The sequence below is a fragment of the Anser cygnoides genome, chromosome 1 (assembly GCF_040182565.1).
Source record: "Anser cygnoides isolate HZ-2024a breed goose chromosome 1, Taihu_goose_T2T_genome, whole genome shotgun sequence".
Taxonomy (NCBI): domain Eukaryota; kingdom Metazoa; phylum Chordata; class Aves; order Anseriformes; family Anatidae; genus Anser; species Anser cygnoides.
Genome location: NC_089873.1, coordinates 121,249,061 through 121,778,903, shown reverse-complemented (window position 1 = coordinate 121,778,903; position 529,843 = coordinate 121,249,061). Strand labels below are relative to the sequence as shown.

Genomic DNA, 529,843 nt, shown 5'->3' with positions numbered 1-529,843 from the left:
CTTATTGTTGAATTTGAACAAGATTTATGTGTTATATGTGATATATATGTTTATGTAATCTCTCAAATGAGATTTTTATATATACATATATTAAGGGCTTACATAGGATAAAGGTCAGATGTTTTCCTTTGGTCTGTTGTTCTCATGCTTTTCAAGAACATTCTAACCACTACCATACCCCTGTGTGTGCCTAGATACAAAAAGAAATTTTCCTACCTTATAACAACTGAAAGAACATGCAGTATATCCAGAAGTCCTTATGTATTATGCCAGTAACTTGAGCACTGAAAGGCAGACACACAATATCTGGCAGAGTTTTGCAACATGATAGTTAACGTGTGGAAAGTGCTAAATTAGACGCTCTTCATCAGAAACAGCCCAAACACTAAAATACGTCCTGAAAGATATGTTTTACTTTAGCTTATCAATCAGAAGGTATCCTTATAACCATGTATAAGCACTTTCAAAGATAAACGATAGTAAACTTTAAAGGTTTCCCAGTGGGAACAAGCAAAACAGTAAACTGTGCCTGGCTATTAAGGCCAAAAATATTCAAAGTACACATTGGGCACATTTTTATTTTGCAACATTTTTAACAGTGAGGCTGTTAAACAAGAACAGTTGCCAAAAATGTTGGAGTTTTCCATTGTCGATGTTATAAAATCAGTACTGGATATCTCTTGGATGCCATGATACAGATTTCCTTTAGGAGTTACTGGCCTCTGTAAAAGTATTTGTGTAAAGTTTAATAGCCTGTGTTATAATTGAAGTCAGACTAGAAGATCTAATACTGTCTCCAAAGGAAATAATCTATGAATAAACTATTGTGAAAGTATTAAATGAGAAATTGAATTGGAAAGCACCATTCAATTGCCTAATAAATCAAACCAATGGTTGTGATCCTTCCTTGAAATTCTGGACAGAATCTTTTTTTTTTTTTAATTTCCCACTGAGGCTCAAGCATTCAATCTTAAATTGACATGAAACATACATATCCCACACATCTCTCTCTCATATATAGTGTCATATATCATGGCGATATGCAGAAAACTGAACTGAGTGGGAAGGTGTGCTGCAGGATGTGATTGTTAGAGATGGAAGAAACCCTACTAAGATCAAAGTTGAGTAGATCAAGGTTGAGTACAACAGAGAAAGGGGACATCCATTCTTTATTAAACGATATTTGCAATAAAGAGAAGTAATGGAGGGTTAAGCTTGTTTTTTCGATACTTTAGATTAAGGCAGTTTTTGCAACTTTCATGTAGGAGTTACTCTTGCAATATTGATGTGATACTTTGAAATTAAACCATATTGCTACAAGTATGAAAGATGTTTCCAAAACTGAAAGTAAAAAGGATTGCTTTGCAAATTGTAATGATGTTGACTTACTAATTAATTTAAAGTGGTGATTTCATGATCACTGTCTGCCATTAAATTGTTTCTTGCAGGATCTTGCAATGTGTTTGTTTTGAACAGCTACATCAATTTGCCATATAATTGCAAGATCTAAGGGGAATAAAGTTGAAACAAATTGCAGGAGACAAATGCAGGAACTATATCTTACAGACATAAACAAAATACGTTTTGTAGTTTCTAATCGTTGACAAGTCAGTGGAATGAAATGTGCTTTCAGAAGCTGCATGGCTGACATCGTCCTATTCAGCACAGAGACATTTATGTGCATTCACTCCCTTTGAAAATTCCAGTAGTTGATGCTGAACAAGCAAAAAAAACAAACCTACAAATACAATAAAAACACAACCTATGGGAAACAGAGACTGAGTCATGGAGAGAAAAGAGAAGGAAAGATTAAAAATAAACCAGAGATGAATGAATTAAAAAGACACTGCTTTGGGCAGGATGGGATATGAAATAAATTACAGAATGAAAAAGAAAACTGACAAAATAATGACAATCAGAAAGAATCATGATGAGTGAATTCAGAATAGTGAATCAGACAAACATTAAAACTTATAAATATAAAAAAATCAAAAGGAAGAGACAACAGAGAGAGTAACTCAGGCAGAAAAAATCAGCTTGAGAAAGGTAAATAAAAAAGAAGTGATGCACAGAGGGACAGATCCAAGAGCACTGAGTTTGTCAAAGATAGATAAGAAGATCATAGCTAACAAAGAGGGTCCTAACTATCAGAGAATTTTTAAATGGTCATAGTGAGGATGGAATAATCAGTTTTATTAGGTAACAAAGATAAAGAGTAAGGACAAGCAGAGGGAAGAATCATTGTACTCTGAGCTTTCAAAACTGTGTTACAGCAACCTCACTCTATGCTGCAGCTTCTAATTGCTAAACAGATAACAAAATGGCCTGAAAAAATGAAGACAAACTTTTTTTTTTTTTTTTAATTTTCTGTAAGTCCACGTCTTTCTGCAATGGTCTATTTTCCTCCTTTTGAAGAATAGCAGTCTGAGATATCTCACAGTTCTTTGTTTGCAACATTCTCTCTCTAGGGAGTTACAAAAAAGCCTTTTGAAATATGTGCTGCATTTAATCATCCATTTGCCAAACGCGAACTTTTTTTTTTTAAATGATTACAGATTTTCAGACTCTAGATTTCTAAGAAATAATGTCAATTCTAGGACTCCCTTTCAGAATCCAGGAGTGAAAGATGTCCCCTTTTCTTGTTAGCTTTCTGAAACATTTTTACTTTCACTAAATTACCTTTTGGAGTTTGTTTAATCTACTGATCTAAACGGGACATAGTTGACATGACAGAACTGCTGCCTTCACAGGCTTGTCTTTAACAATGTTTGTGATCTCCCCTCCTAAAAATGACTCATTGCGAGCAAGGCACAGACCATCTACAAAGAATTACCCTTTTTCAGAATCTCTAAATAAATTACGTAATCTTTTTTGTTTGAATGCAGACTACCCAATCATGTTAGAAAATGCTGTGTTTCCTGCCCCTACATGTATTTGACTGAAAGGAAAAAGTATAACTGTAGATTCTACTCCTCCGTCACCTTCAGCTGAATGTAGTAGGATTTCTACAGTTTTATCCTTTTTGCTCTTCTATATATTATTTGCCTGAGTCAGTGTCTTGCTGCCTACACATGGCTGCTTCCCTGGTTTCTTTGAGTTACCTCCCCAGCTAGGCAGCTGTTCACTTGTTTCTGGACCTCAGGCTCTTCTGGGTCCTTGCCAATATCACAGCACCTCATTTACTGTGTGCAATCCCTCTGGATCACCTTTAAAACCTCCAGATAAGGACTTTCTTTGAATTTCATAAAAGACAGATCTCAGCAGTGAAATCAGCTGTTTAGCTCCACCGGCAGCTTCTCAGCCTTGCTGTGGCCAAGAACTTGTTGTGTTACCAGGGCTAAGTCTCTTCAGGATCTGCAAGAACAGGTCCAGCATACTGCAAGATCATTTGCAGTGGGGAATGGTAGGGAGCCATTCCCCAGGTATGATTTAAGTACCATGGTCTGTACCTGGCTGTTTCATCCATGTTTTTTTCAGCTTCTTCCATATCTCATTCTACCTCTCAGGTGAGGCTGGAGCAGTCAGCACCCTACATCAGGATGTTCCACTGCTTCCAGTGACGACAACCTTTGCTGTCAGGGGCTTGTTCCCAAACAGGTGTGAATTGTTACTTTTTGTCCAAACTACAACATCATCCTTAACTTCTTACACTGTTAGGAAGATACAAACCTAGAAAAACTGAGGCAACCACAGTGATTATAAAACTCCATCCCGATGTATTCTTCAATCAATTACAAACCTGCCAGTTAAATAGTCCAGCTCTTCACTATACTTCACTATTTGAGTTGATCTTCGTGACTAATAAGTATTAACATATTCTTTTACCATTTTATGTATTGAATAGACATCTTTGTTCACCTATTCCATCTTCTCAGTCTGCTACATTCAATGTATAAATTCTTATTCCACATCTTTCTAGATTGTAGTTGCTAACCTACAGCTTTTGTCTCATTTTGGAAATGTTTTCATGTTATCCCTTTGTAATATTTTATTACTCTTCTTTAATTATTTTGTTCTAACAATGTGTGAAATGCTTTCTTATTGCTTCGTATGTTTAAAAGTTGCTTCAGATACTCCAAAGACTTTGTGCCAAAACTAGCATTCTACCCTGAATCTTCCACAGTAAGTTTGGTTTAAATCACCCCAAGCTATGCTTTAATTTTTGTCTTAGTAGCATGGAAGAGAGAAAACTTATTAAAAAAAGCCTATTAAAGATCTTTTTTCATTCACATTTATATTTTTTAAACCTTTGATCCACAGTTCAAATGCTTCAAAATCAAAGGCTTTAGATTTCTAACAGCTTAATGTCCTGGTCCTGTACATTTGTAATTTTAACTACACGTTAATGACCTGTTTTTATACTTACTTGCCTTTGGACTTTCTAGTTTTTAAGTGGAGACCGAATATAGCTAACATGAGGCTAACCAGGGATTTCTGGAAAGACAGTCATGTGTTTAAAATACTAAAACAACTGTCTACTAGTCAAAGTGTCAATAAAAATGTGGTGTTCTTGGTAATGTCTGCCTAGTGAGAGCATCTTTCTTTGCAACCACAGATCCTGGATTTGGAGGTATAGCAAGTTTGTCCATGGATGATGGACCCTGAACTAGGATGGTACAGGGAATGAACCAGGGGGTAGATAAAGATAGTTAGCTATTGGAACTAACCAAAGAACATGACTATGTCAGAACCAGAGATCTGTATACCAAGACTGATTATTTCTCTAAAGGATAAGTTTTGGTAAATCACATGGATTCTGTATTGTTGAAAATTTACAGGGCTTTTTTTTCTTTCCCCCCTCATAAATATTATGAAATATCACTGACGACTCTGGAAGACCAACTTTGCTGGCTACCAGGAAATGCTTCACGATCTGTGGCAAGATATAACATGATGGTTTAAGTAGTGTGCATTAAAGGGCCTCTCAAGCTAGTATAGGATGATGGAGGAGTTCTGGCCTAGGGATGCTACCATAGAGAAATGTCTATCATGCTCTTGGCTAGAAACTTGAAGAACTTAGTAAGCTGGCTTCTGGCCTTGTGTGGAAGAGCTTGGAGGGAAATGTTCCAGTGGTTGCTGAAAGCTTTTGAGTTAAATTATGCCATTGTGAATTATAAGCAGCTAATTCAAATATAGTGAATTTAGAACAAGTATTAAAATGTTGTTATACTTCCTCAACAGATAATGTATTTGGGCAGATTAATTTATTTTCAGAATGTGGCCAAAAATATCAGAATATCGGGATAATAGAATTCAGCAGTATAAATTGCTATGCTACATCTGACCTCTCTTTTGGCAACAGAGAAAAGAAGAGCACTGTCATAAATATAGTAGCTTTCTTGATCTCTGCAGCTCAGTGCACAGCTGTTCTCAGTGCTGGGAGGCCTGCAAGGGAAGACAAATGAGAAATAAGTCATGCATACAAAACTCTAATGCATTACCATTTTGGTGGCTGATAGGCCCAGCTAAGTGGCTCCTCTTCCAAGTGATGGAGAGTTATGGTCTGCACACCATTGATTTCTGCAAAGTAAAAGACAAATACTGAAAAAAGGTCCATTAACAATTGATCGTGGGGAAGAGTGTAAAAACGCTATCCTCAAATATTCTGTTTATTTTGAGAATTTGAGAGCCTGAGATGTTTATCAAGAAAACTCTGAAGAAAGTGTGTATGGGTATCCTTAGTACTGGGGATACTTTTGTAATGGTAACTGCTTTGCCTCTTGCAAGGATCATCTCATCTGAAAACACATGGAGACATAAGAAACAAACATCACTGAACATGATATTTTTGTTTAAAAATACACAAACATTAGAAGATCAATGATCACATTGAAGGGGCTTTATTATTGAAAACCAATTTCTGTTTAAATGCGTTGTTCTTTCCAGAGACAAAGTGGAAACCAAAAGAGATCCAGCTACACCATAGATCTGGGACAGGCCGATCCCTTTTGGGTCCTTGAAATATCCTCTCCTGAGATAGTCTGGCCCTTTATTGCTTGATGGCATTACAGTACACTGTGCAGCAGTGTCTACTAAAGCCTTATACTTCTGTGCATCTGACATGCCAGGCCATCAAATCCACACAGTCCAATAAACTCAATTGTCCTTTTCCTCCCCCTGGCTGGAGGCAGGGCCCCTCTAATCCTGGTCAGAATCTTCATTTCTGTGTCTGGAGGACCACCCGCTGGAAGTTGGAGCAGCAATTTTCTCAGAGAACCCCTTTTTCCCCCCGATTGTTTTTCCTTGCAACTCACATACCTGTTCCTCTAGTTTTGAGGTAGGTTTTCCATCCCGTTTTCTAATGTCCTCTCCATGGTCATATTGGTAAAAGCACAGGGTGTGTACCCACTATTGTCTTCCTTGCACAGGACACTTACCCCTAATAGCTGAGACACTGGTTTGGACAGGTGGGGAGGAAGATAAATTCTCTTTAAGATGGTGGACCTCTTCAGAGAGCTTATCCACAGCTGAGACACAGCCTGTAGGGAAGAAGAGAGACTTCCTTTGTACTGCCAGAGTTGTTTAGCCAATTCATCCACTGTGGGTTCCTCATGCTCTTTCCAGGCCATTACTGCCAATGAGCTGGCATATGATGGCACACTCCATACAAACTTCTGCCACATGGATTGCGTACATTTCATCTGGATCTGTGGATATTTGTTTGTTGTTTAGGTCCCTATAAATCACCTCTCATATGGCTAATTCCCTCAGGTACTGGATTCCCTTCTCCATAGTGGTCCGCTTGCCTGGTAGACATACAAGTTATTCCTTGAAGAGATACTTTTCCTTCACAGCTGTCAGGAGATGCCTCCAGAGGCTGTAACCTAGTGCTCCATCTCCAATTGCTTTGTCAATGTCTGCTGCTCCATCAAGGGATCCCAGCCACCTGGCTTCCCTGCCCTCTAATTCCAGAAAACTGGCTCCAGTACCCCAGCACTGGAGCAGCCAGCTGACAAGACGCTCACCTGGACAACGACCAAAATCTTTTTGCACATCTCATAGCTCGAGCTGGTATAGGTTTCGGGTAGTTACTATTATTTTTGCGACATCTTCATCTTCACCCTCCGGTTCCTCTGATGGCCTGTCTTCTACAAACCTAGTCTTAACAGGAGTTTCTCTGCATTCTCAACGATCTGACACTCTAAACCATTTGTTCATCTTGGTTATGGGCGCAACTGACACTGGTACAGTGTTTCACTGGCTCAACGTTGTGGCCCATTTTAGGGCTTGGAGTGGCCGCTGGACCTGTCTCAGGGGTTGAAGTGGCCACGGAGTCTGCCTCTGGGCTTGTATTGGCATTGAATGCAGCTTGGTAAACAGACAAATCACTGCAACATGCTGGGGCCTGGCCTATGTCGGCTACAGCTGGAGCAATGACACATCTTCAAGCACGCTACCAGTTTCTTAGGATTTCGCAGTTGTTCAGGGGTGAGTTTCCAAAGCTCTGGGGACAAGACCTGGGGAATTTGAAGTAGTAAGACAGACTTGCATCATTGCAGAGCCTCAGTCACAGGTTAAATTGGCACTGCCTCTAACTTCACAGGAATGAAAGAGAAAAAGCATACTTTTCTAACTGGTCAGCTACTGGCAAACTTAGAAGGAAAAAAAATATTAAAATTAAAACATAATTATTGTTTTTTTAAGGACATTTCACCAACTATGTAATATTTAGTAGTAACCATACTACAAATGAAAGGGAAGATGAAACAGTAGAAGGTACTTGCATGGCCTTAATTTACATGGCAATTGTCAGCCACCACAATCTGCAATGATTTGTAAATGCCTTACACCACTCACCCATAAGACAAAGAAATGGGATTCCCACTTACTTAAGGGGAGTGCAATCCCTCTCAAAAAATGAGTCTGGGGTCCGCTACTGAGTACAGAAAACCTTAAGACTAGGCAGCACCAAACTCAACTGAGAAGGAAGAATGAGTCTCCTCGAATATTCACGTAACAGAAAAGAAACTCAGATTTTATCTCAAAGCAACAACTTTATGGGGACAGGCTGGGAACTGGTTCTTTTTAAACCAGGATCCATTTCAGCATCTTCAAAGCTGAAGAAACAGTTGACTACTCTGTTGACTTGCATTCCAAGCGGAAAAAGACCGGGGGGACCAGACCATCTGCCCTCTGGAATTTGGAGCAACAATTTTCTCATGGAAACCCATTTTCCCCATTATTTTCCCTTGCAACTCATGTATCTGTCCCTCTAGTGTCCAGGATGATTTTCCATCCATTTTTCTCACGTCCTCTCCATGGTCACGTAGGTAAAAGCACAGGGTGTCATAGGGTGTGTACCCACTGTGTCATCTTCCTTGCACTGAAGGGCGCTTACCCCTGATAGTTTAGTCTCTAGTTTCGACAAGTAGGGAGGAAGATAAATTCTCTTTAAGTTGGTGGACCTCTTCAGAAAACTTCTCCACAGCCAAAACGCAGTATGTAGTGAGGAGGAGAGACTTTGTTCTTACTGCCAGAGTTGTCTAGCCAATTCATCCACTGTGGGATCCTCATGGTCTTTCCAGTGGATGTGCCCCCTGCTCTAAATGCCTGCCCATATCCTCCCTCTTTCCCTGCCACTCATAACTATCCTGACTCAGGACAGATCTCTGGATGACACTCTTAAATGTTTGTTTAACCTTAGACAAAACCTGAAGTGCATTCAGGAGACATAACGATAAGAACACGTCTGTCTGAACAGCCCAAGGATAGTCTAAGTTTTGGAAAGCTACCGTAACTCTCCTGGAGGAGAGGACAGGGAGGGTGAACAAGTGGGAAAAGCCCTATTCCTCTGGCCCTACCTCAAAAACTATTAACAATTACACCTTTCATGCTTTTTCTTCAGGGAACCAATCTATGGAGGGGTCAGGGGGGAGATGTCCAACAATAATTTCTTTCTTTGAAGTTATCTCCTTGAAGCTATAACTTCTGGTAATTTAAAGGCTTTTGACTTGCCTATTGTCAAAGCAGCATTTCTTTTATGAACAGCACATTCTCACAATTTCCACTTAGTAAAAGTAATGATAACACCACCAGTATCTATCCAAATCCTTTTCTACTTACCACAAGGCAAAATTTGACTTCACATTAAGGCCCCTTTTTCACACAGCCTGTTGTTCAATTTTAAATACTTAAGAATATTCTTCAATATTCTTCAAAGTCAGGCTTACCTATACACTCTTGAGCTTCTGAGTTTTTTTTGGGGGGGGGGGGGGGGGGGGGGGGGGGCTGGGAAGGGAGCTTAGAATCCACATAAGTAATTTCACTGAAAACAGTCAAGGTGAAGGGAGTAGTTAAACTCCTCAACATTAAATAAATGTAGAGCCCAGGAACACTAACCTGCCAGCTTCTGAGCTTGAGTCACTTCCAGACTACTTCACAGGGAAGTAGTACCACCAGGGTTTTACCATACTGAGAAGGTACCACCAATGTAACTAGCTCCTAGAGTCTCTAAAACTATTCCACAGAGACAGTAGAAAACACAAAGAAGAAAAAACAGCCTACAGGAGAACGCTGAGTCCACTTCGGCACAATAGTAGAGGAGCACCCTGGATAACCTGAGCCTCAAACTCCACTGAGGAGACAATTCACCCCAACTGCTCATGCTTCCTATATAGCAAAGGTCAAATCATCCACACCTGGCAGATTTCACTTAACAAGGGTGCAGCCAAGAGACCTTGTGGAATAGGCTCATCTATCTGACTTCAGTCTTTTAAGGTCAACCACTCCTTATCACTAATAGAAATAACCTGACAAGGGGCTTAGTGGTTCCAGTTGACCTAATGAATTAACTACAAAGGGAGCACAATGGTCATGTTTCTGTTAGTCATTCTGTGAAAGAAATTAGGACAGAGCCTGTTAAAAAAAAATAAAGATAGAAAAGAAAATGACCTTAAAGGTAAAATTATTAGCATAGATTTTCATCTGTCTAGTCACTACAGATAAAGAATATAGCAATCAGCATTACTTTTCTTGACATTAATGTTATTTAAAATTGCTTTTCTGAGATCTCTTCTTTATGTACGACTTTTCAAAATCTAGCCCCGTCACCTCTGCCTAGAGTATTTACTTCAGCTGCATATAAACTATCATGTATAAATGCCAGGATCCGGATCCTCACTCACTATTCAGGTCAAGGACTGGGCTGAAAGCTTGGGCTTTAATTTGATTACATGCCTACATTGCTGTTTCCTGGCAGGTCATGGGAAGAAGATTGGCTGGCTTGGGGGAGGTTATGTACACGTGGTTTTTAGGCTGCAGCCAAAGTGTTCCTCTAGATCTGGAAGTTTGAAGATGGTTGCAGTCTCCAAGCTCAGATACAACCACATATTTGTCTGGCGCAACTGATTTTTGTGTTCCTTGCACTAGCTGTTCCTTCACCTCCTCTTCAGATACAAGGACATGCGTCTCTTTCATGCTCCTTCATTAGTAAACAAACCAGGATAGATTAAAGCCTCTTTTTTCAAGTCAGTGATACTGGGCTACAAAGATGGTGAAGGGCCTAGAGGGGAAGACGTATGAGGAGCGGCTGAGGTCACTTGGCCTGTTCAGCCTGGAAAAGAGGAGGCTGAGGCGAGACCTCATCGTGGTCTACAGCTTCCTCAGGAGGGGGAGTGGAGGGGAAGGCGCCGATCTGTTCTCTTTAGTGACCAGTGATAGGACCCGCAGGAATTGTGTCAAGCTGAGGCAGAGGAGGTTCAGGCTGGACATCAGGAAGAGGTTATTCTCACTGAGTTCTCACTGAGAGGGTTGTCGCACACTGCAACAGGCTCCCCAGGGAACTAGTCGCTGCACCAAGCCTGTCTGAATTTAAGAAGCATTTGGACTGCGTGCTTAGTCACATGGTCTGAATTTCTGGGTAGACCTGTGTGGTGCCAGGAGTTGGACTCGATGATCCTTACGGGACCCTTCCAACTCGGGATATGCTGTGATTCTATACCCGCCTTTGGTTTCAGTGAGAATTCAGGCCCTAACAACTCGAGTTTCCTCTGTATGGTGTTTCTTCTGTATGGGACAATTTCATTTCCCTTTTGAAGACTTACAAGGATGTAGTAACAAAAGCAAAGGCATAAAACAGTACCTGAGGCATAGGCTACTCTTGAGCTTGCAGCAGACTACAGGTATGATATTACCATTTCAGACAAATATGATCTACGTAACGTGAAGTGTTCCAGCATGCTTACAATCTGCCAAAGGTCAGAAAATGTGACTTTCATTTTAAGACTGTATGGAAAAGAAAACAAAAACAACGACTACAAAAATTAAGAGAAGGAACTTTTTCTTCACCTAAATTTTATTATTTTGCAACTCCTTCAGGTGTCCACAAGGAATTAGTGCTCCCATAGAGTGTGAATTTCAGTTCACACCAGAAAACATTCTTCTCACTGAAGTACAGTTAAGCCCCACAAAGTGCCAAAAAAAGCCCCAAAAATAATGTATTTACAAGTTAGTTTTACACATTGGCATTATTTGTCTGGTCTTGCATTCAGGGCTTGATCTAATGGGGGGGTAGGAACACATAATGCTGTGCAAGGTTGTTTGCTTGTATGACTGACAAAATGACTTTAAAATTTTGAACTGTTTGTATAGAAGCAAAATACAGAAGAGTGCACTATCCCCAAGAGAAACGTAGAAACTACTTGTTGCTTCTCAGGTTCAAAGTTTTCCCTTAAAAGGTGTAAGCATCTGTTAAGGTATAAGAAAAGGTGTAATCAGCTCTATGAGTACAATTCTTACGTACACATGAACATTTTCCTCTCCAATTTCCAACGTGGAGTGCAATATTTTTCATCATACTCTTAGATCAGAATTCTGATTCTAACAATGGCTCCTAGTGCAAATTTCCAGAAGAGAGAAGTAAACCAGTCCTGTCTGCTTTGAATGAGATGGGATAGCAAACATATAGATGAAGAAAATAAAACCGTGGGAATGTTTTCAAATAATTGTCATTGTCCAAAAGCTTTAAATTGGCTGAATCCTTGGAATTTAATTAATGTAAACTCAGGTTGCATCACTGAATTTGAAGTGGTAAGATACTCTTGCATCATTGCAGAGCCTCTGAATGTCACTTAAAGGAATTTTTCCTTTTGGCTGGTACTCCTGGATGGCACAATGCCAGCACAAGGCAAAAGCCTTGGAAATAGTTTGGTATGCTTTTGTTGATGTGGGTGAGTTATGCTAACACAAACTATATGCAGGGCAGCTGTAGGTAGATGTTTCCCTGCTGTGTTCACAGTTGGGAGTCAAAAGAGAGCTTTTGTGGCAAGGAAATCTATTTTAGGAGGTTCCTTAAAATTAAATATTCGTTTTTTTTTCTTTGAAATAATCAAATCTTTCTTGGCTGCAAGACATTTGCAGATATACAGAAGAAACATCCACCTTGAATCCAGCCAGCTACAGATCAGTTCTATCCATCTCTAAAAGAGTTTTCAGAAAACTTGACAGATGCAGGAATCAAAGGGATTTTGTATTAATGTGAAAATTACATCTAGCTTTACTTGGTTATTTTTTTTGTTTGTTGAAAGTAATGTCTTTTTTTAAAGACTAATTTCAATAGCACCTTCTGCATATGCTTCTCTCTGTGGGTAACACAGGGTTTGGGAAGACACCAGTCATAATGTTTTGACTCTTCTACTCCAGTTACAGTAAAATATACATCAGGATAGGGGCTTTCACAGTCCAGTCCTACTGAGGACAGTAACTCCTTCAGTAGCTCTAATTTGATGTGTTCGGTTGCAAACTATACAACAGCTATAACTATTGAGAATGCACCCAGATGTACCTTCACCTCAGCAGATTCCAGTATTGTAGCAAAAGAAGTGGGCTAGTTCCTGGTTTTTCCTGCACCAAAATACAGGGTTGTTAGTACACTCTAGTCCATACACCTATCTTGTTCTTTAAGAATATCTGTATCCCTGGTCATTTTTCCTTCTGTCTAGGCATGCAAGAGTTTCCTTGCCACTAACAAAAACAGCCCTGAAGTCACAGAGGAGCAAAGCCATAGCTTACGCTCTTCCTGTAAATTCCCACTTCAGCTCTTCTTCTTCCTTGCCTGTTTTCTTCTTCTTCATCAGTGAAGAATATGCTCCCTAAAGATGAAATTGGCCTAGATAATCTGAAGGCGATGTGACAATTTAGTTCCATGTTTGTGCCATTTGATGAAAGAATTATATCTTGTCCTTCTGGAAACTGTATAGAAAAAGGGCAAATCCTGTCACCATCTTCAAGTTCAAGCTCTGGAAGTTCAGCTTGAATTGGAGATCAGGCGCAGTTTTTAGTTTTTTATTCTGGGACTAGTTTTTATAAGATGAAACATTTTAATACTGTTGTTCTTGCAGCTGAACAAGTGACTAATTTTACAACTTTCCAGCAGCGAAATGTCCACCGGTGTCCAGAACCTGAATCACTTGGTATTGTGGTATGCTTGTTCATAGCACAATAGCTCACAGTGTATAGGAACAAGTGTGCAGTCGCAAACTCCGCCCGGCTGCATGTCCAGCAGGAACAAAGTCATTTGTCTTTGCCTTTCCTCATCCCCATTCCAACTTCCCTCCCTCCTCTTCCCTCCCAGAGCAGAACCATCCCCTGCCGCACTGCCATGAAGCAGGAGCCATGAGAGCAGAAATGGGCCCACTTTCAGCAGGCTGCTGAAAGATGCTCTATTTTCTCTCTGTAACAGGTTCAATAAGGGACGATTAAAGCATATCACAGTTTGCCAAATTACATTAAATCCCTTAAATGGGATTTTTTTTCTCTAATTGGAAACATCTCTCTTCTGTACGTCAGATTGTACTCATCTACCCTAAGCTATTTAAGAAGTCCGGTAGGATTTTATTTTTTTTAATATTTCCTGGGAATTCCTACCACTCATGCAAATGATTTCATTATACGTTTTATTTTATTTTTTCACTTAATGTCTGTGCAGTAAAAGCTCAGATATATAGGCATATGCAGTTACCATAAAGCAACCACGAAGTTTTGGGAACCTCTTGGATACCCAAAATGCAATCTGTTGCTACTCACACTGAACTTTCTGACCTGCAGGAGGATGCTATGCAAGGTCCAAATGATGCTAACACAATCATACATTCTCCCTGAAAGTGAGAAATTTGCTTGCACATAGATATGCTTTTGGAGGAGAATGGTTCTCCATTTGGGTGGAAGAAATAATTCTGTATGAGACTATCAATTCAATATATTTTAATTTTCACTGTAAATGCAAATAGAATTTTAGGAATATACATTTTACAAGATACTAAGTAGAAATACAAATTCATCATGGCCTGCTCAATATTTTGAACGTGATCCACCGTCAAGAATCACAGAATCATGGAATGGTTGGGGTTAAAAGAAACCTTAAACATCACCTGGTTCCAACTCCCCTGTCATCGGCAGGGACACCTCCCACCAGACCAGGTTGCCCAAAGCCCCATCCAGCCTGGCCTTGAGCACCTCCAGGGATGGGGCATCCACAGCTCCTCTGGGCAACCTGTCCCAGTGCCTCACCACCCTCTCAGTATAGAATTTCTTCCACACATCTAACCTAAATCTACCCTCTTTTAGTTTAAAGAATAACCTCTGTTGGGGCAGTACAGGGATGCAGAGAAGTTAGACACTGAGGGCTACTGCTGGAAAAGAGTGCTCCTCAATGTGTGCTCTGGGAAACAGGGGCTGCTGGAGCACCACCTGCTGCACTGCCATAAAATTGCTGCACTCTTTGCTGCTGGGGACTGTCATTTCAACTACAGAATGCATGTGCAGTCGCATGATCAGGCAATGCCTTTCTGATGTTTTCTATTATTCTGACATTTACAGTATTTAGCCTGTGCTGCTTAGCTTTCATTTGCACCCACTTTTCAGAGAACCTTTGGCAAGCTGGTAAGGTAATAGTTGTTACAGAGAGGGTGATGGATGTTTTTGCAGCAGTGGAAGCTCACACATGAACTTGTTCCAGCTATGAATTAATTTATGATATTTTGCAACAAGAAGGGTTGCAAACACTGTAATTTTAGGAACATGGAACCCTCTTCAGTTAACAAAAAATAATAGGTGCCTAAGAAATGAGATTTGGCTCTCAGTATTTCCCCCAATTATTAGTTCTGTGTGAATAGCCTTCAAGACTTGTAATACTGCTGACCTCTGTTTCTGGTGGATAATTGCTTTGATTTCAGAAACATTGGTTTCAGAAACATTTCTTGTTTCTGTTGTTGTCTTACAGCACTGACAGATGCAATTTTGTTGCTTACTGTATAGATGCCTAATGGAATATGATTTCAGCTCTTGAGTCTCAATGAGGGTCTTAACTGCAAGACTATCATTTTTTTCCCTGTTATATTAAATGTTTGTCACTATTGCTAGGAAACACTAGAAAGTGCAAAATATCTATCATATGTAGCCTGAAATACAAGCATAACTAATCCTACCATAACGGATAAATATGCTATATCTATGGCTGATAAATTAGGCCACATTACAGTGAAATGAAGTGTAGATAAGGTGAAAGAATTGCACATTGAAAGGGGGAGCTGAAGATACGTGGAAACTCTATGTTGGTATGACCAGTCGAGAAGAGAAATGGATGTCAGTGAGGAGACGTCAATGTAATGATTGCTTTATGCAACATATCAAAACAGGATATTAAACTGTATTAAGACAAATATCTATAGGTAGATTTACAGGTAGACAGCAGCATTTAAAAACAGTGGGTGACTATGAAAGGGAAAACAAATAGTATGGAGAGACCCTCAACTGGAAAGAAAAAAAAAGGATAAACAAGAAACTAAGCTTACAAAGAATTATTAGGATAAATATATATATAAATAATGAGTGAAAGATTAAAGGTCAACTGAATGTCCATGTTTCACCATTTTTTCTTAGTATGGGAAGAAAACCTAAAATAAGAAGTAAAAAAAAAACACCAAATAGTGTAAAATTCATAGAAGAAAGCATTGTTGACACAATGCATCATTAACTGAGTAACATGAATTCCCCAGAGTACGTATCTTCTATACTTTGCAAGATATGTTCTATCCTAATTCCAATTTAATACAGTTCTGAAGCCTCACTATTGATCTTTAAGGCATTAGTGGATGAGGACCCAGCTAAATTGGGTAGCATCCTTTCACCCGTAACTTATGAAGACAAATGAGCTCTCCTAGTATAATGCAACAACAAACTGTGATGACATTCATGACGACTAAGGCTAGTTTCTTTCAGGCAAAGTGGATTGATAATGCGATGAGTAACTGTAGAAGCTTATATTGAACCACAACCTGATTGCTTTTAAAGTATATAGACATATCTGTCTGGTAATGGTTTCCAACTGTAAGTGAAGCCAAGGAAATAAAAGCATCAAGCAGCTCAGAAAGCTGAGTACCTAACAAAAAGGAAAAGAGGGAGTGAACAACACTCCAGACAATCGCAGTGCAGATCTAATTTATCTTACTAAGCACTTGGATTCTAGGGACATAAGTTGGATAAATTGCATGTAAGATGTAAAAGATACATGTATAATAAAGATACCTGGAATTGTACCACAAAATGGTTAGGCATTAATTTTCAGCCTTCAGGCAAAAGAGAATAAATTCACTAAGATCTTGACATGCTCTTCAATAATTTTATCATTACTGCCAAAGAAAGAGTTTCTCAAAAGTGTTGAAGTAACTAGAGAGCAGAAGACCTGCATAAAATCAATGTGATATATGGAATTCTATTTCAAACAGCTATGTAAGGGTGGTGGTAGTAGTGGTGGTGATCATCCTCGGGAGGTACTTATCTCTCTTCCCTAACCATAGCGAAAGCTTAGAATAGACATCAATTTTATGTCAGTGAAGCATGGCAGTATGAATTTGATGATTAGTAAATTTGGGAAATTGTGTCTTAGTCACGTGGAAATTTCGCATTGATTCATTGATGCCAATAGCTGTTGACATCTTGATATCACCCTGAAAAGGCTTCTTGTCTAGTTTGACATGGTAAATCTCATTTTTTTTATAGGAGTTTTTTAAAGCCACAGACAGCTGCTAAGGAGCCTCTGATTTATACAAGAGACTTTCAGAACTATCCCTTATCTTCATTGTCCTATTATCCAACGGTTTCTCCATAGCTATATTCTGTTTTGATTTGAGATGACCGGCCCAGCTCAGAAACATCTTTTTTGATCTTGCTGCTCAGTCTTGTTCAGTGATTTTAGTTTAGCAGTTTTTATATTTGCCTAACACTTGAAATCCGTGAATGGATATAGATGCTTTTAGAGTTACTAAATTTTTCACGAACAAGGATGTTTTCACACATTGTGACTAAAAGATAGCAAATGCAGAAAGCATTTCCATTGGATCAGAATGCAGGAAACAGAGGGCACGTTTATGCTTTGTTATAGAGTACAGTGATGAAATTTTTAAAAGAACTGCTGCCATATCATGAGATCAAAAAGTTGATCTCAGCACTGTACAGGTACTAGCCTTGATCCCCAAATCACTACTGTCATGTTACCATAGTGCTATGACTTCTCTCTTAATGAAGCTATTTAACTGAATTGAAGGATTACACTGATACACTGTTTCTGCTCTACAGATACTTTTAATAGCTCATTGTGTGGCTCTCTGAGCCTTAAACCATATTGCCAAATCATGCAGACTATACGTATTTATGATACAGGCTTTTCATTTGGCAATTTCTACTAACTCTTAAAAAAAAAATAGTGCAGACATTTATGATTGCCTTGTCTAACTGACAGTCCTTCTGTTGCTTCCTTTTTTCTATAATTTTGGTTGTGTTCCTTTTGATCCAATCTGAGAAGGACAGAGGTCTCAGAGATCGGCAATTCTTACACGTTTTGCAAGGACTGATGGTATCATTGAGCAGAAAAACCCAATAAAATTTTCATTAGTTCTGCTTCTCAAAGAATTTTCTGTTTAGTGAAGAGACCTTTAGAGAGAATTAGAGCCCAAATCTGTCATTTTGAACATTCTCATTTTCCATTAAGCACAGCAATTTGCAAGATTAAATGCAAAGGAATATATCTCATTATTCATCATTATTTGGACTTCATCTGTTTCTGACTCCTAAAAGCTGATATGAAAATACACACACTTAATTTGTTTTACCAGTAAGTGGCTCTATTTTACTTCAGGATAACCCAAATATATTTATTCCTCCTGAAGTACAATAAATAGGTCAGCATTCACAGTTGAAATCACAGTTCCCCTGGATTCAGATTCCAGCAATGAAGTATGAGTGTATGAGTGATAGTTTGTTCCAATTAGTTTAATTATCTCAGGTATCACTGTGACTTCTTGTTGCTCAATTACTGTCAAACAGACCACCCTTATAATCACGTTAACTGCCCCTTTTTCTAACCTCTACACTGAACACTTTCTGAAGGGATTTGTCTGTGTTTTTAGACATGCCTAGCTGAGTGAGAGCTACTTCTGATCTAATAGATGATTTGGTTGGTGCACAAGTGCATCTTTGACCTGCATTTAGAACATAGGCATATATGACCAGAGTCTCAGTTCTAGCTATTTTCTAATGTGCACAGAAGAGGAGAACAGACTCACAATGTTTTTCTGATTGTGCATCTGTTTTTACACTGGCCGTGGCCCTAGGACAGATCTGACCAAGCTGGGAGCGATTTCAAACAAATTAGCCTTGTCTATTAGCTGCAAAGAACTAATGATGTTCTGGTTTTCTACCTAGAACACAGGAGGAGAATCAGATCAGAAAAGAGTCGAACAGGTTTCAGGTCTGGAAGGTCTGGCTTATAAAATTGGAAATGGCTCAGAAGTTCAGGTGTGGTGATTTATAAGATTATACTTTTTATTCTGAAAACTATGACCCAATTCAATGTTTGATGTGAAGCTTTAAAATTCATCATCTGATACTTCTAATGTTAATAAAATAGTAAAATAGTGTAAATTTCTGCAGAAAGATAGTTACTCAGTGTTGCCCTGTCTAGTGATATATGATCTAGTGATAAAGGAGAAAGAATATACATACCTTGCACTACGTATAAAAGATTCTGTCATCAAACAAAGTATGTCTATTCCTTTATATAAGTTTTCTCTTTGGTGCTGACTATTTGGTGACTAATACAATTATATGAAGACAGTGTGAGGTGAGGAAGGGAAGGAACAGAGTCCATTATCTAATGTTGTTCCATAACAGGATATCATAATGATGGAATAGCAAGCATTTGAATATAATGGCTTGCAGCAGAGGAAGAGAGCCTGCCAAACTATTTCAATGAGATCAGGACTCTTTTAATGCCAAACTTGGCCTCTATAAACAAGATAAATCACAATTAAAATCTGTTAAAAATCAGTTAAATGGATTAAAAAAAAGTTTGTATGTACATATATACACCAAATCCAATGAAGTAATGGCAGTGTTCTTTGCTACAAATCCTTTTATTATAGACATGGTTTTAAAGATTTCTGACTGCTGCTTGTTCCAGCCCCCACTCACTGTTAGCACCCTGTCAACAGTGCTGTTTCAACTGTCTAAACTGAAGCTGTGAAGTTATCTTGCCTAAAGACAGCCCTCCTCCAGTGAAAATAAAAACAACAAAAAAGGTTCATGTATAAGTGCTTTTACACTGGATTGTTTCACAGGTCAGGTTTAGCGTGCAGCACCATGTGGAGATAAGTTAGCAGAATGAAGGCTAGCCACCTGTCTAGAGGGCAGATGGGCAAGTAGGTCCCAGTAAGGTCAGAAAGAGCAGAGAAGGCAAGAATCTTCCAAGGGTCCTCTTGTACTCCAGCAAGGAAGGGCTCAAGTGATATGAAAAACCATAACCAATTTATTTTTTCTAATATTTTTGCTATAATACTAATTGTTGCTACCATTCTCAGTAGAATGGAAAAAAAAAGTTTGTGAATGACAACTCGTCTGTGAAGTACTGTATAACAAGTGATATGTTTGCCAATTTCCCTGAATTAGCCAGTCTTTCCCTCATGAATTTAATTATTTTGAAGTATCAGGAAGTGTGATCAGAAAGACAGAACATTTCCATCTTACTTTAATGTAAAAATTGAGAAATAACCTGAAGTAAGATAAACAAATGAGCTTGTGACTTTTTAGTACCTTAATAATATCTGTATAAAATCTCAAAGGCTTCTCTTCATTTAGATCAGATATTTCTTAGATATGACCCTGTGTCCCTTGACTTTGCCCCAGAATTGATTCAAGGATCAGATAAACTATGTAGGAGTGTTCTCAGTTCTCCAGTGAAAAGGCAGAGGGACTTTAACTCTTTGATAAGGTAATCTTCTCTTTTAATTATTTTTTTTTGTCACTTAAATAGAATCATGTTACCCTAAAATAGACTCAGGTAGTGTGGTGGTTTTACTCAAGTGGGCAGCCGCGTTCCACCTCAGCCACTCTCTCATTCCTCCTCCTCAAAGGGGAAAGGGGAGAAAATACGATGCAAAGGGCTCAAGGACTGACATAAGGACGGGGAGATCGCTCAACAATTATTGTGATAGGCAGAACAGACTCAGACTAGGGAGACAGTATGATTTATTGACTATTACTAACAAGTTAGAGAAGTGAGAAACAAAGGAAAAACAAACAAACAAACAAAAACAAACAAACAAAAAAACCGCCTTCCCCCCATCCACCCTTTTCAACCTCCTCCCCCCAAGAGCAGTGCAGGGGAATGGGGGAATGGGGGAATGGGAGTCGAGGTCTGTCCCCAACACTTCGTCTCCGCCGCTCCCTCACGGTCCCTCTCTGCCCCTGCTCCACGCGGGGTCCCTCCCACGGGATGCCGTCCTTCCCGAACTGAGCCTGCGGGGGCTGCCCACAGGCAGCAGCTCTTCCAGCACTGCTCCCACACGGCTCCGTACCACGGGCTCCATCCATCCCCCAGGAGCAAACTGCTCCAGCACGGGTCCCCCACGGGCGGGCGGCAGCTCCCCCCAGACCCCCTGCTCCTGCGTGGGCTCCTCTCCACGGGCTGCAGCTCCGGCCCGGGGCCTGCTCCTGCGGGGGCTCTCCATGGGCCGCAGCCTCCTCCAGGCCACATCCACCTGCTCCACGTGGGCTCCTCCACGGGCTGCAGCGTGGAGATCTGCTCCGTGTGGGACCCATGGGCTGCAGGGGGACAGCCTGCTCCACCGGGGGCCTCTCCCTGCACAGGCCGCAGGGGAACTGCTGCTGCCTGCCTGGAGCACCTCCTGCCCTCCTGCTGCACTCACCTGGGGGGCTGCAGGGCTGGGTCTCACTCCTCTCCCTCCCCCAGCTGCTGTTCCCCAGCAGTTTTTTCCCTGTCTTAAATATGCTCTCCCAGAGGCGCAAACAATATCGCTTATTGGCCTGGCTAACATGGCTAACATGGGGCACCTTCTGGATTCTTCTCGCAGAAGCCACCCCTATGTGTGACCTCGCACCCCCCCCCCAAACCTTGTCATGTAAACCCACTACAAGTAGCCGTCCCATAGAACTCCCTTCAGATTCCTTTATTTTACTTGAAGTCCTTGTAATGTCGTACTGCCGTTCTTTCTTCACTGATCCACAGCTGGGTAGCTGTCACTTGAATTTTTAAGGATCTCACACTTAACATCTACAATAGAAATAGCTCGAGTCCCCCTGCGCTTTCAGGGGTTGATGCAACCCGAGGCAAAACCTTTGGCGTTAATCACGACTGAGGTTTGGGGTTTTGCGTGCCTGCTGCTCCCCCTCCTCTCCTCAGCCGCGTCGAAGCCAAGAGCCGCACGGGCCGCTGCCTGCCCAAGCGCTGGCTTCGCGCCGGCCTCACCGCGCGCCCTGCACCGACCAGCGCTCCGCGTCCGCCGCTTAACGACCGTCTCCAGGCAGCGGCGGCGGCCGCCATGCCGGGCGGGCGGCGGGACGTGCTGGGGGTGCGCATCGCCCCGGCCCTGCTGCGCTTCGGGGCCGCGCTGCCGGGGCGCCGCTACCGCGCCGCGCTCAGCGTCCGCAACCTGCGCGCCGGGAGCTGCCGCCTCCGGCTGCTGCCGCCGCGCCGGCCCCAGGTGAGGGGCGGGAGGGGAGCGGAGCGGCCGCGGGGGGCCGCCCGCCTCGCAGCCCCGGGCTGTCGCCGGCCAGCCGTCGGCGCGGTGCCTCTGCGGCTCCGCCGGCGCGGCTGGGTGGGGGGAGAGCCTCGGGGGGACCCGCCCGGGGCCCCTTGCGCTCCTCGGGTTCAACCCCCCCATGAAAGCGTGTCACTGTGTTTAAAGTAGCTGGGTAACTGGACGAACGGGAAGGGAGAGGAGACAGCTCCTGGAGCCCAAGTTGTCTGAGTTACGCCCCGTGACGGATCCGGAGGAGGCAGCCGGTGTCCTGGTTCACCTGTTGCTCCTCGTGAGGAAGGCTGGGTGTCGTTCTGGTAACGCCTGGGAAGCGACCTCGGGCAGGGCTTCCCGTGGGGCTGCTCAGCTGAAGCCCGAAAGTCGGAGTGAAACGGACTCGAGCCTCCCCCGTTCAGTGTTTTCCGGGGACCGTGAGCAATTCGCGGGCTAACTTGTTTGTTAAAGCCATCCCTCCAACAGAAGTGATTTAGCTTTCTCATGTGTCATAGTGTATCAAGTTCTGCATGGTAACAGCTCCCACTTGACTTTGCTGCCTGGCTTTGCACTTTCCGGAAACGTAACCCTGCAAGCAGCAGGTGTTTTCCTTGTTGTTTTGAGGAGGGCGCTGCAGAAATGGGCCGTCTTGCTGTGGTGTGAACACCAAATCTGTGAGGTGTTCCAGATCAGCTGCAGGTCACAGCTTTTGCAATTGTTTCTGCCAGGACTTCCATAGTACTGATGGTAGCTTGATATTTCTGTATTGTACTCTTCTAAGTTTCCTGAGAGCAGTCCGTTCGCAGTGCTTGCTCGTGGAAGGCTTTCTCTGAAAAGGGATTTTTATTTTATTTTTTTCTCGTGATGGCATGATTCTGTATTCGCCTGATTAGTTCTGGAAATTGCAATGCCAGCCTTTTTCAATCTTTCCACTTCTAACCAGGTTAGCTCTTGGGAGGCAACCTGTGTGGGCTCTGTAAAACCCAGCTGTGGTTAGTAGCTTTATATTGGTCCTTCATCCAACTACCTTTTTTATCTGCTAATTACCTCAGAATTAGGACCAAAGTGTTGGGCTGGCATTGGGGGTTGAACAGAAGCAGATGTTGCTTTGCGATCATAGCAACTAGAGCCATGAGGCAGCACTTTCCAAGTTAGTCATCAATGTAACTGTGAGACGATTCAGATACCTTGGATACTTTCACTCTCCCTATAATCAGCCTTTGTTTATAAGGGGAAGAGTTGTGAAGACGACATGCATTTTATCCCTTCCTAAATTTTGGAAAGTACGTGATGTGACAGCCTAATTTTTATGACACTGTCAGTGAAGCATTTTGGGATGAGTTGGGAGCTGTTGAGAGTGCTTCATTTGGTAGGGCTGTGCTTATTCTCGGTTTTGTTAGTTTTCATCAGCCTTGTCAATTCCTCACGTGCTTCAGAAGTGGAAGGGCGCAGTCAGTTTTAGAAGAGAAAAGGTTACTTGATCATAATTTATGAGGATGGTGACTGTGAGCAAAAAAAAAAAAAAATATCTCCTGACTTAGTCTGAATATTTTCATGCCAGTGTGCATGAGATGCCCAATGTGAGAGCTAGGGGACAAGACTCCACTTTAGGTGTGTAGTTCCAGGAGCTTCTGTTGTGCTGCTCTTTCATTCCCAGACCTGGTGCTGCTCTCTGTGAGTAGGTGGCTCTGAAATGGGTGACTCGGTGGTAAGTTTTCTGAAGCGTTCCATTTGTAGAGTGTGAGAACTGAAAATTAGCTGAGCTGCCACAGTGCACAGCTGAAAAATGCATTTCAAGGAATTCAGCTCACAGAGCAGTTTTCTGTAGGTTTCATTAAAAAATTGTTATTCCAAAATATTAATTTTCCCTTATACAGAATGAATATGCACGGCTGTTAATTCATTTTAGAGAAGTCTTTGCACACTTCAAAATCAAAGCATGATTACTGGCTGCCATTTCAAAATCAGCCCCATAATCTTGATGCATATTACATAACACATTTCCTTTAGTTGAGTATTTATACTGCTAGGGAAATTTTAAAGGAATCAACAAGTTGTAAATTGCCTTTACATATTCCAAGTAAAGATAGTACAGAAGACTTCAAGAATACTGGGATGACTGTTTCAGAAATAAACATTTATTAAACTGGACATACACAGCAGAAGCCTGTTATGCATAGAGTGACGTGAGTTGTAAGGATACCGAGGCATCGGAGAATCTCTTGATCTTGCTACGAAGCTTTCTTAGGAACGTGGTAGCTGTGGGATTCTTTCTACATGCTCGTAGGTTGCTCGTGTGTCCTCTGCTCAAGGAAAGATGTGGTGGTGCTGCATATTATCAGATGCATACAGAGAGCAACAAATCCAGACTACTTTTTTTTTTTTTTTTTTTTTTTTGAGGGAGGAGAAAAGTACTTTGCATCAGCTGCTTCTGTTCTTTTCCTTTCATGCTTCAGCCTCCCTCCCCCTCCACCCAAAGAATTAGAGGTGCATGGGCCATGGGCCCTTCAGGAAGATTTTTTCAATGTATAGTGATACTTTCATTTGAATTCAGCTGAGTGTAGGTCAGGTCTACAGACTATTCTTAGGCTGTTTTGGACTGAGATTTAATCCTTCTTGCTTTCTCAGATACTGAAAGGATTCTGTATGAAGTAGTATCTGACCTTATCTTATGGTGCTTCAGAGGGTTTATGGCAACAACAGCAAAAGCTAGAGCTCTCTTGAAAGGATTACAAACAGTATTTTGTCAACTCATCAAATTACATTAAAGCGTTGATTTAGTATTCTTTCTGCCTTTCTGTTTTACTGTAAAAAGGAAAAAGGAAAAAGGTCAATATAAATAAATAGGAAGAGGAATTTCTTCATTCTTTAAATCAATCTGTGTTACTCTGAAAAATGAGCCATATATATATGTTTTTCAATCTTAAAAATGAAAAATTGATTAAATATTTGGGGTTTTTTTGCACTGCAGTTTAAACTGATTGTGGAAAATCCAGAAAAGCCTGTGGCACCTGGACTTCAAGTCAAAGCTGTTGTAGAATATTATCCTGAGAGTGAGGAAGATCTCAAAGACAGACTACTTCTTTTAATAGAAGAAGATGTAGTTGATATCCCCCTGCTTGGGTATGGAGGTCAAAAGTTCAAGTTCAATAGGAGCTGGAAGCCATCATGCAGCAGGAAGGCTATGACTTGGTTGCCATCACGGAAACGTGGTGGGACCACTCTCATGACTGGAGTGCTGCAATGTCTGGCTATAGGCTCTTCAGAAGGGACAGGCAGCACAGAAGGAGTGTTGGTGTGGCTCTCTCTGTTAGAGAGTGTTTTGATGTTGAGGAACTTGAGGCTGGGACTGATAAGGTTGAGTCTCTGTGGGTTAGGATCAGAGGGAAGGCCAACAAGGCAAGCACCCTGGTGGGGGTCTGTTATAGACCACCGAACCAGGATGAGGAGACGGATGAGGAGTTCTACAGGCAGCTGGCAGAAGCTGCGAAATCGTCAGCGCTTGTTCTCGTGGGGGACTTCAACTTCCCAGACATATCCTGGAAGCACAACACAGCCCAGAGAAAGCAGTCTAAGAGGTTTCTGGAGAGCGTGGAAGATAGCTTCCTGACGCAGCTGGTTAGAGAGCCTACCAGGGGAGGTGCCCCGCTAGACCTTCTGTTCACAAACAGTGACGGACTGGTGGGAGATGTGGTGGTCGGGAGCTGTCTCGGGCAGAGTGACCACAAAATGGTTCAGTTCTCTATTCTTGGCAAATCAGGAAGGGGACCAGTAAAACCGCTGTCTTGGACTTCCGGAGGGCCGACTTTGAGCTGTTCAGGACACTGGTTGGCAGAGTCCCTTGGGAGGAGGTTCTGAAGGGCAAAGGAGTCCAGGAAGGCTGGGCACTCCTCAAGAAGGAAATCTTAATGGCTCAGGAGCGGTCTGTCCCCACGTGCCCAAAGACGAGCCGACGCGGAACTAGACCGGCCTGGCTGAGCAGAGAGTTGTGGCTCGAGATTAGGAGAAAAAGGAGGGTTTATAATCTTTGGAAAAGAGGGCGGGCTACTCAAGAGGACTATAAGGATGTTGCGAGGCTGTGCAGGGACAAAATTAGAAAGGCCAAAGCTCATCTGGAGCTCAATCTGGCTACTGCCGTTAAAGATAACAAAAAACGTTTTACAAATACATCAACACAAAAACGAGGACTAAGGAGAATCTCCATCCTTTACTGGATGTGGGGGGAAACTTAGTTACAAAAGATGAGGAAAAGGCTGAGGTGCTCAATGCCTTCTTTGCCTCAGTCTTTAGCGGCAAGACCAGTTGTTCTCTGGATACTCAGTACCCTGAGCTGGTGGAAGGGGATGGGGAGCAGGATGTGGCCCTCGCTATCCATGAGGAAATGGTTGGCGACCTGCTACGACACTTGGATGTACGCAAGTCGATGGGGCCGGATGGGATCCACCCGAGGGTACTGAGCGAACTGGCAGAGGAGCTGGCCAAGCCGCTTTCCATCATTTATCGGCAGTCCTGGCTATCAGGGGAGGTCCCAGTCGAATGGCGGCTAGCAAATGTGACGCCCATCTACAAGAAGGACCGGAGGGTAGACCCGGGGAACTATAGGCCTGTCAGTTTGACCTCAGTGACAGGGAAGCTCATGGAGCAGATTATCTTGAGTGTCATCACGCGGCACTTGCAGGGCAGGCAGGCGATCAGGCCCAGTCAGCATGGGTTTATGAAAGGCAGGTCCTGCTTGACGAACCTGATCTCCTTCTATGACCAAGTGACACGCTTGGTGGATGAGGGGAAGGCTGTGGATGTGATCTACCTTGACTTCAGTAAGGCTTTTGACACTGTTTCCCACAACATTCTCCTCAAGAAACTGGCTGCTTGTGGCTTGGACTGGCGTACGCTTTGTTGGATTAAAAACTGGCTGGATGGCCGGGCCCAAAGAGTTGTGGTGAATGGAGCCAAATCCAGTTGGAGGCCGGTTACTAGTGGAGTCCCCCAGGGCTCAGTGCTGGGGCCAGTCCTCTTTAATATCTTTATCGATGACCTGGATGAGGGGATCGAGTGCACCCTCAGTAAGTTTGCAGATGACACCAAGTTAGGTGCGTGTGTCGATCCGCTCGAGGGCAGGAAGGCTCTGCAGGAGGATCTGGATAGGCTGGACCGATGGGCTGAGGTCAACTGCATGAAGTTCAACAAGGCCAAGTGCCGGGTCCTGCACCTGGGGCGTAACAACCCCAAGCAGCGCTACAGGCTGGGAGATGAGTGGCTGGAAAGCTGCCTGGCCGAGAAGGACCTGGGAGTGCTGGTTGACAGTCGGCTGAATATGAGCCAGCAGTGTGCTCAGGTGGCCAAGAAGGCCAACAGCATCCTGGCTTGTATAAGAAGCAGTGTGGCCAGCAGGTCTAGGGAGGTGATTGTCCCCCTGTACTCGGCTCTGGTGAGGCTGCACCTCGAGTACTGTGTTCAGTTTTGGGCCCCTCGCTACAAGAAGGGCATGGAGGTGCTCGAGAGAGTCCAGAGAAGGGCAACGAAGCTGGTGAGGGGTCTGGAGAACAAGTCTTACGAGGAGCGGCTGAGGGAGCTGGGGTTGTTCAGCCTGGAGAAGAGGAGGCTCAGGGGCGACCTCATTGCTCTCTATAGGTACCTTAAAGGAGGCTGTAGAGAGGTGGGGGTTGGTCTGTTCTCCCATGTGCGTGGTGACAGGACGAGGGGGAATGGGCTAAAGTTGCGCCAGGGGAGGTTTAGGTTGTATATTAGGAAGAACTTCTTTACTGAAAGGGTTGTTAGGCATTGGAATGGACTGCCCAGGGAAGTGGTTGAGTCACCATCCCTGGAGGTCTTTAAAAGACGTTTAGATGTAGAGCTTAGTGATAGGTTTAGTGGAGGACTTGTTAGTGTTAGGACAGAGGTTGGACTAGATGATCTTGGAGGTCTCTTCCAACCTAGCTGATTCTGTGATTCTGTGATATTTTGCTGTTACTGTTTTTGGTTTAATCTTGTGGAAAATTTGCTAACACCTGTGACATATGGCTACATAACTAAGCTATCAACTGTAGTGAAAATGAATAGCAAGTTTCTTTACAATTTTTTTCCCCATAACAGTGTACAGGTAAGAAGACAATTGGGATGGTGGTGTTCTAAGATCCTAGAGAGGCTTTGAGTTCTTGTTCTTGCTTTACTCTATATTGGTTGTGATAATGCTGATGATTCCTAATTCTACACAAGCATTAGACAAGTTGACATTTACTTTTAATCTTTTTTTGTCCCTTACTGCACCCCTTATAGATAAAATAAAATAAATTAAAAAAAAGGTATTGTTCGTATTCAATTGGGATTATAGTGAAGAACCATTTGTTTAATTCTAAAGATATGGTTTCACTTTGGACAATAAAGCTACTGGCAATTCCTTTCTGGAAAGGACTTCCAGTAGAGAGCTAAGTATTTAAAATCCTTGTGTTTAATATTCTTTTGCAGGGGAAAAAAATAATAGGGTATAACTGATTACTAGCTTTCTGTGTAAAAAACAAAACTAAATATACTTAATACTTTTCAGTCAGTCCTCTCCCAAATCAATTTTGTCATGCATGTCTGTTGTTTATAGGTAGATGATAGTTATTGCACTGAAGGGTCACTAAATACCAAACATTTTTCTTTACAAACAGAGTTTTTAATATGCCATTTATCATTTAGAGAAAATAATATAAGTAGTATAAGCACTCGTTGGTTGACAAGTATTAGTCAAAAGCTTTTTTTTTTTTCAAAATAAAGATATCACTATGAAATGTACACATAAGTTGTTAAATTGATGGATGACAGTAAAAATAAGGAAATGAAGGAAATATTTGCATGTTCTGTTTTGGAGGGTCTCAGTGTTGTGTCCTGTCCTCTTTTTCCCTCCAAATGGAATTAGTATAATTTATTAGTATATTATTTTTATTAGTAGTATAATTCCAGTGTGTTTTTTCTTCCTAATTAAAGATTTTTACCTTTTTTTTATATTTTAAATAACATTTTATTTTTTCTGCTGATGCACCATCAAAAATTTAATATGCATTCATCCTGTTTTTCCTGAAGTGTCAAGTTGGCATACATAATTTGATTTTTTTAAATTTATACTTAGATTTATGTCTGTGTTGTATGCATTTTTTTGACATGTGCAGAATTATCAGCCACAGATTTTGGCCGGTTCAAATATAGTGTTTATTTCTATTTTCTAGGGTACATGACTCTAAGACTGTGTACTGGCGGTACTTTTTAGAAGTACTTGCACCTCTAAAAAACAGAATTACATGTTAAAGTATGTGAAAGCTAGTTCAGAAATTTCATAAACCCAAGATATGTTATGGTATAGAAAATATTTGGAAGTTGTTGATATTATTTAGACTGGCCTCTTTAAATGTCTGCCACTTCTCTTACCTGTTCACTTATTTTCAGTTTTCCACCTTTGGAATTGTTGTTTTTCACCTTTTATTTCAGTATGGATTATTGCATATGTACAAATGTGTAATTCTCTATGAGCTTGTAGAAAACCTGGGTCTGCATGTTTTGCCCATGGAATCTTATTGAAAGAAAAGTTCACGGCCAGTTTAGGAGAAAAGCATGAAGAGATTTATCCTTTTTGCCAATAATTTGTGCAATTCCTTCGATCACATCTGCTGTTCATTTTAAGATAATCATTAGTCTGGGAAGCGATTCACTGAGAATGTAGGAAAAGCTTGTTTCCCATACAACATCAGACGGCAGTAACTTTTAACTTATTTTTGTAACCACTTATTTGGTTAAAAATATCACCAAAAGAACTTTATTTCCATTGTGCTTTAGTGAAATTAATATCATAGTTGTTTGATTTGCAAATGAAATACCTTTTACGTGTCTGCCTGGCACACGTGACTAGCTCAGTGGTTAACCGTATTGATTTGTCACTCATGTATTTCCTATCAGTTTTGGAGACCACACAGTGCACTTAGTGTATCTTGATAGTGCCATGGACTCTTGATGTGCTCAGTAATACAGATGTAATGAATTAATTTAGCAAATATTTGATAGCAATAGAAAATATTTATACTCGAGATTTGGGATTGTGTTTCAATCAAACCAGAGAGTTATGGGTTGATTTTTAGTGTGTCTGTGTGTGTAAATGATTCGCTGACACTCTACATCCTTGCTTTTTCTTTGAAATATATTAATTAGGATTTGTTTGTTTGTTTTAACAAAATGTTTAGAAAATGTTTGAAATTAGACATTTCCAGAGTAACTTCTCATCTTGAAGAGGGAGGGGGAGAGGGAGAAGCCACAATATAACCCTCCCCTATGCTTAAAAAAATACTAGTGAAAAAAAAAAAAAACCTCTAATTCCTCTCTCTCTTTTGTGTAAGAATCACTATCTATTAGGAATTGATGTTAGTTACAATTTTTATTCTTATTCCTGTCTACTTGGGAAGTTATATATTTGGGACTTGAGTGGAAAGATACTTAGTTTCATATATCTCATGAAACTTCTTGGAAGAATGTCTAAATTATTAGTAGTTTTAATTGTGCTCTGATCTTGACAGCAGTTTCCTGGTGCCTTTTTTTTCCTGGTGCCCCCTCAGTTTAAACCATGCCTTTGAAGAATTCAATATTTTGTTCAATATTTTGTTTTGCATTACAATAAATTATTAAATAGCATTAAAACCAAGTTATTGCCCAAGAGGAAGTTCATTTGTTTCATTTTGATCCCCCCCAATGTCCTTTCCTTCCCACCACCTCCCACTTGCTTGCTCCTGTACTTGGTGAAAGAGCTTTTATGGGTAGGGTCCACCCAGCTTGGCCAAGGAGGCTGTCCTCCTTCTGTTCGTCTTCAGTACAGCACTTAGGACGGACCACGAGATGCGATTGCTCCTGCATGTTCCTATTTGTGGTTAAGAGGAGGTGGACGTCTATGCTCATGTAAAAGCCTAATTCATTTTGAACACAATTTTACACGATGTCAAACGTGGGCTTGTATTAGAAATAGGGGCCTTCACGAGTTTGCTGAAGCAAGTAGTAGCTTTTCATTAAGTCTAAGCAGTACCCAATCCAGTGGTCATGCTTGCTGAGGCTCTCAAATAAGTAACAGAAAGAACTTGTGTCATTATACGCTTCCCATGTTTTAACGAGTTCTGCTGAAGCCACGTGAAGTATCATGTTCCTAATTTGTTTGATGAACAACCACTCAACAGTAGATTTGACTAACCCTGTCGCTGGATTTTAAAACCAGTCATGGAAAACTTGTCTTTTTGTGGCATCAAATGTGCCGTAGCATCTGCAGGTAGTACTAGTGCAACACCACTGTACTGTATAGTGGTGCATCTGGTTTCTGTGTGTAGATAAATTAGAGGAGGGTAGCTGAATACTCCTTAACATACTGCTGCCCACTTGAAGATGTCTTGATTAATGGAAAAACAGAAAGACAATATCCATTTTATTCAATGAACGTATTGAGGGGAAGTAAAAACAGGCAGTCATTGGATGAAACGTGGAGTCACCTACAAAACTGCTGTTCTTTCTACAAGAATCAGAGTGGTTGATAAGCTACTGGACGTTTTTGGTACTTTCAGGTAGGTATTTCATATCCAGGGCAATCAAGAATTGATGAGAAACTACAGTTTTAATAAATCCCAGAACTTCTGATCATTATTTGTATGAAATCCAGAATCTGTGTTTCTCCTGTATCAAAAGTACAATTAAAATATATTTCTGTGGATCAACGTCTTAATGTTTTGGTTCATATTTTGAGCCCATATGAAATATGTGCTTATAATATATTTCCAAAGAGCTCTTGATTGTATATGTGTGTATAGAATCATAGAGTGGCTTGGGCTGGAAGGGACCTTACAGATCATCTAATTTCAGCCAACTGATTTCAGAACTGCTGCTCCGTGCCTGGAGCACCTCCTGCCCTCCTGCTGCACTGACCTTGGGGGCTGCAGGGCTGGTTCTCACTCCTCACTCTCCCAGTCACTGTAGCACAGCACCGTTTTTTCCCCTTTCTTAAATCTGTTCTCACCGAGGCACAGGCAACATCGCTTATTGGCTTGGCTCTGGCCAGCAGCAGGTCCCTTTGGAGCCAGCTGAAACTGGCCCTTATCTAACATGGAGCAGCTGCTGGGCTCTGCTCACAGAGGCCACCCCAGCAGCTCTGTACTACCACAACCTTGCCATGTAAACCCAATACACAAAGATGTCAGTTGCAGGAAAATATTTTCTTCAACCTTTGAGTCATTTCTGTTTTTTTTTTTCTCTTCCCCCTTCTGTTCTTTCAACTGTCTTATGAAGTATTAACATCACAACTGCATACACTGAGTTTTATGTAGAGAGGTAAAATTACCTCCCTATTCCTCACTTACATTTCTGGAATTTAAACACATTAAAACCTTTGTTATAGCAAAACCCATAGTGAGACACTGCTGACTCTCTGCTAAAATGTCTCATTGTTTTCCAGGACCCATTCTCTGTCCTGTTAAGTATAGCCTACAGTCATTTCTCGTCATTTGCTTTGTATCAGTCTGTTTTTCAATGAGCTCAATGTTCTCCCTTGCAATCCAGAATACTCTGTTTGGTTGATCTGGTTTTTGTATTCTTTACCACTTCGAACCATTCACAAATGTTAACAGCACCAATTTCATTTTTACTTATTCCTACTAATAGACTTAAAGTGGTGAAGAACAGAGACAACGAAAATAAAACTAATTAAGAACTAGGATTACTCTCTAGAGACCTTTCCTAAAAATGTCATCATCAGTAATAACTCCCTGCTGATAAGTACTTTTTGAGACTTGTGAGACAGTTCTTAATCCATTTAAAATGTACGTTATTGATACTGCATAGTCCTAATACTTTTATCAGCATGTTATTTATGGTAAATCAAATGATTTACAAAAATCCATGACGTACTTTTATCAATTATAATTGTAAGAAATAAATCGAAGCCTATTTTTCATAAAATGCTTACCAAGATTAATTATAAATTATAGCAATATTAAATAATATTAATTATAAATCTTCCACTTTATTTTTTTCAACTGAATCTTTTTCATATTTCCACTATTTTACCAAGAACTGATGTTACCTATCATGTCTCCTGTTACCTCCTCTTCCCTCTTGACTTCTTGACCATTTATAAAATACAAATATGTTTTAAATCTTCAGAATTATCCAGAACCAGAGTTATTCATACCTGACATTTGCAGGAGACAATCCTAAAAGTCACTGCTTTTAGGACTCCTGGGTGTGAGCTGTCTAGGCTTGCTAGTGGAAAAATTTCTTCTGCTAATATATGCCATTTAACATCCTTGTTGACCACTAAGGCATTATTCATCCCACCTAAATTCACCTAAAATTAGTTGTCTAAGTTACCTACAATTCCCACAGTAGAGAAAGAAAAGTAAGAACTGCCAGAGAGTCAATCGATTCCATCTATCCTGATGTAACCTAGAGAGAATCAAATATATTTAAATATGTACCAGTAACATTGCTGTAAATGCACAGATTTTAATAACACCAGGTGAACACACATAAAATAAACATATAGCTATATTCTTGTACAATTCTGTGTCAAGGGAATTTTCAGGAACCCTGAAACAAGTATGCAGATGAGACCAAGCAAACACCAATTATGCTTTTAAGAACTATAGTCTTGATTTCTGCTAAAGAAAAACAGGTATGTACGGTGGGAGCTGGACAAGGGGTCACATAATTTACAACATGTACAGAATCTATTGAAGCTGTCCCTAACTAACCGCACAGATGAAGCCCTCTTCAGACCCTACCATGTGCACCTGCAGCAAACACCACCAGCTGTGCACACTCCTTTTCCTCAAAACTGGGTGTGCAGAACTGAGCACAGTGGTGGCCTGCACTGCTACAAATGCAGTGGTTTATTACCATTAAAGGAAAACATAATAGGCACATCTGGCCTGGTTCCCTGCCTGAGGCCACGTTGTAATTTGGATACTACACATGGTGAAAAATATGCGCAGTATATCCAGTTAAGTTTTTCCTGAAAACCTGAGGGAACAGAAGAAGTTGTTCTTTGTCTCATACTGACTGCAACCCAGGTTCATATACCCAAACAAGCTATGCAGTGGGAGATTACTAAAAATGTAACGGGACAGTAGCCACTAAGTAACCAGTAATGGAAAGAGAGGAATAGAAGCAATGAATTGGAAGGTACACAGCCTTTGTTTTGCCATCTTTAAGCAAGGAATAATCATGGTTCAGTGGGGTACTAATCTACAGACAGAGGATGCTTTCCATGGGCAGTTAGGAAATACAAAGCAGGTTTTTGAATGTGTGGATATTAACATGAAGTAGAGAATGTAGTTAAGGGTACCAAAAAAGTATGAGCATTTTGGGCATTGGAGTGTTTGGGAAGCAAGCTGAAAACAGTATCAAAGCCCAAGAGTAACTGGAAAATTTATAACAAGAAGCAGAAGGATACAAATTGTGGGAATATGATGCAATCACAGAAGGATTAAGGATGGCAGCTATGTTATGAGATTTCCAGGAAAATGACAATTGGTATGGAAAAGAGTGGACAGTTCCCAGAAGAGGGAGTGATCTAAATCAAAAACTAAGTGACGCACAGGCTGTTGTTTGGATTATACTACAAAGTAAAAGGAGACATCAAAAAGATTTCAACCAAAAATCAACTCAAAAATAAATTAGCCGTAAAAGCAGACATGGCACAAATCATGGTTAAAGTGGAATTAGATGCCACTCATCAGAGCAATAACAAAGGAATTAGAGACCTCAGTAGGAAAATCAGTGGGGAGTTGGGATTACTGACCATATGTCTTGCTTTTTACGTTTGAGCTGAATTAAACCTTTGTTAATTTTAGTAGTCCAGTCAACCCACTGATTTTAACCTTTAAATGCTTCAGGGTGTTTCCACAGCTGTCTTGGTTGGAAATCACCTGAAAAAAAGAAGAGATCATTGTGATATAATTCCAGTGTTGTTGATGTGAATCTTCATTCCTCAAATTCTAAACCAAGCACCATAAAGTTTGTTAGTCAGGTTGAAATATTTGAAAAATTTCAGCAAAGATAAGCAAACATTTACTTTCATTTTGGGTTGATCTGAACTAAATTTAGTGCTGGATTGGCTCCACTGACAACGGTGCTAGATCCATCCCATTTATACAAAGAAATGTGTTTTCTTGTGTAAATTTCTGAAAAAAAAATATCTCCTGTTCTCCACTGGTGTTCCTGTTTGTGACTATTCTCTGCTTATTTATCCATTCACAATCATTCTCTAGGTGTTCACCTATACCTTGGCTACTCTGCATATAGCTAGCACTGTTGTGTGTTTTTTTGTTTGTTTTTTTGTTTTCAGTTCTCTTCAGGTCACAGTCTCAAAGAACATATACCAATGAGTATGCTAGAAAGCTCCTCATCCCAGTTTTTATTGCCAGCTTTTACCAATTTTCAAAAAGCTCCCTTGGTCGTTCTGCCGGTGCACTCTGTCTGTCCAGAACTTTTGGGATGTCCTGCTATTTGGGATTTCTGCTTGATTCATAAGATTGTGCAAAACTCTTGCATGACTTGCTCTCAGCACAGCTTCATTTGGAGTTTTCCATTGATAAAATGTCACATTATATAATTGCATTATAGTTAACTGTGTGGTGGCTCTTTTTATGGGAACAGTTTCCATCCCATTGTAAATGGGTCATAATAACAGTGCTGGTATCCCCAAGTGGTCACCCAAAGGGGTGCTGTGTAATCAGCCAGTAGCCTGGCCCAAAAAAACTCCTGCACTGCAGCTGGATTTGTCTTGGATGTATTACAGCATTTACAATTTCTCACTCTAGCCAGCAGTGCACCTGCTACTCTATCTCAGCAACCATCACACAGTAGTGACTCGTAGAATCACAGAATCACAGAATGTCTCAGGTTGGAAGGGACCTTAAACATCATCTAGTTCCAGCCCCTGCCATGGGCAGGGATGCCACCCACTAGATCAGGTTGCCCATGGCCTCATCCAACCTGGCCTTGGACACCTCCAGGGATGGGGCATCCACAGCTTCTCTGGGCAACCTGTCCCAGTGCCTCACCACCCTCTCAGTGAAGAATTTCCTCCTAACCTCTAATGTAAATCTCCCCCCTGTTAGTTTAAAACCATTCCTCCTTGTCCTGTCATTATCTGATTGAGAAAAGAGTCGCTCTCCATCTTTTTTATAAGCCCCCTTTAAGTACTGAAAAACCTCAATGAGGTCACCCCAGAGCCTTCTCTTCTCCAGGCTGAACAGCCCCAGCTCTCTCAGCCTTTCTTTGCAGGAGAGGTGCTCCAGCCCTCTCACTGATCATCTTTGTGACCCTCCTCTGGACCCACTCTAACAGCCCCAAGTCCTTCTTGCACTGGGAGCCCCAGACCTGGATGCAGCACTCCAAGGGGGGCCTCACAAGGGCAGAGCAGATTGGAGCAATCACCTCCCTCCACCTGCTGACCGCTCTTCTGTTGATACAGCCCAGGACGCAGTTGGCCTTCTGGGCTACAAGCACACACTGCTGGCTCATGTTGAGCTTTTCATCCACCAGAACCCCCAAGTCCTTCTCTGCAAGTCTGCTTTCAATGAGTTCTTCTCCCAGTCTGTGCTTGTGTCTGGGATTGCCCTGACCCTGACCCACCTTGCACTTGGAATTGTTGAACCTCATTAGGTTCATGTGGGCCCAAATCTCAAGCTTGTCCAGGTCCCTTTAGATGACATCCCTTCCTTCTGTTGTATCAACTGCACCACTCAGCTAGGTGCCATCTGCAATCTAATGTTTTGCTTTGCCAGGATAGGCTTATTCATGAACAGATCAAATCAAATTGTACCAGTGCTGGACTTACGCATGCTCACAGACCATCTTCATCTGCTCATATTATTTCCTTCTATTGTGCAAATACCAACTATTTTTTTAGAAGGGAACCTAAGTCCCTAAAAGCCTAACTTTCCAAAAGTTGGAAAACTGTGGAAAGTCAGACAGTCTTTCAAATTTGGAGTAGGGAGTTACATATGGTTCACATTAACTCAAGTAATGTTTCCATTAAATTTCCTAATTATTCAACTGGAATATATGCTGAGCAAAGCCTGTTTAAGCAATGGACTGAAAAATAATGGAAAGTGAAAGGGAGAGGTAACATTTTAAGTACTATATTAGGAAATTTAGGTGTAGTGAATGGAACACTGAATAATATAGACCTTGAATTCTTTTGGGATAAATTATCACTGATGGGCAAAGACAAGATTAAAGCCTTCCTACAGAGAAATGAAAGACTAAAGATTTCAGGACATAGCCAAGGAGAATTATCACTCCACGAAGAAGCTGTGTTCTCATTAGTTTCAAATGCTATACAAATAGCAGACATATCTGATTGCAATACTATTAGGTCCATGTGGCTTGCTGACATTAAAATACATTACTGCAAGGATTAATAAAAGCAAAGATGAAATAATTAAGTATGGAAAGGTCCACCACCCTAAACTGTATATTAGAAGATAGTAAGAAATTTAGTGTAGCTTCATGACATTGTCGTCTGCGTGGAGCCGTGTCACAGATACATGAGGACCACACTTAAAATGATGACCCTTGGACTGGCAAAATCCATACTTGGTGGAAACCTGGAAACCAGGTGTTCCTCAAGAAGGAGCTGAATGGGTGATTTCAGAAAGGTACCACAGTGGCATTCTTGCTGTAGAGAAATGGAAGCAAACACTCACCACTACAAATTACTGAGATCCAGAAGCCAGCTGGTATGGCCTGAGAAAAAGCATGTATTGTTGTATCTTCAGAGTAAGACCACATTTTAAAGTCGAAACCCACAATTTACAAGGAGTTTTATGATTTGTACTTACCAAATTTCAGGTGTGCAACCAAACACCGTTCTCCAATCACAATGACTGAAAATAACATGTAAACCTTCCCAGTGGATGACAACTACTACTGTAATAGGAACAGTGGGAGCTGAATAGCAGAAATCATGGAAGAAAGCTTTTTATTATGAATCTGTAGTAAACCAATGTGACAGTTTCAGCAAAACAAGATGAAATTTGAATATAATCAGCAAGAGATTACAATATAAGCATTAGAAATTAAAATCACAGTCCGTAATTCTTGGTGGGACAGGGTATTCTGCAGCCCTACAGTATCTAATCTGTTATGTGTACAGTTTCATCCATTACTGAGTTAGCAGCAATGCAGGTTATGATTTTGTATACTGTCTATAATTTGTTACATTTATTATCTCAAGGTTATTTTCAACAAGGCACTGAAAAATCAATACTTCATGAGGCAAATCCAGAATGTTTCCTCAAGAGGACAGTGATTATAGGCAGGCTGAGGAGTGAACAGTTTGATCAACGGCACTCTTAAGGTGATTGTGATTTGAATAGGTCACCATCAAGGAGAGAATTATTGTAGCCTGAAGAAAAGCAAATAAATCTGAGCACATACCGCTAACATTGCTATAAGTCCACAGATATTAATAATACATGGATGATGAAGTATTACGTACATCTAAGCCTATATTCTTGAAAACAGAGCTGTGCAAAGGGAATTTTCAGGAATCCTAAAACAAGAATGCATACATGACTGAGTCACTGCCCCTAGAATAAGAAGGTGACTGCAAAGTGCTGAGGTTGTCAGGAACTCACATCTGGAAGACAGTCAGAATATGTCATCCTGAGGAATGATAGGTTCTGCCTGGATAAACAGTGGTTATACTGTCAGAGACTATTATCTTGACGGCTGCTAAAAGAATCCAACAGGCACCTTACGTGCAAGACCCGATCAATCATTGTATGGGGTAGGAGGAGATGGGAGAGGATTGTCACAAAATTTCGGCACAGACAGAACCTACTGAAGCTGCCCCTAACTGCCACAAGTGCAGGTATTGTTTTACTGCCATCAAAGAGCAACACAATGTGCACAACTGGCCTGGTTCCTCACCCTCGATGCCCAGGGGGAATGTGGATGCTACGGTCCTAGATACAGGTTGTGGATTAATTTCCCCTCTGGAGGTACGTGCTATTGACTGGTGAGAAGGCGCAGCTGGCTAGCACGACAGGTTGGACACCCGTCTTTCAGGGAGCTACAGTTCGTGGGATTCCCTTCATTCTAACAGACTGGAAAGTACTTTTTCAATCTTCATGTGTTATGACTAGATTCCTCAGATTCTTTCCAAATGGAAGAAAAAGAAAAAAAAAAGAAAAAAAAAAGAAAAAAAAAAGAAAAAAAATTAAAAAAGGAAAAAAAATACATTTATTGAATAAACAGTATTTCTTTTGCTCTTCAACAATGTCCACCTCCCTGTGGTAACAGACGTCAATTACATTTTATATTCTCAATACCTTTTTGTCTTCAGGCCTGCCAACCACATTTGTTCTGATGTGTTTCTCTCTCCTTATTTTTCCTTATTTGTAATTCCTTTTTTCTTAATTTGTAGTTCATACTTAGCAATACTAGCATTTAAGCATTTTCTTCCTTTAATTTATTTCTCTTTTTTTTTTTTTCCTGCAATTTCTTTCTTCACTTACCACTGAACAAAAATTAAAGTGTCAAACAACACTTACTCATCTATTTTGACTGTGGAATCAATCTGTGAACGGGTTTATTTCACAAATGTATGGTTTTGTGTTTTTTTGTTTGTTTGTTTGTGTGTTCTTTTTTTTCTTAACACAGCATATCGCATACACCTTCTCAACTTTGGAAATACATTTACTATTTGAAGAATATATTTTTTAAAATGAATATATCATGCTGAATGTATCTGTCCAAAGTTTGCTCATGGTAGATGTTGTGACAGCACTGGTCCCATCGACTCCAGTTCCAGAGATAATTCACTCACTTTTAACTGCCCCATTGGAGTTCAAAATAGACCTGTGATTAAGGAATTAAGCAGCTCATCCAGACTTTATTGGATCAGACACTGGATTTGACTTACATCACAGTTCAAACAACAGGTCAGGGACCAGCTTGCTCTCTCATCTCGGCCAAGTGAAGCTTTCTCAGAGAAGTTGTCTGAAATGTATCGTGATGTATCTATGATTCTACGATCACTGTGAGAGATTGCTGAACTGCTGCAAATCCCACTCAGAGAAACGATGGCCTTTCCTGGAGGAGGAAGAGCTGCCCTGAATAATACTGGGGTAAGTGAAACAACGCTTCACAGTTCTGAGTGGCCTTGCACCTTTGGGTCTGAAGTTAATAGGAAAAAGAAAGAAAAGCTTTTTGAGGCATATCATTCAGTTTGAAGTTGTTCCTTTGAGTAAGTAGCTCAAAGAGATCAAAGGCCTACTAATATAAATCCTAAAAGGCAGGACAGAAGTGCAGCAAGTCAGATATACTCAAGTGAGACAGAAATGACTAGCTAAATTATTTAACAGTATGAGTAATGTTTTGTCTTTGTGCTGCCACTTTTTATGGCATCTAAATCAATTTATTTCCCTAAATAGATCCTGGTGCTGTGCTGCAGTAACTGGAAATCACTTTCAACTCTTCAACTCCATCACTAAAAGATGAAATTAGATTTATCACTTCATTGTAAGTTTTTCCAAATTATGTAATTAAGGAAGAATAATTCATTTGAAACTATGAAAGGGCCAAAGCTATTTTCTTGTCTCAGAGGCATTACAGAATTACCTAGGACTCTGTAACTTTAAAATGGCTGAGGTTATTCCTTTTTTCCTATAGTCTTAAATATGGCTTTCATTATATTCACAGAATAATAAAATAAATAATGACATAATGAGCCAGATGTAACTTTCCTCACTGAGATTCAGTGTCCATATTGACTATGCTTTCCCAGTACACCTGGGAACGTGGTTGTTTGCTTCACAAAGATGTAAAACCCCTTGTTGATGCCCATAGGATGGGACTTCATTCCTCTTCCTGCAGAGGTCTCTGGGACTTATCCACATCAGTACCACTGAGGGGTTTGGCAGAAGTGCTGTAGTGAAACCTGTCAAAGAAGTTTACTATAATCTCTGTCTCAGAACCATCCCTTCTCTTCTGCCAGAGGCTGTTTTCCTCAGAGAAGAGCTGGCAGGGTGAGAATGTGCACATACTTCAACTCCTCCAGAGCAAATGCTTAAACCGTCAAGATGGGCTTGAGCTATAACACCAAACTGCAAGGCGGAGGAGCTAAAGAGCACTTATTTCTGCCAGATTTGCAGCAGGGTGGCAAACTTTTGCAGGCTGAGCAAGCCAGGCAATATATACTATCATCAATACCTCCCTCAGCCAGATGCTGCCCACATTTCTCTCAAGGCTGTACATCATAGCATTGCAGTTAAAGAAGAACTACTTGTGTGAGTACACAAGTCCCTTAAGTGCGTGGAAAAGCATGCTGAACTACTGGGTCCAGAGGCAATTTGACTTTGGTCAGAAAAGGCACAGCTAAGAGATCCTGCTGGAGGCTTTCAGAGGGCACGGGAAGGCCCTGAGCCGTGCTGACTCAGGGCCACTCTGGTTCTAGCACAAGGCTCCCTGTGCCTGTGCACACAACTTTGCAGAGCAGCTGTGCAGCACGTTTGCAACACCCAATAGCCATGTATCAATTGTCAAGGCTGCCAGACATCTGGAAGAGCAGCTGACATGAAAATAAGGGAAAAGCCATTTTCTAGCTCTTTTTAGGGGGCATAGTCCAGTCACCGAAAGGATTCTCAAGCCCCTTCAGGTGCTTGGGCCGAGGGACTCACCAAGGAAGCAATGAAAGTCATCCTCCTAGTATCTCAAGAGTGAGTAGACAAATAATCTGATCCACAGGCACAGATTCATATGTAGCTAGGACAGAAAAGATAGAGAAACCTCTTTTTATGACAGCTCTCCTGTTACTGGTATCTTAGTACAACTGATGAAGCATCATATCTAGAAGTGTGATGGCAATTGATCAAGTGTTGAAAAGTCCAGAATTACTTGTATGTGAAAGAGAAACACCAATGCTGCCTTACGGTAAATGCTGTGGTGATATGAAAAATACAGCTTTGTCATGAACAGTACATTTGGCATGTATTGCAGGTGTCCGCAAATATGAGATGACATTTACTCCACAATCATACCTGAAATACACATCCCTCACGTCATCCCAAAAGTAAGACAGGGTTAGAGTGGTCATATTATTGCACATGTAGATTCACTTGCTTTAATCAGTATGTGTCCTCATCAACAGAGAAAAACCAACATGACACCAGCATCACGACTGTTTTTTTCTTAGATCAACTAATACTCTTTTACTTTATGTTTTTTTAAGCAACTTAATATTCTTGCATATACAGAGCAGTATTTTCCAATAGGCAAGAACATTTTAGACACACTACATGTAAATACGCCTTTTCATTTGAAGAATAACGAAACACTGTAAAACATGGTATAAAATACCATAAGTTCTAAAAGAATGTACATGTCAGCAGTGTAATTCAAAAAAATGTGACTCATCACATTCTAACATAGTTTCCCAGAACTGGAAAAAAAAAAAAAAAAAAAGGAAAAAAAAAAAGGAAGCAGGGAACAGCTTGAAACACAGCTGAATTCATTTTAGAATAGGACCCTCATGCAAGACTGCACTCAGATTGTCTTAATGCTACTGGCATTTGACAGAAGATTACAGCAATGGCTTGTTCACATGGAAAATTATGGCAATAAAAGGTAAGCTGCGATTCTGAAGTGCTACAATGGCGTTCATTCAAATTCATATGTGGACACTTTTATCTCATTATAAGAGGGCTTTTTTCCAGTTTTGGCATTAATTCCTTCAGAACTAATTTCAACTAGACCAGAAAAAGCCTTTCTCATACTGGAATATGTATCTCTGTAGACAGCTATATTAGTACAGCCATGTTAGCTTCATTATGCCTCCACAAATACCTGAGAAAACTTTTAGAGTGGAAAGCAGTTGTGGTTTTTAACTTTAATTTTTGTGGTTTAACTGTGACTTCAGAATGAGCACATTAGGTGACATCCATCTACCTTTGCAACCAACTGATCTGTGAGTTTATACACATTGCATTTTCTTGTTTTTATTAGTTCTCTCAGCTGAAATCCAAATAACAGTTTTTCCTTTTCAAAAGACACAGCTTTTAACATCTCTAAGAAGAGATTAATATGATGTGTAAGTTTTTGAATAATTCTGTCTCAAATGAACCATTGTACAGATATGAAATTTATTCTTTTTCTTAGTGATCCTTGGCAATAGGTATGTACAAATTTCAAGGTTATTATTCAAATGACAGATGACAGAGAGGCAGATAAATGACCTTTGATGGTCTGTGATGAAAGAACAGTGTTCAAAACCAGGACTTCTTCCGTATTCAGTCCTACTCATCCTTCACAACACAGAGATGCAAAATATGTTACTCATCTGGTTATCTGAGTGCGATTTTCTGTATGGTACTGTTATAAATCTAACAGAACTGTAAGAAAAAATAGCACTGTTCCATTCCAATTTCATATAAATACATCCCAAGTCACAAAATACTGTCATCATTATTCCTAACTCATGTCTAGTTATCCAGGGTTTTAAAATCCTACCTATCACTGTCATAGATAAACAACTTCCACTTGTGACCCAGATTTCCAGCAATGAAGACCTTAGTGGTGTTCATTAAGTATCTGGTCTCCATCAGGTTTCAGGATGTATATCTACCCCTAGGATAGTGTATTTTTGTTACTGTCATTATTTTGACTACAAAATTGAGGCCTGGTTTAACCAGGAGGTAGGAGTAAGTGTGTGAACAGGCTTCTTCAGGAAGAAGAATTGTGTGTGATCCCGAGGTTGTCCAACCTCCCAGCTCTGTGTGTTTTATCTTCTGATTTGTAAGCTCTATCACCCCAGGGGAGATCAGCTGTCTTAGTAGTTCATAGACTGAAATTCAGCCTTTAACATAGCTTGGTCTTGTTTTTTCAATCACTTTAAGGTTTAGCTCTGAGGCCTTGAACGAACAAGACGAATACCCTGGGACTGTCTGAAGGAATTAAACACTATCTTGACATATGCACGGAAGACTAATACCACCAAGGAAGTAAGCCATTATATGTTGTACCAGGAGGAAGACAAGCACAACTTACACATCTCAGGAAATCAATGAATTTTAATGAAGACAGGTCTGCAGTGTATAGCAATATGCTGCAGCCAGGACCCACTGGCTAGTTATTTGCAAAGCATATTCCACCCCTCTGTTCTTCTCAGGCTGTTATCTTTGTTTTCACTGCTCAGAGTAATGTTCTTTTTTGCATGATTATTTTACTCACCTGGCTTCATCTGACCCACAGTCTATTCCCTCAGTCCGTTCAGCCTCAGAGATTTCTCAGAATTTAAAAAAAAAATAAATCTCAAAGGATAAGAAAGATGATTAATCCCTACAAGCTCACAGATCTCCATGGATATTTTTCTTGTGCTAACGATTTCCATTATCTTGAGAAAACAATGCATTAATAAAGCAACAATAAGGAAAGAGAGCATATTGGCATTCCAATAAACAGAAATGCAGAATAAACATTATCGTTCAATATTTTAAAGAATTAAACATTAGGAGTTTTTCTGAAAAGAAAAAAAAAATATTACGTGAGGTGATAAACAAGTTAGTTCTACAGGGACTGCCTAAGCCAAACAATAAATCCCATCCTGAATCCTGCGTTTAGTTCTGTGCCCACAAGAACAAGGTCTTTGCTAGCAAATTCAAGAGATCCAGGACTTCACAGGCTGTTTAACCCTCTCTGTGATGCGCAGTAAGTGAAATTTACTTTCTCTTCCTTTAGCATGTGGGCTCCATTATGGCTGCTTTTTAAAGACTTCTCATCTCTGAGAGCTCATCTTGCCTGCAGAGCCTCTGTTGACTTCATAGTTTGAGCACAGCTATTCTGGCACAGCAGCCTCGTGAAGATGCAGCGTGCCTTCGCTGAAGAGGGGTTTTCTGTCAACTAGGTTATGTTTTTTTTCCCCTGCAATATTAATCAAGCCAACACAACCTCTCTTCTGCAGCACAGCTCTATCAGCAAGGGAGTACGATTATTTTCACACTTGCAGCTGAAATAACTCTGCTGGCAAAACTCTGCAGTGCAGGTCAAATCTGAAAAACAGCTGAGGGAGGCCATATGACTGATAATAAATAATACACGCTCTGAAAGCCACTGCAAGTTATTTAGTTTGTTGGATTTAACGGGACATAACCGTCCCATGACAGGTTTTCGCTCTTCCCGCTAATGTAGTTTCTGTGCAGTGTGCATGACTGTGCCAGGTACTAACGAGATCGAAACCATTATAATGAGCTGACAGAGTACCGTTTGCCCAGTGTACATTTACGATTGCAGCCAGTTCCCTCTAAGCTGCCAAAGAGACATCTCCCAGTTGTAAGCAAGTTTACGACTCCCATTATAAGCACCGTCTCAGCACTTCCCATGTGTACGAGATAGGCAGTGCTTCTTAAACTCCTTTCCCATGGGCGCCCTTACACAGATTCTGCAGGCAGACATGGTCCAGAGAGACTGGATACAAGTCAGCTCCAAACTAGAAGCTGTGTAGAGCTGCTGTCACAGGGCAAAGCTAATAATCCTTGTGAGAGTATATCAGCTTGGGCTCCAACACGTGCTAAAACATTGTCATGGCTTCCAGTCGACTTAAAATGTGATGAGAGCAAGCTCATACCTGCCTGTAAAAGACTGATGTTTAAATCTCTGGAGAATGGGATGCTCACTGAAACTTTCTCAATGTATTTGAATGCTCAGGGCATAATAAAAATTGGGGCACCTGCCAAACAGCTGTGTAGTCCTTTGCATATTTTAGGATTATTGCAATACAAGCAACTGGAATAAAATCTATCACTGTTGGAGCCATATACGTTCTTAGAAGACCTAGTTTTTGAGGTCTTATGAGTATGCAAACTTAAGTTGCTTACAATGAAATATTCCCATATCTGATGTTTGCACAGTGCTATTTTCTTCGGAAAAAATCAGCCCTAATAATTTAGTTTTTGAGAATAAAGCTAGGGAATCACATCATTTTACCCACATTAAAAAACTGTCCTGTCAGCCTTTCCACTGAATGTTCTGTTTGACCTAGTCCGTGGTGCGGAAGCTTGACCTTTATCTGGGGGGTAATTTTTATGTCAGGGAAGAGTTTTGGCAATCTAGTGAAAATCTAACTGACCAATAAGAAAAAATAATCTTAGATTGCACATACTAGTAAAGTCTCACCAGAAAACTAACTGCAATCCATAAAGAGTCTAACGCTATTGAATAGCCAAACCTTTGCAGCTCCTCAGACTGACCAAACTGCATGTGTGCCATCTAAAGGAGAATGCATTTCAGAAGGGCTTCAGCTGCATCTACTGCTCACCTTGCTTTGGTGTGCAGCCAGTGATTGAACACGGAGAAGGAAACTCTCCTCTGTGCTCAGGAGAGAATTTTTTTCATCTTAAGTCACTGATTTAAATCATAGATTTCTAGTCCACAAAATTATCAAAGCCTACTTTAGAAGACATTACTGAGAACTTTTCCTTTCTGAAAATCCTAGATATCTGTCTTCAGATGGAACACATATTGCTCTCTGGAGATAACCATTTGTCTCCAGTGACTAGAAAAGAGACCCTACACATCTAGCTTGGTCTGTTTGTAGGCACTACAGAAAAACAAGATGAATCTCACTTTAGGTAAGCCTTGCTTATTCTGCAGATTCAACGGGATGCTGCTGTTACAACTAAAGACTATCTCATAACACAAGCACAAGAAGCCATCAACTGAGATTACACAGACCAACTCATTTCTGCCATTCCTGACTTCTGGGATCTTGACACTGATCTCAGCAGTGTTCCTCCACCTGTCCCTTTGTAGCTAATGCAGCTCCCACGGCTGAGCACAGTTATCTTCTGAGAACTGCAATATGTGACCAGTCACAAAAAACGTTTAAGCTTATAATGCCATTAAAGAGGTTTTCTTATTCAGATCGGTGTCCTTTTTCACCTCTGCTCAGTTACGACTATGTTAGAACTGGATGCCACATCATCCCAGCTACTGGAATGCTGCTGCATTAATAAAATCCCTTTCCCCGCATCTGTAACTGCTGATCAATTACATTCTTGAAAAAAAAACAAATGCTGGATACATCGCTGATTGTTATTTTGTCTCCATTGTACAGTACAAGAACATATAAAATGTTCGTGTTATGGCAGGAACTTTCAGTCACGGCAGTTCTTTGACTGAAGAGTTTTTATTCACCCTCCAGAACGTATTTTGTGCTTAACATTATACGGAAAAAATGAGCTCCTACTTTATCTGTGGAACAGGTACAGTACAAGCTGTACAAGTTTCCCCAGTGCCAGTAAACTTATTTCCTCCCACTCCATCTCAAAACAGGTGGGGAAAAAGCAGTCTTCTCCCATGCCAACATGGATGTTGAACTCTGTTCAAGTCACCTAACAGTACTGTGAACACAGCCGTCTACAGGCTCTCAGAGGAAAGCCCACGCATATCTGGAAAGGCTTGAGTGTGTTGATAGGACTGACTGTCCCTGGGGGTCTCCCCAGGCCCTGCCCGTGGGCCCAGGACCCCGTTTCCCCCAGCGATGCTGCAGCAGTACCGCTCTCCAGCTGCCCACTGCCCTGCCCAGCCTCATCCTGCACTGCCTCGTGCAATGCACTAAATTTCGACAATTATTAACAATTTTTGTTTACCCTTAGACTCTCAAGGATTGAGTTTATTTGCTGGAAATTATGGCTTCCAGTTAAGAAGAACAGAAACCAGATTCTGATTCTTATAGAAGCCTAGAAACCTAAATGTCTAAATGCCTGCTAACCATAAGGCAAATAAGCCTCTTATGACATTTTAAAACACAGTACATTAACTTCTAAATTGCATTAACTTAAACTAGTTGAGGCTGTGGTTGATTATTAGGTATTCTGGCATGGTTAGGCTCCTTTAGGTAATGGAAAGGGGTGGCTTTTTCATTAACGTGGAGAATATAATTTCTAGAAAACTCATTGTGGGATTTCATTCAGTTGAGTGAGGTCGCTGCTCAGGGCACCAGTTTAAAACAAAAAAATAAATTGATCCAGTTCTTAAATGATAGAAGAACAAAAATACGTAAAAAATCCTCTTAGATGGAAAACTGCTGGTGTTGAGCCAATTGTTCCTGTTGGATTCTTATTTTGTTTTCTTTGTGAAAACAACAACTTCTTTTGCCGCCAATAATACCACTAAGAAGGAACTTAATCCTTCCTAAGGGTTGCTAATGTTTCTATGAGTGTAAATATAATAACAACACAAATCACAATCTCTCAGCCTAATTAGGGAGACACGCTGGGGATAGCATCTTGGCAAACTCGTTAGGAGTTTCTTGTTGCAGTCAAATTTGTCCTGTCCATAGTTGCCAGGCACATTATAAAGGGAAGAACAAAACTTTGTAACTGCTCTTCCCCATATATTAGATTTTGTCCTGAATACACTGTCTTTGTTCTACAGGAAGCCAGCCACAAAGGCTGATGGAGTACAGAAATGGTGTGCTGAAAAGAATACCATTAGTCAGTGCCAGACGTAGATTAGCATACTTCCTTCCTTTGAAATTGCCCTACTGTAACTGAGAGTGACAAAACAGTCAGACTGTTCCCTTTTTCTCTATATTACGGAGCGCAGAAAACCACAACTCTGTGTTTGAAGAACTCAGAAACATTCAGAGACTACCTGTCAGTAGGTTACCGAACCTCTAGGTTCAGGTAATTTTTGCGGGTGACTATTGATTGCACGATACTCCCAAAACCTTTGTCATCTGTCTGTCTCTCACAAGTCTATCGATGCTGATGCATCTCAGAGTTCATTTCCACTGTGTGGGTCAGTAAAATCTCATTGCTGCCACTACAGGTGAGGTCACGAGGAGCATCAGAGCTGGAATAAGGAAGGGAAGTGGTGAGGATGGACGAGATGGGTCAGAAGTGGGCATGAGCTGGAGGAGGGAAGATGGAAAAAGGAGGCTAAGGTAAAGAAAAAGGGAGAGAGGAGAACTAGAGAGAGGGGAAGACAAAAAGGCGAAGGAAGCTCTCCTCCTTTCAGTCACAGCACGTAGGCAGATCAGCTCAGCTGTCCATGGAACTGCACCCCAAACTGAAGTCTCAAAGATAGAAAGCATTGGCCTTTTGGCATATTAGACAGGTGTTGTCCAAAGTGCCTCTGATCTAGAGATTTTAAAGAACACTGTGAGATCAATTTTGAGCCCAAATTTAAGTTCAAAACGTTTTTAGAGCAAGCATTTGCACACTGAAGACCAACAGAAAAGAGCAGCACTTTTGTAATGCGTATATAAATTCAATTAAAAATAACAACTATGTTGGTTTCTTTTTGCATCAAGCCTTAAGACCATCTGAGAAGAAACAGATCAGTTTGTTCATATCCATTGTGTAGCACAAAGTGAACATAAGGATGAACAGAAAAATATTTTTAACATCTTCCATTGCAAGTAACTTCAGAAGCCATCTGTAACAAAAACAGTTTTCTCTTGGATAATATGAATTTTAACCTGATATCACCCTTTTAATTAGTTCTCAGAGCTAACGATTTGAATGACTCAAACTGAAATCATTAGCCAGTTGCAGCTATGATATAAATTTCCAAAGAGAGCTCCCAGAAGAAATCAAAGATGCTTTATATTATCTTAAACAGTTAATATAAATGCTCTCATAAATTTCTTACATTTGGAAAGAATCAAACCTAGGAACAAATTCATTGACTTTGGATCACTATTGAACTGCAAAATAAATTACTTCCTATTTGTATATTTTCAATCTTGTATTTAATAATAAGTATGTGTATGATTATTTAAAGGAAAGCAATAATACACAACAGTAATAGGATCTATTTTTAACATGAAAGTTGAATATGGAATCAGGAAATGGAATTTATTTTTACAATATTTGGTTGTTTAATGGAGATTCAATACATACAACTTCAGACAGCAATAGAAAAAAAACATTTATTTTCTAGCCAAACCAGGATTTGTGCCTATATGTTGCATTATTCATAACAAATAGGGCATAATGTAATAAAACTACAACTACAGAAGCATTCAAATGACTGTTTACTTGGCCTGAGTCAGACTTTTTAAAAAAATCTAAAAATGAAAACTGGTAGAGATTACATTGATCATTCACCATTTTAAATCTGATTTCACGGACTTATTCAGAGTGTTGAGTTAGCAAAAATTACACCATAGGATAAAAATATGATCTTCATTTTGATATAGTGATTTTGGTAAAATCACAAGTATCAGGAAGAAAAATACAATTTTGATCTCCTCTACTTTGCCTGATACACTAGTTTAAATTGTTTTTCTCCTAAAGGCCTTCTTCCTGTCTCCTTAGCTTCTAAGTCTAGATATAGTATCTGATTGTACAACAATAAAAATTTCGCGACATTTTTCCTTGGGGTAGGATAAATGCTGTGGTTTTTCAAATACGTTGGATTAAATGCTTTTTCTAACACATTTTAAGAGCATGACACTACTTCCCTCTTTGTTGGAAAAGGCTGACATTTTGCTAGCCCTGAGTCTGAAAAGGCTGCTTCGTAGCTGAAATGTAACAGTGACAGCGTATATACTACCAGAGGACTGGAAGGCAAAATAAAATGGGTTTGCACAAAGCTGTCACTGGATGTTTATAAAAATCTGTTTCACTTGGCACTGCAACAGATAAGAAAAGTGCTATAGTAAAACACCAAATTTGCACCCAGGGAATGATATGGTACAGCAAAGGGCTAGGAAAATGTAGCTGTTCCTTTTGAAGGCTGCAGATGGAAATGATCTATGTTCACAAAGTCCATATTTTGTCAGGAGGCTCTTTAGGGAAGCTCCCAGCCAACAAGCAGAAAGCCTCACCTACGGAACACAGAGCACTGCTTATAGGAGCTGCTCATAAAGGTAACCGGCTATCTAATTCAGCAGGACTGTACGTGACAATAGGCAATAAAAGACGTGTAATATTACATGGTTTTATCATGTATCTCTGTAAAAAATATTTTCCCCATACTTCTCTTAACACCTCACTACAAGATGCAATGACTTTAAAGAGCGATGAGGTTGTCTTCAGCTGTACTTCTAACAGGTAAGCAGACATATCACAGGCACCTGACACCTCCTTTCTAAGGTATCTAAGGTATTTTTCTAGTGCAAAAGCTCTTTGTAAGACACAGGCAAGACACCAGGAATTCAGTTTCACAGATCGGATCTAGTTCAGAATTCCATTTAATAAAACAGAGAGTAAATAAGATTTAAACGGAGAGGTTCTTGCAGCCAAGAGGTTTCTAGAAACCAAATAAAGACAAAGGGGAAGACAAAACACTAAGGATTCTTCAGGCTGTCCCAAGCAATAGAAATATATCTGTTGGCATAAATAGGTGAAATCCTACTCTTTGCTGGATCATAAATAATAAAAAAAATATATATCATACTGCAAGGAGACATTTGAATAACTATTATTTTCAGTGTGAACTATCAGCTTTGCTTTTTTTTGGCAGAACAGTGAAAGCACCTGGAAACATTTAGAGGAAGACCACACTCAGGTATTGTGTTGTCCTATCCTTGTTTTATCATTATATATAAATCCTGCTTTTGATAAAAGGAGATGTTGTTTTCTGTTTTGTTTTTGTTTAGTTTTGTTTGTTTCGTTTGTTTATTGTAAGAAAGTGATGTTTCTTTGTGGTTTTTGTTGCCCAGAGATCATGGCATGTGTGTAAGAAACATTTTTCTTTTTGTTTGCAGAGTAGGCACTGGTGATGTCTGGTTGCTAAATTCAAAACTCAAAGGATCATCACTGTGTCGGTTCCTTGGTGTTGCCTTTTACTGCAGACTCCCTTATGCAAAGCCTCAGCTCTGGCCAGACCTGCAGGTAGGGACAGGTGGAACTACTTCATTACAGATGGGATGAATACTTGGGGAACCAAATTTCCTCATCAGGAAATATAAGATCCTTTCCTATGTGATGCTATGTGAGAAACTTATACCATTACTTGACAGCCAAACACCCAGCTTAAAATAACACTAAAGATAAAGAACAATGATAAGTTTTTTATTGCATGGCTGCCGTGATGACAGGTTGTTGGTAGACCTGTTGTAGTCAGTTGGGTTGCTGGCGATTTGCCAGAATACAGGAACCCAGTAGGTTTTAAGCTTCTAAATATTCTTAATATTCCTGTGGGCTGGGGATTCTTTAATCCTACACATATTATGTAAACATAATGTCTCTTGCAAAAAGTACTTTGAGGTTTATTGGTAGAAACTTCTATCTAGGAACCTGACGAGGCTTGAAGAGATCACCTAGTAATCATAATCCTACTGTCCCAATTTAGGATCAACGGCAGTGTCACTCCTGACAGGTGTATGTCTGTATTATTGATGAAGACTCTGCAAGATATTCAGGCAATGAATTCCACTGTTTTGTTAAGCTTGAGAAAGACTTTCCCAATATTTAATATAAATGTCTTTTTTTCCTCTTCCTGTACACCAAGGACCTGTGGAACTGACTATTCCCTTCTTTGGAAGAGCCTGTACATATTTCATGACTGCTGTCACATCAACCTTTAGTTTTCTCCTCTGCAGGCTAAGCAATCCCAGCTCCACCAGTCTTTCCTAGAAAGTCATGCTTCTTAGATCTCTGGTCGTTTTTCTTGTCTCATTTAAAATCTCTCCAACTGTCCAACATTTATTTTTTTTCTTGAGAAACTGGATACAGTACTCCAGCACAGGCCTTAAGAGTGATGATCAGAATAGAAAAGTGACTTTTTATGTTCTTCAGCCTACTATTGTTTATAAGTCCCAGTATGAATTTCAGGACAGCCTCACATTCAGCTTATGATCTACCACATCATCACCCCTCCCCAGATCTTCCTCTGAAGAACTGATATAGCACCATATCACATTTGTGTAGGTGATTATTCCTCCATAACTGTAGCACTTTTCATTTGTTTCAATTGAATCTCATCCTATATTTTATCAAAATTATTGTTCATTTTAATCCTGTCCTCAAATATACCTGCAATTTCTCCACATATTATCTGACAATGTAAGAAGAATATTTTCCATTTTATTACTCAGTGAATGAACCTGGACTCTGAGCGAATCCACCAAAAGCTCTTTTGACAGTGAGATATTGATAACTACTCTGCAAGCATCTCTTGCTCTTCCTTTTAATTAAGTTGTTGAAAGACCATTCCTGGTTCATCCTCTAATCATTAACATGTTTACAGAATGACTTGTTACCTTTTCTGTTGTTTGGTCTATGCCTGCATATTGCTGTCCTATAACCTTTCTGATTAAATCCCTACACACTCACACCATTTTTTCATGCTCGTTTTCACTCATCTGACACTTTCCTATTTCTGTATACCTTTTTCTTCTCTTTATGATCTCATCATCTAGTTGAGATGATTTCTTACTGCTCTCCTATCAGCCACAGGGATGCAGAGTGTGGAATGTTTTTCAGAATGGCTCGTAGCTCCCTCCATTAGCTACAGATCCAACAGGGTAATGAGCTATAAAAAAAGAATGCGACCTTTTTCAGGGTTGCTGGGTATTACCAAGTTAACACAAAGCGACAAAGGATGTGTATTTACCAAGAAAATTACCTTTAATTTTAGATCTACTTTTGCTTCTGCTCTTACCACAAATCAGTTATTTGCCTATATGACTCTTAGCTATGTAGAAACAAATTAGCATTACCCAAACAGGAATTGTCCACCTTTGTCATTCTGCAATTTCCTCAGATATACAGAAACATTAGCTAGGGCATTTAAAAATAATCTGTGAATGAATACATGCAACTCACTAGCTCTTTTTAATACTAAGAAGGATAAGCCTCAGAGCCAAAGGCAAATAATTACTTTGCTGTTGCTGATACAGAAACTCATACGTGATTTCATGCAGGCTTGGGTGCAGTGAACTGAAAGCCTCTTATTCACTCGCACGCTTACTCATGAACACCAGGAGTTAGCACCTCACCGGGGGGCCTCTGTTTGCTTGCTTTCCCAACAGCAACAATCACATGTTTTCTGACATTAAAATTACTTTCATTGGTCCTTTCCAACCGCTCAGTTAGGTTAGTCATAGGTGGCTGTGAAAGAATTGCTAATTTAACCTGAAGTCCAGCGTGGGCACAACTTAGATGTCTGGGCCTGGAGTGTCCCAGGGCCCTGCAGCCCCTGCTGAGGGAGCAGGCACCAGCTCTGAGCTGACGGTGCCACAGGCCAGGGCTCGCTGGTAGGCAAAGCCTTGGTGAAGTGAGGAACAGCACCTGGAAGCCTAGGTGGTGGCGAGGAGTAGGGCTGAGGGAGGCCCCAGGTCTTGGCCCAGGGCCCTGCCACCTCCTGAGCCTGCCAGGGGCCCCAGCTCAGCCACGGAGCTGCCCCAGCCCTGCAGCCAGGCCTGGGGGTCCCAGGTCCATGGTGGGCTGGCCACCAGCCCTGGCCCAGCTCTGCTCACCACCTCTGGGAGCAATGGGACAGGGCTGCCGGGGGAGGCCCCTGCCCTGCTGCTGCCCACAGCTCTGGCTCCCTGCTCCTCATCCTGTGGCAGGTGCCTGCTGCACACTGGTACCGCAAATCATGCCTACATCCCTGTTTCGCAGCTAGGCCTGTTCTACATGTACTTAGTTCCTCATACGTGCCTCTTCTCTTTTACTCAAAACATGTACAGCTTTGGTTCAAAACACAAGACCTATGTTTCAGACCCACGGGCATAGTCCTAACACCTGAAAAACTCTCATTTACAAGGAACTGATCTGCAGGCAGACTCACAGACAAGCTTATTTTGTTGCCCCAGTAAGGGCACATAATTTTCAGTTCCAAGGTTTACCACAGCCTTAAACAACTTGCAGACTCATGTCGTGCAATGCTGTGGGCTTTGTGATTTCTTTTCTGTAGGATGGAATTGTATAATTAATGCACCCATTTTGTTTTTATTCACTTCCCTTTCTTAGTTTCTTTTTCTTTGTGTCTGTCTTTGTTTTAACACCATAGAAGAAATGCTCAAAATCATAAAAATAAGTATGGCACTTTCATAGATGACCTGAATCAAACTAAAATGTATGCGATAAAACAATAGTATGTCTTCTACACAATCTCCTCTCCTTATTGCAGAATATAGAATAGGAATAACACTTGCAATTACTTTGTAATGTTTGGCTTTGTTCAACAGCACACGTGTGTGATCTACTATGACTCAGGCCTTCACAGATGCAAAATGGTGCTTTATGCACAACACACAATACAACCAGAAGACACAAAAAGTCCTGTCAGTGTTTGGGAAGGGAGTGTATCATAAATTACTTTCTGAAAGCACAAAGCCATTTAGATGTGTGGTCAGTCATTCAGAACACCAAACATTCCGATGTCATTGTGCTGCAATAATAAAGGATTATTAAAAAAAAAAAAAAAAAAAGTTAATGTATTACATAGCAATTTTTAAATACACTTGGAAATATCCCAAGAGCGTATATTTCATGCATGTGATGTATATAAACAAAACACAGCTAGCAGCTTCACTGCTTAGTGAAGCTTGGCAGCTGATCTGAAGATTTCGCAATGCGGTGTTTCAGTGGAGAAGCAGCACTGAGCAGAGGCATCCAGCAGGGTTAGGGGTCATTACAAGGCAACATGCTTGGCTCTTTGGGATCATTACTCATCGGTGCTGCCATTCCAGGCCAACTCCTCTGGATGATTAAGAGGCAACTTTAATGGACTCTAAAAGGCTAATCTAGCCCTACATGGCTGAGAGGAATGTTGCTCCAGTCCAAGATCTCATGGCAGAAGGACTGGAGGGTACAAATGGCTGAATACACTGGAAAATTCCCACAGCAGCTATTGATTCTTTGTGCCATCTGAAGCTTCAAAATTAGATGGTAAAACAAGACCAGGGGATAAGAGGAGGAGAGACAGTCTGCGTTGTTTTTTTGCTATCAAAACAGCCCTTTCAGCACAGAACAACAACATGTGTGATATTCGTCATTTGTCAGGAGATGAAGAAAAGTCATAGAGCAGGAAATGTTGATTAATGAGGACATTGAATATGTGTCTGACACAGCAACTTTAGAAACCTCCTGCGTTTACCATTGTTTGCTTTGTTTGAGGACAAAGAGATAATAAACCAGTTACATTTATGTGGAAGAGTAGCATCTAGGAAAATGCTCTAGTGCAAGACAATTTATCTGTGCAAATATAATGTGCAGCATAAAAAGGAGAACTTCGTGAGTTTGAAACACAGCACCCATAATAAACATGCACCATTCTGGGCAGAAATAACACTTTATATCTTTTCCCTTTGCTTGTTCCAAGTTCTATATTTAAAAGTATTTTTAATTGTATCGTATTACACACATAAAAAAAGATTTCATAAGACATTTTATTTATATGTGTATGCTGTGTCTATAATTACGGTATATACTATAATATTGATGAATGTTTCTTTCAAGAAAACAGTATAGCACCACAGTTATCGTGCAAGCCACAACTCTGCTTCCTCCTATATTTTTAGGTCGTGTCAACTTTTTTTACTGAGAATTTGGACTTCCATCTCCCTTCAGCTGGAATCCTTGTTTGTCCCACTCTTTACCCTGCTCTCGGGCTACAGGGTATATGATAATTGTTTCAATCCAGAAAGGTCTGGCTGGATTCTCACTTTTATACCTCTTTTCTTCAGGATATAGGAGCTGACTTCCTGAGGGTAACCTGGAGTTACAAGCAATTGTGTATATATGTTATGCCTATAACAATCTTTTTAAAAACAAATGAGTGTTTACTCACTGAGATGAAAGCAGATATGACATAAAACTTCAAAATTATTTCTATTCCATGACAGAGATTAGGGATAAACTGAGGTTTAAGACCTTTTCATGAAAACAGAGAGTCATTCAGCTTAACAAGGAGTTGAGACCTTTGGGTGGCAGATGGGTTACTACTGCTGTAGTGAGTACCTGAGTGTTTATATAAAGTGGAACACCTCCTATAAGTGAGACACAGCTGTTTACCCACCTCATATATGAGAAGTAGAAGAGCAGGGATCTTAATTTGTTTTCAATTCCAATGAAAATACTTAAACAGCAAATCTATTGCCACCACTAATGCTTCTCTTTCTGTCAGAAATTCCACCTTGGAAGCGAGATACCTCTCCCAATTTATTATTACACTGTATCCTTAAAAATGACAAATTTCTGGAGAGAAAGTCTACATAACTGTAAGCTTCCCTCGTAAGTTCTGCTTTTATGCCTCCTCTACTTCCAGTAAGTATCAACAAGAATTTGTTCTCTTCCAATATAACTGTGGCATTTCTTGTCCTCCAATCACAGAGTCCTTTTTAACTTTTTTATTGCCCTTTTGAGATTTTGGCTCTAGGCCTTCACAAACAAACTACGCAATGTGTCTGGAATCAAGAAAGTACTGCATAATTTTTAAGTTAAATATTGTCTCTTAGCCCTCATAAAGAATTTTTTGTCTATAGCCTTCTCCAGCTATTTCCCAGTCATCTGCTATTAAATTAAATAGGTATGGTCAGATACTACATAGTTAAACAACCTGTGGTAAGCATTCATAAATTATTACACAAGAACTACCTGCCTTCCAAAGAAAAGCAAATGCAAATTTATGACCCTTTGAGACCTAACCTACATTGGTTTGTACCCGCCTCCATTGTCCAGCCAAACTGCAGGGAAATTGTTTAATTCCAGGCATCCACATGGTTTGGGAGTTTCCTTCACTCCTTAGAGATGAAATTAACAATTATCAAAGCTTGCCCATTCCTCAATTTGTAGATCAGATTTCATGTGTCTGTTTGCCTGTGAGAGAGCCACCACCTGGGGAGTCCCCCATTTTGTCTGCTATGTGCACCACGCTATTTGGAAGAAACCAGATTGATGTCTTGGCTGATGAAAATAACAGAGAATAGGGAAAATAACAGAGAATAGGGAATATGAAAATAACAGAGAATGGGAACTTCTTTTTCATTAGGCATCAAAGCATTAGAATCAGGTGCCAAGGCACTGAAAAATATGTTAAGCTCTAGATTCAGGATGGGACAGCCTTAGCAACATTAGGATTAGGAGTCAAATCCAAGTTCTATGACTCATCCATATGCACCTCCTGAGCTCCAAATGCTGCAGCAGCCTATACCTACACCTATACAAGAGCAGTTGCCTTCCTCCTCATTCTCTCTAACAGCAACACCAATTTGCCAAATCCTTTCCAGGTTCCAGCCAACTACATGGAAAGGAAAGGGAACAAGAAGTATTGCTGCTCCACAGAACAGTAGGAAAGAGGCAGAGATGAGAAGAGTGAACTGCTCCTGCTGCCATGCATTGAGAGGGCTAGAATGAGCTACCACATATTCTCAGTCTCCCTGACCAGCAGGGACAATTGCATCACAAGCAGCTGTGTTAGGTTGTGGCAGGCAGAAAGAGAAATTCAGCGTTTTACGTGAAAATTGTTCCTCGTCACCTACAGGAAAATGTAAAAGGCCAGATGCAAGCGTCGTGAAGAAGGCATCTTACTCTCAGGTCATGTAAGGGAGCCTGCTACTATTTTTTGTTCACACCACAGAAATTTCAGTTGGTATTATTTTAGCACAAACTTGAGGCCATTTGTCATTCTGAAGAATATTCCACTCCAAGATGGAAAGTGTATCTAAAATTTGTACCTTTCCCATCATTTATTTAGTAAAATATTTTTAAAGTTGCAGCTGAGTCATAACATGTCCTTTTATTTTTATTGCATTTGAACCTAATTGGTATATGTATATTGAATTACACCACACAGCTTCATTTCTGAAAATAAATAAAACATTAGGTTAATGAATTATGTGTCTGTAATTCAAAATAGAGGATCTGGTGATTTGGGCCAAAAGGCAAACTCTAAATGGAAAATGAGTTATCTGTATGGAAAAGCAGTAAAAATCCCATAATTTAAAGTGTATCCTTTGTTCTAAAAATAGATGTTTTCTCTGAATTCCTTCTCCATAGCACTGGAAATGCCTTTTTAAAACTAAAAAGTATTATCAACACGAGCAAAAATAGCATTTGTCTCACTGTTGCAATTGTTATCAGTTTGGAGGTGGGTGGGTTGTTACGGGATTGGATTGTTATTGGTGGAGGGTACCAAAGACTTAGGCCTGATAGACCTGGCAGACTCAGCTAGATATTAAATGTATATGGGACCTCCTGAGGGCCTTTTGTTGTCAGGGTCTTAGCCAACTTTCAAAGAGCCTAGATATTTTGTCTCCCATTGATTCAGAGGAGTTGAATTTCTAGATAATTCTGTAAAATTACTTTTATATGAATTCTGATGGTCTCGATGCCTGGTATCAATGACATATATGAAAACATTGGCTTTAAATTAGAAGTCAAGATCCACTAAAGAAGCTCAGACATGCCTGAACTATTGCAAACAGTGTCTCATCTTTCCATTACCTAAATGTCTACGTGGCCAAGCTGTTACCTCATTCCTTTCTCTACTGATTGTCGGTAAAGTTAAATGTAAAAAGTAGTGGTATACAGTATCATAACCTGCTATCAGCTGAAACCATTAAGTACAAAGACGGCAGTAACGTGAAGTAGGAGAAACACTGCATATTCATAGCGTGCTTCGCTTCCATGTCATGGGATAAAGGGCATGCTATGCTCTGTGCCAGCTGGAGTTGGCACGGAGGGGGCAGCCAGGCTGCCATTTCTGCCAGCGGGTCCTAAACCCTTCACAACCACGCTGCTGCTGCGGGTGGTGGCTATAAACGGGCCGCGAGCCGTGCGAGCGCCGCCACCCCCTTTCCCTCCGCACCCCCCACACCCCCCGAGGGCAACATGGCGGCACCCCCGCCCCTAACCCGCTGGGCACGAAGCGCCCGCCGGCCACGCTCTTGGGGGCGGGGCTCCCCTTGGCCACGCCCCCATCTGCCCGGGCCGGGCGGCGGGGCCCTCCCCTCCGCCGCGCATGCGTCGTGCGGCCGCCGCCGTGAGGCGGGGAGCCGGGGGGCAGCGGCTGCGGTGGGGCGGCGGCGGCTCCGCGCCTGCCTCGGGCGGTGAGTGCGGGGGGAGCGGGGCGGGAGCGGCCGGCGGGGCTCGGCGGGGCTCGGCGGGGCTCGGCTCCTCGTCACGGGCCGCACGGCGGTGGGGTACGGCCGGGCGGTCTGAGCAGACCTGGCCGGGAAGGGCGGGTTGGGCAGCGCGGTTCCTGCTGCTCGCGCGGTGGGAGCGCGGCTGGGAGCCGGGGAGGAGGGGAGGGGATGGGGGAGAGCTGCCCGGGAGGGCAGGAGCGAGGCTTCTTGCTCCTCTGTTCGGCCACCTCGCTTCAGCCTCTCCTAGGTAAAGGAGTGTGTCTTCCAGGGCAGCCTAGGAGAGAGCCTGGGATTCCCGAGTATCTCCATGTCCTCGCAATTAGCAAGTATCAGGAAATCCCCGCGCAAAACAGGAATCTTCTTTTTCCACATGCGAGTTCACCTAGAGATCTGCGGCCAACTACTGCTACAAGTTGATGCGCTAGCTCAAACGGCGAAGCATTGCATCTGGTTATAACATGCCTAGGTGCTGAGATTATAACAGACTTCAGTTTCCTTTTGTTAAAGGTAGGGAGTAACACACAACTGCGCTACGATTGTCATTTCCAGAAGCTCTCACAAATTAAAAGTTCTTTAGTTAACCTCAGTTCAGCCTCCTTGCACATCTAGATTGAACTACAGTTTTGTATTAGGTAATAACATGCAGTTTGTTGCATAAAAATTCCTGTTTGGCTCAGGGTGCGAATGAGATGAAGTGTTTTGGCCTGTGGTCGGTACTTAGGCAGTGTGACCTCAAGATCTGTTTTCTGAATGCTGTTCAAATCAGCGTTCGCATTCTGCTTCGAATATTGAATTATGAATCCTTCTGTGTCTTTGTCTATTGTCACGTTAACATCTCAGCACTTGACAAATGCCTGCTTACTTCCTTGTCTAGGGAGAGTTTTGTTAGTTATCATCCCTGTACTTCCATATGAAGGATGGAGGGTAAAGCTGTGCGGATTGGTTCAGGAACACCCAGGATCTGTGTTTTTTCATGGTTTCGACTTCCATATCCTGGTTTACATTAAGTGCACAGGTTCAAATAAATTGAATTGCTGGTCAAAGCCTCCACTGCTTTTACAAATCAAACACTCGGATTTTGAGAAAAGCGTCTCTCAAATAAAATGCTGTTTAAGCGTGGGCACTGACTGTGTGCATTTTAAAGCGACTTCTGTCAAGTCACGAAGGAACTCTAAGGCAAAAGCAGGGACAGAATATGTGTCAGTACAGTGTTAGCTTATTTTAGGCCATATTGTTGTGAAAAGTTTGTGTTTGCTATGTTGTTTTACAGCAGCTCCTTGCCTTTTCCCTGTTCTTCTTTTCCCATATGCTGCCCTGCGTACCTCTGTGGTCTCCTTCCCTTCTAATAGCATAACTGTTCCATGTTCATCTGGTGAGGTGGATCAGAGGATTAATCCTGCTGGGGAAAAAAAGTCTGACTTGCTTTTGACCCTGGATCATATCCCTTACCCAGCAGCTCCTATCAACAACTGGGCGGGCGAGGGAGCAACACGACATGCAGTTGGTACCGTTCACTCCCAGTATGAGTAATGGGGGAAAAAAAAAAAACAAAACCGTTTTGCCCATCCACTCTGTGTGTCCATTAATCTCGTCAATCTCATTTGTTCTGTATCTTCACATTTTCTACAGCTCCCTATAGGCAAAAAAAAATATTTTTTGTGCAATCCTGTTAAGGTCTTTTGCTTTCAGGTTCTCAGTTCGATTCTGAACTTCTCTGCTGCTTTCCATACAGTCTTACCCTTTCATGAACTCCTATCAACTGTGTTTCCAGTGTGCCGTCTTTGTCTGGCTCATGTCACTACTGCCTATTTTGCTTCAGCCTCCAGAGACAGCCTGCTTTTCCCCCCTGTCTCTCCCCACATCCCTTGCTTCCTCTCCCCTTCGACATTATAAACAAAAGTACTTGCAGTGCACAGTAGAAAGTAATACAGAACTGGTAAGGGAGTGGATTAAATGACCTCATGTCTAATGTCTGTTCTGCTGCCAGCTATTTTTGTTTGAGTTCAGATGTCAGTAACTATTTGACCTCTTGAAATCTAATCTGACAATACCCAGGCTTTTCCTTGTTTACCTTTGTTCTATTTACTGAGTCCTGCTCAGTAAAATGGGATACACATTTGTGAAGTCTGAAATAAGCTTATACCATTCTCTTTTTGCCATTAGTTTTGATGGTACTAATTATCAACTGACTTGTGCTTTAACCAAGGTTGCTGAGTATCATTATTAAAATAGCTACATTTCAAAAGCAAAGCCTATCTGCAAACAGGGTTAAAGAAACTGCATGCTAACCATCTAAAATCACACCCTGTGTTTTGGCTTACTAGTCATGTATTTGTTGAAACTGATATATACATATTTTCAGGCTGGGGCTCACTCTTAAAGATATTTTATGTAATCATTATTAACTTCGGGTAAAAGTTACGCATCTTTTCAGAAATACATTTGTAACAACTGACAAGAAACATTTGTACAACCCAGATCCATTATGTTGGAATTTAGGGCAAAGACTCCTAAAACAATACAGTGGCAAATGATATGTTGCCTGTTCTCAAACTAAGAGTCCCTCCTTGTGTGATTTTTTTCTGAGCAGATGTCTTAGAGGCTTGAGATCACTCAAATCTTGTCCATTGCACTGTGCTGTGTACCTGCTCAGTGGAGGGTTTCTTTTAAAGCATTTGAATCAGCCTTCTCACCTTGCTTCTGAAACAACTGTTGAAAGTTGGCATCTCGTGTTTTATGATTCTCCGCTCAACATACTTCTGGTTTTTCAGCATAGCGGTCAGTCTGCTCCAATAAGATTACTCCAACAGCGTTCAGATTAAGTAATACTAAAAACCGGAGGGAAGACACGTGGAAGGTAATATTGGAATAGTTTATCATAGTTCGTTTTCTTACCTGAAACTGCGGAACTTCTGTTTTTTCACAGAACCGTGGATTACGTGAGATGTTTTTTTTGTTTACAGCAAGACATTATCTGCTATTGTTGTAATTCTGGATATTCCTGTTCCTCTGAGCTCCTTGTTTCCCTGTAGTGTGATAATGAATTCCATGAACCAATTTCAAGGATCAGTTTACACCAATTCCTCCTTAAATCCCTGCCTCTAAATTAACTACCTAGTGTGTAATATCTGTTATATTAGCCATATTTCTAAGTGTTCACTACTCAACATTGAAGAATTATTCCTTTTGGGCTCAAAAAGCATGAATTTGTTAGCTCGCTGGGTTTTTTTGTTGGGCGGTTTATAGGAATGCTGCCAGACAGTGGCATTCATCAGTCGTGAACTTTTGCACCTGCCTGTGCCTCCAGGTTTATCGGTGTGCTATTCACTGACCTTGTGTGTATTTTTCAGCTCTTATTTGTAGAGTCTTCCTCTCCAAGCTGTTTGCTAAAGCTGGGAGAGGAGAAACACCTTCCTGGTCGTTCTTTTTTCCCTAGTCTCCATTCTCGCTGCTGAGGGAAAGAGGTCTCAACAGCAGTATCATTAGCAAACTCTTGCCCGTCTTCCTATAGATTTGTCCTGCAGCAGCTGAAATTAGCACAGTCCTTGACATTTTCTTGCAGTAGGGCTGAGCAGTCTGAGTATCAGCAGTGAAACGGACTCACTGTGCTATTTTCTGTTTGCTGCTGCTGCTTATCAGGGCTGTGGGCAGCAGCAACATAAAGGCATGGCTTAGGCTGGAGAACCGAGTGCGTGGCTTTATAAGCAGCTTAACTGATCGAAGTGTGTCCTGCTGCCTGAAAGCAAGAGTTCTTGCTTTTTCCCTCCATCCTTGCGAGGTTTTGCATTTTGACCGCCTCCCCAGTAGTACTCCCAGCAGTGTGCAGCCAGCTGGACCAGGGAGCTGATTTGCTTTAAAATGAGAAGTCAAACCGACTCATGCGCTCATACGCGCACACAGAAGGATTTCCACTGGGCTAACTCTGGCCGGCTGGCCACAGGGCCGCCAGCCAAACCCCGTGGTGTTGGCTTGAGGGAGGGAGCAGGCTGGGGGGGGGGACTACCTGCCCAGACAGCAGCTTTAGCTGGGATTGATGTACAGGAACTCTTAGCAAAGCATCAGTATTTCAGTAACTTTCTCTGCTGACATCCTGGAAGAGCAGCAGCAGGCTGCTCAGAGGGGAAGGCACAAGGAGGATCTTCAAGAGGGGCGAGGAGCTGGTGAATAGATCTGGGGGAGCAAAGTCAAAGTGAGGAGCGAGGTGAACGCACTTATCCTTAATGGAAAGGCCCCTTATGCCAAGCTGTAAAGACATGACCAGCTGCAAGCCTGCCACATCTGTGTTTTCCTGGAAAAATGGAGTGTCAAAGCAATTTCACTATGGCTGTTCTTCAGGAACTCTTGGCAAAGGTTTGATGAAATTTCTGGGCAGGTGAAATGATTTACACAGAAATACAAAAAGTGGAGATGCAGCTGCTGGTGGGCAGAAAGCCTAGGAATGTTCTCCAATGACTTCTGCAGTGTATTTCTTATGTAAATGTACACAACAGAACTAACCAAATTTAAAAAAACATCAGTGATCTGTTTGCACGCATTAGAGGACTCCTCTCCCCTTGACATTCCCTAGGTGCTGGGGTAGGTATACAGCTTGTAGGGGTGGGCAGAGCACCTCCCACTGCCACCTTTTAAATCTTTCAGGAGCGAATGTTAGACGTGCAGATGCTGGTCGAGGACCTTTCTGTTGCGAATAAAGTTTTCAACAATTAACCATTTTAACTCTGCGTGTTCTCAACATAACTAAGATAAATCGTATCTTCAAATACACTTAATTTTGCACGTTAATTTGGCATGTCAGTGTTTAAGTGAGTTCAACATTTTTCTTGCCCTAAATCTTTTAAAACTGATTTTTGAAAGCCAAAATCTTTCAGAATTGTTTTTGTTGAATACTTCTGCATGCTTCCTACTCAAAAGCAGAATGTGTAATGTACTGAATCACTTTATAAGGCGTAGGAGAGTATCAATAGATTTATTGTTCTAGTTCTGGGAGGTGCTCTAGTGTTTCCACAGTGCTGAGAAGTATCAGAAATTCTTTGTATGTATGCTGTGATACTGGTGGTTTTGTGACTACTGGAACTCATGTAGCTTTGTTTTCTATGGATTTATGCCATGTGGTTGATTGATGATAGGCTGTGACTTCAAGCTTTACTGTGGTGTTTATTTCGATGGTAACTTCAAGTCTTTTCTTGAGTTACGATGTTCAAAACGGTTCCATCCTCTATACTAGTTTGCTTTATTTGGGAAAACTTCTGTGAATACAACTGTATTTTTCTACTGTTCTGTACTAGGCGGTTGAAAAGGACCAATGGGTTGGACTAGAGGACATGAGGAAACCCCACATAGACACAAAGCCCTCTTGCTAAAGGAAAGCAATCTAAAAATAGGAAAACTGTGTTCGCACCCTTTAAAAAGAAATACTGTTGAAGTATTCCACTTTTGCGTTTCTAGCAATTCTTACAGAATTGCAAGTGTGTAAAATGAAAAATGGTACTTGATTTCGGTCTTTCTAAACCAAATTTAATTTATTATTGCGACTTGAAGGTAACTTAAGGAGGAATACAAAACTAGTTAACTGGTAGGTTGGCTTCAGTGGCAAATGCAGTTTAGGAAGTTATATTTCTTTTCTGCAGCAGCCTTTGAGTGCAAAGGGATGGAGGAGAGGCGAGGAAGATGGGTGGAAGAGTTGTGAAGCTGCAGTACAGGGCACAGAGCTGCATTAGCGCCCCCCAGTTCCACTGGGGGGAAGAGAGGGGTGGGCGTTACGGGAGAGAAAGTAGTGGTATTAAAATATATGTATATATGTGTGTGTTGTGTGCCTTTCTGTAACTCCCTGATGTGACAAAACTTCATAAAAATCAGTGAAGTACTTGTGCCTCATTATCTTCTTTCTAGTTACCATGTAATTGATAAGATGAAATACCTATTTATAGCTTTCATATAACTCTTCTGGCACTTCTGTGCAATTTGATTTTTGGTTGACTGGAAAATCCCATTAAAACATGCTCTGAAATGCCGTCATATGTGCCTTGCTGCAGGGGAAAACAGGCAGGGTGGAAACTTGTATTCAAACATGCTGATGGTGCATAAATATTTGGAAGAGTAGGCTTTGTTTGCACATTTCTCTGTGAAGTGCTGCACTAAGCTAGAAAAATTACTTTGTATTGCTTCTGGATAATTTTTCTAAATTAAATGAGGTGTAAGACACTGGCCTACCAAGCAAGTGCTAATGCAATTTACTTACAGAGCAGAATATTCACCTCACCTTTTCCTCACTGCAGAAAAGCGAAATAAACTTTATAAAGTAGCAGGCATAGATTTATTACGAAATTATTGCCTGCACAGCAAAGATGCGTGAATTTATCCAGGCGTTTTTTGGCTACAAAAATGCACGTTCTGATCTCCCTCTCCCTCCCTCCCTCCCTTCCTATCTTACCCCCTTTTACTTCAAAATATCAGGAATTTAGAGGGAAATAAAGTACCTATTGCTTCTTTCCGTTCACCCAATTGTAACAATTTCAAGAAAAGGTTCGGGGAGTCGAGGATAATCTTTTTCAAATGTACAGAATCTCAGGTCTTTTTTTCTCTTCATCTGCAAAAAGAAGGCTTGAATATTGGATACAGACTGATACAGTTGGAGGCTGAATTTTGTATGGCCAGCCTGTGTTATTGGAAAATCCGTGAAGATATTATAAGTGACATTTGCGTCATGGTTTTGCTTTTTAAGATGTGTTGGAGAAGAAATACAAGATTTTCCAAGTAGGAAAAAAAAAAAGTGCATATTTATTTAGCCATGGTCTTTTGACCTTTTCTGAATGGGCAAGCACCATATGTGCAATGAAATTATAGCCTTGTGAAGAGACTCTGACCAGGTACTGTCGCTTGACCCTTCTCTGATTTTTGTATCCCAAATAAAATGTGGCTTTCCTTCACATCCCAAGGATGGGCAGTGCCAGGCAAATATCAAGTGACGCCTCGCCAGATCTTTGCTCTTTACAACAGCTCTGACGTATCCTGCAGCGCTAGCAGCTTTGTTATTGGCCATGAAAATTATGTTTAAATGTCACTTGCAGGGGGGAAGGAGAAGAAAGTATTTTGCCTTTCCTGGAGAGACATAATCTGAAGTAAATGTAGCAATTTTTTCCTCTCTCCTCCCTGACCTATAAATGCTTTGAAAAGGCTTTATAAAACCAGCAGGGTTATAATCTACTTTTTGCTTATCCTGAATGTGTCGATTTGGCAGGGGGAGGTGGGACCCAGAGTCTGGGGAGATTGTAGATAGCGGAGGGCAGGAACGATTGAAGAGACCACTTGCCGCTTATCAGCTCGATTTTTATGTGCAGGTATTTACTTCCCTGGCCCTAACCCACCCATAAACTGTTTTGGAGAGGAACTGAGCAGAGTTACTCATTCCTTGCTGGGCACCAGATCACTTCCCTTCTGTTATAGCCAGATCGTTACCAGTAGAAGTATATGTGGTACCTCTGAAGATGCAATAATACATGCTTTCTTTGAAAAAAACTTTTAAGATCTGAAGGCTAGATGGCTCCTGAACTTTTTTAGTTGAAACACTTGGAAACTGTCTGACCATAAACTACATAAGAAACTAAACTGGGTATTAATAACTTGGAGCTCGCTGGAAGCTAAATGGTTAGCTGTTTTAGCATACACTTCTAAGAACTGGATCAACCCAAATGTCAGCCTGGCATTGTGCGTTGTGCCAGGGGCTGGGGTGAGATGCCATGGGAGGTGTCTTATGGCAGAGCATGGGCAGAGTGATCCATCCCTTGGTGTTTTGCTGGACTATCAGTTGATGAGGATCTTCCTGGGGAAGAGGATACAGCTGGAGGTTGTGTGTTGCAGGAGTGTGTTGCATTTGTTCATTTTTACTTTACTTTTTTTTAAAACCATTTCAATGTTTGTCCTCAACACTGTCTTGCAGCAGCAAGTTCCCTAACTTTAGCGCTATGTGAAAATTAAGGTCGTTGTACTTATTTACATCCACATCAGCTCAGGTCGGTGGGTGCCCTCTTGCTTCTCCTGTTGTGAGAAATAATGGAGAGCTGTAATGTAATTACCTGCTAGGTCACAAGTGTATAGCCAAAAGACCGATTTACCCTGACAGACTGTCTATGGCCTGATTAGATCACCCGAAATGTCTGCCTGCTTTAAAGTGGGTGGTTTGTCATACAGTGATTATTCAAACACAAAGGTTTTTTTTTTTTTCCTTTTTTTCCCCTTTTTTTAAAGCAGCATGTCATTTTTAATCTGCATACATCCCAGTTTATAACTAGAGTTGGGAGCTTTTGACTCATATCCCTCAGTTTGTCATCTGTAAAGCAGCAGTAGATGGTTTGAACTGCAAAATGGAAGTCGGCTTGTTTGTAATTTACAAAACATGCAAACGTTTCATTTGCATGAAATCAGGAGCACAGAACAGGGGAGGAAAGTAAAACAAGTGCACGTTCAAAGCTGCTTCTAGATTAGGAAGGTTATGGGTGAAAACACTCTATAAACGAAGCAGCCTGCAGCAATTCTGATATAGGTCGTATGGCTCTTTTCATGAGAAGAGCTAGCAGCTGCCACTTTAATAGTGTGGAATACGAATTTATCAATGCATTATTTAGAACTTCAGCTGCCTGTAAATGAAAGGCAGAAGGATCATAATGGAGTTTCCCTGGCTTATTATAAATTGACTTCGTGTGCTTCTTTATTATTGTAGAAGCTGGTTAGAGAGATTGGAGAGAAAGTTACCGAAAGTGCTTATAATAATGGTGGTCATAAACCAGATTTTAACTTTGTAGTCTCTATTAGTAGGTTTCCACTACACGTGGGGGATGCTTTTTGTCTGCCCAGTTTTTCTGAGGTTGTGGGAGGTGGCTAGGTTATCTCCCTGCTTACCAGGTTAGCTGATCAGCTGTGTCTTTTTTTCTTTCCCTCTGGTCTTTCTGAGCAAACACTGGCATTTCCGATTTTTAATTCTTAGATTGGGCCCTGTGGTGTCCTGTGTATTAGCAATGCTGTTGGTTTTTTTTTTTCTTGTAATTAGTTTTAAGTGTGTTCAACACACCACTTCAGCTGAATTTGAATGGAGTTTAGTGGGTTAACAAGGTTGAATTCTTAGAGCCAGAGCATTGCTTAATTTCCACAGGGAGCACACAGCTTTTGAAGATAAGATAAGCACATAGATGGCTTAAGAAATCTGGTGTACTGTGGTGAGGGTTTTTTGTTCTTATTTTTTTTGTTTCCTTGTTTTTTTGTTTTCTTGAGTTTTTATTGTTTTGCCTTTTTTTGTTGTCATTTTGCTTGTTGGTGTTTTTGTTTTTTTTTTTTTCCCCCCTCCATCTGTAGATAAGCCTGACATTTTTGGGTGATGTCCTAAAAATGTGGGGTTCTGTCTGGGAGGCGTTACTCCTAACTAGCACCCCAGCGATTACTTTCTTGCTTGAGGGAGAGTCTTGTGTTACCTCTGTTTTTGGCTACTTGTCTGTCAAAGTGATTCTGTAGCAGCACCACAGGAAGTTTTGCCAGACATTCACTGCTGTCCCCTATCGACCTTTAATTCTTTGCTGATGAATGGTTTATCCAGAGCTTCCTTCCTCAAAGCTTCTTAACTTCTTTGAGTGTAGTCATACGCTACATACACACTGGACATATCTGCAGCAGCGTTTTGGTTCAGATTAGGAGTGTGCTATGGAAGCAAAACTCCCAATTGTCACCACTTTCCGTGCTTTGGTTTCTCATTGCAGAATCATTTCAAAGCAATCAAACTGAATTACTTTTGGATGAAGAAAAACTGAAAGATGTGCTCTGAGAGCATACCTAATGCAGTCCGACAACCGCACAATATTCAGCCCAAGGAATCAAGTAGGAGCTACTGCAAAGGAAAATCTTTACCATGCATGTTGTGTTAATGTTGGGTCCTCATCACCAACTGTTTTGTTTTTCAGACTTACCCCTATTGCGCTGCATTCCTCGCTGATACGAGTATAGGCATTGATAGAGACAAATACAGGGCACGTATAGGTTATTATCCATGTTGTAGATAAGAGTCCATCTATTCAAGTCTTAAATTAGAATAGATAGTATCAAAGTAGCTGACAGCTTGAGTTTGATTTGGAAGCCATTACTTAAACAGCAATTAGGTCATGCAGCACCAGAACTATGACGAAGCTGTTTTCCTGTCTGTCACCTTTTGCACTTTTCTACTTCAACAATCCGAGTTCTCTTCAATTTTCTAACGTGTATTTTTGTGACCCAGGTGTTAACCAAAACACAGTATTCTCAGACACCTCCCATGTGCCGGTGTGCTATTTCCCTATTTTCATCTCTCCAACTTTTTGGCCTTGGCAGCTTGCAAAGGTCTGTTCAGGCTGGGACTGTATGCTTACTGCCTACCTTCCTCGTGCTGGTGAAAATGGGTAATGATTTACAGTCATCAAAGGCACCATGCCTCTTGAAAGGCTTCCACAAGTGGGAAACCCCAACTTATACTTCACTGAGAACATTAACAGCTTGTCTCTGTTCTTCTCGGTCATCAGTATTCAAGGAAAACTTGCGGGAGCACAGAGGTAGAAATCTGTGTCAGATTTGGTTAAAAGGTACTGGGGAAGCAGAAGTTAGGATGGTTAGGTAACACAGTATCACTAGTTTTGATTCCATACAAAATCAGGGTAAAAATACATCATACTGTGAAGGCTATATTTAATCATGCACCATTCCCAATTTAAAAAAAAAATAAATAGAGAAATCAATGATTGCAGTATCAACATTTAAGTGGGTTATCAAATTAAATACTCCAAATTTGTGTTCCCAAAGCAGGGTGATAATGTCTTAACCTAAAGCAACATTTTTCAATGGCAGCTTCCAGAAAATTAAAGTGTCTGGGATGCTGCTATGTAGGCTGATGAGACAGGCATGGACTCTTGAGCATTTGTACAGTTTTGGTTTTGGTACTGCTGGTTTCGTAAGTATTCAGTTATTTTTCCCAAGAACTGCCCAGATGGTCCCCATGCACTTCAAAACAATGAAGCTAACCAAAGTTTTCCCTCGCCAAAGGGAGAGTGGTGTTACTTCTCTGCACAGATGTCCTGCTTGCCAAAATGTGTGCACTGGGAGATTGTTCTTGTCTGGTTTTGAAGGGCAGGGGAAGGAATAGATGTCTTAACTTACAGTAATTCCCTCTTTGAACTGGGGGAGCCTGGGAGTAACCAGAGAACAGGCAGCCAGAACGCTATCACAGCTTTAAAGTGACAAAAAAACACTGAGTAAAGAATGGGTAATGAAGCTGAGGCAGAAACTTGGACTTCAGCCTCAGCCATCTGAAGCGTTGCCCAGCTGCAGTCAGGAGCAACCCGCTCTCTGTCAAATGCTGCTCTGTGTGAAGAGTTGTACTTATCACACTAGTTCCGTGAGCGATGATTTATTCTATTGATTTTAAGACATAATGGCAGTCTGCTAACTACAAGCGTCTCTTAGTGATTTAGTCTGTGGTTTCGATCCCTGTGTAATGAAAATTAATGTGTTATAACGCTGTGATTGGATAGCATCTATAAAGCTGAAGGGTTTTTTTTCCAGTTCCGTTTCACTCTTACCCTTGTTCTTTGTAGTCTCAGGTGGGGTGAATCTTGTACATTTGACAGTAGTTTCCGATGGGTTTCATCCCTCTTTATTCCCAGCCTGATTCCATGGCAAACCTTGCTGTTCCAAACAAATAAATTTACTAAGTAGAGGCTTCTCCCATATCCTTAAACTGTGGACTTCCTGCTTGGAGGAAAAGCAATATATTTCTACAGTGTTTGAATCCATATAAATCCTTGTGTGCACTTTTCCTGGAAAAAAAGGTCTTCTAAAAAGACCGTAATGAGTAAAATTGTAGTCTTCTGTAATGCTTTTTTTCCAGGGACGTAGAACCCAAATATGGTGGAACTGGGATTTTTAGGTAAGCACATCCCACATTTTGAATGCATGGCAGTTTGAAAGTTATTGTCTGTCTTCTTGTGTGATTATTTACTGTTTTCATTTTTTCTTCTAAACAGACCTCCCACAGGAGTATTTTACTTGTTTCACTGCACAAAATTTAGGGCTGGGGACTAGAACAGAGTTGTTTATTTTTGGACTGAACATCTGATGTTTTACTTAGCAGTGTCCCTTGAATGTATTTGGTTTCATAAAATGCTCCGGAAGAACCTAAATATTTATAGTATGAAAAATTTTATAGCTCTGTGTGGCATCTGGTTGTAAACTGCGTCCCAGTAGTCTCATTAATTGTACAGGTTACAAAACTAAGCTTAACAACTGTATCCCCTGTTAGGGTTGTATTGCAGAATGGAGAGGAAAAAAAAAAAAAAAAAAACACTTCCCCATCCCTACCTGGGTACTGGAGTGCACGTTTGTCCCCTGTTGGGAGAAGAGCCTGCTGGTCTTAAGTGTTCAAAGTCCCTGTTAATGCAGCAAGTAAGAAATGGAGTGAGGCAAGATATTGCTGCTGCTTCACGTTATCCCTTAAGGATCATTTCCTTCAGGACGTGCTTTGTTCTTGATGTTGTTTTTCTCTAGAATACGTAACAGACAGTGAGCAAGAATAGCAAAGGCAAATTGGACTTCTGCCCTCTGTCAGATCCTCTGCCCGTTGATGGTATGTGGTGCACGTAGGTTTCAGTCTAACTTGTGGGCAGAAAATGTAGCCAGGAGAAGAGTACCTGCTAGCAGAATATGGTTATTTTAATAAATGCAAAAAAATCTTGCAGAAATATTATCTTGGGCCAACAACGTTTGTTGTTGAAATTAGTTATCCCAATTTATGGGATATGCTGCATTGCTAGAATATGACTACCAGATTGGGAAATGTTTGTAAAAAAATATTTTGTGATTCGTGCTTATACATAGTGTGTTCAAAGTGTGAATACTTCAGGATTGAGGAAAAAATACTTAGGTTAGATATGGAAAAAAATGTACAGCTTGGTTTTTTGCTTCAATGTTAGCTTCATAAACTGTCATGCAAAACGCTTCTCGGTGAGATGCTACAGCCTGTTGGTGATGAGCACAGTAGTGCTGGTAAATAGCACAGGCTTCGATACATCTCCTTTGCTGTCCCCTATGGGCTGTATAACTCGTTTTATTTCCTATTGAGTCTTTATATTTTCTATTAGAGGTGGGTGGTTCATCGTTTTAGGGTTGTTTTTCTTTTTTTTTTTGTATTTTTTATCATCACACCAATGGTCAAGTGTGTGCTCAGAAAAGATCCCCTGTTGAACAGTCGCTGGTCAGATACGTCAGCTTACTGCTGAACTCAGAATTTGATGCTCAGCTGTAGCACTATCCATGCTGTCTACTGTATGACTGACTCTTGGATGAAGAGTGTTTCCTGAAATAGCAAGCATTAGTGTCACTAGTATGTTATTATCTGTGGCTACTTTGTTCTTGCATTGGTGTGTATGCGTGTATATATAGAAATATATGAGAAAAACATTGCTCTGACACCATAGGACCATCCTAGCCTTCAGTGAGGTTCTTGGAAGACTAAAAAGCAGGAAACTAAATTTAAAAAGTTGTGTGGAGGAAGAAATGAGTCAATAGCAGGTCAAGATGTTCCTGTATTGTTGCCAACCCTCTTCAGTTTTATTAGCTGGTTTATGAAGGGGAAAAAAAAATTAATGTACTTGTCTGCATTCAAACCCTTTTTCCAAACAATCTTTGAACTATTTAGTCAATTTGAACCAAAACTGTCAGGGGGTAGAGGACTGAAATATTATTTATCTCTTTCCCTCTGGGGGAAGGGATGATTAAGTAGAGGGCAAAGACCCAAGAAGTTCTTCTGTAGTGGGAGAGTCTCTTGGGTGAGCTGAAGTTTTCTGTCCTGCCCGTATAGCAGCAGGGCAGTCAGTGCCTGGGTCCCGAATCAGCCTCTCGCCCAGCAGGCAGTGGGATGCAGGAAACTGCCCGTGAGCTGTGGGAGCTTAGGGAGAGCAGGAGGCTGGGAAATGAAGAAGTTTGGGCAGATACAGAGAGGGGTGAGGGAAGGCAGGGGAGCATAAAAAAGAATGATGCACATTTGGAGGAAAATTGGTATAATTGGTTTGAGGGATCTCTGAATACTCGTCATTGCCGTAAAAATCTAATGTGGACTGCTGAAGGGAAGTTTCTGCACCACAGTGACTGGAAAGATGGATTTGATGTCTCCTGGAGAAGGGTGCGCTGATTCCTTCTGTAATGAAGGAAGGGTGAGAAGATCTGTAACTTCTGTGTTTTGCTGCCAACTGAGCAAATCTTTATTTTATCACTAGTTCATAATATACTTGCATCAATTTACAATGAAGAAGACAGTTTAATTTTTCCTCTACTTGTTTCCCACAGTTTTACAATCTGTGTGTCAATGTTCTGATTTTCATTCCCAATTATTATGACCTACTAAGCTCCTTGTGCCGGTCGCAAAGGCAGCACTGCACACCTAGACAGCATCAGACTCAGCTCCTGGTGGAAAACTTCCCTTAGCAGGGAAGAGGGATGTCGGGGCCCACGTTTCCACCAAACCTCCCTGCAGGCAGAGCCATCTAGTTGTGACTCAGTGAGTGTGGACGGGGATGTATGTTTTGCATTTTCTTAATTGCTAGTGTTGAAATCCATATCCAAGTTATTCGTTATAAGGCTGAAATATTAAAGGCTAACCAAAATTTGATAAAATAAAAAGAAGTTCCTGTTAGAGGGAAGAAGCTTGGCAAGATTCGTTTCATGTACTGCGTTACAGCAGATGAGCTGAGGGTGGGAGGGGGTCTTGCTCCTCTACTGCTCTTAATGCTATTTGAGGAGCTGTTGCAAGGAAGCTGCCTGAAACTGGAGGATAATAAATGGGGAAAGAAACTCACGTTGTATCAGACGAAACGAGCAGTTACCAATAAACAGATTTTTTGTGACCTGTTTATTACTAAAAGTTTGGCAATATTTTCAACACAAATATTTGGGTTGTAAAGATGGGACTAACCAGAAAGCTGTGCTAATTTCAGTTTTATTGAACAAGCGTCAAAGATGTTTTTGTCTTTGCATAGAGTAGTCTGCTGAGAAAAAATAAGGCTACTGGAGGAGACTGCATATGTCCTGAAAAAAATTGTAAGCCCTCTGCTTCTGTTACCCTCCCATACTTAGGAATGATATACTAAACACGGTGGTGAGATTTCAGTGCTTTAATCTTCACTATTTATTTGCATTTATTTACCTTCGCAGAGACTTGATGAACTTGCTTTAAAATCACTTTACTCCCGTGTCCCACATTTCCTTTAGTCCCAGTCCTACAATTCTGTTAGTAGACCGGGACGTTTCTATAGAGCTCCATTCACTTCAGCAGCATTTCTCACAAGTATTGCAGCCTGCTCTTGATAGACAAATTAGCGTTGGAAGGGCTGTGCTGGAAGCCTTAACTTTCCCTCTTTATTACAGCAGCTACAGCCAACGCTTGTACACTATTAACACTTTTTTTAATGGAGATGTTTGCCTGTGAGGTTTTGGTTTTAAGGAGGTTGTGGGCAGGAGTACGGAATGATACGTTGATGTGTAACTTGGCCTCTGAAGTAGAACTGATGCTAATCTTTAGGAGTTGGTAATTTATTAGTAAAAAATCTTCAACCTCATGTGGTGTTCTACCGACTTGGTTAGACAGCTGCACCTCTCTAGCCCTTTGCTGAAAGCTTTTATTTTCTTAACTGTTCTCATACTAATGAAGACTCCAAGAAACTGAAAACAGTCTCTCAGCTAGCTGTTGTGGCCTTCAGGTGTGGCTCTTGTTGGCTCTCTGCCTGGTGGGTACAATGAGCTTCAGGCTTTTTCTTGCCTGAGTGCATCTTTTGTCTGTTCTCCTTCCAAGATGAGGTATAATGTACATGTAAGTTCTTGTAGGCTGGGCTGGGATCCTTACATGTATGGCAAGTTCCTTTGCCAAATTACAGGTCTTGTTCTACCCTCAAACTTAATGCAGGCATCCCGTTTTAATCACTAGCCTCTGAATTTGCATGTGTTCATTCGGATTTCAAAAATCTGATCCACAGAGTAGAGGTAATGAGTTGATATGATGTTCTCTGCAGAGTGAATTTGAATCTTAGATAAGATACAAGTAGTTTAACCTTATAAGTTGATTTGGGTAAAACAGAGGTTGCAGATTAGTATAAAATGACACACACCTTGTGTTTCATACCAGTATCTTTGCATATTCTAAATATGAAATGCTTTGAAAAAGGTTGAAGCATTCACCCTTTCTCAAGAGTCATCATTTGTTGGATAGTACTCTTATACTACCAAGGCTAATATGTATGCAGGAGTGATACAACTCAAAAGGGGATAAATCTTTACCACAGGGATTCCAACACTATTATACATTTCTCTCGATTCCCGTATATTATTATAAACTTTTCTCTGTTCATCATGATTCACAAACTCAACAGGATGTTTCCTCTTTCGTTTTCAGATTTGATATTTGCAAGTTCTGTGCCTTGACAGTAATCATCATGGATAGTGGTAAGTTTAACTTTGATATGAATGTGTATTCTTTACTTTTCCCCGTGAAGCTTTGAAGCTTTCCCCATGAAGCACTCCCCCCAAATTGTCCTCCACTCAAAATCCAAATCAATTTGCACAAAAATTGTTCTCTGCTATCGAACTGATTTTGGTATTGCATATGATAGAGCTCTTTGTCCATACTAAACTGAACTGGAATTGTACTACTGTTTTGACACATATATTGTATGTGGACCATAATAATGAGCATCACAAACTCATTCATGGACCTTTGAAACCTGGCTGCAGAGCAGAGACTGCAGAGCTGATTATCCAGCCTTGCATCCTAAGCTTGTTTCAATAACTCTAGGTTCTCACAGCAGAAGTCACTCTTTAAGCTTTATAAGTAGAAGATCAAAATGTTTTTCTTTGCTCTCCCCGGTGCAAACCAAATAGTTTTATTAAGATCACCTACAGAACGATTCACATTTATCAGTAGCTGCAGCTTTTTATTTAAAGTGAAATGCTTACTTCTAGTATTTGCTAGAGGTTTTAATCTGCTTGGGTGTTGGTAAAGAGTCAGAAAAGGGGAGTGTCAACAGCAGCCTCAATAGAGCTGGCTTTGGTGTCCACAATGCCCTTGGCTTTGCTTCTGCAGCATTTCTGTGTATCAGGATACTTTTCCCACACTGCGGCTCCCTGTTTCTCTGTTACTACAGACCTGAAGCCAATTTTCTTTGTGATAGCTTCAGCTGGCAGGCCGAGACGTGTTTATCCTCACTCATGCCCTTGCCTGACTCTTCTTGATTCTGGTTGACCTTCACCTTGCTAGAGTATCTATTCACTGTGTGAATAGAAAACCACAGGTTTTCCTGAGAATGTATAATAAAATGATCAGACTATATTACTCTTTCCAAAAATAATGTCAGATGAAGACTTTGAAAAGGTTTTTTTTGTAGCTTTCTGATACATAAGAGCTTGCTAAAAAACGAGTATTAGTTACACACAGCACTGAGTGCAAGCACGTTTGAGAAATAAATGTATTCCAATGCATTATGTTTGGTAGTTGTATACCTTCATCTATATTCTATAAAAATATGGGGAGGAAGAAGGGATTTTAGGTTATTTGTTTCTGTGTCTATCTTAATTAACACCAAACTCATCATTTTGATTTTTTTATCTGCATTTGTTAGTTAATCTCCTTAACAAAGTGAAAAAATAAGGTAAATTGTACTTCTTCTATTCTTGCCATGCCATTCTTCCCTAATCATTTTCAGCTTTGTAGTAACAGCTGCAGTGAATTCAGCCACATTATAGCTTGGTTAGGTGGACAATCCAACCCAAAGAGTGTTTTTTTTTTCACGCCCTCCTGTATAATTATGACAGAATGTCTCCATGATGACGGTCATAGAATACTAAGAAGTCAACGTGGTTTCTGCAATATGATGCCACTATCTCTCTTTATAGGATTCATCAGGCAATGAGTGATTCTCATTAAATCACTGTATTTCAGTCAGTATCTCCATCAAGATTGCTTTGATCAGTGCATGTTTTTGTTTCCTTGCAGCCTTGGTGTTGACTTCTCAATAAGGTTTTAAAGTCATTAGGGGTGTGCAGAGCTTTAAAAATGTCAGATCAAAACAAATGAACGATTTTATACTTCATTCTTTCCAGTCTTGCAGGGTCAAAAGCCGTTCCTGATCTGAACAGAGCATTATTTAGCAGATACATTCAGGGTTAACATGGTGTGGGGTTTATTATCCTCAGTGGGCTTTTTTGTCTTTTTGAGATATGCATTTTCTATACTGTACTGTGGGAGAAGAGAGACTTTCTGAATGTGAATTGCTAAACAAAAAAGGTGAATTTTCTTCCATATTGGCCATTCTTGAATATTGAATTGCTTTAGTGCTCTGCTGTTCTTTGTCAATGCATTTTGCAGCAGAAATGTATGCTTTGCTGGTTTTTTTGTTTTTTTCTTTGAAAACTAAACTATTACCTAGAAACTCATGACAATATGTAGTGAATGCAATATTTCACGGTATACCAGATTTTAAACCTTTACTATGTTTGCTTCTTTGAGAAATTGCAAAGTGCATGTAGAAACAAAGATTTGTACTTTCTTTCTGAGAGCCAGAAGTTTCAAAACAGAATGTTGTCAGCTACCTCTGTTTTTCTGTTTCTTTTCCCTCTGCATCCAGTGCAAAGCTGTCATAGTTTTCTGTTTTCTATTTTCAAAGATGGATTCCATGTGTGAAATGAAATTCCCTAGGTTTTATCCTTTGAAGGAAGGGAAACTGTTGATTTACAGTGTTATCTACTCTTCAGTGATTCTACTTTTAAGAGTGTTTTGGCTGTAGCTTGTTCTACTTCAAGAATGCCCGCAAGAGGAGTTGGTGAGAAGTACTTAGAGCATGGGCAGTTCATCCCCATGCACGGCTGCACGCTGGCTTCCTGGTGTTGCCAAATCCTCCTTCTCATCACTCTCCGTGATTGCTGAGGCATGTGGAAAGCAAGCTGGTTCTTCAGGCCTAGAGGGGAGTCAGAAGGATTGTGTGGGAAATAAAGAAGCTATCTTTTTTTTTTAAGAGACTTTTAAAAATTAATTTTGTGTTGTTTATACTACGTACTTACACAGTAAGAGGTGCCGTTGCGTTCGTCTGTGGTGCTATTAGAAACCAAAATTGCAGTAGGAGCAGTCGTAGAGTTGTATGCACTGAATCTCTGGCAGCATTATGAATAATGTAATTTGTGTGGCGCATGCACATACCACATGTATTCAACTGAAAGCGTAGGAATGACTGGTATATTGGAGTTTAATCTTCAAATATTTAATCTTTTTGGAAAGGAAGATGACTGTCTAATGACTTATAACAAAGTACACACATCACAGAGACTTACCAGAATTAAATTAATGTGAAGTAGGTGAGCCTAATTGTGGTAGTATCTTCATTGCTGAAAAATGCTACCACGTCTAAGTTACGAGAAAGGAAAAGTATAGTGACCTGTCTTTGTAGACTTGCTGCAAATGCTATTTTAGTGTTCAAATAAGATGATTAAAGAAAAAAAGTAGCAAACTGATTCTTAGAAAGTCATAGATAAATCATTGTTTAAACCACTTGGTTTCTGTCTTTCTGCAGACAGTGAGAGTTTGTCTTCTTACCATACTGGAGGTCCCAGGCTAGCTGTAAATGAAGCAGTGCAGAAATGGTAGGATAGGTCAGGAAGGCAGCATGAGTGGGTTAGTATGGCCGTGCACTGAATAAAGATCCCCTATTGCTAGCAGTGAGAGGCCAAGAACGGTGTTGAGCTGGCATGACCTTTATGCTTCCTTGACCTGAAATACCTGGAAAATTTCTGCACCGTTCACTGCAGATACACCTTTTGAGTAAATCAGTCTACTGGATTTTGCTATGTGCAAAATCAGTGCAATATTCAGTTGCTATGTGTTACTGTAGAAATCATTTGGTCAGGGAATTTGACAGAGAAATTGATTTTTTTCCCTCCAGGAAAGGATCAGAAGATTACTTACAGCTCTCTTCTTTGAACAGAAAACTAAGGAAAGCAAAGAATACCTTTGTCATAACTGGTTGCCTTTTGGGGTTATTTGATTTGATTCATCAAATAGTGGGTTTTGTGTATGATTTAAGAAAATAGAGAGACTACTACTACTACATCCCCAAAAGAGTTGCTATTTCATGGCTAACATTTCTGGAGTGAAGGCAGCAAGTCTGCTTCAAAGTTACTTAAGAAAACAGATGGAATTAAACTTTGATAAAGGCAGCTGTTCTGGTGTGTATGACTAGGTAATATTCAGAAATATTTATGTCATCAAAAACTTCTGGCTGTTCTGGCTGTGATGCCCTCAGGCAGTTGCAGATACCTTTTTTGATGTTCGCAAGCAGGTTTTGTTTGTTCTTTGTCATCTTAGTTTAAGAAATTACTTGAGCTGAGCATATGTCTGTCTGTTCTGAGCACTCTTCTCAGGCACAGGCTTCAGTCTTGTTTAAGCCTACGTGAACATGATGTGGAACTGGGGTCCATCATGTTTATGAAGTAGCAATAACTACTGAAATTGTAGTCCCAAATGCTCATAATAGCGAACAAAACTAGCAAAGGCCTTTTATCATATTAAATAAAGGGGAACACTTTGAAAAAAGATTTTTGTTTCTTAAAACTGTTCAAAGAAAATGCATGTTTACCATGAGGTTTTGGGTATCTATTTCAGTAGTGACCTTTCTTGTCTTTCCTTTTATTCAGTGTTCTTAGCAGAGAACAAAGCCAATTCTGTGTTAAAAAGATATCCAAGAGCCAACAAATTTTTGGAAGAATTAAAGCAAGGTGATATAGAACATGAATGCAGAGAAGAAATCTGTACCTATGAAGAAGCAAGAGAAGCTTTTGAAAATGAAGAAAAGACGGTATGTATTGATGTGCATTTGTAGATGGGTGAGGTGTTTTGATATTAATTTTGGGGTGTGCTGAGTGTTTGTATGTTTTCTAACATTACACTAGATCTGTTTTTTTTCATTTTGACACAGTTCTTTAAGCAAATAAGGTCTACAGTGGAGATGGCTAGATTCCACAGCAATAAATTTTGAATCTTTCATCCAAATTAAACTGAATTTGAAAGGGACAGAATTCTGAAAGATAATTATGCTCTTAAAAAAATGTGAACATTGGCAGCTGAGAAGAAAAGGAACATGAATAAATACCCCCACTTGAGGAAATGTGGACAAATCTGTCATTATGTAGTTTGGCAGCACTACTCACCCAAATAGCATGTGTACTGGTTTTTGTATCATCACACACTTAAGTCTGACCTACATATCACAAATGCTGTTGTCTTGCTCGGATGAAATGATGGCATTGGGACTATTACAGGGAATATATAGAAGCAGAGGTCGCAAGTGTTCACTTACCTTGCCCCTTAATTTATTTATGGAGTATGTTCATATGAAATGAGCATGTGAATCAAAAAGCGTTCCATTTAAAATAGGCTTTTATATCCCATGTGCCAGTGTAGCTGGCCAAAGTGTTCAGTGGCCAGATTATTCACAGTCTTAAAAATAAGCAAAGATAAATGTCTTTCTTGAAGGTAACTTCTGCAGGCCCCCAGAGTGTATTGTTAAGCAGCAGTGGTCTAAAATATGGAAAGAATAACAATTTCAGTGCTGCTGTGCGTTATGCAAGGGCAGTGATATATTAACTTGACTGGAATGAAGCAGATACTGCCCACACAGAATTGTTGTGTAAGTCTGTTGGCTTCTCTAATTAAAAGAAGATTGTGGGCCAATGGCTCTGGATGCAATAGCTGCACGTTATACCCAACATATCTTAAATTGCCTCCCAACTAATAAGAACAGTATGTAAGCTTTTGATGGTGTCATCTGACATATTTAATGCAAAAGTCAAGGATTTTTTTCTAATTCAGGACAGACCAGATTAAAGTTTATCCTCAAATTCAGCCCCAATTTCAAAGTGAAAAACAGGTGCTAGAAAATGTGACTCAGAAAACTTCTCTTCGAAAAAAAAGTTTCCATCTCTCATGTTTTTGCACAGGGAAATTGTGCAGGCAAGGCTAGTGAGCAGAGTGGCACAGGGAGCATTATGAACTTCTTTCAGAATTTACCCAAGTGATGTGTCCTAATCTTCACTGGCTATGATCTACATTTAAAAAAAAAAAAAAAGAAAAAAAAGGTTATTGTAAAGACCTAATGGACACTTCACGTTCTTGGCATTTTTTTGTTGGTGGTCATACGTGGAAAGGTGGAAAAGGCTGGAATTAAAACTTTATTAAAATGATGCAGTAAGGATGTATGGTGTCTTTGAAAATGCTCTTCTTTCCAAAGCTTTAAAGTGCATGCACAGACGTGTTTTTTGCCTCTCAAACTTGACTTGGTGTGGCTATTCCTAATGATAGCTCATTGTGTAATTAACAATAGTGTGTACAATGACGCAACTTGTATAAAATCTAACACAGTATCACTAATAGCCTAAACATGTTCATCAGTGTTAGGTCAAACTGGTGGCCAGCACTGGGACAGGCTCCCCAGGACAGTGGTCACAGCACTGACCCTGCTGGAGTTCAAGGAGCATTTGGGCAACGCTCTTAGACATACGGTTTAATTTTAGGTAATCTTGTGTGAAGCCAGGAGTTGGACTTGATGATCCTTGTGGGTCCCTTCCAACTCAAGATATCCTATAATTGTGTTGCCTCTCACTTCAGCTTGTTTTCCACTACTAAATGTTGAGGAACATGCTGTGTTTCGGTAGATACCCTTTCCCTTGCAGAAGTATTTGAGAAATACTAGAGTAGAAATAGTTACACTTCCTGTTGTGCTACAACCTTTGTCACAGTGCAGAGGGAATTTCCAATGAGGTCCTGATCCATTATCCATTTCTACTACTGTATCCTTTTTGTTTAGTTGCTTAATTCTGTTGTTGGTACCTCCTTAGGGTTCCAAACTCCACTAAAGTGCAGTCATGCCTGACGAGCATCGTTTACTTAGGCTTTATTTGGTCCTTTATCTCACAGTTGAATCCATCCTTACAGCCATTTGATAAGACTTGATTTCTGGGGAAGTTGGTACAGTAGAATGAGGTCGTAACATAGTATGTTCGTAATAACAGACATGCAATGATTTCATAGTATAGATAGATCGGAATTCAAAAAGAATACGTAGCTGATTTATCTCATGGTACTTTGTTTCATATAATCACCCTTTTGTATTTTTTTTAATCTTGTCCACTTGGTTCTTTGTTTTTCTGCAGTCTTCTGAGGAGGTGGGCTACGTCTGATTTTGTAATATTAAAATACCAAGCAGTCCCCTCAAGTTATTTTTGATGCATTGGTTTTCTTGGAAGTTAGCATTGTGTACGTTAAGTATACAGGCAGCTGTCATGAACATATTGAATGCCTTTAATATTGTGCAGCGTTGGGGACAATATCTTCAGAAGTATTATGTAAAATGATAAAATTAGTGATAAAGATTATACTACCAGGATAGTAAAGGCTAGAGCTGACAGGAAAGAATTTGCAGAAATGTGTGGTACTGATGGGGGGGTGGAATAGAAAATGAAATTCAATGTTGACAAATGTAATGCATACTGGGGAAAAGGGAACATTCCGTATACATATATATGTTTGCCTTGTGAACAAGATCCAAATTTATAAATCATCAGTGAAAAGTTGACTTAATAATGCCCAGCAGTCAAACAAAAACCTGAAAGTTAAGAATCCTAGTAAAGGCATAGAGAACAAAATGGAGAATGTAATTACACAACTGTGCACCTGCATCTTGAACATATCATGTGCAGCTCTGACCTCCCTATCTCTTATAAAGCAAATAAGTAGCTGGGGAAGTTCCAGGGGACCTGAGAGATGACTAAAGAGATGAAAATACTTGTATAACAAGAATATATTGGAAATAGTTGAACCAGGGAACATGTGGTAGATGTCTGTAAGGAGTATGAAGATTGAACAGAGTTGAGTCGTTTGACGTTTTTCTGACAGGAGAGATAAAAAGGGCCTCAAAGGAGACGAGAAGATGCAGATTCAGAGCAAATAGAACCATCTCTTCTCACCATGGGTAGTGGATCCATGGACTGCTTTGCCACAAAATGTCATGGATGCTAAAAGCTTACATAGCTTCAGAAAAGGAGGATATATAAGAGTAAAATAATATTGGTAAATCAATCTGGGACCGTTGAATGAAAGGGATCAGCTTTGGCTGAGGGAAGTTTCTGAAGTACAAAGACGTGAAAGCTGGGAGAGTATCACCGCCTGGCTATGTTTACGCTCTTTGTGGCAATCTGTGTTGATTGTTGTCAGAAGATAATGGGTTATGTGAACCCTGCACCTGATCTAAAGCTATTTATATGTAGAAGCTGTATCATACAGATAGCACTGTATGTGGTCACTAGTCCGTAGTCAAAGGTTGTTGGGAAGCTTAAAGATTTGCAGAAAGGTTACTGTGCAAAATACCTGGGAGTGACTGAAGCATTGATATTCATTTCAATTCCATTAACTTGTTTTTTTTAAACGATACTGCATGAAGATTTAAAAAAAAAAAAAAGTCACATCTTTGTAAGGGTTCTGTGTTTCCCACAAACTTTATTTTAAATATTGCAGAAGTTGCAAGATCCTCTGTATAACTCTTATCTAGGAAAACAACTCAAACAAAATAAAAATCACTAGAAAGCTTCGAAAGCAACTCAAAACTTGGCACCATCTAAATGATCTAAAATGATGTGATCAAGTAAGGCTTCTAGCATCACTCTGTATCTAATTGTGAATGCTGGATAAATACCCAGAAGAGAAGATGTGAATTCTTTCCTGTCATCTGAAATTGAGGGCAGACCAGAAGAACACAGGGTAGTAGGTACTCTCACTTCCCGTTATTGCTTTGTTCATATCCTTTACCTACTGAATGCTAAACGCTCTTCTGATTGGCATATTATTAGTCCAACTTTAAAAACAAGTCAGACAACGGACCAAGAGTCATTTGACGTTGACAGTGCTGCCAAATGTAGTAAAGGCCTCTGCTGAAATACACAGCAGTGTGTAAGACTCTTAACTTTCATGTGGACCCCTTGTTTAATTCAGTGTTCAGATCCAGTTGACTGAAGTTGACTCTGTTCTGAATAGATAAAAATAGTGAAGTATTAGACATACAAGGGAAAACAAACCTGACAGCTTGTCTGTAAATGTCTATTTATGATGCCTTTGAGGATTCTTTTTATTTCGGACTAGGTATGCTAAAGCAGTAAGAAATATGCAGAAAAGTAGTTCTTGGTGGTAACTTATACTAGATGATGTTAAGTCTTTTCCATTGCAGTTATCTGATTCTGTGGCCTACTTAACTTAGTTTTTCAGCCCAGCTATGCAGTGCTTGAGGGTAAATGATTGCTGGAGTGTCCTTTTCATAAATCACGAGTTCATAGTTTTCTCAAGTAGAAAGACAATCCTCTTTTGTTTTCTTGGTTTGAGAGACCAACTGCTATGGAAGGGATGTTTGTGCTGTAAGAGTTCCAACTTTCAAATTACCCTTTAACTTCTGTATTAGTTCTACAGCTACCTCCTGGGATTTCATTATTTCCTTCTCTTCTTTTTTCATAGCAGATTGTACCAACTCCCACACTGTGCAAGTTCATCCGAGTTCCCCCTAGTTTTGTTTGGTGATGAGCATTATTTGACTCTGACCAGGTAGCTTGTCGTGCTTGTGTGCCGTCACTTTACCATGCAGCACAGCTGTGGGATGACAGAGCAGAGGGGGAGCTGCTTGGTGTCTGAGTAGCTCGAAGCTGAAGTATTAGTTTCCTGCACTTCCCATAAATTCTGGAACTAGCAGTCTTTATGGTTCACTCTGATACTTGGCTTGCAAAACTGCAAGCTGGAAACCTCGGGTTTAATACACTAGCAAGTTCTTTTTTAAAGGGGAAAATTAAAAGAAAACATTTTTCATAGTGACTAAACAAGCGTTTCATAGCAGTTTTTCACCTATGAGGAACTTTATTTCTTTGTCTCTGTAATACAGCCGCAGACCTGAAACACTGCAGTTTTTGGCACACGAGCGCGTGTCCAAAGTGCCTTGGAATTTCCTTTGCCTCACTTGTAAATGAAAGTGGACACTAAACTACTTTCATCCTTAAGGCAATTTAAATTCTTACATTAAGCTCTTTATGCACCTCTCTGGTCACACCATTAAGTTGACCACCCCCCATCACGCCACCCTCCTGCCATGTAACCTGTTCTGAACTGCCTGCCTGCCACTCTGGTGACAAGAGTGACAAGGAGCAATGCTGGTATTTCAGCTTCATGAACGAGGTACAGAGACATTTCTCCAGCAGATAACGCTGAGCTAGAAGTAATGTGGAAACATTACTAAAATACCCATCAGAGCTTACTACCCTTACACTGGAAAGGGTGCATTTCCTCTACAGTGTCCAACATAACAAAGGCAAAAACTGATATATTTTTTTTCAATTTTCATCAAAACTACTTTTCTCTTTAAAAAGGTGCACCCTTGCACAGTGTATTTGCTGACTTCCAGTAAATCTTTGCAGTTTTTGCCTCAGAAATAAACATTGTATATCATTCCTTTGCTGCCACTGAGGTAGTAGAGCGGTGAAGTGGGAACCTTGGTTTCCAGTACAGACAATAGTGGTTAATAACACTAATCAATCTTTTTTCTGCTTTTTTAGTTGAGAACATATTTATTATTTATTCAATTTAAGATCTAGTTTGCTTTATTCAAACCAGCTGGAAAGGTAATAGGTAACAGATCTTCCTAATTGCCTATTGATTTGGTGGGGAAAGATGGAGTGTTTGGTTTTGTGTATTTTGCTTCCTATCATGCAGAGAACCCTAGGCCTCAGTTGTGCAGCTAATTTCATTTTTTTTAACATTAGTTTTTTTTCCATAAGCTTTTCCAAAGTCAGCACAGTTGCTCTGGGATTCACTGTGGAGCAGTGCATCCAGGCCCTTGTAGAGAGGTATTTAGAGGGGTTAGTCCTTCTTCCAAGACTTGCTTACTGTGTTTGAAGTGAATGCTGCCTGACTTAGCTGAGATGATTTAAACCAGGGTTCGTATCAGAAGGGCGCTGCGATGACTTGCTTGTGATGTCAAGCCCTGAAAATTAGGAAAAACACGTGATTCTGGATTGCTCTGGAATAAGACTTTTTTTGGACCTTGCACTGACTGTAAGGGTAAGAACAATGTAATGTATTGCGTTTAAAAAACAAACAAATGTGATAGCCGGTTTTTTGTTTGTTTGTTTTTTTCAGGCACACGACATTGTTCTTAACCTGAGTATATTCTTTGTATATTTTTAGAGTCATTGTGAGCATGTGTTTTACCCATGTTGTCCAGGTCCCAGCTTCGCACAGGGCAAGCTTAGCCTCCACGCTAAAGAGGCCAGACTGCTTCTGGACTCAGGCTGAGATCAATTTGGTGGCAATATTTATGTAATGCTGCTCATGTGGCAGCAGTCCTGAACGAAGGGGGGGATAGATCTGATTTGTCTGTGCACAAAGTCAGTCTGCAACCTGAATTTACTAATAACTGAGAAATGGCTATGTCATTTTTCCTGGTGAGTATTTTTTAAATACTTACGTGCAGTATGTGTGTTATTTAAAGTAGATGCTAGCGTGAATATGAAGAGGTCAGGTCTCTGCATTTTTAAAGGAAGCTGAAAAGCTCAGGATTTCTGTCAGGGTTTGGTTTTTTTTTTTTTTTTGTTAAATTATACATTGCTATAAAACACAGTGGAAGTATGTGGAAGTATTTCTTAATAGAGATCACACATTACAGACAAGGATGACTACTTTTTTGAGGCAGGATATGTTTTCTTTGTACTAGCTTTGCACAGCATTCACTCTAGAGAATTATTGGATGGTGATGTGATCGTTGTACTCCTGCTTTTGCATATTAATAATACAGCAAAAAGTATTTAAAGTAGAAGTATCCCCCTTCATCTTTGTTTTCCCTTGTTTGTATCTTCATTTTTCACTGTTCCATGTATCTGTAGTTGTGTTGTCAAAGTTTCTAGAGTATAATAAGTAAGCCGTGTAATATTCTCACATTGATGAAGCTATATTTAACTATAAAGAGAGGATTTGAAGCAACTCAGAATATGCTGACAATTGCTTTATGAGCCAGAGGATGGGAGAAGGTCTGATTTATGAAATGACAGTTCAAAATAGTTGTGCTTTGCTAAATTGGTCTGACATTCTGGAACAATATTTCCCTGTCAAATTGTATCAGTGCATTATAATTAAAAAATAAATAATAACTTTGAGCTTGAGTGATGCTGAAAAATTCTGATCCACCACATAGCTGATGTGCATGCAGATTAGATTTCTTGCTTATTCCTGCCTGTGCTACAGGTTTTTAAATATTAAGTGCCAATACAGGATTGTTACAAGTAGCAAGGAATTGGTGAAATAAAAAAAAAATAAAAAATAAAGCCTTTTGTATCACTAAACACATCAAAAGAAAATTTGAAAATTTATTTTGTGTGCTTATTCATACCAGTTCTCATTTTGACCATCAGTATTTGAAATGCCATTTTTCCTCATTCATTCGCAACTGATTGATTAAAGTGTTTGTTTTGTTCTTTTGTTTTTAACTGTCTTATCGTTACTGACATATCCCGTCTTGCTCTTCTAGAAGGAGTTCTGGAAAGTCTACAAAAATGGACTTCAGGGAGAAAGTAACACAGGACATAGCTGGTATTCATTTTACCTTGCATTTCCATTAATCATTGGCCTTTTTGTTATCCTCATTGTCATTTTTGTCATATGGAGATGCCTGTTTAAAAAGAAAACACGTAGACAGTCGGTGTACGTGCGTAGGGGAGCCCACGAAGCGATGGGTGATGGTGCTGTGTCTGACGGCAGAGGTTCGCTTCCGCAGCCTCTCAGCATTGTTCATTCCCCACAGGAGGAAATGTATGAAGTCAGTGGGCTCTCTCCTGGAGGTCTGAGTTATACGGATGCACAGTCAGACTCAATATCCACAAGGCTGTCAAACTGTGATCCTCCTCCTTCCTATGAGGAAGCCACTGGTGAAATCAGTATGAGAAGAAGTGAAACTGAACAACATTTAGATCCACCCCCACAATACGAAGACATTGTGAATTCCAGTTCAGCCACTGCAATTGCACTATCTCCTGTTATCACCAGTACTAAGTAAAAGAGGAAAAATGCTATGGACTTTAAAAAAAAAAAAATACTAATCATCTTGTAGCACTTTATCTTGGCTTATTATGCATTTCTGTAATTTAATGGACCTGTATAATGAACTTCCTTTTTTGTTTAAGAATCACTTGTTTTTTGGGTCTTGGATTTCTTTTTCCCCTATAGCGGGTCTTAAACGATAAGGAACCTGTATTGAGAGTGTAAGTGCATGTACAAATGTGGTGCTCTGTCGTACTTCTCAAAAGTATCTTTCCTTTGAGGGATGTCACTTGTTTTATTCCAAATGCTGTCCACATTCCCCACAAGGTTTGTGGAATCCCCTTCCCTTCTTGATGCAGAATCTCAGAATTGCCTGCGATGGGGAATTGTTAAGCAATGTTTTAGAAACTTATTTACACCAAAGGGGACTAATTTTTCAGTATTGCCTCTTGTCTGGTCATTTCCTTTTTCTCACTTGGATTTTTATGTGCTGCATCCTATCTTGGGCCTTTGGATGGCCAAGAGCAGTATGCCTTTGTGTTCAAACCAGTATATTAGAGTATGCTGGCTTAAAAGCAATAATTTCAGAGCCCTAGCAGAGGGAGGTGCATTCTAAAGCTTTTGCTTTTACAATTCATGTTTAGAAGCTAATAATTGAAGACAGTAATCAGTGAATTTAAGAGTACTTTTTTGTGTGTTCTGCTTTTCCTTTCAGTTTTCCTATCTGGTTTTTATTCCTGTGCTCTAGGGATGAGAAGTGTGCATATTACAACTTTACAACTTGAAAATTCATGCAACACTAAAGAATGAAATGCTGAAGATTGGATAAAATCCTGCTTATTTGGAAGTATATACCAAAACTAGCATAATCTTCTCTGGGACCAGGATTTTATCCATTATCCATAAACGTATGAACCCAAAGGTATTACTCTTCCTTTTTAAATGGAAAAAGGAAAAGCATTTGGTGTGTGGCTTTTTTTCCCCAACAATAAGATCCCCTTCCTAAAATCCTGATAATATTTTGCCTCTTGCATACTTAGATGTACCATGTGTGCATCTTGTATTAGGGGCTATAGAAATCTGTTGCAGGCATTTTTGATACCTCTTCAACAGCTTTGAAGTATTTATTGCTGATTTCACATTTGCTCATTCAAGTAAGGTGCTGGGAAGCACGGTAATCTAGGCTGGCTCCAGAAACTGTGTCGCCAGCATGGCTCAGCTATCTCCATATGTGAGCTGTAGAGCCTACCTGATGTCGGGCCAAACCATGAGGACCCACTGTGTTGCATTTCTAAGAACACAACGCAGACATACACCCAAGTGTTAGTTTGGAGTGACTTTTTGAGGCTGAAGAGATGTGTATTTGTCAGGCTTGATGCAAGTTAAAGTAGAGGCTTCTATAGAATTTCAACCAAGTGGTTTAGATACTGTTGATAATTCAGCTGATGCAAGCTGTAGTGTGGTGGTTCTTTTTTCCTGCTTAATTTAAGAGTTGATAATTCAGTTTAGCTTATCAACATTCATTTCAATTTTTTCTTCTCACACCAATGTAACATGGCATTAACTTCAGTATTGTTGTTTTCCACTAATCGGTTAGCACCAACTAAAATGTATTTAGCCCTGAAAGATTACTGGGTTATGTTGGTTTTCTTGAAACAAAAAACTGAAGCAGTATTTTCTTCCAAATGAAACACCAGTGCCACCCATTTCAAACCACCGCTAATGTCCTCAGTTAATTTCTGAGATGCATGCTGTCATCTACTATCTCATGGCACCTTGGCCCATCTTTTATCCAAGGAAGTTTACAGAAAATTGCCAGAAAGAAGTGTATGATCATACATGGATGTGCTTATACACACTTCTGTAAGAATTTGATACAGTGGATTGACAAATGAAGTTAGGATCCTGTGATTAATTTTATATTCTCATTTTTGGCAAAGAGTAGGCTACCTAAATTGTCTGCTGGGGTTCTTCAGTTGCAAAGACAAATTTACCGGAGTTAATGGATGGAACTCCAGGCCAAAGTGTAGTAAAAAATATGAGACTTATTTATATTTATTATTTATGACAGATATTGGGCAGATGATTACAACATATTTTGGGCATTTGTGGTAAGAATTGCCTGGATCTTGTTTTTAGACTGTCTGAGCTTTTCTTTTGAAGTGGTTTTATCTCTGGTGTAAAGACCTAAATTGCCACTTGTAGAAGTTAAAGCTCCTTTTATACTGAGCAACAGTTATACTGCCTTTAGCCAGACATTACCAAAACAAAGTGCCTCATCTCAGCAGGAGCCACCTCAAAGAGCTGGTATCAATGTCCATGCCATATTGGCATCTTCTGTGCCTGCCAGCACAGCTGGCAGTTTTAGCAGTAACTTTTCTGTTTGGATATATGACTTTCATGTAGGAAATGCATGGAGATCACCAATTTCACATTAGGTCATTCAGCAGCTGTCTACCCCTGAACATGGGCAGTCTGGTTTAGAGATGAGCCACCTTTTTTCTTTTGTTGTCGTTGTTGTTCTGTATTCCACTACCAGTTTTAATGGCTTTCACACTTCAGTTTCTTAAGTAGAATATGTTGCTGCATCCTGGAGATACTTTTACGTGCAATGCAAACATGTTTGTCTTCCCAAAAAAAAAAACGACCACAACCAAATATCGAAAATGATCTGTGACTAGAATTTATTGGGCCATGCATTTTCTGCATCCATGCGCGTGAGTATGAATGCTATTTTGGGCTATAAATTTAAGTCTTGGTGAATAAACTTTCGTAAATAAACAAATAAAATCTGCATGTGCCAGTTATCCAAATGTATTTCCTCTGAGACATGAACAGCTTTCTTCTTGTTGGAACAATGTCAAATTACCAAATATTTTGTTTTTCTTTGTGAAATGTGGGAAAGTAATTCAGATTTGTGGCTGGCTTTTTTGATCTGATTGAAGAATAAAATTTCTTTTGTAGTGGGTTTTTATACAGCTTTGTTTTCCAGGGCACTTGCTGAATATTGTTATCTTGTAATTGCATTATTATGCAATAAACATTATAAATTTCTCATACTTCTCTGAAGGTTTTCCAAGTCTGAATGCAGTACTGCTTTGACTGATGACTTGAACAGTCAGGATACTGCTTTTCCCACTTTTGAATGTAACACTAAATTTCATCTTGTATTAGGACTCAGATGATTTACCCACTAAAACTATCTTATATTTAAGTGTCACTCTTTAAGAAATTATGGAAATTAATTGTGCTTAGATGATGATTAGCATTAGTGGAGGTTGTTCTGTCTTCACTGGGTGTAAATAACCTCTGATTACAGTATTGAGTATTTTAAAGGGATTTGGTTTACATTAAATTATCGTATTTAAACATTCTTGCCTATGTTTATAGAAAATTTTTTGTAACATTTGTTTTTGGATATGCTAAATAAAAATTTTTAAATGCCTCTAGTGCTTCAAAATATCAATTCTACACAACTGTAGTATTAACTGTATTTAAGTGGTGCTCTTTCAATTTCCATTGATTGTTAAATGTGCTTTATCAGTTGCAGTGAATCAATTATTTTCTTTTGATAATTTAAAATATAAATTTTGGTTCTGGGTAGATTGATAAAAAAATAGACTTTTGAAAGAATATCAAGATGTGTGAATTTGGTTATTTTCCATTAAAGAAAAGTATTTGTTGTAGCTATAATTAAATAAAAGTCACAAGCAGAGAGGGAAGGCAGAAATTATTCTTTGTTACAACTAAAGGAAACAGTACACTAGAAAAAACTGTAGTCAAGATGACAATTTCAACATTGGCTTCAGCCGTTTGAAAGAATGAGTGCAGAATTTTGCATCAGCTCTGTGATTCATTCTGCAATGACTGAATGAAGCTTTAATAGCAATAAGAAGACCTTTTATAGTGATATGTGCTAGAAACTAAAGATATCCATTCCAGCTGAGAAACTTTGTGTCATCCTTTCTCACTCAGCTGCTGGTAAATAGGATATGTCCCTGTTATTTTTCTCTAGTTTACTATATGACTGCAGTCTGCTGAAGAGGTAAGTGAAGCATTACAGAAGGCATGTCATGAACACAAGTGCAGTTTTACACCAGTCATTTAAAAAAAAGTGCAAACAGTCACAAAAGTGCAAAAAGAGGAACTGTGTGCAACTTCCCAAGCTGTCATATGCATAGTGTAGCACTTCACTTTCTTTGTTGGTATGTTTTTATTCGCAGAGCTCAGAACAATGTCGCTGGAACAGAGCACTGTTTGCAGTTAAGTGACACTTGCTGTGCATGTACACGTCCAGAGTCCTGACCACACATCCATCAGCACTGGCTAACATGTTTGCACATGGCTCAATGCGTGATTGCCTCTGCCTGCCTGGCTTCTAGCTATTGAAATGTGGAGGATATAATGCTGAACTGGTATCATAAATCTTGGTGTCTATAAAAACCAAGTCATCACTCTAGGTTACTGGTGATGAATGTTCATTGTTTGTTTCGTATGCCTTGAACACTGTTCCCTGTTGTTCTAAATCACACTGATAGATTCCTTTTTATCTTTGTATAATGTGAACCGTGTAAATATTTCCTAGTGCTGCTTCCTGATTTTTAAGAAAAGCCACGTTAGCTGAAAGCAGGGAGGTGACACCTGCACTACTTCATTGCTTGCTGCACATGCATTTGATTGATTTGCTACAGGGTAATTGAACTTTGAGCTTTGCCAAAAAGTTGAACTACACTTTTCTTCTTGCAGTAAGAGCTCAGTAATTGTATTTTTGACTTGGTGATGGGTTATTGAATGCTAAATAACAAGTCACTGCAAGAAAGTCCTGATCTGTATTCTCTTGATTATATTATGTAGCATTTGCTTTCCGTTTAACTCTCTCAATGTTAGTAGGTGTCCTTTCCCTATCCTGTTTCAGTATGTTATGCCATATAAACACACCAACTACTGTGCTGTTTCCCCCGTCTTAGTTCTTGTTGTTTCTAAGAAAAAAACTTTTAGTATGACCTGCTGTTTCCTTCTCCAGCTGGAAGCTTTGTACATACCTGCACAGCTCCTTGAGCTGGTTGAGAAGGTTAAAACAAGAAGGAAACATACTCAGAAAATTTATTCAGATACTCCCAGTAATGAAATCTCTGCATAAGGAGTAGTCTGTACCAGGCTCTCTCCCTGACCTTTCAGTGGCATAGGATGTTTTCCCACAGAACAGACCCTGAACCAATTTCATATGTCAGAGACTCTGGATTTTATTTTTTTCTTTATTTTCTTATTCAGTTGCCATCGCTGACACAATGACAGCTCTTTGCTGTGCACAAGGATTGCCTTGTTTAGTCAACGACTGCTTGTTGCAAGGTCTGTATACATGAGAGCTTGGGACCCAGTCTTTGCAAGGTCTGTATACATGAGAGCTTGGGACCCAGTCTTGCCTCCTTTCATGCCTTGCTCATATACCTTGCTGGCTTGGTCACACCTCATGCAGCATTTCAGTGCTGGACAAACGTAAATGAGGGGTTAAATGCATGGATTTGTGGCCGGATACAGGCATCAGTCTGCTGTTGCACAGTGTGAGGCACAGGCTGTTATCTGTGACCTTCTAACTGCAGTTGAAGCAGTCACCACAGATGGGTCATTTCCAAGATCAAAACCACTGCAGACAGCATTTCTTGCCAGGATTTTCTGTGAAAAGTGATAGTTGGAGAAAACGAAGGATGATGTGACCTGCTCTAAAATAGTCCCTGGCTGATACTGCTAAGCCATCTTCTCAGAAGTCATTTATTTCCATTTACTAATAAATTACTGATATTTTTATTGTGTGTGTGGTTGTCTGTTTTTCTGCTTGTGGTTTTATCATAGCCATAGGTTGCTCTTTCAGAGGGCAGGTATATTCATCTGCATCTACCTGGAAGGTGAGTTGGTCAGACAGGATTTTTCTAATGTAACCCACCTCACTAGAGATTTAAATAAAACCAGAGAACTCCACTCTGATTTCTGCTGTGCAACCCTGTGGTGGGATTTATCTCTTATCTCCTCTTTGCATGCAGTCACATGGACTTACCATCTGAATGTTTGATTGGTGTCTAATTGCACCTCTCCTATCGAACAGCCACGTGGAATCGTTGCATGGGTTGTTTCCAACTCACAAGTTCAGCTGTACTAGAGTAATAAAGTCTGGGCACATGCGTATTCATTTACTAGTAGTGGGAGGCAACGGTAGGCAAATTCCTGTGAAAGCACCTGCCAAGTGCAGAAGATGGAAGGTAAATATCAACTTTAAAATGAAAAGAGCTGCTTTTCATGCAATAAATAAATGCTGACTTCAAAACTGAGGCTGAATCTGCTACTCTGAGAGGGCCTGCTGCATCTGGGAGGGCTTGACATGCAACCAGGGATGGGTGGCACAGTTTTGTGTTGCGTGGGCAGCAGCCTGGCTAGCGAGACGTGTGGGCTGGGAGGAGGGCAGCCACCCCGGCAATTACTACAAGCCCGGCAATTGTATGGTGGTGCTCCTGCGGGTTTTGCCCACAATAAGCACATTGTAATGGCTTAGCTCCTCTTCTCTGCGTGTGGGTGCTGAGGCGCAGGGCCAGCGGAGAACAAAACATTGCTCTAACTAACATACGCGCTCGTGATGCTCTCCCGGGAGCGGAGCATGATCTGGCTCATCCATGCCGTGCCTGCACAGCCCGGCTCTGCCACAGGCACCAGCGTGCGCCCGCCCGGCACCGCACCCTGCAGAGCAGCGGTCACTGCTTGAGAGACTCTGAGCTGGGCAAAGCAACCAAAGCAGTGCTAGGAGTAGAGCTGTCGGCTATAAGAACTGGGATTAACATTTATATAACTTTCACTGTCAGTCTGAGCTCCAGATATTTTTTTTAACAATTTAATAACTTTTGCAAAATGAAAAAATGTCTAACGTTTAATCAGATATGACTAGTAATGGTAAAAAGGTGGACGCTTAGCTTTTCTCTTTTTCCCTCCTAACTTGCTGATTTTCGCAGTTTATTTAATAGCACTGCTGAAAAACGATACCTCTTTGTTCTGTTCCCCCATTAAATTCTTTCAGATGCTGTTAAAGTACATAAAAGTTGCTGTATTTATTGCACATATTCTTTAGGAAAAAAAAGTAGGTTTAGAAATAATTTCTAATGATAAGTCCTCTTGATTTTTTTCCAGCATTACAAAATGTTATTTATAGCTTAGTTTCCCTTCTCTTCCCCCTTTGTGCTACCACTTTCGTTACCCTTCAACCCTCCTGCACTGGCAGCTTGGCTCTTTTAAATGCTGCCATCTCCCCCGTATGCAAGAGAACTGTTTAAAAGAGGGTTTTCTGTCCTGCGCAGTGCTTTCAGATTTCAACGTTTGCTATTCTGCATCAGCACAAGATTGACCACCCAAAGCTTGTTCACAAACTCACGATACCGACACCACCACAGGCAGTAGCCTGGTGCTTTCAACAGACCCCAGCCCACGAGGAAGGCTGTCTCGTGCCCTCACCTCGCCATTCTCCCACGTCCCTGCAGCAAGGATTTGTACTTGGGTTTTCTCCACTGCAGGGCATTAGGCTGCTTTGCACGTTAGACTGGGCTAGTAGTCATCTTTTCCAAACTTCAAAATGCCCTGAGATTTTGCTATTTTGTATGCAGTTCTTTATGTACAATGAATTCAAACTACTTACAAAAAAAAAAAAAATTACTTAATTAGCTTCTTCTGAGTTTCTGGAAGCAGACTATTCGTTTTCTACGCAAGTATATCACTGGGGTTGAGGTTGAGCCGATCCTCTTGGTTTTTGTACGCTGGTGACACCAACCTTCACACTACACTTTCTTGGTCACAAATTTCATTTGGAACCTGCAAAGTCTTTGCCAGTGCAGGTTCTGTTGCTTGTTTTCATCAAAGCTGGTGTGGTCACCTGAGTACTTTTAAGTCCACTGAATTACTTTTCACTATAGAACAGTTTATTAAAAATACGTATATTCCAGAGCAGCAATGTTGGTCTGCGGCTGTGGTTCAGCACAGGTGCTCTGGAGACATTTCTGGGTGGCACAGAGATGGCAGAGATGCTGTCCTTCCCCCCTCCTGAAGATGGGCATCCAGCATTGATGGAGAGCTCATCAACAGGATGTGGTCTTGGAGTGCCTGTGGTGCATGCCCTATGACACCTGGCTGCTAACCGTGTGTGACCAGAAAGTTAGACCCTTTAGAGCAGACATTGTCACGGTGTAAAGCCATTTTTTTGCATGCAGCGTGCTGTGTGTGACCAAAGCTCATATAGAAAGAACTGCTCAGTCCACGAGTGAGACACATAAATTACTGCAGTGCTGTGAGATCTGTGCAGCCTGAGTAGTAGGTCTGCTTTGCAAACCCCTAAGCTGCCTTGGACCTATCTGCCTGAGAGATGACTGCTCTCCTTGTGCCATACCCCTGCAACCACAGGTAGCAACATCTCAGCGGGATTCTTTCCTGCAAAGGAGGCTGGGTGTGCATCGGGAGCTCTCCGGGTTGTGTAGTTGCCTCTCTCCCTGACTTGTGTCAAATTTTAACTTCTTGGGGATATGTAAAAGCTACATTTCTTATAAGGGTTTGAAAGGAGGATACAGAAATTAGGTGGGTGCTTTCATAATGTTCCTGCCGTCACTGTCCATTGTCTGATGTACATTGTTTTCTTCACTTGGTTGTTTGAGCTGCTGGCAGGTGAGTGAATTCATTTTAATGGAATGCTACAGGGTGGTTTCTGCAAGTCTAATTATTAGAAGGGCACTTGGAAACATTAAAAGGTCTCTTTTAATGCCATATATAAAGTGATACAACTAAATAATGGTCAAGGATTTTTCTTTTTTAATTAAAAAAAAAAAAAAAAAGAAAAAGGAAAGGAAGAGGCCTGAAGGTCAATTGAAACAATTACACTAGTAACAGAACATGAGTGCTGTAAGTCCTTCAGGTCACAGTTTTTTTCATGTACATGTATCTCTGATATCTTTACAACATTATTGTCTGTATTTGGATCAAGTTAATGCACACTTTTCTGCTTTGACGTGGCTTGCCTCTGTGCAAAGGTTGATATCAAGTTACCCAGCAAATCTCCAGTGGGGAGACCATGAAAATGGAGACATCGGACCAGTCACCATCACGGATAACCAGAGATACTGGTCCACTAAACCGGACTGGCCAGTTCAGGCACTCGTGGTATCTGTGTGAAAGAGTCAACCTCGAGGGAGGGCGAATGGGAGGCTCGCTGGCACGCAGAAATTGCCTTTATGCTCCTTTGGCGGTGTGTGTAAGGCTAATTGTACAGGGCAAGTGTCCCCTAGAGCTGAGAGATTTGCGATGTTTTTCTTGTAGAAGAGAATTTCTGTCATCAGCATCTCTCCTTGGCCTTTCTCTTTTAAGGCTCTGTTTGAAATGCTGATAGAGTATGGTCTGCTCTATTTCACCTTAAATTAAAGGAGTGGTTGAAGCTGGATTTCTGTACGTGTTTATATATTCAGGTATCAACTCCACTCCACCTTGGGTAATGAGAATACCTCTGAGGTTAGAGTAGCAAGCTTCTGTGCCTGCCTCTGGCCTTAAATGATTAAATGTGCTGCACAGATGACTTGCTGTGTTTGAAAAGCACTAATAAAGAACAGGGGAGAGTTGTATCTTGCTTTATTTCAGGTATTTTCCCTCTAAGTCATGTTCCTCTTGAACTAATCGCTCCTTAGAACATCTCTTCACAGATTAGGCTTTCTGTTTTATTCTAGTCTGTGTCAAGGCAAATTTATATTGGCAGCTTTCTTTCACTTGCGTATAACCTTGAGAAAGATTCTTTCTGCTTGTAGTTTCAGCAACCTCACAAAGAACAGAACTGAGCAACTTTGTCAACCGTAATCATGTTGGGGAAATGTATTAAACTTCTATTAAGAAATGAAAAGAAAGATTAAAAACGTAATGGTTTTGCAGAAGTCTATTCTCATTACTTCTTTCCCAGTAACCATTTCAAGCTTTTATCAGTTGTTGAGCTGCATTTCTATCACTAATAAAACCAATATGAGACAAATAATGGAATATTGATTTAGCGACTTGCAACTTTTTAAACTGCCATTTTATTCAATGCATCCACAGACAGCACAGCAGAATGAAAGTTTTATTGTAGAGTGAATGAACCTATTGGTTTGAGCATGACACAATGAAATTATAACACAGCAATAAAACTGCAGAGCACATTTATGCCATCTGTTTCATAGTGGGAAAACAAAGAACATTTTGGTGATGGCCCCAAACAATAAATCTGGATTTAGAAAGGAAAATCAGTTGGCACTTTTAATGTTGGGAGCAGCCTATGATGTTGCACATCCTCCTTCCCCCGCTGTTGCTCAGCGGCAAAGTTCTCCCAAATGTTTCTTGGTTTAGGCGTCCTGAGCTGTTACAGTCCGCTGGGTTAAGGGCTCTGAAAAATCTCGTTAAGTCACAGAACACTGATTCAACAGATGTGTGCCTCTTCCCATCTTTCCTGTTGTTTTTATCACCCTTTGGTTTTTGGAGGAGGCAGAAAGGAAGATGGTCAAGTTGTGGTGCTCCACTGTCTGTCTGTGATAGGAAAAAAGAGTTAAAGGATCACGATCTATTAGCAGGAGGGTGGCATAAAACCAAGGTTTTGTTCAATCTTCCATCAAACCATGTAAAATCTAGTAGACGAGCCCTGTGTTTTCAGAAAACAAAGCAACCAGATTACTGTAAATCTTGTAGTATGTGCAGGAGAGGTGTTTTTCTTAGGAAAACAGAGATGTAAAAGCAGAGGGTTCTCTAACACCAAGTGCTCTTTAAACACTCTGAATTGTAGCCCGTGTATTTTTAAATATCCAGTGACCTTAAAAAAAGGTCCATAAGATACTGTCCTGGCAGTTATTGACATCTGTAGATACACAATGTGATTAAGATGGGTACTAAATCATTTTATGAATTATTTTTATTACAACTTTATAAATGTTATAGCATGTCCACCTCACAAGTAATAATAAAAAAAATCTTTCCTTTTTGGGGGGTGGGATCTTTTGCAGGCTGTTTTTGCACAGCTGCTTACTGTTTTCCCTTTCCCACAACAGTCCTCTGGATGACCTATAATGCCATCCGTTCATATTCCATATGTTGGAATATAACAGAATATATATGGAATATATCCCTCCCACCTTCTGGGAGAAGACAGGAGAAGCAGGCAGACGATATCATGGCTACTGAAGTCTCTACTTTCTGGTCCAGCTACAGGGCTACAATTACCTTGGTGCATCTGTGCACGCTCCCAGTGGCAAAACCCCTCTCTGGCATTTTCTCCTCCGTTCAGCTACCTGTCCCCAGTTCCTAGCCCTGATCCCTCTGTCTGACAAGACCTGGTTGAGCACACCTTTTCCTAAAGTCTCTCCCAAAGTCTGCTGCTTTGCAGAGTCACACCTTCACTGATAATTGCTCTAAGTCTACCCTTAACTTCTGCGAAGGATGTTTCATCCTTATCAAGCTGTCTCCATTAGGCACCTCGTTACCTGCCTGGTACAAATTGGTGCCTGTCAGATGGTAAATGAGAAGAATGGAAGCAACTTGTTTTGTTTATGTTTAAGCCACAGAAGGCACAGTTTTCATTTTTTTATAATGTTCGCCAGTTTTAAGATAAGAGTTTGAAAAATGCCATTAAAATGAAGAATGGTTGCAAGGTAATAAAGAAACAATCTTCTCACTTTAAGGACTTGAACTAAAAGCTAAATGACTGTAGTGGTTCAGGTTGTAAAAGCAGTGGGAAATTTAATGAACAGTGACCCCACAGGAAAGTCAATCTGTCTGTTAATGTTCAATTTTGTCATTTCTTCTGAAAAGTAATAAACTTCTATTATCTAATCTATTGCTTATGGAACCTGGGGTCAGGATCCCATTGGGTTTAAATCTGCCAATCTGTCTCAGTTGGAATGACTGCCTTTTTGGTATAACAGGTAAATATCCCAAGCATAAATGTCTCAGGAAAACAATGCGCGGGTACTCAGGGAAATGGCTGCGGTTGTGGGGAAATTGGCATGCACTTGACGGTGAAAGCTCTAAATGCCCTGCAAATTCCCCTAATATTAAGCCAATTCAGGCAACTGTATTAATGAATGGAGCTAAATATAAAGAATGGGACTAGGATTAATCGGTAGTGTTTGATGCCCTGGTCCTGTAACACATTATTCATCTAGATGCTGTACAATATTTATTGCAAATCTCATAGCAGAAGTGGTAATCAAATAAGACATAAACACAAGAACCTCTTTGCTTATGTTTAGCTGTTAAGAACGTGTATTTACTTAACCAGGTAGTGGGAAGAATAAATGTAAATAGACACCTTGACAGCTAGCTGATTTAAAGAAGTGTAACCATAGCTAAAATAATTCAGCTAAAAGTAATATATCTTTCTATTCGAAGTAATATATCTGTGACCTTTTTGGGGGCTGTGGTGCAACAAACCTTCACAAAGCAGAAAAGCTGCCTACTTCAGAGAGCACCATCCACACAAGCTGCTTCTGGGATCAGGGGTCTGGAAGAGGCTGGAGAAGTCATCTGCTCCTTCTCCCTGCCACAAGGCAGAGCCAGCTCCTGGCAAATGACTGTCGTACCTCACGTAAGGACTTCCAGCTCCAGGCAGCAGAGTCCTGCCAGGGTTTTTCCTGATGCATTAGCTGAGCCTTTTCTGCAGCAGAGTAAACCCTCTCTTGTCCAGTCTTTAGTGGACGTTAAGAACCATTTGCAGCTGACTCTTACATTTTGGAAGATCACTATCATGTAATCAGTCTTCTCTAAATTGTAATAGTCCAATTTCTACAACTTTGGCCACTCTCATTGCTCTCTGATGGATTTTCCCCAGTTTGTCCATTTCTTTCGGAAGATATAGTTCCCAAACCTGGAAGAGCAGTTCTGCTGAGGGTTGGCCCATGCTGAGCAGAGTGGAAAGTGTTATGTCCAGTGATGCTCCTGTCCTACAAGTGATCCTCCTGCTTATTCACAGAACAGCTCTCAGATTCTTTCCTGTAGAACTGATGACTACTCAGTTCTCCCCTTTCTCGGATTTGAAGCGTTTCTTATATCCCTGTACATGAACTATTCCACCTGTACTTCCTACAATTTCTAGGACTAATTACTGTCCTGTAAGAAAAAAAAAAAAAAATTCTCCTTGCTGAAAGCAAAGTTGCATGAAAGACAGGGCATGAACTGAGTGCAATCAGCAGAATGCTTGCCCTTGTGTTGAAATTTACACCTCCTACCTACCTGCCTCACAAAAATTTACATGCATTTGCAGCTTACAGCTATACAGCACAGGTAGATATTTGAATGGGAGCTACAAATATGTTCTTTTGTTTTGGGATCATTTTTTCTGAATTGGGGATTGATCATTCATTGTTATCCAGGGTAGGGTTGAGACATAATAGTTTTTGGTACACGATCCTCAGGTGTGGAGAACCCTACCAAACAGCACCTGTGGAGCCCAACTCTGTCTGTATGCTGCTCTCATTGCAAGGTCCACCTCTACACCAAAAGGAAAACAGAAGTCTCTTCATATATAATTCCTCATTTCCTGTGCAGTGACACACTTCTGATTTCTTTTAGGGCACCTAAACACAGAATCACAGAATCACAGAATCAGCTAGGTTGGAAGAGACCTCCAAGAACACCGAGTCCAACCTCTGACCTAACACTAACAAGTCCTCCACTAAACCATATCGCTAAGCTCTACATCTAAACGTCTTTTAAAGACCTCCAGGGATGGTGACTCAACCACCTCCCTGGGCAGCCCATTCCAATTCCTAACAACCCTTTCAGTAAAGAAGTTCTTCCTAACATCCAACCTAAACCTCCCCTGGCTCAACTTTAGCCCATTCCCCCTCGTCCTGTCACCAGGCACATGGGAGAACAGACCAACCCCCACCTCGCTACAGCCTCCTTTAAGGTAACTGTAGAGAGCGATGAGGTCGCCCCTGAGCCTCCTCTTCTCCAGGCTGAACAAGCCCAGCTCCCTCAGCCGCTCCTCGTAAGACTTGTTCTCCAGACCCCTCACCAGCTTCATTGCCCTTCTCTGGACTCTCTCAAGCACCTCCATGTCCTTCCTGTAGCGAGGGGCCCAAAACTGAACACAGTGCTCGAGGTGCGGCCTCACCAGAGCCGAGTACAGGGGCACTATCACTTCCCTAGACCTGCTGGCCACACTGCTTCTTATACAGGCCAGGATGCTGTTGGCCTTCTTGGCCACCTGAGCACACTGCTGGCTCATACTCAGCCGACTATCAACCAATACTCCCAGGTCCTTCTCTGCCAGGCAGCTTTCTAACACCTCAGTGTCTCTCATCTTCTAAGTTCCCAAATAAAATATGCTCACTGGAAACAAGGTCTTCTAGTACAAGTGAGTGATTTTTCTACCAAGTGGCACTCATTGGAAGAAAGGGGATGAAGCTCATCCTCCATCTCTGCTGGCTTCAGAGCCTTGTTCTCAGGTGGCAGCACCGGAGTGCCTAATATCTTCAGCCGCTCGTCCTTTGGCAAAGATATCCTGAGACTGAAAACATGTATTCCTAAACAGACATAAAAAATGGAAATCTTATAGTCCAAACACAGGAAGAAGAAACCTGCATTAAAAGATTTTTTTTTTTTGTTGCTATGTCTTTCAGTTTTGGCTAAGGAGTAATTACTGCTCCCAAGCTTTAACTCCAGCAAGCACATGTGATGACACACAAGAAGAATCTCTGCAGACCAACAGGTGAAGCATCGAGTTTGAGTGTTGAGCCAAATGTGCACCAAGCATCCTGACAAATCTTTACCCTGTGTGTATAGTCTCTAGTCTTTAAATGAGTTTTTTTCTGCAGCCTAGTTGGAAAAATTCTAATCAGATTGTGGCCAAATTAAGTAACAGTCAGAATAGACGTATGACAGGGTTGAATAGACAAATGACGGGGTTATTAATATCCAGGACCTACCCTTTGAAGTTCTTAATTTGGGCTAAAGTTTTGGGCTAGAGTGGTTTTAATCTTATCTACTTCTTGTTAACGTGTTTGGTTAACACTTTGTTGTAGACATGCTTGGTTAGCTTAGCACACAGCTTGTCCTGTGAGAATGGGACCGTGGGTGGGATGCGACTTTGGAGGTTAGCTGAGCGTCCTCCCACCACCTCCCCGCTCACCAGGTTTCACCACTCTGGTTTTACTCCAGTTAAATAGTGGGGATTATCCAGAGTCCAACCTCTATGCATGCACATTCCTCACAGTGTACAAATTTTAACTGGAGATTTATGAATTAGTTACATACTGAAAGTCACACTAAATCTGTATTTTCTTCTTTATGATGCTTTAATAAAAGTTGTGTAGCTCTATTTATGTATATGCCTCACAGATAAAATTTCTTTAAAGTCTACTCAAGTTTATTTTTGCTTAAAAGCCTGTTGCAATTTATGGTCAAATATATAACACAATTAAAACATCACATTTAAAACATTATAGAGCTTTTTACGGTTTCCATCCTTTTTTCCTCCTTTTCTCTTTCATTGTGGCTGGCTGGCAATTGTTTCTGTGGGCTGGAAAAACAGCTTTCCCTGACAGCAACGCCCTCTTCCATTAAGCAAATCTTGTTGATGCACAGGAAATTTTCTGTCCGGTAATTCAGTATTAGTAAAGTTCAGCAAAAACTACTTTTTTTTTGGAAAAAAGTAGTCCGGAGAAGGCCATTATATTCATTAAAAGAAACAAGGCTATGAAGGATGTCCTGGTGCAGCAAGGGCTGGCAGCAGGGCAGGAGCCTCCCCCAGTGGCCCCATCCCACCATGCCCAGGCGGTGAGCAGAGCTGGGATGAGGACGGTAGCCAGCGACCCTACAGACCCAAGGACCACCGGGCATGGCCAGAAGGAAGAGGCAGCTGATGTTTTAACCTGCGCTTTAGTCTGCTGTGAATCCTCTTGTCAGGAATATCTTCTCTCCCTCTGCTCTGGCAGCATCAGGATTGTTTGTCTTTGCGCTGGCAGCCGCTCAGTGCCCCTGCATTTGGGTGAATGGCTCCAGCACCAGCACTGCCAGGGGCATCCCCAAACCTTCCATCTGAGCAGAGCCTCCTGGCATCTTTGCTGAAGTAAATTCGGAAGCCAAAGACTTGCAAAAGATCTCTTTTCCAAATACATCTCACGAGGACAGACACCAAATCAGATTTTTCTGTGAATGTCAGGAAAGCAGCAGCAGTGTAGCAGTAACATTGCTCACTGCTTGATGGCGGTGTCCAAAGGAAAGATAAAATGAGAGTAAATTAACTTTTAATTTTTCATGATGGCAGCAGAGCCACTTCTCACAGAAGGGTACAGGATTATTATAGACAACCCTGTCCTCATCTGTACAAAACGATTTACTTCATCCAAGCAATTCTCAAAGCACAGTTTCTTTCTGACCCTCCGCACCACGTCCTCCTCTCTGTGCCATGAATGCCTCTTTGCCTTTCATCATCTCCACCTCTGAGCTCCGACGTCAGGGGCGCACCCTTGAGACTGATGGCCACGCAGCACACGTGTCCAACGCAGCGCGTGCAGAGCCCCACGTGTCTGAGCAATGACTGCACGAGCAATCACTAACTCAATTAGTTACTTCCTCCATTCCGCAGGGCTGCCCGATGCTTTACAGCAATTAGGTATCATGATATGTGGGAGAAGCGAGAACAGTAATTTCTACGCCACGCTAAACACATTGACCTTTCTGTGGCTGTAAGTAAGGCACAAGCTGTGCCTCGGTCCCTGGGCTGCTGGCTGGAGGAGGCAGCCCTGCCTGGTCCCAGGGTGGCTGCAGCATCCTCCCCGCATTCCTGCCCTCATCGCACGCTGTCACGGCCTGTGTGCTCCGTATCACCTCAGTTATTTATTCATTTTAAGCTGTTGCGTGTAAGAATGCGCATCCTTCCTTCCAACAGCATTACTCAAAGTATTTCTGATGCGGTTTGTCTATCATTTACCTGTCAAGATCTGGTTAACGATGTAGTGTTCTCCTTCCTGATAGCAGGTGACACTGCAAATCACTAGCAGAGCCGGGAGCTGGTGAGTAACTTCTGTGTAAGACAAAGCTAAGACAAATCATTCGTACAGAACTGAATCAAAAGAAAAAAATATTTCAGCTGCATTCGAGAAGACAGCTGCAAAATATGCATGGCCTTTTGGAGGATAAAACAGAATATGAAATATGCAGAGAAAACATTTCTGGATGACATTATCAAAAATGCTTAGCATATGGTTAGCAGTTTCCACTCAAGTGGAAGATAAACCTTTTATAGTCTATAGTAGGAGCCGTGATTTGCTTTCAACACACATTCGAAAAGCATGTTCAGATCAACCAGGTTAGGAGGTGATGCAGAAATTTGTCAGCTAAACAAGGCAGGTTACAGACCTGAGGGCGAGACACAAAATAAGATATTTAATTGCATAAGGGTCAGTGAAAGTAAGGACATGAGGCTAGAGAATTTTATTCATATTATTAATCCTCTTAAAATTACTGATAAATGGGTGGCTCCCTGAGGATGAGCTGTGGCACTGAGCCTCCAGTTTCATTGTCTTACGGAATATCTGAGATACATAAAGAATTAAGGTTCCTTCCCATGTTTAGTTGTACTAGACTGGATACCAGCAGAGGGTCACATTATCGTCCGTGAGAGGAAAGAAATTTAATGCATACTGATTATATGTTACTGCTAGAAGCAAAATAGCAACACTTTAAAGGAGTAAATGCTCTTTCTATAAATACTATGCATACACTGTAGAATGAAATTCCGGGTTCAAGAGCCTGATCCTTTTTTAAACGGTTTATTAAGGAGTGGAAGCGCAATGGATGTTGCCATATTGCCCTCTCGTGGGGCGAGCTTGTAAATAGCAGCTAAAGATGCCCGAGCTGCACTCTCCTTCCTCGGTGTCGCTGAGGTTTTGCCTGGCCTGAGCCTAGCACCCAGGGGTGCCTGGCCTGAGGAGAGTGTTCAGAGACCTGCCCATCCTAAACACGTAGTCGGAAAGTCCACAGACCTCAGGAATTGCAAAGATCATCCTGGAGTGCCGAAACATTAAGCAGCCCAAATATGCTAACGCTCCTCTTCTGAGTTTTTCCATGGGAGTTCACGTGGCAAGCAGCAATTAAAAAGCGGGTGGATAAACATCATTATTTTGTGGCATGGTGCGTGCCTTGAAATGCACATCAGAAGTGAGGCCAACGCTGTGAATGGGAGTCTATAGACAGATCCATCTTGCTTTCCTGTGAATGATGCCATCTATCACACAGATTGCTACAATTGCCTCCCACATTGTTATATCTCATCTCTATTCTGCGCTGTTCTCCTGGGAATTTTAAAGCAGCATTCTCCTGTCTAGCCGAGGTGCTTTTGTCACCCGTACTGAGAGAGTTGTCTGAGTGCTTCACGGTCTCTGGAATATTTATCCTCTCACTTTTCTTGTCGGGTAGGGAAATTCTCCATTTTGCAGATGACAAAGTGAGGCACGAGAATAATCGTCAGATCCAAAAAGAGATTTATGCATATAAAGTGGTGCTTAGGCAGACTTCGAGAGTCTCTATGCAAAACGTACATTGTCAAAAGCCCCGCTCTATGGCTAGAGATGTCTGCTAGCACGCAGAAAGCTGCAGTGAGTTCCCTTCTCTGCCTGAGGGAGACAGAAAGTGACAGTGGTTCAGCTACCTGGTACAAGCCATTCATCTCTGTATACGAAACAGAAGCTCCTGAACAAGACTGCCTTCAGAGAGGACTCCACATGCGGCCTGTGCTGCTAGCAGTCACACTGAGGAGGAGGAGGAGGCACAGCCTGGGAAGCTCCCAGAGGAGAAGGAATCAAGATATGATCTTGTCCTACCCTGCTGTGACTAGCTGAGGGAAATGCTGCCTTGTTTGTTTGATGCACATGACATCTACCACCCGAGAGGAAAAATGTCCCTGAGAGCCTGCTGCAGCGTTAAGAGGCACGCTGTACATGGCCTTGTCTGCGCTGAGCTGACCAGGTAGGTGTATGTTTAACCCGGGAGGCTGTCTGGGGATTGACCTGCTGCATGCATCCAGAATTCATTGCCCTAGCCTGAACTATCCTGCAGCTCAATTAAGATGACTCTATCAAGTAACACAATGGCCTTCTTCTGTACAACAACCCAGAAAACACAAAACCTGAATCCTAGGCACTTTTAATCCCATGGAAGCTTGAGTCCCCAGCTCCCTGAGCTTAGAAGAATGTCCTAAACATCAGGCAGTGCATATTTGGGGTGGGAATGCTCCCCATGACTCCTGAAGCTGAGCCGTTGTGCATCTGAGAATGGAAGGACCTCGGCACCAGCAGAAAGCAGCTGTGACCCGGAGCCCAGAGCGCAGTGCATATGCTAAGATGAGGAGTCTGGCTCCTATTTTAGAACATTTTATCTGCTTTAAGAGCACTGAGTTTCAAATTTCTTAGCAGCCTGAGGAACCACAGAATACCCCTCCCCAGACTAAATCCCAAGCGTACTCAGCCATGGGGCCCCTTGCCTGCTGCTCCCACAAAGTCAGCACTTCTGACTCTGGAGAGGACTGGTTCACTAAGAGGCAAGGATCACCTCCGTACAAAATGCCCCATAAGCTGGCTGCTAACGTATTTTCCTGTAATGCAAATCCATCGGTACAAAGTTCTGCAGGGGTGATGCTGCTTGGGGATTTAGCTCTCACCTCCTGGGTGCATTTCCGAATCCCTGGCTGTGGAAGAGAGCAGGCAAGGCACCACAGGCAGTGGTTTCAGGGCTGTGAATCCCTGCTTCCCTGGGGAAACATCAAAGACAAGGTTTTAGACACACAGCTCTCCGGGTGTTTCTGGTTGACTTGTTTAAAACTCCCCTGCGCTCAGTGATTTGGCTTTTGCATGTTCCCACTTGGACGCCTGATTTTTCTGTCTCTGCTGGAGAGTGCACGTCCCCTTTGGGGAGGGCAGCGGCAGGCAGGTGCTGGCAGCAGTGATGCCTCCCGCTATACATTGCAGCTCCTACAGCCCCACGCTGCAGGCCTGCTAAAAAGCTCTTGCATGCCTAAAGTAACGGGCTGCTCCATTTTCTTTCTTGCATTTATGACAATTAGTGACCCTAGAGCCCATCTCCCCACAAATTGTTGGAAAAGATCATTCATGTTGCTTATTAACAGCTCTTAAATCTAGGCAACTAATGTTTAGACATCAAAATTAGGAGAGTAGCCTGCTTCATTTCCTTTGTATGCTGTGTGGAAAGAAAAGCTCACCAAGAAACTTTTCAAAGCTGGAACTAAAGATCAGGGGCAATTTTAGAGTTATCAGTGGTGGGTTACATTAAAATGCAATGCGACATCTGGATTTTCTGATTTGTCATCTGAAGAAGTCTTTCCCCACCAACTGTAAGAGTAGGCACATAAAACTAGGCACCTTCTTCCATTAAGTGGTGTGAATATTTCCTAAATGTGACTGTGTGAAGATGAATAGCATTAGCTCTTTTCATCTTCAAAATCCAGCACAGCAGTAAAGAAAAAAAAATGTGATATTAGGGAACAGATCCTGACTTTCTGCAGAATACAAATTTATCCTTTTGAATCCTTGTCCAGGAGGTCACTTAGGAATTGATTAAAAACTCACCCATAGAAGATCATGTCTTAGTATGTACACATCTTGAAGCAGATGTTTAAGGATATAGCTATTCAGCAAAGCCCAGAAATGCATGCTTACATCCCACTGAAGGCCAATTTCCCCCATAAGTGCACTATTGAACTGGGATTTTGAAATACATCATCACCTCTGTTTAAAATCTTCCCTCACTTTGGAGCTCTACTGTTTCAGAAAGAAAAGCCATATGGAAGTAATCACGCACATTTTGTCTAGCAGATAGGCATTATAGCAGATTGTGTTTTCCCTTCAAGTGATTGTCCATATGAGCATGCAAACTGTGGTGTGCGTATATCCAAACATGCAAGATAAGATTTTTAGTTCTAACAACATCCATGCTGACGTTTCTCCTGCTTAGTTGTGTAATAATCATAAGAGATCAACACACTCATCACTGCCTATCTACCAGCCAAATGAGGCTTTTGTTTTTATTTTTTTACATTTTGGCATGCTGCCCTCAGACAGACCTTACTATTTTTGAGCTTGTTTTCATTCTTAATTTTATTTAACAATTGGATTTACTTTCTTGGCTGTTGGCTCCTCAGAAGCATAGCAGAGTTCAGATTACAGATCCCATGTGTGTCCCTGGGGCACCACTCAGGTGGCAAACTTGGGCCCTTCTCTCATGCCAGGCTCTTTCCAGCACCTGTCCAGACCCTGGAAGACAATACAGACTGCACGTACTAGGATGAGTCTTAAGTTCCTCCAAGATGCGTTATGGAGTAGCGGCTATATGATATATACCTTTCTCTTCCCCACACCGGTCCTTCTAACAGTAGGTTCTTTTGCAACCTGTTTGGCAGTGAGCATGGGCAGACTGCAGAGCTCACATTTTCTCAGCACCCACAAAATAGACAGAACAGGCCCTGCAACTGCACATTCCCTCTTAGGGCCGTAAACAACAACAACAAGCAGGGGTCATGCTACCACTCTTGCAGACTGACTCAGTAAAGACAGTTCAAAACAATATCTTCACAAAATTTGCTGTGATCAGGGGCATCCCATGGTCAATTTTCTTATGACTTGGGAAGGTAGAAAGCCACAGATCTCTGTTCCTGAGCCAGTCTGTTTCTCCGAGGTGGCAATACCTGCCAGATGCCTTCCTTCTTGTTCTTCCCAAAGCTCTGAGGAAGGCAAGGTGTCTCATCTCAATTGCAGTAATGTGGCACAGATTATTTCAGTTTCTTGTGCAGTTCTTTCTGATTTCCCAATCAGTGGTCCCAGACTTCCAATAAAGGGATTTGGGGAAGGATGGCTTCATCTAACCTCAGATCCCTGCGTCTCACAGCATTGTGTCTGGAAGACTTTGGGATGAGAGTATGACTGATCTTGCTTAGGATGAAACCTCTGCAAGAAGAGCACAAAGGAGTCTACTAGGTCTGAATGAAAGCCAGCGGACTGGGTTTTCGAGACTGTATGTAAATGTGCCTGTGAAATATAGGGGGATACTTTAGCAAGATCCTAGATATTTACTGAAACTTAAGAACATGAAGCTTTCCCTTAGTTTGTTGAAAGTGCATCTGATAGCTTTAGTCACCTTTCCCACAGAAAAGTACTTTATTTTTTTCTCCCAACAGTTGCACAGTTCTGAATTTCATTGCATTGATCCTCCTAGAAATTAAATGTCCAATACGGAATATTGAATGCTAGGAGAAGTTAATATTGATGAACTTAAATTTCCCACTTGGTAGATGGATGTGAAGAAAGAAAGTAGGAATTTATAGCAGAATGAAAATTTGAAAATTTTTGTAGAAGTTTTTGGAGAAGTTATTTCTTTCATTAGACTTAGAGTTTAGCATATAGCCGTACCTCTGAGTGGGTATGTGACTAATTCCTTAATATATATGTAAGAGAATGAAAAGGGTATATTATCAATATCATAAACAAAAATTCATATTTTATACTCTTAGCTGTAACTGAATGAATACATCATGGATTGAAAAGGCAGTTTGGGTTCACTTGGCACTATTCACATGGCACATAATTTGGATCTGACCTCAATTTGTGCTCTAGGGTTTATGGTGAGTGAGAAAGGAACCGAAGGAGGTAGATGTGTGTGCTTCCTTGTATGCTGCAATACTTGGCCTTGAAAACTCACTGAAGTGGCCAATTTCATATAAAGTACTATATATATATAATATACATATAAAAAATATAAAATACTTAATGGACAAAATGACTCAAAGTCATTCGTTCTGTCAGCAGGTCGGTGCACCAACAACCATGCTATGAGTATGCTTAGTCCCTTTTCCTGGCCAGTGATAAAGATGAATTGTTTTACTTCACAAGGTAACTTCATAAGGTGCCCTAACGATGATGCTTGCACTTGCTTCAGAAGTCATACAATAAAACGTGGAGAGCAAAGAGTCCTGTGAGAGAGAACAACTATTGATCTAGGCCTGGCTCAGTTTTATTAACCAAGTTACGAAAAGTGTCTGAAAACAAATCAGATGTCATTCACCAGTGAGATAAAATACTGGGGAGATTGGTTTGATTTGCAATATTTTCATTGTTTGGCCACTTCATTGATAAATCAATCATTGGAAAAACAAGTGTGGCTGGAAACTCTCAACTTGCATTTGATCAAAAGAGAATGGGAATATAGCAAAGATTTTCGCTTCAATTTTTCAGAGGAATTCTGTTATGTATTTTATACTGCTGTTTGATTTGATTGTTCTTGACAACTTTCCTCATATGAGGCAGAATTCCCCATCTGGAAGAAATATTAACTCATCTCCCTTATACAGAATAAAAAGAACAATGACAGTTGGTTTTATCCCTGTGAGCAGATAAACAATGCTGTGCTCTCTGAAGATGTGAAGAGAACAATGTCTAAAGGAATTATTTTGGAGTAGTTAAGTAATCATAGAGGATGGGACAATTTTTGTTTTGTCTTGTTCTTATGTTTAACTTTTTCTAGATTTCCAAACTGTTTGTTGCTTGTGGTTATTCAGACCACCAGTAATTCTAAAAGGTTAGTGTGCATATGTGTACCTGTGTTTGAAAAACACAATAAGTAAAATTTTCTTTTTGTAGTGATTCTAAATCTTTGCATCTGTTGCAATAAGCATGTTAAAAATGATTTGCATATAGGTATGGCATATCATTCTTTGGTTGTTTCACTCATTACTCAGTGAAGTCATGAAGGTTAAAGAGAAAAAATATGCCAATTAAAATGGTAGATTTATTTATCTAATTTTAAAAAGCTCAGTACCAAAGCCCACAGGGTTTCATACTGGTCCTAATTTGAGTTGTAAAAATTCCATTTCCCTTTTATGTCTTAGTAATGTTTCACTTCTCATTTACAGATATCATTGTTCTTTATCACGGGGAATTAAAACATAATAAAATCACAGTAACATTTCAAAAATATTTTTAACCTAAGAAGCTCTTCTCTTTATAATGGAAAACACGTACTACTCTCCCTACTTTATATCTGAGAAATTGCCACAGATACTGAAGGCACAGAGTAGGTCATTAGCTAAGGCAAGAGCTGAGATGAGTTTCTCTGATTTGTGAATCTGTGTCCTCACCACCTGATTAGGTAGCTTTTATTGCAGAAGCAAATATTCAATCTTTATTATGTGCACTGCAGTACAATCTAGCAAGCTACAAGCAGGGAGCTGAAACCTACTGTTTAGGGCAGCCTACAAACTCAAACTGAAAATATAGCTTAGCAGGGAAAATGATTGATGAAAGAGCAGTGCATCTCAGTGTATTTTTTACTGAGGGCCTATTTCTTTGTTTTTCTAAATATTCTGGCCAGTACGACGGCTTTAAGATGAATTTGACAACCTTATAGTCTTCCTTCCTCTCTTCAGAAAACTGGCAATGAAATAAGATTTCTGAAGTAGCTGCCATGCATATGTATCATTCAGTACCTAACATATAACAGAACCACAAGTGCTGACTTCACACTCTTCTAAACAAAATCAGCAATGATTGGAAAGGTAAACATCATCAATTATAGGATGAAGTCTAAAATCTTTTTCTGATGTTACATTTAAAGAGAATGGTCTCAACTATCCTTCGTAAGACTCGAGAAATGTTACCTAGCAGCCCTCTGCAGGCTGTGTTCAGTAGGGTCTATGAGACACTCATAATGAAAAGACTGTATACAGTTCTGCTAATTTTTGCAAGTTTTTGCTGTGTCTGTGGTAGATAACAGAGTATAAATACTATGTCCAGCCTTATCTGCCAGGACCAGCAACTTTCATTGTGAAAACTGAAGTTATGCTTAGTGATACGCATTGTGGTGACTGTTAGTAGCATGTGTCATTACACCTTATGATGTTCACAGCTCTGAAGATAGGAGCTAGGAGAAGAAGCAGTGCAAACAGTGCTGCTCCAAGGAAGGGAAAGGGAAGGCTGGGCAGCATCCCAGGAGCACTGAAATCTTGTAGGCAGAAGGGCAATGTGTTACCGCAACCAGAGCCTGAGAGTCAGCACTACAAACAGACAGCAGAATGGGTCATTTAAAATTACCTCCCCTACACCTCAACTTGAAGTTTATACACAAGAAGAAATCTGGAAAGCCACTGGATTTGTCAAGAGAGCCTCAAGTGAAGATTCACCTGCAGTCTAACTATTACTTTAGACTGCTGCGAAGTGGACAGCTGATCTCAGAACAGACCTGTCGATAGCACAGAGTAAGTAGGTCTAATGGATTTCTATTGAGTTGCTCAATTTCTAATTGTGGGTTCAAAAAAATGCAGTGCCTGCAGTATTTCTCACATGTGGTTACCAGAAATGTTTCCAGCAAGTAAAAAATAGCAAATGCAAATACAAATGCAAATGTAAATGCAAAACAAACAAACAAACTAAAAAAACACAACAGTTATCTAGGTCTCTGACACAAATATAACAGCAAACTTAGGAATGGCTTTAATTTTTCAGACCACCTTTGCTTTGTGCTTGCACTGAGGCATACAGACAAATACGTGCACTCAAAAACGTGTTAAAACACAGTTTTGCATAGTACAAGTGCCACTTCCATATAAATGCTTATAGGAATAAAATAATAAAATGCCATGGTAATAAATTACTATTAGCTTTTCATACCTTTCTTTTATAGTCTCATTTATCAAGCTACCTGAGCATGGTTTAGACATCTTCATGGATGTCAGCTCTGAAGAACAGGCACATCAGTTACCCGGGCCTTGTTGACCAGGCAAGCTGCTCTCCTGCCCACGATCAGTTCACCTCTCTGCTCACTCTGCAGATGAGAAGAAGGGCTGGGAGTGGGACCAAGACTCACTAAAGTCCCATCCAATGATTTCACCATCATAGCCACCCTTTCCCAAAGCAGGGTAAGTTGAAGGGCAGGCCTTAGAAGCAGACTATGTTCCTGGCCCTTCTCATTCATGGAAGTAGCCTAGCCTAGACACCCTTGCATGAACAGAAATGTAAAGTTTCCTGCAGGCATGAAAAATATTCTGTGAAAGGTCCAGAAAGGGTATCAGATAGAAAAATATGATACAAAATGCATTCTTTCCGTGGGACAGCTGACATTTCCATGTGGTGCCCAGTGCCAGGCAGCTTGTGGGAAGGTGTCAGGTTATCACACAGCCAGCACCCTCCGAACAGCAGCACACAGCCAACCACACAGCCACCACAGCAGGACATGGATGCTTTACATCATTCTTTCAGCAATATCTGAGGGTAAAAATGCATTAGTGTGGAATAAATGAAATGCATTTTCATTTCAGTGTCCATTAAACATGGCAATTTCAAGACAAGCAGAGTCTGTATGTAGAATCTAGAGCACTTAACATGTCAGCCATTAAACAAAATACAACATGCATCTTTAATTATCCTAGATTCATAGGCTGGTTTGGGTTGAAAGGGAGCTTAAAAATCACCCAGTTCCAACCCCCTGCCATAGGCAGGGACACCTCCCACCAGACCAGGCTGCCCAAAGCCCCATCCAGCCTGGCATTGAACACCTCCAGGGATGGGGCATCCACAGCTTCTCTGGGCAACCTGTGCCAGGGCCTCACCACCCTCAGAGTAAAGAATTTCCTCCTAATCTCTAATCTAAATCTCCCCTCTTTTACTTTAAAACCATTCCCCCTTGTCCTATCACCATACTCCCTGACAAAGAGTCCCTCTCCTGCCTTCCTGTAGGCCCCCATCAGGTACTGGAAGGCCGCAGTAATTCTAAAAGGTGTTTACTACCCTATAACATCACTGCCATTTTGATTAAAATGCCTCAAATGAAAGAATAACAGGGAACTTGTAAAAAATTATAAGAAATTGCTTGTGAATGCAGAAGTCACAGAGAAGTATAAAATACGGCATATGCAGAAATTATTTCTCCTCTCCTTGTGCCACCTCGCCTCACCTCACCTCGCCTCTCCTTTCTGGATCCCTATTCACTTACCAAGGGTAACAGCACACCCGCAGTGTCACTTAACGCTCTGTAATAGTCATAACAGCAGCTCTGTAAGTCCATGAGGCCCATGTTACAAATACTTCAATTGACAATTTATGACAAAAAAGTCAGATTTTTCCAAGACACAAGAATTTTCGGGGTATCTCATATACATGTGTTTGAAGGGTACAGAGGAAATCTCTACTGAAGCAAGCTAAGCCCTGCTCTGCGGGTGTGACTCCATGCGGAGGCATGGCATTACGGGGATGTCTCACCAGATGTCTCCCTTGTATCAAGTTCTTAGGTGCAAAGTTTTAAACTGTGAAGTCCAATTAGAAAACCTTCATGATTTCCATTTAAAAGATCCTATTTATGACTGTATAAATATTGCTGCACAGTCATTCGTTGGATGGGGAAGACAGTTTTAAAGTAGTTTCTTCATTCTAAATTATAATATGTTCCTTAAAAGTGCATCGTTTGCTGATTAGATATATCAGTTTGTTTAGCTGCAGTGCCTGAAGCTTCAAATTTGATTGCATTCATTTTAATCACATAACTGGTCTTATTTTCAATAACATGGGGTTGTTTGTTCCAGATGCATTCATGAATTCTTAACTAATCTCAGTTATGCCACATGCTGGAAGCGATATTATTCTTACTAATTCCTAACATCATTAAAAACCAGCCTACATGGAGGAGAAAGAGGTGGGAGAAAGAAGCATCTTGTGAAATGATTTTAAAGTAAACCAGCTTAATTTCAAAACTTTAATCATGCTTATGCTGCTTTAAGGAACAGGCTCCAAAACCACAAATGACCTTTGTGCCTCTGATATGAAGACCTTTATGCCTCTGATATGAAGACCTGACATCCCACACAGTGAGACTGACACTAATACGCTTGGCTCACCTCACACTTCCCCTGGCTACATCTACATCTGACTTGTTTGCAATGATTTACCACACTCTCCTTCTTCATAGATGAAACCCACCTCCCAGAAGCAGCCAGCTGCTCCAGCTGCCAGCCCTGATTCCTCTGGCCTGCGGGACAAGGGAAGAGAAAAAGACAACAAAGGGAGGGAGCTCTATGTCATAGCACACTTTCCTGGCTGCTGTACCACCTCTTCTGCCTGGTGATCGGAGTGCCTCCTCCCCCTGTACGGGGAATCTTACTGCTTGGGAGAAGAAAAACAAGAGTTTTCTGGGACTGAAAGGCAAGCGCCAAAGATGGTAAACATTTAACAAAGTAAGGCCGTGCATGTTTTTGGTGGAAAAAAACACATCCAGCTATGTACCTTCCACAGAACTTGTCTTCTCTCTGCTACTTGCTGGAAGAAGGCATTTCAGAAATCTTTGTTTTCAGCCAGGGGATGAAGTGAAAACAGGAGTGAATTAACTAATAATCTCACTGCCAACGCATGTAAACCTCTGTTCCTCACCTCATATATTCAACAGTTCCACCTGTGGGCAATAAGGTGAGGAACAGGGATACAAGGTCATATGTTGGCAGCAAAACATATCCTGAGTGCCACAGAGCTCCTTTCACACACCACTCACTGCCTGACAGTGAGCTGGGGGTGCCCACACTCCCCAGGACATACACGCAGGGGTATGTGGGTGGGAGAGTAGGAGCTCATTATCTTGTTCCAGAAGCTAATGATCTTCAGGTGCTATTTTAGGAAGAGGTCATCACTGGGCCATAAAATGCTTGGAACAAGTCCCCTCTCACTCAGAAACTCCCTCTATGGCAGTGGTGGGAGGAAGCCAGTGGACAATTCCTGTGCTTAACAAGGTTGGATATACTGTTTTTCCATCTTTTTAACAGACCAAGCAACTGGAGTGACAGCCAAGACTGATACAGACTCAGCTCCAGGAAACATTCTGCAAGAATAGGACTTTGATGCAAATGGAAGTCCAGGACCTTACTGCAGACAGGAGTCAAGCCCATTGAAAATATCGGTCTGATCTACCAATGCAGGGTTGTTCTAATCAGAAGAGATATTTTAGACTTAAACCTATCTCCTGTACAAAATGACAGCTAAATCTAAAGGTGCATATGGGAAAATGTGACTAAGTACCCCAGTGTGTGCCTCTGAGCCTTCCTACACTGGAAGGTGAAGTGATGTTAAAGAGAGGGAACAGTTTGTACATTGGCTAACGTGCAGAGGTTTAATTTCTCCACAGTAGGTAGCCAGCACTGACATCTGTGAAAGCCACTGTGTGTTGAAGAACAAGAATCCAAATGTGGGTCATCCAGAAAGCCAGCCAGTCCAGCCCTGCCAGCAACAGCAGCTGCACTTACAAGAACAAAGGCAGAAGTCTTTATTGCAGTGACTTCTGATGATCGAGCCCAGCATCCCTTTCAGCAGAGAGGCTGCTCACCAAGCTGTATTTCAATGCCTGATTTCCGAAAGCTGATGGATTTTTTTTCCAGGTTTTGAATCTGAAAAAGGGGAACAGAGAAGGACAGGCAGCAAGAGAAAATGGCAAATGCAGGCAAATTCATATAAACCAATTGTGACTCTAAAAAGTAGTGTCAAGGTTCATCTTTTTTGCAAAAGTGCTGAAAGCAATGAAGTGGAACAAAACAGACTGACTTCACCAACAGCACTGTGCAAACCAGCAAATAAACACAGGGTATATGGGTAGGTATAACTGTTTGGTTGTGTTTGTTTCTAATAAGGTATAAAAATAAAGGTAATAATCAGAGAAAGCAGTGCTTTTGTTTTAAAAAGACTTGCAGATTTGCCAGAGCAAATTTTATTTTCAAATTTAAAATGAGCTTACACATACATATATATACTTTTTTTGTGTATACCTATCATATACATATGTTCTTTTTTTCTACATTGCCTTTTTAATTAACAAACTTCAAACATCTGGCTTATAGGCAAATTATAGTAACCACGTGGGGTCGTTCCCACGGGTTGCCATCCTTCCCGAACTGATCCTCCGGGGGCTTCCACAGACACAGATCCTTTATTTTAAGGATGTTAGCTGTACTTCTGACCCAAATGATTTTCTGAATCAGAGCCAAATTTTGTAATCCAAAATTTATATCTCAGTACCTGAACATTTTGCTTATCTACAGGGAACAAGAATGTCTCCCTGCATAATTCATGATGCTGTGAATTATTTTTATGCATCTTCCAGCTTTTTTTTTTAAAAGGCATTTGCAAACTGAAGACTAGAAAAACAAAAACGCTTAATGGCGTTCTGGAACAATCTTAGACCATGATCTTGCAAACAATAATTACTGAGAACAGTGAGGTACCATTCATATATATAAGCTAAATCCCAGGTGTAAACATTTGCTGGATCACAGTTTACACATTTGAGGGTGGAAAAAAAAATAAAGCAAAAATATTTTTGTTCAAAGTCCAATACTTCCTACTATTGCAATTTATGACTTTGTAGCTTGCTTTTACTAAAAAAAAGCAACACAGATTACAATGTATTTCACATTTCTATTACCTCCCCCTGGGATGCTGAACAAGCAAAATAGCATAAACTCCGATAAATGAATCTTCATCAAGCAGTCTAGCACAGCTTCTATGCATCCCATCAGACTAACGTAGCAATGAAATGAAGACAGACGGCATACTAATCACAAGAGCTGTAAATAAATGTGAACAGAAATTGATTTTGAGATGTTCTTGGCACTTTCCCAAGAAAACATTATCACTCTATTAAGAAAAAAGTACTCCATACGTTGCTTCAGGCTTCCTAAGAATTAAAAACTCTGACCTCTGGTATTTTCTCTTTTGACAGACCTGGAGCTACTGTAGAGAGTCCAGTGAAGGGCCACAAAGGTGATGAAGGGACTGGAGCACCTCTCCTGTGAAGAAAGGCTGAGAGAGCTGGGGCTGTTCAGCCTGGAGAGGAGAAGGCTCAGGGGGATCTCATCAGTGTCCATAAATACCTGAAGGGAGGGTGCAAAGAGGGTGGTTTCAGTGGTGCCCAGCACCAGGACCAGAGGCAGTGGGCACAAAGCGGAGCCCAGGAGGCTCCCTCTGAGCCCCAGGCAGCCCTTCTGTGCTGTGCGGTGAGGAGCCCTGGCACAGGCTGCCCAGAGAGCTGTGGGGGCTCCTCCTTGGGGATCTCCAAAAGCCGCCTGGGCCTGGGCAGCCTGCACTGGGTGGCCCTGCTTGGGCAGGGCTTGGAGCGGGTGGCCTCCAGAGCTCCCTTATGAACCCAGCCATGCTGTGAATACATTGAGAGTTGTGTTTTGAAATGTATCAATCTGGAAAATTTCCAAGGTAACTGGAGTTCTCTTGAATATCAACCTAATTTATTTTCAATGTCCTAAATTAAGTCACCTGTTTTATTGTTTGAGGGGGAAATAACTATACATGCTAAGCCAGGTTAATTTGTTTTTCTAGGTCTGCCATCATAAAGTATAACTCATTGGGATCCCATGGAGAGAAGTCAGTATTCTGCTAACTCATGAAAGCACCTAGACCAGGCTGCTCCTCCTTGCACAAAGTTAGACCTATGCAATTTTGCGTGACTTCATGTGCCCTAACCTAGGCTTCTTTACTCCTTGGGGTCTGCTGAAAATAGCTGGGATAGAAAGTTCTTAGAAGTCTCATATGAAAGTTTTCATTTTTGCAAACCCAGCTTTGCAGAAAAGTTGCTAGTTTGACCCAAAAAAAAAAAAAAAAAAGGAAAACCAAACCAAACCAAAAACCAGCAACACCTAAAAGAAGTTTTGTTTCTGGGTAATAGAGTATTTCTATGTGTAAGTACATATCTTGTAACACACGTTGTATTACCCGGCACTTGAGCCTCTCAAATTCATCAAGCTAAGAGATGTTAGATCTGGTCAGTATGTGTGGCAAAGATGGAAATTTTTAAAATGTTCAAATTCTGTACTGTTTTTGATGACTTGGGACTCGGAAACCTTCTATCCACATTAGAATCAGCATGTATCCAACTTCCTGGCATACCGTTAAGGGGTGCTTGTTTCTTTACCTTTCTTCAAGGACATAAAACCAACTTCACCATTACTTGCATTCAAGACCCCAGGACATTTTCTTGTCAGATTTGGTCACATAGCCTGAAATTCCAACATTTTTCTATTTGTGCTTGCAGCTGTGCCTGATCTTGGGGCTGCAATGAGCTCGGTTACCATCCTCAGTTTTCTTCATCACCTGCAGGTGCTGTACGTTGAGGCCTGCTGGGTGAGGTCCCTGCCCTGGCAAGCAGAAGCACGATTTGTTAATAAAAGTCTCACATTTCCATCACAACAATTACTGAGATTGGGCAGCACAAAGGGAACAGCAAATGTACAGAGAAGAAAATTCAAGTAAAATGTGACAGATAAAAATGTTAGCTGCTTTCAGGTAAAAACATTACTTGATTTCAGATATTGATTTTTGCTCTTGTACTTTGAAATGGTTCCAAATTCCGGATCTGACCAAAACATTACAATTAAAATCTTGGGTCTCACATTAACATCAATGGTAGAATAGATGCACATAAGGACATTTAAAATTGACAATGTGTGTTGTACTGACAGACTAATTAGTCAGACAAAAATAACTAGTTTGTTTTAATATCAATAATGGAGTGCACAGTGGGATTTCTTGCTTCCTTATCGTGTTGGCTAATGCTGGAGCCATGCAGAGAACTGCAAATTAACTACTGTTCTCTAAGCATACAAAAGTACTCTTGGTTCATTAGAAATCACCTTGAACATACAAAATCGGACACAATTTGCATGACAAAGAAACTGAAGATTGTGAGAGATGCATCTGAGAAAAAGAACTCCACCGTCCTGCCAGTTTGAGTAGGTTCAAGCCAAGGGAAGGAAGGCTAGGAATAACCATGCCTGTGGGTGGCTCAGGATGGGGTCTGCATATGCTGTTTTGAAGACAGATTTTTGCCAGATAAGCCCAAACTTAGAATGTCAAACTTCCTGCTCTACAGAGAGCCTCGGCATTTGACAACAACTGTATGGTGATTCACCTGTCTATAAATGGGCAAATCAGCATACAGAGAGGTACTGAAAAAATGTAATACTTTTCCCCAATGAAAAATCTTCAGAGACTTCATAACAGTAGCTATGTTTTTATCTGTACTGATACCATTTCTAAAGTAGGGCTGCCTTTTCTAGGGGATAATGTGATATTCGTAACCAGAAGTAATTCTGTAAGTAATGAGTGCCTCTGCCCACACTTTCAGTATCTTGTTACAAAAACAAAAACACAAAAACCAAAACTAAAACTGAACCAAACAAAACCTCTCTAGCCTCATTTCCAAAGAAAGCAAGGCATACACGGTCATGCATAACCGTCCATCTACCTTTTCATCATTTCACACTATTCCCGTAATTTTGCACCTGTTGGCCAATTTCAACCAAATTTGGTAATAAAGACAGAGCCTCAAAGAAATTCAATTCCTATTCAATTCCTAAGCTTCATGAAACTGAGCTGTGTACAGAAATTTAGTGCCCCCTTGGAGCAAGAAGCAATTCAATACAGCCCCTTGCTTGCACGGGCCAGCTATAACTCAACTCCACTCACCAACCAAATGGGAACAGCCTGGCTGGGATGCAGAGACCACGGTGAGAAATGCCGACAGAAGACAGGCCTGGGAGTAAGATGGCCACTATGAAAAGTAGAAAACAAACCAGTAAGATGCCAGATCTTATTAGTTTCACTGTTCATAGCCCGGCTTGTTTAACAACAAATACATGCAAGTCCCAGAATGTCGGTCTGCTGCATAGAAGCACAAGAGCAGTCATTGTAATCCCACTGGAATTCAAATGATGTGGGACAATATAAATATTTGACACAGTATTTAACATAATCTCTGTGAAATGGTGTGCTTTATCTTCTGATAGACAACTTTCCTTGTGATGAAATGGCAATATACGTGCACTAAAACATCGCTTCTGTCATGCAGCAATCGTGTTTGTATTATCGACCACGCACAAGTAACAGAGTAAAAGGCTGGCTTAGGAAAAGAGCTTCCACTGTGCGATGCCAAGAAGTACTTCATTTTCAAAATAGGTTCACACATCACTGTCAATTATTGTCAAGGAATGAAAATTCAAAAGCTTTTGCACGGCTGGTGAGCAGAGTCCATATAGTACAGGGCAGCCCAACCTGAGAAATGAAAAAATACTTACGGTAAGAAACCATAAGTGTAAGTCTCTGAGCAGCCAGAGACTGCCAGGACAAGGATGTGGCGGGTGAATGACAATGGTGTGAAGCCCCTGGGACCGCCCCTGCTGTGGGACTGTCACTCCTGCTCAGACTTCTCTGTGTGTTGGCTGCTAGCATGGTCTCTGCAGTGCGCAGTGGCATTTCGCTCTTCAGGAACCCATGGCAGGGAAGGTAGACAAAGGGCATATGGGGAAAATGGGTACTCCTTTTCTAATGGGGACATGAAACAGCTCTGCCTAATTCACCCACTTCTGTCAAATGCTCAAAACCAGCTGCCTATCAACCATGCGCTGATTGCAGGGCAGGGTCAGAGGTGGTCCTGTAAACCCCAGAGCCACTCAATAGGAGTGTGGATACTCAGGACAAACCCTGAGCAGGCAGGGAGAGGAGCTAGCTGCAAATGTGACCTGCAGTGGCAACGCTCTCCTGAGAGGGAACAGCAGCACTGGGCAGTATGGCGTACTGATGGCTGATTTCCATACGTAGTTTGGGAATTCAGCTAGCGTTGAATTTAAGAGCCGGTGTGCTCAAACCAGCCTGAACAGCCCCTAGCACAACCCTGTTCATGTGAGCCACGTGGCAGTTCACACCACTAATCACACATCTGTTGCTGGAGCTCAGCCTGGGTATGAGCCCGATGTTTCACCTCTAGCTCAGGAGAGAGGTGGAATGCAGTGTACGAACAAAACTGGCAACCGTGTGGGTATGCAAAAACCCTGAAGACTCACTAAATTGATACATCAGTAAAAAAGCACTTAAGACAAATGACAGACTACCCTTTAAGACACTTGTTAGGAAGTGCCTCCAGTCCCAACACTACAACTGAGGACACACTACTGTGCCCTGTCAGAGATATCAGATGGCACTGATTCCCTAAAGGAATATGTAAATAAGCACGTGGAAGCGAACAAGCATGCAGGAACAACTACACCAACAAGTAGTCAGCCCTACCTGGAGCAGGGTTTGGGCTAGATGACCCCCTGAGGTCCCTCCCAACCATGGAATAACCGCAGTTATTCCATCATTCTACATTTTATCAACGTGCGACAAACACATACCCAGAATATGCGTTCTGTAAGGACAGACTTATTCAGATGGAAGAACAGCTTTGAGGCTTCCAGTCCCTCCTCACCCATCACCTCCACCCACCACACCTGTGTCACACCCTTTCCTAGTATAACCTGCAGCTTGTCTCCAGCTCTGTGGCTTCCAGAAGCATAGCATGCCTAGGGGGCACAAACTAGTGCAGAGGGATGAAAGAGAGGAAATTCACTTTCTTCCTCAAGCTGAAGCCACACACCATAGGCCAACAATTCCTCTGGGACCACAGAGGAGGGCACACTGCAGGCTATGATCTGATGAGAGACACATGAGGAGGCTCAGGGGAGACCTTATTGCTCTCTCCAGCTACCTGAAAGGAAGTGGTTGGGAGCTGTGGGTTGTTGGCCTCTTCTCACAGTTAACTAGAGATAGAACTAGAGGGAATGGCCTCAAGTTGTGCCACGGGAGGTTCAGATTGGAAATTAGGAGACATTTCTTCTCAGAAAGAGCAGTCAGGCATTGGGATGGGTTGCCCGGGGCGGTAGTGGAGTAACCATCCCTGCGGTGTTCAAGGAAAGGTTGGACGTGGTGCTTAGGGACATGGTTTAGTGGGTGACATTGGTGGTAGGGGAATGGTTGGACCTGATGATCTTGGAGGGCTTTTCCAACCTTAGTGATTCTGTGATTCTATGATCCCTCCTTCTCTTCCAGTCATATCAGGAGTGCATCTATGCATGGTTTGAGTGAAAAGGATACAGAACACATCTTATCTGTAAGCATGAAACTTTCATACATGAAAACACATGCAGTTTAAGACTTAGTCAATTTTAAAAAAAATTGTATACAGCTAGAAGAAGCATTTCTGTAATTTTTCTTCAGCTCTTCTGTTGCCTTTGGTGGTTTAATACTCCTGTACAAAAAAAGTACAGCAGAAACTGTCGTTCTCATTTCTTGTTGATTGCTCCATGACTTCCGCTAGCCCTACAGTGTCTAAGCACTCTTCACTTTGTCAAAAGACTCTTGAGAGCACTGAAGACATTCCTCTTCTGCATGCGATTACGGAATCCTTTCTAAAAAATATTGTAGCAGTCTTACTTGACCCTCCTTAAGAATAGCATTGCTAATGCACTGATTTTCCTGTGAAGTCTGTATTTTTCTTAAAGTCTTTGCTGCTGAGAGCAGCAAAGATCCATTTCCACTTGATGAGATTCTCAAAAAGATGTACCTAAGCCAAGGAGACTCGCTTGGTTTCTTTCAGTGCAGGGAGACAAGCACCTCCAGCAAAGGGATTCCTTCACCATCAATGGGAGGACCTCATCCGACACGCTTCCCTCCCAAAAAGCTTGCAGGAACATATCAGCCCTTTAAATGTGAATGATAAGACTGAAAATATGAAACAAGCATCCTCAAAATGTGGGGAAAAAAAAAATGTGTCAGAATGAAAAAACAAAACTTCCAAAATTTCACTTACAAGATCATTTTTTAGCCTGGACACTCAAGGCTGGACATATCATTGCAAATATGTATACTTGTGGAATGGGCAAAAGTCTGTCCATATCAGTACTTGTGGAATGGGCCAATACAAACCTAGAAGCACCATGAACATTTTCAGAGAAGTATAAGGAGTTTTGCTTTCAGAGACTGACAACCAAGTATCTTGGTTAATTTACTGTTTATTAACTTACATTTCTATGCCAATGGTGTCATCTATTGTTACAACTCAGCACATCACAGTTTCCAAACATGCATGCAAAGGAGATGACTTTATAAGAAATGTTTTGATTTGTATCAACTGTAATTTGATTTCTTAAGCTTAAATGTGTAGCATTTGCTGATAACCCACTGTAACATCTATCCGTTTGAGAAATGTAGGGAACTGTTAGGGAAATGTAGGAAAAAACTAATCTGAGGAAAAAACGTTGACCATAACGTGTTGAATTCAAAGGAATCCAACAGCAACAGCATGGTGCTTGAAGCGTTTGCTGCTAAGTGCCTTAATCCAAAACCTACCGGAGGCAATGGGTTTCTTTGAGCTCAACCACATTATTTGTCCTGCTGTTGTGTACTGGGAACTGGAAGAAGAAAGGCGTTATGTGCAAAGGAGCTATGGAGCCACAGCTCTAGGAAAATATTTTGGCGTCCAGAGGACAGCGGTTTTGGTCTTGCTAAAAGCCGTGCCAGCACTGGCTGGTGCCTCTGGCAAAATGCTTTTTCCAGCATCCATGGGGAGGCCCTGAATCACTGAGGGTGCATCTACTAGAGGAAGTGCCAGGGGCTGCCAGCTGACCAGAAGTCAAGGATTTTTGATGATAAATTCACTTCTGCTGCACCAGTTCACGTACCCAGGGGAAGATGTGACAACTGTGTATTTGCCTCACACAGGGGTCGTTCTTAGCGCTCGCCTCAAGCTTTTCCTTTGTTGGTGGTGGTTTTGTTTGTTTGTGTTAACCAGGAATCCATCCAGTGCCCTGGACCCGTTCCTCACAAGCTCTGCTTGGCTCACGCATGACAGCAAGGAGCCGAAGCCTCCCTTGTGCCAGCCTGTCAGGGACTCCCCCACCCTTCCCCTCTTCCCGGGGGTGCCCCCCACCCCTCAGCGGCCACCCCCTCAGCCCGGGGACCGCTCCAGGGCTCCCCGAGGGGGCTGCGGGCAGGCTCTGCGGTCGGTGCCTCCTCACCGCCCCTCACGGCGGCCGCGTCCCGCCCGCCCCGGCGGCCCCTCGCCGCCTCCCTCGCTCCTCCCTGCCGCGCCGCCGCCTCCCCGCCCGCCGCCCTCCCGCCGCGCAGAGCCGGGGCATGGCGAGCCAGCGCTGCTTCGCCAACCGCTTCGATGACTACCAGGGGGCGGCGGCGGCGGGGCCGGACGCGGAGGCGGCCGTGCCCCTGGTGACGGCCACCATCGAGCGGATCCTGCGGGAGCTGCCGCCCCTGGGGAGCTGCCAGGGCGGGCTGTACGGCGGGGTGGCCGGCGTGGCCTACATGCTGTACCACGTCGCGCAGTGCCCGCTCTTCGCCCCGTCGCGGGACGCCTACCTGCGGGCGGCCCGGCGCGTCGTGGACGCCTGCCTGCGCCACCAGGAGCGGGGCGGCGGCGAGGCCGACACCCGGGCCGCCTTCCTGCTGGGCGGCGCCGGCGTGTACGCGGTGGCCGCGCTGGTTTACCGAGCCCTGGGGCTGCCCGACTTCGCCCGGCCGCTGGGCAAGTTCCGGGAGCTGAGCGAGGTGTGCGCCCCGCTCTCCTTCCTCGAGTGCGGCTCCGACGAGCTCTTCGTCGGCCGCGCCGGGTACCTGTGCGCCGCCCTGGTGCTGAAGCAGCGGCTGGGCATGGAGGTAAGGGCCCGGGGAACGAGCATTGACATCAACGGCACCGGGTCTGGAGTAATCATCAACGGCACCGGGTCTGGTGTCTGCTGGGGTGGTGGCTAGCGCGGTGTCCGAGCGGCGTTCGTTAGGTTTGGGGTCCTGTCCCCGTGTCGGGTCCGATCTGTGCTCCCTCTGTTAGTCCCCGGTTTGCAAGTTGGTGTGCTGCTGGCTCTTCTTCCTCCCGGGAGAGCGAGCCGCTGTTAGGAGTAAGTAGATGCTGCAAGGAGAAGCAGTGCCTGCCCCGTCCAGTGCCGGTCATGGCAGTCGGAGTCCGAGGAAATCCATTTAATGGAGCACCGAGGAGGCTCCGGCATATCCAGAGGAGGCATGGAGCATGCTAAGCCAGGTGAATTTTTTGATTACCTTGAGCAGAAATCATTTCAGCACTGAGCAATTAACATAGCATGCCAACAGGATTTTGTCTGAAGTACCATAAACATAGAAATTGTTACGCTATTCGTAAACATACCATGTCCAAACTTTTCATTCCGACAGCATTTCCGATGAGAGGAAAGTTTTGTAGATGCGGCAGGACCGGTCTGAGGGGATGATGGTTCCTCACAGAGGTCTAGGCCACCTTTGTAGTTCAGCTTGCACTGGGGGAGTGTGTCCCGGTACCTATGTCTGTGTTTCTGGGGGGACTGCGATATACCAGCTCTATGAGATCACACCCTGGACCCCACTGCCTCGTTTATTTCCCCCTTCTGTTTGTTTTGCACCCCTGAGAGCAATCCCTGAACAGTCCTTGCACTTGGGAGAGCAGGTGCAACCTCCTGATGTGTTCTGACAGGCAATGCAAAGAAGGGGAAAGCTCTCCCTCTTTGCTTGCTTGCTGAAAAATTAGACTTTGCAGCTGGAAAGAGTTAAATTTCCCCACAGGTGAGCACAGGTGTGCACATATTGTGGAATCTCTCTGGCAGGTGAGTTAAGGACAATCGTAGAGGCTCTATTTTGCCATGGTTGCATTAAGATGTAGTCTGTGTCCCCTTGCAGATGTTTTAATCAGGAAGTTAGATGTCCTTCCGTAGTATTATTTATTCTGTCACCACAGTGTAATTTCAAATGTGCAGTGAAAGAAATAAATGAAAATATTTAAACTGTGTTAATAAAACAACTTCATTTTTTACTTTAATAAAAATTGAAACTTTAAAATATTGTGCTCCTTAAGTGAGCAAGATGATAATGATCTGTAGCCTGTGTGCTCATGCTTTAGCAAAATTTCTGACCACTGATAAAAGTTCCCTTCCTAATACAGGATTATTTTAATTAGTGCATTGCCAAACTAGATCCTGCATCTTTTAACGAACGAGGAGAGGGATGCCCAGAGAGAGTGCATGCGTTTTTTTTTTTACCCAAGGTCAAACAGAAGGCCAGGTACATCCCAGAATAGAAGCGATGCCTTGTGATTCTAACTGCTGGAAAATGCTACCTCCTGTAATTTGATTGTGCACAGTCTCACATGGCTCATTGCAGCATGTTTTCTTGTGGCCCACGTTCTTCTTCTGATGCTGCTGCGCAAACATTTCCAGCACAAAGTGAAATCCATTCACATTGAAATTTGGCCACTGCTGCCCATATGGGTATTTATTCCTCTGAATAAGTCAAATTGTAACCTACATATGAGAAATCGATTGCCCTTGAAGAAAGGCTTTTTGAGGAAATTTTACAATTACTTTTGTGGGTTTGGTGTTGGTCTTTTCCAGGCAGGGCAGGAAGGGGACTGCTTTATTTCAGTAAATACTAATTTAGCTCAGCTGCTGTGCCCTGATGTTTTGGTCCTTTGCTAAACAGTCTCAGTGTTTTAAGGCTTCACATATTCTTAAGAAAGTTAAGACTGTCCTGAAAGATGCTGTCAGTTGAATAACATTGCCCTCCTGTGAAGAAGGCATTTGGATTCTGCTGGTTTTCAGACTTCTAGGCTAATACAGCATTTTTCCCCTATGAATTAATTGTGAGTTTTTGCATGAGTAAGGATTACTCAGGCAAGAATTAAGAGGATCTGACCTTCTTGATGCAGAAGACACTGTGCGTTAGGAAGGATGGTTGTTTTCATCCTTTCTTTAATCTCTATTATGTTGTAATCAGTACTTCACAGAGAGAGAGGTGAAATGTTGTTCTTGCAGAAACAACATATCATTTGTACAAGCTAGGTATAGATAAGGCGCTTGTACTTGAGCAGTCCTTAGCCCCTGTGTTTTCACTGTTAAGGGGAAATTTTGTTTCTGCTCTGTCTTCTTCAGGTACCTCTTTTTCTGACGTTTCTAGTGTTGCTTCATTATGTATGCTTGGGGAAATCCATTAGTTCTGCTTTTAATTCTGCTCACTCAGTCTCTGCTTGCTCGTGCAAACAGCAGTAAGAGACCATTAAAATGGTGGTCTTGGCCCCCTGTTCAGACGGTATTTTATCCTCTCCTTGTGGTTTCTCAGCGACGTTTCTGTCCCATTTCATGGCCGATGGAGCATGGTGTGCTTTTGGCAGTTGCAGTGCCTCCGGCAATGTCACTGTCGGATGACAGAGGAAAAGGTACAGAAGTTCAAGCGGCTTCTTGCATCACCATCTGCTAGGATGTTACGGCCTTTTAGCCCAGCTCGGGTTTTCTTTCAGTAACTGGCTGAACCGATGGGCCTGACTGACTTCCACTAGCTGTGTTGCAGTTATGTACCACCGAAGAGGCAAAACTGCGTCACAGCCTGATGGTGTGGTTTCAGTCGAGGAGCAGGACATTGTGGGCATCGTAAGAGGTTACCCACCACCTGTGGGTGACCTTCCTATCTGTAGCAGAGAGGTGCCTCAGGTTCTTTTTCAGACAAACGAGATGCCATGACGTGCAGTGCCTGGGCACTGACAGGTCCAGCAAGTGTATTTCTTGGGGAGAATGAAAATTATTTTCTTTCAACCCCTCAGATGTCCCTGGATGACATTACTTGTTCCTCAGCCTCTTCCTTTTACCTCGCATTTCAACGCTACTGTAGGTTACTTCTCTCTGCATTTTTGGTCTATTTTTTTTTCCATCTCTTAGAAAAAGATACAGAAATTATCAGAGGAAGGAGCTTCCTGAATCCCGCCTAGAACATGTTCCTTTAAGACTTTTTAAAGTGTAATGTGAGATTATTCATGCTGAACATAGTGTTTATGAAAGACACTTGATGGATTGGTCTTACAAAGGGAGATCTGCAAAATACCCACTGAAGAGGTGCACCCCCAGGTTCAAGGTTCCCATGTCGGGCTTTTTATCTGACCTGTGCCTGAAATGGAAGGGTTGTCCTTTGAGGTGAGATTTCATTCCCTTTCTATACCCTTTAAAGTCATCTGTGGAAGAATTTGCCCGTTTATCTGAAATGGGGTGTTTGTAATGTTAAACACTGTGGTGCTCGCTGGAGCTCTACTGATTTCATTATTTCATTTTACACAGGCCACTACACAGCCAGGATGTCAGTTTTTGCCACAGAGCATTTAAATGAGATACCAGTAAAGATTTTTTTTTTTTAAAAAAAAAGCTTTTGATCCTAGCCAGCTTCTTGAAAATGTACATTTTTCTGTCCATGCTTTCCCAAGCCATACCGGACAGATTTTGCATTAATTTGCTTAAATTGGTGAATTTCAACTGGGAGTTGAAAATGGGAGTTTTCTAAAGTAAAAAGTGAAACAAAGGGAATTATTTAAACCTGGATTTGTTTAGAAAGCATTCTGAAATGGTTTGGGTCTGCGTTTCAGAACCATTCCATTTCTCTTCAGCAAGGCAACATGAATCTTTATTTTAAGCAGCCTTCAAATTCAGAGATTGTGATGCCTTGATAATGGCCACCAGAATTCAGCTCAACGTGGTGGAAGATGAATATCCAATTGTAGAGATAAAGGAGAAAATTTAGGTTTTAAAACGTTGAATTTCAAGCATGTTGTTTAACTGACAGTTAATAGTGCTGTAGTAAAGAGGTTTTGGTGGGGATCCTGCCAGGACTGGAGATTTGATTGATGCAGGTTTGACAGTGCACATACATTTTATGTTCTGTTGCAGAAATACGGATTTCAAAAGCTTATGGCTAAAGAGTGGTAGTAATCTGCCATTGTCTGCTAAAAATAATTTTATACAAAGGCAGTGTCAGATATCTCTGTACTTTTTTGTGCTGTTGGAAAATTGTTTTCCAGTGTAGCATCATCTTTTTTTTTTTCTGAAAAAGCAACCTAAGCTTTAATACTGACATTACAATATTTGTGTTTAATAAAAAAAAGAAACATATCCAGAGGAGTTTCTTATATCCAGAAATAGATCCTTACTTTCCCACCTTTCTTCAATCTCCTTTAAATTTCAAAGTTTACGAAGCTTAAATTTCAAAGTTAACTTCTAAGCCTTGACAGTTCGGTCGTCGTGCTCATCATCGCCATGGAGTACTTTCAGGTCACCCCTTGGAGTCTGTCAGCACCTCTCCTTGGCCTGTGGGAAGCGGAGGTATTGAGTGCACGGTGTCTTTGCCCTCTGCAGAGCTGCCTCTGATGTGCTCCTAGCGTGAGTAATGGGGTCTGAGGAGTGAAATAAAGCAATCAGAAAGAGGGCGTTTTTATAGAAAAGGTGCTGCGTCCATTCTGCTGAGCACACGCAGTGGCCGAATCTCCCGAAGCACCCAGAGCCGCCTGAGGATTTCAATCAGCAAACCAGGGCCAGCAGAGGCACAGGGCTTGGGGTGGAAGCTGGTGGTCTTCGAAGTGTGTGGTATGGTCAGTTTGGTGGCAGTCTTCAAGAAGTTTCTCATGCTCGCTGTGTGATATTGTTCAAAATTTTTATGTTGTATTCTATATCGATGTCATATATACTATTATAATTGTGTTTCCACAGATAGCTATATTTGACATTTACGTTTTTCTCCATGCATGACAGAGGCTAATAGTGATTTTTTGGCTTTCTTCTGACAAAGGACCAAGAGCCACAGTTAACTGTAAGAGTGAGGTATCAGGCAGCACTGAATGACACAGCAGAAGGAGTGTGTGTGTGGAAAATGCGTGGGGGGGAGTATGGAAAGGCAGAGAAACATTGGAGGCATGGGGAAAAAGAATGACATTTCACAGAAACTGAATGGAGAGGAGAAAAAAGAGTCAATTAAAAATATTAAAAAGCAAAGGAAATAAAATACTAGCAAAATGTAAAAACAGAAGTCTGAAGAGGAGTAGAATTCAAAGATGAATTGGGAAAAAAAGAAGCAAGAAATAGCTTAGGCCCTGGAGCAGGGGAGATTCAAATCTGAAAGTAAAAAAAAAAAAACAAAAAACAGTTTATCTGGTAGTTTATCTTGTGGGTTTGATGGATAATGTACTCAATTTAGAAGAGAAACATACAACAGAAGAGTATGGACAGGGAGAAAACGGGCTATAGAGGGGGTTGAGGACTAAACACTACAGTTGGTTGAGGAAACATACTTTTTTTGTCTGCGTGGTTTTTGCTTGTCACTCTTCTGTTACTGCATTCTCTTTGCATAAGCACACACACTTACAGAAATAGCTGTCATCTAATTCAGCACTTGCAAATTCAGAACACAACATTATGTCTTATTCCCTAATTTCTTTCTGCAACAAATAACTGAGATAACTACCTGATGCCTGGAAGCAAATACGACCATGTTCATGGATATTCCTGTGTTTGCTTCTAACACTGAAATTCTCCTACTACATGCACACAGTACCATAAATTACTGTGTAACCTGAACGGTAATTCTGTTAGGAAACCTTATTTACCAGACTAAAGAAGTAGAAAAGTGAAAGACTGAGCTTCTAGTGAGAGAAGAAAGAAGCTCGAGGCTAACAGCACTTACCGATGAAAAAGTATCATCCTCTGCACTTTACAGCACTGACATTAAGGGATAAAATTAAGCCTTGCGTTTCTTGATAGTCATTTAATACACGTTGTTAAAACATTAGGCTTGTGTATAAATCACAGCACAGCTGCGCGCCACAACTAGCAGGGCTCAGGTATAGAAACCATCCCTTTCTCTCCTTCCTCCACTAAGTCGATAGACCCTCTTCTCTCTGTTAGTTAATTTCTCTCTGTTAATTCAGCTGGACAGTCTTAAAATGGACCCAGCACCCTATTGACAGCCTATGTAAAGATTGCAGAGCAAGTGTCGTGTGGTTGTGGATGCTCAGCCAGTAAGCCACTACCCTCAGCCTTGCCTCCAAGCAGCAGAGGAGCTCTGTAGAAAGGAGCTGGAGGCAATTAAAACATATGAGTCCCATGGGCCTTCTCTGCTTCTGCAGGAGCATCCTAGCGCAGCATCATGTAAGGCATTTGTTAAAAACTGGGGTCTTGTCAGCTAAGTTCAGTATCCCCTCCCCCCCCCTTTTTTTTAATCAAAATTCAATATATGCAGTCGGGTCACCATTTTTGCTCAGGCATTATGTCAAGATGCCTCTGTCTTGTGTCTGTCATGCAGTTCTTTGACTATTGACAAGAATGAGATTAAGCACTGTGTGATATTGCGTAACCTTGTGTCCACTCCGTTATGGCAGAGCTCAGTTAAATACAGTCAAAACCAATTATTACTTATCTACATTGTAGGATTATTTTCAAGTGATAGCGAGCTGCTTAATTTTTTTCAAGGAGTAGGAAGGCAAAATAATTGAAATAGCTATTTCATTCCAGGCAAACATGATCAGAAGTATCTTAATAGCAGTCCAAGCTGTTGCTGAGTCATTTCGTGTTTCTCAGATCGGTGTATTTTGATGTGTGAGAGCAGAAACATAAACCTATTTTTGCCACAGTTTGGCATTCCTGAATTCCTCGTTTTAAAGGCTTAATATCTCTCGTTGAAGACCAGTGTGTCACGAGTGAGACGGAATGGATGTCAGCATTGAAGGACCCAGGAAAAAAGAATTGTGCCAGATAAAGACACATTCTGGCTGTCCAAGGCATTTGGCTATTTTGTGTGGCTAATTCTTTTCTTCACTGAATACTTCTGTCCTCTCACTGGTGCAATGTTTTTTTATTTCATGGGGAATAATAAATTGTTAGTAATGTAATTGAGGACGGTAAGTTGGGAGCGTACTGGTCCAATTCAGATTTCGGTATCAGGGAAGTGGAAGCTGCGCTTCCTGACGTGTGTGGGCCTGGGGCTAGCAGCAGCATAGGACAATCGTTCAAGCAGCTCTCCACCGATGATGAGTCAGTGCATAACTTCGTGGAATGTGGTGGGTATTGCAGATTCTGTACCGGCAATTTTGCATAATTTGTCTGCTCAATCCTGACAGTGACAACACAGAACCAAAGAACTGGTGGGCACCTTGAGGGGTGGCTTAGGCTGTCGCCTGTCCCCCAGGCAGGTTTACCTGTGCCTGTGTCATTTCTGACAGCCTCTCTCCAACCTGTTCCAAATACCCGATGGTGGAGGTTCTGCAGTCTGCCCTGGCTGTCAAAGGCACTATTTTGTTACCTTGCTTATTGGAAAGTCTAGCCTAATGCTTAATCTAAGTCTTGCTGAAAATCAAGCCTGATATTCCTTGTCCTCTCCATTGAGAAATACTAAGAAAGGTTTATTCTGCTCCTCTTTACAGCAGCCCTTCATGTATTTCAAGAGTGCTTCAATTTCTGCCCTTAATCTTTTCTTCTCTAAACAAACCATCCTGTTCCTTCTAATCTTCCCATGTGCATCATGTTTTCTACACCTCTAGTCATTCCCGTGTGCTCCGCCAGACTCCCTCCAGCCTTTCCTGAAGAGTGCCAGAAGCTGGACACGTAGTTCTGGCACAGCTCTTTCTAACCGAGCAGAGATTTAACTTTGTGTTTCTTCCAGGTCGTGTTTCTATTTATACAGCTCAGTAAGGTGTTTGCATCTCACACCAGCATGACACTGACTCACATCCGTCTCATGACCTGCTATAATCCAGCAGACTTTTAATAGGTCGCTGCTACGTGGATGGGTATTCATTAGGACCTCTGAATAAGTGATGCAGGAAGGGGTCGTGTAAAGTCAGGGAATCACCGAAACACTGAAGTTGTGCTGTAATAAGCAAAATGAGAAGCTTCTTCAACTGGAGGGGGTTCGTTTCGTTAATATCAAATAGATAATCTCCTTTCCTTCATTCTCTGAACAAAAATGGGAATGTGTTGCTCGATGTTGTAACACTAGGAGTACCAATATAATTCAGGGGACATCCAGGCAGTGATGGGGTTTCCTTCTGGAAGTATAGCTTTGACAATATATTTGGGAGGCCCATATTAAGTCATTATTTAGTCCACATTAGAAATCAAGGAATAAATGAAATATGAAGAAGTGTCTGGAGTTTAAACTTACTCTGCTCTTGTGATTTCCTTTTGTTGCTAGTGTAGATATAAAGCTCCATATCATCTTGCATCTTCTGTCTTCAATGAGGGCTGTTTTGTATATTCTTGGATTGACCAGCAGCATGAGTCAATGGAAATCTATCCTTTTATTTGGATAAAAGTTTCTTGTAGCTTCATTCAGCATCACCAAAGGTGTTTTGGCTCACCAGAAATGTGTTCTAACAAAAGCAGAGATTGTCTTGTAGTAAAATAATACTATAGTCGGGTTGGAAGCATCACCCTTGCTGCAGATGTTCATAGTATTGAAGCTTGCCACTTTCTCTAGGTTCTTCATTCCTTTGGAAGGCTGACTTTGGATCTCTAGGTATTCCTATTTGCCAGCTGTGAAAAGGCTAACACTTTGTTATTTTAGTTTTCTCAGGCTAAACCAGATAGATTAGCCAAAATTACATTTATAATAGCAGTGGTCCCCAAGATACACATTTCACGTGTACCTGTTTAAATCTGATCAGAAATAAGATAGTCAAATATGAACCCGGTGAAAATTCTTTGCACTAGAACAGGAAAACAAACTTCTTCAGACCCTTTAAGTAAATATTGATTTGTTTGTTCTTGGTCTTGCAGAGCTGAATCAATCATGAGCGTGCTTATGCCAGGCTGCTGTTCTCATACATAGATGTTTTTGATAATGCCAGCAAAAATGTCTGGGAATAATGCTTATGTACTTGTACAAATCCAGAAGACAAAACGTAGAGTCATAGTGCATATGAATGCATATGAATGCATTCATATTTTGATTTTGTTCTCTAAGAACTACAGAACCGTTAGCTTATTTTGGTAAACAAATATTGTGAGGTAAATGTTAACAAAAAACAACACAGGTAAGATGATTCAACTCAGAGTTGAATCTGAAGATCTCTGGAGGAGTAAAATCCCCACAACTGGCTGAACAGTGTAATGACATGCATTTACTTACATTTGGATTTGGCTCAAAGGCATGGCCAAGGCTGGAAGGTGCCTCTGAAGATGTTCTGGTCCAACCCCCTGCTCAGAGCAGATTGCTTAGGGCCGGATTTTGCTTAGGGCTGGATTTTGGAGATCTCCAGAGATGGGAGACCCCACAGCCTCTCTGGGCAACCTGTTCCTGTGTTTGACCACCCTCACAGCAGAAAAGCTTTCTCTCATATTTTGGCAGAACTTTCTGCCACTGGGTACCACTGAGAAGAGCCTGGCTCTGCCTTCCCTACTGCCTCCTCTCAGGTGTTTACACCCATTGATAAGATCTCCCTTGAGCCTCCCTAGGCTAAACAGTCCCTGAGGTAGTATGTGGACAGCACCCGTGGAAGGCCAGAAAAATTCAATGTCAAATATAAATTGCAGTCACTCCTGCTCCCTTGGCCTCTTTCCCTACTACCCGGTTCTCAGCGCTATTGCACCTCCTCAGACTTCCTCTATGGACTTCGATGGGCAAAGCCTTGCAGTTTCTTCAGTCATGTCCAATCCCCTGCAGCTGTCTGCAGGGAAGATCCTGCGTGAAGTCCACAAAGGTCAAAAAGAGCCATTCATCACCACACAGTGCCGCACAGCCTTCAATACCAGTTGCATCCCTCCTTATCAATCTCAGCTGTATCAAGGAAAGGCAAACTCTTCTGCCAGCAGCTAAGTATTAAGGTTGACAAAATTATTATCGGTTCTCCCAGGTAATTGAGCAGAAATAGCTGGCCAGGCCGTCCTCTCTCATGTCATACAGTTACTCTATAAAGCTGCAGAGAATAATCATGTAAAACGGCAAATCTAGTGGCAGAGAAGCGTGGCACTGAGTGCTCCCAGGGCAGCAGTCACACAATGTAGCCTGTGGCATGAGGTAACAGTGACTCCCGTTAGTTAATTATACAGTGCTTTGAGACCTTCAAATGCAAAGTAACAGCTAAGCGCAGCGAATGCTTGTTAATTATTGTTGGCGGTGGGATGGTTTGCCTTATGGCTGCTGTTCCTCGTCGTCTTTTCCTGGTGAAGTTTGAACCACGTCCACGTCTTCTGGCACAGCAGTCGTACTCCTGGAGTGTGCAGTACATACAGTCACAACGGAGAAGAAGTTGCACAAAGGGAAAATTGGTAGCATTTCCTAATTTTGTTACAGTATCAAATGGCAATCTTTTAACAAGGAGAAAAGTGCGGATGGTGATCTCGTTACTTCCCAACTTAGTTATGTTTTTGAAGAGCATGGTATTCCACACTTCCTCAGAGTAATCCCATGACCCTCACTCTGCCCTTCAAGCGTAGCGGTGTTGAGTTAGAAGTGGTTGACTGTATCTGATGTATGGCCTGAATTGCGTTTGGATTTGTGGGTATATTGCAAGGCAGTGCCACTGGAAGCTCTTAGGCCACTGTCTTTTGTTTCAGAACTGTCTTGTCGATGTGCCCAGGAAAATCTGGGAGCCAGCACGGAGATCACCAGGACTTTTCCTACCTCAGTCAGCTCCTGCAGTCTGAGAGCAGGGCAATATTCAGATGAGTCAGAGGACTTTATCACCTTCGTCCGGTTTTCCTCCATTACATTGTCAGCATTCTTCTTGTAGTTTCAGCTAATACTTCTACTCAGCGGCTTACTGGCATGGCACAAATTGCAGATCATCACAGAAAGTAAAAGTGGCGTGAGGCCAGCGTGGAGCTCTCTAGAATTACCTTTGCTTGAAAGCAATGCTGATGCTACTTTGAAGCGATCCATTTATGCTTCAATTAGCCTGTGAATTATCCTATTGTGTGGTTTAACTCATTTAGCTAATTTTGCAGGTAGCAGTGTTGTTCCTCAACAGCAAATATTTAGACATACTTCTAGATGTCGCATGCCTCATAAATATCTACATAACAGGACTATGCATGTAAAGCAGCATGACTCAGAAGAATAAAGAGGTCTTGTGAGACAAACAAGATCTCTTGTTGTAAATAACAGAATTATAAAATTAGTGGCTGATGAAAGAGCAGTAGCCAGTACCCTGTTTGCATTTGAATAAAGGTTTTGATACAGTGTCAAATATAATCTTCCTTGAAAACTTAATGTAGGCTGAATTGGATGGGGACATTGAAAATGTGGAGTTGGCTGAAAGACCACAAGCAAAGCTAATCATAAATGCTAATAAAAGGCGGATGTGGGAACCAGCCTTATGTATTATCTTCATTAATGATCCAGAAGAGGCAGCTTACCGGATAAGAATTGCTTTGGCTTCTGAACTGAGAGAAGTGCCAAATACTGTATGCAGGAAGAGGGAAGGTATGAAAACAGTTCAAGAGATTTAAAAAATGAGCTAAAAGAAGGTTTATTTTTAGCAGTACAAGTGCATGTATCTGGGGAGAATTATCTGTAATACTTATCCTCTCGGCTAGGAAGAAACTGAGATTCAAGTAAGCTGAACATGACAGGGCTTGAGTTACTCGTGTACTCAGTTGAAGTGGTTGTGTTGGCATACTGTCTGCACGTCTGTCGCATCACCGCTTGTATGTCTGGATGCAACTGGGTAGCACTTACTTTAATGTAAATCAGCATCACATTTCTTTGTATTTATTCTGTGTGGGAATGAACAACTAATATAAGTGAAAAGTCATAACCAGTCCTAACAGAGGTGAACACAGTATGGCATCAGGGCAGCCAGTGAAATTTTGGGCTGCCCATGCAGGTGTACCACCCAACAGAGACATTATGGATTCGCTCCTTGTGATTCTTCGGGCCTTCCCATTGCCTAAAACCCACTCTGGATGCTGAGATCCAAAAGTTTTGTAGTCAGAACTTTCCCCTGCTGCTGACTAAGGTTGGATGTGCTTAAATGTGCAAAGCACCCAGTTTACGTGCTTAAACTCTCCTGGGCAGCTTTTGATAGGCATGCAAATCCCAAGTGCTGCACTGAGGGGCACTTCAGCCCTGACAGAGTTTATCAGCCGCTGCATCGCTGACAGTCCGTGCAGCTCTAGTACGGATTTATACTGCTCTCTTTTCTCCGTGGTGTTAATGCAACAGCTTTCAGTTGCCCTCGCACAGCAGTGGCTTTGTGCACTCAGTCTGACCTGCTGTAACTACATCCTCTCCTCTACGTCCTCCAAAGGAGGCTGTTGGGCTGCAGCCCTGAACAGCAGCTGGGGCACACATCCCACCTAGCTTCTGTCTCCTCGTTGCAGTGTCTCCCAGTGTGCAGGAGATGCTCTTCTCACAGAAACCCGGGTAGGGTCCGGCCTGGTGTGGGGTAAAAGCAAACTAAGTATCTTACCTTCTCCCACTAGCAAGGGCAGGATGCAATCACCTCTGGTCACCCTTACAGGTTTTAAGACCAAATTGGACTCAGCAAATCACAGTCTGAGTGGAGGCTAGAGTCTCTTCCTTCCTATACAGAATAGCCTTGAGATTTCATCACTAACTTCAAATTCACATCCCTTCTTTTTCTGACATGGTGCACGAATTGAAGCTGACACCTCTAAGCTGAGTGTGCTGATTGCTAGAGCAACTATCCCTTATTGCAGCTCTGATTGAAATTACTTATCTAAAGTAGTCAGATGTTCTTTAAGGCAGCACCTGGAGGGAAATGCCCAGAACTCCAGCTTCCAAATTCTGTGTCCCACTCACCCAAAGTGTAAGCGCAGAGAGAAAGAGAAACTGTTCCTGCATGGCAGAGGCTCGCTAATTGCAGAAGAGCTTTGAGCAACAGTTTGCAAACTGTGTTACATACAGCACAACGTGGACATTGTCCAAACAGTCAAATGCTTCCTCTTGCTTGCAGTGAGGAGCTGGCAACATTTTCATGGGAGTACACAAACGTTTTTTTCCTCTTCAGGATTTTTTTCTAGGGATCCATCTGGTTTGATGTCTTGTACCAGTACTAGGTGGCTCAGAGTAGATGAACAAATCACTGTGGAAGGCAATTTTGAAATATGTTGCCTGTAACATTACTAAACTGCATTTTTCCAGAAATGGCTTTATGCTCCGAAGCACAAGGGTTTACCTTTCTTTTAACATTGTTGTGTTGAGTTCTGAGAGTTGATTCTGTGAACTAGCGCTGTAACAGTTATCAGGCCTAAATGTTCTTACAATGTAAGATTGCATTATCTGAAAAGTGATAAAATAATTATTTAAACAATATTCCAAAGAACTGTCATTTAATTCAGTCAGAGTGGTGGGGCACTCCTTGCAGATAAGCTACAAATCTGGTAAAAAAAATGATCCCCTTAGTCACAGAGCAATTCATCGAGTTTGTTAAAACTCCACAGTGCACATGGACTCAGCTAAATTTGGCAGGAATAAATTCCCTAGCTTATTTGAATCTTAGGGGAACAGAGAAATATTTTGTCTTTTAATTTGCTGGTTTTCGTAAGCTATATTTTTTTTCTTACGCTGCAAGATAAAATAACTTCTTGTGTTCTTTATCACATTAATTACGTCCTGTCCCGAAAATGAACTGCAGCCTTTTGAGCTTCACTTCTTAGGAGGATCTCTTATTTGTCTCTAAAATATGTTTCTGCTTGATATATATACGTATATTTTTGATAGTGAGAGAACAGACATGGAAAAATACCAGGAGAAAGAACAGAGCTGTGGCTGATAAAGTAGCTTTTTAATAACTATTTCGGTATTACTCTCATGCATCCTAACAGTTCTTGTTTGCTTTTTACAGTGATGCAGTACATTTAGGAGAGATTTTCACCAAGCAGTTCACAGCACTATGGAAACTGTCACATATAGCTTCAGACCTACTCTTCCGTGACTGTAAGAATTTTTAGGTCAAGGACTCCGCTAAGGTATTAAACTGTTACCACTGTGCAGGTATTATGCAGCCACTATCATGGCATTTCGTGCATCCATATGTAGCATCTTAATATGTAAAACCAAGCTTTCATTTGTTATAAATGAAAAATAAAATAAAATTGGAAGCATTGCAGTTGGGAGCCTTTAACTGTGGCTGCAACCGTGTTCTCTTTCTTGAACCTTAATTTGAAACAGATGAAAAAAATAATATTATTGTGCTCTCTTGGGCTTCTGTAGATCACCTCTGTAAATTTAGCACAGTAACAAGCCATAAAGTCTTCTTCTATGGGTAGTTTGCCAAATGCTACCGTCTGTAGCAGAATTCATTAGCAAAGAGCGCTATTGGTTGTGAGTCGGGAGCAAAATAATTAGTGTTTTGGTTCGGGCAGAAGAGTATGAAATGCAGTGCTCTGCTTTAGTAGTTCTGTTGTCTAAGCTACTAGCCTCTCCCTTGATTTTTTTTTTGGGGGGGAGAAGAAGTTGAAATTACCATGGGTTACCATGAAATTACATGAAATTACCATGAAGTTGAAATTACCATGAGAAGTTGAGGAGGCCTATCTGTTTCTTTTTCCGTTCACTAAGCCTGTGCATGAAGTATGTTCACTTGTATAGAAGGAGGGGATCCAAACATTTGGAAAGCAAGCCTAAAGGCATTGGAGGTAGATGAGGAATTGTTCCCTGGGGAAGGTAAGAAGACTATATGAAGATGAAAGGTGAGGAATTCAGTGCCTTGAACATAAAGAGAAAAAAACATTAGGCTGCATAATAATTTATAGTATGAAGTCTCCATCTTCCCATGTTTCAAATGTACCCAGCATTTTTTGTGAGTTGCAACCATGTAAACAAAGCTAAACAAGACACTGAGGAAGACAAAAAAGAAAAAAGGAGGAACAAGTAATTTGTAATATCCAGCAGCATGCTTCATAAATAACTGGATGTGCAGATGCTTACTTGTAATATTTGATTAGTTGAAAAGTGATAAAATGTTTTTGACATGTATACTCCAGACCCAATCTTATAGTCCTACAGAAAAAAATTCCCCCTGGAAAACAGTGGAAATTTGACCTGTGCACTACAATCATAGCTGCATCTGCAAACCAAGACCTAACGTAACAGTTCAAATGGCAAATAAATTCCTGTTGCTGAACTGAATATTGAATGAGATCAGATAGGTGTAATGTCCAGTATACGTATTTATTTTGATACTGGGTATAGAAGCTGCAATCTTTCATTTTACTGCTAGGTTTTTAGTTCCTTAAACAAAGTATTTGCAGTAGCTTTACAGCAAGCGTGTAAGTCTCTGTCTCAACAGAAATGCAAACCATTTCTTGGAATTCTAGCTCCAGTGGGGTGGTGACTCATGCCTAAGCAGAAGTTCTTCACCTTCTTTCATTTAGGTAAGGGAGAAGATACAGTGTCCTGCCTGTCACAGGAAACAATCTCCTTGAGTATATTTGACACAAAGTAAAGCTTTTCCAGGAGTTCCAGCAAGAGCTGCTGTTCGTACATGCGGCTTTAGTCAATAGAGGCATAGATGGTACACAGCCTTGAATTGAAAAAGTGTTGAAAAGATAACTATTTTTTATTGCATATAAGTCACGCACTCTACATTGGTGTAGAACAGTGAACAAGAAAGCATCTGCCTAGTAACTTCCCTCCAAACTGCCAAAAAGGAGAGCAGGATCAAATCCTTGAAGCGCTAGGTGTTTGCTCAGCTCTGTCTGTTGGGTTTCTCTATTCACCTTCTGCCAGCAAGGTCAGCATTTTACTCTGTCAAGTAAGCTGTATTCCTGTAGTCTCAGTCTTTAAAGGCTGCCTCAGGCAAAATTATTATCGTTCTCAATAAACTGTGAGCCTGCCCGGTGGTTTTATTAGTAAGACATGGAACAACAATAGTTTAGAAGATTAATTATATGGCATAGAAAGTCTAGTGTATTGACCTGGTTGCTAATTGAATTATTGGACTCCATTCCCAGGGTCATGAAATTACTCCATTTTTCAGACTATATTAGATAATAGGTGAACTGGAAAAACCTCCAGCATTTCTTGCCAAGAGTAATGCCCTCCAAGTGAAGACCTATTCAGGTCCATGGGGACTTTAATATTAAAAGCAACGTGAATGATCTAATAGGTGAAATGACTTTGACGAAATGAAAAAAAAAAGAAAAAAAAGAGACTGAAAAGCCTCTTTTCCTTTTCCATTACCCTGGGTGATTAAGATGACCGTATTGCCTGTGATGAATTGAACTATGAACAGCTTTAGAAAGATTGTCAAGGAACTATCAATCTGTCTCTGTCCCCATCCTGTAGTTTTTATTTATTTCATCACAGTTTTTTCTCCAGTGTAATTTTTTTTTCATTCCTCTTTCCAGCAATCTCACATGAGCAATGAAATCACTGCTGTTTAAACTGGTGAAGCTTTAATGACGTATACAATTGCAGCATGAAAATAATGGTTATGATAACCTGGAAATAGGTATGTGGTTGTGCGACCATACAGGTTTTATACAGTAACTTGGCCACGGAGATACTTTGGTGAAGGGTGCAGTAGAAAAACATTAAACCCTTTAAATATGCTATATGCAAGCTTCTGACCGTGGGCCAATACCGCACTGAATTTGTGTGTAGAGCACCCTCTTCAGGAACAGCTAGTTAACACAGGCTATGGGCTGCAGAGCTTTTTCACTCTTTTCTCTCTCTGCCTCTCTCTTTACCCCTTTTCTCTCTCTCCCAGGACGAGTTATGCCAACCAGTCTCAGTTTTAGGGCAGCTTTTGCAGTGTAGCACCCAGCTGGCCCTTCCCATCAGAGATGAAGAGTACTGGAGCACGCCAGCCACAGAGCGCATAGCCTCCATGGGGACAGGACACTACAGTAGTAAAGCTGAGTTGAATCAGGTGTAGGAAGTGATACACAATGCTGTGGTCTCTTTGTTTTTCTTAACCAAATATCAGTTTGAAGGAACTTTACACATAACTTACTATTTTCCCATAGAAAACTAGATTTCCCCATTAAATTTATAGCAGTTTAAATTTTGGTGGTGAGCTGGAAATGTCGTTTCCTCTTTCCCCTTGCAAAATGTTTTCCAGTGCCTGATTTAACTTCTAGATTTAGTGGCATCTTCAAAATTAACTATGTCTTCATGTACTTGTCAGCGGTCCAATGCATAATTGCAGGAGGTCCTAGCATGAACATTTCTCTTTGCACATTTATATTCCTCAGAAATAAACACTTTACATTTTATCAGATCAGTTACCTGTAAGATGCCAAGTGCTCTCCTTTCCAGAGAAAGGAAGGAAGGAATGGAAGCCTTCTGCTCTTTCTGGAGACCTTCAGGAAAACTTAAAATATGGCCTGTCAACTTTCTTTGGTTTCTGTTGTGTAGAGGTCTAAGCTTAGGTCACCTTCCTGGTGAAAACTAGTAGCCTTTTCTGAGTGTGTTGAGATGACATTCTGTCCATCTCATATTGACATGCAGACGTGCCAACACTAACAAATTATTTTCCAATGAGAGGTCTGCCTAAGTTGCTGCAGCAAATGGGAGCACCGGATTAAACTGGACTTACATCGTTTCTGAGTGCAGACAAGAGGCACTGCCAAGGTTACTGCGGTGTCTGGGGAGGCTCTCTCATCCGTGTTACAAAGCTCTAATCTTTTGGAAAGGCTGTTTCATGAATCCTGTCTCCTGCTGCTCTGGAGCTGGAAGCGCAGGCAGCGTTCTTGTGTCTCGGCACAGGTTACATGCAGCAGCCAACTCAAGCACCAGGACAGCTCTTCTACTACACAAAGTACCTGTGGAACAGATGAAGGCACGGGTTGACTTCCAATGAACCGGCAGACCCACTGCTAAGGGGAAGTAAGCTGATCCAAAATACATGGGTAGAGCAGATGTTCCTTGCTTAGCCGTGTTAAAAATGGGAACGGATCCTGGGGCAGCACAGCTACAACACACTGGGCAGCTTGTTCCTCAAACCTGAGTGCAAGGCGCCCAGCTTGGAAGATGTTTATACTCATAATGCATAATTGTCAGGAACGCTTACCTTGAGCGCAGCTTAGATCCCCTGTCAGGATATGACAGCTTGGTGCTGTAGTTCTGGCATATGTTAACTACAGGACTCATGTACGGATGTGCTTTCTGACTGAGGCTAAACACAGCACAATTTTACCTGTATGTTGCAAAAAGTTTGGGCAGAATTCTATAATGTAGAAGCAAGCGTCTAAGCTAAGATTGTTTCTCAGTTAATTTGCATGTCTTACGTTTGTACCGGTTTAGACATTCTCTTTAATTCATGCTCTGAAATTCATGTGCAATTCCAGGGACAGGTGCTTAAAATGAAGTTGCTGTCTGTGTGCTCTCTGGTAACTCTAACCCTCCACTAGGTAGGTCAGGACATGCATTGGATGTGGTGCCTAACCTCTCAGTAGACAGGCTGATTGATACCTGCTCAGTTGTGTTGGTTATCTGAACTACTCTTAGCAAGCTGCTTCGTGGCATCCTTCCTGCTTCACTTCTCCAGCAACAGAGAGCTGGGTGCTGTGCTTCCCTGGTGCCTTCAAGTAAAGAGGGAGACGGGAACCTTCCGTTTCCTTCCCAGGATCTAGGAGAGTTGCTGTGTTAGGAGTAGCGAGCTGTATCCAGCCAGCCGCCAGTGCATTTGAGTGAGAGATGTTGGGGTCTGTCATGACTTGAGGGGGAGATAGGAAGGAGGAACAGAGCATAACCAGAGAAATCGACACTTTCCCTCTCTTTTCATTCACCCAGGATAGGGAGAACTTGAGGAAAGGCTGGCTGCTGTTTTAACTTGAGTCTTTCTGGTGTTCACCTTGAGACACAATGAATAACGATGCTCATTGCCTTTGGCCAGCTCTGTAGCAGCACCAGCTGCTCCCAGGCAGCCTGCTAGCCACAATAACAGCAGTGCTTCACCGTGTTTTGCAACACTTCATTTGCAGCCATGTCTGAATTTTTCCTTTTCTAAAGTAGAGGTTGAATTGCAAAATTTAATAGTTTTATTGCTATACAGTCCTGACAAGTGAGACCTGTGGAAATTTGTCTACATTGTTAGCAATAATAAAAGTGCTGTGTTGTCTTCTTTGCCAATAATATAATTCATCAGGAGTAAACGCACTCTTCTGTTTCTGTTGAAGTCATGATTTAGTGACCCACAAAACAGGATAGGACTGACATTGCTGTTTCCGTGCTGCTGAGGAAAAGAACAGGACTCAAAGAACTGAAAATTGACATGTTAAAAATAAGCAGCAATGGGATCTGTAGGGAAGTCTGTTTAACTCAAGATTGCACTGGCATCGTATTAGTAGTTGTGCTGAGTCTACACGTACTGTCCTGTAGTTGTGTTAACATGAGAAATTTGGGAAAGTATGCCCTCTAGAAAGTACTTTCGATGATATTACAGGATGAAACTTGCTGCATTAGCAACAGTATCATTAGCACATCAGGAACTAATCTCATTCATCAAAAAAAATGTTTTCAGGAGACTTTTTAAAAAAATGTTTTGTTTTTTAGTGTACTTGACACTGTTTGTAGGGAATGCAGACAGCTGTAGAGCTGGAGCTGGGTTCCCCACATCAGTCAAACTGGAATAACACTACGGAGAGGCAGCCCCCTGTGTCTTTGTGCCCACTAATCTTTCATGGCTTCAGGTGTTAACATCATCTGAAAGAAAAAATTGCCTGTGACACTGCGTGGAAAGGTCCCTGAACAATCCCAAGCCCTGTCTTTGGGAGAAAAAGATCAAGCTCAGGAAGTGAACTTAGACATCACGCAGTGCAGTAAGGTGTCATTGAACTACCAGGATGGCTCCAGCACCTTTCTGCTTGAGTCAGCTGAAAAGAAATGTATCTTTGGACAGCATTTTTCAGTGTCATAAGTAATTCACAAGCTCCCTCTGCTGGGCTTCCAAAATATGAGACTAGTGGCAAAGCTCCTGTTAGGTTTTTAGGCTGACCCAATTCTTTCAGCTTATTTTTTGACACTTTTTATGGCATCAGAAGAAGCATGTGATCAAATTCAGGTACATGTTTTTTTAGAAGTGTGACAGAGGTCTGATGGGCTATGTACAAGCTCAAAAAATTTTACATACATAGAAGAATCTAGTGGAAGGTTTCTCTGCCCATTTGGGAGGGGCAGGGGGGAATTAGGTGATCTTTAAGGCGCCTTCCAACCCAAACCATTCTGTGATTCTTTGAATAAGGCTTTTTCCACAACAGCGTAAGGGTACAAGTTACCTCCTCAAAGTACCGATGCATCTATAAGCACATAATGATGCTTAGCGTTCAGTAATGCCTTCTATGACATACATACAAGAAAGAGCTCAAAGAAAACAAACAGAGATCCAAGAATTTAAAGTTTACAGCCATCAGATATATTCAATACCATATGCAGTTGTATGCAATAGTTTTTTCAAAGGGCAACTCATGAGCCAAGGGGTTTGTACCAAGCATTCAGAAGAATGATGAGGCACTGAAAATGTTGTTATAATCAGCAGCAATGAAAAGCTAGTTCTGCTGCTTCTTTCTGCCTAATCCCCAAGGTGAAGATTTCTGTCTGCAGTTTTTGAAGCACATTTGTAGGGCTTAGCACTGTCATAATCAATCTATTAGTAAATCTCTCTTAGTACTTTAAATGGAGTTGTGAAATTATTTACTTCCAACTAAACAATCTCGAGTTGAGAAAGACCTCTAAAAACAAAAAAGCTTGATGTTCTGTGATTGATCTAGACGTAGCCCTTCCTTGCTGACTTGTAACAAGGATTTACTGAATAAAGCACCTAGCTTAAGTAATTCACATATTTGTGGAATGCCTTAATAGAAGAAGGCATATTGTCTGGAGTGACACAAGAGAAAAGCAGAGAGACTAGAAGCAATCACAGCAGCATTACTGGCTGTAAGTAGGGCTCCAAGGCATTGACAATATAGTGTGAATACTAAGTGTCATAGTACTGCTTAACTGTTGTGCTTAAAGTAAGAAGTATGTGGGAATGCAACTGTCACCAGTGCGAATGGAGCAGGTTTTTTAACAGCACATAGCATTGCCGTGCAATGATGTAAAACAGAAAATAAAGAACTCCCCCAACCCATTGATATGGAAATTGCAGAAGAAATGTAGAATACGTATGGAAATATATTTCAAATTACAATCCAGTGAGGAAACTGAAATGAGCACTTCTGATGTGACAGGACAGGTTGTGATGTCTTTAAAAATACAAAAAGCGCTGAAATATTAAACAACCAGCAATATATCTCTTAATATCAGTAGTCTTTTGGCTGAGTACTGACATAAAGAATAATTTTACCTACTCTGTAGCAAGTGCATATTAAATGACATCAAAGTTTATGAAAATATAGCTTGAGATAGCTTGATATGTGTATGGGGTTTTGTTTGTTTGTTTGTTTGTTTTCTGGGCAGCAGATCCTCATACTGGCTTTATTCTTCATTAAAGCACTGTACAGGTTTCACCAGAGGACGTGATACCAATATGCAACTTATCCTTTAAAGACCTTGGGACGATCAGTCTATTTCTTTGCTGTCTCTAATTAAACATACTGCTTCAGTAATTCCCAGGGGCAAGTTGGCATTGTGACTACGCTGAAGTGAAAATGAACTTCATGGCATCACAGTTAAACCGGCTGTGGTTATGATTAGCGTATTCTATGGTTGCTGTTTTGGTGATACGTTTTTTGCTACTTTTTAAAGATGCTGAGATGGAGCATACAGAGACTGCCCATATTTTTTATTTCTTGGCAACATGAAAGATCTCTTGAGGAGCTTTTAATACAGATTTGGTTGAAATAAAATGTAGCATGCCAATCGGGATCTTAAGTGTGGTATCAGATCATTAAACCTTTGGAAGGCCACTAATAATTATGATGAGAGTCTCTCATCTCAGTGAACCATTTTCTAGAATAAGGAGAAAATACAAATGTCTCACATTTAAGTGTTTTGAAAACCAGCAGCCTTATTCGGACATGTGGATTGAGGTTCTTGGCTAGAAGTGTTTGGAGTCAGCACAAAATTCTTCTTATTTAGCTGTTAGTACACATCTCCCACCTGCCTCATGCTTACAGGCCACTCTGAGTGGCCAAAGAGAGAAGGTTGCTTTCAAGATATACAGGTCATTTTCTTCTCCATTTTCTCTTCAGTACCATGGGTGTGCCTCAGGATGGGTTGATTTCTAACATCCATTCTAATCATGATTTTAAGTATTAAGTTTTCATCTGGCTTTTCATGGGGGCTTTTTTTCCATTCTGGAGAAAAAAAAAAGTGGTATTCGTTAGCTGACATAATTGCATTAAGCCAGTCAAAAGGGTATACTGTTCATACACTTAGTGCTTAAGCATTCTGCTTCTTACACTTAATTTACATTAAAAAATGATGAACAATACGCATATTACTAGCCTATACTTCTTTACACAGTGTCGTGTAAGGCTGGATTTGGGTAGAAATTGAAATCCATTTAAAAAACACAATCAGCATTTTGAAATTGTCATTAATTCGATTTAAAAATTAAATGTGCTGAACATGAAAATAAGTTGATCAAAACATGGTTTACATTGAAATCCAGTTCATTTATTAAGTAAAGGAACCATTGCTTATAGAAAATGAACTGATCTTCAGTTTTCTAATCAGCATCCGTTTGCCTTCCAGCATTACAAAGAGGAGATCTTAACCTTTACTTTTCTTTTTCAAGGGTTATGTTACTGATCCTGTACAAAGTATAGGATTTGGAGAATTAGGTTCCAAGCTACAAGACCAGAAATCAGAACTCTGGAGAGAGTGCAGCGTGTCTCTCTATGTCTGTGATCTTCTCATTTGCTTAGGATTTAAGCCGTTATTAAATTCAGTGAAGCTGAAACAATTAATCTTAAACTGACTGGAAATGAGTGAAGTCTCCAGATGTTAAGAGCTTATTTACTTCTGCTGCAGTTACATTAAAGAACACTAATCAAGAGCAGAACTGGGTTGTTCTCCAGGTTGTACAAATTCATTGGAGTAGCAGTAATAAAAGGCCTTGTTGTCAGGGAGTAAAGTAAGATGGACAAACAAGATTTTTCAGTCAAGTTCTAAGTGACATTAACTATCTGTAGCATATTTTACTTGCCAAAGTGTATAGTTTATAACACCTCCAAAATTACTGCAAATGTTATTTTTTTTAATTTATGTAATTGTAAGACCTTTGATAATACAAATTACAAGAGCAAATATGTACAGAAACATTTTAATGACATTATCTTGTTATTCCAGTTAGTTTTAGGATTTTTATCTATCTTGTCAAGGCTATCCTACAGCCTTTTTCTTTTATCTGTCTCACTTTGCTTTTTCTCCCTTTCTTTACCAGTTCACTTTTCATACGTTGAAGTGTATTTTTGCAAAACACAGGTGCCATACAGGCACCCTAAAGCCAAAACACTGCTGAGCTGAGCTGAATTATTTCAATGACCTAGGTACTGGTCAATAATGTGCACAAGTGGCCGACATAGAGGAACTTGCAAATGATTGTAGTGAAATACCTATCATTAGAGCTGCAGTTAAAAGATGTAAAACAGATTCCTTGCTGAATACTTCAGGTCAGCAACTTGAAAAAGTTCACGTCTGGTGGAACATAAGATTTGTCAATCCTGTTTAGTTTCAACACACCTAAGAGTGAGGCGTTAGTCAGTTCCTAGCACTCCATTAAAACAAAGGCAGCATTGACTTGTTCTTGATGACAAAGTCCTGTAAGCATAGCTAGCCTCCCTTTATAGGAATCTCTTGCACTTCATTTTTGTTAGCATTTTTGTGAAGTTAGAAGGTGTAATTCTTTAGTAAGATGTTTCTGAACCCACATAGGTAGTGTTGCTTTTTTAATAATGTCTAATACCCTCTTCCTTGCTTACTCTTTTTTTTATTTTTATCTTGTTTGAAGGAAAATCTGCCTTGCTCAGTATGTCCCAATAAAGCCTGTAACATTTACTTCTTCTCTAGGTACGTTTTCTTTTGTCTTCTCATCTTGTCTCTTCCTCCAGTCTCACAGCTGTTGTTCTGCAGCTTGCCTGGCGCTTGCTGTCTGCTTTCATCAGGTTCAAGTATCTCTGGGAAAGGAAGGCTCTTCGTGGGCCTCTTTTCACCTCTGTGCACCCAAGATTTGACATTCACTTTCCTGAGATGGGATCAAACTCTGTTTTTGAGAAACATTATGTACATTTACTGTATTAAGTAAGGAGCTCTTAAAAGAAATTTATATTATAGCATGTTCATAAGATTAAAGGCAGTACTTTGTCTTGTGCACCAGGAAAACAGCAGAGTCCTGAAAAATGTCTAAAATACAAAATTATTATAATAGATTTGTTTGTTTGTTTGTTTTTGATGTGTCTGGTTAGGTGCTGACCCCAGCGCAAATAAAATCGATTTGCCTGGCCATATTGGAATCAGGAAAGCAGTATGCAGTGAAGAAGAGGAAACCATTCCCACTCATGTATTCCTACTATGGAACAGAGTATCTTGGTGAGTAAAACACACCAAATACTTCAAAAGTAATGCAGTGTGTAGATGCTGAGCCAGTAGATGATTCGGAAATAAAATATATAAAATATACAGTGTGGGATTTCTCCTGACTGAGCTGGGACCTTTTCCTTTCCTAAAAGCAGTGTTTCTAGCTGTGAAACGCTTATTCCTGGGTGTGTGAAAAAAAGTGTTTAATTTTCATTATTCTAAAATAGGATAATTGAACCTTTATCCTTTTCAGTCTGGTTCCAGTTTGGGTCTAGCTGTGATTGAGATTATTTCTCTGCGGGTACATTAACTGTTTTAACAGGGCACAATCAGCTCTAGTTGGAAAAAACATGTAGCAGCAGATATTCGAACAGATAGCACAGTAAGTGTGTGCCTGCAGCTGTCCTCAAGCTCAGGAAGGGCTCCAACACACCCAACCCCCAGCTCCTGTACCCCAGCAGCAAATGCAGCTTCAGCCTAGTGTCACAGCTTGTATCAAGCTTCCTAAATCTGCTGTATGGGATTGAGGAGCTGGAGGGAAGGACTGATTCTAGCGCTAGAGGGTACAAAAGGTGCCTATGCAGCAGCAGAGAGCAGCTTCATTCCCTCCTTTCTGCCCTGGTGCATTTGCCCTTGGCAGGTGGAGGCAGGGAGAGGTGCTGGTCCCCTTGCCTGTGTGGAGAAGAATTCTGGAGAGAAGTGTCAGGGGAGGTACTTTGTAAGCTGATGCTGCCAAGCAGGGACTTGTAGAGCATTTCTAGTAATTGCAATGCAACTCAAGCGTATAGTCACCTCCCACCCACCATGAGCAGCTCAGTTGGAGCACCTCTGAAGCAGTGATGAAAACTTACTGAGCAGGTCACCAGTGGGGTCCTCAAGGCGCTGTGCCATAGTGCAGAAAACATGAGATTTGTTTGCAGATATTAGTGAGTTCTTTGGCAGGGGAGCAGAGAGAGATGTCACAGAGCAATACTGCTCCACCGACCCTGGCAGGTACAGACAGTTCTTGCACTGAACTTTAGGTTTTAGCCGGATAATACTCTCAATCAGTAACTGGAAATGCCTTTTGTGGCCCAGTTTCAGTTTGGGTTCAACAGAGACTTCAGAGCAATGGTTCAGATTCAGCATTGTGTCGAGAAAAATGACATCTTGAAACAGTTTTCAGTTAATGTTCAGTTTAACTTCATGCACAGAATTTCAGTCATACCAGAGAGAGAGCAGACAAAATCCATGCGTATTTTTCCTTAGCTTGGAGAACTGGAAAAGACAGAAGCAGTAACAAATCATAGTGTCATGCACCTGAAATGCTTTCATTTAAAGCACTGTTGTAACATGCATAAAGAAGACCAAAGAGCCATGGCGCTGGACAAGGAAATCATTTGTGAAGGAAAGATCCAGGGAGATGGAGGTAGCACCTAAACCTACCCTCTGCTTTTGACTGTTGCTGTTCCTTGCAGGTGCAGCACATGGGCTTTCATCAATCCTTCAGATGTTACTCTCCTACTACGAGTACTTGCAGCCAGCAGATCAGGAGCTTGTGTGGCAGAGTGTCGATTTCCTCATGGACCAAGAGCAGAACAGCAACTGGCCTCCTGAGCTGGGGGAGACGATCGAGAGGGAGAATGAGCTTGTCCACTGGTGTCATGGAGCTCCAGGTTCTTTTCCCATTAATACTATGCATAGCCAGATGCTGATCACATTGTTTTTCCACATTAGGTGATTCCATGAAGAAGATAATCTCAGGTTAAATTTCACTGATTTTGACATTTTATGAGATGTAGGTGAACTATTTATTTTTTTTCTTGCAGTTAATAGTGTTTTATTTATTGCTCAAGCAGCTGGAAGGGTAAGCATACATCCTATTTTAGTTTATAAATGTATGTGATCGTAGCTGAAAAAGTTCTGAGGATCTGGTTGTAATGCTAAGCATTGCCATGCAGGAAAAGGCCTGACCCATGTGTTTTACACTCTTGCTCCCTTTCATGACAAAGCCTCAAAGAATGGTACAGCTCAGACCAAAGACAACATGTGCCTGGACAGAGAATTGTATCCAAAAGAACACAGATACAGACACATATGAGAGTTCAGGGAAGGCATTCAGAACTTTCCCCCCCTTATCAGAATCAAAGGTTAAGCCTGTGCATATTACATGGATAATGCATAAATTTGGTCAAAATATTTTCATGTGACGGAGAGTTTGTACTAGAAAGAGGCATTTTTTTCTGAAATTCACACATATACAACTGCTTTTAAGAGAGAAGGTAAATACTTTGTTTGGGTTCATGAGTTAAGGCTGTTGTCTGTCAGTTCAGAATCAAGTCTTATACCCTAACAATTTTGGCAATTAATGCTGTATGTTGAAATTGCTTTTTTAACCCCAGGCAGAATTTTGTTGCTGACCAGTCCTATTGGTTTTGTAACATGAACCTAGGTTACAGAGAAGCTGACTTCTGTTCAAGAATGGCCATGAGCATTGAGGCGTTGCTTTTAAAGGTTTCTATTAAATTACAAAAAGTACATCATAATTAATATCCGTCATATGTGCTTTCTGCTGATGCATTATATTTTTATTGGTATGATTAAAGGAACAAGCTTCTTGCTCTTGCACTCTAGTGAAGTGACATGAAAACAGTGTTTTTTAAGAGGAAAAAAGTGACTTCTATGGTGTGGCTGGCCTAGTGATGAAATCTGTGGGGAAGATGCCCTCTTTGTTTCAGTATCTTGAGACTTTGATGTGGGTTTAACTATTAGTGGAAATGTAGTGAGACTCAGCCAAGGTGACACAAAGGGCATAAAGAAGTTAATTTAGAAAACATTTAGAGACATCTAAATTCATTAATTGCTATTGTTCTTTCCCGGAAAATCCTGTATCCCGTCACTTTTCATGGATAGTAAAGCACATGTAGCTTACAAGAACACTTTTTAGCTACTTCACTTTCATATTCATATTATATTTATTTATTCATATTTATATTTACTTCATATTCAGACCACAAGTGAGCTATTCAAAATATTCCCTTAGGTGCTTGATTTGGTTAAATGTCATATGCATTCCTTTAAGGTTACCATGAACTAAGCAGTGCAATGCTCTGTTGAAGATTATGATCCATTTATTCCAGTCCCTCAAAAAATAAGCTGAATAGCATTTTTTTACAGAAGTTTGTATTCATAACTGTTCATAGATAGACTAAAGCAGCATGTGCCCTGCTGAAGAGAAGACAAGATTCTTCTCTCATTCAGTGAAAAACTGTATCTGTTGCCAATACAAGAAACTGTATTCCCTGTCCTGCCCGTCCTTGTGTTTCTGTCAGTGTAAACAGGTGAGGTGAAAGGGGATTTGAAATGGTAGAAGGCAGTGGTAAGAGTTTATTGTTTTCAAGACAGAAATGTGGCTACTGTTTTAAATTGCTGAAGGACTGGGAATATTAGAGGGAAACCTTAAGTACAGCATTGAAAAGATTGAAAGCGGTGTTTTGACAGAGTGCAAAAGTGTGTCTTGCCTTGTGCTTTTTAGTGTAGCAGATACTCTCCCCTCTACATGTAGACATCTAACATTGACGTGTGTAGAGCATGAGACTGCAGGTGTATTGCATGTCAATCTACTATGTATTTATGTATTATCTTTCTTTTTATTATGTATACTACTTATGACAAGACTATTTTCATTGCTGTTTTCCTAGGCATTGCGTATCTGTTTGCCAAAGCTTATCTGGTTTCCAAGAAGCCTCAGTATCTGGACACTTGTATCCGCTGCGGAGAGCTAACCTGGCAGAAAGGCCTGCTGAAGAAGGGACCTGGCATATGCCATGGAGTGGCTGGTAGTGCTTACGTGTTCCTGCTGCTCTATAGGCTCACTGGAAACTCAAAATACATCTACAGGGCACAAAGGTTAGCATTCCTACCTGTCTGGTTTGAGGGTAGCACCAGACAGCCTCAATTACTGAACATAAAGCTGCTTAGGGGCTGCGATTCCAGCCCTCTGGGAGCGTTGGGGCCTCAGGTGCAGGCCAGGCCGCCTGCAGCGGCGTTCACTCGGCTTCCTCCCTGTCCACAGCCTGGGATCCCTGCAGAGGGAAAAGAAGGAACTGCCCACGGCCAGGCCTCAACCGGACCTGAGGTCAGAAACCAGCCTACCGGTCAACCGCAGGGTAGAATGAGATGCTGTTCATCGTATCGATTTGTTCTGGTTTTCAGAGCATTTCATGCTACCCCAGCCACTATAAATGGAAAAGAAGTACAGGACCTGCTGCGCTGTGCATTTTGCAATTTTTTAATTTATAATGCCCAGCTTCAGCCAGTTTGACATTGTCCTACCCAGCTTACCTGGTGGAGTCAAGTCCAATTTGGTTGATGCGGGAAAGCACGGCCCACTGAGAATTGTCATAGTGGTGCAGTTATCTTTGATTTATATTTCTGTCATTTACTATACGTTTAATATGATAGTATTCTGATTCTGTTATTGTTTTCCTTAATGAGAGGAAGTAGTTTGGTAATTATCGTGACTTATTTTCAGCCATGTTCTTGGAAGTTTGTTTAGTTATTTCAGCTTTACATAATTTGTTCTGTCGATTCGAAACATTGCTTGAGTCTTGCTGAAATAACAATCGATATAAAAGTTATGAAAAAGTATTTGCTTAATGATATGCATTATAGAAATCAGAACAATGTGTAGCTCTCGAAGCACAACACATGTAGAGATCACAAAGGCTTGGGTCTTCTAAATCTAATGGACCTGACTTTAGAGTGGAAATCAAATAGTGTAGAAATTGCAGATAAGGTTAAATAATAAACCTTTTACTCTTTAATTGTTGAACGTTATTAAAAAGATGCTTTCAAACAAAAAGGAAGTAGATATACAGGGACACCAAATAATAATACATTCTTTTTTTTTCTGTTTCTTAGGTTTGCAGAGTTCTTATTTACAGAAGAATTTAAGGCTGGTTCCCGGGCGTTAGAAAGTGTCTACAGTCTGTATGAAGGCTTCTCGGGAACCGTGTGTTTCCTGACTGACTTGCTGCAACCCAACCAAGCTGAGTTTCCTCTCTTCAGTGTCTTTGTCTAGAGAATAACATTCTCCTGGGCCGCATCCCGGTGGCAACGGGAGAGGGCATCTGCAGTTTCACTTATGTGTTGGGAGAGGCTATTTACAAAAAACAAGCCAGTGGTACCACTAATGCTAGCCTTAACGTAGCTGGGAGTCAGGTGAAGGAGTAAATACTCTGGGGCTTTGGGAGGGAAGCATGTGACCAAAAAAATGGGTCAGTAAAAAAGGGGGGAAGTGATTAAATCTGACGGGGGTAGATATTTATCTGTAATAAGAAGTAAAATCTAATTATTCAAGTGAGAGAGAAAGGGGCATTATCAAACTTAATTTGGTGGTTACACAGGAGAACAGAAAAGGCAAGGTAGAATTACAGAGACGTGCAAAGAAGGAAGAAAGTGATACATCCAGTATGTTTTAAAAACAGACCTGTAAAAGCAAGTCTTCTGCAGCAATGCACTTAACGGGGAGGGTGTTGTAGATATGTCACTGCACTGCACAAAGGCAAAATCTGGGATTTTCTACCTAAACCACGTTTACTAGTACTAGTACCATGTATTAGAAATACCTGTATCTTGGAGCTCTTTCATCATCATATGCACATAATGATAGTTATGTAGATAGCTACATATTCAGCTGGCAGTTTCACAGGTTCATTTCAGTGAGTGGGGTCTCACGTATGTAAATCAGGACTGAATTTGACCATTCTTTTCAGAGCACAGTCTGTAGTATGGAGCTGGTTTCCTTTACTGATTTACCGTAACAGTGTCACTCATCAATACCTTCCCTTTCACAGGGAAGATGAATGGAGCCTTGGAGGAGACTTGGATGAAAAAGGTAAATGGCAAAGACACAGCAGACAGGTGCTTTCTTCACGGTACAGCATTGCAAGATAGGTATTTTTCAGTGATGCAAAAGCTTCCTTTAAGAATTAATTACCTATAGCAGCATTTCTGAACAAAGACATACATAGTTCAGAGAATGGAAGAACTATTTTCCCTATGAACTGTTCATTAAAGACCCTGCAAACTGAATGCAAACCCTTGATGGCATACTCAGCTTAAGAAAAAAATGATAACAAAACTGCTTCTTCTCCTGGTTAACAAAATAATGTATATGCCCCAATTATTTCTATCTATAGAAATAAATGATTTCCTCAACACTAGTTGCACTAGCACTTAAGGTTGCAATTATATCCAGTTTTATATGTATTATATATATATTATGATAATTAAAAACTAAAGAAAATACGTAATTTGTACTAAAAAATATAAAACCAATACCTATATTTAAATATTTTTATTTATATGGGAATAATGTAATGCAGTTACCTTTACAGACAGATCGGGAAGGCCAGTACATCAAAAATTGCAGTTAGAGTGAAAAAAATGACCTCTGTGCACTGCCAAGCATTGCAGTCTCTCTTCCTGCATTCCCAGCTGAAGGAGATTACAATTTCTTTATTTTTTATGCCTAATGGATTAAAGTTCCCATTTGATTTCAGTGGGCCTTGGTCAGGCTATAACGTGGAGCCAAGTCTTGCAATCCTTCCATGTTTTAATATTGTAATCCTATTTTTCCTCGTGCGACTCTTATTTTAACTTGATGACTTGCATTATTATGAGCTGCGGATTAGGATTTCTGCTATTTGTCATGCACTGTGCAGCTCTAATTAATTATTTAAACATAGGAGTAACCATATTTCGCTGGTGACTAAAGCAATGTAGTTCTGTATCTGCTTAGCAAGTATTTGGGAATCTTTCGATGAATGTTAAAATTCAATATACATTTGTTACAGGTTTATTTGTGGGATAAAAGGTCTTTTAAGGATGCCATTACTGTCACTTCATCACTGTGAGCAGTGAGATGTGTACATTTTTGTGTACAGGTATTTCATAGGGAGGTATACAGGTGAGGCTAAATCCAGAAGTGAATGGAAAGTCCATGTGCTCTGCCCAGCCATGTTTAAAAGCACCGGTTAAATCAGAGCAGAGTCCATTTTCAGCAGTGCAGATCCTGAGCCCATTGGGATTCTCCTCTAGTTGCTTACTGTCATGCATAGGGCTAATCTATTTCATAAGTGGAAACTTTTTACACAAAAGATTAAGGAAGGTAACACTTGGCCTATCCACTTTTTCCCCATGATCAACAACTTGTTGGTCTCAATTTGTATTGCAGGGTCATGGCACTCAGCTAAAATATGTAAGTAACATTTGTGTCAGAGTGTTTAGACAGCTATTGCAATTGTATTCTATCTTATCGTAAGACAGAGAAATGGGTTCTGCCACAATCTGGCACAGGCTGTTGCAATCCTACATTTATTGCCAATTATTTTATTTACAGATGCAAACGTAAAAAAATAGATAAAATAAAAAGCCTAGTGTTCAGATAACTACACAGTCAAAAAACAAACAAACAAAAATTAAGCCTTAACAGAATCTACGCCGATCAGCAGAGTAATCGTGACCTTTTGATTTTGTCCCCAGCACTTACTTCTTAATTTTCATTATGCCAAAGCATTTAATTGCATCCATTTATTCATTTATTTGTCAGGAGATGCTTGAAGGAGAAAACCTTTGCCAAAACCTCAGTAACTCTAGAGCACAATAAAAAAATACAGTAATTTAGACCCTGACCAGGTCATGAATGCTGATATTGTAACATACACCACATATATGTTAAAATTTACCATAACAGTAGTAGATAAAATCAATCTATTTTATTATGCCTAACTTCCAACCGTCATTTATCTTTTAATATAATTCTTCTAAATGGCAGAAAATCTATCTGAAGAATTCAGTGCCAGTTTTCTGGTGCTCCCCCCACCCCCACCCCATGTCTCTTTGTAGATTTAATTTCTTCTGATTTAGGTTCAGAGAAGGTTCAGATCTGCTCTGTGGTGTTTTCTGCAGCACCAGCAAAACAATCTTCTGTGTCTGCAACCCTTCTCCACATATGAAGCCATGTGTTTGGCTTCATTTGATACTAATCCTATGAGAAAGAAAATACTCACTTGATAAGGTCAGCAATGAGAAAACCCATGCAACCACCCAGTTTTCAAAATCTAGGTCCCACATATCTCTCTGCAAATTACGCAAGTTCAGCACTGAGGTCACCAAGAGCAACACACAAAGTGTGTTTACTGAAACTTAAGATATAAATAATAGTAACATAAACATCCAGTCTCATAGGATACATCGTGTAAAATCTTGGAATACAGTGACTCATCTGTCACATTGGATGTGTCAGTTTGAACTCATTCTTACAGCTTTGTTGCTTTTCTTATCTGATCCAATTGGACTAAGGTATGTGCTGTAGTCACAGCTTCTGAACAGTGTCAGTATACCCTAGGGCTCGTCTGAAAATACCACTCATTAAATGGGCACAGTTTTCCATTTTTTTCCTACTTTTAATCTTCTAATTGCTGTTTTTCCCTTTTACTATTTTACATATACGCTGTTGCAACCTTTATTTGTTGCATTAAATGCATGGACAGGACAGCAACCTGAGTAGAGCCATCAGCACTTTTTAGTGTGATAAAAAATAAGGTCCTTTGTGTTCCTCTCGTACTGCTTGGGGAAATCAATTACGTGTCCTTCGCTAGATATTCTCAGCTGGATGCTGCTTCCTCCTGCTCCAAAACCAAGCCTAATAGACTGAAAAATTGTATTTCTGAACAGATTGTGCCATGGTGCTGTGACAAAAGACTGTGATACCAGAAACTTGAGAAGCCTCTTTTAAAAGTGTAAAACACAAGTTATGAGTCACGTTTGCACATTAGTCTCTCTACTGTGTTAAGTTTCTAAAGTGTAGGCAATAGGAATTTAAGTGATATAATAGTATTTCTGATTATGCAGTTAAAGCAAAAGGGATGCATCGTGCTGGTATTGGTGCTTATTTGTGATGTACCTGTGTTTGTGTGGTGCTGTCTGTGAGTAAAGCTGTAGATTACAGAGCAGTTTAAAGAGCTATATGCTATTCATGACTTTTGGTAGGTCATCCATAAATTACTGTCATAGAATAATTTTGAGGGAAACTAGATCTGTGATGTGAAGGTTTAGTGATTTTAGGATTCATAGAGCCACATGCCATCCGTTTCAGCAACAGTACAGTTCTAATATGAATATATCTTATTTTTTCCCTGCCATTTACAACTTCCCAGCATGATAATGTTTTTGTTTTGTGCCACTGCTTTCAATATCTGCTATGTTTGCACTGTTGTTTCCTTCAGTTTCCCTGCCTTTCTTTCCCAGTCTATGGAAAGACTTTTAACTTTGGAAGGCTAAACAAGCAGCCTGGGTCTTTTATTCTTGAAAATAAGATCAATTGATTTTTCCAAAGAGGAGTGTTCCACTTATTTGCATTACATTATTTTTACACTCCCAGGTGGTCTCTTCTCACTGGCTTGGCCGTTTCCCAACTGCTAAGGAAAAATCGTTATATTGTAAAATAACTGTAACCGATGACATGCATCATTAAATAAAACAAAAGGAGGAGACTTTCTAGGGAACACATTCACTTCTCTAGTATCTTAATCAGAAATAAGTGAAATAACCAAACCTCCCCAAATACACATTCAAATAGTTCTAGGAAATACGCACAAATGAATGCAAGTGAAGTGGTCACCCTCATCGCCACTCGGTGAAATTAAGTAATGCCACTTTGGTGTTCTAATAATAATTACATGGACATACAGTGAATATGATAATATTGACTTAAAAAAAAATCCCATGGAAAAAAATAAATGTAGGTATCTGATATATTCAGAAACATACAGGTGCAATGTGTGAAAATGGAAACTTTCATGAGCAATCAGTTTTTTGTATGTCAAGCATTACCTGCATATACAGTTATAGCATCTGCCAAGATATTGCATGTTTTATGCAAACAGCAAACTATATTAACATATGCATGCATTTTAAGAATATAACCTTGTTATTTGTCTTGAAATTTTGTCCTATAAGATCCATGGACAGAGTGTATCTCAAAGGTCTGCCAAATAAATCTCAGGTGCAGTAATTTCCTACATACATTGAATATTCACCGACACGAGTGCATATTCTAATCTGTAGGAAAACTGGTATATCAGGAGTAAGAATTGCTCTGTGGATTTTAAAGAGTAATCTTCCTGTGAAGAATTACACGGATGAGCAATTGTTGTCTAACAGCACACTTCAGATTGCTCTGAGTTTATATAGAGATGTCCTGGATTAAGTAGGAAGCGGCATAAAGCTAAATTAAAAATAAATAAGAAAATGACCAAAAATCACATTACTGAACAACATACTTCAAAGCCATAACCCAAAAATGCTCAGGGTCCACAAAACAATACAGCAGTTTAGGGATGTGAATAGGCATTTTCCAAGAGAATAGCACAGTTTGCTGTGGTACAGTATGCGCTGTACTTAACAGGTTATAGCTGCCTTGAACTCTTCATTGTCATTACAGCAAAGTCATCATATGCTGAAAAAAAAAATCTGCCTAAGAAGGAATTGCCTGTAGCTGAACCTACTGCCTACTCCTATCATTTAATGGAATAAAAGTGATGTACATTATCAATGCTTATACGGTTAAAAAAAAAAAAAAAAAAAAAAAAAGAGGGAGAAAGCCAACATGCACAAACTTTTTGACCTGTCTTTCACCTAATAAATTTTCTGATATATTTATACTGTCATTGATGTCACTGTTGGTCCTGTACTCTGTATATTTAAAACTTTACATCACGCTCGCTCTGGAAAAAAAAGTTAATCTATAAACAGCAATCTGTTTGAAAATACTTACAGCTGCATTTATGTTTAACATGTACAAGGAGGGTCCCTTGGCTTTGTTCATTGCATGACCCAAAGAGAAGGTGGAGGCATTTAGGTCAAGCACAGCAATACCAACTAAAATGGCAGAAAAAATCATTAAAAACTTATTTTGACTAGTGGTAAAATGATATTTGAATAAAAGATATTTTATAATGCAGTGATATTCATCGACAATACTGCATGACTATACATACCCACGTTAGATGGGGCTTTGAGCAACCTGGTGTGGTGGGAGGTGTCCCTGCCTGTGGCAGGGGGGTTGGAATTAGATGATCCTTAACGTCCCTTCCAACCTAAACCATTCTGTGATTCTACGATTCACACATGCTATCAGAAGTCCTGAAGTTAATGACAACCTGTAGTGAACAGAAAACAAATCTTATTCAAATATTTATTCCTACTTCATACAGAAGAGAAAGGCTGTCTGACCTGAAACTGGGCTCTGTTTTTGTCTTCATTACCGTGACCACACAAGAGAAGAAATATTTCTAACAGTCTAATTCTGCTACTGTTTCGGCTTTGTGCTCTCATTTTTGGGACCAGATATGCGACCCACTGATCTCAATGGTGAACCTCCACTTGATTTCAGGCATGCGAGGTTAGGGCCTTCCACATGTGTGAAGCTGGGGCAGAATTGCATCATTCTGGGCCCCAAACCTGCAGGCTTTTCTCAATGTGAGTCCCACGGGATTAGTGAGACTTGTTCATATGGTACGAGGAAAGCACAGGTGCTTGTATATGCAGGGCCCTATTTGATAGCAGTTTTACACCCATTTTTACTCAGTATGTCTGCAATATGCATGAAAGCCAATACCAATTAGAAGTACAGGAAACTAAATGGCATTACCAATAAAGGGTGTAATTTCACGTCTAGTTCGTGTTGGCAACACCTGAATATTCAATATATTCCAACATAGAGTGTTGATTTGAGTACATGCTGCACCCTAGATTCATGTCTCAGTGTAACAGCCATTCGCAGCCATACTGTGGTACAGTCCCTTTAGAATCAAGGTGATTTGATTCTTTAGAAATGCACCTTATTGTTTAAAAGCAGGACCCCTGCTCTTCTAATGTTTTAAACACTGTGATCTTTCAGAATGTGTTTATTGTATTAGTTTTGTATTGTAGATTATGATAGAAAATAGATTTTATAGCTTTTTAAAAGCAGAGATAATACTAAGCTTCATAGTGGCAGAACAAACTGTGTATATCCATAATATTAATATTAAAGCTGTGACTATATTTTGCCTTAAATAAAAGTCCAACTTTGAACAGTATGATTTTGTGTTGGATTTGTTAATTCCTCATTTTCCAGTCAATTCCTTCTCTTCCCGGCAACTTTTCTTTCTGGAGCAGTGACTTAGGGCTCCAGGGCTTTCAGCAGTACTGTGTTATCAAAGGTAAAATCATTTATGTGAGAATTAGGTAAAACATCCAGGCTGCATTGAGTGATTCAGCAGAACTGTCCCATGGCTGCGTCACAGGAGATAACAGAAGACAGGCTGCTTTCGGCCTGTGGGTTGAAGCTTGCCGCTCTGCTGTCTATTTTCACCCTGCTTATATCCCAGTAAAAGCCCTCCGTTCCCAGTACCAGAGCACCACAATGACCTAGGCACACCCAGAACAAAGTTTCCCCTTTGCCACCATCAGCTGAGCTCAGCTAGAGGTGAGTGATGGCACTCGTGACTTGCCAGTGCAGAGGCGGTTCAAGAAACGTCCCAAACAAAGTGTTATTGGCACCTTTTCTATAAATCTGGTGACAACCTAGGTAGCATTACAGAATATTAGCTGGCATGCAGAAGTAGCTATTGGTGCTATGCCATTAATCGGCTAAAAGGATCCCAGACTCCACATCTTTGCCTTTCCTGCGTGCTCCTGTTAGCTCTCCGGTTCCTAGCTGATGTGTACAAGCAGATCCGCAGCTACCTGGGCACCAGCCAGGAGAAAGAGGAGCTCAGAAGGGAGAGCCTGGTGGGCATGGACCGAGGGTCTGCGCCGAGAGGCAGCGACTGAAGACCCCTCCTTGGCGCAGCGTGCAGGCCCGACCTGATGCCTCAGGAGCTTTGTGTCTTGCCAGGTGTTTATACTCAGGGTGTTATATCTCTCCAGGTGTTTAGATTCGGGATGTTATGGAGAGGCCTGCCTCGCCCCTTAGGCTTACGTTTTGCCACCCGCAGGGTGCCCCGAGGCACATCCCGAGCCACCACAGAGCTCTGGAGGGGAGAGGGACGGGCAGGAGGCGTCTCCTGGCCCCTGCCGGTGAAGTGGAAAGCTGTGGGACGAGCACACCACCGCCCAGCGGGTGTCGCGGGCCATCCTTCGGGTTTTGTGGCCACAGGGGCGTGTGAGGCGAAGCCGAGGCGAAGCTGAGGGGGGTGCGGCGGGGCCGGGCGGCGGCCGCGGGCCCTGCGGCCCCCTCTGGCGGGCGGCGGCCGCGCTGCGCGGCGGTCGGTCGGTCGGTCGGTCGGTGCGCGGGTCTGTGTGCCGGGCCGGGGCTGCGCCTGCGGCGATGAAATTCCCCGGCTCCGTCCTCGTCTCCGTCGTCCTGTTCGTGGCCGAGACGGCGGCCGCGCTGTGCCTGAGCGGCGCGTACCGGGCGGCGGGGGACCGCATGTGGCAGTGGCTGACGCTGCTCTTCGCCCTGCTGCCCTGCGCGCTGGTGCAGCTCAGCCTGGTCTTCATCCACCGCGACGTGAGCCGCGACCGGCCGCTGGTGCTGCTGCTGCACCTCCTGCAGCTCGGGCCCCTCGTCAGGTCGGTGAGGGACCCCCCGGTCCTGCTGGGGGGCTGCGGGGAGCCCCGGGGGGCGGAGGGTGGCGGTGCCTGCGAGCCCGGGGGCGGCACCGAAAGGCGTGTTGCCGGGGGGGAGAGGCGCAGACCCTGCCCAGGGGCTGGGGGCAGGAGTTTTGTGGCCCTGCAGAGCCCTACAGTGCGTGTTTTGTTGCTTTCCTTCCTTCTGGCTTTTTTTTTTTTTTTCTCGGTGTTTTCTGCGCGTAGCTTCTGCCCGGGTGGCTCTTCGCAGATGAGATAAGCCGCGCGCTGGCTGTGTTTGTTCGCTGCTGCTTCATCCGTAGCTGCATACCCCAAGGTTACTTCCACGAGAGAAGGGAAGGCTCGCTCGGTCTCCCCTTTAACAGGACAGCAAGGGTCCCAGCGTGTCGGAAATGCTGGTAGTGCCCCAGCCGGTCTCTTCTTTCGGGCACCGAGCTGCCCCAAATCGCCTCGCAGAATTTTACAGCCTGAGTCCAACTGATGGAAAACGCCCTTAGGAAAAGAAAAAAAGGCAGATTAAAAGTTAGAGAGTTGGTGAAAACCTACGACAAAACATTGGCTGGGGGCTTTCGTTTGCAGTTTATTTGGGAATTTATTTTCATTTCCAATTTGTGGTCAGATCTTTAAAAGACAAGAGGAATAAATGCGGTATCTGTGGAGCGGAGGTCAGGGGAAGTGTCCCCAGCTTTTTGAAACTCCCGGATGGCGAGGAGATGGGAGGTTTGTTAAGCTCAAACTAATGAGGGCGAACAGCTTGAGTGTTTCAGAACGTCTTACACTTCACAAAAAAAAAACCATTGAATTCCTCTGTAACCCTGGCTGATTTGTTTTTGTTAATACTTTAAAGAGATTACCATGTTATGGCGTAACAATTACTGTGTTATGGCATAACAGGTTCTTGAAGAGCTCTGGCTTTCTAAAAGCGAAGAACAAAATACTTGCACATTTTTATTTTTATTTTTGGAAAACAGGAGTGGACCCAAAGAGAACTCTCAAAATAAAGAGGCTGTTAAGGATTTTTGCCCTTCTAAAACAGTTGCTGGAACGACTGTCATGGGAAGCTGCAAGATGTCAAGAAGTAACAAAGGACATAAACAGCAACAACAAATTAGAATTTTTTCTTTCTAATTTTCTGGAAGAGACATAGACTTCTGCTTCAACCTTATCCAAGCGCGATTTCACTTTTCCTTTCCATCTCAACAGTAAGCTTATCTGTTTACAACACGAGCCACGTGTCACATAGGAAATGTTTTCTGCTGTCAGTGAACTCCCAGACACAGTCGTTGCTGTGAAACCAGTGGGCATCTGGGAGCCCTCTCGTGTCCATGAAGGCTGCAGTGAGTGTGTGTGCACCTCCTCCAATATCTGCTACCTCAGCACTTCCAGAGAGTTTGGAGGTGTTGTGGTGTGCCCGTGCCACAGGTCCCATGGCATCGTGTAGGCAGTATGAATCAGCCTCTCTCTAGACCCAGGATAACCAAAATTATAATTATTAATTAAAAGAAGGTGGTACACATGCCACCTGAAAAACTTGCTTCCAGCTAAAGGCTGCAAGGACTCTACAAATTAAGAGGAAGTTTCGGAGAAAACAACCTCTTTGGATTCAGAGAAATGTATCTACTCACAGGATACATTACAGGAGGGTGGGAAGGTGAAGTGGTTGGTCTGAGATGGAGAGTAAGGGACTTCGTTTTCCTCTGCCTTGCCTTCCTTTCTGCTGCCACTAAACACTGTTATGTGGCAGAAGAGGAAACGTGTCAATTCGCATCAAGTGTAGATCAAAGGTGGGAATGCTCAAGTGTTTTCAGCACATGAAATATGTCACCATTCCCCGATTTGCACAGTAGGCTTACTGTCTTGTGTGGACTGGAGTGTACACAAGTGGAGGGGGATAGCTAGAAGGCAAAACATGTTGCTGTATTATCACTTCACTGTGGCTTTTACCACTGAGAGCTGAAGAGAAACAGTGTCCCTGAGGCCATTTGGTCCCATCCGTTTAGGCAAACCTTAGTGCATTGAATGAGAGAGCCCTGATGCTGTTAGTCATCTGCTTCCTTGTTTTAAAAAGGGCTGCTGGCTTGTTTCTCTCTGTCTCTGTCCTATGTTGTTGGTTGTTGTTTGTTTGTTTGTTTTAATTCAAAGCTACTTATACCCAGTAGTCCCTAAGGACTGAAGAAAAGGGGGAAAAAATTGGATGTTCTGTTCTGAATGATAGCCTTTTATCGCCTCTATCCAAAATACACACCAGGACACAAGACAGAGCCAGCTGAGGTGCACTGTGAGCTCTGTTGGATCCCAAGAATTTGTGGCCACAGCACAAAGCCTCATGCTATCTCCTGTGTTCGGTCCCTCGTCAGTGGGGGTCTTACACCTCTCTTCCACAGCCCAGCATGTTTTTTGGGTCAAATTAGTTCAGACAGGACACAGACGGTAGAGCTGTCGCAGGCTTTGTGCACTTGCGACATCAGAAGGAAACGCTAAATAGCCTGGAGGCTGCACAGGGTGGTATAATTCAATAGAGGCCGGTCTGCTTTGGCTGACCTTAAGAAAGCCAACATTAGCTTTTTAACCATCTCTCTTGGGTTTGTGGCACGATACAGGGTATTTAGTGTTTCTCTGTTCAGACTCAAATATTCAAACATCAGCGCACTGGTTGACAGACAGCACGTGTACATGTGGGAGACGTCTGCCTTTTAAGATCATGAAGAAATTTTTCTCCCCTTTCTCTTTCTCCTAAAAATTAAGATTGAATTTTGGAGAACAGCATGGAAATGTCTTGGTAGGGGAGGGAGTGTATTTAGCTTAGCAAGCCAAATGGTCCGGCCTATTTTGAATCCTCTGTGTTACAGGAGAAAAAAAGCATATTCTCTTATGAAACCTTCTTGCATGCCGCCGCTTTCCCCAGACACCCACGCTCCACCTGTTCTCGAGGCACTCGCTGGCCTGCCGCTGGAAGCACTAAAATTAGGATGCTCCCCTCGTCCTGCAGAGGTCACGTGCTGTACCTGAAGAGTACTGTTCGCCTGCCCTTCTTAATTCCTTCTCCCCCTAAGAACAGTGTCTCTATGAAGTCAGAGCAGTTTGTGGAGTAAAATTCCTAATCCCCTCTGGTGCCCTGACGCAGATCTCCAGGGCGTAGGCTGCCAGAGACAACTCGCAGTAGTTGGCTGAACGAATTGACTGCAGATTTCTGGGCACTGGGGGGGGAGTCCTGCAGCATTTCGGGTTGGTGCCACTTCTCATGAATGCAGTGATGCGTCTGGATACTTAGAAAATGTTTGTATACTTTCTCTTCTTTCTTTTCTTTCTTTTTTTTTTCTCAGATGAGATTACTTTACCATACAAAATAAATTACAACACAAAAGATGACTTAAAATGATAGCCAAGTTCAATGAGAGATTGAAGACCTTTTTATTTTATTTGGAAAAGACTGCAATGATCTTTTTGGCTTATTACTGGCTTCTCCTGGACCAAGGGTTGTTTCTTTGTTCTCTGTTCATTTGTACAGCACCTATAACACCAATATTGTCTCAAGATTTCAGGTACTGCAACAATTCCAAAAAAACACTGGATGTATTTTTGCTAGTGTATTGCTCCGCACCTAAGGATTTGTTCAAAATGCAAATAACTCTTCATGAAGGGTGCCACAGAAACCCCTGTTAACTTGTTTGCCCTTTTCTATTCTGCAAGCTGTTGATAGGTGAAGGGAGTGAGGTAAGGAACGTAGATTTCCACCAGACTTGGACAGACAGGACTTGTGGTCATGGAGTTGGCTCCGTCTGCCAGGTGAACTTCTCTTGTGAAAAAAAAATTGAAAGCAAATAAAATAGACCCATATATTGAATAGTAATGACTGTTTTCCCCAGATTTTAATGGGACAAGGATATACAGTATAGATTTTTAATGGGACCAGGCTTTGTTTCATAAGGAGAAACAAAATGATGTGCACATATGTACCATGCGGACAGCAGCAAAGGAGAGGTAGTAGGAAGTTTGAGTCAAACTGCCAGAGGAGCAGTTGTTATGGCTAAAGTTAGATATCTGTGAGCTGTAGGAAATAATAGGTAGGTTAATAATAACTGGTAGGCTGAAATGATCAGTTATTAATGTTTTGGGGACATAATTCTACAGTTGGAAATCTAATACGCATTATCTTCACCATTTTAGCTTAATAAGTCTTGCTGTGCAGAAGCATTGTCTCCTGTGGGTGGTCTCTCTTTCCTAGTGACCTGCTTTATAGTTCAGAATAGCACAGGTCTAAAAAACTCTTTTCCTTGTAGGACTACCATTGGCAGACGTGACTTTAGGAGATTCAGCTAGCTCTAAGCTTTACAACTGTTGGTGCGTCTCCCTCTTTTCCAGATGGGATGAATATGCCTTAGACCCTCTTCAGGTTTGTTTTTGTTTTTATTTTTCCTTTATTCTTGAGCAGGTGTGTTAGGTGTCCAAGATGTGATGAACAGAAAGTCAGTGCAGTTGGAAGGTAGAAAAATGAGAACAAATCTTTGTCTGACACAGATAAGTAATTCTGTAGGCGTGATCAGTCTTTTTGCACGCTTCGCCAAAGAAAAAGGATTTGCTAAAATGGATTCGTCAGAGAAATCCATTTGTACATTTGCAATGAACATATCTGGGTAGGCCTCTCAAATGGATGTTTGCTCTTGGAGCACTTGTTGGATGTGGGAAGTTCCATGTCTTCATTGCCTGCTCCTTCTCCATAGCACCATTATTTTGCCTGTATTTAAATCCCACGCATCCATGATTAAAAGAGGGAATGAGGTGCTTGCTCTTAACAGGCATAGGATTATTCCTCCTACAGACAGTGTGGAAGACGAAAGTGTTGCTGCTGAATCACTCTTTGCAAGCACCATCAGGACCCTTGAAAAAGTACAGCTCTTCCCTCTGCCAAGATTCGGCAACAGAGGAGAAAGCAGCACATCTTTTTCCCACTTAACTTCCAGTGTGGAGAGTAGGTTTGATAATTTTTTTCTTTGAATTAATTTTAGTTCCTTCTTAGCCTGTACTACAGCTGTCATTGCTTTGCATCCTGTGTAACTCCCAAGCTGAAGGCCTTCTGCTTGACTCCGTATGAGGATCTGCTGAAGGGCCCTAAACATCCCTGAATTGCAGGAAATGGTTTGTGCAGAACTTGGGACGTCCCACTCCTGTTCCTCCAGAGCAAGAATGAACAGTGATCAATGGGGTCTTCTCCGGAATTCCCCATTCTGTAGAAGAGCTTGAAGCTTCTGCATGGGCTGTGGCACCAGGTGCAGTCTTGAATGTATTTGTTGTGGGCCCCAGAAGGCATCACCTCCAGAGACACTCTTGTATGGGATGGTTAGGACTTGAGAGAAGATGGGCATCACTACTGGTGAAGTCTGAGTGCTTGCTCATATCATTTGTATTGCTCTGTTGTACTGGTTAAAGTCCCCTCTGGCTGTAAGGTGTGCTGATCAGACCGTTCATTTCACGCTGTATTGGAAACGTTTGCTTTCCTCCATGGAAATAAAAATTTCCCATCATAAACGCGGAGCCAATATACTGTTCCTTAATACCTAGCTAATAAATACAAATCAAATGCTTGCTCCAAAACCTATCTTTTTGTTGGTAATAGGACTACTGACTGTAGCAAATACTGTGAATCTTATCACCTCTTTTATGGGATTACCTCAAATTTGTTGGATGGGTCCCTCAGCTATATCTGCTTTTAATCATACACTGCAAGAGTTCAGAGGCTGATGCTGAGATCTCATTTTCCGTAATAGCTTCAGATTTGCCCTCAGCTCAGGATGAATAGATGGTGGTGAATACTAAGCAGGACATAAATGTTCTGGGACCTCTCTTTTGGAATAAAATCAATTTGTTGTTTTCAGAATCTCTGTTGGCTTCATAAGCTATTGTGCTTTATTAATTTTTCACACTTTATTTTTGGCTGTATGGATTCTCTCACATGGAACAAAGCTGGCAGGGACTGAAAAGTTTAACAAAGAAAAAATAGAAAGTCACCACTGTGAATGGAGCCTCCAGCGCACCAGGCCTTTCAGATATTTTTAGTGAGCATGGTAGCCGAAGCCTACTGAATCAAGGATAGTACTACAGTGTACTGAAACTGCTCTCCATCTAGAGCAGTTGAAACTTGCGAGTGGTCCAGTTAGGGGGGAAAATGAATTTTTATCAGTGCTGCTTTTGAGATCAGCCTGCGGACTTCACTCTAAAAGGCCTCTAAAGGCTTTCCTCCAAAAGACTGAATTGGCGGTTGCTGGGGGGTGGTGAGGAGGAGTGGGGAAAGCTGAAAACTTAATGAAAGCTAATAGTCTGAGGCGAGCGTAGGTCTATGCTTTGTAATTGTGAGATACTTTGAAATAGAAGACGAGCCTTATTTGTACATTACAAAAATACATTGGCCAAATTTGACCTAGAAAACACTCCAGCAGCTATTATCTATGGAGGCAACCAGGGAGAGATGAACCTCAGTAGGGCACCATGGAAAGAAAGAAGACAGCTGAGCCCTCATCAGAGGATGATGCCTACACCAGAAGACGAGATACCTGTCCAGCCATGAGAAGAGCTGTGACTAGAAGTGGTGTCACAGAGTGCCCATGCAGTTGAGGTCTCCACTCCCCTTGAAGTCCTCTCTCAGCTGGGAGAGAGCTTCAGTGGAAGCCATCCATCATTAATTGTGCAGCTCACACATCAGTTGGTTTTGGTTTTGAAGTGGCAGTGTTATGCATAAAAGACAAAATAGGTTTTGTCCACATTGGGTTTGGGTTTCGGAGGATAATTTTTTTTTCAGTAGCCAATACTGTTTGTCCTTTATGTTTCTGCTGTATAGAGACTTCTCCACAGCAGGCTCTGTATCTTCAGGACCCTATGCAATGTGACAGAAATAGAGCATTTCTTTCCTCTCTTCCCCCTCATCGTGCGACCTTGCCTATACCTCAGCAGATACTTGCTCATTATTATTTCTCAGACAATGCTGACTGTTCCTTTAAGTGTTTCGGCTCCTGCTTGACACCAAAGCCCAACCTTGACACTTTCATATCCCAGGACTCTCTTAGAATAGTGTCTGTAGAGTTTCTGCTAGTCTAAAATTGATTGTTGGAAGGAAGCTTCAGAAACTTTCCTTTCAGAAGTCTGCCTGAGGCTGCATTTTCTTCTTTAGTACCCAGGGAGCTGTATTATCCTCACTGCTGTAGCACTTGCTGATGCCAACCCCTTCATCCCTTTTGCATTCCCCCCCTAACGTATGGGTTATTCTCCATGCATGGGTAGAGGCAACATTTAATAAAATATGTTAAAACAATATGTAATTTGTGAATAGAAATGTATGTACTGGCACAACTTTTTTTCCTTGGAAGTTAATGTGTGGCAAGTTAGAGCTACATAAACAGGGTTTGGATCATCAGTGTTTAAAAAATGAAGAACTGCAGGAACTGAAAACATTGCATCTTCTTATTTAGAATATTTTTGCGAGACTGTGTTTCATATTTCTTAAATGTTGCAATAAATCTAAGCAAACGTAAGGAGTAAAGGTGCTGTTTCTAAATCTTTTTAAAACAGGCTAATATCATGAGTTGCAGGGTGCTAAGCTGCTTGTTCTCATTATTGCTGCTATTGCTTGTTACTTGTATTTTTGGACCAAGGGCTTGAGCAAGCAAGGGTTTGAGTCCAGCTGTGCTTGAGGTGCATGCACCCACTTGTACTCTGAGCTTCTCTCTGATGTCTCGAGATGTTTTGCTTAAGACAAAGGTATGAGAAGTGGATTTATTGTTGTGTCCAATTGGTGTGTCACAGGTGTATGGATAACACCAGAAGGCGAAAGAATCTAAAGAAACACTTTCAACTTGGGTCCTGGGTTGGGAAACTATGAACATTATAGTGGATGAGTAGTTAAAGAACTTTAACAGGACAGCAGAGGACAAGGGCAGCTCACAGAAAACAACTAAACCTCTTCCCATGTCCAAGTATTCCTACAAGCAGCCCCAAAGGCACTCCCAGATTACTGCCCTATCATCACATGCAGTTCGTGTTTTTGCATAGCAAAATCTGTCCTATTACAAATGTACCAAGAGGAGAAAATGTGTAAGGTTTGCTTTATAAACAAAAGACTTAGTGACTTGGTACAAAACGGCTTAAAATACTAAGCAGTGGGAAGACCTGTGCTTTTGTTTCATTTTTTCCTGTTACTCTATTTACTGATTTGCTTGTAGGTGTGTGGAAGTCTTTTACATTTACTTCCATGCTGGCAGAGTCGAAGAGCCGTATGTCAGCATCACGAAGAAGAGGCAGATGCCCAAGGATGGGTACTCGGAAGAAGTTGAGAAGGAAGTGGGCCAGGCCGAAGGCAAGCTGTGTACGCACAGGTCTGCATTCAGCAGGGCCTCTGTGATCCAGGCATTCCTCGGCTCAGCCCCCCAGCTCACGCTTCAGCTCTACATCTGTGTCCTGCAGCAGGAGATAACGGCTGCCAGAAGTAGGTAGAGCTGTTGTCATTGCCTTCGTAATTTGGTGGGAGGGAGAGGAGGAGGGTCAGCAGTCAGGAGTAGCTGCCTCTGCCAAGAACTGAACACACTGCAAATGGTTTCATCTGGTAGCTTTTGACAGTGGTGTTGCTGACAAAGTTTATGTCATCGTGTTTGAGACTAACATTTCCTTTAGCATACTTCGGTTGCCGTAGAAGCATTAATTTGATAAGTGGCCCTTACGGCATGAGAGGGAGGCAGCTGGAGGGACTGAGCTGTCTTCATGAAGAGAAAAAAACAACTCTGTTTTCTTTTGGCTTCTGAGAAACTTTCTAGAAAATTCCTTGGGTTACAATGCAGAGTATATTTTGTCATGACACATTATGAAAGGTGCACTTTCAGGAATGCAGTGTGAGTGAGGCCACAAACTGTTTTTACTTGTGCCAGACTCTGAATTTGGAATCAAAAGGCATAACTTAGTATGCAAATGTTACCATCTCATCTCTGGACCCAAGCTGTTAAGTCTTCACAAAGCAATGCTACACCACACGGACTTACCAGGATGCATCTCTCTTTCCGTGGGACTCTTTACGTCTTGCTCCATGATGTGATCCAGCTCTGTGGAAATACAATCTTGATTCGGTGGCTGGCTGCTAGTAGAAGAACCTGCACCATGTGGTGGTAGGACAACTTTTTGATGTGAGAAAGGCCTTTGGCACCCGTGAGAACATGCAGGATTTCCCCTGAAATACAAAATGGCTCTTGTAGCTACGACACTTTGAGAGGCCACAGGTCTTTTGAAGGCCTTGTTTGTTTGTTTTGAAGAAGCCTTTATAGTAATGTCAGGGTTTTCCTCACAGCTTAGGGGATGGAAGACAAAAGTATGCTGAAGGGTTAGTCAGCATAAAGAGATATTACAACAGGTGAAGGTCTTCATACAAAAGTATTTGTTTAACGTTATAGCAGTTGATACTTGAAAGACGTTGCTCCTGAGTTTCTGAGTACTTCACAACTAAGGTAGACTCTTCAAATAACCATGGAATCTGCAATTTGGGATAAGGACAAAGCAGTTGAATCCTTTGCTGAGCAGTGTAATTAGCACGGTTTCCAAGCACTTCGCTGGAGACGGCATTTGCTTAAGAAAGGTCACCTTTTTATAGTGTTTCTTCTATAACTAGTGTTGACCTTATTGGTCATGATTGCCAAGGAGAAGCCCTGAGTTCCAGATCATTAGAAAAACGCATATTTAATGATTTGTAACTCCCTATTACTTTTGACTTTTATTTGTCACTGCCAAGGTAAATTCTTTCTCACAGACTGATGAGTGATCTTCTGTGGGTGAAGTGAAGTTAAACAACCAGAGCTAAGGTGGCTCACCAGGGAGTTCAGGAAATATGTATGAATAGAAAGAGAGGGCAAGACACCACCAGGAAATGCAGTATTTACTTCATGTCTCCCAGAAGCTACTTGTATAGCAGGTCCAGTGTAATTGTAAAATACAGAAATCAAAAGAATTTTGATTATTTCCTTAATAAGTTTAAGTTTCTTAATAAGTTTAAGTTTATTTTCTTAATCAGTGATCTAGAACAATGGCAGTGTCCATAAGAACTCATTCACCAGAAAAATGAGTTCTGATGAATTCTTGGGAGGGACTTGGGAGTTCTGGTGGACAAAAAGCTCAAAATGAGCCAGCAGTGCGTTCTTGCAGCCCAGAAGGCCAACTACGTCCTGGGCTATATCAACAGAGGAGTGGCCAGCAGGACGAGGAAGTTGATTGTCCCCCTCTGCTCTGCCCTTGTGAGGCTCCACTTGGAGTGCTGCATCCAGGCCTGGGGCCCATAGCACCAGAAGGATGTGGGACTGTTAGAGTGGGTCCAGAGGAGGGCCATGAAGATGATCAGAGGACTGGAGCACCTCTCCTATGAAGAAAGGCTGAGAGAGTCAGGGACAAGCAGCCTGAAAAAGAAAAGGACCTCACTGCATCCTTTCGATGCTTAAAGGGGGCTTATAAAAAAGATGGAGAGCAATTTTTTACTTGGGTAGATAATGACAGGACAATGGGGAATGGTTTTAAACTAAAAGAGGAGATACTTAGATTAGAGGTTAGGAGGAAATTCTTCACTAAGAGGGTGGTGAGGCACTGGAACAGGTTGCCCACAGAAGCCATGGATGCCCCATCCCTGGAGGTGTTCAAGGCCATGGGACCCTGGGCAACCTGATCTAGTGGGTGGCATCCCTGCTTATGGCAGGGGTATTGGAATAAGATGATCTTTAAGGTCCTTTTCAACCCAAACCATCCTATGAGTCAATGAAAAATTAAGCCGTAACCATATTCCTTTTGTTGTATCTTACCTTCTGAAGTCTTGAGACTTTCTGCACTCTTCAGCTAGCTTATTTTGGCAGTAATATCTTTTTCCATCACTATTATTCGGCCTCCACAGCAAGCAGGAATAATGCATACCACAGTCTCAGCTTATTTGTTATGTGTACATAGGGATTCTTATGTGCAGAGACATGACTTCAGCCTTTTGGATCTTGCAGCATTATCAAAGTAATTAGCAGCAAGTCCAGCTCTTCTTCCACACTTCAGATCTCTTCAACTTCCCTGTTCTTTGACACACTCCTTTACATTTGTCCATGTTATAACTATTATGCTTTTCTTCTTGTCTTCTGATTTCGATATTTTTTGTCTTGTCTTCTCATCAGTCTATATTTTTCTGGATTTCTGCACTACCTCATCTGTTATTCTGTGTAGATTCTGCTTGATCAGTGGTAATGAGGACACTATCATCCATGAATCTAAAACTGTTTACCATCATGCCACCTCCCACTCCTGACAAGAGACTTGGCAGTGCTAGGTTAATGGTTGAACTTGATGATCTTGGAGGTTTTTTCTAACCTAAGTAATCCTATGATTCTGTAATATGGTTTGTCCCTTTTAGATCTGATTGAAACTCATTATTGCTTCCACTATTGAATCAAACAGTTCTGAAAGGAATGTGCAACCTTGACTAATCCCTTGTTAACCATAGTCGTGCCGTGTCGTGTCTTTCTTGTGTAGTTCACGGCATTAATGAATTTCCCTGGATGTTTTATTCTGGACGATCAGATTCTTGCCAGTGTCTGTCATTGTCCAAAATTGTCATTTCACTGTCTGCCAAGAATGTAAGATGAGGAGGAGTAAAGAGTTGCAAAAGCAGAATAAAGCCCTCCTGCGTGGGCTCCTCTCCACGGGCTGCAGCTCCGGCCCGGGGCCTGCTCCTGCAGGGGCTCTCCATGGGCCGCAGCCTCCTCCAGGCCACATCCACCTGCTCCACGTGGGCTCCTCCACGGGCTGCAGCGTGGAGATCTGCTCCGTGTGGGACCCATGGGCTGCAGGGGGACAGCCTGCTCCACCGGGGGCCTCTCCCTGCACAGGCCGCAGGGGAACTGCTGCTGCCTGCCTGGAGCACCTCCTGCCCTCCTGCTGCACTCACGTGGAGGTCTGCGGGGCTGCTCCTCACTCCTGTCTCCCAGCCACTGTGGCACAGCAGGTTTTTTTTTTCCCTTTCTTAAATGTGCTCTCACAGAGGCTCAAACAACATCACCTGTTGGCTTGGCTCTGGCCAGCAGTGAGTCCCTTTGGAGACAGCTGGAGCTGGCTCTGGTCTGACATGGGGCAGCTGTTGGGCTTTGCTCACAGAGGCCACCCCTACAGCTGCCTGCTACCAAAACCTTGCCATGTAAACCCAATACAGTCTCTCTTTTGCATTTGGGCTTCACTTTGTACTAAATGCTACAGCATCTGTCACTATCATGCATTGTCTTAGAGCCAACTGAAACCTTGCATTTAAGGTATGGCTGACATCAGGCTCGTGACTGCTTACACAGTGTTGGACAGCCAGCAGGACTGCTTTGCTTAGGTAATACCACCTGGTGAAGCTCAAGGCCAGGAGGTGCCGAAAAGACCTGAGTTATTTTAAATGACAAAAATAGCTGGCTGGAGGTGGAAGGATTGCATGACTTGGCCTACTACCCTTGAAAAAAGGCCAGTTCACAGCGTGCAGTATCAAATGTGAAAGATCTGTTTCCTTTGTAAGTTTAAAGTGTGTTTGGTTTTATTTTAAATTGCTATTAGCAGCAGTAAAGTTGTTTACAGACACGAAATAATCTCAAAAGGGGGATTTCCTGCCATTTAAAAATAAAATCATTCTGCTGGAAAAGATTCATTTTTTCAATTAAAAGTTGTAGCAGTGACAAAACCAAAAAGTAAAACAGTGCCTACCTGAATGATTCTGGGACTGTGCATCTCTGATCTGTGAGAAAAGTATAGCTTTCTGCTATATATATAGTAGGAAGGAAGAACAGAAATGCCACCTTTATAAGAACTGTTAAAGCATTTTGAACTCTCAAAGGAAGATACTTTCCTTTATCGTGAGCAGGCACAGAAGTGACAGATCATAAGGGAAAGCAACAATAACATCACCTTTCCACATTTCTGTATGTGGTTGACTAAAACCATATTTATCACAGACTTAGAAGTGATGTTTGAACTGGTAGATTGGTGGCAGTACTGAGCTTTTGGAAAAGCAGCTGAACTGGATTACAGTACTAAACCAGAGTCAGCATGAATGTAGTTTCTATCAGTGGAGCAGTGCCTCTTTAGAAGGTTTGAGTTATTAGGGCAAGTTTGAGATTCACTGAGAATCCCTAAAACGGAATCAGAAGCAGAAGATCAGCTTGAGTTCCAGGACAGAAGCACTCTTTCTACAGTGGCTTTTTTTGTGTATGTGGTTTACTTGTTCTGTGTGCTTTTGTTTTTTAAACTCTCAGAGCATTATTTTGCTTAATTAGCTCATCGAAGTTATTTGTTCTCTCACAGTTCTAGACTCAACACAAAAGTACAGGAAAGATTTTGAAAGGAGCCACAGGAGTGACTTTGGAAAGAACCACAGTGGTATTACTGACTCCATTCACTTGCTCTTCCTTATTTAGGCAATGCTTTCTAATGTTTAACAATACTCAGATCAAGAGTAGGACTGTAAGAAAGACGTTTAAAAATGCACATTACAAATTTAAGTGTGAAACAAGAAAATAAATAACCATTTTCAGAGAATATACGCAACATGAAACTGGCACGTACAAAATTACAATCTAAAATGACATTTTTTTCAGTTTACTGAGTACTATTCAAAATTTAGATAAAAAGAATTAATTCTTTTCCAAAGTAATTCAGAGGCATTTGAGGGAGAGAGTTTAGCTAAAAGGAAGGGAAAAATCTGTGAGAAACTTATTAGAGATCCTAAAATACACTTGTTTCTTTCAAAGTCGTGCTCAGAAATTAGTAACTTAAATTAGAAAAAAATGATAGTCATGGTTAAATAGCTATAGCAAAGTAGGCAATCTTGTTCATGTACTGGATAATGACATGAACTAATCAAAGGCTGCAGCAAGAACTAGCTGCTAAGCATTACAAAAGTAATTGACATAATCAAGAATTGCCAACTCTGTTTATCTTGTTCTATCTGGTGCAATATAGTGCTCTGTAGCATGACCAGTTAGCTTGGCTAGTTTCATTCACACAATACAAAAAAAAAACAAAACAACAACAACAACAATAATTTTTACTGTGCTTAACTGATTAAAATTTAAAGTGTTCCTCGCATGAAAACAATGCAGATTGGAACTAAAAGTATTGCATGGGGTTGCCTGAAATTGGTCCCTTGTATCAGCATGTTGGTAAAAATTGCATAGAAGGTATGCAGATGTTGACGAAACAATGCACAGCTAGCACTCCTGAACACTGGGATGCTTCTGTGTTTATTATGTATGTCCAGGGCTCTTGTACATCTATACCTGCTTAGGTCGTAAACTTTCTCCTAGTTGGTTCCCATCCTCAGTGTGCTTGTTAATTCAGCACTTTAATTTGCACCTCTCCTACCTGGCAATCAGTTAACAGAGTGCTGTAGCCCAGAGGTTGTGCATTGCTGCATCTTGGTTGTTACAGGGCAATTCAGAAGTCTGTACTCTGCTTCTCTTCGTTCTCGTTGTCGAGACTCAGCTGTTAATGTGCCTGAGGACTCTCAAAACAGCAGGCTGAGCCTTCATGTGACAAGTCAGGAGTCCCTCCTGCAGTGCCAGAAAGCTCTGCCCTGCTGCTTCTGGAGTAGAAGCCAGGTAACAGCCAGTCCCTGCCTTTACTTTCTACAGAACATTAATACAGGGAAACCTTCACATGAGGGATACTGGGTAGATGGGAGATACTGAGAGTTGGTCTAAATTTTAAGACATTTTTAAAAGAAATGTTGTTTTTAAATGCATGATATAGATAGCTGCATAAGGAAAATACATGTATAGGAAATCACAATATAGATACGTGAGCAAATAGTTGTCTACAAAGGCCAAAAAAAAAGGTACAGATGGCTTTGGGTTTAAACTGCTTTGACTTTCAGTTTTGAGCTCTATGCCATAAGATTTCTGTGAGCTTAGACAATTTGCTTCAACAAAGTACATCAAAAGCATTGTGGTGTCTGCGTGCCCAACTAATAAGTTTTAGGTTCTGTGGCTCAGTCCTTCATCTGTACAGAGGGTGAGTAGCACCCCAGGGCCTTAGGGAGTACTGTGAAAGTACTGCTTGAGAGCAACTTTCATCCTCTTAAAATTGAGCTGTGTAATCACCAAGGACAGTACATGTACAAACAGTCCTGGGCAGGTGGTGGGGAGACACCTGTGATTTTTATTCACTGCCTTTTCTCTTTCTGTCTACTAGGAAATGTAACAAATGGGGACCAAAACGGGACACAGGGTTAGAGTAAGAACCCAGAAGTGGATACAAGGAATGGATTTTTTGTTTTTTTAACCTGCTAGGAATCCCTAGAAGTGCTGTGAAGACAACTAGTTGCATCTCTGTATTACTCTGATGCAATGTCTTCTGTGAAGATGATGGTTCTGATTTGTCTTTTCTCTTTGTAGGTGTATTTATGGTCCTTTCTCTCCTGTCAATTGTATATGGCGCCTTACGCTGCAACATCCTGGCTATTAAGATTAAGTATGATGATTACGATATCAGTGTGAAACCAGCTGCCTACCTCTGCATATTCATGTGGAGAAGCTTTGAGATTGCTACACGGGTTATAGTGCTGGTCCTTTTCAGCTCAGTCCTTCAGATCTGGACTCTCCCCGTTGTGCTAGTGAATTTCTTTGTTTTTTTCTTTTACCCGTGGATTCTCTTCTGGCAAAGCAAGTCCCCGTTTCCCGAGAACATAGAGAAGGCATTGAGCAGGGTCGGCACCACCATTGTCTTGTGCCTTCTCACCTTCTTGTACGCAGGCATTAACATGTTCTGCTGGTCAGCAGTGCAGGTGAAGCTCAATGATCCTGACTTAATTAACAAGTCCCAAAACTGGTACTGTCTGACTGTGTATTACATGCTGCGATTCATTGAGAATGCATTCCTCCTGCTGATGTGGTACATCTATAAAACCGATATCTACTTGTACGTCTGCGCCCCGTTGTTGGTCTTGCAGCTCCTGATAGGTTACTGCATGGCTGTCCTCTTCATGTTGGTGTTCTACCAGTTCTGTCACCCGTGCAAAAAACTCTTTTCATCCAGCATTACCGAAGGTTTGCTCTCCTGTTTCAAGTTCCTCTGCTTTGTTTGCAAGCCTCTCAAATCCACCAGAGTAACAGACAAGGCAGAGTTGAAATCATCTGAAAATGCTGATGAATCACAGAGCAGTAACAAGACAACAGATTCTCAAAATGGGAATCATCATCAAAGTGTTTCTTCCAATGCCTAGTATAACTGGAAACAAGTATGTGCCTTGGGAAGGTTGCAGGTCACCTGCTGGGAATGTTGGGCATCTTGGATATTGTGTCTTGTGGGTGGGTTTTCTTTCTTGCAGGTGTACGCTGCATGAAGACTGACAAGCCTACCTTTATGGAAAACGTTGTTTATGGGTATGTGTACCTGTACGTGTTTATGTATGAATGTAGAAAGCAGTCATTGTTTGTGGACTTCTGTTTCAGATTCTTTTTGACATGGTTTTATTATCACGTGCTCAATTTGAAATCATTGTAGAAGACATCCTTCAAAAACTAGCCTGATTCTCATCTTACTCAGGAAATCTGAGGATGGAAGGAAATGCATTTTATTTCAGATAGGATGTCATTAAGGCATGCCACCCTAGCATGGAAACAGAGCATAGTCTTTGACTATATATTGACTATAGCTGTGGTCTGCTTTCCTCAGATGGCAGACTTTTTTACACTCTAATCAATGTCATAAAATAACTCTTCTCTCTGTGGCATAAGAATTTGACTTCTACAATGCACAGTTGCCTAGGTTGCCAAGAAACGGCTAATTAGCCAGCACTAATACTGAAATGTGACTGTTACTGAGAATGGACAGAGGGGTTATTGGCTTATGCACTGTTTTACTCTTCATATTTGCTGCTTGTTAGTAAGGGAATTAAATTTAACACATTAATTGTAATGTTCTGGAATAGCTCACTGTTCTGATATAATCATTTAAATAATACTTTATTATTTGTGTTATTCTTGTATTAGGGTGGGGTTCACTTTACATGACTTGAAATACCTAGAAGCTGGGTGGATTGTATGAACTAGTCAGGTATGTGCTCTCCAGGGAACATCTCCAGTGAGTGATTCAGCGCATCTTAAAATGTTGTCTTAAGTGACATGGATCATTCTCTGGAGGCCTATTTCTCAGTGTCAACCAGATGTCTTGACCACTAGTCTTGACCATGTCTCCATTTTAGATGCCTAAAATTAGTAGGGACAAGTGCTACTGTGTTTGTCAGCAGTTTGGTAGTACACCAAGCAGGCAACTCAGTGACTTGTTAAGTGGAGATAGAAAAGACTGAGTCCTTTTTGAGGCCGTGATGTATTATGGCTAGGTTGATATCAGTACTGCAAAAACCTCAGGCTTCTTTTACCTCAGAATTACCACAGGCTTGAAATCTGAAATAAAATGGAAGTTGCTGACTTTTTCTTCAATGCACTATCTCACCACCACAAATAAAGTGTTTCTGTATTTTGCAAATCACTGAGAAAACTTTAGCAGGTGGACAGGCAAGAAGTACAATTTAGTAAAATACACAAAAACAACTGCATTTTAAAAAATTAAGTGAAAGCTTTTTGCACTTTGATGGCTTAGCACCTTGGGTTTCTTCTGTGCACGACACATTGTGGCTGCTCGTGGAAAAAAAGCAATTCATCATTCAAAGTACCTTCTAGTGTCCTCAGCTTAACTTCCATCCTACTTTATGGAAGATGAGACGTTCTTCAGTAGGGACGATATCAACACCATTTTATTAGAAACGTCTCAAGTTGGGGTCTGAGGTCGTTTGTAATGAGATGTCACATGCAGCGCTGCACAGAGCTAAGCTGTTTTTATTTTTTATTTTTTCCTTTACTGCACTGTAAATGAATGTCTTCCTACTTCAGTTTTATCATGGAGTTATGTTTTTCATTTTGCTCAATGTGTGTATGTGTGTGGTATGTATATGTAGATCTCATTAAATTATTGGTGGGTGGTAATAGGAGTTTTTGGCATGAGCTTACTATGGGAATGTACTTGATATATTTGGGGAAGTCACCCAAACCCAACATCTCTTCTCTAACTTCTCTCCCTGAGTAGCATTAGAATAGTGAAGTGATTCCTTGAAGACACTACAGTGTTTCTCTGCACTTCTGTACATAAAGGTACAGTATAGTATTTCCTTGCACTTTTCTAGATGTAGAAGAGTATTTCCATTTGTTTTTTTTTAATGGTGAGTTAAAGGAGCAAGTGAGAATGTGACCCCTTAAATCCAAACCTTCATAGTTCAGCACATGGGGCCAATTTTTCAGGTATTCTTAGAACCGAATATCTAACTTCATAGTTGGGTGGTCGTTGATGATCAGGGAATTAAAGTCATTGCCTAACTACATATGCACCCAGGTGAGAAATTTTAGTCTTTGAGAACAAAGTGACTTCATGTGTAGAAGTACTTCACAGCTAAGAAGAGAGCTCTCGAGTCTTTAAATCAGACTTTGGACACTGGAAGTGGTGGTCCAATTGTGATTTTGCCACTTGAAACAGTGAAAACTTCACAAACCTCAGCTAGTGAAATGCTTATGCTACAGGGAAGTCAACAGGAGGGAGCTGTAAACGACACAGCCAGGAGTCCAGTATATATATGCAGTGAGTACCGTTCAACTTTACATGCTAATGATGAAGACTAATGTATATGCATATTTTTAGAGAATGTACCATATTACTTCCTATTTTTATACTAGTCTTCTCAAGTGCATGCATAGAAGGCTGAATATTTAAATCACTGTTTTGAAAATAAGATTGTATGGCTTATATCACTGTCATATGGTTTTGCCTTAGGTACAGACTAGCCAAATACTAGCCAAATACAGTTTAAACACAGCATCAACATGAGTGCCATTGCTTTTTCTGTCCTTCTTTTTGCTGTGCCTCATCAACAGTGAGTGCCATTGCTTTTTCTGTGCCTCATGTCACCGCAGCATCACGTGCAGATTGACTAGCCATATTGCTGATTTGTGTATGTTTTGATCCTGCGGTGCTGCCATTGCTGGTAGAAAGAAGGAATGAGAGGGAGTCAGAGACAAAGATGTTCTGTTGCATCAAGACCAGTGTTTTAGAGGACAAGCTTATGTTTCTGAAGTGTGCTATAATGCCAGGAGTTGCAGTTTTTCCCAGGATAGTGACAGTCTAGATAGTATTATTATCAATACACCTAGTGGCAGCACTGAGAGAAGGGTAGTATTAGCTAGGAAGGATGTATGTGTATGAAAGAGTGATGTCTTGCTGCGAATTTACTGTGATTTTTCAATGTTAGAGGTGTATATGTTCAATGGAAGGATATAGGGCTAATGTTAAAAACTGAACTCACTTGAGTAGTCCTGAGTCACACAAAGGATTGCTCAGTAAGGATTGTTCATGGATATGAGTATGCAAGATCTGGTACATCTTTTATACTTGTAAAACAACATGAATTAAAATGTTGAAACACTAACTTGCGTTGTTTTGGTGTCAGTTCTTAGTATACTGCATTCAGAAATCCAAGCTAAAGGTTATATAACACTCTGTCACCTGGTACCACACAGTAGAAGAAATGTTTTCAAGTAAATCTGACAGAATAATCTGTGATTGATTTGAGAGTTTTCACCTAAATCCAGCGGTGCTTCTAATGCTACTTAGCTGGTGGGGATCTCAGCTGAAACTGTTAGTGGTTTAAAAGAAGTGACATAAAAAACAAGATCAATTTAGGTTATTTATTGTCAAGATTTAGTTATGTATTTAATTGTTTTACGTTGGGAAGCAGAAAGGAATCGTCATTACCTTATAAAGGAACTTGTTACATTTTCCTGCACACTCCTTTCATGCTCTTCTGGGTTTACCACATGCTTGTCTCTGATCTAGGAATAGCCATTAAAATCCTCACTGTGGACTACTGTGGAGTCATATGATATCTATTTTATACATATATGTATCAGCTTGAAATGTCAGCATGCCACCTAAATGGCAAACAGGATTTTAAAGGTACTGGTGGTGATGGACACCACTATCTTCCCTCCCTAAAGCGCGGAAAGTAATCAATCCTTTCCTACAGATACTGGATTTAGCTTCAGGGGATGATTTTTAAATGAATGACAACTACACTTTTTAAAAAAAAATCAAATGCAGATTTAAAACTAAATGAAATATTTCAGATTCAGGCACAGTTTTGATAATTTCTGTGGTTGTTTTATTAAAAAATCTTGATAATATCTGCCTACAGATTCAAGAGAATCCCTGCTTTTGGTCTTCAATGTGGTTTCTTAAAGAGAAGAGTCTGGGTGACCATCCCGCCTCTCTGTCATCCCTGTTCTCCCCAGTACATACCAAATGCATTTGGCAACTTTAAATTTTTCTGAAGGTAGAAATCTGAGGGGAAAAATAAAAGACATACACATTTGTGAAGACTATCAGCTACCAGGAGAAGATACAGATTGATAGAATGAACCTACTGATAAGCAAGGTTTCAACGTTAAGTTACCTGCTTGACCTTCTGGCTGACCACTAGCAAGCCCACACCAGCCAAGCAATCAGCGCTCTTCTTAGGTGTGATAAGGCTGTGTATCGCACTCAGTGATCCATGTACCTGCTACCTCTCGCTCTTGGAGTGAAAGAGGATTAGAAGTTGTGGGGATGAAGGGATACACAGGGAAAAGAAGATGAGGACGTTATAAAAGTCGTGGGACATAACAGGAGTCACTTCAGTTTATAGGGTGCAATATGAACTCTACAGGAAACTATGCTTTTGGTATTGTTCCACTGATGGCAGAAAACCACGTTTAAGGTAAGTTTCTAACCATTCAACTAAAAGACAGGGGGTTGTTAGACTTGAAAAATGTATGACAACTAAAATGAACCCTTTTTTAGAAGAAAAAAAGAATTGATTATTTGCAGGCCAGTCTGGTGACATTTGCAGCTTGGCTCAGGACTGGTGAATATTTGGGGCTGGTAAACTGTACTATAATTTAATATATATATTATTCCCCTGTTTTGCCTACATTTTTCCATAGCAGCCAATAGTATCTAGTCTAAAACAGTAAACCATCTTTTATTACTTCCCACCTACTTGAAAGCCTTATGAACCAAAGAAAACAGTATTTGGAACTGAGATTTCTGCAAGCCAAGCATCGTAGCAGATATTTATAATTCAGTCTTTTAAAATGCAGTTGAAGTGACTCCAATCACTCAGGAGTCATCACTGAAACATGATATATAGTAATTTGGCAGAGATGGTAAATTTGAATCTCTAGAGACAGAAGACTTAAAGTAAGAGTTGTTAAGGATTATGTAATTTCTTACTGACCTGTAAAAAGGAGTTTAATAAAACTGTTTGGTTTCTCAGGTTCACCGCAATATTAAAGTCAAAATACAAGGTAGGTGCTCCAAAATCACAACTCCAAAATCCAAAACAACAACTTTATATCCTGGAGAAAAAGAAAGAACAGCTTCATCCTTTTCCAGGTTTCTCACAGTCATAAGGAAAATCTCGTGCTGCTGAAATGAAATTTTACAGAAGTCATAAGTGTCTGTATTCAGGTATGACAATTTCACCTTTCAGATGTGAAATTCAGAGGTGAATGCTTATTTGTGTAAAGGGTTCTAACTACAGACTCATGTTAATGGGTAAATGAAGGTAAGTGAGGACAGATGCTAATTAGCTGGAAGTTGCTTACTGAGATTCTTCTGGAATAACATCACTGATGAAACTTTTTGGTCCTGAAGGTGAGATCTGCTTTAATGAACTAGAAACAGCCTGTCTGAAGTGCGTGTTCTGTGCCTTCACATTCATAATTGTAAAGGTTCCCATTTTGACAGAGGAAATAAAGTGACAGGGAATAAATATTACATATATTAACTTCTGGAAATTCTTTCATCAGCTATTCTTTTCATCTGATTAATGTGCCCTGTCAGTACAGAACTTGAATCGGCTACAGATACTTTCAGCAACATGATCAGGGATGGGTCTGATGGAGAGCACTGCCAGAGAGAGTCAGGGTGAATATTAATTCAAGCCTGGCTTCTAATGCAGAGGCTAAAATCAAAACAGCAACTTACAGTCAATGTACCAGTGTAACATTTTGTTTTCTTTATGTGTGGATTTGATGCTCTTATAAATCTGTGTTGTAGTAAGAGCTGCTGTGTTTCGCACACATAACAGAAAGTGAGATGCTTGCAATTGCAGTAGTTTTGCAGCTGATGGCCCTCCTAACATCAGTTATGTTCTGTAGAATACATTTCCTGCTGTTTCTTGCTGTCTGTTGCTTCATGGTGATCATTTTAAATAGAAATGGAGAAACAGTGCAGTGAAACACATGACTGCATTTTTCAGTACAGTTGATCTTTACGGCTAAAGTTACTTGGCTATGAAATTGGCTGAGCTCATGGAATGCATCAATTCTTCATTGCTACATTGAAAATGTTAATAATAGTGGACAGTACGGTATTCAGGAGTATACAGATGTGATTAAAAAAAATAGATGCATTTTAAAGAGAATGGGAAGGAGATTTTCTAAAACAGGTGTAGAATCATCTTTGGAACTGTAGCATCAACTTTGATACTACAGGGAAAGTAAGGTAGCTTACAACCACAGAGTAATTAGATGTTTCCTAAATATATATTTTCACTGTCCATGTATTGGTTTGGATGTTCTTATTCTTTCATTTTCTTCTTATTTTTAAGCAACAAGGAGAAGAAAGCCCAATCACGAGTGAAATATATATATATTTAAAGGAAAAGGAAAGAAAAATATGAAGGGAAGGGGAGAGAAGGGATGGCAAGGCAAGGCAAGGGTCATTGCAATCCTACAGAAGTGTATGGGGCAATTCAGAAACACTCAAGTGAAGAAGAACCTAGATTTATCCACTGGTGTTCTCATAAGGTGCACAGTGCAAGCCCAAGTAAGGAGTCTGGGTACAGTAATATTGTGTACCTTGCCTCAAAAACTGAGGCCTTTCAAATCTAGGCATAGCCTCATTTGGTTTTAATTTATCTTTTTACTGTTTGTCAATTTTTATACCAGCACAGTTTGTAATTACATAGCATTGCAGTACACACATCAGTTTTGGTTCTGTATCTCATCAAGAAATAGGCAATTACCATGCAAATGGTCAGAGCACAAATATTACCACTGACATAATGCATGCAGTTTGCTCAGCTGTTTACACCTAACTTATACACATAAAGAAAAGCAATGACTTGTGCAGTATATCAGAGAGCTTTTAATGCCACACAGTTGCTGAATGGTTCCTGCTTGGATCTGGTTTTCTTTATCAACTAACAGGATGTGATGCCCTGTGAAGTCAGTGTCTGTTCTCTACAGAGAGATAAAATATAATTGATTAGAGAAACCTAAGACATTGCAAAAGATAAGTCTTACAGTGATTCGGCTGTTTGGATCAGAAATGAACCAAGCTACTTTAGAGCAAGAGGAAAATAAAAATATTGAAGGGGAGACAGATTATCAAGTGGGAACAGGCAAGGGATGCGATAAGTAAATAATTACTTCTGTCTTGCTATGAAACATGGACCTCAGTAACGATGTTGATGTTGTGCCATAAAGATTGATTGTAAGGCAAATTCAGAGAAGGTTGAAGAGTGCTGTACCAGTAACTCATCAAGTGACTCAACTGCCAGTTATACCTGACTCTTCAGCATGATTAGCCATTGGTACAAAGTGAGTTGGAAACCCCAAGGGTCCCAAGCAGGAATCAATTAGTAGGCAGCTATAAATCAGTTGTCCGATAGCAGTCAAGGGCTTATGTGTTTGAGCTGCTATCTTAATAAACATCACTGTTCCTTCTAGGGTATACCAGCAAATGAACAGTTGTCTCTTCAGGCAAGAAAAGAAAAGAAAAACAAAACAAAACAAAAGATTTACTAATAGGAGATCTAAAATTAAAAAATACAAACTACTTATGGTCTTAAATGTATCACTGATTCACAAAAACTTTTAGAGTACAAGAAAACTAAATGTAGTTTTAGTGTGTGTAAGAATGTACTTGTAAGGGAAAAATTATTGGCAAAGGATTGAAGCATGATTTGGTAGATTCTCCATGACAGGCAAGGAAAGTCTCATTGAGGCGGGGTTGCACCCCAGAATACAAAAGAAAGTGCAATTATAATTAGCAGTAAAAGATCTGATTTTGAACAAGGTGGACACAGCTCCTTTAGCTTTGGCAGAAAAATATTTAGGAGAAATGATCTCTAAACCCAGCTGAGAAAGAGTTGAGGTGTCTCTCATCTATCTCTACTCCTATGAAAGCCTGAGCAATGGAAAAGGGAGAATATCATTAAGCCGTCAAACCTTGTATTAAGAGCTAATAAAAACAAAACCAAGAGTAATAATGTAGAAAATTTATTCCCCAATCCAATCTACTCCTTTTAATGTAATTTTTAATAATGGTTTCTCTGAAAGTGTTAAGTACGTATTAGAGAGGGAGGTGTGAAGTCCTGTAAACAATCTTGCAACAGGAGGCATCTGTAGGTAGTGATCCAATGGTAATTCAACCTGGAAGAAAGTCTTCACAGTTAAAAGTCCAAGTGATGTATCATTTATAACCTCATTAAGTCTTTCAAAGAGATGGATGGTTGCCTCAGAGCTTTTGAGTGTATCAGAGCAGGCTGTCATGCTCCCAGTGCAGGGCCTCAGGTCAACCCAAGACCACTTAAGCCAAGTAGGGTTTTGCAAGCTACTCTCAGACAACTCTCCAACTCATCAAGGCAAATCCATAAATAAATAAAAATAAAAATTATTTTTTTAAAGTTGTATAATGACAAATAATCAAAGAGAAACATGTAGGTCCAGGAATTTTGTTGCTGGAACAGTGTCATCTTTATTAAGAGGCAGCTTAAGTATGACTTAGCAGCACGTAGGCTTCATGCTCAGTCTTGGCACAGGGATGAGCCACGTCTTAGTACTCTAGCTAAAGGATAATTTTAAAGCAAAAGCTTTATGCAAAGCCTGCTCCTTGGTGCCACAGTTCGTTGTGTCTTATTATCTGAATATGAGCCAGCAGTGTGCTCAGGTGGCCAAGAAGGCCAGCAGCATCCTGGCTTGTATCAGAAATAGTGTGGCCAGCAGGACCAGGGAAGTGATTGTCCCTCTGTACTTGGCTCTGGTGAAGCCGTGCCTTGAGTACTCTGCTCAGATTTGGGCCCCTCGAGAAGGACATTGAGGTGCTGGAGCATGTCCAAAGATGGGCAATGAAGCTGGTGAAGGGTCTAGAGAATAAGTCTTATGAGGAGCAGCTGAGGGAACTGGGGTTATTTAGCCTAGAGAAAAGGAGGCTCAGGGGAGACCTTATTGCTCTCTACAACTACCTCAAAGGAGGTTGTAGTGGGGTAGGGGTTGGTCTCTTTTCCCAAGCAACAAGTAAGAGGACAAGAGGAAATGGCCTCAGGTTGTGCCAGGGGAGGTTTAGGTTGGATATTAGGGAGAATGTCTTCACTGAAAGGGTTGTGTGACTTTGGAACACACTGCCCAGGGAAGTGGTTGACTCACCATCCCTGGAGATATTCAAAAGACATGTAAATGTGTTACTTAGGGACATGGTCTAGTGGTAGACTCGGAAGTGCTAGGTTAACAGTTGGACTTGGTCTTGGAGGTCTTTTCCAACCTAAATGATTCGATGATTCTATGAATCTTCCTTAGATTTGTCCATTAAACATGAGATCATTCCTCAGTGTTTCCCCTATTGCTATTACAGTCCTCCGTACAAAAAGAGCTGGGCCAAAGGCTGTAGCTGTCAGATGTCCGGCTGTGGACAGGCATCTGCTAACTGAACTGGGTCGGACTGTCACCCCCATGCTAAAAAATGGGAGAGAAAAATCAGCAAAAAGCTATCACAGCACTCACTTGTATTTATAAGATGAACTGCAACAATGTAAAGCACCTGTATAGTTAGGCTGTAGGCACTGAGGTGTTCCCACCTGGCATATTTGGGACATATGCTGTTCATGTGCATACAGGAGGATACCAGAATACTTCTATGGCTTTGTAGTTATATTGGTGCTATTTCTTCCTCTGCAGCAACACAGCCACTAGGACAACCAGTTAGCCAACAGATAAAGCTGTATCATGTTGCAGGTACACCTTAGACCTGCTGTTGTAGTTTATCCTGACAGGCAGCAAAGCACAACACAGCTGTTCACTACCTTCCTCCCTCCCAGCGGGACAGAGGAGACGATTGGAAAAAAAACAGTAAAACTCATGGTTGGGATAAAGACAGTTTAAGAGAACAGAAAATGAAAGGCAAATAATAATAATAAAAGAATACACAAAACAAGTGACATACAATGCAACTGCTCACTACACACTGACTGATGCCCAGCCAGTCCCCAAGCAGTGGCAGCCCCCCCTGCCAACTCCCCCAGTTTTATTGCTGACCTTGATGCCACGTGGTATGGGACATCCCTCTGGCCAGTTTGGGCCAGCCGTCCCTGCTGTGTCCCCTCCCCGCTCCTTGGGCACCCCCAGCCTCCTCACAGGCAGGGCAGTGTGAGAAGCCAAAAAGGCCTTGGCTCTGTGCAAATGCTGCTCTGCAACAACTGAAATATTGGTGTGTTATCAGAATTATTCAATCCTAAATTCAAAATATGTCACCACACTAGCTACGATGAAGAAAATTAACTCTATTCCAGCCAAAACCAGGACACCTGGGATTATAGACCCTTCTGGGAAGAGAGGCCTCTTGTATGCACATGCATGCTCCCAAGCTGGCTCTGTGCTCAAGGTGCATGTGGGTGTTGCACGGTCGGTGGGCCACCACAGTGCTAGAGCTCCTGGTCCCAACTCACCTCCAGTGGGGATGCTGCACTGCTCAGACCATTCCCAGGAAGCTCCTGAGTAACTCCTCTGTGTCTTGGCACTAATTCACCTTCCCGCCCACTCCTTTCTCTCAGCACAGCACTGCAGACATCTGAACTCCTCAGAGCAGATGTTTTGTTGCCTTGTCTTTTCCCCTCAGGAGAGGGGAAGCGTCTCCAGCAGAGGCTGTGTAGCAGAGGCGGGTGATCCCTACGTTAGAAGTGACAGTAGATATGAACGCGTTTATAGCTGCAGCACCCCAAATTTTCAGTATGTTTTACTCATGCAGTAAGAAGACAGTCTTAATTTCAAAAATTGGCTTTCAAAGTCAAATATGAGAGAAAAGTGATAGATGTTTACAATGGGGAAATCATGTCACAAGGCAGCTTGCCTCTCTTTTAACACCAAAAGACTTGTGATGAGTCAAGTCTGCTAGGTTTTCAGACGCCTCTAGGATCAGATCTACAGCTGCAAAGGTCAGCCCACGTGAGCCAGAGATGGAATCCTAAGGGAAACACTGAGAAAGTGGTATTTTTGGTTACAGGAGGAAAAAAAAAAAAAAAAAAAAAAAAGCTGCTGCTGCCTGGAGATTGCAGACCATAGTGGGCAGTGAACTGCCACGGTGCTGATATTTTACCTAAATTTCACACCCATGACTTTCACTCTTGTTTCTGATTTCTCATCTCCTGGAATATTTCCCAGTGGAAGTGCAGATCCCTTACAGTTGACATTTAACACAAAATGTAAACTTACATTTACTGTCAGCGGACTCATTTTCTTATATAACTTTTACAGGAAAAGGGATTTAAAAAGTAAAATTTCACGGACTCCCCAGTGTCTTGAAGACTGCATATTAGCTTTATGAATGAAAATGTGCCCCAGCAGAGATTAGGTCTCTCCTCAGAGCTAACCCTAGCCCTAACCCTGACATCCCTAACCCTATGGGAGATTCATTGCAGGGACCGGTCCAGGGACCACTGCAAAAGGCTCTATGCACAGGTCCAGCCAACTCTCACTGGGGTGCCTGGCCTGCTCCGCTGACACAATCAGAGCAGTCCTCTCCCCTCAGACATTTTTAACTCCTCTGCCCAGCGCAGGCTCAGCCGTGCACCTCACTTATTTCTGCATCTAGATGTGGCAAGGCAGGCACGCCGGGAGCAGCACGGCTCTGCCTGGAAGCACAGAGCTGGGCCAGTTGATCTCTGGACGTCCCTTCCCAACCTGTGAGCTGCTAATTAGAAATGGGAGATGACATCCCAGGGCTGACATATAGGAGTAGGAGAGGAATTTTGTGAAGCAAGCATGGCTTGAAGCGGGCGTGACACCAAAGGGCAGGTGCCTGTGGTGGCGAGGCCTGGGCGGGAAGGGGCCCGGCGCCCGGCCGAGGGCCTCCGGTGCCCGCCGGGTGGCGGTGCCGAGCCGCTCCCCGCCGCCTGCAGGCCCTCGGTCGGCCGGCCCTGGGTGGTTGAACCCCTCCTAGGCAGTAGGTGGTGAGAGCACGGGAGAAAACGTGAAGAGAAGTAGCTGCACAGGGAGCAGTAAATAGGTTTTGGCCGTGTGCCAGTCGCAGAGCCGGACTGGCAGATCATAAAGCCTGGGAGCCTGCCTGAAGGCTGCAAGTTGGGGTTCCTTCTCCTCAGTCCCACACAAAGCTGGGTTATTTTGGCCTCTGGCTTTATGCGTGGGAGGTCATGCTATCCTAATGCTATGCTTACTACAGCTTCTACCTGGAAACTACTGCCAGCTTAACATGATAACATTTTTTTTTTCTGTACTTAGGGTGCGTCACTGGTGGTTGATCTTCCTTCCAACAACACAGCAGTGTACAGACATTTTGACTTATTTTGTGCTGTTTGACTACAAGCTAGGGCTGATGTGGCCAGTATTGTATTGATCATACTTGGATGTTTTGAATACTAGCACCTGGGCCTGACATGGTCATTGCAAAATGCAGCATGGCGAAGTACAGGAGCAGAGAGCAACACTGACAGTGGTAATGTTAGGCAAATATATAGAAGGATCTGCCAGTCCTCACTGAAGTCTCACTGGCTTTTTTTTTTTTTTTTCCTGGCTCACATCTATGCACTTTTCTGTCATGGTCTCAGCATGGAATAATTTACCTTGTAAACAAAACAGAAAGGAAGGAGTTTCAGACTATGTCATTCCCTTGAGTGAAGGGAAGTCAATACAGTGATAACTTAAGACTGTGTGTGAAAGCAGGTCTTAAGTGTGGTGCAGCAGAGAAAGCTCCAGAAATTATGCTATTTGGGAACAGATACAAGGTTAAGGATGGGGCTTTAGCCTTCACGTAAGGCGTCTTGACAAGATTTTTTTCCACTTCTACCTCTTTTGGTGTAGAATCAAGGGAAGGTTGAGTGACAAGGGCTGCACAGCATTCAAAGTAAAGATTTCAGCCTACAAACAGAACACTATTGCACAGATCAGCAGAGAAACTGAAGTAACCTCCTAAGCAAGGGGGTAAAATCACTGCAAAGAAATGAAGAAGACTGAGACTTACTTTCTCAAACTGTCACACTGAGAAAGGACCACTGTTCACTGAACTTTTCACTTAAAAGAAGGATGAAAAATGACGTGAATAATCAACGACCTTGAGAGAAATTTTAGAAACAGAGTAAGAAAAACGTGTTTAAGTTTTTCATACTTCAGTTTAACACACTCCTACGTAATGGTTAATACACAGTTGCCAGTGGTGCTTTTTCTTGTCCATGATGCTTTTTATTTTAATGAGACCAAAGTACAAAACCAGCAAGTCTTGGTAATATTACACCAATGATATTTAACGTGCTCAGAAGGTCCAAGCATCAGAATTAAATCAAGGGTGACATGTGGGTGGTTTTGATACCAGCTCTTCTCACACCTGTTACGTACAGAAACCAGGCAAAGCCAGCTGCGTGTTGTGCTGTCGCTTTTCACATTAATGGCAAAGCTTCCAAGCATCAGTTAGGCACAAAACACAACATCGAGAGATCCAATACCTCTACCCCTTCTTCTCAATTCAGGCAGTGAGATAAACTATGAGTATTTGATATCTGCTAGGCTTGGAGCAGCTAAAACACATTCTGTTTCATGGCTGCTACTCAGGCTGCCAAGAGGATATTGAGGTTTGTGACCACTGTGACAGATCTCAGATCAGCCCCCGCTGGGTTTATGGCCCTTGAGAAACCTCCTGAGGCAGTGAGCCCATGTTTCAGTGGCTGCAGTGTCTGAGGAGCTGCCAGGCAAGCCAGGGCTGCCAAAGCTCAGAGCATCCTGGCTGCCCACGCTTGTTTGTAGAGGCCACGAGTAACTTGGCCTGAACTGGGGAAGAAAATGGAGTGATAGCACTGCTGTTTCTGGGCGGGGAGATCAGGCTAGTCTTGACAGCAAGAATAGACATCCCCGAGTCTTTCTGACTCCTTTCCTTCCCCGACCACTCCAGCTGTTCAGCTCCCAAAGGCTTCTTCTGTAAACATGAGCCAGGTATGGGGGAGCAGAGCCTCTGCTGGCATCCATTTTGCAGGGCTATCAGAGCGACTGATGATACCATGGGAGAGCCTGGCTCGTCACAGAGATTGCTCGTCACATGAAGTTGTTGCAAACCCCACCGAACAGGTGTTGAAGATTGGATTTTGTTTTCAGTTACTGAAACTTGGGAGGCTTCTGTGGAGGAAGATGATTAAAATACTGACAGCCCTGCCGATGTGCAGAGATGAAGGAGGGCTGGTCTCAACAAGGCTACATTTTAGCCACTATAGATCAAGAAATAGTAATTCAAAAGTCATCTCTATCACTCAGATAGCTTTGTTTAGATATGTTTGAGGTTGTTTCTGCAGTGGATTTTTGTTCAAATCCCAGTTATGTCACCTTACGGAGGCCATACTCCGGGAGAAATTTAAGAAGGGCAGTATGCTGGAAGTAGAGACAGGAAGAAAACAGCAAGAGCACAGGGAATTGTGCTGGGTGCCCTCATCTTCAGTTTTACATCCTGACCAAATGTCCCATCACTGCCAGAATCAGGCCCCAAGAAATTTAGTTATACAAGTGTGATAAGAAGCTCGCTATTTACTCCAGTAGGAGCAGGATCAAGCCTCTGAAAATGGCCCTGTGCTCTACAACTGTTAGTATTGTGCAAGGCCCCACCTGGCCCTCCCAGAAAGAAATTCTGGGGAGCCGTGAAATTCTGCAGGATTGGAGAAAGCAGAACCACATGGCATGGCTCTGGCAGAGAGAGATCACAAACCAAACCGTTCTGTATAATGCCGGGAAGGGAAGGGAAGGGAAGGGAAGGGAAGGGAAGGGAAGGGAAGGGAAGGGAAGGGAAGGGAAGGGAAGGGAAGGGAAGGGAAGGGAAGGGAAGGGAAGGGAAGGGAAGGGAAGGGAAGGGAAGGGAAGGGAAGGGAAGGGAAGGGAAGGGAAGGGAAGGGAAGGGAAGGGAAGGGAAGGGAAGGGAAGGGAAGGGAAGGGAAGGGAAGGGAAGGGAAGGGAAGGGAAGGGAAGGGAAGGGAAGGGAAGGGAAGGGAAGGGAAGGGAAGGGAAGGGAAGGGAAGGGAAGGGAAGGACATAGCTTTTAAAGTTTAAAAAGATCTTTGTAGAATGCATTAGCATCATCCATACATACATCTCACCTCCTTGGAAATCAGACAGACTTGTGTCAGTCGCTTTGGGAGGAGATCTGTATTTCTGTGGTGCAATAGGTGGAATTGGAGAAAAAAGTGAGCATGAGGCATGTGTAAAAGGATTTCTCCTCTCTAGGGCCTGTACCTTGACAAAAGATGTATTTTCTTAATCCCAAAGTCTCCTCCAGTCTATCTTTTTGCACTCTTTATTGCAGGTTTGGGAACTGTGATACCACAGAGGCAAAACATTCAGAATCACTAATTTCCCACAAATATATGTATACATTTTTAAATGAATACACTTGGGATAAATGTCCGTGGGCTTACAAGCTCTAAAATACATGTGGATGATTTTCTATTTCTTCTCTCTAATCACAGAAGCAAAATGTTTACCTTACTTTTTTTTTTTTTCTTACATAGTGACAGGATTCCCAGGACTATAACTGTGTGAGAGTACCAAATATGAAAAACAGACTGTCAAGTGACACGTCCTCACTTTTGGCCTGAGCAAAGAGGAAGTGGCAAGGTTTGCATGTATGTCCCAAACAAGAGGCATGTTAGATTACATTTGAAGGCTTCTGTGAACATTAAATTACTGAAAGATAATTAATTCTGTTGATAATTTATCAAAAGAGATCTGCAGGAATGGCAACTCAGACCTGAGGTGATAAAAAAGACAAGGCTGGGGAGGAGATGACTGTTCTGTGCCTTGTGTATTACACTTCAGCATTAAAAGTTACATAAAGTGGCAATATATTTTTCAGCAGAAAACCTCGCCAGTTGTGTTATTTATTTTATCCAAATTCTGTATCATGAGGAAAAGATTATTTCAATGGTTTATATATGTATGAGTTATGAAAAGTTATATGTAAAGGTGGTAGAAACATGTTTGAAATTGAACTGTGGATATGATTCAATGGTTAACTTATTTCCTAAATGAATGAGAAAGGAAACAGGTTGCTGCAAGCTTCTGCTCTCACTTCCTTATGAGAGAAGACAGAGACACTATCCCAGAAAGAACGGGGCTGTTGTGCACTCTCGTCTCAGGCAATCATGGGTAACTGGGTGGAGAATGAAGGACTGTCCATCTTTGTTGTTGTAAGTACAATTTTTATTGTGATTTGTATCCATTAGAAAGTTCTACAGAAAGTTTTAATAAGCAGATCTCATTGTGTCAGTGAATGATTTATCTGATTATTCTGAAACTAGGGCAGCAAGTGCAGTGACACACTTCAAGAACATGATGTTTTAGGAGCCCTGTCTGGTATCTTGATTGCGATCGGCTTTATTGTCAATTTAGAAATGATCAGATGTTAACTTTCTTTTTCTTTGTTAGAAATAAATGTAAGTATCTATTTTATTTGGATGCAACAGTGACTTAAGGAAAAAGAGTAACATTACATATCACTGTTAACCATGTGCACTTCAAAAATAGAAAGCAATCACAACAACAAGCCTTTCTTGCACTTTTGTAAACAAAAGCAGATGTAACTGAAAGCACTGTGGACACGTCTTGAGGATACAAAATTAGTATTAGAGTCAGATTCCAGAATTTAGAGTAGAGATTCATGAATCCTTCGTTAGGACAACTAGCATTTGAACTCAGTTTGTATATAGCTTACATGGAGTAGCTGTGGAAGTAGGTTAAATTCATTCCAAGCAAGATTTAAAAGTACCAGAAATCTCACTCCCATTTAAGAGAGCCAAACACTAAGGCAAGGCAGTCCTCCTTGGAGAAAACTTAGGGACAAGAAAGTATTTCAGCATTCGCTTTTTTTTCACATCAACATGATACAAGAGCTACGCATATACAATATTTAATATGTGTATATATGATATGATATGATATGATATGATATATGATGTGATATGATATGATATGGTATGATATGATATGATATGATAATATTATTGTATATAATATATACAATAAAAATGTAACGCCATTTATGGGATTTCTGCCAAGGGGGGTTAGTATATGTAAATACTGAAAGTAATGCAAAAAAGACATAAACAATCTGTATTTGTGGTGACTGAAATGTGAATGTCTTTGTTCAAAAAATGTATTTCTGCTGCTGTGAACAATTGATACTTACATATGACATTGTAGGTGCTTAGCTCTAGTTTAGGAACAAAGCATTAGCACTTCAGTGCTTTGAAAAGGAGTAACTACGTTTGCTGTCACCCGCAGTGACTTGAGGAAGTTGAAACTACCAAGAGGTGAATTCGGGCATATTTTTTTCACCAGAACTGAAATATTAACAGAATTAAGAGGCCATTAGGTTGTTCAAGTAGGATTTTTTTTTTTATTTCCTTTTTTAGTCTCAGGGGTATACAAGGTTAGCTAATAGGGAAACAAACTAAAGGAGTCACCAGTAAAGAAAGCAGCTAAGTAGACAGACAGTTCAATTTCCTTACCAAAGTATTCTGCATTGTTCACTACGGCTTTATTATATGCTGACTAGCTACAGGGATGTCCAGTGCTTGACAGGAACAGGACTGCCACAGTTTGTATTGATTTACCTCAAAAAAACAGACACATAGCATCCTTAACCCCACCATACTCAGTCTCCATTGGCCCTAGCTGAAGAGTATGGATGGCCCCTAACTTTCCATGTTCTGTATGGGTCAGCACCAAGGACTGTGAGAATCCATCAAGGATCACACCAAACATCTTGGCCTGCTGGGCACGCTGTCAGGCTACTGTACATGGGACTGGCACACTGTCACTTTAAACACGTATTCAAGAGCATTTAATCCTGCGATTAGATTAATTCTGTAATGAGGATTTGGGGATTTCCCATATCCTGCCTTACGCTGATGGAAATCCCTTCATTTTCCTGGACTTGTGCTGCATGGGAAGGATATTTTCAGGCAAACTTCCATTTGGAACTTTTAATGATGTGTGGAGATTTATCTAGACTCACAGACTTAGCGAGACACCTGTAATGTGGCAGTCCTTACTTAACTGTAAGTCCTTCAAACTATGCAAAAGTTTCAGCTACCATTATCTGTGTTTTGGTTTATTGCCACTCCTGTGCTCCTTAAAGCCCATTTCCACCTGCAGCACACCTAACTCTGCAAATAGAAGCACAATGAACTAACTGACCATTTTTTGAACTGTGTAGATTCAGCTATATGCTCTTTAACAACAAACTGTAAAGTTTCCTCTTTGTTTCTCTTTCAGCTTGTGTGGCTGGGGTTAAATGTCTTCCTCTTTTGGTGGTTCTATCTTGCGTATGATATCCCATCAAAATTCTTCTACACCAGAGAACTCCTTGGTGTAAGTACAAAACATATGTTATCTCGGCATAGACTGAGCATAGACATAGCATTTTTCCCTATTTTTTTGTGACTGAAACAGGATCGAGTTGCTGGAGCAGCAGGTTCATGTAGAAATTAAATTCACACGTAAACAGATAATGCAGACAGACATCCAGTGCTTCTGAATAGAAAGCTGGTATGCAAAATAGAGAGATCTCATCCTAAAGGTGTTTCCAGGTAACTGTTATTCTCCTGATAATTAAAGTAAACGTGTGGCTGCCACTTTATTTAGCAGAAGATGAATAAAATATTGCCATTGGAACTATTGTGCAACCATTTTCCCTTTTTCATAGCCTGAATATTTTACATAGTTATCAGCTCTGAAAAGCAATCGTAATTCATCAAGTGTGTGAAAAGCAGTCACATGATCCTGGACCCTGGGCTGTTCAATATAACCTAACTGGTTGATGCGACATTATGTGTGCAACTATGAAGGTGTTTCCAAAACTACCAAGGGTCATGGCCAATAGAGAAGATTCATTTATTCATATAATTTAAAAGCCTGATCACAGACACAAAAATCACTCTCAGCTTCAAATTACAGTACACAGCATTTTGTAAAAGCTCTGCAAATCTATGGTTTAATTCAACCAAGCAGGAAATCCTGCTCTTGCATATAGCTTCAGATCTATGGATCGAATTCTGCCTTTTGTTGTCAGGGCACAGATCTGTGCATGGATAACTAGAGCTCAGTGTAATCCCAAGTCACTTACTCTTACTGTGATCTGAAACTTGAAAGGGTCCCAATCAATGCAAGGAGAGCACACACTATCTTTCTCTTCCCTTCAGTGTGTTTGGATTAATATGGTCACTAACGCCTCCTTCCAAACTGTCTTTGTCAAAATTTGAAATTATTCAGGATGTGAAGATCAACATCAAGGGAACACATGTCTAAAAGATGGGGCAATGAATTTCCCTAGACTCTCTTTACTGACAACAAAGGTGCACACACAAGGGACAGGTGAGAGCAGGAGCCTTAGGCACTAACCTTCTGAAGCTAAAATGAGCTTTATGAGCAAGACAAAGCTTCGTTGATATCAATGTTAATTACAAGAAAGACTAGTCCTGATCCACTCCTATTGTCTTTTGGAACACTCAACCACTTCCCTTTTAAGCTGTCCTTCTGTCTGTCCTAACCCTCAGCCAACTGAAACCACAGCAGGGTATCTTTCTTTATAGCGTTGGGACAGAAAACTCTCATGATGACTTAAACTTGCATTTGTGCTCGGCCACCAACTGTCAGATCTGAGAGGGAGCTTCTCATATAAACATATGATTTCAAAACTGGGCATAGAAGGTGTCTGTCTGGAGGAAAGTTTTCTTTCTGCATATGTGCCCCTAACCAGGCCAGAGCATGGCTACTCTGAAATGCAAGCATTGTTAATTAACTCTAGATCTCACACTCATTAATAGTTGTGATATAATACATAAATGAAATCTCTGCTTATCTGTCTCCTGGATAACTTCTTAGGTAGTTCATTTAATAATAGCATCTCTCCAATTACAGCATGCCTTGGCTCTGGCAAGGGCTCCTGCAGCTTGTCTGAATTTCAACTGCATGCTGATTCTGCTGCCAGTATGTCGAAACTTGCTCTCCTTCCTCAGAGGATCAAGTGCGGTAAGATGAAGAAAGAATTTCAAAATTTATGAAAGATAATAACCCAAGTAGCCTTGCAAATATGCCCAAGTGACAGTCCAAGTTCCCCAAATACACTGTTATTTGGGGATGTCCTCTCTGAAGAAGTAGAGAAGGCCAGAGTTTTGCTATGAGCAAGACTGAGGTCTCTATACCAATGGTATGCCTAAAGCTCTGTTGAGATACTTAGCCTTGACTTAGACTTCTTCCTTTTTTCTTGCCTTCTGGGCATCATGCTGCCTTGGATGCGAAGACCCTGTTCTGTCTGCCAGACACCACTGGTGATGCTCACACGTATTTGCCTCATTTGTCAATGATACAATACCCATTTATAGTAGGAGAAATTAACCCATGTCTTCTGTCTGTGCATGTTCAGTTCTTACAGCAAATGTATGCTTTCACAGACTTACAATGGGACTTTTCAAGTGGTTCATAAATTACGTTCTTTCTTTTCTGCATTGCATTTCTATCTCAGAATGAAATAGTTCACCAGCCTTTTGACCATTTTTAGCTCCCAAATAGGTATGTTATGCACAGCACAAAGGAACCGCCACTAAGAAAAAGGACAACCAATTCTAGGTGATATCTGGGGTGGTTTCTATGATAGCCCTGACTGTATCACATTACTGAAATCTAGATCTCTATTACAGCAGAAATAATGCAGACAGAAAGATAAAATAATTTTATTCAGGCATACTAAAAAAAGGCTTCTGTTCCATAGCTATGATTATTAGGCCTCCAAAAGTATCTACAAGTTGCAAACCTTATTAATACAAAATGGATGACCCTTGTCAGCTGAGGGAACACGTAACAACATAATCAGAGACAACCCACACTGTACACTCATTTAGTACATACTCTGACAATCAGTGTGGATGAAAAAGTGAGCTGTTTCTGCCACATTAAGCTCCTAAATTATATTTCCAATGCTGTCCAAAGTTGGGCTGAAAGCAGGTTGGGAAGAAGTCTTCTGAGCTCAAAGCAATGAAAGAGCTGAAGACATTTTCAGAAACATAACTGGAATGCTAAAAACTGATTCCAAGGGTTGAGAATTGTATTGCAACTGGGTCCTAATGCTTCTTGTCCTGAATTGCTCATCTCTTGCAGTTTGCAAGTTGGAACCATGTAGAGATCTACAGCTTCATTTCTGCTGCCTGCCTGCAGCTGACAGCACCAGGCTGTGTGAGGAAGCTCAGGGCTCTGAGGATGTGCAAGGACACGAGGGAGGGACATAAAATAGGATTTTAAGACTGTTTGGAGTTTGTTTAACTTCAGTCGCCTGTTGCAATAAATCTCAATAGCTTTTTATATATTTGTATATTTATATAATATATACACAATATATTTATAGATATAAATCAATTTTATACAATATATCTATAGCAATGTGTTGTATTACCTCAGGAAGCAGGTAATTGTATACCTTAAGCAAAACATGCACAGCTTAGTGTGCCATTGGTAGGGACAGGACTGTGGTGGCCATGGTGCAGTGGTACAGCTGTTTATGCTTGTTCTACCATTTTGTCTAATTAGCTATGCTCTGGAAGTAAAACCTGTGAGGATCTCATAAGAAAATCAGGATTTTTAAATATCGTGTAACTTACTGAAGGGGTAGTGGCCTTTCCAGTAGCAATGCCATCGGGGTTAGGCAGAGGGGTGAATTGTTCAATAGGAATGTGATGGAAACTCCGGCCATTTACATTCTGCCACCCAGAAATGATACACCACAAAGTTGTTTATTATTAATTGAAAGAACAGCAGCTGTGTTGTTTTTGCATGCCCTTTATTGCTGTATTCATCGCTGTTGTTAATGAGCCTCACTATTGAACTTAACTACAGCATTTTGCCATTGCTTGGTCTTAAACTTCTTAAACAGCAAGATCTGGTGCTCCTACCTGGTTTTTGCAAGGCAGAAGAGCAGGATGGGCACCTCCATGCTGAACTACTCTTTATTCTACAAGCCTTTTAATTATATCTCAAGGCACATGATGCAGAGAAGGCCAAATTTATTCTGGCTGTTGTTATAGTCCGCTGAAGTCATTGCAGTAGTGTTAAAGTTTGTCTTCTAATCAAAGTCACAGCTGGAAAAAAACAAACAAACAAACAAACAAACAACAATGATCTGGAATGATCAGATCCACCTTGTTAGCTGGGAAGATACTTTACCCAACTGTCTACAAAGTTAATGTCCAGCAAGCACTTTGAAGAAAATTTTGATCTCTCTTAATTTGTTGTGTGAAACATATATATGGTTCCAAGGCGTATAATGTTTTAGCTTGCTTAGTGTTTTGTTACCTTTGGCAGTCAGCAAAAGCAATATAAGGACACAACACAGGATATTTATGCTTTCTACTGCGTGGAGACAACAAATGCTAGCTTTACAAGAACTTTAATTTATAGAACTCTCACTGACTACAGTGCAATGTAGATGGTGTCTCTTAGGCACCTGTCATAATCGTTATTGAAAATACCATTCTGTTCTTCTTAAGAGCCAAGTTCTTCAGCTTTTTTTAGCAGAGAGTTTTTGTTTTTTTTTATTTATTCCTGTTTCCCTTTGGATAACTCCAGTGACAATTTGCAAATGAATGTCTAGCAAGTACACCCAGCATTTTGGGGAAGGAATCACTTAGGAACATAAGTGACTGCTGTGTTTGGAGTGGAAGTTCTCTGAGATGACAGTTATAGCCAGGCTTTACAGTCCATTTCTACAGTGTGAACCACAACAGGATCCTGACGCTAGCTGGCAACCTAAGTCCCTACGAAAACCTTGTCTTGGCATGACAGAGTGTGATGATTCCCTCCATTTATAACATGTAATTTAAATTTAACACAGATAAGACATATATTCTTGCCATACTGCATGTTATTTTTTTCTCATTATCATATACTTTTTTTGAATGGGACATATTAAAATATAATATTATTATTATATTCTTAAGTATGGAGTGATATATTTTTGTTTATATTTAGGAATTCTGAATTCCTAAATATTCTTTACCACCAATGTGACTAATTGGTGTGGCTAGGGCCTCCATTTTTTGTTTATGTTTTTGTTTTCCCTGCATTTAAATAAGTATGCAAAGGCATCACAAGTAGTCTGCAAATACTTTTTTTCTTCATCCCCAAAGTGCTGCTCTACCCGTGTCAGACGACAGCTGGACAGGAACCTCACCTTTCACAAAATGGTGGCATGGATGATCGCCCTTCATACTGGTTGGTACTCAAATGTTTCTTTGTTTACTGCTTTCTTTTTCATTTTAGGCAAAATTCAGGTGGGATTCAAGTTCTTATGGATATGGGCAGAGAGCTGATTTCATTAACCTAAAGGAGTCAGCATGTATCAAGGCTTAAAAGTTTTCAGTCATTAATCTGCAACTGGCAGAGAACAAAAGATAAGTAAGAAATGATACCTTTCTCTTGCACTGTTAGCAAAACTCATGGCACTGATTAATAAAGGGTATTTAGCAATGCCTTGAGAACCAGGTACTCTAGCTATATTTTTTGTTTAGGCTTATAAGTTAGCTGGTACATCTGAAAAAAAATAATAGAAATTATTAAAGAAAGGGTTGTATAAACTTGGGCAGGATGTTGAATTATTTTCGTGTTTTATGTGTTATTAGGTAAACTAAAGATTTTCTATCTTTTTTTTTTCCAAAAAATTTGTCACTTCTCAATTCAAGTATCTTTCAAATCATATATCTTAGAACAGTATTCAAGTAATTAGGAGATTACTTGAGGTCACCACTTCACAGGAAAGGAACAGGGCAATTCAGTTTATGTAAGGCCACAGAAGTGGTCTGCAGCAGAGAGGAATTGTTCAGGGATGTGAGATCTGCACCTGTCAGGCCCTGATTTATCCAGTGATATAAAAGTGGAACATATTTGAGAAGTGTTGTATAGCTAACCCCTGCAATAACATGTAGTGAAAATAATGTGAAACACTTCAAGTGTACTAGTTTATGGACAAGTCCAGCCCAGCAAAAACTTTACTAATGACTGTTAGCCAAACAGAAGAGCAAAGAAACCCTAACAAATCTGACACCAAAGAGATCCAGATTCACTGCTTCACTCTTCTACGTAATTCCTGTATGATCCTGAGAAATAATTTAAGCCATCCCAAGTATAAAATTAGGGCACTGCTCTTCAACTTGAATTGCTGAAAGCCTTTGTTGAACAAAGATGTTCTAGAAATGTTTTCCCTTTACCTCTTTCCTTCCTCTACCCAGTAAAAGATGTAAACTTCAGATGGTGAAGCTTTAGCAATAACACACATAAGTGATCTGAAATGGTGATGAAGAGGGTGAGAGTGGCAAAGGTTCTAAGCTGATGTTGAGAAACGTTACAGTGTTCACCCAAATGTTACCCCAGAACACTGAGTACTTACCCTGTGCTTAACCCTAATTATTTGTTTCCTGTCACTCCTAGCAATTCACACCATTGCGCACTTATTCAATGTAGAGTGGAGCGTGCAAGCACGTGTTGAAGAGAAAGACACTCTGACAACTGCGCTCTCGAAACTTGGTGATAAGCCAGGAGAAAGCTATGTCAATTTTTATAGGCAAACTATTCCGGTAAGTGACAGCAGGCTGTGAAGAATCATTATTCCATTCATCTAGGTAATCGTGTAAGAATATCTCAGCAGATTTCCTATTTATGGAGTGCACAATCTGCAATTTGAACCATCTTGCAGGACAGTCTTTTGTAATTCATTCCCCTACGTTGGTTGATAATAGTGTGGCTGATTTTTGATAATACTTTATATCTTTTCACGTGAGGATTTCAAAGTAGTTTTAAAACATTTCATAAAAACAAATGCCCTGTAAAGAAGTCTTCTGATTAGGCAGACAGAAATCAAAGCAAAAGTTTTGACCTTGAGCTCTCTAAATTCTCGTTGGAAAAAAAAAAAAAAAAAAAGGAATCTCCCCATTCCTCAGAAGCACCAAGAGTCTGACATACTTATAAGTTTTGAGAACCACAGCTGCACAACACTTAATTTAACTTTAATTTAGCTTCCTAAATATGGATGTAGGACCTCAGCTCTAGAAACAGAGTTACGCAAAAATCTTTCTTTTCCCCAAGTCCCTAGTGCTGAGCAGTGGCAGAGTAAGAAACAGTCCTTGGTGTGCAAATAGGTAGAAAATCCTTTATCTCCACTTCCACTTACTGTAGTAAGAGTACATTTGCAGTAAAACAAAAATGGAGTGGGTTTTCAAAACATTGTTTGCAAATTCATACAAGATGGCTTAAAGATTTGCAACAAGATAAAGAATTTGGCAAGGGAGACAGACTGATGGTTCAGCTGGCTCAGCTTTGATGCAGTCTCTTCCTTAGACCAATGTGTTCAATTATTTTACAGAATCCCGTGGGGGGCTTATATGTGGCTTTCACATACTTGGCTGGTCTCACTGGTGTTATCATCACTCTGGCCCTCATACTAATCATCACGTCGTCCACCAAAACCATCAGAAGGTCATATTTTGAAGTATTTTGGTACACACATCATCTGTTTGTCATCTTCTTTATTGGCCTTGTCATCCATGGTGCTGGGTGAGTATTTGCATTTATCACACAATACATGATAACTACTATACTTTAGTTTAAAGCTCTCTACCCACAGATGTATATAGAGACTTTAGTCACTAAACAGCAGTTATTTTTTATGGTAATGATGTGCCAATACGGGTTCTGAGGCCAATAGGCCCTCAGATGCATGCAACAAGTTATTCATGTGCATGAGGCTTATGAGAGTCGGGCATATTAGTTCACTGATAACAAGCTTTTTCTGATATTTAAACTGGAAAGCTCTTTTCCAAGGCTCCAGTTTCTAATTCTTACTTTATCTTTGTGTCCTAAAAGGAATAGTAATAACATAAGGCCTAGGATCTTGTGGGATAAATGATAACTATAAGAATACATATTTATCTTTCAGACTTGGATGAGTTTTGGGGGTTTTAGTATCAACAGCATTTCATAATAGATTTTTAGTTGTTGCAGCTCAAATACAGGCAGCTGTGAGTTTCTGTAACTTTTAAATGCCAAACATCTTCTTTTCCAACAGTTAGTTAATTCCATACATTCTGAATTATCTGAATAGCCTATTGAAACAATTTTAGGACTATGCACATGCAATTTTACTGCTTAGAAAAATGAACTTTAGTTGAATTTAGTTGAATTTTTTTTCAGAGAAAAAAAAAAGCTAAATTATCCAAGCCACATTTCATAGTTCATAATTATACTATTTTATCCATTTAAAATGAAATTCTAGGTGTTATTACCTTAAAAATAGCTAAGGATTCAGGGCACTGGAAAGTGTCCTTTAAAAATGCCCAACAAAAATGACTATTCAACAACACTTCCTCTTAGTCCATTAGTGCTAGAAAAAAAAAAAAAGACAGAAATGAGACTACAACAGGAAGAGCAAAAATAGAAGACAGAGGAGGATCATCAGCAGCATGATAGTCCATTTCAACTTCCAAAACAAGAAGAATGTTTGAGTAAAACACTGAAGGAAAAGAACAAATGGTTCGTGTTTCCTTCAGCAAACACCATATAATTACCGACAAAATGTCCAGACTTGTCAGCAGCTACTACACAATGCTATCAGAAAGCAAGCATTGCTTTTTCTAGCAGTCAGTGAGTAGCATGTATTTCATAAAAGTTGACTTTTTGGTTACTTGGATGTGGACTATACCTTCTTCATTTTAATAACACAGCACCGAAAATACGAAGAGTTTGGGCAGCAGTAGAGGTCAATGTGGTTGTCAGAGAGATTCAGCTAGACTTTGGGAGGAGATAAACACAGGAATATTATTATCTGTAGTGGGAAGGATGATTTCTGGCAGTGAACTCAGGGTTGGCCGTTAGTCATATGCAGGATAGGTGTTAGATCACTTTCAGGCAAAGATAGCTCCATCGTATTTTGCCTTAAAAGCAAAAGACATTTTGAGTTTAGAGAAAGTGATACTATACTGAAAAAATATTGGATGGTCTTTGTATGCTCAAGAAAGGAATCTTAGTTGTGTAAAGATGGATGTTATGAAATAAGTATGATCTGACACTCTCAAAGTTGTATGTTTGAAAGAGACATAGGTGTCATTGTATCTCAAAAGAGAAGGCTGTGTCATACACAGGTATATGTACATACATACATATATACAGAAAACTGAGGCAAATATAGTTAATGGAAAGAAGGGGGCAGATTCTTGTCTGTTACAGGCTGTTAAAGCATTTTTCCATTACCAATATTCTTTGCACATGAGTTACGTCACAGACAAAAGTCCAAACCTTCCCCTTGTAGTAAAGAGGAAAGAGTACAGAGATTCAGGTCATGCTGCTTTGGAAGTTAAAGCAAAACTTGTAGCAGAAAAAGAAGTAATTATAAGGCTATATTACTGAAAGCTTAATTTCAGTACTGGAAGAGCATCTACATTGCATGATAAGTGAAAATAATGGTTTTCCTTTTCTTGTACAGGCTCCCAGCATTGTCAAACTTTGAGTGGATTGTAGGGCAGGGCAAAAACCACCAGGCCCACTCTGTCCCTTAAGTGATGGGGGTGAGGGTTGTCAGAAAACAGGCGGCAAATGGGCTCCTCCTGTTCCCGTAAATCACCCCAGAGGGCGGCTCCGCTGAAGCCATTGTCACTAGTGGGGAAGTGAATTGCAACTGGTGATCCTGCAAACTGCAACTCGTGATGCTCCTAGGACAGTGTCATTCTTTCCCTTTATTTTTCAGGCAGGATGTTAATGAAACCCTTAATGAGGAAGCGATTCATTAGCATCTATCAGCAGTGAAATCTTTTAACTTTCAAGATTGTGCACAGGCATTGTAATAATCCTCTGATACGTTTGTCACTTAAAGCCAGATACACTTTTAACTTAGATACCAAATTTTGTTGAAAGATAAGAAACACAGTTTAGTTCAAGGAAATTGATCTTGAAACACGGAAAGAGAAGTCATGGAAAGAAAATATCAACAGGATCATATTGGCCTAAAGCCAACCTGCATCAGACCATTTCTAGGGAAAGTCATCAGATCTTAATCTGCATTTCTTTGCTATCACCCTCATCCTACTAATTACCATCATTCTGGGGACTCTCTCATGCCCTAACGTTGGTAAAACTCCACACAGAGGCAGGAAATAATGACCAAGATCTGAATATATTTTTTGTCCTCAAAACTGAAATTTTCTTCCAGCACCAGCTCTGCTACTGGAAAGCTAGAACTGGAGCAATCAGGCTTCTCTATAATAAAACAAACAACCAAAACAAAACAAAACAAAGCACAAGCCAGAATATGGAGTCAAGATCATCAACTGACATAAACTGGTTTGGCTGGCGTAGCTCCTTTGAGCCAGAGGGACCTGTGCCCATTCACACCAACTGAACATCTACTGTGCAGCTTTAAAGAGAGAGAAAGTATCAAAGGAGGTACTTTGGAAAGGGTTCTCTATGATTTCTAAGCTAAATAACAGTAATAATTTCTGCACTGATCACTAGGAAACTGATTATTGAGCCCACTCTGCTTTGTTTTTCTTATTGAAGGAAAAAGTAGGATTGATTTGAAAAGAATGAAGTTTTCCTATTGTGACCACATACTGGAAATTATAATGAACATGCCCCTTAGTTCCTCATCTGATCTTGTTGTTGGTATTTTCCCCTACAAACTTTCCTCCTCATTATTATCATTTTAATAGAAACTTTGTGGGTTGGTCAGAGCAGTAGAGCTGAATCAAAAGGTACACTAGCACTGCAGAAGTCCATAACTTCACGGAAATAGAATAGTACATAAACAGAATAATAATAAGTGACAGTTCATGACAGTAGGTTCGTTTACATTTCATTCCCTTAATGTTTTGCAATTTTTTTTTCAGGCGTATTGTACGTGGACAGACTGCTGAGAGTCTGGCTGAACATAATCCACAGATTTGCTATAAGAACTTCAGTGACTGGGGGAAAAAAGGAGTTTGCCCAATCCCCCAGTTTTCAGGGAATCCTCCTATGGTAAGAACAATTGTTTTGAGTGTAAAGCCAATCAAAAGTGTTTAGAGTTTACTTTTTGTTAAATAATGTATACAGTCACTGTAAAAAGCAGCTTACTTTACGTAAAGCAATATGTGTTTACAAAAATGTATTTTGCGGCTTCTGGAGGTTCCTAAAAAGTGCTATAATCCACATAATAGTTTCATATTATTAACGGATCGATAATCATTAACAGAAAATGATTGTCTCCAGACATCAAGAGCTGAAACTTCAGCTCTTACTGACTAACCAGGCTGGCTTTCATTCATGTTTCAGACAGAGCTGTTAACAGAAAACTTCCCTGCAGTAATACAGACCTGAGTCAGTAACACATTGAGAGTTTTATTCCACATTTCACCTAGCTACCTTAGTTTTAAGGTAGAGACAAAATCACCCATAGGAAAGTGCATTGCTATAGCTATTGTATCCATTGAAAATCCAACTGCAATTCTCAACAAAGAAAAATTCTCTCTCTGAGCAGAAGCTATTTTGAAGGTGTCATATATTTTAAGGCTTCCATACTCTGGTTGATAAGTAACTTAAATTAACTCCTGTTAATAGCATTTCCAGAATTCAGTGTAATGTAAGTTGCCATCTTCATGATCTGACTTCTCATTTTATTCTGTTAACAGACATGGAAGTGGGTAGTAGGTCCCATGTTTTTGTACCTCTGTGAGAGGTTGGTGCGGTTTTGGAGGTCACAGCAGAAGGTTGTTATCACAAAGGTATGTGTTGATGCTATGCTTAACACCGGGCAAAACATTACCAATTTTTCCAGACGGTGCAGCAAAGCCAGCAGTGCCTACACATCAGACAATGTGGTCAATTAAAGACCTGGCAGGTGTGTCCTGGCTGCTAACATGCAAAAATAATACTAACCATTAACATCTAAGCATAGTTGTCTCCAAGCCGGTCTTTAAAAGAGTGCAGGAAGAAGTTAGCTAAGGAACAGGACTGAATCTTAGAGAGTTATTTTTCTTCAGATCTAGGGAAATGCTCACCAATGTAAATATTCCACAGCCTTCTGAGTAATTTAGGATAACGAATTTTTGTTTTCAAAACTACCTGGATATTTAGGAATTCGGATTTTTCAGCAGAACAAATGTCTTCTGAGTAAGAGAGTTAGGGGGTACCTATTTTGCACAGCCAAAGCTAATGTTGAACTTAGGTGGTAGGTCCCCATGGTGTGTTGCAGAGATATTAATGCTGGTTCTGAAAGTATGATAGGCAAATTATCACGGCATCAAACTCAAAAATATAAAAACTCCCCTGGCCTTTCCCAACATAATTTCTTCACATGGCAGTGTGTTGCATCTCATGGACCTACCCTGTTCAAGTCATAGCAGGATTTGGGGGATCATAGTAGATTGATGCCTTTACTGTTCCCTGGCCATGCTGACATATTGGAAGGCTCTTATACTCTTGCATACTTTATAGTAATTTTACCAAAATCTCTCTATTTCTGCATAATATGTCTGTTGTGCCTGCTTGGTTCCCTGTTGGCAGGAAGTTTCTTCCACAGTGCTGAGCACTATTATTGATACCTACATTAATAAACAGAGAGACTTGATTCTCTTCTAAAAACTGAAAATAACATTGGCGGACGACTTTAGAATTAAAAAATTGCAGTGACTGAAATACTAGCCTTGCTTCTAGAATATTCCTACTGTTAATTCTTGGCTAAATATAGGTACAATAGGCACAACTATAGTTCCCATCCAGGTACAAAATGAAAACTTCAGTTTCCAGTGGTACTTTCTGTCTAATTCCCTATCTGTATGATAGCTCTTTGTTGATACATACATCCAGCTTCATTAACACTGTGCCACTGTGTAAGGTGCACCTAGAATTAACAACGTGCATACACAGATCTGGTGATGTGTTACAAGATGTGCCAGTCTGACCTGTCCCTTTTGGAATGACTGCAAGTAGACTGTGAAAAAGGTACCTCAGCCAAAAATTCAGCATCTTCTGCAATCTTTCACCTGGCTGTCAGGCATTGCTTCTCACTCCCAGTTCTACTGGGAACAAAGTTTCACCTCCTTTCCTTGCCTTCATAGGAAAGGGTGATGTTGGTGATGAAGGACAGATAAAACCAGTGATCAGGGAAGACAACCTTTTCCTTTTGTCTTTTTTTTCTCCTTGTCCCTCTTACTGTAGGTGGTGATTCATCCTTTCAAGACGATTGAGCTCCAGATGATGAAGAAGGGTTTCAAGATGGAGGTCGGACAATACATTTTTGTCAAATGTCCAGCAGTGTCTAAACTGGAATGGCATCCATTCACTCTAACCTCTGCCCCAGAAGAGGATTACTTCAGTATTCATGTCCGTATTGTGGGGGACTGGACAGAGGGCTTGTTCAATGCCTGCGGATGTGACAAGCAAGAATTCCAGGAGGCCTGGAAGTTGCCCAAGTGTGTACAAAGAGTCTCCGTCATAAAGCCAACCAAAATCTTAAACACTTTAAATTTTACTCAGCCAGTTTGGTGGCACCTGTGATACAGTCTTTAACTACTTCCATCACAGATGCTGACCTTGGACTGCTCCTTCCAGTTCCCTCCTATGATCAAATCCACCTTTTCTTTTACTTTCTAGCATTCAGCCCAAACATGCATTTTAACAGACAAATATTTTACCTTTCTACTGTTACTTTAAATGGTGCTAACAAATATTCACTATTGATTTATTAAGAGTACTTTTGATTTCAGGATAGCTGTGGACGGCCCCTTTGGAACTGCCAGTGAGGACGTATTCAGTTATGAAACTGTTATGCTTGTTGGAGCTGGGATAGGGGTCACGCCATTTGCATCTGTGCTCAAGTCTGTCTGGTACAAATACTGCCACGATGCGACCAACCTAAAACTTAAGAAGGTACGTATCCTCTTCGTCACAGAAATTTCCCAGAACCCATGTAGTTGTTGAAGGGCTGACAGCCCAAATCGAAACAGGCCCAGAAAAGGGATCTGGCTCCAAGCATGTATGAATCCTGAAAGAAAAGCCCAGTTATCTCACAAGAGAAGCAGACAGGGAAGCAAAAGTTTAAAAAAAATAAAAAAGAATGAAAAGAGAAATACCCTATGAGCAAAATCCTATATGCAAATCCTGGCTGTGGTCCTGGGGATTTCCACCTGTGGTGGAGGTGCCATTCAAGCCATGCTAGATACAAAACGACATGCCATACTTCCCAAGCACTAACTACAGCCCATGCAAATATTGTGTGTCTTCCCTAACAACAAAGAGAGCGACTCTGTCAGTGGAAGCACACTGCTGCCATCCTCTTCTTGCCTTCTGTGCCTGGAAAGTCCCTGTGCAGAGGCGTGGGGTCACACTCCACCGTTATGGGCATATCCAGAGGACAGATCTGATTTCATTACCTGCTTTAATTTAACTTCCCCATCAGCAGAGAGGGAGATATAATCTACCTCCAGGTCATTATTTTACGTCCTAACAAGCTGTTTTACAAGATACAACTGGGGAAACATCCTGAACTACAAATGTAACCCACCAGTGAAAGACAAATACGAAGATGTTTCCTTGTTCTTGCAGTCGCTCATTCTGCTTCACAACCCTCCCGGTGTCAAAACCCCTGAATAGCTTCAGTACTGCCTACCCATTAACTGAACTGGTCAGGGCAATTTCTACAAGAACTCTGAAATCCTCATTTAGTCAGCAGACAGAAACCCGGAAACCTAAAGGACTATGTCCCCTGACAGTTTACTCTTGTTTCTTCCAGATCTATTTTTACTGGCTTTGCAGGGACACTCATGCCTTTGAATGGTTTGCTGACCTCTTGCAGTCTCTGGAGACTCAAATGCAGGAGAGAAATAACGCGGAGTTTCTCAGCTATAACATCTACCTTACAGGCTGGGATGAATCTCAGGTAAAAACACTGCAGAAAATATCACTGCCTTATGTACTGAGGCAGGTGTGTTATGTTTTGCTAAATTTTTGAACAGCCATTATCCTGGGCTTCCACCTGGCTCTCAGACGTTTTAGGTGCAGATAGGTATTACCCATCAGAAATTACACGAGATCAGCTGCTAATGTACACTCTGACTTTCTCTGTGCACTCCAGAAAGTAGTCTTTCATCACAACATCAACCTCAGCTGACCATCCAACTGTCTCTAAAGCAGTTACTACTGCCTAACGCAGAATTAATGGCATTTGGGAGAAGGTAATGCACAAGATTTGAGCAATGGCAGCATATTCTTTTCAGGGCCTTCATGAGTTCTCCCATCTGATCCCTTGTACGTAGGGCGCTGTAGGTATACAAAGGAGCTGCTTCTCCACGACCCACCTGAGAATGTGTGATTCAGTCAGGAAAGGTGCTCACTCTGTTACTTTTTATGATGTTTTACTTCACTTTTGTCTCACCTTTGCAAAATTCGCCATGTGCCTGAAGTGCCATAGCTCTGCTACAGGGATAGGGTAGCAGCACGGTAGGAAGTTTCCTTACACAGACAATGGAAAAACAGGAAAGAAAGAAGAAAAATCACACAATTTTTGCTTTGGGAGAAAGTTCCCGCTCTAACTTTTCTGGCATATAATAGTGCTGCAGAACTCTGCAAGGGTTGAACTTATGCCCTAACCACTTCTCTTCTTCCTGTCCCTACTTAGCTTAGCTGGTCTAGGTGATAGTTACACAGGGAAGGTAGACAAGACCTCCTCATGTGGATCAAACCTGGCAGAGATCAAACTGGCAGGACTTCATTACGGTCATGGGAATTGTATTATTGTAACTGTAGGGGAAGTTTTGTTTTAATTTACAGCTTTATTTTACAGTTCTTGGACTAAAACAGTTCATTCCAAAAGAAATGTAATTTCTGTGTGTTCACAGTGTTCAACACTTCATGGCTTTAAGTCTTGAGATAACCCAATCAGGGGGAAAAGGGGAGATGGACACTACTAGTCAGGACTATACTCATGTTAACTTTCCTTTCTAAACAACATAAATTCTTCAGGAATGTTCTTGGTTTGCAATTAATTCAGTGCATGTTGACATGATGCTGTCCTTTGTCTTTCATTTCCCACAGGCCACTCATTTTGTAGTGCATCATGAAGAAGAGAAGGATGTGATTACAGGCCTTAAACAGAAAACCTTGTATGGAAGACCTAACTGGGAAAACGAGTTCAAAACCATTGCAAGGCAGCATCCAGGGTAAACCTGTACTGATATTCCTCTGTCTGAACGCCATAATAGCACAACCTTGTTCCTTTTATAATGTTTGAGGAAAGTATTTTAGAGTATTTTATTAACAATCTCCAAGTATCTTCTAATCATGGACATGACCTCGAGTCTTGACCAAATTTTTTTAACCTACAGCTTAAAAAAAAAAAATCATCCATGTTTGGTAAGGTACTTCATGCAGTATGCAATTACTAGCAGACGTTTTAGAAAAAACATATCACAACTTCCTAGCTGAAGTAGATAGGAACATCATTTGACCTCTAAATACCTCTAATAGTAATACCTTCTACCTCAAAAAAAAAATTATATATGTATAGAGAGAGAGATAGATGGCCTTTGGCTGAACACCCAAAATTTGTGGGAAAAATGGAACAGTTCCTTTCAAGAATTTGTGTCATAAACTCTGAGGCTTTACTTCATTGATTCCACTGAGGTCCATAGAATTGTCTTCACTGACTTCTGCTGAGCTGAGATTTAGCCCACCATCTGCTTTAGAAGCAGTAGAAAATGCCTTGCAAGTTTGAAGCGGTTATAGGTTTTAAAGGGAAGATATACCATTCTCCTTTACGTTCCATGACTGAGGAAAAAAAAAACCTTGCAGCTACAGAACATAAGATTGATATGCACAAACAACATCCAGCTGCTCTATATTTAGTTCCTGACCGTGTTTTCATTTTCTTAACAGTTCCAGAATAGGTGTTTTTCTATGTGGACCTGAGGGCCTAGCTGACACGCTCAACAAGCAGAGCATCAGTAACTCGGAAGCTGACCCACGAGGAGTACACTTCATCTTTAACAAGGAAAATTTCTAACTCCCAAATATGTGGCAGTCGTTCATTCAATACAAAGTCTAAAGACTGGATCTCTTTTTCTGGGAAGAACAGCCCAGCTTCTAATCCCAGTTACACAAATGCATATCCCTTTGCTTCTTTGGAATTATTCTGGCGCTGCAGTAGAGTAGGAGTCAAGTTTTACTTTAAGAAAGTGTGCACTGCCTGCCCACCCACCCCCCAACATGCTGGCGATTTAGCAAAAATTTATTCTTCATCTGTGTGAGGGGAATTCCCCTCAACTGTCTTTATCCTCCTGTTATTCATAATGACTGCTGAAGGTTCAAGGCAGCCATCTACATTTGGGAACCAATTCACACAGAGAAAGCTTAATGCTATTAAACAATAAAGCATTCTGGCATAATGCTTGCTATTAAGAGACAGCTTATCCTGGATACAGGGAGTCTCTGGAATGAGGGAGGACTTAGGAAAGGGTGAGTAGGAAAAACTGGACCTTACAACAGGAAATCTGCTTTGCACACCAGCATCTCTCAGGCTCCCAGATACACAAGGCTAAAATGCCTCGTCCGAGAGATAGCATGGGCAGCTGGAAAGCAGCCGTTTCTCTTTAGGGAAGAAGAGAAGTGAAAATGAACCACCTGGATGTCAGAGCACCGCTGCCACCATCGCCCAGGTGCAGCGGGGACCATGAGGCTGGTGCCAAACCAAGTCCTCCGCTCTGTAAGCCATCACTCAGCTGCTTCGAACTGTCTCAGTTTCACATCTCTAAATTTCTGACTTCAAGGCTGAAAGAACTCGTCACTGAATGGTTTAATGGCTCTTTCGTGAAGCATTTTAAAATGCACACAGGGCTGTTGGCCCTTGTTCAGCTGCTCCTCTTTGACAGTAGTGAAATAGGTTTGAGAAAGCAAATACCATGGGGACAGTAGCTGGAACAGGTATGAATAAAGCTTGCATGTATGCAAGAAACCCATACAAAGCACAGTTCTTCTGTATGTACAGTACAGGTAACAGGTTATTAAAAAAAAAAAAAAAGGAACCAAGACACTTTCAATACCAGCAGCAGGAAAAGAAAAAAAAAAAAGAAAAAGAAAAAAGAAAACTTTAAAGCCAGCAGCATAGAAAAAAAAAAAAGGTGAAAAAAAACCTTGAAACAGACGTATTTTATTTCAGCCCGGTTCAGCCCAGTCACCTGCTTACTGCCTTTAAAACTCCTCTGCCAAGCCCTACAATAGCGCCCACACAACACTAGACCTTGCTGACAGGTTCCTGCAGTCACAGATAAAAGTGGTGACCTCCTTTTGTAACTTCACACAAGTTTGTGTAACCTCCTGGTTGTATGTAGCATATTTTACACCCCAGCTTGCCAGACGGGATGTGTTCTCCCTTTACACCATTTTTAAATGTTATCCAAGCACTTCATGCTACTTTAGAAGGACAGCTTACCATTTTTATTTATTAATACGAAACTTACCTATATGATACTGAATTGTATCACCATCTGAAGGGCAGAAGTCACAGCTGGTAAACGCTAGTAAAGATCAGCTCTTGGTGAGGAATTTTTCAATTCTTTTCTTCAATTCTCAAAAGGGCCATATTTAAATCCACATAATAATGTTTGAAACATGCCTATTCAATCATAACAGAGCTTAAACAGAATTTAAAAAACTTCTTCCTTGGAATAAAAAGAATTGCTACTGAAATAGAGTAAGGCTGTCATCCTCTGCAGAGAGCTCTGAAATATCTGGCTTTGATTTCAATGGACATATGATCAGATTTTCACACTGTCAGAAAGCAGGCAAACTGGAAGTTTGGGGTCTAATCGATACAGAAGAAGGAAGAAGGGGTCTAATACAGCATATTTACCATTCGAAGATTCTTGGAGGGGGTACATTTTAATTCACCATTTTCTAAACATTGTCATGTTTGTTCTTACAACTCCAGGGATCTTTCCTTTCACAGCCAGTTCTAATGACACTCCCTGACCTGCTGCACGTTTATACCAGGGACTGTTGGTCACCTCAAACTCAGAAAAAAGGAATCGTGTGCATATCAATAAACCACTGTCTTTCTAAAACATGTAAAAGAGCAAGCAAGAACTTCTCAGTTTCTTTCAAAGGTTTGTTTTATTAAATACTGCTGAAATATGAGACATGCATTATCAATCATGGTCTGAAATATGAAATATGAAGGGTGCTTTTTAATCTAGGATACGTGAGTGAAACAGATAGCACTACAGATAGCACTGAAACACAAACATAAGAAAGAAACTAGATCAAGTCCTCCCTACTCTTCAGCAAAGCATGGGTGAATGTCAGTGGTATTGTTTTCAACGCTGCTGTCTTTTTCCTAATGGAGTAAAGCCCTCCTTCCAAATGCTTGCCTGGTCTATAGACGTTCCCCACATAGGTGGTACTTCTGTGAGCCACTTGAGACGTGCCAGTCCTAGATGATCATGGTTACAACACTACTGCCTCCAATGCACAACATGCAGTGCTCTTCATTCATCCTCAGGAGAAGGCCAGGGCAGCAGGCTACAGGTGAGCCTACAGGACAGTCCTGTTTTGTGGCCTGATGACACTGCTTGGAAATAGATCACTGCTATAGGCCGGGCCCCTTGCTGAAAATTTCCTCCTTCCATGTGTTTGGGGATTTTCTGTCATGGGGGCGGTGGCAGGGGTAGCTCTCACAATAAACAGATTCTTTTGCTGTCACGCTGCTGGCTCTCAAGGGCCTGTCCTGGAAAAAAAAGGTTGGCTTCTCAGCTTTGCTCGGGAAGCTGCACATGGTATTCTGCACTTTGGGCAAAGCTGCCTGCCACCCTGACCTTAATAGGAAGCACCAGCAAGATTCTCTGAAAGGCAGGGACACGTCAGGGTTGTGCCTGTGGACAGCTGGGGCAAGCAGTGTCAGGGAGGGTGGGCATGGCAGTCAGTGGTAGAAGGCAGGACTTGACAGAGCTCCATGTTTCATAGAATCATAGAATCATAGATTATCCTGAGTTGGAAGGAACCCACAAGGATCACTGAGTCCAACTCCTGGTTCCACAAAAATCACCACACAAAAATCAGACCATATGTCTGAAACCATTGTCCAGACACTTCCTGAACTTCAGCAGACTTGGTGCCATGACTGCTTCCCTGGGGAGCCTGTCCCAGTGCTCAACCACCCTCTGGGTGCAGACCCTTTCCCTAACACCCACCCTGACCCTCCCCTGTCCCAGCTCCATGCCATTCCCTCGGGTCCTGTCGCTGTCCCCAGAGAGCAGAGCTCAGCGCCTGCCCCTCCGCTCCCCTCGTGAGGGAGCTGCAGGCCGCCATGAGGCCTCCCCTCGGCCTGCTCTGCTCTGGGCTGAACAAACCAAGGGACCCCAGCTGCTCCTCATACGGCTCGCCCTTCAGACCCTTCACCATATTTGTTGTCCTCCTTTGGACACTCTCTAATAGATTTATGTTCTTCTTATATTGTGGCACCCCAAACTGCACACAGTACTCGAGGTGAGGGCACACCAGCGCAGAGCAGAGCGGACTTTCATTGACAAGGATCAATTTCCACCCCAAAACTCTTCCCCCACTTTTACCAGGTTCCTGACTTGCTGGCTGCCGAAGTAAACAAGCAATTAGGGTTGCTGAGGCAACCCTCATGGAGGTCTTCGGGCCCCCTCCAGAATCATCCTCCCTTCCAGTCTCCCTCTAAGGCTGTCCTTTTACAGGAGCCTTCAGTCCTAGCGCTGCCTCTTCTGTAGGGCTGACTCTAGAAGAGGTAAGGACCTCTCGGCACTCCCGGGGATAGGAACAGGGGTAGGAACACAGCCTGTGTGACATGCAGTACTAACCTCATGCTGTACTGGAGGTCATAAAGCGGATTGAGGCCTGATCTGTCCTTCCACCCAGTTCCGCAAATTCCCTATTCAAAAGAAAAATGCTCTGCTGATGGCAACAGGAGCTTGTTGTTGGGTTAGCAACATAAATGCTTAACTAATGGAAGCAATTAGGAGTTCACTTCAAAGGGACTGAAGAGAGAAAATGTGGCCTCTGCTCATCATGTTTTCCTTCCCTTCTTACGCAATATTTTGTCTTCCACATGTAGTCATCTGAATTAAGATGTTAATTAATTCATCAGTGTCCTTGATTTGCAGTCCACTGTAGTTTGCCTCACACTTCAAGACCTTGATCCTCCGGGGTGCTGGGCAGCTCCAGTTTCCATTGGAGTTTCTTAATTTTGGAAACTGGACGGTAGTTCTGGAGGGTGCAAAGCACCTGTTCATATCCATATAATACATTTGAGACCTCAGTATGCTCTGGGACTTACCTTGTCCTCCTTCCTTCCCTGGTAAACAGTTGCAAAATTGCAAACATGGAAAGGAAATCCAAGTTTTCATAAGTTTTAACCTACCATAAGAATGCTACTCTGCCTGTTCACCATCATGCATGTCCCGGAGCAAAACCACCCTGGTTGCAAAATAGGTCTTCCTCTTTTCAGTCTTGTAAGACTTTCTCTGCTGGGTGGGGACTTTCTGCACTTCAGTCCTCAAATGGTGGGTTAAACCAAATTAGAAACAGAAAAACAACTAAAAAGCTGCCTGTTAAACAGACGACACTTTTGAACAAGCAAGTAACAACTTTAGGGTCTCACTATGACACTTTGTCACAGAATCCTGCTCTAATTTGGGTATTCTTAAGAAATTCATGTTCCCTGTTCTTATTTTTTCCATCTTGCAGTGGGTTTTGTTTGTTTGTTTTTGCTGTTGTTTGTAGAACTCATAGCCAGGTGTAAGCTCTCACACCTCAAACACACATGTATAAATGCTCAAAGGAAGTTAGTAGCATATATTAAGATGTTAATGATTATAAGTGCTCGCAGGATCAAGATCCTCATGTCTGACTGTGTACAACAGCGACAGCTCCACAGGTGCAAACCAGAGCAGTCATTTCTCGTGAACCGCACGTTAATTTTTGCATTTCACAGAGACCCCAGCAACCCACTGCCCTCATTTACATTCACAACACGCAAGTGAGCCCAGACAAGCAGAAATTAATAGCAGGAGAGTGGAGAAGTGTTGAAAGAATTGCTGAAAGCTTACAAATGCTTTCCAGTTCTGTTCTGCACGTCTGCTAACTCCATCCCTCCTTTTCCATTGGTACTCCTCTGTCTGACTAATGTGCGTGTCTCTGCCCGCTCAGCTACCACCGATTTATCCCCATTCATCCTCTTGTACCAGTTGCTGCTGTTGCACCTTCACTCGCCCACCCCTTCCTGCTCCCCAGCTCTGCAAGTTTCTTGAGAACCTCCAGTTCCCTCAGGCTTTCTGATGCTTTTGCAAGTGCTCGGGCCCACCTACAAGTGCAGGGAGAAGCACGGGGTGCGGTGCATGCTATGCATCACGCATAATGTGATCTAGCTGCCACCTTCCCTGTCACTACAAAGAGACCAAGGCTGCAGCTAGCTCTGCACTGCCCAGACAGACAGCTTCTGTAGGATTTTCTCCCCACATTTAACTTTTTAAATTCTACAGTGAAGGAGATTTAAGAGCTGCTCTGTTCTAGTATATCAGCATGTGTGAGTCAAATTCTGTACTTTTGCCTTGTAAAACATATCTGCATTTAGCCCTGCATTTCATTTGCATTGTTCAGAAATGAGGGTAATGGGGAAAAAAAAAAAAAAAACTTGCTCCCATCCCCAGTACCCACACACCTCACTGAGCATTATTGTAGAGAGAGCGCAGGAAGGTCAGCCAAGGCGGGGAGTCAGACCATCTCTCTCCTGTAGAACAGACACTTCATAGTAATAAAAGTATCTCACAAAGCAAAGTGCCCTGCAAATAACTCATTGGTTGATTTTGTTTTGGACTTTTTAAAAGACATATGTAGGTCAACTGGTAGTGTTGTGGTTTAACCCAGCAGGCAGCGAAGCACCACACAGCCGTTTGCTCACTCCCCCTCAGTGGGATGGGGGAGAGAATCAGAAAAAAAAAAAAAAAACAGGCAAAACTTGTGCGTTGAGATAAAAACAGTTTAAGAGGTCAGAAAAAGAAGAGAAATAATGATAATAATAAAAGAATACACAAAACAAGTGATGCACAATGCAACTGCTCACTACTCACTGACTGATGCCCAGCCAGTCCCCAAGCAGTTGGGCAAGCAGCCCCCTGCCAACTCCCCGTTTTACTGCTGACCATGATGCCAGGTGGTATGGGACATCCCTCTGGCCAGTGTGGGCCAGCCGTCCCTGCTGTGTCCCCTCCCAGCTCCTTGGGCACCCCCAGCCTCCTCACAGGCAGGGCAGTGTGAGAAGCCAAAAGGTCCTTGGCTCTGTGTAAGCACTGCTCTGCAACAATTAAAACATCAGCGTGATATCAACATTATTCTAATCCTAAGTCCAAAACAAGGCACCATACCAGCCTCTATGAAGAAAATTAACTCTATCCCAGCTGAAAGCAGGACAGGTATTAAGACCAGAAAATACAAAAATACCACTGACCATGACTTTCATGGCCTCCAGAACAAGTGGACTGCAGAGACATCTTTGGTCAAGTAACTCTGAAGCAAAGTGTAGGTGATTCTTACACTGATTTTGCCTTTTTACATGCCTGTGAGTTAGACTAGACCATGAAGAAGTCCAGAGTCTCTACACTGTTTTCTCTTTATATGACTGAGAGCACTGAAAAAATTCAGGTGGAATTTTCCTCAGTACCAGCTGGGTGCAGAAATGGCACAGGGAAGAACTGGGACAGGGCAATTGCCATCACCTCTTTGCAGCTGAGAGGCCCAAACATCACTAATACCAGTGTTAACACCAAAGCAGGAGTCTGGTTTCATATCGCAGCTTTCCCACCTTTCTAAACTGAAGAGATTTCTACCCTACCATCCCAAGGAGCCAAAGTGTAAGTGAATGCCTCTGCAGGATGACCCAGGGCTGGCAAGATCCCACAAGCAGCTAGTGAAGACAGTTTCTGCTGTGGTTTTACCGCCCTCTTGGCCTTTTTCTCATACTTCCCTTTCATCTGCAATGCTAGGTCAAGCCTGTTTTCAGGTGGCAGATTCACTCAAGCCCTCAGAGACGTGAACCTTCCTCAGACAGCAGCAAGGATATAATCAGAAAAGATTGTCAAATCAATTGTGGGAAAGTTTTTTTAGAGCAAATCCCCCTGAAAATACAGATAAAGAGCCCTGCAGGTCAGCAGCAACTACTTTCTGCTCCAAAATTATGTAAGTTTCTTGTCTGTTAACAATTCATGAAATACTCTCACTGTACTAGAGGTGCAAATGGTTAAATAAATATTTGGATCGCTTTCCATCACTGTTGTCTGTCTCACATGTGCAGTCAACAGCAAAACCTAATGCTACAAGTCAAAATAAACAATAAGAAGTGTGTAAATAAGAAGTGTGTAAATAAGAAGTGTGTAAATAACAGCAACATGGGTTGCAATAAAATGCTATTTGCAGAGTACTAACTGATGCTCAGTTACCCAATATTACTGTGCTTTCAATTTACAGGAAACCCTTTAAAGATTTTAGCCTCTGCCACAATTACTGCTGCAGCTGAAAGTGAGTCCTTTCACTGCTATTTCACACCCTCTGAGACCGGCAGCAAAACCCGTGTTGTGAACAGCTGGGGAATCTTGCCTAAAGTTACTCATTGTTGTTGTTGGGTTAATAAATGCCCCGATGCCTTTATTTGCATTAATCTGTCAGACGTTCAGCTGGTACCAAAGTGGAAGCCATCACAATGAATGAAGTTACCGTCGGGGGACTGCCAACCACATCACTGCCTGGGGCCTTCCAGCAGCTCTGCAATGTGTGATGAGCATTTCCCTAAACAACTACTCTGAATATCCCCTCTCCTCCAGGATAACCATAGTGATATGAGTGCTGGTCTCAGTTTTTCATAACAAGGCCAATACATTAGTATATTTACAGGATTTAGCCAGCGTTCTTGTTGATTTCTTGCAAGAAGGCAATATCCTTCCTATTTAAGCCCCTTAGGTACCGATTCCCTCTGCAGGAACCTGTATGCCCTAAATCCCTCTAGAATGATGGTGGTGGTGGTGAACTATAAGCTATTGAAATTCATGTATTAGTGATAGACTAGAGATAAGATTTCTCTACCAACATCTGGGGAGAGGATCTTGAGGCTGGAGGAAAGGGACCAGCAGTATTCAGGAAGGGAGATGATGAGAGTCTGTACATGAGTCTTGTCTTGTTAAGCTGGATGGGAAAAACATCAGCCCAAAGCTGTTAAACTCACTCACTCGATCAATCAATAAATGAAATATCTGCATTTCTCAGAGCTACACAGAGGGTAATACAGCTTACTATGAGGAAGATCTAATAGGTACACTTGCATTTATGTAAGCAACAGAAACTAGCCCCGAACCCAAGAAAATGATGAAAGTCCTCCTGTTATTTTCAAGTCATTTGCAAAGGCTAAGCTGTACCACATTAAGGTTGCCACTTCCCCTTTAGAAGTAACAGATGTTATGTCGCTAATGTCCACAGCCACTTAGTTTGTTTCAAGGTGCTGGGACTTCCCTTCTCCCTCTAATAATGGACGAAAACACTGACCATCACCAGCTAATGGGGGCAGCATCAACAGAGAAAACGCTGTGGGGCCAAGCTAGCAGGTATTGCAGCTTTACGTGCAGATTTACTCGTCAGAGAAAGTGTCAGTGGGAAAGGCTGCACAGGACCAGCATTTGTTTATACTGAAAATGCCACACAAGATGCAGAGGAAATCTCTCACCTAATTTCTCTCTTTGTCCACCCAACTCATCCTCATCTTTTAAAAAAATAACCAAAACTATCTTTTGCTAATATACCTACCAGCCCTTCTTCTCTTCCATCTTTTACCAAGAAATTATTTTAAACAATTGCTGGTGCTTCCAATTTTCCAATTTTTTTTTGAAAATTCCAAATTTTTTCCAATGACCTTCTTCCAAGATCTTCATTTCCCTTTACTTGGTACCAACCACATCCATATTGTCAGGTGTAGTGGGTTTACATGGCAAGGTTTTAGTAGTGGGGGGCTGCAGGGGTGGCCTCTGTGAGAAGAGTCTAGCCACTGCCCCATGTTAGACAACATTTAGCTCCAGCTGGCTCCAAAGGGACCCACTGCTGGCCAGAGCCAAGCCAGTAAGTGATGTTGTTTGAGCCTCTGTGAGAGCAGATATAAGAAAGGGAAAAAAATGCTGCATCACAGTGACTGGGAGAGTAAGGAGTGAGGCCCAGCCCTCAGGTGAGTGCAGCAGGAGGGCAGGAGGTGCTCCAGGCAGGCCTGTGCAGGGAGAGGCCCCCGGTGGAGCAGGCTGTCCCCCTGCAGCCCATGGGTACCACATGGAGCAGATCTCCACGCTGCAGCCCGTGGAGGAGCCCACGTGGAGCAGGTGGATGTGGCCTGGAGGAGGCTGCGGCCCATGGAGAGCCCCCGCAGGAGCAGGCCCCGGGCCGGAGCTGCAGCCCGTGGAGAGGAGCCCACGCAGGAGCAGGGGGTCTGGGGGGAGCTGCCGCCCGCCCGTGGGGGACCCGTGCTGGAGCAGTTTGCTCCTGGGGGATGGATGGACCCCGTGGTACGGAGCCGTGTGGGAGCAGTGCTGGAAGAGCTGCTGCCTGTGGGCAGCCCCTGCAGGCTCAGTTCGGGAAGGACGGCATCCCGTGGGAGGGACCCCGCGTGGAGCAGGGGCAGAGAGGGACCGTGAGGGAGCGGCGGGGACAAAGTGTTGGGGACAGACCTCGACTCCCATTCCCCCATTCCCCTGCAGTGCTCTGGGGGAAGGAGGTAGAAAAGGGTGGATGGGGGGAAGGCGTTTTTAGTTTGCTTTTAGTTTCTCATTGCTCTAGCTTGTTAGTAATAGGTAATAAATAATATTTATCTCCCTATTCTGAGTCTGCTTTGCCGGTGACAATAATTGTTTAGTGATCTCCCTGTCCTTATCTCAACCCTTGAGCCATTTTCATCATATTCTCTCCGCCTTTTCCTTTGAGGAGGGGCAATGAGATAGCGGTTGTGGTGGAGCTCAGCCGCCCAGCAGGGTAAAACCACCACATCAGCTTAGCTCAGGGGCTGTGCTTGCCCCCCAGCCCAAACTCCCTGATATCCATGTTACCTGCCCACTAACATGCAAGTTGAGCTGCAAAGCAGCTCATTTACCAGGCAGGGTAACTTGGCCAGGGCGATGACAACATCAGCAGAGCTCAGTCTGTCTCATCAGGGCCACTGTGATGGCAGATGGCTTGAACTGTGGTATGGATGAACTCAAGCACAGGCAGGGTTTCTCCTGATTTGTCACCACCACTTCAACCTCAAAGTTACTAAAAGAAGAGCTCTTGATTCAACCCCAACCACCAGCACCACCACCTTCCCTCTCACTGACTGCAGACAAAACCTGTAACTCGGTGGTATCTTTGAGTCAGACCATCTAGTATTTCATCTCGCAAGCCTGAGACATGCAGATTTTTTTTTCAGTGTAAGTTTGGGGATGGTGTTTTTCCTATCCAGCCTCAAAAGCCAAGACTCATATATGGGCTCTCATCATCCCCCTCCTTCATTCCCTTTCCTCCATCTTGCTGAATCATTTCCCCATCATATCCCTATCATATCCCTCCCACACACTGCTGCAGAGGCCTTACTTCTAGTCCATCACTGACAGTTGTACATCTTCCTTTAGGTCTCCTTTCTCCAGTGTGGCAAATACACTCAATTCACATTAGCTTCACAGCTGTTCATAGCCTACCTCCTATCTGTCTTCAAAAGCAAGAGTCAGAAACTCTCAGATAATGACAACATCCTCCCAGTCCCATGTTTTAAACTATGAGCAGGTACCCTCTGATGCTCTGATCACTCTCAAGAGAAGTTCCCTATAAACCTCTACAAAGCTCATTACCTGCTTCAAATACTCCCTTACGGCTCTGGCCACAGCAAGGCTACCGGCTGTTTTCAGCAGTTTTCTGGAGACACTCCAGCTGCAATTAGGAGAACCAGACGAAACCACCAGCCAGCTTCTGAGCCAGCTGGGCCTACCCAGTTGTTGCTGGCGGGTTGGCCAGGAGGCTCTGTCCTCTCCTCTCCTCCCTGCTGCTATGATGTGCAGCCATCTCTTTCCATTTCTGTCTCCATCCACATACTCTCTGCCCTGATCCTGAGACAGCTGTTGGACTCAAATTCCTCTCTAGGAACCCCAATTTTGGGGGGTAATATTGCTTCTCTGTGCTCCTAGGGTTGTCTGCATCCATCAATTGCCTCTTGTCTTTGCAGTCAATATGAAGAGCTTTCAGACTATGGCTGTGCTTTTGTTTTACATGTGAATAACATACAGTGGGACACCATTCCTGAATCAGTGCTTCTAGGTGGTGCACTGATAATGACACAGTAACAGCAGTGCTACCACTACTGTTACCATTATTATGGAGAACCAGGATCACACATTCCAACTGCTACTGTTCAAGCAATTCTTAAGCTGGGTTTCCAAAACGGTTTGTTTAATCTGTTTTTCCTAGAGAAATGAGATAGGAGCTACAGGAAGGAACAGATATTGAAAAAGGGTTTTGTAAATTCAGCTGCATTTCAGGTTTGGCCCACTGACTTGGAGTTTGCCTCTCATTTAAATTTGCCCATGAGAAAAATCAAAAATAAAACAGCTGGAGTCCTGTCTTCTTTCTTAAGTTTCTGTTTCAGCTGTTGGCATTTCCCTTGCCCTCTCACATCGCTTTTCTTCTTTGCTTTTCTCTGTTTCAGGTTTGACTTCTCATTGAGAAAACATCATGCAAATTTTTACAACATTGTACAGCCCCTTGACCAGTTCCAGCAGCTGAATGAAGGAGGCTGGCAATATGTGCACCTAACGGCAAGGCTATTTTTACTTGCCCAACATCTGTTCGCTATCAATAGATATTGCTACTGTTGTGGTATAATACAAATATGTCAGTCCTATTTCTCTGGTCACGGAAGGTGAAGTATTTTTAATGGTAGCAACACTGGGGTTAAAAGTCAAATAGAGTTGAACGTGTACAAAAAGCACACACCTATGAGGCCAAGAGGGCAGTACAGACAGTATAAAAATAGCTGAAACCAGAGCATGCAGAGGCGATTGCAGCTCGCAGAGCCCGCAGTAACTGCTGCAGCAACTCCTGCCTTCCCAACGGGGAAGTGCCCGGGGGGCTGCTATCTGCAGGCTCGCAGCGGCGGGCGGTTTGCAGCCTCATGCTTCCTGGAGGCCATGACAACTTCACAGAAAACATACGTTTCGAGAGGGATGACATAACCGTAACTGCCCGATACCGTTTTGTAAGAAAACTACTGTTATGTGCTAGTGCTTTTAAGACTGCACGGGGAGGGGGGGTGGTGGTGGTCATATTTTCATGCGTGCGCAGACAAGCGGCCGGCCGTGACAGGGACCGGTCTCCCCCACCTCAGCTCCCCGCGGGGAGCCTTGTGCGGGGGGATCGGGGCCGAGCCCCGAGGGGGGCCCCCTGGCTGCCGGCAGCCGGCCTCGGGAGGGCCGCTGAGGAGAAATGCCGGCCCCACCGCCCGGCCGCCGCCTCCCGCCCGCCCGAGGCGCGCCTCCTGCCGGCGGCTGGGCGGGCAACGGCGGGCCCGGGCCGGGCCCCGGCTCCCGGGGGCCGTGAGGGGGTGCAGAGCTAACCCTCAAGTTAAACTCCTTCCCTTCCAAAGCCAGCTCTTGCCGTGTCCTTCCCTACGCGCAGGCGTTTAAATTGTCATTTAGGGGATCCATACTGATCCATATGCAGCTATAATTCGTTCACAAAGCTGGCAGGCCACCTAGCTACAGCAGTGGTCGCAGTTTGGTTTAGAATTACTCTCCTAAAATGTTCGACTCAAGCACAAACACTACTTAGCTCCAAGGATCAGTGAGGTCTTTACATGTCTCTGAAGACATTTAGTTATAAACTAACAAACAGCATCGCTTGAAACCCTTCAGTAGGTTTCATGTGCTATTTGCTCAGACCAGTTTTAAAACCACTGTAGAAACCCATACAGAAAACCAGCCCCCAGAGTTATTGCATGAAATTGGATGAAGTGGTGACCACCTCAAAGAATAGTACTGTGAGTTACAAAAAGGCAACGGTACCGCTGCTGTTACCTCACCATCCCACTTCTGCTGGCTTGCCGCTGCTAGGATCCAGATGCAAAATTGGGTTCTCTATGGCAAGGACACTTACGTGTACAAATGCTGTTGGAACCCTTGTTTTGATACCTCAACATTGCTGAAATAGAAATAAATAACAAAAGATGAAATCCTAAATGAAGATTACTAATGTATGACCCCTAATTGTGAGGGAAGTGGATAAACAGAAAGGATGAACATATCTTTAAAAGTATGTAACGCGTGTTGTGTGTGTGTGCACAAGCCAGAGTATATATAGAAAGATCACCCTTCTTTTTTGTCAAAACTGAATAATTCGAAGAAATTATTACTGAACTGAATAAAGGTGGCCTGCCCCAAAAACTTCAGCAAACTACAAGTCAGCAGAGAATGTTTAGTTTCTTCCTAAGGGGGTTGCAAAAATGTTGATGCTTGTTTCTGATTTAAGAGGAGCTGTTCAGAAATCATTCTGATCATAGCCAGTAAGGGAACCTGCTGAGTAGAAAGAAGTTTGAGTTTCTTGCAGCTAAACAGTTAGTCCAACTTGCCTCCTTCCCCACAGATAGGAGATTTTAATGGTTTTTGATTCTGAGCTGTGTGGTGTCCACATTGTGAAGCTACCTAGCATAGATTACAAACTTTGTGATTTTCAGACACAGTAAAAAAAAAAAATCTATTTAAAATCATGTCACTACAAAACTTGGCTGTCTTTCCTTCATGCACTGGTGCTATCTGGCCCAGTAAGCATATCTGTCTGCTTGACTCTAACTGTATCTACCAGTGAGGTGTGCTACTGTAACCCTGATTCTTGTTTTCAAGTAATTTTAGGTCAGACCATGGAATAGAGTTACATGGAACCCTGTAGTTGTCACTCTAGCACCATTTTGTTCCCCTTTTAAAAACCTTTTATGTAACAAACAAACCTGCTGTCACAGTATGCTTCCTGTGTTTAAAAACAAATGCTCGAGGAACAGATCAGCTAAAACCTCCCCTTACTCAATAGTAACTTAGACTCATCAGACTAGAAAAATCTCCCTCAGCAGTGTTAAACTGCTGCCTTCCTTCCTTCATGGGGGAAAGAGAGAAACTGTCCCCTCTACAAGCCAATGCCCACAGCCCCCTCACCTGGCATAGGCCCCACGGGCTACAGCAACTCGGGTGCAACGCAACGTAAACCTGACTACATAGCTCTGGAGCCTCTCTGCAGCTGGGTTTGTCGCTGCACTCACGGAATACTGCACCTGAGCTGACAGTCTCACCCAGAGACAAACTGGGGCTGGTGTTGGTCTGGGAATGTCCTGCAGAGACACAGGCAGAATTTACTGGCTCGGGATATTCTGATGCTGGATTTGGTCTGCTCTGTACTTACATGACACCACAATTGAAAAATCCCCCTCGGAATTACATGTGGACAGAACAACCTTGTCAGATTATGCAAGAGCCAGCAAGGTGCATCCCCATAATCAGTTAGGAATTGCTCGTTACAGGATTTGCTGCGCTCCTGTCCGAAGAATCCGCTGCCTGTATTAAAACAAAGCCCTGTTTTCTCTATATGATAACTACTATACTAATGCATACAGGCTAGCAATAGTTAATGTTCTCTCTTTTATGATGTTTAAAATATCAGTGCTCTGACATTCATGTAGGCTAAATAGGCTACCTACAAACCAGGAATTCAGTGGCTTTGGGAAAGTGCTTTAGATTGCAGGAAACTAAATTGAACATACAAGGAATTGTACTTGTTTCCTTAAGCAAGTATGAAGGGAAGACAGTCATCAGTAAGGTGACACTTGCTGAAGGACAGCTGGCAAGTAATAGAAAGGAAAATAATGAGTCTGTTCCCCTACCTTCCCTTTCACACTTTTCTGTATAGATAACAAAATTCTTATACCTTTCTGCGTGAGAGGAACAGGTGTCTTTTGCCATGAAATAGTGTACAGAAACATATAGCTCAATATATATGGGCTATGCCTTGATACAAATTCTTATGTCCTGTTAGTAAAACCCCTTGTTTGTTAACAATAACTAATCCCCATGACTGTGAGAACTAAGGAAAACATTGTACTGATAGAAAGCACTATTGAAATATTATTGCACATTCTCATATTCTACAATCCAGAATTTTATCTTTGAAAACAAGCTACTTGGAAAATCTTCTGGGAAAGCAGTGGTGGTCAGAATTCATTTTAAGAGTTATATTAAATACAAGTAGTTGTTTGTACCCACATATGATGGGGAAGGGAAAAACATAAAAGAAGTTAAATTTGCTAAAGTATGATGCAGAATGCAAGTACGTTTCCCCGTGTTTCATAATAATCTTTCTGGACCAACAAAAACTGCAACTTGCATCACCATGTCAAGCAGCACAAGGAATTGGTATGCTCAGACAAGAGATGTGGGAATCCAGTTCAAGTTTGGGAATTAGCCTTTGATGAGTCTTCTCTCTAAAATGCTCACGAAACTTTAATAAATTTCCAAAGTTCTCATTATTGTATACAAGTGAAGGAAAAAAAGAGAAATACTGTTCTCAGTTGCTATTTGTATTGATCAAGCACACACGAGGCAAAAATACAACTAAGGCAGATCTTTATTTGTTTTGGTAGAAAGAAAAATGAAGCAGTCTTACAGTTAAGCAAGTTTTTTTTTCCAAGTTTTTTCTCAGTGGAACCTTCACCAAGTCTCATTAAACTGATAGCCCTGCTCAGTGCATTGTATTTTCAAGAAAAGCAAAGACACCAAAAGAGTTACGAATGGCTATTTGGAATATTCCTTCTAACCATGGCACCCACTGAACAGGGATAACAACTACAACTATTTTTACTAGCTCACATCTTATGCTGTATCAAACCTACCAAAGCTTGCTCCAGTTGCTACTCCACTTATTTTTTCCACTTTGTGCAGTCCCAAACATCAGTGAAACTTTGTCCCCATCCCTAGAAGTGTTCAAGGCCAGGTTGGATGGGGCTTTGGGCAACCTGGTCTAATGGAAGGCTTTATGGGAAGCCCCCATGGCAGGGGGCTGGAATTAGATGATCTTTACAGTCCCTTCCAACCCACACAATTCTATGATTTTTGTTAGTTTCACTACTCAGCTCTTAAAAGTCAGGATCTAGTTCAGAAATTGTTATCCTCACCTAAATAATGTTGAACTACTACATATCTGAAGGTCGGTACAACATACATACACATCTTCACACTACACCTGCCCATAAGGCAAAGGCAATGTTACAGTGCTTAGCTTCACTTGCACTTCGGTAAAAGCAGAATTCTATTTGTCTGCAAAGCAAGAGATTTTGAACAGCATTGTAAATTACACCTACATGTTCCTTCTACTTGTACTAGCTACTTGTGTACACAGTTTAAGCAACGACATGGTTTTCAGTTTGTTCTTTGTACAGGACACTTGCTACATGTCCTCATAGTCAGTTATCAGAAAAACAAACAAAACTGTGTAATAGTGCTTTAATACTCATTTGTTAAAATTGCAGCCTTACAGTAGCTGTTAGGTAGTCACCAGTCTCTTCCAAAGACATGCAGTAATAAAGAAAACATTCTATCCTTAAGCAGCATCTGATAAAACAATGTAGCTGCCACTTAGTGGCAGCAATCATTTAGGCATTTTCGGTATTGATACATCTTTATCATATAACTTGTGCATTAATCAACAAAAATGTAGGCCCCAATCCAGCAAATACTTGTGTGTGCAAATGCTTTCCTTCCATGTGGAATAGTTCAAGTTAAAACTCATCCGATGAGCAAAGAACTTGCATAAATCTTTATAGGATGGGAAATCTTAGTGCTTAAAACTTAACTGTATTTTTTCATAGGATTAAGGTCCAATTCTAGACTCACAGAATATAGGAAATACTCCTATAAAGAGCAGATATGTTGCTTCAAGATAAATGGTTTCAAAGGCAACAGGAGCCTCTACAAATGCGCGTGCCTTCTCTTTGAACAACTTACTCCTACTCGGAGAAATGCGGGCCCAGTCTTACTGCCCCAGCTCCTGGCTACTCTTGCATTGCAGGAGGAATCAATAAAGTGCTTGTCACAAATTTGTAGTCATGGAATAAAATCAGATACAAGTACTTTCAGAATGCTTTAGGAAGTAATTATGAGTTCAGCACTAATGTCTGACCCATGACATTCCCTGAACTGACAATAAATATGATCTTCGTTCTGAAGGAAAATTGGAAATCTCGTTAGGCCCAGGTATATTGCACCTTTGCCCTAGTGAAGTCATCCTCTGCCTCAAGGGGAAAAGCTTGAATGGATCTAATTTCAATGTAGAAGTTCACACTTGACTGAAGTGCGATGCTTGTGCAATTTCAGAAGCACCAGCATCCAATATGACAGTTAGCTTTGTTTAACCAGACACGAAGCACTGATACTGCATACAGCATATGCACTCAGAGTTGTGTTCATAATTTGTTCCCAAATGCACCACAATCCTGAGAGGTCCTGCTTACCCTTTGACCTTTTCTTTGATTAGATATTTTATGTTCCTCTTGAATAAAGTATCTTTGATATTAACTTTGATATAAATTCTATTGATCTTTGTGGCATCTTCTTATTAATATACTTCTGAATATTTAAATTATTAAACTTGCTTTCTCTATATATAAATATTTTTTTGCTTGATTTCAAATAATTAATCTATGAGAACTGGCTAAGACTATGCTCTCTGTAGAGAAGTTCCATTTGCTACAACTCCTCATAAAGAAAAAATAAAAATATAACTGTCTGAAATATTTAGCCATGTGTTTGGAACTTTTTTCTTTTTTTTAAAGGCTTCGGTGTTGCTTGTATTTATCTTCCAGTCAGCTACAGGATAATAGCAACAGCAAACACATTCACAATGCAGTTCATTGTTCGGTTTTCCCATCTCACTGTGCAAGTTCCTAAAAGAGATTATTACAAAACAAACAAAAAAAAGAATTCCAGTGTCTTTATTATATTCATTTTACCACTACGTAAACTAAGTCAAATTACTACAAATCATTCACATATGATATAAGGTGACTACAACTATGTCATCATGGCTATAAGTAGACTAAATTCCTCAGAACATTTTCATTAACTTGGACATTGCTTACTACCTAATGTGAGCCTCAAAACAATTTGCAAGAACAAAACAATCTCAGTATCTCTTTTAAAAAGCTGGATTTGCAAAAATCCTTGAAAATCTGATATTGAAATTGTCAAGATAATCTCATAAGAAATCGAGAGAAAAAGCCTGGATCCAATACATTCTAGTTTATTTACTTTCTGTATTTTTCCTGTTTTATCAGTATATATCAACTATCAACGTATCTTGGCTTTACAAACCAAGAAAACATGAAGATCAAGTTGTGCTTGTTTACATAACTTCACTTAATGATTTTTGTTTTAACCTCAGTTGACTTTCTAATTCACTCTCTATTTTTACGTTATATCTTGGTATCCTCTTCTAAACAGACCATTCTGCGTCTGTGACAGAGAAGATTATTTTAATCTAATTTCCTCATGATATCCTGAACCCGGGAAAAATGCATTTAGAACTATTTTAGATGCAATGAAGAGCATCGAAAGCCTGTAAACTATCTGATGGTTAGGCAGTTGAAACACACACTGTAGTCAAACTTTTTTTTTAAACCAAGTTCTGTCCTCCTTCAGAGTAGCACTGTCTGTTTACAGCAGTCAGATATGTTTAAGATTACATGCTTACATTTACTGTGAACGTTTTATTGCCTTTTCAACTGATCTACAATTACTGAAGAGATTTTTTTTTTATTTTTGTTTCACAAGGAAGGCATTTCTACATTTGCTTTGTACCACCTGCAAAGCAGTCACTCTTAATGCAAGCACTGATTGTTAACAAAACATTTCCCCTGGGATTGTAAACAAGGCTCTAGTTCTGGAAGCTACTGCTTCTGTAAACACTCTTCCAAAATGTTCAGCTGAACTATTACAATTGAGCAACAGGTAACATTTCTTTTGCCACAACTTTTTAATCTGAGTGAGGAAGCTTACCATCAGTTGTGGTATCCCAGAAACATGAGCTTGCTGTGTGTAGACCAGCTCCACTCCTCTGCATCACTGCACAAGTTACTGAAAAATACAGTCAAAAATTAGGACTTTCATTATTGAAGCAGAAGAGGTGAATTATTTACAATTTCAAGCACACACTGTGATTTCAAATGGCTGCCAGGCAGCATTCAGCTAAGTCAACGCCTATTTTGACAATTCTGGCACCCCCGGTATTCTCCTCAAGAACTTGGTATTGATTTCATGATTATCTTTACTCACATAAAGACAATGGCTTTAACAAAATGCTTGCTAATAGGATTATGCTTTTTATCTTTTAAACTGCTTAGATATGGCTCGTGTCAGGTGTGCATCAGAACTGGATTGCATGTGCTGTCCTCACAGGTACAACAGAAGTCACACCTGACAAGAGTTGTTTCCCAAAATTACTTTTGTCAGCTCTCTGAAACCACACTCCAGTAATAAAGCATTTCTAGACTGACCTGTAGTTGTTGTAAAACCAATGACAGTCTGAATTCAAGACTTTCAAAACCAGAACACAGTGCAAACTCTTGCTGTTATATCAACACTCCACAAAAGAACCGAAGCACTTGAAACTTGTAATTATCTCAATTTCTCTTCCATAGATATGCATATAAAAATAATGGGACATGAGGTATCTTACAGAACCGAAAATCTTTTAAATGTCTGTATTTATAAGAAGCTTAATCCTATTAAAACTAACTTAAGATAAAGCATCTATTTCCTGAACTGATAACAAAATATTGATATAATTATTTTGGGGTTGCTTAAGAGTCAGGGAAGACTGTGTAACATCTTAGCATCTTCTGTGCTAAGTGCTGACAGCATGCTTAGCACAAATAAAACTGCTGTAGTTTTACCACAGTAATTAGTAAAAATCTGTATAACAGAAGAGTTCAAGTATCTGCTCTTTGTTTACAGTTTATGTTATTTATTGAATATAGCACTACATTGGAATGAACCTTTCCACAATTACTCACTGTGACTGTATAGGGATAAAAGTATGGTTACTTCTACTTACCGATGTACTTGTATGTTTTCCCAAGCTTTACCAAATGTGTCAGCGACTGCTCTACTATAGCTGCAGTCCACTGGTTGACTTTGTTGTGATTATAATCTGCCTTGCCCAAGACACTTTCTATGCACTGTAATAGAGGGAAAAAAAAAGTTACAATAAATATACCATACTTTAAAATGTAAAGGTTTAAAATGTCTCACATACTCTGAGAATTTTATCTGGCAACTGGATTACTTTAAATCACCTCAGCTCACCACGTATCAGTTACTGAATGGGAAGTAAAATGAGCCTTCTTGGAAAATTATTTTTAGTATATATTTACCACATTATTATGTGGAGAAAAATGAGGCTCTGACTGAAAATTCTGTGTAGGAAAGACCTTAGCCATATGCTTTAAGTGCCAGGTTAAGCCACTGGATCCATTTACCAATGAAAATACTAACACATCCCACCATTCTCAATGACTGCCTACTCCAGCTCAGCTTTCAGATGCTGCTGTAATGGAAATTGTACCACTCTAATCAATAATGTCGCTAGAGCCGGCCAACCTTTCTGAGTCTGTAAGCAATATACCAAAATCTCCAAAAAGCCAGAGCCCCCAAAGCAAAACACGTGTCTTGGGTTAAAAAACGAGGAAAAGTTAAGAGCAAACGACACTGAAGTGTTTTATCTTGCAGCATGAGGGATATCTGAACTGCTTGAAAATTTCATATTCTCCCACAGCCACAGAATGGCCAACCAACTATCTTGCTTAAACTTAAAATGACTGACAACCTGCTCTATAACTGTAACTCTTCAATTTCATTCTTTACTCCTAAAGAAATTCAGAATTAAATGCTGGTGGAAACTGAATTTCTCAACATGAAAGTGTGCAGAAATTTACATCTGTAATAGGTAAGTTAAATACAACTATGTTCTCCTTTGATTCAGTAGCATAAATCGTGTACACTCACCACCCACTTACAGGCTGTGTAAGAGATTTGTGCCCCAGATCCCACAAAGCTCAATTAGTTCTGATCACATTGTATAAAGCTAGACAATGACTCAATGGAAACAAACACAACACAGAACAGAAGGTAAGAGAGGGACAAGGATGCTTAGCGATCCTTCAGGTATTTTGGTCTTTTCCAAAAATGCGTCCTATGCCAGAACTCTTCAGCTCCGGTTAAGCCTTAAATCATAGGTACAAACACTTGGCTTTACTCCCAGCATCAGATGTAAAAATAAAGAGAACCTGTCTGGCCTTTCAAGGCAGGGACAGTTATATAAAGGGTTGAACTGTCATTTACCTGACATCTAAGAGCTTGCTGTTGTGACCTCGAGCAGCTCTAGAAATACAGTCCTTTCCCCTCCTGATAGGGCAGGTAGGAAAGGACCTGCAGGATCCCTCTAGAAATTTCTTTATAAAAATGGTATTTCCCTGTAAAACCTGACAATCATCTGTATACCACAGACTCTTCATTACTCACTTTCTAGTTACCTGGCATTTATTTTGGACCACCAGGCTACTCATTCTCAGCCTGCTCTTTTAGTGTAAAAATATTTTTTTAAAAAACATTGATAGTGTAACAACCTCATGTAGTCCAACCTGTTGCTCAAGCCAAGGCTAAACTTCCAAGTTTCATCAGGTTGAAGTGAAGTTTTTACAGTGTCTAAGGTCGGAGACTCCACAAGCTTTCTCTGCACCCTGCTCTAGTGATTATCTACTCTCTAGCTGGATAAAGGAAAACATATATATAATAAATTTTCCCATGCAACCTGTGACTGTCATCCCCTGTCTTTCCAATGTAAAGCAAATTGTCTCTCTCTTCTCTCAGCCACCTTTTCCCCATTAGGTAGTTGAAGACAGTAATTAGATGAAGCTTAAAGCAGTTCCAAATGAAGCTCCGTATAATTTGATATAAATAACGGTTTATGCTTCGTATAAGTTTGAATTTATCTGGGACGGTTGACTGATAGTCTTTCTTTTCACTACATTGCAAAGTAAGGTAAAGAGTTTCTTTGAAATCACAACGTACTGGTTAAACGGCTAACACCTACCTCCTTAACTATGTTGTGGGCCTCATCAGCGTTGAAGATCATCTGTAACAAAAATTAATTATTTTTTATTTCCGATAGAGAAGTAAACACACAATGGAGGTTTGAAGTCCCACTTTTGTCCCAGCACTACACGTGTGTTATTTGGTGTTGTTTTGCCAGCGACCTTTGAGTGGGTCCCAAAAGCTCGGTCCCCAGCGTGCCCGCAAACCAGCTGATTTTGCACTTCCCACGGAGATTAAATACCACCACTGCCTATGCTACGTGTCAGGATATTCCCCAAAACAAAAAGTTAGATGGCAAATCGGGCGAGGGCAGAAACCTCAGGGCCAGACCGGCAGCTGTAATGGAGGCGGGCGGCTGCAGAGGCGAGAGGGGACCCCGGCAGGGCGGCCCCGGCCTCCAGGCGGCACGGGCAGGGAGGAGCCGAAACCCCAGCGGGGCCAGGCCGGCGCCCCAGCCCCGAGCCCCGGCAGGGGGACCCCTACCTCGTCGTTGTGGGGGTGAAAGTCCTCCATGGCCCCGGCGCGGGTGGCGGCTGTTCCGGCGGCGGCGGCTCCTCCGCGTCCTGCGCGGCTCCGCCTCGGCGGGGCGGTGCCGGCGGCGCCATGAGGCGGGAGGCGGGAGGCGGGGGGCGCTGTGGTGCCGGCGGCATGGCGGGGCGGGGACGGGGCCTGCGGCGGCTGGGGAGCTGCAGGGGCACTGGGCGTACGAGTTGGAGCTGCTCTGCCCTGTCCTGTCCTGCCCTCCCCTGCCATGTCATGCCCTGCCTTGCCCTGCCCTGCTGTGCCCTGCCCGGCTCTGTCCCCCAGCGGCCGTATGTGCCGGCAGCACGCCTCAGCCTGCTGCTCTCGCCATAAAGGCGGTGAGATACTTGTTTGTAGCTCTATTATTATATACATCCCCCTTGTGGTGAATGTAAAGAGCTCGAGGTACAGGGCGTGCAACAGAAGTTCCTGATGAGAAGCAATCGGATTTTTATGCGCCCCCCCCGTTTGTGGATGAGTGTAAAGTGTCTGACACAAAGCTGTCAGCATGGTGACTTGCAATAAGCGGTTCTTTTACATCCACTTTATAATAAAGGAATAACGCTGGGTTTTATTTTACTCACTATAAAGACAGGTGTAAAGAAATAGGGTCTTCTCTCTCCCCATGAAGTTGCCTGGGGAACACGAAAGATGCCTACTATCAAACAGTGCAGATTTTTCAAATTACGGGGGGTTTGTTCTTTCATTTGGGGGAAAGCTCTTTGTTTTCTTATTGCCCCCTCTGATACTGCTCTCGTCTTTCTAAACCAGACTGAAGGTGAGACAGAAGGCCAAGGTTGCCTCAGTTCTACTTTCAGTTTTGGTGGCATATATTTGGATAGATACGTGCTTAAAAAAGTGCCTCTTGCTCAGTGTTAATTGTACGCGAATTGGAAAAACTCTAAAACATGGCAGTATAGGGGGAAACAAATCTAAACATTTCTATATTGCCTTGCTTTGAAACTGGCATTCACGTTTAATTTTTGCTGATGGGTATAGTAGGATGAGAAGGCTGAACGTGAAGAGTAAATCTCTTTAAAAGCAGATCTTTATGAGCAAGCACAAATGGATGTAATCACTGGGGAGGGGGGACATAAAAAATCTCCTTCAGTATAAAGTTTTTTCTGTGCTGACTTGCACAATATTTTCCTGGGCTTTCACAAGATGAAGCTATTACAAGTAAAACAAAATATCCTTTTATGTGTTACCGGTTCAAAATTAGGGATAAAATTTCATGTTTATTTTTTAAAAAATAAAAGCTAGTGGAAGCACATGTTGTATTTGCACTGGCAACCAGGAGAAAAAGCTAACAGCGCTAAAAAGGACTTAGCCTTGGATCTTGTTCTTTTTTTTTTTTATCCTCTGTATTTTCAGAGATCTTTGTATCTTTGAGATGCAGTACACTATCAAACGAAACCAGCTGCTAACCATTTTTCAGCTCTGTTTAAAATATTCAAAGAAATACCTTCTTTGTAACAATCATCTTGGCAGATTCCATGGAAAATCAGGATCCTGAATGACCGATGCGTGTGTACGTGTTTGTGTTGATGTCCTAATGCAAAAAAATGAACTGTTCCCCCCCCCCCCCCATTTACAGACAGGAGGACAGCAGGATGTCTGTCAGGCTCAGCTCAACGCCCGGAGAACTATTAGGTTATAAAATGGCAGAACACATATTAATCCAGGAAGCGTTTACAAATAAACACCCAACATCACCCGCGAACAGCCAACACAGATTTATCAAGAGTATATGTCAAACAATCTGATTTTGATCTTTGGTAGGACAAATGGTTTAATGGATGAGGGGGAAGTAAATAGTAGGCATGTTATTTTGTAGTGAATGTGTCTTGTTATGCTCTCACATGTAAATTTCACTTGAAGTAAGAATACATCATCTAGGGAAAAGGTAACCAATTGTTCCTAATGAAGGGTTATCAAAGTAAGAGAAATAAACACAAGACGACCTTTTTTTTTTTTTTTTTTCTTCCCCCTCCTCAAGAGCTAATCAGCATTAGCAGCAATAACTGGAATCATGTAATAAAAGTGATACTTAGGAAAGCTTTTTAATGACAGCATGTTGAAAGAAGTTACAAGCATGTTGACTGACAGGATCAAAATTACAAATACTGAATAGGCTGGAGAAATCAACAAGAAGGAATCTCATAAAAGATACAAAGTACTATCTAAAACCAACATCAAGTGCACAAATACAAAATGGGGACTAATTGGCTAGGCAGTAGGGTTGCAGGAATTTCAGTAAATGGGAAGCGAAGTATGATGTTAGAAATAACTAAATACGTTGAAGAATATCATGAAAGGCACAGAAGGCAATTATGTTGCTCTCGGTGTTTGCCAGGCATCAAATGTAATTCTCTGCCCAGTGTGGTGTCAGGACAGAGACACAAAAGCAATTCCTATTGAAGGCAGCAAGACTGAAAGGAAGCTTAGAAAATGTGGTTAGTGGAGGAACTGTGTTTGTTTTATATCTCTTCCCCAGTCTTTCTCGTAGGTGTCCCAGTGTGTACCAATTTACTAAAAAAATGATTAACGGGCCAATATATGACAAAAGATAGGACAAGAAATAATGGGTTTAATTTGAACTAAGAGAGGTTTTTGTTAAATATTAGCGGAGGAGAAATCCAAGTATGAGTTCAAGCACTGAAGCAGACCTGGTTTTGGAATCACCTTCTCTGGATCAATAACATATTAGATAACATCTGCCAGGCATCCAGCTAGCCTGCATTCTTCTTTAGAGAGCATTAAATCAGCTTTTGAGATAGTTATAGGCTTACATTTTTTTAGCTTTCATAACAATTGAGTGGTTATTTTCCTCTTTTTTTTTTTTCTGAACCAATTCATTTTTCACCTAATATCAATTACCAAAAGCAACAATATTTTTCCTTCCTTTTTTTTTTTTTTCCTTGGGAATGACTAATGCTATTACTGATTTTACAAGAGTAATGCTAAATTGTAATAAGGAGCCGTACACTTCTTTTCAAGGGGAGTTACCTGACTATGTTGCCTAATTCTCTATTACACTGCTGCAAAATGAAAGCTCGAAAATGCAAATGGCTTGCAGTATAATTAGTTCTGTGAACTGTGATAGGAAATGTGAAAAGTGCTGAAAGAGGTGGCTCAGAAATGCAACCCTAAATTTGAAAGCGCTGAAGGCTTTCATCCAAATGCAGAACAGGAGCTCTTAAAAGACTGGGAATAAACAGGTCAGCTCAAGACATTTTTTGATTAAAAAGCAAATATTTGAAGAAGATTTAGCCTGCTGGAAAGAGGGCAGGCTGTGCAGGCTGTGAAGATTCACCACTGTTTGAACAAAGGCAGTAAAAAATGGGTATACCCGTACAGCTAAAATAGTATGGCTTCTCTCTCACTTCCAGCAAATTTTTCCTTCAGCTTTTGTAAACATTTTAAACCTTCATGATCTACCTTAAAACACTGAAATAAAAATCCGTTGAATACTGGTATGCAATTTTTCTGACTGAGTTCCTAAGCTACACGTGGCTGGATGCTGGAGGGAGAATCAGCATGTACTGCTCTTGTTCTTGCTCTCTTCCTACGCGTTCGCTACTTGTTACTGCAGGGAGTGGAGCAGTGGATCAGACGGACGTTTGGCCTGATCTATACAGCAGCTTTTATGTTGGCCAGATCATGGGTGTTTGGCCCTAGCTGAAGTTTTAATGATTCACTTTCCTGATTTTTTTTTTTTCCTGAGAGATGTTTTAATGATAGCTGCAAGTGACTTACTCGAACTCCTCCGGAGAGCTAAATGCCCACTCAACAATTGTTTAAAAAGTTCTCCATGAATTGTCAGAGACATCACTATTTCCATAGCTACAAATGGTCTGTCAAGGCGGAATCTGTATTTTTGGAATCTTCGGGGTACTGGGAAATCATGTTGTGATCATGACTGAGAACATGAGTGCAGTGCAGAACTCGGCGATCTGCTTCTTGCAGCACAGTAGGAGCAAGTGTGAATGTGGAATTGCTGCTGCTGCATCAGCCTGCTGCTGGCTGCTGGTCAGCTCAGCTGCAGAGAGCATGGCATTTACTGGCACAGCTGAGTTGCAAAGGCTCAAGTAGAGTGGCTGTGTTGCAATCGCTTTCTGGCTCCTTTAGTAACTGATTTGAGTTCAGACGAGCTTTGTGATATGACAATGCACACAGTTAATTTTAGGGTTAACCTTGACCAGCTGACACTATGTTATATGCATTAAGTATTTATTGTCTGTAGTGTGTGTTTAAAATGCACATCAAGGTAGAATAATTTTCCAGTGCTAGTAAGTTTGCATAGCACCCACTGTAGAGACTTACCCATTTAAATGATCCAGACCAGTAGCATTAGTGTTATGACATCACATAAATAAATGCATATGAGGTTTTCATTCTGTTTCATGGTTAATATTATCTGGATTTTTGGAAGCTTTTTTTCTGTAAGCAAAGTTAACATGATGTGTTTGGCATGAGAATGAAGCAACAACTATGTACTCAAGTTAGATTTCTAAGTACGTAGAATTTTCTGAAGCTACACATTTTTTATATGTGCAATAACAACATACTCGGTAAAAGCAAATGGTCAGCCAGCTAATGACATATCTTCAGAAGAACAAACTAAAAGCACAAATTAAAGTAAATGCTTACCTGCATTGTGCAGTGAGTGGTGCTTTATGTGCTGCTTGTCTTTGAAGTATGGTACTATGAGCTTTTGAAGGAATAAGAGTTAATTTCTTTCTTAATGTGTTGATATGGAAAATGTTCTATTATTTTACGAATCATTTGGTATCAAACAACTGCAAGTTGTTTAGAAGTTTCAGTTGCAAGACTGTTTCATTATTTAGAAATAATAATTCAGTTATTTGGTCAAAAACTGTCTGTGTAACTTTCTACTTCATGTTCAATATTTTTGGAAGATTAGAGCAAAACTGTCTAGGATATTTCCTAAAATGAACTTCATGAAAATATTTGATTTTCCCTGGAGTGGAAATATTGACAGTTTTTACAGCATTTTATTTTTAGAAAGTCTAGCACCCTTATATTCTAGAATAAAAATAATGATTTGGCAAGGAGATCATCCTAATGTTAAGAGCAAATCTTACGAGAATTTTATGAAAACCCACCCAAATGAGTCTAATTATAAATCTCAGAACAATCTTTTGCACATTTTTAGAGTAAGTTTGTTAGAGGTCACCACCGTTATTTAATTAAAAATTATATTTGCACTGAATATGCTTCCTGTCTGTGCTACATCCTCTAGCTACATAAACACAGCAGGGCTTTGCATTCAGCTGCTGCATCTGACGGCCACTAGGGCTATGTCTGTCGTGGGAATGCTTTTTGCTTTCCAGATACTGATGTGTAGTTGGCAGCAATCCTTATTTCATCTCAGGAGTAAGTGAGGGCCTTCCCTCATCTCTCCCCTGCTGAGATGCCCTGACTGCCAGCACCATGGGCATGCTGCCCAGGCAAAACTGTGGAAATCATAAATGGGGCAGTGGTCTGTGTATTTGGTGGACTGGTTCTCCTGTAAGGTGCTGCAACACGTTAACAGGTCGCTGATGCATCTGTGGCACTTCATCCTAAAAGAGAACACTCAGAGCTCTGATTTTCTCAAGCTCTCCTGGAAACTCTGATGTGTTCAGGCAACCAGAGGGCAGCCAGGAGGGAGTAACCTGACTGGCTTTAAAAGAAAATACCATCAATCAGAGAAACAAATTTGAGGGAGTGTTTTACCTCTAAAGATAGTATGGACAGGGTAGGTCTGAGGCAGACAGACAAAACAGGAGCCATGAGAAGAGAGCGGAAGCATGGTGGGGACGAGACAAGCATTTGACAGCCTGTATGGAGCATTTTGGAGCAGGAAGCCCACCATAACCTGAATTTCAAAATGTCTCTTCTGGCCAGCAAATACTTACAAAACCCACTGGCAAAATGAAAGATATTCTAGCATAGAAAAAAAGTCGCATCCCTTCTTGCAACCTGTTCTCAGCTGAACAGAAGTATCTGGCTTGCTGTTTTGTTGCACGCTGTACTGCCACAGAGGTCCCCCAAAATGGCACAAACCTACTGCACTGGTTTTACGTGGCAAGATGTTGGCAGCAAGGGACCTGCAGGGGTGGCCTCGGTAAGAAGAGGCCTGGACCTGCCCCCATCTCTGACACAGCCGGTTCCAGACGGCTCCAAAATGAAACCCACTATGGCCAAAGCCATGCCCACCAGCAAAGCCGGTGGTGCCTCTGTGAAAGCACATGTAAGAACAGGTAAAAAAATGCCATGCAGCATCTGTGAGAGAGACGAGCGAGAGAATGTGACCCCCAGGTGAGTGCAGCAGGAGGGCAGGAGGTGCTCCAGGCAGGCAGCAGCAGTTCCCCTGCGGCCTGTGCAGGGAGAGGCCCCCGGTGGAGCAGGCTGTCCCCCTGCAGCCCATGGGTCCCACACGGAGCAGATCTCCACGCTGCAGCCCGTGGAGGAGCCCACGTGGAGCAGGTGGATGTGGCCTGGAGGAGGCTGCGGCCCATGGAGAGCCCCCGCAGGAGCAGGCCCCGGGCCGGAGCTGCAGCCCGTGGAGAGGAGCCCACGCAGGAGCAGGGGGTCTGGGGGGAGCTGCCGCCCGCCCGTGGGGGACCCGTGCTGGAGCAGGGAAAATTCTGAGCAGGAAGAAGCAGCACAGAGGAGCTGTTACGGATGGACGCCAACCCCCATTCCCAATCCTGCTGTGCTGCTAGTGGGAGAGGAGGACGTAGAAGCCTCGCGAACTAGATAGTGAAGTGGAGCCCTGGAAGAAGAGGAGGTTGAGGTAAGGCGTTTTGAGATTTGTCATTGTTTTCCCACCATCCTACTCTATTTTAAGTGGCAATAAATTATATTACTTTTCACCAAGTTGTGTCGGTTTTGCCCATGACAGTAGTTGTTATGGGATCTCCCTGTCTTTATCTTGACCCACGGGCTTTCTCATGGTATTTTCATTCCCCATACCATTGAGGAGGGGGAGTGGGAGCGTGGCTGGGTTGGAGTCTGTCAGCCCGCCAAGGTCAGCTGGCTACAGCCATGAAGACCCAAATGCTGCTGTCAAGGCTTCCCCTGTAAATCTGAAAGCAACACATTTCAAGCTGCTAGCTATCTTCAGAAAGTGTTACACAATAACTGTCAGCATGGTTTTATTCAATAATACTCAGCAATTAGAGACAGAAAACACAGGAGGGTTGACAGTGTTATTTGGAAGCCTTTGAATTTTGACTTTCTTCAAGCAGGAGAGGAAGATACATGCTCTGTTTATCATCTCTTCCACTTCAGTCATGTTTCTTATGATTTGATAAATACACAGCAGTAACAGCGGGAACAACTGAAGAGCAGAAAGCAGAAGCAAAAAACTATTATAGATGATATGACTAGGCATTCTCCATCCTATGTCTTTTTTTTTTTTTTTTTTTCTCCTGGTTCTGAAACTGCTGCCTTTGTTCCAGTAAGATAACAAAATGAGAATATATCTACCTGGTCAAAGGCAATGTACCCTTGGATATTAGGCTCTTCAGGATGTATTACTAGTTTTTTACATTGATTACAAAGCATTTTTATTAACATCTTTTGAACCAAATACAGCCGTAATTTAGTGGGAATTGCTAATGATCAAAATTTTAAAATAAATGCCCAGAAGCAAATAAATTGAACATGTTTATTTACTTTTTTTTTTTTTAATCAGAAATTGGCTGAGTTCATTTTAGAATGGTTCCAGATCTATTTGTTCAAAATGTATTGAATGACTTTCTCCTACAAAGCAAAATTCACTACAGATGGTTCATGAACAGTGTGTGATCCCTTTCCTGAAATTCTCAATTCCTATTTGGTTTACATAGGTACATGGGTAACCTTTTAAGTCAGATAAAATGCTGTTGTATTCCATGACCAGAACACCTATCTTCTAAGCTGTTATTTGGTTTACCGAGGTGAAAATATTCACTGCAGTACTGCAGGGATGCATTCCTGATACTGTACTTAATAGCAGCAGCTTACAGCAGCTGTGAAATGCTATACCACTAGATGATGAATTAAAAGCTATCAATAATCATAGAATCATTAAGGTTGGAAAAGACCTTCAAGATCATCTGGTCCAACCATCATCCTACTACCCATGTCACACATTAAACCATGTCCCTCCCTAAAGACCAGGTCCAAACACAGATAAATTTACATTTTGGTGATTTTATTATTTTCTTCTGTTTGGAAAACAAACAAACAAACACAAAAACACCAAACCTCATTATTTTTAAGGTGAAGCAAACACCAAAAGACCACAAGACAGCTGATCTGATGGCTCAGTGCCAGCCTAAGGAGCACTCAAGCCCTTCTTCCCTCAGTGTTCTTCCTCAGCAGCACAATCCTGTCTTCTCTGGCAGAGGCTCTGGTGCTGCTCCGACTCCTTGCTCTGGGGACGTGTGCTGGGTCTGCCTGGGATGGAGTTACCTTTCCCTGCAGCAGCCCACACAGTGCTGTGCTCTGCACTCGTAGCTAGAGCAGCACTGGTATCACTCCAGTGTTGTGTCTGTTGCTGCACAATACTGGCACTGCATCAGGACTCCCTCCAAGCCCCCAGGAGCCAGCAGGCTGGGGGTGGGCAAGTGATGCGGAGGGGACAGCACCAGGGCAGCTGACCTAAACCGACCAAAGGGATATTCCATACCATGTGGTGTCACACCCAGCAATAAAAAGGGGGGCTCTCGTGGTGGAAGGGCCTGTCCGAACAACCATTACGCGTACTGAGGCCCTGCTTCCCAGGACGTGGCTGAACATCGCTTGTTGATGGGAAGTAGAGTAACCTTTTTTTTTTTTTTTTCTTTCTCTGTGCTTCCACGCGGCCTTTTTGTTTGTTTGTTTGTTTTGTGTTTGTTTTTTTCCCTCTCCCTTTTCTCTTTAATTAAATCATCCTTCTCTCAGACCTTGAGCTCTTTGTGTCATATTTTCTCCGCCTTCCTCTTCGAGGAGGGGGAGTGAGAGAGCGGCCATGGTGGAACTCGGCTGCCCACCCGAGCAAAACCACCACAGGATGTACCTCACTAAACAACTACAACAGTTGAGTAACTTTCTGCTGGTTTGCTGGACTGAACTGACTTACTGAGAGGTCAAACAGGCAACAGAGCAAGAGAGATGGCAGAGCACCGTGAAGAAAAAGGGGAAAAAGTAGTGAACAGTAGGTTTCATTTTTCAGTGGCTGCAAGTTGTTGTACTAACATTGCCTTTTAACCAAACATAAACTCAAACATAAAGTCTTTTTCCCTATATATTAGGAGATTGCTTTTTTTTTTTTTGATAAACTTTGTATATTGTAATTGTGTATCAATATTTGTACTAGAAGCTACTTCAGGCAGCAAGAAATCTTGATGATTTGTGTCTGTCAGAGTCCTGGTTTAAGGTAATGAACATTTACTCCAGCTAAAAAGAAGGAGATATTGAAAATACCTTTTTGTCATTCTGGCCGAGACAATAAAAACATCGTCCACAGTGCTGTCCAACATACTGCAGAAAAGCATGGAAAGAAACTCTTTTTTTTGGACTAGAGGGCTTCTCTGAACTGGAAATACAGGGACCAGCAGTGCTCTTCATGTGCTGAGGGAGGGATAGCCAGAAGACAGATGGGATTGTGCCCTAAGGACTCTAAGCAGCAGATTTTTCTTTGGAATAAGCGCTTTCTACAAAGAGAAAAGTGGATCTCTGCATAGAAAAGTACCTACAGGAAATATTATCTTTCTATAGTGTTCAAGGAAACACAGTTGGGCTGTGTTTGTAAGCCACTTAAACCATGTTGGAAAAACACTTCATTCGAGATGACAGCTTTTCTCTTATCAAGAGTAACCACGTAAGACTACAACTGTGAACAAGTGCTTTGAGCAAAACATAATGCAAATGAAAGAAAGACAAGTTAGTGACTCTCACTATGACACTGAACTTTCCAAAGGGTGAAGAATTCTTTTATTAAATAAATGGAAGGGTTTTTGTTTGATTGTTTTCTGTGAAGATAGAAGTTAGCCTTCCAAGGTGTTTTTCCAAATCCTGTTTCAAATGCAGAATGCAGCTTTTCACTTCCCAAGCTATTTTCTTGTCAAGGACAAGCTGAACCAATGTATTTGATCTAAAATGTCCTTTCAGTTTCTGACCAGACTGCTTCTGCTTATTCTGTATTATGTGGAACTTTAAGGGTGGTTTTGTTTTTTCCTCTGCATCTCTTAAAAATTCCTAAAGCTTGTCTATTGGCAAACGATCAAAACCTATTAGGTGATTTAAGCTATCTTCTTGCTGAACTTCACAAAGGTATTTTGTATAGGAAATGGACTGATTTCATGAAATCAATGAAATGTTTCTGTATTTTTTAGGGGCCATTAAAATTATTTGCGATAAAACGTTCATCAAAATATAGATATTTACTGATGGATTTGCTAAGTGATAGAACTGTAGCTAGCTATTTTGAAGTAAAATGGTAAGTAATTCTAAGAAGCACCTTGGTACACTTAGGATGAAATTATATGTTGTGCTACCACTTTAGGCTTTGCAGGCAATTCATACATTTTCAGATTCCTTTAACAGTTTCTTCACTGTTCCCTCAAGAAATACTTCTGAATGTCCTACAGAGGAGCACAGCATGCCTGGATATTAACTTAACATTTCTTTATGCAAGACATCATTCTACGCCTTTTAGTCATTTTGCATAGTTCTTGCTCATGCGAAGAATGCCTTAGCTAATATCAAATATTTGTCTAGAGTAAATAGTACACACAGTAATGGAGGCTCTAAGACCATTACGTTAGCTTGTGTGAATTCATTCTAGGCAGTAAGTAATTCAAGTACTGGCTTAACATAGCACAGTGAGACACCCATATTGTATTCTCTTATTCTTTTTGTTTTAAATGTATTGAAGCAGAAGCGGACAGATTCCTCGTTTTATGATGTGTGAGAGAGAAAGCACAAATGTGTTGCTGCATTCAATATGTCTCTAAGTCTGCTTCCTTTAAAAAGAACTGGAGGCACTGTAATTACCCTGAAAAGCTTTTTGTAAATACCTGCTTTTCTAAATCTTTTCACTGGATGAAACAGAAATGGCCTTGTCTCAGAACAGCTAATGACAGCAGTTCCCCCTTTTTCACTTCTAAGCCTGTGACATGTAATTTTTCTGTTCCTGTAATAACTAACATTAAGAAAAACCCTAAGTAATTGCCTTTTCAAAATATTGCTCTTTTGTAGAAGAGAAGGCTTTGTTCTTCTTGTAGAACACCTTTTGTATGTCCATCCTGCTTTTGATATCACTTGCTCAGCAAGGAGAAGAAGAGAAGGCTAGGAAAATTGTGGATAAGTAGAATGAAGCTTGAGAAATATTATTTTTCTCTCATAGGAAAGTTTCTTGGCTCTGTAGTAAGAAAACCTCTTCATGTCATGTAAGTAAAAAAGGTAGGGCAAGAAAGGTCATGAATAAGACTCTGACTTGCAGCCCAATACTATTGAAAAAAACAAAATCCAATTCCTAAGAAAGGCTGGTGGTTCCAGATCAGGTGATTACTTGTCCACACTGATCTCACAAACGTTTCTGATGCACACTGAAGACACCATAGCTTACAGGGTGATGTGGAATTCCATCCAGCCTTGTATGTCATACACTTACCAATCAGGAATTGAGAAGTAACAGGCTCAGTGTAAATAATATATGTGCATGTTTTAATAAAATTCATAAGACATGGCTTATTAATGTTGTTTAAATAAATCTATCTTCTTTCCAGGAGGAATGCCAAAAAAGCCGATGACTGATCTAAACAAACATAGCGATGCTATTGCTTCTGCAGAAGTTTCTGTATTTCCTGAAATGTTATTTTGCCTCATTATTCGTTAGTGCATCATAACAGACATTTTTTCTTTTTTGAAATTAAAATCTTTTCCCCCATCTTGTACTGGCTGCAGAGTGAAGCACATCAGTGTCACAAACACCATTAAAAATTGACAAGGGACCCTTTTTTACAGAAATGCCAAAAAGTTCGTCATTTAAAATGTAGACCATACAAGAACTCAAACCACTGAAAAAAAAATAGGCAGAAATAAGAAACTGCAAAACCTATAACTTTCTGAGCATTGAAAGGCATTGCTGATTTATTTTTTTTTATTATTTTATTTTTTAATGAAGACCTCCGACAGCTCAAAACCTTGAGCAAAGAGACTTGGTAAAAAGCAGTTGTCCCTCTTTGTTAGAGATGCAATTTCACTTCTGGAAAATAGTCCAGGGAATGATCAACTGGATGATGGGAACTTGCAAATTTCAACTTCCTTGACCAAACTTTCTTTTTCAAATTTGTCTTCAGATTCTGCTCCTTACATGTATGTTATTTAGGAGTGAAATACATGTAGTTTATGAGGACCTTAAAGGAAGCTATAGTGAGGTAGGGATTGGGCTCTTCTTCCAAGCACCAAGTGATAAGAAGACAAATGGCCTCAAGTTGCACCAGGGGAAGTTCGGGTTGAATATTAGGAGAAATTTCTTCACTGAAAGGGTTGTGCAGCATTGGAATAGGATGTCCAGGGAAGTGATTGAGTCACCATCCCTGGAGGTCTTCAAGAAATGTGTAGATGCAGAACCTCGTAGCATGGTTTAGTGCTGGACTTGTCAGTACTAGGTTAAAGGTTGAGCTGGATGATCTTAAGAGGTCTTTTCCAACCTGAATGATTCTATGATTCTAGTTATCCCACTACAGCTCTTACTATTAACAGCTATGAGTGATTCTCAAAAATTCCCTTTTCTATTCCATGCCACGTGATCTCTTACTCCAAACTTTTTGGTCTAGCAAACTGCAGCAGCAGCCTACTTTTCTGATATTTACTGATAGATTAGATTCAGGTGAGGAGAAATAAAAGCTTGCAGAGCACTCTATACTGCTAACTGAAATGTACGAGAACTAGGTTTTCTTTATTAATGTTATTAAACTGTTTAATTTGTGCGAGTTCTGTGAGTTTAGAAGATGTTGTGGCTGTGTGAACCAGGATATCAATAAATGTTAAAGTTCGTTGATTTCTGGTGTGTGGAGTTAGCAGTTGCTTATCCAGAGAAGAAAACCTACCAGAAAACCACTGTCCAGAGGGCAGGAGCGTTGCCATAGCACTCTGGAAAAGGGCCATGAATACTAAGAGTCATTCCTAACAAAGCTGCAGCTAGGGACCATAGTGGGGTAATTCCTTACAATGATGTAAGTGTGAGCAACTGAGATTGAAGTCACCAATGAAATCATAGAATGAATATTTTATGTTTCTTCTAAATAGGCCTCGTGGTGTATTTAGAAATCTATTTTCTGTAATTATGTTTTATAAAGCCCATTGTTCATGTGGTCTGTTACAGATCACAAAGGGCACTTAATAATACTACTACTATAATACTACCAGAATACTATGGTTCTCCAGTCTTTGTGGACAGCTGCTTTCTATCGCAATGGAAAACCAAAAAAGTCTGTGACGTTTCTCAGAAATTCTCCTCGTACTTGGTTAGTCTGGTGGGCATGGCTGTATCTTAGCCATCAGGCTGTTGTGCAAGTGGTTATTAGCCCTTCTTTCCATTCACCAGCCCCCAAAACAGTCTTTACAAGCTGAAACTAAATATATATATATATAAAAAAAAAACAAACATGTAAATCTGAAGTTTGTGTTTTAATACTCAAAATTAAGAATTACAGATTATATTTATTTGTATATTTATTGATACTGATTCACACTGTTATAGAGACCAATGTATTATTTTGGTAATCACAGCCAAATGATGTACGTGAGCATTTAATTTAGAGCTGATCTATTCAGAGCTTTTCTTGATCAAGGGAAAGAATGCTGTGGTGAGTGTAACAGGCAGCAAACTCCAGTTACTTTTCAAAGGAGTTGTATTTGTATACCAAGCCAGCAAACATTGTAACTCCTTAATGTAAACTTCCCAACATATGGTTGTTTGGGATAACACAAGCACCATAGTTTCTTAAAAATAGGAGGCTAGGAATTTGAAGGTAACAAGTAACATTCAGTCACTATTGTGCACAAGCTGCAATTTTTACGCTAAAATTTTACATGTGAGAACAGAGCTGGAGATTTTTGTTGCACATGGTAATTTTCTGAAAGTGATGAACATTGGAATCATTTTAAAATCAGTTGAAGCTGTGAAAAAGACCTGCTCTTCAGTATTCGCATGTAGCCTACCTCTGTGTATGGTACGGGTTTCAAACCCGGTTGTAACACACTAGGCAATACACAGAGGTCCAAGTTTCCTTGTCTTTCTCAAGCACCTGCTATTTGTGCTCTTCGTGTGCCTGGGGATGCCAGCAAGGGTGGATGAATCATTTGATTCACGAGGATGAAACCAGATACCATTTTGTGTGGTCCCTTTTGAATTGGGGGATATTTTGTAAGACCTGTAGCTGCTTGATAAATCTCCCTCACTCGAACCCTTACAAGCAGCAGCGATAAAACTGAAGAACTGCTGCCTACAGCCGTAGGGAGGACGGCTGGACTTCCATTATGCATTACATTATGCCCTTCAGTGCTGTTTCACCCCTCGGACACTTCCCTCACCCACCGCCCACAACAGCACCTATTTCTCCCTCCCGAGCCCATTTTGGGCTCAAAACCCAACTGCAGACGAGACGAGCAGACGAAAACTGGGGGCTGCCCCCAGTGACAGCGGGGGGACGGGGCTGCCCCTGCCCCATCCCGGCGGCCGCCCGAGGCGCCCCGACATGGCGGCCCTTCCCGCCGCCGAGGGGCGCTGAGGGGCGGCCGGGCCGGGCCGGCGGCGAAGGGGTGAGGGAGGCGGGCCGCGGGGCTGCACCTGCTGCCGTGCCCGCCCGTCTCCCGTAATCGCAGTCGCTGCTTTTTTTTTTTTTTTTTTTTTTTTTTTTAATTTCCTAGGTCCCTGGGTTTCCTTCTCTTTCGCCATCCCCGCCTCGGAGCGCGGGTGCCCTGACGGGAGGCGCTGCCGTGTGCCCGTCTCTTGCAAGGCGGACAGCGGGAGGCAGCGGGGAGCCGGTCGGCAAGAGGGGCGGCGGGGAGCGGCGGCCCCCATCTCCCCTCCTCTCCGTCTCTGAGCCGGGTGAGTGGCGCCCGGGTGCCGAGTGGCCCCGCCGGGGGGCTGCGGGGCTTCGTTCCACGTTTTGCTTCGCCTTGTGGCCCTAAGGGACGTGGGGTGGCGATGGGGGTCGGGAGGGCGGGCTGGACGTGGCGGTCGGGAGGGTCTTTCCCCGCCTAGGTGACCCCATGAAGAACAGATTATTGGCTATTAAGTGTAATAATATTTATATACAGCAGTTTGGGTTACTTGGTAGTTGCCGAGCGTGCCCAGCCAAATACACGTCTCGGCACAGCGAGCAGGGACTCACACCACGCAGTGGGTCAGGGGACTCTGTGCCCCAAGTGACTCGGGAAAGGTGCGAGGAGTTTGGTGGGCAGCAGCTGGGGACGAGCCCTTCCCTGGGTGTGGGGAGAGGGGAAGCTGCCTGTGGGGTCCACAGGTATTGCTACGTGCCCTTCAGGTGGAGGTGTTGGTGCCAGATGCAGCCCACCCCGGTTTAAGAAACATTTACAGACCCCTTGCCGTTCAGCCTCTCGGAGCGTATGGTCTTGGGGGGATCCAAAAGGGTGAAGGAAGTGATCGGATCACTGTCTGGAAATGTAAAGGTGAGGAATAATGGGCTTTTAAGTCAAGCTGGCAAAGGTTTAACAACATCCCGTGTTGGAAATTTGAAGTTTGACATCAGGAGACTAGAAAGGGAGTGCAGTTTCTTCAAATAACAACACTCGTTAGACCAGTAAGTTCTTTTTTTATTATTCACTTAAAAAAAAAAAAAACTTTTCAGAAAAACATCCTTGGTTTAAAGGCAGGTCTGTTTTTAACAGTACTTAGTATGGGGAGATCTTACGCAGGGGGGAGGCTGGAACAGGTGATCGTGACAACCCCTTATTGCCTGTTAGGCATGTAGTCAGGAGAGCTGTGCTGTCTCAGAGAGCACACTATAATTCCCTTTCGTTCCCTTTACTCCCCTAACTTTCTTTGGTTTTGCTCAAGTAACACTGATGGCTAGCTTTTGGCTGTATGTTTGTCTGTGTGTTTCTGAATCAAATTATCCCCCGTGTGCAATTACAGCCAGGAGACTCTGTGCTTGATAGTCATCTACGTGATTCCAGTGAATTTCTGACGATGAGAGTTGCTGCCTGTAGATCTGAGTAAGGTTTGAGGAACGCATTTTGTCAGGCTTGGAGGTATGGTTATGCTTTTCAGACAGTATCAGTGTGCTTAAACATTTTAGGGAACTTAATATGTTAATGTTTCTAAGCTGCCTTTAGCACTATGTGTACTCTGAAGAGATGCTTATCAGCATCCTTTGACTTTTATAGATTTCATGGTAGTTGAATTCCTAAGTTCTTTTGGGATGGAGGAATAGTTCAATCAAAATTCCTTGTAAAAAGCCTTTTTTGGGCTGGTGCTGCATTTCTAGAGTAGAAAGACAGTAGGTATGAAGGATCTTAATAAGCAGTTCACGATGTGATGTTGCAGTCATCTCCTTGTTTGCATTATCTACAAAACATGTTCTTGTTACATAATGCTATTTCTTCTAAATCTCCTTATCAGGGGAGAGGTGAATTTCCTATCTGATGATTAACTCTGTTAGTAAGATTTGGCTTTGGGGAGGTGGGGAGAAAGGGAATCTGCTGACAGAGCGAAGGCTGAAGTCAGCTGCAGTGCAGGATTGCTGAGTGACTGAGCACGTTGTTTTCCCAGTTCTTTATTGCTGCTGCCTTGCCTACACGTACTCTGCCTTCTTACCAAACTTTCTTGATACCAGGGATTAACGTATTGATGTGTTGTCCTGGAGCCTGGAAACATAAGAAAGCAGAATAGGTAAGAATGGCTGGAAGAGTGAACCTTGAAGAACAGCATGGCCCTGAGTCCAAGGGGAGTAGTAAAAGGTGTATGCATAGTAGATGTAGGAAGCTGATGGAGGTATATTTCTCTTCGGATCTTTAGAGCACTTTTTCCATCTATTTATGCAGGACAACCACAAACATATACATGCAATGCATGGCAATGAAGCCTTCTGTTCAGAGCAGCCTTGCTCTGCAACAGGAAAGATCTGTTTAAGCTTTTATCTTAGGCTGTCCTGGGTTGTGACCAAGCGGCCCAGTTCAGTGGGGTTTTAATTTATTTAATTATTTTTTACCGTTGTGTGTTGGGATCTTTTGTGTCCCTCCCAATATGCTGAGGCATAGCTGTAGAGCCAATTGTGCAGGAGCTGAATTTGTGTGTTCTTGGTTGTTTTTTTTTCTTTAATGTTTACCTTGGCCTGAACTGGAATTTCTTCATAATGCAATTACTGTAATCTGCACCTTTTTATTTTCACTGTAACTCTTCCCTCGGTATGCTTTTTGTATTGCTTAGAAATTTAGAGATGAAACAAAATTCCACAGTGGTTCATGCTACGTTCTGCAAATGAGTGTTAACAGGAATGTCCTTAAATGATCTGCTTCTGTTGTTGTTTGTTTGTTTGTTTTCTTTATTTAAGAGACTGGCTCTGCACCTTCACTTCAATGCATCTCTGGAACATTTATATTCTCAGGGGCATCTCTTGCTGTTGACACGTAAGTTCTTGTTTCAGTTGGTCTGTGTCTTGGTTCCAGATGAATTTGCCATTTTTTTGTGTGTGTGTGTGAGAAATAACCTTTCACTGCAGACTTCTATTGCAAGGAAGACTGCTTTTAGGATTGATTGTATTATGCATTGGGATGACTTGTGATCTGAATGCAACAGAACTTATTAGTATCTCTTCTCTGAGACTTTGCTGGGTTTAGGGTTAGACTAATATCCTTCACCTGTACACCTTATGAATAGTGGAAGCAGTGGTGCATCAGCAGATGAAAGCGAAACATGTTCACAGCATGAACGTACCATTTTTTTTAATGTATAATGGAGATGGAGACAGTGTAGGAATTGTACATAGCACCAATGCGTTTCTATGGCTAGAACAGCAGAGTCGAGCTTGAGGGAATTGTTTTTTGTACATATGGTATTGAACTTCTAGGTTGTTATCTGAATACCATGGAAGCAAATGTCCATGACCATGGGAACGTTGTTTCCAAGGATTCTATTATTTGACAGACTTCTGGGAGAAAACACTATTTGAAAGCAAGCCATTTGTCAACGATATTTTTCATTTGCAGTTACTACATGACAGGATTGATTGCTTTTTGAGCAATTGTATACAAGTTGAAGCTGAGCTTGGTTCCTCATTTCATGAGCGTTTCAGAACTATGGAAGAGGTAGGTCGGATTTAAGAAGAGACACTAAATATCTAAAACCTCATTTCCTTTTCTTGAGTCTCTACACAAAATTGCTAGGGCCTGATAGGCTGGGGGGAGAAAAATGGAGGAAAAGGAAATGAATTGTAGTTCTCAGAATATTAAGCCTGTTTAAAATAATAAACAGGCTTATAAACTCAAAGATGACAGGTGCTTACACATGGACATAACTTCAGAAGGATAAGAGAAGTATAACTCATACATACTGTCAATTAAATAAAGGTCTGCTGTAGAAATTACCTTCCATTCACTTTAGTGCAGAAATAGTACTAACTGCATTATGGAGTCTGTTAAGAGGGACAGAAGAGAATGAGTTTTATATGGAGGGGTAATATCAGAAATCTCATCTTGTGTAAAGTGATCTAAAAGACATGAATATAGTGAAAGTGAGTATTCTTCAAACGAGTAGGTTCAGACCATTTTTGGAGATAAATAATAAAAAATGGCAATATGGCTGCCTTAAGTGTTATGTAACATTGCAGAACACGCTTTTTCTAGCAGCTTTTTGTACGCTGACTGTTGTACCTGCAAACTTTCTCACGGCTGCTAACTATGAAGCAGGTTCCTTGACTTTTGTCATGCTCTGAAGTTAAGGTATAAATATATGCTTCTCTCCAGGAGTATTGCTGTCCCTTCGATCTATAGATGTACTTTAAGTAGGCTTAGGTGATATACTAGTGAGCATGTCTGTTTACTGGTGGCATCTTTATATAGAGTACAGCCTTCTCCATTGTTATTACCTGTGTGAAATATTAGAGGAGGAAAAAAGAAAGAAGCCATAGCTAAGGTTATAGTGGGAGTGTTGTGTAAACACTGCCTAGTTTTGAAGCCCTCAGTCTCAGAAAAATAGGAACAAGGTGGATGCGGTATGGAGGAAAAAGGATTAATGCACTGGAGAATAATGATTCACTAGGCACAACTGAAAACTAACAAGTGAGGTGGGTATGCCTTCGTGGTATTTTCTTTCTGCTCAGAGGTGTACATCCTTCAGTGAAAGTATAGCAGCAAAGAAGGGTGGAGAAGTATGAGTAACCAGTGCAAACACGGGTGTCATCTGGCTTGCGCTGCAGTGAGTAAGGAATGCACTGACAGATGAGGGCGTGACAAGTTCAACATGTGGTGGAGCTGGTATATTCCTGGATCCTGTACTTTCGTTGGTAAACATTTGTCTGGTTTCGGCTTTTCAAAGTGAAGGACCTGAATGGAGACCATTTAGGTCAATTTAACTGCACGTTCTACTAATACCTGGGGTGTTGGCATTGCACACAAGAAATAACACTCGTCTGGATTTCCTGCTAATCTCAATGTCTTTAGGCAGGGGGTTGTTCTGGTTATGATTGCGATAATCTTTTAGAGCATTGTTCAAATACTAGCATCTGTAGTAAGCTGCAAGTCAAACCTGATCAGCCCTTTTCTTCATGTTTGAGAAGCTCTCTGGTTTGCCAGGAATTTGTAGTTTACCCTGAAGTCACTTTGAATCATGACCTCGCTGATGATATTTCATTTCTGTTATGGAAGGCAGCAAAAACATTTCAGAATGATTTGTGGGAAATGAGTTCTGAAAACTCACATTCTCAAGTAAGAATTTAAATACATAATGTAGTAGTTATATATAAAAAAAAAATACTTTGAATTGAAATCATGAGCTCATTTCTGATTAATTTTGGGTAAGTGTTTTTAATGTTTGTTTTCCACACCATGTTTCCAACTATAAAAAGACTACATGTGGAAGTAAAAGCAGTTAAGCATTCAGCTTTAGGCTTGGTGGAGTACTGGTGCATGTAAAAGCCTTCTCACTAACTTAGCAAAGATAATGCTGATGATTAGATTGCTACAGTAAAACTCGTTTTTGAGAAAATGAGGAGAAATAAATGTTCTAAAGCATTTGTGCTCATTGTCCAAATCCTTCAGCTTCCAGTGAGACTGTAGATGGTTTTAACTGAGGCACAAGCTTGGGCGCAATCCTGCTTCTGATTTCATCGGTGTTTGTATAGCTCTGTGCCTTTTGTGTGAGGAGAGCAAATTCTGTTATGATCTACATTAACAGTAACAAAACATCAGTAGTAGAACTTGTAAATCAGCAACAAAGTACTGTGTTGATGACTTCTCAGAACAGGCCTGTCCCTGTCCCCAGAGAGCAGAGCTCAGCACCTGCCCCTCCGCTCCCCTGTGAGGGAGCTGCAGGCCGCCATGAGGCCTGCCCTCGGCCTGCTCTGCTCTGGGCTGAACAAACCCAGGGACCTCAGCCGCTCCTCATACGTCTTGCCCTCCAGACCCTTCACCATCTTTGTAGCCCTCCTTTGGACTCTCTCTAATGGTTTAATGTCCTTTGTATACTGTGGTGCCCCAAACTGCACACAGTACTCAAGGTGAGGCCGCACCAGCGCAGAGCACACTTGGTCTCTCTGCTGGCCTGTTCTGTGCCTGCTGTCGCCGTAAAGGTTCTGGCTTTCAGCCACTGAACCTCCACAGCCAGTCATATGTTGGCTTCTGAGGAGGTTGCTCTGAGAGGGCTTTGTTAATGGATTAGTCTCATTATTAAGCTTCACCTCAAACATAACACATTGGTTCAGAGACATGCTAAATGTTTGTAGAACATCACTTTAAAATGTGTAGTAATATCACAAATAATACTTCATTAGCCTGACCTTTCTCCCTTCAGTTGAAAAAGCATGTTAGAAAAGCAGTAACTGTTCCTTAACCTTAACTCTGAACAAGATTCAGGTGATACTGGAAAGAAAGCTACCAGACAATATAGCATGGATGTTTTTGGTTTTTTTTCTTTATTTGCATCACTAGGGCACAAAAAGCAGATCTTAAATTTGAAAACTCCATGAATGAAGAAAAATTAAAGATCTTTAACTGTACAAACGATTGTGGAATAGTTTATTGTAAATACTGTGCATGGTATATAGGACAATCAAAAAAACCTATGCCCTAACACTAGAAATGATCAGAGCCTAGTTTGGTACTCCTGTCCTTTGACTCAATACAGTTCTTCTGGTTCTGTTTGTGAGTAGACTGCAGCTGGTGTACAAACTTGCACTTACTTGGAACTGCCTTTATTATTGACATTTTCAAAAATTATCCCTTTTGGCCCTCCTGTTCTTGGTAATGCTGAGAGAATGAGACTAGGCTGTGACGTTTTTTTCATTGTAGTACTTGAGAGGCAGAACAATGGTAAGAAGAACAGAATACAATGTTACCACGTGCAAGTCTCAAGTAGTTGTAGATGTGGCTCTTTTTTTTTTTTTTTTTAAATTGGGAATCCAAATGACAAAATAACTGGTAATAAGACAGGGGTCACTAAATGGAGCAGAGCTTCTTGTCTTGTTGCCATCATTGGTTTTCCAGGGGAGATGCTTTTCACTTACATAAGTGCAATCTGAAGCCAGAGGATAAATAAGTAGTTTTTCCTTCTTGGCTTTGGAGGGTTTCTGTCCATCCTGTCTTCTCATTACATCAGGTGAAGATGCCAAGATAGTTAGCAGGAGGATATGCTGGGGACTGTTGCATGCTCCGAGTTGTCTGGCACCTGTGGCTTGCTCCTGGGAGAGAGGAGTGTGAAATGAAATACCCTCAAAAGTTCAACATTAGAGTTTAACTGTAGTCTGTGTAGAGTAAAAGCTGGAGATGTGTTCGGGAAGAATAAATGTGTATATATTCATATACATAGGAAACTCTAAATCACAAACAGAGTTTGTTAGATAACTATGCAAATACATCTTCAGATAGCTTATGCCGGAGGACAACAATGAAGTCATACTCAGTTGTTAGTGCATAAATTAAGAGAGGAGACTGAAAGCTTTCTTTTCATCACTGGATATTTTCTTGAGCCTTGCTGTGAATGTAAGATCCCCCATTGTTATCTTTCCACTTACTTTTTTGTTGTTGTTTTGGGAGGAAAATAAAAATCAAAAGGCCAGTAACTCATAAACGATTAAATATGTAACAATGTATTCTTCTTTCAGTAATAAGATGATACTTGAATAGCATTTTGGGAAGACAAGCGGTAAAAATACATATACAAGGTCTTAAAAGTATGTTTATGTTGGGGTTCCTGGAGATAAGTAATTCGGGCACTCTTTAATGCCGTTGTAAAGGGTTTTCCTTTGCTGTTACACTAATATGCATTCCCAAATAGCAACTTTTAGGAAAGTTGCTTGGGTTATGCAGCAGGATTATGCAACATCATGTCTCGAGGGGCAGGGGAGGGAATAAGCAGGAAGCCACTGACAATTAGCAGTCTGTGCTTTGTGGTTTAGAAGGAGTTGTGTTCTACCTCCCGGTGTGTTTGTCTCTTTGGTTTTGAAGGACCTAGTATACCTGAGCAGCTTGTGGTTTGTTTTCAAAGCTACACAGCACAAAGACAGAACCTAGTTCTGTTGAGAGGGAATCTGAAAATAGCAGTGGAAAACATGGCTGGGGTTAATGCATTATCCCTGTCGTGTGATATTCTCTGTTTACTAGGGAATACAGATAATGCAAAGAGAAAACAGGCCTCATGCATGACTCCCTAAAGCTAAGGAGAAATCTTTCTACTGGTCAGAGGTGATATTCAAGCATTTGTTTCTGAACTTGCCAGTTGCCAATTTTTGTACTATGGAATTTCTCTATCATTAAACAAAGGGAGCACGATCAAATTATTTGCAATGACAGTTAATACACTACGTTTTCTGTTATTTGAGGAATCCCACAGTTTTGATCCACCTTATTTATTACTGCTGCACCTCCTGTAACACCTGTTGGTGTTTTGAGGATATCAGTTCTAAAATAAACAGCGTAGTACAGCCTGATTTTGGCTTCCTGCCTGTGGGCTTTGTTGCTCTACTCCAGTAACAGAGGCTCACTTCTCCAGCTGGTTTGGTTTGAAACCCTATCACATAAGTGTAAACGCAAGATCAGCATGAGACAATGTATAGGAACAGTTGAGCCGTCATGATGTTGTAGTGAAATGTGCGTTACTTGACGTCCAGGATTATTTCTCTAGAAATAAACTGTAATTTTGCCAATTACTCTTTTTATAAATGGTTCATTCCCTCATGCATATGGACACACATGTACATGCCTCTGCACATCTGGAAAACTTCTGGAGGGTGGTGGCAGAACTGTCAGCTCTCACATTCTTCTACCAAAACCTAAGTTATATGAAATTGAGATGTGTGTGTTTATGGGGGCAGATTTTAATGACAAGCTTGAAAATTAAAGTAGGCTTTCCAGGGTTTGTGGTATTTCTGGATTAGAATAAAATCTATACTGAACCCCATAAAAATGGGTTTGAGTAAGTTTTATTCTAGGCTGAATTTGATCAGAATGACTGTTGTAGTGGTGACCAAAACCTGAAGAAAATAATTGCCTCAAGCTCAAACAAAATCAAAAATCTTCCCATCTCTAAAGTAACGAGTTACTTTTCCAACCCATGGCAGAATAGTTCTTCACTCTTGTATTCCAGTGGAATACTTGGGACAGAATGACTTCTGTACCTAAACACTGTTATACCTTCACTTCTCTAAAAGACTGCACAGAAAAATGGTGATTTAAAAAAAAAAGGGGGGGGGGGGCAGGGGAGTGGTTCAGGGGGGCGAGAGGATGGTAGTTACCCACTTCTTGAAGGAGGGCAGTCAGCCAAGCTGAAAACAGCAGGATGGTATTTAAGGCTTACAACCATTAACCATGATATTTTGCGCTGAGATTTCATGACCCGTGCTAGTGCAGTTCTTTTATGATCTCTTAAAGCAAAACATAAAAACACTTGCAGTGGGTCAAGATAAAAAGGTCCAAAGAGGCTGGCATTTCTATCTCTCCATTTGAAAGAATGGAAGAAATGGGGAAAATATGGAATAATGCCTTATTTCCACACACTCCCAACAATTTTCTGTAGCTCCCAAAATTAAATGGAACCACTACCCCTGTGTTTCCTTATTCAAGTTTAAATTGCAGTGGTTCAGATACACAGACCTGATAACAGTGAAAATTAAGACAAGCTTTCTAAGTTCAGTGAAACTTACTGAGTGGAGTTGTTTCTATATTTAAACAGCCCAGGGTAGATAGTCCACAGTCTAAGGTTTATGTGCCTCTCTGTCAATCTACCCATTTAACTAACCTTTAAACCATTTATAGTTCTGAGACTTAGACAAGATTTTCTTTTTCAAATGAATTACTTGGTTTGATACATACTATCCCTTCTTTTCTGATAAGAAAATAGTTTCAGCTATTCAAAAAACTTCATTTTCATTGTGTAAGTGCAGACAGAAATGATTATGGAATGTGCTCAAAAGATCCTCACTTCTGGTTTGGGTGAGAAGAGAGGTAATTAGTTGGTCTGGATGTATTCTAGGTGGCATAAATAACAATGCTTATAGATGAGGTTGCCCAGAATGTCTCACACTTAGGGTGTTTTCTCGTTCTGTATTTTTCTGTTCCCCCCAAATCAGTCTAAATTTGACCCTTGAAAATTGTCTGTCTTCATGTTATTGGTCACTCTAGCAAGTCTTTATCAAATTTGTATGAGCTATGTCTTCCTTCACAAGTTTAAAATTTTATTTTAATTAGATTTATTTTAACATCTTCCACAATAATATATTTCATGAAAGAAAATATTTCCTCTCCTGTTTAAGCTTTAAGTCCCAGCCTACAACTTTTATATGAATTAGTGGGAATGAAGATTGCTTCTACTTTTTCACAGATGTAATAATGTGATTTTCTTTTTCTAGCTCTTCTCAGAAACTTTGGCTGTAGATTGTCCCCAAACCTCAACTTGAGTGCCATGGAAAATTTCAGCTCTGATAGGTAACTTGGCAAAGTTGATAGAAAAGCAACCTTTTACAGTGGAAAAAACAGTTTGCAGTGGGGAGGTTTCCTGGCCCCCTAAAATTCATAGGCAAATCAAGAAAGAAGGGAGCTTATTTAGCACAAAAAATAAATGAAAAAAGAAAATAAAATAAAACTTCACTAAAATATGCACATTCTTTCAATCTGAAAAGTCTGGTATATTCATGATATCGGGGAGCCTGGCATCCCTGCATGAATTTTGCCTCCAAACAGCATCCTGAGATGAGAGGAGGAGTTGTTCCTATATAGCTAGGAGCTGGAGTAAGGAGAACCAGGAGATCTGCTGTGCATTGCTGATGGTGAAGACAGTTTCACCTCAGCATCTGTCTGCTGTTCCTCTCTGGGATTATCACTGTTCGTTTCCTTACAGGGTGATAGAGATTCTCATAAGCAGGGTAAACCAATCACTTACATGACAACGTACAAAAGTGTTTAAGAAATGTCCCAAGATTTACGGTATTTGAGGGTAATTTACATGAAAATTAGTTGTAAGGCTGGCACTTATTTCAGAAGTTTCTATAATAAATTACTAAGCAGACAAAAATTGATTTACGTGTTAGAGAGCCAAATAACATTAAAACTGTCTTATCCTTAAATGCCTTTAAATGAATTGTAGGGCAGCTTTGCCTGCTACTGCAGGAGAAAAGAATATTTGAAACACTGATGAAAACTTCAGAGAGCTCTATATGAGCAGACAAATTGATGGCTGAATTTTGAGAACAGTCTCGTGTGATATTATAGATGTAAATGCACATAAGATGAGCATTATGTATTCCCCAGCATTCTCTTGAATTTGATGGCCCCAGTCCTACTTATCCAATTCTGCAGCAGAACAAAAGATGAGTGGTGCTGAGTAATCTGTGCCTAGCAATCAGGCAGTCGATTAATCCTGATTTCTCATCTGCCTCTCCACACTGGAGGGTGTCTTCCAGGGTCTGAAAACATCCATCTACTTCTGCTCTCTTTGCCCCCACAGTAGGTCATGAGTAATCTTCTTGGTTTGTCACAGCAGTAAGGCCTGCTGCTAAGTACGCCTGGGGACAGTGGATTCATTATTAAACTAATTCTAGTCCACACCTAGAGACCTTGAAATGTAACTGTCCCTCTCCTGATTTGTCTTCATGGGTAGAACTTCCCTGTTTGCAAACATTTGGACTGTGTATAAGCAGTTAAGCTTGGTTTCTGTTTAAATAAATTATTTTACGGTAGTCTGGCTTACTCCCTTCACTAACAAGGAGGAGAACATCCCATGGGTGGGCCGTGTGATGGATGCTTCCAGTGCACGTCAGGTTGTTTGAAAGGGTTGGATCTGCTCACGTCAACGCCACCTGTGGATGGTGCATCCTCGTGGTGGAACACCAGCAGAGATGCCGAGTTATGGGGCAGCACTGTAGTTTTTATCCTCTCATCTCATCTGCCAGGTGTGTGATGAACTGTTCAGCTACGTCGGTTCAGGAGCTCACGGATCAGGGGAAAGCATTTGTGCTACTGTGATGGAGACACGACAAGAAGGGAAGCCTATGATGGGGGCTGAATGAATCTTAACAGATGAGATTTGACAGGTCTACATTGCTGGTAATAAGAATTCCCTTCCAGAGGAAAAAAAATAAAAGTTAAGAAATGAGGTAATGAGGTCGTTTGTATAAAGAAGAAACTTAATTCCTTTTTTTGTGGTAGTTTGTCACATCTGTATTCAAGCTGTACTGCATGGAGGAATTTTCACAGAGCAAACCTGGCATAGGAAGCTCCCTAACAGTGTTCTGGATTTCCATGAACATAATAGACTGTGTTTTGGGGTAATTTTTTGTCCTGATGCATATGAAACTAAACAAATAAGCAATTCCTGAAGGTTTTCTGTAGTGCCTGTAGCCCATTTTAGCAGTAGGACATTCAAATCTTACTGTAGCATGAAAAAAAAAATAGAATTCCATCACTACCACTCTTTTTTTTTTCTTTGAATGATTTTGATGAGCTACCAGGCAGTTGATTGAAATGCATTATATTGATGCACTCAATCTTTTTATGTACTGCTGGCAAAGTTGAATGATGCAGTAGAGAGACCATCCAGCCATTTTGCTCTGACTAGTGATCATTACCATCATCTAATAAATGTACCTGTGTATGAGTTTACCAAGTGTACTGGGTAAAATGGATAAAATATCTAAGCTCCTCATGTCATTGTCATGAAATTCAATGATGTAAAAATAGATTTCTTTCCTAGGAAATTACATTTGAATCTGCACTGCTTTTCTCTTCCCTCTGCTGTACACCAAAGAAACTGTCTGAACTCGAATTTAAAAAAGTTTAAGCTTTCCTTGAATTAGTGTTGTTTAATGCAGTGGTGTTCCCTGCTTGAACACCACAGGTTTCCCTACGGCAGGAAACCTTGCTGAGGATGTTCCATGCAAACAGCTCTGCGTGCTGCGGGCTCTCTGCAAATGTTTGAATTCATACTGTGTTTGACCTATGGGCTGGCATCACTGCGCTGCAGAGGTGCCTGATCAAACAGGCTGCTGAACAATACTGGGCTCAATTAGGAAGCTTTTCCGTCTGCCATTCCACGAGATTTCGAAATGTGCAGTGCTTCCATTTTTTGAAGGGAATGTTACTAGTGCAATTAGTTCCCCTGTAAGTCCAGAAAGGAAGGTGTGGGGAGCTGGGGGTTGGCCTCTTCTCACAGGTAACTAGTGATAGGACAAGTAGGACAAGGGGGAATGGCCTCAAGTTGCACCAGGGGAGGTTCAGGCTGGAAATGAGGAGACATTTCTTCTCAGAAGGAGCAGTCAGGCATTGGGACGGGTTGCCCGGGGAGGTGGTCGAGTCGCTGTCCCTGGGGGTGTTCAAGGAAAGGTTGGATGTGGTGCTTAGGGACATGGTTTGGTGGGTGACATTGGTGGTAGGGTGATGGTTGGACCAGATGATCTTGGAGGGCTTTTCCAGCTTTAATGATTCCATGATTCTGTGATTCTACTAACAATGTTGTCTTTGGATAATGTTTTAAGCCAGTATTTAATCCTCAGTTACCACTGCAGAGAACATGAAGATTTACAGAAGGGATCAAACTAGCCTCTGTTGTTGTTGCGTTTGGTCTGGAGTTTTTTGGGTTATGCTTGAAGCCACTGAGAAGAAAAAGGTTCACAAATCTTTTACCAAGTAGAATTCCCTCAAAAGCTGGTTAATTGGAAGGGAGGGTGTTTTATGCTCCTGATACTTTCAGTAGTCTGAGGTGTTTCTTTACCGGACTGTCCCTTTTGCTGAGTAGATCATTTGGTGAAGACAAAGCTCCATTGTTAGCTTCCGGTTGTATTTCCTGCTTTCAAACACTGGTTTGAAATCGTAATGACCATTATTAGTTGGGTTTTACTATGGCCCTGATAAATATTTGCTTTAACTTTATTTTCATTTGATTTGGCTTTTTTATCCTTTTTAAAGGCTTGTGAAGGGGTGGAAGCTTTTTCTGTTAAGTGCAAAAAGTATTTTATACTTCATGGCCTGACATTCAAAGGTGCTGGGAGTCCCTACATTTATTTAAAATAATGTGGAACTGTGGATGCCCAGTATACCTGAAAAATCAGGTGCTCTGTGACTGGAATGCCCAGCCATTGGGATGCATTGAGTTACGGAATTGTTTCTTTTCCTTTCCTTCCCTTCCCTTTTTCCCCTCTCATGTTGCAGATGTTGTCATTAAGTTAAAGGATTTTGCTTTTCTGTGGAAAAGTACCTTTTGTGGTTGTGTGTTTTAAAAAATTAATGTTCCAAGTGAGCAGAATAAAAAATTTACGTATGCTTTTAAGGTGTTGAACAGCTGAAAGTCTGGTGTTGGGCCAAAGGTAGTGTCTGACATTTCATGGCTTAGGGTTTTTTGTTTAAGAATTCCAGGAATAGCATTCATAGTTGGGCAATTGTTTTAAATTTTGTGCATACACAAGCTTAGTTGCTTAGAGTTGGACTGCTGCTGATATTCCCAAGTGGTAAAGGCAGGAGTTGTTATAGCTTATTAATTTCGGATGATGAGTAAGTGTTTGTGAAGACATCTTTTTTGTTTGCCTTCACTCTGCTTTCTGGAAAGGTTACTTTAAGGGGCTTTGCTTAAAGAGGAAAAGGTGTGTTTGAACATGCTGATTTGCAATAACGATTTTGAAAAAAAAATGTAGTAAATACTGAAAATCATGTACTTCCTATTTATCTGTGGAAGCTTGCTCTTCTGTTATAAAATAAGACTTTCAGTCCTGACAGGTTCTTTCTCTACAGCTTCTGAGAGAACCCAGATGGTTGTCAGTAGCCAAATGTCGGCACATGGAAATGTGGGGCAGTATCTGCTGGTGAGTCTTGTTTTACTGCCGATGGGATGGGATCACTTGATCCAATGGGAATAACTTGATTCACAGAATCGTCTAGGTTGGAAGAGACCTCCAAGATCACAGAGTCCAACCTCTGACCTAACTCTAACAAGTCCTCCACTAAACCGTATCACTAAGCTCTACATCTAAATGTCTTTTAAAGACCTCCAGGGATGGTGACTCAAACACTTCCCTGGGCAAAATGGGGTGGAAAAAAAAGTATTTCTCTTGCTCTGCCATCTAGGTTTATCATGCAGGGAGGCATTTTTTCCAGACTTTGTTGAAGATAAGCTTGTCTGTGCTAATCCTTCAGAGGGTGTCTGCTAGGCTGAAGAGCTTGAGCTGTGTGTAACAAGCTGATATATTAATAAGTGTTTGAAAAGTAATGAAACCAACCCCAAATCTCTGCGTGAGGCAGTGATTGAATATATAAATCTTATTAACCTTTCAGTATTCCCAAGCAAAAACTGTCCTTATCACTCCTATATACTCCCTGAGGACATCTATCAAACTGTAGATGCTGTACACGATACGTAAAGAGAGCTGTCACCGTCTGCAAGGAGAAATGCTCAGCTGTGGAACATGGGTATACGGCATTTGATTGCTGGAAAAAAATGTGACAGTTCTGACACTGATAAATTATTAACCAGGCTTCCATAAGTGTATGCTTAACTTCTCAAAGCTGCATCGGCGAATGAGGAAATTGGCTTCAAAGACCAGGTGGTGATGGGCTGATGGCAGTAATTTAGAAATGGGCAGGAGCAGTGGCAAGAGCTGTTACTGCTGGCATCCCCTGACTGTGCCCATCATCTTGGAGAATGTGTGCCCTCCAGGTGAGGCCGTGGATCCCTTCCATGTTGGCATACTTCAGCTGCCTGCTCTGCGTCCACCAGACCATCTTGGAGATGATCCGTCCCTCTCTGAAACATCTTTCATAGATTTTTCCTTCTGGAAGTGTTCATCAACTATGCTTTCCATTTCAAACCCAGACCGATGAGGTACTTTGACCTTCACATAATGATATATTTTAGCATCGTATCAAGCGGCATAAGGTGCATGTATTGCAAGGCAGAAGGCAAAACATTTACTATGCAAAGAGCCGAAGTAAAGCTTGGCCAAAAGGCGGCAGAAGGCTGCTATGGAAAGGTCAAGTAATGATTAATATCCTGCGAGCACAGCTCTGCACCATCGTTCTGAATAATTTCTCTGTTGCCATTTCTCCTAAAATCTAGCATCCCAGGAATATGGTGCCTGTGACCACCATGTGTTTGTTCGTTTTCCCCAAATGTTATGAGTAGTTCTAGGACCGGAAAAAACTCTGGAAGCCCACCTCCACGGTCCTGAGCTTTTCATTTGTAGTGCTGCTGGAATTACACAGCTTGCTGGAAAGGAGAGAAGTGTAAGCTATGGTAATATATGGAATGTGAAGATAACTGAATAAGGGTGGGTTTTATGCTGTGTTAGAGCAGAAGCAGCTTCCTGAGGTGTTCTGTGCCTTCCTACTGTTTGTACAGCACCCGCTGGTATTAGATTGTGGAATTGGCTTGATGGGTCATGGCCAGGAGGATATATGAAACAGCTCATGATTTATTTATTTGTGTTCTCCCCTGCAGTCAGCATGAAGTATCAGAGTGCAGTGTACTTTAGGTAGCTTTTACATTTGAAAAATTTGGATGCTAACAACGAGGGGTTGAGGCCTCAGGTCTCAAAAATATTTCTGCAGTGGAAATCTGTGTCTTCGGTCATGTCCTATAAAGTCATCTTCGGCAGTTACGTCTGCTTCCTTCTACTTCGGAGCACTCCGCACACAACGATCCACTGACCTGCTTTGAACTTTACTGTTCCAGCCCTGTGTCTGACTGCTGCTTGCTGGCCAGTGTCGAAAACTGTGCTGCTGAATCTCCGCTGTTGCTTTTTGTGCAAGCTAGACCGAAGGCAGGCAGTCTGTTCAGCTCTGGCAGCTTCAGCTGCATGGAGAGGTACAACTGAGGCACTGGCTGTGCTGAGAGGGCAAAGAGCTTGAAAACGTCCAACAAATAATGATCTCAGATGCTCCGTTCATTTGATGAGCGGTATTTTTGGAGGACTCTGTCACTTTTATTGGCTTCTTACACAGTGTATAAAAAAGACGCTGATCCTGTAAGCTTCTGTCAGGCAGACTAGGTAGCCTTTTACTGAAGTTGTTTATTGGATTAACTGATAGGTTTTCAAGTCCAGACTCCCCACCCATGCTCACTTCGAGGTGGATGCAGTGGGACAATGCACTGATGCATTTCATGTCCGGCTTTATTTGCTCTCTGTTTAGGAGAGCATTGTATATAGAGAAAAACAAAACATTGTGGCATTGTGTATAGAGGAAAATAAAACAAGGCAACTGTCTAAGCTCTTTCCACTTTATGATTAAGCTGTTGTATCCTCTGGTAGGTTTCTGGACAAGTGTCATTTTGAACAGCTCTGTCATGTTTTACACTGCCAATGAGTACATTTGCTCACGTGTTTTGTATGCCTGCATTTGAGGTAGTCATGCTGCATCTCCTTCGCAGTCAGTGGAGAGAGAGGGATGCTACTAGACAGGGGCTCCTCTGACCTTTTTAAAATCTTCTCATGATGAGGTGAGTCATGCCCCAGAAATGCCTGTTTGTTTGTCTCATTTGCCTGGGGAGTGAGATGGGGATGACTAGGTCAGAGTCGATAGGAGAGATGAATCTCTTCAAGATCTTTTCATGCCTCTACAGAGAACTTGTGTAATCTATGGTTATGTTCACTATTTTTGCTATGTGTGAAAACAAATTTATTTCATTTCATTAAAACCTGAATCCAGTTGCTTTACTGAATCAAATATCACCCACTACACGTGATAATGGCTGAGTGTTACTACACGTTATGGATGTTGCAGAAAGGTGAGTGCCTAGCATCTAACAGGCTGAAATAGTGGAGGGCTGGATTTTTCATCTCCTGCACACCCACCCACACATTTCCTCCTTCAGAGCACTCCTATGCAAGGTCCATGGTTCCCTTCTCCATCACCCCAAAACCAAGAGGGGGATTCCCCAGCTTCTCTGGTGGATTCTCTTCCAAATGCTGGTTCCCGCTTCTCTGGCTCTGTAGCTTGGCTGCAGCCCCTCAGCAGCCTTAGTGCTGCCCTGCCCTACTGCAAAGCTCAGAGATCACCTCATTTTCTGTTATGGAGAAGGAGAAGTCATTGACAGAATTTTATCATGTGGACCAGACCTCAGATTGATAATCCTGAGTTTATCTGCAAAATAAAACGTTTTATTTGATAAAGTCAAAGCACCAGCTTTGGAGTATACTTAATTCAGCAAATTAGCAAAAACATTTGAGCTTTATAATATGAACAAGCTTCTGTCGAAATCTCTGAAGAATCCTCGTAAGATTCTGCAGAATCTGTGATTTTCTGTTGAGGAGCTTTTCTGTTGGAGGAAAAAAAATCAGGCAAATCTATTGATATTTCAATCAGTCTCTTGCTGCATCAAAACGAAGCAAGCCTTCTTTTCATACCTAATAGGCTTGTTTGTCAGAGTATCTTGTTGTTTTACCATGCAGCTTCTACTTCATTACTACAGAAGCTTCAACTGACATGCTGTGGCACAGACCAGCACCCCAGAGATCTCACACATTTACACGTGGTGGTTGCTGCCAGAGCAGCCTCAAGTCCCAGAGCTACCCTCAAGGCAGAGAGGGCACTGAAGGAGGAGAGAGGATGGAGATGTGTCAAGACTAGACCATGAAGCAGCAGCTGCTGGCGTGTAAGAGGTGTCGGTGCCTTTCAGGTGTCCTGGTGTCAAATGCAATCGTGTCATATCATACGTATTAATTTAACTTTTAAACTCATTGTGTTTGATGGCTGGAGGGGCATGTTGTAAGAGATGCTGGTGGTTAGAAAGAAGGGTTGGGAGATCTGCTGGTGTTGTTTTTGCCATGTAAGAGAACCTCACATCAAGAAGAGATTTCTTGCTCCCAAAGGTCATGCCTTGGAAAAGGATGTTATAAAATTTTTAAAGTAAGCAGTTTGTGGACTTTCTTTAACTTGTCTTAGTTAACCAAAACTCACATTTATGGAATTTAAATTTATAACTTACCTAATTGCCGAAGAAGGCACACGTAAGGTACATATTAAAACTTGCTTTACAGCTGTGTATAAAGTTGTTCTGTTCTAGACCTCAGTTCATTGCTTTATTTTCCATTTCATCACAGAAAGTGTAGGCACAAGGAATAACATAAATGTGAAATTACGTACTGTATGAATACTGCTTTCATACAAACTGTGAGTAAGCGATAAGATTGAGATGACTCAAGCCTTAAGTCATATCTTCGTGGGTGATTTAATATCGCACAGATGTTTTTGCTTAACAATAGAAATATATTTCTACTTCCTTCATTCCTTGGTTTGTATCTGTTTTTTTGTTTGCTTAATTTTGCAAGCTGACATACAGGATTTTATTTCTATACTTACCCTGGGAGGTATTGTCTTTTCTGTTTAAACACTCAGCCAGGATAGTGAAATGTATTTACTGAAGGATGAGCAAAGCAAAAGGAAAAGATTGCCACCCTGTTCCCCCTCCTTGTGTTTGACTTGTAAGTATATTAGCTAAAGCAGTGTAGTATGTGGAAGATTACTAGAGACTTGTGTATCCCAAAGCTTCATCTAAAGGGTTAAACTCAATTTTATTGTTTTGTAGGATCTCTAGGAAGTGTGGGCTCGTATTCAGAAATGACTGCTGGCCAGTGAACTTTCAACCTGTGGGCCAGATCCGCACTTGCTCCTCTGCGCATGTCTTTCTCCTGGCATAGCGTACTCCAAAAAAATAGCACGAAGTTGTTGGGAGGCCAAGCTGTGTGTCCTTCAGGGAGTTTTCACTGGGCAGTCAGGCTACTTGTTGCATGCACTATGTAGCCTGACCGTTTGGGGAGCACAGCGAGCCTCAAGTGCTATGTCAAGGAAACATGATGTGACACATTTACTTATATATAAATGCTTTCCCATGTTACCTGAAGACTTTTTTTTTTTTTAAGGGCTGAAAAATAAACACACGGACACCTCTTGTTAGGAGCACGGTTTGAATGAATCACCGGCAGTGCTGAGCCTTCCTCATCACTCTCTCCTTGTACAAGTTAGGCATTTTAACTTACTGATTTCTTTCATGATAAGGTAGAATGCTTCATGGGCTTAATAAGCATTAACATTATGGCTTTAGACTTTAAAAACTTAGGGTTTTGAATTTGAGATTTTATTACAACAATGCTGGAAACTAGATGAAACTTGAACGCATTGACTATGGCTGGAGAAAAAAACTGCAGTCTTGTAGCTAAATAAGAACTTTGCCAAGACATTATGAGAAAGCTGGCATGGTGCCTGACCTAAAAAAAAAAAAAAAAAAGCCTGCTTCTGAATCCATTGTTTTTGTTTGAATCTTTATTACTATGAAATCAAACACACTTAGACTAAATGAGTTAAGGAGGCTGAGACTTAGAAAGTCAGATGTTTTGGCCTTTCTCTCAGCTTACATTCATTCTCGTGCACAGATACCAGATTGTATGGTGGTATTGTCTTGTCAGACAATGCTGCAGCCACACATACATGATCCTTTCTTTAATGCAATATCTGACCTGCCAGTTCATAAATCTGACAGCTTTCATATCTAAAGATCTTTGAAGTTTGGTCACTGTCAAAAAAAAAAAAAGTAAAAAAAAAAAATCCATTTGCCTACTACTTGCATTATGATACTGAGTAAAGCTCTCAGGCTAATCTGTGTACCGTTAACTGAGATCAAATTTGGTTTTCTTTTCTTGCCACTTGACTTTAGCATCTGCCAAAGAAGGAAGAGTTGGTCTTCCTTACCTTGCATATTTATTCATTTGGTGCAACAAAGATTTCCTGGTGTTTCAATACCTGGTGGTTAGTTAGCATACTTGGGCGTGTGTGCTGTGCAAACAGACTGTTGAGAAGGGTAGCTGGTTTTTCTTGCTCCTGTATATGGCATGCTAGAAGCAGTCTGCTTTTGTTAAAGCAGGAAGAGAGGTGAGTTGGGTATTACCCTCTGAAGGTGGTAAGTTTTACATTTGCTGGAGGTTCTTGATATGAAATGCCTTTTATGTCTTTCTGACGTTTTATTAGACTTGTTGGTAAGAGTCCTTCCCATCCTTCTCCCATCAGAGATTTGTATACAGCTGTGGGCCTCAGAAAAGATAAATGGACACCGAGCATGTTTTGATGGCTACCTAGTAATGCCATCTTAGTTTTGTATTTCATTTCAGAACCCCATGTGAATGACCTCAGGATATGTAGGACTGGAGTGTTTTAAGCAGCACATATGAAATGTTTCTCTTTTCATTTGATTGCCAAAGCTGGGTACATCAGATCAGAGTCCATCACGTTGTGTTACACTGTGCCAGCACTGGGTTTGGAGTTGTGGCCTCTTGGAGCATGTGCAAGAGGCAGCAGTGCCATCATGCCTGCTCCAGCTCTGCCATCGTGCTTTGGGCAGCTGTGATTCAATTCGTGGTCAGCGCCTTTTTGAGAGACAACACATCTCAACTTCTCATCTGGTCAGTTACGGCCCACCACACCGTGCTGTGTTTGGCTGCTGTTGGTAAGAGTTTCTGTGCCAGTACAGAAATCCTGCTTGTGCTTGTCCCGGATATTCCTGTGCTAGTAAATATATGCAGCACAGACCACGTTTCTCTGCTGGCAAAGGAATCCCCACCAGCCAGCAGTAGGTGATGCTGCCTCAGTGGAGCATCGTGAGGCGATGCCATGATCCCCCTGCTGCTGCAGCACGCATGGAAAACGCAGCCCCTGTTGCTGAGTCACGAAATGGTTCCTCGTACCAGCTTCTGACTAAGTAAACATAATGGCTTGGTGGCGGGAGTAATTTCCTGCAGCAAGCCTCTTGATAATTGAAGAAAAGAAGATGATTCCTCACCCTTCGTCTCGCTGCCTCCCAGCTCTGCTTCGCTCCCCGGGGCAGGATGCTTCCCCTCCTTCCTGCGGAGATGGGAGAGATGGGGAAGGTGTCTGGGAGCTGCCGACCTGCTGCATTCAGGGCACGTGCAGCAGGGACAGTAGCGGTTACCGCACCTGTGGTGACAAGCGGTGCAGCAGGCTGCAGTGGGTTCACTGTATTTCCTCTGGTTTTAATCAGCATCCCTCACAGAGACTCAATTTCAGGGGTGCTGGGCTTCTAGTTGTCACAAGCAGCTGCGCTAACAATTAGCAAGAGGAAATGGCATGTTCTTCCATGCAGCAACGCTGGGGTTTCTCCTCTTTTGAAAGAAGCCTTAACCAGTTCTTTCCCTTTGGGAGAGTGAGCGAATGCTCTCTGGATAGGCTGGGTACCCGTATACAGTGGATACATAGGATACAGGAGAATAAAGTGCACCTTATTGTTCAGCTGTGTCTAACTTCGCAATCGTTGTGCTAACAAGTATTATTTATAATGCATTTTCCCTCAACAATAGCTTCAGAAAGGGAGGATCTATTCTGGAAATACCATTCCCACAGGGATCGCAGAAGTGGGAAAAGTACATAAATAGTCCCCATGAGGGGTTCTTTACCTCCTTTCCATGAGGCAAGGGAAAACGAACCCATACTCAAAAGGCTCACTTATATATATGGTCTTGCCATTGTGTCACTTCATTCCTTCCTAATCCTTCACTAGTTCTACCGCAAGTCCAGCGGTGGATCGTTGCCTTACCCTGAATGAAGAAATTAATGCTCTGGCCCAAATTGAACGTAGATTAATATTAACCCCATCCTATTAGGGGGCTTTGCATTTTTCCATGTGCCCTAATTTGTGATTTAGCATTCACCAAATGCTCTGCTGTGTGAGATCTTCATTCGGTTTAGGATGAAAACAGTGACAATTCCCAACTATCCACAGGGCTGCTTAATAAAACATCAAAGGTCTGTTAAAAAGAGGATTTACTTAGACATTGTCAGTTTCTAAAAGTTAGCTGGTCTGTTCTGTTTTCAAGCTTTCAAGCCCTAAGTTGGTTGGTTCATATATTCAGCTTTTGTCAGCTGATTTATTCTGGAGAGAGAACAAAAGGCAGTGCAGGAGAGGAGCCATTTTTTTTGGTTAAATCTTAACGTGAACCACAGGCCTGGTCTCCAATCATGTGTTGTGTGAAGCAGGGAAGTCTTAAGCGCTAGTTTGTTAGAAACAGTATCTCATTTACTTACTAGCTTCCTGTTTTTATGAAGAAAGTGTCCCTGTTGTTTTCATAATTGCTATTCTTTTCTGTTATACGTATATTTGTTAAACAAAATGCTTACCGCGGAAGGCATGGGAGCTAAAACACAGTCTGCTGCTATAAAGTAGGTGATGTTTTGTGTGTACCTGTGCATGGCACCTCGTGTAACAGTCCATGGAGCAAGGAAGACAATGTTTGAAATTCAACACAATTTTTTAAATGATGTCCTTGCCATAGTAGCATTAACTAAGAAGTGGGAAAACTTAGCTTACGCAGTTTAACTGCTCCTAGCACTTCGGCAGGCTTAGGTTAGAGAATATTGCTTAAGCAGAGTTAATGGTGTAATGACTTTAGAAGCAATCTGGTCTGAACAAGTATGAGTTTCTCTTAAGATATTTGCTGAAACTTTGGTAGGTAGGTAGAGACTGGTTAGGATAATCCAATTATTTTTTCACCCCAAGCAAAGTGGCAATTTCACAGCGGAGAAGAAAATCTGGAAAAGAAAAATTTGAAGATGCTGGTTTCTAAGACACTCATTGGTAAGTGTTGGCTTGCTAGTGCTGAGTGCAAAATCATTAAACAGTTGGCTGCCATTCTGGCTCTTTATAAGAGAATATCTTTGCTAATTCACAAGATATTGTAACCTACGTAAACTTGGTTGAACATACAAGCAGGTAAAAACATATTTTCTAACAGTTGCAAAATCCCATAATTATATGATGAAAACATCCATGAGATTTTTGTCATAAATGGGACTGAAGGATCTATTTCCAGAGACCAGGATTTTGTTGACTAGGCTACTGTCGATTGAGTCTGCTCTAGAGTTTCTAAGCCAATCTCATTTGGCATGGCAGGCAGTGGTACTCTTGAGAACAGCTGCAATGTTATGTTGTGGCTGGGAGCCATCATTCTTCCTGTCTCTCCTTCACTGCCCTCTTGTTGTGTGTTTCTGTGCTCCATGACTTCAAACCACTGGCACTTCCAGCCACTTCCCCTCCTGTTCCTTACCATGGCTGGGGTTTGCAGTGACTGCCTGTTGATCTGTGGCTCTAAAGTGTCTCCATTCACATGGACGTCAGATCCTACCAGCTTTTTCTACTAGCAACTGCTTTCTCTGCTGCTGGTGGTACATGTTCTGCAGTTCAATATTTCCTCATTGGCAAAAGTTGTAAGACCATTAATGAAATGACCTGTCAGCTGATGTACATCTGGCTCAGGATAGAGTAGTTATCTCTTAAATTTTAAGTCCATTAAATCTGTTTGTTTTCATCACCCTTACTGATACTTAGTTCTGCTCCAAAGTCTACATCCTTGACCCTATGCTCCAAGTGACAAATGAACTAACTTTGGATTCTAAGTTTGTGGCGTTGCAGGGCAATGGGGGCTGCGGTCAGCCCCTGACGCTTCGTCTCTGCCGCTCCCTCACGGTCAGTCCCTGCCCCTGCTCCACATGGATGCCATCCTTCCCGAACTGAGCCTGCGGGGGCTGCCCACAGGCAGCAGCTCTTCCAGCACTGCTCCCACACGGCTCCGTACCACGGGGTCCATCCATCCCCCAGGAGCAAACTGCTCCAGCACGGGTCCCCCACGGGCGGGCGGCAGCTCCCCCCAGACCCCCTGCTCCTGCGTGGGCTCCTCTCCACGGGCTGCAGCTCCGGCCCGGGGCCTGCTCCTGCGGGGGCTCTCCATGGGCCGCAGCCTCCTCCAGGCCACATCCACCTGCTCCACATGGGCTGCTCCACGTGGGCTCCTCCACGGGCTGCGGCGTGGAGATCTGCTCCGTGTGGGACCCATGGGCTGCAGGGGGACAGCCTGCTCCACCGGGGGCCTCTCCCTGCACAGGCCGCAGGGGAACTGCTGCTGCCTGCCTGGAGCACCTCCTGCCCTCCTGCTGCACTCACCTGGGGGGCTGCAGGGCTGCTTCTCACTCCTCACTCCCCCAGCTGCTGTTGCATGTTTTTTCCCTTCCCTAAATCTGCTCTCCCAGAGGCCCACCCAGCATCATTCCCTGGCTGGGCTCTGGCCAGCAGCGGGTCCCTTTGGAGCCGGCTGGAGCTGGCTCTGGTCTGGCGTGGGGCAGCTGCTGGGCTCTGCTCATGGAGGCCACTCCTGCAGCCCCCCTGCTACAAAATTCTTGCCATGTAAGCACTGTACAATCCACCCCTCACTTCTGTGAAAACCATATTTAAGAATTATCATTTAAATATACATTCATTGACATTCCTCACACTCTTCACAAATTTCGCTTATATCAACAACAACACAACCCCCACACCAAAATGAACGTAGCGTCATCAAAACACTGATAAAGGTGGAAGATTTACACACATTCCACCCATGATCCCTTCACCACGTTACAACACAAATTGCTCACTATTATGATATTCTCTAACAATGTCCATTCCATGTTTTCCCTGTTACCTCTCCCAATTATTGTCCTTATCTCTTCTCACAGAGGCTGCCACTGCAGCCCATCCGCTACCAAAGCCTTGCTGCGTAAGCTCAATACACGGTTGTGGCATGTCACCTTAGTAATTTTGGACCTCATATTTTAGAAATACCTGCCTCCCCCTGTTGAGGGCAAAATTACCCAGGATATCCAAGGATAGGCATTATGCTTAGCCAAAGGGAATTTTTGAGGCTTCCAGATATTCTGCTAAGAGTTCCAGCTTCTTTAGAGTTAAACAAAAAAGCTCAGAGAATATGTCCAGATGTCAAGGTAAGATGCAGCCAGAAGGGTCTTCTGGAGTGTTTTTTCTCAGCCCTGAATTCCCAATACCAGAATACGTCTTACAAGATACGCTGTTCTTATCAGCCTGCTTGTCATACCACTGCATTGTTTTCCTGAAAAAAACAAAAACAAAAACAGTTACCTGCAGGGTATCATCATGATAGAAATGGTGCTATCAGGAGCAATTTTTAACACTTTTGTTGCACTCAGTTTCTAATTGCATTGCTCATTCCTTACCCTTAACCTTTTGGTTTTCCATTTTCCAATAGAACTTGTTTTTCTCCATCAAAAAAAATTTCTTGGAATTATGTTATATGCCACCTACTCTACTGCTGCAAGGCAAACTTGCAAACAAAAATTCAGAGCACCCTGACCCATCAAACAACTTAGCTTGTTCTCTCACTGCTGGGTTTGGGTCGCTGTTCTGTGCCAGAGCCCCATGCTCCCTAGACCACTGTGATGTTGAGACCTGATTGGGTTGAAAGTACAGCTTTCACCAGGCCTTTTTCCTAGGCAGTTCAAGAAAGAATTTACCCTTATAGATAAGTGTAAGTTACATACTGGATTTCTTCCTTTGCTTACAAATAACTTGGCCTTAGGGATGGTATTGAAAGAAACGCTATTTTCGAGAATCTAAGAGTTAGCATAGTGGTCCTGTGCTTTTTTTCTTCTTCTTCTTTTTTCTCTCTTAAATGCAGAGAAACAAAGTAAAAATTTTCCACGTGTTGTTCATTCCTTGACATTTATATGTTTAATATTACAATCTAGCCAGAGTTAGCACTCTGTGGTTTATGTTTGTTTCCCACTTTTCAATGACAGTTAGTACATAATTGGCAGTCCTGAGTTGTATTTCTGACTTGCATTGACTGTGTGCTGTTTGTTGTGTGACTTTTCTGTCCCATTTTTTTCCCTGATAGAAGTGACAGCGATATGGATCTGTTTTGCTGAAGTAATCCCGAGATTTATATTAATGTTGTACTGGGGAAAAAATAAAAGAAAAACTAGATGAAGATACATATATTGCCACTTGTGTATAATTTATCATCATCTTCATTCATTTGAAAAATTTTAAGATTAATTGAAATAGAGGTTAGGAAATATCAGAAGAAATTCCCATGCAAGAATACTCTAAGGAAGAATCTCATTTAAATTTAAATTGTGACTTCTGTATCCTTTGCTAATAAGTAGTCGGCTAACTTGAAGAATAAAGTTAATCAAAACCAAGATTCTGAGGTATATTAACGAAAAACAACACAAGAATTTCATTTGATGCCATTGACAACAGCATTTGCTTCTTTAGCAGTTGTTATGAATGAAAACTGAAGGATATTTTGTCAAATACCCGTAGTCCTTCCTAGTGAGCACTGTTGCTCCAATTCTCTGTGCTATTTATCTTTGTCAAAAGCTTTCCAAACTGTTGAAAGCTAAAGAAGCAAGGGCTGCTATTAAAATAAGTATGTACTGGAAAATGAGGAAGAAAGCTAACAGGTTTTGTAACAGCATTGAGCATTGTGGTTGGGCACTCTCCTGTAAATGTCAAAATTCTTAAAAGCTCTTTTAGTTCTTTCAGCATTCGTAATAGAAAATAAATCTGCATTATCCTTGGCACACATGCACCTATATATGCACACAGATGTATTTGCACTTATGATAATGTAGGTGCACTTCTTTGAGTGTAAATGTGGTTTATGTTCATATATTACATGTAAAGTGTGTGTACTTTTCAAAGTGCAGTGAGTATCTATTCGCGTAACTTCTTTTTATTAAAGTGTCTTGGAGGTCATGCATTGTTTCAGTATGAAACTTGATGTTTACTTACAAGACTGTGAGGGCTGGATGTTCCAACCAGTTGACCAGAAGTTTTAGATACTTTTTCAAGCAGCTTCCTGGTGACTTTTTCCAAAGAGGGTCAAGTTCAATGCTCCACTGCAGGCTAGGGTGCCTCTTCTGTTTTTGCTTGGAAGTTAATTTCTGCTTAGAAATGACAAAACATACAGAGTGAAGTTTGTCTTACTTCAGGGTGGCTACACATTAACAAGTCGTTCTTGGGTTTTGTTGTATTTAGTGGGCTCTTCTAGGACTTGTAATCTGAAACTAAATGTCTACAGTAGGTGGATAAATCACTCCTTAAGAGTGTAAATAAATCACTCCTTCCTGTTTCTCTGAATTGACTGTGAATTGCGCGTGATGGGTGGCTTGCTGAGACACAGATAAATACATGTTATTGGGTGAGTCTTACCTTCAGTGCTACCTTTTGAAGTCTCTCCACTTCTTAATTGTTACTTTTCTCTTAAAGTGATTTCAGAAAAATGAATAGATTCCCCCCCCATCCCCACCCCTGATGCTTATTACTATTAGGATGGAAGTATTACAAGGTGAATACAGTCATTTAAGTGTATTGCAGTAGGGAAGTAATTGCAAATTGTATTGCACTAGACAGAGCCCTCATGGGAGTATGATAATCATCCATTACAGTAAGTAAACAACAACATAGAAAATATGAGATATATGTATTCCCTGAGATAACCTGACAGTGCAAGTAGGCATTCATTCTTTGGTGGTTTTTAAACTGGTATTTGATTAAGCCTTAAATCAGACCACAATGGTAACGTCAAGATGATTTCCATTTGTTTCTTTTGACTTTCAGATAGTTTGAAATAATTATGCCCAGCTATTTTGTGGCTCTGAACTACAGTTATGCCAGGAAGTTGATTCTGCAGCTGTTTCTGAACACAGACTGAAGGCCTGCGGCGTGCCAGAGGGCACCGGCCAGGACACGGGGGCATTCAGCAACCAGGAAAATTACTGGCTTTTTTGAGGAAGAAGCAAAGAGGAAACCTTTATTTCTCGTGTAGTTGAAAGGCAGAGCAATACAGCTTTGACACCTGGTTAACTTCAAGAAGCATTTTTCAACATACCTCGACTGTGAATCTTGTTACTCGGACACAAAAGTGCCTTGGGACTTGAGCAAATAATTCATAGGAAGAATTGCTTGGACAAAGGACTCACTGAAAAATCATGGCGAAGCACTTGGAGATCATCAATCTGTCATTTTTGTTGGAACATGAAAGGGAAATGATATTGGGAGTATTGAAGAGAGATGAATATCTGAAAAAAGTTGAAGATAAAAGGATAAGGTAACCCTTTTTATTATTCTTCTTTAAAAAATAATTCTCTGGTGTAGATATTTATATGGCTCCCAGTGAAGATTTTCTAAATGCTTTGGGAGAATGATAAGTTTTGTGAGGTGGCACAGTTAATTACAAGTCAAAATGTGTTGAAAGAAAGAAAATTGCTTGCTAGTGTGGCCTTCTATAAATGGAAGATCGTGATGTGTCCATTGCTTCAAAGCAAAAGAGTAAGAAAGCTAATGGACCTCAAACTTCAATCCCAGGCCATGTATTGATGTAGGGAACTGCAAGAAGGCTAGTGATTTTGTTCTGGTAATCATTTCATATAAGTCTAATTTGCAATGTATTGCCTATTCATAGTTCAAGTTTAATAACATTTAGAACTACAGTATTTCTTGGAAAGCTGCCATTCGATTTTCATAAGCTTGTAGAAAGCTTAAAATGTAATGGAAATATGGCGTAATGAAATCTGAGTGCTTACTCTAAAAGTACATCCAAATTCTCTTGGTTGATTTCAGTACTACATTTAAAATCCCAGAATTCTTTTTCATTCTCTCAAATGTTCAATTAGCCTCAAGGAAATGAATATATAAGCTGGGTTTCTGCATGGATGCCCTGAATTCAAGAACATCTTTCAAATACTGAAAATGTGTTTCACTAAAATAAAAGATGGTTTAATTTTCTTAGAAATGAAATACTTTATTTTCTAGTAGACATGTTCAGAGTGTCCTTGAGAGCTTAACACTCATGCTGGCAACAAGTGCGAGAATATACAGCGATGGTTTTTGAATTTCAGATTCTGTAGATTTTGCCCGGTTTGGCTAAATTTATCCCACATGAATGGAAGGTTTTAGTCAGGCTCTTGAAGCTTTGTCCTCTGAGAACAGCTGTATGCGTTGTGTCTTTGTGTGGGAGGGGGATGCTGGGAGGTGTCACAGGGAGAGAATATGTGTGTGGGGGGGGGGCTGTATACAGGAGTCCATGCAACACAGGGGAAATGTGTGATAACAACCTTTTTCTTTCTCTTGCAGTATTTACAGAGCAGGGAGGAGGAGGGACACTTCATTTTTCACATGGCTTAGATTTACTAATAAATCAAAGAATAAAACTGAAGGTCTCAGGTGTGGCTCAGAACAAACTGATGGGTGGCATAGAGACTTCAGGGGGTGTTAATAGAGCTCACGTGTTCTTTTCTGAGAAAAAAGGTAAAATCAGAGTTGAGAGAACAACGTGTGGAGGCAGTCTGAGATCCAGTTATTTCAGATGATGACTCAAATTCAGTTGGTTCAGCGAAGTACCAGTTCTGCAAAAGTTCAAATGCTTTTCCAGTATGTTGTTGCTGCTTCCCATCACTTCTTGCTGCTGTCCTTTTATCTAGTGTCGGTTCTGAGAAACAGGCTCAGTGTGGATAATGTGCAGCACTCAGTGTCGCACTCGAGGCTGCCAAGCATAATGGATTACAAAGGGAAGATTTCCAGCATTTGCTGGTTTCTGTCCATGAACTCCAAGGCCAGGCTGCATTGTTCTTCCCTTTGATTTCCTAAAAAGCCTTTTAGACATGTGCTGCTGAGGCTTCTTTTGTACAAAACTATTATTTGGGAAACCATGCAGAGTTAGCCACTGGCTTTGGAAGGCTTCTTCTCTTGAGATAACCAGGTCTAAGTGCAGTGCCCTTGCAGGTGTGCAGCCCTTTTAACTGGGCAAGCACAGTGGTTCATCTAAATGGAGTGGGCTAAAACTGGCATGCCTGTCTTGGTACAGGAGTGGCAAGAAAGGGAATTTCTTTATGATGGAGTGGGCAAATTAGTTGTTTAACTTCCTTCATCGTTTGTCAGATGAAGAAGAAAACAGAACACAAGAAAACAGATGGAGCACTGTTTGTTCCAGGCATTGTGCTCTGTTTTGTAATAGGATAAGCATTTCAAAGTAAGTATTTTGTTTTAGAAGGCTCTGGCCTCAGAAATGTATGCCGTGTATCAGTCATCTATCAAAGCCTTCAGTATTAAGAGCAAGAGTGTAACAAGTCACCAGCTTTCCCAAACCTCCCAAACCTTTCTTTCCTGTTATTGCTGTGTACCAGTCTCAAGTGGGACATGGCAGTAATAGGTGAGTTAAAAGTTTTGTATGTGTGTTTTGTTTGTTGTTGTTGTTGTTTCTTGTTCTTTATGATGTCTTTAAAAATGCTACTTACCTGTTCTTTCTGTGGTACTGAAAATCACTGCCAAACCTACTGAGAACCGAAGGCACCTCTGGAGGACATGGTTCAGCTAAGGAACCGGTGGCATTAGGGTTATCTGTATTTTGGTGCAAATGCAAAGGGCACCTCAAGAAAAGGTTGGAAATGAAGTTAATCTGAAATGTGATGCTAATTAGGATAACCTAGGTTGTGATATTAGGCTCGTACATACTTCTGGCACCTATACTAACCAGTTGGTTTTAGATTAAGGGTATTTTTGGAGTATTGTCACTGGAACATATTGTGTCTGATAAGGGTGGAATGTAGTCTGTAAATGACTTCCAAGATATGCAAACTATAAAAAGCTGGGAGGGTAACTGCTTCCTGGGAGGCTTCATAATTTTTCTTTCTGAATACAACTTGGCAAGGATATCTTTAATTATGTCTCATAAGTATACTTCAGAGGAACATGTGTTGTCTTTGAAATTCCATTTGGTGCAATCTGTTACATGTTTTATTGAAGTACTTCGCAGAAGAACAAGTCCTTTTGTATTTTTTTTAATGCATTTTTTCATTCTGGCAAGATACTTGCTTCTAGTCTACACAGAAGAATTTTTATTTGTCTCTTGTACTCTGAATCTGTGTTGATAACAGATTTTTTCTTTTTTTTCTCTATGTCTTCAAAAGTCATCAGAAAAATAACAAAACACAGTAATGCCTTGATTACTCTTAAAACAAACAAAAAAGTGGTATCAACTTCTTACAGTGTCTTTCTTTACGAGTCTCTATTCAGTGTGAAAGCAATAGTAAGTGTAGGAGGACGTCCTAGCACTGAAATTGTTAAGAGTTATATTCACTCTGCTCATACTGGTGTTCTGGAATGCAGGTGGCTGTTCTGATATTTTGATAAGATGTATAAATATTTCACCTACATGTGAGAAAAACACAGAAGGCAACACGTATGCTTACTGTGGTCTAGTTTTGATACTATAAAAAATGTAATAAAAAAGTAACCAATTTTAATAAATACTAGGATTTAGTTATGTTCTTAAAGTGTGTGTTGTATGTCACTGGAAATTTTGTTTGAATATGGATTTAAAGTTGCAGATTACTTGTGAAAATAGCCTACAGTGTCTTAAATATTGCTCTACTGTACATTTGATATCAGCTGAGTAGTCATCATGATGGTTTTTAAAGGACAAGATTGTTAGGGTCAAATCATTCAATCACACAGAGCTAAAATAGCTACAAATAGTGAAGTTGAGCGGGGGGGGGGGGGTGGGGTGGGGAATGTAGGGTTGAACATCTGACTTGCTGGGAGAAATTCGCATCCAGTGTGAAATTTGCATCCAGAGTATGTCAGTGAATACACTCTGAACTGAATGTTCTTGACTGAAATGTTTATTTTTTCCTATCGTTTTACTGGTTTTGAAGTTTTATTCTTTTAAGACCCTTTTCATCCAAACCCAAATAACACCATGAAATGAAAACCAAACCATTAGAGGGATCTATGTGCTGAAAGGGAGGTGTGCCCTGTAGCAGGTGCGTTTCACCTCATTCTTGGTTCGCTTATGTGCCCTGCTGCATCCTCCCCAGCTGTGGCGTTATGGAAGCAACTGGGTCTGATGGCTGTGACATTTGGAGCTAGCACTTCACCTCAATATGAATATGCTACCACAGAGCAAACACGCATGACACGCTTGCTGCTAATGTACACTGCTTTCTCACCTTGACTGTATTCCTAGACAGCTTTTAAAATACAAAGGTTCATGTCACTGTTTACAAAGCCAAGCTGTGAGTTGCCAGGCTTTTAGAAGAGGAGACACCAGTCTAATAGTTGCTGAACTGAGAAAACAAAGAAGGAACATGCCAATTTCTTCCAAGAGTAAGGCCTTATTGAGTAATTACCTAAGTCATTCCCCCAGTGTTTAGGTTTCCAGAAGGTGTACAAGGATCGCATCAATCTCAGTTCTGTATTGCCAAAGAAAGTTGGCATTCCTGTCTCTTCACATAACTAAAATGGCATCTCCTTATCAGTCAGAAGCAATTTAACGTATTAACTCCATTACAGTATAGGAGAAACTTAGCATGGATACCACCCTGTGGTAACTACAGGCAAATACTCCAGCAATTTTATTTTATTTTATTTTATTTTTAAGTCTGAGTAACAAGAGTTGTAAGTGACTTACCTGCTGATTATATATTTGGACTTGTTTGTAAGCACAAAATGATTATAAATCAGTATATGGTATGGTATATGGTCTTTGTTTTTTGCAACACTGACTATAAATAATATCTTAAGGGAAGAGTTCATATGTTAAAGCATATTGTTCATCCATATGGGAAGGATGAGAAGAAGGGAAGTTGTGTGTCTGGCATCTGTGACTTTTGAAAAGTGAATTATTTCTTTTAACGCACTGTTACTCTTTGAACCAGAAACTTTTCAAAATAAAGTAGTTCCTATTGCTGGTACTCTAAGGGCAGAGGTGCCTGTTTTGCTCTCCATTGTTCTTTCTTCTGTTGGTGAAAGAATTTCTGATGGTGGTTAACTCTGATATTCTTATACTTTGATTACAGTTGACTTCATCGAAGGTAAGTAAGAAACCAACAGGCAATTTGTGCATTTTGGGTGGTGTGGTGTGTTGTTTTATGTTTTTTTTTTTTTTTTTTTTTTTTAATCTTGGTAATAGTTTTTAGTGGAGAGGTTGAAGGAGTAGGTCATGAAAAGGTTCATCTGTTGAAGGTGTTGTTATTCCTCTACAATATAACTTCAGTTCCCGTGCCTCCTTTCCATTCTGCTATTCATCACTCCAGTTCTTTTTCTTTGCAAATCCACTCTTTGTCATCCCCTTTTCATTGTCACCGGTATACCTCCATACTCAGATATTCTTAAGACAGTTTTTATTATTAAAAAAATCCCTGTTCTATAAGCAAAATGTGAAAATCTTTGCTTGTAAAACAAGTGCCTAACACATTTTCGATACTCAAATGGCTCTATTTTTACAATGCAAGGAGATGCCAATGTAAATTGGTAATAGCTCATCATTTTGTGAGTTGTCAATATTTACTGTTACTTTCCAGATATCATGTCAGACAGTGGAGGGAATCTGGCTGCATTTACAGAAGGCATTTAGAATCAGTCTGGTGAAGAAATTTCCTTTCTCCCACAGCTCCAGGAACTGTTTTTACCACTTTCTGCTCAGAAAAAAAAATTGTCTTGTATCAGTTGCCCAGCTCTAGATGGAGAATGTGGGAACTCACTTTCTGACAAACAGGTGCAAGATTCACAGATTCATAGAATCTCAGAGTGGGTTGGGTTGGAAGGGACCTTCAAGACCACCCAGTTCTAACCCCCTGCCATGGACAGGGACACCTCCCACTAGGACAAGATTGCTCAGAGCCCCATCCAGCCTGGCCTTGAACACCTCCAGGGATGGGGCATCCACAGCTTCTCTGGGCAGCCTGTGGCTCGCCATTCTCAGAGTAAAGAATTTCTTCCTTGTATCTAATCTAAACCCTCTTCTAGTTTAAAGCCATTACAAAGACTGAAGCAATTTCATATGTTTAAACTTTTTTTTTCTCTGGTTAGGTCTTCAATTGTAGTTGGGTGAGAACAGTTTTTTTTTTTAAATGAAATTTTTTACAACTGTTTGAACTCTGGAAAATTTAGAATAGCAAAATAAAATTAGGAATACTTGAGTTCTGTTGTTCTACATCTTTTAAGATGAAAAAGTCTTTAAAAACAAGGGGGAGAAGGAAGATGCAGAAGCAATTTGAAAAATCAAACTGAGGAATCACATATACCATGCTTTCTATAGTGCTTATCAAAAAAGAGAGTGGAAATGAGGTAGATTTATTTTTTCCAAAATAAGTGTTTGCCAAAATCCAATCGAAATTAAAAAAAAAAGGGGGGGTCTTGAAAGAAATGAGTTACCTGAGTCAGAGCAAGTAGATCATGGTTACAGTGATGACATTTGTTTAAGTGAATGGCTTGAGCAGCGCCTGTCTGCCTCTTGGAGCAGTATAACTATTCAGCTTTTCTAAACTTGGGGAATAAATGTTCTCTTAGGTAAAGCGCATTAAGAAAAATGTCTCTCTTAAGGCTACTCTTCGCTTCTTGGTCTGTGCAAGATGGTAAGGGTTTGTGATGTTCCATCTCTGGAGGCTGCAATTGCAAGGGAACGAGCACCTTTGATGCGTGGAGCCAGGAGGCAGTCAGTAGGGAAGGGCCAGGCTCCTTCAGGGGCTGTTTTGTGCTTCTTGCAGGTGATGGGCGACAGAGCCTGGAGCTGTGACTGCTGGTCATTCCTTGGCTATGCTGCCTGCATGTTTTTTCCTTATGTTTTCAAGGCCTCACCTTTTCATGTTTACTTTTTCGGTGGACCTAATCTAGGATATGAGCCATTTCTTAAATTTACTGTAGGTTGTCTTCTTTGTCTTCTGCTTTGATACTCTATAAGGTATTTTAGGCCCCATATGGAAGGGTTCAGATTAAGTCATTCAGTGCTACCTGGAATACGTTACAACAAAACTCTCCAATGCACTTCTGTATTTCATCAAACAGGAGAGAGATCTTGATATAAATTTACAATTAGAGGAATGGCAAAATATTCTGCTATCATTGCCAGTAACAATTTTCTTCTTATTATCGATCATCCATCAAACGGCTATTATTATAGATGGTTTAGAAACTTCAGTGTATTATAGGATTCTTTCTCCAATAGCTTATTAAATTGGCTTCTGCAGAGTTTATTTTCTGTTTACTATGGGCATCGACCTATTAGAACCACTCCAGAGGAGGGCCACAAGGACACTCAGAGGGCTGGAGCACCTCTCCTGTGAAGAAAGGCTGGGGAAAGCTGTGGTTGTTCAGCCTGGAGAAGAGAAGGCTCCGGGGAGACCTTACAGCTACTTTACAAAACCTAAAGGAGGCCTACAGGAAAGCTGGGGGGGGACTCTTTGTCAGGGAGTGCAGTGATAGGACAAGGGGGAATGGCTTTATACTAAAAAAGGATAGATGTAGATTACTTTACTAGGTTAAAGGTTGGACTAGATGACTTTAGAGATCTTTTCCAACCTGAATGATTCTATGATTAGATATTTGGAAGAAATTCTTCACTCAGAGGATGGTGAGGCCCTGGCACAGGTTGCCCAGAGAAGCTGTGGGTGCCCCATCCCTGGAAGTGCTCAAGGCCAGGTTAGATGGGGCTTTGGGGAACCTGGTCTGGTGGGAGGTGTCCCTGCCCATGGCAGGGGGGTGGAACCAGGTGATCCTTAAGGTCCCTTCTGACCCAAACCATTCCGGGATTCTATGATTTTATGATATTACTTGGAGAGGATCAATAAAGATAAATTGTTGTTTAATGTTTGAGATTAAAAATGTCTAACTGCATGATTAATGAGATTCCTTTAAAAATAAGGAGTGCTCAAATGTTGGAATGGCAAAAGGAAATTGAATGTTTACGATACAGCTGGTTCCCATACTGGGGAGATAAAGGCTATTGATAAGTCAGGCCAGCTACGTGCCGCACACGTTATCCCTGTTCAGTATTACGAAGCTGTGCAACTATGCTGTGGCTGTTATGATGATGGATTTTTTTTTTTTCAGATGACTCACCTACCTCCTTCTAATCTTTCTGGCCCTCAAGACATTTTCGTTCTTTATCTTCGTAAGATACGAACTTATTTGTTACAGTCAATCAGTAGTTCAATTCAGCAAGTGGTTTAGGGAATCCCAAAGTTCGGATTTGGTATATCTGTCCACACCTTGTTTGCTTGCTTTTTAATGTTTGTATTTTATATGTTTCAGTGAGCAGGGAAGCTGTGGATTGGTTTATTTTATTTTGGTTTCCTGATAGTCCTTGAATGTAGACCTGTATTCAAAAACCAACAAATCACGCTTTTCAAAATTCATGGTGTTGGTAGATCAACCAGCATCTGATAAGGAGTCAAGATTTTGTATCATATGAAGAGAGGAAAATACTGTTGTGACCACCATTAATAATAACAGGATAATAGGAACAATGCCTTTGTAATGTCAAAGAAACGCTGAAACATTTATAAGTTTTTCTCAACATGTTGCTCTCAGAGAAAGCTCTTGTTTAAAACTCAGTGCTTATTGGTTTGGGGAGAGAGAGATTTCCATATTTAAAATTGTAACTACTTAAAACACATATGTTGTGCTCAGCGATGCTTCTTGTTAAGGAGGGACCTGAAAGCTGGGGTGGAGGGTAGGCAGGGAGGCCAGAATGGAAGGAGTTCAGTGAAGGTCTTTTTTTAACATTATATGCTAGGATCCAGCCTGCAGGACACACTGATAGGTACTAAAAAGATAACATCAGTGTCCACAGAGTTCCTGAAATGCAGTGAGCCACTGGTGGTTTGTTTGTTTGTTTTTTAGCTGAAATGGTCCCTTGCTTCCAACACCTTGCCACGTAAACTCAGCATTGATGCAGAGGGAGTTTTTTTTTTTTTGGGTGTGTGGGGGGGGGAGAGATGAGTGAAACTGAATATGCCGTAGTGGCTGTTGGTTGTACTTAGAAGAAATTGGACATGGACCTGTAGCAATCTGTATCTCTGCAAGAGGTAGATAGATGTGAGATGCAATCAATGAACTGCAAGAACAGCTAGAAAGGTACCAAGAAAGCTCAGACTGGACAGACTCTTGAAGTCTGTGGCCTGGGAGAAGGTCTGTCTGGATTGAATGTGGAAAAGGAGAATCCAAAGCAGAACCTTACATGAAGAAGAAATCACTTCTGAGTATAGACCAGCAGAGGAAAGTGCCTGCCAGGGTTTGTAGTTGCTACCCGGAGTGATGGGACATGCCCTTTTCAAAAGCTGTCTGAGGCTGAGCATCTCCAGACCAGGTGGCTGCAGAGCTGCTCTCGTTCCTGGGTACCCCAGTGGGAAGCAAAATCCCGGCCATCCCTGTAACAAGGCCACGTAGCCACAAATAACCTACTGCTGTCAAAGCTTAGCCCCTGGTGACCTGCACAATGTTCTCTGCCTTCTTAACTGGGGCTCCAACCCATAATCTTTTATTGGTTTTGTGCTCACAGAGTCTTTTCCTTCCTGATCTTTTCACTGATCCTTAAGTGAAACTGGTAACCAGGTGTTTTGAATCTCTCTTGAGGTATGTGTGGAGATGGTGAGTCCAGTTAGCCGCAGTGCTTCATGGCAGAGGGGCCCCGGAGGCTGGTGGCAGTGCGTGAAAGTGTAGGGGAGGAATGGGATGGGGAGACAGCAATACCCAGCTGCCTAAAGCCGAGGGAACTGAACTGGGGCCCTGGAAAAGGGGATGTTCTGGGGTAGGTTGGAGCGTGGAAAGGATTTGAAAAGGTGCAGGAGCTTAGAACGGGAGAAGTTTTGGCAAGGGGAAAGTAAGGACAGAGCTTGGAGTGGGCAGGGGCACTGTAGGTTGTTTATTGAGAAAGTTGAGAGGATAATAGGAGCCTGGGGGTTGAGTGGACAGAGCTTCTGCTGAGGCACGTTGAGAGGGCATAGCAAATTTGACTGCATACAGGGCTTACGTTAGCAGTTGAGGCTAGTGATTATCTCCTCTGCTGAGCACTTGTGAGACCGTATCTGGAATAGAGTTTCCAGCTGGGCACTCCTTGGTACAAGAGAAACACAGACATCCTGGAGTGTGTTCAGTGGAGAGCCATAAGGATGGTTGGAGCCCCTTCTACATCTTGTAGGCTGAGGGAAATGGGTTTGCTCAGCATTAAGAGAAGGCAAAGGGGAGACATGGTGGCTGCCTTCAACTGCTGCTGCTCTCAAGCCTGTAGTGGAACAAAATTGTTCTAGTCTCCACGACAGTAAAAGAACAAGAAGCATTGTGAACAATCTGGAATATGGGAGATTCTGATTAGATATTATGGAAACTTTTTTATTCCACTCTTTTTGTTTGTTTCATTAAAAAAAGAATAAGGTTGGTCAGTTTGTGGGACCGGTGCCCAGAGACATTGTGTGCTTTCTTTACTTGGAGTTATTCAAGGTTCAATTGAACAAGGCCTTAAGCAACCTGTTCTGGTTGGCCCTGCTCTGGGCACCAGTTTAAGCTATGTGACCTCCAACATTGCCTCCAACCTGGATGGTTCTGTGGGTTGGGGTGTGAGGGATGAGAGCTTGAGGCTCTGGTGTGGGAGGGAAAGCTCTGGAGTAGAGGTCAGGAACAAAGGTACAAGGAGCTCTTAGTGAGAGGTTTGGGTTATGACGGAGTCCTGCTTGAGTCCCTAGATTTTTTATTATTATTGTTTTTTTTCTTTGGGAATGTAGTAGTAGTAGTAGTTACTTCTCACATAAGGTTATTTTTCCCTTAAGGACTTGACTCATGCAACCTTGAAATTGCAGTCTTTAAAGTAGGTCTTAAATGCAGATACCTTTATCCTTCAGGGTCAGCGGTGGAACTGGTAACACTCAGGTTATGTTATTTAAACTGATATTCTCCATTTTTAAATTAGTGGTGTTATGCTGTGATGCCACATCTATTTAGGTGTTTGCTTTTGTTTTGTTTCAAGATTTGAGAGGCCAGTGCAGAATTGCATTTGTTTTCCTAGCTAACTCTACTCTGGCATAGTATTAAATGCACACTAGTTACAGGAGAGATTTTCTTTTTCTAATGTGGAAGCACAGAATAGTCCCAGTTTTGAGCTGCAGTCAACCTGGGCTCAGCATGACTTGAATTATTGATGAGGGACAGGCAAAGATGGTTTGCCAGTGGTCCAGAACTGCTCAGCTGTCTGCACACCAACCACAAGGCTGCAGATTTTCCTCTTGGCTTTATGTCTGAGAGGTTGGGGATAGATGTATTCTTCTTTGCCATGTATGTGTCAGAAATGCAGTTAATATATAAAACACACTTATATTGTCCTTATTTGTGTCTTGTAGTTTATAGTGCTAGATCTTAATCTGTTAGAAAGTTTATACAAATCACAGGAAGATGGAAATGTTGCTTGATCTCCAAAAGGTTTCATCATAATAACATACAAAAATCAGTTGTATCTCCAAATTCAAGCCCTTTATTTTCTTCCTTCTAGGAAATTGAAAAATGAGCTTCTGGAAGTGAGAAGGAAAGGTGGAAACCGACACTGTCAACAGGATAACAGCAGAGTCTGCGTTCGCTGTCAGAAAAGCCTGGGCTTAATCTTTGACAGAGGAGACCTGTGCCAAACCTGCAAGCTTAGAGTTTGCACTAAGTGTCGTGTCGTGGGAGCTGATGGGCAGTGGAAATGCTCGGTGTGTGCTAAGATTGCGTAAGTTGTGCAGCTTTTATGGATACATTTACAGATTAATTCCCCATAAGTAATTTTATGCTGTTGTTAGTTTTATCTCCTCTTAGCACAAAAGTATATGCATAGCAGATAAACAAGGTAAGAGGCTTTCTGCTGTTTTGATTTGCTGCAGTATTTCGCAGTATCTTTTTTTCCAGTTCCAAGCTAGTTTCAACTAGCTTGCTTTCTAAAGAAAGCTGCAAGCATCACAGATACTAGGTCGTTGGTGTGCAATGCTCTGAAAATCAGTTACAAAACAGTGACAGTCTATTCACAGTAAGACATAAATGTAAGAATCAAGTAATTGAAAATTAACAAAATTAAGAACAAGCGAGGACTGTACATTCTGACTGATGTGGTAGGTGGATTTGTGAAGAAAGAGATGTAAAAATCGTGAGTCCAAGCATTTCAAGGCATGGTTTTATCCTTGCTTTTTCCTGTGTTTACAATAACTGAGCATTTCTGCATAAAGGGAGAAGGGTGTATTTACAATATTTTTTCCCCTGGATGTTTAGAATAAGAGAGAGTTCTAAAGTAAGCTGTGCAATGGTGGGAGGTAAAACAAAAGGAGGTAGATTAATCTTCACATTTCTCACTGTTAGAATGTTAAGTATGGAGAATGGAGGAGGATAGAAGAACACAGTGCTGAAAAGCAGAGAATTGGTATTTTAACACAGGATATCAAGTGAATAAACAAGGAGATGTTATACGTTCAAAAATACATGTATTTAATTCATATATACTTGAAGGAATATTGCCCTTGATTGGGATAGTAATACGGAATTTCGTAGCTTGACTTAGCAAGATAACCACGAAGGAAAGGAGAGGTGTATTGTGCAATAGAACTCGGTTAAGTATCGTGATGTAAGAACTGGATGTTGTTACATCCATAAGGGAATTACATGCACACATAAAGAAAAGATGTGATAAAATAATTACGTTAAGGGGGGGAAGAATCAGTAATTTCACAGAGTGGGAGTGGGGATTTTGTTGTTTGTTCATTTTTTGAAGACTATCAAACTAATATCAGGAAGATAAAGCTTTTTGTAAGCTGTATCAAAAAGTGAATCCAAAATGGTAGTTATGTCAGACTTTGGCTACCTAGACAGTTAATGAAGAATTAATGCAGCAGGACATGGAGTTTAGTGTTTTTGTCTTCTAACTTCAGCTTTAGAAGGCTAACCACTAAGGGTTGTTAGTTAGATGCCTTAACCTTCTCTTGCATTCAGTGGGGGATGCAACCAGAGAACAATGTTTCACCTCTTTTAAGATGAACCATGTTCAAGTACTTGATTTTGTGAAATGTTGACAAACTACTCCTTGTGGTTTGCTTCAGCCGGTTCCTGAGGTGACCTGAGTACTGTGCCTTTCGGAAATGATGGGGTTCAGGTAAGATGACAGAGTGGAGAATGGCAAATATAATGCTGCTCTTTAAAAAACAAAGAAAGGAAGAACAAGGGATTTGTTGGCCCTGCCAGATTACCTTTAACTTCTCTAAAAATACTGAAACAAATGATCATGGTACTGTCTGAAAGCTGAGAGAAGCTGACAGGACGATGAGTAAGAGCTGGCTCAAAAACAAATAATGTCAAAAGCAATTTAATTTCCTTCGTTGATAGGATGACAGACCTCATGGATAGAGGAGGATCTGTAGATGTCTTATAACTTGACTTTAGTGAACCTATTCATAGGTTCTTATACTGTTCTCAAAAGCTTATAAACAAGGGGGACTGTGCCCCAAAATAAATGATGTCTGTGTGATTGCAGACCTGCCAGGAGAACTACAAAGCTCTGTTCTCAGAGTGTTTCACTATCAAAATAACAGTGGTATAGAGCGGAATTTTCACTGGGTTTTTACTGGTCGGTGTTTTAGTTTAGGACTTAGATAATGCAGCACATGAGTTTACCAATTAAATTTGCTGGTGATGTGAAACTGCGAGGTGTTGCAGACATGTTGAAGGATGGGCTTGGGGTTCAAAGTGGTACAGCTTAGAGAAGATGTTTGAAGTAAAAGTAAATGGTGGCTCCCTGTGGGCATGTGCAAGTACCACTTGGGCAAAGACAGCTGCAGCAACACAGAATGAGAAAAATAAAAATAGCTTATGCAGCTGTTCCTTGAGAATGAATCTGGATGTCGTACTGAATGAAAAGCTGCACATGAATCAACAGTTTTCTGCCACTGTGGAGAAGTCCTGCATCATACAGGATGTAAAACAGAATTACGGTCTACAAAATACATGATAATACCTGTTTTGTATAGAGTACCCTGCCCCATTTTGTGTAGCTGTGGTGGTTTTACTCGGGTGGGCAGCACACACAGGATGCCTTCCATCTGGAATGTTCTCAGGCCAGGGTGCCGAACCAGGGGGTCGTCCAGTTCCGTGCCTAGGTCCCATGCCACTGTCCAGTTCATTTCCATTTGTGGGTTCGATGCTGCCGTCTGTTTCACAGCCATGGCTGGGTCCCACACTGTGTTCTGGACGACAGGCACACCTCTGCTCCCCGTGGCTGTCCGGCTGGTGCTCCTGCCTTCGCCCCATGCCACCGTTGTGCCAGTGGGAAGGCCCAGGCCCCCTGTGGCTGTACAGCTGAGGGGGCGGCCTGTTCCCTGCGTTGTTATGGTCCCACTGGTACCGCCTGTAAGTGTCTGTGGGCTGCGCGCCAGAGGCCCCTCGGGCACTGGTGTCTGTTGTGCCGCAGGCGCTACCCCTCTGCCCATGACACTTCTTGCTAGGTGCACTCCTTCTCGGTGCTTCCTTGGACTGCTTTGCTGTCCTCTCACACCGAGGAGGCCTGCCGCTCGCCTTACTGCTTCGGCTCTTCTTCCTGCCACACACGTTGGCTGTCAGAGTGCCTAGAAGCTCAGCGAATGGTGGGCCACCCGCAGGGGGCCTGTTTTATAGGGCCCGCAGCAAAGGCGGGGCAGTGGTGGCCACTGTGACCTCAGCAAGCCTCTGTGATGGAGTGGCCCACGCATGGCCACAGGCGGCGGTGTTGGGAGCGGCCTGGAAGATGGCCTCATGTGGAAGGAGGAGGAGGGTTGTGGGGGCTGAGGGCCCCTTTTCTGGGGCTGGCTCCCCTGGGCTATTTGGCTTGCCAGAGAGAAAGGCTGCCCCTCAGCCACAGGGACTGCCCTCCACCTCCCATCCTGTAGCCTGGGTTTATTTTTAACACTGATTTTTAAGTAATTAAAATTAATTTATGGAAAATAACAGAAGCAAGGTGCATCCTTAGTCCTAATTCCCATGTGCGCCTTGTGCTCTGAGTGAAGAATTTCTTCCTCACATCACATCTAATCTAAATCTCCCCTTCATTTGTTCAAAGGCATTATTCCTTGTTCTATGGCTACACTCCCTGATAGAGTCCCTCTCCAGCTTTCTTTTGGGCCACTTTTATGGGTTAGGATAGGTGGCAAAACTTCAGGACCTTGCAAATTGCAGCCTTATCTACCTTGTTCCACATGTTCCGTGTGACATTTTCCAGTTCAGGCTCTGGCCTCTGATCAGTGTTACACAGAATCACAGAAACATTAAGGTTGGAAAAGCCCTCCAAGATCATCTGGTCCAACCATCCCCCTACCACCAATGTCACCCACTAAACCATGTCCCTAAGCACCACGTCCAATCTTTCTTTGAACACCCCCAGGGACGGTGACTCGATCGCTTCCCTGGGCAACCAGTTCCAATGCCTGACCGCTCTTTCTGAGAAGAAATGTCTCCTAATTGTTTTAATTTTTGAAGAGTAGGGGCATGATGTTTCCATTTTTCCACTCACCAGGGACATTGCCCTGTGATGGTTTTACTCAGGTGGTCAGCTGAGTTCCACCACGGCCGCTCTCTCACTCCCCTGCCTTGAAGAGGAAAGGGGAGAAAATGAGATACAAAGAGCTCAAGGTTTGAGATAAGGATGATTTAATTAAAGGGAAAAGGGAGAGGGGAAAGGAAAAAACAAACAAAAAAACAAAAGGCCACGCGGAAGCACAGAGAGAGAGGAAATGACCACGTCCTGGGAAGCAGGGCCTCAATACATGTAACGGCTGTTTGGGAGGACAGGCCCTTCCACCACGAGAGCCCCCCTTTTTATTGCTGAGTGTGACACCACATGGTATGGAATATCCCTTTGGTCGGTTTAGGTCAGCTGCCCTGGTGCTGTCCCCTCCCCATCACTTGCCCACCCCCAGCCTGCTGGCTCCTGGGGGCTTGGAGGGAGTCCTGATGCGGTGCCAGTATTGTGCAGCAACAGACACAACACTGGAGTGCTACCAGCGCTGCTCTAGCTACGAGTGCAGAGCACAGCACTGTGTGGGCTGCTGCAGGGAAAGTTAACTCCGTCCCAGGCAGACCCAGCACAGTAGCGCACATCATACTGGTCATCTGGAGAAGTTTCAGTAGAAAATAAAGATCACAAGCCTAGGGCATGGTTTGTACAGAGTAATGAAGGGAGTCAGAAATGTTTGGCCTTGGCAAGCAAAAAAATGAAAATAACTGTGTTTGGAATGTACAAATGCAGCTGCATTGTGGATGCATATAGGCTGTTCTATATACTGACTTTGGTTACGAAAAGCAGTGAGATACTTAAATTGCAGTGAAAAGGATTAGATTAGGTGATATGAAAAAAAAATTATTGATATAATTTGGAGAGGTTGCAGAGTCTTGTTTTAAAAACATGTTGGTTAAATGTTTCTCAGGAATGATGACATCAGTAAAGTACGTCCTGTTTTGTGGCTGAAAAATGGGTGGGGAAACTTCTCAAAATGTATGCCACACCTGTTTCTCGTGATTGTGTTGCATTCTGTACGCCAAGCAATGGTCCTAGCAATCATGTTGGAAACGAATTCCGTTAGAAGCCTGCATCTAAGTTATTACAAACTGTGGTGTAATTTGTTTAAAGTGCTAAGGTATCATTAGTGTTTGATATCAATACCAAATTGAAATCTATTCCTGTCCTTTCTTTTCTTTCATATCTAGTGCTTTTGCAGGGCTGTAATGGAAGTTAATGATCTCCAAAATGCTTTTTATGCTGCTAGGAGAACACAAAGAGATTATCTTCTGTGTGGACAGTGTAGAGGTGAATGCTGGAGACAGGTATTTCAGTTAAATCCAATCACTGTGCATAATTCTAGTTTAAATTCTTTCATTTCTGCTTTCCTCTGTCTCACTTAAGTGAGAAATGCAAGGAAAAATGGGATTTTTAGGCTTTTTGAATTACATTTGAAAGAGGAGTTGATTAAGGTAATAGAAAGAGGGCCTGTAGCAAGATTGAAAGGCAGAAAGCAAGGAAAAGAAAATGGGAATCGTGTTAAGAGATGCTTAGTTATGCTGCGTGAGTAGGAAACGGAAGACAGGAAGGAAAAAAAGTTAGCTATTTAGCATTTATTTGCATACAGTGAGTCTGTTAAACTGAGTTGTTTTACTATACTAGTGGCTTTGCAAAACGTGAATATGTGCTAAGAATCTTTCCTTTTTTTTTTTTTTTTTTAACTCCGGCTTTTCTTTTAGCAACCTTGATGAATGAGGTTTACATTGATACCAGCATAGACACTAGCACCTGATATAACGTATGTATGTTGTTGTCCATGCTGAGACCCTTAAAAGACACTGGGAAGGATTCATGGCCTTGATGAACTTTTTCTGGTTTTGGTGCTGTGCTAGTTCTTGGTTGTTCTGCCAAAATTGTTCCCAAGAATGTCTTATTAACTTCCACTGAAGGTGATGGTGGTAGCAGTAACCGGTACAATACAGTATGCAGTCATCTCTTCTACCTGCAGGAATACATTCAGAACATTTCTGAGCTCTTGGGAAGCCTGCTGTGTTTCATCTGGTGTCAGTGAAGAAATTTGGATACTGGGTATTGAGTGTATTTAACAAAAGAGATGTTGACAAGTACTGCAGAGTTTACTGGAGAAATCCCTTGAATTACACAAATAATAATCCAAAATTGTTGCTGAAACAAAGAATATCGTGGTAATAAAGGAAAGTGTGGGTAATATCAGCCAGCTTCTGTCAGTTGCTTCATTTAGTGCATTTTGACCTTTTCTTCTCTCTGAGCATCTTGAGTCCCGCCTACCCACTCACAGGACAGGAGTTGGGGATACCTGTAGTCCAGCATGTTCTGTTACATGGCCTGTGATGAAGTGTTATCATTGCTTTAACATTTATGGTAGGTTTATGTCCAGCTACCAAAAAAATTTAAAACCTTTTTTCTGCTGTTCCACTAAAGTCATAGTTGCTTGAAGAACAGCTTATGGTGATGGAGAAGTTCATTGCAACACAGTATGAGGAGTGGCTGAGGTCACTTGGCCTGTTCAGCCTGGAAAAGAGGAGGCTGAGGCGAGACCTTGTCACGGTCTACAGCTTCCTCACAAGGGGGACTGGAGGGGAAGGCGCCGATCTATTCTCTTTAGTGACCGGTGATAGGACCCGTGGGAATGGTGTCAAGCTGAGGCAGGGGAGGTTTAGGCTAGACGTCAGGAAGAGGTTCTTCACCGAGAGGGTTGTCGCACACTGGAACAGGCTCCCCAGGGAAGCAGTCACTGCACCAAGCCTGTCTGAATTTAAGAAGCGTTTGGACTGTGCGCTTAGTCACATGGTCTGAATTTTTGGGTAGACCTGTGTGGTGCCAGGAGTTGGACTTGATGATCCTTATGGGACCCTTCCAACTCAGGATATTCTACGATTCTATGATTAATTACATTCTAAAACACTTTCAAAAAGAGATTTAGTGAATTTGAGGAAAGAAATTGGAACATGAAAAGTGGGAGATGTCTCTCAGGATTTTTAAGGATAATGGACTGAGGTTTGTATATAAATTGCCTTACAATTTCCAGTTACTGTAGAAGGATATTCCCCTTGAATGTACATAAAGAGAAAATTACTGTTTCATTTTTATTTTTTCCCATGAGAGATATTAACAGAATATAAAGTTGCAAGATGAATCATTTAAAGGTCATGAAGGGTTAGAGCTAAGTCTTCTCCCAAATTCTAAGGTCTGCTGTCAAGGAGAGAACAAGATAGTCTTTACTAATAAGATGAGATGAGATGTTGTAGTGTTTTTAATGTATTTTCGTGTATTTAATGAGGCAAATCGAGCCTGTATGCAGTGATGCAGTTGATGAAAAAGAAAGTTTTCTATTCCATTCCCTGCATACGAGAAACAAAGGTGGTCGTCAGTAGCTTTCAAACATAGGTGCTAAAAAAGAAACTTGCCATCAAGGTCACTTTTTTTTTTTCCCTGCATCTTCTTAAAATGTGATTGGTTGGTGTTTTAAATTTAGCATGAAAAATGGTCAGTGATAGATTGAGGGAAATCATGTTCTTCAAGCAGTCTGCTGACAAACGGATTTTGCATCTTGATGCTCTTTGTGTTTTTCATTATGAATGTGTCTAGATATCTACAAACAATGCCTTTATTTTTGAGTTACTCAGCAAGATAAAAATGCCTAGGTGGCCTGAGTTATTACAGCAGAACTAAGCGGTAATGGGAAATTTGTCTTCATCTTTGAAATCATTATGTTGTTTCAAAGCGTCATGAAAATTCATCAGTATCTTAGTAACATTTATGCACATTAGGAGTCTGAAAATAGATACTTCATTATTTTAGAATACAAGTGTTCTTCAGATTCTCCCCTTTCCCCCCAACAAAACAAAACAAAAACTTACAGGCAAGTTTACCTTCTTCTAATAGGGTCACAGATTTCTATTTATTAAATAAGCCTCCCTGTTTATTGAAAATACTCTGAAATTAATTAATGTTATAGAAAATATTCCATTCAATTGAATGCATGCAAAGATGGGTGTGTATGTTTTGGGGTATTTATTTATAGGCTACACATTATCCAGCCTCTGGTCCTGCCATTTTTTCCAAATTTTTCTTCCCAAAGAAGTGAAATACTTGGACAATGGGAGAGGACAAGGAATCTGGAATGAATCTCTTTCCTCTACTGCAAGTGTTAGGTCGGATGTTCAGTCAGACTGTTCTACCACTGTTGTTTTTTTTCTCCAGAAAAAAAGATTAAAGGTAAAAATTGGGACTTCCCATCTTAAGTGGAATTTTTGTAATTGAATGTTTAACGATAAAGTGTCTTGCAAAATTGAGAGTGCAAAATCACAAGCTGAGTTGTTGGCAAGAACACAGAATCATAGAATCATAGAATCATAGAATCATTAAGGCTGGAAGAGACCTTCAAGATCATCTGGTCCAACCATCATTTTCCACTTTGTTTTAAAACAGCAGAAAGCATACAAAGATGCATCCACATTACTATGTTCATGATATGCTGCACTGAGAGCTTTCCTACTACAGCTCAACTATCAAGACCATTTACTGCTGAAAACGAATACCCATGTAATCATCCATGCTGTAACCCTGTCTGATAGCCAGAGTAAGAGCTACCGGCTGAATGGATATAGACTAATGGATATAAATGCCAAATAGTACTTTCAGCTTAAATAGACATATTCAGTTTATAAAAGCTCTACCATTGGCTTGCATTAGGCATATCTCTACCTAGTGGATGGTCAGTCAGCACATGCTGCAAGCAACTTTCCTGTAGTACAAGGTACTTGTACAAGCCAACATTTTTCTTAAATTGTGCTTCCAGAAAACAGTTAAAGAATTTGCATTAATTAGCTCTTCTCCAGAGTCTAAGGTCTACCCATACTTAATCTAAATTCCCGACATCATCCAGCTCTTTGGAGTATCATTAGGAACATACTAGCTTACAAGTTAAATAGCCTCTGTGGAGAACTTACCTAAATATAGAAGTGTTTGAGTTCCTGCATAAATTTAGCAAAAAAAACGTTGTTTTCTAGTAAGTGTCCTAAGAATGCCCCAAACTCATAAGTATTGTATAGTATTTCATGCCACAGATTATGTTCTGTTTTGAAACTGAGCAGTGTGTTGATGAAGTTAATCTGTTTATTGAGAGATCATAGAGGAAGAAGAAGCATGGAACCATAAAGTAGTCCCTCTCGCATATCTATATGAGTAGCTTGATCAGTAATTTATGTATATAATAATTTCATCTAATATGTAAGGTATTTTGTGTTAAATGTAGCTACTTGTCCATGATTTTCTTTAAAATTTTCCTGGCTGTTTTGAATATATGGAAGAGCAATCATGAAAAAAATTACTGCTATTACAATTTATAACATCGTTTTCTTTCTTACTAAAGCTACTGACTTTAGAATCTGTTGTATACCCAGGAAGGTCGGTCTAAACACCTTTTGTTAGAACGCTTTTTTTTTTTCACTTTTTTTTTTTTTAATTTGTATGCTACATGCTAACTGAAAAAGGAAAGAAAACGCATATATATACCATGATTACAGTCAGCATGAAACTTGAACCCACTTTAAAAACAACAGAAAACAAACCAGCAAACATTGGTTTTATGTAATGTTGTGTATATGCCCTTGATTCTCTTCCCACTGAAACAATTATCTAGATGGAAATGGTTCATTTAAGTTCTGCATCAGAAACAGGAGAAAGATTTGCTCAGCAGGAAAGACAGTAATAATTATAAATGCATAAAAATAACATTAATGTAAGATGGTTGTCTCATTCTTCTTTTTTTTTTTTTTTTCAGAACGTCAATGCAGTTATGAAGTTCAAACCTCAAGTCAGAAACTAGGACAGTCATTTAATCTGAATTCATTTCCATTTGTGTAGAACACAAATTATTTTTATAGGTATTCCCGAAATATATGAGTGATTAAGATGATATAAACCCTAGGCTTTCTATGAATTGTTGAACATACATGAAGAATACATATACACGTATCCCAACCAATATGAGCGAGCTAGAAAGTCAAAAGTACAACACTTCACCGCCTTATTCCTTTAAAAGTGGTATTTTTGTAGAAGTGATCTCTTGGGTATGGAGATTTTCACAAAAAAATGGACTGCTAGCAGAAGCTGGGGACCCAAGACTGAAAGTGACGTTGGTCATGATAAGGACAAAAGGTCTGATGTGAAGGTGGAGGCCTCTAGGCTTGCTCTGGGCGACACAGTGGATGGCTATTGATGTGTTTTTTTCCCCTTCACTGTGGGTAACAAAGTTGGGTAAAGCTCTTATCAAAGGCAATTCTCCCTTTATTTGCTGTTTCATGCCACAGCTGTGTTGTGCCTCAGACCTGGTTGTGCTGGTGGGGTTGAAGCAGAAGGAGTGCAGACCTCCTCAGGGAAGCCCTGCTGAGGAGCTGGCAATCTGGAGGAGAACATCTCTATTCAGAGTGCAGTATTGACTGCTTAATAAGATCAGCCTGATGAAGGAGGTCAGTAATTCAATTTACCATCATTAGCTGAACCGGCACATAGTCCAGCTCCATCATGGTACTGGCTGTCACAGCCTCTAATGCCCACTTGGACCTGCAAAGGGGATGGCTCACACCTTCATCTTCTTGAGGGACCTGTTTGTGTTTGCCACAACAGGCAGCAATGGCCTTGAGCTTCCTTGGCTAAGGAAGAAGAGGGCAGCAGCTGCGTAATTAGAGGCTATTTGATGGCAGTGGGCTACAGCCTGCAGAGGAAGATTACTGAGAGTAGATGGCTGATTTATCCTTTGCCAGAAAACACAGGAATCAACTGTTGTTGCCCAAATAAGCTAACCTCTCTCTGGTGTGCCTTTTGGAGGCTGCCAGGAAGGCAGTTGTGGGGTCGGTCATTACTCTTACAGGGGGGTGGCAAGAGAAAGCGAAAGTCCTCCACAGTCATTCCTCCTGGGTTGGTGGGACCATTCAGGGCTGGGTGTGGAAATAATTGCAAGTTTCTGTTTGTAAAAGCCTGTGGCTTTATGTGCGGCAGACTCCCATGCTGCAAAAACCCTGATCATAGGTTGTTCTGAGTATGGAGAAGGGTGAAGACGCTTGCCTGGATAAGGGGGTGGGGAATACTCTTTGTCAAGTTGAGCACTGCTAGTGAGATATGAGACATAAATAAGATCCGTATCCAAGGGGAGAACGGCACTTGGGGAGCTTTGTGGTCAAACCTGGCAGTAACTGAGGAAAAATGAATGAACCATTTAGACCATGTAAACTGTCACTTATATTGTAGTAGAATGATGTCACAGTCACGGGTATGACAGATTTATGTTGGGATATAAAGCAATAAACTTGCTGTAAACCTTGGCATAAAAATAACTGCACAGGGAAGTGCATGGTGTAAATGAATTGTGAAAATACACATTCAACAAAAAACTGTTTCTCATACTGCATAGGTTCTAATGCAATGAATCCTTTCCAGTGTTTGTATCTCAAAAAAAAAAAAAAGTCTCAAAAAATTTCTGAGTGGAAATGTAGAGATTTTATTTAATGCCTAACATAATGACTGTCTGATTGTGATGATGACAAATTATATGGCTTTTTGTCATTACAAGTCTGCAACAATGAGATAAGACAATCTTCTATTATCTCATTTGTGTGCACATTTTGTATTTTGATTTTTTTTTTAGAGGAATGTGAAGGTGCATAATTCATTAATAGGTGAGGAAGAACTGAGGATATAATGGTAGTTTTTTAGCAGTGGCAGAATCCTATTCTGTAATTTTTAGTATTTTCCCAAGTCAAACTCTTCATTCGAGCAAGTAATTTAATAGAGGAGATATTGATCAGTGCTCTAAATCCATCAGCAGTAATTTTAATGCCCAGAAGACTAGATGATTTCTTTTCTGGTATAGGTTTGTAACTAATTTTTCTTACTGAGCATAAAGTAATCAGGAACATGCCTGGAGCTAAAGATGTTTTTTTTGTGTGTGTGTGTGTTTTTTTTGTTTTGTTTTTTAGTATTCATGAGTAGTAGCTTTTTGCTATCAATTGTACACAGTGGGACAATAGAAGTAGTGATGCTTTAGCATAATGAAACTCATTCAGGGAAAGGCTAGCAATTAGCTTCAAAAACATACCTATGGAAATCAGCAATGACAATACCAGATTTTTTCTGTGAATATAGGCAGAAGAATTTCAGAAATTTCCGGTTACCTCCAGTAGAATCAGCATTATCCAAAACAGTAGCAAAGACAAAATTTCATTGCTCTGAAGCTCAGACATGTAGCTAATTCATAACAATGCTGTCATCTGAAGAAACTGCATATACTGTGGCAGCATGTGAAACTTGGAGTAGGACACGAAAAATACGGAGGAGCTTGCAGCAAACTCTATATAACCAGAGTGGGTCAATGAACTGTTGACTTGGGTGGCAGGTTGTGGTTTTTATTTTTTTTGCTCTATACATTGTGGTTGTTTCTACAGCTCTTACATTTTTGGAGATGCTGAAAACCGCGAAGTTAAGTAGCTCCCTATCCAAAGGACAAGGGAGATAGCATGTATTATCTTTTCTATCTTTTCATCTTTTCTATGGAAATCTGGTAAATGTGGTTGAAATACTTTTTACTAAGTAAATTTCCATGTGATGAAAATTACTTTTAATTCACAAAGCAAAAGGATTTTATTTTTTCTGCTACCTGTCCTCCTATCTCGAGCTTCTCAGTCTTTTTACTTCTTATTTTGAACTGTGCAAATGATGTCCAGAATTTGTGAGCATAATGGGTGAATGATGAAACATGTGGGTTTAAGCAACAGTTTTGGTTGGCCAAGTTTGTTAATGTGCACGTCTCCCTGGCTTATTTATTTTTTCTCCCCATATAGACAGCTAAGGATTGTGACAGGAGAATGGTTTTTTGAAGAGAGAGCCAAGCGCTTCAGACAGTCAAATCTTGGAACCGATGTTGTCAGACAGTCTATCCTACGCAAATCCCCAGGTAGGGACCTCGAGAGAGAGATTTGTCGTGTATGTTTAATACATTCAAACGTTGTTTTCAGAGTGTCGTACTTGTGTTATATTTCATTCTTCACTGTAGAAGGTATAAGTATAATAAATATTTTAATCTTAATTTCACGTTTGGGTATTACTATGCACTGGTTTGTGAATGATTAGTATATAGGAGAGGTAAGCTATAGATGAATGAAGAAGTATCTCAGTGGGGCTAGAGGGCTGCTCAAAATGTAACACTCCTAACAGGTGGACATCATTGTCCAGCTGCAAAGCCAGAAGCAGGGACTCTAAACGTTCATTCTTAGTTCTTGCCAGGAAGCTTGGCTGTATGCAAAGATCTAAAACCAACCGTTTTTTGTCTTTGCCTCTCTTATTTTTAATGGTGATATGTAAAAAGTATGATTCCGTTTTTCTTTTTTTAACTCTGAATAGGAAAGATAAATGTTAACTCCTGTGCTGTATGTTGCAGCATGGGCTACATCCAGACTACTTGGAAAGCCAAGTGAGAATGAAGAGAGACCTTTTACCAAGATATCTCCAATAAATTGCACCTGCAAATTAAGGAACAGAAAAAAGTCCATGGTTCTTAGTGAAGCAAGCATACCATGGCTATGAGCTGCTGTGGTACCTTGCCTAGTATCACAGGACCACTGGTTTAATAAATGGGAGTTTTTTCTGAATCCTGATGCTTTTCTCTTCATGTAACTACTTCACTCTGAACACAGAAGCTGGTATTTAGGTAGTCTATTTTCAGAGGTATCATTCATCAGTTTCAGTAGGAATGTGGTAGTTACTGGAAGTTTTTAGCGGAAGGACAGGTTTACTGCTCTTGGAAAAAATTCTGGTGCAAATATACTGATTGGCAAAATGCTCATCTTTCCATTATCAGTGTTCTTCAGAAACTGTCAAACTGGCATGTGTCTAATGTTCTTGGTTTTTTGATACTGTGCAACCTGTCAAATTGGGTATTTTGTGACTTTTTACTATATGTTTACATTTGATGTACATATTTGGAAAAAATAAGCCATTTTTTCCCACATTTTGTTTCCAGATGAACATACATTTTAATTAAGAAAACATTCTTTCATTTAACACAGAAAATGCTTTACACTGCAAAATTGTATTTTGGGTCCTTTGGTTTTTAACTACGTTGTCAGTGGTAAATTCAGAAGCATAGTTCAACAGTAAAGCTGATAGTGGAAAAACATTTCAAACTACTTAAAATTTAATTTTCCTTTATTAAAAAGGGAAACCAAAGCCCTCCCCAGCTGTTTTTGTATGATGGTTTATAATATGGTTTTATTTAGTATTGAAAAATGGAAAGCCTATTTTTGCAGGTTGTTTGACATGTGCTGCCTTTATTTGTGCAAACATTGATTTTATTTTTTCTTTCCCCCTCCACTGAAGATACAGTTTCCAGTAAGGATGAAGAAAGAACATTCACAGATCAACCCCAAGAGAATGAAGAAAAAGGGCCAGATATATCAACCTCCTCCGTAACTGGGCATAAATCAGTCTTTGGCGGACCTAGAAAGATAGGGTAAAGCCTTTTTTTTTTTTTTTTATAACTGATAAATCAGATAACAGCTGCATATGTTGGATGGATTTTCTTTTGAGTCTCTCCAGTATTCCACATAAGTCCCAAATTTTGCAGTTAGAAACAATCTTCATTTAAAATCTGCTTACTATAAGTAAAGTGCTGTCTCCTAGGAAATGCAGCCGTAATTACCCTTCAGCTATAGAGGTAGCAGAAAGAAGGCAATTTTACTCTGGGATTTTTCCTGTTCATACTTTGAAGTAACAGTGGGTCTCTAAAAGCAGTTTTGCTGAGGAAGCAAATGCAAGAAACAATATTTGGAAGGCCTGTTTTGACTGATTGATTTGGTTTACAAGTCACGTTTTCCTTTGGCTTCCATATGTGCAAATTTAGTCTAAAAATCAAGCAGTGCTCCTTTATTTTGAATAAGCAGATATGTTGCTGGTCATTTTACAGACTGCGATGTGTGTAACCCCAGTTAGGGTATGCCCTTAGAGGACATAACAGATGCAGTGAATATATGCACAGGGACGGATGCAGTGAATATATGGTTGTGTGGGTGGTGTCTGGACATAACTTGAGGCTTTTGGGTGAGTGGAAAGAAAGATCGGATGAATGTTTCTGTCATGGCTGGAGCTCTGGATCCTACCAGACATAGAGTAGGTAGATAGCTTTCTACACCTTTTTGATTTTTTGAGGAGTTCTGGGTATGGAGTTCCTTGCTCTAGTCATTTAGGAAATCTGCACAAGTAATTTTTCTCTCTTTAATAGTGGGAAAAAGAGCACCAGAAAACCTCTGCCTTCTCAAGTGAAGGTGAAGAAGGAACTGGTTTAGGGAATCTATTGTAGTGGAACCTTGATGTTGCTCTAAATCATGCTAATTGGTAGCTATAGTGAGAGTGCATTAAAATTTACTTTTCTAATCCTCTTTTAATTTAAATCCATTGTACAGATCTTTTAGTCATATTTACCTATGAGAAACAAAGTATTTTTTATTGTCTGCTATTTATTTTAGTGGTTTTCAGCATTTTTTTTTTAGTTTGCAGCCTGAAATGTTTTGCAGTGGTGACATTCCCCATAGAAGTAATCCTACAAGATATGGGCCGCTTCTCTTAGAAGTAACTAATTACTTCTCTTCCTTCCTTGCTCCTTCTTCCTCACTCAAGTTCCATGCTCATATATCACATGAGTGGATTTGCTTTAGCGAAGCCAGTTTGGGGCCAACTCCTTCTGAAATTTAGTGTCATGAGAAACCCTACCACACTGTTGTTGTTTCTAAGTCTGTGAAACATAGTGTTACTTTGCAACACCTCATTTCATTTCTGGCTTTTTAGACCACGTAGTGCAGTGTAGGGGGGTGATGTTATGTTTCTGGAAAGTAGTGTGTTTGGGGCATTGCTGTGTATAATTGTAGGAACCACAAAGAGATCTTTAAGGGAAAATACACAGTGTAATTTCCTACAAGAAAATACGCACATTTGATCAAAAATCCTTTGATGTGTATATACTGTAAAAATATGAGAATTTTCACAAAAGATACTTTTGGTTCGAGGCTGGAAGTCACCATGTTTTGATGTCCTGTGTCTTAAAGTAGTTTATTGTAAATATGATATTGCTTTTTTTTGTAGGAATCGGCTTGATATCTAGATTGGGTACTTTATTGACCATTATATCCAGAGTTGTTCATAGTTCAGACGTGAAATGAATACAAAGTGCACTTTGTGATACTTCAGCCAGTTTGCAGTTTCTGGGAAAGATCTTGTGACATGTAAAACATTATATTTTTATTCCCTGTTTTCATCAGGAAGCTAATTAGGGCAGTTACCAAAGGAGAAATTACATGTACAAAAGATGAAAGTGGAAGGAACATAGGCCCAGAAGCTGAAAGCCAAAGTCTGTGCAGTGGCAAGTCAACACCTTGTTCTGAGAGGTAAGCAGCAGAAATCTGTTAGTTTATGCTGGGGTTGACCTAAGGGGATATGCCAGTCCCCAGGCTTGCTCTGCCTTTGAATGCCCAGCATGAGCACTACCTGAGAAGCAGAGCTTATGCTAATATAAAAAACAACAACAACAACAAACTTCTGTCCATCCCCCTTTTCTTTGCATTTTTTTCATGCTTTGCATTTGCATGTTGATTGCTGTCAGTGTGTTGGGTTTTGTTTTCTGTTGTTTAATTCAGCAAGCTGTGCTCATGGTACAGAACTGAGGCCCTTTGTTCCAAAGTTTTGCTTTTGTAATGACATATTAATTGATTATAATTTATATTTTCTTTTTCAAGGGCTCTGTTTGCCCTTCTCTTTCTAAAATTTTTGTCACAGTTATTTCAAATAGAATTCCATTTATCATTCTTCTGGGCCTAATCTCTGTTATTGCCTCTGTCAACTGCATTATAAAATGCTACATGCAGTATTTCTCTCATGTCCCACTTCCAAAATGAAGGCAAAAAATGTCTCACTTTCTTCTTGTTCAGTTGGATAATCTATACAGAATGTAGACCTATATATATTGCTGAGGTGCACACACCTAGAAATTTTACAATCTGGATTTTTGCAGAGGGATGAAAATTCCCACCTTGTATAAGTGTGGTTAAATACTTAATTAGATACACAAAGATGCTTGCTTTAGTTCTTCCATTGTTAATTTATAGAGCCGGGTAGTAATTATTAAAAATAACAACAAACCTTCCCAGGCTAACCTCTTTAACTGTTTTGAGTTGCAAATTAAAGGAATATAACAGTATGTTGTGGCGCTGCAGCTGTCTTAGATTTTCTTGCACATTTTTGATTTTTGTAATTGCCCTCATCTTTTAGCATTGCCAAAACTGAAGTATTTCACCTACCATCAGCGAGACCAAGAGAGAATTTTTATTCTTTCCTAACATTTTGATTTAAGCGAAGCTGTACTGAGCTGGGAACAGGGAGGCTTGGGCCATGAGTTCATCTCCTGGACTGGTTTATTTCTGATCCAGCAATGATGTTTATGGTTTTGGAACTGAATGAACTAGGTGGTTTTATCAGGATACTTCTTGGAGGAATAGTATAGGAATTTTAGACTCGTCTACACAAGCACACTGCCCCATCCATCATACTGAGGTCTTGTCTACCACATGGAAATGCATGGTATAGTCACCTTATAACAGGTTCTTTCTTTTGTTGTCTACTTAATATGTGCATAAAATAAGTTGAGCCTCCCTCTAATAGCAGACTGGAACAAGAGCAAAAGACTAGAGAGGTCTGCACAGTAGATTTGATGCTCAAGTGCTCAGTCCAACTGATAACTACAGAATCCCTTGTAACACATTTTGAAAGCTTTTTTATCCCAGTCCAGTATGACTTCTGAACACTTCTGTTGATTTACATTAGTTTACAGAGTGAGGAAAAAATCTGTAACAGCAGCTTTCATAACAGAAAGTCACAACAATCCATCAAAAGTGGCGTGACATGCAATAAAACTCATGTTCTCAACATTTTGGCTACTTGTCATGCACTGGCAGGTTTAGAAATTAATTTAGTGTGCAGCTAAATACAGGAGCTTTGACAAAATACAGATGACAGTCAGTAGCCTTGATTTTCTGACTTCACGGCACTGAAAACACATCTTTATGTGAGCAGATAGGATTAAAATTCAACCAAAACACATTCTTTAGGGTTTGTTGATCACTGATTCATCAGATTAAAAAGTAGCAGTGCATGTATGTGAAGTGTACATGCGTAGGAGTGTGTTTATAACGCATAATCTACTATTGTTAATGCAATAAATTGAATAGCAATTGCTTAAAAGGTTACTGTATATGTTCACTAAGGGACAAAATATGGTTGTGCAACATCAATAGACAGTCCTGCTGTTTGGGGTTTTCCTCTGTATTCCTTTTTTTTCAGTAACTCTACTGACGTGAATTCAGCACATTCAGCATCTGTGTTCACTGCTTAGTGTAGTGGTGAGAGTTGAACATATTTTCTCAGTTCAGCAATAGTTCTGATAAAAATTTCCATTGTGGTAGAGAAGATTTTCACTGCAATTACCCTAAACATGATATGACAGGGTAAGCCAAGTGAACATGAAATTCAGATGTCATCTAGCACAATGAAGATGCCTGCAGATCTGAAATATTTATTAAGCAAGCTTATTTTTGCTGAAAATGTGCTTTAAGTTTCAATAGCATTTTTTTTCCAGCAAAACTGCAGTACCCCCGTCCTCTGATGCTGTATTTTCCATGTGGTAAAGACTGCAGTTCCTGTCTCAGTTGCTATTGACCAGTAATTGTTTGAAGTAGTAAGTAGGAGTTTATGCAGAATTGTTACTGTCTTGCAAGACTCTTTGAGAGTTCTCTAAATTAGAAAGAAAAATGAAAATGGCTGAACTGATGTTTGCAGAGAAAGAGAGAAAAGTGGATTAGCCAGGAAGTTCTACTTTTGCTGTAAATCAAATTTGAAATGAAAATAGAACTTCCACTGGAAACATTAAAATACATTTTAAAGTAATGTTCATTTTTTCAAGAGGCAAAACTTACAAACAAAAAAAACAGCAGCCTATCCTTTCTAGCACTGATTGTTCACACAGAGTAATCGATATTTTCTAATAGAAAATGTCCCATGGAAAAAAAAATCTGCCTGTTATGGTGTTAGACAGCAAATGGATTCTGGTATGCTGATCATAGATTCTTTTTTGTCACTTCTATTGACTAACAAGAAACCTGGCAAAGAGAGTCATACAGCTTTCCAAGCTAGTTGAAATAATCAGCCAGTTTAGGTCAAGAGTCGTTATCACAATACAAACAGGACAGTGCTCTTCTAAGCAGGACAGTTGTTTTTCTGTAGAGGAAGGAGGGTGTACAGCTGAGGAATTTAGACTCTGTAGGGTTAGTGCAGGCAATACCATCAGCTGCAGACATGGCCAGAACTGTCATGGTCTGGTAGTTTTCCTTCAGAATGAGGAGCAGCTTGGTGGGAAGTGTCACACAGGAGGCCTTGTACCTACTGTTGGGATGTGAATGTAGTATGAAACGAACACGCAGGAATGCAGCTTCTGCAGCCCAGAGGGCAGCCTGGACAAGAGATGCCTGCACAGGCTATTTACATGTCTGGCAGAAGTGCTGAAAATAGGTGTAGGTATAAAGTAATTAATTCACCCTTGCTTGTGTTTGTCTTTCCAGGTGACCATTTCCTTGCAGTGGATCACAGTTCATCCAGGGCAATGTAATTCTAGTAAACTGTTTTAATCGCTGTTTCATTGCATGGTCTGCTAAAAGCAATAATGCTTTATTACTCTTATCTCCTTCCCAGAGGGAGCACTCTTTCGCTGAACAGCAGCGATACAGAAGCTGCTGCAGGCCATCTGAAAGGGGCTGTGGGCCCTGCAAACAGAAGCGGTGTTTCCATACCTTCCCTCCCGAGGTCTCCAGCACTGAGCACACGCAGCATGACTGCAGATTATAGCAGGGTAAGTTCACTGATGTAGGACTGACACCAAATACAGCCATACGGCTGGCGCCAAGCAAGATGGTCTGGCTGGTATCTGCCCTGTTAGATCAATTTGTAGCTCAGGAGGGACAAGCTCAACAGAGAAGATTTTGTTTCTTCCTTAATTCAGTTGGGTCCAGTGAAGTTATCTATTAGAAAAGAATTTGTCTTGCTCTATCAGTGATGCGGTTTGTGGTTTGGCAGACATTTTTCTTATGTCTAAAAATTGCTGCTAATGTCTAGCATTATATAATAAGTTACAGATTTTCAAGTGGGAAGCACAAGGGATGGGAGTAAGCATTTTTGGCACTGCAGGGTCTTGAGTAAGTGCTGTGACTAAGGATGTGACTTTCCAGCACATAGGGTCGAGCATGCTCCCACTGACTTCCAAAGGAAGAAGATCAGCACTTGTAGAAAATCAGGCCATACCAATTTTAGCTATTTCTCTGGATTTGGACACTGGACTCTGTGTAAATTTTGGCATAACATCTAATGTGCACTAGATATTTTATCAAACTGAAAGATGGGATTCCTCTTACTGGCTGTTAGGTCTCTAAGGATGTTGATAGCCATGTCTGAGTCAGCAACCTTGGCTGATTCATAGTAAGCAGAAGGATGTGGCTCACCTCAGCCAGAAGCAGAAGCCGTCTTCATTCCCAGACAGCCTGCCAGTTTGCCAGGCAGCTGTTCCTGGCTGTGCACTGGGTGGGGCACCCTGAATTTCTTTCAGTCACCGCTCCTAATAAATCAGGATCATTCTAGAGGGTTGTTCAAGTTGCCATGACCTAAGTGTACAAGGAAAGTCAAATTTATAGTCAGAGGTAATGCCTTTTATCATTAATGCTTGGACAGGAGTAGATGAGCCTTCTTGCTCACACCCTCATTGAAAGAGCACATCCATTTTTTCCAGCTTCCAAATACTTCTTCTAATATATTATCCTTCCTAAAAACAAATTGGTATATATGAAGGACAGCTTTGGGAGCTGTAAATATGTTAATACTTGTTTTATTTATGTTTTTCTTGGCACACGGGTTGACTTGATTTCAGATGCATTAGATCTGGTTGAAAAAGACAAATCCATTTAATTTAGATGCAATTATGTTGTTAGCTATTCCTTTACAGGAAGGCAAAAAGCCATAATGATATCAAGCATATTAGCTTTATTTAAGGAGTTATGCTGGCATAATTTAATTAGTTCAAGTCCACTTAGTTTTACCATGACTGAAATTACTATGCTAGTATAACGCCAATAGTTTTTATTTTTATTCTTCTTTTTGTTTTCTTTAGTTTCTAGGCTAAGTTAACGTTGAAAAGATTTGTTTTACTTTCCTTCTGTCACTTCTGATGTATTGCTCTGATTCTTCTGTTGCAAGCGTAGAAAGTATGCATGAACTGCATCTTTCTACAAATTTTATTCATGATCTGTGCTAAGCAACACAGATTAGATCATAATCTAGATATATTCTGTAATAGACTGGGTTCTAAAGGAGCTTTGGAGTTCTGGGAATTAATAGAAATGATGCTTTTGTAGACTGATGGTGAATAAATTCACTTTTTGTATTGATGGGATGTGCATTTTTTTATTGGGTAGAACACAGGCTTAGAAAATGGCATGGTTATTCCAGCAAGTGAAAGTGTACCCGAAGATTTAGTAAAGAAGCAGCATAGGAGGAAAGCATCTGGAACACCTTCCATTGCAGTTTCTAGAGTATCTTTGTCATCAGGCAAGTATTAAGTGTTCCTTTTTTCCACCACCTTTTATCATCTGAGGATATTTCTTATTCTTGTGGCTCTGCAATTTCTGTTTTTAATTCATATTGTACAATAAAATGTTTCATATACTTGTTGATATTTCTTCTGCAAATTCTTCATTTTTACTGACGAAGATTATGCCACTCTGTTAGGTTTTGTGTTTGAAAAAATTGAAGATAATGTTAGCATAGAGTTAGTATTTGAGTAAATCACATACTCTTAGTCTTGTTACAAGATTTAATTCATGGTTGCACTTTGTTAAATCATTCCCTTTGTGGTCAACTGTGTAAAATACTACCTGTGTGCAATCTGTATGAAATATTGCCATGCTTCTGCAATTACGTTTCACACCCACTTTGCCCAGAAACAGATCACCTTGAGAAACAATGAGCTGTCAGAGAACAAGTCCCTTACAGCCTTCATGTCATTTCATTTTTACACGATGCACTGAACCGGTTGATTCGGCTGTGATTTACCTCATTTCACTGGAGGCTGTTAGGGAAATGAGGCTTGCACAGGGAGGTGCTGTCAGAGCCACTTTGCAACAGTGGATGGAGATCCTCCTTTTGCTACCTGAAATAGGAAGCAGGAGTGCCCTGCACTCTTCTGCTTTTTACTCAGTCATCTACTTACAGGCCTAAAAGGTGGGTTCACATTTACAGCTTTCTCTGTGAAGGACAGTAGGGCTTACTTGGTTTCAGCTGAATTTATCCCAAAGCAGAAACCTAGGGGCGTATCCCACAGAGCTAATCAAAGGAGTTACATTCTTCACCTTAGATTTTTTCTACTTGAAAGCATCAGGGTTTCTTTGAGAATGTTGCATTATGCAACTCCTGACAGAGGCTTTCCCGACTACTACTTTCTTTCTGAAAAGATTGATTCTCTTGTTTCTGCTGCCTTATAAATTAAAGGGCTTCTTAGTAATTAAGAACTGGCCTCACGTTACCAAAGCAGATAGATGCTGAGCAAAATTGCAGGCATCCTGGGAACATGCCTCAGACTCTTCATTGTCTTCTTGCTGGAGGATCTTAAAGGACATAAAGCTCAGGACAGTGACCTTTCCTGTCATGTCAGCTATAGCCCAGGTAGAGAGCGAACAGTTGAAATTTCACCAATTCCTACCTACAGGATCTAAAAGTATTCTTTTCCCTCACTTTCTTTCTCAATTTCTTGAGTAGTGCCACAAAAGATTTTAATGGGGAAGACTAAGGAAATATTTCTACAAGACATGTAAAATCTCTCTGCGATTGGACTGCGCACTTAGTCACATCGTCTAAACTTTTGGGCAGACCTGTGCAGTGCCAGGAGTTGGGCTTGATGATCCTTATGGGTCCCTTCCAACTCGGGATATTCTATGATTCTTATGCCATTAACTATGGGATGAGAGACTTGTAGGGCTGAAAAAACTTGTGTGGGTTTTGAGACTTATTTACTTTGTCCTTTTCTGCACAGGGAACAAACACCAGTGATGGCAGAAGCACTTTCTATGTCCAGCTGTATCTCTAGGTGCTTAATTCTGAAGGAGATGGTGGAGGGAGTTTGGTGGTGGTATGAAATGTGATCATCACTACAAATGCTTGGACTGCAGGTTTCGCAATATTCCAAGCTCATAGGTCTAACGGACAAAGTCAAAAGCTTGATTTGTAGTGTTGTCCATAAGAGACAATTACATCAGACAACAGTGCAGGGTAAAAAGTGTTGGCCAGAAGGCCGAGTAGCATCATAAAATATGTTTTTCCATTTTTCATCTTGATGTTCAGTTGCCATAGAGTTTGTGACAGATACTTGCAGAAATACAGTTTTGATTTTTTTTACTTAAAAAGAAAATTTAAGACAACACTTATAAAAGAGTGTCAAGGTGAAACAGAAAGAATTTTTAATACAAGTTATAATGAACATTTTCATTATTTTTATTTTTCTAGACCGTAGCCGATCTGAGATAGATTTGAGTGAATCTTTTTCTGAAGGAAAAGAGGATACCCTGAGCATAAGAAGCAAATCTGTACCTAGTGCCTTAGATGAGGACCTGGTGAGTTTATAAATATGTGAATGTTTATCTAGCAGAAATCCTGTTTGTTCAGACTTAGAAAACCAGCACTATATCACTATAAGTAATAGAAAGAAAAAAAAAAAAAAAACTAATTTGGGGGGTATTTAATGAATTTTTAAACGGCTTCATTTTTTTAGTATGTTGGCTGTAGAATGATTTCAGTGAATAACAGTCTGCTATTAATTTCCTGTTTTTTGAGTTTAAGTGAATGAAAACTGTCTGGAAAAGAAATTTCATGTAGTAGGTTATAGATGCTACAAAGTTCTGTTAATTCATACTTCCCTAAATTTTAATTCTGATGCTGAAAAATGCTATGCTTTAAAGGCTTTAATCTTCATCAGTTTCTGTTTTTTGCCCTAATTTTTTTTTTTAGCAGACAAAGCTCCTTCCTTCTTTTCCACCACTGTTGCTGATCTCTTCTGCCCGTTTATCATTTTCTCCCATACATCTCCACTCCTTTTTCTATGTATTCTGTATGGACTGCCTTTCCTGAACTGATGATCAACTTCCCCCTCATATTATGCACGTATTCAGGCTACACAAGTTGCAGATGTGCATCAATGCCATAAAAAAAAATCCCAGCTTGTTAAATACGCATGAGGAGAAAAAGGGAGTAATTCAAATATTTCTTCATCTAATCATAGTTTTTTTTTGAAGCTTCCAAATGTGTGTGTTTCACTTAGAAGGAAAGAGAAGAGGAACAAAAATTACCTGCTGCAACAGTAATGTTTTGTCTGTTGTCACAGTACTTCCCTAACATCTGCTCTTTTCAAGGGGGCATTGGCCATGGGGGATGTTTCCCTTTCTTGTAGCATTTGATACTTAAAAGTTGCTAGAAAAAAACATTTTGGGATTCCCATCTATTTTTTTTGTTGTTTGTAACCACTCAGAGAATTTGCCTGCAGCAATGCTTTCTTTGGATTAATTACTTAAGAAATAAAAAAGCCGTTCCTATGTGTCAGATTTATGTTGAAATAAACTTTCAAAAATAAATGTTTGGGGTTGTAATTTAGTAAAAGGTTGTGTTCTTGATTAAGAAGTTGGAAAAGATGGAAGAAGAGAAGCATGCAATAAGAAAATAAAAACTTTAAATATCTTACATTGGTTTCCTGCTCTAATTGTGATTTCCTGCTCTAATTGTACTCTAAGGGTGTGATAGTTATCACTTAGGGATTTCTCTGAAGCGGACATCAGAAAAGCCAAGTGCAGAGTGATTTTCTGTTCTTCGAACAGAATTCAGTGGTTTTTTTTGCTGACTCCACATGAAATTTCAGATTGCATCTCATCTCAGCAGCTCTCCAACTTCTTTGCTAAGAAGTTTTTTTCTTCAGTGTTACCATGTTGTTTTTTTGGGTAACTTGATGCATGGGACTCCTTCAGTGTCTTGCCTTCAAGACACCTTCTGGCATTCACTGTGGGTACTGCGTTTTGAGATGAAGGTTGTACTCCTGCTGGAGTTTAGCTGTTGTGGTGCTCGACATAACAGACAAAAAGGAGAATGTCTGATGAAAGTAATGACAGCTCCTTCAGTCTGGGAAAAGTTACGCCTTCCTTTCTCCTGGCTGGCTGGTGGATGTGGCTGAGATCCTTTAGCCTCTTACTCCTGGGTGATGGGAGTTGGCAGCAGTGGTGTGGGAGATGCCACATGTCAATAGGAGAAGCATATTACTGAAATTTGTCAGCTGAAAGGGTTGGAAAAGCCTTTTAGCTTGTTTGCTCCCGGTTTTATCAATAAAACCCCTTAAATTTGCAGAGAGATGAGCTGGAGGACCGAATGGGTATTTCCTTCTTTAACTGACACTGCTCTTGGTAGTGAAAAGGGACAGTCTCCAGGAACCTGCATACTGTGGGAGGTGTTTTTCAAGGAGTACAGGGAACCAGTTAAATGCAGGGCTGCGCTCAAGCGCGAGCACCTTATCTAGAGAGGTGTGTGCTGAATTTCTGACCAAGTAGTGTTCATTACATGCTCAGCTGCTTTATTAGGAATAATTGGATAATGTGCATTTTATAACCCCCGCTGGAGACCTTGAGATTAATGTCCTACCAGCTCTAACTTTAATAAGCTTTTATAAGCTAATAACACTAACCAATTATGTCGCTGCTGTTCTGTAACACCTCCTGAGAAACATAATCATTGTAGTGCAAAATGATTTAAGATCTTATGTTAAACGTTAACCATTTGTCTTAATGTTATATATCTGCTTGCAGACAAAAATCGGTGATCAGCTAGCTGTCTTTGTGAAGCGCCGTCAGTATTTGAGTGTCAAAACCTGAAACACCCCAACTTGAAGATGTTACCTTACTTTTTTTTTGTCCTGTATTTAATTATACAGCAATCAAAAAGTAGCATTGTTTAAGTCTACATATACGTATACAGCAGTATAAAGGAAAAAATTTAGGATGTATTACCAGAATTGCTTCTTCCTGATATATTGGCAGGAACAAAATCAATAACGAGAGTAGAAGTTTTGTTTTGTTTTGTTTTTGTTTTGATTTATTTGTTTACTTTTGAAGGATTTGGCAATCTGTCTCCCCAGAATAGTTTGCTGTGTCTCCATGGACTTTTTCCTTAGAGTATGAAGTATCCGTGACTTTTCTTTGTTCTTTGGGGTGCCGTATTCAGAGCAGAAAGGAAAGAGACCAACAGAGGAGGCTCATTGCAAAAACATGAAGCTAAGAGGAATTTTTGCTTCAGTATGTAAATTTTGGTCCCAAATAAACTGATGGCTTGTCCTCATTTCCCCTTGCTCAACATTAAATATTCACAATTGCAATTGGAAAGTAGTAATAGAAAATTTTGCATTGCTTTCAGCTGGTTTTATTTCAGTACAGTCACTGGAGGAAAGGAGAAGAGAAATAACAGCTAGTTTTAGCCATACTAATAATAAATGGTCTGCAGATCTTTACAAAAATTGTGACAGTTCAGCTTTCCTGCAGCATTTCTCTTCTGTTCTGTTTTTCCTGATTAGAACAGAAGTATGAGACTCTTGACTTCAAATACAGTACATCTCTGCTTAGTTTAAGGGAGGGAGAGAATGAGTGAGCAATAGTGAGGTAGGTCACCACATGGGACTTCATAGCTGCAAAGCAGATATAAGGGGTTTGAACATTCAATTTCAATTAAAACTGAAAGCAGTCCTCAAAATACCTGCCACAAGGCTTAAGGAAACCCAAAATTTCCAAGCTACTTTCAATAGGATGATAGCTGTCTGATTTTTTTCTTGTAACTTCAAGTTAACAGTCCTATTAGGACTATCAGTTGGATTTTAAGTTTCATGTTGGGTTTTACTTTATTGCTGTGTTTTAGAAATGAATATATTTTTTTTTTCCCTGAATATAAACGAGAGGCGTTAGAATTCAGTGCTATTAAAATTCAAGCATATATATGAAGGTGTGCAGTTACTGTTTTTTCTGCAGTTTTTTATTATTGAAATAATACAGAAATGTAATAATTATAAAAATATACACATCTGTTTTTTTTGTTGTTGTTGGTTTTGTTGTTTACACCTCAAATATATTCAGTGTGTATGACGTCAGGACAAGTTTCTTTCCGTGTGATTTGACAATAACCTGGGACTTTCAGCCTTGTCTGTTAGAAAGCATGTCCGTGTTTGTGATTGTGTTTGTAGAGTCGTCATCTGTCACCAAAGATAACGTGGAAGGGTGCAAGTGTAATACTAACTGTAAGCTTGTCTGTTAGTGTGTGAGAGCGTGACTGATATAAATGTAGACAATAATCTGAAAGCTGGATCACTGGATTGTAAAAATACATCCAATAAAAACACGGAACCTGGATTGTAACCACATCAGTCATCTATCGGTGGTGGCTTCTGACTACAAATGGCTTCAGGTAAACCAGTATCAGTGATCCCCTGAGTGACATCAGAGCTTAATTTACTGGTTCCTTTTATTAAGATTTGAAAAATGCTGACTACGTCCCTCTTAACATTTCCAAACCCAAACTCCTGAATGCAAACAGTACTAAGTAAAATAAGGTAATTTGAAGGGGATTGTTAGCAGGTGTGGAAGTGGATTTTGTTTATTTATACAGTTATTGGACATACAGAGTTATATGTCTACAGAAGAAGTCAGGAAACGTGTGTTACATTTTTTTTCAGTTCTTAAGCAATTGAAACCTGAAATCCTGGTGACCTCTTTTCCCCTTCTGCTATGTGCAAAGATGTGGAAAATGTAAATCAAAATTCCTCTAGAGATTGGAATTTTGGATGCATCATGTACCATCTTCCTGAAGCAGAAAATACGTGAAACAAAATCAATTTGGTTGACCAAATATAGAGCAGAACACAATGACTGAATTCCCTGTTGTTTTTTTTTGTCATTTAGGATTACCTGGATGAAACAGAAGAAGATATTGATGACATAGTGGCCTCTCGTTATTCAAGGAAACAAGGACATCTGACAAGTGCATTATCAAGAGTAAGATCCTGAGTAGAAAACAGATGCTTTTTCATCTCACATAAGACCATTCTTCTTCCAAAATGGAGTTTAACATCGTACCACTTAGCAGCATTCTGTTTTATATTTTAGTAGTTTTCCTAACAATTTATAGCTGATCACTTTTCATCCTGCACTTGAGAAACATCCTTTAACTTTGAGATAGTTTTTCTGACTATTATATTTTTAAGGCTGTTCAAAGCTAAGATGCTGTTCTGCAGAGCACATGGAAAGCAAGCACCATGTTGTGTACTCATCTGCAGATTTCTCCACACATTCAAGTTACTACCAAGCTGATATTTGGGAAGGCAAACCATAGATGTTTGCAGTATGTGACTACTCAGTTTTGCAGAGGAGCACTTAATCTTAATTCACTTGAAATGAAGAGAACAAGGCTGTGATGTGATCTTTCATCTCATTTCACTTTCTGAATGTTAAGGTTCTTGGGACACAAATAATTGTTTGTGCATTTGCATGCATGCCATTTCTGTCCACCCCCAGCCTAGCTTCTCCCATTCTCCACAACATGATTGCTATGCCACCCCCATCTCAAAAAGTATTCTCTTTACAGTGAGGAGGGAGCTGTTGGGGGGGGAGGGGAGGGTGGATTGGTGACGACTTTTCTATTTCCTGAAATAATTGTATTTTTTTCTGCTATACTTTTTTTTTTTTTGGTCACGCCCAGAAACTATATAATGCAAATCATCTGTTTGAGTCTCATGTTTATCTAACTGTTGCAGCTTAGCGTTGGTCTTGAAAGGATGGTTGCATTTTCAGGTTGTTACAGGTGCTTGAGATGCAACAAAATTGGTGTAACAAGCCCTCTGTAGCCCTTTTTACAGTCTGTTATTTGCTGGGAAAGAAAATGGTTGATAAAAATAGCCTTTAACATGCTTATAAATACCTGCTGTGTTGCACATTTCTGGGGTCTGGCACTCAGGATGTGAGCAACTCATAGCATCTTCAGTAAAGTCACGGAGCCCTCTCTGGCCACTATTCTTCATGCCTTGTGCTAAGAATAGCTCTGGTGAGCACATAGAGTACCAGTAAGCTGCAACAAACACGAAGGAGAAGATGAGAGAGTTCAGGAGGGTGAAGAGACCTGAGGAGTCTTATGCTAAAAGGGAAGAGAAAATATGGTCCATGACATTAATCAATGAGCTGTCCTTTCTAGGCTGTATCTGCATTAGTCTCCATGCAGGTAACACCCAGGGAATGGTCATTTCAATTCTCGATCCCAAAGAGATGGTGTTGGCTGAACCCAAGCTTTGCTTACCTGGGGAGGAGAAAGAGCTGAGAGAATTGCCATTGCAGAGCATTTTGGTATCTTAGATCTGGCCATGTCCAGACTGTTTTCCCTTCTAATTTGTGTAATTCAAAGAAACAGATGCAACAGAGATGTGTGGCACTTTGCACCAAATCAGACCTGAGCAAATGTAGCTTTTTTGGTATTGGTCTAACACCACCCACTTCCCTGAGGCTGACTGTGACTCACTGTCTCCAATCATTGCTGGCCCCATTGATTTTGTAGGCAGAATTATTTTTCTTTCCTTTGAATATTGATATGAGTGTTGCAGGTGCTGAAGAGCTTTCTCAGTTTAGCCCGTTAACTGAGGACCTGCATTTAGAGAACCTTCCATCTGCGTACTGTAGGTTGTATTCTGTCTGTGCATTGGGTTTTGTCCATTTCTGTAGATTTCCCTTCAACCTTTTTCTTAAGCAGAGTACATCTTTTCCTCTGCTGTAGGTTTGAGGTAATCTCAGATCTCAATGCTCTTGTTTCTTTGTATTCACCCTGAAATGATTGTTAGTGTCCCTGCATGCTATGCTAATGGAGAAGTTTTGAATGGCAAAGCTGCTGCTCCCTGCTAGAGCAGGTCAGTTTTACAGGTTCTTTGTGACTTTCTTTAAGTGTGTTTTACTAGTTATTCCCTCTCTCTTATTTTTGCCTTTTCTCTGCTTGTTGTATGCCTTTGAGCCTTCTGCGTTGTACAGAATTTTTTCCTGTATTTTGCTTGTCCATCAAATGGCTATCTACATTATTATGTCACATTGAAGTAATGTTGTTAATGAAAAAGTAGGTTCTGTTTGCATCTTTTTTTTATTAAATATGAGAATTTAAAGTACTGCGTAGGTATTCTAGCAATGAGCATTTGAGGTTAAAGGAAATATTTCAAGAAGGTAAAGACACTTAAATCTGCCTGTATCATGTGTGAGCAAAAATGCGAATGAAAGGTGACACTGAACAGGAATTGCATCTCAGCATTAGGGTATTGTTGTCTGTGTTTACCCAAAGCTAATACATGAACTTTGTATTGAGTTTTCCCTGCATCCTTCACTGATTCCTCTCCTAAACACATTAATGCGTTTTTGTCGAGGTCCATCATGTCAGTAAATCTGAGCTTTTCCAGTGTCTTACTGCACCAATAAGAGATGTGAAACAAATGTAATTCTTAGTGATGGACTAAAGTGAGGCTCAGCAACCTCCATATGTAGCAGTTGTTTACTACTTATGAAAGTGGAAAATGAGTAGATTTCCTAAGGATATTGCATTTAGCATATATAAAGGCCATTGTAAATGCCACAGAACAGAGTCTGTGGGGAAAGAAGTCAAATATGTCAAATATTTCTACTGAATATGTGCTGTTTCATTTGTGGATTCGTTTTCTGAATGCAATTCAGAAATTGCATTTGCATAAATTCTAGCATCAGAGGACATCTGTTTGTTTGTTTTGACTGTTTGTTTTCCCAATCATTTGTCCCTTTACTGCCAATGTACCTAAAGATCAAGGAAAAGAATACTTGGATTCAGAAGAATAACTATTCTCCCTCCACACATTGGTGTAACCTTGTTAGTTTTTTAAGGTGGGCACATGCATTGTTATTTTCCCATTACAGGGATAATGTTGGCATTTTGTATCACGTACTGGGATCTTTGAGTTCACTAACAGTGTCCAAGGATACCCATTTTATCTATGCTAGAGGTGGGAATGCATAAATGGTAAAGGCTGAAATTTAGCTTGAGGTGTGTTAAGAATAGGAAGAAATATGACACATTTGTCAGTGTGTGTTGCTAATTGTCCTGCAGTCTTGTTCATGGAATCTCAGTCAACCATACAAGGTAACAAAAGGACAAGCTTTATATTTCTTCTTCTTTTTTTTTTTTTTTTTTGTTTAAAGGAAAGGATAAAGAAAGCTAGCCCAAATTAGAAAAACAAACAAAAAGAAAAATACAAAAATTATGAACTTTTTACTGTTTATTATTCCTACATGATGTATAAAACTAACTTTTTTGGATTTTTTTTTTTTTTTTTTAAGAATGATTGCGGGTTTAGTTTCTTAATCTCTCTTGATGTTCACCGTATGAACACAAGCCTGCTTATCGCTCCAGCTTTCTTTGCTGTGGAGCCTATAGACAAGATGGTTGGAGATTTGCGTTTTGTCACAGACCAGTTCTTTTTGTGTGGCCCTTCCTTTCAACTCTGTTCTTCCTTCCTCCCTCTAGCTGCTAGGGAACGAGGTAGCTCAAGATGTAGTTTCCCATGAATTCATTAGTTAGACTGCCAGAAATTGCTCAAATGAGCAGAGGGGAGAAATGCTTTTCCCATCATTCTGTTACTGTACTTTTTCCCCAGAGTGGTATGTTTAAACATGTATGTGTGTTTTTTCACATATCCTTACAAACTCTACAGAGAAACTGCAGTTTTTTAAAAGGCACCAACTCTGCAATATATGAATGCTCAGCTTTTGGCGAGATTAAGAAAGAATTAAGTTCATGGAGACATAAATGGAGTACATTTATGTACTCCCTAGCAATTACAGGCCTGTCAGTCTCACGTCAGTGCCTGGTAAAATTATGGAGAGGATGATCCTTGAAGTTATTGAAGCGCACCTGGGGGACAATGCAGTCAATTGGTCCCAGCCAACATGGGTTCGTGAGGGGTAGGTCCTGCCTAACAAATTTGAATTCTTTTTATGATAAGATCACCCATCTAGTTGATCAAGGGAAACCAGCTGATGTGATCTTTCTGGACTTCAGCAAAGCTTTTGACAGGGTTTCCCATAGGATCCTACTGGACAAAATGTCCAGCATACAGCTAAGCAAAAACATCATAGGATGGGTGAGCAATTGGCTGATGGGCAGGGCTCAAAGGGTTGTGGTAGATGGGGCCACATCTGGCTGGCGGATGGTCACTAGTGGGGTCCCTCAAGGCTCCATTTTAGGGCCAGTCCTCTTCAATGTTTTTATAAATGATTTGGATGTAGGACTAGAAGGTGTTTTGAGCAAATTTGCCGACGACACCAAACTTGGAGGAGTTGTGGACTCGGCTGAGGGTGGAAAGGCCTTGCAGAGAGATCTGGACAGATTGGAGAGCTGGGCGATCACCAACCACATGAATTTTAACAAAAGCAAGTGCCGGGTCCTGCGCCCGGGACAGGGCAACCCTGGCTATACGTACAGACTGGGCGACGAGATGCTGGAGAGCAGCCCCGCAGAGAGGGATCTGGGGGTTGTGGTTGACAGCAAGTTGAATATGAGCCAGCAGTGTGCCCTGGCAGCCAGGAGGGCCAACCGTGTCCTGGGGTGCATCAAGCACGGCATTGCTAGTCGGTCGAGGGAGGTGATTGTCCCGCTCTACTCTGCGCTGGTGCGGCCTCACCTCGAGTACTGTGTGAGGCACCACAGTACAAGAAGGACATTAAACTGTTGGAGAGTGTCCAGAGGAGGGTGACGAAGGTGGTGAAGGGCCTAGAGGGGAAGACATATGAGGAGCGGCTGAGGTCACTGGGCCTGTTCAGCCTGGAGAAGAGGAGGCTGAAGGGGGACCTCACTGCAGTCTACAACTTCCTTGCGAGGGGAAGTGGAGGGGCAGGTGACCTATTCTACATTATCACCAGTGATAGGAGCCGCGGGAACGGTGTTAAGCTGAGGCAGGGGAAGTTTAGGCTGGACATCAGGAAGAGGTTCTTCACCGAGAGGGTGGTTGCACACTGGAACAGGCTCCCCAGGGACGTAGTCACTGCACCAAGCCTGTCTGAATTTAAGAAGCAATTGGACTGTGCACTTAGTCACATGGTCTAAACTTTTGGGCAGACCTGTGCGGTGCCAGGAGCTGGACTTGATGATCCTTATGGGACCCTTCCAACTCGGGATATTCTATGATTCTATACATCCAAATACAATCCAATACAAACCCAAATCTGCCGAGTTGGTGTTCTAAAACATTTTTTTTCTTTTGATACAGCAGATACTTCACTTCTATTTTATTACCTTCAGAGCCCTTCAATACTTGATGTATATGGAAAACACTTTGCATTTCTCCGATTTGGTGATGCCTTTTTCCTTTTCTTTCACTATGGCTTTGCAACGCAAACTTTATTTACCTGTCTGTATCAGTAAAGCTTTTTCACTGCACTTACTCTTTCCTATTACAGCTACCTAATGCTCTTTTCTCTTGACCTTTTCCACTGCCTTCTTTAAAGAACTTCTCAGAAGCCTCTGACAGAAAATGGACCTACTTAAATGTGCCTGAAACAGATGGTGATACTGTGAGTTCTCCTCAATCCTCTGCTTAACTTTGAAGGTTTCTCTCTTTTATCCCTCTGTGTTCCAGACTGTGCCTGTCTGTCTTGCAAGCTTCCTGTGTGATAGGATTTACATGGTTATGTATGTTCTTGAGCAGTCTTGCTCAAGGACTCAAAACAAAATGTACACCAGATTTCTAGAATGCCTTTGGTTCCAGGGTTGTGCACATTGGTCCAATTTTCTTTAAAAACATTTACTTCTTTTCCAATTGTAATCTTTTGAAAGAGGATATCCAGATAGCAATATGGCATAGGGTATCAGTGACAAGAGATTGGGTTGTGATATATTATGCCACAGTGGAAAATCTTGTGGGATTTTTGCTAAACCTTTTTTGGCTTTAGGAAAATTGCAGAAACAATGGGTATCGGAAGTTTGCTCATTCTTTTAGAATTACTAACGAGGGATGGGTGTCACTTTAACCAAACATGTTTTTTATCATCTTCATTACAGGAATCATAATTTTTTCTAATGGTTCTGTCAGCAGTTATCTCATGAGACTCAGTAAAAATTAGGTGGACAGCAGAGACAGTGAGGTCATTTTTATCTGCTTAGAACTTATGTGAGCTTACGGTTTATGTAGCCTGACTGCTCTTCAGCTCATGCATGAATTAAATGGCAGTAATTTAGATTTAGTCATGTTTATAAATAGATTTGAGTCCCATGTGTAAAAAACATCAACAGTCTAGACATTTATGCTATTATTAGTTGCAGTTCCTACTCCCTTTACATCAAATAGACTCAGGTAGTGTTTCTCTTCTATCCTATGTCTCTTTTCATAGCAAGTCCTAACAAGTGAGACAGTATTGTAGGGTTGTGGCTGCATGAAAAAGCAGATTCGGAAAATACAATTTGTTTAAGCTTCTTTCTCTCTCCCTCCAGACAAGCATTAACAGCATGCTGAGCGTATATAGTGAAACTGGTGACTATGGCAACGTGAAGGTCAGCGGTGAAATCCTTCTCCAAATCAACTACAGCTACAAAACAGGTGCCCTCAACATCTTGGTGAAAAGCTGCAGAAACCTGGCTGTTGCAGATGAGAAAAAGCAAAGGACTGATCCGTAAGCACAGAAAATTCCTTTTTAGGCCCTGCTAGGGCTGTCCTCTAACACATTACTCTCTGTAGTCATCAGTGATGTAGCCTGGGGTTGTGATACAAACCTGAGAATTCATAAGATCCAGTTGCTACAAACCAGCATTTGGGTGATGGTTGGTTTTGGATTCCCTATGTGAAATGCATTTCCAATATATTCCTTAGGGCAGCATGGCCATATTCTGGGGAAACAATAATATTACTTCAATTATCAACCTGTTTGCTAGCAATCTCTTCAAAAGGACAAAAAATATGAATGCATAGGGAGACTGAATTTATTTCTTACTTTTAGAAGCAATACTAAAGTATATGATGGTGTTTCAGAGGGAGGGAGGGAAATAGCTTTCTGGTTTTCATACTGTGAATCCATAGATTCACTTTTCAAGGACCATGTTTTATGAGAGTCTTTTAGCTTTCTGTGTATTCTTAGTTTTCAGTATATAATGTAAACTCTCTCATAGTTAGGAATTAATAATTTATATCTCTAATCATGTCTAATCCTGTTGTAAGGTATAAAGTTTTTAATCCTCCTGTATTTTTAGTGTATGTGTTGTCATATGTAATCAGTCAGTAATCATATACTACAAAAGCTGAAGTGCTAGGAAAGCTTTCTGCAAATTAGTTCTGTAAATTAATTTAGCCCTTTTGTTACTCTGAGCCTAACAGAACAACATCGCAGTGTTTCTAGATAAAGTCCATACCTTTCCATGTTTCACAAAGTCTCTTACATGTGTACGTTGTTTAGACTGCAAAAATTAATTTCCTCATATATGTTACTGATGCTGGAATGGCAAGTCTTTGCTCAAACTGGTCATTTCTATTCATTGCTAATAATTTACTACTTGATCTGCAGATATGTCAAAGCATACCTTCTACCTGATAAGTCCCGCCAAAGTAAACGCAAGACCAAAATTAAAAGTAACAGCACCAATCCAGAATTTAATGAGACGCTGAAGGTGAGAACACTGCCTCTCTCATGGGCTGTGATGAATGTTCTACTTGTGCTCACAAGCATTTTCTGTAAGTGCTCCAGTATGGGGATTAGAATTTGGAAGCGATGCCTCAAAGGGAAGGTATTTAAGCAAAACATCTAGGAATCCCATGAGTTTTAATTTCTGGTTTTCAGCATCGAGGAATTGTTTTTGTTTGGTTCTCCCCTCTACAGGTAAAACTTACATTAGTTTGCATGGATCTTTTTCAAAACTGTTGATGTTCCCATCTAACCTGAGCTCAGAGTTCTTAAGCACACCTTAAAGACTTTGCAAGCCCTAAGTTACAACTGTACTGAGGTAGAACTAGCTTAAAAAATCCTATCTAACTGATTTCTCAGAGAAAATAACCTTTTGCAGTAAAAGCTCTTTGATAGCTAGTGAAGCTGTTGTTGCCATTTTACTGTGTTCCTAAAAAGCTGACTGAAGTATATTTTGTGTTGCAAAAGAAAGTGATAGACTACTGTCTTGACTGGTGGAGCCCAAGTGCCCAGGATCTTTCCATTCTTTTCTCATACCCATGTCCAGCCTACAGAGGCTGGAAAGATGTTGTGCTCCTCACAAGCTGCTTATTTACCTGCTTGGCTCTGTGGTGCAGGGCGGAATGGCAGAGTGTGAGTGCCCAGCTCACTGCCTGGCACCGGGACTGCAGGCTCCTGGTGATTCTGCTTCCTGTCAACTGTCAAGAGTCATCCCAGCCAGCTGCCATGAAGCCGGAAACTTTTCTGTATTATCCTGAAATATTCTGAGGGGAAATTCAGTGATTAAGAAATGTAAATAAGTTTCATATAATAGATGCTAATAGATGTTCGTTGGCCAGTATACGTGACCTAACCTGGCTACAAAACTATTTTGCAAACTTACACATACTTGGTCTGGCCAGGCTGCTTTCCAAGGAAGAGTGTCCTGCACAGCCTCATTTTTAAATGGTTTCTAGTAAAGTTAAGATTTGCCTGAACTGGAGGGGAAAAAAAAAAAAAAAAGGTGTTAGACTCTCTTTAGCAGGGAATGTAGTTAGCACTGAACGTGTTTGCTAGTAGGGAACTGCAGGATTAGGACCTAGCAGCTTGCTAAAAATGCAGATTGTGTCCAAGAGGGCTTACTTGTATTGTTGGTAGGTAAATGAGAGCTAAATTTATTTGCTGCAACTGGTATTACCATTAAAAAAAGAAAAAAAATACATCTATATCTTCCATCTTTGGCTTTTATTCTAGTATTGCTGAATAGTGCAGCTCTCACAGTTGGCATCTAACATATAAGTATTGCAGACATATCTATGCATTAATAGCCTACTTGTGTGGCTAGCCAACTGACTTGACTGTTTCAGCTTCTGGAGAACACGTCTGTGTCCAGATATTGTTCCTGAGAACAAACAAAAAAAGAAGACATCTGGATCTCCTCAATTAACACTAGAAGAAGGGTGAATTTCATGGAATTAGTAGGCCTTTCCCTGAAAGCAGAGCTAGAATTCCAGATGTTTATAATTTTCTATATATTTGCTAGGATATGTTGCTACCTCAGAGGAGTTTTTAATAGCTTTCAATCAATTTTTTAATAGCTTTCAACCAAGCTGCACCAACAGTGCTACTGAGGAATTTTGGTGAATGCTTTGCAGATACAGTTTTACTTGCTTTCAGAACCATTTTTCACAAGTTACAAAGATAAAACTGAATAGGAGAAGAAAACACTACTTCTAGAAAACAGTGTACAGCAGCCTCTCTTTAGGGATGAAAGATCCAGTGGGGTTTCTTCTTACAAAATAAACTTTGGTGTCGATCTACTTCTTTTACATAAGCTGTAAGGAATTAACAGGATGATTGTTTTAATCATCATTGTTGACTTTACAGCCATAAATACCCAGTAAGTAATACAGCAAAAAAAAGAAAAGAGGTTTAACAGTTCCCTGTGAGATTTCTAGCTATAGACATCTTATTTGCAATGAAAACAAATCTCTCTTTCATGCTCCATTTATTAGCTGCTGTGGGCTTCATGAAATTTAGCTATTGCTGTAAAAGGCTCCATGGAAACTATTATTTGTGCTTATTCTGAGGGTTCCTTTTTCTGTTTTTCTGTTGGTAGTATGTCATCAGTCATACACAGCTAGAAACAAGGACCCTGCAGCTTTCTGTCTGGCACTATGACAGATTTGGACGCAACAGCTTTCTTGGAGAAGTGGAAATTCCATTCGATTCCTGGAACTTTGAAAATCAGGGCGATGAGTGGTTTGTGCTCCAGCCCAAGGTAAGGACTTCCAGGGGCCAATGAAACTGCTGAGAAGCAAATTTACCAAGGCTTAGTTATTTTTCCTTTGGAACACGTTTTTAAAATGGTGACTTTGTGATTGTCTAATGTGGCAATAAAAATAGTATCTTTGTGTTTTATTCAGTCAAAACCCACCGTTCCTGAAGTCTTCATGAAAACTTTTTGTCTGGTTGGCCACTTAAACAAACAAAACCCAGCACCTTAAATAATATATAAGTTTGTCTTGCAACAAACTGCAGAGGAAAAATGACCTAGTAAAGAAATTGATTTATTTTTTCTTTCAGAAAATAGAAGATAAACCAAAGGGCTTTTTTGCCGCTCCCCCCTACCCAAACCTGAACAGTTCAGTAAAGCAAAAGACCTTTTTTGATTCAGTTCAGTGTGCTTCACACTTTTCAGCTGTAACAAAATGACTTATTAATCTCTTATTTACCTTGACTAGGAAGGTATAAGATGAGGCTTCTCATCAGGCAAATCAGTCGGTTTATGAAATAGGACTTTCACTGTACTTAGCTAAGGATAGGATGACTTCTGTCTTTAGGGCACCCCCCTGCTTTGGCAAAGGTGTTTATTTCTGGAAGAGATTCAAAGAGCCATTGTAAACTCGAGGATTAAAGGCTTCTCAGTTGCTTGCTTCTGCAGCAGCTGGGATCCCTAGGAATTTCAGGGGTTTAAACTGCTATTTCGGAAAGTTTATTTTTCTTGTTGTAGAAAAATCCAAGACTGTATTGCAGATGACGTGGAGATAGACTCAGGTGACTCCTTTGTTCCATGTTCATTATATTTAAAGAAATATTATGTTTGGGGTTTAGCAGGGACTGTTTGATTTGTGTATTACCCTCAAATGTCAGATGAGTCTGATTGCTTTATAATTTCCTGGTATAGCTCTTTTTGGTGCTAAGCCGTCACAAATTTATACTTCAGTAAATAATTAGCCAGAAAATACATAAGGAAACTGGTCTTCTTTTAACACTCAGACACCTCACGCTTTAAAACTGGCACGGAAGATCATTCCTAGTTTCCTCGTTTAGCTTTATTAATGAGAGTGACCATCAGCTTTTCCTTTATAGCCCAAAAGGGGCATGAGATACCAGGAAGAGAAAGTGGCCAATGAAGACAAACAAACTTCAGTCAGCGCTGTGTCCAGGCCAGGATTATACCATCCTTCTTACAAGCTTGCAGAACTTTCACCCAACTTGCATCATGTAGTTTGCTTTTGTTGGGTCTACTCTTGGAGTAGACTAAATGTCTGCTGCATCTCTCTTGTATCCTTGGCTGGTGTTAGATGTTGTTCTTATTTAGTACCAACCATTCTACTGTGGTCGATGTATCTTGTATTTGTTTCGCTTACAGTTTGTATGCAACATTGGTCTGAAATTGAGCGTCTTTTCATGCAGTAATCTCTTTGTCTTCTCAGTTCAGTCTCTGGGGGCTTTGTATGGGTATGGGTGGTTTCTTTTAATCAAACAGGAAAAAAAAAAAGTCTCGAGACAGTCCTGCTCAGGAAAAATAGTAATGATGTGTTAAGCATTTAAGCCATTCCAACTGGAAGGTCTTGCCTGATTATTTCCAAACCCATTAAAAGAACTTTTAAACTAGTTCTTTTTTACCAAAGAAAGCAAACACAAAATTGGTCTTGTCTGCTTCCTAAGTTGTTACAAATAATGTTTCTGAACTTAAAATGCTGCTAAGATTGTTGTTTGGCAAAGATAATATTGTTTCTGAAAGATTAATTATTGCATTTTGAAATTTAAAAAAAAGTACAGGTTAACATACAAACAAGTTACATGCTGTTCTCCCACATGAATTGCATGATACAGAAAGGAATGGCAGTGAAATGTTCCCTGGGTTTTACTACATTGCTTTGTTTTATCATGAATCATTTAGCTGCCTTAGTGAAAATGTTGGAGACTTAAGACCTATTTCTTCTATGAGCACTGCGTGGCCAATTTTCAAGAGGAGCATGGTTAAATCAGAAAATAGTTCTGTGGTTGAAGAGGGGGGAAGAGTCTAGAGTCACGGTATACGCGGTTTTGGAGAGGGGAAGGTTTGCAAATTGTTCCTGATGTAAGAACTTATGCTGTCATTTGTCCACCAGAAAAACAGAAAAAGTAATCCTTGCTGACTTTATGGGAAATCTGATGCTAAACCTACATAGTTTAGGCCCTAAATGAACTGCCTAACTAGCAAGATTTAAATAATAATTTCTTGTTGTTAAAATTATTCCACAGCCATTTACTACAGCTTTTATTTTGTCCTCTGTTTTAGCAACTGGCATCAGACACTGGTGCCATCTTGGTACTTCTGAAGACTACTGAATGTGTTGTTTCTGGGTGAAATTCAAACATTTCAAAAGAGAAGGAACCAGAAATATTATTGGGTGGAAAAGGACACTGAGAATAACCTTAGTTTTCAGTTTTCTATTTCAGAGCTGGACTCTGCTCTCTTCTGCTGCCGTAGTTCCCCATATCTCTATTTCAAGAGTGACTCGAGAGTGACTCTTCTAAAATACATGAAACCAATTATGGATTTAAAACCTAATTGGTGTAAATAAGGGCATCAGAATGTCAGCTTAAATTAGCTACAATTTCTTCAGAAATAAGTTCAAGTTCTTTGTTTATTTGCGTCACTCATTCATGCTAGATCTCTCCTTTCTGCTTTTGTTCTCTGCACTGTGTCTAATGCCACGTGGCTTTGTTCTTCTGAGAGCTTGCATTCCCTTGCATTTCCCCATAAAGTTTTCTAAAATGTGATCGTATTCAATCTGAAATGTTAAATTATGTGAAAGGAGGATGATAAGTCTTGATATATTTAAGAAACATTTCAAACAGTATTGGTACAATAAAATTAAATATCAAATGGAGAAAGTGAATGATTAACCTTAGCTGGATTTATGGTTTTTGATTAATTTTTTTTCCTTTCAGGTGGAGGTTGCAACAGATGTTGGGCTTCAGTATAAAGGAGAACTGACAGTTGTTTTACGTTACATTCCCCCAGACAGAAACCTAATGCTTCCTCTAGGGCAGTTTCAAGGTAAAGCAAACGTTAATGGCAATTTATGATAGCATCCCTCTGAGTATTAAAAATCCTCAACTAGTATGAAGTAATGGAATTAGAGAAGATTGAAATTAGACTTAAATATATTAGTTGTCTTTATCTGTGTAACTTTTGAGTCATGAGTATGTTTCTCTTCCTCCATCCTTTTCTATTACATTGGACTTAAGGAGAGGGAAGGGAAAGAGGAGTGTGCCATAGTTAAGTACTGGTGCATGGATTTTACCTAATTAAAAAATTCTCAGACATTAGTTAATATGATCAAGGATAGCCACATATGAATAAATCTTCTAAATTGTAGTCTGTGTGTCCTTTGTTCAGCTGGCTATATACAGTGTATAGCTGATCAAAGTAACAAACTTCCCTTAGTTCTTCTTGCTTAATTGTCCATAACTTTATCTATCTCCTCATTTTAAGTCTTTTTCATGCTTCTTTAACTTCTGTTCAGTTTTGCCATATTACACCTCTAATTCAATCCTGTAAGATATTATTTGAATTGTTTGGGGTAACCCATTATTTTCATTAGTAATGAGCAAGGGATATACTTACTCCTTGCATTGTAGTAGCATGAGGAACAGCAATCATCTGAAGAGAAAGCAGTCACGGGATAGCACCTGAGAGATGTACCAGGTACAGGTAGTCCAAGAAGAGTTCTTTCTTAGTGACAATAATGCTGTTTAGCATTAGGATTTGATAGGTATATTAGACTTTTTATTTTTCTTTCTTTTTCTTCTCTTGACAAATGATATTCTCTCTGCTTGAAGCAATCCCAAGGTTTTTTCTCTCAAAAACTAATTGTTGTCTGAAAAGTACAGATATACACCTTTTTTTTTTTTTTAATTAGTAACACTTTAACATCATTCCTCATCCTTTTTTCTGATGTTTCCACTTCCAAACGATGTGCATGATCCCTGATGATATACCCCCTTAGAATCCGCAGCAACAAGTATGTGTCCTCATGTAGCCATTCAAATGCAGTAGTGTGTCAGTGAGCACCGTGTCCTTTGCCATGGGCTATGAGGAGCAGTTTATCCTTACAAAAGGAATATACACAGTATATTTCTGCATTTTAAATTTTAGGACAGATGTTACGTACCTTGCTTGTGGTGTCAGGCTGCTTTAACATCAGTGATGGAATTGGATTCTGAGAAGAGAGCAGGGCTCACAGGATGTGCTGTTCTTTCTGTTCAGCATAGTACCACACCAATGATTACATTCAGAAAGGACTTCAGTTAGGACACCCAGTTGTGTCCAGCAAGGGATACCTGGTTAGACAGTCAAGTTCTTTATCAAGTGCGGAGTGATTTTCTGCCCTTGACTTTTCAGTTTCTATACCCTTGACAATCAGGATCTGCTCATAAGAAATGCTTTAATCCTGTTGAAGAAAATGAGTGAAAGAATCCAGCCAAGAGAACTTAGATGTCCTAATCAGTTTTGCAGTGTAGTTTCTGATTGTGATAACGGTGTTGCAACTCTGTTGTGTATGTAGGAAAGAAGAGCTTTAAAAAAGGAAAAAAGGGAGAGACTCGTCTACCATCTGGAGGTATATTAGAAGTCCTCATCAAAGAAGCTAAGAATTTAACAGCGGTGAAATCAGGAGGCACATCAGACACTTTTGTGAAAGGGTCAGTGTTTTTTTTCCTCCGCATTTTAATGCCTGCACTGAAGAGTATTTTGTCTGGCCCTATTTTTTTCAATATATCTGTATATGTGTGTGTTGGGTGTCAATACTGAAAAGCAACTGGCTCCTTGAAATGGTATGGCGAAGGATGCTGTTGGCTAAGGGCAGAGAGGTATGAGTTGTCCCAGTGGTTAAATACCAGCATGTCTGGACTCAGTCAAGAAACAGTATTTAATCTGTATCACTGACTCCATTCAAACATACGTATTCAGTGTGCTAAGGTGCACACTGTTAGAGAATATAAACAAAACACTTCCATTGAGTTGGCAGAGAAAGGTAGGTGAACATCAGTTATTCCTGAAGGCAAGAAGATGTAAACTGGGGTTCACACATTGGAGATGACACCTGTTCTGACAGTGACTTTTATGTTTCCAGCAAATTGAAACAATACATATATATATGTGTATATATATATTTGACTAGGAGAAATAACCTTGTTTTCAGGAAGAAACAAGTCTGTTGGGATTCCTTATAAAACTGCAAATAGCTTGATGGCTTGCTCCATCACGCTGAGGTTCTTTCTAGTGGATGTCAACTGAAACATGCAGAAAGAGAAAACTCATGATGTGTGTGAGGAAATTCTGTTCTTAGTCAAATAAGTATGCTAAATGAGAAGATTTTTCTCTCTTTTACCGTAAGTAGTTTTTTTTTTTCTTTAATGTTTAATTGGGGAAGATCTTTGTCATGCAGTACTGTGTCAACGAGCACATTTAAGTCCTAAGGGTTCCCAGAAAGTCTATCACTGACTTCAGACAGTGTCTTAATTCTAATTGTTTCTCATTGTTAACATTTAATATTCTTTGACAGAAGACATTTAAAAAGTCTGCTCTAATGGTTTTTAGGTTTGATTTTAAAGATGCATTCTTCTGAATAATGTTGGGTATGTGTCTCTTGTATGCCTATATGCACGTATGTACATATATGTATATAATATGAAATACATATTTACATCTTTTTTTATTCAATAAGCAGCATTTTTGTTGGACAGTCAAAATCCAGACTATTTAAAACGCTACATATAGGATATACCTGCATTTGAATAAAATGAGCATAATTCTGCACACCTCATCATATTGAATTTTTCATAAATTAAGGAAATAATGAGCTTAAAATATTTTTCTTTGTCAGTTTTGGTCTCAGTGCTAGTTTTGAAAATTGGTGGCTTTTAGATATGCTCCAGTTTATCAGTAATGGTTTGAGTCTTGTTTGCTAAACAGTGACCGTACAAAACATCTTGCCCTTGACTCGTAGGCAGAGCTGAGAGTTTGTCCTAGTCTTCAGTGTGCTTTGAACAATCACTGAGCTCATACGCATCATATAGAAAAAGTTTGAGCTATTCTTTGTATGCATTTGTTCTCCTATGCCATCTCTCTTCTGTTACATGTGAGGGCATTTCCTTTTATTGAAAAATAGAGTGTCTGATCTCGCTATGGCTTTTTTCCACTTGGAGCTTGCAACAGGTCTCAGGGAGAAAATGTTTTCAAAGCCTTTTTATGTTAGCAGTAGCAACGTGTGGCCAGTAATTCTGTGGAGTATTTTTAGTTAGTGGCATCTGCTCTTGCTGACATGGGTTATTCGGTGTGGTGAAACAGGCGTCTGTTTTCCTGGGACTATTGATTGGTTGTCTGTCGTGTCATGGCTAAATGCATAACAACGTTGCCATGAACCCATAGAGGTACAGCAGTAGTCTGATCCACACTGCTATTTTGATACTAAATTAAAGTAATTTAATAGCCTGCTGCAATGAAATAGCTCATGTTTGTTCTCAAGTAAAAGCCTGGACAGGAAGCCTGATTGAGGTCTAGTGATATAATTTGTTTGTACGCCCGACCCTTTAATATTCATGTGCAACTCCATAGTTATTTTATTAACATTGCTGAAAAATGTGAAGGTACAGACTGTGAAAATGTGTACTGAACTCTGATTTTGAAACTAGAGTATTATTTTTACTTAGTTTCACTAAGGGAATTCTTCACTAAAAATCAAATGTGAAAAAGGATGTCAGACTTTACAGTATCAGTGTTTCTGCTCTCAGTAGGGTGATAGGCAATTCAAAGTACTGGTGCCAAATTTCTGAAGTTCCTTCTTTATCAATCTCTTTTTTTTTTTTCTTTCTGGAGGACCTGCTTTGAGAGGAAAGCTGGACGAGGTGACTCCAGAGGCTCCTTCTAGCCAACATTTTTATGATTCTGTCTGTATTTAGTCTCACTGAAATAAGTATTTTTATAAAAAGTGAAAGGTATGGGACAAGGAGACATAATTTCATTTTCTGATAACTGACATTGTAACTCTAAGAACAAATGGAGCACAAATGCAACATATGCACTTCTGGTATACGCTTAATTTAATTACAGTGGGAAATGGGCTCTTGATCTTATTTGAGATCTCTACATAATTATTATTCTTCGTTGATATTATATGACATCTCTACGTGATTATTATTCTTTGTTGATATTATATGACATCCTATTGACATATTCAACTTTCCATTTCTATATGTCCCAGATACCTGCTCCCAGATGACAGCAAAGCTACAAAACACAAAACTCCCATAATAAAAAAGAATGTGAACCCCCAGTGGAATCATACATTTGCTTTCAGTGGCTTGAATTCCCGGGATATACATAATGTCTGCCTAGAATTAACTGTGTGGGACAAAGAGTCGCTCTCCAGTAATATTTTTCTGGGAGGTGTCCGTTTGAGCACTGGAAGTGGTAAGGTCCCATCTAACTGGTGATTGCTTTTCTTATTCTGCTCTTATCCTGCTCTTCTTTTCCCACCCCAAGTGATTCATGTACATGAGGGATAGAAATGTTATTGAATGTGTGGATAGCATATGGGAATTTGGGGAGATTGGAAGGGGAGAGAAGGCAACATGTCATCTGTATAGATGATTTAGTTCTTTCCTTCATTGAGTGAGACACAAATATGTGGTGCCCAATTGCACTTCTGAGAAGCCTAGAAGAACCAGGAATAGCTTGGAAGCATTTCTCAGAATCCTGTTGAGGAGGAAGAAACTACTTTTAACCAGCAGCAGCCTTTCCGCTGACAGTGGTATTATCTGGAAGAGATGTGAATTCGTTCTTCCTCAGTTAGGAGAAGCTTGCTTGTGGTGCGGAGTGGGGAGGTTTATGTGCATCCATGTACCACAAAGGAGCTGAATAACAAACTGGTGCTCTCTGGGAGTAAATCTGTATACAGGCAGGGGTGTAAAGTGCTTGCCATCTTTCTGTAGACTGTTGGAGTGAATGAGCAATGATATTAAGTAAGTGCTTACTAATACACCAAAATGGTTTGTGTTTTTGCAATTGCCAGGTGTAAGTAATGGCAAGGAGGTTGACTGGATGGACTCTCAAGGAGAAGAGCAGCACCTCTGGCAAAAGATGATTGACAGTCCTGGAGCTTCTGTGGAGGGGATATTAATGTTGAGATCCAGCATGGGAAAACGTAGACTCTGAAAGACTTTCAACTAATGAGGGGTACCACAGGTACTCCTGATTTCAGTGGTGTTCAACTCCTCACACTTTGCCTATTGGAAAGTGGTGAAGGATTGTACTCTTTGCCTTGGATATTAAGGCTCCAAGTGAAATTTTAATGCATTCTGCACTTTCATGCACACGTTTTTAACCCAGGCTTCTTGGACAGATTATGTTTCTCCTGAAGCTCGTGAGAATTTGACCTTGTACAGAGATCAGACTGGCTTTCTCTGTCCCTTCTGATGACTGGTGCACAGATGGTAAACACCTCTGCTGGTGGGGGACATAGAGCTAGCAAACTCTCTAGATAGTCATTTAGTAAGTAAAGTTTGCTTTACATATCTCTTCCTGGGTCAAAGATGGCCTAGAAGACAGTAGTGATACAGTACAAGCAGATTCAGAATGAGTCTGTGCTTTGTTATTTGCAAGATGAGAAGCCATAATGTTCTGAAGGATAACAAACAACATTTCTATTTCATGTTTGCTTTTTGGGCTATGCAGTGTGCAGGAAGGCAGGCTTGGGACCAAGCAGCCCTCTAAGGAAAGCCAATGCACTCGTCATTGCACACTAGAAATAGTCAGCAGATGAAGGGGTATAAAGTGCCAATGTTGCAGCATTCTCTGGGTTATTTCAGTGCACTGTATATAAGGCAGGTTTGGTTCAATGTGATCAAAGAGCCTCTAATGAAAATAATGATAACAAATCCCTATAAAATTTTTACAACTGTGTGGTATTACCATGTCTTTCATTCAGTTGACAGCTCTAGCTAAGATCTCCCAATGTCATTGAACAGAGAGAATATGTTCACATGCCTGTCCCACCTGATGAGTTGCTGAGATGAGACACATACTGGTTTGGAGCATAAAAAAAACGTTGAATTTTCTCTGAAGGAGCTGGGATCCTGTAGGTTTGGCCAATTCAGTCATTAATCTTATTAACCACAACGAGTGTTCAAGAGTAATTTTGCTCTTTGGTTTCGTAAAGGGATCTTTGTACCTGCTTAGATCTGCCATCCTCTGCAGTCTTATTCAGGTCACTTGTGAAGAACATGCTGTTTTGTATAGTTGTGGGCTACTGCAGCATTTAAACAGCAGTAGTACCATAATCAGAGAGGATTATAAACTCTTTCAAGGACAGCACAAGTCTGGATAAAAATATAACTGCATCGCACATAATTGCTCAGGGTATGAAACAAAGGAAGATTGGTAAACTGAATGAAAAATCCTCTAAATCTTTCAGAATTGGAACATAGCTTCCTATTTGAATGGGTAAATTAATCTATAGCTACACTTATCCCTTATTTTTCTACAAATGTTTATCAAAACACCAGTGTTTAAAGATTTCTGTGAAGAATAAAGGCCATAAAATCTTACTTGTTTGAGAGAGAGAAATGCTGTTCTTCACAATGTAGAAATTGCAGGCATTCTAGATGGAGCAACAACATATGGAGAACTGATAACTAAGTAAGTGTAGGTTAAAATTTTGTCATCCATTGCTGTTCTAGTGTATAGTCAGTAAATGTACTTAGAGCTGAATCCAGAATGTTAACATTTAATATCCATTCCTTCCCACTGCTCCCCTCTTTCCCTCCTCCCCCAAAAATATTATACTGTTTTTGGTTTGAGTGGCTTGAAACTGTGGGGAAGTTTGCAAGCAGTCTTTAAAAATCCTATTATTATTAGATACATTTGGTTTTATTTATTTTTGTTAAAAATAGAATCTTAGTTTTATAGAAACAGATTGATTTAAAATATTTTTTTTTGGTTAAAATTATGATATGCCATTGAAGGTAATGCTTTTGCCCAATTTGATACCCCCAATTTTAGAAACTGCTGAGTCATCTTTGGAATTTCCATAAAGAATCTCAAGTAGGGAATCAAATGTCAATAGTTGTTCCAGTTGACTTCATTTTCCTTCTTCATCTGTTCTTCATTTTCATCTGAAATCCTGGTCAAATTGGGCAGTGAAGCAAGCTTACTTTAGTTTTAGCCTGCTTTTCATCCTAGGCTGCAGATGCTGTGAGCTGATGAAGTAGAGCACAAATATCAAGCACATACATTTTATGACCTTTCTTTTATCATAATAGACTTTCTTTAAATACTAGATTTTTTGTATCAGCATCCCCAAAGTGAAACCAAACCTAACTTCTGGCACCTAAACTATGTCTCTACAGAGTCAGTAAACTGAGTTGTCTTGCTTGTTTGCACCACAAACCAGAATTTATTTGGGGAGTAATAATATGTTGACATGGAGCCACATGCTTGATTTTTCACTTGCTGTAAGTTGGTTTAAAAAGATAAAGCCTGTTAAATCTAAAGGAAATGATTCTTCAGGGTGAAATTCCAGCTAGGCTTATAGAGGAACAGCGGTAAGTCTGAGTTGTTTTTGTTTCATTTTGATGTTTAAACTGGGAAAATTATAACAAAAAATCCTCCATGTTGGACCCCACAGTGAAAACCTTTATTTTTCACCAGATTGAAAACCTTAAAATAATTTGGAACTGAACTAAACCTCTTACTTAAAGTGGATTATGAGCATTTATCTAATTTTTGAAGGGTATTTTCTAACCTTCTAAGCATCAATGTTGTAGTTAAATCTAGTCTTGCTTTGAAAGGAAGTAGTCCATGCTTTACTACTTTAGCTTCTGCCCAATTTACTCCCATTTTTAGGTCCTGTGTTAGAGTTTATGATGAATGTACTCACCTGGAAGGCATCACCTGGCTCATACATGGGCTTCTGGAAGAGCCAAAATTTCTCTTTCGGCCTGCATCTCAAAGCATAGACCAGGCTATGAACAGATTCTAGGCATCACCTGCAGTTCAGCATATGAGGGGAACAATTTCAAGTGAGTATTTATTTCAGCCAAGGCAGTGGTGTTAGCCGTTGATAGGATTTGGAGTAGGTACAGTGAAATTACCTCTTAGGTTGGCAGTGACAATTCTACATTATGGTAACATACAATGCATATCATACTCTGCCTCAAATGAGCCTCAGAGAGATGACGATCATCAGTGTAAACACCAGAGCAATTTGGAAGGCTTTGCTATTCTGTGATGTTACCAACAGGAAGGATTTGATTTGTGGAAAATGTCACATTTAATTATCTCTCTTATATCCTTGTTCTCTTCCTTTGCAAAAATGATTTATGGTTTGGAAAAAGCATGAGATGATTAACTGCAGATGTGATTTCTTGTTTCCCAGATATTTGAACCAATTGCCTGTAATTGTGTGTCATCGTGTACCATGTATTACTAGGCTGCACAAAAAGATGGAAAGCCAGGAGTCAGACTAAAGCCTTCCTTATGTATGTATGTTTGTGATATTGAGGATGTATGGCTGGTTCAAGGCTAACTTTTAGGAGAAAATAGCCACAATGTTAACACTGATTCATAAACTCCCATCCTGAGTAATTAGGCACAGAAGAGCTGTTTCTAAAATATTTCTCCACACAGACTTGAATAACTTAAGATGCTTCAGTGGAGAAGACCTTTGCTCCACACTTTTTTTTTTTAAATGTGAAACATGATACACGTTACTAGCAATGGAACTACAGGGCTTTCATTGCTGTCTTCTCCCTCCTTGTGATTAGATTCTGAGGGTTTGACCCATTAAAGAAAAATTAAAATACAGCTTTGGCTGTAAAGCGTCAAGTGGGGACAGTAAATAATCTCTTGACAGTGTGGTTATTGCCAGTATCCATCAGGAAGAGCTGATGCTGAGGGTTGTCCAAGCCCTGCTATCAGACTTGAGTATCCAGACCTGTTTTCTCGAAGTTTCTCTATTCAGCTTATCAGTTATACAGGGACTTTAGGCTTCTAAAAGTTCTCGTTTGCATATGTAGATGCTAAAATAGGTTAAAATGGACTCCTCGTCTCCTCCACATCCATCATATTACATTTGAATGAGGGTGAGAGGAAAGCTGCAAAAGCAGTGAGGCTATTGCCATCTTCCTGTACTGATCAAAGTGCCATTGCCTGCCTTAAATGCCTTTTAGACACCACATTTTGATTTTTCATTCCCACATAGATGCTTAGCAGATGGTTTATGAGAAAAGGTAGTGGGATGGTGAGTATGCTTTGACCATGATCACAGAATCATTATGATTGGAAAAGACTTCCAAGATCGTCTGGTCCAACCATCCCCCTGCCACCAATGTCACCCACCCAATGACACCCAGTGTCACCATGTCCCTAAGCACCACGTCCAACCTTTCCTTGAACACCCCCAGGGACGGTGACTCGACCACCTCCCTGGGCAACCTGTTCCAATGCCTGACTGCTCTTTCTGAGAAGAAATGTCTCCTCATTTCCGACCTGAACCTCCCCTGGCACAACTTGAGGCCATTCTCTCTAGTCGTATCTGCGAGAAGAGGCCGACCCCCAGCTCCCCACACCTTCCTTTCAGGCAGTTGTAGAGAGCAATGAGGTCTCCCCTGAGCCTTCTCTTCCCCAGACTAAACAACCCCAGTTCCCTCATCTGCTCCTCACAGGACTTGTGCTCCAGGCCCTTCACCAACTTCGTAGACCTTCTCTGGACACGCTCCAGGGCCTCGATGTCCTTCTTTACTGAGGAGCCCAAAGCTGAACACAGCACTCGAGGTGCAGCCTCATCAGAGCTGAGTACAGGGGGATGATCACCTCCCATGCATTAGTCTGGAAACCTACCGTTCTGTGTCTCTTCCAATACAGATTATGCAAAGGTATTGTGGGAAAAAAAAAAGCATTTTTAAGTATTGTTTTTTGATTTTATTTTCATGCCTGGTTAGGCCCTGTCAGGTGCAAGTGTCCAAGGCTGTGTTCTGCAAATATGAACTAAACTACAACAGCAGAGCAGCCATTGAGCATCCACTGGTTCCAATTGATATGGTGAGGTAACAGGAGGGTTGCATAAAGACTGGCATTATTTTGGCTTCACAAGAGGTATGCACATTGACCAACTTCAGACACGTAAAGCTTGTGGTTTGCTTGAGTGGACGAAGGCTCCTTGGATCTCTTACACCTTAAAAAAAGAGCTGAGTCCGGTCTCCATAGTTGCCTAGTCTGTGGGTTCACACGAGACATTAAGGGTTGTACCTGAATCTTTGCAGGATCTTTTCCTTCCATCCCTCTCTTCAGTTCAGCAACCCTCACCAGGAAATTCTCCAAAGATTCTGTCAGTATGCCAAACTGTGACCCCACGTCCCACCCAAACATGAATCTACAGTACCCAGAAGAAGGCACATGCAGTAGTTAAGTGATAACTCCGCTTACTTTCATCTGTATGAGGTAAAAACTGAAATTATCCTTCCCTAACACACGATTGTCATTTTTGATGGACAGAAGTAGTCATCTCCATGTGCACTTTATAAACTTTTTTTTTGATACATTTTTTAAAGATGATTATAATTTATTTATTTTTACGTGTGGACATGTTAACACTTGAGAACCCTAGAGAACTTGCAATTAATTGTACGAACATGCAATTAATTCCAAAATAAGATGCAGACTTTTATTTGCAGAGATGTCTCTTACCATAACTCAGTCTGAGATACAGAGAAGCCTGCTAGCAGAACCTTACCACTGTGTCCCCTGAATTTCCTGCCTAGTGATTTCATGTTTGCAAATGCCATTTGGTAAGTGGTAATAATTCAGTGTTAATTATACTGTGTATATTGACACTGGAAAGTGAATCTCAACTTCCTTTTAGGTGTTCTTTAGGTTGCTTTTGAAACTCACCCCTGCTGTATATTGGCCCTTTATTTAGATTACCTATTTCAACAGTTCTGCTTTGTGGCAATAACACGTCTATAATGTACTACTGCTCCTGAGAGTTGGGTGTGTATTTTTGAGGGTAGCTCTAATTGTTGGGGTTTGCTTAAAGCCAACTGTAGTCATTTGTTGCAGCAAATAGAGAATGTCATGTATCCCTCGTGCAGCCTTTGTTCTGCTTAAAATCTGTTGCTAGCTATTTGTTTGGTTATTCTGCTGGACTTGAACAGAGGTAGCAGTAAATGCCATTGCAGTATGTTAAGTTCTGCCCAAATCTAGCCAAAACAGAATGTTTCCTGCCCAGAACATTTTTGTACTGTGCACTGTATGTTCAGTTTTGTGGACAAAGATGGCTGGTAATACATTTGCAGCTGTTGTCAAGATTATTGTTCTATCTTTTAAAATTAAAATAATGAAACGTTGCTGTGTCACATCTCTTCTAAAATTCAGTACAGTGAACTATAAGCACGTCTTTCAGGAATATCCCATATTATCTAAATGAGGTAAGCACATTGCTTCATTTCAATGTAATAATAACAGCAGAGGCCTGGCATGTCTTCAGAGATGGGACTCCATTCACAGCCTTTCCCTCTGCTGTTTTTTTCTTCACTTCTACATATTACATCATTTTTATTTTTATTTTTATTTTTATTTCATAAGCATTAAACTTATTTTCTAGCTAAGAATATTGGAAATACACACTTTTCCACCTTGCTAGAGAATTATTTTACCTGTGTCTTAACCCCGTGCATTCAGTTCCTTTCCTCCATCTCCAGATCTCCTCCCCAGTCCCTAGTTCAAGGTCCTGCCCACCTGAAAAATCCAAGTGGTGTGAAGCACACGTTTTGTCCTTGCTGTGGACGTGCAGCACAGCAGCCACTGCCAGGGGAGGCCGGGACCGAGGTGAGTGGCTGGCAGTGCTTGAGCACCAATGTTGCATAACCTGAGCTCCATTATTTCACTGCCTTAATTTAAAAAGCGGATTGTGATTGTAAGAGTATTTAAATGCACTTCAGGTTACTTTTTAGCCGCTGTGTTTTCATTAATTACGCTATGCAGTCTGACTCATGCTTTTATGTAAGTACCGAGCTGTAACGAAACGACACACTGCAGTCATTTAGCGCAGAGCCTCAGTTCGGAGCTGCAAGGGTCATTGGTGCTTTCATTAAAATGTGAGGCTTTCTGTCCCAGAGGAGAGGGTTTGAGCTTCGAGAGTTAGGGACATGCAACTTTGACGTTAGCCTCTCCCTCTGTAGATGTAGAATGGTTTTGGGTTGTGCGATGATGGCAGGGATCGTTCTCATCAAATAGGTAGATTCTTGGGTAGGACTGGGGGAAAATCAGGCCATTTAGAGAATTGTTTGGGGTCATGAGAAATTGCTGCCTCCTACAACCTATCACAGCGTTTGTTGCAAAAGATTTTACACGACAGAAATTCTGTTCAGTTCTAAAATGACTGAGCTCCTTGGGTTGTTGAGAACACATTCACAACTGAAAAGTATCTCCACATTGATGCAAAAACCTCGTGCCTGTGGCGCTATCTGCACACTGTGATCTGTCACTTGTGCAGTGAATAGCCTGGAGGGGGAGAGGAAAGGACAAGAATCGCTGCAGGTCCGGCTTCTTGGAAACAGCCTTTAATCCTCCCAACCCAATTTGTGCTTTAAACAGGATTTGCATTTTGACAGCAGTGGTAAGATTAACAGCTGTGGCAAGAGCCATGTTGGAAGTACAACAAAAACTCAAACCTGCGTGATTTTGAGGGAGGTAAATTTTTTGTTAAACATTAAAAAAAGAGAAAAAAAAAAGCACTAGTGTAGGTACTGCACCTTGTTTACACAACATTATTTTTGTGGGACCAGAAGTCTACAGGATGAACTACTCGAATATATTTGAATATTTGGGATTTATTTAGATATACAAAAGCTGGGCTAAAGCCAATAATACCAAGTCTCTTGTTCAAACAGTCCTTTCCTGAAAGACAAATCTGCCACGTTCCTGCATACCATACTTGCAGGATGATTTGACTCCAAAACAGAGATGGCACATGATGTTTTTCACTGTTCCATTCCTCCCCACAAAAATGTACAACAGAAAATGCCAAGAAGCTGATATTCGTAATCAAGAACATAAACACAAGATTTCAACAGATGTTCTGTGTAGAACTCTAACCAGTAATCCAATCACTTATGCACTTCCATCCACTTAATTCGATTTCCTCTAACAGCCTAGTGATTGCAATCACTTTCCTGGTTGTAGCGATTGTAAAGCCCCACTCCTGTTCAGCCAGGCATTACAGATAACTGGATGCGTTGATTCTGCACCCAAATCAAAATGGAGCAGCAGCAGGTTGGAACTGCATGAATACAACAGAAAAATCAGACCCATCAGACCTCCAGATTTATTTATTTATTTGAAAAAATCATTGGGGATTAGTTGATGTGCTTTTTGACTGAGGAGAGTTGGGGGAACCACTTGTCCTCTCTTGTTATGGGTGCATGCATGCCAAAGCATCTGAGCCAGCGCACTGTGGCCATAGCAGTATGTATATAGCTGTGTCTTCAGGCTGGCTGCTCTACTTTTAAGGCACAAAGTGATTTGGTGTGCTGTCTGGTTTCCATAACCTCCAGTGTTATGCAGGCAGCAGAAGAAAGGAAACTTGTGGGGTACAGCTGTATCCATCGGCATACTGGCGCTTACCTTCTTTACTCCGTTGTAGTTGATCGAGGATGTCTTTTTGGTTTGGCCAGGTCTGGAACAGAAATGCTCTTTATTTCTTTGATTTTTGTCATCAAACCTGTCCTTGCATCTTGGAAGTGCTGGGAAAGTTCATGCAAAGGAAGGCTTCCTTGTCCTCCAGTCGGTCATGCTCACAGACCTGGCACCACCTGCAGAGGTCAGGGTGTATCTGGATTTTCTTTGCCTTTGGCATCAGCTCTGCAGGCAGTCGCTGCCTTGGCTGCATCAGGCTTTCATGCCTACTCTCGGGTGTTTGGTAAGTCTCCTAACGAGCTCAGAGGCAGACCGTTCTGCGCAGAAGAGCCCTCTGCCTCGATGCCCTTGCACTTCAGTCTACAAATGAGCTTTTCTTAGCTAGTGTCAGGACTGAATTCCCTATCTACACATTCACTCCCTCATTAATTTGTTTGCAGCAGCAACATTTTTTTTTTTTTAAATCCTAATTTCAGAGAGTGTGAAAGATTGTATTCCTTGTTAAGGATTGCTTTAAGGATGCTGATAAACTGGTCCCCTGCTGACACAGGAGTGTAAAATTGAACAGTCAAAGACAAACAAGCATTTGGCTGAAAAAAAAGGCTTTGCTCTGAACAGTATGAACAGCACAGCCACTGAAATGCTCTTCAGTGATGTGAAATTATGCACCTGATCCTGTAAGCAAGCGTCCAAAGCTTTAACTCACAATTTTCATTCCTTTGGGTTTGTATTCTTCATGCATGATGTATATTCTTTGCAATGGATTGTCAAGATTGTGGGTTATAATAAAACACTAGAGAACTATTTCCTGTTTTGATTGCCTCTTAACACTTTTTGCTAAGCAGTGAACTTTTTTTTTTGTTAAATTGTAAATGATGCGTTGCAAAAAAAAAAATCTTTCCACAGATCTGGAAATGACAAATCCTTGATGAAGCTTCCCTGTAGGGGATGTTCCCCTGCCATCAAATCAAGAGCCTGATCTGTCTCCAAGATGAAAAGGGAAAGAAATCTGTTACTCCAAGTCACTGGACACGTAACACCAGAAGCAGACACATACCAGGTAGGAGCAGATCTTCTATCAAGTATTGCAGTATAAGGCCTCTAGTAATTTACCACCCATTTTCTGTGTTGCTCACTCTTCTGTTACTGAATTCCTTCTGGCAATGATTTCCATACTCCTGCCGTCACCTATTTTCTTTGCCACTGCTGAAAATAGGTACTCGTGTTGCCTTTGGTTTACGCGTGGTGTCTGTGATTGACTGTATTATAACGGGTCTGAAAGACACTGCTGGGTTGCTGTACACTACAGACAGAGACATTAGCCTCTGATTTAAATGGTTTACAGAGGGGTAGTTTGATTCAACTTTTGAGTAAATCAGTCAACTTTATCTCTGAGGGTTAGACAATTATTTCTTTGCAAAACAATATTTTATTAAAAAGACTTATAAACAGTAAGAAAGAAACCCCAATTTTACACTGAATGAAAAATCCAAAATAAACTCCTAGAGACGTGCCTCAGGTCTTTGCTGTCTGTACAAGAAATTCCATTGGTTGGTAATCCTACGTACACGTTTCTCTAAAGATGGCTGAAAGTACAAAAAAGCATCATGCATATGTCTATGCAGAGCAGCTACACAGCTGGACAGACCTAACAATACACACAAAAAATCTGTACATCAGTGATTACAAAAGCCATGCTTTGTGTAGCACCAAGGGGAGAATTATGTGGAGAAAAAAAAATCACTGGCAAATGCAAGCCCTGCAATTCTCAATTAGGGGCACGATTGGCCAATTTCTGCTTGCAGTTTCATCTCTTCTTTTCTCAAGGGAAAATTGTCAATAAGTGCAAAGAGCTCGGCTGGCGTTGCTGGGAAAGGATAGCGTTCCTTGTCCATTCCGTGCTTGTCCATCACCACGATGTTGAAATTATAATGGGGGATCCTCAGCAGCAGCCTGCAAAATAAGGAAGTCATTTTGTGAAAGCCTATCACGTGCCTAGGCACTTCAGACAGCGATAAATGGCAGAGCCAGGCTGCTGGCTCCAGGCAGAGGACTCTGGGGATGGTCAGAGGGCGCTACACAGGGTCTGCTTTGTCTCAGCTGTAAGAATGGAGTCAGGCAGTGAGCAGGGGTCTGCCTGTGCTGCAAGGCTGTACCTCTGCGGTAAGGGAGGGTCAGAGTAACTGCACTCGGCGCTGTTTTCTTCTCAGACGTCTGGTTTGGCAGTATGGCACATGCCCTACCTATTGCTCTCAGAAGAGAAGAAAAAAGACAAAGTACAATACTATATGCACTGCCTAAAGAAAAAACGTGATGGAGCTCAAGAGTTACAGGTAGGCTATTCTCTTTTCTTTGCTGCCAGGCAGAATAAAACAAACAAACAAAAAACAATGAGAAAGAGCAGAGCAAAATTACTGGAGTCAGTTCTCATTGCTTCCTAATAGTAACTACCTACCTGGTGGCAACTCCAATTTAGCAGAAAAAAAAAGCCACCACTAATCAGGGCAGAGTCCTTTCCTTTGGAGTGGTGAAATGGGTCATTCAAGCTCCTCTGGAGGTGCAACAGTAAGAAAAGTTTATCCTGGATGCCCATTTAATCTCGTCCTTGGAGGAGTTATGAATTATAAGATCCTCAGACATGCATACAGTCAACATCACTGGTGTGGGGAAAATAAATTCAGGCGTCTGTGATGGAATGGGGTCAGGACAGGAAAGCTGCCGTGAAGAGGAGGGTCTCTTGGGAGCTGGATTTCAGAAAGGTTTGGAGCATAAAAATTGACCTTCTTCTGCCTTCCAATGGGTTCAAGTACTCTAGTTGTTGTTTTGTTTGGTGAGAGAGCTTGGCTGTTGATTTCAAACTAAAACAATGTCGGAGCTAATTTATGGTGATAAGTGAGATAAGGCAGAGGAGGAATGTGGTTTCTTAATGAAAATGTTTACCCTCTACAACTCCAAATGCCAACCCCTCCGAGTTTGCTGAAGTTTTAACTAGGGTACCTGTGACTGGTTAGTTGACAGAGTACTAACTCTGGACAGCATCTCTATTCAAGATGTTTCAGGGAGTGTTTCATTTTGATTTAAGTGCCTTCTAGAACTGGAATACTAACTCACACCGTGGTAGCAACAGAGTCTAGGAAAAAAATCAAATGGAAAGCTAACTTCCACTGAGTGCAGGGCAGGTTTTATAGCAGCCCAATTTCTGAAATTGAAGGCTGGGGGTGGGGAGTGGGGTGGCAGGCAGTAGGAGGACTCAGGGAACAGGGTTATTACCAGAGCTTATTTTCTACAAAGCCACAAGTAAACCACTTCAACTTTAGTAAATGCACTTTTTTTTCTTTCTTTCTTTTTTTTTTTTTTAACTAAAAAGCAGCTCTTTGTGTTCCCTTTCTTTTTATAGGGAACAAATGCTTTTATTTATTTTTTCGATCCGAAAAAACTCTCAGACTTGTCAGGAGCCTGAGAGAAGAACACATTTTTATTGTTCCAAATAAAAATTTACACCATTTTCTTAGGCATATCACAGAAGATGCTGCCTAAAATGCTCCTGGACTTCTTTCCCAAGTAACAACTTCTTTCCCTGCCAAACAGGCCTTTGCTTTTGGCTCTTGTAGTCCTCCTAACCCTAGGCAGTGCTGGCACTTGAAGTTTCCCTTTCAAGTAAAAACCAACCCCCTGCTTGTCCAAAACTAAGTCAAAACAGTTTAGACCTCAGTAAAACTGTTGAATGTCGGTCAGGCTGGGGAGGCTGAGCTCATTTGCCCTTTGAAATACTGCCCATATCATATCTACATGGGGGACTTCAAAAAACAACTACTGCTTCTCCTCTGGCCTGGCCACAGCCACGATGAGCCGGTGGTGACGTTTGGGGCTGTGCTGGCAGCTGCTCTGAGGCTGTTCTTGCAAAGTGATTGCAGGCCGGCAGGACTGCAGCACGCCAGCTCCAGCACAAATACAAACACGAAGTGTTTTCAGTGACTCAGACCCATAAAGACATAAGGGGATGCACAGAGAGCTCACCTAAATTCAGCGCCATTTGGTTTGAGCAAAGAAGCAAGGGAGGCACAGCACTTGAAAGAGTCAGCCCCTTTAAATACGAAACACGCTGAAGCCTATGCTCTTAATTTCGTAAATCCCAAATGCCTATGAATTTTCAGCAGCTATTTCACAGTTAATAGAGAGGGAACTAATGCTGAAACTTACTCATGAACATCTAGCTACCTTCCCATGTTGAGCTAAGTACACTACAGTATAATACACCTATTTAGATAATAAGATGCAGGAAATCAAAAGCAATACATTGTATATGCTACAGCGCACACACAACAGTAGCCAAACCTCACTTTACCTGAGTTGCAGTGCAAGTGATGGGGGCAGCAGCTTTACCCCTATTCTTCCTATCTGTGCAGGGAAGACACCAACCAACTCAACAACGGTAACATGTCGGAGGTCTAGACCACACTGTGCTGGCTGCAAGGGTTAGAAGAAGAGAGAGAGATGTTAGAGAGAACATTGGGTTGTTGTTCATAACTGGTCTGATCTTGTGTTAGTGAGATGGTTTAAACTGAAATGAGCGTGCTTTGAAGGGTCTCTCATTCCCGCTGCAAAGAACTACAGCCTCACAACTCCAAGGGCAGTTAAATGATGGATTCTTAGCTACTCTGAGAACACCACCACACAGGGACCACCTAGGAGAAATGTATACTTGTGTTGTAATGACATGAAAAGATGCCAGCATATCAGTGTATTAAGCTTTGTGCCAGTAATCTCGTTTGGAAATCAAAGCAAAGTACGTGAAACGGAAGGCAACTGCAGAAAGTCATTTTTTTTCATGCCAACTTGTTTGACCAAGCAGTGGGAAAAGTAATACAGCCATTAAAACAGTATTTGAAACTACCTCATTTCAATCAATATATTGAATTTTCTTGCCCAAGTAATCTACTGTGGGAAAACAAAAGCTTTTCATTTTGTTTCTAACACACCTGTGACCGAAGCCAGCAGTTAAAAACATTATCACATTCATATCACAATGACTATTCTTTCTGGATGTTGTTCCACTTGTGGGAAAAGAAACAATGTGCAAGCATTTGCCACTATGAAAGAACACAGGACTGGCTGCTTCCCCAGGACACAGATACATTTTTGAGGTACACCTCTTAGTCTAGCAAGAACCCAACAAGAGAAAAAAAAATAACATAAGGACCATTACCAGGTGTTCTTTTTTTTTTTTTTTTTTCCTTTTTTGGAACAAAATACCACAGTGGTATCTCCACTCCGGGTGATTTCTATGCTGAGCCTCTGGTCCTTTGTCTGCTGATACACAAGTTATTTCTATTTTATTTCTCTTTGTTTCTTCACATTTTTCATATTGTAGTTACAAAGCCTGTAAGCCTGGTTTGCATGAAGTGTAGCCACTGAAGTGCTGGATGTTTTGTTTTGGTTTTTTTTGTTTTTTTTGTTTTTTTTCCTAACTCCTCTAGGAACTGAGTTAGGGAGTGCTTATTAGAGCACAAGTTTAATATTAAATTAATCTTGGGAGGGTGGAAGAGGGCCAGAACTGCCTGGGATTGAGTAACTGGTCAGTCAGAGGCAGTACAATCCAGAACAGAGCCAAATTAGAAGAAACCAGGGAGATGTTTAAAGTAAAACAAACATTAAAAGGATTAATCCAGAACCACCACCACTTCAGCTAGATCCTCTGCTGGCTGCAGTGCAGCATCTGAAGTTTACAGATTTACATCAACAGTAGAGCTTGTTCTCCTGTGTCTTTAAAGAGTAAAATTGGTTGCTACAACCCCCTGCAACCCACCCTGAACTTTGCTTTACCTGCAGCATTCCCAACTGCATCCTGTAGAAGAAGTTGGCTGCAGTAGGAGTTGAAATAATTAGCAGCCTCCGCTTCTCATAAAATTGATCCAGAAGCGCAGCTGCAGTCCTCACATTCACATTAATATTCATGGCTAGAATTAAATTTAAAACAAAAGTTATAGAGCATAACTGAAATGAGATCTAGTTCTAAAAGGACAAACACCTGTTAGGTACCAGAAGCACAGCAACAAGAGAATAATATAAAGAGTATACAGGTGAAAGACTGGCCTCATAGAAGCCAACGATTTTATCTTAAGCTGTACTCTGGCTTACAAGGTGGATTGACTCCAGCATGTAAAGTTTTGTCCAAAGGTCCGGGCAGAAACACGCTGCCAGTTTTAAGGCACCATCGTTATCTCCTAGGACAGAACAGCCAAAGGTAGCCGATGTTCCAGGTGTAAATGCAAATTGGCAGGAAGACAAAGATGCCGAGTTTCTTGTCTCTAGGGCATTAGAGTTTGTAGCTGTATTCCGCCCCAGGTCCCCTTCCCAAATTCTCTCTTCCGTGAGAACCAGTGCTCCGGTAGCCCTTCCGGTAAATGCTGAAATACTCACTTACGTGCACAGGTTGGCTCCACTCCCGACCACCCCAGATTGTACTGGCACACTCTAGCCGGGCTTCCTTGCAGCTCGTAGCCACCAATGCAGGAGAACTCGCACGTAGCACCGTAGTTATTTCCATCACCTGAACACTTGATGTAGCCATTATCCGGGACGTTTAATTTCACACAGCGCCTGACTTTAGGCAAGAAAGAGGTGAAAAAAATGAAAGACAAGGCATGAATCCACTCGCTACTCGGGTAGCACAGCCAATGGAATACCAGGATGGAAGATGTTTTTCTCTTTGCTACCTCTATTGTTAAAGGATGTAAAACCAAAAAACAAACAAGCAAACAAACAAAAAATCCAACCCCCTTCTTAACTCATATGTAAATTAAAATGACGCAGATGTGTGTGTGTGTGTGTACATGTGACTGTGGTATAGGGTGACCAAAGGTCACGGTGCACAAAGAGATCCCTTCTCCATGGATTTGACTCCAGATTGCAACACCTGGTGAAAGAGAAAACCTTCTTGACAGATGTGAGGCATTGCTGAAAAAACTCCCTCAGTTATTTTTTTCAGCAGCCCACGGGCTCAACGTTATGGAGCAGGACTGATCAGCAGAGCCCTTCCCCAACTTGCAGAGCGCCTGGTGCCCACTCTGCTACAAGCCTGGGTCCCCAGGGAGCCAGCAGGAGCAGGATGGTGCACTCAGTTACAGAGTCAACATAAACTTTATATACACATATTTATGCAGACAAATATAGAGCTGAGGATGTTTCTAAAACTGCCTCCTAAGCCAGATGCAAATCAGTGCCTGTATTTATAGTGTAAAACATCAATCTTACCTCTGACTTTAACGAGAAATTTGCAAGTGCCTTTGTTTTCAGCTCTGTCATATACAGTATATTGGATTTTGTGGTCGCCTTCTGGAAAATGTGACCCTGGTGGCAGGCCTTTCAAAATAACACTAAAACAGGAGATGAAATGGGACAAACATTCATAAATTCACCAGTATTGTCCTACTGCCAAAGCTGTAGAAGCCTAAAAAGAGTGAAGTCTGGTGCATGCTGAGCTTGTCTGGCTGTGCTACATGACTGAAGACTGAGAGCAAGCACAGGAAGAAACTGCAAAGCAGAGACCAGGGCAGTCAGATATGCAGGTCCTGTTCTTAACAAAAGGGCCCTGTCCTGCTGACAAGAAGGGAGCAGAGCAGTTCAGGAGTGCGTGTTTCCTAAAAGACAATTCATAGCATAGCCAACCATCATGTCACGCCCAAGAAATTTTGGTTAAGCTTAACCAGTCCACTAACATACTTTTAAAAGATTTAACTTGCCTCCTGAAAGAAGCATATATATATATATATATATACACACACTATACTGCTACCTTTACAATAAGCTAGATAGATAGATGGATATAAATCCTGTATGATACAGGTGGGCAAATCAGAGACAGTGGCACCATCGCATATGCACCTTTGCTCTTCTGGGAAGTAGAACTGCGAAACCATAAAGATGAACAGGATTTCTGAAGAAACTGTTAAGTTTAAATGAAATATTTATAGCTACCTAAGTTTCAAATGAGAAGCATTACTTTAAAGGTAACCGAAGAACTCTTTAACAGCAGTTAGAGACTTCTGACAGCCAGCACTGCTTCAGGAAGAAGCTTAAAAATGATCACAAATATTGTGACACAATATTTTTTTTAAAGACAGTCAAAATTGTCTTTCCCTACCTCCAATGCAGTATTCTCTTTTCATTGTTTTGTGTAAAAGAACTTGTCGACTATGAGAAGAGACCCATAAAGAAGCTCTGGAAAATTTCGCAGGTGCAATCAAAATGCTACTGTTATTTAATCCATCAGCTCTGACATAACCACACCAATCTGCTACCATTCTACATGCCAGGTCCTGGGGGATTCACCTCCAAGCTGTCAGTTTTTTTCTTTTTCAGTTAAAGCAATTCTTTACAGGTCATTGATACACGACAGCTATAAATAAGCATCTTTAATGAGTGAAGAGGAAAGAGTCCTGGCCACCCTCATGAGCTGAATTACTAACCAAGGATCCTAGGAATAAAAAAAGAGAAAATACAGACATCAGAGATTTCCACCTACTCCGTCAAAATCCCATCGGCGGTGTCCCTTCCCTCCGGGGTGTCCCAGAAGACTCTGGCCGTCAGCTTGTTGGGCTCTGCGGTTTTCTCCTTCACGCTCGGGCACTGGATTCTCGGAGGCTCTGTATCTGTTGAAATAAACCCCAGAGAAATGGGCACCTGCGCGTCTGTTCTAGCAACTCACGTTCTTCACAGCTCCCTGCCGTTGGTGTAACCCGGGGCCGCGTTCGGGTGGCCTCCTCAGCACCGGGGCTGATCCAACCAAGGCAGGCGGAGCCGAAGTGCCTCTCATAACTTTCCGTATATAGTCACCATTTAAAACATATTGCCAAAAAATTACGTGCCTTTAGCTTTGAACTCTAAAGAAGGATGCCTGAGATTGTACCCACGGAGCACGGACCTTCTGTTTACCTGCTCTGCCTGTCGTACATCCGTGCAGTTTGTTGGGATTACCTATGTCTGTAAAGCGCCGAACACAATAAACCTGTCTCTGCACATTAACTTTGCACATTGCCATGAACTTGTTGGTTATTTTTTCCTGCAGCAATGGCAAAAGAGAAGCAGCAGAAGATTGATAAAATCATCATTACTTTGCTGAGAATTGCTGCTGCATGTGATTTTCTCAAGTAATTCTTGTAATAATGCCTTAAAGGTAATACAAAGCAAAATGTAGAGCTCGAGTGAAAGTTTGATTAAGTGCTACCAGAATGCTGCGACTGTCATTCAGCAGAAAGAGACCAGTGGTGATGATAAGAGATGCTGATGTGCAGGATAAAGGTGATGCACAGCTACTTGTCTTTCCTTGTCAATACAGCTAGCAGAGGAGAAATTCACAGGTGAACCAAGTCCAAACACCATCACATGCACTGAAACATCTGCTTTAAACAACTTAGTCTCTTTTTTGTTTCTTTTTACCATCTCTTGGGTTATGCCCAAAATGAAGTCTAAATCCATGGAGTCACACACCAGGCTTTGCAAATAAGCAGTGACACGGGATTGCTTTTCACCTGCAAATAGAAGACAATCCCTAAAATGCTGCTGATATTTAAAGGGTGGCAGGCCTTGGTTTTTCATTTGCATGGCAGACGCAAATTACAAACTGGCTGTCTTTCAAAAAAGGAAATTAAACGAGAAAAGGTTTAGGTCTTTATAAAGCATCAAATATATAAGATGATTTTATAGACCCTCATATTCTAAAGCAACACAGTGTTTCCTACCAGTATAATGAGGGCAAGTGCAACCCTGCTATGGTGTTCCAGGAACTCAGGACCCCAAAAAATTGGCTTCTCCCTATTTTTTCTGTGAGAGTATTCCTCCAACCCCAAAGACAGCATCTTTGTGAGACAGTCCTATAGGAAGAACTCCCGTCTTAATTTTACGGGGGGGGGGGGGGCACTGGCAAGTAAGTGTCATACCAACGTTATTCAGAAAACATGGGGAATATTACAAACTGCCTTACAGAAAGAAAAACTGTGTTTTTTTCTTTTTTTCTTTTTAATAAACAATGAAATGTATATCTCCCTATAGTACTGGTATGATAACTGCTCATTTCTTTCTAGATCCTACTAGAAATTGGAGCTAGCAAGAGTAGGTTCACACTACACAGAGTACAGCAAAAATAAAGAGAGTCCTCTGAACAGCTTTTGAAGTTTCCTGTACTTTACACTAACACGCTTTACTAAAGATACATAACACACTTATTTTTTTCTTTATGCTTCTTTTAACTTATGCACTCGGTGAGGGCACACACAGATCCTGCTGTAGGATGAGTCAGCAGGATTTCCAAGCTTCCACTCCAGCTGCAGGGAGCACTTTGTCTCCTTTCCTCATGTTTCTTTTTCACTCCCTTATTTTTAGAATACATTCCTGTTATGTGTGGAGACCTGCTCACACCGTAGCCGAGAGCTCTGCCCTCCTCTGCAAAACTGCGCTGCTCTCAGTAACCCACGGCACAGATGAACTAGGGTGAAAACCAGCCAGATCTCACCACGTCTGCTTCTTGCCCGGTCAGTTTGCTGTGCTACAGCTCAGCACCCCGGTATTGACAGGATGAATTAAATAAATGTGAGGATGGAACAAAAGTCTGAGCGGTATTTACGGACCCAGCGCTTTAAGCACTTAATTCATTAGAAAGCTCATTGCATTATTTAGCACGGAGAAGACTGGCTGGTACAACCCAGCTTGGACTTCCACATCACCAAGACAAGAAATACAGCTCCTGCAGGAACCAAACCACCAAGCAGCCAGGGCCCAGGCAGCCTTGTTAGCTGGACGTAAAAAATCCTGGAAAAGGTATTTTCTTCGGTCATTTCCGATGTCCCTTAGCATTCAACAGGCACTGAACGAACCCCACCAGAAAGAATAATTCCACTTTGAAATGGACCACGGGAACGCAGCTGTCTACCGAAGAGGCTCTTTATCTCAAGGGGCCTCTGGGATTGTTACGCCAAGCAGCTCCAGCTCTCAGGTCCTTTTTCGCACGCCCTCCTGCAGCGTGAGCACCTTGGCCACAGCTTGGCAGAGGGAAGACAGGGCAGAAAAAAGAAATCAATTAAATGCAGAGGTGGTGACCACAGAACACGCAGGCAAACGCACAGGTGACAAAACCGAAACACAACCCCCCAAATCTTCAGTGCAAACGTGAGACATGAGTGAGGTGCCCACCTGGAGGTTAGAAAATTAAGCTGATTCCAAAACAAACCCCAGCGGAGGTAAGATTGCTGACTGCTGGGGGAGGGTTTAGAGGAGGGAAAAGAGATCCTGGAAGCAGTGGCTTGTCACAGACTCTCACTTAGCACGTAATTCCTGGCCAGAGCTGGAGCCAGGACACTGCAAGGTGCTCCGGCCCCCCACGGCTGCTCTTAGGCTGTTACTGCAGCATCACTGCTGAAAGACCGATGACACATCAGAGCCGTTTATTTAAGCTGTTTGGCAGAGCTGTGTAGTCAATGGGTGAATCTTGCCTGCAAAGTTGACAGCATAGGCAGGGAAAAGGAGTTTTCTTAAAAAAAATTCAGAGCTGTTCAGCCACTGCTCTTACATTCTGGTCAGATACCACTTTTCTTGGCTCCTCAGCAGCAGCAACTGGTACCCTGTCCCATGCTTGGCAGCAGTGTTGCAGAAATGGCAGCATTAAAGCAGAGGAATATTCAGCGGAGGAGTATTCAATTTTAAAGCAGCCTTTTGAACTTCGAGGAGCAAAAATGCTAAGTTTTTAAATAGCTTTTGGATTTACTCTGTTTTACGTACTTCTGGGAGTGGCCCTTACTGCCTCGCTCGCAGTTGCTTGTGAGCTTGGGGTGAGGAGAGGTCTTACCAGGAAAGAAGGAGAGGGGATGGTATTGAATGGCCAATGCTTACTGAAGAGTCCGTGTGGGGTAGGTAAACAGCCTGCTGCTACATAAAAACCCTGTCATTACTGCTTGCTGATGATGTTACCGATGGCTGGAAGTTAATTCAAAACATTAGTCTGCGTCAAAAGCATGAAGAGATTAAGAGACTCAAAAGCATGAAAGGGTGAATGAAAAACATTGTTCTGCTCTCCCCACCCCCTCCAAAAGGCACTGCTCTGTATTTCAAAACATCCATTATCAGAGCCTGTATAATTAATGACTCAGAGTGCAGAGCTTGTTTCAGGCATCGTGGCTGGAAGCTGTTCGTTTACTACCTATCCATACGATCTTCCGAGGAGGTGACAGAAGGATGACTTAGCACGGTGCAAGCCATTTACCACAGCACCTCTTAGACAATCTGCAGGAAAATGAAACCTTCATGGAAGGAAAAAAGGTGACATTTTTCAATCTTCTGGAGGAAAATACCTGTTTCAATCTATGTTACAGTGCATTATGCATACAATATTCAAGTGAGCATTGGCATTTTTAGCTAACTGATAACCGAACTGGCTATACATTGAGCTTTTTTAGTCAAAGTTATTTCAGCATCATGAAGGACATCCTTCTCCTTACAGGAGCGACAGGAGACAGGCTCCTTTTTTAGGACAGAATACTGTAGGAATTCTATAAGGACTTCCATAAGTGACTGTTAAAACATACCTAATTTTCTTGGAAAAAATAATATTTCCCATTTTAACGAATACCTGTTTCAGCAATGATACTAGCCTGATCCCTTTCCTACATGGGTTTTCAATATTGCACTGTGAACCCCAAGCACTTATGGGCAAACATGCTAAGCAGTGCAACTAGAGTATGAACGGGTAGAGGAGAGCCCCGTGTTTTCAAGAAGATTATAAATTCGGGTCTGGAGTAATTATCCATACTTATGGTAATACCTGTGGTGTCCCCAGGTCTCCTCCCTACCTGTTCCCAGTGACATGAGCTTTACCAGCCCGTGCCTGTGATCATGTGAAACATCCCCGCTGTGCACAGTGCAACTAATTGTTCATATGTCTAGAGTAACAAATAAATAAATAATAAAAAACCCCTTGCCTTTGCATTTCATTGCTCCCCTCACGTTAATTTTAATCCTCAGTTGAAAACAAGGAAGAGCCTTTGCTCAGCCAGTTCTCTTCTGGTCCATGGGAAGCTTTGGCCCAATTCACTGACGGTGTCTTTGTACTACTGAATTACAGTAAGGGATGTGTGTTGAATCACAAACCGCATTATGCTGTTACGGTCATGTCCGGTCAGAAAAAAAGTCCCCTTCCTACCTGTCAACAGGCCAAAAATAATCTTCAACAGTTTGCTAAGTGCTTAACTTGCTAAGTGCAAGAACTGTGTGCACACAAGGTTTGAAGGGGTCCTCTCCATACCTCTGTGTGGTATTGTCAGAACTTAAATAATGGTCTTACTTTTACTGGGTTACTTGGGACTTGCAATCATATCCTGTATAACAACCAACCTGCACTTCTGGAACAAAAAAGAAGTCTAAGTGCTATCCCTAGCTTCTCTTTTTTGATCAAGCCGTATTTGCTTACCCCCTACTCTGCAAGACAGCATCCTCTGTAATAAGCACCCTGTTGCTGCAAGCAGATGAGGTTCTGAAAGTGCCAGGAAATACAGAGAAACAACATTTTATCATTCCCAAACCTAAAAAGGTTTGTTTTTCTTCCTCTGCACACACCACTGAGAAGGACACAGCTCGTTTTTGTAAATAAAAACAAGAGATACCACAAACAGGTTGGATCTAAGCAGCAGGATCATTTATACATTTGTACAACAGCAAGTAACAGGAAAACTAAATAAAATTCTATGAATGGAAAGCCACAGTGGAGAGACTCCAAAGATATCTACTAACCTAGACTGAACCACAGGCACTCTGAGGAAAACCAAATTATCATACACAAAAAAACCTGAGCATAAATATCCTGCCATCCATGAGCTTAGATTACTGGTAGCCAATTCAGATGGCCATAAAGTGCTTTCTTTTGTGGGTAGCTGCTGACCCTTTAATCAGAGACTTCCCAGAAACAAGAACACCAGCTGGGACCTCACTATCTGCTGAAATCTCATTAGTAAGAAGAAAAGTTAAATCTCAACATTTGTTTCTCTCCGTTTTGATGTATGGATATAAAAACAGTTATTCCATCCGGGGTTCCAAGGAGACTGCTGACTACCTAATGCAAATTGCTGGCGTAACTCGCGTGAACTTGGCTGAAACTCAGCCTAGCTCACTGCAAGCACGCTGATGACTATAATCCACCCATATTCACCAGGAATGGCTGGAGGCCTTGATAGCAAAACCCGAATGCAACAAGGGAGGTCAGAAAAAGGGTTTAGTTTCCAATTTGTTTTGTCATTAAATTATAGGCAGCATGACAGACAGCATGGCAGCACAGAGACCTTGCTAGAAAAGCAGCAAGGTAATTACAACCTAGAAAAAGAGTTACCCATGAGATCAGGGAGGGTTGTTGTAAGTGTTGTAAAGCACAGACCACTGATAGTAGCCTCACCTCTGGCGGTGTTTAAGGAGAGGTTGGACGTGGTGCTTAGGGACATGGTTTAGTGGGTGACATTGGTGGTAGGGGGATGGTTGGACCAGATGATCTTGGAGGGCTTTTCCAACCCTAATGATTCTGTGATCTTTATTAAAGTGGTAATGCCTGGAGCTGACAGCGCGTGCACTAGAAAGATGGCCACTTGTGACTGAGTACTAAGGGACAGAGAGCATACTGTATCCCTTGCAAAACTGTTCCCTGTTTCCAAAAAGGACAGCTGCTTTTCTTCCCCAAGGAACCAGACACAAGCACATTTTGGAATTCATTTGCAGGACCCAAGCAGCAGCAGGTCCAGGGAGCCCTCAAGATGCAGACAGAGCATCCTACTCACCCACGCAGGAAGCTGGCCGGCCGCTCCAAACCTTGTTGTCCATGCACGTCACTATGCGGTCGCCTTTCAGCTGGTATCCCGGCGAGCAGTAGTACTCGCACCTCGAGCCGAAGTAGGCGCCATCCAGACACTTGAAGCCCCCGTTGGTTGGCATGGAGAGGGTGGGGCAGCGCTTCTCTGCAAAACGGGAAACACGGATTTATGGAAATCCCACTTTTTAGAGTAATGTCACTCAGCTACTGTCTTCTCAGAAAATGTTTTACTGCAAGAGCCCACTCAGACACCCGAGACAAATAGCGTCAGCTTACAAAACCCATGATGGATGACATTTTAAAGAAGTTTTATGGCTCTTGTCATAAAACTCTCCCTACAAATCAACATCCCACACTCATAAAAATCCCACACTCATTATCTTTGTCCTCTCACGATACTTATCATGCCATGTACTCCTGCAACATCCTCAGGTGACAAGCCAGTCTACGTAGCCAAACAAATTGTTGATGTCTATAATACAAACGACCATCAGCAGATGGCTGTTTCCTTTGAACACCCTAGCACTCGCAGGCTGCAGCTACACCGAGCCCCAAAACAAGCAGAGCCCAGTGGCTGCCCAGTCTGGGGAGCAGCCCACACGCACGGAGCCCAGCACTACTTACGTTTGCACAGCACCTTCCCGGACCAGCGTTTGCTTGACTGACAAATGAGCTGCTGAGGGCCGTGCAGTTCGTAGCCTTTTTGACAACGAATGTCGCATCTCGTCCCCAGCACGTTCTTGTAATATTCCCCTTGAGGTGTCCTGCAGTTTGCATAACCATGTTTCACCTTAATGGGAGAGCACCATGGTGTTTCTAGCACAGAGAATTAAAAACAAAAACAAAACAAAAAAAAAAACAAAAAAAAACAACACACACAATACTTCACAAAATGTAAAAGGTCAAACACAAATATAAATTTATTCAAGGTCACAGAGAAGAAACAGAAAAAATATCTTATTTAAAAAGCCCCCTATCCTCAACAGTGGAGAAGTAACAGTGCTCACACAGCAGAAGGTCAGGCCTTCAAAGCCTGGCAGCTCTTTTTTATTACAAACATTAAAGCTCATAGCCAATATACTGGGGGGGTAGGAGGGGGAAATCTGTTTTTTTTTTTTTTTTTTTTTTTTTTTTTTGTCCATGGAATAAGTGTGCCACCATGTGGACAGAGTGATGACAGACCGAGCTTTTTTTCCCCCCTCTTGTGTTTAAATGGATGCATCTAACTTCTCTTTGGTAACAAATTTTTGCAAGTTTAATTTGCAAGTTAGCACCCAGGCTTAAAGCTGGACCGAAAAGTGGGCAAGTACAACACCTTCCTTACAGTTCTCAGCAGGTCTCTGGTGCCACACTGAAACATTCAAACACTCTCTGTATCACCAACAAAACAGCCTTCTACCAGCAAATGCGTACAGTATCACTGCCATGGTTAAATCTGAAGGCAACCGTCTGCTCCAGCAGACCACCTGAGGAGGTCTTGAGAAAGATCTAACCTTAATTTAACTGTTTTTGGCAGTCATTTGAAGCTTCCCCGTGCAACGTGTGCATTCAGGCACAACGCATGTATTTGACAGCACAAAACCTGCACTTCCTCCTGTCAAATCCTTCAGAGGGTGTCTGTTCCTTTATGAGCATACACTCAGCACGCACACAGGAAAAGGAAACCAAGCTGCAGAAACCTAAATCACGCTCTAAATCCAGTTCTCACAAGTCCGGTCTTTATGTGTTGTACTCCTCACCTCAAAGGTGGGTAGGGGGCCACCTTCCCTAATAACACGGACCCACGGCCTGGAGGAGGAGAACCACTTTCTAGTTGCTCCTGGATGCAGGACAGTGACGTGGATCATGGAATCACAGAGCGGTTTGGGTTGGAAGGGACCTTAAAGACCTTAAAGGCAGGGACACCTCCCACCAGACCAGGTTGCCCAAGGCCTCATCCAGCCTGGCCTTTAACACCTTCAGGGACAGGGCATTCACAGCTTCTCTGGGCAGCCTGTGCCAGGGCCTCACCATCCTTACTGTGAAGGATTTCTTTCTACTATCTAATCTAAATCTACCCTCTTTCAGTTTAAAGCCATTCCCCCTTCTCCTATCACACTCCCTGACCAAGAGTCCTTCCCCAGCTTTCCTGTAGGCCCCCTATAGCTCCTGGATTGCTGCTGTAAGGTGTCCCCAGAGCCTTCTCTTCTCCAGGCTGAACAAGCCCAGCTCCTTCAGCCTGTGGATGCATCTGCCAAGTCAGAGGAAAGCTGGAATTTTGCTGGGACTTCATGGATAATGCTTCTGCCAAATTTGTGGGAGAAAGGGAAACCCAAATGCCTATAAAACTAAATTTTTAATAATTAGTCATCACTTTAAAGTAGTCACAATGTAGATACTGTCTTCTTGTGAGTACTTAACACCATACCGATGGGTGCAGTATCAGATAGATCTCTGCTTCACAGAAAAAGCTTCAAAATCTGTGTTGAGCTTTGACAACAGCGTGCACTAAGAAAGCACTGCTTCTTCTGCACTGGGCAGCTTTTCAGCAGGAGTTTCCTACACAAGCAGTGACTAAGCCTGCCCCTTCTCAGCTCCAAGACTTGAGAAGGACATGTCTACAGGGATGAAGGGACTGCAAGGCAAAAGAGAGAGACAACAGGGCCTGAAATCCTGCGTGACACTGTGTGACATGTGGGATGTAGTAACAAAACTTTCAAGGTCCTAGAGAAGTCTGCCAGATAGATGGGAAAAGAGAAAAATAAAATAAAAATAAAAAACAAAGCCCTGGACAAAGAGTTTTAGCTTTCATCCTTACTAAGTCATAGGAGACATTTAAAAATAACTTCTGGAAAAAAAGCAATGCTTTGGCAGATTTTTACTTCTAACTCTTAATTCTTGTAGTAGTTATGTACATTTTTCTACATGATTGGGATCAGTTTTGCATACAAAAGCAAAACTCAACACAGGCTGTTACAGTTTATATTCAGGGTAGGATGTCTCTCGGCCATATTTGCTCCTTCCCCACAGACACTGGATTTACAGCCCACATTTTGCTGTGTTGGTCGCAAAGAAGCAGTAAGAGTACCTGAGGACTAAGATCAGAGACTCGTTATCAGGGTTTTGACTAGTCTAAGAGCTCTAGGCTATTTGGTTTCTGAAGAAGTCTTACTGCACTGTGGTATACTTATTTTTGAATTTCACCAATACATCTGAAATCTCTTGACAAAGACACATACGTGGCATTATTTGCATCGCCACCAAATGTGCCATAACTGAGGCAGGGGGAAATCAGCAGAGGAGCCCAACAGCAGGTTGGGGCAGAGTGCAGCTCAGCTTTTTGGCCCAGCCCACAACCACTCTTTTTTTCTTCCCCACCTATCCTCCTGTTTCCTGAAAGTACTGAATGCCAAATACATACTATTTACCTCACAATATTGAAAAAGTAGTTTGGTGGAGGGTGGGTTTGTTTGTTTTAGAAGAACTGATCCCTGTTCTTCAACTTAATCTCTACCCTATAGCTACCAAAATAAATAAATAAATAAATAACAGAAAAAATGAAAAAAGAAAATTTATCAACTGACTGAGGCACTGGCACAGGCTGCCCAGAGAAGCTGTGGGTGCCCCATCCCTGGAGGTACTCAAGGCCAGGCTGGATGGGGCTTTGGGCAGCCTGGTCTGGTGGGAGGTGTCCCTGCCCATGGCGGGGGGTTGAGATTAGATGATCTTTAAGGTCCCTTCCTACCCAAACCACTCTGTGATTCTATGATTCAGGCCACTCTGTTAAAGGGTTGTATCATCATGGCTCTCTCACAGTGCTTGCTGTGAACCAAATGAAAACTGGGAGAGCCCACGAGGAGCACAAGCTATCAAGAACTAACAGTCAGTCAGCTACTGCTCAAGTCATGAGCAACAGCAGTGCCCATCTCTGCAGCCCCCTCAGCTGCCGACCCCGCTGCTGTGAGCGCAGTCTCAGACCTGAGGGCAGGCCTCGCACGTTGGATTCACAGAGGCAGCCTCTGCCTCCTCCATCTGCTGCAGAAATCTTCCTCCTCCTCCTGAGCTAACTACACCTTTTGTATAATCACCCCTTCAGTGGGCTGACTAACCCTCCCTCCCAGATTTCAGTCCCTTCTGTCTCACTTTCTTTTCTCATGCCCCGGACGTCAATGAGAATAAGGGCCTGAGCCTGAAGTCTGTACGGGAACGCCACTGACTGAAGGGGCACAAGTGGGGTAATGCACAGTGTGCCAGGCTGAGCTAGCTAGGCATTTTTTTTTGGCTAATCAGCTCTAATTATTTATGCCTAAGGTTTTCTGCGTACATAAACTGCAAATGAGCATGACCAATTTCCTTCGTGAAGGGCGCTAAGACAAACACGCTGCAATACGATCGGGAGGCCAGTCGGTAAGGCAAAGCAGCTGCTCCAGGTACTGCAATCGTGCCAGAGTTTTTCTCAGAATTTTTGTGGCTTTACAAACATGCTTGCCTTGAGTAAACAACTACACTTATATTAAAAAAAAATGGCTAACAGCTAACAAATGCACAAACTGAATGCTGAAGAAGAAAAAAAGAACAACTTGCTGTGGTACCGTGGCACCTATGGTGGTCTACAGAGAGAAAGAGGGCAAGGCTACTAGGGAGGGGTAGTACTTCTTTTACTGGACCAAATGATACTGTTAGAAATAAAAAACAAAAACAGACATGCTTTTGGATGCAGATAACTGGAAGAGCTTAGGAGGAACATCTGTTTGATCTAAAATATTATTATGCTTACTCTGAAACTGAAAGCGATTAGGAGAAAATGGGTGAGGCAGGGTTCATAAGGGGGCAAGGGTCTGGGTTTGGACCAACTGATATCACCGAATAAAAACCAGCTAACTTGAAAAGCTTTATGTGCCTGAAAGCACATCAAACAACACTACAAAGTTTCAGATCAAAGCCTGTTTATTTTTAAGTGAAGGCACATACTGTTTTTCAAAGGCTAAGCAGCTACATGTAGTATTTCTGGAATATTAGGGCTGGATAAGGGCTGGAGAGGTCACACATCTATTCCCTGCCTCAAGACAAGATCAGCCCTGTTCCTGGAGGCTTTGGCTGTAAGAGAGGCTCCAAGTTTCCTAGGCATTCTTCTGGAGCTTCACAGGGGTTCTGTTCAAGCAAATGAAATTTGAGTTTTTAGGTACAAGTCCTTTATAGTGTTTTTCTGTTTAATGGACAGTTCTCACCGTTCCTTAGCGATACAATAGGCTGCATTATCATTTAGTAGTAAAACACTTCAAAGACTCAGCTCTATCTGAAACCACTGGAAAAGAGACCGCAAGCAGAAATGGCCAAAGCCACAATGTTACCTCTACAGCTGGGGCTACTGTTTGTTCACTACAGTGTTTGAGAAAACATGTTAGGAGAACCAGGACCATCGGAGCCGTTGGCATTAGAGCAGTGATGAACACAGGAACTGCTGTGTTTGGGAAGCTTTTCCTCGTAAAACGCGATCCAAGACAGCCATGCCAAGTGGCAGGAAGGAAAGCATTTTTGAGAGCATCGTTTTCCCCAGCCCCCTCAGCCCTGTTTAAACATCAGTCTCAGTTTTCCTTCGTAATCAGCATGCAAAATGACCTGTTGTACTGGCGGGTACACCAGCCAGCAGAGCAGCAGGTTCACCAGGGAGGGAGGGAAAAGCTCTGTAAAAATGCTGCAGATACAGAAAGTCTCAGCAATGTTTCTCTGGAAAGCTGAGCAAGCTGAAAAACATCCAGATGGAGACAAAAGGGTTTGGTAGGAGGTCAGTTCCCTCCCATAAACTGCCATTTTTTTTGTTTGCACGTGTCTAATATGGACAAATCCGTGTGCTTGCTTGTGCACTGTTTAGTGTGCATGTGTGCAAAGAAAAAAACACAGCACTGCTCACGTATGTTAACACAAGTTAAGCAATCTCATTTAGTTACTTGCTACTGGGATGTTTTGTTGACCAAGCAATAGGCCATAACCAAAATGCTGGACTGCACATTCAAGGAGCTGCTCTGAACACAGCTACTTAGGCCATTTTTCCTCGCTTTGTCCTTCTCTACTCCCCTTCCCCCTGTTACCAACTTAAATAAGTATGCTAATGAAGAGCGAGCCTTTTCTGCTCCATGCTTTATACACTCTTAGATTCACATTGTCTGATCTTCAACATTTGGCAGTAGAGCTTCCAAGCTCGGGGTAGTTTTTAATATCTGTGTGAATGAGTCATTATGTTTCACTTACCCCAGTGACATTTTGGCTGACATTAATATAATCCATTTTGGATCACCGTACAAAAGGAATTTATACAGAATCCGCATTTTAACTACTTGCCTGCCCTGGCATGAATTGGCATTGATTTATCTTCATGATCTCTGGGATTCTTTTTCTAAGGGTCCACAGAGGGTTACATGTTAAAAGGCAAAGAAAAATTAGTTTACACAAACAAAGCTTTAGAGAAATATGCATCTGGTTTAAGGCAAAATTTTACATGGAAGTATTTTACTGTGAGGAATGTAAGAACTTTATGAAACCAGCAATTTAACCACAGTACAACTGCTGCTCAGAAATGTCTGAATTACTTTATGACTTACCTCTTCTTTAGGGCCCATTAATTCTCTGTGAAGTAGCACTAACATGCAACACAACACCAACATCCAGTGTTCTCAAGTAATCAAAACAAATACATTACAATTCTTGAATGTTCACAGACCAGTTTACTAAAAAGCAATAGCTGGCATTTAAAGTGACAAAACAAATACCAAGTTTCTTTATTGTTTGGGCTTCTGATGGATTTTGGCAGAGGAGAGCCATATTGAGATGGACTTTTTCAAGAAAATGGGCATAGCAAATAGAAGATTTACAACTAGTGGCATAAAGTTTCTCAATCTTGCTGAACAGAAAAATCTTCTAGAATATGGAAGAAAACCTGAATTCACTTTATAAACATGCAAGCCTATTCACTCCTTCATCCAGCTACAGAATTTGTTTTACAACATACGTGTTCATTTGTTAAACACACTTCACTTAACATTTCAGGTAGCAAGTTTACCTGAAATGAAAACTATTCTATGGAAAAAAATCATGAAAATCACGTTCTCTTGCATGTACTTCTATACGTTACCATCAATAGGCCCAGGTTTTTAGTCAGCTTATCATTGATGGTTTTGTTACGATGTATGAAGAAGAAAGAAGAGAAGCTCTTCACAGATTTTCATGATCTTGCAGCCTGAACTACCAAGAGCCACAGCAGTGCAAAAGTTACTTATTCTGTGCATGAGTAGCGATCGAGACTTGGTCTAATTTCCGTTGTTAAAAAAAGGTAAAATGTAAATCTTGATATCAAATCCATGGGAAAACAAAACAACAAAAAAACCCATGGAGTTGGATCTGCAAGATTTTATAATCCATGAAAAGAAAAAGGAAGCCCTCAGCAACCAGCTGATCCTCAATTAGCACATAAGCGAAGCATTCACCTTTATATCTACTGCGTGCATACACATCTTCATCGTCTTCAAGGGGTGAATATCCCGATCCTACAACAGAAAAATAAAGAGAGAAAAACTACAGCAAGAAAGGAAATATAAATTAAGAATAAAAGAAAGCTTTGCCAAAAGACATGCAAGATTAGGATGCAATAATCTATGCAATGCCATTAGCATGGGCTTCTCCGAAGCTCAGATTCACAGCAGACCCAATTTATAGTGAATTTGGAAGGGGCAAATTGATTTGATAATCAAGTGAAATGAAAATCTCTATCACAGCTCCTAGAGCTATGTCGTGCAATGCCATGCTGCACAATTCACGTCACAGCTCCTCTGCTTTGGAAAGCCCACCCGTCAAGAAGTTGATCTCTTGAGCAGAGGAGGCACAAGCGAAGGGCCACACCAAAGATTTCACTATAAAGTGGTTCCACAGTGTAAGTGGCCATCAGGCCATTGTTAACAGCCATCAGGCCAAACAGCAGAAGTAAAATGTGTGTAACTCAAGAACAACCCTCGTTTACAACCTGTGTGATCTTCACACCAAAACCAGAACACTGAGTTACGTTACCTGCAAACACAAGTTACACTCATATCAAAAACAGTTTGCTATCAAGCAGTCTTCTGTGGTTGTTCAAAATAAATTGTACATTCCTGCACTTCTAAAGATCTGCACAACACCTATAAGTTTTGTTATAACAACGGTAGAAACTGCTTTATAACAATCAGAAACCGTTCAGAGTGCAAACATTCAAGTCATTCATCAATAAATCATGGTGACCATCAATAAAGCCTTCAAAAGATTAAATGACATTTGTTTAAAATCAGAAGCACACCATCCAGTCTGAATTCTAGATAAACCTTCTCCAAGAAGAAGGGCTCACGCAGATTTCTGTTCTGCAATATCTTGCTAAAAATTTGGCATGCAACGGACAGATGCTAAGGAGGCTCAGCACCACTCTACAGCAGCTTCTCACACATGGTATCCCAAATTACAGCTGCAGAGATATCTCACCACCTGTTGCTGAGGTCCAAGACCATGGCTTGTATGTAGTCCGCTGCTTAGAATAAGGCTAAATAAAACAATTTAAGATCCTCAGTAAGCTACTGATTTCATGTGCAAAGCACGCCACTTTCTGCTGAAATCAAACCCATCAGACATTAATGACTTGGATGATTTAGTATTAGGATGAAGGAGCTGCCAAAGCAATGTTTGTCTCACCCACATGACTGTCAGCATCTATCAAGAGACTCCCCACAAACCAGTAACACTTTTTTCATTACCCCACCAGCCTCTGGACAACTTAACTTTGTTCCTTCAGGATTTTTTGTACAGCCAATGCATCACTCCTGCATCACAGCATTTTTGACCTTGCTACCCTCCATACATGTTTCCATTTATGCCACTGTCTCTAAATTTCCAGCCTAGGCCACCAGCTGGAAGGAAGCACACGTTCTCCTCTGCCCCACCAGCTGGGCAAAGGCAACCCCTCTCCTCCCCGCACAACAGCACAAAGCAATTAGCAGGCTAAGCCAAGGAGCTAAAAGCCATGGCAAACCTAGCTTCCCTGATCTACTTCCTCACCATTTCATCCAAAACCCAGGAGAGAAACCCAGCCCATGTATCTGGAGCTGCTGCACGGGAGAAACCACAGTGCATAGGGTTCTTCTGCAACGGGGCAGGTCCCTGCACAGCACCAATGCAGCACTGCTCACCAGGGCTTGGACCACCTGAAGAAGAGACTGCATCGCCCGTGACCCTTCCTGCTGCATTACTTGAACGTCAGGCACAAGTGCCCAGGATTCATGACCTTGGTGTTCAGCAGCACCTTCTGGGAGCTGCAGGGAAGAGGGGGACGCGTGCACCCCATTGCAGACCAAACCCTTGCACTGATATTACAGCTGTGCAAAACACTTAGGTTCCTGCATCGGAAAAAAAAAAAAAAAAATCGAGAGCCATGCCTACAATAAAAGCAGTAAAAAAAATACAATTCATCTGATTCAAAGCTTACTGTAATCACTGGGGATCCCTCTGCCAGTTTTCAAAGGCTTTGAGTTCACTCCTTGTGGAGCTAACTTCCAGTTTCTCCCCTGAGACCTGGGGTTTTATGCGGCACAGACTTCCTATCACTTGGGAGCTGTTTCTCTGATTTTTTTATTTTTGTTGTCGCAGTCGAATTTTTGATGCCTAAACAGCAACATCTTAAAAACTCCTCAACATAAACTTTGCTGCATTTGAAGTCTGAACGTGTAATATAAAAAAGCAAGCTGTGATCCCCGAGGGCCCCGTGAAGACCTTGATATGTGAATGAGTACCTCTCTCAACATCTATTATTCTGTCAGAAATTGGGATACTCTTAGCTAATTACTCAGTTTGAGAGTTAAAAATGAAAACAGTGAGGTAACATTTTTTCTAATTGTCTGAATTTTCCTGTGCAGTGACTTTAGCATTTATACATCAGCATAAGTTAGGGCTATGTGAGCTCTCACATATTTATCTTTCCTTAGATAAGAAATAATTAAATGCTTTTGAAAGTCCTCTAATAAAAAATGGCCTTCAGAGGTGTTCCTACCCTTGCCCTAAAATGAGGCTCTGTTCTTCATGATTTGCTGCCATACGCTGTGGATGAAAACAAATAGAATGAACATATCCAGAAAGCTATTGTTTGACATCTTCCACTTCCAGCACATTTTATAGCTGGAAGTGAGAAAGCAGTCAGGTTTCTTTTCTAATGAGCAACGTTTCATTACTGTTAATAATCATAGCAGGCCTGGGTTGGGGGAAGCGCTGAGAAGCTTTTTCTTGCTGTCCATTTGGAAGGGCCCACTCCCATTTTCCCTTGATGTCTTCTCACATCACCCATGGGAACTTTACATAAGTTCAAAATCAACTACCAAACCCTGTGAAGGCAAAGTACTTGTCTGAGTTCAAAGTGCTAAAATTATCACCGTACAAACCCCAGGTGTTTCAAGGAAGGAGGACGAGCAACGAGCTGCTTGACAGACATCTCACATCACGGGACGTGTAGCAAAACCCTACAAAAACCGGCTGCAGATTTTGTTCAGGCAGATTACAAGCAAGACCCACAAAGTAACACTTCCATTTTATCATGAACCTCCCATGAGGTTAACCTATGGAACTTGATCTGTTTATGTCAGGAAAAATGATTCCTTCATTCACAAAATAATTACTACACTTTTATGACCAGAGGTTATACACGAAAGCTTTACCTTTTCTTATATTTTATCTTTACCTTTTCTTATATTTTATTAGGGCACAGTATTTTAATGAAACTTCAGGCAAGCTACTAGAAAATGTGCAGTACTGTCTGTTATTGACCACTCAGCAGTCTGTGCTGAATTAAGAGATCCGTGGATAAAACTGTAAAACAGAGCAGGACAAGTGGTAACAGTAAGCATTTAAGCATGCTGATGGATGTAAAAATCCTTGTGTAACTAGAATTCATGAAAAGAAATACGATCTTTCTCCAAGTATTTACATTTAGTGCTCAAACTGGCAACCTAATGAGACGCTCAGACACACAGTAGTTACTCATTGCACTGAACGTGAATCAGAACATTTCAAGAGCAACGTTGTCTTTTTTGTGCTTGCCAAATCTCCTCCAAGTGTGCTACAGATGTCAGCTGTCAAGGCTTCACCAATTCTCCTCCAACAAAACTTTTAAGTATCTCCTTAAGTGGCCTCACCAGCCTCAGGGAGGCCGCTTGTTTGACCCTAAATCCACTCAAAATTGTTTGCGGACATTGACATTCGATGTCAGTCACCTGACAATGTATTTTGCTGCTTTTGTACCACAGTCTAGACCCTGTGAAGGCAGCTTTCTGATGATGGCTCTTATTTCCGTGCTTACGGCCAGCCCAGCATTTGCTCTCCTGGCCTGGGACCTTGGTCCTCTGAAAAACAAATGGAGGGAAGCAGAGCATACAGCTGCACTTGTGAATTAGCACAGATTCCAGTGTCAGCTCCACAACTGCAAACAATACAAGAAGTATGAATTAAATACAATCAGCCAAGCATGCATTGAGAAAAACACTTGCTATATTTCTTGGATGTGATCACCCTCCCCTTTCCCTATTGATAAGGCTGCAAAAGCTTTGAGATGGGAGTACCTAGACCGATAGCTAAGAACGACAACCAAGTTGCCAGAGAAGGAAGACAAATGCTGTCAAACAGCAGAGGAAGTTTTAAGAAGATTCCTGCTGTTCCTCAGTTTTGCTCAACAACTTCTTTTAAGTACATTATTCCTCTGTGCAACACAGACCCCTAAGCGGATAGGAAGTTATTCCGGAAAACAAGATCCTAAATCTTAGGCACACCACTTCAGCCCATGAAAGGCAAAACCTCTCTAACGGGTAGGTAGCTTGCACAAAAACACCTTTCAGATATTACACAGTATTAATCCATAGCATGAAAACAAGCTTTTCATTCTGCCCTACCACCTCAAAGTTCCCCAGAACTGTAAGAATTATCATGAATTGCTTAGCCATCTTGATCCTACAACAAACTTCGCACCTTCTCAAGGCTAACAAGGCTAAGTGCCATGTCCTGCACTTGGGGCACAACAACCCCATACAACGCTAGATGCTGGGGGGAGAGTGGCTGGAAGCTGCCCAGCAGAAAGGGACCTGAGGGTATTGGTGGATAGCCAGCTGAACAGGAGCCAGCAGTGTGCTCAGGTGGCCAAGAGGCCAACAGCACCCTGGCTTGTATCAGAAATAGTGTGGCCAGCAGGACCAGGGAAGAGATTGTCCCTCTGTACTTGGCTCAGGTGTTCCTCACTAGAATTTACACCTTGAATACTACATTCAGTTTTGGGCCCCTCACTACAAGAAGGACATTGAGGTGCTGGAGGGTGTCCAAAGAAGGACAATAAAGCTGGGTCTAGAGCGCAAGTCTTATGAACAGCAGCTGAGGGAGCTGGGGTTGTTTAGGTTGGAGAAGAAAAGGCTCAGGGGATACCTCACCGTACCTTACAATCACCTCATAGTGAAGTGGAGATTGGGCTCTTCTCCAAAGCACCAAGTGATAAGATGAAGGGAAATGGCCTCAAGTTGCACCAGGGGACCTTTAGGTTGGAATTTCTTTACTGAAAAGGTTATGCAGCATTGGAACAGGCTGCCCAGGGAAGTGGTTGAGTCACCACCATCCCTGAGGGTCTTCAAGAAATGTGTCGATGTAGAACTTCATAGCATGGTTTAGCAGTGGACTTCAGTCCTGGGTTAAAGGTTGGACTGGATGATCTTAGAGGTCTTTTCCAACCTGAATGATTCTATGATTATCTAAGCCGAAGTCAGGCATTTTCTCACTGGATCATTTAATTCTGACAAGCAGCAATCATAGAATGGCTTGGGTTAGAGGGGACCTTAAAGATCATCTACTTCCAACCCCCTTGCCACGGGCAGAGATGCCTGCTACTAGATCAGGTTTCCCAAAGCCTTGAAAGCAAGGCAAGGTTTAAAATAATCAAAACGCACAAAAAGAGAAAGCAATATCATTTTGGTTTCTTAAAAATGACAACAAAAAAAAACCAAAGTACCAGTAAGTGATAACCAGAACACGAAAGCCTTCAGCTCCACATAAATGTTAGCAGAATTATTCAATAGAAGACCTTGACCAAGGTCACTGGGATCACCTGCCTGGGCAAAAGGAATGAGGACTTGTGCCCCCACCGTTTGATGTCACTGACTATGTAAGCAATGCCACGTGGGCAAATTCAGTGATGCGCCCAGGAATGATCTTCCCATGGCAAACGTTCACCCATGTGGGTCTGCTGGCAGACTGAGGTGACCAGAAGTTAATCTCAAGGCAGACACTGCACAGGCAGGTGCGTACATGAACAGCATTTAATGTGATATTGTGTTACAAATCCTGTAGAACGGAGAAAAGGAAGGAATGTGGGCTGCAAGAGGCAGATTAGCCACGGAAAATTTGTTTTCCCATGACTAACAAACTTCTAAACGCTTCTTGTCCTAGATCAACTGAAAATAAGCTACGGACCACAACAGTGTCCCTCGTGAAACCAGTCAGAACCTTTTTACGGTTTACTACCCTGAGACAGTACAAGTTCAGGCACTGAAGTGGAAGAGGCCACTGCACTTTTACTGCAGATGGGGCTTTATTCTGGACAGTTCTGTTCTCCTCCCTTGTTTAGCACCAGGCAAACTGAAAAGTTTTGCATCTAATGCACTTACAGATGCAGATTAGTAAGAGCTCTGATGTTTTCAGGCAACACTATTTTGTCACTTTCCACCACGGAATTTCTAAAGCCTTCCCCCCCCCCCCCCCATCCCCTTTCTCATGCTCTTTTGCTCAGGGTTTACAAGATTACCTAAAATTGCAACTTGTGTTGTAAAAATCTGCAGCTAAAGTCAACGTGCCAGTTGCAGCTTTGTGTTTCTATTGAAGCTTGAAGTCTTAAATATAGCACCAATTTACTTAAATATGTATTTCAGAGAAGATAAGTACATTTCCAATTTTTGGAACATTGCTGGGAAATGTAAAAAAAAAAAAGAACACAGCCCTAAAAATACAGTGCTAAGGCCAATTTCCAGCGTCAGCTGTATGGCAAATCTCAGAGAGAAAAAATAACAATAAAAAACAAAGTGTGGGGGAAAAAAAGGTCAGTTGTAATGTCGTTGGGTTGCACACAGAGAAACAAAGCAAGTTAAATGAGCCTAGATAGCATCTTGTATGGTCTACAGACACCAGTTATTCCTGGTACTGAGAAGAAGGAAAAGGCTCATTCCCATATGCTCTCTATCCTTCAAAACAGAGCTCAGTAGTTGGGAATTCCTTCTACATTCAAGTAACTGATGAGTTTAAACATGTAAAATGCAGATAATGAGTTTCCACCAGTAAGTTCATGCCATCTGCATTTAGTTCCACCAACATTTTGCTTCCGAGTTTTAAAGCCACATCAAATATATGAATAAAACAACAAAACCTTAGCTTTATGTGCAGCAGACTGCAGAGCTTGCTGCAGCGAGGCAGGGCTGGGTCACCGTAAGACCTCTGAAGTCTGGAAGACATCTATCAGGAGCCAGAAAGGGCACTGAAAATGGTCACGACCTTCATATTAGAGAGCTTTACTTTGGGTGTAAAAATACCTGCACTCATTTTATGATAGTAGCAAAGCTAGAAAGCTAGGTTTTTGATCTCATCCTTTACCGGTTGAATGTTACACCTCACTTTTGCAAGACTCATGCTTAAATGTCATTGGCTTCGGTGGGATTTCAGTATTGGTTTAAAAGCTGACTGCACACTCAATTGTTTGGTTGCATCCAGTCTGTAAGGCATAAAAGCCACAACAAATTTAAGATTTATTTTGTTACAGAACTCAAAGGAGAGCAAATAAGAGCATGAGAGTCAGCCAAATGCAACCTGTATAAATGAACACATTTAAACAGAGAGAATTTAATGGCGACTGATTGCATTAAGCAGCCTCCAACACGCACAGTAACTCAAAAGACAACACTTGCCTCTTCTTTCCTCGAAGGATGTTCCCACTTGGCCATGCCACCTTTCAGCCTCCTGCTTAACTCAATCAATAGTCCCAAGTGTCTTTGCAACGCAGGGGGAAGCAAGTTAAAACACAGAAACCTGACATGCAGCAAGAGCTGTGCTGACCTGAGAACCACAGCATATTCCTGCAAGCAAGTCCTGCTGACTTATTCAGACCAAGTTACCAGGTTTTTCAATAAACATCTACACAGCTTTGTAAGCCCAGATGATTAACTTCCAGTGATGTCTAGAAGTCTCCCTGCCTGTATGCATGGCGATATGCACGTGGATAGCTCAGATTTGAGCTTCCGTGCACACCCATAAGCCACACGCCGCTGTTTTGCTTCTATTTCTTGCAGGTGTAAACTCTTTCAGGCACAGAAGGTAATCCTATACCAGGAAGATCCCCTCGGGGCTATACGTACATTAATTCACCACAACTCAGCATTGATTAAGATGCAAATAGCTTGCTTTAAAGCACAGGTTTTAACTTGCTTCAAGAGAGATGCCTCCTATGCGATCCCATCAAAGTACAGCTCTTTCAAAGTTGTCGTAATTAAAGCACAATCCAAACGCAGAACAGAAAGCTTCATAATTAGCAAGTTCAAAAGAGGTCAGAGAGGCCTGAAGTTTGCGTGCCAGCAGTAGCTTATGCTTTGTGGAATAAAACCACCCAATTACTCAGAAATCACGAATCCGATTAGGAAAACGCAGGCACAGGTTCTTGTCCCCGAAGACAATCTCTTCCCTCTTTCCTTGCCTTCTGTGACCTAATGTGACTATGAGGAAACCGCAGCTGCCACCACGCAATGTAGGTGTTGCAGAGGAGATTAATTACACATGTTGAGAAAACCATCACTGTACACCCTTCAGCTTACAAAACAGACTCTTTTCATGTGCTGCCAAATACTGAGTGAGAAGGAAAACAATTAATACTGGCATAAGGTCTCGTTTATTTCAAGGAAATCACATACCCAGAACTAGGCAAGCCCTGCCCGTGCTCTTTACTCTCCCAAAAGTCAGCGGCGGGATGGAAATGGCAAGGACACAGAAGTTAGTGCTGATCGAGGAACGCTCTGCAAAATAACAATTCCACTTTGCTCCCTTTTGTGCACATACGTAGACATCTTAGATACAGTAAATCCAAAGCAGAACGCTTTCCACCACTGGTTTGTGTTATTTTTCTCTTCCCCTCCAGACTGGCAATAGAAGTGGAAGTTGTGCAGGTGGCTCCGAGCCAACCCTGGCAGAAGTCCCTTAACAACGCGGCGGTCGAGGGAAAGGCTGGCAGACTTCACGAGAGGCTACGAACGCCCTTGCCAACACATGCATGCAGTGCAGGGACGTCAGTGCTCCCTGATAATATATCTGCTTTTACTATAATCATGGGTTTAGTGCCAGGATGAGGAGTGCATACTGCTTATAGCATACATATAAAATGTCCAAAGGCCTTGGGTAACTGTTTAAATACTATATGGTTGAAACAGAAAATACAAAACCAAAAAAACCTGTGAATATCCTTCACTACAATTGTGTCCTTATATTCACCAGGAAGAAATGAGGGATTTCCAGAATCCTGACGTATGCTTTGCACTGGATGCTCCTGTGAGATTTCAAATGACTCAGTGGAAAGAGAGGACTTCATCACATTTTGCTTAAAATACAATCGCAGAGTTGCAAAATATATGTTCATACATATAGCTGTTTTTCAACAGAAAATTCATTTAAGGAAAATCTAGATGAAAAGGAGAAACATGGATGAAAGGCCTTTGCTATTGAAACAAAGTGTTCATTTCTGTTTAATTAAAAAAAAAGCTAAACAAGCTAATAAAGATATACTTGGGAGCTGACACTGGTATATCTTCAAGAGAAATACCACTCGTCTCCTGTGTTGCTCTTCATTTCCCACATGGTCCACGCTCCCCTGACTGCCGAGCAGCACATCCCACAAGGTACCACAATGATTCATCAAGCAGACGGGCGATGGGGGTCAGGCTGGCAGCCTGGCTCACGGAGGAAAATCAGAACATTACGCACATGAACAGCGCTCTCATGAAATGCTGATTTTCAGATCGGCCAGTTAGTTTTTTTTTCATTGACTCGTTGCCAAATTAAACATTTAAATAACTAGGTGCAGAGAAAGAGGAAGAAGTTGGTTTCCATGATTTTTCTTAAGCTGTCAGGAGAAGGCCCAAGAGCATATGCCCTTCCCTTTTAAAAGGTTGCATCTGATGATGAGCTTACTAGAAACTGGAAATCCAGCGAAACAAAATAAAACCCCAAAAGGACAGAGGAACAAAAGACATCCTTGAATATTTAGAATGGCAGCATATTATGCCAGCAGGAGGCCAATAGAGAGAGGTTGGAGAAAAATATTCCCTTTGTTCAGGCTGTGAGGAACTTCAAGTTTGATTTTTGCTTAAGGACCTCTTCAATAAATAATGGTTAAAAAAAATAATAAAGGCTCTTCTCATGATCAGGGATGGTCAAAATTCCACAGACTGCTTCCAAAGAGGAGAAAAATATGGCACGAACACTGAAACATAAATCAGTTTAGGTGAATAGAATGCATATTCTTTAACTTCTTTATATAAACACACTGCGTTACATCTATGTAAACACAACTACCATAGATTCATGCTATGTAATAATATATTTGCTATTCTGAGCACATACGCTCCGTAGGTAAGTGTAAGCCAGAGTGTAAACAGACCAGGAAGGCAGCAACTGACAGCAGTTAGAGGGCTGTGCATGGAAAATGTATAGACGGCTCTCGATACAGAAAAATACACATCGTCTGACAAACTAAGACAGGAGGCTCTGCGAAGTCTGTCCGTATGTTGCCCGTGGTCCAGACATCCACAAGCATCGATTGTTTCTTTGCTGCTCTCACACAGCATCAGCCATCAGGAGCACTTGTCCACAGCTCAGCCCAGATCTCCCCCATCCCAGCGGGCACCCGCTCATCTCAATCCTTCACAGCTTTGGTGCCGTTCAAACAGATTACAATAACCTCATCTAAGCACAAAGTTCCCAGCAATCAAGGAAATTCCAGCTGCTTTATAACCCTGCAGCATGTCTCCACCTGCCCTCGGTTTTCCACACTAGTTTCTCACAGCACTTACATACCCCTTACATGCCTGCGGCCCTTTTCTCCACAGAGGTTTCGTAGCCTGACCGGAGAACTTCCCACCTGCGTCCTGCTAGCCACTGCTCCTCTTCTGCCAGGACTCTGGAGACTGGTACTGCATACGGACACGCATAACCCATGTCCGGAGGCACTATTTTCAAAGGCCTTCTGCTGACAGATCTTATTTACGCATCCTAAAAATCACAGGGATCTGTAAATGCAGTCACGAGAACTGGCAGGGCCCTCAAGAGTTTTCACCTCCCTGAAACAAAGCTACAAAGGTGTGTTGGCAGCATCGCTCGGCTGTGCGCACCTGGTCTCACCAGAGGTTTCCAAGAGCTGTGATGGCTGGAGCCCACCAGGACATGGGATGAACTGTGTACTCCAGCCAGCAGCCACCCTCAGAAAATGGCCGCAAGGACCAGTTTGCCTCCAGGCTGCTCGAAAGGGCGAAGGACTACGGTGGTCTTTGGGACGAAAACCTGCTGAGAGGAACACGATTTGTTACGACAGTGGTCCCCATCCCCCATGGCAGAGCACATCTCCAGCAGGACAGCAGGTCCTGAGGACGAACCACGGCACAAACCCCCACGGCACAAAGGGCTCACAGGCCATGCCACCTTCTGCACTGAGCAGAGAATTGGGGGTTTGAGGCTTTTCTCCTACAATATGAGTTTACAACAAATCATAAATGAATAAATAAATAAAAAGGCATAACTGCCAGTAACTAGCTAATTAAACAAAGCACATTTAAGCTGAAAATCTCCTTAATGACAAGTTCCAAGGGACTTTAGGATAACTTTCCAAAGGAAGAGATTGAAAACCAACCCTGATCTATTCTGAATTGGTGACAGATGGAAGAAAATACTTTTTCTTTTATTTTTCTTCATTATTTTAAATGCAGACAGTGGAAACTGGCACATCTCAATATCTAACTTTTAATAGTATAGCACCAGGTATACTACTTTCCTGCCTTCTCTCTATCCCCAATTCATGTGTTATTTCTGAAGCTCTGCCATTTTACAAACATTTTTCAGATTTTATAAGGAGACTAAAGGAAAGGCTCCCTAGAAAAAAAAATATCCCAGTTTTAAGTATCCAACATTACTTCAATATTTGAAAGCTAGCATCAGGAGCTATCTGTACTCCACAGGAAACCCTCTATCAAGATCCTAGAAAACAGGAGGAGGGGAGGGGGGAAAACATACATTTAATGACTGAAGTTACTGACTGTGATCTCACCTTACTCCTTAATAAGCAGTCACAGTGTCTGAAGCAACACAGAGCTACTGTATACTCCATGCTGGCAGTGAGCTCCCTCGAGGGTTTCTCCCCTACACTACTTTTCCTTACCTTCTCTGCTCAAGTCACCACTTACAAAAAGCAACATATGTGTACAGTATATATATATTTTGTAATATATGCTTATTAATGTAAGATGTAAAGATCCAACGTGATGTAAAGATCTGTAATGTAACGATCCAATGTATAACTGTTGTGGATCATTATCCTTAACTGGCTCAAGCAGGACATCTTCCCAATTTAGCTTGCATTTTCTCCCTTTTCATGCATAAATACAATGGCAGTCCAGAAGCCTGTCACAGTGTACTTTAAGTCCCAATTCCGTGTGAGCAACTTCTTTTTCTGAGAAACTGGAAGCACACACATTGTTTTACAAAGCCCATGCTCTAGAAAGTTTGCTGTTTAATCCATGGCACCTGCAAAAACCCCATGAACAGATGAAAGCATGGAGATCTGTTGGTATTAATAGCGGAGGACCCCTTGGAAGAAAAATAGACTTCTAAGGACTCCACGACTACTCACACTTTGCCAGTGCTTTGCAAGGGTAGCATGAAAGGAAACAAAACAAAAACAATGACATCACACTAGGGAGGAAGAGCTGAAGGAACAATTGAGAGCCATGTATGGCAGTCAGCAGGTCAAAAACTCGGGAAACAAGATGGAAAAACAGGTGGAACTTTAAAAGGAAAAAAATCAGATAGAGAGGAGCTTAAAATTAAATAGCAAGCTAATCAATTGAAAAGGAAACGACTGCTGTCAAGACTCAGGAGGTAGGAATTTAATTCATCTCTGAAGACTTGTATTAAAAACAGCCTCAAAGCAAACAATATTTAACATGGAGTTCACAGCCAAAAGCACAGAAGGTGTATAAAGCAACCGATGAGAACTGGCTTGCTCATTTTGTTTAAATGAATGAATGCTAATTATATCCTCAGGGAGACTCAAAGGAGTTTGCTACAGCCAGCATAAAATAATGCAGATTTTAAAGGAACATTTGGGATGCTCTCTCCAAATCATCACTCCTTTTTCATTAATACTCCTTCCAGTGGGAAGTCCCAACTGAAAGAATATTCTCCAAGTTCTCACATTTAGAACAAGAGAATAAACAAGTTTCCTTCTGAAAGCGGTCACCAAGGTCATTTGTGAGGATATTGACTCTGAAATCTCAGCTTCACTAATGACACATGCATATCACAGAAGTGACAGGAGTATTACAAAAACAAACAAAAAACAACTATATTGTATTGCTGGCTTTTGATACAATAGACTTTGATCATTTGGTGATTCTTTTAAACTATACCTGAAATTACATTACTTATGAGAAGAATTAGCTTTAGATTTAAAAATATATAAATAAATAAATAAAAATACAGCTTTGCTGCCAAAGACAATGCTTAGAAAACCTGCATCCTCAAATGCCCCAAACTAGAAAATAAATATGAAATCAACATAAATGTCCTCAATCTTTGGAACCCTAGTTACTGGTTTAGGGGAAAGAGAAACCTGGCAATACCAATATAACCACTTAAATCAATCACCTCAATGCACCAAAGCCAGTTTTCCAGAATTTACACCCTACTCCTTGAGGAGACAGAAAAGGGCAGTGAAAATTCACTGTGACTACCAGAAACAGCAGAGGTGGCCAGAGCAGCTACAGATGGACTCCAAAAAAAAGTTTTTTATAGAGAAGAGAAATATGTACAAAGCCAATCCATTTTTTTTTTCAAAAGGTATGAGCTTGAAGACAGAATGGAAATATATATTTGTCTCAGTCCTTGCAGTAGATGCTGTGGACTTCTCATCCTCCATTGGTAACCATGTCCTGTCTTCACCAGAGCCACCCAGCATAGCTCAGCCAGCAACCTGGAGAAGGAGACACCAGAAGGAGCAGTCCTGCTCGCTTCCTCTTCAGACACAGCTAGGGCTACCAGGTCTTCTGTGAAGGACATCTGGAAACACCACCACAGCACAGAGTGGGAAGTCCAGCTCAGCCTCCTGACATCAGGGCAGCGCTTGCTGAGAAGCAGTGGGGTTAATCAGAAAAATATGAACTCACAGGGCAACCTTTTGTTAAGGAAAGGCTGACATCTACTGCTGATGAACAACGTCTAGCAGGAATGACCAACTTCAAATTACCAAGATCAGGGTTCACTTTACTTAATTAGGATATAGTCCTTCAAATCCTTCATTAGGATATAGTCCTTTTTATAGTCCTGGAGCTTTGATCAACCTGGTGTAGTGGGAGGTGTCCCTACCCATGGTAGGGGGTTGGAATTATATCTTTAAGGTCCCTTCCAACCCAAACCATTCTGGGATTTAACAGCTAGTTCTACCAATTTTACCTGCCAACAGAGGCAGTTTAGTACAGAAAAACTGTTCAAGTTCTATAAACATCCTGAAGACAGAAACTAGAGGCTCTTAACAAGCCAAGCTCATAGAAAGTGAGACATTTTTAAATAACAGATTTATGGGTTTGTTTGCATTCTAGTCACACCAGTTACATTTCTTTTCTGAGCATCAAAATATTTTGTTACCTAATAAAATGGGCATACAGCAAAGATCAGTCGTTTTGCCTTTTAAAGACACCGTAGGGGCCCCAGTCACACTTCTCACTAGGTTTCCTCCTCACAGAAGTGTCAAAGCCTGAAAGACTTGGTCGTGAGATTTCAGGGCATGCTCTTAAAGGCTGATGGACAAACTGCACATTTATTACACAGGCCTGAGATATGGGTGCCACGTCAAACACTCTGGACAAAAAAAAAATCCACAAAAAAAGTACCAAGCTAGTAAAAAATCTCACAGAAAAGTGCAGCCATCATCTAAATCATTACCAGGAACTAATAAACCCTAAATAAGGTGGAACTTAACCCAAAATCCAGCTGGAGGTCAAACATGAGAGACACGTATGGCTTCCCATAGCACCCACACCAGCCTCCAACCCCACCAGGTCCCCCGGCTCTGACTGGGAGCTGCCCTGTCCCCATGTCCCCACAGCCCCAGGGTCCCTGCGGGCCCCCGTCACCACCCCGGCCTGGCTCTGCTCACGGCCTGGCCATGGTGGGACAGGGCCGCTCGGCAAGGCCTCTGCCCCGCTGCTGGCCCTCGCTGTGCCAGGATGGCCCTGGCCCTACACTCTGCTATGCAGAAACGAGAAATCCAAGATACCTTTCTCTTTTATATATATATATATACACACACACACTCTACAGTCTTCTATGCAGCTCAGCCAAACATGAAATTTCACAGAACAAAGTCCTGTACTGGCCTTTTTACACACATGAAAACGGGACGCGGCACCGAGCACACAGTCCTGGCAGAAGGCCAGGGGTCACACAAGCTGTGTCCTGCTGCTTTTTCACTCCTTTGCCCCTCACCACTCTGCCCCTCAGCAGCGGGGGGCTCCCTGGCATCCCTTCCTTGCAAAGAAGCCAGCTCAATAGCAGCCTATGACACGCCAACATCTGCCAACGTGAAACCAGACAAATGGGCAGCCTCAAACAAGGTCTGACAGTAAAGCACCCCGGTTCACCAAATCCCTAACCCAGCCAGCTCTGTGGGAAGAAAACATATTCTGGGGAAAAGCAGTAACATTGGGGTTTGGTTTCAACCACCCTTGGACAACCCGCTGCCCCAGCAAGAAGCATGAGTAGGACCAATCCAGCAGCCAGCCCCCGATATAAAACACGCTCTGGTCTTCAGTAGTTTTCAGGAGGTTGTTATGGGGCTGAAGCATGCTGACGGCAGACAGCTGACAACTAAAGGCCTGGAAGAGATGCAATCCTGTATGAACTTGCAAACTGCCGTACGGTGGAGCCTGCCAAGCCTTCCTCCTCCCCTGCTCACTCACACACTGTGACGGCTTTGACTCCTCACAGCTCCTTCCACAGAGGAAACTAAAAGTGACTAAAAAGAATTAAATAGAGTGGTTTTAAAAGAACCGTTCAAGCAAATATACCCGAAAACATAAGTTGCTGCATCAGCTCTCACAAAAGCTTGGGATGGGTGTGATAAGAGCCTGCAGCTTGCTGACAGTGCTGGTGTGCTGGGTTTTTCAGTTGAAGTTTATTTAAATTGTGCAAGAGCTAATTTATACAGCCACAAGATCTTATTTATGCCTTCCCTTCCTGCATTTCTGCTGTTCGTCAGTCCCTCTTACCTTCACCTAAATCAGACTCAAAACATTTTGGAGAAGACAGCTCTGTGTGAAGTGGAACCCTGAGAAGCATTAGCCCTTACACCACCAAAATCATTAGCAATAAATGAATTCATTTTGCGCCACATACTGCAATATGGAATCTTTCTGTTCCCTGTCCCCCTCCTCTTCATTGTCTCGATGCAATAAAGAATTAACTTTGTTACAGCCAAAAGAGTAGAGAAAGACCAGAACTGTACTTCAGAAACAAGGTTCATCAGCTGCAAATAAATCAAAAGCTGCTTTCACTGCGAGGAGCTTACAGATATGAAAATATTTTATACGTGAAATGGAAGACTTATTTTCAATTCCTCTGTACTGATTCATTTTGACAAACAGGCTTACGTTTCCAGCAGGGGAAACAGACAGCCATAAATCAATCACGTTATCTTTCTGATGAGCTACAAGTTGTCTTTTACTGCACACAAGCAATGTATGTGGTTTTAATGTATTTTACAGATAAAACATCTGAGGCATTTTATAAATACGCCACACATCTAAGATTTTCCTAAACAAACTGGCAGCCAGAAATATTGCAAGAAGATGATTTTGAGTAATAGCAAAACCAAAGAACTTGCAGGGCAGCAACATGCAGCCTGTGCCATTACTGGTATCTAAGGGGTCTGAAATGCCCTGAAGTCATCTACAGATGCTGTTTAATATTCTTGGTTTCAACACTCAGTCCCAGACACAGAATCATCAACCAGAAGAAACAAAAATAAAAGAATTCAGGCATTCACAATTGCAGAAAAGACCACAGGACACATTGCTGACAAGTTCTCAGGCAGTTAACTGCTGCAAACTTCCAGCGTGCTGGTGGAAAGGATAAAAAGGTATTGGTGATAACACAAAGAGCACTGCTAGCATTTATGCAGGTGTTGCCCTCCCTCATTACAGAACTGCTCAGAATTTGATGCATTTGATCATATGACTTCATTTGATGTCAACAAGAAGTCAAAGCATGTTCACAGTTATCTCCTGGTTCTCCCAGACACAGATTTCCTGTCTAATTACGGCGTGTCCAGCAGCAGTGAGATACTCAGAACGTGGTTCCTGATACCTACGAGAAAAGGAAACTCATCCAGATGTTGTGGTGGATGGAGAGACTAGTCAGGCGAGCGTATGGATATGCCCCAAACAGCAGTCATGCTCAGGTCATACTTTTCCAGTTTTGAAGAGCTGCAGGAGCTTCCTGTAGCAGTTCCATAACTAAACACAGCCACATGTTTTCACTTAATATGATGCATGGCACATATAATAGTGCTTGCTCCTTATATGAAGGTTTTCAGCCAAAGCCTTCCGAGTGTGCTCTCTGGTCAGATAAACCATTTATAAAAGGGATCCAGCAGACACAGGCTAACCAGCTCCCTTAATGTCTTGAAAAGAAATCAGTGCTACAAAGTAGAAGCAAATTACCAGCCAGATGCCTTCACAGAAGACACCTTCAACAAGCTGTGTCTTTTCTTCCTTGCTACATTAATAAGGAACATACCTTCTTTCAGCAAGTAATAGCTTTCTGGAGCACTCACATCCACTCCTTTCCCAGAAAAAATAAAATATGGGAAAGACCTTTTTATTATTTATTTTATTATTATTATTTTTTATTTAAACGTTCCCTGCCACCATAACTCAGTGTCTGGTGCATTGTTTCTGGTATCTGTCTCTGGGCAGCTTAGAGCAGTGAATGGCTGTGAGCCAACACATTTTTAATCTTCAAGAATAGCTGGATAGAGGCATGCAAATTTTGGCCTGTTTTACTTATGAGTGACACATTATAAATAGAGAGCCACAACGGACAGACTCAAGACAGGGAGATTCAAAGTAAGTCATTATTTTAAGTGCATTGTCTGAAAACTCTGAAGAAAAGTGTAATTGGCAGAGGCTTTTAGCTTGGTGTGGGAGTTGGAAGCAGCATCTCACCCCATCCGGCAAGCCAGTGTCAGGAAGTCTGGCAGAAGACCTCTGAGGGACACCAGTAAGGACCACAGACCCTGCTAGGTTAAAACTCATGGGACAGCCACGAAGGAAAGACTTTGCAAAGTGACTCACTTGGCCAGCCCACGCTGGTTAAGTGCAGGCTTCGGGTAAACCGTGCAGCATGACAAGGCACTGCTGGAGAAGCCTGAATACACGACTGCTTCCAAAGTGTGCTGCTATTCTTAGTGTATAGATGTACGGCATGCCTAAATCCAGTACCCTGAAAAGCAATGGCATTTCCTGAAAAGAAGAAGAGGGCAAGAAGTACGGAAGACTAAAACCAGTTGTCTTTAATCACATCTCCAATTGTAAGAAAACCTGTCCGTACAGAGCTGGGTGAAATTTAAGATTTGTCACGACTGAAAAAAGGGATTCTTTCTGTAACAGCAACATAGTAATTTCAGAGTCTTCAAAACAAACTTTCATTATAACACAAGCTTCTAAATCATCCAAATTACATATATGAAGTATTTTCACATATGCATATTTTTGTCTACTGCGAGATCTGAAGCAAAAGATACCATAAAATTTACTGCTATGTTTTCCTGCAAAGCTGCAGAAGTTTCTTCTGTGCCTCCCTGAAGGACACGGCTGCATGTCATAATTCAAGCATTGTACAAATCAAAGATCTACACACACATGTATAGGTATTTACTCACCAGTTTCAAATAAATAAAAATACAATCAAAAAATCTTTGATATGCATCTTGAATGTTTTGGTTGTGGCTTTTTGCCCCTTGAAAATAGCTCGTGACGGCCTGCAGACATCTCACAAAAGCAACCCCGAACACATATCATTTCAAGCCTTCTCACTGTTTCTTTTTGGGCTCTATGCATCGGGTAAAACTTGGTTTCACAACAGCTCCTAGCCTAAACCACACTTAGGTTACCTGTCCTCAGCTGAAAGCACGTTCTCATTGACTAAAGCACAACACACGAAGCTATACAAGTGGTATCTGCTCAAATGGCTAAAGCCTTTGCCAAAAGCGCCTGACTTTCCCCCACTGGAGTTGCACACGTTGGCAGAGGCTGGGCGATCCAATGCTGCAGGGGTGCCTTCATCTCCCAGGCTTTCATTCGCCCTGTGCACTGCAGGGGGGCAGCAGCTTTCGGGACACAGCCGAAAGCAGCCCAGGGGAGAGCTGCAGAAGAGCTGAAAGGAACAGCACCACTGTGAGAATAAAGCGCATCTCACCCTTGCTGCTTATTTTGCGCCAAATTGCAGGGGAGGGTGAAGGAGAACACGTTGCAGTTTGGCACTGTGGGTGTAGGATGCACCAGAGGGCCCTGCTGGGAATTTGGGAAACCTCTCCTGTACTGCAGACACCCCTGGGAGCCTCCAAACCCTACCTTGTAGCACCTGAACCAACAGGGGCCAAAGTGAGGGATCCTGCCAAAGATCCCAACAGTTGGGCAGCAGGGACAAGTACAAGGAAGCCCAGGCAGCAGGGGAGAGGAGCCCACGTTGATCAGCAAAAGCAGTCGCACGGTGGTTCCTGGAGGGAAGGCAAAACTCCCAGAAGTACCCTATAAAGTGACGTTTTTCTGTGAAGGAATACAAAGCAGCTGCTTTTGTAAAGTTGCATTTCCTAAGCACTAGAGAAGAAAGCGCACAATATATATATAAATATATATATATATATTTATTTATATATGTATAGTTGGTGATGAAGGCTAGCCATCCAAGCCTGGAAACAGCATCCCGGCCAGTCTAGAGACTTCTGGACATGAAGCACATAGAGAATCCAGAACAAACAAGAAACCAATAAGCAACACTTCCTCCTCAAATAAGCCTTTTTGCAGAAAAGTTTAACTCTAGTCCAGCACCAAGATATTTTGACAGATTCACTTCAGCATGCTGGTAGCAGGCTATTGAAGTGCTCCCATGCTAAACGTATTCTCATTTCATCTTCACAGAACTTATGGGGAAGATGTAATTTTAGACATTTCTCTCCGGAAAAAACCTGCAGCTGCCAAGACACACTAGTTAAAGATAATGGGAGGTGGGGGAAGGATTTCTAATCATCCTTGCGTTGCACTTGCTAGAACTTTACTCTCCACATACCTGCTGCTTTCACGTTTCAGTGTGTTAAGTACACAGCAAAGACACCATTTACCTCCTCAAGCACAACAAAACTTTGTCAAGATTGTTCAGGAAAACTAACAGAAGACATTGGTAAAGCTCAGCTTTCCGTACTTATCAACTTGGGTAAATTTATTTCCATTGTCATCTCTGAAGGAATATAAAACCCCCTTCTCTCTTCACGTAGAGATATGCAAAAGGACAAGTTAAAGTTGCGTCAAAATCTGGCAGACCTCTAAAGCAGCTCTCTCAGGTTACAGGGAAGAAGAGAATCAAAGTTAAAACCTCTAATTTGGAGCCACTTTCAAGGTATTGCAGCATAAATTTTCAGTCTGAACAGCTTTAACAGCGTTCCTTTAAACATAATTAATAGTTAGAAGCAGTCGCAGAGAACTGATAGCCCGCCAGCAATGCTCTGCATGCTGAGCTTTCAACTTACCCCACTAAAAAAATTTAAATGAAGATCTTGTGAAACGAACTATCCCCAGCATATCACAGGTACTTCACATATGACATAACTTGAAGCAGCAAATGAAAGAAAAAACAAAAACACAGACATTTCAGAAGCAGAAAAATTAGCCAAGTATTTCAAAGAACATCTACTTTGTTAACCAAGTTGGCAAAAAAAACATTTTTACCTCTCCCCATGAAGGTGCTCCTGGGACCCTTTCACTGCCCTCACCTCACGTATGGCAGCACAATACAAGGCTCAAGAGTCAGGACTACCTAAGTAGAATATTTTTATACACCTTATAAGCTATGAAACAATCAAGTTAGTGCCTCCCCTCCAGGTTACTTCAGCGACCCCTCTGAGACGGCCTACCTGCAGTAACCGAATTGCAAGAAATCACAGCATGGGGTCAAAAAAACCCCAACCAAACAACAACAAAAATAAAAAAAAACAATAAAGAAGAAGTCTATACTCATTCAATGTTTGTGCCTTTATAGTACATGAATGCAAATGGTGCTCTTCACACGCTCTCTGGCCTTCAGCCAGTTATGCAAAGTTTGTAGGCACTGCATCAAGGCACCTGAAAGCACGGGCTGAAGCCTGTGCCCGTTTCCAACTCCTTTCTTTCTGTAAATCAGTACACAGCAGTATCTGCACAGTGGACTTTTTACGTAGGCTTCTCCAATCACTTCACAATGGTACACATTTATGCTATTTTAATTTACAGAGGGGGAAAGCAAGGAAGAGCAAGCAAGCCTAAGCAACTTGCACAAGGTTATATGTCAAAGAGCTTGAATTTTCAACACAGTGGCCCATTCAAAGAATGCCAAATATTTTTTTCCTTGCATCTTCAACAGCCACAAATTTGACTCAGTTGTTACCAATTCCGTTCTTATTTGTATAGTGGAGGAAAAAAATAAGCATATTTCAGTAATTCAGTTTATTGACATCTCGTGGTTTCAACTGTCAGAGAAGCGAGGGGACTACAGTGAAATGCATCTCAACACCATCAAATTGTTTAAGAACTGGGGTATTAGATATTCCACGTCACACGCTCATTTATACTTTTTCACAGACAAGATTCTAACCTGCACTGATAGCAACCTCAATTGCAAGTTTTTATAAACCCTTTGTTCATACACTCTAGTCTCCCAGGAAGCCTGTGTCATGCCTGCTAGCATCGACTACTGCAGAGGACCAGCAGCAAGCGGCACCCAGCAGCTGGCAGGGGTGAAAAGTAACTGCTTCTGAGCTCTAGTGCATCTCCTTGACATCCGTCCTTGAGGATGCGATCCCTTAAGAACCACCCAGAAAGAAACGCACGGTGCTTTGATAACACTCGGTGGGAATGACTGTACCTCATGACGATGGCCAACTTTATGTGAGAAAGCACAGATGCAGCACCAAGGGACGACAATGTTCTTGACGGATATAAACAGGACATTTGTTGCATTCGAGGTCACTTTAACATGTCATTTCTGCTAGGTCTCTCTGCGGCTGGGAGCCTTGCTTATTTCTTCACATACAGTCATCCAGCTATCTGGAACTTATTTAGGAGGAGACAACTGGTCCAAAGGACAACTCTTGGGATAAAGCTGTGCCTTAGGACATACTTATCTGCTTGCATTCACGTGATGTTTTTTGTCTTTTACTTGGCCTGCAAGCTATTTGAGGGCAGATTGTGCCTTTCTGTTCTGTGTTTGGGTGCAGACAGCCTGAAGGACACCCAGGTCTGCATCCTCCACGAGCTCAGCATCGGTGCAGTTGGCTTCAGGGGACCAGCACACACAGAACCAAGAACACAAGTGGGTCCTGTACGTACTTCTACGAAAGTTGTCACCTAGGACTAACGGGCAGAGAGCAAACTGCATTAAAAAAGCAACAAGGAAAACCTCAGCTGACACAACGGGCCCCACCCTTGGCAATGCAGAACTCCAGCTGCTTAGCGGCTTGGAGACAGTTTCTTGACTGCTGCAGCCCAGTCTGATGGATAGGAGCTATAATTGGGAATCAAGACACTAATTGCAACGCCAGATTTTTTTTTTTAAAGCCTGCCACACGACTCTAAGCCATTTTAAATATTTACTTCTTTCAGTTTTCTCCTTCAATCCCTTGTCTATTTGCAGCATAAGCTCAGTTGGGCAAGGAGTGCCTCTCCCTCAAAGGCTGCAGCACTGAGAAGTCTCACCCACAGATGCACCCCTTGCTCTACAGCTTTGAGAAGAGCTGCCCTTCCCGCAACCAGACAGACATCCATCTGCTCCTATTTAACATATATCCAAGTATCCAAACATATATATATGTTTACAAACGTACTACGCATATATATTGTTTTTCAATTATTTAAATATCATAAAGGTTTTGAAAACAGTTCTCTAGTATTACATATTCCTTAGGTGATCTTAATGGCACCTCTTGAGGTTCGTAATCCCTTCACACCAATATTTTCCTCTAAAACGCAGCTTCTTTTTTAATGCAGTATAACCGCTTCCCATTATTTTTGTCAGAGGTTAGCTTTTCCTTACAACTGTCTACTAAAAGTGTAAAGACATGACTACAACAGTCTTATACCATGCAGCATCACTTGATTTCAGTTCCACGTACCTGTAGTACTGAACAAGTGATTTCCTATATACGTATGTTTAGCTGTACTCTCATCCGGCCCTACCGGAAGGTCATCAGTGCTCTGCCTGAGCCCAACAGAAAAAGGATCTACCTGGGCTTTCCACAGCTCTGAAAACCAGAAAAGAAAAAAAAAAAGATAGGAAGAACTCTGGGGAAGGCAAGAAGAACCTGATGAGGAAAGAGTCACTCAAGAGCTCAAAGGTCTTTAGTTTCTCTCTTTACTCCCTAGGGAAAAACAAACAAATCCCCTTGTTTTAACTTCCAAAAGGTGCATCTCTAAAACGCTCTTGAAGGGCAAATGGACTTTTTTCTTACAAGTGCCATGAAAGAAATTTCGCCAGCGCATCACGGGCTTTGAACAGAACAATGTAAAAGAACCAAGGGAAATCTTTCAAGATTAGAAACTAAGATTTCAGGTATTTTTCAGTCACCTTCCTAATCCCAAGGACAGAGTTAACTCATCACTCAATGTTTTTCACTGCCTACCATCAAATACAGATCACAGAACTCTGTTTATAGCACCTAAATTACTTTTATTTAGTATATCATTCACCATAGCCTTTGGGTTATGGAGCACAGACGCTCTACAATAAAAACTTCAGTTTTATCAAGTTATGAATTCAAGAGCTGATTAAATTACTCCTGCTGTTTAAATAACAATCTGCTACCAAAAATAAGCAATTTGTGTGGCTCTAAAATAGGCTCCTTGGCTTTGTCAATTAAAAAAAGCATTCAGTTCCTAGTAACAGTTCATTACAGTACACACACACATATAATCTGTATTCCAGGGGGCCACATACACATACCTCCCATTGAAATTATTTGGAGAAGCTATTTCAATTTACCTAAAGGCATTCGGTCACCTGATGAGCACAGTTAGAGACCAACACAGTGTCATGAAAGAAAATGCTAGAGTTCATGTTGAGAATAAAGGTTTGAAAGAATATCACATTTTCTCTTAACAAAATAAACAGAAGAAATGGAATGTGAAACCTTAACTCGATATTAGGGTTTACAAACACAGCTGCTGATGATTTAAACAGTTTGGAGCCTTTATCGCTAAGCTTAATAGGAAAATTGGACTTTCAAATGAGCGAAGGGTGAAACAAGCAGGCTATTGTGTGGTCAGCTTGAAGATTACATGCAAAAAGTGTATTTTTGAGATGGGAGAAGTTACATTTGGCCTTCAAAGAGGAAAGAGAAGAGCAGGATATTAGCATCCTCTGCAAACTAATTGAAGACTAACATTCACATGAACCGCAAATAAGGCATCCAGTCATCTTCCTAAGAAAATAAGGAGTTTGGCAGCACAACAGTCCTCGCAGAAATGCCAGGACAGAAACTTCTGTTGTCTTTGTTGATTTAGCAACTGATGCGTCCAATACCTTAGTGTTTTGTAAAGGAAGAACACAAACGCGCGTTCCAGCATCTTTCACGCTGGAAAGAAATCTGTTGCTGCATGCCAGCAAGCCCAAGACAAGCTAACTTCAACTCACAAATACCATCACTAGGACATTTTATGGCCCTACACAGACAGGGCTAGCACTTACGTAGGGATGGCTGCTGGATGCAAAGAGTAGGAACCAGCAACAAACAGCGGCTGCCCCCACGCACAGCTGGCAACCGCACCAGACACCTTCCTTACCTGGTTATCACCTCTCTGCGGTGTCAACCCCCAGTAACGCACCGGCATTTGAACCAACACCTCTGCCCCCGGATTTTCACTGCGTACACCTGCTGAGCCACGCCTGCACACCAGCTACCCCCGGCTGTACCCGCGGTGTCCCCAGTCAGCCCCCCCCCGACCTGCCGCGGCGCGGCCGCTCCACACGGGCAGGCAGCGCGGCGGGCTCATTTTCTTTCCCCGCCAAAACCGGGCCTAAATCCCCCCCCTTCAAACTCCGCTAAACCCTGTGCAAACGACCAGAGGCCGAACACCACAAATACAGGACTTTTTAACTACCAGAAGCCCGGCGCACCGGGCCGGTTTTCACCCGGGGAGGGGGACAACGAGCGGTGCCAGAGCCGCCCCCCCTTCCCCTTCCCCTTCCCCTTCGAAGTCCCCCCGAGCCGGGCGAGGGTCGCTCCCCGGGGCCGTCCCAGATCGCCCCGGCTCGGCAGCCCCCCTCATCCCCCTCGGGGGGCTCCCGGTCCCCGCGGCGGCCGCCCCCTTCCCTACCCTGGTAGGCGCGGCCGGGGCAGGCGGTCAGGGCGAGCAGGGCGGCCAGGCGCAGGCAGCGGCTCGCCATGCTGCGCGGCGGCGGCGGCCCTTCCCGGCTGAGGGCTGCGCGGCAAAGGGGCAGGAGGAGGAGGAGTGGGACGGAGACATCCTCGGAGCGGGCTCCCGGGCTCGGCCGGAGGCTCCTCCTCCTCCTCCTCCTGCGGAGGGCGCTCGGCCCGGCCCCGCCTCGCCTCCCCTCGCCTTGCCCTGCCCGCCGGGACCGGCCCCGACGTGGCGCCCCTGCCCCTGACCCGGGTCGGAGGCCGGCCCCGGCCCCATTCCCTCACCCGGGGCTCGGGTCCCCCCGACCCGCAGCCCGTGAGGGAGCCGGAGCCGAGCCCCTTTCGCCCCCAGCAGCCTCCCCCGGCGGGGAGGGGAGGGTGAGGAAGGGCAGCCCAGAAAGCACGAGTCGGGCCCCTGAACAGCAGGGTTATGAGGGAAAAGTGCGGGGTCTTTGAGTTTACCCCCAACGTTTTGGGCTGCCGGGGTGCTCGGGGTCACGTTTTTGGGCTTTCTGCCAGAGCCACAAGGACTGGAAGCCTTCCTCCCACCCCCTGCCAGATGAAAGCGATTCCCCTAATCCTAGCCTACAGAAGAGAGGGCTCCAGGCAGAGCATCAGATGTTCCAGCACTTGATTAAAGTTGGAGATCTGTCAGCCCTGAAGCTTGACTACAGCTAGGCTTAGTTATTTTTTTTTATTATTATTATTATTATTTTTCCATGTTAGAGAGGTAGCATCTACGTGTACAAAAGCTGCTGGCGGTGCGGTGAAGCACGGGCCCAAGCTGCTGTGCTGACGGAGAAGAAAGAGTTTGTGCGCTAGGACAGGAGGGGGACATCCTAAGGTGGCTCCTCACAGCCCACCCATGGGCTGCCCTATTCCCAGCAAAGCACTGGCAGATGGGGGAATCTTACCCCGTAAGTCATGGAATATTCCTTTAGAAAGACAAGGCACCAGTTTTCAGAGGGAGGATGTCATCTCAAGGGGAAATGGAAGTTCGGAAAGTGAGATACCAATTTTGCCCACCTTTGAGGCTGGCTATACCAAAGTGGCCTAAGAAATGGGATCCTGCCAGTAACAACAGTAAAAATCTGGATGGGTGCTGCATTTGGGAGCTTCCTCCCAAATATTTTATTCTAAACAGTGTTTTTGTTCGGATCAGGAATGAAGCATCCCTCCCCACCCGAATCCACCCAGCCTGGTGTCAGAGGTTGAAGCCTGCCCCGGGTGTGCACCCTCAGCACCAGCTCTTCTCCCATGGGATCGTGCTCTGCCTACTGCAGAAGCAGCTGGACTAGGTCAAACTTCGATATTCAGTTTTTATCATTTTGTTTAAAAATAAATATTAAAAATGACAGCAGTATCATCTGAGCCATTACAGTTTACCAGCCTAAGGAAAGAACAGATTTCCACGTGAGGAGAGATTAAAAAGACCAACATTACTCTGTTTGAAAGTGGAAGAATAAGGGAAAAAGGCTTGCCTTAGGCTGTTATTATTGGCACAGATATTGTAGAAAAGATTAAAGTAAAAGGTTAGAAGTCTGCAATAAATAGTGATTATCTCTGAAGTTTATCTGTGCGGCAAGGCTTTGGTAACAGTTCAGTATGAGAAAGTGCTGGAACAGCTGGGATACCTGAAGCAGACTGTAATGGAGCAGGTATCTCTCGCTTTCTCTTTCTGGGAGTCCTTCCAGCCACCCATTTTCAAAGCAGTGACTTTCATTTAGAATATTCTTCTTAAGAGCGTAGGGTTTATACAGGACTGGTAGCATTGTACAAGGAGCCACTGCCACTCTGAATGCAGCTGCTGCTTCTCCATCAGCTGTCCCAACAAAATCCAAACCCCTGAGGCCACAGCCATTCTTGGGTCACCTTTTCTAGCCATTTGAAAATGCATTACTGCAATACAGAAACCAGGTGCTGGTGACAAACCCACCTTGCCTGGTTAGTCAGTGTAAGAAGCTAAATTGTCAGCAGCACGTGCTGTTAGTTAACTGCTGTTTTGGTATCCATATTAGTAAAGGCACGAATCCTATTTGAGTCACAGTAATCAACAAGCTTTTAAATGACTTTTGTGCTGTTCCTAATGGTGTAGGTGCGATTCCACCTGCTCAGACAGCTTAACCGCAGATGTTTTTTGGCTGTTTTTTACTATGCCTGGGTTGTCAGCTGCAGGGGTTTCTGCAGAGCTTACTGCATGAGCTCACCTGGGATGCTCTTTTTCCACTATTCTCCAGCTCTTGGGGTGTTTGAGGTGCCCTGGGAAAGGCAAAAAGATTTAACGGTTTACAAAGCCTGTGAGTTACAGCTCAGCTTTAGATGCAAGTGTGAGCATAACTAACAGTGTGAACGTATCCTTGACGGACTGGTTGAAATCAGCCTTGTAGACGTAGCGATACTGAGATGTGCATTCATTTGGGACTTGGCTCCCACATGGCTTCACATGGGGTTTGGCTCCAGAGTTTACCTGTGCAATGCAACCCTTATTCTGTGCCATTGTTAGGACGGCAGTTTTGCAAAATCACCCGGAAGACTGAGGCTTGAAAGACAAGTTCAAGACATCTTTAAAAAACTTTTCTGAACTTGTAACACAAATCAAATTTTTGTGAAGCAGTTTTCTTGCTTTTAATAGGAGAATGGATTTGGTATTAGGAATGTATTGAACAAGTGTCGCATTTCTTGAATTTGAAAATATAGTCTTGGTCAATTTTTCTTCTCAGCTCAGCTTTCAAACAGTCATAGAAAAAATTCCAAATATTTAAGTTTGTGGTTATTTGCAGTTCCAGGCACTACTGGCATTGCACAAGAAATAACCACCATGATTTTCACTGAAGATTCACAGTTTTTGACTGTTTAGAGGAAATGAAATGCAGTCCCCAATTAAATAAAGCTCTTTAAAAACAAAATTAGCCATCAGTACAGGATGAAAGTGGGTGAGAATGTCTTAGTTAATACACAGTAAGACCCAAAGCAAAGTTAAGTGCTGTTGGAGACTTACAGATATATTCTTGATATGCCTATGAGTAAATTTAAGTACATAATTCATCTTTCATGCTTTCTTAAATAGAGGTACAGAAGTATAATTTTCTTAGTCTGTACCACAATTGCTGTAACTTAACTACAGTTACAGTGATAATACAAAAACAGCTATTGATGGAGGGCAGAAATTCAGTAAAGTACTATTTTTAATAAAGTTTAACAATCCGATTAAAGTTTTTCACCAATTAGTAAAGAATGGTAAGGAAACAAAAAATAAGAAAACAATGAAACAAGCCTAAAACAACAACCCAGCTGCATGTAATTAAGCTTTGGAAGCCCCAGCTAAGACTCTATTAGTCATGATAAGAAGATGACAAATGGGGGGCCCAATCCAGGAAACAATTACACTCATGTTTTTACCCTGGTGAATTGTCCTGGTGAACAAGAATGCTCCGATACTTAGAATTACTCCTGTTAATTTCTGCAGAAAGCTCTAAAACACGAGTAATGTAGCACTGTGCAACCCTTACAATTCCTGAAAGTTTATGAACGACTTTCCTGTGACGTTCAGTGGCAGCAACAGTTTGAAATGCATAGTTGTTGCTCTGTGTTTGCTTTTACCAGACCCTCTTCTCAGCATCTTCTGCCTGCCAGCTCGTAGGGCTCAGGTTTTCACTCTGGATGTCAACCTGTTGCACGTGAACTTGGTCTCTGCCCCCACTCTGGGGGCAGTCTGGGTGCTTGCAGGCTGGTTGGGTGCACTCCAGTGCTGGGACGTTTCTGCGACTCTGACAAAGATGGGATGGAAAAGGAAGCACAGATTGAGACTGACCTGTGGAGATGATGGGAAGGAAGAGAAGTTCTGGGGTGGGCGCTGCTGTGATGAGGCATGGGCAGCACCGAGAGGAAAAAAGGCAAAAAAGCATCTGGGGAAGACATTGCCAGAAAGAGGCAGACGGATGTGTCCCACACAGCTCAGACCTGGGAATGAAATACAAAATTTCTCAATCTTACCGTAATGCTGCTCTCAACAAATGCCTGTGAAACCCCACGGTCAGCGCATGTGCTTCAGTTCACGTGGAGTAGGTGCTTCATTCGGTGCTGCTTGCGAAAGGCTTCTCCACTGCTGATAGCGTGCCTGGTGAGGAGACTTTGCTCATTTTGCATTTTTAAGTGACATATTCATATTTTCTAATAGATTTTATTATTATTATTATTATTTAAGATACAGACAGAAAACAGAACACTAGAGGATAGCCTAGAAGGCTTTTAGCTTCGTCACTGGATAAAAATGTCAGAAGGATATAGACCAATGGAAATTCTATAAGCTTCAATAACTAAGATAATTATCAAACAGTTTCTTGCACGCAACAACAATCTTCATTTAATGACTTACTCCTTGACAAAAATACTGAAGAATATGGTACTCTGGCTGTATATTTTAGGGGAAAGAAATGTTCTTCAGGACAGCACTCTCTGCGTGTTCCTTCCCCAAGCACATCCCTCCACGCTGCACCCCGTGCCAGTGATCTGACCCAAGTCTCTTTGCGTCTTCACAGTTATTGGTGGCCTCGTGCTCTCCTGTCCTGCAATGGCATAAGGACTTTTCCTCATTTTCTACACTAAGAATTTTTTTTTTTCTGCATAAAATTTCAACATAGAGGTCTGGGTCGGTCGCATACATTGCATATATGTAGTAGACATACGTAGCAAGTCTTCAAGAACACCGGTTGCATTTTCCTCCTTCCATCTGGATGACTCACAGTTTTTTCAGCAGTGACAAAACAGAAGGGAGGGGGAGGGAGGAAAAGAATATTGGATTCTTAGTTAGATACTGTAGAATATTTTCAAGAATAGTATGAGGTGTATCAGAAGATACATATTTTAATGTTAATAGATATAGCAAAGAACAAAAGCTCTGTTGTTTTTCGTATTTTCTAAAGCTGCTAACATCTCTTAAAATTGTAACTGGTAAGATCTCTTCAGTTTTTGATGAGTTTGATTGGAAACAGCTGTGTCCAAACTGTTTCAACATAAAATGAGAATGGTCTTGAAAATGAAAGATTTCTTTGTGTATAAATAAAAGGACAGCAATTTAGCCAGATTTAGATTTTGCAATGTTTTTGTTGAGTCATTACTATCTGAAAAAGAGACTGGTAATTATATTCTGTGATTAAAATGCAATTCCAGCACTGTCTTAGAAGCAAATAGGTTGAAGTTTGAGTGACACCTGATCAGTAATAAGGGATTGAGCAAAGCAGACCTACTATCAAAGCATTAATTTTCCCAATTCTCACCACTAGTAGTGATCTCATCACACTTAACTAGGAAACTATTTATGTTCTTAAAGGAATTTAGATATCATACCGTGTGAAAATGTAACCCTTGTGAGTAGTGAACAGTATAAATTTCATAGCTCTTAAAAACACTCTTAGGATATTTCCAGATTGATTATATTTTAAAGAGAGAAAATTGCCCAGGGATGCTGTAAATGGTTATCATTTTCACATCCAACACCCGGGTATCTTTAAATTTGCTCGGTATTGGATTTTAATAGCCAATTCAAATAGATTTCCACTGCTAATTCACATACTTCAGATTTTTTTTAACTTTTTTTTTTTTTCTCTATGATGTTGTTAAGCATCCATGCTGCAAGGTGGATGTCATAAATCTGAGTGAAGCATTATTACTTCATCTGGAGGTAGATGTCCAGAGTAGTGACAGTAGTATCAGGAGTGGTCGTGTAACTATGTTGCTTTACAAAGGACCCCTTTCTCAGTCAGCAGGGAGTCTGGCCAGCAGTTTCAACGGAAATTGAGTACAGAATGGGCTTTGGGTGCAAGAAAGCATTTCTGATATACTTAACTAAATGTAAAAAATGCTAGATGTCAAAAGGCACTCGTAAAAGCTGGCACTTAATGTCTTATTCAGGAGTTCATTTCAAATGAACCCCTACTAAGTTAATCAATAATCACATAAGATTAGGTTGTGCACACATGATTATTGGGACTTACATTAGTTTACCATTATGATATTAATTCATTTCAACTACTCTAATGACAATAACATGACTTAAAACCCTCCTTAGGGACAAAAGTTGGACACAGCTTACCTATTATATAACTATTTCCTGGAAGAAAAAAGAAAAAGTTATATGAAGTTCATTTGATATTTTAGTATAACCTTTGGGTATAGAAAATACTGCCTGAACAGCATGTTCTCTCCTCTTCTATTTCAGTCGTCACAAACTTCCATAGGAATGGTAGATGCATGAATGAATCCTGTGCTTCTGGAAATCAGCAAACAAACATATATATGTATGAAATAGTAACTTCTGGTCATATATATAAATTATTGATCATTTACAAACATATACACATACATACATATGTATATATATATCTTAGTATATATACACACACTTTTATGTATCAGCATATATATTCGTATATATGTAGGCAAGATATATGAAGGTTTTTTTTCAGATCAAACATTTACCTTAACTTCTGTGTTAGAATTTTCCCACTGAACATCTACATATACATTCAGAAATATGAGTGATTTAATTTTTCTATCTTTAAACGTTTATGAATGTAACTCTTTATAACAATTTAAAAAAAACAATACCACTATATAACAATTTTAAGTTACCAGAGGACCTTAAAGCAAAAAGTGATAATCCAGACAAGATAAAGCTTTCAGATAATTCTGAATCAGAAAAATTGATAGAGTGAGTATCTTTAACTGCTTTTTGGGGGCCCGGGGAAGGAAAACTGCTGGCTGCAGAGACTGGGACGATACAGTTACACCTCCGAGGAACACAAACTCCACCTAGTGGTAGCTCCGATGATGAAATTTTAGAAAACCAGAAATTCTGAAGCACGATCTCAGTTGTATAACTGGGCTGTGAAATCTAAGAATAAAGATATAAATTATCTTTGGGAAAGTAACAAATTATAGAAAAATATACTAAAAATGTTTCTACAGCTTTTTGTTATTGTTCACTTGATGAAAGCCTTTTCATAATAAAAGTACCTTACATTTTTATCATAAGGGCTGTGAACTTGTTAAAAAAGTTTTATATTAATACACAGGTACATGTAACTTGTTTTACTTGTTTATTCTTTTTTATTTCTGAGGAAGACATGTAAAAAAGACATCTGAATGGATTAATTTGCTGCTGCTTTTTCCTAAGCAAACTGGACCATCTGGTATGGACCAGATAAATATACGAGTTCCTGAAACCAGCTTTGGTGAACATCAGCTTAGACTCCATTGCGTAAACTTTGGTAGCATTAAGTTCAAGGGTAATTACCACTCCAATGTACTATTTTCCTCTTAAATAGTTCACATTTAAAAGAAGTATTACCTTATGGTAATAATTTCTGTGACTGAATTTCTCCCCTTAAAAATAACTAAAGCTCATTTAAATTAATGAGGCCACTATTGGTCTATCCCTCCTTTTCCACTTCTTTACTGTTCACAATACTATCCAGGCAGAGCAGAAATGACATGTACATTTAGGAAAACAAGAAAATGTGTAAATATAATGCACACTGGGAAAAAAATAAAAATCTCATGTACAGTTCATTGCAGAACTCAAGTGTAGCCCAAAGGAAAGTAACAGTTCAAAACAAAAAGATCTTAAGTAACTCTGCTAATGCATGACCCAAACATCCAGTATTCCTAGGTTTTCTACAAAGATCACCTGTCCCTTGCAAAGTATTATGACAAGTACTCAGTTTAGCATTAATTCTTTATTTTATAATTTATCCTAGGGCTTGTGTATGTTCATAAAAACTATGCATATTTGAGTAAGGGCCAAGCAGATACTGGATCAGATTCATCAGGGTAAGGGTTATATTTCCTATTTATCTAGACTAAATGTTCAGAAATCAGATTTCATTTAGAGGGGATGCTGGTAATTAGAATAGTGGGTTTGTCCCTTTTGCTTCTTGGACTAATTAAAAAAAACAAAGATTCTGCTCATCCATACCAGTAATGGGATTCACTATTCCTGCTTTCTAATCACCATCTGAAGAAAAGCCAGGTTGCCTGCAAAAAGTGTGAATATATAGCCCACAGCAATCTGCTTGTAATATCGAGGTATTCCATAATAACTTAATATTGCATTCTTCTCCTGTAAGAAAAGCTTCACTAGAGACTGACTAAGGTATGGATGTTCAAAGACTACAGCATTGGGATCCAACTGAAACTACAGTAAGGATGTCCACCTTTTATTCTGTGAGGAGAGAGTCCCATCACCTTATGTTGATTTCGGCAGGACTGAAGGCATTCAGCTTCTCTCAGAGATGAGAAGTTTGTGCAACTCCCAGTTTGGCAGGATTCTGACTTACATATTTATGTCATTGTTAGAGGTACTGTTTCCAATGGAACTACTGCCATTTACAAAATTAGGCACATACTTAAGTAACTTCCTCAACGAGGGCCTACATGTTAAATACACAGGGTGTTTATTGCTATTTTTCTAAGTCAAAACAGAAAGAGACACATGTAAGTGTGTACTGTCTTTTGTACCAAGTAAGTATGTCTTTAAAATGTGAACTTCAATATTCTCACCCAGTTTAAGTCAAATAATATCTTAACATCAAATATTTATAGTTTTGCAAGAGCATCGAACTGAAAGTGGTGCTCTGTAGACTGAAACAGCATAAAGTTATTTAGCAAAAAACATGAAATGCCTGTATTCAACTTTTCACATAAAAAAATATATTTTGTTTTACAACACTAACAGTTAAGGCCACAGAACTCCAGCAAGATTCTGACAGACATATCAATTGCAACTATTAAAATTACCAATAAATACCAAGAAAATGGTCTGCATGTTTAAAATCACAACAATCAAATCAATCAAAGCAACCATCAACAGCTTCAGTAACTCGTAACTGTTTTCAAGTATAAATTGCATTATGTGCTTTAAGACTGTCACATTCTTACGTATTATAACAGTGTTAGAGTAATATACAAGTAGAAGATTTCATCCTTCTGTCCTGGTTAGTCACAGTTTCCTTGGAATTCTCCAATGTATGATTCTGATTTTCATCTTTACTGTCTTCACCAGACAAATCTTCTTTTTCTTGTTCACTCTGGAATGGCTTTCCAGATAAATCTTCCTTTCTGTTGCATACATTCTTCTGGCTTGTCAGTGGCTTTCGCTTAAACAGGGAAAACTGGAGTATAAAAAAATCAAAAAAAAAATAAATAAAAAGTGCCTTTTGTATATAACAGGGTCAATTTAGGTCACAGATTTATCCCTGGTAAAATAAATCTTTTTTTTTTCAAAACAATATGACTATTTAAAAATGCTAATGAAAAACACCCTGCTGCACTATTTGAAATGTGTCAAAGTAACAGAAATGAATAAAATAAATTAAAATGATTGAATTTTGTCAAATTACACATTATACGGCTTGTATATAATAATGCAAGTGGTGCAAAATTATTTGTGTTGCTTTCAAACAAGTCTGAGAAAAGGGCCAGAAATAAAAGCTCAGATCAGCAAAGCCCAAAGCAGTTAATGCTTAATATGCTTCATTATAACCACGTGTCCCATTAAAGTTAATAACAATATCTTTTTATGCCAATGAGACTACACACATGCTCGAAGTTAACTGATGCTTAAGGACTTTGTTCAACAGGAAACACAGCAGCCAGTCTATGCAGAAGCCTTTGGGTCCTAAACATGTAAGAAGTTCCATGTAGAGTATACCTCAATATGCATATATATATATATATATCTTAAATCAGTGCACGTTGGAAACAGATACAAGATCAACTAGCTGAGCTGCTGCTTTCATAAGGAAACATGGTAGAAAAATTATTTAGCTAATGTTTCATAAGAATCAACTCCAAAGCTTTCACCTCACTGAAACCTGATGTGAGTAACAACCTGTCTTTTATGGGCATGCTGTACAAAATCAGGTGATAATGGACTTTTTCTCATTTCTACTGACAGAAATACTATGATTTATTTTCATAGAACATATTTTCTTCTGGTCTTGCTAACTGTCACTAATACATACTAGCCATTCACTGTTCAAATATACTCTCATGAGGCTAATTACAACAATGTATAAAAATTTGCAGACTGACTTATATACTTGCTTTTAGAAGAAACCAAATTAAACTAACCATCAGTTACATACACAAAACTTTTTTTTTTTTCATAATAAATTGTAATTCATTAAATAATCTCTTTTTTTGTATCGGAGGATTTCTGCATAAGAGATGGTCAAGCATCACACACGTATTCTTTAAGGGCGACAGAAATAACTCTGGGAATAGCAGAGAAGTTCTTTGAAATATCAAAAGTGTAGTTATGTTGCTTACTTTCACACTAATTATAGTAATGTCTTATTTGTTTTCATTCACTTGCTATTTCTTTTATTGCAAAATTTACCACTGTGTATATGCCTTAGAGAACTCCCCATTATAAGCTTCATCAGAGCAAATGTATCAACATAAGACATTTTTTAATAAAGGAAATATATTGTATCTATATATTACATATACATAGAAAATATATAAAAAATAAAGGAAATACAATTTAATAAAGGAAATATATTGCAATATTTTTAGCCTAACAGGAGTTGAAGTCATAAAACTGTCTCTTAACTTTTTATAGCTTCACAAAACAGTTGTTTTTACTGCAACAAGACAATACTTAAAATAGCTACTTATGTTTTGTGTTATTCACCATGTAATTTCTAGTTTTGCGACTGTTCCATTTACATTCCCTATTATGAAATATAACTTAGCTTTATTTTCAGCCTCACATTATTTCTCCCTCATGTGAGCTGGTGTAAAACCAGAAGATAGCACAAGCATATATATGGCAAGAAGGAGTGCCAGAGATTTGCGTGATTACTTTTAAAAGACAGTTGTCTTGTTCCCTTCAGTCTGTAATTATGGTGTCACTTCCCAGGTACAATGCTGTATGTTTCCTTACGAAGACTTCAATTTTGAGAGGAAATCTTGGAAGAGATTTTTGTGAATAGAAAGGGTATACTGAAGTTAGTGGGGAATTCTGCCATCCCTAAAGGCATTTCATCTTAGCTAAATCTGTAACAATTGGTGTGTGTTTGTATGTTGGCTATACATTCCTCTTTGCAAATGGGGACTTATCATTCTCTCTCCTCCTCCTAAATCACGGCAAAACCTTCATGCGGCCCTGGCTTACACCTGAGTCCAGTCAAGTCACAGATGAATGACAGTTATAGAATACATATGTGCTGGACATTCACACAACTCAACTGAAGGTTTGTGGGTGATGGGTGTAATAATTTGGATTTCATGAGACAAGTGTCCGTTGTCCACATGCAAGGTGCACATTTACTCCTACGACGCAACCCTAATAAATCTGCTTTGGCAATAGAGTTGTATACTTCGTTTGACTTTCATTTGACTTTATTTGAACTTTATTTATTTTATTTGACTATATTTCACATTTGACTTTCATTATACTTTCATTTGCCACTGAAGAATTAACAACTTTTTTCCTTCCCCTGTAAGGCTTTTCCATTACTTCCAAGTAATTACTTCCAAGTAACTCAATAATACAGTTTAGGTACATTAGTTCCCACTATTTCAGTTTACCTTCTAGTTTACTGTTTTTTATGTTAAAATAAAGGCAATGTTACAAACAGCCAAGGAAAAAAAAACCTGATGGTAAGAGCAGCTTGTAATATCTTGAGACATATTAAGAACATGACAAGACAATGGGATACCATATGAAAAAATCGTAACAAAAAATACTAAATATCTGGCCTTTTTCCATAATAGTAGCTATTAAATTACATTAAGCTACAGGTGCTATATATCTTATCTATCTACCTAAATCTATATATTATCTCCCAAGTACCAAGTGATAAGATGAGGAGAAATGGCCTCAAGTTGCACCAGGGGAGGTTTACTTTGGATATTAGGAGAAATTTCTTTACTGAAAGGGTTGTGCAGCATTGGAACAGGCTGCCCAAGGAAGCAGTTGAGTCACCATCCCTGGGGGCCTTCAAGAAACACGTAGGCGTAGAACTTTGTAGCATGGTTTAGTGGTGGACTTGTCAGTCCTAGGTTAAAGGTTGGACTGGATGATCTTAGAGGTCTTTTCCAACCTGAATGATTCTATGATTCTGTGATCTATTCTACAGTGGATTATGACACTACTGTAATATTGGGATACGTCCATAGACAGTAGTATCCCATCATTCTGCAGTGCAGATCCTCTAATGTTATAATTACTCTCAGCTTTCAGTATAAGCATCTTCTTTTCTTTCCTTAATCTGTCATCAACATATTGGAGTCAAATAGCCAGGATGTGTCACATCTAAGGTTATAAGGCCCTCTATAATTTTAAGGGCAGGGAGTAGAAGTATAAAACACACACCAACCTGCATGTCTGACAATCTCTGTCAGAAAAATGTTGATATACATGCTTAATACAAAATCTTCCAATATGAAGATGACCAACTGTTTCATTTTGATCCACGGACAGAGAATAGTAAAAAACACTTCCACAGCAAGCAACACACATGGGTATCAAAAAATACAATCAAATTTTAAACAGAAACAACGGGTGGCTAAGCACTGTAACTGTTTATGCAGTTCAGGTAAATTTGGGTATTTGCTGCACCTATATAACTGACCAATGCCTTCTTGGTCACTACTAGAAGTAGAATGAAAAATCAGGCCACTTACCTTTTTTCTCCCTGTTATTCCTTCAGCTATTTGGTCCTCAGTGTTCTCTGAAGAATTACTCACAGTATGATTGTCAGTGCTTTCTTTCTCTACAATAATATAAACCTTTATATTAACTTCCTTCCAATTCTTGCAAGTTAGGAGCAAAAAGACCTCTTATTCAAATTACTTTTGAAGTAAAAGTCACTAAATAAAATGTGGATCTTAAGCAATCAGAGTATTCAATTCAACTTCATGCCCAGTCTGACAAGAATGTTTTAATTTTTTTCATTTTTCTATATAAGGCCCTTGTATTATTCTCCAAATGTTTGATTTTCCAGAAAAGAATAAGCATGGCAGTAACATGATATAAAATGTTTTGACTTGGACGCTCATAGTTTCCTCTTGTGGACAGAAGACAATGTCTTGTACACAGATTTTGAAAATACATTCTAATTTGGAAAAGCTGACTTTTAGGGCAAGAGTTATTGTTCAGCATTAATCTTTATTCCATAGAATCTTCTGGTAAAGGAAAAGGTTTCCAACTGAGTTGATATTCCCATGTTTCAATTTTCCTATACTCTCTGCATGAATGATACAAATTTAGAACTTAATACCAAAACTTCCAGCTCACTGAATGATGGAAAATATTTAAGCATCCATTCCACACAAGCTGTTCCAATTATAATATTGAAGATAAATGGCATAGCTTCTTCATTATTAAAGGGAGTGATCTTTTTTATATCACAATTATTTTTTCTTACAAAAGAACAATTACAGATTATTCTAGAATTTCTAAAATTCTAGAGAAAGAAGCTTTTTTGAGTTGTCTTGCATATAGGGCAGCCAACTTCATGCTCCCCTGCTTTTCTAAAGGAATATCTGTTATCAGCCTGCTCAACTTGTCCTCAAAACTACGAGCAACATCTAGACTCAGATCTTCAGCGTCTTTGAACGGTGTTCAGAAATGACCACGTTCCACCAAAAATAATCTGTTTATGAACATAATGAGGAAATGTCATTGGTGGGTAGGGATAAAAAAGACTTCTGACAAGCTAGTCCGCTGAAGTGAAGAAACATGGCACCTAAAGAAGTTGCTTGAGAAATAATAGTTACCAATACTTCACAACTAGAACTGCTCTTTTTCAGTAAAACAATCCTTTCAAGAGAAAGTCTTTTTTGTGGACTTCCTCCAAAACATAACTGGGAAAAGTGTGTTGTTTTTTTTCTTGCAACTCATTAACAATTAGTAGTATTTTTTGCCTCTCAAACTTCATTCTCTCTCAAGAACTGCTTTACCAACCACTGACAGTAACTCTATTGTTCAGTATATTTATAATAGAGATTATTTAGAAAAGTTTTATTTTTTTGAAATGTTTTATATATTTTTAGAATGTATACAATGGTCCAGTTCTTAGGAATTGTACTCTTACCCTGCTCAATGATGGTCTCTTTCTGAGTAGTCTCTTCTGTCTATAGAGAGACAAAACAATGAAATTTCTACTTTCAAACTTGCTAAAAAATAAAATGTTTAACTATAAACACCTACCTATGTATTTTTCCCTCTACTAAAACCACCCCAAACAACTTCGCATTTCTAAGATATCTATATTAAAATAAATGCAAGTTAAAGAAACAAATTATTTCACAGACAATGATTTAAAAGGAGTAAAAGATTTTACCTCTGCAGTTTCCACTGTGCTATTCCTGGTTTTCTCTCCCTCAGGTGTTTTACTATGATGTTTCTTTTTTTCATATTTTTCCTCCATTGCCTCTTTGTCTGTTCCTTCTCCTTCTCCTTCTGCTTCTCTTTCTCCTGCTTCTTCTTTTTCTTCTCCTTTTTCTTCCTCATCCTCCTCCTCTTCCTCGTCTTCCTCCTCATCTTCCTCCTTCTCCTCCTCTTCTACTTCTTCTTCTTCTACATCTTCTTCATCTTCTTCTTCTTCATCTGTCTCCTCATCTCCAGATGAGTTTTGTTCCTTTGACAAGATGGCCAAAAAAGAATTTTGAAATGCATGCTGCACGATGCTATCATGCTCCTAACCGTACACAAATCATACACATCACTATTTGACTAAGAACAAGAAAATGCAAAAGAAAATGTTCTAAGGTAGATAAAATAAGACAGGAGTCGTTATTCAAGGTTCGCTCTCAAAGAAGGACTCTCAAAAATCTAACTTTGCCCTCAGAACTGTGCCCTCAGAAAAGCATTATTATGTCCCTTATCTGAGGACACAGTTGAGTTAGCTCATGTTTACACTACGAAGTCTTACATTTTGTTATGCTAAGTTTAAATGCTTTGCCACTGCATGACTTACTTTTTCAAAATGGGCAAAAGAATTTTTTTCATCAGAATAATTCTGCCTATGTTGAAAAGCAAGGGTTAATGTCTTGACAGATCCTTTCACCTTAAAAAAGTGTTTAACTCAGCCAGAACTTTCATGATGCATGGACCACACTTCCTGTTACCATATGTAAGGGCAGAAAGTACATGAGCTGCATGCTTCTGCATCAGAAGTATTTGGGTGAGGTATCTTTTCACGCAGCATGTAGATTGAACAGCACTGCTGACACACTCCATCCTGTTTAGACATACCATTTTCACATTACCATCTGGTCCTGTGACCTTGTGTGCTGTTGGGAAGTTTCCCAGAAGCAGTGCAAAAAGATTCCATGAGGAGATCCCACTGTGGTTTCCCTGGGGCTCTGCACAGTGGAAAGTCATTGAAAGAACACTAACAATAACTGCAAAAATCCTGTCTGCTGGCATTTGGAACAAGGATAAGGAAAATGACAGCAGGTTTCTGGAAGGGTGTGAACGTTTTTTGAAATGTCCTTGATTTTTTCATTTGTTTGTTTTAGTGAGAAATTTGATTAGGAAACCAAACATGACAAACTCTTTATGCACTTGATTCTTCTATAATATGTTCAGACATCTACGATGGAAAGCAAAAGCAAATAACTTTCACCTCTCTAGGAGATGAAAAAGGTTGTTTCTTAGATATCAGTATATCCGAGGAACAACGAACAATAAAAACTGAAAATGTTTTCATCTGAACTCCTTTGGAAGTGGTGTTATTTATCACTGGTATACTTTACCTGTAGGCTTCTATGGCACCACTATAGGACACTGCAATATTAAATACAGAAGTGTTTAGAGATAACGCATGCACAGGATTTTGTCTTTGCAAAAAAATGTAAAAATAATTCCACTAGATAAAATACTGACATACAGTCTTCCAGAGGACTGTAAGATTGATGTGGAATTATTCAGAATGGACATCTGTGAAAAAGAATTTTCTATTTTTGATTCCTTCAAAATTAAGACAGTTTTCAGAGATATTAAGTAAAGTAATGGCCTATGGAAGAGACTCCACTTAGTCACTGCAAACTGGAGAAAATTTAAGATTAATAGCACATGTATGCACTATGCAACATTCCTCTACTAAATGGAGCATAAGGTAAAGATAGTTAAACGTAAATGAGAAGTTTTGTCCAGCTTTGAACCACCAAAACCATTTATCCCAGTTTATAAGCACATATAAGTATCTCTAGCTGTGCTGACATGAGGATACTGTTCAAGCAATCAACAACAAAAATGCTGACATTCTATACAGTGTAGGTAATAAAAGTAGTTAGGATTTGAGTTCTGAACAGTCATGACATATTCACATCAAAATTAGTTCCCAAAGACAAACTGATATGAAAAAGCTCTTCTTCCAATCCTCACTTGTTCAATTACACAATACAATCTCAAAAATCACCCGTACTCCTGGCCTCACTTTTATTCACACTTCACCTCCAGCTTTCTATCTACTCACAACTGCTTTCTCCCTCATCTAAATATTCAAAACATAATTTAACAATACAAAGCATATTTTCTTTCAAGACCATTTCTTCTGCACAGATAACGTGTCTGATGGCGAGCAGCACTCTTAATTCTCATTAAGCTGGAAGCAGTATCTACCAGAGGTAACTAAGAAAAGCTGAACTTGGTGTTTATAAACACTTCCTGGAAGCACAGTCTAGTGCTAAATCAAAAGAGAAAGGAGGGAAGAACCATTTTGGGGGGTAAACTCTGGTAAATGTCATCAGATCTAAATGCTCCAAATAGCTAGGAACGTTAACATAAAGCAACATTAAAAAATACTCTTTTTTTTCTGTGTCCCTATAGAGTCAACACTGATCAATGGGGACTTAGAATAGCATTATTCAAAAAAATGATGTGTGAACAGAGTATAAAATTGCTGTCAGCAATCTTGAGTTTTTCTATCATGTAGACAGGGTTTGCACTGTGGTAAGCAACATCATAAACATGGACGTGTTTGGTATACTTGAATGAAAAAACAGAGCACAATCAGTGTGATATCATCCATGGCATCCATGACAACGTAATTACGGCATTTCAGAAACTGTACACAGATATCTCACGGTAGCCTTATAGAACTTACAAGATTCCTATGCCTATAAAAACCACTGTTCTTTTACAGATGTGTAATGGTTGAACTTCAGTGTACTACTCCATAGGTTCTGCTTATGGTTAACTTATGTATTAGGTTTGGATGCTTATGGTTAACTTTTGTATTAGGTTTGGATTCTAATATCAAAACAACTTTTCCTATTAGCCTAAACAAAGGTACCTAAATGTAGGAGTCTACACGGGAAGCTAAGCTTAAAAAATTAAAAAAAAAAAAAAAAAAGCATAAAGCTAAGCTGTCATTTTCTTCAGTGGAATTCCTTTGACAAACACCACTCAGATATCCCAGGAATCTGAGACATCCTTCCGTGGGACTTAAAAGGACCCAGTGTCATTCTAGACCCCAGTTCACAGCCATACAGGATATCCCACAACATCTGAAGTGACACTGGATGTGTTTGGGTAACTGAGTCATGCCCCCAGTCAAACCATTAAGTGGAACTAAGAGCGGTGGAGCTCCAAGAAGATGCCTACTGGTAAACTGAACAGCCTCCCAGACAGATCACATTCCTACCGACTATACTTGCAGCTTGGCAGAGGTGTCACTGGCTGTCACCTCATCTTATCAACTTCTACAATAACCCATTTCAAATTATAACTCTTGATAGCACAGTTTAATTACCGTCACTTTCGCATGCTCATTTACAGGCATGTTTTGGAGAGTTTTTACCAATGTAAGTGAACAAGATGAGCATGCCATACTACAGACATCCTTTTTACTTCAAAAGATGAACCATCAGGCCATTAAAAATATCTGAATAGTTTGACACTACTATTTAAAGCAAATATATAACCCAATGTAAACGCTGCATTATTCTCCATCATCATGCCTTAGAAGGTTTATTTTCTTATTTCACTTTATGTTCCCTGGTCATAGAAAGATAAAGCTGTAAGAATAGCTTCAATAGTTTTAATTCTAAAGTTGAGACACTGAAAAGATGACTTGGTCAGGGACACACACAGAAAGTCAACAGCAGCAAAGAATATGCAAGAAAAATACTTGAAATGGCTTTTATTTAAGCCTCAGATTCCAGTTTCTTCAAGGACAAAAAAGTTGTCAGCACTACGAAACAACCTTTTCCATAATGCTGTCACACCTCTTGTCATGCTCTGGCCAAAAAAAAAATCACAGTGAAGCTTGAAGACATGTCTCATGGTAGACCTTGCTCAAATGACAGCTGGGAACCGGGTTTCTCGATATTGCCTTCACTGTTTCATATACTTTACAGAACCTGACAGCCTGGCTGTCCATATTGAACATTTCAGAAGGGGAAGTCTTCTGGTATCTTTCCAAGTCTCCTCAAGAAGTCAAAATATTTTTGGTTTGCCACCACCAATTTATGTTTCTAGGGAAGAAAATCTCAAAACCACTGACAAAACATATCTGGATCTTCTCAAATCTTTTTCAAATCCTGTGAAAACTTATCAATGAAGAGAAATCTGTAACTACTACGTGTACCACTAAGAAATTGGGAGTTCTGGGAAGTTCTGGCCTACAGAACAGATATTTCTCTTTCTATTTGTCCAGGAAACTGTTAATAATCCACAGAGAAGATTATTATAAAGACAGCTGAGAATGAGGTAGTTAGCTACATGCTGCTTCTTTGGCTACCTTCTGCCAAGCAGCCACAAATTTACAATTGCTTACCAGAGTTTTCAATCATGGAGGGAACAGATTCCTCCTATTACCTGTCCAGCCTATTACCTTTAGATGCTCCAAAGTATCCCATGGGTCTCTTATATAGTACGACAACTGAACTAAATACATACCTAAAAGGAGTTTCACTGTGAAGAAGACTCATAGAAGATGGATATCAGCTCTATAGAGGTTGATATATGGGCCACAGTTGCTGTCATATGGGAGTTAACAACGCTCCCTTTGTAAAGCACTGGTAAGGACAACAACAGAATACATTTCTACAGACCATCCTTCTTTTTTGATGCAGGATTGAGGGGGAAGAGGTATAGGAATTACAACTTTCGAAGATCTCCAAAACACTAGTGCATGTCAATGTCACTCCTGAATTGTCTATGCTGGGAAGATACACTATGTTAATATTCTGCTAACAAGGCATATAAAGTAACAAGGTTAACCATTAATTTACATATAGATGCAGAAGACAATAAAAAGAATTCTGTTTACCCTTTGTGGGTTATAAATATATGGATGGGTAGGCACATACCATTTTGTTGATATTGATCTTGTAATGATGTCAAGTTACATAATGTGAAGTGCTTGGAAATACTTTCTTACAAAACTCTTCATAAGGCTAAGATACATACCTCACAGTTATTTAGGGGTTACTGTGAAAGCCTAATATCTTAAAAGCCATACAGTGCTAGCCATGTCGTTAGGAATTTGAACTGGACTTTCATTTTGTAGCTATTAATATAGAAAAGCTATTAGCGCAGCTATTCTAACCCTCAGAGAAGTATTTTCCACTTTAATGATTATTAAAGAAAAAGCTGTACAGATTAAGATAGAAGTATTCAAATGAGAGTACTCAAATGAGAGATTTAAAAGCTTATTCTTTCACTTACAAGCAGTGAGGCAGTCAAAAAGCCAAATTAGGCTTTCCTTGTATATTTTCATGAAGACAAACAGGGGAGCTCAGCTGCGTACACGCAAAAGAATTTTCAGTAGAAACCAAAGCCCATCACCATACCTCACCTAAAAATTAAAATCTGGAATCCTATGAGGTTTTATTTGTTTGGTGGTTGTATAATTCTATGTCAAGAGCATTCAGCACAGATTATCTGATACTTTTAACAGTCCCTTAACCGGGAAGACTTCTGTCATGTAAGAGTCCTGGAATATTAATGTAATGCTGAGCTCATAATTTCCTGCACACTGTGCAGACAGTCAAGCAAATGAAAGTAACTTTTATGTCAGGCATGAGATTCTGTTCCTACACGTTAAGCAAAAATTGAACTCTAATGATAGCTGTGTTTTTTTGCTAATATGATGGAAGAAAATATTTCAAAGTATTTGATGCCCACACAGTGACACAATGACTACTATGAATATGTGACATCAAATTACTACAATACTATTTGTGACACTACAATTGCACCCTCTAACAGGACGGTGTCACTGAGAAAACTTGAGTAAAATAGTAAACAATGTAGGTAGAAACTGAGCAGACTCGTTTTTCATTGTTGTGTTCCTCAGTCATCTCTGACCACACTTTACTAAACAATATATTTTGTTTACCAGAAACCAAACGAGGACCTGTAAGTTTTCACAGATCTGTCCATTTTTGTCACAGGCTGGCAGTACACATACTTTGCATTAAAAATAAATCTGATTGCGTTTTCAGGACTTTAGATATCACTCAGAAACAGTACAGTGATGTTTAGTACACAGTACTACAGAGTCCTTTGTTGCTGCCATTACCTTACACATTATTTCAGCTGGCTGTGATGTAATTAGTCTGTGGCTGGCCAGCTTGCTACTGTAGGAGTAACTGAAGATACCCCTCTGAATTTTTGTTGGAGTATAAAAAACTCCTTAACAATGTATGAAACCTTAATGTAAAACTACTTTCTAAAAAAGGCAGCATTTGTATTTTCAGGTTTGTTTTAGATTTTGACTTAATCTCTTCACTACAAAAATAATTTAAATAGAATTACCTAAAGGATAGGATTACCTACAATTACCTCCAGCAAGTCAGAACAAATTTTTATTATTTATTTCCCAAGATAAGTCAACATGTGAAATAGCTCAGACACATTATGGCTTTCACATACAAAACAATATCTTCTCCAAAAAGTCTGCTTTCCTTGGAGAACAAATAAATAATATCAATTTCTAATGTGAAAATGAAAACAAACAAATAAACAAACCCAAAACCAACCAACTCTACAGAACTAGAGTGTTTTGTTAAATACATACCCTTTAATTTTTAATCACTTGGAAAAGGCATACCAAAACAAATCCTAGGTACTTAAGCAAAACAGATGAAATATGAGCGGCTTCAAATCTGAATATATTATCTCAGAAATTTGGTGTGTCTTTGAAAGATATTATGCTGCATAAAAAAATGAATTCTTAATGTTAACAGGCAAAGAGTCTGTTAAAAGTAAGTTGGGAATATTAGTCCACACATGGATGCATTTTCTGCATTTTTTCCAAATTCTTATAGAAAAATATTTACATTGTTCTTTTTCTTCTTAGAAATAAGTGTCCATTTTGCAGCAGTTCTGCTGCTGCTGCGTTTCTAATTATGAGAGGCATTTTGTGCCTTGGCTAGACACTGGATAAAATGAAAGTAATTATTTTAAACTTCCTTTTAAGAAAACCAGCCTCTGCCCGGGCGGCTCACAGCCCCAAACTCATATTACAATGATAATGATTGCTGAGTTTCCAGATGAATGTCACAGCAGCGTCTTGTAACATCACTGGTATAGGGGAAATGGGAAACATTACTCTTCAACACTAGAGTGATCTACACCTCCTCAGGTACAAATGCAGATGAAGGCTTTGCTTAATATATAGTTCTACTTACAGCTACCTTCATTTAGCTCACTTTCAATACGTAACCACAAATACTTTACATTTCATACAAACCACTAATACAATTCTGTGTGAAAGGAGGAGTACTTATTACAAATTATAATGCTCTAGACCCAGAACATTAAAGCTGGGATGTTCCATCAGACTGCCCTGTAACCTACCCATCACCCAGAGACAGAAAGAGCTGAGAGCCACATTTGACGTTTCAATGTTGGGACCTCTGTGAAAGCTGGAATGGTAAGTAGTCTACTTGACAACTCAGGACACTGGTAACAAATATTTTCATAACAAAGCATGAGTTTTTGAGATCACGATATTAACATTTATTTAAATGATTATACCATGAGGTTGCCAAGGAAAGAAGCAATGGGCATTAATACAAATCCTTAAAAAAGATGGTGATTATGTGTACTTGCTTTGTCTTTTTGCAATAGAAAAGTAAAGCCTCAGTAACTCTCAGCAGTGCAATCTTTTTACGTCAAAGGTATCTCACCAAAATCTTTTCATTATACGTAAGTAAACCTCTATTCTCTGCATTAAAATGTACAAAAAAGTGTATTAAAATATTATAATTCAACGAGCGACTTCAGGTCAAGAACACGTTCAGAACTTAACTGAGGACAGAACTATAGGTTTGCCATTGGTGCAAGAAAAACATTAACTCAGTTGCTCGTAGAATGCTACAGTACTAAACATCGCCATTTATCTGAATTGCATATCTAGAAATGAGTTGAGAATTTGCCCTTGTGTATCAGATACCATGTAGTCTATTACAGGCTACAGATCTGACAACATTCTTTTGTCTGAAGATCCTGTTATTTCTGAACTTGATTTGGCTTCCCATAAAACTAGTTTTAAAATTAAAGACATACACAAAAGTTCACTTGAGGTCACGGTTCATAAATCTAGTCTATATGTCCTAAGAAAAAGGTCAGATCGCATTTAAAAATATAAAATTATGCTTTGCCCTTAAATTTTTATTTATTTATTTTTGTACCAGAAAGGGTTTCTCAGCCAAGCATTTGTCAAATGACTACATTCACACTGCAAATTCAATTTACTGTTCTGAGAAGTAAGATCAATAAAGTATCATTACTTTATGGAGAAAATAAGCTAAAAGTTACCTTTTAGCTAAGAAAAGCTTGGGGGAAAATGTAAAAGCAATGGAAACAAAAGCTAAATGTCCTTTTCTGCATGATTCCTAATGGCCCCATACTAAAGAATAAGGATGTACCTATCCAGATAAGACATCAGAACAAAACATAGTTAATCCAAACTAGGTATTTTCTGTAGGTTGGAGAAAGACTTTGTTTTTCAGTACAAATTAGGCAAAGAGAACAATTATTTGAATAGTTCGATATTTTCAGCTACAACATGACAAAATTTAAATGCTGAAATTTTGCAAGCATGAGGGAAAATTTATGGTACTACTTATTCAGAAATAATTTGGGAAGAAGTGAACCATGATATCACAGGGCTTGCTGTTTTTCTGGGGAGTAAAGACAAAAGCTGATGGTGAAGAGTTGCGGAGGGGGTTCATTATATAAAGTGAATGGGTGACAAAATTCAGTGTTGACAGATGTAAATGCGTGGAAGTTGAATACCAAAAACTTAAGTGTACATCTGCCCTCAAATTGACAAAGAGAAAATTGACAATGTCAAAATATGCTTAAAATAAGCACTGGGTGGATTACACGGTAACAAAGAGACTTTTGAAAACCCAAAGAAAATCAGAGTCAGCTTGAAAAGAAGTATAAAAGCACCAATTTGTGACATTAGGGGAGGGAAGTGGGAATAGAAGAGTGGACAAAATTGGGTGTGATACTGCCACGAGCTCCCCCACCAGCACCAGGACCTTCCTCAAGGCCTGAGAGAATAGCCTCTCTGCCAGATGCCTGCATGCCAGCTGCTGGACGTGCTACAATGAAGAAGCAGACCCACACCTCGTGAGTATGGGTTGTTACGGGGTGCTTTCTCACCAGCATGGGGATTAGCAGATTGAAGGAAGCAGCTTGGGTACCGATAAATCTAGAACACGCTCAACTCTTACAGGAGGTGTTTGGCAATAGATTTGCCCGTCCCCCTGAAAATCAGGTATGTGCTTGTAACTTGTGCCTGCTGTGAGAAGAACTGTATTTATGTGCAATTCTGTGAACGTGCTCATGAAGGTGTATGTGGGGATTTGAGTTTCTGAGATCAGCAGCAAAAGGCTGCTCAGAAATTTGCATCTGCTTATTAACATGTTACGGATGTCTAGTATTGTTGGTACCTGCTGTGTTACTGCTATTGGTCTTGAATGTGCAGTTCATTGATTGCTGGTTAACTATTATTAACATATCAATAAACCACGTTGATCTTGACTTCGTTTCAACCACAGAATTGAACACTTTTTCCCTGTCACAACCATGAGGGAATAAATCATGGGACAATTAATGCTCTTTTTCTTCTCTAATACAGAGCCATCAAATGAAAGTATCACGCCAGATTCGAGACAAAGAGGAGAGTTACTTCTTCACACAACATTTAAGGTAGTCTAAGAATTGTTTGCCAAAACATGTACCAGACACAAAATGCTTCCATGGGTTCAAAAAGTGAGTGGAAGAAATTCATGAAAAAAAAAAAAAAGGCTATTATATACAACAGATACAACTTCTGAAGCACAGATTATTGAAAGCTGAGTGATTATACAGGAAAAGTATCATTACACATTTTTATTTATTTTTTTGCCAGGCATTCACAGGTTGCCTCTGGCAGAAATAAGACATCGGGCTAGGTAGACCTTTGGTCTGGGCAGTTATGTCTGTTGTTTTCTCTCTCTATTTCAGGATTTTTTCTCCACTAGAAACTAGTTTAGGATGACTTCTGCCATGTTGTGTAAGTACTGCACATAAATCTTTTTTCTATAGTAAATACCAAGGACATGCTGAATTTCCATAAAACTGCAACTACCAAGCTTTATAAATCCGCATGAGTCAAATAAAACAAAATTCCACTCTAGTTATGCTGATGGAGTTCCAAAGTCCCCCCAAACATTGGCATAGTGTACAATTTATGTAACTGTTCTGTGGAAAACCATCAGAAGAGATGCAGCAACGCTCTTTCTTTTCCCCTACCACAGGAATGATCTACAAAGCAATACAAAATCAGTTCTCATTTCAAAGAATTTTTATCCAGACAGAATAAAGAAGAGGAGATGCCCACAACTTGGTTTCTTTTACACTCCTGGGAAACATTGGGAAGACTTATGCTACCAGCATGTGTTAAGAGAGCAACAATGAATGGTCCCCACTTACCTAAGGATCTAGATTAAAAGCTACACCCAAACAGTAAATGAAGATTTATTCCCATGTGGAACCTGAAATCACTTGTTTCAAAGTGCTCTCGTCTTGTTTTTTTTTTCTCTCTCTCTCAAATATTATTTATAAGAAATAACAGAATTTTCTTAGCATACAGCTTTCTTTCAAGACTGAATTTCAGAATCACAAATAAGTAGGCATCGTATCCAAGATGGCCATGGTCTATAAATATGGTTTTAGGTCTATAAAAATACTTCTCAGTATTACTCTAAGTTTAGTCACAGTAACATCCTGATCTTTCCTAAGAAATAAAATAACATGGTTTAACTCTAGTTAGTTTCAAACATAAATATTTTCACAGCACTCCATTACTAGAGTAAGCTGCCTTCTTAGGAAGTGCATTTAACTGTTAAAATGTTCCATTCAATCACAATATCAGGATACTTACCCTTTTCCAAAGACTTGCACATACTCATGTCAACATAACATATTCCAGAAAGTTCCAAAGGTTGAAATTAATTTCACGGGAACAAAATAGAGTCACTGGCGTAAGTATTCTTGTTATAGTTATTGCATACAGCATGTTACTGAAATCAATCTTACCTTCAAACATGGTACATGAAAGTGGTGACTGAAGTTGGAAAGGTTGAACTGAACTAGAATCTACTGGCAAACCATTAATCTACCACAGTCTTTATAGAAAATAAATTCAGGAGACATTGTGTCAAAGATGGTTTAATGTCAGTATCTTACAAAACAACATTAAAAATGTTTCATAATCTCAATATAATGATCTCATTAACATTTTTATTGAGTGATGTTTACTCATTTTGGCTTCTTTCTTCTCCTGTACTCATTTTAAATAAGTTTTAAATAATAATTCTTCCAGAGAATGTCAATACTGAGATCTGTTTACAAAATCTCAGACCACCCATTATCATAGTAATAACTAATAATGCTGAATGACAAGAGTTCATTTCCTTTCTTTTGCTGGTTCAACCACTATTAGCAATAGCACAGTATTTCAAAATCACAAAAATAATTTTTAAGATTTTTTGTGCATTTTAAGGAAGCTTTAGAAATATTAGCATACTTTGCAATTTACAAAAGCAGTTTAGACTTTTACGCCACTTTTGCTACTACTCCATCTAGTTTCTTGGTTTATTACAGTATCTTCTTTCTGGAGATCACTGATGTGACTTTTAGGAAGGGAAAACACAAATCTCCTCCAATGAGAAGAAGCTTAAGTTCTGATCCTGAAAACATACATATATACTTCACACTGCAACAAATACATTCCTCTCCTTGGGAACCTTAAGAGTTAGATGACTAATGTAATTTAGACTTTTGTAGGCAGCTATTTAATCTTTTTCATTTTTTATGTCAAATCACCTGATGTGATAGTCAAAAATTATCACTAAGCAGATGTATTCTGACTATACTGAAACACAGGCCAAATTCTGAGGCTCCTGTTTGTCTTTTTGCACATAACTGTGCACACAAAAATAAGAAGTCAACCTTAAGGCCTTTGGAAAAGCCCAGGCCACCATTTACTCAGGTTTGCCTTTCCATTTCCCTCCCATCTACTGATCCAAGCAGATTTGGCAACTTGGCCTTTCTTTAATTTATGTTGAATACTCAAGCAAACATTTTACAAATATATAAACAGAAGAAAAGTAGTGAGAATGAATATGGAAAAATAAAATTTGAAAATGTGTTTCTTTTATGATTTACTGACACTGTTTTTCATATAAGGCACATTAACAAATAAGCTGCAACTAAAATTCATGTATTACTTCAAAAAAATCTGATTCAAAGGCAAAGATTACACTATTACAATGTGTAATTCATGTTATCAGCATGAAGTTATAATCTGAGGCATACACATCTTCCTTCCTCAGCAACTGTCATATATGATAAAGATGATTGTGCAAATGACTTATCTCATGAGAGCTTCCCAAATCTAAACATTTCCTTCAGTCCTTTTCAAGAAATAGGCACTTCAGTGTATGTATAATAGAAAGTTTTGGCTACATCTTAAAATTAATCTACCGTAGTTCCAGATCTTCCTGAGTAGGCTTAAAATGCATATCCAGTAGTCCATACTACCTTAGAGTTAAATAATGAGGCAGCACATTGTTCCAAAATTGTTCTGAATTATGCAAACCATTTGCTACACGCTGTTTGGACTTCATTTTTTGTTTAGAGCTGTTTGGTACAGCAGAACTTTCTGTCTTCCCTGGTTTCCTGGATTGTCTTTTCTTTTGTAGAAGCTTATTATTAACAATTTTTATTTTACCTTTTCCTTTTTCTTCTTCCTCCCCTTCTTCTTCCTCGTTTTCCTCTTCTTCCTCCTGTCCCTCATCCCCTTCATCTTCTCCTTCCAATTCGTCTTCCTCCTCTCCCTCTTCCCCTTCTTCTTCCTCCTCTTCCCCTTCTTCTTCCTCTTCTCCCTCTTCTCCTTCCTCTTCCTCCTTTTCCTCTTTTTCTTCTTCCTCTTCCCCTTCCTCTTCCCCCTTTTCCTCTTCTTTTTCTTCTCCCTCTTCCCCTTCCTCTTCCTCCTCTCTCTCTCCCTCTTCTACCTCAGCTTCCTCCCCCTCTTCCTCCTCAATTCCCTCTCCCTCTTCCACCTCAGCTTCCTCCCCCTCTTCCTCCTCAATTCCCTCTCCCTCGTCCTCCACTCCCTTTTCTCCCTCCTCTTCTTCTTCTCCTTCTCCCTCTTCTTCTTCCCCTTCCTCTTCATTTCCCCCCTCCTCTTCTTCCTTGTTTTCATCTTCTTCTCCCTCCTTCCCTTCTGTTTCTACCTCTGCTTCTTCCCCTGCCTCCTCCTCTTCTCTTTGCTCTTCCATTTCATCCTCCCCATCTTCTTCTTCCTCTTCCACTCCAACATCCCCCACCTCCTTAGCCCTCTTATCTTCCTCTTCTTGTTCTTCTTCATCTCTCTCTTCCTCTTCTCTGCCTGACAATGCTTCTTCTAACTCCCCCTCTTCACCCTCATCTCCTTCATTCTCCCTTTCTTTTTCTTCATTTTCATCTTCTCCTTCCTGTTCTGCCTCTACCTCTTTTTGTTCCTCCCTGTCTCTATCTTCATCTCCTTCCTCACTTTCAACCCGTTCCTCCTTTTCTTTTTCAGTTTGTTTGTCTTTTGCATCCTCCTCCTCAATATCCTGTTTTTCTCCCTCACTTGATATTTCTTCTTCCTCTATGAACCTGCCTTTCTCATCTCCTTGGTCTGTGCTATCTTCTTGATGATTTTCTTCAACTTCTTTTGCATTCTCATTCTCAGTGTCTCTTTCAACCTGTGATTCATCTCTTTCATTTTCTTCCTCACTATCTTTTTCCTCTTTATCTTCATCTCTTTCTGCTGAGACCTCGTCTCTATCTTCCTCAACCTCAGTCTCTTCTTCTTCCTCCCCTAGTTCAACTTCACTGTCAACTGTTTCATTCAGTTGATATCCATTTTCTTTTTCACTTTTACCGTTTCCACTCTCTTCACTTTCCTGCTCTTGATTAGATTCCTCATCATTCTCAATTTCTAACTGTCTCTCTTCATTAGATTTAGCTTCTGAGTTTGTCTCTTCTTCATTTAGGCTTTTTATATCAGCGTCTTCTACATATTCTTTCGTGTTGTTTGTAGCTTGAACCTCTTCAATTTCACTGACTTCTTTTTCGAAGTCCAAATCTTTTACATCTTCTACTGTTTTCATTGCCTTCTGGATCTCTCTGCCTTCATAACAGTCCCCTTCTTTTTCCCTACTTTTAAGTATGTATTTTGCAAGGTCGTTACTATTTTCTTCACTTGAAGATGATGACATAGTTACTGCTCTTTGTTTCAAAATCTGATCCTTTTTTTTAAACTCCCTCTCCTTTACATTATTTTCTTTCCCTCTGACACCTATTCTTTCACATTTATTAGATTTTTCAACAGCACTCTTTATTTTGTTTCCACTTTCTACTGCTTCTTGACTTCCTTGATTTTCAACCAGATTGGATTTTTCTGCAATTAAAGCAGTCTGGAACTGATTACTGGATGCAGATGGAAGTACATCTATTTTAAGGGATTGCTTAGATCTAACGACTTTTGACTTTTTATCTGAATAATTTGCTTTTTCAGTCAGAATTTGTTTTTCAGTGGGAAAACTATGGGTTACTTCCTCTCTGGCAATTTCAGGATTTTCTGAATATTCTTTTTCCCTTTTCACTAATATACATTTGTCCTTGGTTTGTTGAACACCACTTTTTGAGGTACTAACACTTTGTGCATGCTCAGATTTACCTTTCACTCTAATTTTTTTGGCCACGGGCTTCCCTACAAAGGCACTACTTTTTTCTAAATCTGCATATTGTCTTGGTAACTCTGAAAGTGAAGACTGCTTTTGTAAAGAACCAGAGTCTAATTCTGGACCTTTCTGCATGAAATCAGAATCAATGGTTTTCAGCCCACCCTTACCATCTCTTTTAAGTTTCACATTTTTATTGTTCTTCTATTCCACATGAGAAGCAGAAAATTAAAAAGAAAGAAGGAAAACATTAAGGACAAATGACAGCAAAAGAAAGACTACAGAAACATCTGAACAAGAAAAGAAACAATTTGTGTGATGGGACTAAAAGGTAACATAAAAGGTGGAGTATTTCAAATGAAATTAATTTAGATGTATACATATTAGAAGCATATATCATCCTGTTGATGGCAAATGTACTGTTTTTCACTGTCCAAGCACTCAACGTGAATGCAAAACTAACTATTCAGCCACTATCACATCCCATAAGCTAGAGTAACAGCAATTTGTGAGAGAGGTAGTGTGAACAGAAGGAAAGAATAACAGTTCTCATACACCTTTTTCCACCTGTCCCCTTGGGATATCTCCTGATGCAGTCATTGTTATGTTTTTTTTCTATTAAGTTTGAAAATCTTTTGTCTTTCTGCTTTGAAGTTTACCCTTACTTAACAAATTCTGCAAAATCTTTTTTTAAATGTAGAATGAAATGATAATGAAATATACCAAAATGCTGAAACACTGTTATCGTTTTAGGAGTAAAGCAGAATAATAATTTCAAGATATTTTAATTTTATAATTAAGACCAGTATTATTGGTCCTTTAAATATATTCAACAATGTTTTTTTGTTTTTTTTTTTTTGTTTGTTTGTTGTTGTAAATAAAATCTTTACTTACTTTGTGTCCGAAAAGTCAGTTAAACTATTCTGGTATCAACAAAACAGGAGACATGTATGTTACCGGAATAAATTATAAAGTGTTTACGACAGCCTCTTGCTCCTTAGACTGGGAGAGTACTATACACTCTCATTTCAAACTGCTCTGGACATATGAGTTCTATGTGCCTGCACAAATCCTCCCTGACTTCAGCTAGCTTTTTTAATTTTACCTCTTGGATATTCCTAATATTAGCAAGAGAAGGCCTATAAAATTTGCCTAGCTTTTGTTAAAACTCAGAACAAAACAATGAAATACATGGATAATACAAGGATTAAAAATCTTTTAAACATGAATATAAATATACGTACATAATTAGTTACAGTACCTTTTGTTTTTGGATTGGTGATAGTATTAAGGACTGGTCACTGGAATTCAATTTCATCACATGTGTCTGCAAAGAATTAGATCTCTATTAAAGAATGAATATAACTAGTAAAGAAGGGTTGCATAATGACATCGTATCAACATTTTCAAAAAACTTTTTCATTGGAGAACGTTAGACTTTTTCAAGCCTCATGCTTGCCAATTAAATTGCTAGTTAAATGAAAGCTACAGTTTCTGTAAAGGAACTCAAATCTTCACACTATTTCAAAGGAAATATGCAGTATAACATTTTAAAAGGTTTCTGTGTATCCTTACCAGTCTCATTCAGTAAGGAAAATAGGTAAATGATTGTCTAGAGATTAGGTTTCTAAATGTTATATGCACTTAGTCTATTGCTTTTATTTAGCTGATAACTTTTGAGTCAAAAAACACTTTAAAAATCCCTGAGCTAGAGATTAAACTACTGATTTTAAACTTAGTATTCATTGATTTCTCATTGTGTTGTCACTAGATGATACACATCTAACCAGTAAACACCTTCATACATGTTAAAAATGCTAAAGCACCCCAACAAGTAGAGGAAAATTTGATTAACAGAAACTTATACCTACTTCTATATGCTAATTACATTCTTGCAGACATCAGAAAGGCAGGACTTCTTTGGAGCATACATTTAGTAAAGAAGTTTATTTAATTAAAAAATTAATAAACTCACAGATTCTTATGTTCAGACAATTATTAATATTATGTGGTCTGCAGATTTTCACTACCTGAAGGTTAGTGCTTTGTTTCTGTTCTCATATATATAAGCATATTGTATCAACTGGCACTTCCTCTTTAAAACAGTTGCCAAATTAATTATTTCTCTAGTGAAGGAAAGGGATCAGGTAATTTGCCTTTTCAGGTCATCTGGTTCTTGGCTGAAAGGACAGTGAGTTGCTCGTCTGAAGATCAGAGGAGGCAAAAGGAGATCTGAACATGAGAAATGACTAGACAGCACCATCTTCCACCGTAACTGTTAATTTTCCAGCTACCAACAGTCTAGGGGACAATCAGACTTCTTCAGAAAAAGGACTCCTGAGAAAATGCTGGATCTTCCAGTTGAGCCCAGGAAAAAAACAAAGCAACCTTGTAGTGAGAAACTGTAATCTGAGTAAGTTTTATTTTAAATTTACAACTGCTATTTCAATTATGACATTACTAGTAAGTTAAAACCTGAAGAAGAGGTGCTATTTGATTATACAGGGAATGCACACAGCTTTTGAGAAGTGTGAGAAGCACGAAGCACAACACCATCATGGCATATGACCATTGTAATACTATTGCACAGCCAGGCTGAGAAAAAATCTGTATGATTACTCAAACTCATCTATTTTACACACACTTCTTCATTTACTTCTTACAAAGAGAGATAGTGGTAAGCAGCTTGTATGTCTATATTGGAGACTACGGAGACTGAAAACTACATACCTTCTCTTACTGCCCACAAGCACATTTTAGATCCGCTTCCCACCCCGTGTGAAGTTGTGGCTACAAATAGAACACTTCACTACCTTAGCATCCCAGCCTTCAGCTTAACATCCAGTTTGATTCCACAGCCTTGAAAGAACATGTTCAAAGGAACACTATAGCAGAAGTTTTCATTGGAATCTGATGCCTTTATGTCTCAGCAAGAAAAACATAAAAGGCAAGGCAATGAAGAATACTACTAGGTGGGCAAGAATAGTGAGATTCTTGTCATCCTTCCCCATATATTATAAATGAGTAGAAAATACTTTCTGCAGCTGTTAGCTAACTGCTTATGCTTTAACCACCGTATTCTTTTTCAAGACAGTGAGCATGGATAGTTCTGGTTTCTGACTCCCAGAACTTACATCATCAACATGCCATTAAAGGCTTTTTCTGCTCAAACACTTTTCAACAATACCTATGTTCCCACAGTTTAGAAAAATTTAAACAACTATGCTGTAACAGCTTTCATTTAAATTCCTGAAGATCAATATTTTTTTTATATATTTTGACAAGTTTGCCTGACAGATGTTTTTCAAATTTACTGTTTCATTCTGATAAGTTTTGAAACTGACTCATAATGGATACAAAAATAAAAAGAGGAAAGAAGTTTACCATATAAAGTGTGCAATGTTATGTCTCAGTAAATTAATGAAAGCCATGTTGTCCATCACATCTGAAAACAATTTTTTCTTGTAAATGAAAATGAAGTTTTCTAAGTGTTATGTTGTATGCACAGATTGTTAAATTACTAAGTACTTGTTAAGTACAAACAACTAATCATTCGTAAAATGTGCAATCCCCCCAGTACAACTGTCAAGATATCTTGAGCTGAGTCCACAGTGATTTGCACATTTGTTTACATTCCATTGAAGGAAAACAAAAGCTCTCTTTCTGCTGCACTGGGTAAGGCTGGGACATGCCCTACCTGCTGAGAGAAGAAAATGTTTTGGGAGATGCACATGTGATAAGGTGAACAGTTTTTAAATAAGAAAAACATGTGGGAACATGCTTGCGGATTACCACATAATCAAACTGTCTCCATTTTGGTCTTCCCTTTAATATGATCCACCTATACTAAAAAAGCTCTTTGAGGAACAGACAGATCTGTTTCTTTTCCTGCAGTTCTCTGTCTGGGAAATCATCAAGAGGAAGAAGTTCAGAGATAAGAGATCACTATGGGGTATCCAATGCTCTTCTCCTTTTCTTTCTGATATCCAGAGCTGAAGTGTTGGGAGGGGTTGTGGTTGTGCTTCAGTGTCATAATACAACATCACTTGGAAAATGAAAATAAATGTTTTCATTGCATAATGATGACATTAAATGCATGCTCACTTAATAGTATGTTATTACTTCTTCATGTCACATATGAAGTTCTGGGCTACACAATAGTTCTGCACTAGAACTTGAAGCAGGACTTATTTGTGTTGTTGTCCCCCTGCACAAAAGCAATCGACTCACAGATTCATTAGTGAAATATATTACCATATTTAGGATGTCAGTTGTATCTCCAAGGTTTCTGTCTTTATTTTCATTATCTGAATCTTCTGCAGAGCCTTCACTAGGTTCATCTTTTTGATGATTCTTTTCTTCAAGGTAAACAAATATCATTTGAGTAAGTGATATATATCAAGCAGTACAGCCTACTCTTGTAAAAGAGAGACTACCGATCTTTTACTGACATTGGGCTGAAGTTCTGAGATTCCTCATCTTCCCAACCTAAGACACAGCAGAAAAACTTCCACCTCATTTTCATCAGTATTAACATTAATGGTAGCTCAAAGATCTAGCCTCAGTGCACTGCCAATCTCTGGCCATTTTTACAGGCTTTCAAAGGGTAAATGTTACGTGGGACAAAGCTTTCTTTTTGGATAATCTTTCAATAATAGTGTAGCAATTAGAGTAAATTATCTGCAGTCATATTATCTACATAGCACATTACCTGTGTAGAGGATGGAGAGTGAGTTTAGTAACTCCAACACAGCATAATGAAAATGTTCCTACATTTTCAGGTTCATTAGGTGTATGACTAGTTTCTTATGGCACAAAACCCTAGGTTTTAGACCTCAAAAGACTCTAAATGCACTTCAAATTTCACTGCAATGCTTTCCTGGAACCACTATGGACATGCTAGCAACTCTACTAATAATCATTTTAATTCTAGCAGAATTAATTACTGTCAAATTGGATTTGACTGTCCGATCAATCTGAACTAACTTTTACATGAAACGCTGCATTCTGCACTCTTCAGCATTCCTTCTTCCAGGAAATCACACACCCCGAGGAACTCAGATAATTCCAGTACGGCTCTAGAGAACCTCTGCACAAGTCTAGCACAGTATCAATCACTGTTATCCAGGTTTTGGCATTAGCTAGGATATTCCAAATCCTTATTATCTTAGACAACAGAAAATGAACAGCACTTTTCATTTCCAATGGAGGAAGAAAGCTCCTGTATGAATTAGTATACCTCTTTTCTTATCCAAGGTCTCCGTTAAACCTTCCTGAGTCTTTAGTATGTTTCCTAATCACTTTTTCTCTGTAATTCTTTTTCATCATGACAACAGAGAAAGTGGTTACTGATCTTTTTATAAAGCTGTATTTCTATAAGCTTGTATTTCTATAAGCACAGGAACCACAATCTGAGCATTGTTTTTCTTTTACTCACCCCTTCTCTAAATCTTTATGCACATTTTCCAAACATGAACCAAGTTTGAGGCCATTTCTTCTACATATTTCTCAACTTCTGTCTGTATTCTGCCAAACACTCATTAGTTAAGGCTGAACTGGAGCCTTCTTTTGTGTTCAAACTGAGCATTCATTTACGAATGATGAAGAACAAACTACGTAATTCTCAGAAAAGAGTAGCAAAATGTGGTGACAATTCACCTTTTTCATGGTGTCTCTCCTCCACAGGCACAGCTTTACGATGACTTGTTGCAGAAAAACAGAGTGGGCTGGTGTTGCTAGACACAGGCAATGAAGATTTTAAGAAGTGTTCTCCCAGTGGAGGCAGAGTTCGTGCCATTCGAATCAACTGTTCTGGTGACCTTTCCTTTAGAAGATTAAAAGAACATATATTGAGAAAATCCTGACGATAAGGGTACAAACATTAAACATAAGTAACCTCCCATACATAAGAATGGTGTTTTCCTTCATTTGATGATACAGCGTTGTAACTTTGTTATACAAGTATAAACTTGATTTCTTGAACGTATTGATTATTTGTAGTCCTAAAAATTGGAGAGCTGTACAATGGGATATTTTAGATGGTTTCTACACAATAATCTCAAGTAGTCTTAAAATATAAACAAAGAAGAAAACAAAATTTGATTTTTATTTAAAATAAAAATACTTGTTTCTCAATTGCATTGAGGTATAGGATCCACAGCATCACTACAATTTTACAAAATAAAGGAAAACCATTCTTTTGTGTTTTTGTGAGGGAGCTAGATTTCAGACAGGACAGTAAGACGACCATCTCACTGTGCTGCTCAAGGAAATCACGTGGAATACGTAGCTGGAAATAAAGGAGAAGAAACACTGTTGAAAGTAGCAAGTAGCAAGTAGCAACAGTATCTTAAGATTATTTTAAGACAATTGTGAGAGATTCTCTTTGAAAACGTATAAACTATAAACTTGCTCCAAGGACTCAGAGGGAACATCAAAAGGAGTCATATTCTTGCTTATTTAATTGTATTTCTAAGATATTTTGAAAAATGCAAAGAAACAGAATATGTATTTTAGAAATAAAAAAATACAAGCCCAATTTGAGTGTTTTTCATACACGTAAACAAGTAAAATCTGGCCAATAGTTATCTTTTTACCTACATCAATTTTGGGAAGAGGGTGGATATTCATTCTTCTTTTTATACATTAAAATTAAACATATATTTGAATGAGATATATTTGTCTGCTGAGTATATGCTGTTACTTCAGTTTAAAAAGTGACTGTTTCCCACAAAAAGTATGGCAACTCCCAACAGCTCTCAATTTACCCTCTCTCGACGTCGCATTCGTGCTGATGTTAGTTGTAAGGTGTTTGTTACTAGTGACTCTCCACTCATGTTAGAGATAGTAGCAATCAAACGGCTCTCATATAAATCTTCTAAGAGTATTTCTTCAGATTCTTTAGGTCTCGGAGTAGCAAAAACAAGCATGTGACAACCACCACAAGCCACCTACAGCACCAAAACAAAGTTCTGATTATTTCCTTTGCAAGCATCAACACAAGGATCTCATTTTCTTATAATCATCCCCAGGGACTTAGATCATAAGAAAACCAAAACAAAAGTAAGAGATACTAAGTTACTTCAAATCTAGTTGCTACTGACTTTAGTTAAATAAAAGTACATAATTATGATTATTAATGAGTAATGATCTATGTTCATTTTTCCTCACTAACACACAATATATTTGTATTCAACAACACATTAGATAAGGCTAAGAAACTACTGATACAGAAGAAAACAAAAATATTTCCACTGATTTTGAAAGGACCGTTGCTTATTATTTTAAAGGACTATTTATGCTATTTATTTTAAAGGACTGTTGCAAATTATTTTCAGTGAGCCAAATGTAGGCAACAGATAACTACAGTAATATACAGGCAGGCATTTTATTACAATATCCACAAAATGTAATGCAAAGTCCTACAACCTCCAATAGACAAGGTATTGTTATTGGAAGACCAGAGGTTTCCCTTTAGAAAAGTTTAAAACCTTTACTTCTGATAAAACTTTTTAAACTCTATGTCCTGTAAACAAACAGAACTGTAAACCATGTACTTAAGTCTCAAATTTTGCTCAACCTCGAGTGATGTTTGCATTTCTGATGTTGGCAATTCTGTTATGTTTATTTCTTAAAAACCCCAGGAAATATATAAAAATAATGCTCTTAAAAGAAAAGAGTACTTCTCTTTTCTCATCCCATATGGATAGCAAAAAAAAATAAAATAAAAATCTGAAGATTTTACAAATATCCCACTGTACAAATAATCATTAAAATGAAATAGATATTTAAATAGATATCATTCTGGTGTTTTCAGAGAAGATTTGGCGCCCCCCCCCCCCCCCCCAGCCCCCCCGCCCCAACTGCCAAAAAAGCAAAAAGAAACAAGTATTTTCTTTTATAGGCTACTACCGGCTTTACAGACTAAAACACTATAGCCCAATGCTACTGAATAAAATCCCCCAAAACAGCCTATATGTGTAGTCCAAAGAAACACATTCTAAACTAAATGTATAGTGTGATAAGCAAAACCAATGTCCTTTTTGTGTTTCCCTTTGTGTTTTCATGGAATCACAGAATGGTTAGGGTTGGAAGGGACCTCAGGAGTTAACCTGCTTCAACGCCTTGCTCAAACAAGGGCCACCTAGAGCAGGTTGCCCAGGGCCACGTCCTACAGCTCTTAAGGATCTCCAAGGTGGGAGACCCCACAGCTCTCTGGGCAGCCTGTGCCAGGGCTCCTCACCCGCACAGCACAGAAGTGCTGCCTGGTGCTCAGACAGAGCCTACTATACTCCAGTTTGTGCCCACTGCCTCTTATCCTGGCACTAGGCACCACTGAAAACAGCCTGGCTCCGTTCTCTTCACATCCTCCCTCCAGGTATTTATAGCCATTGATAAGATTATTCCTGAGCCTTCTCTTATCTAGGCTATCTACTAATTAAATGTTGCAGGAAAAAATCATTCTATAATGAGATTTCAGCTCTCATTAATAACATTTCATAAGAATCTAAACATCTTGATGTTTGAGAAGCATGACAAAAAGTTTTACCAAAAGGACTGTGAAACTCAAAAAATTGGAACACAGAGCGGGATCAAACTGATTCGCAAAATTCTCTTCTCCAAGGCCTAACTTGCCGTGTCGCCCATCTCCAAAAGTAAACATGAGGCCATTCTCTGTATGTGGAAAAAAAAAGATGTTGTTAACAACAAAGATTCAACAGAAAAACAGGACAAAACCATTACAAACAAAGTAACAGGCCATGCAAGTAAGGAATATTTCTCTCCCCAAAGCAAAAACTGAACAATTATTTTTAGATTCTCGACAGATGAATATGATCTAAAAGTACGTATTTTTTCAGACAAAGGACTGGCTAAGATTACAGTTAGTCTAGACATTTGGGGAAAAAATGAAACAATGGGATTGAAACTGTATAGCAAAAAAAAAAAAAAAGGCTTCTAAACAAGCATACTTGTTAGTAATTCATGATTGTGAGGTTACAATTCTCCAGGAGATATTGTATACACAACTATGCATGGTTGTGAATCTAAAATTCCTAATATTGAATCTGAATTTGTCACCAACTCCTTAACCTTTAGAACCAGTAAGTTTGCAATGTCTTCTTCTACTACTCATTTTATAACAAAAGCTTTAACAGCACAGAGAAGCTACAAGTGCATTTCTGAATTTTTCACATACATACCTGCTATTACAGCAGTGTGATTTTCCCCACATGTAACGTTATGTATTTTACGCCTCCTCAAGTGTTCCACAGACTTTGGTACTGAAGTTTCAAAAGTAAGAGTGCCATGTCCCAGCTGCCCATACTGTCCAAGTCCAAAAGTATATACATCTGTCTCTGAAAATGTACAGGCAAAGTTAACAAAAAATATGCTGCTACAGGAAATTCTTTACTCAGAGGGTGGTGAGGCCCTGGCACAGGCTGCCCAGAGAAGCTGTGGGTGCCCCATCCCTGGAGGTGCTCAAGGCCAGGCTGGATGGGGCTTTGGGCAACCTGGTCTGGTGGGAGGTGTCGCTGCCCATGGCAGGGGGGTGGAACCAGGTGGTCTTTAAGGTTCCTTCCAAACCAACCCATTCTGTGATTCTATGATATATTATAACCTGCTTTCTATTAGCCAAATGAAAGCCAAATGACATCAGCATCAAAAAGCACTGTTTCATCAATTAAAAAAATACCCTTTAATTAAATTTATCAGTTAATAACAAAATAAAATAGAAAAGAGGCAACAATATGCAGAATATAATTTTGAATGGTTCAGTATTTAATATTTCTAACATAACTGCAAATAATCCACAGACCACATGTACACAAAATATTAGCCAGTGCAAAATGTTATGGGAGTTTATGCACCACAATTATCTCAAGACCACAATGTTTAGTGCATTTTCAAGTACAATAGCCTAATCTTAATTTCTGGTTACCTACATATACACTGTATGACCCCAAATGTAATAGAATAGACCTCTTTAAAACACAACTGATATGTGTGGAAGAAGATCCTGGAACAATAACAGAAGAGGTTTCAGTATTGTCTTTGGCTACCGAATCAACCCTGCATTAAATATAGAGAACATTATAACTGTGTTATCTTGTTACAGAATAATAATCTTTCCACATTTATATTTTTTCCATTTAATGGACTGTCTGTGCCAGGAAAAAAAGTGTGATGTTCTCCAAGACAATAAAGATTGTTGGTGTGTCAATCCCTTGCACTCCATCACAACAGGAGATGACTGTGAAGCTTAGAAATCTTGATGAGGTGATGCATGAAAAGAGAAATTCAGAGACTATGTATTTTTGGGAAGACATTTTCTTGGAATTTTACTTCCTGGGTGGTTTTGCTTGTTTGTTTGTTTGTATTTAGTTGTTTGTTTTGTTTTGTTGTTGTTGTTTTTCTGCATGTAGGCAACAAAGGAAAAGCTAGAAAAATAGTAATTGAAACTTGTAAAAACAATGAAAATCTGTGAAGGATTGGGAAGGACAAAAAAAAAATCCTACGTCAAGCAAAAAGAACTGGGACTTGGGAGCAATATATCCTTACATCATGATTATGAACACAGTGCAGAGCACGCCTGCTCTTGCCACATGGATGCCATCCCACCAAAAACCTTAGCATCTTCAAGAACAAGGCAGGTATAGGCATTTACATCTGAATGTGTAAAAAAAAGAATCGAAGGAGAATCCTTCCTTTTTGAGCACTTCTTTGAGTCAAGGACAGAAGGTCACTGGAATAGCCAAGTAAGTGTCAGTGCCACAAAAGTAATTTATTCTGTGCAACTGTTTTGCTGCTGCTCTTGGACCAGCAACGAACCACAGAAATATTAAAAACAAATTATGTTACCATTCACTCCAAACTAATCTTTCACTACCTTCAAGGAAAGAGAAAGCAGACAATGGACCAGATTTGATACTACCACCATAGTAGCACACTTACCGCTTTATACAGAACTTCAATTTCAAAGGAACCATGATGAAATACTGTAACACTAAATATGGAAATTTTCTTTTTAGAAAACAGTTTGCCCTTTCTGACCCTTTCAAAATTGTTCCACATAAAGATGTCACGAATTTACATCATAAAAAAAAAAAAAAGGTCTCTCACTATTTTAGATTGGAGATGCAAAATACTCAGTAAAGTCATTTTTCTACTAAATGTAATAGTAAAGCTCCCTCTACTGGAAATTTCAGTGCAAGAAAGCACTGAACATCTTTGGGGATCTTTAAAAAAAATCTGAATTTTTCTGTGACATTTTGACTTTCTGGATAAGAATCACTAAATGATTCCTGAAAGATACCTCACTCTAAGTGAACTGAAGAAGTCTTACCTTCGTTTTAGGAAATGGCTTTTTCAGGATGGCTGATTCCATAAATCCTACTTAAAAGTATGCCATTTGACTTTCTTCTTTGAAAAACAGAAGATCTTGTAATTTTCAAAATATACATCTCTATCTGATTCACATAATAATTTTGAGTGAAGGTGGAGTTTTTTCATATTATCTTTAATCTTGGGTTGCAATATGCAACGCCTTTTTCATAAAACAGGCGAGACCTCTAAAGGCATTTGTGTTTAGAGATGTTAACTTCAAAAGTACAGGATACTATTTTCTTCCCCCATTGCTACTGACAATGAGGAGAAGAGATCAATCCAAAACCAGTTTGGAGTACCTTCATAAGAAGAATGAATTTCTCTTCTACCTCCAAATACCACAGGCACCTAAATTTAGCTCCTCCTAAAATTTGCTTATTAGTCATTTATCAAGGTACAGAAAGACAAAAACCTTGCACCATTCTTAAATGATTCATCTTTTGTGCATAAGCGAGGCCTAACCTCAGTAATAATTCCACTTAGCAGAAATGGGGATCAACAGAAGTCTGTGGCAAAGCAATCTCACAGACTTGGTGAGAAAATGACAGAGCTAACTCCATTCTGAACTTGAATTTGCAAACAAAATTGCTGACAACATGAATACAAAAGGGGATACAGCCCCATGGTTGCTGACTTCTTACTGTCGTCAGTCCCAACAATGATATGATTAGATGAAACACCACCAAAAGGGCAGATGTCACTTCCCCATTCTTCTCTCTTGCTTGCACTGTATCCTCTGTCCACCTGGCTACACAGTAAGACAGCTCAGCTCAGTAAGCCAGGTTGTTGCTTTTTTGCTTTTTAACTCATGTGGTTTCCTGTGGAATGGTCAAGACAGTACCAGAGTGGAATAAGTGGAGAGGAAAGACACACGGCCGCAACAGCATGCAGGGAGCACCTTTTCCTCCAGTGCTTTAGTGAAGCATGAGGATGGCTCAGCTGTGTTAACAGCACGCAGGGGAAAGAGCCCAAGTCCTGTCTTGGCCTCTTGGGTACTGGGATTGCTTCTCCTTTACTTCCTGTATTTCCTATTTTGGAAGAACAGGGATATTTCCCACTGTGTTCAAAAGGACACCAACCACCTCTACAAGCTTCTTCTGGAGTACATAACAGCTCTCCAATCTCAATGACAGTTGTCTCTATAAATATAATAGTCCTAGACAAAAAATGTATAGTTTTCAGATATTTTTTTTAACACGCGCTATTTGCTGAAAGAACTGACGGAGTTCCAAGAGTCCCCAAGATCCGTGCATTCTTTGCTACATATTTAAGGCTACATACAAAGTTAAAAACCTGCAGAAGAATAACAGAAACAGTTATGCTCACAGAATCTCCATATGTCTTCATTTCCCTTGAACATTATTACTACTACTCTGTCAATAGGCTATTCAGTCTTACTATAGCTTTATTTTTGAACAGCTTACGCAGAAAAATGTTACTGTAAAAATCAGCTGTTGACATAATACTCAGTTTTACCACAGCTCATAATTGGATTTGGAGATTTCAGTATCAATAGTATGCAGACTTAAGAATTGTTTGAAAAATCTAGATAATCCTATACAGTTTGAACAGTCTCTCAGTTCTGTCATAAAAAGGTATAGCTTTTTCATCCTCCTCATTCTCTTTCAAAAGGGTATCTTGACTTCCTTTTCTTTTTAAAAGACCTTGAAACAGAAGATAAAAAATCCATCAATTTACATGCTAACACACTAATGTGTTGTATTATAATGTCGAGTTACCCTTTCTCCAAGAACTGCTTTACTTCTTTCCATTGAAGAGATATCTTTGCTTTCCCTCCCTTCAGAGAATAAAAGGAGGTAATATATCCTTTTATAGAGAGGATTATTCCCAGAGGATCTGTCATCATTTGAAAAAAAAAAAGATACTGAGGCCACTCGCAATCATCTGTTTCTTCTCCAACTTCTAGATTCACAAGTTGCTTTCATGCTACTTTTTAAAAGGCTTTATTGAAAAAGTACACAACTCGGGATTGTTGTGCTCTCGTTTCTTTTGAAGGTGATGGTACCAACAGCTTTCATTTTTGGTAGAAAGCTTTTGAAAGAATCATGGATAACAGTTTTTTTAGTCTGAATGAAAGAAATCACCTGAAATGAGGATATGATCTTCATGAACTGGCTGCTAAGACTGTTATGAAATGAGTAAGTTTGTGCTGCTACAAAGAGAGAAAACTTTTGCAGCAACTGAATTTTAACTGTTCTTCTATTTATTCTCTAGAACGAATGCAAATATTAAAGGAAGAAGTAGCAGTAAGAGTTGTAGAGAAGATGGTTTCCAATCCCATATTCAAAATCTCTAAAACCTTGTATATTTAAAAAGTGTTTGTGTTTTTTTTTTCATTTTCTTTTCCTTTTTTCCCCCTTATTACTGTTATCAATTAATAGTGATATTTAATTTTTTTTTCTCCAAAAAAAAAAGTTTCCCATTTTGGAATTTCAGACCACAAAATTAATTATTTTCCATTCTAGATTCTACCATTTACTCCAATACATTGCTGGAGAGATTCCAAACAGCAGTTTGATTTAATAACCCAGATAACAATGGTTCTCACCATGCAAAATTACCAATAGAGTAGATAAGACAGTCATAAGAAAGAAATCAAATGAAGTGCTTTGGAATAGACTAATTATGCATGAGAGTCAGGAAGAAACTTCTCTCATACTCAATAAGATAACTGGATTATGCTTTCTTCTAATTTGATGATCCCTAAGTAGAACTGATGACAAGAAACGAACAAAGATGTACAACAGTTTCTCCCTATGACATTTGCTCCTATCTTATTCCTATGTTAAATGAGATAGATGAAACAGAAGAATATACAATAACCAGACACTCACTCCTTATTGTTTAAGACTGAAATGACACACCCTGAAAAACTGGAAAGACCCTGGTAAGATGAAAACTGTATCAGCATACATGGTGTTACTAAAGCCAAACAGTACCCATTTGTACGTGACATGAAATTCAGGATTTCTTCAAAACTGTACTAGTTTAGGAATTTACAAATTTAAGAAACTAATCTTAAAAGAGATACAAATGTTTCTCAGGCTCTTTAAGCTATATCCCTCTTCAGAATTTTGAATTTGTGGTCACACCACTTCATCTCAGGATGCAACATACGCTCCAGTATGTATTCCAAGTTGACTTTATGGTGTAAAGCCTAAAATGCACGTATGCTACACTCACTTTTTAAATGATTACAGTGGCCCAATATAGCTTGTTTCCCAAATACTTTTCACAAGTTTGAGTCAGAAAAATTTCTGTATGTCAACACCACTGACAATGCACCCTTCACTTGAGATATTTCTATTAACTTTACTCTTTTGTTCAAAGTGTCTGAGGCAGAATTTCATAGCTGTAGCCTATTTAATGATAGAATCATAGGTCTATAGAATACCCTGAACTGGAAGGGCGCAACAAGGATGATCAAGCCCAACTCGTGGCTCCACAAAGGACTACCTAAAATCAAACTGTATGCCTGAAAGCGTTGTTGAAATGCTTCTTGAACTCCAGTAGGCTCAGTGCCATGACCAAATAGAGCCTGCACCAGTTCCCAATCACCCTGTCATTGAAGAACCTTTCCCTACCACCCACCCTCACCCTCCCCTGTCCCAGCCCCATGCCGTTCCCTCGGGTCCTGTCGCTGTCCCCAGAGAGCAGAGCTCAGCGCCTGCCCCTCCGCTCCCCTCATGAGGGAGCTGCAGGCCACCATGAGGTCTCCCCTGGGCCTGCTCTGCTCTGGGCTGAACAAACCAAAGGACCTCAGCTGCTCCTCATACATCCTGCCCTCTAGACCATCATTTTCGTAGTCCTCCTTTGGACACTAATAGTTTTATATCCTTTTTATACCGTGGTGCCCCAAACTGCACACAGTGCTTAAGGTGAGGTCGAACCAGCACAGAGGAGACCAGGACAATCCTTTCCCTCGACCAGCTAGTAGTGCTGTGCCTGATGCACCCCAGGGGATGGTTGGCCCTCCTGCCTGTCAGGACACACTGTTGACTTGTATTCAACTTGCCGTCAACCAGAACCCCCAGATCCCTTTCCACAGGGCTGTGCTCCAGCCTCTCATCACCCAGTCTGTACCTCAACCCAGGTGCAGAATCCTGTTCTTGGTCTTGTTAAATTTCATACAGTTGGTGATTGCCCTGCCCTCTCACTTGTCAAAATCTCTCCGCAAGGCCCCTCTACTCTCCCCTGTTGAGGTAGCCAACACCTAATTTAGTATCATCTGCAAAATTACTTAGCATGTTTAGTATTACTTATTTGAGTCCCGTGTCTGAATGATTAATAAAAACACTGAAGAGAACTGCCCCTAAAACGGAGTATTTGGGAACCCCACTAGTGACTGTCTGCCCCCATTTAAATGTAACCTCAGTTATTATAGGCCTTTGAGTTCCAACTGTCAGCCAATTGTTCGCCCACCGTATTATATGCTTGTCTAGCTGTATGCTGGGTGTTTTGTCCACAAGGCCCCTCACTACAAGAAAGACATCAAGGCCCTGGAATGTGTCCAGAGAAGGGCTACGAAACTGGTGGGGGGCCTGGAGCACAAGTCCTGTGAGGAGTGGCTGGGGAAACTGTTTTTTTCTTTAGACTGGAGAAAAGGAGGCCCAGGGGAGACCTTACTGCTCTCTCCAACTACCCGAAAGGACATTGTGGGGAGCTGGGGGTTGTCCTCTTCTTGCAAATAACTAGAGTTAGAACAAGAGGAAATGGCCTCAAGTTGCATCACACAAAGTTTAGGTTGGAAATCAGAAGACATTTCTTCTCAGAAAGAGTAGTCAGGCATTGGAATGGGTTGCCCAGGGAAGTGGTAGAGTCACTATCCCTAGGGGTGTTTAAGGAAAGGCTGGACCTGGTGCTTAGGGATTTGGTTTAGTGGATGATACTAGTGGTATTGGTGGAAGGGTATGGTTGGACCAGACGATCTTGGAGATCTTTTCCGACCTTAACGATTCTATAAGGATACTGTGAGAGACAGTATTGAAAGCTTTGCTAAAATCTAAACAAGATTATATCAGCTGGCTTCCCTTGGTCAACTAGGTGGGTAACCTTGTCATAAAATGAAATTGATTTAGTTAAACAGGACTTTCCCCTTGTGAACCTGTGTTGGCTATGACCAATGACTGTCCTGTCATTCAATTGTTTTTCAGTAACTCCCAGAATAATCTCCTCCATAACATTACTAGGCACTGAATAATAATTGCTGAATTACATTTAAAATCTTCTATCTGACCTTTCACTCTTATTACAGCAACTATCAATCTTTAGGCATTTTTGTCAGAGGATATTGTTTTCTTCTTCTCTTGACCCAACTGGAAGTACTGGCACTCAGCACTTTGATCATCAACTGACAGCTAAGCCAGCACTGAATTTCTTATGTGTCTTCTATTATATCATCTATTTCCATAGGCAAATAAATCTTACATAGCAAGACATTGATTTACTATGGTGTTTTCTTCATTTTTTTTGGCATTTATAGTTTGCCTCTGCGTTCTACTTTTATCTCCTGTAAGATTTAACTATAATGCAAATATCATCCAGGTCTACATCTTCCTACAAAATCTCTGTATAAGTCATTTGTTGTAATGAAATTTTATCACATGAAATACCATTAAAACAAAATATCTTTTGGTTGGTTTGAGATTTATGGTCAAAAAAATCAATAATGATAATCTAATTCTTTCTGCTGAACTTCACTTTATAACCCATAAAATAATGCTAGGATTTATATATTTGCTAGCTTTAAATTTATGGTAATTTTTTTCCTAATAATGATAATCTGATTTCATGTAAAGAAATTTATTTTATGACAGAATACTGCCAGGGTGAGACTGTATGTTGGTGAAAGAACAGAGACAAAGCCTTTGAAATGTAGACAAATGCTTGCATTATTTCCTGGATTGGCTACTGTTGTTTCCTCTTCATACTCTTCCCAAAGGAGTTTTGATTTACCCAGAATCTTGCAGCTTGTCTCATCATTACACATAACTATTTCCAGCACATCCACCTTTATTCTCTCCAGTGACTTGCAGTACAATATCACATCAAATTACTCAAAATCCCCCCCAGATAGATTTTCAGTTTATATTCTAGAAACTTTGATTTCATAACCTTGAAGGCACTCTGCCAGATTGACAACAGATGACTACCTAGCATTTCCAAAATACAGATTTAAGGACTTACAAAACCTACTTGTTTTCATAGCTTCTGCATTTTGATAGAAGATTAATTACAGGCATGCTATACAGTTGTGGAATTCATAAAAGCTAAAACTGATAATTTTGAAATCATCTGTGGGCAAAGTCAAACACCCCTTTCCTGCTTCTATAGTATTTTATAATTATTAAATCCAATGAATAGAAATTTTGACAGGCAGATGGCAACTCAAACAGGATGGTCAGGAAAGGTGGAGAAGAAGGAAAGAGTCTTCTGTTTGAATTACTGAAGCTCCCAGAAGCTCCCAGGAATAAGATACATGATTAGATTAAAACAAGACAGCCACAAGAAAAGCTATAATGGGAACATGGAAAGAACTATGCCAGCACATTACAGAAAAACATAACACGCTTTCTGAAGGAGAAGGCAGACTGACTGTTCCATACTTCCCTGGATCCTACTATTTCTTCTTTGATCACAGAGATACCATAATCACTGAGATGCCCCAGTTTTTTAAATGCGTCCATCCTTACGATGGAAAATTCTACTTAACATCTAACTTAACCTGTGTTGCAACCAGAGTCCTACTCTGAGATCCCACAAAGAGAACAACTGATTACCTTCCTTCTAAGGAGGAATTTATGCCAGTGAAAAGTGGTGCCATGTCTCTCCTTAGTTTTCTCTTTCTTAGCTTAATCAGTTCCCCTTTTTTAAAACTTTCCTCTCAAGGTATGTTTTCTTAACCTTTGACATCCCTGTTGTTTCACTATGGAATCTCCAAATCATTTTATGCCTTTTCAAAAATGGTGGTTTTGCACATGTATTGGGTTTGGTTTATGTGGCAAGGTTTTGGCAGCAGGGGGGCTGCAGGGGTGGCCTCTGTGAGAAGAGTTCAGAAGCTGCCCCTTGTTAGATAAGGGCCAGTTTCAGCAGGCTCCAAAGGGACCTGCTGCTGCCCAAAGCCGAGCCAGTAAGTGATGTTTGCACCTCTGGGAGAGCAGATTTAAGACAGGGAAAAAACTCTGCTGTTCCACAGCAGCTGGGAGAGCAAAGAGTGAGACCCAGCCCTGCAGCCCCCCAGGTGAGTGCAGCAGGAGGGCAGGAGGTGCTCCAGGCAGGCAGCAGCAGTTCCCCTGCGGCCTGTGCAGGGAGAGGCCCCCGGTGGAGCAGGCTGTCCCCCTGCAGCCCACGGGTCCCACACGGAGCAGATCTCCACGCTGCAGCCCGTGGAGGAGCCCACGTGGAGCAGGTGGATGTGGCCTGGAGGAGGCTGCGGCCCATGGAGAGCCCCCGCAGGAGCAGGCCCCGGGCCGGAGCTGCAGCCCGTGGAGAGGAGCCCACGCAGGAGCAGGGGGTCTGGGGGGAGCTGCCGCCCGCCCGTGGGGGACCCGTGCTGGAGCAGTTTGCTCCTGGGGGATGGATGGACCCCGTGGTACGGAGCCGTGTGGGAGCAGTGCTGGAAGAGCTGCTGCCTGTGGGCAGCCCCCGCAGGCTCAGTTCGGGAAGGACGGCATCCCGTGGGAGGGACCCCGCGTGGAGCAGGGGCAGAGAGGGACCGTGAGGGAGCGGCGGGGACGAAGCGTCAGGGGCTGACCGCAGCCCCCATTCCCCATTCCCCTGCACTGCTCAGGGTGAGGACATAAAAGAGGGTGGATGTGGGGGAAGGTGGTTTTGGTTTGCTCTTAATTCTCGCTGTTCTAGTCTGCCAGTGATAGGCAATAAATTATATTCATCTCCCTACACTGAGTCTGTTCTGCCCATGATGATAATCGTTTACTGAGCTCCCTGTTAATCTCAACCCCTGAGCCCTTTTGATCTTACTTTCTCTCCCTTGCCCTTTGAGGAGAGGGAGTGACAGTGGTTGTGGAGGAACACAGCTGCCCAGCTGAGCAAAACCACCACAACAGGCAACTTCTTTTTACATATCTACAATGTTACTACTAAAAGCACTATATGGCTATCTTCTTTGCAATGTGCAGTCCTCTATAGTTCCATACCTGATTCCAGAGAATCCCTGTTAAAAGCTATTGAAAAGCCTCATGAAATTCAAAAGATAATAAGATCTATTGGCTATTACCTTCTGATAGAAGGAAATTGTATTGGTCTTATTGTCTGAATTATCTTCCAATTGTTTATGAACAGGCTGTTTAATTGTCTCAACACTTCTACACAGCTAAAGAAGTTACAGTGACTGATCTGTAATTTTCAGGGTCTTTTAAACCCCTCATCCATCCTTCTGAAATTTTCAAGAAAACCTTGCATATTTCTAAGAGTCTCAATTCTTGAAGTTGTTCAGGTTGAATTTTCATTAGGTCCAGACTGTTCGGAAACATTCAATGTAATAATAAGGATCTAACTTATTTCTCTGTTCTTTCCAAATTTCCTTTTCCATTTTACTATTTGTGTATTACAGCTGATTACAAAAGACATTGCTTTTCTCTCTTATTACTTATAATTTTTTTTTCTGTTTAAAACAATCCTCCATATTGACAAAAAAAATAAAATTAAAACACATAAAATAACACTTAAAATAAACACTTAGCTATTTTGAGGCCAAATGGTAGGAATTTTTGTTCTGACAATGGCTATGAACCTCCTAAATTCCTACCTCCTAAAACCGTAACATTATTTTGCATACTGTGAATTTATCTAGGCACAGTCAGCCAATGAATGCATTTCAACAAATAAAATTATATACTAAATATAAGTAAATAAATATATAATATATAAATTTAGTATATATAAATATATACTAAAAATAATTCTTTTTGAGTTTCTCATTCAAATTTCTAGAAATACACTACCATTCTTGGTGTGTTTTAAGTGCTGTATAGCATCCTATTTCCTTTACTCACTCACTCATCCAAAACTTTAAAAAGTATTTCTTATATGCACAAAAAAGTAGTTAACTATCATTTTCTCTGGTACTTACCGTACCAGGCATCACCTCAAAGTTGTGAGACAAGCCATTTTATCCCACCCACTGATACCCTCTGTAACTGGTGGAAACAGCTCTAATCACTGAGAAGACTTCCCATTCAAATCAGCTGATTGAGATATTTCAAAATGTGCTAAAAAAGATTTGTAAAACAGTAATATAGACCATATTTCATCTTCCAAGTATTATAATTTCAACCCTGTGAACTACTATATAACAGTTTTATTCAATGATTTTTATATACTTGTAAGATATGTTTAATATGCTGTATCTGTACTAGTTTTATACGCATGTGAAAGATTCTGCTCACCTTAATAAAGAATTCACCTGAAGTCACAGGTGTTGCCTGTATTACAAGAGATATTTAATCCATTTAGGCATCCATTAGATTGTGCAACTTTTTCGTTATTTCAACAGCTAATTGGAAAGTGACTTTCTAAACACCGCATATTCTGGGTCATTTAAATTTACTACAGATTGGAAGACTTCATCTAAGACTTCCTCCCCACACTCCCAACACTAATTTCAAGCTCCTCAGAAGAAAGAAACATTGATCACTGGTTTTGCGCTAGGAGGTGTTAGCTTGTTAGGATCCCAGTAAGAAAGGCACTCAGACTTTGTAAAGTATCTCTTAAAACACTATTTATTGGGGATAACACTATAAATAAACAAAAAAAAGAGATTAGTACAAATAATCTTAAATCCCTTCATATGCTGGGAAACCTGAGCTACGTGGAATTGAATGTGCCTCCAACCATGCACAGCATGCCACACAGATTCCATCCACAGAAAGGTTACCCTGTTTTGGTCAGTTGAGCTCTTACAGGGTTTTCTTACACGAAAAAAAAAAAAATCAATTCATCATTTTCACTGTCAAACAAAAATGACATTCACATGGGAATGTGAAGTTTTAGATAAAGGCAAGAGCACGCAGGTGAGATAACCATTGGTACTGAGTAAGCGCTGCCTGTAAGCTCTTCTGTTACAATTAGCTTGCAAAGTTTATCCTCCAGCAAAGGGCTAGCACAGCACAGCGCAAGCCTGCACTTACTCAGGTTAACCATCGTGTGGATTTCTACCTCCCTGATATACAATGGTCTTCTGGTTAGCATCACTACAGAATCTTACTTTACAGTGGGATGAAAATTATTTAAAACAAATTGAGATTACTAAGTTATAGGGCTGTAAAAAGGCAATTAAATACCTTACCTGTAAGCACTACTGTGTGTTCTCCACCACAAGCAACCTTATTAACCTTTTCCATAATTCCCAGTACAGGTTGTGGGACTCTATTGTTCTTCAGCTGTTCAGGCAATAATCCCAGTTTCCCATTCTCAGGTTCTCCAAAAGTATAGAGCTCACCATCTCCTGTGAAAATACAGAAGAGAAGAGGACTCACACAAAGCACTCAGAAACAAGTCTGGATCATCTAGACAGCTGCAGACTCAAGTCAGTAAAACAGAAAAGTATATGAACCTTACAGGACAACTGAACATATTTGTATGATGTCCAAATAGCTGTGTATGTGCATTAGTATGCCTTGATGGGACTTGGAGGAGCTAAATTTTAACACCACCTTCTTCACAAGGTAAGAACCATTGCCTGCAAGGAATATAGCCAGGGAAAAACAAAACAATAAACATCCCATGTCAGAGAGGTTATTATTCCTTCTGTAATCAGTATTCATCTCAACTGAAGTTGTTCATAATAGTCTCAATTAAAACAGAAAATCTTGATGGAAAATACACACTTTCTTCTTGTGAGATACAGAGAAAAAATAAAAAAGCTGAGTAAATGATATGAAATTGCATGAAGTCCAGACAAGAACAGTTATATATCAACAACAGTGGTTCCACAGCAATAACTCCACCAGAAATAAGTTCAGAAAAAATACTGAGACAAAACTGTTTCAAATACATTCCTGCAGCCTCTTTCTGATCTGCCAGAAAATGATATCAGAAGAGCTTTCTGATTTACCCAGACTTTTTACAAATTCAGTTCAAAATCTGTTCAATCCAAAGTTTGGGTAACTTATTTTACTTTCAAAGTTTCCTTTGCTTCATCTTTCCAATTACCTCTTTTGATTTTTCACTACTATGGAAGTCTAAAGTACCATTCAATATAGATCCTAAAGTACCGTTCTCCTAAAGTACTATTCAGTATAGCATCCTTCTACAGTAGTTAAAGAACTAACATGTAAAATGTATTTTCCATTGCTATATTTACAATTTATCTACTTCCTGCATTTCTGATTTTCTGTGCTAATGGGCCTCCCACTATTCTAATAGGTCAGAGTGAGGTTTTGTTGGGAAATGTTTCCTTACTGTCATGAACGGCTTTAAATTAATAGCTGAGTGTTCTCCACTCCAGAGAAAAATGAGTTCTATGGAATAATATCTTCTTAGCAAATCATGGCCCAAAGTTTACATGTGAAAATATTTACCCTGCAAACATCAACACACACTATTTTGTAAGAAAAAGTTTGGTTTTTAATCTAATTTGGTTAATTTTTAATCTAATTTGCACATGGATAAGCAGAACTCTCACACGGAGCTAGTCCAAGACAATTAAACATTTAGACTAATGTAGGAGCTGTCTGCTCAAGGGAAATTTGAAGACATAGCTACACTTACGTAATCCACATAATAACAAACCACATACTTATACTGCATTACTAATGCTCAGTCATCAGAAGCACACATTTACAATACTTTTGGAAACGTACATTTATGTTTCTGTACAAAATGTACTTTTGCTTTTAGAGGGATACATTTAGTGCTCACAAATTTGCTTTTACAGAATTCAGAGGCATTACTATTGCACTATGCACAACAAATGTTTGAGAGATTCATATTCAAAAGCTCTAAATTCATTGCCAATATTAAAGTTGAATTAACTTTAGAAATGCTGTTTTTTGCCCAATGACACTGAAAATAGATGTGCTCGCAGTGTTTCAAAGCTGAAGCCTTATTTATGTGTTCAGAACTGTTCATTAGAGAAGTCCCACTCTCTCCACTGAACATAAGCAGGGAATAAGAAAACAAACTTACTACTAGTTTTGTGTTAGCCTTTTTTCTTAGCATAGCTGCTATGTTTGTTACTTTTCATTCCACTTTGTCAGCCAAAACTTAAAATTTGGGAATTTAAGGTTAGTGACAATGACCAGAAAAATAAGATTACATAAAAATAGAAAATATGATCTAAAAGTAAACTAATGCATCAAAATGTAAAGTAGAAAAAATGAAGCTATATATGCTTTCTAAAAAGCGAATGAGATTAGCCAAATTATCAAAATCAAGTTAATAAAAATGGAAGAATATAATTCAAAATGAACTGAGGTTTATTAAAACTTGAGTGTTACAAGCCAAGGCAGGAAAGGATTTTTTTTGAATTTTTAATTCTGAGGATAAGAAAGTCAAAACTGGTGTCAGTTAGAAATGGGTCTTTTTTATTCATTTTTCCTTACTTTTACTCTGGCAATATACTCATTTAAAACTTCCTTTTGCATGAATAAAAACTGAGCAAGAATTTCAAGTAGCAAAACTACAGCTTCACTACGCATAGCTATGGGATGACTAGTTACTAACATGTTTTCATTTAAGCTGTCTGACATATTCCAATAGATAAACTAGATTCAACGTGTTTTTCCTGGCAAAGTCTTTGCCAGTGACACTTTTTCTTTTTTCCTCTGTGGCGCATGACTCAACAATTTGTGCTGAACAGTGACTACAGCAGTTGGTGCACACACAGAGCAGCACTGAGACCGCCGTTGCCAGGACCTTCCATAAAAATGGAATGGAATGGAATGGAGTAGAGTAGAGTAGAGTAGAGTAGAGTAGAGTAGAGTAGAGTAGAGTAGAGTAGAGTAGAGTAGAGTAGAGTAGGTTTAGTTTAGTTGGAAGGGACCTACAAAGATCACTGAGTCTAACTTTTTGGCTAATCAAAAGTTAAAGCATATTATTGATGACCTCATCCAAATAAATGCCTCAAACATGAACAGGCATGGGGCATCAACCACTTCACTGAAACCTGTTCCAGTGTTTGACCACCCTCACTGTAAAGAAATTTTTCCTAATATCTGGTCTTGGCACAGCTTTGTGCCATTCCCACGTCCTGTCACCAGTTACCAGTGAGAAGAGACCGGTGCCTCCCTCTCCATTTCCCCTCCTCAGGAAGCTGTGGAGAGCAATGAAGTCAAGAAGGGTTCTGATGCATTCAGAAAACCCTTAAACTACCATGTCTTTTAATGAAACAGTGCTTCTCCTCACATCCTCTCAGAGGAAGTAATTCTGGAGCCGTCATGCTGATCTAAGATGTATGCTACCTTTGTTACCAGTAGTCTACGAAAAGAAAAAAAAAAAGATCTAAATTATGAAGTATTTTCTTCAAATGAAGCCTGAGGATAGGTTTTCAATGAATTTTACTTATAGGGAGAATTTGAAGTATGTCTCATATTTTATAGTAATGTTCATTCTGGACAAAAAATTAAAGAAAAAAAAGTTATGCATTTTTTAGGACACCTAAGCTTCAAATCTATTTAAATTCATAAATCAGTCAATCAACTTGAAAATTCTGGGGGAAAAAAAATGTATCCCATACTCAAAGCACAAGGACTGTAAAAAGGCCATTTTTCATAAAAGCCAAATTCCTGCTTTAAATGGAAACTGGTCCCAATTCTCAGTGCAAAGCTGCAACCCAGCACTTGCATCAAAAATTTAGAACCTAACTTTGACGGCACAATATTTATATCTAAAGCTCACAATTTGGCCTCTGCCTTAGTCAAAAAAAAAATCCCAAACTATTTTATATTGTTTTATATGGGTTCTTAGTTTTTTAAGATTACATCTGCCTCTCACTATGGTATGGAGTCTCCAAGTACCATGCTTCTAGGCCGCTAAGGCCGGCAACTAGACTAATTGTCTTTTCTGAATGCTGTGACTACAGATGCAATCAGGAAATAACAATAATACAACGACACTCAATGTCAAGTTTCTTGCAGGGTTTCACAGGAGTCTGGTTATTAAGAGTAACCACCACAATGTATTCACAGAGCCACATTGTCTTTGGCAAGGTAATGAATCAGGTTAGCAGCTGTATTTCCTACCTACCATCATCAGAGGTGTAACCACATCCTCCTGCCTGTCCTTATTTTATCATTCATTCCTGACATTTTCTCTTTTCTTTCATTAATGACATTTTCACACAAACCATTTAAAATAACACCAATAATGTTAACAACACTTCATTTATTTGCACATATCTGTGCAGAAATGTTTCTGTTGCATGCTTCCATGCTCTTCTAAGAGGTGTTTCGTAGTCACTTCAACGTGTTTTTTAAAGAAACGGCAGACAATCTCAGCTGCTGAGAAGTGTATTTCATTTCTAAACTATGTAATGTGTTTAGACTTCTCTGTTCAGTTTGATTTTCTATTTTAATTCTGATCTTTATTCCTATGTGCAGAAACACTCTGAACAGGCCTCAGTAACAGATACTTTGCAGTTATGTGCAGCAGCATTTTTTAAATTCTGAAATACTAGCCTAAGTAACAGCAAAAAAAAAAAAAGAATTAATTGTAGCGTCAGAGTTTCTATAATCAAACCATTCCATTGACAACAAGAGGTGTCAATGCTCCCACTGGAAGATTTTATTAGGGACTGCAAGAAGAAAAAACAACAACACAAAACTTACATTTTTTGGAAGGTAAGTATTAACGTCTTAATATCCTCAGATCTGCCATGTATTTCTTCAAATTCATAAACCCCAAAAAGCACTTAGGGGTTAACTACTAATGCAATTCTCTTTGAAGACACCACAGCATTTTTTTAAAAACACTACTGCACAGTAAATATTAATCCAATCACAATCTAATTAATAGGATTAGAGATTCGAATGGTCAAGCTTCCATTGACTTCCCAAACTAATCAAGTTTATTACATTTTTTAAACTTAATAATCCAGCTAACAAAGATAAACCCATTTACTAAAGTAATTTTTGAATACATTACACATCCCTTTAAGGCAAACTGTAGTCTAAAAATTATGAAGAATACCGATAAAATGTAAATAGGATCCAGTCAAACTCAGATAAATTTTCAGTACAATTATATGTGTGCAGCGCATCTGCATTTTAGGGACATTCTGTTCAAAATAAGTCCATGGAACCTGGCTATTCAATTTTTTTCCTCTCATATGAGTCTTCTCACATGTTAAACCTTCCTAGTGTGGTATGTTTTCGGTATCACTAAACGCAGGTCACAGGAGCATGTCAAGGAAATGAACAAGCAACAAGGAAATAGAAAATTATCATTGCTCCTCGAAGATAGTGAGTACTGTATAAGACAGAAGAGATGAGATCTGGCTGATGGCAGGAGACAAAAGAATTGAATCACTGTATGATCTCTTGAATAAGTAAAGAAAAAAATGAAATATTTTTTCCAGATTAAATTGGTTGACACCTCCTCACAGACTGGAATTCTAACCATGGAAGTCTTTGGAATGGATGACCTTTAAAACTGGTCCTTAAAAACAACTGTAAATTATATAAAAGGAAGGAATTTGGGGAACCCACAAATCTCTCTATGAGAAGGTATCTTCTCAAGGAGAATTTACTTTGACCTTGCTTATAGTTAACAGTTCTGGCAGGAGAAGCATCAGAAGATGTCTAATATATTCAATTCCTTTCTGTTTCCAAGAATGTGACTCTGCGTTAGACACCACAGTAGTGGTTAGATATATCTGGGTTTCCTGCCCTACGTCTCCTTCAGTGGACAGATGACACTATAGACACTTGCCAAGCTTAGCACTTTCCGAAAAATTGTTCCCTCTTGAGTGAGTGTGGCCAAAGACTAGTCAAGTAAAGATCTGTAAATGGACTCAAAAAGTGTTGCTACATTTTCAGCTACTTCTTTCTCTGTTACTTTCTCTGAGAGATATTGCTGATACAGGAAGCTAATGTCCTAAGTCCACAAAAAGACTTAGTAGATAAGAAAAACTTTGGAGTTTTCTAGTACAATTGAATTACAAATTCAGATGATCAAATACCACAATTTCTATAAAAACATATTTCTATTTACTAAAAGTTTTGCATCAAGATTACACTCTTCATTGACTGCTACCGTACTTCATAGTACTTTTCTGGTAGTTAAGAACCTTAAAACATATTCCTACTGAACCTACTTAAACAATCTTCTTAAACAAAAGCTGTTTCAAAGAAATAACATCTTTAATTTAAAAAGGAAAAAAAAAGCTCAAATCTATACAACATAACTTTTTTTCTTCCTCGGTTGTCTCTTATTAATGAACATCCTGACCTGGAGAGGGCACTCTGTGACCATGCTATGTATTCTAGTGCGTCCTCATTAACCACCTTGTATGTTTTAACCCAAACATGCCTGTGATCCTACCAGCCCACTTAGCCAATATACATTTTATGTCAATTGCAAATATATTAAGAAAGGGAACCATATGGTGACATGGTCATCAGTTCAACCCTGCTACATAAATCAAGTCCTACATCCTGCAACCATGTTTTATTATTAAAGATAGTATACTATTTGATGCTTTTTAAATAACAAGTCATGTTTAAAAAGACAAAATGTGCTAATTATACAGTACTGTAATAACTGGCAAAACAAGTGTTGAAAGTTTGCTAGTGACGGTTTCTTCCATTTCCTTCATAGTAATAGCAATCACAGTCTAAAAACGTTCCTTTGTATTGTGTTGAGGGAATTAATATTGATTATACACCCACCCGAACTGTTCAAATTTAATTCCTAGAAATACAGAATCACTGTTTTTTTTCCAGATATTTCCCCCAAAATTATGTATCAAAAACACCACTAACAACTTTAAATTCTAGTGTACATGATAAAATCATACAATCAAAACATATGGAAAACCCCCCGTGCTAGACAAACTCTTAAACATAATTTCAAGCATAATTCAATGACTAAATGGCAATTTAGAGAAGAAAACCTCTTATCTCTCTTCTATAAGAATATTCCAGATACTCCATAATTATCTGGTTTGCTATGTTCTACTACCACTCAGAGGCAGACTACTGAGGATGTGAACCACTGTCCTGAGCCAGTCCAGCAAGTAATACAAGCAAGTCTCTTCCATAAGGAATAAAAGAATCCTGCCAGTAATAAAAGTATCACCTTTTTTTTCTTTTTTTAACATAAAACCTTGTAACAGCATAGTGCCTTCTTAAGTAGGCTGTAAGAAAAAGAAGGTAGCTATATTTGTACTTAGACTCAGCTTGCAGAACTTCCAAATTCGTATGAATTAATGGCTAGCATCAGGACTACAAAAATGTGTGACTATGGTCCACTTAAATTAAATGTGTAGAGCTGCTTTTAAACTCTGTGCAACAGAAGATTTTTTCACTAAAAAGCCCAACACTAAACTTCTATGCTACTTACAATATCAGTCAAAGAAAACTGCAAGGGCCCAAAGGAAAATAATTTTTCTTCAAATTTCTTTTTTTTCCCAAAGGAAAATAATCAAAAAATATTTCTCATTTCACCATAAAAAGGTCATCTGTGTGCCAGTAGTTTCAGGAAGGTAGAGTCAGGCTCAACTTTTGCAGGATTTCCAGATACTAGAGGCTGAAAATTAAGATCTCCCATCCCCCAACCAGGCTTGTTTAAACAGTAATGGGTTCAACAAGTCCTCATTTTCATTGGTGATAACCAGCTTATCTTCTTATTAATATTTTAAGGGGATCCATTTCTCTCACTCAGTTGTTACCCTAATTCCTTTTTTTCATCCCCCTCCATTAACAATTTCCACTTCCTCAGAGAACCTGGCACACACTGTTATCTCCTTGATCTTAGACGCTTGCCCTCAGCCCACCTTTTAATGAGAGCTTTGTCAGATCCCATTGCGATCTTGTCAGAACTTCAGCTCTTGGCTCTAAGGCAGAAATACAGACCTTCTTACTATATCCTTGAATTAAGGGTCTTCTTTTTTTTTTCCGTTTATTTCAAGTTCAGGAAGATGTAGACTTCCCAACAGGTGCAGAGCTCCTGATCAGTCAGAGGTATTTTGTTCATTTATTGTAATAAGGCATCTGTAGTAGAAGTTGCATGCTACCAGCATAACACCTAATTAATACCTCGACACCGTAGGAAGCTCTCATTCTGTTAACAGCATGTTCTCAGAGAGCTGTATAGATATTCTATGTGGAAAAGTAATATTTATCAAGTTGATGGAGTAGTTACTGGGTACCTATTAAAGGCTTTACAATCAAAACTATTGATCCTTCAAAATCTTTAATTACTCTTACTCTAATTTGCTATACTGTGAAGCTTAATAATGTTAATATATGGCTGAGAGGAATTCATAGCTGCTCACACTTAACACTGTCCATACTGACTGATAAATTCAACCACATGGGCATTGTTAAAAAATGAGTGGTATCACCACTTCGTAAAAAAAAAAAAAGAGGCGGGAATATGTAGAGATGGCTTGGAGAACAGACACCAACTTACTGTAGGGTATGCTTCTCCTCGCAATGTATATTGCCTAATTGACTTAAAAACCTAAGAATAAGACGTAACATCAAACTTTGACAACAATGTTGCACTGCTAGTAAATGAGATTAATTTTACCTCAAAACATAGTAAGTCTATTCAGTATTTGTATTTTCTAGATGATCATCAAACAAACAAGTGTAATTTCAAGAAGAACTGGATTATTGAAACCATAGTATTAATCTACATTTGTCATAACCTTCATGAAAATAAAATTATGTATAAGACAGTCATTCTTCCTAATATCCTTCATTGTGTATATGCAGAACATTTACTGCGATTTTTTTTCACGGGATTGTTAAATCAATAATAATAAACAATTACAGAGTAGATTATATATAAATTCTCCAAATAAGTGAAACGGTACCATGTTTTAGAGAACCTCTCACCAATAAAAACTCCCAGTGCGATACAAAACCACACAGATGACTTTCTCAGAACAGTTTGTAACAACTATGGCCTGTATAGTTTCAAAAGTAATGAATGTCTTATTAACTACCTTTACCAATAAAACAACCTGAGAACCAGTGATTTGTCTCTGCTAACCATTATCTCATCCTCTTACCTGTTATCAAGGCAGAATGATAATACCCACAGGATACTGACGAAACGGGTTTTCCAACATCCACTTGACAAGGGACACAGACATAAGCTTTATCAGCCAAGCCAATCTGACCTTCTGAATTATCACCCCAGACAAAGAGCTGCCCATCCTCTAAAATGAAGACACGGAAAGTTAACAGATTTCAAAGCAAAACTACACTAATAAAAAGTTAATTTACCTATTTAAGAAGCATTTCATAAGCTCTGTGTACAACACCACTAAACGTCATTATCTCAGGGACATAAAGTGATATTTAACACAATGCAACAAAACAGTCTGAAGTATGAGGGTATTCCCTAATCTTCTCAAGAGTGACTCAAAACACTTAGTGATCCACTGATATTAGACCATAAATAGCACCAGTACAAGAACATTCCTTCAAAAAGAGGAAGACTGAGAGTATAAGACAATTCAGTGGCCAGAGGTCAGCATGGAAACATCATGGTGAATTGGAGGCATATTCTCATTTCTAGTAGCACGTCACCACCTTCCTGTTCTTCCAAACCTATTCCCTATTCTGACTTTGGTACTCATCTCCCTTATTCTTTCCTTATCTTTCAGTTCTCTTCACAGGTTATTATATTGCCCAGCTTCATTTTGTTTTACTTGAACTATCACAATAGCTGTTCCAGTTTTATTAAGACCAGCCTCTGGTGACACAAAGACCAATGGCAGCAATAAGAAGCAAAAACAGGTAGTGAACAACGTGAAAAATCTCAAGAGTTTTCTAGAAGAGATAAGGCCTTCTCTCTGCATATTTCTTATTGGTGGGAAATAAGCTGTGAGTAAAACACCTATCATACACAAAGCTACTGAGATGCTGCTTGGCACTAAAACCATTCAAAGTTCATTTACAAATCTTATGAGAATGTTCGCAATTGTCACAAAAAATACAAACCAAAGAAAAGCAGGCTAACATCTTTCTTAAATACTCCCCTGCTCTGTCACTTTCTGAAATCACAGCCTCAATAATTTATCCTAAACATGTACAGAAACAGTCGCTTTGCAACAAGTCTTGAGAAATTACAGGGTAATAAAGGACTATGGCTGAACATATTATAACTGTGTAGACTTCATCAAGTCATGATCATGTAATTTCGCATTGGAGTCACAGGTTAGGCCACTCTCAGAATTAGTAATGACACTGCTGTGTAGCCTGTACCAGCAGACCAAAATAACTGTAGTGAGAAGTAGAATTAGAGAAACTTCGTTTCTGTTAGATTCATGTTTTGCAGCTGGCTTCCCCGGAAATTAATTGGAGTTTTTCCCATTTGAGAGTACTCATACTGTCCTTCCTTTGTACAGATTCTGTAACTAGTACAGAATGAGACCCGTTGCAGGTCATTGCCCATGGAAAAGTTCCGTTCTCACAAAAATTTTAACAAGTTATTCAGCAGCCTCCCTTTACCACATTGTGTGAAATAGGCAATTGTCTATAAAAAAAAAAAAAAAAAAGGAAAAGATCTTAGGTTTAATGGGGAAAGAAGACAGGGAGGCATAGAAAATATACACATACATGCAGACAGAGAGAGGGAATAAATGTTTCCCTGGAACACCAGGCTCGAACACACATAAATAGATTTTATTAGCTGTTGCTCTTACCAGTTACTGCTGCTGAAGTGTATGATCCAGCTGCTAGCTGTTTGATCTTGTGCTGGTTGGTAAAAAAACTAATTAAATGAAACGTGGTCCTTTCCTCTGTGTCACCTAATCCCAACTGACCTTCACTGTTACCTCCAGCAGCATACACATTTCCTTTTTCTGCATACAGAAAACCACATGTAATACACAGAAAGAGGATATTGTCAGCAGTGGCAAGAAGTCAGAGAAATTGCAGCAAGTAATTTAATTTTCTATGAGAAAACATTACAGAGAAGTCGGGGTCTACTGCCCTGAAATATTCTACAGTTGACGCCAGATGTTCCTGTTGTAATTAGCAGGGAGGTTTTCCTGCACACATTTAGATCGGAATAGTCGATAGGCCTTACATGTCTGTGAACTGAGTGTGTTCCCAATCATTTTGGAGGCTGATCTGAAAAGCAAATATTACCTGAAGTTCTGCAAGAGTCCTCATAAAATTACTACCTGTGGCCCTAACAGCTGGAAGCAGCTCCTTCACTAAAGAATTTATAGTTTAATTAAGATAAAACAGGGGGAAAATGGAGAATGATGTCACAGGCAAGAAAATTAAAATCATATTAGTACGTAAATTCAAGAGATACATAACTTGATAGTTTGGAACAGTAGGGATGAAATACATTTTTACTTACATTTTTATTAGAAATCTTTTACTCATTTTAATATTCAAATCACTTTCATTAACTAGCTTTTATTTTGTTTCAGAATCTTAAAATTGAAGTTAAAGCTGATGATTGATATCTTTAACTTAAAAGAACTTCAAAATTTATATTTTTAATTTTAGTATGTTTCGTTTTTGAAGTGCTTATCTACGATGAAAAAGCCAAGGCCCATTAATAACACAAATCCAGACACAAATGTGATAAGCAACTAACATACAATTTACAAATGGTCCATGCTATATAAAAGGTCACAAATTATTTAGCCAGAGTGTACACTAAAAGTGACTAATATTTACGCTGTGCAGTCTTGCATACTCAACTGATATTAAAATCTTCTGTTTTATTCTAATAGGCCTATTTACAATGCTCACGGTTTCCACGTATGTAAACTCCCTAGTAAACAAGCAAATCTCTTTATCACATTACTGCAAGCTACAGCATTGCTACCACAAAGATGGCTATTCCATTACACAACTTTTAGAACCGTAACAATAATTTGCATCAATTCCCTGTATACTCTCTCCCTAAAAATGTATTTGTTTTCAATTTAAATTTAAAGTTTATTTATTTATATCTTAGTAAAGTAACTTGTCAGTGAAATTGCAGACTACCTTGTCTAACTAAAATGCAACAAACTTTGAAGGCCTCAAAACGTAATGTTCTACTATCTTTACTGAAATACAAAACTTCACACTAGTAAAGATACGTACCCTTGTTAAAGGTAAATTTGAGCACAGATATATAAAAACATACCTATAAAGGACTTAAATTTAATATCGGTAATTGTTAGCCACACCTCAAATGCAGGCGACAAATTTTTTCATCTCTATACTATTAGTAAACTCCTATACAACATTATTTTTAAATTCATTGCACAGAATAATTCAAGTATTCAAAGAATTGGATATCAAGAAACAAGTTTTAACAGCTCACTTAGCTTTTTTTTTTTCTTTCCTGAACACTCATGGGGTTACCAATGTAATTTGGCATTAAAACGAAAGAAAAAATCTAACTTCAATATGTACATAGTATGTTACATACCTGTGTAAACTAAAGTGTGGTTTCTTCCACAAACAGCAAGTTTAGTTTTTTCTGGCTTTAAAGCTATGAAGTAAAGGCAAAGAAGAGGAGAGAAAAAGTTACAAACAGTCTGATAGTTGGTTTAACAACAAAATGTTCTATGCTCTAGAGAAGGCTATGTTTTTTTTCTTATTTTTACCTAGAGAATGATTACAAGGTTAGTTGGCCATTTGATCTTAGCACATGATGCATTAAATCAGGATTCTCCTAAGAGAAGAAAGCAAACGTATCTTAAAAACTTATAGCTGCTCTACTCAGGATAACTTGATGATGACTACTTTATCCAAATGCCACATTCCACAGAACTTACCATTTACAGGATACGCCTCAAAGAATACATCAACTTGCAGTACAAAATGCATGCTTAGAGCTTTCTTCAGTTTTCATTAATAATACTGTTCTTAATTCACTCCTTCACTTCTTCCACTATTTTAAATCTTTAAAATCATACCTTTTTTTTTTTTTGTCCTGTCAAACATACCTTCCCTCGTAATGCACAGCTACTTTCTTGCTAGACTTTTGCTCTGTACTGACCTTTTATTAATCACTAAACTCACAACTGGTAAGGGCAGTCTTACCTGGACTACTGCCTAAAATAACAGATTTTGCATATACCATCCTGACTTAAAATCAGCTCAATTACCACCCACCCATGCATATCTTCTATGCAGTCAGGTCACACCAATTTACCTTATACAATACTCATGATGCTCTTAAAACAACATTATTTTTACATAATGTATTTTTTTCCACTGCACTGGTCCATGAGAAAGGCAACAACCATCATCCCTTTCACAAAAACCTTTTCAGTCCTTCCAAATCAACCTTCATCAGCATTGTAACATTCAAATTTAAATTGAATTAAAGTCCTTCATACTGAACAAATCTACCTACTTAAGCCTGATCTCTCTCTGGTGTATCATATAGACACAAACAAAAATTGTGCAAACTCAGAACCCTACTTATCCTACCTGTCATCTACTGTTACTACCAGTTTAGAACCATAGTATTTCCAATATTAGTTTCTTCCTAAAATTTAATTTGCTGCTTTATATCCCACCACTGCCTCCTACATCAGCCTGATAAGCTCAGCAGAAGCCCGTGCTCCCTAACCTCCCACTTACGCTAATCAATCACATCCAATGAGCCATGCAATATTGACAACATTGCTGGCAGTTTTTCATAACCAATTACATTAGTCTCCAGTTAAACTCCAGAACTATTTTGTCAGAAAATGAGCAGCCACAACTACTTGGCCCTGAGCAGAAACTGAAACGTGTTTTTGCAACCCCACTCCCAGAGCCAACCGATGTCTGAAAGCTAGCGAGAAAAGCTCCAGGTCTTTCTCCTGCTGCCTACTGCCAAGAGAGGAAAGATACCCCCTTGTGACTTTCTTCAGTGGAAACCAGGTCTCTTTTGAATTGCTGTCATCTCTCTGTTTTTTGTTTGTTTGTTTGTTTTATATCTCCATTGCAATCTGACAATAAAACAGAACTTGATACCCTATCCATTCAAGCCAAGGTAAGAATCAATCTCTCACATGGCTGACAGAAGATGTGAACCCGAGAGTGGCTGCATTCTCCCTCTGAAGTGAAATAGAGAGAGGAGCAGATAAAGAATAGTGGAATAAACTAAATTAGGAAGAAAACAGCTTGAACAAACACAGTAATTTGTTTTCAAGCAATAAACTAACAGATTGATCTGCTCACAGAAAGGATGAGGATAAACATTTAAATGTGAAAAGGAATGTGTTAATGGGATAGATCTGATTTGACATAAGTAAGGGGATAGGGAAGAAAGTATTAGTTTTGCTTGACAAGACAGAACTGGCTAGGAAAGATTCAGAAGATAAAAGAATGCAAAGAAAACATATTTTACAGCATATGAAGGAATATGGACGTTCATTTTATTGTTTTTCTACACTTCGTACAAATATATTTCCATTTATGCCTCCTCAGGCACATCTTACACTTGCTAAAAAGATGAAAAAAGATTGGATTCTATGTATCTGAAGTTATTTTCAGACACAAAAGGACCCAGAATCTGAACTGAAGGAAAAGTAGCCAGGTTTCCTTTTAAACTATCTTTATGAGCTTATGCAGTAATATGCTACACATGATGAGTAAAGAAATCAGTCTGTTACTCTGGAACTGCATCTTATAAAGCACATTTTCACAAGGGTAACCTTTCAAAAGGACAAAAGAAAAATTAAACAAACCTTTAACACATGTTGGTTTGCTGACAGTATTCTTTGATCCTAGTCCTAATTGGCCCCAGTTGTTACTGCCAAACACATAAAGTTTACCATTCCCTGAAAGAAAAGGCACAGTTAGAATTCGTATGAGCGTTTGAATATCTCACACAAGATGAGATGGTCATTCACACACTATGCTATTTATTTTATCCTTTATATCGGAAGATTCAAAATTAGGCACTTCCATACCTAAGTGTAAGCAATAATTACTATCCTTGTGATTTTTCAACGTAAGAGTAGTAATTGCATTGTGTATGTGTAAGAAAACCCCTGCCAGAAGAAGGGACAAAAAAGCAGAACAGACATCCTCTCCTTTAACTACAGCACAGATAAAGCACTCATCATAAAATAAAAAAAAGTGTACTCTTGGACAGACCCTGGAAGCACAGGAAGCACAGTCACTATAGGGCTACTTGTAAAACAACAATACATTTATCTGAGCACGCACACTTTTTACGTCAGAGACAGGGATGAATAATGCAGCTATATAACTAACACAAACACAAAATTCTAATATTCATTCAATTCTAATATTCAATATTCTATTGGGGAGGAATGGTGGTTGTTTGGTTTTTTTACTGCTAAATTTCTTCTCTTAAAATGATTTACAAATTTGCGCTTCTACAGAACATAGTTTACGATACATTTTCAAATAGGTGCACAAGTTGTATGGGTTTTCCTTTGGACGTATTAGGCCTACTACAAGAGCCTTTTTGCTTCTCTGCATCTTCCATCATGGATTAACAAAGTACTCTGCATATAAAGAAGAAATGTATAAAAACACCATGAAGTCAGGGAGTTTTGTTTGCCTAAATGAAAACATCAGATTAGAAATCTTCAACAGGTATAATGCTAAAATTTTATTTCCAAAACTGTTATGACATATCATTGAATTTGCAGATTTGACCATTACCAACAGTGAACTGTTGCAATTCAGAACAGTCCATTATTTTAAGAGGATGGTAAATGAACAGATAAAATTTTTTTCATCAGCCATGCAGATCAGACTGCCAAATCTCACTACTGGCAATACCTTAAAATGAATGAATCCCATTCCATTTAATTTTTTAAACTATTACCTCGTGTAAAGCTCTGAAGTTCACATCCAAAGATAAAACCCCTCCTTCAACATAAGTCTTTGCAAACAACAGAATCTGAGTTGTCAAAAACAACCCAACACCACAAACACAAAAAACAAAAATCCCTTTTACAACTGTTAAAACAAGATCGTTTACTTTTGCTCCAGCTCTGCAGGTCTTTGTAAGTTAGATTCCATCACAGAGCTGTCATGTAAATAAAATCCTGGTTACCCTAGCCATCAATTATCGCATGAGCACAACACATTTCCACATAGCAATGCCAAAATATTATGGCTGTTTGTACTTCAGTAGCACAGGTTCCTTGTGAAGGTTCTGAATGTGATTTACAGAGACTTTGATATATGATTTGGCGATTTTTAAAATACAAGAATACTGTTACAAAAATCCAATTAAAAAAAAATATATTCAAAATGAAACATAACTAGTAACCGGAGTCTCAATCCAATTGTCAGATTTGACAATTTATGGAATATTGGGCTGTGTGTCAATATTACGTCTTTCCAATAAGTTGAAAGGGAAAAAATTCTGAGGTAAAGGCAACGCTTACCAAATTTTACTAATAGCATTTGTATCACCATCCCAATTTCGGTAATGCAACCATGCCAAAACACATGCAGAGGTGTGTCACTGAAGGCAAAACACACCGTGACAGAGAAAATTTTATTAGCAAATAGCATCCTACTTTGTATCCCTACTTTATACTTTTTAAATGCCTGTGACGATGGTAGTACTTGTGGGAACACGATGCCAAGTAGCCATAATTGAGTTTAATCACATCCTTTTTTATCTATTCAGAATTCCAGCAGGTCATGCTTTTAATCCTATAATCTGCTTTCTTATATCAATCTTTAAGTTCTCAGACATTGCGTTATAAATCAAGAAGCTTAACAGATGAGATTTTTTTATACATATATTCTTTACCAGCTGAGTGACAGCCTTTTATAATTTCAGGCTTCCAAGACTTAGTGTAATAGAAAATAAGAAAACCGAGACGTATGTAATTCAGACAGTGAATAAAAACTAAGGCACTACAGAGAAGCCATATCAAATGCCTGTAATGAAGCAACATTTCTGGGTCCCTATACCAGACCAGGTTTTAGAACAGGCATAACATGGCATCAGAACTGGCCAGGAGACACTTCAGAACTTTGCATGCAAAATGCCCTATTTTCGTAACTGTGTACCGAGTAATCTCTAGTCATCACCACAGATCCACTGAAGTGAGAACTACTTTCACAGCAGGCAAATAGGCAAGGATCATTTCAAAACCTTGAAAACTCCAATTGCTCATGCCGTTTTGCATTCATGTTAGAGCAGATACACACAGCCCATGGCCATCTGCCACAGGGAACAGCAGGCAGAAGACTGGTCCAGCACAGTAAGATTACAATTCTGGGCAAAAGAAGGGATACAACAGGGTATTAAGAAAGGGACTACCTGGACTGTTTTGGTGATGAAAACATACACCAAACACCAGTCTTCACCCTCCTCCTGATGCAAGACTAGGCTATTTCTCCAAAGTATTTATGCATTGGCACATCACCAACGTTACACCAACTCCGAGCTATTAACAAAAGCAACAAGATGCTTACATCTTTTGAAACAGCAGATTTTGTAAGAGACTTCAGGAAGAGGGTACTGACCAGGATATTTCCCATATGGTGGCTGCTACTATCATTGTGATTCCTTAGAACCCCGTTTGTCATGTGCAACCCTGGTTCATGAAGCCTGGCTATAGGCATTACTCAGCAGCTGGGGAGTACAAGCTGAAATACTCTACATGCTTCATAATATTAACAGCCACCCATCCATCCCTATTCACCTATGTTTTAGGCATTTTACCCCTTGCTTCCTACATGGTATTAGTGTGGGATAGAGATAAAATGGGGAGAGTACATACAGACTTTGAACATTAGGACATTCTGTTAAGAAGCTATATTGAGTATTTTGGACAGAGTATCATATGCCAGGCGTCACGATTTTTTTTTGTATTTATTTGTGCTATTTTGTTAATAAACTCTTAACACATCGTTTGAAATTCGTATACAATTCAAATACATCTCATGAAAATGGGAATGACATTAATTTTCTTAGGCAAGTCACAATATTCTCAAAAGTTTTATTGAGCAGTAAGAACAGTCATGCTTAGGATATTTAGCATCATACAAACACAAACAGGAAAGTATGTTGCTTGCTCCTACACATATCAAAAAACTAACACAAACATGTAGTAATCCTCCTCGTTTTCCCCTTACAGCTGAGTGCAAAAGACGCAGGAGTCATGTTCTGATGGCCTGCCAGCAGGCAGAAAGAATAGATGGAGTTTTAAGTCCCAAGACCTGGAGGGATTCCAATGTCTCTTTTGTGTAAACTGTTGAATATTTAATGCCTTACATAACTTGAAATTATATGCATACTATCTTGTTGTGCTTCTGCGTGAACCTCCTTGAACTCCTGTTTTTCCTTTTCATACTTCTTTCTTTCCTTTTACCCTCTTGCACCAGGGGTTTCAATTCTCTCCAGAGCTCTGAGTCCAGAAGATACATTTTCTGCCATCACCATTTCCCCCTTGTGAACTGGATCGGTCTCTTCGATCAAATGTGGGCGATCTGCCTAGGATACCCTAATTAAGGCCAATAAACAATAAGACAGCTGTTAACTTTAAGAGGCTTGTAGAAAATAAAATTATTAATAGAAAGGTACTGGAAAGAGATCCTTAAAATATGGTTAATGTCACTTAATTCATACTAGCTCCCAAGAGGATGAATATATTCCTTCACAAAGCCTACAGTTACAAAAGATGCAGGGAGTGAACTGTCAGTGAACTGTTCTTGGGCCACAAAATAGAGGAATGGGGCAAGAAATTTTGTTAAACATATTACAAGGGATGCTGGAAGAAAACTGTTCAGACAACTGCTTAAAAAAACTGAACATTTTAGTCAAGATTGTGCTTAAGGCAGAAAGAAAATGAGGAAGGAAATACAAAAATTCAATCCCAAATTCCAAAAGTAGAGGAAGAAGTGTTTCCCTGACTAGTTCAACAAGCCAACTCAAGGTCAGCAAGAAACTGTCACTGATTCTTTAGATTCCAACATACAGCCATGGTATGTAAATGCAATTTATTTTGGACTCAAAATCCTAACCTAAAAAGCAAAGAATAGTTTTTTTTATATTCACTTTACACTTTTCTCCCCAGAAGTCATATGGGAATACTGATGTTGGATTAGATGAAAGAAGTATTTGAAATGTTCTGAATACTTTGAATGCTGAATATTACTTCCTGTACATTTTCTTCATTTGCATTTAGTCAACATTCAGTGCTAGATGTCGCTGTCTTTCCTGCCCAAAACCAGCTGTAAGGCATGTTTTGAGTCAGTTTGCGTGACAGTTTTGATTGTTGACACATTTTAATATAAATCTGATGCATTTCTATCAGATTTGAATCTACCTCATATTCCCACTGTCCCCTAAATACATAGTTCCCCCTACTCTTCCAGGGGGCGGAAAATAAAGGAGTGTGAAACGCTGTGACCAGTAAAGACTGAAAGTAATATGAAGCATGCAGTACACACCTGCTTGAGATACCTTCCCTTCCTCAGCAATGTTTGTCTTTTCTTTCTTCCAGGTCAGGTTCAGATGGATTTCAAGGAACTCCCGCTTTTCTACATGGTCCGCATCCTTCTCAGTAAATTCATTACCACCATGCACTTCTGTGGCTCTTTTATTCCAGGTGTTATTGCAGTTCAATGTCATTCACCAAGGGCTTTAATTCCACTGTATCATCCAACTCCATCTAATGGCAGAAATGTGTGGTGCACATGTGCATGCACAGGTGTGAAGAAAAAATGAGGGACAAAGATTTTCTTTTTTCCTTTTTTACCATTTGTATGACTCCTGCAGTTTCAATCCCTTTGTTCAGTGTTGGTCACTATTTTTCCCTCACTTTTGCTTCTACTTTATCATGTCCCAAAAAAACTTTTGATATCAAAGATTTATTTTTTTTAATTCATGTTTCTACAGTTCCCTCTCTACAAAAGCTTTGAGAAAAGGATGATCTTATCTAGAATTACCCCACATGACTTATCTGCACACTACCACAGCAAAGGCCAGCTAGGGAGACCATTTTTAAAATATGCAGTATATGTTAAAATATCAGGGAGGTGGGGAAAGAGATGTACAGAAATGGCGCTACGTGCAACCCTATGCAAGTTGACTTGTTCAAAAGCTTTATTCAAGTGGCCTCTATCACAGGGACATGGGAATTAGTGGATTGCTGCTGATTAGTGTAACAGTGCAGGCACAAGCACATGCTGAGGGAGTTAAAGGAGGCAATTTAAATTGACCACTCTGAAACTGAGAATAATACTAGTGTTATTTCAAACTGGGTGTGGGCATATGAAGGGATACACTAAAAAAAAGTCAAGAGGAAAATTTCACAGTGCCCTAGGTTATGTTCTGATTAATTTTATGCAACAGGCAATTTAATAGAATGGGTTCAATCAAAAAAAAAGTGTGAAGTTTTGTTCAAAACATAATCTATTCATGCATAATTCATCTTCTATGAAGTTAGGCTTGAAAAATTCATTGTATAATTTTACTTCAAATTGTTCTGCAGTCCATGAAATCTATAATCTTCTTTTATCATGCTTGGAACTTTTCATTCTAAAAAATCCAGCATTTTCAACTTTGCTTGGGGATATAGCAGGGAAAAAAAAAACTTGAGAAATTATTTAATGAGCAATGACAAAGATACAACACTGGGTCCTGATGAGGAATAAATGTACTTTGATAAAAAACATCCTGAAAATATGCATAGGAGGAATTTCATGATAAAAAAGTCTGATAATCTATCTAAAGGTGGTTGTCAACATAATTAACACACGTTTTCATCACAAAAGAGCAGTCTCTTTCACATAAGAAACTGAATGAACTCTCCGATGAGTATTGCTTCCAGCATTTCAAAGAAATTAAAAGGAACATCAATAATGACGGTTCAGCGTATTGCTTCTGAGCTTCTCTGAATGCTTTTGCTATTTATTTCTGATTTTAGTAGGATTTTCTAAAGTTCTTTGAGTTGTTCTTTCAAGGGTTGTTTTCAGTTGACAGTTAACTGATAAGGCAGAACTTCCTTTCAGAGATACAATTTTATCTATCATTTCAGGCAGATTCCCAGTGAACTTGTTGACTGAGTTCAACAGATACTGTTTACTTCCACAATACAAACCTATATACTGAAGACTGTCTACTGGACACCATCAGATTTACAAGAAACATTTAAGCTGAACAAGTTCATACTTATTTTAAATCCAACATGATACATTCAGTTATTACAGATTCACTCATGACAGTTCCTGGGCACGTCTTGTGAAAACCTTCATTGACTCCTGTTAACTTCAAAGGCATCCAACAGCCCCAGTGTGAACAGTTCCCTCTCCTCTCCACATTTCAAGTATTACCTCAGAATTTAAATAAGAATCCAAGCTGTCCAAATGTATAACCTTTTATCATACACACCACTTCCAATACTGACCTGTAACAACAGCAGTATGTTCATCTCCACATGATATATGTACAGGCTTGTCATTTTTGAACCAGAATTTGCTAGGAACATTTTCTGCAAAGCTGCTTTTTCCAAACGTGAAAACAGCACCTGATTCTAAAACATTAAAAAAAAATGTCAATTTTAGTGGATATAAATTTTTCCTCAGACATTTTAAAATAGTCATTTCCTATTAACCCAATTGCACATTTTAGTTACCTATCTTTTTCCTTAAAAAATAAAAAAATAAAATAGTGGCTGAAGTATTTTTTTCCATTCTGTTTCATCAAGACTATCTGATTTTCAGGCTCAGATTTTAGTCCTTCTGATACTTCCTAGCTTCCATGAATTTCCTAGAAGAACAGATACTGCTGATGATACACTGTATTCTGAAGACACACAAACTTATTTGAAAGTACAATGTACTTTATCACTACCCCCTAAGAAAAATTACTAGATGCATAAAGAAAAAAGAACTCTGACAAACTGCCCCCAAAAAGTACAATCAAAAGCTCATCCTGAAAGCAGGTCGAGACAAAGAATTCTCACTTACGTTTATACTTGAATTCAAACAGGTTTTCCAAATTGGATTAGAGAGAGAGAGAGAGACACACTGTAAAGAGGTGACAGGCTCCAAACTGACCACTCCTCCTCACCCATCTGAAAAGATACATGTGCTCTAAAAATGGCCCCCTAAAATCAAAACCCTCAGCCTTCAAAACACGGGTTGCCACAACTGTCCTTGTTCATAAGACTACGATATAAAAAAGCCCAAAAACACCCACCCCACAACGAAACCCAAACAGCTCCTTCCTCCCTTGTAATCAGTTTGCTCAATTCTTTCCATTTTTAAAAGTGCCAGCACCATTGTTTTAAAACACACAACATTAACTATTCATTCACCCTTTGGTCAAGCATTTTGTCAAGCGTTTGGCTCGACACAGAAAACATTCATCCTATGGGGAATAAATGAACTTACAAGTTAAATAATTTGCCAAAATGCCATGCAGCGCGGTAAAGCAAAATTAGGCCTCCTATTTAAAGATGTCAAACCTTGCGCTTTAAACACCTGGGGGGGGGGGGGGGGGGAGGACACACACAACTATTCTTTGCAGACTTTTTTTTTTTTTTAACTGATAGGCTATGGTAACACACAGAGGAACACTAGGCTGCTTCCGTAGAAGTATATATAATTTAATAATACCATTGCTTTTGCTGAAAATATATACACTGAAATGTTTCGTTGGCATCAATGGTCTGCACCCCAGCTCCAAAACCCGAAGCTCTCTCTTGAACTGTAAATCTGACACTCCTTTTGAAATGGTTAACATAAAAGTTTCCGATATTACTGGTGAGATGTAATTTTATGCACCACATTCATTAACCATTTACAGAAGTGTATTTACTGCCCCTTCAGCTGCCTTTTATTGAAAACACACCTTTCTGCAGACAAACTCAAGGCTTTAACGTTTTGTTTTGTGCCTTTTTTTACCCAGATAAGCCTACACTCACAGACATGCCAACAGCAGGTATCTGAAAACGTGATTTTTGTTTCGGGTTTTAATCCCCAGCCAGCCAGCCGAGCTGTATATCGAGGCATGCATACTGCGATCTGTTGGGCACTAACGCCAAAGCAGAGCTCCCCAGCTCATTTTCCTTTTGGCAACGTTAATAGGAATATATATGAATAGATATACTTCGGGGCCGGAGCAGCAGGAGGCCGAGGCTCCCCCCAGCCGGCAGCGGGCCGAAGGGAAGCGGCTGCGTGTCCGTGTGTCCGCCCCCCCCCCCCGCCCCCCACCGCCCGGCGGCACTCACCGGGCACCGTCAGCTCGGGCTCCCCGGCGGGCTCGGCCATGGCGGCGGGCAGGCGACGCTCGGCCCCGCGCCCCATGCGGACGGAAGTAAACAGCGGGCCTGCCACGGGCAACGGACATAGAGAGCGGCGCCGCCCCGCGCCCCCCGCACCGCCCGCCCCGGGGCTGCCGCCGGGATGGAGGACGGGGGGCGCCCCCTGACGGCTGGCGGTGGGGCGGTGGCGCCGGTCCCGCCGCTCCCCCCGAGCAGGGCCACCCAGAGCAGGCTGCCCAGGGCCCTGCCCAGGCGGCTTTTGGAGACCCCCAAGGAGGAGCCCCCACAGCTCTCGGGGCAGCCTGTGCCAGGGCTCCTCATCGCACGGCACAGAAGGGCTGCCCGGTGCTCAGAGGGAGCCTCCTGGGCTCCACTTTGTGCCCACTGCCTCTTGTCCTGGTACTGGGCACCACTGAAGAGCCTGGCTCTGTCCTCTTTGCACCCTCCCTTCAGGGACATTTCGGTCTTCCTCCTGTGGCCTGTCCCTGCCACTGGCTCCTGAAGCAGACATCTGTCTGTGTGGGGGCTCTGCCTTGAGCTCCCAGCTCAGCCAAACCTGTCCCCTAATAAGCTCACTGCTTTCGCTGAGTCTCCTGAGCTGCCATCTCTCGGCCACATAAACAGAATATAATTCAGAATCTTTATTTTGCCACCACTAGGATGCTGCTGTCCTAAGAAAGAACTCTTTTCTGTTTGGTGGCTTGTGTGGCTTCACCGAGCTGTCCCTCTGAAGTTTTCTGACTGGGTACGCAAGCAGTCAATCTTCCATTCAGCCAGTGATACTTAGATAATAACAGCGGTGCTGCAGACTCTTCTCCCTTTGCACTGTCTGTCTCTGAGGTTTGTGGGAAAAGGTCTGCCCATTCCTTTACTGTAGTATTCCTGTTTTGTAGGGAGCAACTGCAGTGTCCTTTCTGTCAAGCACCTACCCAGCCCCTCTCCAGGGCACAAATGAGACATTTCTTGGCTGTAGTGCCCACCACATGGCACAAAGGACTGCAGTTGTAATCTGAAGCAGACAGCAAGGGCATTGGTTTGGGAATTCTGTGTTCCAGGCCCTGGCATTTAAAATGCAACAATAAGACCATATGGGTTGAGACATACTGGTGTAGATAATAACGTAGTGTAAATCTGTATTGATAGAGAGAAAAGTAGCTTAGGATAAAGGAGTTATATTGATATTGGCATCCAATATGAATATGAACCTGACTGGTCTATTAAGCTATATGTCTTCTGTGAGTTTTTCAAGACTGCACCTTGTGAATACCACTGGAATTTCAATTGCTGTAATTGGATTGAATGTGTTGCTTTCTCTTTTTTTCCTTTCTCAGTTCTTAATGCTTAAAATCATCAGCTAAAATGGTCTTAAACCAAAGACAGAGTTTAAAGCAGTGATGTTCCTCCTGCACACCCTAACACCCTAATAGCTAACAATATGCCTCAAATTATTCAGCACTGAAGGCTTTTATGGCAAAGTCCCTCAGATGCCTTTTTAGTGGTGCTAGTTAGTAAGTGGTAACACATTCAGCTCATGAATATTGCTTTTATTTTCACATTTGAGGAGCAATGAAGAAATCTGTTCCTTTCACTCCATGATATTATTAATATAACTTTGCTGTATTGTTGTACTTTGTTGAGGGAATACGTTAATTTTAATGTCTGAAAGGCAACATCTTTGTGAAGGTAAACCCCATGCAATCCTTGAAAACTCAGGAGAGCTCCTAGTTTATATTAATTACATTGGTCATGACTGACTAAACGTGGTAAGCTGTGATTGTACCATGAGAAATGTGTTGTAATCAGGCATCACAGCTTGAGTGTGAATCTTCGATATTTAACAAATGTATGTGTATGTTTTCTGGTTCCCAGTCTTGGTGCTGATTTTCTCTGAAAAGAAAGAACTGTTAGTAACAAAACAAAACAACAAAAAAGGCAGTTTGGACCCTGCTCCTCTACTGACCGTGTACTCAGAAGCTGACTGCTGCTGCCTCTCAGGAAAGGAGGTGTCAAGGGTCAGTCTCCTGCCAGCTCAAAGAGGAGAGAGGCTTTCAGTAATCGTTCTTTATCAGCCTGCTCATGCCCTCCTAACCTGAGGCACAGACCTGCCACCCCTTGGGTATGCAGATCTCACTTTGTCCCTTCTGGAGAGGAGATCAGCACTTGCGCCACGATGAGCAGCCACCACCAGCCACCTCTCAGCAGGATGCGGCAGGCTCACCTCATGTGCAAGTAGCCCTATGGACTTGGCCACTCCAGAGGTGCCTGGTGCCAGGGATGGGGCTGTCCCGTTGCCACCAGCTACCTTGTTCCTGGTGGGGCAGCGGGATGGGCCTTGGCTGCCAGGCCCTGCCCTGCCCAATCCCATAGGGAGCCCTATAGGCCTGGCCCCCAGCCCCAAGCAGCCCTGTTCTTGCTGTGCCATAACAATTCTTCTTTTGCTTTCTTTTTTTTTTTTTTTTTTTTTCGTCTGTTAGGACGTGTTCCTGCACAGATATTTGACAAACATGAAATTGCTACGATATGCTATTGACACAAGGTATAATATGATGGTCCCAGACAGAAGAGCACAAACTGTGAGTTGTGCAATGGACCCTGTGAGAAGTCTTTATCTGTAGAATTTTATCTAACCAAGGAAAAGATTCAATATGAGCCCTGACCAGGCCTGGCCCAGACTGGAAAAATCAAAGATAAGATTGTCTGTTCTTCATAGTATCCTCATTTGCACAGTGGCTGCTTCACACAACTTCATTTCTGTTAACTTTGTTTTTAGGACTGAGAGAAATCTACTGTGAAAGGAAGATGCTTTTTAATTTGAGGAGCTTTTTCCATATTAAAAAATTAACGTGGAACAACAAGCATCTGCTGCGACATTTTTGGTAAGTTAATCCTTTTCTTTTGTCTGGCATTCAGTGACATTTAATCAGAAAACTGGAGACAAAAGCAATTGAATTCTGTGGAGGAGTGAGAGATATAAGCTTCTGCTAGCATTTTTAGTGCCCTTTTGCCTTCTGAGGCAGCAAGCTTTGAGTCTTTATGAGACTGGAGGATTTTTCCTTTTTATATTTGTGAAATCTTGTTAATTCTTTCCATGGGATTTAGCTTCAAAACCAAGAAAAAATGTTTCTTCTTGAGTTCAGTGTGCTCTGCAGGTACAGTAATTGATAAATATCTAAGTAAAGCATGGGAAATCCTTATGTACTTAGACAATTATCATGATCAGTACTGGGAGGGGAAGGGGGAGTGTGGATTATCTCGTTGAAGCTGCAAGGTGAATCAGCTTCAGAGGTGGTGTGGGTTTTTTTTGTTATTATTATTTCTGTGTACACTTAAGGCACGTAGGAAAAGCATTATGTGATATGGGATTCAAAATTAACCAAGGTGACCCATCTGCGTAACCTCACTTGGATTCTTTCTTCAACCACATCAACTTGCCCCTCCCCTATGGCTTCAGAAAAGTACCTCTATGACACTGTTTCAGTAAGCTGTTTCCAATGCTTGTCACATCTCAAGAATCAAGTTAAAATTAAAGGCCTGAAACTTAATGCCACATCTATCTATTTTTGTGTTGGTGTCAATATGAATAATATTAGCAGCATTTATAACAAATGATTAGTGTTAGAAAGCAATATACAGGAATTTCATATAAACAGAAATCCTAGTACGCAATGGCATTTTTATGTATAATTTCTACATTACATCAAATGAAACACAAACGTTTTCTGAGTTCTTTGGTTTATTTGTGACAGTTTTAGAGTGGTCCTGAAGCCTGGGTGATAATTTTTTCAATGGATTTATGGATTTTCACTGCTGGTAATCAGTGGGAACTTTCTCTGTTTAGCAGCGACGATAGAAAAGCAGGTGTGGAAAACAACTGCAGTAAACCCAGTAAACCTGGTTTTCAAAAATCATCCAATTTATTAAGCTCCCTGTATAATGTTGTCATATTATTTTTTTTACACTATATCATAACATTGGCATAAACTATCAATCACCACTGTCTTATGAACATTACAAGTTAAGCACACCATGGCTGATATCACAAGATAACGTAATATATATCAATTGATATGCTAGTAATCCAAAGTCATTTCTATCCCTGCTCAGAAGGAAATATGCAACTGCTTGACCTTGCATTTCTGCCTGTTATATTTTAACTCTGGTTTGTTGTCTCATGCCCCTTAACTGCAATTCATTGACCACTTCTGCCTTTGTTTCTGAGGTTGGGGACAAGGGAAGAGAACACATTTCTGAAGGTCATAGCAATAAAGCAGAATCATGATGGGAACACATTGATCAGGAAACGATCTGTAGTCCAACTTTCTTGTAGTATGACAATAGCAGATCAGGTCAGCTATATCTTTGCTTAGCCAAGTCTTGAAAATCTCCAAGGATGGTAATTCCAAATACTTTTTGGATAAACAATTTTAGTGTTTCACTGTCTACTAGTGCAGAAGTTAGTGGTAGATACTACTCAATACACTTCTCAGTGGTGCCAAGTGGTAAAACAAGACCTGTGAACAGATGTTGCTGCTTGGGAGGTTATGACTAGGCAATTTCTGTAACTCACAGTATCACAGTATCACAGATTTCTAGGTTGGAAGAGACCTCAAGATCATCGAGTCCAACCTCCGACCTAACACTAAGTACTCCACTAAACCATATTGCTAAGCTCTACATCTAAACGTCTTTTAAAGACCTCCAGGGATGGTGACTCCACCACCTCCCTGGGCAGCCCATTCCAATGCTTAATAACCCTTTCGGTAAAGAAGTACTTCCTAACATCCAACCTAAAACTCCCCTGTCGCAACTTTCGCCCATTCCCCCTCGTCTTGTCACCAGGCACGTAGGAGAACAGACCAACCCCCACCTCTTTACAGCCTCCTTTAAGGTAACTGTAGAGAGCGATAAGGTCGCCCCTGAGCCTCCTCTTCTCCAGGCTGAACAAGCCCAGCTCCCTCAGCCGCTCCTCGTAAGACTTGTTCTCCAGACCCCTCACCAGCTTGGTCGCCCTTCTCTGGACTCGCTCGAGCACGTCCATGTCCTTCCTGTAGCGAGGGGCCCAAAACTGAACACAGTACTCGAGGTGCGGCCTCACCAGAGCTGAGTACAGGGGCACAATCACTTCCCTAGACCTGCTGGCCACACTGCTTCTTATGCAGGCCAGGATGCTGTTGGCCTTCTTGGCCACCTGGGCACACTGCTGGCTCATATTCAGCCGACTATCAACCAATACTCCCAGGTCCCTCTCGGCCAGGCAGCTTTCCAGCCACTCATCTCCCAGCCTGTAGCTCTGCTTGGGGTTGTTGCGCCCCAGGTGCAGGACCCGGCACTTGGCCTTGTTGAACTTCATACAGTTGACCTCAGCCCATCGCTCCAGCCTATCCAGATCCTCCTGCAGAGCCTTCCTGCCCTCGAGCAGATCGACACACGCACTTAGCTTGGTGTCATCTGCAAACTTACTGAGGGTGCACTGGACGCCCTCATCCAGATCATCGATAAAGATATTAAAGAGGACCGGCCCCAGTACCGAGCCCTGGGGGACACCACTAGTGACCGGCCTCCAACCAGATTTGACTCCATTCACCACAACTCTCTGAGCCCGGCTATCCAGCCAGTTTCTAACCCAGCGAAGCGTACGCCAGTCCAAGCCTCGAGCAGCCAGTTTCTTGAGGAGAATGTTGTGGGGAACTGTGTCAAAAGCCTTACTGAGGTCAAGGTAAACCACATCCACAGCCTTTCCCTCATCCACCAAGCGCGTCACTTGGTCATAGAAGGAGATCAGGTTCGTCAAGCAGGACCTGCCTTTCATAAACCCATGCTGACTGGGCCTGATCGCCTGCTTGCCCCGCAAGTGCCGCGTGATGACCCTCAAGATAATCTGCTCCATGAGCTTTCCTGGCACTGAGGTCAAACTGACAGGCCTATAGTTCCCCGGGTCTGCTCTCCGGCCCTTCTTATAGATGGGCGTCACATTGGCTAGCCGCCAGTCAACTGGGACCTCCCCCGATAGCCAGGACTGCCGATAAATGATGGAAAGCGGCTCGGCCAGCTCCTCCGCCAGTTCTTTCAGTACCCTCGGGTGCATCCCATCCGGCCCCATCAACTTGCGCACATCCAAGCTCCGTAGCAGGTTGCCAACCATTTCCTCATGGATAGCGAAGGCCATGTCCTGCTCCCCATCCCCTTCCACCAGCTCAAGGCACTGGGTATCCAGAGAACAACCGGTATTGCCGCTAAAGACTGAGGCAAAGGCGGCGTTAAGCACCTCAGCCTTTTCCTCATCCTTAGTAACTAGGTTTCCCCTCGCATCCAGTAAAGGATGGAGATTCTCCTTAGTCCTCCGTTTCGCGTTGATATATTTGTAAAAGGATTTTTTGTTGTCTTTAACGGCAGTAAACTCCCTTCAAGCAATTGTAGGTTGCCATTAGAAACTCAGGGAGCAGCAGCACTGAAGACTGGAAACAAAAGCATCCATCCATCTGGATGCATATAAGTCTATGGGGACTGATGGGATTCATCCCAGGGTACTCAAAGAGATGTTTGGTATCATCATGAGACCTGTGTCAAGTATTTTTCTATAGTCTTGGGAATCTGGAGAGGTCCCAGTTGATTGGAAGCTGACAAATGTTGTCCTGATTTTCAAGAATGGCAAGAAAGGAGATGCTGGTAATTACAGGCCTGTGAGTCTCAGTTCAGTGCCTAGTAATATTATGAAGATTATTCTGGGAGTTATTGAAAAACACTTGAATGGCAGTGCAGTCATTGATTATAGCCATCACAGGTTCACAAAGGGAAAGTCCTGTTTAACTAATTTTATTTTATTTTATTCTATTACCTTCCTAGTTGACCAAGGGAAGCCATTTGATGTAATCTTTTTGAATTTCAGCAAAACTTTCAGTAAAGTCTCTCACAGTGTCCTGGACAGAACATACAGCATACAGCTAGAGACATACATAATACAATGTGTGAACAATTGGCTGGTAGGTTGGGCTCAAATGGCTACAGTAAATGAGATTACATTTACATGAGGCAACCAGTCACTAGTGGAGTACCCCAGGTCTCCATTTTAGGGGCAGTTCTCTTTATTGTTTTCATAAATGACCTGGACATAGGACTCAAAAGTTTACTAAGTAAGTTTGCAGATGACACTAAATTAGGAGGAGCTGTGACTCCCTTGAGGGCAGAGAAACCTTGCAGAGAGATCTTGATAAATGAGAGGGCTGGGCAATCACCAACTGTATGAAATTTAACAAGACCAAGAACAGGATTCTGCACCCGGGATGAAGCAATCCTGGATATATGTACAGACTGGGGGACGAGAGGCTGGAGAGGAGCCCTGTGGAAATGGATCTGGGGGTTCTGGTTGACAGCAACATGAGCCAGCAGTGTGTCCTGGCAGCCATGAGGGCCAACCATCCCCTGGGGTGTGTCAGGCATAGCACTGTGAGCCGGTCAAGGGAAGGGATTGTCCTGGTCTGCTCTCTGCTGGTGCGGCCTCACGTCATGTGCTGTGTGCAGTTTGGGTCACCACAGTATAAGAAAGACATAAAACTATTAGAGAGTGTCCAAAGGAGGGCTACAAAGATTGTGAAGGGTCTGGAGGGCAAGACATATGAAAAGCGGCTGAGGTCCCTGGGTTTGTTCAGCCCAGAGCAGAGCAGGCCGAGGGGAGGCCTCATGGCGGCCTGCAGCTCCCTCACGAGGGGAGCGGAGGGGCAGGTGCTGAGCTCTGCTCTCTGGGGACAGCGACAGGACCCGAGGGAACGGCATGGAGCTGGGACAGGGGAGGGTCAGGCTGGGGGTTAGGGAAAGGCTCTGCACCCAGAGGGTGGTCAGGCACTGGGACAGGCTCTGTAGGTCATGGCACCAAGCCTGCCAGATTACAAGCAATGTCTGGACGAGGCTCTCAGATACTGAGTTTGATTTTTGGGTGGTCCTTTGTGGACCTGATGATCCTTTTGAGATCCTTCCAAGTTGGCATGTTCTGTGACTGGAAATGATGCAGTGAAGGAGAATAGAGTGACCATGCAGCAAGCAAGTGCATAGATGTTAAAACAGGATGAGTATTTTTTCGTTCCCCAAAAATGGACAGAGTAGCAAATCCCTCTTCTGAGAAAATATTTTTTAAAAGGTCACGTTCATTAAACTACATTTCCTTCAGAATGCACATATTGAAGTCATATCCAATCGCTTGAATATCAAGCTAGAGCCTTGGTATTCACAGGAATGGATTTCAATAGCATACCTTAGCAGGCTGTTTTTCAAGCAATGGTGGAAGCTACTTGATGCATAAATGCCCAACCTTTCTTCTAATGCCAGGTATATTCTATTCTGCAGCTATCAAATACAGAAGTACAGGAAAGCATTATGTAATAATGCTCTGTAATACCCACTTCAGTTTCAAAAACGTGGCATTTGGGCACTTGCTAACTGTTTCTAAGTTTACTTCAGTTTGGAGGCAGGCATAGGGACAGAAGGATAACACCTAGAGAAAAATATGTAACTTTATTTTACTAATGATTGTAGTGGTGTGAACACTAGTCTTTATGTCTTGGAAATGTGCGTTATTATTTTAAATGTTACTGACAAATATGTATTAATGAAGTCATGCATACAATTCAGATTGCATTTCTGTTAAGAATCACTTTTCAGTAACACTGTAAGAAAATACATGGGCAACATCACTCTAAACTTAGAAAGCAAGAAATCCATTCCCTTTTCTGAACAGTGCTTCATAGAAGTCCATCCCTCCTGCAATTTGAGGACCTGTGCAGAGACTGATTGTAGACATTGATGGGAACCTCTGTGGTGCTTTATGCTCAGCTAGCTTAGTGGTGGATCCTCTGGCCGTCTGCATAATCTCTGGAGCACATTACCCTGATATATGACAGCATGTACTGAGCTCCAGCAAAATTAATCTCCAGGGCATCTGTATTTTGTGTGCTACTTCTTCAAATATTCTCCACGTTCCTGCTGTTACACATAATCCTTTTCACTGTGAAAAAAGTCTTCTTAATAATGGTGGTGGTATAATGTCTATCTAAAGAACTCTTAAGGGTGTCCAGAAAGAAAAGACACAACATTCAATTAAAGGAAAAAGTTCTGCTACATGATTTGAAAAGTCATGCAATTTGTACTGCGTTGTCAAATTAACAGTAATAATGTTTGGTGCTATTAGTTTAAGAGATGCCGTCTTCTCTGTTCAGTTTCAATTTGAGCCTATACAACAGAATTCTGCAGAAAAAGTCCATTCCTTCAGATTTAACCAACACCAAAATCTTTAGAAGCCACATAGGCCTATCCACTACCTGAGCTTTTATTCATCGGAATTAACAGAAGAATGAACAGAAATTATGGTATATTTTCCTGAATTTTCCTAACTGTGGGCTCAGAAGCATGACAATGGGCAGGTGATGTAGCTGAGCCTGGCCTCGGAGGTGAGCTCAAGGGGAACCTACTTGGAAATACAAAACCCGTAGCTGCAGAAGCAGCTGTTTGCATTGCTTTGTACTCCATTCCATCAGATCGGCTTAAAAATGCTGCCTTTAGTTAAAAAGAAATATATATTTAGCTTGCACCCATCCAAAACTTCAGCAAGAGTACAGCGCAATCTGTGTTACACTAAGGAGGGCTGTAGATACAGTGCCAGAGAAGGAGATAATCTGTCACTCTAGTCTTAATCTTAAACCAGTGGAAACACAGGCTTAGACTCAACTGTTTCATTAATACACCTCACCTAAAATAACAGAAATTATATTGTGAAACTTCTGTGGGTGATTATAAACATCCCATTCCACGTGATTCAAAACTCATAAATCTGGCTGGAGGTACTGTACCCTCCCTAAGTAAATAAACTACACATGTTCTGAATGTCTGGTGTGGTAGGAGAAGGGCCAGAGCACATGGCTATTTTGTTAGTTTTCAGTTTGGTTACCCTCATCCCCAGTGCCATGGGTACTTAAAAGACATATATAAAAATGCCATAATATGTATATATGGGGGTGGAAGATTGCACGTGTCTTACCCAACCACAAAACATGCAGGAGGGAAAGAGAACACCAAGACCAGTTCCTCGATGTTCTGTGCTCCAAAGGACTGCTTTATATTCTCCTTGTAAGCCATTTCACCGAGCCCTGAGTGGCTACGCGTTTGGCTTTATTTGATTAGGCAGCACACAGTCAAGTCATACACATAAGAAGGCAAAAGAAGCTACATCTAATGTACGGTGTATAGTACAATTTGAGACGCTGTTACTGTGGTGATCAATATACTGCATTGTGGCATGTTGTGCCAGCATGACAGAAGTTACTGAAACCAGTTAAGGCACTCCATCAAGCTGATCCAGCTGGGTCAAATGAGGGGAGCGAGAGAGATTTCAGCTACTTGTTCATTGGCTTTAACACGAGTACAATTTTGTGTCAAATGCCAAAAGCATATTTTTTTGTTCTTTTGACACAGGCGTGGGCCACCATCTCAAATGAATGTAAGCCTGAAAGGTCGTGACCTCCTTACTCTACAGAACTACACAGCTGAGGAACTGAAGCATTTGCTGTGGATGGCTTCAGATTTGAAACAAAGGATAAAGCACAAAGGAGAGGTAAAATCGTCCAAATGACATTTGGGTCACTCAGATATTGAAATAAATATTGTTTTGAAAGATATTGGGAACCAGCAATTTAGCTGGCTTGTCCTAAACATCATCACCTAAGCTCTTTAATACTGTGAACCACATACTACAGGTCAAAGAATGTTCCTGTAAAATGTTCAGAGATATTCTTTAAATACTGCAGAGGACTTTGCAAATGAAAAAGTTACGCAGTGTTGCATAGCTGGGCCTGTTATTGGCCAGCCCCATCCACGTACACGTGGTGTATATGCAGCACTAAATGTAGGACATAGAAGACAGTTCCCTGTATTGCATGGGAATAAAATTAGTAACAGTTCTCCTTAATGGGAGATCAGTTTGGGTGCCAAAATGCAGTGTCTTTGTGCCCCTAGAATTAGATCTTTCTCTTTAACCTTTTCTGTTGCTAGATGTCCTTGAAGAGCAGAGGAATAAAGTTATGGTTAAAAAAAAAATAAAAAAGTTTTAATTTTCTAATGCTGAATTAAAATGTGCAAGAAGTATTTTCACAGTGGAAAATTGATAATGACTATAAAATTGAAATGCCTTCAACTCCTGTTTTCCAGTACTTACCTTTGATGCAAGGAAAAGCTTTGGCCATGATTTTTGAGAAGAGAAGTACAAGAACAAGATTATCTGCAGAAACAGGTATATCAGAGCAATGGCACAGTCACCTTTTATTTGAAATTGTATACTGTGAGTATGCACTGAAAAGCACTACATAATTTTGTATCTAGCATTTTTTAATTAAGAGACACCTAATATCTTAAAGCAAAAATAGGAAAAGAATGATAGCTAATGGTGTTTCACCTTGCATATTAACGGCCACTGAAATTTCGCCAGATCGTTCCAAAACATGATAGACCAGAAATAAAGCAACAGGTCAAAGTGACCATTTCTGATGTAAGTTCCCACCAATATGCATATTTCCCTACATAAATTTTAGTAAGCATCACAAATTACATCTTGTGCAAGCTCTAATAAATATCTTTCTAATGCGTTATGCATTACCATTGTCACATTTCAGAGTATGTGTTTAGATGGGGAATCACAGTAATGCCTTGATATGTGTTAGGGAAAAAAAGAAATTTAACATGATTACCTACATGGGAAGATAACTCGATGGAGATTCCATGGTATTAGGATAATAAGACGAGGCACTGGAACACTATTCTTTTAGGATACAGTCCTAAAAAACACTAAAGCAAACACTGAAACACATGCATATCTTTATTTACATGGTAGTTGCACTGAAGTCAGTGGGACTAATGAAATAGTTTATTCATGTGTTTGCATGGTTCCAAGAAAACCAGGAATAACTGTGAATTGGTGGTTGTCTTGTGGGTACATTTTTACTCATTGGGGAAGGAGAAGCTTCTCATAGGTTAAGGGACAGAAAACTTGTTGAGTATTCACATTTCTTTACAAGATGTAAAGGAAAAGGTAAAAATAATGTAAGGAGGAAGAAGATAGGTCATCTGCAAGCATTTTTAAGTTTGCCTTCATATTGTCTAGCACAGCCCTTTACCTGCTCATCCTGGTCTTTATGTAGGCTTGTTGTTCCTTTCTATTTTCTCTAGATGAAGCAGGGATTATGAATGTGTTTCTAACTCGCGTTCCCTCTTTGTAAGGGCAACCTGCCTTTTAATACTGGAGTTTTTAGGCCATTTTCTTGTTGCCTGCCATACTTATAATAGCAGGTAATCTTGAATTCTCTGAATCTGTTTATCCTTCTTGCTTCTGTATTCAGAGGGAAGCACTATTTAGTCCTTGGCTTTGAAAGGCTTATGGAAGAAGGAAGCTCAGGAAAGTTCAGATGAATTAACTTAAGGATGGGAGCTAATGCATATAAAATCATCCAAGGGGGATTAAGCTCCAGTGAAATAAAACCAAATTGTTTCTGAGTGAGAGTTTCCACAAGGGAGTTTAATGCAGTTTAACTTCTGTGAATTATCTTCACACCTTCAGTTATTTGGTCTTAAGTCCACTAAGCCTAAGACTTTGTTTCAAAGGCAGACTCGAGTTTTTTCTGTCTACGGAAACTATATATTTCAGCTACTTTTTGACATACACAAATTGTCCCTTGTAATTTATAGCTGAAAACAATGTGGGGTCACATGCGTTCCTTATCACTGAATAAGCTAATTTCTTGCCAATTTCCTTATGTCCAGTGGGAGTGTACATTGAAGTGGATTGGAATGTTTGCTTATAAAATAGAGGAGTCATCTTAAATAGCTTTTCCCAAAAGCTGCACCTTCAAGATGTTGAAAGAGGTCACTTGTGGGACAAAGTTCTGGTGATCAGATTGATCTGAACAAACTTTGCAACTTTCAGGAACAATTAGATAAAAATCAATGTGTTTCAGTTTAAAGGAGTAGAAACTTGGAAAACGCTGGTTGCAATATCTGCTCTGCAGTGTCTAGAATGCTGCCATATATGAACACTGTGGAAGTCTTTTCAGAAGTCCTGCTGTCTCTATGCCCCTGAAGAACTCCATTCTTGAAAAACAAATAAACATGAATTTATAATAGAACAGAACAGCTGAAGTTGCTTTTCCAATATGCTATGTCTCTAAAATATTTTATTCTTATGGCATTGGGACTGTACTGAATAATGTATAGGTCCCTGTGGCATAATCCATGGTCCCTTTACCCTGTTGAACAAATGTAATCTTGTCCTAACGCATATTTCTGAAACCCGTATTATTTTACCATTTTCAGAATAGTAGTGGTCTTGTAAGTTTGATGAAGAACTACAAATAACTTCCATAGGCTATTGGTAAAGTAAATCCAGTTTTACAACACCTACTATATTTATTGCTACCACTGGCTATTATATTGGGAAATGTGACATCTGTGCTATTATACTGGTAAATGTCATTTGTCTGCACTCAGAATCTCATACCCATTCTGTATAAAATCTTGCATACTTTTTGAAAACAAAAGTATTCCACATGGTCGTATATTACTTGTAAAATAAACATCCTCAGGTATGGCATAAAGCTGAAAGCCCTGTTTGTGTTATAGCTTTATTGTAAAATATTCTGTTTGTCACTAGTACTCTTAAAATAAACAGCTTAAGTTACATTTTAGCTAACAAATTATAAATAAATCCTATCATTTCACAGACACTGAATGCAGACAGTATGTCAGAAGGAAGAAATAGAGTTGGAACAATGCGGGCAGAAAATCCCTGTGTACCTTCTTTCCCTCTGTACTGAAATACAGAAGGTTCTGACAGGTTTATAGAGGTTTGCTGCCACTGGCTTCATCAGAATTACTCCCAGCTCACTCCTCCTACCATGGGGGTGAGGGGAAGATGAAGCCCATGCCTGAAGGCTACTACATACTGTCACAGAAATAATTGCATCACTTGGCATGTTCTAATGTAGTGGGGATGATATTACACGGCAGGAATATACAGTATGCTTTTTCATTAGAGTGGCTAGTGTTATTCAGCTTGGCTACATTACAAAGCGGGCAAGAGCACTCTTTTAGCTCACTCTCCAGTTAGAGGGGTCACTTTAAAAATGATTATCAGGTTGCAGGCTTCTGCTTTAGGAATGCTCCTGTAATTGTTAGCTAGAAACATTCTTTGTTATCAGTCTAAACTGAAAGATACTTGGTAGCTTGTACATCCTGCAGAGAGGCAGGCATCCTGGCAGTGAGGAAACTAACAAATCCGAATCTAGATGCCTTGAAATATAAAACAGGATCCTTCCTTTGAGTTTGAGAAGATGGGTGTATATGGCTCCTGGTGATGGCAAGGCAGCCCCATAAATGTGTATCCAGTGTGTGAACAAGAGGATTCGTTTTGGCCCACTTACCCAATGTAGCAGCGACAGGCTGGAATGGAAATTTAACCCAGGTCTGTACAACCACCAGAACTCATGTGCTAAGTAAAAGCATTTGCATAAGTGGAATCAATAATACCACAGCCTGAGGCATAAAACTGTCCATTATTTAAAAATTAACAGTAGTAAGAAGTTTGGTAATGAGATAATAATCTATTCTGTCTCTCCAGTATGAACATTTACTGTGGTTTGTTGAAGATACCGAGATCCATATAAACACTTAGCAAGTGACTTTGGATACAACCAAATTGCAACAACAAAGAGGATTAGATCTTCCAGTTTAACATAGCACTCCAGAGTGTGCTTTTTTGCTGAATATCTTCAAAAGTTTTAGGTTTTTTGTTGTTTTTTTTTTTCCTGCCAGTAGTCTGGATGAAAGAATCTAAAGCATGGATACTTCCCCTGCAACTACACAGCAGCTAGAGCACAGAGCTCCTATATTTACAGATGGAAAGTTTTGGATGGAAATATGTTCCCAGGCCCTGCACAGATGGCCAGTTCATGAGCAGAAACCCAACACATTAGGACTCTGCTATGTACACAGACTCCAGGTGGTGGATCTGACTAGGCTGCCTGACGCCTGGCAATTCTGAATAAATGGTCAGATTTCTCTTTATCTACTTGTGCATCACTATAGAAAACAGAACGTGTCCATGGGAGCCTGCCTGGACTGTGAAACATCTGCCAAAGTGTCCTCATTTAGAAGCCTGAAGTGCAGAGCGGTTGTATTGTGTGGAACTTCCTGGTATAAATCACTGACATAATCATATATAACTTTAAACAAACAAACAAACAAACAAGAAATCTGTCAGGAGAAGTTACTACAAATGACTTTTCATCCAAGAGATCTTGACTTAAAAATCAGTATTGAATAAACAGGCTGTAACGTCTAGGCACCAGTTTGCATGCACGTTCCCATAAATACAGTGTTTGTGGCTAAGCTGCAGAGAGGAGGTGAAAATATCTGGGGAAACCTAAACATTTTTCCTGCCTTAATACAAAAAGGCTTCTGAATAACTAAGAAAGAAGGGTGAAGCAACAAACATATTGATAATGTTTCTCTATTAGCAAATAGTAACAGTAGAATAAGTGATGCTTCGTTCTTAAAAGTTTGCTGGGTCTGAATCCAGTCTCGCTGTGATTTGGAGCACTTCTTAATAATGACAAAGGGAAAGTAAAATCAGGCCCATTAGCAAAAGTGAATATACACTGGATGGATGGAGCAGAGAGTTGCCCTGCAGGTGGGACCTGGAGCATCATTGTTTTTAATACTACTTTTAGGGAAATTGAGGCAGTCAAAAGGCAAGGTTTCATTTTGAAGTCTAAAGACTGGCTGAACTGATCCGAATTGGAGGACCTCACCTCAACCCTGCTTCCCGCATGGGACGGAATTTAATAAGGGCTTCTCTGTGCTAGGGGCCCAGCTGTGGGGCCCACGCCTGCAGCCTGAACCTCATTGCTTGGTTTTAGCTGTGAAAGGTTTCAGTGTTCATTACTGGTTTGATCATTTTTGAAGAGTAGCTGTGGGGTCAATTTTTTAATCTTTGACGTGCCTTTACAAACATCGTGTTGAGGCTGCAGTCCTGACGATGTCTGCAGTGCCATCTAATGGCTACAACCAGCCCAAGCAGCTTTTAATCTTTTTGCTTCTTTATTTATTTATTTATTTTAATAACAGTAGAAAATGTTAGCACTTCCAAGAGATCACACTGTGGTAGAGAAGAGGGTCTCTGCTCTTCTGTGCTGTGTGCAGCCTTTCTCTTCACAACAATAAAAATAATCTGGGCTTTTGTCTAGCTTTTTGTCACCGTAGAGGCTCACTCCTCTGAGGGGTTGTCTCAACAAGGTTAGTGTTTCCACATCAGGATTCTCCAGAATTTCCTCCATCATGGGTATTAGAGACAAGTCAAGACCTCCCTGACAGTTTCTCTACTAGCAGAGAGTTGTTTTTACGTGGAAAATCATTCCCACTGCACAGTAAATGCCTTACAGGGCTACTTACAGCCCAGTTCAAATCCTCTGCTTCATACTTTCCCAGTGGTAGGACGCTGTGTCCTGTGCTAGGCCTGTGCTAAACCATTTGTGAAAGTTTATAAAACAACCCCCCTCAGAGCCCATCCTCCCCATGGACGATGGCCATCATGGCCATGATGGACTTTACACAGAGATTCAGTGTAAGGAGTCTTTGCACTTAAACCAGGTGAAGGCAGGCAGGCTTGAGCATGGTGAAAAAAAAAACAGTTTCCTTCTATGTTTGTGTCAGCAGATTGCTTGTGATAGCTTTCTTGTGGTGGTGCAATGGAAATAAGGCATGATGGAACCTGAGATTTACCCTTAGTGTGAAATTTGTCAGTCTAAAATACTGTCCAGTTTCCCAAAGTGTTTTATATTCTTAAATGATGCTCAAGTCTTTCCCTGATTTCCTGTTTGGGAATGTATTTCATTCTTCAGACCTAATCCATCTGGTTCTTTGGCTCACCTTGTAAATTCCTTACTATTGCAGGGTGGAGAGATACTGACAGTGCCCGAGATCTTTCCTTCTGTCCCTGTCACATCACCGTTTTTAAGACACTTGGTTATTTGTGACCAAGCCTAAGTTTATAATGGTATATGAGGAGACTTAAGGTCTTCTATCTGAGTGAATATCCTTGCAACTTGTTGCAGGGATGTGGACTTAGACCTAATGACTCAGATGGTCCTTTCTAGTTCTATGATGCAAAGTCTCTTGAAGTAGACGTCGTAGAAATTCAGCATGATGAATGGGTTACTTAACTCTTAACAGGAAGCCACATATTTCAACAATATGTAGCCTATGACTGATCCTGCGAAAACAGATCAGATCTCATGCCCAGGAATTTTAGCAAAGCATCATATTTGAGGAGTTTTATTCTAACACACTTATTTGCATCTTGTGGTACCCAACTTTAAGCATTTGAAACATTTGGATGCCCTGCCGACTTTTCGTTTCATTGCTGTGAATACCTTTTGCATGAAATCTTGGTTGTAAGTATGAGGTGCTGGTGTTTAATTTCTTTTTTTTTTTTTTATTTGTCCTCATTGTAGGATTTGCTCTCCTTGGAGGACATCCTTCTTTCCTTACAACACAAGACATTCATCTGGGCACTAATGAGAGTCTCACAGATACAGCAAGGTTGGTAAGATGTCACTTGACTGATCACTATATATCTGGTAGATCACAGAATCATAGAATCGTTTATGTTGGAAAGGACCTCTAAGATCATCTAGTCCAACCTTTAACCTAGCACTGCCAAGTCCACCATTAATGTTTAAGGAAGTAGTTATCAGGCTGAAACCTGTCTTGCAGGTTTTTCAAAGTTAATATTTTCTTTATGGAAAACGTCAGAAGGCACTCCAAATTCTTAAGTATTTACAGGTCAGCTCACAGAAACTATAGTTCTGTACATGATCAGTCCAACCATTCTTGCTCTCCAAAACATCTCACAACAAGAGGTAATTTTATTGAATTTTGGTTGTGGAGTGATAACGAGAGTGACAGTCACACAAACAGAAACATATTACAAACTTTCATAGAACAGCTCTGCTGATAAAGGCACATATATTCAGATAAGACTAGAACCTTCTTGTTCTGTTGCTCCTCATGGAGATAGAAGTACAGCTGACTGGTAAATCAAAAAAAAAATCAGAAAGCAAAGACTTTATTTATCCTAGTTATAGTAGCTGCTGGTGAACCTTAATTTACCTGCAGGGGAGCACTGAAGGCCACTCTGATCCCCCTCTTTCAGCAGCACCGATCTTGGCCAACACTTTGCAGCAAATTTTTGATGCCATGTGCCTTCCTCCACTGCCATACTCACTGTCAGGACTGCTTGGAGGCTGGGCTATGGCATCACTCTCTTACCAGCACCCGTGGAAGATCTTAATCATGCTAAGTCCCACATGCATACAGGAATGGGTAGCTAGCAGTCTATCCCCATTGCCCTAGCAGGAAAGAACTTAGCTCAAAGTAGGCAGAACATGAGGTTATCTTCTGCAGATGCCCTTGCAGTTTTTCAGAGCCCTCCATATATTAAAGACTCACCCAGCCTTGGTATTGTGCTTCTTTCTAGGAAGCCCTTTTGCAGCCTGGGGTTGATTCTCTCAGGCTCAGCTGTTGAAATGTTAGTAGCATCTGAAAGATCCTTTTTGTTCTGTTGAAAGATATGCAGTGTCAAGTTTGTCAGGCTCAAGTCAAAATATGCCATCAGCCAGCCGAGGTTCCATTGCCCCGCTGTGTATTACAGTTTTCACGGTCTAGTGGGAGAGACTGAGAACTGTGTGGCTGTTCTCTATATGAGAAAACCCAAGGAAAATGTAAGAAAAATATGAAACATTAGAACATTTAAAATTTTCATTTCCTGCCTTTAACTGCTGAAGTGGAGGACAGATGGGTGTTGATAGTAGAAAGTCAAAATTTCAGTCTCTTGAGGCGTGAAAATGCTGACTTCCTGCTAGGTATATAACTGCCAATATCACAAGAACTGCAGCTATAGTATCTAGATGTTTCAGTGAAACTGTCCCAATGCCTTGCTTTAGTAACTATGAGTTTAAATGATTCAAAAATTGTGGAAACTCATGAGCCTACAAAGGGACCAGATTAATCTGAGATTTATCAGTCAAGTCTGAGGTATACTAGGTCACTGCTTCCACCTGGCCAGTTCAGTAGAGCTCGTGCACTGCCAGGGGATTCAAACACATCCCCTCAAAAGAAATTCTTCATACATCATGGCACATTGCCCCAATTTAATTACTATGTCATGTTAAATGTGAATGGAAGACATATTAAAGATAGTTCCTCCTAAGTGATGGAAGTATTATTGTCCAAGGATTTCCCCTCTTCTTCGTTTCAACCTCCAGGAAGGATAAGGATGTGGTCAGGGCCCTTATAGAGTGATCCTCTGCAACAACCTCTCCAAGCACCATCCCACCAGACACGCAGGGCCATTGTCTGGAACTTCTCTGTCTTTCACACACCAGCCCTACAGCAAATCCAGTCCTGTTCTAATCCACAAAAGGACATGTCTTCTGTAGACCATTTTTTTTTCTTCTTCCCAAATAGGGTGATAAAGGGCTGTTAAATCTTTAGTTTGCAGTATATTGAATGACCTTTGCTTGCACAAGCAAAATGGAAAAGGAAAGATGGACAGACTACAAGAAATAAGGCAAAAGGTGGAAAGAAGCAAATCTTCCAGCCATTCCAGAGGAGTCCCCATTTGGTAGAGAAAGTTCCCACTTCCCGTGCAAGCCCTCACCCCACCGTTTCGCTGTCACTGCTCCCCTCTTCCACATCAAGTTGCTATTCAAGACCCTGACCTGGGGATTTTTCTGCTCTGCTGAGTCACAGCACTTGCCTATGACAGTGGAGAGAAGGCTTTCCCAAATCACTACGGAGCCCCAAGTGCTCTGCTTCAGTCCTGCTCTCATTAGCGGAATTATTATTGACTTTGCATAATCAAGACTGAGTAGTTTACCCAAAAGAACAACATGATTATAAATTCCTTGGCATATCTTGTGAATGAAGGATGACATGCCAACCTCATTCAGTTAATGTGAGAATAAAAAAAACAATGCTTGTAGTAAACCCAGAGGGTATTTAAAATATTTACAGCTTTGTGTCTAGGGCTCTGAAGGCCTTAGAAATACTTAAGATTGAGACTTAAAGCAAAGGGGACACCGAGTTATAAAAGTCCACGTTTTTTATTATAATTGCTGAAGGTAAGGGTTGAAAGCATTTCTGCTGTGAACATATTTTTAGTGACTTATTACTTGGTTATAATACAGTTCTTCCATGCTTCACAACACATTTACATTTACACTGACACAGTAGCAAAAAGTTACTACCCATTAAGGAGCTCCAAGCCTTTCAGTGTTTAGCATGTCTGATACACTACGTGAAATGAAATGTAAGTATTGCGTCTGTATTTTCCAGTGTAGAGAAGTTCCGTTGTGCACTGCTATAACTCAGTAGCCATAACATTCAGTGGCAGTAATAAAGAGCTCCTAGGATGATTGTACAAGTCCATTGGCGTTATCAGGGGATGAATCTCTCCATCTATGGTGGATGGGTTTACTTCTTACTAAGAACAAGTCTACGACATGCCTCTTTACTACTGTCAATGACAATGAAGTAGTCTTATCAGGAAATTAAACCTTTTGAATTGATACATACTTTCAAAAAATACATAGAATACTCCAAACCCTGGATAAGAATATTTTACCCCCAAAGTACACAAATGCTCTAAAATCACAACATTGGGTTAAAAAGTTCAGAGATAAAATCAAAAGACATATTTTTATTTGTGTTTATTTTTGAATTCCATAGGGGATACAGCTGAGCAAAACTTCACAGCTTTTCTAGGTAGAAATAAAACTTATTTTGAAAAGATTCATATGTAGCATTCCAATGTACTCATATATTTACAAGCTCTGGGATTTTGAAGGTTAAGTTTATAGGCTCACAATCTTAAACAAAAAAAAACAAACAAACAAACAAAAACTTTTAACTGGTGATAGCATAGGTACCTTGATAATTCCATCAAATGCAAAATCACCTAATAAACCTATGCTTACTCCCCCTCACCTTCCAAAACATCATCTTCACTAAAGCGTCTTTTCTAACCAGATCTTTTTTACTATGCAATTCCAGACTTATGTGGTTTCCTTTATATTGTTTTGCTTACAAGAGACTTCATTTCCTCAGATGAGGTGTAGATTTTTGGCTGAATTAAATTTGGTTTTGATTTCATGAAAGATTATCCCAGTTTCCACTTGGACTTCCTCCTATAAGATATGATATCTAGAAATGCTGGAAAAAGAACTGTCTGATGTCTTCCTGGTAAGAGCCCAATAATTCTAGTACCTACTTTCAACAGGGTAAAGATGGAAATCCAGCAGTATTCACTAGTTTGTCATTGATTATGACTGATCTTCCTCTACTGCCATACCCTGTAAAGGAACCATCTTCTTGAAATGCTTTTAGGTCAGCTGACCTAATATCCTGTAAAATGTCCAAGATAAATGGGCAATTTTTCAATGTGATTGCCTTTTTTCCTTGTCTGAAGTGGAACTAGATATTTCTTGTTTAGGGTGGACACCTATTAGATGGCTAACAACAGAGGTCATGCATCATATCTCTGATGGCTAGTTCAGAACAGGTTTTCTGAAGTCACATACTTCAAGCTAGAATAAAATAAATAAAAAAAAAAAAAACAGACAAACTGAATAATAGAAATCATGAGCCAGGAAGAAATAGTCACACAGACGGTATTCCAATAGTTTACAATCAGTAAATAGTTTGTTCGGTTCCTCCTTTACACTTGTGGCTGCTATCAGCAGTCTTTCCTTCAGAGAGAGCTCTACTGGGAATCTTGTAACATTTTATGAGTTTTGCTTGTGTAAGGAATGTCTGATGTCAGTAGAAAAAAAATTGTTACTGACTTACTTCATCAGGAAATTTGTCTGTGTAAAGGCCATGCGATTAACAGCTATATTTCCACCTGAGGAGGTATCAGAATCCTTTCTGGCTAATCAGAAAGAAATACTGCAACAGTTTTTCATAGTCTTCTCTCCAGTCTCTTCTTTTTTTGTTGTTGTTTTAAGGTCCTATTAAAGATAATATTAACGCACACAAAATGCTACTTCAAAGTCATGCTTCAGGGCTTGATTAAAAAAGAAATGCAAAGCCACAATCCATGTTTAATTTATCTAAAGAATTCAGAGCACACAGAGTATGCTATGCTAATCCACCATGCTAATCTCTGAGTCTTTCACACTTTGGCAAACGAGGCTAAAGCTGGAGTGGCACAGTGAATCCTGCATGCCCCTATCCATGTAATGAGTTTCCAACTTGGACATTACTTTAGTGCTGATATCATGAGTGTCAATATACAGATATATAGATAGGAGAAAGAACAGGCTGGTATTGTTGGCCTCCTGTTCCCATGTTTGTTAAAACCAGTAAACGACTGTGGTGATCTAAGACAGATCTGTAGTCCTAATCCTCACAAAGGTCAAGATACCATACAGAGGCACTGTAATATCCAGTCAATACTACATTTGTTCTTCGATGAAAGACTAAAGAAATCTTATCTCTTCCAAAGTTATCGAATTCAAGTATTACATTGTTGTGCAATCTCTTATCTTAGTTCATTTATTAACGTAACCTAACATTTATTGATGCTCTATCTGTAGCTACAATCAAAAGCTGAAGAGAAACAGCAGTAGTTTTCATTTACTTGCTATAGTCTGTTAATAAGTAAAACTGCTTGCTTATTAGCAGCTTGTTAAATATCTGCATTTAAGTGCTTTATGCAGGCATCATACATTATTCAGACAGCTGAAAAAAACTGATTCATTACCACTTCTCATTAATATTTATGCACTGCACATTGAAGGGTGCAAAAGGGATGTATTTATTATGTTTGACTTGGATATCTTCTGCTGTCCCCTAGGGTGCTGTCCAGTATGACAAATGCAATCTTGGCTCGAGTTTATAAGCATAATGATCTGGACCTAATGACGAAAGAAGCCACAATCCCAGTAATCAATGGATTGTCCAATTTATATCATCCTCTACAGATTTTAGCTGATTACCTAACTCTTCAGGTAACAATATAATCCCTGCTTAACAACATTGGGAAAGTCAGGTTCAAAACTGTTTAGTCCTAGGTTTTTCTAAGTGGTAATTACATGACACTCGTTATTTAAAGAGATCTTTATTCAGGAATATAATTAAGATTTTTTTTAAATTTAAAACAATTACTTAGTCCTACCCACTGTAGTGGTACTGAAGTTAAGCATAAAATCAAGTACTTCATTGGAATTAGGCTGCGATTTAAAAAATGTGCAGGGAGGGTTACATACTAAGATAAAGGTGAGATGTTGGCTTAACCAACACTAATGGAAGTTTTGCTACTGACTTTAAAAGACTCAGTAGTTCAGTCTTGATGCTGCCTTAACCCATGAACAATGTAAGAGGAGTCATTATCCATGTATTGGGAAATTGCTTCAAGTTTACTTTGAAAAGCCAGTTAATGCTACCGGTGCAAATCCCCAATGTTCAGGCTCTTAAACCTATTTAAACTTTGCTCACATCAAAGAACAGTTAACAAAGATCATATTTTGTAGCTCTAATCTAATGAAATATTTGGTTTGACAGCTGGATGACATTTTACACATAGAATGCCAGATGTTTATCTGTGAACAGAAGGACTACGCTGTTTTACAATCAATTGAGGAACTAGCTTATTAAAAAATATTGGTGTACTGCAGGGCTGGTTGACAACGCTGATGAACTCTTCTGACCTTGTTTGCTTTCTGAATGAATAAAAATCACACTGCTTGAAAAAAGGAGGGTTAGAATAATTTCCTGATTCATTCAGCTGTGTTTCAAACTACAGGACGTTTGGTATATGGAAAAGATCTAGCGAGAGAAATAACAAATTATTCATGCCTTAAACTTTAAATACTGAACCATTCATATGTTTAGTGAAAATACTTTTTTGTTACTTTGATTACTATTTTTCTTACAATTTTCAATACTAAGATTGAAGAGACTAGCAAAAAAAATAATAAGAAAAGTGAAATTGAAATTAAAATGCTTTGCATACCTCAGGATATGCTACATGCGGGAGATTACTCTGAGCCAGCTACACTGAGCTGTTAAAATTATGTAAGATGGTAAGTCATAATGAGAACGTCATCAAACACTATACATCATCTTTTTATTTAAACACTGTGCAGCTGTAAAACTGATGTATATTATCACTGTGTTTTGGGGGGGTTCTGTCTTCCAAACACCTTGGTTATTAGCATTTTAACAATTGTGAATAGCAGTAATCATGACTCATAGTCTCCATAACTGTTGATATCTCTGCCAAAAAATCTCGTTTCATCACGCATAGTTGATGCCACTGACTGTGGCACCAAACTTCAGAGTGTTGTTGCTCTGTACGCCATCTCTAGTCGATGAAGAGAGACTGCTGAGCATCTCAATTACCCTCTAGAGTTGTCTCTCTTTCTCCACTGATTTTGGGAGAAACCTGTTGAGATTGGCAGAATGAGTAGATGCCCTGTTGATCATCCTTAGCTTCTCCTCTATTGTGTCCCTGAATAGGGCAGAAATGGTAGAAGCTCCAGGTGAACACGTCCCAACAGGGTGGGCTGTCCCTTGGTTTGAATACCCAGGACAGCAGCAGCAGCAGTTGCTGCCCTTGTTACATCAAGCACTGGGGAGGGAGGGGGTTTTCGGAATGAGTGTCCCTGCTCATTTGACATGATGAGGAAACAGGACTGTAACAGCTGATGCTCATACAAAAGAAACATCCAATATGGAGTGGTATCGTGATAAACCGAGCACCCACTGAGAGCTCCAGGAGTGACTTTGCTTTTGGACAGCCATGGAAGCGTTTTAAAATTTACAACACTTTCCCAGCCAACCTGATAGCAGAGCACCGTTTCCTCCAACCATTCCCATCTCTCCCCTGGCCTTTCCAGCATGTTCTTTAGCTCAGAGTTTGTCAGGAGATCTCCAGAGGGCAGCTGGATGGTTGCCCACTTTGCGGAGAGCATGCTGCACTTTACACTCTTGCTTTCTTACCCAGGAGGCAGGGGACGGGCAGGGAGGGAGCTCCCAGCAGCGCACTGCAGGTGTTGGCACTGTGTGCTCTTTTCCTTTCTGCCCTTCTGCTGCCTTTGTTCTTTTCCGCACTGTATGCTGAGGTGAAGAAGGCTGGTCTTACAGCACCTAATAAAACAGCGTTTCACTCGAATAATGAATTTTAGCAGTTCACAGAAGTAGCATTAACACTTGAAGAAGTGGGAGCCACAGGGTCTAGTTGTTACCACAATCAAACTTCTCATGGGATTCTCTGCAGGGTAAGCAGATGTTATCTGAGCACTCCCTGCAAGAAGATTAATATGGGGATGTTGAATAGCACCACTGATTCTTTAAATCAGTTAGAAGTTCATATATAACATTCGGACTGCTTTTCTGCAATGCAAAAGCAATTTATTTGATTTATGCATGCATGCAAAATACAATAGTGACACAGACTGATAGCCTTATATTTACATATAACTACAGAATTTATGCAGCTGATTTCTCCTAAAAATGTCTCTTCCTTATCTCTGTAAATACTTTCCTGCCTGTATTTGGCCTCTCCCTGCTGTCAGTACACACCCAAAATGTACTTTTTTTCCTCTTCTTTATTCTCCCCTGGTGTTTGCCACTGGAGCTCTACACACATACTGGCCCTCTTCATGTTTAGCACATCTTTATTCCTCCATTTTCTAAATCCTGTTAATTTTTCCAGATTCTTTCTTGAATCCTCTTCAAGCACTTCCTCTGCCTAGTTTCCTGGTTTGTTTTGTCAGGTTGTCTTCCTGCTTATGGCTTCTGATTCCTTTTTCACAGGTGCATTTTAGTGGTGTGTTTGTTTTTTAGTATATTCTAGCCCATTCCCCAGACAATGCAGCAGGTTTATTACTGGGGCTGTCTCTTTCTCATTCTGTATCAAGGGTGCTCTTGTCAGGATACAAACTGTCATGAGTATTGGGGTGAGATCCTTCAGGTTCAACATCCTCTTGCCCAGTGCCATCTTCCTGAGCAACCTGGAGCCCCTCACGGGTTTTCCATCTACGTGGGCTCTCCCCTTTAATACTGTGGTCAGTATTGATGTCCTCTATTATGCCAACAGGTGTGTTTTTCTTACCATACCTGTTGCATTCTTTCTAAAAAATTCGTTTGTGCTGAGTTTTCTCTCGACTTATAACCCACTAGAAATGGTTGTAAACATTTTGCAAGCTGATTTGGAGAGCATGGGGATTTGGCCTTTAAAGACTGCAAGTTGGTGTGCTGCTGCTGTGCACATGGAGAGCCGTTTTACGTCCCTCTCTGTGCTGAAGAGGCACAACAGCCGCTTCCTGAGCCCACCCACTGCCTCTCAGTCTCCTGGGCAGAAGCTGTGGCTCTCAATTTCTGTTCTGCGAAGCTTGGCTGGCGGGCAGCATCACACAATTTGTATTCTGGGGACAAACCAGGTATTGACATTGATTCAATTGATATTAATGCCACTGGCCAAATCAGCTAGCTTGTAGCTGACTGCAGGATGGCCAGATTGGTAATTAGAGTGGATCCATATGCCACTAGCTTTTATGTTACTGGTCTGAAGGGAAATTTCTTTTTCAGAAAGAAATGGTTGGCATAAAGAAATGTTTAGCATTACAAATGCATCAGGGGTTCCGTTTCAAATAGCGCAACGAATAACAGCATCGCCCTGTTTGGAGAGCTGCTGTGTATTCTCAATCTTTCCTCAAACTGTAACCCAAAGAGCTCGAATTATTATAATCTTCAAATTCATCACCATCATCATCAACATTATTCTAACAATTAGAAATCCCTGCTAAGATCCAGACTGATCCTCTGGAACACACTGTTTCAATGACCATGCCAAACACCAAGGTAGGAGTAAAATAACTGGTGCAGCACGTGCCTTCCAAGATTGCCCTGGTTTTTATTTACCAGATCACGCTGTCTCCCAAAGGACTAAAGCTTTGACTATCCTCTGCTTTCCATTTAAAATTTTGACAGAATATTGATTCATCATTCAAAAGCTTGCTCTAATTGAGGGTTGTTATGACCATTGAGGCCGAATGTTTCAGAAGGAACTTATAATGGTGTCAGAGTTTCTGCCTTGCTGGAAGCAATTCCACGTAGAGTCAGACATGAAAGCCCCTAATTAATTAATTAGTTAGTCGTCTCTAAACATACAACAGCGCTATACCGTTGAGCATGCTTATTTTTTCCCCGTGGTTTGCTGCACTGATACACTGCAACCACGGAGAAGAACAGAATGAAACAGAGCAGAAGAAGCATGAGGGTGAGAAAGTTGACTGTAATACTGGCATTAATTATTTAGCAGGGATTTTTCATGAGAATAGCAAAATCGAGTTTTGTTTCACTGAAACAGCAGTCAGCTTGCCAAAGAGTCACTCATAAGGGAGAAGGACTCTAGATTTTCTAAATATTGTTTTGTGGTTTTACTAGAAGTCTAAATATTTTGAAGTCAGGTCCCAAATACAAAGAGAAACTGCAGAACAGCCAATCAGGTAAAATGCCTACATTAATATAACAGAGTTTGGAAAAAGTGGGGAGTGATACAAGGGGAAAAGTATCTTCAGAGGGCCAGGTGAAAAGATTCTGGTTTAACCTTGATAATTACAGTCATAGGAAAACACTTTTGGCAGGTTTTCCTCTGTGTAGTTGATCAAGCATGTGCTATAAAATGGAAAAACAAAATGCATTTTCATATACAGTAGTTTTTGTATTGCGTTAATTGGTTATGACTGATGCAATCCCCTCATCTTTCTCACGTTCCTGGGTGCTGAGGATGTATCAATGCAGGATGCCCCACAGCACGTGTGTGCTGAGGATAAGCACCACAGCCGCAGTCATGTGAGCTGGCTTTAAGTGAAGAGGTAGGAACTGCAGCAGTAGTGTACCAGCAGCAGCACAAAGCTTAGCACACGATGTAAAATAGGCTCCACTGGCATGCACACAGCCTGATTCTGCCTTGACTATGACTTCTTCCATTAGCTGAACGTCTTCATTAAGATTAGCTCAGCTATGTCCACTCTATACAGCAGTCACGGCAGAGGCGGCTTTGCAATTTGCAGTGCAGATTATGAGGGTTATTATACAGACATCGCCAGTATTTTGTATTTTATCCATAACAGCTAGTAGCTAGGGAAAACAGAGGAAAGTATTTAATATGCATTGTGCTTCTTTTAATGCAGAGTAGCAGCTGGTAATAAGGTGGAGGTTATTTAACATAGCAGTGTGTTTGTGACTCACTAGTCAGTGCTTTGAGCATTACAGGCTGTGATGTCTATTTTTAAATAGTGAGATCAAAAGAACTGAGGGTTGTCTCATTTGCTCTTAGCTGCGGGTTTGTGTCTCAGCTATTGCTAACCCCTAGCTGGAAACGACTCCTTAAAGAAACGCCTCAGTTTGGCCTTCTCCTAGGAACGTCATTGCTAGGAGATGTGGAAGGATTTTGAACAATGCTTAGAGACTTGCAGAGCTGTTCTACTAAAATAACTTCCATGTCCACAAGGTCCTGCTTGGCTCTCCCATGAATGCCCTCGCATTACAGCTCTGCCCATGAGCCTATGGTTGTCTACAGATCAAAAAGCTATAGTTTCATGATATGATAGTTTTGGCTTTTAAACTGTAGGCAGCCTAGGACTCTTAGATTTAGATTTCAACTGCATTTTAATATCATTCAGATGCTACTATTTTTGACTCAAAATCGTGCTCACTAGCAGAAATGACAGTAAGTTTGGTCTGCAACAACTCTGCAATTATTTGTTTAGGAAAAGCTGCTGCCAGGAGAGGGGGGTGCAGTTCCAGCCCTTCTCCTGTTCAGCCTTCTGGCATCTTTGCTGAGCCTGTCTGCGAGGTATCCTGTCAGTACAGCTCTGCAATGTGGGTGCTTATCCTCTCTGACAAGCATTGAACCATGTCATACAAAGTGTTGAAACACTGTCTGGCTTCCAGCTAATACGAGACAATAGCATCAAGGCCCAGTTTTGAACTAAGAATAAAAGGCTCTCCATCGTGCAGTTAGCCTTTCGAGTCATGAGGTGGAGTAGTACAGAGCAGGCATATAGAAGTGCTTGGTTATATCTCTACAAGTTTTCTGGTCTCAACTCAAGTACCTATAAACATGCCTATTTAAAACAAGCCTTGCTGAAGGGCTTCAAATTGTCCTGATCTGGAAAAGTGTACTGATGGCACTCTTGTTCCTCCTTAAACCTTATCTGTTGGTGTCTAAGGGCCAGAGTAGCTGCACATGTACAGGCTGTAAGTGTAATCAGGCAAAGCTACAGTTAACACTGTAGTGCTGTTCCAGGTTAGGGTAATCCATACTCTAATAAAACCACTGCATTCTTTGGCTCTGCACTTGAGAGCAAGCCCTGTAGGCCACAGCTGCTTTTAAAGAATTGCTCTTTGCAATTCTTGGATTGGTTAAAATGCACTCTAAGAGCATGGCCACTGTAGGGAACGTGGTGTGGAGACAGAGAAGCTGGAGCAAACCTGAATATAGGGATATTTTCCCAATTTGGGGGAAGGCTGGAAGGAGTGCTATCTCTGGCATTAGAACTGTCTCCATACAGCTATAATCCCACGTTGACAGCAGCTAGTATTTGAAGGCAGCCAGTATTCGTTTGCACCAGACCAATCTAACCAACCACCCCTCCCTATGTCATCATCTTGCTCCATTCTCCTGGAGCGTAACCCCAGGGCTGTGTGATTCATCTGGCAGGAGCACTACGGTGGTCTGAACGGACTCACCATCACCTGGATCGGGGATGGAAACAACGTCCTCCACTCCATCATGACGAGCGCTGCAAAGCTAGGAATGCATCTCCGTATTGCAACGCCCAAGGTAAGAAAGCTGTGGGCATGGAGAAAGGAGGGCAAACCTTTGATTTTACAAGATACAAGAATCAATTTAGAACAAAGAATTAAATGATGTATCGGTATTTCATTCTGTAACTGTTGAAATACATTTTCCTTACCTTATTGGAATACTTTCTACCAGTTTATCCCCAAAAAAAACTTTCAACAAAATCAAAGTAGTGTCCTGAAGCTTTACAGTGCCGAATAACGTGAAATTTCCAAAGGAAAATGGTTCAGTCAGTATTTTTCTAAGCAGAGTTAATAATCATTAAAGATCTTATGTATGTTCCATCATGTTATCTATCGTCTCTTTCGGCAGGGCTTTGAACCAGACCTGAGAATAACTAAAATAACTGAACAATACTCCAAAGAGGTATGAGCCCAAGGAACAACCTATCATAGTAGTTTGAATAGTTTATTTTTGCTATAAATGAAGTTTTGTGATTTCCTGATCTTCCTTATTTTATTCACATTAGTATGGTACCAAGTTGCTTCTCACAACAGATCCGTTGGAGGCTGCAAATGGTGCCAATGTCTTAGTTACAGATACATGGATAAGCATGGGGCAAGAAGAGGAAAAGGAAAGAAGACTAAAGGCATTTCGAGGTTATCAGATTACAATGCAGGTAAGAATTCAGATTTCATTTTTGGCTGATCCTTTTATGGATTGCATTTGTAAGAATCAACATCAATAAAGCATGGGTTTGGTGTGTTTTTGAGTGGAGCTATGGAAAAAAAATGCAAACCTTACCCCAGCTTGAAAACTCACAAAAATAACAAGGTTTGGGTTAATATGTACACTTCAGATGGCTTGGCCTCTCTCAGAGCCTCCCAATGAGATCTACATCCAGAACATAATCAGTGCAGGAGAGCTAATCCTTTATTTTTTTATATATAAAAAAAAAACTATTCCTAACCTTGAATTTCTTTTTTTTTGCCATCAGAAAAGATCCCTTACATTTTATTTAAAATGAGCAGCTCACAGATTAACTATTAAAGTTCATAGTCTGGGCATAATCTGGGGCAATTTTGTGTCTATCTGTCAATGTATAAAGCACAGAATAAATGTCTTTAAAAATCATCTAGTTGAAGTGCATATCAGAATAAAAACAGACATAATGTGAAGTCATAAACCATTAATTGTTCCAGATAAAAAGGACATTTTCCTTGCTGATAGAATTACTGATTTAATTGACTGTATTTTAACGTAAGTTCATAAAATACTACTAATGGGTATATCTCCGAATTGGCTTAAAGCTTCATTGTTTATTAATATTAGATCAATATATTATGAGTGACGATATCAAAAGGAAAAAAAAATCACAGCCTTTTAAATCATGGTTTAATGTGTTCTTGTTGAAATTATCAATAGTATTATATTATTGTGTGACATTCAAATACAGATCGCAGTTTATCGATCCTCTAAGTCACTAGAGTTTTTACTTCCTTCTAAAGCCAGAGAAATAGAAGTAAAAAATGGATTTTGTGAAAGCAGCACTGAACTCTTGCTGACTTGAATGGGGATATTCCCACCTTATTCACTGATGAGCAATTCTTTTGATGTCAGTGGAATTCTTCTGAGTTCATCATCAAAGTCACTAGAATGGGAACTAATGTGAAATTTGTTAACCTTTTAACCAGTTAAAGATTTCATTAATGTAATAGCATATTTCTTGATTTTTTTTATTCTTTTTGATCTACAGACTGTGAAATTTGCTGCTCCTAATTGGACATTTTTACATTGTTTACCCAGAAAACCTGAAGAAGTTGATGATGAAGTATTTTATTCTCCAAGATCATTGGTTTTCCAGGAGGCAGAAAACAGAAAATGGACAATTATGGTAAAAAAAAAAAATTAGGGAAGATAACATGATTTAGAGGTTAGGTCACCTTCTGTCCTGCGTTACTCTACAGGCTTGGATTCAGTATGGTCTCTCAATAAATCATAAATATTAATACACGTTTCAAATGCACCCTGCTGCACATCACGGTTTTGACTGTAGGCAACATATATTTGTAGCTCAAATACTTCTGGACACAAATGTGACCTATTTTGATAATAGTCTGCAGTTGCTTGACACAGTTTTTATCACTAAGTGAAACCTAAAGTATAAACTGTAATTTTATTTTATTTTTTTTTATTCAAATCACTAGGTTTACACTAATGATTAACTTCGCTGCTCCATTTTAAAACATGTTAAATGCTGAGGTCCCAGGGACTGGTCTTACAAACTACAATTTCCCAAACACTTAAAGCAGATGGTGCTAGATATTCTGCATTTTTTTCTCAAGAAAAGCTGCCGTTGAAACCAATGGGAACTTTCCCTGAGAAAGCACCGCAAGAGCAAAACTTTGAAGGACCCTGAAAAGTTATGATGTGTGTGATACTATGTGATCCATGGGAACCATGAGAGGACGCTTGGCACTTAATGTAAACCATAACTCCTCTCTCAGCATTCCTAGAATTTCAGAAAATTGCTGCCAGATCTCAGTAGCCTATTATTTATTGGTGGCTTTAGAACCATCATGTTGACAAAAGCTAGCGAAAACTTTGAGATGAAAAACAAAACAGAAATGGCATTAACATAGCTCTCAGATGAACTCTAGATGTGCTTTAAATTAGTAAGTGGCTGAGTATTGTATGTACCAAAACATGAGATTTTGGACACAGTGAAAATTATTAACAAATTTGTATTAAATTGAGCGCACAGTTTTGGCCTTAAACTTCTGAAAAGTGCTCGTATTTTTTATTTTATTTTAACAATGTTTAATGACTCTAAAACAAACAAATAAAAAGCACCTTTACTTTGGGTTCAAACTATACATTTTGTTTGGGTAAGAAAAGTGTCATGCTAGTATTTTATCAAGCTAAAGAATAAAGAATGCATGGGCTTTGTTTCTACCTTATTTTCTAACCCTTTCAGCTCAGCTAGCGAACTGAAAAATAAATTATTTGCTCAGCTGTAATTCCGAACAGGGCTGAGCATGGCTCTGAAATGGGCAGCAGTGGGGGGCTGCACAGCTGCGTGTTCAGTCCCCACCGTGTGCCGGGGTCTGCCTGTCACACTGAGCGGTGCTGTGGGGAAAGGAAAGACAGGCAGCCAGAGCACAGCCCCCGTAAATCCTGGGCCGAAAGAACAATGTACAGTCAGACATTGCTGGGAAACCACGACAGTGTGAACCAGGCAATACCTTCTCAAAACTGAGCAAGCACAGGGGCTCGTTGTGCATGCAGGTGCGGGGAGGACAGCAAAGCTGCTTCGGCACTATTTTATTTAGCTGACATTCCCGTTTCTCAGTTCATGGCCATACCAAGGGTTTGTTGGGGCGTGTATCAAATACTAGGGGGGAAGCAGGAGGGGTACATGACACACGATTAACCTCAGTGAGTATTTTCCATGTTTTACCACAGAAAGTATAGCTAAGCTGGGATACATTTTGAAGCCCTTATTCAAGTATGACTGTTGCTGATGCTAATGGCAGTTCTACTGAAATCTGCAAGCAAGCCCACCTGCCGTTTTGGTACCTGCAGCATTTCCTGGGAGCAGCTGAGGATACAGTATAACACACCAAAAAGGCCTCAGCTTTTGGTCTAAATGTGCTTTGTCTGAATTTCTGCTAGGCTGTCTGTTAATATATTTTGTCTGCACTGAAAAAACCTATCAGCTGTGATACAGAACATCCTAAGTGATTTTCAGCCCTTTCCTGATTCATCATCAGAAATTCTAGCAAATAAATCTAAGCGTGCACTTTTTGTCAGGCCAATAACTCTCAACACAAAACTTAGAGCTAGAAAATATTTTCCCCTTATTTATTTTTATGGAGTATCTGTTTCCAATGTGATTGGATTTTTTCTTTTCTTCCTCCTCTAGGCTGTCATGGTTTCCCTGCTGACGGATTACTCACCACAGCTACAAAAACCTACATTTTGATGCTTGGATTCCAGCCAAAAGAAAAAATGGCAGAATATTCTGGTCCACAGATACGTCTACCTTCTTCAGAAAGGATCGAGGCAATGAATGATTCTTTAGTAAAACTGTGTGGTTAGCTCTGCTGAAGTATGTAATATTGCATTACATTTGTGAAAATGTTTGAGACAATAAACGCCATTGCAAAAGCTGCTTCTTGTCTAGAGCCTCTAAGCTGTGTACCTTTTCTAATGATCAGCATCACTGAAAAATTTCCCATGCTGTTCTTTAATGATTGGCTCTACCAGCATCAGAGGCATATTAGTCTGTTTTTTTTTTTTTTCATTCTTTCTTTCTTTTTGTATTTACTTTGTAGCTCTGTTAGAACTAGCATTGTGTAGTATGACAGACATAAACTTCTCTCAAAACTGATCCACTTAATTGCTGATCTCAGGGAGGGTGAGCAGACCAACGATGCTTTACTGTTGGCCTTGGTTGCCCATGCTTCGTGGGTGCCCTGGCTGCTGTTTCTGTCCTCCAGCTAACCTCCAAATCCCTCTACTCTTTGACACTGGAAATATAGAGACCCTGAGAGCATTATCTTCCTCTGTGACATTCCTGTGGGCTGGCACGGGAGAATACTGCTGCAGAACGGGAACAGAGCAGCTTCCACAGAGTTGGATGCAGAGAGATGTGGCTGGAAGGAATCAGTTCATTCTTTGTCCATCTCCCCTAGATCTTCACTCCCTAAACAGAATTTTGGCTAAAGAAGCAAGTTTTCTAACTCTATTTTTCTAAGCAAAAACAAGGGGCATATGATGGCACTGTGTACAGCTCCTTTGTGGAAAGAATTTGTTTCATTTCATCTGGTGCTGTAACTTGGTGTACGTTTCAGCTAATCCCTCTCAGCAGTGAATAGATTCATGACATTTGTAGTTTTCATGATGGCTGGATGTGTGTGTATGTCAGCTAAAGCTTTGTGCACTATTAAAAAACACCTTCTTTGTTGTCGCTAATTAGTTTCAAGAATATGTCAGTGTGTTTCCTATGGTAATACTTGAACAACGTCTGTGATTTTTTAAAAATCTGCTAATTGGTTTCCATTTTCTGATCAGCTGCAAAACGTTATTTAATTAATTTCAAAATTGGAATTCACTGCTGGGCCACATATAACACCAAAATGAAAATAAAAGTACATTTGTTTATCTTATAATTGATTCGTGTTTTTTGCAAGCATTTGTGTGTCTCTTGTTAAAATTAACATTTTCCATCAGTACACTCCAAGTGTTTCAACAAGTCAGTGATCATTGACACCTCAGCAGAACTCTAGCTGCAGAAAGAATGGAGGAGTAGGGTAATTTCTAGAAATCAATATTTTACTTTACAACTTATCATATGTAGAAAAATGCATGCAATACAGTATGTATCTGGCTGTATTAGATCCTGCTTTGTGAACTGGGTTCCAGTTCAGCAAGACACTTAAAACTGTGTTTGGTCCTTTTGGAACCATTGAACTATGCTAAGTGCTTAGATTGTCAATATCCTTACTAACCTGAATTTAGTGCTGAAAGCAAGACAACTCGTTTGGCTAGCCCTCTCACAAAAAGATATTAATATCGGTTTAATTATGTTGACTAATATGCTATCAGTGAAGTCTGGCAGATTTAAAATAACAGAATTGTTTTGTTACTTGTTTCTCAGTGAGCAGATTAAGAATTATCTTCTACTCTTTCGCTTCTCTGTGCTCTAATTAGAGCTAATATGCATCTAGGTTATCACAGACTCTTTTTATACTTAGGAATCCGAGCAGGATGCCAGACATCTGAATCCCCTTGACATTTTTAAAACACATGGATAGATCTGCTGCACAGCACATGAGCAATGGAATCCAGCATTTCCAGTGGGTTAACTTCATGTGATTCTATTCCTCTGTGACGATCTACAGGAAAGGATGATAGTCCTTACAGTCCTTGATCTGTCTTGGACAAACTACTCACACCATCAGCTGTCCTGATACTTTTTGGAAGTACTGGGTGGACTTAGCACGCACATGCAGAACAACTGAGCGTTTTGTAGAAGCATTGAGCTTACCAGACATTTCTGCACGTGCAATATTCGGTCTGTGTGCTGGGAGCCAGGCACAGCCCTGCAGGTCAGGTTTACTGAACATGTGCAGGCTGTCTGCACAGTGCATGCTGAGCAGATCTGACACTTCCTGGAGGCGTTGGGCTGGTACCAAATAGGCACGTACGTTTCTGCTGCGGGGACCCAGAAATGCGGTGCCCTTAAGGCTTCTTGTTCTGCCTGAAGGGACGTGCACCGCTTTCCCTGGCATCAGAACAGCTCTGTGGGGCTTAATCCACCTGTGCAGGTTAATCGTTGTGGGGCTGCAGCGTGGTAGCGTGCAAGGCACCATTATTATGCCGTCCAGACTTCTGAATTCATTACTTGAATTTACAAGAGATGACTGCAACTGCAGTGTGTAAAGGAAACAGCAATAATGTGGAAATATTTTGTGGGGGAAAAAAAAAAGTTATCAGCATTCAAAAGGCTTAAAACAAATGCATAACAGGTAGCAGTCACTAATAGCTTACAGTGTTTTTCATTACATTTATTATGCTTTAATCAGTAGAAGTGCTGTTTTCATTGATGAGTGCACTTGAAGAATAGGCTTTTTCTTTTTCTTTTTTTCTCCATCTTTTTACACAGAGGCTCATGCCTGGTTCCTGGTAGTCAAAACCTTCCTTCCCCAAAAACCCTTCTCTTTGACCTGGACAACAGTCCCGGGTCAGACCCCACACATGGACCGGCAGTGCGGGTGTGCCATGTCCCACACTGACTTTGGTGCCCAAAGACTAACCACAGCTCCAAAGCTGGTACTAAACCCGGCTTTGAGGTGACCAGGGTAAGCCTGATCCCAGCTGCGGCCTTCTCAGACATCTAAGGGCCTCGGAGACACGAGCACAGGCCTGGCAGGTGTGGCACAGTCTGGTGGGGCACTTAGAGCAGGAGCTGGTGGCCAGCAAAGACAACCTACAGCACCTCAAACGGCCCTAGAGTATTATGCTTTGGCACTTGGTCCATCACCACTGTATCATCATGGTACTCAAGAGTAAATGATTACACCTAGAGGTAGAAAAGCCATATTGCTTATTAGCAGTTTATCACAGAATCACAGAATTGTAGGGGTTGGAAGGGACCTCGAAAGATCATTGGGTCCAACCCCCCTGCCAAAGCAGGTTCCTTAGAGCAGGCTGCCCAGGTAGGTGTCCAGACGGGCCTTGAATATCTCCAGAGAAGGAGACTCCACAACCTCCCTGGGCAGCCTGTTCCAGTGCTCCGTCACCCTCACCGTGAAGAAGTTCTTTCGCATGTTGGTGCAGAACTTCCCGTGCTCCATCTTGTGGCCATTACCCCTTGTCCTGTCCCCACAAACCACAGAAAAGAGGTTGGCCAAATCCCTCTGTCTCCCACACCTCAGGTATTTATACACATTGATGAGATCCCCTCTCAGTCTTTTCTCCAGGCTGAACAGACCCAGGTCTCTCAGCCTTTCTTCACAGGGAAGATGCTCCAGGCCCCGTATCATCTTTGTGGCCCTCCGCCGGACTCTTTCCAGGACATCCCTGCCTTTTTTGTACTGGGGAGCCCAGAACTGGACACAGTGCTCCAGGTGAGGCCTGACCAGGGCAGAGTAGAGGGGGAGGATCACCTCCCTTGACCTGCTGGCCACGCTCCTTTTAATGCACGCCAGGATCCCACTGGCCTTCTTGGCCACCAGGGCACACTGCTGGCTCACGGCCAACCTGTCGTCCACCAGGACCCCCAGGTCCTTCTCCCCAGAGCTCCTCTCCAGCAGGTCGCCCCCCAGCCTGTACTGATAGGTCCGGTTGTTCCTTCCCAGGTGCAGGACTCTACACTTGCTCTTATTAAACCTCATTTGGTTTCTTCCTGCCCACCTCTCCAACCGGTCCAGGTCTCGCTGAATGGCAGCACAGCCTTCTGGCGTGTCAGCCACTCCTCCCAGCTTCGTGTCATCGGCGTACTTGCTGAGGGCAGACACTATTCCCTCATCAAGGTCGTCGATGAAGATGTTGAACAAGACCGGACCCAGCACCGACCCCTGGGGAACTCCACTAGTCACAGGTCTCCAGCCGGACTCTGCGCTGCCGATCATCACCCTCTGAGCTCGGCCAGTTAGCCAGTTCCCAACCTACCTTACTGTCCACTCCTCTATCCCACACTTCCTCAGCTTTGCTAGCAGGATGTCATGGGAGACGGTATCAAAAGCCTTGCTGAAGTCAAGGCAGATGACGTCCACTGCTCTCCCCCCATCTACCCAGCTGGTGATGCCATCACAGAAGGCACTGTAAGCACTTGTTCCGCAGTTGGTTCCCAGTAGTGGTGGGATTCCTTGGCCACTTCTATCATCACCTGAAAATAACCCAACCTTCGTTCTCGAGTCACTGCAAGAAGAGGGAAAAAGAGCTCCTCTATAGTTTTCTTAGAGAGTAAGAATAGTTTTTGCCCTGTGTTCTCTTTTACATACACGGAGGACACGCTGCACAGAAACAGCAAGCCTGCAGAAAGAATTTTCAAATAATCAACATCTTGCAGAATATGAGGAACAGTAAGGTTAGAAAGGACTCAGTGGGGATCTTGGACAATCAGGAGGAGACAAAGAAATGTAGAAATTCTGAAACAGAATTAAGCATTTTCTTTACACCAGTTTACATCAGAAATGAGAATGAAAAAAAAATCTACAGCAGACTTACTCATTTTCTGGTAGCAGAAGCAATCACCTGTGAGAAGCTGAGTTGCTAGAAGGAAAATGCAGGAATAACTAGATGGGTTAAATAGCAAGGAGTCACCTGGGTTTGGGTGCATGAAGTCCTCCAGAACTCCTGAATGTGTGTTTACCCCTCATTAAAAAAAAAAAATAAAGCCAGTGTTAGCCAAAATCATTTCACTGCCTTTCAAATTCTGTGAGAAAGGGAGGAGGAGCGGCATGGAGGCCTGAGCAATGCACTGAGATGATCGTTCAGTTTGGGGAGAGCTTTCCCGGCTGAGCAGAAGCATATTGAGCTTAGTTTTGTTTTCCAGGGATGTGTAATGCTGGTGGAAAGGCTGAAAAACACTTTTCTGCACACAAAGGGAAAGGTTTCTTCTCTCTTCTGCGTTCCCCATTACTCAGTTAATCACTTGGTTAATGTATTGAGCAAATAAACACTGCTTTTTTTGATTATTTTGCCAGGGCTATTTAATCAGCTGCTTTTCAAATGCAGAGCCCAGAATTTCTGGGTCTTGCCCAAGGTTATGTGTACAGAGACACTTCATAAGCCACAATAAACATTTTATTCAGCCCAGCATTTGCTATCATGACTAATGGGATACAGCTATTTGCAAGGCTATTTGGTTCTTACACAATCTTGTTACCAACTCTTTGAAGAAATCCCAAACCTTTGTGGCCTCTGTGAATGCTGATGATCCCTTCCATGCCTGTGTGTGTGTGTGTAGAGGGTTTTCTCTAGGGGCAAGCAACCCGAGGTGACTCCATTCAGAAAGCAGATCTTTCACAACCACAGTCAAAGCATTGTCTGACGCTGCCAAATGCCTTGGAAAGCTCCTTGTGGTCTGTGTTGTATGTTAGAGGACTATTGAATTCTGCTGCTCTCTAATGGGCCTGTTTTAAGGGGATTGGCACCCGTGCAAAGCAGGCTGCAACACAAGCATGACGTATCCAGAAGGAGGGACAAGCACCGAAGTTGCTGCCTTCGTTGGTCAAAGTTACTTCGTTTAGCTGAGGCTTAAGCTGTGAGGAATCACAGCAATAGCTGGGAAAGGGTATTGAAGAGTGGACAGGGCAGGTGCTTAGTGATTTAAGCACCAAAAAAAAAAAAAAAAAAGTGCATTGGAGGGAGAAAGTTAAACTGCTCGCTCACACAGGCTGTGGGACTTCACAGGTCCCTCGCCAGGTCAGAGCCAGCAAGTTCAGCGGTGTCTCACCTGCCTGACTTCTGTCTTCTCCAGCATCGTCATCTGAAACACCCAGCCTGTGTCCAGCTGGGAGGTGGATGCGGCCCCTCCGTGTCCGCGGGATCTCTGCCCAGCATTGTGGGGCTGGGCCCCCACCTGCTGCAGCCTCAGTGGGGCAGGTTTGCGTCCATTTTATGAACCTCCTGGTGTGGAGCACCCCACAGACCTGCAGACAGGGCCTTACGTTTTCCCCGTGATGGACAAGAGCATGTTGGAATTGATATCACTCAGGGGGATATTTGCTTGCTGTGGGAATTTAACTAATTGGAAAGAAATGTCTCCCAGCTTTCGCGTGAGTCATCAGCAGGCTCTCAAGCCCCACTCCGCAGCTCAGATTTCTGATTTAAACCCTGGAGTAGTTTTGGGGGATTTCCAAGCACCAGGAAAACACTCTGCTCCCCTGGGTGTTTCTCCCCCTCATGCAGCCTGGTGGGCTCCCCAGGGCACAGCCACCTCCGATGGGAGCAGGGGCAGGGACCACGGAGGGACTGGGGGCACTTTAGGCTCAGACTGACTTCAGACAACAAAATGTCTTAATCCTGACCCAGTGATACATAATACACTTCACGTGTCAGTCGATCACCGTAGGCATATAAACCTGTAACACGGAGTTTTTAATAGTACAGTCTACACGGAGAGAGCTTCCAGATCTCCCTCTCTTATTCTTCTGTGCTGTGACACAACTGGGTCTTTAAGTCCATTCATAACCCTGAATTTCAGGTGTTTTGCATAATTACAATGCCCCTATGTTTTACTTTAAATTACTTACACATTCATGCAATAGGAGAAATTTTTAAAAGTGTAGCCAAGTAATTTGATTTTGAGAAGTGCTCCAGAGGAGACAGGGGTAGACATGTATAATTTGTCTCCTACCAGCTTTATGAGTCCCCCTCTCACAGGAAAGCCAACAATTCCACCCAGAAATAATTCCATTAGACATGAAATATCAGAGCTGTGAATCACCGGGCATTTCAGAGCATCGCTTCACAGCAGGAGAGCCGCTGAAAACTGCACCGGAGACAGGAGTTTAATTCTTATTGTAGCACCAGGGAGGAAAATGCAATCAAAAACAGCTATAGGAAGTTGCAGTACAGCAGAACGATCTATTTTACCTGCTGTCTTCCTGGGAGAAAGAAACCAGGAGATTATAGTTATTCTTCTAACAGTACTGTTGATTTAGCCAGGGTAGTAACTAGGATTCTCAAGACTGCAATCAAGGGCTCTGAAAAACGTGTTCAACAACTCCTCAGCAGGACTGCATTGTAGGGATCACGCACACGTTGCTTTTAGGCATCCACATAACGGGAGGATAACTGGTCCGACCGAGGAAAGGCTTTCCTGGCGCTCCGAGAGGGCGGTGAGACCAATTGGAGGTGTATAAGACAGAAAGGGCTCTGAATTGTGGGGGCAGTGAGCTGTTAATACTCAGGGCCACAATGGATTTTCTTACTCTTCCCTCTTGCTGAGCTGGACAGAAGAGCAAGCATGCTTATTTTGAACATCGTACATGGCAAGTGACAATAGTTTATAGGCACGGGACCTGACCTTCAAGGGAAATAAATTCACAGAAATTGCATGGACCTCAGCACTCAGCATCTCTGAAAGCTAGCGCGTACTGCCTGTCTCCAGATTGCTGGTACCTGTGTAAGGCAGGTGTCAAGGCTACTGTAAAAAAAAAAAAAAAAAAAAATATATATATATATATATATATATCCTCTGCAGCTTTTGGACACTTTCCAAAAGAGGTAGCTAGTGAGGCTGTCCTGTTTTTCAACCCGTTGATGGAGAACCATTACTCAATAAGATGTCTGGATGCCAAATACCACGATGGAGAGAGAGAACATATATTATGATGGTTGTTTGCAGAAGCAAACACAGGAGCAGTAGCACGCTTAGCCACGAATGCTCTGTGAAAACGGGTGGCAGATTTTTAGTTTAGTTGTGCCTCTCAGTATCAAAGCACTTTGTCAAGGCAGTTTTGCAAAACAGAGCTCAGTCTTTCATTAGGATTTTTTTTATTTTCCTCCAAGCTGGTTTTGCTGCTGAAATAAATAAATAATGACAGAATCACAGAGGCCTGCAGGGAGCTCTGGAGGCCACCTACCCCAAGCCCTGCCCAAGCAGGGCCACCCAGCGCAGGCTGCCCAGGGCCGTGCCCAGGCGGCTTTTGGAGACCCCCAAGGAGGAGACCCCACAGCTCTCGGGGCAGCCTGTGCCAGGGCTTCTCATCCACACAGCACAGAAGGGCTGCCTGGGGCTCAGAGGGAGCCTCCTGGGCTCCAGTTTGTGCCCACTGCCTCTGGTCCTGGCACTGGGCACCACTGAAAAGGGCCTGGCTCCGTCCTCTTTGCGCCCTCCCTTCAGGCAGGTTTGACACTGAGGTCTTTGACAGGGCACTGTCCTGTAGCCAGGATTCTCTTTCAATTTTCCAGACACCCAGAATTATCAAAACTGCTGGAGAAATGGACTGGCTGTTCCTCCTCTGCCTGTTCCCGTCTCTAAGTACCAGCATCCCAATTCATCTCTCAGCTTCCCAGCACCCAGGAGTGCAATACAGTGTGGAACAAAAGGCTCAAGTGAGAGATTTAAAACAACAACAACAACAATAAAAGCTTTAAAAAACACACAGTGTTAGTCCATTTATGCCATATATTGCCTATAACCACAAAAAGAACATTGTGTCCTCAGATGAAAACTGGAGAGCAATGCCCATCTGGTCTCTGAATGCCGTTTTGCATTCAAGGTGGTTGGTGGTAATCGACAAGTGACTTGAGACGCTCCAACCATTTATTTAAAAATTGCTGTGCACTAATCCACGCAGAGATCTCCAAGCCGTGAGCAGCGTGTCCTATCAAGCGTGTGCATAAATGTAGAAAAAGGGATGAATGATCTTGAGAACTGCTGTGTAAGTACTGAAATGATGTATGGTCTTGCTAGAAATGTGTTGAGTTTGAAAAGTCTGCACAAAAATAAATAAGAGAGGGAAAATTCACTGGTTCCCACCTTCCCCCTAACAGATAAATCACAAAGGCTTTCCATGCCTCCCTTGAGATACTTATTTGCTCTGCTCTACCCCCCAGCCACAATGAAAGGGGCTTTTCTTCCACTCAGACTGACCTTTGGCAAACATTTCCTTTTCAATTAAGATCTGAAATCTGCTCTGGCTGGAGACAGCGGGGAGAAGGCTCTCTAAAGCCATTCACGCAAGATTCAGGACAGAGAATAATTACCCGAATTCATAAGGTTAATTCCAGTCTAGACTAAGGCAGAGAGATGTCATCTAGAGATGTCCATAGGAGAACAATATGCCTGTCTTTCTGGACTCTCTGGTCTCTCTGTGCTGCCTGCCTACTAGGTAGTACGGATATTTCTCTCACAGACTGTTGGGCAATTACTGAGCACGAGGCTTGCTTTCCTCGTGGCATTAGCAGTTCTGTAACCAGCGTGAGGCTCCCAGGAACGAGGCTTTGACTGTGGCTTGACCTGGCTCACCGGGGTGACTGGAAAGTCTCCCACAGGCAGCAGTGTTTGGCACTGGGGAGGGTGCTGCCCGAGTGAAGTAAGGAAAAATTCTTAAAAACATACATCAAAAACTTGCTCCCTGCAAACTTATAGGTGAAGCCTAGAGTAACAATACACGAGCTGAATAAGAAGGGCTAGGGTAACCAGCAGAGGTAAAAGAAAAACATCAGATTTATCATTTTAGGAATGTCAGTGGGCTGCACTGGGCAGAGCGGATGGATGTCATGGTCCCGCCCAGCCTAAGTTCTCCAGACATCTTTGCAAATTCTTGCTAAGGGGACAATATTGCAGGTCCTTTTCTCTCTCCGTGCTTCCTTTCAAACAGCAACCTACGTGAGCGGCTTTGTGCCCAGCGTGTCCTTGGTCAGCCACACTACAGCAAGCAAACCACTGGCTTGGAACTGGCTAAGTGACATGCCGTGCTGAAAAGCTTGGGCTTTCACAGTGCCGTTATCTCGGTTTCATGGCACGGCCATGTCAAGACAGTTATACTAGTCATGGTGTCACTGCTGGAGCGGTTTAAGGATATCATAAAACCTTGGCTTGTGAGGAGAAATAGCATCCTTCAAGTCAGGGCTCTTACCACACAACTTAAATCCTCTCTTCTGCTCCTGGGTAACAGGAAAAACTGGCCCAGTGCTCATGCATTTCTTGGAGGATGGTACACACGCTAGATGCCACTGCCCCTTTCCCAGCTACTAGCCCACATCTTCCTTAGGTCATAAGCCTCCTAGCTGGCTTTGGTGCCACCCATTTTACACCACTTGCTGAATTTTTTTCTCTCTTTGGCTTTGACAATCCTGCCTTCCTCAAGATCTCTTTCTATTTCTGTAGTTATTCCTTTAATGCTTCTAAACATCTCCTGTTTTTCTCCTTTCTTCTTCTGAAAGGTCCAGTGTACGATGGGTCCCTACAGCCTGAGTTACTTGCTGTGCCCTGCATGGTATTTGCAATCGTCCCTTGTGGCAGAAATTTATGAATACTTCCTCCTCTTGGCATTCCTAGTATCAAAACCACTTAACCTACTCCATGTGCACTGATAAAGCGATTTCCTTTCCTGTCTTATCCCTTCCTGCTGCTGTCTTCATTATAATTACATCAAGCACAAATATTCTCTGTTCACTTTCCAGGCCTCTGTTTACTTACTTTAATGCCTTGTTGATTTGCATCCTCTGCGATGCCAGAAATTTCAGCCTCATTTGCCTGGATATCTAGTTTGCCAATGACTATCTGCGTGCTTTCTTCATCAGGGAAGGAAGATCCTTCTGATCCTAGTCTTTAAAATTTGCACCTGGTCATTTTGCTAGGCATTTTTCTTTTTATTGTGCTGCCAATACAACCGTGTCCATTAAGCAAGATTGTGCAGTCAGAAGAGGAAATAAAAAGACCTACTCTGTAGTGGGTTTTTTAGTTTAGTTTTGTTTTGTTTTCCCCGCGTTCACATGTGTGTGACTGAACTATTTATGGTTATGGCATGATCTGTTTAAACAGGACCAAAGTATGCGAGGAAGAGGCAGTGTGAGCAGGTGCATAAAGTACTGGACAATGACTTGGGGACCTGGCCTTGATTCCAGCTCTGCCACTGCTTTAGCATGCTTCAAAAAGTTACCCGCTTCTGCCTCCGTTTCCCCATCTTTGAAATAGGAATAATTTTGTCTGATTACAACGTGCTTTGAGACCGAGTGATAAAACGCACTATATAATAATCACACAGTGTTGTTTTTCCTGTCCAATTCTTTCTCATTATTTGTCACACCAACTGTTTTCATCTGCTTCTAAATTAGATCATCAGCATCCGAAGGCATCGCACCTTTTCCGCAGTGTGCTGGTGGAGGCGTCTCAGGGCTCCCCAACTTCCAGGTACTAATGCAGCACAAGCAATTATATTAAAAGCACCTCTCCCGGAGCTATGGACAATACTACAAAGGGGAATGCTAAGTGTCTGCACTACACAACGCGGATCTAAAGCAATTTCTCGTGACATTTTATAGTCTGACGGTTGCCTGAAAGAGACCCCATATGGGATGTAAATTGCATGTGTTGCTGCCATATGCTTGGGGAAGCAAGATCCATTTGTTCTTTTAGAATAGAGAAGCCTGCTGAATTAAAACAAGAAATCAGATACACATCATGTTCGTCCCTGCTTGTGTTTGGGCTGTAGCATTCTTTATTCTTTTTCTCTTGAGCACCGCATAAAGCTCTATTTGGTGTAGCTGAGCTTCTATCGCAGGGAATCTGTGCACTGTTTTTGAAGGGATGCAACAGATCCTGGTTGAGAACTGTATTTTCACTCCAAGGGGAAAAAATATGAGCTACCCCATAAAACACACAAAGCCAAATTTAGACATAAGTCTGACTCCATGAATTTCCTGACCTCATGAGTGTTCCAGTCGCTTACACGAGGACTCAATTTGTCCTGGGATGCACATTAGTACACTGGATAATTATTTGAAAGCTAAGAAATTTCTATTTAATCTTTTCAAGATCTTTCTCTAATAATTTACAGAAAAGATAGGTAGAATGGGTAGGGGTTGTTTCTGTTCTCTGTTTCTCTGTCCTGACACCCTATAATTTTTAGGGATTCTTGTGCTTTATGTGAGACCTGTAGTGGTTTTATGGCTGTGCATAAATATGAGAAACAGCAACTGGGGAGGCACTGAAAGAGCCCGACTGAAAATCTTCATTAGTGAAATGCACAAGACACCAATCTTACTCGACCCCTGCTGTAATTCAAAAAATGAGACAATTTTTCTTTAAGCGGTTATGTTCTGAAAGGAATGGTACAGAGGCTTAGGCTCTTAACAGTATCCATGATTTCCTAACAGAACCTTTCTCATGTCACATTGTTGGTTGGTTGGGGTTTTTGTTGGTCTCTGACCCTTAGGAAACACAAAGCAGGAACAGCTTGATCCTGAGAGGACATCTTCCCTTGGGAAAACAAACACTAGGCTGTCAGAATTAAAATTTTTGCAAGACCCATGCGCTAGATCGAAAAGAGATGGCTTTGCTTCCAGAACACCTGCCACACGGGTGTCACCGGAGGCCGGCAGGGTTTGCATCCCCCAGCGGCTGCCTCAAAGAGGGGTGCCGCCGGGTGGGCTCCTCCGGACGGGCTTCAGAGGGCTGCCTCCTGTGCCAGCTCCTGTGCTGGGCTGCAGGTAGGAACAGGAGCTTCTGTGAGAGCTGTGCTTCGTCCTGGTGTGGGTGTCCAACCCCGTCTGCAGCTGGCACGTCTTCGGTGGGGCAGCTGCTTTCCCCGTGCTGCATCAGGGTTTGCGTGGCCACCCCGTGCACGGACGTCTCAAGGGTGATGAACTCCTCCCAGGGTGTTTCAGTTTGGTCTCCTGAGGCTGAAGGCTGTTTTGGAAGCACGTGCGACTTCCTCAGGTCGAAAGTCTGCAGCACGGCTCAGAGTAAAGGTTAAGGCAAGGCAGTCTGTGCACCAGTTACCTCTGCCTCTGACTCTCTCTGCTGTGCACCCCTCTGTTTTCATTGCTTATTTTCGATAACATGACCAGATGAACTCTTTTACTGTGAACATTTGAAATACACGCTCACCCTCTTTCGTTTGCATACTGATCAAAGTTATAAACCATGAAATAGGCTAGCCTTATACCATCCACATTTCCACCTTCCTTCAGGGCTTTGAGTATGTCTCCCGCGCAGATATTTTAGGCTGCTCACCCACCCCTAGGCAAGGGCAGAGCACTCCTTCTTGTTCTCTAACCTACATATGGACCGCCAACAGAGAGCCTTACACTCACTGAAGCATTTAAGAGACCGAAAGAGAAAGCAAACCAAGATTATGAAAAAAAAATCCCTAGAAGAGAAACAGAAAAAATAAATACAAGACAATAAATTAAAAAATAAGAAGCAACTAGAGTGGATTAAAAGAGCATTTCCCTGGGACAGTGCTGAATGGAGCTTTTGTATCATTTTCCTGCTGTGGTACAGTGCAGAAATCTCAGGCCATGTCATACGTCGTGCTCCTCCAGTCCTGTTTCTGAGGTTTGCTCAGCATTGCTGTCCAGCTCATGACTGCACCAAGAGTAGGGGAGGTCAGGAACCAGGCATCCCATCCTCTGGAAAGCTGCATGGCTTCAAAATTTGGTTTCATTCTGAGTCATTAAAAAAAAAAAAATGTGATTACGACGTAATTTTTCATGTAGAGAAATACACAAATGTTAAGGACAAAATGTTTCCTTTGGACTGACTTAATTAGACTTCATTTTGCATTTATGTAAAATAGCAGTGTAATGTAAGGGCTGTAGGAGAAAGGTAAGAACAGAGCATTTCATCATCTTCTGCAAATATTTTAATGAGAGCCATATGTACCCATAGAAATATTCAGTTTTGTCAAACCAGCATTTTCCAGTGGGAAAAAAAATCACTCTCGAAAAAACCTGCCTTGCCTTTCAATATGCTCACCTAGTAGTTAAAATCGGGTATTAACCAGTCAAATATATGTATTTGCCTTGCTCCTCCTTCCATTTCCTTTCTGGCAGAAAGAAGGTCACCTAGTGATTTATGGAGGCTTGTGAAGACAAATAGACTCTTTTTTTCCAGTGGAGACGAGCCTGAAGATTTTTCATCTCCATCTTGTATCAGGGTTTAGGCTTCAGGGACAAAGAGGAAAGTTGGTAGGAGAGCGAGCACTGTAAAACAACCGTGCTGGGTGGTTGCTGAGGTTGTTGAGCTCGCTGTTAAAAACCAAGCATGGCTGAACTTCAAGTGTTTGGGAGGCACCACCGTTTGCCATTAACCCCTCATCAATGTGTTGTGGGATGTGCGGGACAGGCCTCGGTTGCACAGGCACTCAAAAGAAGCAACACTACATGCAGCAAGCACTTAAAATGTCTGATCGCTCGGGGAAGTGAGTATTCATCTGTCCCTCTGCGGGTCATTCATCCTCTCCTCAGCGGTCTCTTTAGTAATAGGTTAATACAGTAAAATAATGTATGTGGCTGAGCAGTTATGAAACTCTAATCACTTGCCTAGGCCAGAAAATGAGCTTGTGCACTGCTTGATAATCGAGCAATTACTAATCGCCATGTTAGTTTCCTGTGGGAAGAAACAGTGATTACAGGAAAGTCACACCACACCGCACTAACAGAGCATTCAGGATGCTTTTAAGAAGTAGATAATATTTTACAAATAGTTGTGGGCAAGCAGATTCAAATCAAGACTTAATTTAGGGAACACCTCCTTTGATTAAAAAAATATGTTCCCAAGAACAGCTGGAGTCATTTGCCGAGATAAATCAGATGCTACTCTCAACTTTTATGGGTTGCTAAACCCATGAAATATATGGTATGTCTCGGATTTGTTGGCTGCATTCTTGTGCTATGAACACAGATATTGGAGTTTGCTAACAAAGAAAAATGATGGACCCAGCAGGCAATGGCAAAGCCATATCTTCTTTTTTCATTTTTACTGATTAGAGCTGAAAGGCGGAGAGAAGTCTGCTCTGGTGAGCCCTCTTGAGCCTTCTCATTTTTCCCATATTAGGCATAGGCTGAAAACAGCTCGGATCTGGTGTTGCCTTCTCTACCTCCAGAAAGAGAATAAAGGAAATCTCCCTGAGCTTTTCTAAGGTGGGGCAGAAGATTCACTAGCTGTCACAAAGACCTGGGAAGAATAATGGATTTTTAGGAACGCTGCCTCAAGAGAGAGTCTTAGGGAATGCTAAGTCCCCCTGTATCTAGCAACTCCAGGTTTATGATAAATGCTTCTTCTTTTCTGGAAACGGCTAACTTATCTAAATGAAAAACAAAAACAAAAACAAAAACAAAACCACTTTTTTTTTTTTTTTAAAGATGATAAAAAGGCTGAGAAAACATCAAAAGCTGAACTGTATTGCATTATATTTCCTCCCTTCTCTCATCCCATACAGGATAGAGCAACTTCACACACACACACACACACAAAAATCTTGCAAAAATTTGTGTCTCAAGAGTCTTGGATGGGGAACCATGGGGACATGATCTGTATCGTGCAATGGTGAATTTATTTTGGGTGCTGGAGACAGAGGTGATCAAGGATGAGGATGACGTAAGCAATAAATACAGCTGTAAATGGATAAATACAGGAGGCAGATTTTAATATACACAACAAGTATGTAATGAGGCACCACAAAAGAATGAAGAAGTTCTTTGCTGTTTTGCTTTTGCCTTTTGTAGTGTAAGTTCAGAGTTCACAGAAAGCTCCACTTCCAGGCATCGCTGGAAAAGATGTGATGTAAACGATCTGCCCGCTTCAGATCTTGTTTTACTTTCCTGAACTGCTCTGACTCTGGGTGTGGTGGCTGCAAAGGTAACCAAGGGGTTGTACTGCAGTACAGGTTGGGGCCGAGCTGTTTGCCAGTGAGATGCACAATGTTCTCTTGTAGAGATTTTGCATCTTCTCCTTGGGTGGTTTTGCTTAGTCTCTTTTATTATTCATGTTATGGCAGTTCCTCTGCTAATCCATAAACTGCTTTGAAATTCTCCTGGTTGAATTATCAGCCAAAATTCAAACCGTTGCTTTTGTTGGCAGCTAGAAGGGAAATCACAACCTTGCGTTACACAAAAGCCTTTAGCCTCCTATTCCCACTTTCTCCTTAATTATTTACGTTTTTTCTTTTTCTTTGTATAGAAAGTAATGACAAATATCCTATTAAATTATGAGAACAATATTTCCATTGTGAAGTCTGCAGGAGATATTTTATTCAATTTGTGATTTCAGTTCTGAACTTTCGGACTAATTCTCCTAGTCAGAAATTCCTCTTAGTCTCAGGAGGAAGGGAATTGTTCTGAAAAGACTTCCAAAAGCCATTTTAGCCAGTTGAACTGTTATGCATGTTTGGGGAATAAAAAAATAAAAGAGGTTTCTTCCTTTTTTTTCTTTTTTCTTTTTCTGTTTTGTTTCAGCATCGACAACTATGTAACCTTTTGCCACGAGGAAACGTGCAATTTCCTAGTAACTGATGCAATGGAAAGTACCCCAGGTGAGCTATAACACTCTTGCAGGGAGAATATGTCTTTCCCCACTCCTGTGCCAAACACGAAAAGCTCCCACATGAAAGTAATGACATTTTGAAAACAAAAAATATTGGTTAAGCCAGTCGTGATTTGTATTAGAGAAGGTATTAAAAGTATGGATTAAGTTAAAAAAAAAATCACCCATTTACAGAAATGAGCTGTCCATCTGGTAGCTTGGGTTGAAATCGTTAGCATAATGAAGGTTTCTGTAGAATCTCGTAGTGCTAGTGGCACTGGGTAGGGGAAGCAGGAGCTCTTGTGGAGGCCAAGGAATTGGGTGTACTACAGGAAGGAAAGAGCCTAATGAAGATAAATCCGTACATGCATATTTATACCATTTCTTTCTCTCACCCACTTGACCTTGCTTTCACAAACCAAAACGCAAGGATATTTTTCCACCATTCTTTGCATACTGCACCTTGACTTCTGCTGATACCTAAGAAAAGCAAGCAGTTCGGAAGGTCAGAGAAGTAGCATATTTTTTCCACTGACAGGAACAAACTTAAGAAACACTATAAAAATCCATACTAACAGTAGCAGAGAGCACTAACAATAGGCTGCATTCTCTAAATAAAGATTAAGGCAAGTGGTGCGTTTGGAAGCATGCGTAGGAGGGAAGAAGAAGAGCATCTTGTAACCCAGATCTTTTCTGCCTTGTGATCATTACAGAAGAGAGATTTTTCAGAAATCTCAGAAACCAAGAAAGGAGGGAGCTCCATACCCTTTCCAGAGTTCCTCCTTCTAGGCTGGAAAGAAAGCAACGTTTGACGTGTTTCTGAGGATGAGTTGTGTGCAGTTGTTCTCATGCTACAGCACCAAGAAGCCCGGAGCAGATGGCAGGCGCGTGGGTGGGGAGCGGATTGCTGAGATTCCAGCAGGAACAAAAGGAGGATCGCTGCTTACTGGGAGAGCTGCAAATGCGCACGGGCACGGCTTTGCGCATTTTTAGCCACCCTCCGCTGCACCAGCATATGGGACACAAGCGTGCTGGAGGGGTATCGGCTAGTGGGAGGAATGTGGCGGGACAGTAATACGCCGGGATGATTAATCGGAGCATGGTGAGGGTTGCTGTTTATATCTAGTTATGCTTCTCCCCTGTGTCATGAATCATCTGATACACCCGAAACTGAGAACAGATTGCAGTGGAGTATGAACTGCTCATGGCTGGGTGCTGCCAAGGTAGGAGAGTTAGAAGAGCAGGCAAAGAGTGTCACTGATCCTCTCTGGCTGGCTCATTCAGGTTTTTGGAATTTGGGAAGAGGAGGCAGGAGGCTGGTGTGTATCCAAGTCATGACTCAGCCCTGGGTCTGCAAGTACGCAGAAGGCACAGACAGATGCAGAAGCTGGGAAATACCCCTAGGTCCCACAGTAAAGACACGGATCTGAAACTAAGCTAGTAAGTGAATAGATGAACCAGTAATTCAGGCAGTTTTTTGAAAGACTTCATCAGCATTCCCAATAGTCAACTCTTCCACCAGTGCCTGCACACAGTAGCATAAAGCAGCTTGGCACACTGTACAGAGCCTGATGGAGAAACATGCATTTGGGGCAAGAGAGTGGCCTTCTTCCAGTCCAGAAAAGGGAGAGAAATTCATGTCACTGTTCATTTTTACATTCCTGCTGTCATGAAGCTTGTGCATGAGCATAAATCATAGACTTCAGAAAGAGAGAGAGGAGTTGTGTCAGAGGTAATGTTCTGCTGAGACGACTTGTAAGGAGAAAGGAGCGAGGACCTAACCCTATTTTATACTTCCTGTTCTCTGCCCTCAATGCCTAAAATACCCTGTGTGGAGTCCCAGGCAGGGTCAGTGCTGTCCTCTGTCACCGGAGACAGCAGACTGGGATCACATCTTCACTTACAACGTTCATTATCATGTCCACACACCTATGCCTAGAGATCCACTCCTGAGAGTGACACTCGAAATGAAGTCATTGTGGAGATGACTAAAGCAGAGGGGGCTGCTCTCTGTCACTAAGCATGGCGGGGTCTGCGCTGCCAGGCACTGGCCTCACTGGGGCGGTGGGCTCAGGGTGGGCCATCCTTGCCCTGGAGACCACCATCGCCTTCTGCAACATGAAATCTCCTTTTTTTCACTGGCTGCATTTCTGCTAGAGGAAGTCCCACTTCGTCCTGTAAATTCGGAACACCAGAAATGTGCCTGTCAACAGGTGTTTGAGGAAGGCATTACTGAGTCCTCATGGGCACACTATGTCTGATGATGCTATTTCAGAAGATCCGGGGATATGTACCATATGCAGAATACTATTTCAGGAATCTCAACAGCACCAGGGTCAAGAGGTGTCCCAAAACCACTTAAAATAAAATAATAATTTAAACAAACAAACAAAAACTCATTTTCTCTTGATACTCATACCTAGTTTACGTAACTTGTCCTACTAACTCTTCTTTTTACCTTCCCAACATAACCTCCTACCAGAGGGATCATCACGTGTTAATTTGATTCATCAGGTTTCTGGGACAGGGAATGCATTCTGCTCTACTTGCAGTGCGTGCACCTGGCATTTCCTAACTTTCAAGTGCTTGACTGTGCAGCCTAAATAAACATAGCTTTTGTTTAGTGTTATTTGTAATGTATTTGTATTGCCATATTATATTCATATTAATAATGTATTGTTAAATATTGGAAGAGAGTAATTTGAAATGTAAGATGAAATGAGAGGTGGATATGAAAAAATATAATGCAATAAAGTCTAGAGAAATGCAATATGAAGATGACTGAATTAGGTGTTGTGTGGGTAGCTGTAAATACAGCGCTTTTAATTTTTCAGGATCTGACTTCGCAACTTGAATCTTGTTTCTTAAAATCAAGTTTTTACTTTTTTTTTTTAATGCAATTACCCATTTATTTCCATATGGTAGAAAGTTGCAACAAATTATAGGTAACTATAGCAAGCTGCTGCCATAGTGAGAAGGATCTGAGCTGCAGGCACAGACATATAGGGCCAGACCTAGACCCCTAAGTTTAGGTGTTGCTAGAAGAGCTGTTGACATGTGAGCCACTTAACTATCCCCCCGTTTTAGTCAATGGGATGTAGAGGGCTACACGAAAATGGGCACATCTGGTGCATTCACAGCTCTCCAGGTTCTACTGAAGAATATGAATTGGGTCTCCCATGACTCCAATAGGAGCTGAGACACCAACTGCACCTGCTCCACTACTCCACAACTACGTTTGAATCTACTCTCTACATGTAGACATCTACTGCAGCATTAAATGCTTTAGGGAATCCCGTTTACTCTCCTGTTGACTCTCCAGAAGACTGTGGGTCTCCTGTTTTTCTGTCAGTCCCATAGAGATATTCAGGAGAGAGGCGAACTTCTGAAATAGCTCAAGACGGTTACATGTGGGCAACTGAACTGAGCCCCTAGTGTCCACTCCAGACTGGGGAATGGACATAGCACTGCCTTGCTCAGCCTGCTCCTTACTTAATTTCTGGAGGTTTCAGCCTCTGCAGTAAACTGTGGGAGTGAGGAGATGAAGGGAGGAGTTGTCCCCAGCTCCCCAAGCAGGACTGTGTACTTGGTCTGGAAAAATGTATGCTGTTACCAGGAGAGGGAAGGACCCTGGCCTGCTTCTCTTCTCATCACTCATGGCTTCAGCAGAGCTACGGGGGCATCCTGAGAGGGGTGTGAGGTGAGTGGTTTTGCTAGAGTCACGGCTCATCCTCAGAAAGCTGATGCTGGCAAGGAAGCAAGTTTTTGTCCAAAGACGAAAACGAAAGGTGTTGTATTTATTTTTCTTTTTTTTCATGATTTTTTTTTCACAACTAATTAGCCAAAACCCAAAGAGAATTCCACTTTTCTAGCCAAAAGGCTTTGCTGCTGAAAATCCAGCTCCCCAAAAGACTGAATATATGAAATTTTCTCACAAAACATCACAATGGTCTTTTGTAATGGAAAGCATTAAGCAAGGTAAACTGACAGGGCCCTTATCTGCTCCTCCTGAAATAATCAGTAGGTGGCATAGGCTTTTAAGAGAGGATAATGAGGATAGAGGTGCTTATCACAGTTAAAATGCCATTTAAATGGGTGCCTGACAAGAAAATCATCTTGGAATTTGCAGGTATCATTGTGCCAAGTCCCTGTGTTGGCTTGTGTGATGGTCATCAAGTCTGGAATGCAAAATCAGCTGCTCTGACTGAAACCGCAACTCTTTGAACTATTTTTGGACGGCATTAATGAGATTTTGCTTTGGGATTATCTGTACTACATGGAAGAAGGATGATAGATGGGACTGTTGCTCTCTAGCAAATATATAACCACAACTACATTAAATAAATAAATAAATAAATAAATAAATAAGTTCAGGTTTACTAAGAACTAAAAAAAAAAAAAAAAAAGGATAAAAATTAAGTGGGGCACCCCATGACTTGATCCAAATCTGGTCCTATAATGAATTAGACATGTATCAGTTTTTTGTACAGGCTGCCCTGTCATGCTGCAGGGGAGGTTTCTATAACAGTGCCCAGTCTGATATTCTGTCATGTGTCTTCCCGTCTGAGGAAGACCTTCTGCTGTGTTCCCAAAATTTGCACAACTGGCAGGCAGTCATTTCCATGACTGTGTCATCCAGAAACATATCCTGATACACAGGCATGCCTGAATCCTGTTTTACTGCCGATGACACACTCACCTAGTTATGTTCAGCCCAGAGATGCGGCTTAAGTGAGATGCCATCTTCTCTCTGTACATGGCATGCTCTGCCACTCCTCACCACAGAGGCTGAATACCTCTGCTACTTGTTCAGCACGGGGATGGTAGCACAAATGTTTCAATTCCTACTGGGGTACTAGGATTTTATCCTAGCTTCCTGCAGTCAGAATTATGTTTTCTTAAGCTGCTTCCAAACCACTGTGCTACAAATGACAGACTTTTGTCCCCTTGTTGCTGGGTATTTGCATAGGCAGGCTGTGCTGAAGAAGCAAGGTTCTGGAGCTGGAACAGACTCGTGGTTCTGCTGCAGCAGTGGCAGAGCAGCCTGGGGTAGAGGACACCTTCTCCAAGGTCTTTCAGTATGCCAGGTACAAATAGCTTTATTTTTCTTCATCTCTAGCTCCTACATCCTCTGGGCTGGAAAACTATTCAGAGGCAGCTTGGAGGTGTGCTGAACAGTGTGCCACTGGTAGGAATGACCCGTTAATCTGCCTCTGCATGATGCTGAACCCAAGCTGGGGCTGAGGCCAAGTAATGAATGAGCCCACTCAGGCTCTGGGATGAGGATAGATACCTGTGCTTGCACTGCCTGATCCTGGGAGCTCTTTCTCCAGGCTCAGTCAATGTCCAAATGCTCTAGTTCAGACTTCTATATAGTCTCATCTGATATCACATCAGCTTTCCTAAAGGATATTTTTCTGTTTCATATCCTGAAACACTAGTCACTACACATTTCTGCCGCCTGTGCTGTAATTAATTTGTGTCTGACTCCTTAGGAACCCTCTGGGAAAGTCCCTGATGTTCTCTTCATTTCTACTTTTCAGCTGCCAAGATGCAAACTTCAGAAGCTGAGACCGCATTATAATGGAGCAACTTGGTATAGTGCCTATTAGCAAAAGACTGCTGTGACCCCTGAAGAAAGATTATTGGAGTGATATAAGAAATTCAATAATCTTAGTCATAAAATATGTGTGGGTTAAAAATCCACAGTTCTTTGTTTACAGATTGAGTTTTGGGCAGAGCACAGAGCTGCCCGTAGTGTGCTATTAAAATACAGTTATGCAGAATATTATATACTAGTGGAAAGCCATAACAGTGATAGCAGAAGAGCTGTGGTATGGAACCAAATCAAACCATGTATTTTGTAACAGCTTAAATGCATCCTGGCTCTAACTGATTACTAAATTACTGCTATAGCTGCAGCATGTACATGCTGGGAATATACAAAGAGTCTTTCTGACTGGTACTCGAATTCTTTCCTCTGCGGAATGACAATTCCCCATTTTTCAGTTGCCATTACTCTTTTCTCTCTGTTCAGATGTGCTTAATTTTTCAGATACATTTAAATATTTGTGTTGCTGTAGCACAATTCATATCCCAAGACTCAACACAGTAACAGTCATACCAAGAAAAAAAAAAAAGATGTCAATGAAAACACCCTTTTCTGAATGGGTTATCTCTTCCTCTCCCAGTGGAAAACCATTCTGCTTGATTTTATCCTCCAGGCAAAAAGCAAGCTTTGCTTTCTCAAAAGGCATTGTTTCTTTTCTGTAGCTTTCTCTGTTTGGTCCCTATCCTTTACATGGATTTCTCATAGAAGCACAGAGCCAGGCTGTCTGCCATCACTTTTCTATGTTTATACTCATAAGCTGACACCATTCATCCAACATGAAGGTCTCACCCCGCCCCTTCCACCATCATGTGGATTATCAGTATTATACTAGTGGGTTTTCCCCATTTTTGTGCTCCTATTCCTAGATGCCTCAATGAGTTCCTAAGCCTCATCTCTCCTCCTGTGTAGGGTTGCCCCTTTCTGCTGCTGACTCCTCTTTCCTATGTGACGACATGTCCTGTAGCTCCAAGCAAGCACAGCCTGCATGGTGAGATGTATCTCCCAGTACACCAAGATTTGCCTGGGCTCTTTGGTCCTCTGTGTCCTGTCCTCCCCCTCTCCAGGTGGGTTACAGCTGCAGGCAAAGATCAACTTAGGCAAACCAGAGGTACAGCTTCAAGGGGGAATTTACCTACCACTATTTGTTAAGATAGCTGCCGTTGTTTGCTGCTCAGGCCCCCACTGCTCTGAGGGGAGCAGAAAGAGGAAACAGGCTCACTGTGTCTTGTTTCTTGGTGACATTTCTGGCTTGTCCAAATCCAATAGCTTCCTGGCATCATACTAGCTGAGAGTCTGTCTCTTCTTGATGTTAACAAAGACCTGTTAACCTGGGGATGTCAGGCAAGGACTGTCGCAGGCTAAATGCTGAGCTTTTCTATTACCACTGTCCTTCATGAGGCAAGCAGGTCTGTCAGTTAAACCAGCGTACTCTATCACTGCTGCTGTGGTGGTTTTACTCTGCTGGGCAGCTGAGCTCCACCACAAGCACTCTCTCACTTCCCCTCCTCAAAGGAAAAGGGGGAGAAAATATGATGAAACGGGCTTAACGGTTGAGAAAAGGACAGGGAGATCGCTCAACAATTATCGTCATTGGTGAAACAGACTCAGCATAGGAAGATTAATGTTATTTATTGCCTATCACTAGCAGACTAGAACAGTGAGAACTAAAAGCAAACAAAAAACACCTTCCCCCCATCCACCCTCTTCCACCTCCTCCCCTGAAGCAGTGCAGGGGAATGGGCAATGGGGGCTGCGGTCAGTCCCTGATGCTTCGTCTCCGCCGCTCCCTCACGGTCCCTCCCTGCCCCTGCCCCACGCGGGGTCCCTCCCACGGGATGCCGTCCTTCCCGAACTGAGCCTGCGGGGGCTGCCCACAGGCAGCAGCTCTTCCAGCACTGCTCCCACACGGCTCCGTACCACGGGGTCCATCCATCCCCCAGGAGCAAACTGCTCCAGCACGGGTCCCCCACGGGCGGGCGGCAGCTCCCCCCAGACCCCCTGCTCCTGCGTGGGCTCCTCTCCACGGGCTGCAGCTCCGGCCCGGGGCCTGCTCCTGCGGGGGCTCTCCATGGGCCGCAGCCTCCTCCAGGCCACATCCACCTGCTCCACGTGGGCTCCTCCACGGGCTGCAGCGTGGAGATCTGCTCCGTGTGGGACCCATGGGCTGCAGGGGGACAGCCTGCTCCACCGGGGGCCTCTCCCTGCACAGCCCGCA

General features: G+C 40.9%; 11 protein-coding genes and 3 long non-coding RNA genes across 25 annotated transcripts; 8 read left to right on the top strand and 6 right to left on the bottom strand.

The window, feature by feature from the left end:
* The first annotated feature begins 21,631 nt into the window (after positions 1-21,631).
* Positions 21,632-26,742, top strand: LOC136786670 (uncharacterized). Its single transcript, XM_066980335.1, has 2 exons — positions 21,632-21,992; positions 24,994-26,742. The coding sequence occupies exons 1-2, from the start codon at positions 21,831-21,833 to the stop codon at positions 25,630-25,632; spliced, it is 801 nt and encodes a 266-aa protein (XP_066836436.1). The 5' UTR covers positions 21,632-21,830; the 3' UTR covers positions 25,633-26,742.
* A 24,262-nt stretch (positions 26,743-51,004) lies between these two features.
* Positions 51,005-59,206, top strand: LOC125180788 (uncharacterized). 2 transcript variants are annotated; one of them, XR_010825960.1, is made up of 3 exons: positions 51,005-51,548; positions 51,748-51,874; positions 58,219-59,206. It is a non-coding gene; the product is annotated as an uncharacterized lncRNA (long non-coding RNA). The 2 variants fall into 2 exon arrangements; XR_007159674.2 differs by lacking the exon at positions 58,219-59,206 and adding an exon at positions 52,335-52,499.
* Positions 59,207-59,806: 600 nt separating this feature from the next.
* Positions 59,807-92,675, top strand: PRRG1 (proline rich and Gla domain 1). Of its 2 annotated transcripts, XM_066980330.1 has the most exons (5): positions 59,951-60,039; positions 60,344-60,582; positions 76,523-76,572; positions 80,809-80,969; positions 88,722-92,675. In XM_066980330.1, exons 3-5 carry the CDS (start codon positions 76,563-76,565, stop codon positions 89,244-89,246), a joined length of 696 nt encoding a protein of 231 aa, XP_066836431.1. In that variant the 5' UTR covers positions 59,951-60,039; positions 60,344-60,582; positions 76,523-76,562; the 3' UTR covers positions 89,247-92,675. The 2 variants fall into 2 exon arrangements, with proteins under 2 accessions (XP_066836428.1, XP_066836431.1); XM_066980327.1 differs by lacking the exon at positions 60,344-60,582 and having other exon boundaries at positions 59,807-60,039.
* Positions 92,676-127,186: 34,511 nt separating this feature from the next.
* On the top strand, positions 127,187-164,492 carry LANCL3 (LanC like family member 3). Of its 4 annotated transcripts, XM_066980307.1 has the most exons (7): positions 127,187-127,785; positions 152,253-152,376; positions 153,822-154,019; positions 156,045-156,252; positions 157,267-157,393; positions 158,202-158,242; positions 163,626-164,492. In XM_066980307.1, exons 1-6 carry the CDS (start codon positions 127,252-127,254, stop codon positions 158,208-158,210), a joined length of 1,200 nt encoding a protein of 399 aa, XP_066836408.1. In that variant the 5' UTR covers positions 127,187-127,251; the 3' UTR covers positions 158,211-158,242; positions 163,626-164,492. The 4 variants fall into 4 exon arrangements, 3 of the variants coding, with proteins under 3 accessions (XP_066836408.1, XP_047908779.2, XP_047908778.2); XM_048052822.2 differs by having other exon boundaries at positions 158,202-164,492; XR_010825945.1 differs by having other exon boundaries at positions 127,189-127,785; positions 157,267-158,242.
* A 133-nt stretch (positions 164,493-164,625) lies between these two features.
* XK (X-linked Kx blood group antigen, Kell and VPS13A binding protein) lies at positions 164,626-185,479 on the top strand. Of its 2 annotated transcripts, none has more exons than XM_048052823.2 (3): positions 164,626-165,969; positions 174,198-174,460; positions 181,401-185,479. In XM_048052823.2, the coding sequence occupies exons 1-3, from the start codon at positions 165,725-165,727 to the stop codon at positions 182,225-182,227; spliced, it is 1,335 nt and encodes a 444-aa protein (XP_047908780.1). In that variant the 5' UTR covers positions 164,626-165,724; the 3' UTR covers positions 182,228-185,479. The 2 variants fall into 2 exon arrangements, with proteins under 2 accessions (XP_047908780.1, XP_047908781.1); XM_048052824.2 differs by lacking the exon at positions 164,626-165,969 and adding an exon at positions 166,005-169,263.
* Positions 185,480-186,154: 675 nt separating this feature from the next.
* Positions 186,155-193,533, bottom strand: LOC125180783 (uncharacterized). Its single transcript, XR_007159668.2, has 4 exons — positions 192,818-193,533; positions 187,325-187,445; positions 186,503-186,622; positions 186,155-186,390 (listed from the first exon to the last, which is right to left on the bottom strand). It is a non-coding gene; the product is annotated as an uncharacterized lncRNA (long non-coding RNA).
* Positions 193,534-197,403: 3,870 nt separating this feature from the next.
* On the top strand, positions 197,404-219,553 carry CYBB (cytochrome b-245 beta chain). 2 transcript variants are annotated; one of them, XM_066980258.1, is made up of 14 exons: positions 197,404-197,977; positions 198,393-198,541; positions 200,631-200,726; positions 202,275-202,385; positions 205,532-205,616; positions 206,829-206,974; positions 207,760-207,950; positions 211,274-211,403; positions 212,054-212,146; positions 213,582-213,835; positions 214,130-214,292; positions 215,155-215,301; positions 216,456-216,580; positions 217,296-219,553. In XM_066980258.1, exons 2-14 carry the CDS (start codon positions 198,497-198,499, stop codon positions 217,420-217,422), a joined length of 1,713 nt encoding a protein of 570 aa, XP_066836359.1. In that variant the 5' UTR covers positions 197,404-197,977; positions 198,393-198,496; the 3' UTR covers positions 217,423-219,553. The 2 variants fall into 2 exon arrangements, with proteins under 2 accessions (XP_066836359.1, XP_013046384.3); XM_013190930.3 differs by having other exon boundaries at positions 197,404-198,541.
* Positions 218,397-230,062, bottom strand: LOC136786664 (uncharacterized). Its single transcript, XR_010825942.1, has 2 exons — positions 220,982-230,062; positions 218,397-220,140 (listed from the first exon to the last, which is right to left on the bottom strand). It is a non-coding gene; the product is annotated as an uncharacterized lncRNA (long non-coding RNA).
* A 3,007-nt stretch (positions 230,063-233,069) lies between these two features.
* Positions 233,070-240,233, bottom strand: DYNLT3 (dynein light chain Tctex-type 3). The gene is made up of 5 exons (XM_013190946.3): positions 240,092-240,233; positions 239,607-239,648; positions 237,570-237,693; positions 236,513-236,590; positions 233,070-235,401 (listed from the first exon to the last, which is right to left on the bottom strand). Exons 1-5 carry the CDS (start codon positions 240,119-240,121, stop codon positions 235,325-235,327), a joined length of 351 nt encoding a protein of 116 aa, XP_013046400.1. The 5' UTR covers positions 240,122-240,233; the 3' UTR covers positions 233,070-235,324.
* Positions 240,234-254,834: 14,601 nt separating this feature from the next.
* SYTL5 (synaptotagmin like 5) lies at positions 254,835-342,067 on the top strand. Of its 4 annotated transcripts, XM_066980233.1 has the most exons (24): positions 254,835-254,938; positions 255,047-255,227; positions 255,667-255,811; positions 256,278-256,393; positions 256,978-257,033; positions 257,695-257,770; positions 258,350-258,448; positions 283,251-283,740; positions 294,949-295,164; positions 307,821-307,933; positions 309,355-309,487; positions 311,289-311,414; positions 314,767-314,923; positions 316,536-316,668; positions 318,619-318,725; positions 323,091-323,183; positions 328,686-328,751; positions 329,668-329,846; positions 330,732-330,834; positions 332,947-333,108; positions 336,054-336,162; positions 337,673-337,808; positions 340,370-340,578; positions 341,180-342,067. In XM_066980233.1, the coding sequence occupies exons 8-24, from the start codon at positions 283,622-283,624 to the stop codon at positions 341,320-341,322; spliced, it is 2,304 nt and encodes a 767-aa protein (XP_066836334.1). In that variant the 5' UTR covers positions 254,835-254,938; positions 255,047-255,227; positions 255,667-255,811; positions 256,278-256,393; positions 256,978-257,033; positions 257,695-257,770; positions 258,350-258,448; positions 283,251-283,621; the 3' UTR covers positions 341,323-342,067. The 4 variants fall into 4 exon arrangements, with proteins under 4 accessions (XP_066836334.1, XP_066836343.1, XP_047908792.2 ...); XM_066980242.1 differs by lacking the exons at positions 255,667-255,811; positions 328,686-328,751 and having other exon boundaries at positions 254,836-254,938; XM_048052835.2 differs by lacking the exons at positions 254,835-254,938; positions 255,047-255,227; positions 255,667-255,811; positions 256,278-256,393; positions 258,350-258,448 and having other exon boundaries at positions 256,502-257,033.
* A 9,297-nt stretch (positions 342,068-351,364) lies between these two features.
* Positions 351,365-397,756, bottom strand: SRPX (sushi repeat containing protein X-linked). Of its 2 annotated transcripts, XM_048052830.2 has the most exons (10): positions 397,567-397,756; positions 372,100-372,159; positions 365,264-365,455; positions 364,608-364,784; positions 358,325-358,451; positions 357,055-357,176; positions 356,225-356,404; positions 355,624-355,757; positions 354,146-354,267; positions 351,365-351,753 (listed from the first exon to the last, which is right to left on the bottom strand). In XM_048052830.2, exons 1-10 carry the CDS (start codon positions 397,634-397,636, stop codon positions 351,573-351,575), a joined length of 1,365 nt encoding a protein of 454 aa, XP_047908787.1. In that variant the 5' UTR covers positions 397,637-397,756; the 3' UTR covers positions 351,365-351,572. The 2 variants fall into 2 exon arrangements, with proteins under 2 accessions (XP_047908787.1, XP_047908786.1); XM_048052829.2 differs by lacking the exon at positions 372,100-372,159.
* A 6,938-nt stretch (positions 397,757-404,694) lies between these two features.
* Positions 404,695-415,411, bottom strand: LOC136789603 (myb-like protein X). Its single transcript, XM_066989765.1, has 5 exons — positions 415,382-415,411; positions 411,965-412,321; positions 411,716-411,755; positions 410,304-410,392; positions 404,695-406,780 (listed from the first exon to the last, which is right to left on the bottom strand). The coding sequence occupies exons 1-5, from the start codon at positions 415,409-415,411 to the stop codon at positions 406,562-406,564; spliced, it is 735 nt and encodes a 244-aa protein (XP_066845866.1). The 3' UTR covers positions 404,695-406,561.
* An 8,596-nt stretch (positions 415,412-424,007) lies between these two features.
* Positions 424,008-471,802, bottom strand: RPGR (retinitis pigmentosa GTPase regulator). The gene is made up of 14 exons (XM_066980282.1): positions 471,586-471,802; positions 469,759-469,884; positions 463,093-463,185; positions 460,836-460,898; positions 459,097-459,255; positions 457,456-457,605; positions 448,564-448,722; positions 436,052-436,207; positions 435,400-435,524; positions 433,619-433,801; positions 432,510-432,675; positions 431,106-431,209; positions 428,113-428,178; positions 424,008-427,055 (listed from the first exon to the last, which is right to left on the bottom strand). The coding sequence occupies exons 1-14, from the start codon at positions 471,659-471,661 to the stop codon at positions 424,677-424,679; spliced, it is 4,005 nt and encodes a 1,334-aa protein (XP_066836383.1). The 5' UTR covers positions 471,662-471,802; the 3' UTR covers positions 424,008-424,676.
* A 133-nt stretch (positions 471,803-471,935) lies between these two features.
* Positions 471,936-505,805, top strand: OTC (ornithine transcarbamylase). The gene is made up of 12 exons (XM_013190906.3): positions 471,936-473,630; positions 474,093-474,154; positions 474,389-474,494; positions 482,077-482,215; positions 482,809-482,890; positions 489,159-489,246; positions 494,564-494,717; positions 501,440-501,562; positions 501,896-501,949; positions 502,053-502,202; positions 503,280-503,417; positions 505,449-505,805. Exons 2-12 carry the CDS (start codon positions 474,139-474,141, stop codon positions 505,506-505,508), a joined length of 1,110 nt encoding a protein of 369 aa, XP_013046360.3. The 5' UTR covers positions 471,936-473,630; positions 474,093-474,138; the 3' UTR covers positions 505,509-505,805.
* The last annotated feature ends 24,038 nt before the right edge of the window (positions 505,806-529,843 follow it).

Bases quoted from the DNA above. Each gene is read 5' to 3' on its own strand.
- LOC136786670 (XM_066980335.1), top strand. From the start codon at position 21,831: ATGCCGGGCGGGCGGCGGGACGTGCTGGGGGTGCGCATCGCCCCGGCC. The intron at 21,993-24,993 runs GTGAGGGGCGGG...TTTGCACTGCAG, and splicing joins TGCCGCCGCGCCGGCCCCAG to TTTAAACTGATTGTGGAAAA.
- PRRG1 (XM_066980327.1), top strand. From the start codon at position 59,822: ATGGCGGCACCCCCGCCCCTAACCCGCTGGGCACGAAGCGCCCGCCGG. The intron at 60,040-76,522 runs GTGAGTGCGGGG...TTTCGTTTTCAG, and splicing joins CTCCGCGCCTGCCTCGGGCG to ATTTGATATTTGCAAGTTCT. The intron at 76,573-80,808 runs GTAAGTTTAACT...CCTTTTATTCAG, and splicing joins AGTAATCATCATGGATAGTG to TGTTCTTAGCAGAGAACAAA.
- LANCL3 (XM_048052821.2), top strand. From the start codon at position 127,252: ATGGCGAGCCAGCGCTGCTTCGCCAACCGCTTCGATGACTACCAGGGG. The intron at 127,786-152,252 runs GTAAGGGCCCGG...GTGTCTGGTTAG, and splicing joins AGCAGCGGCTGGGCATGGAG to GTGCTGACCCCAGCGCAAAT. The intron at 154,020-156,044 runs GTTCTTTTCCCA...CTGTTTTCCTAG, and splicing joins CTGGTGTCATGGAGCTCCAG to GCATTGCGTATCTGTTTGCC.
- XK (XM_048052823.2), top strand. From the start codon at position 165,725: ATGAAATTCCCCGGCTCCGTCCTCGTCTCCGTCGTCCTGTTCGTGGCC. The intron at 165,970-174,197 runs GTCGGTGAGGGA...ATTTGCTTGTAG, and splicing joins CAGCTCGGGCCCCTCGTCAG to GTGTGTGGAAGTCTTTTACA. The intron at 174,461-181,400 runs GTAGGTAGAGCT...TTCTCTTTGTAG, and splicing joins GGAGATAACGGCTGCCAGAA to GTGTATTTATGGTCCTTTCT.
- CYBB (XM_066980258.1), top strand. From the start codon at position 198,497: ATGGGTAACTGGGTGGAGAATGAAGGACTGTCCATCTTTGTTGTT. The intron at 200,727-202,274 runs GTAAGTACAAAA...CTCCAATTACAG, and splicing joins ACACCAGAGAACTCCTTGGT to CATGCCTTGGCTCTGGCAAG. The intron at 205,617-206,828 runs GTTGGTACTCAA...TGTCACTCCTAG, and splicing joins GATGATCGCCCTTCATACTG to CAATTCACACCATTGCGCAC.
- DYNLT3 (XM_013190946.3), bottom strand. From the start codon at position 240,121: ATGGAGGACTTTCACCCCCACAACGACGAG. The intron at 239,649-240,091 runs GTAGGGGTCCCC...TTTTTGTTACAG, and splicing joins TTCACCCCCACAACGACGAG to ATGATCTTCAACGCTGATGA. The intron at 237,694-239,606 runs GTAGGTGTTAGC...CCTCTATTACAG, and splicing joins CCCACAACATAGTTAAGGAG to TGCATAGAAAGTGTCTTGGG.
- SYTL5 (XM_066980233.1), top strand. From the start codon at position 283,622: ATGGCGAAGCACTTGGAGATCATCAATCTGTCATTTTTGTTGGAACAT. The intron at 328,752-329,667 runs GTGAGTTCTCCT...CTCTCCCTCCAG, and splicing joins CTGAAACAGATGGTGATACT to ACAAGCATTAACAGCATGCT. The intron at 330,835-332,946 runs GTGAGAACACTG...TTCTGTTGGTAG, and splicing joins AATTTAATGAGACGCTGAAG to TATGTCATCAGTCATACACA.
- SRPX (XM_048052830.2), bottom strand. From the start codon at position 397,636: ATGGCGAGCCGCTGCCTGCGCCTGGCCGCCCTGCTCGCCCTGACCGCC. The intron at 358,452-364,607 runs GTGAGTAGGATG...TTATTTCAACAG, and splicing joins CCGGCCAGCTTCCTGCGTGG to ATACAGAGCCTCCGAGAATC. The intron at 355,758-356,224 runs GTAAGTGAGTAT...ATTTAATTCTAG, and splicing joins AGTGGAGCCAACCTGTGCAC to CCATGAATATTAATGTGAAT.
- LOC136789603 (XM_066989765.1), bottom strand. From the start codon at position 415,411: ATGCCTGTAAATGAGCATGCGAAAGTGACG. The intron at 412,322-415,381 runs GTAATTAAACTG...GTGTACGGTTAG, and splicing joins ATGAGCATGCGAAAGTGACG to GAGCATGATAGCATCGTGCA. The intron at 411,756-411,964 runs GTAAAATCTTTT...GTCTCTCTATAG, and splicing joins GCACAGTGGAAACTGCAGAG to ACAGAAGAGACTACTCAGAA.
- RPGR (XM_066980282.1), bottom strand. From the start codon at position 471,661: ATGGGGCGCGGGGCCGAGCGTCGCCTGCCCGCCGCCATGGCCGAGCCC. The intron at 457,606-459,096 runs GTAAGAGCAACA...TCTTCATTTTAG, and splicing joins CACTTCAGCAGCAGTAACTG to AGGATGGGCAGCTCTTTGTC. The intron at 436,208-448,563 runs GTAAGGTATTTA...GTACATTTTCAG, and splicing joins ACACACAGTAGTGCTTACAG to AGACAGATGTATATACTTTT.
- OTC (XM_013190906.3), top strand. The intron at 489,247-494,563 runs GTTGGTAAGATG...GCTGTCCCCTAG, and splicing joins AGTCTCACAGATACAGCAAG to GGTGCTGTCCAGTATGACAA. The intron at 494,718-501,439 runs GTAACAATATAA...TTCATCTGGCAG, and splicing joins CTGATTACCTAACTCTTCAG to GAGCACTACGGTGGTCTGAA.